The 473,429-nt window shown below is 43.5% G+C and overlaps 2 protein-coding genes and 1 long non-coding RNA gene across 5 annotated transcripts; 2 read left to right on the forward strand and 1 right to left on the reverse strand.

Moving 5' to 3' along the window:
• Window positions 1–9,133: 9,133 nt before the first annotated feature.
• ERH (ERH mRNA splicing and mitosis factor) lies at window positions 9,134–45,844 on the forward strand. Of its 2 annotated transcripts, none has more exons than XM_030215260.1 (4): window positions 9,134–9,204; window positions 13,675–13,762; window positions 31,655–31,775; window positions 45,413–45,844. In XM_030215260.1, the coding sequence occupies exons 1-4, from the start codon at window positions 9,199–9,201 to the stop codon at window positions 45,513–45,515; spliced, it is 318 nt and encodes a 105-aa protein (XP_030071120.1). In that variant the 5' UTR covers window positions 9,134–9,198; the 3' UTR covers window positions 45,516–45,844. The 2 variants fall into 2 exon arrangements, with proteins under 2 accessions (XP_030071120.1, XP_030071121.1); XM_030215261.1 differs by lacking the exon at window positions 9,134–9,204 and adding an exon at window positions 9,354–9,473.
• Window positions 45,845–121,759: 75,915 nt separating this feature from the next.
• On the reverse strand, window positions 121,760–398,128 carry GALNT16 (polypeptide N-acetylgalactosaminyltransferase 16). 2 transcript variants are annotated; one of them, XM_030214387.1, is made up of 15 exons: window positions 397,843–398,128; window positions 227,233–227,408; window positions 220,722–220,820; window positions 214,367–214,434; window positions 209,538–209,603; window positions 204,507–204,628; window positions 187,253–187,340; window positions 180,681–180,765; window positions 171,787–171,890; window positions 165,803–165,929; window positions 165,123–165,215; window positions 152,257–152,340; window positions 148,109–148,250; window positions 142,431–142,547; window positions 121,760–122,689 (listed from the first exon to the last, which is right to left on the reverse strand). In XM_030214387.1, the coding sequence occupies exons 1-15, from the start codon at window positions 398,029–398,031 to the stop codon at window positions 122,552–122,554; spliced, it is 1,698 nt and encodes a 565-aa protein (XP_030070247.1). In that variant the 5' UTR covers window positions 398,032–398,128; the 3' UTR covers window positions 121,760–122,551. The 2 variants fall into 2 exon arrangements, with proteins under 2 accessions (XP_030070247.1, XP_030070248.1); XM_030214388.1 differs by lacking the exon at window positions 397,843–398,128 and adding an exon at window positions 267,630–267,701.
• Window positions 344,880–360,298, forward strand: LOC115477481. The gene is made up of 3 exons (XR_003943334.1): window positions 344,880–344,959; window positions 354,973–354,975; window positions 360,287–360,298. It is a non-coding gene; the product is annotated as an uncharacterized LOC115477481 (long non-coding RNA).
• Window positions 398,129–473,429: the final 75,301 nt, after the last annotated feature.

The following is a 473,429-nucleotide window of genomic DNA, read 5'->3' on the forward strand; positions in this document are numbered from 1 at the left end:
TGTGAGAAGAGAATGCTTTGGCTTGTGAGCTGGAATCGGGGCTGAAAGCATGTGTCACGCACCAAATGCATGTGACTTGGTAGCTCTGCAAGTTTAAGTGAGGATATCCAGTTTCCTGATGGGTTCATCTTAACTGTTGTAATCTGCCTTGGGAAGCCTGGTGTTATAAGTGTAATACCCCATAGAATGGGTATTACTAGAGTGATGGTAGAATGTCTCTGGGTGGGAGGAGGCCCAGCCCAAGAGGAGTGGTTTTGAAACAAAATCCCTAGCTAGACTCAAGTACAGAATCATTCAAATCCCAGTATCGGCCTGCTTATCTGACATTGCTGCCTGGATGTCCAACCGCCACCTGAAACTGAACATGGCCAAGACTGAACTTATTGTTTTCCCACCCAAACCCACTTCTCCTCTCCCTTCACTCTCTACCTCTGTTGATAACACCCTCATCATCCTCGTCTCATCTGCCCGCAACCTCGGTGTCATCTTTGACTCCTCCCTCTCCTTCTCTGCGCATATCCAGCAGATAGCCAAGACCTGTCGCTTCTTCCTCTACAACATTAGCAAAATTCGCCCCTTCCTTTCTGAGCACACCACCCGAACTCTCATCCACTCTCTCATTACCTCTCGCCTTGACTACTGCAACCTACTCCTCACCGGCCTCCCACTTAGCCACCTATCCCCCCTTCAGTCCATCCAGAACTCTGCCGCACGTCTTATCTTCCGCCTTGACCGATATACTCATATCACCCCTCTCCTCAAGTCACTTCACTGGCTTCCGATCAGATACCACATACAGTTCAAGCTTCTCCTACTAACCTACAAATGCACTCGATCTGCAGCCCCTCCTTACCTCTCTACCCTCATCTCCCCTTACGTCCCTACCCGTAACCTCCGCTCTCAAGACAAATCCCTCCTTTCAGTACCCTTCTCCACCACCGCCAACTCTAGGCTCCGCCCTTTCTGCCTCGCCTCACCTCATGCTTGGAACAAACTCCCTGAGCCCATATGCCAGGCCCCCTCCCTACCCATCTTCAAATCATTGCTCAAAGCCCACCTCTTCAATGTCACTTTCGGCACCTAATCACAACACCTCTACTCAGGAAATCTAGACAACCCCAACTTGACATTTCATCCTTTAGATTGTAAGCTCTTCTGAGCAGAGACCGTCCTTAGTTATTAATTTGTACAGCGCTGCGTAACCCTAATAGCGCTCTAGAAATGTTAAGTAGTAGTAGTATACAAGGAGACATAAACATATACAACCTGCTGTAGTGCTTCAGATGTCAGCAGATTCTTCAGATATCAGTTTGGTCCAACGTAGAGTCTTGCCCCTCAGATGTGTTGACCCAAGGCAACTAACCCTGGCAACAGCTGTCTTTTATGGAGAAATTGTGAGCCTTATCTCCTTTGCTGGCCTATGTTCTCTTTGAAGAACATAAACAAGAAGCTCTGACTATCCTGCATTGACATCAATTCTGGTAACATGCTGTGTGAATGCTGAGAACATCTTGCTTGTCCTGGAACATCGTGATCTTATCAGCAGTTGCCAAGTACAGTAAACAAGGGTTGTTATTCTTCTGTCAGACTGGATGTCTCCACAATGTCTGAGAGTCTTTAGAGAGAAAATGTCTGAATTTGTACATCATGATCAGGTCCATAATGCTGGATAGTGCCATGTATGTAGGACCATATAAGTCCATATAGTCTCATGGATGGCTAGGCATAGTACTACAGTAGTGCTTAAGTAGCTTTGCTCCTACATAGCCCCCCCCCCCCCCCTTCATCTCTTTAACGGGGAACTGGACAGCTTGAAACACTAGCTAAGCAAGCAAAAATAAGTTTACTCCATTACAATGAATAACTGTTGTTACAATGTTTCATCAGGAATTTTAGATTACATTTGTGCATTGAAGCTTAACATACTTCTAAGAATAATAGGCATACAAATATGAAAAGATGCAATACTGGAATGCATGAGTATGCAATGAATAAAGCAGATTGAGTTGCATGTAAAATGTCCATCAGAAAATGTAGTGAAGTGACCTTAAAATGCAAATGTCCATAACAGTCAAATGACTTGTGAGTTCATGGAAGAAAAGAAAAGTCACTTTGTAGCAAAGCATGGTGACAGCTGAATGATGAACCACGATGTTGAGAGTAATTTTAATACACCATTTTTGTAACTGCTAATCTCCATAGTATGGCTGCAAATGGTGTATGGTTGTGCAAACAGTCCATAGATAACTTAGTCCATGAGATGCAGTCTTTAATACGATGGGCAATAACAATGCAGTAACCAAAGTTGAAGGTGTCACATAACTCTTCTTTTGGTGGGTTAAAAGTCCATGCCATAGGAATAGTCAACACTCATGCTTATAAGTCCTTGATGACACATACGATTTATAGTTCATGAGAAAAGGTATACTGCATGAAATATGTTGCAATAAGCATTGGCAACAGATAATGTTCAGCATAAATCAATATAGTTGCAATACAACATCAATAGCATAAGTTGTACAAGCAAAGCTCTTAACAATAATATAGAAGTGAAGGAAAAACCTTATCATAGGAAAAAAAACCTTACAGAGTTTATTTGCACTACAAATGATAGTGAACCTTATTCAGTATGGTAACTTAAACTAATATGTATTGTAATAATGTAAATAAAGTGTGAAATTATGTAGATGTTGATATACATGCTGAAGCAAGTGTTGGTACCAACAAGCATATGCATTATTATATGAAAACACTTACATGTGATAAAAGTGAATTGAACACTTCTGTTACCTAATGCTAATTACATACATGTGCGACCTAATATAACACATACACAAGAAAAAAAATATTTCTAGGAAAGATTTTGTGTAGAGACCATAGGTAGAGACATGTATGTATGATGAAGGAGTCTGTGCAACCTGCAATGGTAATGGGTATCTAGATAAGTAGTATAGAAAAGAAATTGGTACTGTAGGCCCTCCTTTGTTTAGGAGGTTGTATGTACATACATTATCTCTCTATATAAAAGGCAACACCAACGTTCTATGAAGCCTCCAGCCGGAAGTGTGAAGGGGGAGAGATATCCGGTTTCCCCATGAGTGTCTGCCCCGCCCTCTCTGTAACACAAACAGTCAGGGAAGGAAAACACAGCAAAGCAGTGAAGGACTCAGAGGGGGGAGGGGAGAGAGGGCAGAGGGCAGGGACACACACACTCCCACATGCACACAGAAGAAAACCTTGCTAGCCCCCGTTTCATTTGCATCAGAAACGGGGCTTTTTTACTAGTTTAAAATAACAGATTTGTTTGTAACTTCAAATATGAAATGCATGTATATAATTTGAGATTGCAATTTAGAATTAGATTCTGCATTCAATTCAAATTTCAAAGGATTTTAATAGCTGTACCATGGTTTTAAAACATCAGCCCATGGCTGTTTTTGTTAGGGTAATTTTAAAAAAATGAGGAATCATGACTGGAGGTAAAATCTAAAACCCAATAATTATCATTTGAGGCCAATAAAGTTTGAAATTTGGGTGCACAGTGCAAATAAAAATATGGTCCAGAAAATTGTTGGATCATTATCTCTTTCTCTGTTTTAAAAAGCACAAAGAAAGACACTGAATTCAGTTGAGTTTGAAAACAAAACATTCCTTCATGGCTCAGAACTGCTGAGTACCAAGACTTTTCTAAAACAAAGGGTAAGCTAAAGAGACAGGTTTTTTTTTCTCAGCAGTTCTCTTTCCATTTAAGGTTCACTCTATAACCAAAAGGAAAAACAAACAATTTATTAGTACTATATAGGTAAATGAACAAGCATACCATTTACATTTTTAATGACTACTTTTGGTACGAAACACAAAAATGTTAGTTTCTTATGCAAGGGAAGTTAGACATAACAATGCAAAGCATCATGGAAGAATTATTCTTTTCTTTCACACACACACCCCTTCCAATTCTTTAACTTCGGCCATTCTTCCAAACTTCAGCACCTGCTTGGAACAAGACACCAATACAGTAAAGGCTACTGGTTAATTTTTTTTTGTTGTTGCTGGTTTATGAATGCTCTGGTATTTGGTATCACTATAAAAAGGAAAAATGATTTATTAGCCCTAAACTGAAAGGCATTTGACCCTGTACCCAGAATGATTTCTGTATGTCTTTGTTTAGGAATTATATTATGAAGCTGTTGTCACAGAGCAGGGTTAAAGTTGATCCCAGTAGTACTGAGATGCATGCCTGTAAAGAACATGATGGTATTTCTTTGCAAAGTTCCCTTTGATGGAAATACAGATAGTAAACCGAATGAATATCAGGGTTAAGAAAATGATTCTTGCAATGTTGGAAGTCATATAACAGATTATGGTGCTTTCAGAGTTTGGCAATACAAGAATGCTACAGCACCCTGACATAGCACTGCTTATCCTCTTTGGATTTTGTTCACACCCTTCTCAGCCATAGCTCAAGGTGAGCCACATACAGGTACACTGTCTTCTTTAACAATTTGGACAGTAATATGCTATACAAAAAAAATGTCATTCTTTTCCTTTTAAAACTGGGCATAGCCGCAACTAAATGCCCAGGAGACAGTGTTTCAGTTTTTTTTTTAAATGTAGCATTGAAAGTAAGAAACCAGAGTCACTCTGAATGCAACAATTTGCTGCCCCCTAATGGACTTTAGAGGCAACTTTAAATTAACCCTTTGAGTTATGGTTTAATTAAATAATAGGTGGGGACAAATGATTTATTTTTACCAGCACACCGCTGAAAGCTTCAGAGCAGATGTTATTAAAGGAACAGCGCCTACAAAAATTGGTTTAAAAAACCCCAACTCAGCGCTATTCTATAAACCGCCTTAAAGTTAGGCGTGGTTTATAGAATAGCGCTTATACCCAGGAATCGTGCCTAATTTTTGGCATGGCCATTTGCACCATCTGAAACATGGTGCAAAACATCACACCTAAATTAGGTGTGGATCCCCCTTATTCTGTAACGATCACGCAAATTCTAAGAATGCCCCGATCCGACCACGTCCCTAACATTTCCGCACCCCCTTTTCAGATTTGCACGTAAAATGAAGGCATGGATCTGGCACATAAATTTAATTAGCAATTATTACTGCTAATTAATTCCAATTAGCACTAATAATTGCTTGTTAGGATGCCTTTCTAAACATATGCAGTCCTTAAAGGAGCTGAGTGCTAGGTATGACCTAATTCACCCTACACGCATGTAGGTTACCTAGCAAACAAAACAATGAGCTTTCTTGATGTGAACAAACTTCAAGAATTTATTGAATTTTGTGGAGGGGCATTTTTGAAAGAAACGTCTAAATCAGAATTCTGAACAGGAAAGATCTTATGTGTTCGATTTGGATGTCCTTTTTTTGGTCCATTTTCGAACAAAAGACATCCAAATGCACAATGTCCAAACCAGAGGAGGAGTGGCTTAATGGTTAGTGCAGCAGGTTTTGATCCTGGCAACATGGGATCAATTCCCACTGCTGCTCCTTGTGACCTTGGGCAACTCAAATGCAGAAGAGGCATTTTTGGATATGACATCCAAATCTGAATTTGGACATTTAAATCAGAACAGGAAAGGTCATTTTCTACAAAAAAAGTCTATTTTTTCCTTTTGAAAATGCTGTTTGGAAAAATGTTTTGTGATTTGGGGGAGTAAGGGGAGATGATCCCTGAGTCCCTCCAGTGGTCATCAGATCATTTGGGGCACCTCTTGCATGAAGTAGAGGAGTAGCCTAGTGGTTAGTGCAGCAGATGTTGATCCTGGGGAAGTTGGTTCAATTCTCACTGCAGCTATTTTTTTTATAAAAACAGGACTAGCTCAAAACTTCTAAGTTTGTCTTTGTTTTGTTCCATTATTGCTGAAAGACATACATGTCTTAGGAACGCCCAAGTCCCGCCTTGAACACCTCCTTGAGATCTGGACATCCTTCTGAAGGACTTCACAGAAAGACCGTCCAAAAAGAGGTTTTGATAATACTGATTTGGACGTTTCTGTGAGATAAACGTCCAAATGATGACTTATGTCACTTTTTGGACGTCTATCTCTTTTGAAAATGAGCCTGATAGAATGCAATAGTCAGTGCTTTTTTTTCTAGCAAAAAAGGTGCCGGTACTCAAATGCTGGGCCTTCAGGGGTGGGGTGATCACTGAGAGACCCACCCCACAATAGCCAGGCTCCTTGCAACCATTGACAGAATCTATGACAAGGCAAAATTGGTGTGTAGAGCCTGAGCAAACTCATTAAAACGTGGGGACCATGGGTCAATTTTAATAGACAATGGAAAAGGTGCCGGTACTCAGTACCCCCAAGTACCCCCTCAAAAAAGCCCTGGCAATAGTTGCAATCTTAGCAGTAAACTGCCTGCCACTTTAGCACCAGGGCACTTTGCTATTATCTTGAACCCTATGCAGATCTTGGTAGGCATACTTCTTGATTCACCTCTGTATGTGCTAGCTTATAGCTGAGATCTCTCATATCATTATACTTTGATGCTACCGTTTTTGGTAGTTACATTTTCGAGTATGCCAACACCCTCGGAAAAATTGTTCCCCTATAACTTTGCTGACTCTGCTGCTGTTTTTACCAAAGTGAAGGCCTATGATAAAGCAGTTGACCGCGAAACAGGGTCCTGTCAGGCTTACAGCGATACCGGAGACTTTATGAACGTTGGACACATTGAACTCTGGAAATGTGATAAGCTCCAGCCCAAGAAGACAGCTTGTAATGCCCAGAGCTATCAAGTTAAGTTGATTTTTGCATCATTAGTAAATTTATTGCAACAGTGTTTAAATTTTTGAACAGTAGTGCACAAAAAATTTTTCTTAAAAAAATATTTATTTGAGTAAACACATGGACACTTGGACACTGAGGTTTTCACAAGAGGCAGCTAACGTGCATTATTGGTTGGCTGGAGGTGGTCTATGATTATACAAAGTCACAAGCTTGCGAGCTTAAAAGAAATATGGCATAAATATGTCTGTGTGACGATATGAGACACCTTCAATAATTAATATATTCCTGTTGTAGTAAATTTGTTTTGTCTGCTCAAGGTTGTGTATTTCTACAGATATAATTGGACAAAGCAGAGCCATTTTTTGTATTATTTTTTGTATTTCTAGGATAAGCAGCATAAAATGTATTGTACTGTTTTGGGATCTTGCCAGGTACTTGTAACCTGGATTGGCCACTGTTGGAAACATGATGCTGGGCTTGATAGACCTTTGGTGTGTCCCAATATGGCAACACTTATGTTATGTTCTTATGCCAGGTACTTGTGACCTGGATTGGCCACTGCTGGAAGCAGAATACTGGGTTGGATGAACCATTGGTCTGACCCAGTATGGCTGTTCTTATCTTATGTCCCCCTCCCCTTCTAGTCTCTCCCCTTCTCTCTTTCCCCACCCCCATTCCCTTGGGTCCGGTACTCCTCCCTTTACCCCACTCACTCCCAAATGGTCCTGTATAATTTACGTGGGTCATCGGCATCCTGTCTCCTCTGTTACAATTTGCTATGGATGGAATGCACCAGAGGGAAGACTCAGAGGCTGATCAAAAGCAGCCTGTCATGCTGCTACTGCTGCCATCAGTGACTGACATAAACTTTACAGGACCACAGGTGAATGAGAGAGGTGAGGAGGTTGTGCGGATCCATGGGTGGGGGGGGGGGGGAGAGAGAAGGGGAGAGGCCAGACCTGGGGAGGAAGAGGGCGAGGAGGGGTGTGCCGCCTCAGCAAGTTGGCTCAGGGCACCATTATCCCTTGAGCTGTCCCTGGCAATATACGTTATATGCCATTGAAATAGCAATATCCTGAAAACATAATTTAAATATATGTAATTAATAGAGAATATTCATGTCAATATCTAATCTATCCCCTTATTAATCCTCTAAGAAAATATATAGGACCATCAGAAGGGAATAATTGCTGAAGGATTTTCTGCAGTAATATATTTTCACTAATTCATATGCCGTAGGCCTTACATTTTCTAAATTCTTAATCACATTCATTATATACACTCATGCATCAAATCAGTTCTGTCCACTGATATTTCAAAAATGTAACTCTGACTTGAAAAATATCAGCAGATGATTACTAGAAGACTGCTTTTCCAGAGATGCCACCCATCTCTTCCTCTTTCTGTCATCTTAGGCAAGTTATTGTCTCACCCATTGCCTCGGATATCTAATTAGAATGCCAGCAATGTGAAGCAGCAAATTGTACCTGTAACTTTAGCTGGTTCACAGGAAGAAGCCTCAAAATTAACTGTACTCCAACTGAGAAAAAAAAAGTCCCCATACATTGGGGTTTTGGTGCCACTTCACATGGCCTTCAAGGGCTTAATGAACCCTTATGGCCTTAAGAGGAGGTTTGGAAGCATACACTTAATATTTTTGTTCTTGAAATGATATAGTGCTTGATCATTACTGCTACTTGGTTAACACACTCTGTCCAGGCTGGCTTGGCAGGAGATTTTGGAACAGTCCTGAATTTCTGACCCGGTCCCCCATCTTGGTGCATTATGGGACTTGCAGCAGTGCTTTCAATGGGCAGGAGGATCAGCCTCAGAGTCAGCCAGTATAAATAACACATTGCTTTGGAATATAGGTTCAAAACTAGGAGTGCCCCAAAATCTCCAACCTGGAAATGGATAATTCTTCCAAATATGAGCAGACCAATTATTAGGAGACTGCATTCCTGTGACATGGCATGCTTCATTTAGCTGCTTCTGAATTAAGAGTTCAGAAAAAAATATAAAGCACCTATGTGAAAATTTGAGTGGGTGAAATTGTATTGCTACAGAAAATCCTTAAAGTGCTTAAAGTACATATATATATTAGAGGATTAATAAGCAGATATACTTACATGCAGCATGCTCTACATTTCAGAACTTTTGAATGGGAGTTTTCTACTAATACTTGAAGCAGAATTTAATGCTGCTGTGAGAGATTGTGGTTATAACATCAGAATCTATGCCCTGAGTTTTCAGCTGTATTCTATCAATTCCACAGAGCTTCCAGGTTACCCATTTCCCACAAAGGAGATTCTGGACCAGTCCTGGATTTCTGATAAGCTCACTACGGGGAGGGGAGTCGAGGACTATAAATCCCAGAATGCTTTCAAACCCAGGAGAATCTAAAAAGCTTCCTTCCTAGACCTGTGTAGTGTAACTTCGGACAGATGGAGGTAGTTGAGTCTTGTCTTGAGCACACGCTTTACTTTCGACGAACCACATTGGTTGTTTTGCCCACTTCAATGATGGCTACCCTGCTTCTCTCTGGTGCTCCACCACCACCCTTACTTCGCCACACGGATGCAATTCTTCGCCTTGCTTCCGCTTCCGAATTTGTCACTTCCGCTAACGGCTCCCTTGTGAGCATAGCTGCCTCCTGTTGCTGCTGCTGGGTTCGGGACTCCGGGTCGGATAGACTGTAGCGTGCGAGCGCGGAAGGATGGTGAGCTCACGGGGGCAACATATACTGATCTCTGGTGTCCGATGGAAGGGGGAGGTGTTCGGCTGCAGCGCAACTTTGGGGTCTGTGGCCTAATTGGGCCGGCGTCTGTTGAATGAGAGGCGTGGAGAGGGGGAATAGGATGAAAGGGCCGAGAGTGCGCCGCCTCTAATGCGTGCGCGGGCTCTGTGCGGGAGACGGCAGTTTCATTCATTCCCGGCCCGACTGGGTAATAAAAAATAGCAAAAAAGGCTTATCCCGTCCGGGTCTCGGATGCCACCGGAGTGGCGCGGTGCAGCGGGGTGGCCTGCAGACATCGCCGCGCTCATTTGGGGGCTTCCGAGTCTCACATATTTATGTACAGATTCGTGTTCGTTTTCACTTTCAGGCTTTGGATCAGCTAAACTTGATAAATATGTGACATAATTGTGGTCTGGGCAACCTGAGCTTTTACTGATTTCGAGCGTCAGGTCTGTGTTCCTTTGATCTGTGCCGCTGCTTTCAGAATGTGCCTGTAGTTTTGCCTCTGTCAGTGCTGTTCATTCTCATTCTTTAAGGGCAAGAATCAACATATACCCTGTTTCAGAAAGTTTCGCACAAAATATAATTGTTTATACCGAATCATCAATATCCTTTTTCGCATTGTTCTGTAAATACCATTTTGGTTCCTGTCAAAAAAGAAGGAGAGTGAGTGGCATAATATTTAGAATGATGATAGGCTGGTCAGTAGAAGACTTTAAGAAGTCTTGCACCTGTCTCTTCCTCTTTCTGTCATCTTGGGCAAGTTATTTTCTCACCCATTGCCTCGGATATCTAATTACACTGTCAGTAATGTCAAGCAGCAAATTGTACCTGTAACTTTAGCTGGTTCACAGGAAGAAGCCTCAAAATTAACTGTACTCCAACTGAGAAAAAAAAAAGTCCCCATACATTGGGGTTTTGTTCTAGGTGCCACTTCACATGGCCTTCAAGGGCTTAATGAACCCTTATGGCCTTAAGAGGAGGTTTGGAAGCATACACTTAATATTTTTGTTCTTGAAATGATATAGTGCTTGATCATATTTACTGCTACTTGGTTAACACCAAGTTTCTCTATAACATCAGCAAAATTCGCCCTTTCCTCTCTGAGCACACCACCCGAACTCTCGTCCACTCTCTCATTACCTCTCGCCTTGACTTCTGCAACCTACTCCTCACTGGCCTCCCACGTAGCCATCTATCCCCCCTTCAATCCGTTCAGAATTCTGCTGCAGGTCTTATCTTCCGCCTGGACCGATACGCTCATATCGCCCCTCTCCTCAAGTCATTTCACTGGCTTCTGATCAGGCACCGCATCCAGTTCAAGCTTCTCCTACTAACCTACAAATGCACTCAATCTGCAACCCCTCATTACTTCTCTACCCTTATCTCCCCTTACGCTCCTACCCGAAACCTCTGCTCACAGGACAAATCCCTCCTCTCTGCACCCTTCTCCACCACCGCCAATTCCAGGCTCTGCCCTTTCTGCCTCGGTTCTCCCTATGCTTGGAATAAACTTCCTGAGCCCATACCCCAAGCCCCCTCCCTGCCCATCTTCAAATCCTTGCTCAAAGCCCACCTCTTCAATGTTGCCTTCGGCACCTAACCATTATACCTCTATTCAGGAAATCTAGACTGCCCCAATTGGATTGTCTGCACATTCTGTCCACTAGGTTTGTAAGCTCCTTTGAGCAGGGACTGTCCTTCTTTGTTAAACTGTACAGCGCTGCATAACCCTGGTAGCGCTTTAGAAATGTTAAGTAGTAGTAGTTAACACACTCCCCCCCCCCCCCCCATATATATATATGAAAGAAAGTGTGTTAATCAAGTTGAAATGTTTTTTTTGTTGTTTGTTTAGATAAATGCAATCGGTCTAAAGAAAAACACATAGAATTTGGTAGTGCTTTAAAAGTATAAAGGCTCTTCCATCCAGTGTTATTTTCCCCTTTCTGTTAAGACTTGTAATACCACCTTTCTTCCCCTGAGACCCAAAGCTGCAAAACTGTCTATTTATAGCTATTCTGTATGCTGTTTTAAATTCTTTAATTTGTAATCTTTCAGCTTGTATTTCTTACCCTTTTATTACTTTTTATTTATTAATTTTTTTTAGATCTGTATTTTGATTAAAAATTGTAATCTTGGTTGAGTGATTAAAGGTATATTTATTTTTCCCCCACTACAGCAATAACATACCTTTTAATCGAAATGCAGCCCTACCCATTATACACTTCCTACCCTCCCAAATAACCAGACCACTGTGGAAAAGAGGGGGAGGTGTTGGTCAGTTACCAGAATTATTCTTAAGCTTTTACTATTGTACCCCTCATTGAATGTGTGTCTGTCGGTGTTCTTAGGCTAGTGAATGAAAGATACATTTATTTCCCTTAAGACAAACTTTTGCATCTGAAATACAGCAGTTTTTTAAACAAACAAAATTCTTAAACTACTATTCCAGTGCAGAACAGTCCTGGTGCCAGACTACCCTGAAATTTGGCACCTTTTCCCCCCCCCCTTAAAACTTTTTGACTAATGCCTGGCATATATATCTGTAATTTATAGCATTGAGTAAAATAGTTTACTGCAATTTTTTCCAGACTTCAAGGATTTTGTGGGCAAGAAAAGTATGTGTAGTATAGAGTAAATTCTCACCCTACATTAGAAAATCTGAGGCTACTGTGCAGTACATCTTGAACAGTAATGTTTCTATTTGATAATATATCAAGAAATTGGATTACGAGAAAGGGAAAATCATGTATTCCAATCAAAAAATTTAGGAAAACAAACTAGCATTACTACCATTATACTTAAAAAGTTTGTTTAACTATAGGCTACACACCATTGAGGACTAGCAGGAAATTGAGTAATTAAATAATTTAAACCTCAAAGGCTCCAGCTAGGGATATTACATATGAGTGAGTCCCAGTCCTATCATTGGTTTCCAAGACTATACTAGAATCAGTATAAAAAACTTCACCTGTGAAGAAAATTACTGATTCCAAGAAATCCCCACAAATCCTGAACAAAAGTCCGCAATGAGTGTACCCCAAAAGTAAAGTGGTTCGCAACACTACCAATCAAAAAAATCCGAAACAGGAGTGATAGTCCTGTTTGGGATTTTACTCAATGCTAGTCCTGTTTGCTGTTTTACTCAATGCTACTCAACACTACTGATCTGAAGAAATGTTCCATTGTCAATCTGAAGGCTAATCCAACTGTAGCGGGATCAGTCTCGTATCCAAATCATAATATTGATATTAGTGGCAATGCATTATGCTCGATCCTGCTCAACGAGGGCGCCTTGTTTCATTAATTCCTGTTGCTTCAGGAGAAAATATCCGCACAGAGCTCTTATCCATAGTTGAGGTTTTTAATACTGATTCTTTTTTTTTCCCCTTGTATTCTTGGAAACCAATGATAGGACTGGGACTCCTTTATAGGTAGTGGGCGTAATGAAGAAGTATATGTAATATTCTTACCTGTAGCCTTTGAGGTTTCAATTATTTAGGGGTCCTTTTACTAAGCTGTGGTAAAAGGAGGGGGGCCTGCCTGCACTTGCATCAGTGCGTGTTTTTGATTTATCCGAGGCCCCTTTTACCACAATGCGTAAAAGGCTATTTTTTTTTTTTCTGGAAAAGAAATGGCTGTGTGGTAAGTGAACCACTTACAGTGCGGCCATTTTGGGTGGGGGGAGAGCAATTACCGCCACCCATGCTAATCCGCCAGTAATCTGGCAGCACGCGGCACTGCCTGATTTACCGCCAGGTAAGCACCAGCGCTACAAAAATAGAAAATATTTTTGTAGTGCTGGACATGGAAACTACCATAGGCTCCTGCAGTAGTTCCAGATTGGCGCGTGGCAAGCCTGTTGCGTGCCAACCCTTTAGTAAAAGGGCCCCTTAATTATTGAATTTCCTGCTGGTTCTCAGTTGTGTGTATGTTATAGTTATACATTTCCAAGCCATGAAAATAACCTGAAAGATGGCTGCCGATATAAAAACGCATTTGTTCTTTAGAACTGACGAATACAAAGTGTAAGCAGGCAGCAAAGCAGTTGGCCCTAATTTGTTAATAAGCTCAAAGATGTAAAGGTCCTTTTTAAGAAGAGCACAGGAGGCAACTGAGAATCAGCTGAACAATTTCTGAAAGCCTGAATTAATTAATTAAAATTTTTTTTGTGTTCCTACAGTCTCACACAATTTTGTTAGTTCAACCCACCAAGCGGCCAGAAGGCAGAACGTATGCAGATTATGAATCGGTAAACGAATGCATGGAAGGTGGGTACTGCTTTTTAGTTCTGTTGTATTGGAAATTGGGAGTAGTCTTATCACTCTTTGAGGGTATAGATTACCTCTAGGCTAAACTACTGTAATGCCTTATATGTAGGGATGCCTAAGTATCAACAGAAGTTGCAGTTTATTCAGAATATGTATGCACATATTTATTTATTTATTTATTTATTGCATTTGTATCTCACATTTTCCCACCTTTTTGCGGGCTCAGTGTGGCTTACAATACATTATGAATGATGGAATTACAATTTGTTAGAATTCGGTTATGGATTACATTTTGAAGAGTTATACGAGACAAATCAAATGTCGTTAAGGAATATAGCAATGGAAAAGAACAGTGAAACATTGGAAGGAAACAAGGGAAACTAAAGGGCAATATATAATAACAAGAAAACATATGGTATACATTCCTCTGTGGGTAAAGGTATGAGTGTGGTGAGAATTCGGGGGATAAGGATTCAGAAGTGGATGTATTGATGCATTACTGAACAGTGAGTGTGGACTTTATGTGTTTTGGTTCTTTCCGTAGATTTTAGCAAAAAGATGTGTCTTCAATAATTTGCGGAAGGTGGTTTGTTCGAAGATCATTTTCAGGTTGCGCGGCAGTGTGTTCCAGAACTGCGTGCTCATGTAAGAAAAGGTTGACGCGTGCAGCGCTTTGTATTTCAAGCTCTTGCAGTTAGGGAAGTTGGCCCAGTGTTGAGAAAATTCCACTGATTAACTACGAACAAAGAATTTTTCACTGATTACCTATGAACAAAGAATTGGGGTTAAAATTTTAACTATGCTTTTTAAGGCTATATATAGTCGAGATTCTGGGGCCTTGATGCAATAGGCAAAACACCTATCTATACCCACATGAATATTTCCCTACCATCATCAAGTAACCCCTACAACTAGCAGACCACTACTTGGAAACTTGGGCCTTCCTTGATATGATGGCAGCTCTAGGATTCACTCGGGATCAAATATTCAACCCATGAAAAGGGCTATATGCTAGACTTGGTGTTCTGCAAATGGGTCGACATCTTTGAACACAAAACCAGTGGCATTAAGGTAACACCCGTATCATGAACAGATTGTTTTCTAATCACATTTTCTATTAAAGACTACCAAAAACATATGGGCCCAACCAAAGTTTGGGAAGAATTTTGAGACATGAAAAATCTGACTGCTAATAACTTATCAAGACCTTGTCCTACCCCCATTTGGATGAAAAGATTAATGTCAGAAAAGGTTGATATCTGGAATGCACTGTTAGCAGTGGCCCCTCTAAAGGAGGTCAAATGCACTATGCACAAACTACGGGTCCTTAAGTGCCAAGGGTACCCCCCAGAACTACGGGGTCCTTAAGTGCCAAGGACACCAACTTGAAAGAAAATGATGCACATCTCACCTAGATGAAGACACACTAGCAGGATCTGTTTCTCCAAAGTGATTCCATCACTACGTGAGTATGTTGTACTACATATTTATACAACTCTGTGGAGTTATTGATTTAAAGGACTTGACCCCTGAGGAAGGCTGTCAGCCAAAACAGGGCCCGTGTTGGGTCCTTTTTTATTGGGTCAGTTTTACCACTGGCAAATAAACTTTTGGATACTTTTTACCCGTGGTCAGCCTTGGTTTCTTGGTACAGTCTCATTTCCACCTTGCTGTGTGTTTTTTCAATTGTAAGAAATACACGGTAATGTACCACCAGCCCTTAAAAGCCAGAAAACAAGATTTCTTCAATACATTGAACAACTTGCAGAGTCAACCAAGCAATTATTTAAAATAGTAAACGGCCCAGAATGTGACTGATGGGTTGTGGAGACTGAGAAAAAAAACTGTGACTCTAGAGAGAGTCAATAAGAGCCCTTGGCAACAAGAGAAAGATCCAGTAATCTGTCTCCAGCAGGTGGAAGGTGGTGAGACCTGTCTCATTCTTTATATTTCTGTTATATTCTTTATATTTTTTCTGTTTCTTGCTGTAATTCTTTTAGTTGGTTTTAATATCTTGGTTTGGGTGAATTTATTTCTTCTGTGTGTGTGTGTATATATATATATATATATATATATATATATATATATATATACACACACAATTCTATTCTAGGTTCAGTACTAAATATTGGTTGCACTGTAATCACTACTTCCAATAAGCAACCATTGCAATTAAAATACAAATCTTTATTAAATATACAATATCAAAATATTCCACAATATCAAAATATTCCAATTATCTAGTATCATCCATACACTCTCTCATATATAAAAGGCACCACCAACGGTCTAATGAAGTCTCACTTCCGTTTGCATGGTGGTGTAGATATCCAGTTTCACGAATCACAGGCAGGAGTAAGGAGCTGCTCTCCTGCTGACTCTGTTGCTCAGCCTGCTCCCCCCCCCCCCCCCCCCCCCCCCACCTCCGCTGCTTCCTCAGTTGCAGTGTCAGAGAAAATGAGTGCAGGGAAGGTCAACCACTCCCTCCCTTTACATTTAAAGCAACACCAGGGACTTGCATCTCTGCCTCTCTCTGCTGCTTATTGTCTCCCTTCGCCGGAGAACTAGCATTAAATAGCCTTTGCGAGTGGAAATCGAAAGTGACACACACACCCGCTGATTTGGACTGCCGCGCCGCCTCTGTGGATGGAGACAGTTGCTGGCCTAACGGAGAGGGGGGAGCAGCGGCGGCGCAGACATTGGCCCGTTTCATTCCTCTCTGAAACGGGCCTTTCACACTAGTATATATATAATATAGCTTGTTATTTAGAGGCAGAGGCCCGTGGGGGTGCCAAACTCGGGTGGCCAGGTCCCTCCCCCATGTGTTCCCTGGTATTCTTTTAAGCTGTGCTTGAGTTAAAAAAAAAAAAAAGAGAGGAAGTCTCGGCACAGAAAGGCAGGTTCCTCAAGCTGTTCAGGGGAAGAGCGCCTCAGGGGTGCCAAACTCGGGTGGCCGGGTCCCTCCCCCATGTCCTCCCTGGTATTCTTTTAAGCTGTGCTTGAGTTAAGAAAAAAAAAAAGAGGAAGTCTCAGCACAGAAAGGCAGTTTCCTCAAGCTGTTCAGGGGAAGAGCTTTTGAGGCAGGGAGAGGCAACCACGAGGGGGGGGGGGGAAGACAAGCTTTGATTTTTGGTTCTCTGCCCTTTTACATTCTCTTTAAACGAGCAAGACAGCTTCTGTTTTCTCTCTGTGACGGTTTGCTGTTGTTTTTTTCTGGCTCCTGTTTTGGTTCACAGTTGGCTTAGGCAGACGCGATGCAGAGAAGCTCCTCCGCTGTTCAGTTAGTCAGCGGCAGGGAGTCGGCTCAACTGGTGCTTCCATATCATCAAGCTGATCAATCCATAGACTGGTGGGTTGTGTCCATCTACCAGCAGGTGGAGATAGAGAGCAAACTTTTGCCTCCCTATATGTGGTCATGTGCTGCCGGAAACTCCTCAGTATGTTCTCTATCTCAGCAGGTGGTGGTCACACACAGCAGCAGCTCTGGCTAGGCCTCCAAGCCTAATTTTTAGGTTTTGTTGAGTGCCTGGGGTTGAGGGCTCTTTTGAGCAAGTGCAAACCTGGTGGTGCCAGGTCCCTCCTTTTCTCCCCCCTCCCGCTGGCTCCGTTAAAAAAAAAAAAAAAAAAAAAATTTTGAACGTCCTTAAAGGCGTTTATTTCGACGTTTATTTAAGCGTCTATTGCAGCTACTCACTGGGACACCAGGTCGTTACAACTCGGAGCGGACAGCAGGTAATTTTTACCTTTTTATAGCGGGCAGGGGGTTCCCCGATTCTTCTCCTCGTGGCATATGGCGTCGGAGGGCGAGGGCGCAAAGGGTCGCTCCCCGGGTCGCTTGAGCGCTTCTAGAGGGGATGCGGGGGTTTTAAAGCCTGATTCGCCCTTGTTGGGTGACAGTTTCGTGACCGATGAATGTCCCGGTCCTTCCTCCGGCGTGGCGGTTTTTCCCGCCATAAACGCCCATCCCCCGCTCCTCGCCTCCGCCATCTTGGCCGGCCACGCGGCTCGGACGGCTTCTTCTTGGGCCGCCCTTGAGGTTGGAGACATTAATGCCATGAACGCCCTTAATTTGGGCGACGGCACAGAAGCGGCTAAAGTTAAGAGCCGTTCTTCCCGCGCGGCTCCTTCGCGGAGCTTCGCGCCGGACGCCATTTTGGATGCGCAGCATGTCTCTCCCCCGCTATTGCGAGCGCCGGTTGAGGGTGCGTCTAGGGCTGTTGCCCAGGCTGCGGAAGTGCACAGTCTGGGGGGTTTCTCCCCCGAGTTTGTTTTGCTGCTGCATCAGGCCTTCCTCATGCACAACGCTGCCCCTGCTCCCTCGTCTGGTAAAGAGGTTGAGGTTCCCAGAGGTAAACGCCCTCGGGTTGATTCCCAGGCCTTGGAGGAATTTGTCTCCTCCGATGTAGATGAGGGCAGCGTGTCTGAGGTCTCCCAACGGTCCTTTGCGGATTCCTTGGAGGAGACGGATCCCCGCTCGGATGGAGCGGATGACCCCTCTGCAGCGCGGCTTTTTAGCCCAGAGGATTTGCCCAACCTGTTGTTACAGGCCATGGACACTTTGAAGATTTCCTCTCCGGAGGACGTCTCTCCCTCAGCCCCTGTTGGCTCTGCCATTATGCTGGGGACGAAGCGCCCGCCTAGAACCTTCCACGTGCATGATGCCATGCACACCTTAATTTCGGCTCAATGGGATGTCCCAGAAGCGAGCCTTAAAGTGGCTAGGGCTATGTCCCGCCTCTATCCTTTGGCTGTGAGTGAACGTGAGGCCTATCTGTGGCCTACCGTGGATTCTTTAATCACTGCGGTGACTAAGAAAACGGCGTTGCCGGTGGAAGGTGGCACGGCCCTAAAGGACGCCCAAGACAGAAGATTGGAGGCGGCCTTAAGGTCGTCCTTTGAGGCGGCTGCTTTAAGTTTGCAGGCCTCAGTTTGCGGCTCCTATGTGGCCAGGGCGTGCCTGACTATGGTGCAGCGGGCTTCCCCCTCGGATCATTCCTTGAGGGCTGATTGGCCGGCCCTGGAATCGGGCTTAGCCTATTTGGCAGACTTGCTGTATGATGTCTTGAGGGCCTCAGCGAAAGGCATGGCTCAGACAATCTCTGCGCGGCGGTGGCTTTGGCTGAAACATTGGTCTGCTGACCACGCCTCTAAATCCCGCCTGGCTAGGTTGCCTTTTAAAGGCAAGCTGCTCTTTGGGGTCGAGCTGGACAAAATCGTGACCGATCTCGGCACGTCTAAGGGCAAGAAATTACCAGAGGTCAGGGCTCGGGCTAGTACTCGTCCCGGTACCTCCAGAGGACGGTTGCAGGAAGCCCGTCGGTACCGCCCGGGCAAGTCGGGTTCCTCTGCCCCCTCTTCCTTCAAGAGGAATTTCTCCCCCAAGCAGCATTCCTTTCGCAGAGACCGCCGTCCCGGAGGTGCTCCCTCCGGTCCTCCCCCAGGGTCTCGTACCCAATGACGGGGTCTTGGTCCACGCCCCAGTGCAGATTGGAGGACGGCTGTCCTCGTTTCTGGGCGAGTGGACCACAATAACTTCAGACGCGTGGGTGCTGGAAGTCATCAGAGACGGCTACAAACTAGAGTTCTGCCGACCCTTAAAAGACGGGTTTGTACTCTCTCCCTGCAAGTCTCCGGTCAAAGCTGTGGCAGTGCAGCAGACCTTGGACAATCTGATCCGCCTGGGCGCGGTCGTTCCGGTGCCAGAAAGTCAGCTTGGCAAGGGACGTTACTCCATTTACTTTGTGGTACCAAAGAAAGGAGGTTCTGTCCGGCCTATCCTCGACCTCAAAGGGGTCAATCGGGCCTTGAAAGTGCGGCACTTTCGCATGGAGACTCTCCGCTCTGTTATAGCGGCAGTGAAGGCAGGAGAGTTCCTGGCATCCTTGGACATCAAGGAAGCGTACCTGCATATTCCCATCTGGCCTCCTCATCAACGCTTTCTGCGTTTTGCAGTCCTGGGACGACACTTCCAGTTCAGAGCCCTCCCTTTCGGGTTGGCTACTGCTCCGCGGACCTTTTCCAAAGTAATGGTGGTCATCGCGGCCTTCCTATGAAAGGAAGGGGTACAAGTCCATCCTTATCTGGACGACTGGTTGATCCGAGCCCCCTCTTATGCAGAGTGCGGCAAAGCTGTGGACCGGGTAGTTGCTCTTTTGAGCTCCCTGGGATGGATCATCAACTGGGAGAAGAGCCAGCTGCGCCCGACTCAGTCCCTGGAGTACCTGGGAGTTCGATTCGACACCCAAGTGGGCAGAGTGTTCCTGCCAGACAATCGGATTGTCAAACTTCAGGCTCAGGTGGACCAGTTCCTAGTAGCCTCTCCCCTTCGGGCTTGGGACTATGTGCAGCTGTTGGGCTCTATGACGGCCACGATGGAAGTTGTGCCCTGGGCCAGGGCTCATATGAGACCACTTCAACACTCTTTGCTGCAGCGCTGGACTCCGATGTCGGAGGATTATGCTGTGCGCCTTCCCTTGGACCCAGCAGTGCGCAAGGCGCTGAGCTGGTGGATTCTGACAGACAAGTTGTCTGCGGGAATGCCTCTGGTGACCCCAGAGTGGATTGTCGTCACGACGGACGCCTCGTTGTCGGGCTGGGGGGCCCACTGCTTGGGAAGGACAGCGCAGGGGCTCTGGTCTCCTGCAGAGGCAAAGTGGTCTATCAACCTCCTGGAACTCAGAGCCATTCGGTTGGCGCTTTTGGAGTTCATCCCGGTACTAGTGTTGAAGCCTGTACGGGTCCTGTCGGACAATGCCACGGCTGTGGCCTATGTCAACCGCCAGGGAGGTACCAAGAGCGCCCCTCTAGCCAAGGAGGCTATGAATCTTTGCCAGTGGGCGGAAGCGAACCTGGAGCAGCTTTCAGCGGCCCACATTGCCGGAGTCATGAATGTCAAGGCGGACTTTCTCAGTCGCCATACCTTGGAGCCCGGAGAGTGGCAGCTATCTGCTCAGGCGTTCTTGGACATCACGAAGCGCTGGGGCCAGCCGAGCCTAGATCTGATGGCGTCATCGGCCAATTGCCAAGTGCCGCGCTTTTTCAGCAGAGGACGGGACCCTCGATCCCTGGGAGTAGATGCTCTTCTCCAACAGTGGCCGACACAAGAGCTTCTCTATGTGTTCCCGCCCTGGCCCATGTTGGGCAGGGTGCTAGACCGGGTGGCAAAGCATCCCGGCAGGGTAATCCTGGTGGGTCCGGATTGGCCCAGGCGTCCCTGGTATGCGGACTTGATCAGGCTCTCGGTCGACGATCCTCTGCGGCTGCCAGTGGAGCAGGGCCTGTTACATCAGGGTCCCGTGGTGATGGAGGATCCCTCCCCCTTTGGTCTTACGGCCTGGCTATTGAGCGGCAGCGTCTGAGGAAGAAGGGCTTCTCAGACAAGGTCATCGCCACTATGCTGAGAGCGAGGAAGCGCTCTACTTCTACTGCTTACGCCAGGGTTTGGCGTATCTTTGCAGCGTGGTGTGAAGCAGGCTCACTTTCTCCCTTCACTGCTCCAATTTCTTCAGTGTTGGCGTTCCTGTAAGAAGGTCTGGAGAAAGGCCTGTCGCTCAGTTCCCTTAAAGTCCAGGTAGCGGCTCTGACTTGCTTCAGGGGCCGCCTGAAGGGTGCTTCCCTGGCTTCGCAGCCAGATGTGGTGCGCTTTCTCAAGGGAGTTAATCACCTGCGCCCTCCTCTGCACTCAGTGGTGCCTGCGTGGAATCTCAATCTGGTACTAAGAGCATTGCAGAAGCCGCCTTTTGAACCCTTGTCGAGGGCATCTCTGAAAGACCTGACGTTGAAAGCAGTCTTTTTGGTGGCTATCACTTCAGCCAGAAGAGTTTCCGAGCTCCAGGCGCTCTCATGTCGAGAGCCTTTTCTGCAGCTCACTGAGGCAGGAGTGACTATTCGTACAGTGCCTTCCTTCCTGCCCAAGATTGTTTCTCGCTTCCATGTGAATCAGCAGCTCTGTCTCCCTTCCTTTCGTAGGGAGGACTACCCAGAGGAGTACTCTGCTCTTAAATATCTGGATGTGAGACGAGTCATCATCAGATACTTGGAAGTGACCAATGATTTCCGGAAATCGGATCATCTGTTTGTCCTGTTTGCAGGTCCTCGTAAGGGTCTGCAGGCTGCTAAGCCTACAGTGGCAAGATGGGTCAAGGAAGCCATTGCAGCGGCTTATGTGGCCGCGGGGAAGGTGCCGCCTATCCAGCTGAAGGCTCACTCCACGAGAGCTCAGGCGGCCTCGATGGCAGAGGACGGATCCGTCTCCTTGGAAGAGATATGCAAGGCGGCAACTTGGGCTTCGGCTCATACATTCTCCAAGCATTACCGTTTGACTGTGGCTGCACGGGCGGAGGCCCGGTTTGGAGCTTCAGTGTTGAGGTCAGGGATTTCAATGTCCCGCCCTGGGTGAGTACTGCTTCGGTACATCCCACCAGTCTATGGATTGATCAGCTTGATGATATGGAAGGTAAAATTATGTATAATCATACCTGATAATTTTCTTTCCATTAATCATAGCTGATCAATCCATAGCCCCTCCCAGATATCTGTACTGTTTTTATTCTGGTTGCATTTCAGGTTCAAGTTTAGTCTTCAGTTCCTGTTCAGGAGGACTTCGTGTTCAAGTTTTTTCACTTGGATTCTTCAAGAGTTAAGACGAGTTTGTGTTACAGTGAGCTGCTGCATTCCTCTCCCCTCCGTTTTACGGGGCTGGATTGAGACTTAAAATTCTGCCGGCACTCCCTCCCGCTTCGTGCGGATGTAGGGCAGCTTTGTACCCCTCCCGCTTCGGCGGTGTTAGGGTCAGTCAGCTCCTCCCGCGGTTGCGGTTGCAGGATAAGCCAGATCCCCCCGCATCGGCGGGTGTGGTGTCCCTCCCCCGCTCCGCGGGGATGAGCTGGACGGATTCCCCTCCCCCACTTGTGTGGGGATGAGCTGGGTTAATTCCCCTCCCCCGTTTCGGCGGTGGTGAGCTGGGCAGAGTGTCCCTTCGTGGGTGTAATTCTCTAAGTGCTGAGTCCTGCGGATGGAGCTTTGATATCGACATACTGAGGAGTTTCCGGCAGCACATGACCACATATAGGGAGGCAAAAGTTTGCTCTCTATCTCCACCTGCTGGTAGATGGACACAACCCACCAGTCTATGGATTGATCAGCTATGATTAATGGAAAGAAAATTATCAGGTATGATTATACATAATTTTACCTTGTAAGCTTTTTGCACTGCAGTAGATGCTTCGTCAGAACAGGGAGCAGGGGCTATAAAATGTCGGCGCCGTTAGGGGGGGGGGGGTCCGATTCAGCAGTTTTTAGTGCGGTCGGGTCAGCCTTGCTGGCAGCGCCGATTTCAGCGGGAAACGCCGCCATTTTGTCTTCCCCTCTAAATGTTGCATCCCTGTCTGCTTTACCGGCCTCTGTACTGGTTCTGCCTCAGACTCCTGTTTCTTCAGCAGGTGAAGGTGGCTTCCCGCCTGACTTTGTGGTACAAATGTACTAAGCTTCTTTATTGCACAAAGCTGCTCCAGTAGAGGCTTCAGGAAGAGGTCTCAGGAGGGCTAAGCAGCAGCTGCTAAATGGCCCAGGCAGTTTTGGGATTTAGAAGAGAATTTTTCTTCTGATTTGGACCAGGAAATGCCGTCCTTGGAGGAGACATAGGTGTTTCTGGAAGGTCATTTTCCTGAGGACCTTGGTCAGCTGGAAGATGCTGCTGAGCCTCTCCCTGCGGGGGAGGATCCTTCAGTGGTGAGAATGTTTCATAAAGATGACCCGCAGGAGCTTATTTCTCAGGTGTCCACTACCTTGTGATTTGAGGAGCAGGAGACTCCAGTGGCGGAGTCCAGAAAGATGGATTTACTGGTGAAAGTTATTCATAGGCCAGGTAAAGACTTTTCCAGTGCATCATGATATTAGGGACATCTTTGAGGCACAGTGGGAGGTGCCGGATTCTGCTTTTCATCTTACCAGATCCATGCTCAGGCTTTCTCCTGTTCCGGATTCAAACAAGGATCTTTTACGCCCTCCAGTGGTGGATACCATAGTGTCCGCAGACACTAAACGAAATACGGTTCCCGTGGATGGCGGGACGGCTGTGAGAGATGTCCAGGATCGCCGTATAGAATCCTTGTTAAAGAATAGTTTTGATGTTTCTGCTCTGGCAGTGCAGGCTGCTATCTGTGGTTCTTTAGTAGTGAGAGCCTGTTTTCGTTGGTCTGAAAAGGTCTTGAACCGTTCTTCTGATGATTTTTCAGCAATAGATGCTGAAGTGGTTGGCGGATGCTCTTTGCGACTTGCTTCGGGCCTCTTCTAAGTCTATGGCTCTTTGATTGGCAACCCGTCACTCTCTTTTTTTGTTTTTTTTTTTGTTACATTTGTACCCCGTGCTTTCCCACTCATGGCAGGCTCAATGTGGCTTACATGGGGCAATGGAGGGTTAAGTGACTTGCCCAGAGTCACAAGGAGCTGCCTGTGCCTGAAGTGGGAATCGAACTCAGTTCCTCAGTACCCCAGGACCAAAGTCCACCACCCTAACCACTAGGCCACTCCTTCGTGGCTGGTCTGCAGCCTCTACATTCAAGCTTAGTAAATTTCCTTATAAGGATTCGTTTCTCTTTGGCGATGAGTTGGATAAGCTGCTGCGTAGCCTGGGTGAGGCTAAAGTTCCGAGGCTTCCTGAGGATCGTCCCAGGGGGCCTAGATGTGGTGGTTTTTCTGGCCGTGGTAGGGGCCGTGATTTTCGTTATAGACCAGGCAGAGTAGTTCTGTTTCAATGATCCAAGTTTTTTTCAGAGGACCCACTCCTTTTCGAGTGGTCGTTGAAGCGGTCAGGAAACGGGAAATTCTTTCTCGTCTTCCTCCCGTCCTCAGCAATGAAGGTTTGCGGGCCCAGCCTCCGGTTCAGGTAGGAGCTCAGTTGGCGCAGTTTTATGGGAGGTGGGCCCAAATTACTTCAGACCAGTGGGTTCTAGAGGTTATTCACGATGGGGTTCGCCTTAGAGTTTGCTCATCCTTTGTCAGACGCTTTCGTTGAGTCTCCCTGCCGTTCTCTGCTCAAAACCAGAGCTGTCAGGGACACTCTATGCAGACTTCTCGACCTTCAGGCTATTTGTCCAGTTCCTTTGGCGGAGCAGCGTCTAGGACGATACTCCATATACTTTCTGTTTCCCAAGCAAGAGGGTTCCTTCAGGCCGATTTTAGATCTCCATGCGGTCAATTGAGCCCTCAGGGTGCCCTCGTTTCATATGGAGACTTTGCGGTCGGTCATTCTGGGGATGCAGACCAGGGAGTTTCTGACGTCGCTCGACCTCACAGAAACCTACTTGCATATTCCTATTCGACTGGCACACCAACTTTTACTTCAGTGTGCGGTGCTCAGCCAGCATTTTCATTTTCGGGCTCTTCCCTTCAGGCTTGTGACTGCTGCTTGGACGTTTACCAAAGTCATAGTCATAGTAGCTGCAGCACTCAGAATGGAAGGCATTCTAGTCCATCCTTATTTAGACGATTGGTTGGCCAGAGCAAAGTCTTATCAGGAGAGCGTTCAGGTGACAGTACTACTACTACTACTATTTAGCATTTCTATAGCGCTACAAGGCGTACGCAGCGCTGCACAAACATAGAAGAAAGACAGTCCCTGCTCAAAGAGCTTACAATCTAATAGACAAAAAATAAATAAAGTAAGCAAATCAAATCAATTAATGTGAACGGGAAGGAAGAGAGGAGGGTAGGTGGAGGCGAGTGGTTATGAGTCAAAAGCAATGTTAAAGAGGTGGACTTTCAGTCTAGATTTAAAGGTGGCCAAGGATGGGGCAAGACGTAGGGGCTCAGGAAGTTTATTCCAGGCGTAGGGTGCAGCGAGACAGAAGGCGCGAAGTCTGGAGTTGGCAGTAGTGGAGAAGGGAACAGATAAGGATTTATCCATGGAGCGGAGTGCACGGGAAGGGGTGTAGGGAAGGACGAGTGTGGAGAGATACTGGGGAGCAGCAGAGTGAGTACATTTATAGGTTAGTAGAAGAAGTTTGAACAGGATGCGAAAACGGATAGGGAGCCAGTGAAGGGTCTTGAGGAGAGGGGTAGTATGAGTAAAGCGACCCTGGCGGAAGATGAGACGGGCAGCGGAAGGAATCAGAACTACTGATTTATGCACATAAGGGGGCACGGCCAGACCTAGGTTAGACTGTTCGGAGCAGGGGGGGGGGGGAGGTAGACCCCTAACCAACCCCACTGAGGACAAGACAGGTTCAAAAGAGGAGCATGCGCGAGCCCAGCCTCTCCTCCCCCGGGACCCGCGAGCCCTTCCTTACCAGCCAGGATAGCTTTCCCAGCTCGAGTAGTAGACTTCTTGAAGTCCCTAGGTCGGGTAGTCAGTGCACAAAAGATCCGTCTGCACCCATCTCAGTTGTTGGAGTACCTGGGATTCTGTTTCGACACGTTGCAGGGCTGTGGTTTTCTTCAACCGGCTCGTGCCCTCAAACTGCAGGCTCAGATTCGTCACTTATTGCAGTCACTGAGGTCAGCGGCCAAGAATTATCTTCAGGTCCTGGGTTCCATGGTGGCGGCGATCGAGGCAGTGCCCTGGGCCAGGGCTCATATGAGGCTGCTTCAGTGGTCACTTCTTTCTTGGTGGTCATCACAGAAGGACTCTCTATATCAGAAATTGTCACTTCCGGCTCAGGTGAAGAGCAGCCTACGTTGGTGGCTGCAAGATGCCAGTATGACCAAGGGACTGCCTCTGGATCAGCTCAACTGGAGTTTGGCTACAACAGATGCCAGTCTCCAGGGATAGGGAGCTCACTGTCAGGGACAGTATGCTCAAGGCCTGTGGTCTCCTCAGGAGAGATCTTGCTTAATAAATCTATTAGAGAGAAGGGCAGTTAGACTAGCAATCCAGACCTTTGTCCATCTGTTGAGGGGCGAGGCAGTCCACGTGATGTCAGAAAATGCCACCGCGGTGGCTTACATCAATCGGCAAGGAGGAACAAGGAGTCGGCAGTTGGAGCAAGAAGCATCACAGCTGTTACAGTGGTCGGAGGTGCATTTGGTGGCGCTGTCAGTGGCTCATGTGGCAGGAATTCAAAATGTTCAGGCAGACTTTCTCAGTCAAAACATGCTAGATCCCGGGAAGTGGATGTGGCAATGTGGCGTATCGGGCAGTGGTGAACCGTTGGGGGTTCCCCAAAATGGACCTGTTTGTTCCCTGGCCGACTGATCTTCTTTATTCCTTTCCTCCCAGGCCATTGATAGGGCATCTACTTCAGAGAGTTGAATTGCACAGGGGCCGTCTGATCTTGGTGGCGCCAGATTGGCCTCACAGACCGTAGTACACCGATCTTCAGCGGCTTCTAGTAGGGATCCGTTCAAGCTCCCGGTCAGGCAGGATCTTTTGGCTTAGGGCCCGGTGTTTCATCCGGATCTGGTTTGATTCTGTCTTACGGCTTGGCTCTTGAGCGAGTGAGACTGACAAGATGGGATATTCCGCTAATGTAATTGCTACTATGCTTCGCTCTCGTCGGCGTTCTACCTCTTTAAATTATGTTCGGACCTGGAGGATTTTTTGAGGCCTGGTGTGAGGAGCTCAGGATAGCTCCTTTTTGCGCGTCCGCCATGAAAATTTTGGATTTTCTGCAGCGTGGTTTTGACAAAGGCCTTGTTTTGGCTTCTCTTAAAGTGCAGATTGCAGCTCTGTCGTGTTTTCGCGGTCGTGTTCAAGGAAGATCGCTGGCTAGCCACCTGGATGTGTTCCATTTTTTAAGAGGGATTAACCTCCTGCGTCCTCCATCTCGCTGTTCTTTTCCCTGCTGGGATCTTAATTTGGTACTCAGTTCTTACCAAGCCTCCCTTTGAGCCTTTATCTTCTTGTACTTTGAAGGACTTAACCCTGAAAGCATTGTTTTTAGTGGCTATTGCCTCAGCTAGGAGAGTTTTGGAGTTGCAGGCTCTTTCGTATAGGTCTTCGTTATTGGAATTCAGCTCGGATCGAGTGGTTTTAAGACCAGTTCCTTCTTTTCTGCCCAAGGTATTGACTTGTTTTCATTCATCTCAACCGGTGGTGTTGCCTGTTCTAGGTTCTTTCTCCGGGTTGGAGGAGCAGCGTCTCTTGTAGCGTTCGGATGTCAAGAGTTCTGAAGCATTATGTCAAGTCTACGGAGATTTGTCGGTCCGATCGTTTGTTTATTCTCATTGGAGGTTCACGCAAAGGGCTTATGGCTTCTAAGCCCGCTGTTTCTCGCTGGCTTAAGGAAATTATTGCATTAGCTTATCTTCCACATTGAGACATTAAGGGCAGTTATTGCTGCTGTTCAACCAGGTGAGTTTTTTTTGACTGCTCTCGATTTGAGGGAAGCTTACTTGCACATTCCCATTTGGCAGCCCCATCAGAGAATTCTCAGATTTGCGGTTCTGGATCAGCACTTCAAGTTTCGGGCCCTTCCTTTCGGAAGGGCCACTGCCCCACGCACTTTTTCCAAGGTCCTGGTGGTGGCGGCATTCCTGCGGAAGGAGGGGATTCGAGTGAATCCATATCTCGATGACTGGCTGATTTGGGCGACGACAGCAGAGGAGAGTCGAGTGGTCACTGACCGAGTGATTGCGGTGTTGCAATCCTTAGGTTGGGTGGTCAATATGGACAAGAGTCATCTGGTTCCTATTCAGAATCTGAAGTATCTTGGAGTGCAATTGGATACGAAGCGGGGGAAGGTGTTTTCTCCCCGAGGGGCGAAGGATCAAATTGCTTTCTCAGGTATGGACCTTATTGAGTCATTGCGCTCCCCGAGTGTGGGACTATGTTCAGCTCCTTGGTTCCTTGACGGAGACCTGGGAGGTCATTCCACGGGCAAGGGCTCGTATGCGGCCTCTTCAGAATTTCCTTTTGAGCAGATGGTCGCAGACGTCGCTGGATTATCAACGACGCCTTCCTTGGTCGAGCCGGTCCAGGGACAGTCTCGTGTGGTGGCTCCAGTCAGCCAATTTGCAGAAGGGTGTTTCTCTGACGTCTCCCAATTGGGTGGTAGTCGTGACGGATGCCAGCCTTGCGGGCTGGGGAGCCCGTTGTCTTCATCGAGTAGCCCAGGGATCATGGACCCCTCTCGAAGCGACTTGGCTGATAAATCGTCTGGAGTTGCGAGCAGTCATGAATGCGCTGCGGTGTTTTCAGGACCTTCTGCAGGGGCATGTGGTTCGTGTATTCTCGGACAACACCATGTGTGGCCTACATCAATCGGCAGGGGGGCACTCGCAGTCTTCCCTTGGCAGTGGAAGCGTCTCGTCTTCTAGTATGGGTGGAAGTTCATGTTCAGTGTCTGTCGGCAGCGCACATTGCGGGTCAAGACAGTGTTCAAGCGGATTTTTTTAGCCGGACTCTTTTGGACACAGCGGAATGGACGCTGACGGACTTGGCTTTTTGGCTGATCTGTCAACGTTGGGGAAGACCAGTAATGGATCTCATGGCCATGGCTTGCAATGCCAAAGTTCTCCAGTTCTTCAGCCGCAAACGGCAGCCAGGCAGGATTGGACGCTCTTCTCCAGCCATGTATGTTTTTCCTCTGTGGCCTCTGATAGGGAGAGTTCTTTGCCGCGTAGGGTGGCATTGGGGGGGGCCAGTCGTTCTAGTGGCCCCAGGCTGGCCCCGACAGCCGTGGTATGTGGATCTCGTTCGAGCACTCTCAGAGCCACCATTGCGACTTCCGGTGACTCCCGATCTGCTGCATCAAGGGCCAGTTCAGATGGAAAATCCCTCCCGCTTGGTCTTTGGGCTATTGAGAGGCGGCAGCTGAGGACGAAGGGATTTTCAGGACCAGTCATTGCCACTCTTTTGGAGGCACTGAAGCAGTCTACTTAGCAGCGTACGCGCGAGTGTGGAAAGCTTTCTCAGCGTGTTGTGCTTTGCGTGCTGAATCGCCTTTTCGGGCGGACATTCCAGTTATTCTGGAGTTCCTTCAGGAAGGTCTTCAAAAGGGATTGGCATATAATTCCCTTCGAGTGCAGGTGGCCGCGCTAGCTTGTTTTAGGGGCAAACCTGGACGATTCCTCTTTAGCAGCTCACTCTGATGTGGTCCATTGCCTACGTGGGGCTCTTCGGCTTCGGCCTCCTCTGTGGCAGTTGTGCCCGGCATGGCATTTGAATGTGGTACTGTGAGCCCTCCAGGCCCCACTGTTTGAGCCATTGAATAAGGTTTCTGAGAAGGGTCTAACACTTAAGGCAGTGTTTTTGGTGGCCATTGCTTTGGCTAGGAGGATTTCTGAAATTCAGGCTTTGTCTTCCAGTGATCCTTTTTTGTAGTTTTCTGAAGCAGGGGTGTTGATTCAGATAGTGCTGTTGCTACGTTTCCTGGACGTGCGGAGAGCCTTGTTTCGGTACTTGCAGATCTCTAACGAGTTTCGACGCTCGGATCATCTCTTTGTGCTCTTGTTGGGATCAAAGAGGCGTCTTCTAAGGCTTCCATTGCTCGCTGGATTAGGGAAGCCATTGGAGCGGTGTATCTGCTACAAGGGTGGGTGTCTCCAGTGGCCCTGAAGGCGCATTCTACTCGGGCACAGGCGGCTTCTTGGGCGGAGGCGGAGGCCTTATCTCTGGAAGAGATTTGTCGGGCGGCTACTTGGGCGTCCCGTTGTACTTTTGCAAAGCATTACAGGCTAGACGTGTCTGCTTGGGAGGATGCGCGTTTACGGGCGGGAGTGTTGGTGCGGGGAGCGTCTGCTTCCCACCCTACTTACGGAATGCTTTGGTACATCCCACTAGTTCCTGAATTCATCTGCTGCAAGTGACATGGTAAAATTGTCTTACCTGATAATTTTCTTTCCTTTAACGCAGCAGATGAATCCAGGATCCCTCCCTAGTTCAGCCAACGGTTTTTTCATTTTCCGCACAGTGTGGCTATTTTTTTCCTTCCGGGTTCTCTTTTGCAGAGTTCAGACAGATATGGGAACATGGAAAGGATTCCGATTTCTGGATCAAGTTGCAGTTATTTCGAAGTTCTTATTTGGTTCTCTGTTTTTCATAGTGAGTATGGTTTCTGGTTGTTTTGGGGTTCATGTTTTTGGCCTTGGCAAATGCTTACGAATGACATACTAACTGAAGAAGGCGCTGGCCGTCTGACATCACTGCCTTTAGTTTGTTTATCTCTATCTCCACCTGCTGGTAGCCGGACTTAACTCACTAGTTCCTGGATTCATCTGCTGCGTTAAAGGAAAGAAAATTATCAAGTAAGACAATTTTATCTTCTGTGGGGGGTTTTTTTTTTTTTTGCAACTACATTCAAAGCGGTTTACATAGTATGTACAGGTACTTATTTGTACCTGGGGCAAAAGAGGGTTAAGTGACTTCCCAGAATCAGAAGGAGCTGCAGTGGGAATCGAACCCAGTTTCCCAGGATCAAAGGTTGTTGCACTAACCACTAGGCTGCTCTCCACTCAAGGTATGCTAAATGCATCTTGAATTTAAAAGCATGGCCAGTAATATGCAGTGGCAACTATCTGTGCATTATCTGCATTGCAGTCCTCCCCAAAATGCTGAGAACTTCTGCAACATTAAATACAGAGGTTTTGCAGTTACCACATATTAATTTTGTATCTTCAATACTTGTAGTGCACTTTAATGTCTAGGGGCCCCCTCAGAGCTAGAAATAGGCCGATTGCTGGTGCAATACCTTATAGCAGGGGTTCTCAACCCAGTCTTTGGGACACACCAGGCCATTCTGGTTTTCATGATATCCACAATGAATATGCGTGGGAGAGAGATTTGCATGCAAATTTATCTCATGCATATTCATTGTGTGTATCATGAAAACCAGATGGGCTTGATGTGTGCCATGGATTGGGTTGAAAACCCCTGCCTTATAGCCACTGTTCTACCAATATGTTGCTTTATTACATCCAGTGATGCAAATGCACTAAATTTGTCTATTTATCCAGGAGTCTGTAAAATGTATGAAGAGCATCTGAAGAGGATGAATCCCAACAGCCCATCAATCACATACGATATCAGCCAGCTGTTTGACTTCATAGATGACCTGGCAGACCTCAGCTGTCTGGTGTAAGTTGCAGGCCTCAGTATGTCTAAGAAAATGCTGCTTTCCTAGCTTGTTACTTGGAGGTTTATTCAACTTTAAGCAACAGATTTGACTGCTATCCAGCACAGCTAATAAGCATTTACCATTTTTGAAAAATGTATAGGTGTTCTGGAAACAGCCTTTAAAAGGGAGATAATTCTTAGCCACTTGGTAGATATTTATGTTTAAATCTTTTTATTGAAGTTAAAACATTACAGAATACAAACCAAACCTTGAGATAACAGTGAAGTCTGAGAAATATGAACAAATGGTTACAAGTAATGGTAAAGCATCCCAACCAGTTAATCCCCACCCGTACATCCCATTCTATTACTGTACAAGCATGACTTCTAACCCTCCTCCCCCCCCCCCCCCAAAAAAAAAAAAAAAAAAAAAGAAAAACAACAAAAGTATTTGCTTCTGGTAGAGATTTATTTAGATTTTTATCACCATCCAAAAACATAAGTACATAAGTATTGCCATACTGGGACAGATCGAAGGTCCATCAAGCCCAGCATCCTGTTTCCAACAGTGGCCAATTCAGGTTACAAGTACCTGGTAAAATCTCCAAACAGTACAATACATTTTATGCTGCTTATCCAAGAAATAGTGGATTTTCCCCAAGTCCATTTTAATAATGGCTATGGACTTTTCTTTTAGGAAGCTATCCAAACCTTTTTTAAACCCCGCTAAGCTAACTGCTTTTACTACATTCTCTGGCAACAAATTCCAGAATTTAATTACACATTGAGTGAAGAAATATTTTCTCCTATTCATTTTAAATTTACTACTTTGTAGCTTCATTACATGCTCCATAGTCCTAGTATTTTTGGAAAGTAAACAAGCGATTCACATCTACCTGTTCCACTCATTTTATAGACCTCTATCATATCTCCCCTCAGCCGTCTTCTCCAAGCTGAAGAGCTGTAGCCGCTTTAGCCTTTACTCATAGGGAAGTTATCCCATCCCCTTTATCATTTTTGTCACCCTTCTCTGTACCTTTTCTAATTCCACTATATCTTTTTTTTTGAGATGCGGTGACTAGAATTGCACACAATATTCGAGGTGCCGTTGCATTATAACGTCCTCATTCCTTTCCTAATACCTAACATTCTGTTTGCTTACTTAGCTGCTGCCGCGCACACTGAACAAAGGGTTTCAACGTATCAATGATGACACTTAGATCCCTTTCCTGGTCAGTGACTCCTACTGTGGAACCTTGTATTATACATACATAGTAACATACATAGTAAATGATGGCAGATAAAGACCCGTACGGTCTTATGTAGCTATAATTCGGGTTCCTTTTTCCCACATTCATTACTTTGCACTTGTTCACATTAAACGTTATCTGCCTTTTGGATGCCCAGTCTCGTAAGGTCCTCTTGTAATTTTTCACGATCCTGTTGCGATTTAACAACTTTGAATAACTTTGTGTCGTCAGCAAATTTAATTACCTCACTAGTTACTCCCATCTCTAGATCATTTATAGATAATTTATAAATATGTTAAAAAGCAGCGGTCCCAGCACAGACCCCTGGGGAACCTCCGCTATGTACTCTTCTCTATTGAGAATACTAATGAGTTAACCCTACTCTCTTTTTCTTTTCTTTTTTTCTTCTTCTATCTTTTAACCAGTTTTTAATCCACAGTAGAACACTACCTCCTATCCCATGACTCTCCAATTTCCATTGGAGTCTTTCATGAGGTACTTTGTCAAATGCCTTTTGAAAATCCAGATATGTAATATCAACCGGCTCACCTTTATCCACGTTTGTTTACCCCTTTAAAGAAATGTAATAGATTGGTGAGGCAAGATTTGCCTTCACTAAATCCCTGTTGGCTTTGTCTCATTAATCCATGCTTTTGAATATGCTCTGTAATTTTGTTTTTTATAGTAGTCTCTACTATTTTGCCTGGCACCGATGTCAGGCAATTTCCTGGTTCACCTCTTGAACCTTTTTTAAAAATCGGCATTACATTGGCCACCTTCCAATCTTCCAGTATCATGCTTGATTTTAAAGATAAATTACATATTACTAGCAATAGTTCTCTAAGTTCATTTTTCAATTCTATCAGTACTCTGGGATGAATAATGTCTTTAACAGCACAGCATGTTACAAACATTATTTGTGATAAAATGTTTTGTTTAAAATAACAGTAATTGAGTATCTTAATATATGAAGTAAATTTAAATATACAAAAATGCAATAATATCTGTAAACACAAGCATGTGTATGTATAGATAAATTAACTGAAAGCTACATGCCACAGTCAAGTTTTACGAGCTTTCTGAAAAGCAACTGTGTCCTGCATGGCTGTCATATACAAAGAAGGGCATTGCACAAGTTTGATATCCATTACAGCACCTGTTCCATCAGCAGCAGATGAATCCAGAAACTAGTGGGTTGTGTCAGTATACCAGCAGGTGGAGAAAGAGATCACTGACATAACCACTAATATAGGATGGATAGCTCCTCAGAAAGTCAGTATATCTCTGTCTCCAGCAGACAGATGGGACAATGTTCCACTAACTCCTGGATTCCTCTGTTAGGGATGCTCCTGGCCTAGGTCTCCTGGTCAGTGCAGCATGGGGGTGTTCCGCCTGTTTGGCGCCAGCTTTTGGGACATACCTGGTCACCCCAGGTCTCCCCACCCTCTTTCTTTGCCCTTGTCCTCTTCACTTGCCTCGCTGCCTTGGTTCCACATTCGCTATTTACAGATTTATTCTGAGTCAAAAAGAGAAAGGGCTGTCTTTACTCTTTTAAACACTTGTGGAACAAGAAAGCTGGCTGTTAAAAAAAAAAATGCCTTAGAGCCCTTTGCAGTGAGGGCAGCAGAATTGAGGAGTGCTATGTATCTGGGGTCAGCACTCTGATGCAGGACTCACTTTGGGGCTGTGGGGACAGTGCACTGGTGGGGTAAATCTGGTTGTCTTTTTCAGCATTCTGTTTCCTGCCTTCGCTGTTAACTATTGGTGTGTTCTTTCTTTCTTTTTCTCTTTCTTTCTTTCCACCATCCGATCACTGTATGGGAGGACTGTAGCAATTCTACCATGGTGGAGGCCACAGTCCCTCCTGACAGCAAGGCTTGTCTGATGGAGAGCTCTGCAGCAGGACTGTGCTCGGCTACAGGGTGCCTTGACAGCACCTGCTCAAGTTGTGAGTTCTTCTCCTCCAGACAAACGCCTGCCGTGGCTAACCTGAAAATGGCGGGCAGTAGGCAGCCTGCTTGGTCCTTTACCGGTCCATAAAGTGATTGAGGAACTCATCTTGGGTCAGTGGTCCACTCTGGATGCTGGGCTGCGGATTGTGAAAGCCATGGCTTACCTGTACCCCGTACCACAGGATTATTTGGAGCGGTTGAAGCTCCCTAAAGTGGACGCTTTGGCGGCAGTGGTCACCAAGAAGACTACCCTGCCTGTAGGGGGGTATCACTTTGAAGGATGTTCAGGACTGCAGGCAGCTTTGAAACGGGCCTTTGAAGTCTCAGCTGTTTCCATTCAGGTTTCCCTCTGCAGCTCCTATGCTGCGAGAGCTTGTCTTTCCTAGGCACAGCAATTGGCAGACAGGGAGGCATATTTTCAAAGCACTTAGCCTTCCAAAGTTCCATAGGTTTCAATGGAACTTTGGAAGGCTAAGTGCTTTGAAAATATGCCTCATATTGTCAGGAGAGGACCAGCATGGCTTATTTGGCGGATTCTTTGTATGATCTCATCGTGCATCAAGCAGATGGCGTTGGCTGTCACAGCCCCCTGGCAGTTGTGGCTTTGCCATTATGCTGAGTATGTGGCCTCTAAGCAGCATCTTACCAAACTCCCTTTCATGGACAGGCTGGTGTTATTGACTATCTTGAGTGGTAGGTTAAGGATTTGGGGGACTCCCAAGACACAGCGTTTGCCTGAGGACTGATGCAAACCGGCGTTCAGAGCAAGCACATTGCATCCTCTGTTTAAGGAGGCCAGGAAGTATTGTCCGGGCTGGGGGTTGGCTTTGGTGGCTCCTGCTTCCTTTCAGCATCCCAGGTTCCAGCAGCAGTCGTCCTTTTGGACCGCAGGGCCTGGGTGCCATAGCCCGTTCTGCACCCGCAGCTATGGCTGCAGAATGATGGGGTGCTGGTCCATTGCTCGGCTGTACACATCGGAAGTCAGCTTATTCAGTTTTTCGAGCAGTGGGCCAGAAGCGAGTGCTCAACATTATCAGAGAAGGGTACAAATTAGAGTTCTCCTTTTCCATTGAACATTTTTTTTTTTTGTGTCCTCGGGCAGGGCAGCAGCCAAGCACATGGCCGTCCTCTCCATGCTTCATATCTTGAGGGATTTTCACGCTGTAGTTCTCGTCCTGTCAGCAGAGCAGGGGCAAAGTTACTATTCAACTTAGTGCGAAAAAAAGACGGAGGGGTGTCCTACTGGCCGGTTTTGGACCTCAAGCATGTGAACCGGTTTCTCAAGGTTCAGCATTTCCACATGGTGACGCTGTAGTCAGACCTGGCAGTGGTTCAGTCAGGAGAATTTTTGACTGCCCTGAATTTCAAGGAGGCATATTTGCATATCTATATTTGGCCTCTGCACCAGCGTTTTCTCCGCTTTACAGTGCTGGGTCACCACTGCCTGTTCCAGGCTCTTCCCTTTGGCCTGACTATGGTGCCTTGCACGTTTTCCAAGGTCATGATGGTGGTGGTGGCAGCATTCCTCCAGAAAGAGGGGGATTTGGGTGCACCCGGGCATCATTGGAGCATGAGATTCAGAAGGCCACCACCAGGGTGGTGGATCTCTTGCAGTCTCTCGGCTGGGTGGTCAGTTTGTCCAAGAGTGACCTGGTACCTTCTCAAATGCTGGAATTTCTGGAGGTTCTCCTCGATATGATCCAGGACAAGGGTGTCTTGACGGACCTTTGGGTAGCCAAGTTGCAGGGGCAGGTTTGGAGTATTCTCCAGAATCTGTGCCCACGCATGTGGGATTACATGCAGGTGCTAGGCTTCATGACGGTGCCGTAGAGGTGGTTTCATGGGCGAGAGCGTACATGCAGCTGCTTCAGCACTCGCTTCTGAGACAGTGGTCACTGGTGTTGCAGGACTATCAGGTGCAGCTCCATTGGACTCCATAGGCCAGATGCAGTATGCGGTAGTGGCTGCAGGACTCCAACTTGCAGAAAAGGATATGTTGGCATCCCCACTGTGGATTCTGGTTTTTTTTTTTTTTTTTAATTTATTTTGACATTTATACCCAACATTATCCCGAACATACTCGAGTTCAATGTGGCTTATAATAAATAAAACAGGCAAGGTTTACAATACCATAAACAAAATATCAAGTAAGGACAGAGTAGCACTAATAAGATACAAATAAGAACTAAATAAAAAAAAATCATTGATGGTCAGTTACGATCTAACACACTCCATCAGTGTTGTGATGGGCGCCATCCCGGTGGGCTGGGGAGCACATTGACTTCAGAGCAATGCCCAGGGCCAGTGGACTGAGACGGAAGCACAGTGGCTCATCAGTTGCTTAGAACTCCGTTCAGTGGCCAGGGCTTTAGAGGCATTTAGAGGCCTGGTGCAGGGCAAGCCGGTCCAGGTGCTCCCCGACAATACAACGGTGGTCGCATACATCAGTCACCAAGAAGGCCTGCACAGTGTTGCTTTAGCAGCGGAAGCTTACCTTCTCAGAGTGTGGGCAGAGTGCCATCTTCAGCCCCAGTCCATGGTGCACATTGCAGTACACCTCATCGTGCAAGCAGATTTTCTCAACAAAACTTTGCTGGACCCAACGGAATGAGAGCTGTTCCCAATGGTGTTTCACTTCATCAGAGAACGGTGAGGCACTCTGTCCATGGATCTGATAGCAACACAGAACACCACCAAGGTGGCACAATTTTTCAGCAGGGGTCAAGAGGCTGGGTCTGAAGGCTTGGACGTGCTACTGCAACCCCGGTTGACAGAGGATCTGCTCTGTTTTTCCACTTTGGCCGTTAGTTGGAAAGGCCCATCATTGAGGTGTGGTGCTTCTGGTGGGGCCTGAACAGGCCCAGATGGCATGGTATACAAATCTCGTTCGTCTGTTCATGGAGAGCCATTCTCATTGCCACTGGTCCGGATCTCCGGCCTGTCCACATGGAAGAACCCTCCTCCTTTGGTCTTATTGCAAAGCTCATGAGAGGTCGCGATTGAGATGGAAAGGTTATTCTGCAGGCCCACAAACTTTCCACTACTTCAGCTTATGCATGGGTCCAGCAAGCATTTGAGTCGTGGTGTTCTGAACAGGGTTGTCCTCCCTGGCGCCCTCTTTGGCACAGATCCTGACATTTTTTGCAGGAGGGCCTGTAGGAAGGGCTGGCATTTAATTCACTTCGAGTCCAGGTGGTGGCTTTGGCTTGCTTTAGAGGGCGCATTGAGAACTCTTCCCTGGCCACACATCTGAATGCTGTGTGTCTTTTGAAGGTGGTTGATCGACTTAAGCCTTCTCTGTTGTCTCCCTGTCCAAACTCGAACCTTAATTGCAACAGGTTCATTTTGAGCCTCTGAAGAAGTTGTCTTTGAAGAGTGTGATGCTTAAGGCGGTGTTTCTTGTCATCATGTCCTCTAGTTGTGATCTTTTCCTTCAATTTTCAGACTCAGAGGGAGGGGGGGGGGGGGGAGTAATGATCCAGTCAGTTCGTTCTTTGTACCAAAGATGGTGTCAGCGTTCTACCTTTATCAGCCATTGTTTTCCCCATCATTCACGGTGGAGGACTATCTGTGGAACTTTGTGGTCAGGCGGGTTCTGTTAAGGTTTCTGCAGGAGACTAATGATTTTCGCAGTATGGACTATTTGCCCTGCTAGTGGGGCCCCAGAAGGTTGTTGCAGCTTCCAAGGTGACCTTGGCACACCGGATTAAGGAGGCTGTGGCGTACATGCTGGCAGGTCGCCAGGCTCCAGGAGCATTGCAAGCACATTCTACCTGTGCCATGGCGATTTCTGGGCAGAGTTGAGAATGTTCTCCCTGGAAAGACATCTGTCGGGCGGCCGCTTAGGCCTCTCTTCACTCTCTCACTAAGCTTTATCACTTGGATGTGGCTGCATGCCAGTATTCGTGGTTTGGCATGTCAGTTTCCAGGGGTCATCGGATTCCCCCCCTCCTTTTTTACAGACTGCTTTGCCACAGTGAGAATGTGGCAGTGAGAATGGCTCTCCATGAACAGACGAACTACAGGCCGGTAAGCCTCACTTCGGTTATTGGAAAAGTAATGGAAGCGATGCTGAAGGAAAGGATAGTGAATTTCCTGGAAGCCAATAAGTTGCAAGATCCGAGACAACATGGTTTTACCAGAGGGAAATCGTGCCAAACGAATCTCATTGAATTCTTTGATTGGGTAACTGGAGAATTGAATCATCGACGTGCTATAGTCGTAATCTACTTAGATTTTAGCAAAGCTTTTGACACGGTTCCCCACAGGAGGCTCTTAAATAAATTAGATGGGCTGAAGATAGGTCCCGAAGTGGTGAACTGGTTGACAGACAGACGACAGAGGGTGGTGGTAAATGGAGTTCGCTCGGAGGAGGGAAAGGTGAGTAGTGGAGTGCCTCAGGGATCGGTGCTGGGGCCGATTCTGTTCAATATATTTGTCAGTGACATTGCCGAAGGGTTAGTTTGCCTATTTGCGGATGATACTAAGATTTGTAACAGAGTGGACACCCGGGAGGGAGTGGAAAGCATGAAAAGGGATCTGAGGAAGCTAGAAGAATGGTTTAAGGTTTGGCAATTAAAATTCAATGCGAAGAAATGCAAAGTGATGCACTTAGGGAGTAGAAACCCACGAGAGACTTATGTGTTAGGCGGTGAGAGTCTGATAGGTACTGAGGGGGAGAGGGATCTTGGGGTGATAGTATCCGAGGATCTGAAGGCGACGAAACAGTGTGACAAGGCGGTGGCCGTAGCGAGAAGGTTGCTAGGCTGTATAGAGAGAGGTGTGATCAGCAGAAGAAAGGAAGTGTTGATGCCTCTGTACAAGTCGTTGGTGAGGCCCCACCTGGAGTATTGTGTTCAGTTTTGGAGGTCATACCTTGCGAAGGATGTTAAAAAAATGGAAGCGGTGCAAAGAAAAGCTACGAGAATGGTATGGGATTTGCGTTCCAAGATGTATGAGCAGAGACATGCTGACCTGAACATGTATACCCTGGAGGAAAGGAGGAACAGGGATGATATGATACAGACATTCAAATACTTGAAAGGTATTAATCCGCAAAAAAATCTTTTCCGGAGATGGGAAGGCGGTAGAACGAGAGGACATGAAATGAGATTGAAGGGGGGGCAGACTCAAAAAAGATGTCAGGAAGTATTTTTTCACGGAGAGGGTGGTGGATGCTTGGAATGTCCTCCCGCGGGAGGTGGTGGAGATGAAAATGGTAACGGAATTCAAACATGCGTGGGATGTGCATAAAGGAATCCTATGCAGTAGGAATGGATCCTCAGAAGCTTAGCCAAAATTGGGTGGCGGAGCAGGTGGGGGAAGAGAGGTTGGTGGTTGGGAGGCAAGGATAGTGGAGGGCAGACTTATACGGTCTGTGCCAGAGCCGGTGATGGGAGGTGGGACTGGTGGTTGGGAGGCAGGAAATAGTGCTGGGCAGACTTGTACAATCTGTGCCCTAAAAAAGGCAGGTACAAATCAAGGTAAGGTATACACATATGAGTTTATCTTGTTGGGCAGACTGGATGGACCATGCAGGTCTTTTTCTGCCGTCATCTACTATGTTACATCCCACTAGCTTCTGGATTCATCTTCTGCTAATGCAAAGGAAGGAAAAATTATACCTTACCTGGTAATTTTCTTTCCTTTAATCGCAGCAGATGAATCCGGCATCCCACTCTCTTTGCTCTGTTGTTCCTGAGGTTTCCTTGTTCTCGTTTCATAGGAAGAGTTGTAAGGGGGCATGGTGATGTGGGCGCCCTGGTTTTTTTTTTTTCTTGTTCTACATGTGTTTTTTGCAAAATCAAACTCCAACCCCCCCCCCCCCCCCCACACACACACACACAAAATTAAAAAGAAAAAAAAAGATAAAACTCCTAAGGCTGCTTGACCTGATGGTGGTCCACTGCGGCACTGGACAATAACAGGACTCCAGTTCTGTGAAATGGAACAGAAGACAGCTAAAAACCCACCTTTTTGATGCTGCTTTTAACTCGTAACCCTTACTCACTTGTTCAGTACCCATAGTTTATCATTCCCAACTTAGTAATTCCCTTATCTCTTATTTGTCCTGTTTTCTGTCCTAATTAGATTGTAAGCTCTGTCGAGCAGGGACTGTCTCTTCATGGCCAAGTGTACAGAGCTGCGTACACCTAGTAGCGCTATAGAAATAAGTAGTAGTAATAGTAAGACAGCCAGTTAGGCAGTGGTAGACAAGCAGGCGCTGCCTGATGGTTGATGGGGCATATTAATGTCTTGCTCTAGTTGCTGCTTTGGTAATCGACTTTCTGAAGAGCTATCTGTCCTAAATCACTTGTTTCAAGTCAGTGATCTCTGTCTCCACTTGCTGGTAGACGGATTCAACCCACTAGTTTCTGGATTCATCTACTGCAATTAAAGGAAAGAAAATTACCAGGCATAATTTTTCCTTCAGAAATTTTTCCCAATTTTTGCCATATAAGTACATAAGTAATGCCATACTGGGAAAAGACCAAAGGTCCATCGAGCCCAGCATGCTGTCCCCGACAGCGGCCAATCCAGGTCAAGGGCACCTGGCAAACTACCCAAACATACAAACATTTTATTAATATTTCTGTATCAAGATTACAGATACTTAAAACAAAATATCACCTGTTTGAGGAATATTTTCAAAGCCCTTAGGCTTACAAAGTTATATAGTAACCTATGGAACTTTGTAAGTCTGAGTGTTTTGAAAATGAGCCCCATTGTCTGGGAGGGTACAATTTATGAGGCATGTTGCAGATATCCAGAATTCCTGAGAAAATTGACAGATAAAATTTTGTTGGTTCCTGACGTGAAGATGCATTTTGCATTTTCACTGTCTTTTGAGGAAATTAGATTTTTTTTCTTGGTTAAGCTTTGAATTCAGACCGATCTGTGCAGTCTTCGAAGACTGGTATACCACAGACATACCAGTCCTTCCACCAGGGGGCATTATTTGACTGAGTGGTTGCCATTTGTTCTTCTCTGACATGTTTGTGTATTTGTGTAGTAATAAATTTTGAAAAGATTGTATTCCTGTAATTTCCTCACATCCATTTGATGATTTGTCAATTACTGCAAAAACAATTGTTGCCCATTAAGACTTGTCATTTTCTTTTTATTGTAAACATACATGCCATGAATTTCAACACCTGAATGTTAGATCTGCTCATTTTTTTTTGTTACATTTGTGCCCCTCGCTTTCCCACTCATGGCAGGCTCAATGCAGCTTACATATTATATACAGGTACTTATTTGTACCTGGGGCAATGGAGGGTTAAGTGACTTGTCCAGAGTCACAAGGAGCTGCCTGTGCCTGAGGTGGGAATCGAACTCAGATCCCCAGTTCCCCAGGACCAGAGTCCACCATCCTAACCACTAGGCCACTCCTCCACTAAAATTATAGTACAATAATCCATCAAAGAAACAGCAAGTCCTTTTCTGTGTTTCTTTGAAACCTTCTTCCAAGTCCCATGCACCTGCCCATTCTGTGATTCCCTTTAACTCACGAAACACACAGGTGCTATCTGGTAGACCTTCCAGAGACTTGGGGCCCTTTTACTAAAGCTTAGTGTAGTGTGCGCTAAATGCAAAAAGCCATTTTATATCTCTGCGCTTCTTAGCAGTGAGTGCACACTAAGCTTTAGTAAAAGGGCTCCTTAGTATACAAATGACCAAATTTTGGAGAAAAGTAACTTTCAAAAGTCATTTTTTCTGTTTATTGTATGTATCACAGTTTAGCACTATAACAGTGTAGAAAATGTCACCTTTTTCAAAGATTAAATGCTTCTTTGAATGTCAGATGAGTCTCCTTGAATCCTTGATTGCATCTAAGGATTTTAACAGCCAATGTTTAAGTAGCCTTAGATAATTCCTTGTCCCTGTAGAATTAGGGATAAAGTTCACAGCTGAGTCCTGAAACATGCCGGTGATTAGCTTAATCAAGCACCTTCCCCCTCCCCTGCAGCACAATCCCACAACTGTTAAATGTTAGATATAACATAGTAAGACTTACCACTGCTGTTATGCATATTTACACTAATGTTGCATTTATTTCTAAATTCTGTATTGTATTTTTATGGGCTATTTTGGATGCAAAAGGACCAGTAACATAACTAACAAATGAAATGAGATTCCTAACAAGGTTAAAATTAAAGGTAGCATTTGTATATTGTACTTTCAGTATTTGTGCTGCTTGTCTTGTATCTGATGATGCGCTGCACCGTGTTCTAGTAACTGGGTGAGATATGTATCTGCTGCAGAAGTGAACAGCCACTTTTCTTTTAAGGCATCCATTAGAACAGACTACTTTAGCAGTGCCACCTCTGTCAAAAATGCTGAATCTCAATTGCTTTCCCTTTCCATTAAGGGCTCAAAAGCCTTATCCCATTGTCTGCAATTATCTGCGTTCTGAATATAGACATTTCTTCGTTCTGCAGAATGTCACTGATATGAATTTTTATACACAACAGCAAATTGCTCAGCTAGCTAGGTATAAAAATTGTATGTAAGCAAGCAAGGCTACACTGAGCTATAAACACTGTTTTAATGGATCCAATGGGCTGTTTGCCTGAGAGAGGGTGAGTGCATACTCTTCTTTGTAGCATATGTTAGTGCCGGGACAGTTTTAACTTTTAAACAGATATATGCAGATCGTCATTCAATGACAATCATTTACATTTTATTTTAAATTCATCCTTCTATATAGTTAGCTGCACCGTTCTGAACAAGTGGTGTGTTATCTCCTCCTACCAGCAGATTGAAGTAGAGAAGTTTTCTCTACCATTAGCAGATGGAAGATCTCTTAAACTGGTGCTCATAGTAACATAGTAGATGATGGCAGATAAAGGCCTGCACAATCCATCCAGTCATCCCAATAAAATAATCTGAGCATGTGTCGTAATATAACATATTCTTGATCTTGATTTGTCCTTGCCATTTTCAGGTTATAGACCATAGAAGTCTGCCCAGCACCAGACATAGGCCCCAACTACTGAAGTTGTCATCGAAGCCCACTCCAGCCTATCCAGATGTGTCTAGCCATAATTGGGGCACAGACTGTAGAAGTCTGCCTGGCACTGGCCTTATTTCCCAGTTACTAATGTAACTGTCTAAGCAGAGCTAAGTTATGGGGTTTTTTTGTTTGTTTTATTTTGCTTATATTCTCTTTCCATAGGGGAATCCCATCCCTGGCCTATCTCCCCACTCTGCTGGTTGTGGCCACACTACAAGTTGGAGCCTAATGGCTGCTCCCAGGTTCTCCAGTGCCAATCCAGACCTGGTCGAACTCTGAGCTCGACTCCTTTGCCCCCAGTCGTCACCCTTGGTGTTCACTGGGAGAGGTGTTGGCTCAGTTCCACGGGATCTTGGCAGAGAGATATGGGTCCCCGTTCCCTCCTCTCCTTGCACGTACACCCTGTTTGGGTGTTATTCCCCCAGGCTCCCCTGCAGCCTTCAGGCTGATTCATTAGCTCTGCCTGATTCAGCTTTATTCCCTGGTGTAGGAAATAGAACTCTAATTTTTTTTTTTTTTAAGGCTGAAAAACAAACAAAAGAGAAATTTTTAGAGCACAGTCAAGTGAGTAGGGGGGCAGCTGAGACACGGGAGCCCTGGATCCGAGTTGGTGCAAGCACACTAACCACATGGCCAGCAAGCCTGCCAGAAGTTGCTGTTCTGCCTGCGAGAACTGGCAGCTGAGCCCAGTTGCTGGCTCTGTCTTCCCTAGGTACAAAATAAGTGCCTGTATATAATATGTAAACTGCTTTGAATGTAACCACAGAGAGGCAGTATATCAAATCCCATTTCCCCTCCTGTGATGGACTGTTTCTGACCTTGGAAATGGCCCAGGGGATGGGGGATGCCAGGGGCACATCCCAGGTTCCCTGTATGGAGGAATTGGGACCCATGGGCCCAATGTTTTCAGCAGAAACAATGTACTTTGATGCCTTATTTGAAAATGAACCCAACAAATATTCAAAACAGCAATAGATAGGGCTTGTCATGTGATCATATACACATTTTGAAAGCTTGAGCATTTCATGTCAAGCAAGCTGGCAGTACCTGTGATGGTTCATCATGATATGAAAAGTAAGACAACAAAACTATATTAATTTCTCAGGGAATTTTATATCTACTATGTTGGTGAAACTTCCAATTCAAAGAGGCATTGAAACATTTACAACAAAAAAAATTTGGACAGAGAATATTTGTGAACTGGGGTGGATAGGAAACAAAAAGCCTCTTCTAAGCTCCAAGAACATTCCTGCTTCAGAAAACTGAAGCAGAAAAAAATACAGGAGACAAAATTGCCATTTCTTTCCAGGAATGCTTTGGGTGATCTATCATAGCATCTCTTATTTCCTCCTAATTTTCATATATGAATCATCTTGCATCTTATCAGTAGGTTTATAATTTCATTGTCTTCCATTTCTTACTTCTGTCTTTTTGCATTAGCTATCGTGCGGATACGCAGACATACCAACCCTACAATAAAGACTGGATCAAAGAGAAGATCTACGTTCTGCTCCGCAGGCAGGCCCAGCAAGCGGGCAAATAGTGGGGGAACCCTACTGTAGAGATTGGGTTGATGGGAACGGGGTGTGTATAGTATGATATAGGAAGTGTTTTGTATTATATGTTGTACTTTGGTTTTTTTTTTCTCTTTATATGTACAATGATTTTTCAGATACAACAATGTTGACAGGGAATTTACAGTACTTGTTTTTTAGTTGGCCATTGGTTTTCCTCTTATGTTCAAACCCCCATGGCTGTTTACCTGCTTGAATCACATTCACCAAGAATGGCTGCCTCAAAGCTTAAAAATATGGTTTGTCATTGAGACTGAATAATTTAGAGGAAAATAAAACTCTAGTTAATGGAAACTTTTGTGTGTGTGTGTGTTTTTTTGTTTTTAGAGTTGGAGGGGGCAGAGTGTGCAGCTCCTTCTCTAGAACTGGGATGTGGCTTTGGAATCTGGCAATGAATGTCACTGATTTATAAAAGCAAACTGTATAGTTAGCACCCTGATGGAGAGAGTACCATTATAAAATAGAGTAAGCACAATATTAATAAAACCCTGTTTTCCCTGACTTATCACCTGTGGGGTCTGCTAGCAGGAGAGGCTATCTATTAGATAACGCTTCAGGGAAGGAGGAGTAAATGGATTTCATTGCTTCAACTTGCCTTCTGTATTGATCCCCCCCCCCCCCCCAACATTTTTAATCCAGCCATTTCCTCTTGTTCTTCCCTCTCCTTCAGCCTTCCCATTTAGTGAGAATTGGGGTTGGGATATGGCAACATACGCCTTCATTTAAAACTACCTAAATTTTGCTTTTATCTGGCAAAGTCACTTCTTCAGTAGTGCCTGAGAGCTTTATGCTTGATGATTTAAAGATACCTGTTGTCGACTGAAATATTTGGAGGTTTGGGTTGACTCTGCTCTTCCTGAACAATTGAACACGCAATACAAAAAGTTCTCTTTAAACTTAAGTTGATTTGCGGGATGAAAGATTTCTTATTTCCACTGAATTTTTAGATTGTGGTTCAGGCAGCCGTTACTTCCTTATGGGATGCTTTATATCTGGGATTGCCTGCCTATAAGCTACATGCTTTACAAATTTGCCAAAATGCCGCAGCTTGACTTTTGTCAAACCTTAATCGATTTGATTATATTATTCCTATCTTTTGAGACCTGCATTGGGTATCTGTTGCTTAGAGGATCTAGTTTAAGGTTTTAACCTTGGTCCTTAAAGCTCTGAATGATGATGGCCCATTGACCTTGGCTAGTTCTTTAAAAATTCATACACCGTTAGATCTTTAAGGTCTGGAGAAAAATTACTACTTGAAGTTCCATCTTTCCATAAAGTCAGGTTAGATGTCTATCGATCCTCTGTTTTCTGTAGAGAAGGTCCAGTCTTATGGAATGCTCTACCAAGAAGCTTTGTGTAAAACTTGTTCCATCGTGCAATTCAGGAAATGTTTGAAAAAGCATATATGTTTACATAAGCTTTTGCTGATATTTAGTAACTGCTGTTGGACTTTTTATTTTTACCTGCTGTATTTATATTTTATTTTATGTTTTTTTGTTTACCGTTTGAAATTTTTTGTCATTTAAGAAATTTTGTAATTTTTTTTTTTTTTTTTTTTGGGAAACCGCCTAGAATTCTATGATGTGGTTTATAAATTTTTTTAAATACCCAGAGATTTTCTTTTTCCTATGCTTTCCATCTCTCTCCCCCAACATACTTTGTCTGGTCATGCCCATAATCATTCCGAACTGAGGGACATTTACCGGGTTTAATTCTAGAATTGCAGTTATGGGCCCTGAATTAAGCTATTAGGTGTCACCCTTAACCACATCCTGTCCTTTTGTCCGTGCATGCCATGCTATGAAATCTTGCCAAAATATAAAAACTTCCATACAAAGCAGAACTTTGAACTGGTAGATAAATTGGAAATTGAGCATTTCTGGTTTACAGAAGGCAAATGTATAGTTGCAAGGGGCAGTGGTTTGTACCGTTAATCTCTATATATTACATAAAGCAATTTCTGGGTGAAAGTTGTGTAGCTGCAGAGCTTCTGAGTTAATTGCTGGAGTATTCCCAGCAGTTTCTCATTCATGGGCTGATCAGAAGCAAGCGTGGGTGCTAGAGGCTATTAGCATCATGTGTGAAAACGCACTCATGGACTCTGAACCCAAGTAGCATGCAAATGCATGTAAACAGGTATTTTATTATTCCTTTCCAATGATCAGCAGCGTGCCAAACATTGGCGCGCTGCCTACAGCAAACCCTACAGCAGCTTGTAGCTAGCAGACCTCCAGTCCCCCCGGCAAAAGTTCATGGTGGATCTCCAGCCACCCTCGCACCCCAATTCAAAAAAAAAAAAAGCCATGGTAGCTCAGTGGGCTGTGAGCACAAGCCCCTGATGGTCTAGTGGTCTCCTTCCCTGCTCCCCCTGTACCTGAGTGGCGGAGGAGTGAGTAGTATACTTGCTCCTCTTCCAGTGCTGCCTTGAAAGTGGCGGCACCCTGCCCAGTGCATCCTGGGATGTGCTGAGTGGGGCTTCACCACCATATGAGGGGATACTTGGGTTGGTGAGTCTAGAGGTCTGTTGGACCAACAGCCCTGTATTGCTGGCTTGGGGTGGGAGTGTGACGGTTTGGGGGGCACTAGCCCACCAGGGCCTTGCATTGCAAGGGGGTCCCATGGACCTCCAGCCCCTGTTTGACAGGTCTGAGCTTTTGATAGCCCGGACCTGTCAAACAAGTGCTATTCAATCCTCCTGCACTTTTACCCTATGATCAGAGATAATATTGTGCTTACATTTGCATGCTATTATCTCTTTTATAATAGGGGTGGTAAAGCCCCGTGCTGTTCTAACGCTGTTTGGAGCAGTGCAGGGCTTTTGATCATCTGTAACTGTTATTAGATGATCTTTAATTTGCATCTGAAGGGGAGTTCTGTAAACCAGGTGTTAATATTTCCTTCCTAACTTGCATGTATTTACAAGGGAGCTGTACGCAGGGGTGAGATATAGGCAGGGTTTCCACTTAATCATGTAACTTTCAGAATGCTGTAAGCTTTTTTTTTTTTTTTTTTTTTTTTTTAAATGCTCATCCCTCTGCATTTTGGCACTTGCTGCTTACCCTAGCTCCCGTGGCTGGCAAAACTGCAGCTGCCTAGATGTTAGGCAGAACAGTACTGGCTCTTGCTTGTATTCTATAATAGAAACTAGTTGCCTTGGTTCTGTTATAGAATAGGCTCCTACCATGTGACCTTGGGGTACCTAAAAGGAGTCATTCCATTATAGAATTATCCCCTAACAGCATAAATAAGGCGATACACTGCTACATTTGAAGGGCTTATTTCCAAAACACGCTAAGTCCATGTTAGTTGCATTGGACTTAACCTTTAATTTGTTCAGGTGGCGTTAATTGTGCCACCTTAAGTGTGTTAAGTCAACAAGTGGTAACTATCTCTGTAGTAATGTGCATTTTCTGACCTAGATGTTTGTGTTATTTAACATACTGTGCATTCTCGCTGTCCGGGTGTTCCGTATTCACAGATTCACTTAAAATAAAGTGTAACCTATTTTCACCATTTATGGACATTTCCACTTATTTACGGCCATGCACAATGTAGTGCAAATGAAAGTGTGTTCTCATGAGGATGAAGAGAGAGAGCTGTGTGTGAGTATTGTTATACCAAACAAACTATAAAATAAGATTTATAAAATGCACAATATAGTAAGTGAGCTGTTTTTTTTTTTTTTACAAGAAGGTTATACAAAATAAGTTTGTTGTGTTAGGTAGCAAAAGTGAACAGTGTCACACAGGAACCTAACCCCCTTTTTTTCCCCATAAGAGTAATGGTTTTGTATTCACGTTTTTGGTATTCAGTGTTTTCTGGAACCTAACCCCAGTGAAAAGCGAGAATGCACTGTATTCATAAATGATCTGGAGAAAGGAGTGTGTGTGCAATCCTACATCTTCCCTCTGTCAACTTGTTGTACACACACATACATAGGGCATGTGCTTACATACTTTTGCTTTTCTAGTCTACACATTCACACTTTTGAGGTGCTATTCTACTGTCTGCTGCTCATGTATTCATTTAGTGAGTGCCCTTTCTCCCAACCAGCTCTACCTATCTTCAGGTAAAGTTCCTGTAGTTGTGGCAAGTTCTTTTCCTCAGCCTGTAGCAGGAACCCATCATGCTTTCCCCATCCCCTTCTCAGCATTCCTCCCCTCTCAAATTGTTGAATACATTTGTTCCGTTGGCTCTCTCCACGGTCGGCCCAGTGCCCTGTGTAAAGATTAGTTTTAACTCACTTTCGTAGCATTAGGATTTCCTCAGCTCACCCTCTCTTGTGGCCAGAACTGCTATCCCCACTGTTTTACCATTGGCTAGATCATGTCATAGTCTTTGTGGCTAGGGTGCCTCATACTCACAATGTTTTAGACATTAGGGGGAACCTGGGTCTCGCCCCCCCCCCCCCCCCTGCCAAAAAAAATTAGCCAACATCTTTGCTGTGGCTGGCAGGGATTCCCAACCTGTGGCAGCTGAAGACCACCTCCTCCAATCCTACAGCCAGAGTTCTCTAAGCTTTGCAGCTGGCGCCTGTATCCTCATGCTACTGCTGTCGCCCCCCCCCCCCTCCCCCATGCATGCTCAGTTTTCACACATGCACAGGGGTAGGCCAGCATTGGTGGCAGCAGCTCGGGGACACTTGCTAGCTGCCGATCTTGTTCTGGCTGCTAGATCAACAAAGGAGGAGGAAGTCTTCACTTGGGCCCTGTTGATCCCTGCCAGCTCAGGTATGTATATTTTGCATTCAGGCAAGAAGCACCCCCAACCCCCCAAATTAACTGTCTGACTATGCCACTGCATACAATACAAAAGCATTTTCAATGCAAATATTCCAAAGTTAACATTCCAGTTAATACATTTAAAATGGAACTCTTTTCTACTTTTGTGGTCTGGGTGTTTTATTTTTTCCATCATGTTGGTCTCAGTTTGCTCTCTTCTGCTATTTCTCTGCTTCCAAATCTTTTTTTTATTCAGGAAGTTATAGACCAGTGAGTCTGACGTTGGGGCCGGGCAAAATGGTAGAGGCTATTAGTAAGAATAAAATTATAGAGCACATACAAAAACATGGGCTCATGTCAGCACGGATTTAGTGAAGGGAGGTGTTGCCTCACCAATCTACTGCATTTTTTTGAGGGTATGAACAAACGTGGACAATGGGAAGCCAGTGGATATTGTGTATCTGGATTTTCAGAAGGCATTCGACAAAGTGCCTCATGAAAGACTCCAGAGGAAACTGGAGAGTCATGGGTTCGGAGGTAGGGTATTATTGTGGATTAAGAGCTGGTTGAAAGAGGAACAGAGCGTAGGGTTGAATGGTCAGTATTCTCAATGGAGAAGGGTAGTTAGTGGGGTCCCTCAGGGGTCTGTGCTGGGACCGCTGCTTTTTAACATATTTGTAAATTACCTAGAGATGGAAGTAACTAGTGAGGTAATTAAATTTGCAGATGACACAAAGTTATTCAGGGCCGTCAAGTCGCAGGAGGAGTGTGAAAGATTACAGGAGGACCTTGTGAGACTAGGAGATTGGGCATCCAAGTGGCAGATGAAGTTCAATGTTGACAAGTGCAAAGTGATGCATGTGGGAAAGAGGAACCCGAATTACAGCTATGTCATGCAAGGTTCCGCGTTAGGAGTTACAGACCTAGAAAGAGATCTGGGAGTCATCGTTGATAAGACGTTGAAAACTTCTGCTCAGTGTGCTGCGGCGGCTAAGAAAGCCCACAGAATGTTGAGTATTATTAGGAAAAGGATGGAAAATAAACACGAGGATGTTATAATGGCGTTGCATTGCTCCATGGTGAGACCGCATCTCGAGTATTGTGTTCAGTTCTGGTTGCCGCACCTCAAAAAAGATATAAAGGAATTGGAGAAGGTGCAGAGAAGGGTGGCGAAAATAGTAAAGGGGATGGGAGGACTTCCCTATGAGGAAAGGCTAAGACGGTTAGGGCTCTTCAGCTTGGAGAAGAGGTGGCTGAGGGGTGATATGATAGAAGTCTACAAGATAATGAGTGGAATGGAGCGGACAGACGTGAAGCGTTTGTTTACACTTTCTAACAATAATAGAACCAGGGGACATAAGATGAAGCTAGAATGTGGTAGATTTAAAACAAATAGGAGAAAGTTTTTCTTTACTCAGCACGTAGTTAGACTCTGGAACTCATTGCCGGAGAATGTAGTGACAGCAGTTGGACTTGCTGAAGGAAAAATCCATTGAATATTATTGATTTAAATTTTTGTTTTGGGGTTTTTGCCGGGTCCTTGAGGCCTGGATTGGCCACTGTCGGAGACAGGATGCTGGGCTTGATGGACCCTTAGTCTTTTCTCAGTATGGCGGTGCTTATGTTCTTATGTAAGTTTTATTGGGGGGGGGGGGGCGCCCTCCGAGGAAGAGTACTGGAGCAGCTGCAGGCAGCACATGAGACCCTGGATCAGGGTGGTGAGAAAGGAAAGAAATGGCAGACCATGGAGGCCCACTGGAGCTGTGGGACCCAGGACAGCTGCCCTTTTTACCCACCCCTGCTAATGCTGGCCCTGGGGACCACCAGCAATGGTGAGATTTTTAATGTGGGGAAGGGGAAGAGAAGAGCAGTTTTCTACATAGTAGAGAATAGAGGGCAAAAGGTCATGGATTTGATATACCACCTTTCTGTAGTACAACCAAACAGTTTATATTTTTTATTATATGCAGATACCTACATGTCAGGCAGAACAGTACTGGCTCACAATCTAAGTTTCTGTACCTGGGGTAATGGAGATTAAGTGATTTGCCTAGGATCACAAGGGGCCACAGTGGGAATTTAAACCCAGTTCCCCAGGATCTCAGCCCACTGCACTAACCATTAGGCTAACACAAAACATTTATCCATATACATAACATGGCAAACCTGACTTTAGGAAATCTGATCCTAACTGAGCACATTAACTCTATCAAGTCTAAACAGCAGCAGTGGTTCAGAGAGCAATTACGTGGTGCTGAGCCAGATGGAGACAGGCACATGTGCTGAGTCATTTGTTCATGTGAAAGCAAGCGCTTCATTACTGAATCAGCCTCATCTTTTCCAAATAGTTCAATCTAAGCACTCAGTAGTCCTACAAAATGTTTAGTAATTGTATTGTAGAAACTAATCACAAAGCACAACAACATGATGCAGGAACTATAATCAGAAAATAGTGGCTCAAAATGTCATCTTAAGTAAATAAAAGCACTTAAATCATACAAAAGCAAAAATAAATACTAAATATAGTATATGTATAAAGTGATAATGGTGCTCAGAACATAGTGTCTGTGATCACTTGTGACCATAAAATCACCTTGCAATTGCTAAATTCATTTCACACCATAAAATTCTGCTTATAAAAAGGGTCCTTTTACAAAGGCGAGTTAGTGTTTTTAGCTTGCACTAAAAAAGTTTTGCCAAATGTGGAGATGCCCATATATTCCTATGGGCAGCTCTAGTGTTTAGTGTGTGATGATTAGCATGCACTAAAAACGCTAGCATGCCTTTATAAAAGACCCCCAAAATAATCACCTTCACAGAATGTAAAAAGGTAGGAGACTTAATTCAGTTGAATGATCTTCAATAAAGCATACTTCCAACAGTTACATTCTTCACCACCAAAAACGTTTTTCCAAAATTCATAGAAGCTGAAAAATCAATTCTCTACATGATCATGTTTCACCTAAAACTTCTTCAGGAGGAGCGATCCATGATACATTCATCCACGATTGACAGTTTGGATGGACCTTGCAGACAGTGCTGGATTTGCCTCTTGTGCACCAGTGGGTGCAGAAGCAAGGGGATGGGTTTTGATAAACCACCTTTCTGTGGTTTACATACTTATTTTGTACCTGGGTCAATGGAGGATTAAGGGGTCCTTTTACAAAGGCACGCTAGCATTTTTAGTGCGTGCTAAAAATAAGCATGCGCTAAGTGCTAGAGCTGCCAGTATATTCCTATCAGCATCTTTAGTATTCAGCACGTGCTAAAAATGCTAGTGTGCCTTTGTAAAAGACCCCCTAAGTGACTTGCCTAGGGTCACAAGGAGCTGCAGTGGGACTTGAACCTGGTTCCCAGCCCACTACATTAATCATTAGGCTACAAAGGATGAGAATCTTGCTGTGAAAAAGTGAGGGGCCCTTTTACTAGTCCGCGTAAGTGCCTACATGAGCCAAATTGGAGTTACCGCCCGGTTACCGCATGGCTCTTGCAGTAATTTCAATTTTGGCACGCACCCGCAAAATATTTTTTTATTTTCTGGTGTGCGGTATCTATGCACGTCAACTGGCATTTCATGCGTGTAGACCATTACTGCCCGGTTACCACATGAGACCTTACCACTAGGTCAATGGCTTGTGATAAGGTCTCAGACTCAAAATGGGCATGTGGCAATTTTCATTTTGCCGCATGTCTGTTTTCGGCAAAAAATTTTTAAAAGGCATTTTTTGTAGGTGCGCTAAAAAATAATTCAGCATGCACCCAAAAGACATGTCTACTGCAGGTAATTTTTCCAGCGCACCTTAGTAAAAGGACCCCTGAGAGTGGCGGGATGACAAGGAGTACAAGCATAGTTTTGGTTGAGGAGTGGATTTAAAAACACCACGGAAAAGCATGTAACCCCCACCCCCCATACAGCAGCCATTGTAAAACAAAGTCCTCTGTCAACTGTATAAAGGGTTTTCTTTAATGATGCTTGATAACAATTTTTTTGCGTATTGTAAACAGAAAAATATATTGATGCAATATCTTTAAAATGCTGTTTATATAATAAAGGAGTTTTTTGGACCAGTGAAAGAGAATACTGTGAGCCTGCAAATGTTTTTTTTTATTAAGGAGCTCTTTTACTAACTACATTAAGATCTGGGCTTTATTTGTTTTAACATGGAACTTTCCCGGCGTTAAGCCCAGATTTTTCACAGCAGTATTTAGGGCTTTTTACATAATTTTTTGCAGGTCCTATGCTAATTTTTCAAATTAGGGGGCACTAAGTACTCCCACATTAAGTCTATGTTATCCTGCTAACATGAACTAATCAAAACGTGCTAGTTGGATAATGCTTCCGTGCTCATTCCCAGCTTATGGCATGCCCCAGTGGCGTAGCCATAGGTGGGCCAGGGCCCACCCACTTAGGGCTCAGGCCCACCCAACAGTAGCACATGTTTAGCAGTAGCTGATGGGGATTCCAAGCTCTGCCAGCTAAAGACTTCCCCCTGATGGTAATGAAAACGGTGTGCTCCAGGATACTGGCACCTGCGAATGCTCTCTTTTCAGCACATGCCTGCTGCAGACTGCTAAGGTGGAGAGAAGCATTTTCCCACCAGCTTAGATATTTTTTTGGGGGGGAGGGGGAGAACACTTGGTGCCCACCCACTTCTTGCCTAGGCCCACCCAAAATCTGCTGTCTGGCATGCCCCCTCTTGAAAAAATTGTTTTTAAAAATGCGTGATTAGCATGTGTTAACAAGCAAATTACCACAAAATGCTTTAACGTGTTTTGCAGTAACCTCACATTAGGTCTTAATGCCCTTTAGTAAAAGGGCCCCTTAATTAATTTGGATTTATTTACCATTGGGGTGGACTGACCATTGGAGCAATAAGCCCGAGGACCCACAGCATTAGGGGGGCTCACTCTTCCCTAGCTTTCATTTAATTTAATCACTTTTGATAGGTGGTTACGGGCCAATGGCCCTTATTGCTGGAGTGCCCAGAACACTGTCAGTCCGCCCCTGTTTACTGCCTTTTTGAAGCAATTCACCCATCAGTGTACAGCAGGGCTTGATATCTGAGGAACTTTTCTCCTTTTGTATTTTAAGGCAGTGCTGTGATTCACAAATCAAATGAAACCATCTTCAGCCATAAAAACGGGGGGAAAATGTGTAAACTTTAAAGTCCTGGCTTCTTCCACCATTAATTCATCCCATTATAAAGTTCCCAGCTTCCCAACAGCAACAATATTTCAGCTGCTCCAGCCTCTCAGGGTTCAAAGTGATGGGACAAAGGCAAGCAAATAGTTCAATTATCACTATCTCTTTTATGTCAACAAACTGGGGGGGGGGGGGGTCCTTTTACTAAGCTGCGGTAAACGCTAATAATGCAGTACCACCAGGCATGCTCAAGTGTCCCATGGTCATTTCAGGATCAGCACGCACTACCCAATTATTAAAAAATAAAATTTCATTTTTAGCACTGGGAGCGTGTTTGGAGTAGGTGTGACTATGCTAATCATCATGTGGGCATTGTCGTGTGCTAACTGATTAGTGCTGGATTAGCGTGTAAGCTCTTCCTGCCTACAAAATAGGTTATGGTAAGACCTCACATTCTAATGGCCACACACTAATCAGGAAATCATGGCCATTATTGGTAAAATAGAAAAATCTGACTTGTATCGGCAGCAGTAAAAGTGGTCTTAGCGCTTGGGAAAGTCCTTTATTGGGGCTACTGCAGGCTGCTTGGTAAAAGGTTTCCTAGGTTTAAAAAAAAATATCCAGCAAATTCACTCATTTTAAATCTTGAAATGACACTTTCAAAAAGTGTTTATGGTGAGTTGCTCCATTGGCTTTTTCTATGTATTTTTTATTTATTTATGTATGTATTTTTTTGGCTAAGCAGGTTAGACCACTTCAGCTTGGAGAACAGAGGGCTGAGAGGGGATATGGTAGAAGTTTATAATATTTTGTTTTTGTTACATTTGTACCCCGCGCTTTCCCACTCATGGCAGGCTCAATGCGGCTTACATGGGGCAATGGAGGGTTAAGTGACTTGCCCAGTGTCAGTTTAAATAGGAAATGGTTGTTTAAACTTTCAAACAACCCAAAAACGAGGACACTTCATGAAACTAATAACCAGCAGACTGAAAACAAATTGCAGGAAGATTTTTTTCTTTTTTAACATAGCGCATAATTAAGCTATGGAATCTGTTGCCAGAGGATGTGGTCAAGAGAGCTAATAGTGGGACTCAAAAGAAGTTTGCACAAGTTTCTGGAGGAAACCTCCATAAAAATTATTGGCCAAATAGACTTGCTAACTCCTGGAAATGACCTGTGAGAAATTTGATCTACATTTTGACATTTGTTGGGGACTTATAGCCTGACTTGGCCACTGTCTGAGACAAGATGTTGAACTCAATGTGAATTTTTTTTTTTATGAACTCTTTGTCTTCTTATTATTTATATGCATTTAGCTCATACCTTTTCAGTAGTAACTGAAGATGCACTACATTCAGTACACTAGGAGGCTTACAATCTAAGAGGCCCTTTTACCAAGCTTACCGCAGCAAAAAAGGTTTACTGTAGGGCATGCTCAGGCATCCTTTAGTAATTTTGGGATCTGTGCACACTACCCACATTCTAAATGTTTTTTTTTTTTTTTAGTGCTGGGGAGGGTCTGGAAGCACAGAATGGACATGTCCTGCGCTGATCAGTTACAAACTAGGTGGCAGTAGGGGCTTACATGCTAATGGCCATGCGGCAAAGAAAAATGAGCTCGTGGCCATTAATAGAAACTCCCTTATATGGTTGAGGCCCCGCCTGATGCATCTCAGGAGGCAGCACATGGAGCAGGGTGCCACTATTTTGCAAGTGATGAGCACCCAGAGGCAGGAGTGAGTGGACGTTGCTTCTGCCTCCTTCAAGGTACAGGGTCTGGGAGGCTAGGCTTGGGATTTTTTGGGACTTGGAAGGGGACTGCTAGAGAGAGGGGGGCCAGTAGTCCACTAGACCACTAGGGTATTTTTTTAACAGGGAAGCGGGGAGGTTGGGAGGGAGACTGGACCTGGGGGGGGACCACTAGACTACCAACGCAATGATAGTGGGGATCAAATTGGAGGGAGGTTGCACTATATGTTAAAGAGAGAATCGAGTCAAACAAAATGAACATTCCACATGAAACAGATAGCAGCACAGAATCAGGAATAGAAATTCCATGTGTGAAGGGAAGGAGTATTCTTGTAGGGCTGTACTACTGTCCGCCAGGACAGAATGAACAGATGAAAAATATTTACAGAAATTAGGAAAGCTGGCAAATTGGGCAACAGTATAATAATGGGTGATTTCAATTACCAAATACACCAAAGAGTCTACGCTCTTCTGCTGTGAAACCGGGACCGGTCAGCCTCAACACTTATCTACTCGGGCAGACTAGATGGCCCATACAGGTCTTTATCTGCCATCATCTACTATGTTACTATGTTCAATAAATGAGAGAAAAAAAAAAAGACCTCAGAAAGCACAGAGCTACAAACATGCTGCACACAGCTGCAATAAGTCAGTAGCCTGACATTAATCAAAGGTCAGAAGTGAGAAATGGAGTTCTACCCTACTGACTTATTCCAGCTGTGTGCAGCATGTTTGTAGCTCTGTGCTTTCTGAGGTCTTTTTTTTTTTCTGCGTATTGAAGTGTGTGAGGCTGGCCAGTCCCAGTTTCACAGCAAAAGAGAATAGATTCTTTGGAGTATTTCTGCTCAGTCCTTGGGATTTTCTTTGATTTCAATTACCCCAATGCTGACTGGATAAATGTTATATCAGGGAGTGCTAGGGAGATAAAATTCCTAGATATAATAAATAGATCTAGTCCTTGGTGGAGTGCAGGACATAGTATAGGAGGTAATGATATTGGGTCCATTGTCATAATATGATGAAGTTTGAGCTACTATCTGGAATGAAGCCACAAAGGAAATCTACTGCAGCAGCAGCAGCAGCATTTATTTTTCGAAAGGGTGACTATGATAAAATGAGGTAAATGATTAAAAAGAAGCTAAAAAGATTGGCTGCAAAGGTTAGGACATTAAATCAGACATGGATGTTGTTTAAAAATACCATCTTGGAAGCCCAGACCAGATGCATACCACATATTTATAAAGGTGGAAAAAAGAGAAAACGACAACCAGAATGGTTAAAAGGTGAAATGAAAGAGGATATTAAAGCCAAAAGAATGTCCTTCAAAGAATGTGTAAAGGACCCAAATAAAGGAAATAAGAAGCAATATAAGCACTGTCAAGCTATATGTAAAGCATTGATAAAGAAGGCTAAAACAGAATATGAAGAGAAAATTATTGCAGAGGCAAAAACTCACAGTAACAACTTTTTCAGGTACATCAGAAGCAGAAAGTCTGCAAGGGAATCCATGAAACTGTTAGATCATGAAGGAGCAAAAGGAGCACTCAGGGAGGATAAAGCCATAGCGGAGAAACTGAATGAGTTTTTGCTTCAGTCTTTACAGAATATAATGTAAGAGATCTACCTGTACCAGAAATGGTTTTCAAGGGTGATGATGCGGAGGAACTGAAAGAAATCTCGGTGAACCTGGAACACGTACTGAGCCAAATCGACAAATTAGAGAGTAGTAAATCACCTGGACCGGATTGCATGCATCCAAGGGCACTGAAAGAACTCAAACATGAAATTGCTGATCTGTTAGTAATCTGTAACCTGTCATTAAAGTCATCTGTACTACCTGAAGATTGGAGGGTGGCCAATGTGATGCCAATTGGTTCCAGGGGTGATCCAGGAAATTACAGACTGGTAAGCCTGACGTCAGTGCCGGGTAAATAGTGGAAACTATTATCCAGAATAAAATTATGGAACATGGTTTAATGGGACAGAGTCAACATGGTTTTAGCCAAGAGAAGTCTTGTCTCACCAATGTGTTTCATTTCTTTGAAGACATGAATAAACTACTACTTCTACTAATAGCATTTATATAGCGCTACCAGACGCACGCAGCGCTGTACATTTGACATAGAGAGACAGTCCCTGCTCAAAGAGCTTACAATCTAGGTAAAACAGACAGACAAGACATTACAGGCAAGGGAATTACAAGGTAAAGAGGAATGGGAGGAGGAGGGCAAATAAATAGTGGTTAGGAGCCAAAGGCAGTAGTAAAAAGGTGAGCTTTGAGCATATATTTAAAAACAGGTGGAGATGGAGCTAGACATATGGGTTCGGGAAGACGGATAAAGGTGAGCCAGTTGATGTAGTGTATCTAGATTTTCAGAAAGCTTTTGACAAAGTTCTTTATGAGAAACTGCTGAGAAAATTAAAAAGTCATGGGATAGGAGGCAATGTTCTGTTGTGGATTAGGAGTTGGTTATTGGACAAAAGGCAGAAGGTAAGGTTAAATGGCCATTTCTCTCAATGAAGGAGGGTGAATAGTGGAGTGCCGCAGGGATCTGTAGCGGGACCAGTGCTATTTAACATATTTATTAATGATCTGGAAATCGGAACGATGAGTGAGGTGATTAAAATTTCAGATGACATTTGTGTCAAATGGGATATTTGGAGTTGGCTGTTTGTAAGAGGTGTGTAGCGTCTCAAAATGATTTTTTCCATGCCTTTTGGAAGTGCGCGGCTATCAAAGCATTCTGGGTCAGGATAACTAGGTTTGTGGGAAGTCTCGGGGGGCAGCGGGTTCGACAGTCACCAAAAAGTATTTTACTGGGCTGTCTTTCTCCGATAGAGGGGGGCACGGCTCATCAGAGTGCACTCGCCCATAAAGCCTACCTGGTGGGTATGAAATGTATCTTGGTGAACTGGACGCTGGAGCGAGGTCCCTCTTATTGGCAATGGCGTAACCGCTTCCATGCCGTACTCTTAATGGAACTCCAGGACTCTTTGCTTAACTTCAAAACACAAAACAATTTTTACTTAACTTGGAAGGGATATCTTAAAGTGGTGTCTTCTAAAGCTAGAAGTTATATTCTTAATAAACTTACTGCACTGTCTAGTTCTCCTCCAACGGTTCTCATCAATTAGAGGAGCTTGATGCTCCCTGTCATATGGGACAGGAGGTCACTCGGGTAGACGGGGTGTGGGTGGGAAGATGATTAGCAGGCTCACCTTTCTTGATTTATTTGGGGGGGGAGGGGGGATGGAAGGGGTTTCGGTTGGTATTGGACCTTATAATAAGACTAGTAAAAAAGGCCCGTTTCTGACTCAAATGAAACGGGCGCTAGCAAGGTTTTCCTCGGAGTGTGTATGTTTGGGAGAGTGTATGTGAGAGTGACTGTTTGAGAGTCAGAGTGAAAGTGTGAGTGTGTGAGAGAGAGAGTGAGTCTGGGTGTGAGTGTGTTTGTGAGAGAGTGTGTGTGTGAGAATGAGAGTGTGTGCAAGTGTGTATGTGAGACACAGTGTGAGAGAGAGTGTGTGTGAGACACAGATTCTCTGTGAGAGTGAGTGTATGAGACCAAGCGAGTGTGTGAGTGACTGTGTGGCACATAGAGAGTGAATGTGATACAGTGTGAGACAGAGTGTGTGAGAGTGAGAGTCAGAAAGACATTGTATATGAGAGAGAGAGTGTGAGCCGTGCCGTGCCCTCCCAATCCATGGCCATCTGTCCCCTGCCCCCTCCATTCATCCTTTTCCAGCAATTCCCCTCTCTCCCTGAGCCCTGCCCTCCCAATCCATGGCCATCCATGTTTCTCTGTCACCTGCCCCCTCCATTCATCCCTATCCAGCATTTCCCCTCTCTGCCTGAGGCCTGCCCTGCAATCCATATCCATCCATGCCCATCTGCCCCTCCATTCATCCCTATCCAGCAATTCCCCTCTCCCTGAGTCCTGCCCTTCCAATCCATGCCCATCCATGCTCCTCTGTCACCTGGCCCCTCCATTTTTCCCTATCCAGCAATTGCCCTCTCTCCCTGAGGCCTGCCCTGCAATCCATATCCATCCATGCCCATCTGTCCCCTCCATTCATCCCTATCCAGCAATTCCCCTCTCCCTGAGTCCTGCCCTTCCAATCCATGCCCATCCATGCTCCTCTGTCACCTGGCCCCTCCATTTTTCCCTATCCAGCATTTCCCCTCTCTGCCTGAGGCCTGCCCTGCAATCCATATCCATCCATGCCCATCTGTCCCCTCCATTCATCCCTATCCAGCAATTCCCCTCTCCCTGAGTCCTGCCCTCCCAATCCATGCCCATCCATGCTCCTCTGTCCCCTGCCCCCTCCATTCATCCATTTCCAGTAATTCCCCTCTCTCCCTGAGCCCTGCCCTCCCAATCCATGCTCCTCTGTCCCCTGCCGCCTCCATTCATCCTTTTCCAGCAAGTCCCCTCTCTCCCTTCCATGACCCCCCCTCGCATCCATGCTCCTCTCTCTCCCATGTCCCAGCCTGGCCCGCCATCTTCTCCCCCCCCCCCCCCTTCGCATCCATGCATCCCTTTTTTTTTTTCTTCTTTTTAACTTTACCTCCGTGGCGGTTCGTGCAGCTTCCGGATTTGTTTGGTTTGACGTGAGGGCGGGGCAGAGACGGCTGGCTGCCTTGAAGGCTTCACACCACGAATCCACGAACCCTTCAGCCTGGGAGTGATGTCAGGTGGCTTCATGGCTTCACAGAACGTTGTCCTCAGAACGTTGAGGGTGCGTTTTATTATATTAGATGATGGATTTAATGGTACTGCTTCTAATATGTCAATTTTCTAAGATCGGGAGACTATTAATGTATTGGTTCATGCTATGCCATTTTCAGCACGGGGTGGTATCCCAGGAAGAGAGGGCGGGAGGGAGGGGGGTAGCTTGGGGTTAAATGAAGGAAAAGGAATTATTGTTTGATGATTGTCTGATAGTGGTCTGTTGTATTAGAAATGTTTTTTGCTGAAATTTGCTGAATGTATATTCTCCGTTCTGTTACAATAAACAGATTTAAACATAAGGTTGTTAGTACACGAGGACTGTGAATAATTGCAGGAAGACCTTTGGAAACTGGAAGACTGGGCATCCAAATGGCAGATGAAATTTAATGTGGACAAATGCAAAGTGATACACATTGGGAAGAATAATCCGAATCATAGGTACCTGATGCTAGGGACCACCTTGGGGGTCAGCACCCAAGAAACAGATCTAGGTGGTGGTGTAGACAATATGTTGCAATCTTTTGCCCAGTGTGTGGTGGTGGCCAGAAAAGCAAACAGGATGCTAGGAATTATTAGGAAAGGGATGGTAAATAAGGCCAAGAATAATATAATGCCTGTGTAGCACTCCATGGTGCGACCTCACCTTGAGTATTGCTTTCAGTTCTGTTTGCTGTATCTGAAAAAAGATATAGCAGAATTAGAAAAGGTTCAAACAAGAGCGACCAAAATGATAAAGGGGATGGAACTCCTCTCATATGAGGAAAGGCTAAAGAGCTTAGGACTCTTCAGCTTTGAAAAGAGACGGCAGGGGGGATGTATGATTGAGGTCTACAAAATCCTGAGTGGTGCAGAGCGAGTAGAAGTTAATCAATTTTTTACTTTTCAAAAAGCACAAAGAGTAGGGGACACTCAATGAAGTTACATGGAAATACTTTTAAAACATATAGGAAGAAATATTTTTTCACTCAACGAATAGTTAAGCTATGGAACTCTTTGCTGGAGGATGTAGTAACAGCGGTTAGCATCTGGGTTTAAAAAGGTTTGGACAAGTTCTTGGAGGAAAAGTCCATAGTCTGCTATTGAGACAGAAATGGAGAAGCCACTGCTTGCCCTGGGATTGGTAGCATGGAATTTATTTATTGATTTATTTATTTGCTGCATTTGTATCCCACATTTTCCCACACATTTGCAGGCTCAATGTGGCTTACAGTATGCCGCAATGGCGATAACTATTAACGGATTGATAAGTATAGAAAAGAGTTACAATTAAGGTATGTAAGAATATCAAGCAAATTAGATGTTACAGATAAAATATCAAGTGAATTAGAAGTAAATAAATAATTCATAACAGGTATATAAGAACAAGGACAATGTAAATCGTTCAATAATGTCAATGTAATTAAAGTAACCAGAATAAAGGAATCAATGTTGGTTTGTTCTCGTACATTTTTGATGTCAAGTTTTTTATGAAGGATTCTTGTTATAATTCTCTTTGGATTGATCACTTTTGGAAACAGGATACTGGGCTAGATGGAGCATTGGTCTGACCCAGTATGGCTATTCTTATGTTCTTATTAACCAACCTTTGTACACTTCCCTGGTCCTGGTGAAAAGTATCCTGTGCTAAACGCATGTGAGAAACTGGATTGAGAATGTGTTGGGAGAGAGAAGCAGAGAGATTAGTGGGAAGACAGGATCAGAAACAGAGAGAAAGTGGAGGAGCAGACAGTTTTAATTAAACAAGTTGTTCTTAGTGTCCCTGAGCAGCTGAGCCATAGAGCCAGTCACATAATTAGAGGCATTGCCCTCCCCCCCCCCTCCAATCCTCCACTTTTGCCTAGAGCACCATCTGCTTTATCTGGTGACCATTTTACACTGATGGTTTGGTGGTGGTGGGGGGGGGGGGTCAATGTATCCTCCTTCTGAAAAATAGTGTAGATCACTGATATAAGCAAATATCAAGATTCCATTTTATTGTAGTTCAGGTGAAGAATGGGTTTATTGAGGTTAATATCAAAAGGGCAGTATGCCACCCTAGGGACTGAGGAGAGACCGGTATATAAAAAGAGAGAATGTGAGTACACGGGAGAGCAGAGGGTAGCTTTGGGCCCAAATTGCTTTCTCATTGTTCCAGCATCAAATCATCATTTCAGAAGCATTGCCAAGTCTGAGTTTGGAGAGGCAATATCTGTCACATCACATATTACTAACAAGCATCAGGCATTTGTGGAGCAGGGGTTCACTCAGCCTTGTGCCTGTAATTATTTGAAAATCTGCTTAGCATTTAGATTGCTTGAGGGCAGAAGGAGGGGGGTGGAGGGAGCTTCACAGCTGCACACCCTTGAGATGCAAACTGCTTGCAACTCTGGATGAATCCCTCTGGTGTGTGCCTTCCCTGGGCCCAGACACAACAGAGAAATGTCACCTTTTAGGGGAACAATTAAAAGACTAGTCTCATCTTCCTTATGTTTATTTGTCAACAGCTAGCAGGCTTCCACCTTCAGTAAAATGAACGCTAGGCTGACTGCACCATGCTGTGGTGATTATATGCAATGGTCATTTTTGAAAAGTGACTACTCAATAGTTTGAAGACTCAGATCATGCATGTATCATTCTGCACTATATTAGACTCCATCTGTCAGTTATTTTTTAACATTTTGCTCAAAATGTGTAGCAGATAATAGCCTATTAGTAGGGCAACAGAAACATTTTTCTTCTTGCTCTGGTCTGACAGAATGGGAATATCTCTTTCTCACAGCACTAATGGAGGAAGCTATTCCTGCTTAAAATTAACTAGAAGCATTTGAGCTGCCTCACTGCACATGCACGCCATTTTCACTTGCGTCTGTTGGGGGGGACCTCTTCAGTCTTGTCTTTCCACCAAGCCAGTTGGTTGTGCATCACTGGAGCTTGCGTCAAGACATGATTTTCCTTTAAATTTCAGATCTTGTAAGTTTTTTGTCCCTCATAGTCCAGTCAGCATCTTAGTTAGGTTTTTGACCACTTTATTTTTTGCACTAGCCCACTGAGGCCTCACCGAAGGACCTCAGACTCCCAGTCAGGGATTTTTAAAAAATCAAGTCATTTGATTTCACTTTAGCTATTTTTCTGTATCATATGTTCCAAAAGAAAGGCCCGAGGCTTTAAGAAGGATACCCAGTGCAACAGGATTATGTTCATCACAGATACTCAGGACTGGTGCCTGCAATGCCTAGGACCCAACTCAGATCCATCTTGCTGTAAATTATGTTCACAGATGTCCAAAAGGTCTCTGTGGTACTGAGAAGCAATGCAAACAAATTTTTAGCCCCAGTAAGTTCAGTCTATCAACATTGGCATCAGAGGCATCAGCCTCCGTGGGTCCTGGACCAGCATCAGATGTTGCATTGATCATCCATGACATCGACCATCAGACCCAGTCGTGTCCAAAGAAGAAGCCTTGGTGCATCAATATTGTGCCTCATTAGAGCATGGTGCCATAAACACCAAGTAGCAAGAAAAAGCACAGCTGGGCCTTCAGCCTGACACAGGCTGTGCTTCGGCATAAGAGCGTCTGATTCAGAGGTCTGACAAACAAAACATAGAAAAATAATAGCAAAGGATTAATAAAAACAGTCATAAACATAAAGTCCTTTAGGCATTTATTCACATTCTTTTCGCTCCCATATATCACATACCATCAAAGCATGTTTTTGTTTTGATTAAAGATTATTTTTTTCTCTCTTTCTCTCATGATAGGCGACTTTACCTTGACTGGTTGGTTATTCCAATCTTGTATTATTTTATCCGTAAGAATAATCTGGGTAAGATTGACGCACTGTCCCTTCTGTGTACTTTGAAAAGATGGATACTTTTTTTCTCTTTCTTTTTCTATCATAGAGTTCATTTGGTAGTGGTTTCCTTATTTGGAACCCATTGGATGCCATTCCTTTTTTTAACACTGTATTGTTATGCTATTTTAATTATATGTGTATATGGTATATTATCAATATTATGAATAAGTATGGATTTTTTATAATTGTGTTAATTTTACAAGTTTGTGAAATTGGGCATGTTGATTATCATTACCACATTCTGAATCATCTGTATGTGTTTATGACTTTTTATTAATCCTTTGCTATTATTTTTCTATGTTTTGTTTGTCCGAACCCTGAAGCAGGCATTCTTGCACCGAAACACGGCCCTTGTCGGGTCTTTTTTCAGAATTAAAGGACTTTATTCATCTCAATCCTGAAGGCCCAGCTGTGCTTTTTCTTGCTACTGTTTGTATTTGTATGCTGTTTTACCTTCTCTTTTGTTATCCTGCCATAAACACCAAGCCACCAAGGTCACTGGTGTCCTCAAAGTGTCCTTGACCGTTCATTCTCCTCAGTATCAAAGAGAGTGCAGCAGCCTCCAGAGACCCTAGTGCAGGTATCTAATACTCCTCAAGTGACTCAGGAAGGCAAAGCCGTTCCTACTATATTCTCCATGTGCACAATTTACAAAATGCTATAAGATGCATTCACAAGTACCACACTTAGGAGCACCCAATTACATCTGCCATAGACTTGGTGTAAGTGGGCACGCCCAAATGTATGCTAGTTTCTGCCGACTTATGCTAGTATTCTGTAACAGAATCTGTGTGCACAGATATTGCTATCAAATATACCATCCAGGCACCCAAACAGAAACCCCCAGTTATGGAATTGCCCCTTAGGTGCTATATCTACAGTCAATCACGTCTTTAAAAATCAGCTAGATTATGGTAGGGTTACTAACTGACTCCATTTCTTCAGCACAGACTGATCCAGTTCTGATTTTATGATATTACCCACATGGACTTACAGTAAGATACAGACGACTGCAAGTCTCCTCCTGCAAAATGGTATGACTGGGTTTGGATCATTGTGCCCTAAAATGGTGTTGTCTAGCTTACCTGAAGGAGTATAGTGCCATATAACTACTACTACTAATAACATTTGTATAGCGCTACCAGGCGTACGCAGCGCTGAACAGGAGACACACAGAGACAGTCCCTGCTCAAAGAGCTTACAATCCAGGTAAAAACAGACAGAATACATTTACGGGCAAGGGAATTACTGGTAAAGAGGAACAGGAGAGAGGGAGGGCAAATGAGTAGGGTTAGGAGCCAAAGGCAGTAGTGAAAAGGTGGGTTTTCAGCATAGATTTAAAAACAGATAAAAACAGATTTAAAAACTCTCAGAAGTATAACTAAATTTGAATTTTTATTTATAATTAGGGTCTTATTGTCCCTGGGGTACATGTACTGTCTCTGTAGCAGCTTCCTGATGGCATAAGCCAAGGGTAAATTCAGCTTCACAGAACACATTTCAGGCCTTCCTGCCATCCAACTTTGGCTGAGCCTATCAGGAAGCTGCTGCAGGATGAGCTGGAGCACCAACAGCAAAGCAACAAATGGTAGCATTCAGCTTAGGTTTATGTAATCCTTTTGGATATATCGTTCTATAGCAGGAGCCAGGTCTTGTTCCAATTTGCTGACCCATCACCCAGCAACAGAATCTGCTCTTGACAAAATGGCTTGAAACTGTCGCTGGAGGTGTCCCCATCTTCTGAAACACAGTCTGGGAGAGCCCACCCTTGGAGGCAGCTTGTCTGTACCCTTATGACCATAACCTGGAAGGAAAGGAAGCATTCAGGTTGGCTGGAGCACTGGGTCCTAGGCACCAGATAGGTTAAAATTAACGCTCGCATAACATTCAAAATATGCACAATAATCCACAGAATCATCTACGGACTCGCACCAGATTACATGACGGAACTTATCGATCTACCATTAAGAAACATGACGAGAACAGCAAGAACCTACCTAACCCTTCACTACCCCAATTGCAAAGGTATAAAATACAAATCTTCACATTTATTTTATTTATTTATTTATTGCATTTGTATCCCACATTATCCCAACTTTTTTGCGGCCTCAATGTGGCTTATAATTCATCGTGGATATGGGAAATAGAAGGGAACATACATTTATTATTAACAGAGAGTGTTGGGTTAAATGATAGTATTAAAGCAAAAGATAGTATAAAACATTTCTGGATAAGTCAAAGATTATACAGTTACATGTGTTGATCTTTGTTGTATATCTTGTCGAAGAGATAGGGTTTCAATAGTTTGCGGAAATTTGTCAGTTTAGAGACAAATCACATGCCACCAGCCTCTCCTTTGTAGGCACACAACTTTGGAACTCACTACCCAAAGACTGGAAACTCACAGAAAACTACCTACAATTCAGAATAAAACTGAAAACACATCTTTTCAAGAAGTCTTTCCCCCCCTGGATCTGCCTAATCTCACACCACCATACATCACGAAAAGTTCAGAAATGGAAAACAATAATATTAACCTCTCTCACAATATGCTAATATATCCACCGAAGTGTTTATTGTACTTCTGCATTATGTACTAGACTTTTACAAATCTAAATTTTGTAACCACCTTTTTAGCAATATGTAAGCCACATTGAACCTGCCACATGGTGGGAAAATATGGGATACAAATGCAATAAATAAATAAATAAATAAAATAAGCTACTAGCTCAGATTGAACTGGAGAAGCTCTCTTTCCAGTTTCAGTCATGCTATTGTCTCCTGGACCACAGGTATGAGTTGGGAGTTGAATTTCAAGCCTAAACTGACAAAGCTCACCACTCCTTTATTCCACAAGTCACCTCACCTCTGCATCCCCTGTGAAGTGAAGAGAGGGTGTCTACTCAGGTGCCTAGGGCATAAACATCCTTTTACTAGTCCAGTTTGCAACTGCAGACACTGAATGTTTCATCATATTCAAGGACAGAGCAGCATGTTCCCAACAGCTCCTATATTCCAAGTACCAGACGTACCATTCTTTAATTTAAAGCAGCAGTTTCAAGGCAGCCCAACACAATGAGCAAGTAGGTCAATAAACATCAGCAGCTCCAATCATTAAGGGCTGCCAGTGAGTGAAAGATAAACGGGCTTTTAAAACCATTTAATAGTTTTGCATAACTGAGCAATTGACAAGCTGACAGCTCAAATGAGATACACCACATTTATGTTTCTATCTATCTGTTTATTGGGGTTATTAACTGCCTTTTTTAGATTCTTGATGCAGGAGAGGGTTCAGATTCTGGACAAGGAGGAAGGAGTGAGATGCTGGATGCATCTGGATACAGGGCAAATGAAGGGGGAGGGAAGAGATGCTGCAGCTGGATGAAGGGCAAAGTCAGGGGAGATAATGAATGTCTGAATGTCTGTCCCAGGCACAGAAAAAAAGCTAGTCCTGGCTCTACATGAAAGGTCTAAAATATGCAGCTCATGGGGGGAGGAGAATTTCCATATACCCTGTGGTGCTGTAGGTGCATGCTTACATTGTACCCATAGGGCCTGCTAGGAGATTTTTAGGGGATACCTGTGGAGTTATTTCTTTATATAATACACTAAGGAGATTATTTTAGAAGCATCTCCACATGTGAATGGAGATATCTACACATATGCATTGCATACATGTGTAAATGATGATTTCAGAAAACTGCTATTTACACGTAGAAAGCCACACTATGCAGAGATTTCAAGGGGTCCTGATTTGGGAATGCCTTGGGTGGGACAAATTCTAGATGTGTCTTCCCTGTCTTCTTACAAGGGGAATACACATTTTGGGGGGGGGAAAACATTCCACATCGGTTTTTCACCAGCTCTGTGGCATGCATAACATTTTAAAAAGTGCTGGTTCTGGCCAGGATTTTATTTGATCTCCCTAATCCCCGTTTTTTTTATTGCCACCTTCAAAATCGCAGGCTCACTTCTTAACTGGCAGCACTTAAACAGTAGGTTTGTAAAACTGGGACAGCCACATATGGAAGCAGTTGCACTTAACACAAGGATGTTGCCAAATCTCCACTTCCAAGTGGAAGCTGCTTCATGCCACTTACATAGTAACATAGTAGATGACGGCAGAAAAAGACCTGCCTGGTCCATCTAGTCTGCCCAACAAGATAAAATCATATGTGCTACTTTTTGTGTATACCTTACCTTGATTTGTATCTGCCATTTTCAGGGCATAGACCGTAGAAGTCTTGCCCAGCACTAGCCCTGCCTCCCAAACACCAGCCCCGCCTCCCAATCTCGGCTAAGCTTCTGAGGATCCATTCCTTCTGAACAGGATTCCTTTATGTTTATCCCACGCACGCTTGAATTCGCTACCATTTTCATCTCCACCACCTCCTGCGGGAGGGCATTCCAAGTATCTACCACTCTCTCCGTGAAAATTATTTTTCCACATACATATTTATAAAGTGGCCGCACCTACTGTGTGTGTCGGTAAACATATTTGCACACTTGCATGTCCAGAATTGAGACCATCCCAATTTGTATATGTGAGGGAGGGAGTGATGTATGGGTAGGAAACACTCCCTCACAGGTGCAGTTCAGCCACCTTGCAGCAGGTGGTACTAGACTGCCGAGGCGGAGGCTGAGGAAAATGCTGAGTCAGAGGGCTCAGATCAGGCGGGAGCTAAAAGCCCTGAGGCTGAACAGTTCAGGGAGGCCCCAATACAGAGGTTTCAAGGAGAAAAAGCGAGCAGGAGGTCCCGATACAGAGGTTTCCAAGTGAGCAAGCAAGCGGAAATCTGAGTGCAGAGGATTCCCAGAATCATGCAATTATCAGCAGGACAAGTCAAGTAGGGAGGAGAAGTGTCCTACTTCAGAGTTAAGAAGTGACTGTATATGTGACTGTAAATTGAATGGTAGAACCTGTCATGAACAAGGTTCCAGGACTGTGCTTGACAGACTGTACTAAAAGTGAGAAGCCTGTGAGGAAACAGGTATGTTTATCTTTCCTGTGGTACAGAATAAAACCTTCCGTGTGTTTTATGAGGATTCCATGCCCTGCTGGGGCATACATTATCACAGTATGTTGGAATTCAAATCTCAATATTCAGCGTAAAACAGTCTTTAAAAGCTCTCTGTGGCTTCTCTCTATTGGGGACGTACTGTTATGGTTCTGGCTGTAAGGGGTGCTGTTGACTGTCAAACATGTACTTTGGAAATGTTTATGTTTATTTAGACTCACTATACTGCCTAGCCTAACTGGTAGATCCAAGCGGTTTACAGAGTAAAAGAATAACACAAATTATATGAAAGGAACTACAAAATTATGATAGGAAAGCAGCTGTAAACACACCAAGCATGGCCAATATAGACAAGAGCAGGAGTAAAAGAGGAGACAAGTGGAGAGGGAGACAAGGGGAAACTGGGGAAGGGAATATTCACTGGCAAGTGATCAGCAATCAGGGCGACTAACCTAGCTAGTACCGAAGGCTTGTTGAAAAAGCCAGGTTTTCACAGCAGTTTTAAAAGATTTAAAGGACAACACAACATGAATGGTCAAAGGTAGTGAATTCCAGAGTGAAGGGGCAGTAAAAAAAAAAAAAAAAAGTAGGATGTCTGGTAGATTCTAAGTGATTGTTACGAGGACTAGGGAGCACTAGACGGTAGTCATTAATGGAGCGGAGTAAACGGATTGGTGAGTAGGGGATAGTGAGATCTGCTAAATAGGATGTTTGACCTAACGAAAATACTTTAAAAGTGAGTGTAAGAGGTTTAAAGAGGATGTGTTTTTCCACTGTGAGCCAGTGATATTTATGGGAAGCAAGAATAGATGTAATCTGATTTTCAGATTTGACAGAGATGAATAGTAGTATTCTGAAGCGATTGTAATTCCCTCAATTGTGACTGAGGGCAACACAGGTAAACAATATTTCAATAATGTTCTTTGTATGTTTATGTACGCATCTCTCAGTTACTAAATGTATTTTGCATTTTATGTAATTTGCCTTGTGCAGATTTATCAAATGAATATAACTATGTATTGGCAATCAGGAAGATATAGTGCAGAGACCTTATAACTTGGGGGGTTAACATACAGATTAATAGCGTACAAATGCTACTGAAGATAACTTTTAACATCTGCACTAAAAAAGTTAGTGCTGCATACATTAAAGGGTAATTTTGTAAAAGATTGTGGGGCCCATTTACAAAGCTAATGCACCTGCAGATACATAGGAAATCAAATACATTAGCATTGAACTTTAAAAAAGGAGACTATGATAAAATGAGAAGAATGGTGAAAAAAAACTTAGAGGAGTGGCTGCTAGGGTCAAAAATTTACATCAGGCATGGATGCTGTTCAAAAACACTATCCTGGAAGCCCAGGCCAAATATACTCCACATTTTAAAAAAGGAGGACGGAAGACCAAATGACAGCTGGCATGGTTAAAAAGTGAGGTGAAGGAAGCTATTAGAGCTAAAAGATAATCCTTCAGAAAATGGAAGAAGGAACCGACTGAAAAAAATAAGAAACAGCATAAGGAATGTCATTGCAAAGCGCTTCTAAGGAAGGCTAAGGGGACTTCGAAAAAAAGATTGCGTTGGAGGCCAAAACACTTAGTAAAAATTTTTGAGGTATATTAAAAGCAGGAAGCTGGCAAAAGAATCGGTTGGACCGCTAGATGACCGAGGAGTAAAAGGGGCGATCAGGGAAGACAAAGCCGTAGCGGAGAGATTAAATGAATTCTTTGCTTCGGTCTTCACCGAGGAAGATTTGGGTGGGATACTGGTGCCAGAAATGGTATTCAAAGCTGACGAGTCAGAGAAACTTAATGAATTCTCTGTAAACCTGGAGGATGTAATGGGGCAGTTCTACAAACTGAAGAGTAGCAAATCTCCTGGACCAGATGGTATTCATCCCAGAGTATTGATAGAACTGAAAAATGAACTTGCGGAGTTATTGTTAGTAATATGTATTTTATTCTTAAAATCGAGCGTGGTACCGGAAGATTGGAGGGTGGCCAATGTAACGCCGATTTTCAAAAAAGGTTCCAGAGGAGATCCAGGAAATTATAGACCGGTGAGTCTGACGTCGGTGCCAGGCAAAATGGTAGAGACTATTATAAAGAACAAAATTACAGAGCATATATGCAAAAGCATGGATTAATGAGACAAAGAGGCATATTTTCAAAGCACTTAGCCTTCCAAAGTCAACATGGATTTACTGAAGAGAAATCTTGCCTCACCAATCTACTACATTTCTTTGAAGGGGTGAATAAACATGTGGATAAAGGTGAGCTGGTTGATATTGTGTATCTGAATTTTCAGAAGGTGTTTGACAAAGTACCTCATGAAAAACTCCAGAGGAAATTGGAGAATCATGGGATGGGAGGTAGTGTTCTATTGTGGATTAAAAACTGGTTAAAAGATAGAAAACAGAGAGTAGGGTTAAATGGTTAGTATTCTCAATGGATAAGGGTAATTAGTGGGGTTCCCCAGGGTCTGTGCTGGGACCGCTGCTTTTTAACATATTTATAAATGACCTAGAGATGGGAGTAACTAGTGAGGTAAATAAATTTGCTGATGACACAAAGTTATTCAAAGTCGTTAAATCGCGGGAGGATTGTGAAAAATTACAAGAGGACCTTACAAGACTGGGAGACTGGGTGTCTAGATGGCAGATGAGGTTTAATGTGAGCAAGTGCAAAGTGATACATGTGGGAAAGAGGAACCCGAATTATAGCTACATCATGCAAGGTTCCACGTTAGGAGTCACAGACAAAGAAAGGGATCTAGGTGTTGTCGTTGATGATACATTGAAACCTTCTGCTCAGTGTGCTGCTGCGGCTAAGAATGTTAATAGAATGTTAGGTATTATTAGGAAAGGAATGGAAAACAAAAATGAGGATGTTATAATGCCTTTGTATCGCACCATGGTGCGACCGCACCTTGAATATTGTGTTCAATTCCGGTTGCCATATCTCAAAAAAGATATAGTGGAATTAGAAAAGGTGCAGAGAAGGGCAACGAAAATGATAAAGGGGATGGGACGACTTCCTTATGAGGAAAGGCTAAAGCTAGGGCTCTTCAGGTTGGAGAAAAGGCGGCTGAGGGGAGATATGATAGAGGTCTATAAAATAATGAGTGGAGTGGAACGAGTAGATGTGAAGCATCTTTATACACTTTCCAAAAATACTAGGACTAGGAGGCAGATACACTAAACCTTAACGAGCATTTAACGACCCTCCAACGAGGAAATTTTGATCCGTTGCATGCATCAAAGGGCTTTTACTGAGGAAGCTAGCAGCTAACGAAAACGGAATGCAGATGAGCAATTTGTGTACAAACCCCATTGAAACGAGATGCACTAACCTTTTCCGATTGCCTTTACGCAGGAAAAAGGCAGGAAATCTAACGAGAGGTCTGTACCTCTCGTTAGGACAGCTCTGTGCCAGGAAAAATCGTAAAGTGAAAAAGCAAACAAACTGTGAGCCAATCCCAGTGCATTAGCAGAGCTAAAAGCGCTGTGATTGGGCGAAAAGGCCTTTGCATTATATATGTCCAAAAAAGTATGGGAGCAGTGTGTTTTTTTAAATAAAGCTTAAAGAAAACCTGTCATAACCACGTCAATGTAGTGCGTGCGTATTAACGTGCTATATAGCCGTCGTTATGGCTGCAAGAGGGAGAAAAACAAATTTCTCAGATCTTGATGTTCTGTGGCTGGCCCAACTCTTCATTATTAATGAGAAGCGCCTTTTCCCTCGTGCAGGGAAAAGGAGGAATATAATGAGGATGGACCAGGGCTGGAGGACACTCCAGCGCCTATTCAATAAGCGTTGTTCATTCCCAAGATCTGTAAGTGGGGTACAAATGCAGCAAATAAATAATAAAGAAGTATTGGCTGGACATGTATGTGAAACGGGTGCGGTGCATGTACAGCAAAGGTGTTTTCTAGAACGTGGGTACAGTGAATGTGCATGACAGCAGGGGCGTAGCCACGCAGCGGATTTTGAGTGTGCCTCGGTGGGCGCACTACTGTGCATGACAGTGCATCATTGCTTTTCCATTTGTGTTTGTCTACATCTGACAGGTAGAGGAACTTAAAAAACGTGGGAGGGCATTAAGGAAGGACCACCCAGGATGGCTACGTGAGGTCAGGTCCAACCTTGACAACAGCCCAGGTATTTTTGGATTTCACGTGAGTCTGCTGCATGACATTTGATGATTCGGGGTGTTATCAAAAAAATTCTATTTGTCTCGCCAGAAGTGTCAGAGAAAGAGGAGGAGGATGATGATGTGGAGAAGGATGATGATGATGATGATGATCAGGGTGATGATGGTGCCGGCGAGGGGTCCCTGGCTGGTGTTGCTCCTCCCCGCCCTTCTGCTCCTACCCCTGGTCCCCACCTCTTACCTTATGCCCTTGTCCGTCCCGGCCCCTCCTCTCGTCTCCCCCCCACCAAGAGATCACGGCATACCATTCTGCGGCTCCCTGCACCAAGATACGGCCCTTCCCACCATTCCTCTTCTCCACCCCGAGCACACTTGAGCCCTCCTGCCTCACCCTCCAGCCGCACGGTCTCACCAGCCCTCCTGGTTCCCCTTCCTCCCCCCCCCCCCCGCCGCAACATCCTATCTTCCCTCCTGCTACCCCCTCCCATGCTCTCCCTCAGACTTCCCTCCCCCTTTCCCAACACCATGCCGCTGCCTCCACCTTGCCTGATCAAGTAACCCCCGTCCTGGAGCTGTTCCAGATGGAGCCAGTACCTGTGTAGGGTGAGTTTTAAAATTCTGCTCCTAGCCACAAGTGCCCTCCCCTTGTCCCTTCCTCCATTCTCACCCATTACTTCCCTCACTGTTTGGACAAGGGCTATCTGTTTGTATCAGGTGTTCTGCGCTGTGTGCGTCTGGTGTCGTAATACAATAGGTACTAATAATTATTGTTATTGCGTATCACGATGTGTGTGCATTTTAAAGCTGTTCGTGGTGAAGCTTTCTGACAGTCCTTCTTTTGTCTTTTCTGACAGGTGCCACAGTGGACCTCACAGGTGAAGAAAGCGAAGAGAGTGAAGAATTCCCATCTCTCCCCCCCCCCCTGCACCCATACCTGTTCACCGCAGTGTCTCGCCCATGTCCCCTGCTCCCACCCTCTGCCGCTCCACCTCCCCTATCCCCCCCCACTCCTACAGTTGATCGTGCTACCTCTACCATCTCTCTTGCTCCTACCCAGAACCGATCCACCTCCACTTTTGCTCCCATCCTTGAAGACCGCGCCACATCTCCCCATATGCCTCTCCCCCTAATTAACCTTCCCCCGGATGAGCTCCAGGACATGGCCCGGACCCTGCACATGGGAGGACAGGCACTGGAGGACCTTGCCGAAGTGATCCAGTACCTGTCCTCCAATGTACAGCGCCCTTGAGACCATCTCCTCCCCCTTTCCCCCCTGTCTGACCCGTGTCATATATTGCTCTCCCACAAAATATCACTGTTTTTATTTTTGGTTTTATACAGTCACAAATAAAGTTGTATATTGTTCAAAAGATATTTTTTTATTTAGAAAGTTGTACAAAAAAAAAAACAAAGTTTTCTATAGTTTTAAAGTTATTTACAAAGGTTTTTACGCTTTGTCCATACACGAGCGACAATATGTGATGTATATTTTATGCGCCATCAGCGAGCACCGCATTGCTGTGTGTTCTATCACGTTTCTCTTGCACGTGACACAGAAAAGCGAATCGGCTTCTATTTCACACAATTATGGTCTTTCCTGTTTGGCTGCTCCTTGGCGCTTAAATATGACGTACATTGTGTGCGCTACAGACAAGCGCTGCTCCTCGTGTTTCCCCTACTCGTGAATTGCAACAAGAGGTAATGGATGGTGGGTTTTTCCTGGCACAGTTGGACTTTTTCCCTGGCATGGATTATGACCACGTTCCTGCCATGCAGAGAACCCATTCTAGAACACCCTGTCCACGTTCGCCCACGCCGGCTCCCCTACCCACGTGTGTTTCGTCCACGGCTGGTTCTGGAAGACATGTCAGACAGAAAAATTGTGGATGACTACCGCTTGACCAGAACAGCTATATATCAACTATACCATGAAATTAGAGATGATATCGACCCAACCACAGATAGATCTCATGCAGTGCCTGGCCTTGCAAAGCTGCTTACTGTTCTGCAGTTCTTAGCCACAGGGACATTCCAGCATGTGTTAGGGGGTAAACAGCGGCGTGGACCAGGCAACTGTTTCAAGACATCTATCCCAGGTAATACTACGAATTTCGCTACACCCTCTCCTCATCTCACCCCTCCTCCACCTTTGTGACACCCCCTTTCTCAAAACTGTACTGTATAAAACCTGGATAACCAATCCCACACATTTGCACTGTGTTTCAGGTCCTGCACGCACTGAAAAAATGTGTTCGCAAGCACATTGCATTTCCCACAGGGGAAGCAGAGCAGAGGAGGGTCAAGCAGGACTTCTACAAGATTGCTCGGTTACCCAATGTCCTGGGAGCTATAGACTGCACACATGTTGCCTTGACCCCGGGTGAAGGAGGGAGTTAAGATAGCAACCAAGCAATGATTTGAAGGGATGCAATCATTGGACAACAAGTCCCACATAGCCTGTGTCTGTAAGTTAAGAACATACAGACCAAAATCCTCTATCCCTCCTGGAAGAGGAACATGTCAGCACTGAACTTGCATATGTACGATGTGTCATTCGCTGATGTCTACACAGAATGTTGTGGGTAACATTGCAGCGATATTTGGATTAGCAAATCACTATTTTTCAATGTGAGCTTTTTATTATGACTTCCCTTTCTTGGTTTCAGCCTGTGCCCTCCGTTCTCAAGTGCAAGTTATTACCAACGGCATTACCTACGTCTTTATTGAAAGTAATAAAACCAAATCATAACTGTTCAGAACAAATAAGTTTATTAATTAAACATGTTAAAAATAACTTTAAATGTTTGATACATGTTATAACTTCTTTCTGCATGCAATATTTAAAGGTAGCTAGACGAGATGCATTGATAAGCAGGAAAAGAGTGCATCGCAAGATGTGTTACTAGCTCCGTCGCACCGGATTCTGCTGTTCCACTGCACCTATGAAACACACAAAAAAAAATTTGGAATTTGCATTTTACTGTTGTTTGGGGGGGGGGGGGGGGGAAGCAACAGAAAGATAACTTATTCTAGATTTTACATATACTTGTTAACAAACATTGAAGATAACCCTTTCGAATGGAGACAACAAAACAGTGCACAAAGTTCGAAAAAACAAATCAATGCATTTCCCAAACATTTACCCTGTTATGTAACCACAATTGGAAAAACCAAGTTTCTGGCAGAAAAAAAAGTGTGCTCGGACTCCCCCCCCCCCCCCCCCCACACTGGTTTCAGTCTGCGAGTGGGAGTCAGTGATTGACGCTGACAGCCTAGCCCACCAACTGTACATAGCTTAAGTGTTTCCACGACACAGGCAGAGCTTCACAACCTTGCAGGTGAGAATTATCTATAAAGGATAACTAACAATGAAACTTACTATCCAATGACAGGCTGCTACACAGCCGGGGTACAGGAGGGTATTCTGTTGTTCTGGCGTCCTGCCCGTGTTCTGGTGTTCTGTTGCTGCAATGAAACAACAGAAAATAAAACTTAATATGTTGCAAACTGTGTACCAAGTTTACAAAGGTGAGAGGCAACCGTTACAATTTGCGCAAGTAATGGGTGAATAAATGAAAAAAATGCAAAACATACATTCCAACAAATATCTGTTTGTATGTCTCGCACCCAAACGTACTATTGAGAAACAGGCTGCCACACGGGGGGGGGGGGGGGGGGGGGGGGGGGGGGGGGGGGGGCAAGGGAGGGTGTTATGTTGTTCTGTGGTCCCGGCTGTGGTTTAGAGTGGTCCTGCCTGCAATTTGAAGAAAAAGGAAACAGTTAAATGTACATAAGTCTGTATAGAATATAATAAAGTACAGAAACAGGTCCATGGGGCACTCAATCACGCGAGATACTTACTCAGAAAAGGAGGCCCTTGCGAGCATGGTTCGGCTGGCGGACCCTGCACCAAACAAAAAAAACAACAGCGGGGATAACAGTACGCACAGTGTGCCAAAGACTAGGTAAAAACCAGGAATTAACAAAGGGCATTAAAAGAAGAGGCCCCAGAGATTAAACCCTACCTAGAGGAGCATGAGAAAATGAATAAACACCATGGGTGATGGGAGACAAGGAAGGGAGCGTGGGAGGTATACCTGTCTCGAAGCCTGCCATGAGAAAAAAAACACAGTAGGCTATAATACATACATCTGGATGATTTAACAAAGAAGTCAGGACACAACTAGCACCTGGAATACTATACTTACTTGCAACTGCATCGTTGGTCATCCGGGGCTGGAATGGCGTCCAGGCTGTTATAATGTTTTGGAAAAGAACACACACATTAGACGAACACTTTAGAACAGAGGGGATATATAATATGTGTTTGTGGATAACATATAGGGATGGAATAATTAAAGAAAATATACCATTTGCAGTGCGGCAACTGCAAGCGGAGTCATCCCGCAGTAGAACACGCTGCATCCCCCTAATCTCCTGTCGGAGATCCATAAACATCTGCTGTTGCTGCTGGGAATATGCTCTGGTCAGATTTCACAGTTCGCGCAAAAGAGCGTTGTTCTGGTCCAATAAGGCGTTCGTTTTATCAGATTGGGCCTTGGTGTTCTCCGCCACATTCTGCATCTGTGCACATATGGCAGTTGTGGAATGCCGGACACGTTCTGCCACTTTTTCAAGCAGTGTGTTTATACCCTCATTTCACTTGCCCTGCCTGTCCCACAACTTGCGACGTGCCTACCATTCCTCCGCCGGGGTCCTACGAGGAGGGCCCATGGGCGAATGAATACAAGAAGATAGGGGGGTGGTTCAGACACCAACGAGGTCGAGTGTCACAGTTTCATCATCCTCCCCACCCTCTCCTCCCACTGTAGGGGTCATCAACAGTACACCTAACAAATAGAAAGGCAAGAACTGTAACACGGAAAATGTAAGATACACAATCAACGCTGATGTCAAATCTTTGTTCAAAACACGATAACACGTCTGTACTCACGTGCTTCTTCTCCCTCCTGTTGTGTCGCACATGGTGTTGCAGGCCTTGCTGACCATGTTGAACAGCCCGGAACTGGAGGCTCTGTGGCACATGGTGTTGCTGAGAGGAGATATGATAGAGGTATGCAAATAATGCTGGAGGTGACCGTGTACATTATAAGCGTCTGTTGACGCTTAAAAAAAAACCATGCGAACAGCGGTCCAACAAAAGGTAGGACACAATAGAACCTGCGATACAATACTTACGTAGAACTGCATCACTGCTACACCAGGAAGGGGAAGAGGTGGACTGACTTGTACTTTGCAGAGCATCGCTGGTAGTACAGGAAGGGGCAGAGGGGGGCAGGCTTCTCATCCAGGCTGTAATACATGGCAAAGAACACACACTTGTAAATCTGGTTGCTGTGCTTGAAAGTCTTTCACATCATGACAATAGTCATGTACTTATGTCCCTTCCAGCACCCCTACAGCAAATCATCAGTACTCACCAACTTTCTTTGTCCTCAGATAATCTTGAATCTTCAAAATGTTCACCTACAAACGTAGACAAAAACTATGTAGATTCAAAACCGTCATCGCCGAGAGTTGATACCCACACACACCCCAACATCAGCCCAACGTTAAAAAACTCAACTTCCATACCATCAATGGTATTCGCCGACGTGTCGTCCCCAGTAGATAGTCCGACCACCTGTTCACGACCAAGGGTGGCCACCACTGCCTCCTCCAGGGGAGTCATCTGCATGGCACATGGAGGGCCACCACCTGTAACCTTTCCATGGTTCCACTTGTTCCGAACCTTGGCTTTCACCATACCCCTGAAGTCCTGCCAACGGTGCTTACACTGCTCTACAGTGCGCTTCTGCACACCAAGAGCATTCACCTCGTCCACAATCCTCCGCCATATCCTGTTCTTCTGTCCAAGCATCAACCTGGACTTTTTATAAAGTTGTCCAAATTTGTCACATACACCGCGAATCAACACTTCTAGCTCTTCCTCCGCAAATTTCGGAGCACGCTTACACTTGCCATTGACATGAGGGCCCTCAATTGTCTCCTCATCCTCCTCACGCCATGACACATTATCCTGCATTGCTTCATGAGCAAAAAACAAAGTGAAGGAGATGTTAACACCTTAGAAAATAAAATGTAGACGTGAACAGGAAAATGGCAGCAAACTCAAATTTTACCCCCATTCATAAGCTCTTTGGAACGTCCTACCTACCTATGGAATGAATGGTGGAACAATGCAGAACACACCTTGAAAAGAATAAAATGTAGACGTTAACAAACAAATGGCAGCAAATCACAATCAAGCCCATTTCATAAGTTCATGTGAGCCTCTTACCTATAATGATTTTTTGGAAAACAAAAAGGATGAAACCATGTGGCACACACCACACACCTTACAAAAGGGAAAAATAAGTTATTAACAGCAAATGCAGCGAAATCACGATTTACAACATCTTAGGCTCATGGCAACGTCTTACCCACCTGTGAACACCTTGTTTTAAAAAAAGCAACTTGGCACAATGGAAGGAAAATAGTGAGAAGAAAAATGAAGCAATACTCGCCAGTAGCCCTGTGATCGCCAAAACACTGCAGCGATGCGATTCCTACACGCTGTGGATGCACGCTGTGGACGCACGTCTATGACATCAGGGGCGCATATTACCTACGTCGATACCGTGTGCTTTCCGAAATTGCATCAGCGCATGCGTTTTCTGCTCCGCTACAAGACTTTCATGCATCCAACTTTTGAATACCGAATCGGAGTTTCCTGGTGGGGTTTCATGGTACATTCTTCGTTTTTTACAAATCGGTAAGTCCTTTAACGTTTTTCATTCCTTTACGTTTGGTTGATGCATCTGCCTCTAGGGGACATGCGAAGAAGCTACAATGTAGTAAATTTAAAACGAATTGGAGAAAAGTTTTCTTCACTCAACGTGTAATTAAACTCAGGAATTCGTTGCCAGAGCTTCAATAATGGTGTGTCCATTTGTGTACACTAGAGACTACAGGATTTCCGTTTGAGCTGGTTTTTTTCTTGACTTTTATGCACCATATTTGCCCCTTTACGAAGGTTTCAAATTAGCCCCTGTCGCAGCCCTAGGTGGGCGAAACACGGCCTGTGTCAGGCGATTTGTTCATTCACGGTATCTTCAATAAAATCTTTTTGTTGTGATATTGATCTGCTGGCAATACTTATGTACTTATGTAATGCATGCTTACTGCAGCAAAAAATAGCACACCGTAGGGCATGCTGAGGCATTCTGTGGTAATTTTTGGGATGTGAACGCTTTACCCATGTGCTAGAAAATAACATTTATTTTTTAGTGCTGGGGTGGGTCTTGGGGCAGAGAGTGGACATGTTGTGTGCTAATTGGTTAGCACCTGGGCATTGTCGTGCACTAACCGATTACTGTAGATTTAGCATGTGAATCCTTATCACCTACAAAATAGGTGGTGGTAGGACTCATGCGCTAATAGCCACATGCTAATGGGAAAATTAGCGCATGGTCATTTATAGAAAAAATTGGAAAATCAGCCATTTTACCCTAGTAGTAAAAATGGCCAAGGCACATGGGAAAGACCAGAATTCGAGTGCATTAAGGCCACTTTTTACCACTGTTTGGTAAAAGGGCCTCTTTATGAGTATATGCATATAAAATGCCAAATTTTTTAAATAAAAGTCCCCCTTCTCATAGAATGACGCACTATGGGGTCCTTTTCCTATACTGTGGTATAAAGTGGCCTTAGCACAGCAAAGTCATTTTACCACGGGCAGAAAATGGCCAATTTTCCTATTTGTTGAATTAATGGCCATTGTTTCTCCTGTGACGGTATCTGACATATGTAGAGGCACCATTTTGGGGAGTTGTACAAGCAGTAACATAGTAACATAGTAGATGACGGCAGAAAAGACCTGCATGGTCCATCCAGTCTGCCCAGCAAAGTAAACTCATATGTGCTACTTTTTGTGCATACCTTACCTTGATTTGTACCTGTCCTTTTCAGGGCACAGACCGTATAAGTCTGCCCAGCATATCCCCGCCTCCCAACCACCAGCCCCGCCTCCCACCACCGGCTCTGCCACCCAATCAGCTGTAACTGCTTAATACAATCATGAATTCTTATTCTTCATACTCTCCGGTTATTGTTTATTTCTGTATTTACTATATATCAATGCAGTTTTCATGTTTCCTTTGATAATTCATTTTGGTTACTGTTCTTATTACCAAATAATAAACAGATTTTAAAAAATAGCCTCTACTGGGAGCTATCAAGCTATGAATATTCATTTGCAATGTCCCCTTTACTTCCCTATTTTATATCTATGCACAAGGCACTAAGGGTATCTTTCACTAGAGATTAGTGCAGCAGTGGTATGAGCCGAGCTTTTTAGCACTAAAGTAAGTTTCTTGAGAGTATGAACTTATTTTAAATATTTTACTTAGGCACATGCCTTTTCTGTATGTTTTTTCAGAATACCACACATCCCTGAAGCAGGTGAATGAAACACTGGCCATCGTTGGGCAGTTGCACCAGTGATTACAGAATGACTATTTTTTTTCCCAAAAAGCTAAGTAAATAGTTTGAAATATTTCTAATTATGGCGTGCTCTTAAAGTTGAGTGAAGAAAGATTAAGGGGTCCTTTTACTAAGCTGCGGGAAAAAGGGCCCTGCGGTAGTGGTGGGGGCTGCTTTCCTGTGCGCCAGGGCCCTTTTTACCACAACAGGTAAAAAGCCCCTAAAAAATGGCCATGCAGTAAGATTACTCTTACCACGTGGCCATGGGGGGGGGGGGGGGAGAGCACTAATCGCCACCCATTGAGGTGGTGGTAAGGGCTCCTGTGATAACCTGGCAGTAGACGGGCCACGCTATAAAAATGTTTTTCTTGCACGCCAGAAATGGTGCGCACTCAAGGCAGAACTACCACCGGCGGCTGCGTTGGGCCAGCAGTAGTTCCCAGTTAGCGTGCAGTAAGGTCACATTAGGCTCACCGACGCTTTGTAAAAGATCCCCTAAATAAATAAAAGTAAATAAGCACCTGAGAGGGTTTTTTTAAATGCCAATGATAACATTGTAGCCAGTGAATGACTGCAGCAAAACATTGGCGGTTTGGCTCGTTGAGGCTTTTTCTTCCCATTTTGTGTTTATTACTTATAGTATTTTTGAAGTGCTATTATTAAAAAGTGAGAGTATTATGTGTTGATCATGTGCTAATTCTGCCATTACAAAAATTAGCGCTTCAGCACTTACTGACACCCGCTTTGTAGGTGGTAAGGGCTCACATGCTAATCCTACACTGATCACTTAGCGCAGAGAAATGTAAATGCGCTGATGAGTGCAGTAACACCCGCTTTCCGTCCCCCAGACACGCTCCTTCCAGAAAAATATTTTTTAGTGCACAGATCCAAAACTTGCTGCAGGATGCTCAAGTGTGACCTTCAGTAAGCCATTTTAACCTTCAATAAGCAGGTGCTAGCGCTTACTGCATCTTAGTAAAAGGACCTCTAATGAAAAGTAAGTGCATAATTGTATGTGACCCGGGTGTTGTTACCTTTAACGGAGAAGTTTGGACACAATGGGGCAATTCTATAAAGAGGACTAAAAATTAGGGGCCCGATATTCAAAACGATTTAAACAGCCAGGAGCCGTGGTACCATTTTGAGCTTGTGGTAGAAATCAGCTGGCCAAGATACCCGTTATATTCCTATGGGCGTCTCGGCGTTTACCGCCAGCTGATTTCTGAGCTAAAAATACTACTGCGGCTTAGTAAAAGACCCCCTAAGTGCTGAAAATCGGCACTTAACTGGCAAAGTGCTGACCCTGCCCCTGACTTGGGCATTAACTGGGCATTTTTATTTATTTATTATTATTATTTGTTACATTTGTACCCCACATTTTCCCACCTGACACTATTTTCAGTGACACTCTCTGAAAATTCCCAGTTAGCCCGAGACAAGTGATTTCAAGAGCTAAGAAAGGCTGGGAATTTAACCAGATAGTGCCGCTGAAAATGCCCGGTTAGTGCCCAAGTCAGGGGCAGGGTCAGCACTTCGCCAGTTAAGTACCGATTTTCAGCACTTAGGGGGGGTCTTTTACTAAGCTGTGGTAGGCGTTTTTAACTCATGGTAGAAATCAGCTGGCGGTAAACACTGAGATGCACAAAGGAGTATAATGGGCATCCTGGCATTTACCGCCAACTGATTTCTATTGCCACGAGTTAAAAATGCTAGTGCAAGTTAAAGACCCCTTTAACTTGCTAAGATAACCATATAAATAGGACCTAATGAAATGCAGTCCTGTCTCTATGGGGTTCACCATAGCCGGAAGAGCTAAATATCACACTCAACCATCTATGTTTTTGCCTGCTCTGTTTACTTGGACATGGCCATGCATTGAATTTCTGGAGATAACGCTGGCAGTGGTCAGCAAAGCACTGACCACCGATGGCTGAATATTGACCCCTAGGAGTCCAAAATTTATGTATTAAGATAGTATTCTATAACGGCATCTGGGTGCCCAGATGTCATTATAAAATAGAGCCTACATTGGTATTTGGGCATCAATATTTAGACACCAATACTTACACTGTGTAAAAGGCAGGTGTAAATGTTGGCACTTAGATACACAACTTACAGTATTTGATGTTTGGCACTTATTTTTATTTAGATTTTTGCTCACACCTTTTTCAGAAGTAGCTCAAGGTGAGTTACATTCAGGTACTCTGGATATTTCTCTGTCCCAGGAGGGCTCACAATCAAAGTTTGTACCTGAGGCATTGGAGGGTTAAGTGACTTGCCCAAGATCACAAGGCGCAGCAGTGGGATTTGAACTGGCCATCTCTGGATTGCAAGACCGGTGCTCTAACCACTAGGCCACTCCTCCACTTAATTAGGTGACCCACCCATGCCCCACTCATACTCCACTCATATGCATGCCCCATTTGCAGTTATGTGCTAAGGAGCCCTTCTACTAAGCTGTGGCACTAGCATCAGTGCTTGTTTTTGAAGCGCGCTGAGGCCCCCTTTTACCGCAGCGGGTACAAGGTTGTCTTTTTTTAAGGAAAATAGATGGCCATGTGGTAAGTGAAACACAATGTGGTTATTTTGGGGGAGGGCGGGGGAGCCCTTACCGCCACCCACTGAGATAGCAGTAAGGAAACCCATGCTAACCTGGAGGTAATTGGGCAGTATGTGGCGCTGCCCGATTACTGCCAGTTAAGTTCTGGTGCTACAAAAATGCATCACATTTTTGTAGCACCGGAAATGGTATGCCCTAGGGACAGGGGTGCCGAGAGACTCGCCAGGCCCAGGGCAAGACCGCCCCCGGGGTCCCGCCCCCGCCGCTCCCCCCTCCGTTCACCACCGCCGCTCCTCCCCTCCACCCGCCCCCCTCCGTCCGCCACCAGGCCAGGCCCCCTGCATTGAAATCACAGCGCCTCTCACCTCCGTGTGAAAGCGCTGCAGGCAGCAGGGCAGCAGATCATCTCCCTTCGGCCCTCCTTCCCTCCTTGTGTCTCGCCCTCGTGGAAGTTACGTCAGATGAGGGTGGGACACAGGGAGGGAAGGAGGCCTGAAGGGAGGTGATCTGCTGCCCTGCTGCCTGCAGTGCTTTCACACAGAAGTGAGAGGCGCTGTGATTTCAATGCAGGGGGCCCAGCCTGGTGGCGGATGGAGGGGGGTAGGTGGAGGGGGGAGCGGCGCCAGGCCCCCCTTGGAGGCCCGGGCCCGGGGAATTTTGTCCCTCCTGCCCCCCTCTCAGCGGCTATGCCTAGGGATGAGAACTACCGCTAGGCTCCTGCAGTAGCTCGGCGGTAGTTCCAGATTGGCACACAGTAAGCCCTGCTTAGTAAAAGGGCCCCTTAAACACTTAGGTGCAAATATAGAATACAGCCTAACTGACATCTAACTTGTAGCCCATTATATAGAATTAGGGGGATGATGGGTTGAGTCATGAACTATGCACTTAGGTGATAAAATATACACCTACGGGTGTTCTTTCATCTGTGTACATTTACACCAGCTCCTGTGTTTTAGATGCAATTTTGGTTGATTTTGTGCTGGTATTTGGGCTGATATTCAGACCACGGGAGTTAACTGGGCTGCCTCCCATGATCGACGGCAAACCCAGAAATTCGATGCTGGGCCAAATCTGGTGACCGGCATTGAATTTCCGGGGAATTTGTTTTTTGGACTGCTATGCATATAGCTGGTTAAACCAATATTTATCAGCTGGCCAGCTAAGTTATAGCAGCCAAAGATAGACCTGCTATTTATGCAGGTCTATCTGGTTGCTAATCTTAGCCGGCCAGCCAATAAATATTGTCACTAACCGGTTATGTCGCATGACATAGTTGGTGACCGGGCTAGCTGTTATGTGCTGATATTCAGCCGAGATAGCTGGCTATCTCTCGCTGAATATTAGTGCTTGGCTAGCCAGGAGCTGTTTCTGGCCAGTTAAGTAGAGCTGAATATTGGGTGGGTAACAGTCTAAAACGGGTGCCTATTGACCTCCCAATGTAGACAACCTCTTGTAACATTAGCCTCCACATGACATTTTAGTGTGAATGTTAACATTATTAATATACAATATTAAAATATTTTCATAGCAAGTTCTAGTACATAGGCCCACCTTGATATCATATATCATTTGAAGACAGTCATCATACTGAATCTAGGGATGAAACTAAAGTGAAAGTGTATAAAGAGTCTAGTTTGTTACAATTACTAAAGAAATAAAAAAAAATGCCTTGTATAAATCTATCATTCAGTCTGCCCTTATATAGTTCATCTTTTGATCTAATTTGCATCTGTGGGAACAGCGGAACACATTGCTGGTAATAAAGCACATGCCAAAGACCCACAAATCATGAAATAAAAGAATTATTGTGGAGAAGCAGAGGAAATAGATGATAGAGGTGGAGAGATTAATCATATATTTTCACATGCATCATTTTAGTATCAAAATGAATTAAGAAGCTTTTTCTTTGCGTTTCTATGGAAATGTTGTCAGCAGCAATGGTTGACCGTGGAAATAATGCTTGCTTTAGTCGTTGTTTGTTTATGCCTAGATTTTCTATTTTGTGTTGATGGACGAGAATTCATTATGCTTTCAATACTTACGTAGTCTATAACTCTTTTTTAGTGGGACCATTCACAGTAGAGTATAAAGGTTTTCACCTTTAGAGGTTGGGAACAGGTTCTAGGAACTGGACCAGCAATAGCTGGGATGCCTCTAGTTTAAGGGAATCACCCACTCTTTTACACTGCATCTGCTACTTCAATAAGAGACCAATCCATGAGCCACAACAATACTTCAACCAAAGGTCAGCACCCTCATCTGGTAGTCATCTGCAGCCCAACATCTCCCTAGTTCCCTCTAGCCCTCCCTTAACACTTGTAGTCCAGCATATCTCTTCCACCCCCCATTGATATTTTTTCTCTCACCATATCCACCATCCTCCTGTGTCCTTATGCGTCCTGTCTACCATCTGTAGCCCTGTCCCTATCCTTCCTCCATTTTCTGTATCTGCCCTCAAAGTGTTCCAATCCAGTCCTTACATTCAGCAGTTTCCCCTCCATCCATATCCAGCATTTCTCCTCACTCCCCTCCCCTCCATCCATGTGCATCTACTTCCTGTGTCTTCCCTCCCCTCCATCCATCTCCAGCATTTCTCCTCTCTCTCTTCTCCTCCATCCGTGTGCATCTCCTTCCTTTGTCTTTCCTTCCCTCCATCCTTGTCCAGCATTTCTCCTCTCTTCCCTGCCCTCCACTCCATGTCTAGCATTTCTCCTCTCTTCCCTCCCTCCATCCATGTCCATCCAGCAACTCTCCATTCTCCCCTGCCCTTTCCTCCATCCATATCCAGAAAATATTGTCTCTCCCCTGCTCCCTCCATTCATCCATATCCAGCAATTCTCCTCTCTCCCTTGCCCTCCCCTCCATGTCCAGCAATTTCTCTTCTCTCCCCTGCCCCTCCCCTCCCCTCCCATCCATGTCCAGCGATTTCTCCTCTCTCTCCTGCCCTCCCCTCCCATCCCTGTTCAGCCCTCACGGAAACAGGAAATACATCATCAGAAGAAGGAGGGACTCTGAGAGGGAAAGGAAAGGCTGGAGGTGAGCCTGCTGTGCTGTTTTTTTTCACTGCTGTCGCTGCAATATAAAATAAAAGGTTTACATACAGGGCAGCAAGAATGGAGAGGAGGGCTGTTGGGGAGCTGAAGGTGGGCAGGGGGGACTGAGAGCTGCCTGCAGCTGGGTTGCGCCGGCCCTGCGTGCAAGAAGAAATGCATTTCTATTTCTCCCATGTTGTTCATGCCTGGCTTGATTTCTTGGGGTTCCCAGTTCAGTTTTTGTCTTTATATTTCCATTTCTAATTTCAGATCTCTTGTTCTGTATTTGGTGAGGGTCTGTCTGTGCTTTGAGTATGGCCGAGGTGTGATATTCTGTTTGTAAGTAGCTTCTGTGTAGAACTGTGTATCAGTCCCATTTGCTCTGTTTTACCAAGTATTGGTGTTCTAGGGTCCCACATAATATTCATAGTGCTGACTGTTCTTAGGTAGGGTTCATGTTGTTTGAATTAGTGCTATAATTATATGGTAGGTTTGCTACATGTATGTTGAGTTAGTATTTCTTTAGGTTTTGTAATTCATAATGTCCCTGGTAGTGGAGAGATGTATGTTGCTATTACTCTGTTGACATATTAGAATCAGTTTTTTTTTTTTAATGGCAACTGTAGCTGGGTCCCCCTTCCAGGACCCAGCTGGGCTCAACCCTGCTTAGCTTCCTTCTTCACCCGACTGTTGCCTCGCCCCACACCACCTTGGCCTGTTCTGGGAACTCAGTGCCAGTCCCCCTGAGAGCTGGCAGGACTTCCTCCTCTCTCTATTGTTTCCACAGAGGCTCAATCAAGGCAAAACATTTATAGGAAAAAAAACAACTTTATTTTCTTGCTTCCATTCAGCATAGACACCAAAGGAAAACAGCTTACTCCCAGGTTGTTAAGGTTTGCTGCCAAAGTCTCATTCAGGGTTTAAACAGTCCATGTAACTTCACTCCTTTTAACCAAAATTACTATTCTTGGGAACAGAGCATATCCAGAAAGGAAACCCAGCAGCTCTGTCTTGTGTAGCCCCAGCACTTTCCAGTATCAAACAGTTTATACAGCTTTTCCTGCTTCATCTAACAGCACAGATAAACAGCACTTCTCCCACCTTGTTCATGCTGGGGTTTGAATTGTACTCAGCTCCTGTCTCTTCCTGAAGCCAGCACCTGTCCCCTCTTTAGCAGAGACCTCCCCCAGTTCCTCAGCCTCTCTCCTCTGGTCTTCCACCACTGCCTCCAAAGAGCTGCCGGCCACTCCCTCACAATACCTTTCCTCGTTTGGGCCAAAGCCCCAATCTCCATCGGCTCCTCCCCTAGTCCTTCAGCAACCTCCATTTTAACCTCATCCCAGTGGCGTAGCCAAGGGTGGGCTGGGGTGGGCCCAGGCCCACCCACTTTAGGTTCAGGCCCACCAAGTAGCAGCACACCTATAATATGGCTGGCAGGGACCCCAAACCCCACCAGCCAAAAACTCCCAACAACTGTTTGCTGCCGGTGAAAATCTGCTATTTAAAAGGTATACGGGGGAAAGACCATATGGCATACAGGCAAGAGAGGGAGAAATCAAATCACTTGTAGGACAAGGCGGAGTTCTGCCCACCCACCTTGGGTCCAGGCCCACCCAAACTTGGGTGTCTGGCTACGCCCCTGCCTCATCCCCAGCTTCCTCCGCCCCCAACCTCTCCAGCTGGCCCTCATTCCCTTCCTCAGAAACCATTTCCCAATCTTCTATCTCCTCCCCTAACTCTGGTGGTTGGCAGGGGGAGGAAGCAGCTCCCTCCCACTACGGCTGCTTCTCTGGTCGGCGGGATTCTAGGAATGGTAGTTCCTCCCCTTCTTCCTTAACCCTGCTAGCCTTTCAGCCTCCGGTAGTCCGGCTTTCTGAATGCCGGAGTGGTGAGTATGAAATCTGCCCTGCTGGGGTTCCCCTGCTCTCTGCACCCCCTTTCCTCGTGACTTCCGTGATCCCTTCTTACCTGCCTGCTCACACAACTTCCATGGAGAAATGTGCTAGATCTGATCTGCACCTTTTACAGGAGAGAGATAGTTTTTGTGGATGCAAAGCATGTTTACGTTTACATTTAATTCATAAGAACTGCCATACTGTGTCAGATCTAAGGACCATGAAGGAATGCAGTGCATCACGTATGCAAATATCATCCATCAGGCAGTGGCGTAGCAAGGGCGGGGTGGTGGGGGCGGTCCGCCCCGGGTGTCATCGGGTGAGGGGGTGCTCCGCTCCCGCTGCTCCGCCTTTAACATTTTTTTTTTCGAAGCGCCGGAGAGTGGCAGGCAGCGCGCCTCACGTCTGCCCTGCTAGTAAAGAAGATCTCGCTGACGTCGTCGTCCTTCCCACACTCAGTCCCGCCCGCCCTCGCGGTAATAGGAAGTTGCCTCAGAGGGGGGCGGGACTCAGTGGGAAGGGCGACGACGTCAGCGAGATCTTCTTTAGTAGCAGGGCAGACGCAAGGCGCGCTGCCTGCCCAGCGCTTCGAAAATTTTTTTTTTTAAGCAGGACAGGGTAGGAGAATGGCTCTCGGGTCGGGTCGGGGGATTGAGAGGGGAGAAGGGGATTGGGGAGGGGTGGGGGCGCTTAGAGGGGTGCTTAAAGGGGATTAGGGAGGGTGGGAGAGCATCAAGGAGGGGAGAAGGGGATTGGGGAGGGGTGGGGGACCTCAGAGGGGTGCTTAAAGGGGGTTAGGGAGGGTGGGGGAGCTCAGAGAGGGGAGAAGGGGATTGGGGAATGGTGGGGGACCTCAGAGGGGTGCTTAAAGGGGATTAGGGAGGGTGAGGAGCTCAGAGGGGGAGAAGGGGATTGGGGAGGGGTGGGGGAGCTCAGAGGGGTGCTTAAAGGGGATTAGGGAGGGTGGGAGAGCATCAAGGAGGGGAGAAGGGGATTAGGGAGGGTGGGAGAGCATCAAGGAGGGGAGAAGGGGAGTGGGGAGGGGTGGGGGAGCTCAGATGGGTGCTTAAAGGGATTAGGGAGGGTGGGGGAGCTCAGATGGGTGCTCAGAGAGGGGAGAAGGGGATTGGGGGGGAGGGGAGTGCTCAGATGGGAGAAGGGGTCTGAAGCTGGAACTGGGGTCTGACAAGGGGGCAGGAGGGAAATGGGTCCATGCCTGGGGCAGGTGGAAGAATGGGTCTGGGGCTGAAAGGGGGGATGCAAGGCATGTGGTGGATGAAGGGGACTGGAACTGGGGGCAGAGAGAGAGGGGACAGATCCTGGTTGTAAGGGGGGCACGTGAGGGAGGGCAGACCCTGGACGGATGGGAGAGGGAGGGCAGACGGATTGAAGGGGCAGAGAGAAAGGGCAGATGGTGGGTGGAAGGGGAGAGAGAAAGAGGGCAGACTGGGGCAAATGGTGGATGGAAGGGGCAGAGATAGAGGGCAGATGTTGATGGAAGGGGGAGAGAGAGATGGCAGACTGGGGCAGATGGTGCATGGAAAGGGCAGAAGTGGATGGAAGGAAGAGAGGGCAGTGGATGGAAGGAGCAGAGAGAGAGGGCAGACACTGGATGGCAGAGAGAGAGCGAAGACAGATGCTGGATAGAAGGAAGACAGTGAAAAGATGAGGAAAGCAGAAACCAGAGACAACGAACTGTAAATATATATTTTTATTTTTTTGCTTTAGGATAAAGTAGTATTGTAGCTGTGTTAATAAATGTTTATAATAGAACATGTAAATAAGGTAATCTTTTTATTGGACTAATTTTAATACATTTTACTTTCAGAGAACAAAACCCCCTTCCTCAGGTCAGGATAGGACACTAACAGTACTATACTGAATTGACCTGAGGAAGGAGGTTTTGGCCTCTGAAAGCTAAATGTATTAGTCCAATAAAATGATATTATTAGTTTTATTTCTATTTGTTAATTTGTAAAGTGGTGATTGGTATTTGTTAGTTTTTTCAAATTTACATCTGCTGTCTTTATATTTTGCATAGTACTAGAGGACATTTTCTGTTTCTGTGGTGTTGCATTGTTTGCAGAGTCTGGCATCGGGGGTTCAGTTTAATTTTTGTCTAAATAGAAAGTTTATGATTACTTATTCTATAGTGGATTAGGGTGTATCTATTTGTGAAAAAGACATGGCTTTCGGTTGGCATTGACTGTGTAGGATCGACGATCTGTACTAATCTGTCTGTTTTCGTTTTACAATAGGTGAATTGATGTTCTAGTGCTCACTGCAGTGTTTAAGATGCTTTCCTTTTCCTTGTGTGACTCGTACAAATTACTGCTTATGGTATGGTAGAATTGCTCTATAGGTCCTCAGTGTTTTGTATTCTCGGTTTGCCTAGTACTGGATTTCGGTGTGGGGGGGGGGGGGGGGTGTTAAAAAAATGACCGGCCCCGGGTGTCAACTACCCTAGCTACGCCACTGCCATCAGGTATCTCCTGGCTGAATAAAGGATGAGACCCACTGCTCTAGATCTGTTCCAGGAGGGAGACTGGAGACCAGTCCTGGTTTTCTGACAACCTTCTTCTGATTCATTATGGAACCTACAGCACTGATTTTTCAATGGGAAGAACCAAGAACCATAAATCTCATATTGCTTTGAGATGTAAGTTTAAAACCAGGAACTGGGAATCTTGGCAGCTCTGCTTAATCTGCTATGGGCATTCAAATTTAGTTGAGTCCTTCTATCAGCGTCTTTATTTAGCTGGTTCATTCTGTCACAGAGTCCTCAGCTAGGATATGGACAGCTACTAGACAGGATTGCTTAAGGTAAGTTTTGATGTCACTGAACCAAAAGAAACTGAGTACAAGGCTGGATAAGAAAACAAGACTGAAACATCAGGAAACAACCCCGGACAGAGGACAACATGCTCTGGGCTAGTCCCTGCTGGACCAAGCAAGAAAAGGAACTAAAATGACCATAAATATAAGATACCAGGAATAAGCTGGCTATGGCCTGTCTCAAGAGGCAGAATGGCTTTTCCTGAAAAAAAGGTGCTTTCCAACACAAGGGTTGCCTGGTTTGAGGCTGGCTTAAGCCTGGCAGTTATTAACAATACTAGGAAAGAAGCAGCAAGTTAATGACACCGGGAAAGAAAACTCTGACATTTTGTTTCTTTCCTGTGGTTTCAAGTTAGAAACAATATGAAAATAACATTGGAAATGTTGTTTACATTTCCTATATATATATAACAAAAGAGAGGGAACAAAGTACAAACTAAAGTCCAAACAAAAAAACAGCACCACGGGCCTTTAAAATGGAACAAAGTTCTTTAATGAATGAGCCTTGACCCGACACGGGCCGTGTTTCGGTGACTAGCACCTGCGTCAGGGGTCACAGTGATGACGTGGAAAACTTGGGGAATAACTCGAATATTTTCATCTACAATATTCCTTACCCCACGTCTCACGTAGCAAAAGTTATAAAGCACCAAGGCACCTTCACTTTCTGTATCCAAATGGATATTCGAGTTATTCCCCAAGTTTTCCACGTCATCACTGTGACCCCTGACGCAGGTGCTAGTCACCGAAACACGGCCCGTGTCGGGTCAAGGCTCATTCATTAAAGAACTTTGTTCCATTTTAAAGGCCCGTGGTGCTGTTTTTTTGTTTGGTTTACATTTCCTATGTCATTTCAAATGAATGCACATGGTTGCCAATTTTTGTCCTTAAAAGCTTATGCCTCAATAAATTGGTTTCTTTATAAGCTGTCACCAGCATCTACTCTTTTTCATTGTAAGAAGAGGCATTTTGAGATCAAGTTTCATACTGTCCACATTGAGGCAAAGCCCTCAGGCAGTTCTGATGCAGTTTGCACCAATTTTCAAAGTAAAAAAATATGCATGCATGTTCACTTTTAAACATGCTTTGGTTACAAAGTACTTCTGGAAATTTGCACCTGTTTTTATGTGGATACTTTGTTTCATGGAAAATAATGCATGTAGATTTGAAATGCAACCCACCTTCCGCAGCCTAAATGCACTACCAGGAAGGCTTCCTTTCAATGTGGTCAAAAGTACACATTGTGGAACAACTTTTAAAGCTATATGTTTTTTTAATTTTTAATTTAGTTTAAAATATTTAGAGGTTCTTTTACTGCACTGTGTAAAAATAGGCCTTAGCACCCTTCTGTGGTTCTTTCCCATGGGCTAAGGATGCGATAATTTATGATATTTGCATAATTATTATGTGTGCATATTGTAAGCCACCTAGATTGGTAGAGCGGCATATAAGAATATTTAAATAAATAAATTTATACTGCAGCCGTAAAAACACTGATTTTTGCCGATGATGAAGAAGTCCTACTCCTGTGAGACCATGTAAAAGTCTGGGAGCTTCTCAAGGCTTTTCCTCTATATCATATCGAGTGTGTTGATCCTACTTTAAGAGAACCCTTAGGCGTCCCGTATAAGAGGCTTGGGGAGGCTAAGCCTCCCCAGCCCAATCGTGGACTTCCGTTTTTTGTGATCCCCCCAGCCCACCCTCCCACCCTCCGCGCGCGTTTTATCTTTTTTACTTTCGTGGCAGCGACGTGACGTCGTTTCCATGGAGAGTACGGAGCTAAGCTCCGCCCATGGCAGTGACGTGATGTCGCTTCCACGGAGACGGAGGTAAACTCCGCCCCCTTTAGCCTCCCCAAAACAGTTGGCTACTGACCATCTATGAGAGAACCCATAGTCTAGAGTGTGCCTGTAAGCGGTTTTGGGTTTCTCAACCCCAACCCCCACTGTTTAGTTTATCTCCACGTGCTAATGTTGCCATTAGGGAGTGGCCATTATTAAAAATTAGCACACGAGCACTTATGACACCTAGGGAACTGTTTAGTAAGGCGCGCTAGCGTTTTTAGCGTATTCTAAAAATTAGCATGCACTAACTCTAGAGACACCCATAGGAACATATGGGTGTCTCTAGCGTTAGCACATACTAATTTGTAGCATATGCTAAAAACACTAATGCGTCTACAGTGCGGCTTAGTAAACAGGGTCCCTATTTTGTAGGCAGTAAGGGCTCCTGTGTTAGCTGTGTACTTATCAGTCATGGAACAACTTTTAAGCCTATATGTATTTTTTTTTATTTTAATTTATTTAAAAAATAATTAGAGGTCCTTTTACTGCTCTGTGGTAAAAATAGGCCTTAGCACCCTTATGTGGATCTTTCCCATGTGCTAAGGATGTGATAATTTATGATGTTTGTATACTTATTAGTGGCAGAGCTGATGGTTGGGAGGCGGGGCTAGTGCTGGGCAGACTTATACGGTCTGTGCTGGGGGTGGTGGTTGGGTGGCGGGGATAGTGCTGGGCAGACTTAAACGGTCTGTTCCAGAGCCGGTGGTGGGAGGCAGGGATAGTGCTGGGCAGACTTATATGGTCTGTGCCAGAGCTGGTGGTGGGAGGCGGGACTGGTAGTTGGGAGGCGTGGATAGGGCTGGCCAGACTTATACGGTCTGTGCACTGAAGAGGACAGTACAAATAAAAAAGTAGCACATATGAATTTATGTTCTTGGGCAGACTGGATGGACCATGCAGGTCTTTTTCTGCCGTCATCTACTATGTTTACTATGTTTATTATGTGTGTATATTGTAAGCCACCTTTGGTAGATAGAACTGCATATAAGAATTTTTAAATAAATAAATTTATACTATTTTTTTGCATTAATGGTCATGTGCTAATGTTGTCATTAGGGAGTGGCCATTTTTAAATATTATCACATGAGCACTTATGACACTTATTTTGTAGGGCTTCTGTGTTACCTGTGCACTTATGTGTTAGTGCATAGTAATGTAGATGAGCTAATTGGTTAGCTCAGGAACACCTGCTCTGTGCTCCAACACACCCCTCAAAACACATTTCAAAAAATTAATTAGCACATGGTTAGCACAAGCACATTCAAAAACTACCACATGACCCTATAGCGCATCCCCCAGCAGCCCATTTTTTGTTGCATTAGACATGCTAATGCAGCTTAGCAAAAGGACTCCTAAAATTACACAAACATCTTATCCAAAACTAAAAAAAATAATCTATACATTTGGGATCCATTTCAAGTGGCTACACTTAAAAATTTCCTTAAATGCCAAGAAGAGAACATACCATCAAGAAAGCCAATAGTGTCATGAAAAAGCCTTTTGGAACAAATGTTTTTAGTTATTTCTTGACTATCATGAGTGATTCAACTTTGTGCAATTCCAAAGGCAGAGCATTCCTCAATTTAGGGCCAATCATGTGAAAACTTGAGGAGCACAGGCCAAGAAAACTAATATAACCCCGCTTGTCAGGCCATATGTAACAAATTGTAATGGGGGTGGGAATATGCCGCCTCTACCCCATCTGCAAGAAGAATATAACCAGTTGGTGCCAAGGGGGCAGGGATTATTCACTTCTTTCTGTGTCATGGAAAACTAGTTTTCTCCTGCTGCCAATACTACTATCTCCTTCCCACTCATGCTGCTGCCTCTCTTTCTATTTATTATCTTTAAAAGTAGACTAACATGGCTACCACACCACTTCCCCTGTCCTATAATTCTTATGCCACCACATCCCTCTGCCCCATGTTGCCAATAATCTGATACTGGCTCCATGAAGGATTGCTGGTGTACAGGAGGAAAGGGATACTAATCCATAGAGCGATGGGTACATATCTACCCTTATGAACACCATTTCTCATTGTCCATCATAGGACCTCATTCCTAATTACAAGTGAAAATTCACACCTTCCAAATCAAATGTGATTATACTCCAATATAAAATAAATATCCCTCTCTGCCTACAGTGACTGTTTTATACAGAAGAATGGATACAACTACCTACAGTGACTGCCTATAGCAGTGAATGAATCATATTTATGTGTGTGTGTGTGGGGGGGGGGGGGGGGGTCCTTTTACTAAGCTGTAGTAAAAAGTGGCCTTAGTATACCCTTACACAGGTCTTTCCTGTGGTTTCCTGTGTGCTAAGGCCATTTTTTTTTTACTGCAGTCAGAAAATAACCAGTTTTCTACATTTTGTATCAGACATTATTACAAAAGTTTTCACTTTCACACAAACTTTACACTCAATTAACAGCCTGAACAGAAAGGAAATAAACTTTTAGGTAAACAAAATAACCATGTGATCCACATCCAGTATATCATAGACATAGTCACATTGTGTGGAAAAAAAACGTGACACATAGTTTCAAATACTTTGCAATTGTTTAAAGTTTTACCTCCCTGTTTACTAAGCCGTGCTAGTTTTTGTCATGTGCTAGTGCCGACACAGCCCGTTCACTTTGATTGGGCTGAGTGGCATTGCCGTGCAGCAGCTGGTAGTGCGGCTTAGTAAACAGCGGTGTTGGTATGAACTTTGAGCATACATTAGTACAACCTTTATGAAGAAATTCCGTGTGTGCCTTATTTTGTTGCAAAAATTTAGCTGTAACTTTATCTTTTTCACTAAACACCATTTTGCTAAAATGGTCACTTCCTGAATGATGTAATTTTGAAAACAGGATCATCCAGTTTTTATAGCATCTTGCAGTGACACCTGTCAATAATAGTAATATTTTTTTAAATAATAGTACATTTATTTTTGGGTTATTTGAAAAAATATTGGGGGGGGGGGGGGGGTCCCATTTTTTCCCCTATGTAGAACAAGAAACCAACAAATTAACTATTGATCATTAGCGACATCTACAGATGAGTGGGTTGCATTTTGTTATAAGAACATAAGAATAGCCATACTGGATCAGATCCTGCTTCTAGCAGTGGCCAATCCAGGTCACAAGTACCTAGCAGAAACCCAATTAGTAGCAACATTCCATGCTGCCAATCCCACGGCAAGCAGTGGCTTCCCCCATGGCCATCTCAATAACAGACTATGGACTTTTCCTCCAGGAACTTGTCCAAACCTTTTTTAAATCCAGGTGTGCTAGCCACTGTTACTACTTCCTCCGGCAACAAGTTTCAGAGCTGAACTATTCTTTGAGTGAAAAAATATTTCCTCCTATTTGTTTTAAAAGTATTTCCATACAATTTCATTGAATGTTCCCTGGTCTTTGTACTTTTTGAATGAGTGAAAATTTGATTTACCTCCACCCGTTCCACACCCCTCAGCCATCTCTTGTCCAGGCTGAACAGCCCTAATCTCTTTAGCCTTTCCTCATATAGGAGCAGTTCCATCTCCTCTTATCATTTTGGTCACTCTTCTTTGAACCTTTTCTAATTCCACTATATCTTTTTTGAGATACGGTGAACAGAATTGAACACAATACTCAAGGTGAGGTCACACCATGGAGCGATACAGAGGCATTATAATATTTTTGGTCATATTTTGCATCCCTCTCCTAATAATTTCTAGCATTCTGTTTGCTTTTTTGGCTGCCGCTGCACAGTGGGCAGAAGATTTCAGTGTATTGCCTTCAATGACACCTAGGTCTTTTTCTTGAGTGCTGACTCCTAAAGTGGACCCTAGCATCAGATAACTATGATTCGGATTATTCTTTCCCATGTGCATCACTTTACATTTGTCTACATTAAATTTCATCTGCCATTTGGATGCCCAGTCTTCCAGTTTCCTAAGGTCTTCCTGCAACTTTTCACAGTCCACAAATATTTTGACAACTTTGAATAGTTTCGTATCATCTGCAAATGTAATCACTTCACTCGTCATTCCGATTTCCAGATCATTTATAAATATGTCTCAGCTAATTAATTTTCTATTTAAAATGTAAATTGGAATTAGCAAAATGAATTAATTAGAATTAGTTCTAACTTAATGCTAATTAATTAAAATTGGCTCTAACGCTAATTAATTTGCCTGTAATTAGAATTAATTGCCCATCTCTGGGGGAACACACCTGCTATGGTAACAAAATGTAGGGCTCCATATTTTGTTACTGCACCAGGCCCTGCAGCTCTGCTCCTGCTGTTGTCTCATTCTTCATTCATTGCTGTTCCCTCTGAATAACCCATGCTGCTACCTTCTGCTCAATGTCTGCCTCTTTCCCTGCTTTCAATGAAAGGACAACAAAGACATATCAGAGAGACAAAAGACTCAACAAACCCAGCAGAGAAAAGCAGAAGAGTAGATGAGGAAAAAAAAAAGAAAAAAGCAATCAGAAAATAAAAGCAGAGGCATCAAAGGTTGGAAATCTTACATTTTCTCAAAGTGAATGTAAATAGAAAGAATCATCAGATCCAATTTAAAGTATTATGATCTGTGTATATGTTCCACACACAATCAAATGAAATCAAATGAAATCAATTCTTGTATACCGCTAATATCCCCTTTCCAGGGCTCAGTGCGGTTTGCATTCTAGGTGAGACAAAAACCTATAATGTTAGTGTGAAGTATGAGAACAATTAGAGACCACTGGTATAAATACATGAGATCAAAAACATTATAGGAAAGGATCATGGATGATACTAGGAGGTAGAAGTCAATGAACTGAATTTATTTTAGGGAAAAAACTGAGTTGGATTGGCGGAGGAGTAGCCTAGTGGTTAGTATAGCAGACTTTGATCCTGGAGAACTGGGTTCAATTCCCACTGCAGCTCCTTGTGACTGTGGGCAAGTCACTTAACCCTCTATTGCCCCTGCTACAAAATAAGTACCTGAATATATGTAAACCGCTTTGAATGTAGTTGCAAAATACCACAGAAAGGCAGTATATCAAGTCCCCTTTCCCTTTAGCTTTTTCCAGTGTCTCTTTTTCCTGCTGTGCAGAACATACCCTAGAGAAGATAAATAGGATCACTAATACTGTAGGAAAACGTAAATAATGTTTCATGGCAGGAGCAAAGCTACCACTGAGCAAACCTGGCAAAATGACCATGGCCACTCAATAGTAGGGGCCACCTGAAATTGCACCTTCTCTTCCTTTCCTCTTCCCCCGCCCCATGCTTGTGTCTGACATCTCTTCAGTGCCCCCCCCCCCCCCCCGTGCAGGTCCGGCATCTGTCTACCTCCAATCCTTCCCCCTCCCCACTCCTGCAAAATGCTGCAGTGGGTTGTGGCAGAGGCAGCACTGAAAGTTGTCTCTGTTCACTGGAGCCTTTCCTCTATGTGTCCCACCTTTCTGAATCAACTTCCTGTAGGTGGGACATGGCATAGGAAAGGCTCCACTGGACAGAGGGGCCGATGCACAAAAGTCCCCAGAAACAGCCACTCGTTATTTCCATCTCGGTAAAAATTACTGAGGTGGAAATAGCAAGTAATTCTCAAATGAAATCACGTGCAATGAGCTGCATGGACTTTTATAATGCAGCTCAGGAAGGAAAATGCCAGGGCATGTGCATAGCAGTCATTCTACTACTACTACTACTAACTAACATTTCTAAAGTGCTACTAGGGTTATGCAGCGCTGTACAATTTAAACATAGAAGGACAGTCCCTGCTCAAAGAGCTTACAATCTAAAAGACAAGAGAACAATCTAAAGACAAGTGTACAATCTAGAGGACGAGTGAACAGTTAATCTGATAGGGTGGATAGATTGGGGCATTCTATATTTCTCAAGCGGTTAGGCGCCGAAGGCAGCATTGAAGAGGTGAGTTTTAAGCAGAGATTTGAAGATGGGTAGGGAGGGGGCATGGTGTATGGGTAAAGGAAGATTGTTCCAGGCATAGGGTGAGGCAAGGCAGAATGAGCGGAGCCTGGAGTTGGCAGTGATGGAGAAGGGTACTGAGAGAAGGGCTTTGTCCTGTGAGCGGAGGTTACGGGCGGGAACATAGGGGGAGATGAGGGTGGAGAGGTAGTGAGGAGCCACAGACTGAGTGCATTTGTAGGTAAGGAGGAGGAGCTTGAATTGTATGCGATATCTGATCGGAAGCCAATGAAGTGATTTGAGGAGAGGGGTGATATGAGTATATCGGTTCTGGCGGAATATAAGACGTGCGGCAGCGTTCTGAACGGATTGAAGGGGGGATAGATGGCTGAGTGGGAGGCCAGTGAGGAGTAAGTTGCAGTAATCAAGGCGAGAGGTAATGAGAGCGTGGACGAGAGTTCTGGTGGTGTGCTCAGAGAGGAAAGGGCGAATTTTGCTGATGTTGAAGAGGAAGAAGCGACAGGTCTTGGCAGTCTGTTGGATATGCACAGAGAAGGAGAGGGAGGAGTCGAAGATGACTCAGAGGTTGCGGGCAGATGGGACGGGGAGGATGAGGGTGGTTATCAAATGAGATAGAGAGTGGAGGAAGAGGAGAAGTGGGTTTAGGAGGAAAGATGAGGAGCTCGGTCTTGGACATGTTCAGCTTCAGGTGGCGGTTGGACATCCATGCCGCAATGTCGGATAAACAGGCCGATACCTTGGCCTGGGTCTCGCGGTGATGTCAGGTGTGGAGAGGTATAGCTGGGTGTCATCAGCATAGAGATGATACTGAAACCATGAGACGAGATCAGCAAGCCCAGGGAAGAGGTGTAGATTGAGAAAAGAAGGGGTCCAAGGACAGATCCCTGGGGAACTCCAACAGATAGTGGGATGGGAGTGGAGGAAGATCCATGGGAGTGTACCCTGAAGGTGCGGTGGGAGAGATAAGAGGAGAACCAGGAGAGGACAGGCCTTGGAACCCAAAGAGGACAGCGTGGCAAGAAGTAACTCATGATTGACAGTGGTCAAACGCGGCGGAAAGATCGAGGAGGATGAGGATGGAGTAGTGACCTCTGGATTTGGCAGGAGCAGGTCATTGCAAACTTTAGAGAGTGCCGTTTCTGTCGAGTGCAGAGGGCGAAAACCGGATTGAAGTGGATCGAGGATGGCATGAGAGGAGGAGAAAATCAAGGCAGCGGCTGTGAACGGCGCGCTCAAGTATTTGGAGAGGAAGGGTAAAAGAGAGATGGGGCGGGTAGTTGGAGGGGCAGGTAGGGTCAAGTGAAGGTTTTTTGAGGAGAGGTGTGACAACGGCGTGCTTGAAGGTGTCAGGGACAGTTGCAGTGGAGAGAGAGAGGTTGAGGATGCGGCAGATGGAGGGGGTGACAGTATGGGAGATGGTGTTGAGTAGGTTGTGGGGATGGGATCAGAGGAACAGGTGGTACATTTCGAGGAGGAAAGAAGGCGGGAAGTTTCATCCTCGGTGATCTCAGGAAAAGAGGAGAAAGAGGCCTGGGTAGGTTGGTTGAGGGAGAGGGTTAAAGGGTGAAGAGGAGGTGGTGGCTTGGTCGTGAACTCAAGGTTGATCTTTTGCACTTTGTCGTGGAAATAGTCCAGCAGCGATTGAGGGAGAGAGAGAAGGGGGAGTAGAGGCGGGGGGCCACTTTTAGGAGGGAGTTAACGGTGGTGAAGAGACGACGAGGGTTGGAGCTGAGAGAATTGGTCAATTGGGTGTAATAGTCCTGTTTGCACGGAATAGGAGGGAGTGGAGGGAGGATAGCATGACTTTGTAGTGGAGGAAGTCTGAAAGGGTACGAGATTTCCTCCAGAGGCGCTCAGCGGATCAGGAGCAGGAGGAAGGTAACGGATGCAAGGAGTCAGCCAGGGCTGGGGATTGGTGCGCTTTGTGGATGGGAGATGGATGGTGCGAGGGTGTCCAAAGCAGAGGAGGAGAGCGGTATGTAAGCGAGACGCGTTTGTCGACAGTTTCGGAGGACGCGATGGAGGGGAGGCGATTAGAGATAGTAGATATAAGGTGGAGGGGTCAATAGCATGGAGGTTCCTCGGTGGTGGTCTAAAGGTGGACGGGGTGGAGGGGGGGGGGGTGAAGAAGTGTGAATGTGATCAGGTGTTGATCGGAGAGAGGAAGAGCTGAGACGTGGAAATTGGAGGGTGAGCCGGAGGAGGAGAGGACGAGGTCAAGACAATGCCGTCCACGGTGAATAGGAGTGGTGCAGCACAGCTGGAGGTTGAAGGAGGAGTTACGGTGAGGAACTTAGAAGCCATGGGGGTCGGATGAGGGTCATCAGCGTGTACGTTAAAGTTCTCTGAGAATGAGGGACGGAGATGAAAGGGTCCAAGAGGAAGGACGGAGAGGCCACGCATCAAAGTCGGTGAGGAAGGAAGGGAAGGATTTTATCAGGGGGGCGGGTAAATGACTGCCACTCTGAAGTGGTAGCGGTAGAATAGCCGGATGGAAGGGGCTTTCAAAGGATGAGGAAAGCCAGGTGAGGACTGCGGGGTAGGTGGAGGGGGTTGGACACCTACAGGAGGGTGAGAGCGTAGAGCCCCAACGCCTCCGCCGTCGGCCAACTGGGCGGGGCGTGTGGGAGGAGGAGATAAGCCTCCATGGCAGAGGGCTGCAACTGAGGCAGAGTCTTCCGGGGAGATCCAGGTTTTGGTAAGTGTGGCTTCTATAAGCATGTCTAGAATGCCTCCATAGCATTTTGTGGCTTTCATACAAGCATACAAGCTGTGTGTATGAAAGCAGAGTGTATTGCCGATAATTTTAAAATGTCTGAACACTTCAATAATTTTAAAATGTCTGAACAAGTGCATCATGGTAGTCCACAGCCAGGAAGGCTGTGAAGCAACAGTAGCAGGAGGAAGCTGCTTTCATTCCCCCGCCGACCAAAGAAGCAGCAGTAGCGGGAGGGAGCTGCTTCCTCCCCCTGCCAACCGCCAGAACTGAGAAGCAGCAGTAGTGGGAGGCAGCTGCTTTCTTCCCCCTCCCCCCCTGCCGACCGCAAGAGCCTGCAGGAGACATGAATTGACTGCCCGTGGCTGGGGCTCTGCCGACTAGTCAACAGACAGGATAAGGAGGGAGAGCTGGCTGAGCTGTATTGCTTCTGGTCACTGATTGATCCCACTGCCTCATTCTGTAGTAATGAAGAACTGCAAAGGACCTGCTATGACAGCTCCGACCTTCCTGTAAAATTTCACTCATTAAAGGTAGGCAGTCCTTTCTGTTCATCGCTCAGAAAGGTTGTTGCATCCTTCAGAACAGTGGCTTACTGAGGGCAGGATGTTGGGTTGGTCCACCCCCAAGTGCACGCTGCAAGGGTGTTCAGGGAGTAGCTGCGTGGCTGTCGGCTCCGCTGGTGTCCCTGTTCCTCTGATTTTCCTTCCGGTTCCGGGAGGGAACCAGCAAACCCGACAGCCATGTGACCAGTGGCGTAGCCAGAAGACAATTTTGGGTGGGCCAGGGGTTGGATGGGTGGGCACTACAACCCCAACCCCCCCCCCCCACACACACACGCAGCGCACATCACCTTTAAAGTTATCGACGCTGCCCTCCACTCACCTTCTTCCCACCGTGGCGAGGACTTGTCTCACTGCACTTCATGGTCTCCATCTCCCACTGCCGCGGCAGCGCTCTATCGGCGCTGCCTGCCTGACAGCTGACAGATGCGGCGCGACGACATCCTGCTCCGGGACCTTCCCTCTGCCGCATGCAATCCACCCTGCGTAAACAGGAAGTTGAATCAATGCGGCAGAGGGAAGGCCCCGGAGCAGGAGGACATCGCGTCACGTCGCGTCTGTCAGCTGTCAGGCAGGCAGCGCTGATAGCAAATTGAAAGCGCTGCCGTGAGGGTGGGAGACAGACACCGCGAAGTGCAGGAGAGGCGGCAGCGCTACGGCGGGGGTGGGAGAAGGTGAGGATGGGCCTGAGACGAAACTGGGTGGGCCTGGGCCCATCCAGGCCCACCCGTAGCTACGCCCCTGCATGTGACTGCTCCCAGCAGTATTTTATAGACTTCTATCAAATCTCCCCTGAGCCATCTCTCCTCTAAGCTGAAGAGCCCTAGCCACTTTAGCCTTTCCTCATAGGGCAGTCGTCCCATCCCCTTTATCATTTTCATTGCACACAGTATTTGAGGTGCATTCACACCATGGAGCGTTACAAAGGCATTATAACATCCTCATTATTTTCCATTCTTTTCCTAATGATTCTTAGCATTCTATTTGCTCTCTTAGCCCCCCCCCCCCCCCCCCCCCCCACACTCTCTGCAAACTGAGCAGAGGGTTTCAACGTATCATCAATGATGACACCTAGATCCCTTTCTTGGTTGGTAACTCCTAAAATGGAACCTTGCATTACATAGCTATAGTTCGGGTTCCTCTTTCCCACATGCATCACTTTGCACTTGCTCACATTAAACATCATCTGTCATTGGGATGCCCAGTCTCCCAGTCTCGTAAGGTCCTCTTGTAATTTTTCACAATCCTCTTGTGATTTAACAACTGAATAACTTTGTGTCATCAGCAAATTTAATTACTTCACTAGTTACTCCCATCTATAGATCATTTATGAATATGTGAAAAAGCAGCGGTCCCAGCACAGACCCTTGTGGAACCCTACTATCTACTCTTCTGTATTGAGAATACTGACTATTTAACCCTACTCCCTGTTTTCTATCTTTTAACCAGTTTTTAGTCCACAGTAGGACATTACCTCCTATTCCATGACTTTCTAATTTCCTCAGGAGGAGTCTTTCATGAGACTAATATCTTTTGAAAATTGAGATTCACAATATTGACCGGCTCATCTTTATCCACATGTTTATTCACCTCTTCAAAGAAATGTAGTAGATTGGTGAGGCAAGATTTCCCCTTGACTAAATCTATGCATGGCAACTAAAATTGGTACAAGAGTCCCAGATTCCTCCATCAAAGATCCTGTAACCTTGTTTGGATGAAGATTTTAGCAGTGGCCTAAAGAAATTATTCACATATATATTGAAACATCAGTGACATACATTATTGAAATGAAAATGTATTGAAGTCTATGCCAGGCTGGAAATCCTCACTGAGGCGATTTTTTTGCTGTTTGGCAAACTGGGGGCATAACTTCAGAGAAGTAACACTGGCTTTTTCAGATTTAACACTCTGGGAAGGTAGATTTCCAGGTCAGGACCAGTAAACCCTTGGAGACTGATGGCACCAAAATCCACTCATCCCACAGCTTCCCTTTCCTTGTAAATCAGTCCAGGCCTGGGGAAACTGGGAATAGATCATATACTCGCAAACCCAATTAATATGTCCACCCATTCAGTAAGGGTCTCTTGCTAGTAATCAACCATTGCAGAATGTACACTGCTTCTATAGTTTTCGGCAGTATGTATAAGAAATTAAAAATTAAAAGACAGTCCTCTTACTCTGCTTATTATGACTCTGCTACAGGGACACAGCCCTTTAGTAGGGATCCCAGTGAGACCCTATATTGAAATTCTGCAGAGCATGTGGATTCTGCATACAGTCTGTATTGCACAGTGACACAGAATTCCTTCAGGAGCACTATGGGGGGGGGGGGGGTACAACTCTTACCAAAAAAACCCCCCAAACAAATCTTAATGAGGGGCCCTTTGTCTAAGCAGCGGTAAGCCCAATGTAGGCTTACCGTGTGCCAATTTGGAGCTACCACTGACCCAATACAAGCGCCGGCAGTAGTTCCAGCCCTAGCATGCGCCATTTCATGTGCTGGGGAAAATAGAGCCAAATTTTTAAATGCAGCAGTTACCTGGTGGTAATTGGGCAGTGCTACCCGGTTACCACTGGGTTAGTGCGGGAGCAGTGAGTGCTCCCCCCCCCCCCCAATTTGGCCACACAGTAAGAGCAATCTTACCACATGGCCATGACGTTTTGCAGTTTTCTTACCCGCTGCAGTAAAAAGGACCAGAGCATGTGGCAAAAATGGCTCCCATCGCTAGCACAGGCCCTTTTTACCTCAGCTTAGTAAAAGGACCCCTAAGGTTGCAGAAACCAGCTGGAATTAATCAGACAAAAAAAACCACACCAGGCAGTCCAAAGAAAGCATAATATTAGATCAACATTTATTTGAATCCCACATCCCAATATTCTGTTCTTAAACAGAACTATCATTAAAATAAAATACATAAAAAATTATGTATATAGATCTGTGTTTACTCCTATATCCTCCTCTCCACAGACACAAAAGCCCATCTACACTGTATTACCATAGTAACATTAAAAGTGTGTAGGCCATAAAAAATCCAAATAAGTGCCAAATTGCACAGAATACCCGTGGGTAAGTACATAAAAACTTTACTGGATATTTTTGGCATCCTACGCATTTTGATGATACAATGACAATATAGTTTAGGTGGATATTCGTGTTTGTTGAGAAGAGGGATATAGATGGCAATGAACAAATGTTCACTATGCTCGCTTTTGGTGTTTTGTCCCTCATGATACTTCAGTTTGGAAACTGAAACTTTGGTCATGATCTTGTTTTGTCATCGCTAGTATATTTTTCATCTTAATGTACCATTAGTTTGAGCTAGGAAAAGTCATGTAGAATGAGAAGGAAGTGATGGAAAACTGCAGGAGATCCATTATGTGGGTGACAATACCAAAAAATAAAATGTTAAATTCTTTGCTTTTCTCTTATATGAAACTGTCATCTGCTAGACATGAGAAAGTTAAGCCAGGCCAAGACTTGAAAAGTAACATGTCTGACTCACAGTCTGCTCAATAGAATGTGCTGAGTGAAAGTATTTGTAAAAGATAAAAGTCAGATAATTATGGCTGTATTATTTTATAGGCCAAAAAAGGGGGACAACTTGAGTGTGCCCACAAATAGACCAAATGATAGCAAAATAAAAAAAATACTTACACATGATAAGAAAATAAGAAGAAACCAAAATAATAATAAAAATTATGTTGTTACAAAAATGATCAAAAAGTCAAAAACCTATTGATAACTCAACTTAATATAAAAATTCCAAAGTTTGTTTACAATTAATCATATCAGTCAGAACCTTGCTATTTACATAAATTTCTCAAACACAAAGAAAATCCCCTTGAAATCTTTGTTAACTAGAACCAAAAATTCAGATACACAAAGGAAAAAAAAAAAGCCTCAGCATGAACCATATTTTGTGCCCCAGCTGCATCAGGGACAGAACAGAACCATAACAGCATGTCCTTAGGAGTAGAGGAGTAAACTCTCATCCAAGCTCTCATTACCTCTCGCCTTGACTACTGCAACTTGCTCCTCACCGGCCTCCCACTTAGCCATCTATCCCCCCTTCAATCCGTCCAGAACACTGCCGCACGTCTTATATTCCGCCAGAACCGATATACTCACATCACCCCTCTCCTCAAGTCACTTCACTGGCTTCCGATCAGATACCACATTCAATTCAAGATTCTCCTCCTTACCTACAAATGCACCCGGTCTACTGCTCCTCACTACCTCTCTACCCTCATCTCCCCCTATGTTCCCGCCCGTAACCTCCGCTCCCAGGACAAATCCCTCCTTTCAGTTCCCTTCTCCACCACTGCCAACTCCAGGCTCCGTTCATTCTGCCTTGCCTCACCCTATGCCTGGAACAATCTTCCTCAACCCCTACGCCAAGCCCCCTCCCTACCCATCTTCAAATCTCTGCTTAAAGCTCACCTCTTCAATGCTGCTTTCAGCACCTAACCTTCCGTGAAATATAGTATGCCCTATTAGTCGGACTCTATACTTGTCCTTGACTGGACACTTGTCTCTAGACTGTACACCTGTCTTTTAGATTGTAAGCTCCTTGAGCAGGGACTGTCCTTCTATGTTTGAATTGTACAGCGCTGCGTAACCCTGGTAGCGCTTTAGAAATGTTAAATAGTTGTAGTAGTAGTAGTAGTAAACTAATGGTTTGAGCAATGGACTGAGAACCGGGAAAGCCCAATTCAAATCCTACTGTGGCTCCTTGAGATCTTGGACAAGTCACTCAGGGGTCCTTTTACCAAGCTGTGGGAAAAAGAGCCCTGCGCTAGCGACAGTGGCTGTTTTTCCCAAGCACCAGGGTTTACCGCAGCAGGTAAAAAGCCCCCAGACAAACATGGCCATGCGATAAGAGAACTCTTACCATGTGGCCATGTGGTGGGCTAGCCCTTACCACCACCCCTAAGAGTGACGATAAAGGTCCTGTGGTAACCAGGCAGTGTGTGGTGATGTCCAGATTACCTCTGGATTACTGCTGCGTAAGCCATTTCTGGGTGTTTTCTTTTTCCCCTGGAAATGGTGTGTGCTCGGCGAGACAGAACTTACTGCTGGCAGCTGCAATTTAGCATTCGGTAAGCCTGCGTGGGGCTTACTGATGCTTTGTAAAAGACCCCCCTGAACTTCTCATTTGCCCCAGGTACACTCCTAAGGTCTTTTACTAAGGCTGCATTAGGCACTAATATGTACCTAATGCAGCAAAAAAACAAAAAACAAACCTTAATGCAGAATGTACCAATGTATTTTATTTATTTTTTTATTTTATTACATTATGTGTTCTGCATAATTTTGGATGTGTGCCCCAATAAATATTTTTTGTATTTTTTAAGGGGGCATGTCAGGGGCAGAGCGTGGTGTTCTTCTGCTAACCAGTTAGTGCTTATACATTACTGCATGCTAACTGCAGATAACCTGGGAGCCTTACCACCTACTAAATAGGTGGTGATAAGTAGCTGCGATCTAATGAAATAAATACAAATTGTGTTGTTTTTTTTACAGCCGCAGTAAAAATGGACTTAGCACACAGGAAAGACCCATGTAAGAGCACACTAAGGCCAGTTTTTTTAATGCAGCCTTGTAAAAGGGCCCCCTAGTTTATAAGCCCTCCAAGGGACAGTAAAATAACTCACCTTTAACTACTGAGAAAGGCATGAACTAAATCCCTTACTCTCCCTAAAGCTTATCACAATAATATTCAGCTACAATAACCTTTTATTATTTTGGATTTTGGCGCACACCTTTTTCAGTAGTAGCTCAAGATACACTGGGTATTTCCCTGTCCCTGGAGGGCTCACAATCTAAGTTTGTTCTAGAGGCAATGGAGGGTTAAGTGACTTGCCCAAGGTCACAAGGAGCAGCAGTGGATTTGAAGTGGGCATTTCGGATGTTGCTCTAACCACTAGGCTAACTCCTCCACTCATATCACTATTAGAATCTGATCCTGATTATTACTTTTTGGTATCATAATGTGCTGTCTTGGAGGAGGGGGAGGCTCCTAAAAGGAGAGCATCCCCCTGGTGAAGTAGGAAGTAATCCTGTAGCCAGGACCTGCCCACAGGGGACTGCAATATCCTCTCATTACCGAGGATGTGTCTTCCAGGAGCTCTACCCGGAGGAAGGGTTAGGACAGCTGTTGCAGTTGCTGATTCAATCATTAGGCATGTAGATAGCTGGGGGCTGGTGGACATGAGGATCACCTACAGGCTTATTTTCGACAAGAGAAGGGCGCCCATATTTTGACACAAATTGGGAGATGGGCATCCTCTCCCAGGGTCGCCCAAATCGGCATAATCGAAAGCCGATTTTTGGGTGTCTTTTCAACTGCTTTCCGTCGCCAGGGATGACCAAAGTTCACGGGGGCATGTCCGAAGCATAGCGAAGGCAGCTACTGGGGCATAATGCCTAACACATGGGCGTTCCTCGACGATAATGGAAAAAGAAATGGATCCCTCACGAGCACTTGGGCGACTTACTTGGTCCATTTTTTTCTTATGACCAAGCTCAAAAAGGGTGCCCGCAGCTGACCAGATGAATCACCGGAGGGAATCGGGGATGACCTCCCCTTACTCCCCCAGTGGTCACTAACCCCCTCCCACCCTAAAAACACTTAAAAAATATTGTTGCCAGCCTCTATGCCAGCCTTAAATGTTAATACCCAGCTCCCTGACCGCAGTATGCAGGTCCCTGGAGCAGTTTTAGTGGGTGCAAGTGCACTCAGGCAGGCGGACCCAGGCCCATCCCCCCCTACCTGTTACACTTGTGGTGGTAAATGTGAGCCCTTCGAAACCCACCAGAAACTCACTGTACCCCACATGTAGGTGCCCCCCCCTTCACACCTTAGGGCTATGGTAGTGTTGTACAGTTGTGGGGAGTGGGTTTCTGGTGGGGGGGGGGTTGGGGGCTCTCAGCACGCAAGGTAGGGAGCAATGCCACCTGGGAGCAATTTGTGAAGTCCACTGTAGTGACCCCTAGGGTGCCCCGGTTGTGTCTGGCATGTCAGGGGGGACCAGTTGCACTACGAATGTCTGGTCCTCCCCACGACCAAAGGGCTTGCATTTGGTCATTTCTGAGATGAGTGTCCTCGTTTTCCATTCTCGCCGAAAATCGGGGACGACATCTCTAAGGACGACCATCTCTAAGTCAACCTAAATTTCGCGGATATTGGGCATCCACAGCCATATTATCGAAACGAAAGATAGCCGCCCATCTTGTTTCGATAATACGTGTTTCCCCGCCCCTTTGCCGGGACGTCCGGTGAGGACGTCCTCAGGAAAACCTGGGCACCCCTTTCGATTATGCCCCTCCTAGTCACTTTGCCTGCTGGTGAGACAGTGGCAAGAACTCACGTGTCACTAGATAAAAGTTTAGATAGTGCTGGGGAGGAGCCAGCTGTCTTGGTATATGTGGGTACCAATGACATAGAAAAATATGGGAGGGAGGATCTGGAAGCCAAATTTATGCTCTTAGATAGAAAGCTTAAACCCAGATTCTCCAGGGTAGCATTTTCAGAAATGTTCCCTATTCACCCGCAGTACCCAAGAGACAGGCAGAGCTCTGAAGTCTCACTGCGTGGTTGAGATGATGGTGCACGGATGAGGGATTTAGATTTGTTACAAACTGGGCAACACTGGAATGGAGCCAGGCTGCAGGCACTAACATTTAAAAAATAGATAAAGCAGATTTTAAACTAAAATGGGGGGGGGGGGGGGGGCACAGTCACCCAGGAGCCCATGGTTCAGTGTACAGCATCCTTGAAGCAAACTATTGAAACAGGACACTCAGGGAGAGGTTTCAACCATGGTAAAGGAAAGCCTGGAGTGTTTAAGGAGAGAGCAGAATAAAGGATATACATTATCCAAGTTAACTTCTAAGCAGCTTGCAGATACAAGGAAAAAGCACAATTTGAAGTGTCTGAATTCAAATGCTAGCAGCCTAAAAAATAAGATGGGAGAGAGAGTTTATAGCTCTAAATGAAGAGATAGATATAATAGGCACCTTAGACACCTGGTTGAAGGAGGACAACCAATGGGACACTGTATTAACAGGATACAAATTATATTGCAATGATAGAGTGGATCAAATTGGAAGAGGGGTTGCGCTATCTTAAAGAAAGAATTGAGTCAAACAAAATTAACATTCTACATGTAACAGATAGCAGCGTGAAATCCTTATGGATAGAAATTCCATGTGTGAAGGGACGGAGTATACTGATAGGACTGTACTACCATCCATCAGGACAGAACAAACAGGACAAATGAAGGAGTGTTTACAGAAATTAGGAAAGCTGGCAAATTGGGGCAACAGTTATAATAATGGATGTTTTCAATTACCCCAATATTGACTGGATAAATGTTATATCAGAGAGTGCTAGGGAGGTTAAAATTCCTATACATATTAAATGATTACTTCTTGGAGCAACGGGTCCAGGAACTGATAGAAAGATGGGCTATTTTAGATCCAGTCCTTAGTGGAATGCAGGCATAGTATGAGAGGTTACGGTGTTGGGTCCACTAGGAAACAGTGATCATACATGATGAAATCTGAGCTAATATCTGGAGTGATGTCACAAAGGAAATCTACTGTAGTAGCATTTAAGTTTCAAAGGGTAACTATGATAAATATGAGGAAAATTGTTAAAAGCAGCTAAAAGGATTGGCTTGCAAAGGTTAGAACTTTAAATCCAGCATAGATGTTGTTTAAAATAAAAGATCTATCTGTAATAATAATGGTTTTCAAGTGTAACGATGCAGAGGAAACTGAAAGAAATCTCAGTAAACTGGATATAATCAAATCAACAAGTTAAATCACCTGGACCAGATGGTATTCACCCTAGGGTACTGAAAAAAACTCAAACATTGAAATTGCTGATCTGCTGTAAGTGATCTGTAACTTGTCATTAAAATTGTCTGTAGTACCTGAAGATTGGAGGGTTGCCAATGTAACACCGATTTTTTTAAAATAGTTCCAGGGGTGATCTGGGGAATTACAGACTAGTAAGCTTGAAGTCAGTGCCGAACAAAATAATGGAAACTATTATAAAAAGTTAAATTACGGAACACATAGACAAACATGGTTTAATGGGACAAAGTCAGCATGGATTCAACCAAGGGAAGTCTAGCCTCATCAATTTGCTTCATTTCTTTGAAGGTATGAATAAACTTGTGGATAAAGGTGAACTGGTTGATGTAGTATATCTAGATATCTAGATTTTCAGAAAGCTTTGAACAAATTCTCATGAAAGACTCCTGAGAAAATGAAGAGTTATGGGATAGGTGGTAATGATCTCTGTGGATTAGGAATTGTTTATTAGACAGACAGCAGAGGGTAGAATTAAATGACCATTTTTCTCAGTGGAGGAGGGTGAATAGTGAGGGGTCTGTACTGGGACTGGTGCTATTTAATGTATTTATAAATGATCTGGAGATCAGAATGAGAAGTGAGGTGATTAAATTTGCAGATGGCACAAAACTATTCAAGGTTGTTAAACACATGCAGACTGTGAAAAATTGCAGGAACACCTTCGGAAAGTGGAAGACTGGGCATCCAAATGGTAGATGAAATTTGATGTGGACAAATGCAAAGTGATGCCCATTGCAAGAATAATCCAAATCATAATTACCAGATGCTAGGGTCCACCTTGGCAGTCAGCACACAAGAAAAGGATCTAGGTGTCATGGTAGACCAATATGCTGAAATCTTCTACCCAGTGTGTGGTGGTGAACAAAAAAGGAAACAGGATGCTAGGAATTATTAGGAAAGGGATGGTAATTAAGACAAAAAAATATTATAATGCTTCTGTATTGCTACATGGTGTGACCTCACCTTGAGTATTGTATTCAGTTCTGGTTGCCATATCTCAAAAAAGGTTCAAAGTAGAGCAACCAAAATGATAAGAGGGGATGGAACTGCTCCTATATGAAGAAAGGCTAAAGTGGTTAGGGCTCTTCAGCTTGGAAAAGAGATTGCTGAGGGAGACATGATTGAGGTCTACAAGAGGAGTAGAACAGGTAAAAGTGAATCAATTTCAGAAAGTACAATGGCCAGGGACACTCAATGAAATCACATGGAAATACGTTTATGACAAATATAGAATGGGTAGAAGTGAATCGATTTTTCACGCTTTCAAAAAGTACAAAGACCAGGGGACACAATGAAATTACATGAAAATACTTTTAAAACAAATAGGAGGAAATATTTTTTCACTCAAAGAATAATTAAGCTCTGGAACTCATTGCCAGAGGATGTGGCAACAGCGGTTAGCGTATCTGGGTTTAAAAAAAGGTTTTGACAAGTTCCTGGAGAACTCTTGAGATAGACATGAGGAAGCCACTGTTTGCCATGGGATTGGTAACATGGAATCTTGCTACTATTTGGGTTTTGCTGGGTATTGTGACCTGGATTGGCCACTGCTGGAAGTAGGATATGGGCTAGATGGACCATTGGTCTGCCCCAGAATGGCCCTTCTTATGTTCTATAGATTCCAGGAAACAATGGTATTCACTGAAACAAAACAATCAAAGAAGCAAAAATACGTGTTTTCACATTGGGTTTAATTCCAGGACAATTCTACAGACAAGTTCTTCATGGACAGGCTGTGGCACATGCTTTGGTCAAAAAGAGAATATCGTGTTTACACATAACTCAGTTTGGCAAAAGTACATTTTATAATGAAAAGCAAAGGGCTCTTTCAAATCAAAATCTGAACATCAGCTGTTGCAACCATTTCAGTTGTGTTTGTAGTTCATTTTGTCAAGAGCCTTTTCACCAAAGTTTCTGCTAATAAAGAAAAGTAAAAGAATGCTTAATGGAGATCAACTGTTGATGGTATTGAACAGTTTGTAAGAAATGACAAATCTTGAGCAATGTCCACAAAATATATCCCAGCTTGAATTTTCACTATTTTTAAATCTGACAATAACTTAGCTTGATATTAAAATTCATTATTATAGTTTAAATGGAGTTGTACAACTCAATTATGTTTGACTTTTTAAAAGTGGTATAATAGGAATTTGTGTTTGACTGAAGAGGGTAGGCCTACCTAAATTCTTTGCTTGTGGCCGGACCCCCACGTTACCCACAACGGAAAGATATTCCAACATAAAGGGATCTTTCACTTGCTCATCTTCCAATGTGGTATATATCATTCAGTGTAAAAAATGTAACGAAGGATGCTATATTGGAGAAACAGGCCAGATGCTTAAGACAAGATTCAATTTACATAGACATCATATGAACAATACAGCCAGTAGGCCCCCACCCCGGTGGGACAGCACTTCACAGAACCAGGACACTGTACCAGTGATTTCACAGTGAGAATACTGAAAGGTAACTTTAAAACCATACAAGAACGTAAGACCTTTGAAGTCAGAATGATTGAATATTTTAACACCCAACAGAAAGGACTTAATAAGGACCTGGGGTTCCTGGCTCGTTATAAACCATAAAGCTGTATGTCTCTGTTGATCACCCCACCCCTCACCTATCCACACCCATCCTGTTAGAATATCAATGATATGCTTTGATGTCCCCATGCATACCTCCTACCCACCCCCATCCTCCCACCCTGTCAGACTGTCATAGTTAATGCTTGAATGTTTTCACTTATATACACTGTCAGCTAGCACATTTGCTTATTTCCGATTCTGAGGAAGAAGGGCAACCTTCGAAAGCTAATCAAGAATGTATTAAGTTATGTCCAATAAAAAGGTATCATCTATTTCTTTTCCATGTTTTATTTTGTTTGATTTCTATTGATTTGCTTGTGGCAGAAATTTTACGAAAGTCAGACATCAAGGGGTCCTTTTACTAAGGTGTGCTAACAGATTTAGTGTGCACTAAATAACATGCTCACAGGAATATAATGGGCATCTTGTCATTTAGGGGCAGTTTAACTAAGCTGCAGTAAAAAAAAAAAAAAGGCCCTGCCAGGGGCTGTTTTTACTGCAGCAGGTGAAAAGGCCAAAAAAAGACATGGCAATGCGGTAAGATTGCTCTTACCGCATGGCCATGTGGGGGGAGGGGGGAGCACTTACCACCACCCACTGAGGTGGCGGTAAGGGCTCTTGCAGTAACTCAGCAGTAACTGGGTTGTATTCGGCACTGCCTGATTACCAGTGTGCGGCACTACCCAATTACCGCCAGGTAATCCTCTGTGGAAATATTTTTTGAATATTTCCGCTAGTGCCGGAAATACCGTGAGCTGGTGATGGTGTGCCGGCAGTAGTTCTGGATTGGTGAGTGGTAAGCCTGCGGGCTTACCGCCACTTAGTAACAGGACCCCCAAGGGCAAAAACATATTGATCCTATGTTACTGTAAGTGTAAACCATTGTAGGACAGAGCCAAATGTCAACAGCTTAGCCCCAGTATCTTGACTGTAACCATTCTCTAGTGATTTAGCAATTGACTAAATCACAGTCAAACTGATCCCAGTTCAACAAGCAAGGTCAAAGTTCAAAAGTCAAATCTCCAGCAGAGTGAATGTTGGAAAACTTGGGCCAAGCAGATTAGATTCAGGTTGTATCAGGCCAGAGTCCACTGTGAATAACTGAATCAAAACAACTCCCCTGGTTCATCCATTCCTCATCCAAAGTATGCCAATAATGATAATAACCCATCTTAACAGTAACTCACTTAGATAACTTCCCCCCTTAATCTGTTTTGAAAAACATTCTCTTCCCTATAAATTATGTACAAAGTCATGAACATATCTATCAATTTCTGTAGAAAATAAAAATGCTATCAGAACTTTTCCAGAGAGCAAGGTTGTTGAGTAAGGGCTGAACTACAGTGAACAGACAGGACCTGGTTTAAATATTCAAGTCATCAAAGTAATATCTTCTGGTGACAGGTCAGGAGTGGTCACAGGTCTCACGGAGTTTGGAAAGAAAAAGGGTCTACTTTTTCCAGGCCCTCTGCGCATTTTCTGTTAATACATAAAAAACAGGTAATCAAAACCAAGAGATACACAATCATGGGAATGAAGGGGGGCCGCATTTTCTCCTTTACCATTCTTTGGAGCTTCAGCTGTACTTAACAAATATTTCGATAAATTCAAGGGCATATATACTGTGCTAAGAAACAACATATTTTCAATGAAAAGGAAATTCTAAAGAAGAGGCCATGTCAGGAGGCTCCAAGACTGAAAACAAGTATTATCAGAAAGTATTCATCACAGGAAAGGTAGTAGATGCATGGGAAGAGCCTTCTGGTAGAGGAAGTGGACCGAAGAACCATGAGAAATTCAAGAATAGGTGGGATATGCACAAGAGATCCTTAGTTTTTTACATTGTAAGAGGGAAGACAAGAGATCAATTGGGCCACTACAATGACCATAATTTTGGGCTGACTAGACAGGTCCTTATTTGGCTGGTATAGTGTATGTTTTTAATACTTTTTTCATCTAAGTTGTTCCTTAACTCTCCCATATGATAACAAGCATTGCATCCAGCTTATCCCCCTCACTCTTAATTGCTTTTTCCACAGCTTGCAAAGTGTGGGTGGTATTGTGTGTTGCTTAAAGCGGCATATGTGGGAGCCCATTTAATTAGAGTTGCAACTTTGAAAAAGTTCAAAAAAATGGCCAACTTCTTCACCACAGCCTATCTGATCTCTCTATCTTCTCTACAACCAAAGTCCGCTCCCCCCTCAAACTTCCCCCCATCACAATCTTCTCTCCCTAACAGACCTTTATTTCTTGAAGCAGAAGATAGCCAAGGCCTGACTTGAGATGGCAGCAGCTGCAGCAGTGATATGTTGTTGAAGGCGCATGGGCTGGGGGTTAAACTAACCAGCACTCTTCTACTCCGTCCCGCCCCCATAAAAGCCAGGAGAAGGTATGGCCAGTATGAGAACAGAACACACCAGAGGCTCAATCCCTAATCTGTGTGCCTCATAAAAATAAGAATAGCCATTTCTAGGCCAGAACAATGGTCCATCTTGGCTCACGCTTCCCAAATAGTAGTAAGATTCATGCTACTGATCCCAAGGACAAGCAGTGGCTTTTCTCCATGTCTATCTCAATAGCAGACTATGGACTTTTCCTCCAGGAACTTGTCCAAATCTTTTTTTTAAACCCAGATACACTAACCGCTGATACCACATCTTCTGGCAACGAGTTCCAGAGCTTAATTATTTGTTGAGTGAAAATATTTCCTCCTATTTGTTTTAAAAGTTATACCACTTTTAAAACTTTGGTGGCTACCATTGCAATCTAGCCTTACCACTGCTCCCTGCTTCAAGAAGGTATGGTCTGTGTAGGGGGGGCGGGGAAGGGACAGAGGAGTTATAGAGAAGAATATGCCCACAGAGAGAAGAGCAATGACTGTAAAGATTACATTCTGCAGGAATACTGGCACCTACATTGACTGTGCAAAAGCCCTTCAAAACACTGGCCTTTTTTCTTCAAAACCAGATAGACTGGGCAGAAAATGAGCTATTTGGCAACTCTACCCTCAGTTTTATTGCCAAAGTCTGCTATTTACTCACTAGGCTTCCATTTCATTTGTCTCCTTTTGACAGATATCCTGCTGTTGCAACTTAAAAAGGTTTAATTTCTTTGACCTTGAAGTTTTGAATTTAAAATCTCATGGAAACTGTACACTTGTTTGGGCAATGTTTGCTATGGACCATTCCTACAGTAGTATTTGCAGCACCTTCTTCTAATAAAACTGTGTTGAAAAAAATTATATCTTTAAGTTGGCTGGTGACTGTGAGGCAGTTGTCAAAACTATGCATATGGTTGCAATGTGCTTGGGTACTTTTCCTTATGCACTTTTCACTTGTACTTTCCCTCTAAAAATTGCCTCAGGAGAAAGTATTCACAGAGATTTTTGCCCTGTTGTCTTGCAGATAATTTTTCCCTGAAAAATGACACACTTGGTTCTGAAATTGCAAAACTGCATTTGTTTTTCCCTCCCCTGACCTAACCCTGCTTCCGAGTCTATGTTAGGCCCTTGGGTGAAAGTACATGAATTGATACCCACATGAACTTTTACCCAAGGAAAGGATGGTGATTCCCTTGGTAAACGTCTATTGAAACTTGCTGTCTTTAGACGTACAAATTTTCATGGGTCCTTTTACTAAGCTGTGGGGAAAAGGGGCCCTGCGGAAGCGGCAGAGCCTGTTTTTCCCTGCATGCCAGGGCCCGTTTTAATGCAGTGGGTAAAAAGCCCCTAAAAAATGGCCATGCAGTAAGATTACTCTTACTGCATGGTCATGTGTGTGTATGTGGGGGGGGGGGGGGGAGCACTTACTGCTGACCATCAAGGTGGTGGTAAGGGCTCCCGCGGTAACCAGGCAGTGCACAGCGATGCCCAATTATCGCCAGGTTAGCACCACGTTATAAAATACACCAGAAATGGCACATGCTCAAGGCAGAACTACCACCAGCGGCCGTATTGGGTCAGCGGTAGTTCCTGGTTAAAATATTATTTTAGAGAAAAAATATGTTTTCGGCCATACACCTTGTCCTCATTTGTGATTTAAAAATAAGACTTCTACGAAACAGCTAGATTTTCTTCTTCCATGCTCTCTAGTGGTTGTTTTGGAGATATAATCAAAAATGCAAAGCGCAATAGGAAGAAGAAACTGAAAATGTATTTAAATAATTTGCAATCCAATGGACAAATAACAGATAGACCAATTGTAAATTATGGACTGGATTTACTAACCTGTGCTAATGCATTAACATCTTTATTACACTGACACACTCTTGCTATTTTATGCACATTGGGGTCCTTTTACTAAGCTATGGTAAAAAGGGCCCTGCACTAGCAAAGGGGGCCATTTTTGCCATGCGCCGTGGCCCTTTTTACCGAAGTGGGTAAAAAAGGCTGAAAATAGCCATGGCCATGCAGTAAGACTGTGTAGCCATCTGTGTGTGTGTGTGTGGGAGCCCTTATCGCCACCCATTGTGGTGGCGGTAAGGGCTCCCATGCTAACCCGGCGGTAACCAGGTAGCGTGCGGTGCTGCTCAATTACTGCCAGGTTAGCGCCACACTAAAAAATAAGGGCTGATTTTCCATAGCACGGGAAATGGCATGTACTGGGGCTGGAACTACTGCCAGTGCCTGCGTTGGGCCAGCGGTAGTTCCAGATTAGCATGTGGTAAGCCCGCGTTGGTCTTACCACCGCTTTGTAAAAGGGCCCCATTATTTTTAAATAGAGACCACTGGCAATAATGGGGCCTGCATCAAATAATGCACATTAACCCACTAATTCTATAAGCATCACCAAAAATCGTGTGCACAATTTAATTGAATACCGAGCTATTTAGCGACAATAATTGGCTTTTTAACAAACAATTATTGGCACTAATTAGATTTAATTGAACTTTACACGCATATATTTAGGCACAGGATCCACATCTAAAATTTACATGCAATCTGAAAAAAGGGGCACAGAAATGGGAGGGTCATGGGCAAAATGGGGGAGTTCCTAAAATTAACACGCATTATAGAATAACGAGGATATGCGCCTAATGTAGGCAAGTACATTTGCAAATGGCTGCACCTAAAGTTAGGCATGACTCCCAGGCATAAGCTCTATTCTGTAAACCTTGCCTAACTTTAAGTGTGGCTTATAGAATAGTGCCATATATAGAATCTAGCTTTAAATGCCAATAACATGTGTTAATACGTTAACATAGGCTAGTAAATCTAGCCCTAAGATATCAAAGCTGGTTCTAAATACACTGTTCCAGGTTTGCATTCTGGAGTTTTATGGTTTGTGGCTAGGCTGCTTTATACCCCTCTACCCATTAGTTTTCCTCAGGTTTCAGCTTAAGAAGCCTGTGGTAATCCAACTTGCCACATTCAGCTGGAGTGTACAAATGCTAAGTTTCATTGTCAAGATCTGGTTGAATAACAGCATTAACACTTAAGGTTATGTTTACTAAGGTGTGTTAGCGTTTTTAGTGCACCTTTAAATTTAAGGCGTAATAAACGCTAACACACCTATACATTTCTATGGGTGCATTAGCATTTAACACGCATAAACCATTTACGTGCGTTAAAAACGCTAACATGACCATAGCACCGCTTAGTAAACAAAGGCATAAATCTGTACTGCATGTGCACTGCAAATAATACACAGTGCTCCAGTCATGACACACAAAATTCCATACAGCTTAGCAACTGTATTATCACTTTAGTTCTCCTGGCTTGTTGCAGGTTGATATGGATGGGCAGTCAAGCTTACGGGCTTTATCTACCATTATTTTCTAAGTATCTGGGAAGAATTAGGGTTATCACTGTATGACTAAACTGGAATGACTTCAGTACAGAATACTGAAAATCTAAACTTCGACATGACTTTCCTCCCATCCTCTTTATGCAGCGTAAGGGTTGTTTCCTCACAAAAAGACCACAAATAAGACAATGCACAAAGGAAGCAAAGAAAAATAAAAGTCATTAACAAAGAGTTCACATAACAGTTCTTTCAGTCTGAAAAAGTTAGTCCATGAAGTTGAAGGCCACATATGTTAAAATGAAGAAACAAAAGGGCAGCCTTATACTGCTCACTATTTCAGTCGGGAGTCATCCATTAGGCTCTACCCAGTTCCATGCACAATGAAAGTTGTCACATGATATGATGATGTCATCACTCATCGGAGTGAAGATAGGTCAATTTGCATGATACTGGCATGTGTTCGTAAAGGTTCTCTAACACTTCATTTTTAGCTGAAATGACTTGCTGATGATCACAATTAAAATGTCATGAGCAAGAAATGCATCTGTCTTCATCCCTCCCCTTCGTTCCCATAGTCTCATGCAGATGTAATGGAATGTGCCATCATGTGGCTTGCAATAGCTCCCACTGTTGACTGGGTAAATCTGGTTGGCATGGGTTCATCACAACTCTGGTCGATAGGTTGTCCAGGCAGAGACCACTGATGAGGTGCTGAACAAACTGTCCTTTCAACTTCCATTTCTAAGGAGGAAAGAAAAACAATGTCATAAGACTAACTGGTCTACCAGCTCTGGGATTTATATTTTGTTTCAATGTTTTATTGTATCCTCTCACTGGACTCAGCAAAACCAACAAGTATGAGGAACCAACCTCTCAATCTGATATCACTTGTCTCAGGAATTAAATTTGCAGTTTATTTATGCATTTGTTTATTAAATTTCTATTCTCTCTTTCAATAAATATCAAGATGGCTAACAACAAAACCTATGTCACCAGTGCCCAAAGTGGTATTCATAGCTGATTCTGCCAACACTTGGTCGCATAACAGAGCAGGAATAAAGCCTTGTATGCATTAGAACTGCCAAACCTGGTATATTTCGAATTCTGCCTGTTTGTGGAATGTGAGCTTCTACTTGTCCTCCATCATTAGGCACATATTTTTTATGATAACATACATATTTATATCACTGACAATAATGAAGTACAAGTTTCTATGTGTAGAAGCAGTCAGATTGTAAATAATTTTCTATCTTAATCTTTGATACAGAAGAGCAAACCATTTCCCACCATTGATCCATTACAGCGTTCTCTGCAATACAACAAACTTTTTGGATGTGTCACTGCAAAACAAACTTAGAAATGTTTTGGTGTGATATGGGGTACATAGCCAAATAGGTGGCATGTAAGCCTAGAAGTTTTCTTCTGAAATTAAACAACACATAACCAATTACTACACACTAAAAAAGGCATACATGATTAAATCACTTTCTCAGTTAGAGAATAACTCTATATTACAGTAAAGTAAGAGGCCTCACATACCCTCTACTAGCAGAAATTACTTACCATACACTCAAAGGGGTGCATAGGTTTATACTATTACCAGCCCTGACTTAGGACTAACCTATTCCTTGATAGGAAACATGATTAAAATAAGACTAAAGACAGACATAATAACTTTACTATATATATCTAAAAGTACAATAGAGTCCTGATTACTTGACCTTCCATTATCTGACATTCTGGATTAACCAGTGATTGGTACTGAGGCTCTGCCCTTTTCCTCCCCCGTCATACTGAGCACACAATGCTGGTCAGCCCTAAGCATGTGGCCTAAACAGAAACAACCTTCCCTCGAACCTCTCTTCCAGGTGCTTCAGTCTCCACCCACCCGTCCACCTGTAGGCCTCCCCAAGGCCTACCTTACAAGCCCTAATGTTCAGTAGTGGCAATACTTTCAAAATCACTGCTCTGACCTCTAGCAGCAGTCTCATGAGGTGGCAGCCATTTTGAAAGCTCCTGCCCCGAGTACATCTTGGGACCACCAGGGCTTGTAAGGTAGGCCCAGAGGGAGGAAGGCCATGGGTTGACATGGTAGGTGGATTGGCCCTTGGGGGGAGATGGTCCATGGGGAGGGTTGCTTTTGTTTGGGCTTCATGTTTAGGGCCAGCAAGCATGTGTGCTGAGTGTGGCAGGAGGGAAGGAGGTCCGGGGATGCTACTGTTTGGGGGGGAAGGGACGGAGATATACGTTGAATTTTGTGGCACTGGCAGAAGTGGGGAGAGGAGGGAAACACATTTGCATTTTAATATACAGTGGGGTCTATATTATCTGAATTTTCAGTTATCTGACAAGCTTTAGTCAGATAATTGAGACTCCACTATACAAACAATTATGATGGTCTAGGTACTGGAAAATCAAGATGTGAGCTGATTTCAGGTTTTTCAACTCACTTCTCATCAAATAGGTCACCCAAATGGCTGAACAGAGATCTGGTTTTAGTGACTATGAAACTGAAGGCTAGATTTACTAACGTGTAACATGATGCAGCAGAACACCACAATCTCCTCTCTATGTTCTGATAAGAATAAACTAGAGTTCCTGCTCATGACTGGGAAAAAATGGACAACACAAGAGTATAAGGGTCTAAGTGAGGTGGGGAGGCATCATCTCAAGGCTTTTGCTAGAGTAATGCCCAGTAAGCAGCAAACTCAAAAGGGGTGGGGGTGGGGTCTCCTCCATTACGTTTAGATGGAAACATAAAAAGTCTATCCTAACAACCTGAGGGTATGGACTATGCAGTAGTCCACATGAAAGGAGAAGAGGTGAAGAAACCTAGAGTAGTAGCCTCCATGGTGGCTCTCTAGACTCTCCAGTCAGGGACAGCCATTACCCCTAAGCCGGATAGGCTAATCAGGAGAAAATTTAATAAGGAAAAAAGGATCTAGGCTGGACAAGCAGCCATAAAAAGGATTCATGAACAGAGGATACTACAGACTCAGTACAGTCATGCCCCAGGGTCCAACTGCCTTGGGAGCTGTTTTTCTTCTGTGAGGTGGGTGGGACCAAAAAGGGGCACCCCCATCTCTGCCACTGTGAGATCCAATGTTGAGATGCATGAGACCAGACATTCCGGTGCATCCCAAATACCCAGACAGAGGGATTTGGAGATTTTTGCTAAAAGGAATTTCAAAATTTTACTTTTTTGGTAGAAGAGTATTTGGGAGAATTTGCTCTTAAGTGGAAAACAGAAAATACCATAACTGTGCCTCCCTATGTGAGAGGACTTCTTGAAATTATTTCCTAAAGTCCAGCACACTTAGCACATGGTAGTATTTAACTCGAGTACATCATTTGAGAAAAGTGAGTGTCTGTACAGAGTCCACTGATAAAGAGTCTGGGGTGCCTATCTTGGGACCCGGAAAAGAGGAGGAGTCCTCCTAAGAGGAGTTGGAGTGGAAAGTGACAGTTTTAGAGACTGACCAAATTAAGGACTGTCTGTTTTGAGAAACCTGTTGTGTTTTTCTTTTGATTACTTCTGATTTTGTGTGGTACCATATTTTATTTGGTGAATCACCAAAAAAAGACTCTGCGGTGTTTCTAAGCTTTTGCTGCTTATGTGTGTATTACCCAGCAAAATCCTTGAGATAACTGGGTATAGAATAGAGCCTAAGTGTTTGAATGTGGATATGCAAAAGGGGTGTAATGATGGGAAGGATATGGGGGGGGTCGCAGTGTTCCCTTACAATGTGCACAGTGTTATAAAAATAGTATGGATCTGCACCCAACTTGCACGCCTGGATTTACACATGGGTTTCAGTTGGTGTGACTCTCCCACACCCACAGTTGAACGCAGATCTTGGTGTTACACGCTATTCTATAAAGAACGCCCATCCCAGAATGCCCGTTATAGAATACCATCCAGCGCTGATTTTTTTTTTCAGCACCATTTTGAGCTCTGTTTACTAAATCCAGCTCTTAATACTTTCGTGTTTTCTCCATTTTTGATTCTTTTATTCCCCCCTCTGGGACTACCCATACCTGTCTGGAGGACAATTACGGTGTTATCAAATGTTAGTCCACATTAATGCACATTATTTACCAGGAGCCTTGTGATCATTAATGGGATTGATTTAGTACAGTGCACTAACTCATTAGCATGCACTAATCTGCATTAATAACACACATTATTCCCTATTTTATGCAATGGGACCTATTTATTAATAATGCGCTTTAATATAGTACTGCACTTTAATAAATCTAGCCTACATGGATAACCCACGTTAAATGCATGCTACTAATTGAGACCCTGAGGCATGTTTAAAAAGCGACGCTACTATGCAAAACCCATCCACCCTTTCTTGTGAACATTCATCCTGTCCTTTTTAAACTCAGATTCTGCACAGTGTATTGTTTTATGCCTAAACAGCTGAAACGGAAAGGATTCTTCTCAACTAGAGCCAATTAACTTTTCTGTGCAATTCCAGGGATTTATTTTCCATTCATTATGAGCCCATAGTCACAGGCACTTTAGATGAATCAGACATTTGACATTCTTCCTAAGCCAGCATTATTTAAAGTTATTCCCAGCCATTGATCATCACAGCTGACGAAAGGGCTCCTGGGAAATGAGAATAATTAACATCAAACAAGTATAGGGCAATGGAGAAAGGGACTGTCAGAATAAGAGAGAAAGTCAATTCAATAGACAGAAGCTGATTTTCAAAGGGCTTAGGCATTAGGATCCTAAATTGGCCCATTTGAAGACTGACGAGGGCTAGATGAATAAATTTTAGGCTTCTAGTTTCACTAGGCCCTAAATAAAGTGGGAGCTATGGGTGGGGCAGAAAGCTATGAGCTTCCTATTAATTTTTCAGCGTTAGGCGCTTAGCTTAGGCGCTCATTTTCAAAAGAGAAAAATTTCTCAAAAGTGGCACAAAGCGGCAGATGGACATTTTTCCTGCCAAAATGTCTAATTACAATTTTCAAAAAAAGGCAGAATTGGACTGTTTTTCATTGAGTGCATCCAAATAGCAAGGGGAGGCGTGGTTTTAGGTGGGCTTACAATCTGGATGTTTTTCTGCAATAATGGAACACAAAAAAAGGTCCAGGACAGAAAAGAATTATGTTTTTATCTAGACCTGTTTCAGTCATGATTAAGTCTGAAAAAGGTGCCCTAACTGACCAGCTAACCACTGGAAGAATGAAGGCATGACCTCCCTTAAGCCCCCAGTGGTCACTGACCCTTTCCCACTCCCTAAAGATATGATAGTGACAGTAGATATCAGGCTCTATGACAGTTCCAGCTATTATGGCCATTCCCAAGAAAGCAGCAAGAAAGTGGACAGCATAGCCTAGTGGTTATTGGCAGTGGACAAGGAACAAAGGGAACCAAATTCAAGTCTCACTTTAACTCTCTCTTTTCAGTACAAATATGTGAGGCCCTCCTGGAACACAGAAATACATCCTGTACCTAAATATATAAGTGACCTGCAAGACTGAGGGCTATTGTAGTTGTGGACCTTTAGGTACAGTAGATTTCTCTGTTCCTCGAGGCTCATCATAATATAGTATGAAGGGGTTTAGGTGGGTTTTATACCTGGGTTACGTCATGTAAAGTCCTCTTCACTGACCACTAGGCTGCCCCTCTAAACTGCTGGGATGTCTGTGTGGTCAGTTCACAAGAAATGCTGCCAGACAGACATCCCCATGGCTTGTTTTCCTACAATTTAAGAAATAAGAATAGCCATACTGGGTTAGACCAATGGTCCATTTAACCCAGTATCCTGCTTCAACAGTGGCCAATCCAGGTCACAAGTACCTGGCAGAAACCTAATTAGTAGAAACATTCCATGCTATCAATCCCAGGACAAACAGTGGCTTCCCCCATGTCCATGTCAATTACAGACTATGGACTTTTCCTCCAGAGAAGTTGTCCAAAACTTTATTTAAAACCAGATTGCTAACCGCTGTTTCCACATCCTCCAGCAGTGAGTTCCAGAGCTTAACTACTCTTTGAGTGAGAAAATATTTCCTCCTATTTGTTTTAAAAGTATTTCATGTAATTTCATTAAGTGTCCCCTGGTCTTTGTGCTTTATGAAAGAGTGAAATATTGATTCACTTCTACCCATTCTATGTCACTCAGGATTTTATAGGCCTCAATCATATCCTCCCTCAGCCATCTCTTTTCCAAGATGAAGAGCCCTATCCTCTTTAGCCTTTCCTCATATGGGAGCAGTTCCATCCCCTCTTATCATTTTGGTCGCTCTTCTTTGAACCTTTTCTAATTCTGCTATACCTTTTTTGAGATATGGCGACCAGAATTGAATACATTACTCAAGATGAGATCACATCATAGAGCAATAGAGGCACTATTCTTGGTCTTATTTTGCATCCCTTTCCTAATAATTCCTAACGTTCTGATTGCTTTTTTGGCCATTGCCACACACTAGGCAGAAGATTTCAGCATATTGTCTACAATGACACCTAGAACCTTTTCTTGAGTGCTGACTCCTAAGGTGGACCCTAGCATCAGGTATCTATGATTTGGATTATTCTTCCCAATGTGCATCACTTTGCATTTGTCCACATTAAATTTCATCTGCCATTTGGATGCCCAGTCTTCCACTTTCCTAAGGTCTTCCTGCAATCTTTCACAATCCGCATGTGTTTTGACATCTTTGAATAGTTTTGTGTCATCTGCAAACTTATTCACCTCACTCATCATTCCATTTTCCAGATCACTTATAAATATGTTAAATAGCACCAACCCAGTACAGATCCTTGTGGTACTCCACTATTCATCCTCCTCCATTGAGAAAAATTGCCATTTAACCCTACCCTCTGTTTTCTGTCCAATAACCAATTCCTAATCCATCGAAGGACATTGTTACCTATCCCATGACTTTCTCAAGATCAGAAGGATCGCCCAAATATTAAAAAGTAGAGAAAAAAAGACCTCAGTGAACAAAACGAGACACACCTATTCGTAAGGCAAGCCTTCAATATATAGGTGGCTCACAATAATAATCAGTCATAAAAAAACTTCACTTATATATGGATCAAAACAGCCCTTATGTAGCAATAACACTTACTGATACAGAATATAGGTTGAAAATTATATACAGTTCTCAGCTGCCCACATACATATTACTCCAAAGTACTTATCTTGGTATAATCTAGAAATATCGCTTCAGTCCCTACCAAGATATATATATGAATGTAACTATGAGCGAGAACTTACCCCAGTCTAAGCATTTACATTAATTCTATGGTGCGACCTCACCTTGAGTATTGCATTCACAATTCTGGTCACCATATCTCAAAAAAGATACAGCAGAATTAGAAAAGGGTCAAAGAAGAACGGCCAACATGATAAAGGGGATGGAACCCCTTTCATACGAGGAAAGGCTAAAAACATTACGGCTCTTCAGCTTAGAAAAGAGATGGCTGAGGAGAGATATGATTGAGGTCTACAAAATATTGTGGTGTAGAATGAGAAGAAGAGAATCCTTTTTTTTTTTACTACTTCCAAGAGTAGAAAGACTAGGAGACACTCAAGGAAGTTACATGGAAATACTTTTAAAACAAATAGGAGGAACTTGTTGCTGGAGGATCTAGTACAGCAGTTAGCATATTTGGGTTTAAAAAAGGTTTGGACAAATTCCTGGAGGAAAAATCCACAGTCTGTTATTGAGACGGACACGGGGAAAGCCACTGCTTGCCTTGGGATTGGTAGCATGGCATGGTGCTACTATGTGGGTTTCTGCCAAGTACTTGTAACCTGGATTGGCCACTGTTGGCAGCAGGATACTGGGCTAGATGGACTACTGATCTGACCCAGTATGGCTATTCTTATGTTCTGGTGATACGCATGTATTTTACAGGATTCTGTACCCTACCCATGCTACACCCAGATACCGCCCATGTGTACACCCACCTGCAAACTACACACTATCAAAGATATTCTTAGGCAGTGTATATGCTAATATTCTAACCATTTACAGAAGTAACTGCTGAAAAAGTGGGCATGGCTTGGTGAGCAGGGCTTATTCAGGCAGAAGCTGCTGCTGTCTGAATAAGTCCTGCTAAATATTGGATCCTGTGCTAGTATTAGCTTTGGAACCTAACTTTGAAAGTTGATTAGAGAAAAGGTAATTAACAGAGATGGTTGAATGATCATGCTTATAAGCCTTTGTGCTCATTATGTAGTCAAGCAATCTCCATGGAGTTTTATGAACAGATGTTCTACATGTTTGCATGGTGTCTGCTTAGTTTTAGTTCTAGAAATGCCTCCGTGTCATCACCTGCCACTTACACCACTAAGTAACTAATATAACACACAGGCCAAGATAATGCTCCATCTTGGAGAAGCAGACTTCTCTTGTTATCAGCCGGAACACTGTAGTGACATCATTGAGTTTCTGTTGTTCCATCCAGAGAAGCAGCAAAGTTTTTTTTTAAACGCTACAAGCTAACCTTCAACTTTGATTACTTCTAAAATCAGATCTTGTGTTTTTCTCTTCTAACAGTACAAGAAAGAGTTAACCTGGAAAACAAAATAGCAAAGGAGGAAACACATTTCTGGCTAGAGGCTTAAAGAAATCTGCCAAGTCATTAGAGAACTATGCCAGCAGTTAAAATTCACTCTCTTCTTCTGAATCCATTTGAAGGTACACTGTTATAAAGAAAGCGAATATGAAGAAAAATGTATATTGCATTCTATTTCTATTACATCCAATTACATTGTGTGTGCATTCTTAGGACTCCAGGAGTTGTATGTTATCAATGTCTGTGGAAGCTCTCTTTACTGCGAATGTAACTATATGGGCAACACTGATATCTTGTATGCTGGACCCATAGGCGTAGACTGGGGGGGGGCGAGGGGGGGCAATGCCCCCCCAAACGACGATGAGGCGCCGCCGCGCCATTAGTTAAAAAAAAAAAAAACATATGCACGCACGCGCTCCTCTCCATCCGCTTGGCTTTCCTGCTCTCTCTGTCTGCGTCCCGCCTTCCTCTGACGTCAGAGGAAGGCGGGACGCAGACAGAGAGGGCAGGGAAGCCAAGCGGAGTAGCGGACGGAGAGGAGCGTGTCCGTCTACCCCTCTCTCTTCCTCCCTCCCTCCGCCGCAGGCAGCAGTCTTTTCCAGCGTTCCTGGCAGCGGTAGCGATGTACACGCTGCCTTTGGCTCTGCCCCGAAGCCTTCTCTTCAAGTTCCTGTTCCCGCATAGGTGGGAACAGGAACTTGAAGAGAAGGCTTCCGGGGCAGACCAAAGGCAGCGTGTACATCGCTACCGCTGCCAGGAATGCTGAAAAAGCTGAAGACTGTTGCCTGCGGCGGAGGGAGGGAGGGAGGGAGGAAGAGAGGGGGTAAACGGAGTCACCATCTTGGACCTCGCGGGGGGGGGGAGCAGAGGGAAGATGGATGGGACTGGGAGGGGTGGGGAGCAGAGGGAAGGAGCAGGAGATGAATGGGACTGGGAGGGGTGGGAAGCAGAGGGAAGGAGCAGGAGATGGATGGGACTGGGTGGGGTGGGAAGCAGAGGAAGGAGCAAGAGATGGATGGGACTGCGAGGGGTGGGGAGCAGAAGGAAGGAGCAAGAGATGGATGGGACTGGGAGGGGTGGGAAGGAGCAAGAGATGGATGGGACTGGGTGGGGTGGGAAGCAGAGGGAAGGAGCAGGAGATGGATGGGACTGGGAGGGGTGGGAAGGAGCAGGAGATGGATGGGACTGGGTGGGGTGGGAAGCAGAGGGAAGGAGCAAGAGATGGATGGGACTGCGAGGGGTGGGGAGCAGAGGGAAGCCTACTGGAAAGAAGACACTGAATAAAACAGAAGACACTGGGACCAAAGCGAATAGAAAAACTAAATGATCAGACAACAAAGGTAGATAAAAGTATTTTATTCATAATTTATTAATTGAAATGTGTCAGCTTTTTGAAATGTGCATCTGTGATATTTTGCCTGTAAATTCAAATCCTTCCTCCACATTAGCATATTCATTTGCATATGTATATATGCAAATGATATGCTAATATGCTCCGCCCATTCTTTGCCCCCCCAAATGAAACAGTCAAACTACGCCTATGGCTGGACCCAGGAATTGGGAGGGGGCAGATGTGCTTATGGAAGGGGCAGATGCTGTTATAGAGGGATTTTAGGTGGGGAGATGCTCTTGGGGGGTTTCAGGGGTGGGACTGCAAAACTAACCCCCTCCAACACTCAGCCCACTACCCAGTTAACTAACCAGGGGTCATAGTATATCACCCCCTCACTTCTGATTGAAATGTGTGGTAAACACTGGGTTCTGTTTGCCTTTCTATGTAGTCGTGGCTCTGAACCCAGCTCCCAGAAGTGGAAGGAGAACAAATATACTAACCACGTCTCGTGCCCTCAAAGGACACGAGAGGAAAAATAATCTATTTGTAGGGATTTCCCCTGATTTTGGGCAGAAACACAATAGACTCCTTTCCAGTTAAATAAAAAACATTTAATTGTAAATAATTTAGTTGCATGCAACAAGTAATAATAGGGTTTTCCCCCTTTTGTGTTTCTAAACTGTATCAATAACTAAACATTCATGTTTCTACACAGAACACCACACTTCACAATATAACTTAGTAAACATTACAGGTTACACCTTTCCAGGAGCCACCAATACTCAGACCAACTTTCAGGTAAGATTTTTTTCTTTCTCTGTCTCTTTTCTGCTTTAGGGATTTCTGTCACTTAGCTGTTGGTTTGATGTTGAAAGTTGCAACACTTTTTTGCGTTGGGGCCCGGATCATCGAGGTATTTTCTCTTCTTCTTCCGTTCTTCTCCCTACACCTCTCTCTTAAAACTAAAATAATTGGAAGCAAGACCCTCTCTCCCTGAAAATTGCCAGCAACCTTCAAGGGATATTAAACAATGTTGCAAGACTGTGGCCAACTTCTCTAATCCAAATAAAATTAAGTAGATATTCCCTTCTAACACCTAAGCTGTACTGCAATTCCCTATTCTGGGTGCTGCGGTGCTTAGCTGTCACTCACTCTGCTCAACATTCTCTCTCTCTCTCTTCAATCAGTGAACATTCTTTTCACCTCTCCCTTAATATTTAATATGGAGAAAACCCCCACAGCCTCCTTTTTCCCTCCTTTGCACCTAAGACTGGGTTTTTTTCTTCCATTCACCCTTTATCTGTAGCCCTCCCCTTTTCACTAACAATCCCTTTCCTTTTACCCTTCACCAATCATCCAACAGCCACTTTACACCAGGCAGACTTTCTGTACACACTTTCCCTATTACCATCCTTTCTCTTTTCTCATTCCCACACTTTTACCTTAGCCATACTACTTTCCCCTTACAAATGCCTTCAAATCCTCAACTCTCTCTCAGAGCTCACTCACAACACACCTTCTTCTTCAAAGCCATAAGCACCACTCAACTGTCACAAGCTCCCATTTCCTAGGCAACCCCTCCTTAGCTTCCCATTCCAAGTTACCTTGCTGACCGGCGGAATGTTCGCCAGCACAAGTACAACCCCATTTTACTTTTGATTTTCCCATAGACTATAAAGTATTATTTTTTGTTTCCCTCTTTTCCCTTCCCCTTCTCTTTCCTTTAACCCCTTGGTTACAATAGCTGCGGCCGTGCCCTGCACCCCGAATCGCCTTCTGGCCCCAGGAGGGGGCATCAGGGTCAGTCTGCGGCACTCCTGGGGTATCAGGCATTGGGACAACTGAACCTCTGCTGTGTAATCCAATGCATTGGAGCCTCGCCGAGACGACTGCATCACTCCTGTACTAGGCTGGCCAGTGTTCCTGTTGCTAGATGCGCATGTGCCGAAGAAACGTTTTTAAAGGGCCAGCAGTGATGGAACTGGAACACCTAGGAGAAGACTTCTTCTGGTCCCAGCACTATTTCTGGAGGACTCTGCTTCCTAATCAGTACATCAGCAACAGGTCTTCCAGTCTCATCTTGGAGAATTGCTTTTTCATTGTTTCAGCTCCAGCAGCTTTGTTCCAGAATCTCCAGATAATTTTCTGCAGTTTTGTTCCAGAATCTCCAGCTCAGTTTCCACAGCCTTGCTTCAGAATCTCCAGCATAGTTCTCGAAGCTTTGTTCCAGAGTTACTAGCACTATTCCGGAGCTACCAGCATTGTTCCAGCTTCTGCAGTTCGGATCCCTGGGCATTCCGCACTTCCAGTTGACTCTTGCCTGATCCTGCTGGGCCACACTGGTCTTCCTTCTCTGGCCAGTTCCAGGACCCTTCTGGAATTTTGCGTCAACCCTGTTTCAGCTGAGCGACCCACATGCTGCCAGCTGGGACCTGCCGTGCCCTCGGGCTTGGTAGGTAGTGCTAACCTGACTGTAGCTCAAGGGCTCACTCACCTTGGGTGAGACACCAGGTAGCAGACTGAATGAACATCCTTGCTATCTAGTTAACAGCCCAGATGGTGCAGCAGTGGTCAGAGGGGACATTTCGTGGCACTATCCAGGCAGCGATTAAAAATGTGATTAACTGTGATCAAAATGTTTAAGCAGGTTATTAATCATGATGAAAATTTTTGATCTAACAACAGGTGAGTGAGTGTGTGTGTGTGTGTGTGTATCTATCTTTATCTATATGTAAAATACACACCAGGGCCATCCACAGATTTTCAGTGGCATTATCCAGATACACAGCTATTTTCAACACCAGCTGCCAGCTTATTTATTTAAATGCATTAAAAAAATACCTATATGCCAGTATTCTGGTCATTTGTGTGCATATTTTGGTGCCTAATCATTGGCGCCCTCTTTATAGAAATACCCCCCCCCCCCCCCGAATAAAGCTACTCTTTTCTTTCTCTTTTTCTCAGCTCTATTTTGATCTTTGAATGAACTTCAGTAAAGTATCTTTTTTGAAGCTACCAATAACATCTAGTAAATAGTCTTTAAAAAGAAAAAGATAGTCGTTTTGCTGTTTCGAAAATCGCTTTACTCGCCACCTGGATTCTGGACGTTTTGAGCAAAACGTCCAAAGTCAGACTTAAACGTCATATCGAAAATGTCCCTCCATGTCTTTAAAAGGTGATCTACTATAGTTTTATAACAGAAACTTGCTTAAGAGCCATTTTAGCTTCATCTCTAAAGAACAGATCTGGTGAAATGGACCCTCTAGGGAAGAGGTTATATAGATTTGTGGTTTGATGTTATTGTAGTTGGATTTAAGTGTTATGTGGAGAACTGTTTCATTTTGCAGTTGGATTGCCATATCAGTGTGTGTGTTCTATGGTCTAATAAAGATTCAATTGAAAAAAAAATATCATAGGGTTTCCAACTATACAAAAGGGAGGGTAATTTTTTAAAAAAACATTTCCATGGGTTACAACGGTGCTATACTTTCTAACGTCTTCTCTGATAAGTGAGCAAATATAAAGTGTACAGCCTGCCTGTACAGAAATTTACCTGGATTGAGGAGATGCATTTCCATAGATGGGATTAAGGAAGATTTGCGCTTATGCATATACTTTTGAAAATTTGATCATACGCATGCAAATTGACTCTGAAATTTGTGTCTGCCACAGGGAAGATGTAAATGTATGCATATACTTTCCCTGGGATAATTTTCAAAGTGAAAGTATGTATGCACTTTTGCTTTGAAAATCTGGCAAAGTCTATACAGTGACAATTATGTCTAATTTCTGCCCGTGTGCAGTTATAAAATTACCCCCTCCTCCTTCCCCCATGGCCACACATAAAACAAAAGAAAACTAAACAAATTTTACCAAGCTTTGGAAGGGTACAGAATTCATGATGTACAATTAAAACAATGTGTTCACATCCAGCCCAAAGGCATGTTGAAAGAGGCAATCATGCAATTACCACGTAGCTCAGAATTTGGAACACATCTTTGTGGGCACTGGGCCATTATCTCAGAAAACAACTAAATAATTTAAACTGACATGACAGCAGTATAGAAACTAACAGATGTTATTAGCAGCCATGGCAACAACAGGACTTCACAGTGCTCTATGATTGTTTGACAAATTGTAATTCATTGTCAGAGTTAGTTCTAATGGCATCCTGGGCAAAAGTTACTATTACTACTACTACTATTTAGCATTTCTATAGCACGGCAAGGCGTATGCAGCGCTGCACAAACATAGAAGAAAGACAGTCCCTGCTCAAAGAGCTTACAATCTAATAGACAAAAAAAAAAAAGTAAGCAAATCAAATCAATTAATGTGTACAGGAAGGAGGAGGGTAGGTGGAGGCGAGTGGTTACGAGTCAAAAGCAATGTTAAATAGGTGGGCTTTCAGTCTAGATTTAAAGGTGGCCAAGGATGGGGCAAGACGTAGGGGCTCAGGAAGTTTATTCCAGGCGTAGGGTGCAGCGAGACAGAAGGCGTGAAGTCTGGAGTTGGCAGTAGTGGAGAAGGGAACAGATAAGAAGGATTTATCCATGGAGCGAAGTGCACGGGAAGGGGTGTAGGGAAGGACGAGTGTGGAGAGATATTGGGGAGTAGCAGAGTGAGTACATTTATAGGTTAGTAGAAGAAGTTTGAACAGGATGCAAAAACGGATAGGGAGCCAGTGAAGTGACTTGAGGAGAGGGGTAGTATGAGTAAAGCGACCCTGGCGGAAGACGAGACGGGCAGCAGAGTTTTGAACCGATTGGAGAGGAGAGAGGTGACTAAGTGGGAGGCCAGCAAGAAGCAGATTGCAGTAGTCTAAACGAGAGGTGACAAGGGTGTGGATGAGGGTTTTGGTAGAGTGCTCAGAAAGAAAGGGGCGAATTTTACGGATGTTGTAAAGAAAGAAACGACAGGTCTTGGCGGTCTGCTGGATATGAGCAGAGAAGGAGAGAGAAGAGTCAAAGATAACCCCAAGGTTTCGAGCTGAGGAGACAGGGAGAATGAGAGAGCCATCAACAGAAATAGAAAACGGGGGGAGTGGGGAGGTGGGTTTGGGGGAAAAATGAGAAGCTTGGTTTTGGTCATGTTTAATTTCAGGTGGCGTTGAGACATCCAGACAGCAATGTCAGACAAGCATGCTGAAACTTTGGTTTGGATGCAAGGTGAGATATCAGGGGTAGAAAGGTAGATTTGGGAGTCATCAGCATAGAGATGGTAGGAAAAGCCATGGGATGAGATTAATGAACCAAGTGAAGAAGTGTAGATAGAAAAGAGGAGGGGACCAAGAACAGAACCCTGAGGTACGCCGACAGGCAGAGGGATAGAAGTAGAAGAGGATCCACCAGAGTGAACACTGAAGGTGCGGAGGGAGAGGTAGGAAGAGAACCAGGGAAGGACAGAGCCCTGGAATCCAAGTGAGGACAGGGTATCGAGGAGTATGCTGTGATTGACAGTGTCAAAAGCAGCGGAAAGATCAAGAAGAATGAGGATGGAATAGAGACCTCTGGATTTAGCCAGTAATAGGTCATTGGAGACTTTAGTAAGCACAGTTTCGGTTGAGTGGAGAGGGCGAAAACCAGATTGTAGTGGGTCAAGAATAGCATGTGAGGAGAGAAAATCAAGACAGCAGTGGTGAACAGCACGCTCAAGAAATTTGGAGAGAAAAGGGTGGAGGGAGATGGGTCGGTAATTAGAGGGACAAGTAGGGTCGAGTGAAGGCTTCTTAAGGAGAGGTGTGACCACAGCATGTTTAAAGGCAGTAGGGACAGTTGCAGTGGAAAGTGAGAGGTTGAGAATGTGACAGATAAAAGGAATAAGAGCAGGTGAGATGGCATTAAGAAGGTGGGTGGGAATGGGATCAGAAGAACAGGTGGTACATTTTGAGGAAGAAAGGAGAAGTGTAGTTTCCTCTATAGTAACTTCAGGAAAGGAGGAAAAGGAATGAGGGGAAGGAGAGAGAGGGGAACGGACTAGGCAATAGAAAAGTATTAAAAGACATATTTGCGATAAGCAATAATCCAAAAGTTTTGTTACTCAAAGCCATAAGACTCAAAGACTCTCTGTGTGTCCTGCTTCCACCCCTCAGCATAGCCTTTAGAGAATGTAAGAGATAACTGAACAAATTTCCTATAGACAAAAGTCGTTTTCCTTCAAATGCCAAGCAGGGCTAGAATTAGACATACTGGACTTCAGAACAGTAATCTGTGAGGGGGCCCAAAACCTATGAGGGTGCTGTACCTCCTTCAGTTATGGCTTAGGGGCCCAGGGCAATGCCCAGTTTTTATTCCCCCCCCCCCCCCCCCCCCCCACACACACACCAGCCTTGGTGCTGAGTTAATCTGAAATCACCTTTCCCATCTCACTTTGTTATTAGCTACGTATGACTCCTGCCTGTTCTGCACTTGTAATGTTATATAAATGTAATTTTTAAAATAGTTAAAATTCTCAAAGGAAATACCTGGGGTTCTGCTTAGAGACAGTCTAAGAGCATTTACACTGCAGAGGGTCACCTGTATAGGGCAAAAGAAATGTTCACCCTCATTCTCTTTGGCAGCGTTTGAGTGTGCTGGGAGTCAGGAGAGAAAGCAATACCCCTCCAGGCCTGAACATGGATGGGAGAGAAAGAGCTCCCATCCCCACTGAGTCACATTTACTTTGGTGCTCTTTGGTAATTCATTGCTTTTTCAGTTTTCCTTTTTTCCGGAGCAGTTTACAGCTTGCTATGATTTACAGAGAAAAGAATGTTCAGCATACACAATGGTTGTGGCTAATGGTCCCTACAGGCTGATGCTAATCCCCCAATTTTGTTGCACAGCAAACAGAAACAGTATAATGAAATCAGCAAGTGATAATGTTATATTCCCCCTCAGAGCCACCAGCCATGCATCTCCCATGTGTGAGGATTGACTGACTCTGCTGTGGTCTTTCCACTCCCATGGGTGCAATCTTTGCCATTATTTCCCTTTTTATACTACTCCCCTCCATCCATTCTTCTAGGCATTCTCTGATCCTTCCCTTCCCCCAATGTCTCCTTCTCCCACTCCCTCTAGGCATTCTTTCTCCTTCTCTCTTCCTCCAGGCATTCTGACCTTCTTCTTCCATTCTCTCCCCTTTCTCCCTCTCTCCCTCCATTATCTCTTCTCTCTGTCTCTCTCTATCTCTTTCTCCCTCCAGACATTCTGTTCCCCTTACCACACCTTCTCTCTTGCATATTTTTCTCTGCCTCTTCCAGCGCTTGCATGGGTGGGGATGGAGGAATAGTAGAGGCTGAATAGGTCTCCTTCCTTGGACACCTCCTTTCTCCCCAACATCAGAGGTGGTGTCTGCAGCTTCATTCGCTTTCTGGATTTCTCCCTTCTGCTTCTGCCTGGCTAGGTACAACTTCTGAATTGTTTCTTGATCTTTGGATGTTTTAAAAATATTTTTCGACCTTTAATTCTTCAGCAAAATAACATTCTGAAGCCACCAATTTTCTGCCATCTTCTGTTTCTGGATGTTTACTGCAGAGCTGTTGATATTATCAGACGTGGGATTTTGGAGAGGTGAGGTAGAGATAGGTTAATTTGACTGCTTGTCTTTGGGCTCACATTGTTTTCTACTTCTGTCCATCTGGGTCTAGCTATCCCACTCCTGACATGTAAACTGCTTGCTACTACATCTTCTGATGACTTGCCCCACTCCCTCTAGGCTACTGCTCTTCCTGGCACTCCTGAGGAGGATGCATTCTTTCTGATCCATTCCTTCAGAAGCGCAGGGGGTGAACAAGCTAGTAGTGGTTCCAATGCTGCTGATCCAGGAACCCCTGCACCATAAGAGAACAGACTGTGTCCAGGGTTAGCTTAACCTTGAGGCTGTGGCCCAGGGTGCCGGAGATAAAGGGCGCCAAATGTCTGAGCCTGTGATGTCATTGGCCCTATTAGTTAAGCTGGCCCAGAGCTTACCTGGTGGTGTTGCTTGTGCAGGGAAAAAAAGAAGAGCTGGCAACCCATTTCCTCTTTCTGTCTCAGGCCACCTTCCCCCATCTACCTGTAAAGATAGTTTTCCCCTCCCAAATACAGACAGGGTTTCACCTAACACTAGCCACATCAGCACCCCGTTGTCTTCCTTCTGCCGCGCCTTGGTCCCTCCTTTTACATAAGGGGCGCAGCAGAGCGAAGACACAGGGGCCAAAGTGGATAGCATTAGGTGAAATGTTGTCGGTATTCAGGAGGGGGAAACTGCCTTTAAAGGTAGGCCCGGGGGGGGGGGGGGGTAGGATGTCCTGAGGAGGGTGCCAATGGGAGGGTTCCAAACCAAAAGTTGGCTCAGGGTGCAACAGTCCCTTGAGATGGCCCTAACTGTATCATCACTGCTGCCTGGCTTACTGACTGACCAATAGCTTGGTCCAACTTGTGGGTTAACTACAGTCTTTACCAGATGACCTAGTAATTCATCTAAGATTCACTACCCCTTATACACAACCACAGCCACCCCTGCTCTCTGAACCCCTTGGCAGAAAAGAAGGCCTTAGGCTTCTGACTGCAGGGCCCTTTATACCTCCATTCAATCTGAAGAGGGGACTCCTCCAGTCTAATGATTGGCAAGTTCAATTTCCATTACTCATACTGCCAGACAAGGTTTAGGTTAGGAGCAGGACCCCAGAATATTCCTCTCTGTAGACAAAGAGGGTCATTTTGGTGATCCTACATCATATACAGATCACAGATGTGTGCATCCTGGAAAGTAGGTTCCTTTAGTTCTGTGTGGAAATTATTGCTATATAAATGGGGTACACATAGTTTCACCCCACAGCAGTCTTCAGGGAATGTGAGCGATAGCTGAACAAATTTCCTATAGACAAAAGCAGGGCTAGAATTAGACATACTGGACTTCAGAGCAGTAATCTGTGAGGGGCCCCAAAACCTATGAGCATGCTCTACCTCCTTCGGCTTCAGGCAGGCTTAAGCTCCCTAAGCCATAGGGGCCCAGGGCAATGCCCAGCTTTTATTCCTGCCCTCACCAAACACCAGCCCTGGTGATGAGTTAATCTGAAATCACCTTTCCCATCTCATTTTGTTATGAGCTACATCTGCCTGTTCTGCAGTTGTAATATTATGCAAAAGTAATTTTTTAAATGGTTAAAATACTCAAAGGAAATACCTGGGGCTCTGCCTAGAGACAGGGTCAAGATATTCTTTATAATCATTGCTCCAAAACAGTTCCTTTTTTAGGTTTGAAAAAAGTTAAGGTATTCTATGTTTTCTTCAGCCCTATGGTACTAAGTACTCATTGGTGTCTTCAAACCACTGAATCCAGTGTGAATGGAAATTTTATTTCAGTATTTATCTACTGCTTAGACTTAAGTGGTTTACAGTTTCATTATACAGGTACTGGGACTGTCCCTAGTGGGATCACAATCTGGAAGTACATTGTACTATTTTTGTACCTGGGGCAACGGAGGGTTAAATGACTTGCCCAGGGTCACAAGGAGCTGCAGAGGGAATTGAACCTGGTTCCCCAGGATCTCAACCCACTGCTGACCATCAGGCAGTGGCAGGAATCGAACCCAGTTCTGCAACCCAATACATTTGATATACCACTTTTCAGAACAATCAAAGTGCTGTACAATTAAAATCAATCAATAAATAAAAGTAGAAAGGAACCCCAACCAATAAAGAAAAGAGGAAATAAAGCAGGCTGAAAAAGAGAGAAAAGGAGCAAAAGAGGGAACGAATGCTAGAAACTTGCCCAGGACATAAACCAGGGTGCAGAGGCTGTTTTCAATAGGCTTTTTCACGAATGAGCTGTGATTGATAGCTGAGTGACCATGTCAGTTTCTTTTTAGGATAATAAGGCTGTGACAGGTTGCTGAATACTACATAGCCCAGTACCTGTGTTTATCTAGGAAATTAAAAATGCCAGCCATTCAACTATATAGGTGACAGATGCATTGGAATACTGTGGCACTGGAAATCAAGAAGCTTCATTCATCATCATTTTCCTGTACTCGAACATGGACAATGTATTTTATTAGTGCAGACGGATTTCCATTCACAGATGCTTAGATGCCAAATTACTAAGCCTAATGCTTTCGGTTTTGTGTTTGGCAGTAACGGGCAGGGCCAGTCTTAGACAGGGGTGGTCGCACATGGCCATGCACTCCTAGGGGCCCCGCATCTCTGGCACATTTGTCCTCCTGTCTCAGAACACCTCCCTGCTCCATACCTGAATGTGCATCCACATTTCAGTACAGAGCATCGGGCAGTGGCAGCGATTTTCATAGCCCGTCAGCTGCGTCCCACCCCCTTTTGATGTCACTTCCTGATTCCTTAAGGGTGGGATGCAGCAGTGAGGAGGCTCTGGGCTCGGCAGCTGACAGGATATGAAAATCGCTGCTGCTGTCTGCTGCTTTCTACTGAAACATGGTGGATGCACATCAAGGCTTGGGGTAAGGTGGGGTTCTGAGAGCTCTAAATCACCTTTTAAACTCTGATAAATTATATCTTATGGTGGTGGGCGCAGGCGGACGGTGGGGCCCACTGAACTGGTCGGCATAGGGCCCCTCAATTGCTAAGACTGGCCCTGGTAATGGGCGTTAATCCAATAAAAGAGTATGGTACCTGTCTGCCATCTTTTTGATTGCATGACTCCAGCATTACCATGGATCCAGTGGAGAAGGATGTAATGGAGAGACACTTGTCCTGTTGTCTGATTAAAGGATCACTGAAAACCCACTCCTAGATGGTTAAGAATAGAGAAAATAAGATGAAAACAAAAAGTTGTTCATTATACTGATAATATATTCCTCAGGCTTCTAGGGAAATGACAAATCACCTGACCTCTGCTCTTAGATCACTACATAGTCATACAGCTTTTTAAAATCGATGGATCTATTCACATCTGGTGACATAAATAATCAGATATCTTGTCTATAATCCGTAAAACTAGTGCATCCTTTTCAACCCACATAAAGCAACCGAACACAAACTACCTACAAAGAAGTTATCCAAAATTATTTATAGAGTTAACCTTGGAGTTAACTGCATACATTTCTAGCTTTACAAATTTCGACTAATCCAACATATTATTTTTAGCCGGACCTTCAGATGTCTGACCAAATGTTATTTGGATAAAAGAGGAAAGGTGAGATATTCTTGGACTGGGGCTAAAAGATAACCAGATAGCATGGATATTTAGAGCTATCAGCCTAATTCTATATACGGTGCTCAAAAGTGTGCACAGAAATTTGGGCATGTACCCAGTTTCTGTGCACACTTTAATTGAACAACAAGCCAATTAGTGCCGACAATTGGATGCTAATAATTATCAGCGCTAATTGGTAGTAATTAAAATTTATATGCATATTTTTAGGCGCTGGGATCTGTGCATAAATTTATATGCAGATCCAAAAAAGGGGGCACAGCAGATTGGGGACATCCCTGAAATGTACTCACATTTTTATAGAATAAGGACAATCCGTGCATAATTTAATTGTGAGAATTTGCACCAGGTTTTACTTGGTGTGAATCCTTGTGCCTAAAATTGGGCACAGATACTGGCACCAAATGCTATTCTATTAACGGTGCCCAACTCTGAGTGCTGTTTATAGAATTTTATCGGTGCTGATCTTTCAGCGCCATATGAAGAATTTTGGCCTATATGCTTCACTTTATCCATTGGAAATAGGACCACATACGTATGAAGCCTGGGTAGTTGTGTAAGTAAAACATATACCTACTTTTAGTCATCTGTAATGCAGTGTAAAGTACAAGCACAACCTATCCATTTATAGTTTTGAAAATTAAGGGGCACAGTTATCAACATGGGCTACCGTTAAGGTGTGCTATTTTACCACTAACTCGTGGTATTTTAGTACAGATTCAATTTTATGTAGTGGGACCTAGTTACTAATAACTGGGGTTAACAGTAAAACAACCAGTGGCGTAGGTACGTTGGGCCAGGGGGGGCCTGGACCCCTGTAGATTTGGCCCTGGACCCCCCTGCCGATGACCCTCTCGACCCCCCCTCCCATCGCCAACCCACCATCGCCGTCCTTTGCTGGCAGAGGACCCCAACCCCCGCCAGCCGAGGTCCTCTTCTTCTCGCAAAAGGCTTCCTTCTGTTTCTGACGTCCTGTGCAGGACGTCAGAAACATAAGGAAGCCTTTTGCGAGAAGAAGAAGACCTCGGCTCATGGGGGTTGGGGTCCCCCGCCAGCAAAGGTAGGCAATGGCGGGTTGGCGGCGGGAGGGGGGGTCGAGAGGGCCGGTGGCGGGGGGGGGGGGCAAAGTTGTTGGTGGCGGTGGTGGCAGGGTCGGCAATGGTGGGGGGGGTGGGTCGGCGCCACCAGGGAGGGCTAAAATATGCCCCCTCACCTCAGGCTCTGGACCCCCCTCCCGCCGAAGTCTGGCTACGCCCCTGAAAACAACATGTCTTAATGGCAACCCATGTTGATAACTTTCCTCCTCCGACAAAGCCAAGATCCTTCCTCACTCTGGAATTCTCTCCTTACCCCCGGATTCTATATATGGTGCCTTAATTTCCGCATGGAAATCAAAGCATATTCTATAACAAGGTGCGCAACTTAATTGGTTATCTCGCAAATCAGCACTGTTAGCTGGATGTTAACAAGCAATCATCAGTACTAATTTGGCATTAAGATTTACGTGCACAACTTGCTAAGCATATTTTGTAACATGGTGTGCCTAAATTCTAAGTCATAGAGTTGAAAAGGGGGCATGGCCATGGGCAGGGCGGGCATTTCTAAAATTTATGTGAATTATTATAGAATACACCCACTGTACACCTAATTTAGGCATTTGGGATTTACGCCACGTAAAACATGGCGTAAATGGCAGTGACTATATTTGGTCACATGGATAGGTACTCAGCGTTATTCTATATCCTGCATGGAGATTTAAACCTATTCTATAAAATTTAGGCGCAATTTACAGAATATGTCTAGGCATATTTATTTTCCACGCAGAATTTTCAGGCACCATATACAGAATCTAGCCCTTGATGCACTAAAAGTAGGCATTAACCTCTAACATGCCTCCTTGCTATTTGGATGAACTGCATTAAAAACGTCCAAATTCTGCCTTTTGAAAATCGCAATTTGAATGTTTTCGGCAGATGGACAATTTTTTGGCCATTTTGAGACATCCATCTACTTCGAAAATGAGTGCCTTCGTCAACTCAAGTCAATGATTCCTTTTTGTGATTTGAGGGTGGTGTTGAAGAGTCTGGTGATGGCCAGGTTGGACTACAGCAATGCTTCACATTTAGGGCTTCTATTGGTCCAGTTGAAGGCATTGCAGTTGGTCCAGAACTCTACGGCTTGTGTGCTTTTTGGTTGTTCATTTCATTGTCATATTGTTTCATGTTTGCAGAGATCACATTGGTTGCCTGTTCCATTTAGAGTAAGGGTTAAGTTGCTTGTGTTGGTACAACATGCGTTATAGCACGAGGCACCATTTTTTTATGCAGCAGGTGCTTAGTTTGTACTGTCCTTCATGGGTGTTGAGATTAGAAGGCTCGAATCAGCTTGTTGTACCTTCATTGTTAAAGATATGCTTTGTGGAAACAATGAAGTCTGCAGTGAAGCCCCTAGGGGGCACTGCAGTGGACTTCAGAAAAAGCTCCCAGGTACATAGCTCCCTTATCTTGTGTGCTGAGCCCCCCAACCCCCCCCCCCCCCTGCAAAACCCACTACCCACAACTATACACCACTACCACAGCCCTTACGGGTGAAGGGAGGAACCTAGATGTGGGTACAGTGGGTTTCTGGTGGGTTTTGGAGGGCTCACATTTACCACCAGAAGTGTAACAGGTAGGGGGGGATGGGCCTGGGTCTGCCTGCCTGAAGTGCACTGCACCCACTAAAACTGCTCCAGGGATCTGCTTACTGCTGCGATGTACCTGAGTATGACATTTTGATTTTTTTTTGAGGGTGGGAGGGGGTTTGTTACTACTGGGGGAGAAAGGGGAGTAAGGGGAGGTCATCCATGATTCCCTCCAGTGGTCATCTGGTCAGTTTGGGCACCTGTTCATGGCTTGGTCGTAACAAAAAAAAGGACCAAGTGAAGTCGTCCAAGTGCTCATCAGGGATGCCCTTCTTTTTTCGATTATGGATCGAGGACGCCCATGTGTTAGGCACACCCAAGTCCTGCCTTTGCTATGCCTCCAACATGCCCCCAGGAACTTTGGTCATCCCTGCGACGGAAAGCAGTTGGGGCGCCCCAAATCGGCTTTCGATTATGCCGATTTGGGCGACCCTGGAAGAAGGACGCTCATCTTCTGATTTGTGTCGAAAGATGGGCATTCTTCCCTTTCGAAAATAAGCCTATAGGTGTACTATATAGAATCTGGGGGTAAGCCCAAATTCGATAACAGCATCTGAACACCCAGAGTCCATTATGAATACTAGTGTAAGTTGGCATTACACTACGTCTGTGGTGTGTACCTAAATGCTGCATGCTGGCATGTAAATGACACTATGCTATAACAAATGTGCATAATTGTGGGAGACAGCCATGCAGTATTTATTTATTTATTTGTAGTTTTTTATACCCCGCTCTTTCCCGCTCGATAGCAGGTTCAGTGCCCATACCCCATGCACATAAATGCCCCTTTTACAACTGAGCACAATACAAGTTGTATGGTAAGCTTATAGAATAACACTTAGGGCTGAATTCTATATATGGTGCTGTGATAAGGTGTACATCCCCAAACAAGAAAAAATATCCCCTGTGAAGTACAGGAAGATCATTTGGGTTTAGGCTATTCCATCTTACTCAGGGTAGACTCCTGAGACCCTGCTGGGGTTGCTGTAGTCCGGGGTACAGACTACATGGGAAGTGCAGGGACAGACTAACCCAGTCCTGAATCTGTGGAAGAAATAACATAGACTGGAATAGTGATCTGCATTCACATTTGCATATTTGGACTAACCAATAGTTTGAACTGATATTTTAAAAAAAACAGGAGAAGGGGAGTTGGATCCATTGGCTCTCAGGGCCAAATTGAAACCCTAGACTTATCTGCGGTGACCTGGATGAGTGGTGGTCTAAGTGGAACCATTTCACCCTGAGTGAGAAAGTGGCCTGTTAAGAGGACCTAGTGGAGGATGGTGGATTCAGTTTACAGATTGTCAAATAGTGCTCTAGGTTTTGGTTATTACTTCGGTAAGCAGTAGATGGTGAATTCAGTTTATATTTCAGCAAGCAGTGTTTAAATCTCAGTTTAGGTTGTGGTAAGTGGTGGATGGTAGGCTTGGCTTGTAATTCAGCAAGTGGTACTTTGTGGCTTCTGTTTGTTCTTCAGCAAATGATATTTGGTGGAAAGCTCTCAGCCCATACTTTCAGGTAGGTGGTGTGGTTTACAGGCGCTGAAAAAGCACTAGTCTATAAATTACACAAAGTTAGACAGAATAGCGCTTACACCTTTGGATCATGCCTACCTTTAGGCATGGGCATTTGCACCAATGAAAATGTGGCACCAGTGGCGTAGGAAGGGGGGGCGGTCCACCCCGGGTGCACGCCGCTGGGGGGTGTCAGCTGCGCGCTGGTGCACTGCCCTCTCTGTACCCGGAACAGGTTACTTTCTGTTCCGGGACCAGCGTGAAGCCGACACACCCCAGTAACGTGCAGTCGGGGTGGATTGCCCTCCCGCCCGTCCCTCGCTGCAGGTATGTGCTCCGGGGGAGGGGAGTTATGCGCTCCGGGGGGGGGGGGGTGCGCAGTGCTGCACCCGGGGGGGGGGGGGGTGCGCAGCAGAGACCCGCCCCAGGTGTCAGCTCCCCTCGCTACAGCTCTGCATGGTGCAAATGTATGTGCCTGATTGGGTGTGCATCCCCCGTATTCTATAACAATGCGTGTAATTGCTACAAATGCCCCCATTCCGCCCATGATCCTCCCACTTCCGTGCCTTTATTTAACTCAAACATAAAATTTAGGCACGTAAGTTCAAATTAAATCTAATTACTGCCAACAATTGCTTGTTAAAAAGCCAATTATTGGCACTAAGTAACTCGCTATTTAATTAAATTGCATTTACAAATTGGGTGCACACAATTTTTGGTAATTTTTATAGAATTAGAGGGTTAGTGCTCAACTAGCACTTACTCAGGAATATGTTACATTCATGAGCATAAGTTCTAGTATTCTAAAGTCTGAGTGCGCAAATGACGGGCATATTAGGTGCTCACATTTTGGAATGAGGGGGTTGGTATGCATCATAGACCAAGGGTACAGAAGAACTGCAGGCTATTTTCCTAAGTTAAAACCAAATTGGCCTACCTGAAGGACAGAGGGGTTGTTAACAGTCCCTTTACAGTCCCCCACACTAGCCAAGGAATTTCCAGCTGTGCCCTGTCCCAGAGACTCCAAGCAGTTCCCACCTTGTTTAATGATCCCAGGGACCATCTCCTTCTCGGGAATCCTGCAGGAGAACAGCAGTTTGGTTGGTTGTCTGAAAGTTACATATCACTGCCAATATAACAGCATGATTTTAATTATATTACTCTTGCTTGCCAACCTTTTGCATTCTTACTTTAAAAACAGTACGGTATCATATGGCACCTCAATCCTCTGAACAACCATTGCACTCAGATGTTCTTTTCATCAGTTAGTACAAAAAAAATGTGTAATCCATATCAAAGATATTCTGATTATAAATGCCAGTGCAGGAAACATGAATCTCAGGCAGCGACAGGGAGATAAAATTTGATTTTTCAAATTCTAGCTACATTTGTAAACTGGTATTTTGTTTATCATAAACCAACTAACTCCAAGTAGAAATAGGTAGGGTAATTTGATGTCAGGGTTCCTACCTGGTTTAGCAGAAATGAGCACAATGGAAAAGGAAAACCAAACACTCTCATGGGAGACAAAGCAAGCAAAAAGGGATGGGAATGAGCAATGTGATAGTCCAGGTTAAAAGCACAAGTCTTTTATCAACATATGCACATGCACTTGCTTGAAGACAATGCATCAATAGAGTACCACAAACATTTGCTTGAAAGTGGACTCAACACAGTCCTTGTTTCAGCCTATGCCTTCATCAGGAGTCTGATATCTCAGCAAAACCCAGAGTGTGCTGTAGCTCTTGTGCAGCTACACTTTGGAGAATATGTGTCATTAAGGATTTTAAGCTTAGTCTATAGTGTGTTTACTATTTCTGCAGTGCACTCTGGATTTTACTGAGATAACAGACTCCTGATGAAGGCATAGACTGAAACACAGACTGTATTGACTCCATCTTCAAGCAAGTATTTTTAGTATTCTATTGATGCGTTGTCTTCACACAAGTGCATACATTAATAAAAGACTTGTGCTCTTAACCTGGACTATCACATTGGTCATTCCCACCCCTTTATGCTTGTAGCAGAAAAGAGCACAAGTTATAGCTGTTTAATAAAGGGAGATTATGTGCACATATCCCTTTATAAAATTAGCCCCCAGAACACTTCCAGACACAGTTATTATTTTATATACATCTGCATGTATTTTATCATATATATTCCAATGCCACCCAATTTCCATTTCTAGCAACACCTATGCCCATTTTAAATAAGCTGTCTACACATACTCCCCCAAATTCTATATATAGGGGGTAAATTTTATAAACTGTGCCTAAATAATCAGGGCAGACCCCCCCCCCCCCCCCCCCATACACACACCTTAAGGACTATTCTATAAGCCACAGCTAAAGTTAGGTGCAGTTTATAGAATAGCATTTAAGTGCAGGAGTCATGCATACATTTAGGTGCGCCCATTTGCACCAATGAAAATGTGGTGCAAATGCCCCCAGCCAAATTTACATGTGGAACCCCCTTATTGTATAATGGCATGCGTAACTGGAATCTATGCTCACGCTCCTCCCCAAAAACACTCATGAACCCTCCCATTTCCATGCACTCTTTTCAGGACATGTGTAAAATTTAGGCATGGATCATGTTAATTGATTTCAATTAGCGCCAATAATTTAACAGACCTCAGGAGCACAACTCCAAGCTCCACTACATCATTGCTCTACGTGCTTTATGTGCTGTCTTATCATTGGTCTTTTACTATCAAAACTACACATAAGTATACTACCTTATTGAAATCTAATTCTCAAAATGTTTACACTTATCTTCAAGCAGTTAGAAATTCAATTCGGCAAGGGGGCTATGTTATCCAACATGTGCCGTGTTTTGCCCCATGGCTTTATCAAGGACCTGCCCCTTATGCCGCACGCATCTACGGCCACACTTTTTCATAAACTTATATAGCTTGTTAATATTGGTATTATATTACTGAACTATAATGGCTAACCATGTTCAAGAATGTCACTTCCACACAGTGGCATTCCTATGGTGGCTGCCACCCGGGGCGGATCACTGCTGCACACTCCCCTAGCACATCCCCCCGGTTCATCACTTCACCCCTGGCACAATCTCTCCCCCCCCCCCCCCGTGCGCACCTTCCCCCTCCCTAGCGCATCACCTCCTGGGGTGCAGGGAGAAGTCGCGAGGCTGTTGGCTCTGCTGGTTCCCTGCCCCAGAACAGGAAGTAACGTCAGATGGAGCAGGGAACCGGCAGAGCCGACAGCCGCGCTGCGGCTGCCTGCACCCCCTTGCAGCCGCCCTTGGTACGCCACTGCTTCCACATATTAGCATTCCATGGGAGTACAACTTTCAGGGCAGTTCTACAACTGGGCATATGCAGTTATGTAGACTTGCACACGCAAGCAGAGGCGTAGCTATGTGCGGCCACGGGGGTATGGGCCCCTGTAGATTTGGCCCTGACCCCCCCGCCGCCAACCCCTTCGACCCCCCTCCCACTGCCAACCCTCCCCTGCCGCTGCCGTCGCCGTCGGGTACCTTTGCTGGTGGGGGTCCCCAACCCTCACCAGCTGAAGTCCTCTTCTCCGGCGCGGCTGCATTGCTGATCTGCAGCCGCGTTGTACGTGCAGGACATCAGACTCACAGAAACAGAAGCCTGCCCTTGCAGATCAGTAACGCGGCCGTGCCAGAGGGACACCCCTCCCACCGAAGTCTGGCTACGCCCCTGCACGCAAGTGACCCATTAATTGGCACTTACATTTGCTATATACTAAGCGCTATTCCAGAAGGAAGCATGTAAGTGCTATAGGTCCCCTTTTACAAAGGTGCGCTAGCGTTTTTGGCGTGTGCTACAAATAAGCATGTGCTAAATGCTAGAGATACCCATATATTCCTATGGCTGTCTCTAGTGTTTAGCGCACGCTAAAAATGCTAGCGCACCTTTGTAAAAGACCCCCATAGTGTGTGCAACTGCAGGGGGGATGTACTTGTGGGTGGTGCATGATGGAACATGGGCATTTTCCTACTACATAACCACGTTACAGAATATTATAATTTGTGCGCGCTGCATGGCGCATTTAGGTGTGCCAACTTACCACAGCCATGGATCTGGCATAAGTGGGCGTGTCTAAGTGTAGGTGCATTCATGCCAACTTATGCTAGCATTCTATAATGGAATCTTGGCGGCAAGATGCCTTTATAGAACTGGCACCAGTTCTGGTATGGCATCCAGGCACCTAACTTGTGGCGCCAAAGTTACACAAAGTTACACCAAGGGCCATCAAATCTGGGACTGTCAGGAATCCTTTATTGGTATGCCCAGCACAGGCCGATTGTAAGGATGCTGTTTATCGAGCTGCTTACTGGCTTTTCTCATGTTTTAGATTGATTCACAACATTGGTTGCTGGCATAAATGTGCCACCTTATTACTGTTTTATATCCTTCAGGAGTCCAATTTATCTAGACCCCTGATGCAAGTGCATTTATGCCGAAACATGGCCCATGCTGGGTCTACGAATAAAGGATTCCTGATTATCCCATACTTGACGGCCTTTGGTGCTTCTTTCTGTTTGTTCCTATAAGTGTAGTTTGATCCTCTCTCCTATATAGGTATTAACCCTTTTCTTAAATTTTATGCGACATAATATCCGATCATACCTTCATGGACTGATAGTACAAATGCAATATTACTATGGAATCAGGTTACCAGAGAGTAACATAGTAAATGATGGCAGATAAGGACCAATGAGACCTCTCCAGTCTGCCTGGTAAGGTGGTTAGGGTTGTAATTGCCAGTCTGTGCAAGTTACCTCTTCCATGCCTTTGTTTTTAAGGTTGTAACTGCTGCTCCATGCAGCTTACCTCCCTCTTGACTTCTTAAAAGTGCAAAAATGAGTTCACTGTTTGCTGTGCTGCAGTACTCTATGCTTGGTTTACACCCTCTTCCCCTTTAGACTAGATCCATCATGTAGATGATAGTCAAGAACAGCATGACAGGCTCCTTCTATAGTGCAAAATATTTGATTCCAAAATGAACTCTTGAATCTGAAATTACTGCTTGGGAAAAATGCTAATTACTGTGTACTCACGATGAAACCTAAGTTACACAATTTACTCACTTGAGTTCTGGGTAGACATTTTCTAGGTACCACTGGAAGGATTTACAATTCATTTTCTTACGTAGTTCCACTCTGTCTGTGACACTGAAATTAAAGCAAATTGATCAGAACCACATCGCAGAAATTCATTCACCTCAAGTGAAATGGAAACTCCTAAGAGTATGCAGCAACAGGGCATAAAACAGAAGACTACTGGAATTTGACTTACTGTATTTTCATGCAAATCAGCTGTGTACAACTATAAGCTGCAGATTTTCTGCCTTCATGAAAATGTACTCAAAGTTGCCAGGTGGGCGGTTTTATTGCCCAATTGGGCGGGTTTTTGCCAGCGGCGGAGGGAAAATTTCGCTGGCTGCGGTTTTTTGGGCGGTTTTCCTGTCGCCACTGTGCGAGTTCGGTGGTTTTTTTCGGGGCTTCTATTGGTCCAATTCGGTCCAATAGAAGCTTTTCCAGGGCTTCTATTGATCCAAGTTGGACCAATAGAAGCCTTTCAGGGGCGGGGTTGATGCCAGGGATGACATAGGGGGCAGGGCTATTGATGTGGGAGGCGGGGTTAGTGATGCAGGGCGGGGTTAGGTGATGCGGGGGCAGGGTTGGTGACGCGGGGGCAGGGTTCAGTGACGCGGGAGACAGGGATTGGCTACGGGCGGTTTTTGGGCGGGTTTATGGCTCGTTTGGGGCTGGCAACCCTGAATGTACTGCTGTATAAGCTGCATTTATGTATTACCTGCTGCTCGGGTGTGATTGTGTGCCGAATGCTCGAGTGCAGGTGTTGCATGCACAGTACAGATGGTTGCAAATTGTAAGTTTTAAATATTGATAGTAAGCAACAAACACTGAACAAAATTGAAACTAAAAACACACATATTTAGGTGCAGACACTTCCTGTTTTTGTGAGGGCATGTGCACAACAGCTGTGCTTACTGCAAAATCTTGTGCGCATGTGCCAGGCATGTTCTTCCCCCCACTTTCAGTTTAATAGTACAATTTAACCATGCATAAAATTAAATAAACTCCACATTGTATAGCTCACTGCACATTTATGTAAATAGGAATGTGTATTAGCCGCAAACCCTTTAGTCAAAACATAAAAATATGTATAAGCTGCGGCTTATATGTGCAAAAATACGGTATGTACGTCAAATATATCGTGAATATTCATAAAGGCTAAATTACAAATAATAAAGTAGGATTTGAATCTATATGGAATAGTTTGCAGGTTGCATCGTGAAAGATGCTGCAGAATCATTTCAGAAAAGTGATAATCTGGGAGCACAGTCCAATAGAATTAAATTGCCTTGGGGTTGTAAAGCCTTAACTGCATACACCTTAGTGGATAATTCTCAAAACTCAGGAATTCTTTAGCCCAAATCCAATAAAGGTTGGGCCACACCAGGCCCCTGTGCATTGAAATTTGTACTGATATTTTTTACTTGCACATTGCTACAAAATGAACATTAATGCTAAAAGACCAATTAAGGAGCTATGCACTAAATTTAAACATTCATCAGTTAAACGTGTAAGGGAAAGGGAAATGGGACTTGATATACTGCCTTTCTGTGGTATTTTGCAACTACATTCAAAATGGTTTACATATATACAGATACTTATTTTGTATCTGGGGCAATGGAGGGTTAAGTGACTTGCCCACAGTCACAAGGAGCTGCAGTGGGAATTGAACCCAGTTCCCCAAGATCAAAGTCTACTGCATTAACCACTAGGCTACGGAACAACTATTAAAAAAAAGGCTATAATATATATCTATCATAAACCCACGTGAAACAGAGCCAAAAGTGAGGGGGCACATTTTGGTCTGCCTCTCCCCCACCAGCACCTTGCTGCACCCACCCACCGCCACCCTGCCGCCCCCCACCATCACTGCTGCTGCTGCACATAACTTGGCTAGTGGGGGGTCCCCAACCCCCACCAGCTGAAGCACTACCGCCACCGTACATGCCTTGACTGGCAGGGGTCCCCAACCCCCACCATCTGAAGCGTTTTTTCCATCGCTGGTCACCGGCCCTGCTCTCTCTTCCCCTCACGTCATGTCCGGCATGCTTGTTTTAATGAAATTGAGCATGCAAGTATGTTCAGTTTCACTAAAATGAGCGTGCCGGATGTGAGGGGAAGAGAGAGCAGGACAGAAAATGTGGCGGCGCCAGAGACCTGCGCTGGAAAAAAACGCTTCAGCTGGTGGGGGTTGGGGACCTCCGCCAGCCAAACCAGGGGGCACAGATCCAGTTTGTGGGGCCCAGGCCCCCGTGACCCCCTGCAGCTATGCCACTGACCAGGCCTATATTTGGCCGGTTCAAACTTAACCGGCCAGTGCCGAATGTCGGCTTGGCTAGTTAAATTTGAACCGGCCAAAATAAACTGGATGTTCAATGCTGGTCACCGGAAGCAGCCCAGCATTGATAATTCGGGCTCAGCACTGACCGTGTTAGGTCAGTTGCAGGTAGGATAGTTTTTGGGTGGGGGTAGTTTACAGGATGATGGGGTGGTTGCATGCGGCTAGTTTTGAGGGAGGAAGAAAAAAACTTTGCAGGGTGGTGGGGCAGTTAGAGGTAGGTTTTTGGAATAGGGCAGTTTGCAGAGGGTAGTTTTAAGGGATGGGGACAGTAGGCAGGGTGGTATGGCAGTTGCAAGGGGGTAGTTTGAGGCAATTTCAGGGGTAGTTTCTAGGGATAGAGCAGTTTGCATGGGGGTTAACGTTTGGGGATGGTGCAGTTGTGGGGCAGATGTGGGGAGTAGTTTTTTGGGATGGGGCAGTTGCAGGGTCATGTGACAGTTGTAGGGAATAGTTTCTGGGTGTGGAGCAGTATGCAGTTTGGTGGGACAGTTATAAATGAGTAGCTTTTGGGCTGTGGAAGAAGTTTGGGAGATTAGGAAGTTGCGGGGGGGGGGGGGGGGGGGGCTAGTTTTGAAGGGGTATGGGCAGATTTGGAGTTTGGAAGAATAGGAAATCCCACCTTTTAAATTGTCTTGCCCTGTTCTCTAACTGCTAAATTTCACTCGAAGTCAACACCAACTCGACAGCTTGCAACAAGTTTCTATGCTACACAAGCTGGAGCTCCTTCTCTTATATATAAATGCATTGAGCTATTATTTTCTTGTGGAAGGAGGGGAGGGAATCTATTTCTCTGGTACCCCTGGTCTGATTTAGTCCATTTTTTAAAACTCAATGTGTCTTTAACTGGTTTTTCCCACCTGCCAAGTTTCACCTTATTCTGTTAATTTTTCTATGCTTCACAAGCTGGAACTCCTCTCACTGAAATACATTTGGCCATTTTTTTTGAAACCCTGATCCATTTTTGAACTTGTGTTTTTTTTTTTTTTGTTTTTTTACAGTTTTTCCTCATGCTAAGTTTCATCGTATTCTGTTAAATTTTGGAGTATTATTTTTTTTCCCCAGGCAGACAAACATTCTTGGCTCTTTTTGTATAAAAATGATTGTGGTACTGTGAGCCTGCAATTAGTGTTCAGGCTAACCTCTAAACTTACAGTTTCTACAAGAGTCACTAAGCACATATGTCTAAGTGACCCATATATATTGCATTTGAAATATCTAACTTGAAAGGTTCAAATTATTCAAGTCTATTGTGGTGTGATGGATAACATGGAGTGAACACTAGAGGGAGCTCCAGAGCACGGAATAGTGCTCCGGAAGAAAGTGAGCTCACACAGGGTCCTTTTACAAGGCACCGGTGAGCCCAACACGGGCTTATCAATCCTATACCAGAACTACCGCTGGTCCAATGCAGCTACCGGTGGTAGTTCCAGCTTGAGTGTGCGCCATTTCCGGTGTGCCGGAAAATATTTTTACATTTAATAGCATGGCCCTAACCCAGAGGCAATTGAACATCTGGGGCCAGTTAAAGAGGCTGCCAATGAACTCAAGAAAAGGACAGATTGTTTGCAGAGAGTCAGAAAGAGGAGCTGGACTGAGGAGCTCCAGCCATCCAAGCCAGAAGGACAGTTTTAGGCGGGAAATTCTAAGATGAGGAATGTTTGAGGCTTAGTTGTCAGAATTTGTAACATTCTTAGTTTATGGTTAAGAGATGCAGAGGCTTCCCGTGTTTGAGACAGAAGCAGAGGAATATATATGTTCTGTGTGAAGTGTTGTGACAAAAGCTAAATGTAATTAGAATCAATTACACACACAGACACACGGGAAACAGAACTCCAACAATTGTTGAACACAAACTCAAACAGCAAATAGTTCTCAGAGATCAGATAATATATACAGAAGTGGCACACAAAAGGGAAAAATAGGAGGAAAAAGCCTCAAAGAGCCCTTTTTGTTTTGTGTGGTGTAGTTGCTGTTGCGATTGCATTGACTCCTTCCTATCGATTTTTGGAGTTCCTTTCCTATTTTAATTGTTTTCATTTTTATTGTACATCACTGTGACCTTTTGTTAGAAGTGGTGGTATATTAAACTCCTCAGTAAACATGAACATAAACATCATTGGTATGACTAGGAGGTGTTTTTATGCTGATGATGAAGAGTTTTAGCTCCGAGGGCATTTAAGGCCGGAGCTATTTGAGGCTTTTTCCTCCTATTTTCCCCGATTGCTTGCCACTTCTGTATATATGATCTGAGAAATATTTGCTGTTTGAGTTTGTATTCAACAAAAGCTAAATGTACTCTGGTTTTAAATGTTGCCAGAGAGCTGAGTACAAACTGACCCCCAAATTCTATATACCATGTCTTGCTTTCCGCACGGAAATTGAAGAGTATTTTATAACAATGTGCGTAACTTAATTGGTTATCTAGCTAATCAGCGCTGTCAATCGGATGTTAACAAGCAATTATCAGCACTAATTTGAATTATGATTTACGTGCACAACTCACTAAGCGTATTCTGTAATGTGGTGCGCATACATTCCAAGTCACATAGTTGAAAAGGGGGCTTGGTTATGGGCATGGAATGGGAATTTCTAAAAATATGTGCATTATTATAGAATACAACCCCTCTGTGCCTTATATAAATGTTGGGAATTACGCCAAGTAAAACATGGTGTAAATGGACATGACCAAATTAGTTTGTGTGGAGAGGCGCTTGGCGGATGGGGCGGATGGAGGTCCTGGAATGCTCCTTGGGCTAGAGATGTCACTCAGCCCCAATATGAGAGCCCCTCCACTTCAACCATGAGGCAGCAGCTCCCCGTTGTTGACATCATTGATCCTGAGTTTGGGAAGTCCTGCAGGCACCGAGCGATAAATGGCATAGAGTTATCCCATGGGAATTCTGGGAAGCCTGGACATGCGGGTTTCGCAAGCAGGGCCTGCACTGGCTCCGTCTTCTTCCTTGGGGGAGTTGGAGGCTGTGAGTAATGAGAAGGAATCCTCCTTAACTATGAACCTAAAGTACCGACTATACAGCCTACTTTTTCCGTTGTTAAGCCTGCTGAGGTAACTCTGGATAGTTTGTGGTCTTTAATAGCGGACCTGGGTAAAGCTCTGTGTCCCCAGGTCAAAAAATTAGGTCAAGATTTGACTGTTTTGGAGGCGAAGCTGAAGGAAAGTGATGCCAGATTAAAAACTTTAACTGAACAAATAAAGACACAAGGGAAAGATCTTCATAATGTTCATATTCTTCAGACTAATATAGTAAAGGATTTATCCAACTTGAGGAGGAAAGCTGAGTCATTTGAAAATTCCATCAGGAGTAATAATCTCTGTTTTCTTAATTTTCCTAAATTGTTTGCAGTTACTCCTCGTGATATGCTTAAAAGATATATAAAAGAAATATCAAGGATTGCTGATTAAAGTATTCCACCTTTTTCTCAGGTTTACTATTTGTCTACTAAATCTGTGACTGATCAGCAGAATATAGTTGTTTCTGGATGCTTCTGCTCTTTTGGAGAATTCAGATACTGAATCAGTTGCAGCATCAACCTTGGTTGAGAATGTACTTTAAAAATAAGGAGAAGACTTTTTGGGTCTTAGAATTCCAATTTTTCCAGATGTTTCCAGAGATACTCAGAAAAGTCATCAGCAGTTTTTATTGTTGAAACCAGGGGTTCTTCAGTTAGGGGCTACTTTTTTTTCTACGTTACCCTTGTATATGTATAGTTAAGTACCAATTGGTTAAATATGTCTTTTTTGAACATTCTCATCTTACAGCTTTCTTGGTATCAAAATGGGGGGGGGGGGGGGGGGTAATTGGTACCTTCTGATCGTCTCTCTCCTTTTTGGTTATCGGAATCCTGTACATGTTAGGTATATTTACCTCATTATTTTTTTTCCTTCTTAATATAGATTCTCCATTGTTTGTAATCTTGGATCCTATAATGTGGACTTGAATATGGTTTTCAATGTATAATTTCCTTTTTGTTGTTTCTTTTCTTCTTCTTTTTATAGATATTCACATTGTGAATCATACTTTTCTGTACAAGTGTTTTTGCTGTGAAATTTTGTTAAATAGAAAATAATAATAAAAAATAAAAGTTGCCATCGTAGGCGATCTGATTTATAGCCAGTGGAAATATTAACCATATTCATCAAATAGGATGGAACCTCACCATATAATATTCTGAAAACTATAGTCCCTAATTTGAACTTGAAGATCAACCTCGAATTCACTACCAAGTCACCTCTTCCTCTTCACCCTTTAACCCACTCCCTCAACCAACCCAGGCCTCCTTCTCCTCTTTTCCTGATATCACCGAGGAGGAAACTGCCCACCTTCTTTCCTCCTTGAAATGCACCACCTGTTCCTCTGATCCCATCCCCACTAACTTACTAAACACCATCTCTCCTACTGTCACCCCCCCCCCCCCCATCTGTCATATCCTCAACCTTTCTCTCTCCACTGCAACTGTCCCTGGCTCCTTCAAGCATGCTGTAGTCACACACTCCTCAAAAAACCATCACTAGACCCTATCTGCCCTTCCAACTACCGCCCCATCTCCCTCCTACCCTTCCTCTCCAAGATACTTGAACGCGCCGTTCACAGCCGCTGCCTTGATTTTCTCTCCTCTCATGCCATCCTCGATCCGCTTCAATCCGGTTTTCGCCCTCTACACTCGACAGAAACAGCACTCACTAAAGTCTGTAATGACCTGTTCCTTGCCAGATCCAAAGGTCATTACTCCATCCTCATCCTCCTCGACCTATCCGCCGCTTTTGACACTGTCAATCATAATTTACTTCTTTCTACACTATCCTCATTTGGGTTCCAGGGCTCTATCCTCTCCTGGTTCTCCTCTTATCTCTCCCACCGTACCTTTAGAGTACATTCTCATGGATCTTCCTTCACCCCATCCCGCTCTCTGTTGGAGTTCCTCAGGGATCTGTCCTTGGACCCCTTCTTTTTTCAATCTACACCTCTTCCCTGGGCTTGCTGATCTCATCTCATGGTTTCCAATATCATCTTTATGTTGAAGACACCCAGCTTTATCTCTCCACACCAGACATCACTGCGGAAACCCAGGCCAAAGTATCGGCCTGCTTATCCGACATTGCTGCCTGGATGTCCAACCGCCACCTGAAACTGAAGATGGCCAAGACCGAGCTCATTGTCTTTCCACCCAAACCCACTTCTCCTATCCCTCCACTCTCTATTTCAGTCGATAACACCCTCATCCTCCCCGTCTCATCTGCCCGCAACCTTGGAGCCAGCTTCAACTCGTCCCTCTCCTTCTCTGCCCATATCCAGCAGACAGCTAAGACCTGTCGCTTCTTTCTCTATAACATCAGCAAAATTCGCCCTTTCCTCTCTGAGCACACCACCCGAACTCTCATCCATTCTCTCATTACCTCTCGCCTTGACTACTGCAACCTACTCCTCACTGGCCTCCCACTTAACCATCTATTCCCCCCTTCAATCCATTCAGAACTCTGCTGCGCGTCTTATCTTCTGCCTAGACCAATATGCTCATATCACCCCTCTCCTCAAGTCACTTCACTGGCTTCCGATCAGGTACCACATACAGTTCAAGCTTCTCCTACTAACCTACAAATGCTCTCAATCTACAGCCCCTCACTACCTCTCTACCCTCATCTCCCCTTACGCTCCTACCCGTAACCTCCGCTCACAGGACAAATCCCTCCTCTCAGTACCCTTCTCCACCACCGCCAACTCCAGACTCCACCCTTTCTGCTTCGCCTCACCCTATGCTTGGAATAAACTCCCTGAGCCCATACGCCAAGCCCCCTCCCTACCCATCTTCAAATCCTTGCTCAAAGCCCACCTCTTCAATGTCGCTTTCGGCACCTAACCATTGTACCTCTATCCAGGAAATCTAGACTGCCTCAATCTTGATTGACTGCACTTTTTGTCCTTTAGATTGTAAGCTCCTTTGAGCAGGGACTGTCCTTCTTTGTTAATTGTACAGCGCTGCGCAACCCTGGTAGCGCTTTAGAAATGTTAAATAGTAGTAGTAGTAGTAACTGCACCTGTGCCTCAACTGGCAACCAGTGTAAATCAATCAAATAAGATGTTACTGAATCAGATCAACCAAAGAGAAAAAGGTTAATCTAGCTGCCATATTCTGTACTATCTGGAGACTTCTCAAAGAGGACTTTGTGCAACCAGAAAAAACAATATTACAGTAATCTGTTCTGGAAAGAATCAGAGACTGGACTACTAATGGAGTGGAGGAGTGGTCTAGTGGTTTAGTGGTTAGAGCACCGGTCTTGCAATCCAGAGGTGGCCAGTTCAAATCCCACTGCTGCTCATGTGATCTTGGGCAAGTCACTTAACCCTCCATTGCCTCAGGTACAAACTTAGATTGTGAGCCCTCCTAGGACAGAGAAATATCCAGTGTACCTGAATGTAACTCACCTTGAGCTACTACTGAAAAAGGAGTGAGCAAAATCTAATTAAATAAATAATCTAAAAGTTGTGATATAACGAGATCTTGTGTGATCTACATTTCTTCTGCACCGCTGTCTAGAAAATGTACTTGGAAAAGTTAACTAGGATGTGAGTTATAGATAAGCCACATGCTAGAGAAAGTTACAAGCTATAAATCTGCCATTAAAGCCAAAAGCCATGAGTTTGCTGCTTAGAGTTACAGGCTACAGTTTGGAGCAGAGAGGATCTAGTAAATGAATAAAATACTTGGGCTTAAGTTGTAAAAGCAGTTGTATGTTAACTGTGGAGATTTGGGGGCCCTTTTACTAAGCCACATAAGCCTCTACGTGTGCCCAACGAATGCCAATTTGGAGTTACTGCCCAGCTACCGAATGACTCGTGGTAATTTCGTTTTTGGCATATGTCCGATACGCACGTCCCAAAAATAATTTTTATTTTCTGGCGTATGTCCGCTATCCAGCTTATAATTGAAAAAGAAAAACGCCTATATTGCGACCCAAATTGGGAGATAGACGTTTATCTCACAAAAACGAATAAAGCGGTATAAGCGAAAGCCGAATTTGGACGTTTTCAACTGCACTCCGTCGTGGATGCGGACAAAGTTGATGGGGGTGTGTCAAAGGCGTGGTGAAGGCGGAACTGGGGCGTGGTTATCGGCTGATCAGAGATAGGCGCCTTTCGCCGATAATGGAAAAAAAATATGCGTTTTTAGCGAGAATTTAGGGCACTTTTCCTGGACCCTGTTTTTCCACGAATAGGGCCCCAAAAAGTGCCCTAAATGACCAGATGACCACTGGAGGGAGTCGGGGATGACCTCCCCTGACTCCCCCAGTGGTCACAAACCCCCTCCCACCACAAAAATATGCCGTTTCACAACTTTTTATGTTCACCCTCAAATGTCATACCCACCTCCCTGGCAGCAGTATGCAGGTCACTGGAGCAGTTATTAGGGGGTGCAGTGGACTTCAGGCAGGTAGACCCAGGCCCATCCCCCCCCCACCTGTTACACTTGTGCTGGTAAATGGGAGCCCTCCAAACCGCCCCCCAAACCCACTGTACCCACATGTAGGTGCCCCCCTTCACCCCTTAGGGCTATAGTAATGGTGTAGACTTGTGGGCGGTGGGTTTTGAGGGGGATTTGGGGGGCTCAACACCCAAGGGAAGGGTGCTATGCACCTGGGAGCTCTTTTACCTTTTTGTTTTGTAAAAGTGCCCCCTAGGGTGCCCGGTTGGTGTCCTGGCATGTGCACTACAAATCCTGGCCCCTCCCATGAACAAATGCCTTGGATTTATTCGTTTTTGAGCTGGGCGCTTTCATTTTCCATTATCACTGAAAAACAAAAACGCCCAGCTCACAAATTGTCGAATAAAACATGGACGTCTATTTTTTTTGAAAATACGGTTCGGTCCGCCCCTTCACGGACCCGTTCTCGGAGATAAACGCCCATGGAGAAAGACGTTTTTGTTCAATTATGCCCCTCCATATGTGCCAAATGGCATTTGGTGCGCGTAGGTCGTTACTACCTGGTTAATGCATGAGACCTTACCTCTAAGTCAATGGCTGGCGGTAAGGTCTCAGACCCAAAATGGGCGTGTGCCAATTTTTATTTTGCCACACGTCCATTTTCGGCAAAAAATTTTAAAAGGAATTTTTTTTGCAGGCGCGCTGAAAAATGAATCTGCGTGTGCCCAAAACACATGCCTACACTACTGCAGGCCAATTTTCAGCGCACCTTAGGAAAAGGACCGCTTCCTGTCTAAACTATTTACTCAAGCTGAGAAATGAAGCATGGGAATAGTGCAGCAGTATCCTGCTTATTCAGGGTAAAAGCCATAGTGCTGAGTTCCTGGATCTAACCCAGAAGAGACCTTTTTTTTTTAAAACAATATTCAGCAATGACACTTAGGGGGTATTTTATTAAGGTGCGCTGGCATTTTTAGTTTGTGTTAAAAATAGGTGTACATTAAACGCTAAAGACGCCAATAGGAATACATTGGCGTCTTTAGCATTTAGCGCATGTCTATTTTTAGCGTGTGCTAAAAACACCAGCGCTCCTTAGTAAAAAATCCCCTTAAACAGATAATTCCTACTGAATACAGGTATAATCTGAAAACATCTAAGTCATATACTTTAAACAGGGCTGTGGAGTCGGAGTCGTGGAGTAGGAAGCAGTTTTGGGTGGGGTTGGAGTCAGTAAAAATGTACTGACTCCATCTCCAGCTTCCAAATAAAAACTTGCATTATAATATATGGCCAAATTTATCATTTTATATTTACGTATACATATCTTTGTCCTGGTTCTAAAGTTATATTTACCAGTACTTTACAGGGGCATAGCCACTTTTGCTCCAGGCCCGCCCAGCCTCTTCTGCTTGCTCTCCCTGTCTGCGTGGTCTGCTGACTTTTACTGCCTTGAAGCGCCGTTCTCCCTCCAGCACCGGCGATTCCCATAGCCAGCCTTCTGCCAGCGCGCGTCGTCGGGGCCTCTTCTCAGGCGCGTCCTGCCTACTCTGCAACTTCCTGCATCCCACCTTTGCGGGAAACAGAAAGTTGCAGAGTAGGCGGGATGCGCCTGAGAAGAGGCTCCGACAACCCGTGCTGGCAGAAGGCTGGCTATGGGAATCGCCGGTGCTGGAGGGAGAACGGCGCTTCAGGTCAGTAAAAATGACCAGAACTGACCGTGTGCAGGGGGCTGTCTCGGGGGGGGGGGGGGAGTAAAGGGTGGAGAGGAAATGCGGCGCCGGCGGGCAGATGGAGAAGAAATGCGGCAGCGGTGGCGGCGGGTGGGGGGTAGGGAGGAAATGCGAGGCCTGTGCCCACCCAGTCCACCTCCAGGCCCATCTAAAAATTGAACTCTGGCTACGCTACTGGTACTTTAGATCCAGAACAAAAATTGTAAAGCCTAATGTCAGTAGGAGTCGGAGTGTTGCTGGAGTCAGAGTCGGACAGTAGAAAAGTAGAGGAGTTGGAGTCAAAGGTTTGGTGTACCAACTCCACAGCCCTGGCTTCAAATTATACATTGACTATGTGGGTGAATGTTGACATAACTTTCATAATATAATTAAAACAATGAATCATACATCAATAAGTACAATCTAAGGGGCCCTTTTACTAAGATGCGTAGGCACCTATACGAATGCAACGCACATCAAATTAGAACTACTGCCCGGCTATCACATGCCCCAGGTGGTAATTCTAATTCTGACGCGTGTCAGAAAATAACTTCTATTTTTTACCATATGGCACTAACTGGGCTGTAATTGGCAGTGTACATGCACTGACGATTACCACCTGGTTAACTTGTGAGACCTTACTGCTTAGTCAACAGGTGGTGGTAAGGTCTCAGGCCCAAAATGGATGCATGCTGATTTTTACTTTGCCACACGTCCATTTTTGACAAAAAAAGGACTTGCGCGCATCCAATACACACGCCTACACCTGCGCAGCTCATTTTTCGGCTTGCCTTAGTAAAAGGGCCCCTAAGCCAGTGGTTCCCAAACCTAGTCCTGGAGGCACCCCGGCCAGTCAGGCTTTCAGGATATCCACAATGAATATTCATGAGAGTGATTTGCATGCAGTGGAGGCAGAGCATTCAAATATTTCTCATAAATATTCATTGTGGGTATCCTGAAAACCTGACTGGCTGAGGTGCCTCCAGGACCAGAGGTCTGGGAACCATTGATCTAAGCCATTATGAATACAGACTTAAAACCTGTTCAACCATTAGTTATTTCTAGCCTGCACAAAACAGTCTTTACTTGCATACCGAGCTGGTGCAAAGGTCCCAAAGTGAGGCCTTCTTTGAACTTCAAAAGTACTTGTAGGTATTAGACAATTTGACTTCCAAACCTAGTTCCAGTCTGACAGACGACTCATATTCAATTATCACGTTATTTATTTTCACTGACTGAGCGGTAAGAAAATAATGAGGGGTTCCTACTGTGTTCACCGCACTCCTACAGGTGACTCAGGATTTTATGAGGATGCCTATCTGCAAGCCATATAGACTTAACAAACAGTTCAAATCTGCACAGCTGTTTACCTTCCATAAGATTTCCCGATGGCAGACGGCCGGGCCTCGTAATAAAACTGTTTATACTCATCCATCCACACTTCTGCTGTGCGCTTGGTATTCCTATATATGGTAAAAAGAAAATTCAGCTACAATATAATCAGTGTCAAAAACGAGTAAACACAATTAACAGACAGCAGATAGAGGCAATGGACTAACCACAAGAGGTCCATGATGGGGTTCTCAGCCTGCCACTGTACCACAGTTAAAACAGAACATTTGTCCTGATGACAGGGTATTTTATCTCTCAAGGCCTATCAGAATTTTGAGATGCTGCATAAATTACCCATTAAAGACTCATTTTTTTTCCGACCCCTTCTTCATATCATCTCAAGTTACTGCTGGTGGAAGCAGTTACATATAGTACTGTTGCATGAAGGTTTTATGAGTAACATTCCTTAGCAAAATATTCTTACTGAAGTAAATTATCTTAAACCTTTGAAATGTGCTCTTTCTGGCCATAGTAGGACAACTGGATCAGTCTGGCATTTTTAATCACACTCCAGTGCTATGAAAGTAACTCCCTAATAGCCATGATTTTCTCTTCCACACAATCAAGACCCAAACTACCAGAATGCACTGGGACGAAGGGGTTCTTAGCACTCACTTTCCTCTCCTATAGGACATGGTTCAGGTGGCTGAGAACGTACTTTATGTAAGTCAATGCATTCCCTTCTGGAAACTCATATGGATGTCGCTTTCTGAACACGTGGCCCACTCGACTGCAGGGTACGATCTCCAAACTGCCACCGCACATCCAGACTCGGAAGGAGAGCTCTGCAAGTGAAACAGTGAAACAAGGTTTGGCAAAGAACAGCAACAGGGCAACTGGTTCCTCCTGCTAGTACCATTCATGGCAATTAAAGATGTTCCCTGGTGTTACAAAAACACTGATTTCCTCTTATATGACTAAAACTAAAGGGAGCAGTACTGCTGGCTCTGGGTTCTCTATCCAAATAATTTCTCAGTGCAAATTTTAGAACATTTGATTACGAGCAACTTTGTAGTTTTACTTGATCATATCATATAAATTCTGTCTATGCTTATTATTTTGTGGGTGTAAGGGGCAGTAAGGAAATGCCTATCCACTGTATAATAGATACACTAAAACAGCTTAAATTTGGGGTGACCATAACAATTCCCTACTCCCCACTGCTCCTTCTTTCCACCTCCTTTGTTTGTGCTGCTGTGAAAGCAGATCCAGGATGTCTGAAAACATGGTGACCTCAGTCTATCACTCTTGTTTGTTCTGACATGGATTATATATTAACATTTGTGATAAACACAGGACATGTCCTACCCTGAGGAGGCCACTAGGGGGTGTGCTCGTAGTGAAAACTCTGTAAAATGCCAGGAACTGGTCATTAGAGGGAGCTCCAAGGGGGACACCAGTGAAATGCTAGAAAGGGTCACTAGATGGAGCTCCAGCAAAGGCCAGGCATACAGGGGTTGGAGAGGACCCATAGCAGGAAATTCCCCTTTAAGAGAAAAGACACAGAAGAGAAGGTTCTGGACCCTTCCAGAGCCAGAGGGAGGGGCCCAGAAGGGATGTGGAAGGGTGGTAGCAGCCCTATATAAAGAGCTAGAAGAAAAAGAAAAGGGGACCTCCAGGAATGAAGAAAGAAAGGAAGGAAGGAAGGAAGGAGAGAGAGAGAGAGAGAGAGAGAGACTCATAAGCAGATTCCCAAGAGATGGACCAAGGCAGGCTAAAAACTCCAGGGATCTGACCCCAAAGAGAAGGTCCATCAGGAATGAGAGAGAAAGACGCCAGAGAGAGCATCCGGTTGGGCTGAAAACCCTGGGGCACAGTCCCCAAAGGAAAAGGATCCCTAAAGGACAAAGAAGGTACTTACCTTGTGATGATAAAGCAAATAACTGTTATGAATTAAGAACTGGACTAACAGCCGTGGGGTGGAGGACAGGACTGTAAAGTTAAAGTGAGAGTTGAAAGTCCTGTCCAGGGGAGGTGGCTGTTTTAAACTGAGATCCAGGTCCCATATTAAGTAGGCTCAGGTGACGAGTGATTTGAGAAACTGTTTGCTGAAAGAAGAATTCCCTGCTTACCTGAGCAAGGAATGCTAAGGGAACTGTAGTTTGCCTAAGAGGTGGTTAATTTGCATATCCTGCTGAATCCTGATAATAAAGCATTGTTTCCCCTCAGAAAAGGTGCCAGGAGGTTGTGACACAAGTATACGGAAACTGCAACCTGTTACCGAGGGAACCTCACAAGGAGGGGGGTCAAGAACAGGAGGGCTGATGACTGATAGTAGTAGTAGTAGAAGCAGTCACCCTAAGTTTAAAAGAGGAGCCAAAATGTTGAGACTGATATTACAGCCTGCTATTGTCTCTAAGCCTTTTTTTTAAAAAACAGATAAAGATCTTGTGAGCCGGTGATACAGTACAGGAGCTATAAGGGGATCATAGCACATGAGGGTATCCCAGGGGAAATGTTACTGACAAATGAATTGGCCACAGTCTGGTCCAAGGAGAATTAGAGAACCCATCATAAAGCTTCAATGGGATGAAAAAGATTAGCAGCATCCTGAAAGAGTCTCCAGGGAGAGTGGAGATTATATGGAGTAGGCCCTTGGCTACGAGGGGCTCATCACACCCCCCACTCCTACAAATGTTTATATTAGGTGGACCATTAGTCCATAATTAATGCTAATTTAGGGAAAAATTCTACAAGTGAGCATTTCTTTGTAGGCATTCTGATGCTGCATGGTGAGAGTCTTTTCTACAATGGTACCTGGGTATCCAGATTCCATTATAGAGTACTAGTGTCATAGGAGCCAACTTTCAAAAATATTGGGGGTGCTAAGCCCAGTGGAAATAACCCATCCCTGGACACATACAAGGAAGTTTCTCAATATTGGGGGTGCTCAAGCACCCACAGCACCCACAGAGTCGGCTCCTATGACTAGTGTAACCTGTTGTAATGGAGTACTAGTGTAACCTGTGGTCCTCATCCCTTTATCATTTATTAAACTTGCTATACCACTTAGTTGCACGCAAATTAAAGCGGTTTACAATTTAAAAATTAAAAACAAGAAGAAACAGAAAGGAATGCCATTTGTAGATAGGAAAGAATTAACTAGCTTACCATACAAACAGTAACCCAATCATATAAGGAACACACTCAAAGACATGGAGAGGCATTTTCAAAGGGGTTGACCATCTCTAAGGGCGCCCAACTCTAAGGATGGTGCCACGAAGGGGCGGGGCAACATGTATTATCGAAACAAGATGTGCTGAAAAATGGATCTGTGCGTGTCCAATGCATCTACACCAGCACAGGCCATTTTTCAGTGCACTTTAGTAAAAGGACACCTAAGTGTTCATTTCACTTTTTGGTTATCTAACAAGTCAACAAACTTCTTTATTATTAGTGTTTGTCTCTACTGCAATCTTTTTTTTCCCCAGATTCTTCTGACTTGCTTTATACTTTACCATTTTCCTAACTTGCCATTGTTTATGTTTTTTCCTATTTTCTTATTGGTTTCACTTTTCTATTTTTCAAAAAAAATGTCTTTTTGCCATTAATAAAAAAGGAACCAATCCCGTGAAAAAATACAAAAATCGCTTAAGAGAAAGCCAGGGGACCTGTACTACCAGATATAAATTGGTGCTATATTAATGTATATAAAGAGAATTGGGAAGAGAACAGGAGAATTCAGTATAGGCTGTAAAATACAGCCGAGTTTTACTTCAGTCCATAAACTAGAAAAATAATTTTTTAAAAGTCCCCCCCAAATTTTTTTATATAAATCAGCACCAAGATTTCAAGAGAAGCAGTAGAAAAACTTATCTCAATCTACCGTTACTTTCCTTTTTTCATCAACTGCTCACAAGATGTTGTGGACCTGTTAGTCTATTTATATAAAAATGATAATATCATCATTTTTGACTAATGAAAATTAACAGAGAAAAGGGAGGGGAATTATGGCAGGAGTTCTGATGATGTACAGAGCTTCCTAAGTGAACCGTACTTAAGGCTATTCTTACTGAAATAAAGCTCAGCTGTATTTTACAGCCTATACTGAATTCGCCTGTTCTCTTCCCGATTCTCTATATATGTATTGATATAGCACCGATTTATATCCGATGGTACTGGTCCCTGGCTTTCTCTTAAACAATTTTGTATTTTTTCACAGGATTGATTCCTTTTTTGTTACTGTTCTCATTTATCTCTCCCTTGAGGGTTAGTTTTTGTTTAGTGATTTTTTTGGGCATTAATGGCATCTTTAGCCATGCTAGCAGTGTTCATGGTCTTCTGTTGACCTTCTCTAATTTATGGGATGCATTTGCTCTGAGCTTCTAATATGGGGTGTTTTACTAAAGTGTATTAAGCTTTTACACGTAGTGTACCCTAACAGCAGAAATCTGCATGCGCTAAGTGCAAAGACTGTTTGCTAACTGGTGGGGGTGTGCCTAGCATGTCCTCTGGAATTAATGCATGGAAATGTGTGTAGAACTTGGTCACAATTAGCGTGGCTGCACTTAGAGGTGCTAAGTGAAGCCATGCTAACTGCACAAATGACAGTGTGTATTAAGTACCATGCGCTTAGCGCAATCTCCACGCCCATTCTCCACCTATGACTTGCCTAATTCCTGACCCTAACACAGGGGCCCTTTTATAATGGCATGCTGAAAAATGGCCTGCAGTAGTGTAGACGTGTGTTTTGGGCGTGCACAGAATCGTTTTTCAGAACACCTGTAAAAAATGCTGTTTTAAAAATTTTTGCCAAAAATGGACGTTCGGGAAAATGAAATTTGCCACGCGTCCACTTTGGGTCTGAGACCTTACCGCCAGCCATAGACCTAGCGCTAAGGTCTCATGTGATAATTGGGTGGTGATGACAATTACCGCCCGAGCGCCAGAAAATAAAAATATTTTCTGGCGCGCGTAGTGGACGTGCATCAAAAATTACTGCAAGGGCCATGCAGTAACTCAAAATTGATGAATGTTGGGTGCTTGGAGACGCTTACATGGCTTAGTAAAAGGGCCCCACAATGTGCAGACTGTCATGCCATTGCAGTCGTTGTTAGCGTGCTTCTGTGGTAGCAGTTAATGTGCCTTAATTCATGTATTTTAACAGCTTAATGCACTTTAGTAAAAGACCTGCATGGTACTTATAAAGATTGTCCATGTCCATGCCACATGCAACCTTTCCTTTTAGTTTATCTTTCTGATTTCCTTACTTTATCATAGTCTCGCTAACTGTAGTTGTTTTTTCCTTAATGCAGGTCCAGTGCTGCACTGAGGACTACATCTAGTAGTTACTACTCTTGTCAGTTCTTTAATTGGCTGAAGCAGTCATTTATGTCATCTAGAAATTTGAAGAGATTCACCTTCAAAGCACATAGACTTACAAAGTTACATAAGCTACTATGGGGCTCATTTTTGAAAGAGAAAAATGTCCAAAAAGTGTCTTAAAGTATCATTTTAACAGATTTCTTCTCAAAACATACAAATTGGTATTTTCAAAACCTGTTTTGCAGATGTCTATCCTTGCATTTCTTCTGCAGTGCATCCAAATCACAAGGGGGCATGTTGGGGGCACCAATATTTTAGGCGTGATATATAGAATCTAGACCATAGCGGTTAACAAGAATGTCATTGTCATTTTGCGGTGTTTTTGCCTGTTAGCCCATAGATCCCAACACATTGCCTAGTTTTTGAAAATATATTTGCAGGCCCACCAAGAGGGGGGAACAGATGGGAGCAAGATTCCCTTGAAGGGAGGCCCGGCTGACCCAGTGGCATAGGGGGCCTGGGCCCTTCCACTTTGTGCTCGAGCCTACCTAACTGCAATACCTTGAATGGCTGCGGAGATATCTAAGCCCCACCAGCCAAACAGCTCCAAACTTCTCCAAGTGTAAGGAAGTCAGCAGCATGCTTTCTAGCAGCCCATGCAAGCACTCCGTGCAGGCTCAGTTCACGTGCATGAACTGAGCATGTGCGAGGAGAGCTGGCATTGGTGGTTAGAAAGCATGCTGCCGACTTCCTTACACCAGGAGAGGTTCGGGCTGCGGAGCTATTTGGCTGGTGGGGCTTGGGCATCTCTGCCAGCAAAGGTAACAATTTTAAGGTGGGGGGGGGGAGGGAATGGAACCAGAAAGAGAGCAATAAGGAATGGGTGGCCCCAGAGTCCCCCCCTCCCCCATGGGCTGCTGGCTTCGACCCTGTGATTGGTGTGACAGGGTGGGGGGCCCCCTAAGAATGTTTGCCCCGGGCCTGCTTTTGTCTCTCGGTGTCCCTGTATATTTGGGAGGGGGCATGTCATGGCTGGAGAGTGGGCTTTCCTGCATTATCCAGCTACTGTGTTATGATTAGCCTGTACTAACTAGATAATGCAGGGGAAACATAGGAGCACCTAGAACGTCCTACATAGGAAGTAGTAAGTGTTCCCATGTTAATTTTTTGCAGGTTCCATGTGCTACTGACGTTAACACATGACCTGCAAAAATAAGTAATATAGAATAAATGCCCTGCAAAGTGTCATGTTAAATCTGGGCTTTTGCTGCTCTTTAATACATGAAACACATGCAAGATTGTGGCTTGATTTGCTATGATTTATTTTACAGGATAATTAAACTGAAGTCACATTAACAGAGGACAATCACAACTCACCAAAGTTCTCTCCGCCCCAGATATCCATCTGAATGTCATATTTTCCCAGATGGTTAAACCACGACTTGTCTATAACAAAGATGCCTCCGGCGATGACTGGTGTTCTGCAATTAGGTGATAAGCAAATATTCTTCTATGAAAGGAAAATCTTTTTATAAGGAATGCAGGTTTAACTTCTACTCAGTATAATAGAGGCTACTTTAGTCAGTGTATCACATTTTATAAATTATATTCAACAAGCCCAATCAGGGCACAATAGATTTAGTACAAGGTGTAACTGCATTACTACATACTATCATGAATTATTTACCACAAGTTTCATTCTATGCATTGGGATCTATTTCCTCACAACATGTAATAATGGAATTAGTAAATGCTAATGAGGTAGAGCATTTTGGTAAATCTATCAAGTGCCAGACAAAATAATGGAAACTATTATAAAGAATAAAATTACGGAACACATAAACAAACATGGTTTAATGGGACAGAGTCAGCATGGATTCAGCCAAGGAAGGTCTTGCCTCACCAATTTGTTTCATTTCTTTGCCGTGAATAAACATGTTGATAAAGGTGAGCCGGTTGATGTAGTGTATCTAGATTTTCAGAACACTTTAGACAAAGTACCTCATGAGAGACTCCTCAGAAAATTAAAGAGTCATGGGATAGGAGGCAATGTCCTTCTGCGGATTAAGAATTGGTTATTGGACAGAAAACAGAGGGTAGGGTTAAATGGCCATTTTTCTCAATGGAAGAGGGTGGATGGTGATCTGTACTGGGACCGGTGCTATTTAACATATTTATAAATGATCTGGAAATCAGAATAATGAGTGAGATGATAACATTTTTAGATGACACAAAACTATTCAAAGTTGTCAAAACGCATGTGGATTGTGAAAAATTGCAGTGAGACCTTAGGAAACTGGAAGACTGAGCATTCATATGGCAGATGAAATTTAATATAGACAAATGCAAAGTGATGCACATTGGGAAGAATAATCCAAATCATAGTTATCTATTGTTAGGGTCCACTTTAAGAATCAACACTCAACACAAAGATCTAGCTGTCATTGTAGAATGTATGTTGAAATCTTCTGCAGTGTGCAGCGATGGCCAAAAAAGCAAACAGGATGCTTGGAATTATAAGGAGAGGGATGCATAATAAGGCCAAAAATATTATAATGCCTCTGTATTGCTTCATGGTGCAACCCCACCTTGAGTATTGTGTTCAATTCTGATCGCCGTATCTCAAAAAAGATATATTGGAATTAGAAAAGGGTCAAAGAAGAGCGACCAAAATGATAAAGGGGATGGAACTGCTCCCTTATGAGGAAAGGCTAAAGAGGTTAGGGCTCTTCAGCTTGGAAAAGAGATGGTTGAGGGGAAATATGATTGAGGTGTACAAAATCCTGAGTGGTATGGAATGGGTGGAGGTGAATCAATTTTTCACTCATTCAAAAAGTACAAAGACTAGGGAACACTCAATGAAATTGCATGGAAATACTTTTAAAACAAATAGAATGAAATATTTTTTATTCAAAGAATATTTAAGCTCTGGAACTGATTGCCAGAGGATGTGATAACGACAGTTAGGGTATCCAGGTTTAAAAAAGATTTGGACAAGTTCCTGAAGGAAAAGTCCATAATCTGTGATTGAGATGGACATGGGGGAAGCCACTGCTTGCCCTGGGATTGGTAGCATGGAATTGTGCTACTAATTGGGTTTCTGCCAGGTACTTGTGACCTGGATTGGCCACTGATAGAAGTAGGATACTGAGCAAGATGGACCATTGGTCTGATCCATTATGGCTATTGTTATATTCTTATCCTAATTGGGATTCCTCCTTAATTACTACAGGGAGCCCAGTGATGAAACTGCAGTTTTCTGCTGTAAGCTAAAATATTTTTACTTTCAGATTTTGAAAGAAGTGAAACCTACTTAGGATGAACCTCAAAACCTCTTCTCCCCATATACTTTAATTCTCCACAAACCTCTATACAGGCAGAATCAGGCCCAAGGGCTCTGGTACTCCATGACTGTGGTCCTATGGAATACAACAGAAGAAGAAAACTACAAAAATAAGTCAAAATAGCTATTTTTGGCAGGACAGCGATGCGTGATAAGCCTAAACAGTTCTGTGATACCGGTATGATTTAATCACAGCTGTTTTTTTTTCATATAAAGCAAATTAATGCTTCATATAAACAAGAAATTCATTAGACTCCTGATGCAGGCCCATTAGCTGAAACACAGCCTGTGTAGAGTTGTTAGACTGAACAATAAAGATTTTGAAGTAACAAGCTGTCTTTTGTCGCCTTCACGGACTCTGCTTCTTTTGTTGTTGTCCTATGGACCCAGAACATGAGAGGAGAACACCACAATGCACAATTTAACAGGCTACGAACAGATCTGGCACTTATGATCATGATTTTTTTATTTGCATCATGATGTACAATTATGTTTAGCTTCAGTTTGTTAAAACATTTGACTAGGATAGAATTAAATGCACGAAGGGCTCCTTTTACTAAGCTGCAGTAAAAAGTGGCCTTATGTGGGGTTTTCCCATGGGCTAAGGCCATTTTAACCACAGCAGTAAAATGGCTGATTTTCTATTTTTCCTATTCATGATCATGCACTAATGTTCTCATTAGCGCTCAGCTATTAAAAAATATTACCAACACCTATTTTGTAGGCGGTAAGGGCTCATGTGCTTACCCGGTGATAATCAGGAAGTACATAGTAATGTAGCTGCACTAACTGATTAGCACATAGACACCCCAGCTGTGATAAAAAAAATAATATTATTTAGCACGCGCTTTCCCCCGGATTCTATATAGTGCGCCTAGAGTTACGTGTGATTATGCATGTAAATCTAGGCGCATTCTATAACTACGCACGTAGATTGTTTTTAACAAGCTGTTAAGCGCTAACAGCTCTTAACAAGCAATAATGAGCACTAATTGGCAAAAATTTGAATTTACACAAATACATTGGTAAACATATTTTCTGTAATGTACTGTGCATAAATTCTAACATGCGCAGGCAAAAAAGGGGCATGGTTAGGAGGATGGAAATGGGGCATTTCGTAGGCGTTCCAAAATCTATGCGCATTGTTATAGAATAAAGGCCAGTGTGCATAAATCTACAGTACAGGGATTTGCACCAGCTTTTCATCGGCATAATGGATTTGCGTAGATTTAATCACATGGACTACGCCTAAGCGTATTCTAAATACCGATTTAGATGCTTTATTTAGAATATGCTTAGGCGTGATTGCCTATCGCGTGGTACTTGTAGTACTACTACTACTACTTATCATTTCTAAAGCGCTACTAGACGTAGGCGCCAAAAATAGAATCTGGCCCTTTGTGTGCGGAGATCAAAAGTTTAACACAAGACACCTGACTGCGTTTTACAATAAGCCATTTTAAACTGTGGTAAGCGAGTGTTAGCACTTACCACATCTTAGTGAAGGACCAGATACCGGCACTGAATGTTGGCCATTCCCATAAGTTCTGAAGGGTAGCTAATACCTCAATATTCAGCCCTGGTATTCAGGTACCATCCACCACTTAATACCCGAATGATCAACATTTGAAGTCAACAATGACCACAGTGTTTAAATATCGGGAGGGGGGGGGGGGTAATTGATTAACATGGTGATTAACACACAATCCCTCGGATTCTATATATGGTGCCCAAAATTGTATGCTGAAATTTAGGCATGCACCCAATTTGCCCAGCAATTTAATTGACTAGAGAGCTGATAACTTGCAATAATAGGGATACTAACAACTAAATATTACAGTTAATTGGTTCCAATTAGGATTTGTGCAGGCATCTTGCAGACAGCTATTCTATAAAGATGCTTGTGCACCTTTTTCAGTGTGCATCTGAAAAGGGGTGTGGCCATAGAAGCATGGGCAGTTCAGGGGCGTTCACTAAAGATGCATGTAGTATTATCGAATTTAGGGGATCCATGTTTAACTTACGCACGAGGATTTTTACCAGGTTTCAGTGGTTCCCATATCTGGTCCTGAAGGCACCCCAGCCAGTCAGGTTTTCAGGATATCCACAATGAATATTCATGAGAGAGATTTGCATGCAGTGGAGGCAATGCATGCAAAACTCTCTCATGAATATTCATTGTGGATATCCTGAAAGCCTGACTGGCCGGGGTGCCTTCAGGCCCAGTTTTGGGAACCACTGGTATAGATCCTCACTCCCAAAGTTGGGTGTGGATCCCATTGCCCAACTCGGAGTGCTGTTTATAGAATAGAGCTCAGTGTGCATTTTTTCCGGCACCCAAATTTGGGTGCCATTTACTGAATCTGGCCCACTGTGAACACAGTATATCAACTGTTTTTTGAGCTCTGCGTTAACAATGAATGTGGAATTTCTTATTAAGGAGTGGGGAAAGGATAGGGAGCGTGCCTCGCCATTAACATGGGTGGTGACCGTTGCCTGGCGGCAGTGACACAGCTGTCTTCCCTCAAGTACTGGAAACTGTTACTGTGGCAGATTTGCAGCTACTGAGGGTTAACTTTTTTCAATTAACACGTTAAGTGGAAAATCTTCATGCAGTTTTGTAACTAGGGGCCTTGGCGATTTGAGAAAGGGCTTAATTTTAAGATTAGTTACTAAGCAGTATAACACTAATATTCTCACAGGGAGCAGGTGTTTGTGTGCGGACTTCTCCACAGCTGAAGAGTACAAGAGGAAGAAATGGAGTTCAACATGACAGTTGCTTCTGTTCTAGCTGCTGGAATTAATGCATACATAGTAAATGACAGCAGATAAAGACCTGTACGGTCCATCCAGTCTGCCCAGCAAGATAAACTCATTTTACATGGTATGTGATACTTTATATGTATACCTGAGTTTGATTTGTCCCTGTCTTTCTCAGGGCACAGACCGTAGAAGTCTGCCCAGTACTGTTCTTGTACTAAGTTCTGATGCTAACATCGAAGCCCCTTAAAATTTACACTCCAGCCCATCCTTATCTATTCAGTCATGATCAGGGTGTAGACCGTAGAAGTCTGCCCAGCTTCCATTTTGTTTCCAATTACCGGGGTCACCACCCAATCTCTGCTAAGATTCCACAGAACCGTTCCTTCTAAACAGGATTCCTTTGTGTTTATCCCACACATGTTTGAATTCCATTACCGTTTTCATCACCACCACCTCCCGCAGGAGGGCATTCCACATATCCACCAACCCTCTCCGTGAAAAAATACTTCCTGACATTAGTCCTGAGTCTGCCCCCCTTCAACCTCAATTCATGTCCTCTAGTTCTACCGCCTTCCTGTCTCCGGAAAGGGTTCATTTTTGGATTAATACCTTTCAAATATCAGAAACACTACCTCTATTAGTGAGCACTAGATCCAGCATCAACCCTTCCCTCATGGGTTCCGTCACCATTTGTCTGAGCAAGGCACTTTGACAAGCATCCACAATCTCCCTACTTCTCTCAGATTCCGCAGATGGGACGTTCCAATCCACGTCAGACAAATTGAAATCTCTCAACAGTAGCACCTCCCCTTTCATACCAATCTTTTGAATATCTTCTATCAGATCCTTGTCTAACTTCTCCATTTGCACTGGAGGTCTGTGGCTAACTCCCGTGTGGCTACTGGTTCCGTCTTCTCTTTCCAGGATGATCCATAAAGCTTCTTCTTTTCCCCAGGTTCCCCACATTTCAGCCGCTCTGATATTCTCTCTCACATACAGAGGCGCTCCTCCACCTCTTCGGCCCTCTCTATCCTTCCTAAAAAGATTATAGCCTGGTACGGTCACATCCCATTCATGAGAATTGTTGAACCATGTCTCCAAAATAGCAACAATATCCAAGTTTTCTTCAAACATCAGGGCTTTCAAGTCTTGAACCTTTTTACTTAGACTACAAGCATTTGTGCACATAGCTTTCCATGTGCTTAGTGAGTTTGGGTGTTTTTTATATTTACATGACCTTTCCCTCTGCCATCATGTTTATTCTGGGGGTGACTTTCCGAAATCCCTTGTTTCCTTTTGTCACCCCCTCCCTCTAGTTTAAATGTCTAGAAACATATTGTCTGAATTTCTCCCCAAGGATCCTTTTTCCCATCACAGAAAGATGTAGCCCATCATTACAGTACAGCCTGTTATTTTTCCACGACTTACCCCATTCTCCTATGTATCTAAAACCTTCTTCTTTACACCAAGACTCAAGCCACTTATTGAATTCCTCTGTTTTGCGTAGTCTTTCCTCTCCCCTCCCCAATGTAGGAATTACTTCAGAAAAAGCCACAGTCTGAACCAAAGATTTCAGTCCATCCCCAAGCTTCTGGAATGTTCTCTGTGCTGTAAACTTGCTATTGTTGGACATGTCATTTGTCCCCAGGTGAATTACAACATCAGCGTTTGAAGCCTCGCTCTCTTCTCAGATCACTTTCAGTATCTGGTCTGTACATCTTGTAGCTGAAGATCCTGGAAGACACTTCACTATGTTGGAACCCCTGAACTGTGTTCCTAAGTTAATGCCTCTGATAATGGAGTCTCTGAGCAGTAATAATTTTCTGCTTTTCACAATTCTGTCATTAGTTGGGGGATGTTTCTGTGGTTGTGCTATTTTAATTGCCTCTGGTTCTACCACAGTACTTCTTTTTTCACCATCATAATGATTTATTTATTTATTTGTTACATTTTTATCCCACATTTTCCCACCTATTTGCAGGCTCAATGTGGCTTACACAGTACTGTAAGGCGTTCGCCAGCCGGTAAAGAACAAATACAATGTGGTATTATGGTAGAATAAGGTTCATGTAACGCTACAAAAGAATTTGACAGGGGCAAAGCTTGGAAGGGCGAGTGTTTCTGTGACACAGATCTTAGTCTACCAGAGCCTACTATGACCCATCTATTCCTCTGATGTTTTATTCTCTGAGGCAGTGGTGGTGGTAAATTAGCTGGGAAATGAGTAATCCTGGACGCTTCTTTATTTGTAGTTAATTACTTCTTGAGTTTGTTGATCTCTTCTTTCAAGGCTGATATTTGGAGACAGATAGGACAAGCTCTAAGGTTCCAGATAGTTTGATTTAGGATTAAAGCAGAACATATATTGCACTGAATGAAGGTCATAATGATGTGATTCACAAGTGTGAAATCCACAAGTGTGAAAAGGTGAACTATGATAGGAAATAACAAGAACTAGGATTTTTTTTTTTTGTGTTAATAGGATAGAATAAGAAGGGGGTGAAGTAGAATAAAGGAGTCAATAGTTTATCAGGAAGATATTAAGAGCAAGACACAGGTAACCTCAGTTACCATTCAAACCAAGTCTGAAAATGCCCAGCGCAGCTCCCAGCTCACAAGGTAAACTTAGGTTCTACTACCCAGCTCAAAACAAAATTGCCCCTCCTCCAGAGCTGAGTCACCAGATGCTATATAACCAAAATTGATTCAATTAAGTCTCTGGCAGTGTAGATTCAACACACAATTCTAATGAAAACAGACTCCAGATTCAATGTCACCAGATTAAGTCACAGGTTTAAAACACTTGGCACAGGTTAAAACACAGTTCCAATGAAAACACCTTTAAGACAATTCCAGCATAAAAAGATGAAATCACTAGCACAGATATTCAAAACACAATTCTCTAAAATCCCTTTAAGACAATACCAGCATAAAAATATAAAATCACAGTGCAATATAGGCAATAGGATAGAGACAGATAATGAACTTATAGAGGTCAGACCCGCTGCAAGTGAAAGGACAGGTTTTTTTTTTTTTTGTGTTAATAGGATAGAATAAAAAGGAGGTGAAATAGAATAAAGGAGTCAATAGTTTATCAGGAAGATATTAAGAGATATTACAAGCAGGACACAGGTAACCTCAGTTACCAATCAAAACAAGTCTGAAAACCACAATCAAATCAAGTCTGAAAAAAATGCACAATTTTTTTAATGAAATGGGATCATAAATACATTAAAATAAAACTTTGAAGCTAAACAAGCAATCTTAGATCATGATGGAAAAATCCAGTGACCTGGATCATGATTCAGTCTTCTACTCAGAACCTACCCAGACTAAATCTTACTCAAACAAGATAAGCACAGACTAAATGTGCCTCAGTTTGAATTGCTCACCTAGACAGACCAGGTTGCCATTTTTAATTTCAGGGAAATCAGATTATTTGGGGTAAGACAAGAGAAAGGCAAACAAAGACAGCGGATAAAGCTAGCAAAAGTAGAAAAGTGTCATGAATCAATTATTACATATACAATTCTTAAAATCAATTTTACATACAATAAATATTAATTTAATACACCCAACAATCATATATTGTGTGAGATCTAAATTGAAAACATTTATTTTTTTTTTTACCTCATTTCCTTTATACTATTCTCAGTCTCTCCCAAAATGTCTGTTCTCTTTTGATTCTTTTTTTCTGGTTCTCATTTCTCTTTTATCTTTCCTGGTATGTATCTCTCCTCCTTTTGCCCTCTCTCCCTCCCATTCATTTTTAACATCTTTCTCTCACCTACTCATTTCATATCATCTCTTTCGTTGTCTGACTTCCTTCCATCAAATCTGTTTAAATTTCTCCCTCTTCTCCTTATCTCACCACATCTTTCATCTGTGTCTTGGACTTCTTCATCCCCTCCCTCCTTGTCTGGTGTCGTGCCTCTCTCTCCAACCTCCATTTCTCACTCTCCATATCTCCTCTCTCTCTCACCCTTTCAGTCATCCCTTTCTCTTAGTCTCACTCGCCATTGCATCTCCCATTACTCCATCTCTCATTCTGTGTCTCAACCCTCCATGTCTAGATAGTATAGGACTTTAAATGCCTTGTACATTAAAGCTGCATACAGTCAGAGTACAGATTATATTGACAAATAAAAACAAAAGAGGTTGTTACCTTATGGACATAGTTGGGTCTGTTCTGGACATCTTCTGCTCTATGGGAATCTGTTCCCATTTGAAATGAAGGCTCCAGTCAAACCCTATGAATGAAAGAACTTGCGTGAGGGAACACTAGCAACAGTTATGACTATAATCTCCTGAAGCCTCCTTTAGGCATAGAGCTCTTCTTTGTATGTTGGGGAAAGAAAGGGAAATTGTCTTCCTTTCTTTGGTTTCTTTTTTTGCTTCCACAATCCCTCAGAGATCTCTGCTGCCTCCACCCCCTCCCCATACAGACTGTCAGGGTAATATAGGTGACCCTCACTGAAGGGGTGCGGTGGGACGCCTTCGGTATGAGCAAGTCTATTTGTGTGAAATTGTGATATCACTTTGTACTGAGCACATCTGCACAGCTCTGTATTCTGAACAGAGCTCAGGTGTGGTACCAGACAACTGCTTCACCTTTGTGTTGTGAAAAATGTACTAAACACTTAATGCAAAAATCCCTTAATTCACTGGTAAAACCAAAACTTGCAAAAACAAAAGCAGGAGAAATGCCCTCAGACAACTGTTACACCCAAGAGGCGGAAAGAGAACTAAAGTGGGAAGATGACCAAGGACTCCAGAGATGAGGGAGATGACCTGGATACTTTAGAAAGCTTTATTATTCAAAGACTCAACACATTACTGTGTTTTGGCCTGCGGCCTGCATCAGGAGTATGTTGGTGATCAATGGCTAATAAAATCTCCAAAATCGTATTTTTTCAATGTAATTATGCAAAGAGTTGGTCTTTAAAAGACATTTGTTGCAATATAGAATAAAGTAGATGATCTTGGCGTCTCCTATTTGTATGGCATAGAAACCAGGTCATCTCTCTCATCTCTGGAGTCCTTGATCGTCTTTCCACTTTACTTCTCTTTCTGCCACTTTCCATGGGATTTCAGAGTTCTCCGCCTCGGTGGATTTCTGCTGGATCTTTACACCCAAGAGGCAGTCATAATAAACAACCACTATTAGGGTGAAATGGTGCACTTCATTCATTGGGCAAAACTGTAGTGGAAATGGTGCAGCCAAAGTGCTACATGAGTGTATTCAAAGCTCAGAAAAACAAAAACAGCGAAGACTTGTTTCTTCAGTTTTTTTGTATTCAAAGCTCTACAACATAATACAAATGCAGCCAGACCAGTTTAAAGTCCATATAATTCCACGCTAATAGCTTAAAATCTTAAACCTAGTTCCAAAGTCTTTGAAAAGAATTCTAATAACTTAGCACTTGGTTGCACCATTTCCACTAGAGTTTTGCCTAGTGAATGAAGTGCAACATTTCACCCTAATAGTGGTTGTTTATTATGACTGCCTTTTGGGTGTAACAGTTATCTGAGGGCTTCTCTTATAATTTATTAGACATGAAAAATGTACTGGCACTAATTGAGTCAGTGCATAGCTAGAATTTCCTTTTAAATCTTACCCTTATCAATAATAATTACTACGAATATTTAAACGGTTTATTGCAATAATAAGAGTGTGAACATTGATTAAGTCAGCAACAGGTTAGCTGGTGGAGAGTTCACTTTTTTTGTTTTTGGTTCAGAAATGTGCCAGAAAATCATGATCCAGAACCCCCACTTACAGCCTGAGGCTTTCTTGGTGGCCGGGACTCAGGAGATCACAACTTGAGATCATGTAGAAAAGAATCAATACCATTACGATATAAATAAATCTACTTTTATCAAAAGTATTTATCAAATGATGTTTCTGGAGTCTCAGACCCATGACTCTTGTCTGATGGGAAACACCCAAGGTTCTGGGCAAGACTTTGGATGTTATTCCAGATGGCTTCTTTCTGGTCCATTTATAATATGGCTGCAGAACATATTCCTGCTGGCTTGAGCTTCCAGCACACAGGGCTTTTACTGTTTTTAGAAAAGGGCAAGTATCCAATGTCACTCCCTAATCAAAGGTTCTTGCTCGGCTCTTCACTTTTGTATTTTATTATTAATTAATTACATTTGTACCCCACGCTTTCCCACTTCACTGGGATCCTGCTGCACTCACTCTCATTCCCTGTCATCTGTAGGCTGCTGTCAGCATGCTCGAACAATTAGTGCCACTACATTTCGGTACATGTATTCGTGTCCAGTCTGTTCCATGCCTCATTTGTCATAGAAGTTACAAGATGTTAATGAACATTATAGGATATCAGTGTACACTTTGGATAAAGGATTTCATAATTTGCAATTTCTTTTGCAAGCTTGTCACTGGTTAATGAAAACATGATAATCATTTCAGCTTGGGTTTAAGAACTGGCAAAGTTCCCAATGTCAAACACTCTATACAATCTCAAGTTCCTCTTTAAAAAGACTAGGAAGTGTATCTTGATAAGTCTCCACATTAAAAGAAGGGCTAGGAGAAGAGTTAATTGGCACGGAGACTCATTATTCCATAACACTGAGTGCCACTTTTTGGAATACTCCTGACCTGCCCATGGTCACACTCCCTTTTGAGTTGTGCGGTATGGGATTTAGCCACTCACCCCTAAATTCTATATAGCGCACCTCGAGATCTGTGCTGAAATCAGCGTAGATTCTATAACAATGCACGCAAGTTAATTGGCTTAATAAGCTAATGAGTGCTGATAACAGCACTCAGGGGTCCTTTTACTAAGGTGCGCCGAATAATAGCCTGCTCTGATGTAAATGCTGTCCATTTTCCAGCGCACCTGCAAAAAAGGCCTCTTTTTTTTGGCTGAAAATGGACGTGCGGCAAAATGAAAATTGGCACGCTTCCATTTTGGGTCTGAGACCTAACCACCACTCATTGACTTAGCGGTAAGGTCTCACACGTTAACTAGGTGGTAATCATCAGCGTGTGTAGAATGCCGTTTATTGCCTGGTTAGCGCCATGTGCCGGAAAAGTTTCCGGCGCACGTAGCGGATGCATGTAAAAAATGAAATTACCACCCGAGTTATGTGGTAGCTGGGCAGTAGTTCAAAATTGATGTGCGTACGCACCTACATGGCTTAGTAAAAGGGCCCCTTAACAAACAATAATGAGCACTAATTGGCACTGATTCGAATTTAGGTGCACAACTCGCTAAGCGATGTGCACTGAAATTCTAACACGCGCAGGCAGAAAGGGGCACGGTTATGGGTGGGGAAAATGGACATTTCATGAGTGTGCTGAAATTTATGCACCTACTTATAGAATATGACCCAGTGCACCTAAATCTACGCGCTGGGATTTACACCACATTTTCGTTGGATGTGCATAGATTTAGGCGCTGAAATATCAACTAAGCATATTCTAGGCACCGGCTATAGACCATGCTTAGTCGGCATTTTTTAGGTGCATATATAGAAACTCCCCCTCAGCCAGATGTGCATGCCAATCCTAATCGGTGCTAATTAATGTCAATAATTGTTTGTTAGCATCCAATTATTGATGGTGAACAGCTTGTTAGCGAAGTAAGTTGCAAGCACATCGCGGGAGTGCACCCAAATCTAGGTGCAGTATATAGAATCCAGGGATAACTACTCAGCGTGCTTTAGTAACAGGACATCTAAATCTAAACATTCCATCTCTGTACATTAGTTTCAGAACCTGCTCAAAACATGCTGCCTGGAAGGTCTCCCCTCAATCTGGCTAAAAGTACTCATGCTGTGAAATCCTGCACACACTGTTGGATTAAGAGAGAGTAATTTCCAGACAGCCAGATAAATGGCTTTCAGAACTACCCATCACACAAACTGAACCAAAATGAAATATTTTAAGTGTTTTGAGCCCGAGGGCCTAATTTATTATTGCAACATTTCCAGGACATGTTTTGCACTTAATACCTAGTGCATCAAGTAGAGATTTAATAAACTTCATTCTGAAAGTATTTTATTTCTAAAGATGAGGGGGTAGTGATCTCACTGCAAAGTCCACTTCACACCAACATTCAAACCAAAAGCATACTCTACTTTGATTATACCGAAAAACTTTTGTGTCGGCTTTTTTGTGCAGGTAGATTTTGACTGGAAAAGCACATGCATGGATTTGAAAATAAAATCTGCTTGCATGTTTTCCCTCCCAAGCCTTAAACACACTTCGGAAATGACTCCTCTTCATGTGACTGAAAGTATGCATTTTTGGAACTCAGCACACACTTTTGGCCATGTTGAGAATGGGCAACTTTCAGACAGTTACACAGGTAAGAAAGCATTTTGGCCAATGAAATCGACTTTCAGACTTGCTCACCCCATATGTAAACTTCCAAAAACAAGGATATGGAAGTAAGTGACTTCCATAAAAGCTCCTTATTTAGGGTTATTGTTAAGGAGGGTGAAATTGGGGTGACTACTCACAAGCTGGGGTACCAGGGTATTAGCAACTTCAGCCCATCTACTGCAAAGTCCTTTTCTCTTGCTGGCAGGAGTAGAGCACCATGTCTCATCTGCCTCCTCCTTTTGAAGACTGAATATGCAAGGCCTCATAATCTTGAAGGATTCAGGTTCAGTTGACTGGTAAGGTCTTACAATTCTGAGGCCAACTGGGGTTGCTGCAGAGGCAGCATTCAGAGACCCTGAGGGAAGGAAGTCCCAGGCATAGTACAGTAGCAACACCTGGTGGCCAAATGTAGGGAAACAGCACAGAGAGGGTTCAAAGCACAAAACACAATTCAAAGCACAAAAATTACTAAGAGCATTCAAAAACAAGACAAGTCCTTTTATTCCACTGTGTAGATCAATCTTGTACATCAGATGTACAATATTATGTAATTGATGTACAAGATTGACCTGCACTGTGGAACAAAAGGACTTGTCCCGTTTTTGAATGCTCTTGGTACTTTTTATGCTTTGGCCAGATGTAGGGCTCATGACGGCAGAGTCCTAGAAGGAGCCCTGGTGTATTGCCTCAAGATGAGGACTGTTGCTGCACTGACTGGACTAAGTGACCTGGGAGAGAGGATGGGGAAGGGAGGGGTCTTTTATCCCATTGTACATGTATTTTGGGAGCAGGTGCGGCATAGAATTTGTGAAGTGTTTCAGCTGGAGCCAACACTGACAAATGCAAGCCTCTTGTTTGGCCTCCGGGTGACATTTTAACTAAGTTTTGACAATAAGGCAAACTCTACAGCCTTATGGTGACTGTTGCTTTCCAAGACATATTGAGGAATTGGAAGACTATATCAGTGCTGAATGTAACATTCTGGTGGAACTCTGTTTGCTTGATATACAAGTATAAGGCAACAACGGCAGAGTATGCTGAACACTATGAGAACTTCTATGCTATTTTGACTCCTCTGCAGCGTTATATGGGGTTTTTGGACTAATTTGAGTGGACCTTTGCTGTGTTTGGGAGGAAGGGTGGGAGGGATGGGGAGGGTTGCATCATCTGACAATGTTATGCGAAGGTTGCTGTGCTACTTTGTGTATTAAGTAACAAAATAATAAAGTTGCAAACTTAATAAAAAACCCAAACATTTCAATTCCAAAGAGCTGGAAGCCCATATAAGGTAAAAGAGGAAACTGTCAGGTAAAAAATAGAATTTATGACATGCATTATAACATTTATTATTTTGTTTCGGTTCAAGCAGTTTCCTCCTGCTCGTTCAATTGGAACCAGAGCTAGGATCCTGGTGCTTTGAAAACCTTGATTCACAACTATCTCGGAATCATTTTCCTTTGTTTATATTGTTGCCCCCCCCCCCCCACCCCTGAAATGTACTACAGCAATGGTACTGGGCCAAGCTCCTTCTGGGAACCCTGCAATCAAGGGCCCTGAATCCAGCCCCTGGATGAAACCCCAGAGCCAAGACCAGGGGTGTAAATATTGTCTCTTCAGCATCCCCACCTGGCACGCATAAGACCTGAACCTGAGATTGACTGAGGCCAGACCAACATTCTGATTTTTTATTTAAAAAAACAAAAAAGAAAGAAAAGGAAAAAGATACATGAAGGTTGGGCTCAATATTCAAAACAATTTAACTGGGTGGGAGAGGCTGGAGCAGGTCAGGAGGGGATATTAAGTGGCACTTAACGGGGAAGTACAACTGCATAATCCCTCTGACCACTGTGGCATAAACAGCAGTTCAATCTTTGCCCGGTTATCTGTGAATTGGCTGCACCCGCATAACTTGTTGATACTGAAGCTGACCCAGATGGTCACTGCCAGTCCTTGGATAGGGTCCAGCATTGGATATCTGGGTCTAAATTAGCCAGAGGCAGTCAGCAGTTATAAAAACGCCGACTGGGCCAGCTCAATTTGGTCTGATTGATTTCGAAAGATTAGGCATTAATTTTGACTTCAATGAAATATTACTTCAAAAATGGTGACAGATGGAATTTTTGACTTCCAAAACTGAAAACTCAACATTTGGCTGGCCTGTGGTTACTTTTCTAGGCATAAGGCAAGGAAAAAAGAGAAGCATTTAACCATATGTGAAATTTAAATAGACCATCAACTCCTTTTTGTCATTTATTTCGTTTCTAAGTCTGCTGGTGTCTGTTTTGGTGTCTAAAATATGGACTGTCAACTTTCCCTAACCAGGGCAGATTCACATATATTGCTTGACACAACTAGCCTCAATCCAGTCATACACCCACCTCCCCTCAGATCCGCAGATGCTGCCAAGTATGCAAAATTATCCAGGCTGATGACATCAATGATTGGGCTCACAACCCTGGTGTAATCCTGAAACAACAAAGAACAGTCATAAATTAAATCAGCACAGATGCCCGTGAAGACTTTAGAAAGTTGGCAAGAATGCAACATATCAATATGTGAAAAAATGATCTCTCTGGGAATACACCCAACTGCCAGTGTGGCTCCCTGTAACAAAGACATTGTATATTTTTATATTTATAAATTATTCAAATACATCTCATGCATAAACAGAAAGATATTGCCTGCAAAGGACAAAAGAAAAGAAATAATCTAATACTGAAACATCAATAGCAGTATCAAAAAACAAAATTACTGACCAGAAATATCTACAACCTCGATATCATAAGTAAAGGGAAGGGGAGAACTGAAACCTACAGAGAAACAGGAGGAGAATTCATGCCTAGAATTAAAGAAACAAAGAAATGTCTTAAGAACACTGCTAGGGCCACAGCCATTTATCACAAGTTACTTCACATCTAACCCTACAACAGATATTGGAGCAAACACTATGGCAGGGTTTAGAAGCTTCCTTGTTTCAAAGAATTTCCTTAAATGATCAGGGTCTAAGAAGACAGATAACTTATCCTTATGCTTATTTAAATATGTACATAGAAATTGTAGAAAAGGCACCATAAAAGAACTCATTGGTACATGCACGAACCCTCAGTTTCACTGGCATGCAGCTTTACCACAGCAGCTCCTAACCTATATTTTAATCTTACATAAGTACATAAGTATTGCCATACTGGGAAAGACCAAAGGTCCATCGAGCCCAGCATCCTGTTTCCAACAGTGGCCAATCCAGGTCACAAATACTCGGCATGATCCCAAAAATGTACAAAACATTTTATACTGCTTATCCCAGAAATAGTGGATTTTCCCTAAGCCCATTTAATAACGGTCTATGGACTTTTCCTTTAGGAAACTGTCCAAACCTTTTTTAAACTCCGCTAAGCTAACCACCTTTACCACATTCTCTGGCAACGAATTCCAGAGTTTAATTACACATTGAGTGAAGAAAAATTTTCTCCAATTCATTTTAAATTTACTACATTGTAGCTTCATCGCATGCCCCCAAATCGTAGTGTTTTTGGAAAGCGTGAACAGACACTTCACATCTACCCATTCAACTCCACTCATTATTTTATAGACCTCTATCATATCTCTCCTCATCATGTCTTAATATACAGCAGAAGTTCTCAACTGGTATGTGTGTTGTGAGGACCCAGGAGATGCATTGTGGGGACGGCAAAAGCATGGAAGTGGCTCTGAGGTAAATGTGGCAGCAGGAAGCATAGCCCAGTGGCAGAAGAAGTGCCCACATGAGCCCCAACATTCTTCCTTAATTTGCTGTGAGCTGCTTTCCTTCCCCAGGTCATCGCAGCAAGGGACACTTGTTCTGGTTTTAGTTCCGATAGTTCCAGAATTGAAAGCATGGTAAGTGTAACTTGCTACTGGCTACCCAAGAAAGGCGTGCTGCTCTTAGAAAATTCAGGATGAATATCATGGCTTGTGTGGCTGAGTCTCCTGAAGATGGGTTATCCTTTCTGCTGCTGCCCTCCCCTCAGAGTTGCTGCCCTGCTGCCATATTGGAGGGGGAGATGAAGCATAGCTAGGAGGAGTGGAACAGAGAGGGGGGACAAGGAAATGCTTCTTGACCATAGGGATGGAATAGAGAGGAGGGACAGGAAGATGCTGGGCTACAAATGTGGAAGGAGAGAGGGGGACAAGGAGTTGCTGGGCTAGAAGTGAGGGAGGAGAGAGAGAAAAGAGACAGGGAGATGCTGGGCTACAATTGTGAGAGGGGAGAGAGAGAGGAGATAGGGAGATGCTGGGCTAAACATGCAGGAGGAGGGGGAGGCTACCAATTTGGGAGGAGGGAGAGAGGGAAACAAAGAAATGATGGGCTATAAATGTGGGAGGAGAGAGGAGGGAAGAGAGATGCTAGGCTACCAGATTGGGAGGAGAGGGGGGAACAGGGAGATGATGGGCTACAACTGTGGGAGGAGAGAGAGATATGGGACAATGAGATGTCAGGTTAATGCATGGGTGGACAATGAGAGAGAGAGAGAGAAAGAGAGGGAGGAGATGCTGGGCAACAAGGGTACAGGGAGGGAGAGGGAGGAGCAATGTTGGGTATGGTGGAACCATGTGGAAGAGTCCATGGGGTCTGTCAAGTTGATGAGTGAGAGGAAGATGGTGCAAGCAGAGGGTAAAAGTGTGGTAACGGGAGTGGGTAAAACACAGAAGAAAATATAAGGCTGGGTAAGGTGTGAGACAGGAGAAACTAGATAGCTAGGGTGTGAGAGGAGGAAAGTTGATAGGTAGATGAAAAGTAAGTGTATATATGATTGTCTTGTGGAAAGCAGAGTTGTTTTTTTTATAAACTGTTATACAAAAACTTTTATAAAGTTCAGTACGATTGTGTGGCTTCAAGATGCACTAAAAATTATGTAACTAAATAAAAGAGGATAAAGAGTGAGAAAAAGGGTGAAATTTGAGTGGGCAGACAGGCAGACAAGAAAGAGAAATGAAAAATGTCAGGGACAGATATAGCGAGAGAATGGAAGAAGACAGGAGAAAGGACAATAGGACAGCAGCTACTCAAAAGTAAGTTAGAAGAAGATAGACTAGAAAGCGAAAAAGAGAAACTGGTACCAACATGCTTGGAAAAATAAAATGCCCAGACAGCAAAGACAGAAAAAAGTGTTTTACTCTGAATGTATTAACTGAAATATGTTAGCTTTGGGAAATGTGCATTATGGATGTCTTTGTGTTTTGTTCAATACCAAAGGAAATGCATTTCTATTTTTACTTCTCCTATGTTGTGATACACATCGAGTTTGACTTCTTGTAGTTCCCAGTTTCAATTTTTGTCTTCATATTTCTATTTCTCATTTGTGATTCCTCATTTGGTGAAGGTCTGTGTTTTGTTTGTAATTGAGCAGGGGTTGTCAGTCTGCTCCAAAGGTGTCCCTTGGTGCATACTCAAAGGACAGAGATTTGTTCCTAAACAAATTGATCAGGGGTTGTAGAACTCTGTAACAGTCCCACTTGTTCTGTTTTACCAGTGGTAGTAGGTGTAGTAATGTTCTAGGACCTAGGGTAATATATGTAGTGTTGCCTATTCTGCGCAATGTTGTTTTCTGAGCATTGAGAAGGCAACTTCTTAATGCCGAACTTGGACTGAGCTCCATACACAAGGTTTCTATCTGGTAGCAGAATGACAGACACAGTTTTTTCTACAGACAATTTCAAATGACCATATAGACTCCTGAGGCAGGCTGGTTGGCCAAAACACGGCCATGTCGAGTCTCTTTGAGTTACATTATTGATCTGGACTTATCATGTCTATTGAGCTACCCAATAAATTTAGACTTTTTATACATTGTCTAAAGACCATATCCTTATGCCATCTTCACCGTGTTCTTTATGATTTTGAGTTTGCAAAGACTGTGTTCTTCTGTGTCCTAATTCTAATATGTAACGTTTGTTGTGGGAGGTTGGATTTTGTGTATGCTGAGCATGCTCACATTTAGTTCATATAAATTGCTATATTGTTTCAGACCAAATATCCATGGGGGTCATGGATGTAGTGTGTCACATTAGTAAGCGTCGCCCATCAGGTGTGTTGCGACTGAAAAAAGGTTAAGAACCACTGGTATAGAGGAATGTAAAATGTTACATTTTGGAAATGTGTCACACGTCTTGGGTGAATTGTTTCTCAACAAATTTCTTTGTCCTTAGCGAAGAGGATGTAATACTAGATGATATAGAAGCCAAAGCAGAGCAGTATGCATTGCCCATTTATGAGGAGAAAGGCAAAAGTTCCTTGGCCAATCTATGGTAGCAAAAATACTTTGATGAGCAGAGGTAGTTGACGTAGAATGAAGCAGTTCATCGATGTGCAGACTGTTTCCAAGCCCATTAACCTGGATCTCTCTAGACCAATATTTTCCCATAGGCAATGTCAAACTTGCAGATAGTGGCAATTACTGAAGGTTCAACCTGATCCCGTGACTGGCTCCAGCCCAGAGTTCAAAGCAATAGGAATCCAGATAATGCTATGCCCACAACTAAAAGAAAATCAGAGTCTACAAGTTGGCACATGCCTCACCCCTCACAAGGTGTATTTAGTGAGAACACAGGAAAAGCCATGCTGAATTAGAACAAGGTCTATCAAGCCAGTCTGGATCACAGGTATCTAGAAGATACCAAAAAGTAGATTATTATAATTACTAGTAAAAAAAGGCCCGTTTCCGAAACCAATGAAACGGGTGCTAGCATGGGGCTTTTTTTTGTGTGTGTGTGTATGTATGTGTCACAGAGTTATTTTGTGTGTGTGTGAGTGTGTGTGCAGGTTGTTGATCTGTCTTTTTTTTTGTTTTGTTTTTTGCTTGGGGGGTTGGGGGCTGTGCTATGCTGGCAAAGTGGGATGGATTGGTGTGTGGCTTTTTCTTCCCCCCCCCCCCAGTCTATTTTTGCACATACCCACAGTAGGAATATTCTTCTCTTGTTCAAGCGGTGGTTCTGTGCTCTCCACGCTGCACAGATAATGAGCTGTTCTGCTGGTGAATGCTCCTCCCTTATTGCCACGTAGTTTCCTCTGTTAGGTCCGTCTTAGGTCGCCTAGCGTTGCCTGGGAACGGTTTTGTGATGGTCCTTTGTGTTTCAGAACGTTGAGGGTGTTTTTTCTGATTGGTCCATCATGCGAGGGCGGGGCAGAGAGACATGGTCAGTGTTGTGGCTTCACCACCATGAACTGACGAACCCTTCAGGGAGTGACTGAGTGACTTCAGAACGTTGTCTTCAGAATGTTGAGGGTGAGTTTTATTATAGTAGATTATCGCCACTATCCAGACAGCTGCAGTGCTGACCGCAAATTCCAGATATCCAACTGCAGCCTCTATCTGGATGTTGCTGTTGAATATCTGGATTTTTTAAAAACTTGCCATGGATGGTGATTAAAAAATGCTGACCACTGTGGCCTCAATATTATTTCCAGAAATCCTAATGATCCTTTCCCTAGCAATACTGCAATGTTTGACCCCAGTGTGGTGGAAACAACTGCCCCCTGATATTCAAAACTATTTAACCGACCAGGGACAGTTCCTTCAGTAGAGGCACTGCATGCAAATCTTGCCCATGAATATTCATTGTGGATATCATGAAAACATGACTGGCTGGGGTGCCTCAAGGACTAGATTTGGGAATCACTGGTTTATGACATTTACATGCATAAATGCTAAATTTTCACTGCATTTATGCATGCAAGGGGTGTCTGGTTATAGAATTGCCCTTCATAGCCCTTCTCTTCCAGCCCTAGATGTTAGCAATTATCCAATCATTTAAACGCTCTCACACACTGAAACTTTTATTTAAGCTACTCCAAGCCCTCATTCAATAAACTCCATACCTGGCCCTCTCCTCATTCACTTAACCCCTTTCCTGACCTTTCTCTAGACCTCACTCATTAAAACCTTTGCAAGGTCTGCTGAAAAACATTTCAGACCCCACCTCTTCTGAACTGAGCCCTTAATTCACTAAATCCCTTCGCCTTCTAGTCTTGTGCTTTCCAAAGTCTGCTTCTAATTTACTAACTTCAGTTGTTATCAGTTTCTGGCAGTGTTGAAAAAGTAACATGTTCTTCACACTCCAAGAAATATCATATCAGTCACAAATGATAAACCTCTGTTCCCATTATCAAAATTCTTCCAAAGACTTATTCCATTTCTCTCTAGAGGTTGTTTCTGAATGTTGAAGTGCCTGTCACAAGCTAAGCTGTGCATTTATCCACATTATTGCACTAGCAGGACATAGAATATGCCAGAAGACAAAAGAAGACGAGTAAAAAGCTGCCATGAGAACTTCACTGGGACTACATATTCACCATATCAAGGTTTATGAATGTCTTGAGAATCAATTTTGCAAAGAAAGTGTGTTGCTTGACATGGATATACGGCTGGCATATAGAATAGCATCAAATAATTCGATATTCAAAGCAATTTAACCAGCCAGAAATGGCTTCTGGCCTGTTAAATCACCTGTTCAGGACTAATCACTAATTTGCTGGAAGGTGCTGCTGAAAATTAGCAGTTAGCAAAGAAATGAAACTGGCTATTGTAGGGCATTCTGGAGGCAGAGTCAGCAGTTGGCCAGTTAAGTGCCAATATTCTTAACCAGCCAAGGTCACCACATAAAAGTCAATCCTATCTTAACCGGTTAGGAGCTGAATATTGCACTTGGGCCCCATTTTATCAAGCCATGGCTGCCGTTGTATTAAGGCCAACAAAGCCCGTTCACTTTGATGGGCTCCGTCGGCATTGCCAAGCAGCCTGATAAAAGAGAGCCTTAACCGGCTATGCGTTAGCCACATACCTGAATACTTATCAGCACTGTGTACAATCAGTAGCCCTATAAAAACGATAAGTATTACAGTAGAACCCCAATATAAAACGATGATTGGGGTCCATAAAATATCATCATGTTAAATGTGGGATCGCGTTATAGCAGGTATTTTCTACTAATTACATAAAAAGAACCCCATAAAAGTCAGTCCTATCTTTAAGTGGTAACCCATAGTCGGTTAAGGGCTGAATATCGCACTTAGGGACCCTTTTTCTAAGGTACGCTGAAAAATGTCCTGCACTGGTATAGAAGACTAATTAACAATATCAATGTCTCTGGTAACATCCAATGAGTTGCACATAAACCAGGACTAAAACCATCAAAATTATATGAAATACTTAATGTCACAGCTCACACCAGAATAAACTCATACATATATACTTTTTTCATATAGAGAACCCTCAGATATCTTCCACTCTTCATGCAGACAATAATGCTGCTATAAAGTGGTATAGCACTTCTTTCATCGGGTTGCTCTAAAGAATTTTTTTTGGAGACTCTATCTCATTTTCATTTGCTTCCCAACACCACAGTGCTATAATAATCACATTAGCTTTAAAATATATATATACTTGGTGAAAAGCCGTGCACTTATCTCGCCTTGCTGGAAAATACTAATTTTCAATGTTCATCACACGCCTTCCCCTGGAACCGCCCGACTCCGCGGGTTTCAATTGCTTTCTTCTATTATGTTATACTTAATTTCCTGCTTTACATAACAAAATTCGGTGTTACCTATTACTATGTAAGCCGCATTGAGCCTGCTTTTAGTGGGAAAGTGCGGGATACAAATATAATAAATAAATAATAAATTAATTAATTCATTAAGGCTAAGGAGTTCTCTTCTTCCGTAGTCACCAATAGAAAATGCCCTGGTATAGAAACATGTATTGGATGCGCGCAGATCAATTTTTCAGCGCGCCTGTAAAAAAGGACTTTTTTTGCCAAAAATGGACGTGCGGCAAAATAAGAATCAGCGCGCATCCATTTTGGGCCCGAGACCTTACCGCCGCCCATTGACTTAGCGGTAAGGCCTCACGAGTTAACCGAGTACTAATCGTCAGCTAAGTGTATACTGCCGATTACTGCCCGGTTAGCGCCGCACGGTAGAAAATAGAATTTATTTTCTGCTGAGCGTTTGGGATGCACATAGAAATTAGAATTACCGCCAGGGGCACATGGTAGCCAGGCGGTAGTTCTAATCTGATGCATGTTATACACGCGTAGGCACCTACGCATCTTAGTAAAAGGGCCCCTTAACTGGCTATGCGTTAGCCAGCTCCGGAAACCTGGAAATTCAATGCCGGTGCCTGCGCATGACCTCGGCATTGAATTTCCAGGTTTAATGCCAGCAGCAGTCAGCAAAATGCTAATTGTTGTCAGCTGAATATCGGGTCCACAGATTATACTATTTTATATTCTATGTACCTAACTGTGCCCCAATCAAGTGAAAGCCCACCTGCAAAGTATACACCATTGAATATTACATAGCTAGAAACCATTCTTTTACATACAGACGTGTTCACACTGACTGTAAATGACTAGAATACCAGCAACTTATGCACATTCTTGCTGCTTAAATCTAAGCAGCTAATACGGAATTATCCCCAAAATGTCTGTTTCCCAAAGAGCTTACAATCTAAGTGGGTATCAGTGGCGTAGCCAAGGGTGGGCTTGGGTGGGCCCAGGCCCACCCACTTTGAACTCAGGCCCACCAGTAGCAGCACACCTATGATGTGGCCGGCAGAGATTCCCAAGCTGAAAACTCCCAACAACTGTCCCACCTGCATACCTTATAAATAGCAGATCTTCGCCTGCAGGAAGCAGCGACTGATACTTACTGTTTACACCGGCCCCACAGCCTTCCCTCTGATGTATTCCTGCCTTTGCGGAAACAGGAAGCTACATCAGTGAGAAGGATGTGGGGCCTACATGAGTAGTGTGTACTAGTTGCTCCTCACTGAAAATCTGAAATTTAAAAGGTGTACAGGAGAGGAGGGATATTTGAGAGACCATATGGCATGCAGGCGAGAGACCAAATCACCTATGGGATGGGGTGGGGTTCTTCTGCCCACCCATCTTGGGCCCAGGCCCACCCAGAATTGGGTGTCTGGCTATGCCCCTGGTGGGTATATGAGGCAATGGGAGATAGAGTAGCAGAAGAGGTTCTCAGCCCATCGTTCTAACCGCTAGGCCAGCTTAAAACATGAAGACCATTGCTGAGATGCCTTAGTGGAGCTCATCCCACTGGGCTGAAGTCTGGTGACAGTGGCTAGTGAGTGATACCCAGGCAGAGGAGGAAGAAGGAGAGAGGCAGGAGTATGCTCATGTAACCCAGCATCAGCAAACTAACAGAGTGTGTATGCATGTATGTGTGTAGCTCTCTCTCTCTCTCTCTCAATGTATTTATGTATGTGCCTTCCTATACTATAGCAGGAATATCATTCTGAGACCCTGCTCCTGAAAGGCACCAATCAAATCTGAACAGCAAGTGCAAAGTGATGCATGTGGGAAAGAGGAACCCAAATCCACGTTAGGAGTCACAGACCAAGAAAGGATCTAGGTGTCATCTTTGATGATATGTTGAAACCTTCTGCTCAGTGTGCTTCTGCGGCTAAGAAAGCAAATAGAATGTTAGGTATTATTAGGAAAGGAATGGAAAACAAAAATGAGGACGTTATAATGCCTTTGTACCGCTCCATGGTGTGACCGCACCTTGAATATTGTGTTCAATTCTGGTCGCCGCATCTCAAAAAAGATATAGTGGAATTAGAAAAGGTGCAGCGAAGGGTGAAGAAAATGATAAAGGGGATAGGACAACTTCCCTATGAGGAAAGGCTAAAGCAGCTAGGGCTCTTCAGCTTGGAGAAAAGACAGCTGAGAGGAGATATGATAGAGGTCTATAAAATAATGAGTGGAGTTGAACGGGTAGACGTGAAGCGTCTGTTTACACTTTCCAAAAATACTAGGACTAGGAGGCATGCGATGAAGCTACAAAGTAGTAAATTTAAAACGAATCTGAGAAAATATTTCTTCACTCAACGTGTAATTAAACTCTGGAATTCATTGCCAGAGAATGTGGTAAAGGCGGTTAGATTAGCAGAGTTTAAAAAAGGTTTGGATGGCTTCCTAAAGGAAAAGTCCATAGACCATTATTAAATTGGACTTGGGGAAAATCCACTATTTCTTGGATAAGCAGTATAAAATGTTTTGTACTTTTTTGGGATCTTACCAGGTATTTGTGACCTGAATTGGCCTCTGTTGGAACCAGGATGCTGGGCTTGATGGACCTTTGGTCTGTCCCAGTATGGCAATACTTATGTACTTATGTTTGTTCCTGGAAAGTAGCCCAACATCATTGCAGCTTTAACTGCAGTGATGTTGGGAGGGTTACCTCACTCTGGGGCCTATCTGAGCCCTGGCTCCCTGTTCTAGAGGTGAAAGGGAAAGGAGAAAGCACATGGCTGTCAGTCTGCTCCACAGCTGTCCCCTGGTGCATACTGAAAGGAGAGAGGCCTGTTCCCAAAGAGACTAAATTGATCAGGGAATGAGGGGAGACGGATGAGGGGAGATATGATTGAAGTCTACAAAATCCTGAGTGGTGTAGATTGAGTAGAATTAAATCAATTTTTTACTCGTTCCAAAAGTACAAAGACTAGGGGACACTTGAGGAAGTTACATGGAAATACTTTTAAAACAAATAGGAGGAAATATTTTTTCACTTAATGAATAGTTAAGCTCTAGAACTCTTTGTCGGAGGATGTGATAACAGCGGTTAGTGTATCTGGGTTTAAAAAAAGTTTGGACAAATTCCTGGAGGAAAAGTCTATAGTCTGTTATTGAGACAGACATAGGAAGCAAGTGCTTGCCCTAGGATTTGTAGTATAGAGTGTTGCCATGATTTGGGTTTCTGCCAGGTACTTGTGACCTGGCTTGGCCACTGTTTATTACTGGGCTAGAAAAACCATTGGTCTGACCCAGTATGGCTACTCTTATGTTCTCATGTTCTAGGGGCTGCTAGTCTGACCCACAGAGTGCAAGAGAGAAGAGGATAGATCAATGTGAAGATCTATTCCTGATCCTTAGAAGAGATAAGAGTGAAACTGCTTTTTGGCCTACAGTTCTTTGCATTGGACCCTGGTGAGCGCAGGAGCTAGTGAGTGTTGAGAAATGAAAGAGATAGGAGGTAGGGCCCCCAAGTCTTGGGTGTCACCTGACCTGTCTGATTTAAGAGAAAGGGAGCAATGGGGAACTAAGAGCTGCCAAAGAGAAAGAACAAGAGGTCAGAGAGGTTGCCAAGAGGTATGAAAGATGCACGAGAACAGAGGAGAGAGGACTGCTCAGAGGAGACCATTTTTAATCCACTGAACTTTCTTGATACTTTTTTTCAACTAGTTTACTTTGTTCTTACGGACTATTTGCCTCTATTGTACATAGTCGTACATTTTTTAGAGAGCCCAATAGATGAGAATTTTATGATATATCAGAACGGTCTTCCTGCTGCATTTCCTTTTGTGACTTTACTGTGCCTGTATAATACAAACTTCTAATATTAAGGCTGCCATTAGGGGACCCTTTGTCTGGCTGTGTGCATTGGCAAAGGAGAACTGCATAGTTTTGGTCACATATATGTGTATATCTTTTCCCTTTCCTGATTTTAGTTGTTTTCTGGTATATTTTTTCCCATTCTGTTATACCTCCTTCTTCGTCCATGTACTGAAACCAAGGCTTTGCTTGCCAGTCATGGCCCTGCGCTTCCAGCAAGGAGACAGGGAGCACCACCCTCTCTATGGCTGCCACCAGCAAGAAAACCCACCTCACAGCAGTGATAAATAAAAGAAATGCAAATCCACACATTTACACTCTCTAAGACATGATTTACATCTTCAGAATAAGTGTATTAACAAAACCATGAGTCAGTCAACGAGGAGCCCCAAAACACCTGACTGTCAAAAGCTGGCTATTTAAACTAATTGGATATGGTTTGCAAGAGAAAAATCATGTTTGCTTTCAGATGACTCCTGAAAGGTGAAACTTATGTATTTCTTTCAGCACTAGGGCCATTTCTTGCTTGAGTGGCAGGGGGAAAATTCTTCTTGACTATAGATGACACTAATATGAGTCATTTGCTGTAATAATCTCCCTGACTGCAAAGCCCAAGGGCCACCAGAAGGGATGTTTTATGTCCTTCTACAGTGAGAAAAAAAATGCTATGCTAATTCCAAACTGTGAAGAACTGCACACTGAGACTAAGCAATAGCTAGAGGGAGAAGGGAACTGCCTTATAATTGATCTTATTATAGATTCAGGTGCAGCTTCAGTCAGACCTGGTTAAATCCAGACATCTGGGCACAACATAGCAGCTAACTGGTGATAAATCTTCTGATTTGCCTTTTTTATCTGAAAGTTTTAAGATGCAGATAAGAGTGCTGTTTCCAAAGGTCTTGGGATTAGCAGAGACTGGCTGCATTTAATGATTGAAGAGATGCAACCTTTCTCTTGCTCAGCCACCCTTCAATTTCAGAGCTTGCAAGAGTTCATGACTCTACACACTGGAACATGATTTTGCTCCTTGTTGCATGCTTAGTTTCACAAATGAGGCAAGAGAATTTGTTCTGAAGTAAATATGCAATGAAAAATAGAGCAACACGAATTCATTCCTGATAGCCTCTGATGCTGCTGGCGGTGCCTGATTCCTGCTGAAGAAGATATGCTTTGCCTAGGGGGTGAATTAGTCTCTGTGGTTAGTGGAGATCCAAATCTGGGCATTGTATCTCAAAAAAGATAACGGAATTAGAAAAGGTACAGAGAAGAGCAATGAAAATGACAAAAGGGATAGGATGACTTCACTATGAGGAAAAGCTAAAGTAGCTAGGGCTTTTCAGCTTGGAGAAAAGACGGCTGAGGGGAGATATGATAGAGGTCTGGAGAGGAATGGGTAAACGTGAATTGCTTGTTTACTCTTTCCAAAAATACTAGGATTAGGGGCACGCAATGAAGCTACAAAGTAGTAAATTTTAAACAAATCTGAGAAAATATTTCTGCACTCAACATGTAATTAAACTCTGGAATTCATTGCCAGAGAATGTGGTAAAAGCCGTTAGCTTAGTGGAGATTTAAAATTTTTTTGGATAACTTCCTAAAAGAAAAGTCCATAAGGCATTATTAAGATGGACTTGGGGAAAATCCATTGTTTATTTCTAGGATAAGTAGCATAAAATGTATTGTACTGTTTTTGGAACTTGCCAGGTACTTGTAACCTGGATTGGCCACAGTTGGAAACAGGATACTGGGCTTGATGGACCTTCGATCTGCCCTAGTATGGCAACATTTATGTTCTTATGTTCAGGTTCCAGGGTCTCTTCCTCAGCCCAAATCTCTCTTTATGCTACATAACCTTCGTCGTTATTTTTCTGAACTGGCAATTTGCGCCTACTTTGGGCTTCCAGTTGAAGCTGTCCTCTGTTGGGCTTCCTTCACAGCTATTCATAATTTGTTCACCTGTTTTACTAACACCCCCCCCCCCCAACTCATTTAACCCAGCCATTGCAATGTAGGGATGGCCAGCCTAAAAAAATTAGTTTCATTTCATTTCCCAGTTGTTTGTAGCATTGTTTGTTTTGGTTTGTCTTCATTTTCATTTCGGGGGCAATGTCACCCGATTCTGTAAAGGTCACCAAAAACTGTGTGCACAAATTTAGGTATGTTCCAAATTTGCACATGTGATGTAATAGAATAATGAGCCAATTAGTGCCAATAATTGGCTTTTTAACAAGCAATTATTTGCACTAATTAGATTTAACTGGGAGTAATGCATGTAAAGTTAGGCACGGTATTCATGCATAAAAAAGGGGGAATGGAAATGGAAGGGTCATGGGCGTTTCAGAGCAGATCGTGGGCGTGGTTTTGAGTTACAACTTGTAATTAATGGTGCTCCAAGTGTAAATTTGAGCACGGACATTTTCACCATGTTTTCTGTTGGTGCGAAATTGCGGTTCCTAAAATTACACGTGACTTGTCCGCCCAAGCGTTAATTCTACAAACATTCACTCTGCAGCTCCTCAGTACCTCTCCACTCTCATCTCTCCCTACATTCCTTCCCGGGAACTCCATTCACTGGGTAAATCTCTCTTATCTGCACTCTTCTCCTCCACCGCTAACTCCAGACTCCGTTCCTTTTATCTTGCTGCACCATATGCCTGAAATAGACTTCCTGAGCCGGTAGGTCAAGCTCCATCTCTGGCCGTCTTCAAATCTAAGCTAAAAGCCCATCTTTTTGATGCAGCTTTTAACTCCTAACCCTTATTCACTTGTTCAGAACCCTTATTTTAACATCCTCACTTTAATATTCCCTTATCTTTTGTTTGTCCTGTTTGTCTGTCCTAATTAGATTGTAAGCTCTGTTGAGCAGGGACTGTCTCTTCATGTTCAAGTGTACAGCACTGCGTACGTCTAGTAGCGCTATAGAAATGATAAGTAGTAGTAGTAAACTGAGCCAAACTTGAGGTGCAGCTTATAGAATACTGTTTAGGCAGTACCTTTTGGCATCAATTTTTTGGGCTCCATATATAGAAACTAGCCCTAAGGGTGCCCACTCTGTCACAATAGTGTATCTTCTTTGCAAAGAGTGCACACTTTCATAAGGAGTGTGCACTCTTTTCAAATAGTGCCATGGATATGCATCAGTTTGCACAGGTTACGCACTATCGGTATAGAATGTGCATTCTTTCTAAAAGATTGTGCCCTCTTTGCAAAGAGTATGCACTATTATCGGCAAACAAAATAAACCACAAATTGAGTTTTTCCTGCTCGTTTTCATTTGTTAATGAAAACGAGCATCGCATGAGATATGTTGCTGACTTTTCCCACGTCATTGCAAATGACAGCACAAAAAACAGGGGAAAATGAATAAACTGTATTTAGAGGGGAAAATCACAAGATTGTGACCAAAGACCCCCCCACAAAAAGGTAATAAAGCAATCAATCAAATCAAACATATAAATGGCAAGTGACCGACTCACCTGCAAATACGCAGTAGAGACTTCCCTCTCTGTCCCGCCCTTGCGTCAAGATGTGATGACATCAGAGGGCGGAACAGAGAGGGAAACGGAGTCGGACTGTCGGACGCTGCCGCTTGGAAATGAACATCGCGCGCACCAACCTCCACCCTCCCTCCATCCCCGCTGCCGCTCCCCTCCGTATCGGGCCCCCTGCACTGACCTGACAGCGCCTCTCACCTCTGTGTGGAAGCACTGCAGGCAGCAGCAGAGCGATCTGCTGCTGCCTGCAGCGCTTTCACATGGAGGTGAGAGGCGCTGTCAGGTCAGTGCAGGGGGCCCGGCACAGAGGGGGGAGGGAGCGGCGGTGAGGAAGGTTGCTGGAAATCTGGCCCATTTTAATGGGCTTAATGGCTAGTGTAATATAAAAAGGGGTTTTAAGTGCTCATAATTAGTGAGAGCAAAAACAGCAGCAACGATGTCAGAAAAAAACTCTCAGAGGTTTAATCATTGCACTAAATCATTCAAAACAATTTTTAAATTGCAAGACTTAAAAAAAAGAAAATAACAGAGTTCATTGAAAATTTGGTGCTCTTTGGATGACTTCACTATAACTGTGTTTTTTCTTTTTTGAAGACACCGTGATTTCTTCTTCCTTTCTCCTTACATTTGAAACTCTCTGCCCCTTTCCTATGTAGTGATCTGTCTCTTAAGAGCTTCAAGGCCAACCTGAAAGCTTGATTTTACAGACAAGCCTTCGGAGATAAGTGTTGACTAGAAGCTGCTGCCGGCCAGTCGGTCGCGTCACCTCTGCTTTTAATTGTGCTCTAATACCTCTTTCTGAATGACAGTGCCTCTTTTCTTTCTCTGTGTGATACTTACTCTTTCCTATCACCATTTGTAGTTCTTTTCCTTTTTCCATATTTGTTTTTAGCTTTGGCAGCTGGAACGGTTAAGCAAGTTCATAAACTACAACTGCTGAGCAATAGCTGGGACTCACCTCTCCACCAGAGGCTGTGAACATTCCCAGCTCTGGTCAGGTTGTGGAGCAGAATTCTGATTCTGTTCTAGAGCCCATGCCCTTAACCTGGCAGAGTTTAGCATTGCCACAGAGTCACCAGGCAGATTCCAAGTTTAATTTCCTTTTCCACATTATGAATCTGTGAGCCCTTGTGAAGCTGCATCAGTCATTTTATCACTATGTGAAATAGAAGGTGCAGGGATTAGAAACTTTGGAGTGGATATTCAGTGTGATTTAAATGGGCACGCTAAGTTGGCTAGTGCTGACCGTCATGGCACTCTCCAGGAAGCGCTGGGGTGAACTGGGGTGGGGGGTGGAGTTGGAATGGTCCTGGAAGTTATGCAGGCACTGTTGAGGTTCAATGCCAGTGTCATATGCCTAACTGGGCAAGTAGGACCAGAGAAAAGGCCTAACTTTGCCTGCTAAGGCATGCAGGTACAGCACTGAATGTTAGTCTTACCTGTATAACTTCCAGGTGCTGCCACCTACCTGGATATTCAGTGCCAGTGCCTGGATTAAAAAAACGCTGACTGGCACCACCTGAATATTGATCTATAAGATCTTCAGAGAGCAGCAGGCAGGAGAAGCACCCTCCCCAAAGGAGGCAACTGAAGCAGGACTACTTTGTTCTTTTACACCAATCTCCACGATAACTCCAGATGTCACAAAGAATCCATAGGGACAGTTCTCAGAACCAGATCAAGAGGTAGCAACCACCTTGGCTTTAATTTTCCTCTTCTCCATTGTCCAAACACCACAACAAATACAGAAGAAAAATACAGTACTTACGGTTCAGTCTCAAGTGACACTCTCACAAAATTCTCCCAGCTCCACTACAGGTAGCCCCACAGGGAGCTTTGAAGGGGGCAGCTGTGCCCCTTTGGACACACGGCCGCTGGCATGCATCCATGGGCCATGTTCCATGGCCTGCTTCAGCTCTTAAAAGGTCTACCAGTGCAATCATGATGCTACTCAGGCACACCAGGTCAGCCACTGCAACAGAAAGGCTTCCTCCACTACTTTTCCAAATGCCCAGGTGGGTAAGCAGCTCCTCCTTCTCCTGAATGCTCCATGGACTACTCCAGTTCTTAAAGGGTCCTCCGGCACAATGATGACTTAACTCAGGTATGCCAGGTCAACAATTGCCACAGAAAGGCTTCCTCCACTCCTCCTCCAAAAGCTTGAGCAAGTAAGCAACTCTTCCTTTTCAGTTTTTTTTTTTTCTTAAACCAGTAACATACTACATCCACAGTGGGGAAAGTATATATCCATCACCTATATGCCTTACAAATGAAGCTAACTAAATATACTTAATTTTTCCACACTTTGCACACCTTGCTCATAAAACATGCTATATTATTTTTATTTATTTAAAAACCTTATATGACACTTAATTGACTGCATATTTTCAAAGCACTTAGACTTTCAAAAGTTCAATAGGTTACTATGGAACTTGGTAAGTTTAAGTGCTTTGAAAATATGCCTCTAAGTGGCTTACACAAGAACATTCATAATCATCATATTATATAAAATCTAACATATAAACAGACACATTTTTAATACAAAATCACAGTTCAATTCATGTTGTAAAAGAGGGAATAACATTCCAAACACTCCATAAAATGCAGCTACAGTGTTTTGAGAATTTTCTCAAATCTCATCACATTACTACAAAGCCGCAAGTGTCCTGTAAGAGAATTCCACAGTTGCGTACCAGCAACAGTAACGGCAGAAGTTCTAGTTTGCACGTAGCTTGGCATGGCTTACCTCTTTGACCCTCTGAAGCATGGGCTGCAGCCAATCATTGTTCACTTCACAGTGGCTGTCCAGGAAGGTGAGGATGTCAGCAGAAGCCACATTAGCTCCACGAACTCTTGAGCGTATCAGCCCTGCAGCACACAAAGCAAGCAGATCAGAATGAGATTAGCGGCACGGAAGACAGAGATTTGCTCTTTACAACCGGACATAAAGGTCAACAAACAAGTTGTAGGTGATGTTTGAAATTTGCTGGATTTGTATTAACAGTTTTTAAAAAATTTGTTTCAGATGAGGGACGGATTCAGAAAGCCATGCATACCGACTATGGATGTGTGTGGCAATACTTGTGAGGGTCCTTTTACTAAGCTGCAGTAAGAACTAGCATGTGCTTCCACAGCTTAAAATGGTGTACCACGGGGCACGCTGAGGTGTCCCGTGGTAATTTTTGAATGGGCGTGTGCTAATTATCTTAAAAATATTTTCATGAAGGCGGCGTGTCGGGGGGGGGGGGGGGGGGCGGAGAATGAACGTGTCTGCAATAATCAGCACAGTTACATCATTGTGTGCTAACTGATTAACGTATGATTAACATGTGAACCCTTGCAAGCCCACAAAATAGTTAGCAGAAGGGCTCACTTGTTAATCTTTTTTAATGGCCCTGTGTTAATGGGAAAATTAGTGCATGGCCATTAATACATAAAATAGAAAATGTGGCCATTTTACTGCTGAAGTAGAAATGGCCTTAGCATGAAGTAGTGGCATAGCTACGTGGGGCCATTGGGGCCTGCCCCCCCCCCCCCACCAAATTTCCTCTGGGCCCCTGGTTTTACTGGCAGAGGTCCCCAACCCCTGCTAGCTAGAGTGTTGTCCAGCGCCAGTCTCTGGCATCGCCTCATTGCCTGCCCTGCTCTGTCTTCCCCTCATGTCCTGCATGCTCCTTTTAGTGAAACTGAGCATGCTCAGTTTCACTAAAAGGAGCATGCGGGACATGAGGGGAAGACAGAACAGGACAGGCAACATGGTGGCGCCGGAGACTGGCGCTGGACAACGCTTCAGCTGGCAGGGGTTGGGGATCCCAGCCAGCCAAGGTATTTGCTGCGGCAGTGGGTGGGGAGTGGCAGGGCAACGGGGGAGGGGGGGGGGGCGGTGAGGTGGCGGGAGCAACGGAAAGACAGTGGTAGAACAAAATGTTCTCCCCCTCCTCCAGCTTTGGCCCTCTCACACCTAGAAGCCTGGCTACACCCCTGGCATGAAGACCCGCATAAGGGTGTGCTAAGGCCACATTTTACCACAGTTTAGTAAAAGGGCCCCTTGGTGTTTTTCCTGTTATTTTTAAACTTTTTTCCCCAAAAAAGTTTGAACCTGCATTAGAACTTTTACATTTTTGTGCCCCTTGCATACGTAAACGTCTTGAATAGTAGAACCTATGCGTGTGCGTGTACACTCGCCAGTGAAAGTGATAGCAAAGTGCTTAAGCACTATTCTGTAACAGTGCACCTCATTTACATAAGCATGTAAATGCAAGCGGTGTGTGTGCATGGCGAAGCATGGGCAGGGCTCCGGTTAGCACATAATATAAGAACATAAAAATAGTCATAGGGGGTCAGACCAATGGTCCATCTAGCCCAGTATCCTGCTTCCAACAGTGGCCAATCCAGGTCACAAGTACCTGGCAGAAACCCAAATAGTATCAAAAGCAGATTGGAGTAATACGAACACGGCAACAAAGAGCAAAAACAACTATTGAATACAACACTTTTATAAAGTATTCAATTTCTCTCATTTGAAACTTGCAATTTTTAATTTTCTACATTTTAAAAATGTTTTTCAAAGGACAGAGAGGCATCAGATAGCCAACAAGGCAAGCTATTGGACCTCTTATAGCACACAATTATTTCAAGTCCAAGCTTTTTAAAGCTGTCATCAATCATTTGCCTCAGTGTCCCTATTATTTTATTTACCTTGTGTGCTTATCTTTCAACAAAATGTGAATATAACATAGTAGTGAAAAAAAAGAATCTGTTATGATGACAGCCTTCGAACTTCATAATAATACTTGAAAAGGAAGAAAACAGTAGCCACTTAGCTTTATCAAGACATATGGACTCAGCGCCGTAGAAACTGAATCAGGGTGTTTGATTCAGTTTCTACAGCGCTGAGTCCATATGTCTCGATAAAGCTAAGTGGCTACTGTTTTCTTCCTTTTCAAGTATTATTATGAAGTTTGAAGGCTGTTGTCATAACAGCTTTTTTTTTTTTACTGCTTTGTTATATTCACATTTTATTGAAAGGTAAGCACACACAAGGGGGGAAATTCTATATATGGTGCCTTAAAAATTGGCGTCGTACAACAACGCAGTTAGCATGATTCTATAAACTGCACCCAAAGTTAGGCGTAGTTTATAGAATATGCTCTTGTGCTGTTTTTGTGACTAAAATTTAGTTGCATCCATTTAGGCCACCTAAACCCAGGCCTAAATACCTGTGTTTACATTAGGCGCACATTGGGTGTATTCTATAATAGAGTGCACAGTTTTTTGAAATGCCCATATCCCCTCCTATTCCACATCCATAGCCACATGACTGTGCACATTAGAATTTACGTGCACCGCATTATAGAATACACCTAGAAAGCTGTGCGTGAAAATTATAATTAGTGCCGCTAAATGGTCATGCAGTAAGTGAACTACTTGCCGCCTAGCCATTTCAGGGGAGAGGAGTACTTACTGCCTCCCATTGAGGGGGCAGTAAGGGCTCCTGCACTAACCCAGCAGTAACCGCACAGCACATACTGCCAGGTAAGCACTAGTGCTACAAACATAGAAATATTTTTGTAGCACCAGAAATTGCGTGCACTGGAGGGGGGGGGGGGGGTGGTAGAAATACCGCCGGGCTCCTGTGGTAGAGTAGTGGTAGTTCTGGATTGGCACGGTAAACCTGTTACCGCGTGCCAACCCTTTAGTAAAAGGGCCCCCAAATGTGTGCTTATAAATGCGTGTTCCTAATACTAATTGTTTGGGACAATTTTTACATTGAGCTGATAAAAAGACATCAAATTTATGAAGAACCAAGGGGTCCTTTTACTAAGGTGCATTGAAAAATGGATTGCGGTAGTGTAGGCACGGGTTTTGGGCACACACAGAATCATTTTACAGTGTACCTGTTAAAAAATGCCTTTTTAAAAATTTTTGCCGAAAAAGGACGTGCGGCAAAATCAAAAGGCCTGTGACCTTACCACCAGCCATAGTCTCATGCGGTAACTGGGCGGTAATGACCTACGTGAACCAAATGGAACTTGGCGCGCGTCCAATACATGCGTCAGAAAATAAAAATGATTTTTTCAGCCATATGTATCGAATGCGTGCAAAAATTTAAATTACCACAAGACCCACGCGGTAGCCGACCGGTAACTCCATTTTGGCACGCATTGGGCGCGCGTAAAGCCTTACGCAGCTTAGTAATAGGGCCCCCAAACCTTTTTAACACACGGTAGGGAAGAAAAGCTACCTTTCAGTGTCCTCATGGGTTTCAATATTATTTAGCTCTTTTGTCAGATGAAGTGTCCTGGACGTGTTTTTAAAATTGTCTTCTCATCTCTCATTACTCTGCTCTTTATTTATTCTGTTCACAGTCACACACCTCCATAGCCATCCCACGCATCAGCCAAACTGCATCATATTTCTGCATCATTTCCCTACTCACATCTTCGCTTGGCACCCAAAACGTCTCTACTAGTCTTCTAAGCGAGGCTCAAAACCCATTTCCCCCTAATTCTAAAGGTAGGTACTCCTCATGCCCTGTACCCACGTTACTTTAACTATGTACTATGTAGTTAGTAAACTGTCCTGGTTATAGTAAAGATTATTTTAAATAAGATGCCAACAAAGTATCAACATAATAACCCATATTATATTTCTCTCAGCAAAGTTACTGCTCTCCCTTTTTACATACTCTGGACACCATGGTCCTCTGAGCTCCGCTGTCTCCTTGATCTTTTTTGCTACGTATTTGGTCAAGTACCAGCGTCCAATACAGAGAGCGTCATACTCAGGGGCATAGCCAGACTTCGGCGGGAGGGGGGTCCAGAGCCCGAGGTGAGGGGGACATTTTAGCCCCCCCAGGCGCTGCCGACCCCCCAGGCCGCCAGCACCACCACGAACAACTTTGACCTCCCCCTGCCGACAATCCTCTTGACCCCCCCGCCCCCGCAGTGCTAGTTTATGACACAACAAAAATGACTTATCCCAATCTATGTTCAAAGTGAAATTAATGCATTTTCCCTATAGGAAAAACTACATAGAAGTATTGAGGGATCACAGGTCTATTTTTCGGTGCACCTGCAAAAAAGGCCTTTTTGGGGGGCTGAAAATGGATGTGTGGCAAAATAAAAATTGAAGCACGTCCATTTTGGGCCTGAGACCTTACCACCGTCCATTGACTTAGCGGTAAGGTCTCACGCATTAACCGGGCGGTAATCATCAGCGGGCATACACTGCCGATTACCGCCCAGTTGGCACCAGGCAGTAGAAAATAAAAAATATTTTCTGCTATGCGTATTGGACGCGCGTAAAAAATGGAATTACCACTCGGGACACGCAGTAGCTCCAAACTGACATGAGTTGGACGTGTGTAGGCACCTATGCGCCTTAGTAAAAGGACCCCTAAGATTGATCTTACTGCATGACCACGCAGGGGAGAGCACTTACCATCACCCACTGAGGTGGCGGTAAGGGCTCCCACGGTAGCCCGGTGGTAGCCAGGTAGCGCATGGCGCTGCCCAGTTACTGCCGGGTAGCCGTCTGTGGAAATTTTTTAAAAATTATGTCCGCTAGTACTGGAAATGCCATGTGCTCGGGGTGGAACTACCACCAATGCCCGCACTGGGACAGTGGTAGCGCCAGATTGGTGAGTGGTAAGCCCGCAGTGGGATTACCGCTGCTTAGTAAAAGGGGCCCCTTAGTTTTCTCAGTGTACGCAGAGATTCTGCATTTGTTTGGCTTGGAACGAGTACACATGAAATTGAAAAGTTCCTAAAGTCACCTTCTCTCCGGCTGTTCCTCAGGCACTTAACCTTCGGGATTTTGGCAAGGAGCTGACAGTCTTCGGCTGAAGAAAGGTAGAGGAAAGCAGAAATTAAACACAAAAGGTTGGTGCAAAAGAGAAGTACTTTGGCTTAAATGGACAGTCCTAGTCAATTATTCCCATGTGTCCTAACAGGGTTGCTCAGGCTCCCTATATTAACTAACGAATCGTGCTGATGGTCTTGATCCTACTTTCTCTGGTGGGGCCTATACAAACCTGCTGGACTAGAAATCCAACCCCAAGCACTGAGCCAATGCTCTTTCCATGGGAGCCCAGCTACAGTCCTGCTGCTTATATATAAAGCACAATTAATTTGGAAGGGGAAAAACACAAAAAGGGGGGGGGGGGGATATGGGGAGAAAGAGAGAGAGAGAGAGAGAGAGAGAGAGGCAAGAGCCCTCTTTCCAATACCCCTTTTTCAAATTCCACTATTTGTTCTAAACTTTTCTCTAAAAAGGTAAATCCCAATAAAATTGTTTATAAAACTCTCTTCACAGCTACATGATTCTGCATCCAGTTGGCACAAATGTATCCAGAACTACAGGCTAATGTTCCCGGGTCTGCCACAGCACATCAATGCGATATACTGTTGCAATAAAACACAGCAGGACCTTGCATTCTAGTCCCAAAACCGCAAGCCCCCCCACTGTGTGATGAGGCACAAATTCATATGTATGCCCATGGGACAAAGGCTTAATGATGAAGGACAGAAATGTACATGCTTGCAACCCTTTGACAATAACTATGATTTTTATCATACTTTAGCAATAAAATAAAGCATTGTACAAGGTTTGAACAGAAATGGAAAGATGCATTATTTCACACAAAATGTGCCAGTTATGAAAACATCATGAGCATAGTGTTGTGGGAAGAGAAAACAATTTTAACACACTGCCTAAAATGTACAAAAACTGAAAACTGGTGATTTCATGCATCTACAATAGAATTTCTCGACCCATTTCTTAGGGAACTCCAAGCCAGTCTAGATTTCAAGATATCCATAATAAATAGGCAAGAAATACATTTGCATGTACTGCCTCCATTGTATGTATATTCATTGTAACGATCAAGTACCAAATTGACCTTGAAAACCAGACTGGCTTGGGGTTCCCTGCTCTGGGTTATAAACCTTGAGCTACAACCTACCCCCACTCCAATTCACTGGAAAATGTACATATTATCAATATCTAGAAACTGAAGACCTAATTATAAACCAGCAGGATATCTCCTCTAATACAAGGCTCTTAGCTGGTTTCCTTTTTTCAGGACTGGATAGGCTGATCCAGTCCTGGGTTTCACTCCCAATCTACACAAAAGAAAAAAATACAGATCATATCCAATTCACTCACCCCTTCTTTCACAAACTTAAGCAAGCCTACGTCCATACGTGCAATGACTTAAAAGCAGGACAGGATTAGTTGGTCCTGAAAAAATGAAGCCAGCTGGGAATTCTAGCACTGCATTGTTGTTAAACTTGATCTGTATGGGTTTTCTTGGTTTAATTTTTTTTTCTTTCTTTTTTTTTTGGGGGGGGGGGGGGGCTCCAGCTGAAGGACATACTTATCAGTGTGGGCTACCATTAAGAAATGTTGTTTTACCACTAACTTGTGCTGTTTTATATAATGAGACTTAGTTACTAATAACTGGGGTAACAGCAGAAGCGGAGCCAGGATGAGGCAGGTTGACGGCGTGGGGGGAGCGAGAGCGGACTTCCACTGGTGCACATTTTCAGTGCAACAGGACGAAAAAAAATAGGCGCCGGCAGAACTCCGTTTGGGAGAGCGGTTGCTCCCCTGGCGTCCCACCTAGGTATGCCACTGGTTAACAGTAAAATAACACATTTGAACAGTAGCCCACACTGATAACTTCGCCCTCTTAATTAAAGAAAAAAGAAATATCTCTAGAAATCAAAATCATCACTATGTGCCCTATTTTATAAGGTTATGCTCCTAAATTTATGCTCCTAATTTATGAGCATAATTTACGCTCCTACATTTATGCTCCTAAAACGAATATAATCTATTTTGGAGCATAGAGTAGGCTCCTAATTTAGGAACATAAATTTAGGAGCATAAATTATGCTCATAAATTTGGGTGCATACATTTTAGGAGTGTAAATTTAGGAGCATAACCTTTATAGAATAAGGGACTATATGTAAGAAATATGACTCCCACAATGAATATTCATGAGAGAGATTTGCATGCACTGTCTCCACTGCATGCAAATCTATCTCATGAATATTCATTGTGGATATACTGAAAATCTGACTGGCTGGGGTGCCTCCAGGACCAGGTTTGGGAACCACTGGATAGAGCAATCAAACCATTGTGACCTCATTGATGAGGTTGGCTCTTAGGCATTGGTGGAATGAGGCATTATGACATCACAATATCAGCTCTGGTTCCCAGAGATTGAAACTCTTCACACTAAGTGGAGACGTTCTCAACCTGGGCTACTGTTAAAACGTGTTATTTTACTTCAGATTGGTGCCATTTTAGTACAGGTCCCATTTTATGCAATGAGATTGAGGGCCCCTTTTACCAAGCTGTGGCAAAAGGAGGCTTGCACTGTCATCGGCATGTGTTTTTGATGCTCGCTGAGGTCCCCTTTTACTGCAGCTGGTAAAAAGGTTAATAGTTCTTTTCTGAAGGAAATGGCCATGTTGCAAGTAAAGCACTTGCCGCAGGGCCATTTCAGGGGAGAGCCCTTACCGCCACTCATTGAGTTGGCAGTAAGGGCTCTCACGCTAACCTGGCACTGCCCAATTACGGCCGAGTACACTCGGGTGCTACAAAATAAATATATTTTTGTAGCGCTGGGGGTGGGAAGTACCACTGGGCTGCTGCGGTAGCCCGGCGGTACTTCCTGCTTAGCGAGCGGTAAGCCCGCATTAGGCTTACCACCACTTTGTAAAACAGTAAAATAGCACATCTTAATGGTAGCCCACATGTGAACCAAGTATAGGGCAATCAAACCATTGTGACATCAATGATGAGGCTGGCTCTTCGGCATTGGTGAAACTCTTCATACTAAGGGGAGAAGTTATCAACATGGACTTGCATTAAAATGTTATTTTACCACTAACTCATGCTAGTTTAGCAAAGGTCCCATTTTATGCAGTGAGTCCTAGTTACTAATAACTGGGTCAGGGGCGTAGCCAGACTTTGATGGGAGGGGGGTCCAGAGCCCAAGGTGAGGGGCACATTTTAGCCCCCTCAGTGCCGCCCGCCGCCAACTTTCACACACCCCCACTGCCGCAACCCTCTCGACCCCCCTTCCCGCCGCAAACCCTCTCCCGCCGCGTACCTTTGCTGGCGGGGGACCCCAACCCCCGCCAGCAGAAGTACTCTCCTCGGCCGCGCAGCATTGCTTGCTGAATGATCTGATCAAGTTTCTGTGCGTGTGTCTGACGTCCTGCACATTGTACAACGTGCAGGATGTCAGACGCACGCACAGAAACTTGATTAGGTCATCCAGCAAGCAACGCCGCACGGCCGAGGAGAGAACATCGGCTGGCAGGGGTGGGGTCCCCCGCCAGCAAAGGTACGCGGCGGGGGAGGGTTGGCGGCGGGAAGGGGGGTTGAGAGGGTCACGGCAGGGGGGTCCAGGGCCAAATCTACGGAGGCCCAGGCCCCCGTGGCCCCATAGTAGCTACGCCACTGGGGTTATTGGTAAAATAGCATACCCTAACAGTAGCCGATGTTGATAATTATGTCCCTCAACTGGAACCAGGGCAATGGCACTTTGCACCTTCAATTGCAATTCCATGGTTCTCTCCCTCCTCCCCTCCCCCTATTTTATGATCCTTTTTTTTATTTAGCCTGCCTATTGAAGCAGCAGTTCTTGGCCAGGGCACAAATACAGCAGCATTTTCTGGAGCCCAGTACACATGACTACTTGGTATCACCCCCCCCTGGGGCTGTTAGCATCACCTCTGCATCAGCCCTAGCACTGATCTCAGGAGCAGCTGCAGGTCTCCCACATTAAAACAAAAGATGTACCAGGCTGGATCAGGCCCACTAGTCCATCAAGCCCGGCATTCTACCTCCAACAGTGACCAGTTTGGGTCACACGGAAGTACCTTTCAGGTCCTAAATAAGAATGCCCATTTCATCTGCTGCTTTCAGAAGTGGGAGAAATGATCTAGTTAAATGACAGTTAAGAGAACTGTCACTGAGCCAGCTCCTAGATGTGTCATGTGTGGAAATATTTGCTTCTAACATTTCTGTATTGTGATAAGCTTATTAAAAGCAATGGTGGGATCATATAATTTCACATCTCTTATACCTACATAACTGTGGTGCTATAATTGCTCAGCTGTGACTACCCATCAGCATCAGTTCGCTTAACTGCCAAGTCCTGATTCATAATGTAATATGATGCATAGAGTTACTTTTATATAGCTGTTAGCATGAGAAAATTCCTTAGGCCTGTACAGAATCCAATGATTTATTAAACACAAAGCTTTTATTCTTACTCTGAAATCCAGCTGAGAAAAGAAGGATTACAGGCAACAGAAACCAGGACTAACATATATTTATTTCCCCAGGTTTGCCAAGCCGTGCCATGTTCAGCTCCAGGCTCACCATCAGGTGCCACTGAAGGTCATAGGAGCCAACTTTTCAAAATGATGGGGGTTGCTAAACCCAATGGAAATTGTCCTCCCCTGGACACAGTGAACTGCTCCTATGCTGAAGGTAATGAGAAGGCAGGGTTCATGCCAGGCAGAACAATACACGATGGGGGTGGAGGGGAGAGAAAGAGAGAGAGGGAGAGACTGGCTTACGGTCAGTGCTGAAGTCATCCACTAAAATGATCTCCTGGATTAAATTTGCAGGGCTGCGGTTCAAAACACTAGCGCAGAGAAAAACAAGGCATTAGCAAAGTCACAGTATGGACTGTAGAAGAGCCAACAATCCACTGGACACCACAGGATTTTCTAACTCAGTAAGAACCAAGTCCAGGGCTCCTGCAAGAATATTAGGTGCCCTAGGCAAACCTTCCACCTTGCTTGCTCCTCCCCCTTGGCCCCCAACAGTTATGATCACCCCAACACTACACCCGCCAGAATTATCTGGGTGAAGGGGCTATTTGAAAAGTGGCCATTATTCTTACTGTTAAAAGTACCTCCTGTTGTTTCTTTGAAGTTGTGTGATTGTCAGGACTTCTTAGTTCGCCTCGACTGCAGCAGCTCTTTGGCCGATGCCCAGAAGCTGCTGTCCTAGGGAACTGCCTAGTCATGCCTAATGGTTGGACTGACTCATACACAAGGGATGAGATTCTTGTGTCCCAGAGGCATATGCTTACCCACACGTGCACACTGATGGGAAGTGAGATTTCCAGCTTGTATGTAGATGTATGCTTACAAGTAGCATACACAAGGTAGCTATCTTTTGGCTCAGTTAAGACACTCGTTTTCCTAGGGCAGAGCTAAGTCGAATGCAGAAGTTACCTGATTAGCAGCGATATTCAGTCCACCAACCCCCAGATTCTATACAGGGGTGGCCCAAGGCAAGATGCCGCCTGAGGCAGGGCTGAGATACCGCCCTCCCCTGGGCCAAGTTCTGCCATCTCCCCCTTTCCTTCCTTTATCGTGTTCCCCGAGTTTACCTTTTTTCTTCAAGTTCCAAAAGTCAGCGGCAGCAGCGAATCCCATACGCTGTCCTGCCGCCGGCACTGTCCTCTTCTCTACTGTGGCCGCCTCTGAGGAAACAGGAAGTTACACCAGAGAGGTGGCCACAGTAAAGAGAAGAGGTGGGTGCCAGCAACAGGGCAGCATATGGGAATTGCGCCTGCCGCCACCGGCTTTTGGAACTTGAAGAAAGCAGGTAAACTTGGGGAACGAGGTGGAGGAAGGGGGGTGGAGATATGCCGTTCCGGAAGAGTGCCGCCTGAGGCCCCCGACTCAGGAGACCTAATGGTCGGGCTGCCCCTGATTCTATATATGGTGCCCAAAATTGCGTGATGACATTTGGCGTGCATTGGGTGTATAATTGTGGGCGCATATCTTAATTGACAAATGAGCAGTTAATTAGCAATAATTGGGCACTAATAATCAATTATTGGTCCTAATTGGCAACAATTCAAATTGAGGCACATATCTTCCTAGTCAGGATTCTATAAATATGCATGTGTATATTTACCTTGCATATCTGAAAAGGGGTGTGGCAATGTAAGGGGCATGGGTGGATCAGGGGCATTTCTAGAAATTGCATGCAGTGTTATAGAAAATGGCAGGTCTGTGTCTAATTCAGGTGCAAGGATTTACACCCGGTTTCAATTGGTATAAATCCTCTAGGCCAGGGGTAGGCAACTCTGGTCCTCGAGAGCCGCAGGCAGGTCAGGTTTTCAGGATATCCACAATGAATATGCAGGAGATAGATTTGCATACCATGGAGGTAGTGCTTGCAAACCTGCATTGTGGATATCCTGAAAACCTGACCTGCCTGCGGCTCTCGAGGACCGGAGTTGCCTACCCCTGCTCTAGGCTCTGAGCCTGGTGCTAAGCAGTATTCTATAAAGGGTGCTCAAATTTGGGCACTCTTTATAGAACAGCGCTTTGTGCTCCTTTTTTTCAGCGCTCAAACCTGAATGCAATTTACATAATCCAGACTTAACTGGGTAATTATTTGGATAAAGTTAGGCTTGTTACTGTCTGGGTATCTGTCTGAATATCACCGCTATCAGATTAAGTGCCAGTGACTGCTTTATACCCATATGCTCAGTGCTGAATATCTGGGCAGAAGAAACCTGTGCTGGCTGGCATTTAAAATAACACTGACCATCACAGGTTGAATATTACCCTGTGGTGTTTTTTTAATCTTCATAACAGGAATTTGGTTTTCAGAAATAGATTTTATATTTATATTTATTTTCATATCTTTAGTTAATAATTTTTTGGGGTGGGGGGTTTGATACCAGACAATTTGAGATCCCCTCCCTTTTTAGGTGAAGTGCACATTGTGATTTTGGCATTTTTGATTTTTAAAGAAGTTTTTTGGTTAAGAGTTCTCGAACAGGGTTTGCGCTTCTTGTTGTCCCTCCTTTAGATGGGCGAGAGCAAGGTTATTTTTAACTCTATCTTTGGCTATTTAATTGTGCTCTGATGCCTGGTTTTAATTAATCTCCACCTGATTCTATAAAGTCAGCAAAAATTGCATGCACAACTTTAGGCATGTTCCAAATTTGCGCACACAATTTAATAGAATAATGTGCCTATTAGTGACAATTGGCTTTTTAACAAGCAAATTATTAGAACTGATTCGATTTAATTGGGACTTACCCACATAAAGTTAAGTGTGAGATCCACACCTATTATTTTATTTATTTATTTGTTACATTTGTATCCCACATTTTCCCACCTATTTGTAGGCTCAATGTGGCTTAGATAGTACCGGAGAGGGCGTTTGCCGACTTCAGTGTGAACAAATACAAAGTGATGTTGTGGTAAAATAAAGTTCATGTGGCACAGCCACATTAGGGCATCATATAACGGAAGAGTTATGTTATGTCCATTACGTACTTTAGTTTTGTTGTGTTGCAGATATCAGGCATTTATGCTGGATCGGCCGGGTATGCCTTTTTAAACAGGTTAGTTTTTAGTGTTTTCCGGAAGTTTAGGTGATCGTACGTAGTTTTCAAGACTTTTGGTAATGCGTTCCACAGTTGTGTGCTAATGTAGGAAAAACTGGATGCATAGGTTGATTTGTATTTGAGTCCTTTGCAGCTTGGGTAGTGCAGATTTAGGTACATTCGTGTTGATTCGGATGTGTTTCTAGTTGGTAAGTCGATCAAGTCTGTCATGTATCCCGGGGCTTCACCGTAGATAATTTTATGAACCAGAGTGCAGATTTTGAAAGCAATGCGTTCTTTGATTGGGAGCCAGTGTAGTTTTCGCGGAGGGGTTTTGCGCTTTCAAATTGCGTTTTTCCGAAGATAAGCCTAACTGCCGTGTTTTGAGCGGTCTGAAGTTTCTTTAAGGTTTGTTCTTTACATCCCGCATAGATCCCATTGCAGTAGCCTACATGGCTTAGTACTATTCATTGTACCAGGTTGCGAAATGTTTCCCTCGGGAAGAATTGCTTCACGCATTTGAGCTTCCACATTGAGTGGAACATTTTCTTTGTCATGTATGTCACTTGGCTCTCTAAAATTTACGAGTGGTCCAAAAAAGGGGGCATGGAAACGGGAGGGTCATGGGTGTTTCAGGATGGATCGGGGGTGTGGTTTTGAGTTACACATGTAATTGTAGAATAACGGTGCCCTGTGCGTAAATTTAGGCACGGGCATTTGCACCACATTTCCATTAGTGCAAATAGCCACACCTAAATTTACGCACGACCTCTCCACTTAAGCATTATTTCTATAAACCACGCTGAATTTTTGGTGCAGCCTATAGAATACTATTTACGCGGGGTTTTTTTATGTTGATTTTTTTAGGCGCCATATATAGAACCTAGCCCTATATGTATTTGTATTGTATAATCCTTTGATGCAATTGTGTGCCGAAACATGGACCATTCTGAGTGGAATTTGTACATATTTTCTTGGGATTGTTGACCTTGTTTGTTTTTAATTCCTTCTGTTTTGGAGATAGTTATTGTTTGGCATAAAGATATAATGTATTTAATATTTTTATCATATTTTTACCTAATGATTTATTTACTTAGGGGCCCTTTTACTAAGCTGCATTAGGCATTAGCCTGTGCCTAACACAGCAGAAAATGGACTACCATGGGACATGCTACAGTGTCCTACGATAGTTTTTGAATGTGTGTGCACTAGCCACATGCTACCTAATTTTTTGTAGTTTTTGAGGGGACTTGTCAGGAGAGGAGAGTGGGTGTTTCTGTGCAATCCTGTTAGTGCATCTACATTACCACATGCTGACTGGTTAGCACACAGCATGCGGATAATGCAGGAGCCCTTACTACATATAAAAAAGGAGGCAGGAAGTGCTCATGTGGTAATTTTTTTAAAATTGCCACATGCTAATGGCAACATTAGTGCATGCACAATAAATATGTGGGGTTCTCTTTTTGTAAATGCAAGTCAGCACACAGAACGTTACTGGAGGAAAAGCCCCGAGAAGCTCCTAGACTTCTTAAACTGTCTTACAGGAGCAGGACTTCATCATCATCGGCAAAAGAGTAATCAATGTTATGAATTTTATAAACTTAGCTTAGGCTGCCAGGTCTCTTTTTTCTTCCCTTCTCAGGTTCTTAAAACAATGACAGTGATCAACGGTGGCCAGCGTTTCGAATCACTGCTTCAGGATCACAGACCAGAGGAATTTCAATTCCGTTCAACAATTCCAATGGAGGCTTAAGAGACATTGATTACTCTATGGAGGTTTTTGCCGATGATGATGAAGTCCTGCTCCTATAAGACAGTTTAAGAAGCCTAGGAGCTTCTCGAGGCTTTTCCTCCAGTAATGTTCTGTGTGCTGACTTGCATTTACAAATAGAGAACCCCACATATTTATTATGCATGTTTGCTGGTTTGGGTATCTCTCCCCTGGATAGCTTTATTTAGTTTACTCCTAACACTAGTGCATGGCCATTTACGGAAAAAATAGGAACTTGAGGGGCCCTTTTACTAAGGCACGCTTAGAAATGGCCTGCGCTGGTGTAGGCGCATGTTTTGGACGTGCGCAGGTCCATTTTTCAGCACGTCTGCAAAAAAGGCCTTTTTTGTGGCCAAAAATGGATATGCGGCAAAATTAAAACCAGCTCGCATCCATTTACGGCCTGAGACCTTACCGCCACCCATTGACTTAATGGTGAGGTCTCATGCATTAACTGGGTGGTAATCATCAGCGCACGCACATTGTCGATTACCGCCGGGTAAGCACCACACAGTAGAAAACTTCTACTGTGTGTTTTGGGCACGCATCAAAAATGAAATGACCACTCAGGGCACGCAGTAGCCGGGCAGTAGTTCCAATTTGACGCATCTTATTAAAAGGGCTCCTGAGAGTTTTACAGCCAAAGTAAAAATGGCCTTAGTGCATGGGAAAGACCCGCATAAGAGTGCGCTATGGCCTATTTATTTAACACAGCTTAGTTAAAGGGCCCTTTTATTTGTTTGTGAAGTTGGCTGCCTGTAGCAGATTTCCCACTGCTCTCTTTTTGGTTTGTATTTTTGCAGTGGTGTATGCCTTTTTATTTTTTAGTGTGATTTGCCACAAAGAATATATATCATTGAGGGGTTCTTTTACTAAGCTGCGGGGCAAGGGGGCCCGCACTAAGCATCAGCACGTGTTTTTGATGCATGCTGAGGCACACTTTTACTGCAGCAGGTAAAAGGCTGGCCATTTTTGGGGAAAAGAAATGGACCATTTGCTGCACGCTATTTAGAGGGGGAGGACACTTACCGCCACCCATTGAGGTGGTGGTAAGGGCTCCCATGCTAAACCAGCAGTAACCAGGCAGCACATGGTGCTGCCCAATTACCACCTGGTAAGCACCGGTGCTACAAACTAGAAAATAGTTTTGTAGCGCCAGAAATGGTGTGCTTGGAGGTTGGAACTACCGTCGGGCTCCTGCGGTAACCCAGCAGTAGTTCTGGACTGGCGCGTGACAAGCCTGTTGCCATGCGCCAACCCTTCAGTAAAAGGGCCCCTGACATTTCTACTAGTTTGGAAGGGAACGGTCAAGACAGTTTTGAGTGAACGCATTGAGCATAAAACAGTAACTTCTATCTGGAACATACTTTACCTGTGAAATAATTAGTCAATTATACATTTCTGGTGGATTAACTATTTACCAGTACCAAGATATCTCAGGCACACAGAAAACATTGCTATGCTAGGCCTGGAAAAATGTTGACATCCTGAACGTGGACCACAAGTGGGTCTGGGGACAGAAAACAACTCATAACAAGACTGAAGATATTCCTTCCCCAGCTGATAAAAAGCAAGCCTAGCTCCCTTCTCCCACCTCTGGGAACCTGCTCCTTGGATTTTTACACCCATCTTGCTGATTAAACTTCCACCCTGACATTCTATCTACCTCTACTAGTAGCTTCATGTTGGGAAGAAACCTTTTTCGAATGAATCATGACACTATCCAGATGAATGCAAGGTTTAGCGTGGTCTCTCCTCTAACCCCCTTCTACTTTTTCCTATCCTTGGTACCTACCTTTTCACTGTTCGGAGAAGAGTTGAGCGAGCCTCATTATGAAAGGTAATGATGATACTGGTTGCTGGTAGGTCAGTATCATAGTGTGCAGATGCACATCTGGAATGACACAACAGATACTTGTATGAGTCACTGCTCCATGAGAACAACTGTATACCTCTCAGGCTCCTGATGGATACTCTACCAACAGTTCTCCAACTCTGATACCCACATGAAGCTGCAAGATCACTAGTACCATCCATGTCTCTATTCAGTGGTTTTTTTTGTTTTAATTCCTGGCTTGTTTTATAATCTGGTGAGCTAAGAGTTAGTTTAAAATTATTCACATGTTGTGGAGGAATAGCTTAATGGTTAGGGCAGTGGGCGGAGAACCAGGGAAGCCAGTGCTCAAATCCCGCTGCTGCTCCTTGCGATCTTGGGTAAGTCACTTAGGGGGTCTTTTACTAAAGCTTAGCTCGAGTTATCTGCAGCAGGGCCCATTTTATTCCTATGGGCCCAGCTGCAGATAACTCGAGCTAAGCACCCAAATCCTGTAGTGTGCAACTCAAAAAGGGGCATGGTCAAGGGAGGAACAAGGATGTAACAGGGGCTTTCTGAAAAGTTGAACGTTACAGAATAACGGGCCCCACTTTGGTGCCAGCATTTATACCAGGTTTCAGCAGGTTCGTCTGGTGCTTAGTTAGGATGTGGAAATCAGCGCTAAGCATGATTCTGTAAAGATTGTGTGCCCTTTATAAAATCACGCTTCATGTCGATCTTTTCCAGTGCCCATTTTGAGCGCTATTTATAGAATCCAGTCCTAAGTGCCTAACACACTTTAGTAGAGACCCTAATCGTATTGATACAGATAGACAAGTTATATGTTCACTGACCACCGGTGAACATACAACTTCCTTTGAATATCGATCTATTTCTTAGTTAACAGAGATTTTCTTTGGACATGTTTTGTTATTGATACACTCCAATAAGTTTTACACCACTTGGCAGAGGGCAACTGCAGTTTCTTAGCCATGTGCTGGACTAGTGATGATGGCAGCCACTTTGATCATGGACATCATCTTTCCTGCCGGGCACTATTCCAGATGCTATAGACACCCAAGCTGGCTCAACACAAGTTGCCACACCCCTGGCACTATGAGCTGGCTATGGAAAGACTATGTTCTCAGGATAAGCTGCATTGGAACAGACTCACTATGGATGCCCTTGCCATGGATACCACAGCACCTGTTGGACTGCCTTATTAACCAAAGGGCTGCCCTACTGCTGCTAGAGAGTTGACTTAGTTAATAGAAGAGGGCTCTGTATGGGCGGATCCTTTTCATAGCCAAATTAAGGCTTCTTGGTGATCCATATGAACTAAGGCTATGGCCTCACCAATATTTTGCCCAACACAGTACCAGCAACTAGAAGTCTTCAGGGTAGGGCAAGAGATTAGTGTGTTTGGCCTCCAATCAAAAAGGTGTTCCGCTACTCTTGCAGTGATGCATGTAAATTGTGCATGTAAAGTAACATGGGAAAGTAGCTTTTTAAAAACAGGGGATGTACACACATAAGTTGAACATTTTTCTTTCAAAAAAGCATAAAGGTAGGACAGATGCATGCAACATGTCAGCAGTGGTGTACCAAGGGCTGGGTGGCGGGTGCAAGCAGTAAGAAGGGGGGGCATTGAGCAGTCATGGAGCCGCAGTCTACAGGCACATGGTTATTGGCTCTGCCCAGTGGCGTAGGAAGGGGGGGCAGTGGGGCGGTCCGCCCCGGGTGCACGCCGCTGGGGGGGTGTCGTCTCTGTTGGTTCCTTGCTCCCTCTGCCCTGGAACAGGTTACTTTCTGTTCCGAGGCAGAGAGAGCAAGGAACCAATGGAGCCGACGCAGCTCCCAGCGACGTGGACTCGGGGGCGGATTGGCCCTCCCACCCGCTCCTCGCTTCTAAACTAAGATCGTGCTCCAGGGGAGGGGGCGCAATGGGGGGGTGCGCGCCGAGAGGGGGTGCCGTGCTGCACCCGGGGGGGGGGGGTGCACAGCGGCGACCCACCCCGGGTGTCAGCCACCCTCGCTACGGCACTGGCTCTGCCAGTCCTCTGCCCTGGAACAGGAAGTTGACATCAGAGGGGACAGGGGACCAGCAGAGCTGACGGCTGCATGCCTGTAGACTGCAGTTTTGTGACTGCTCAATGCACCCCTTACTGCTTAGAGAAGGGAAGGTGGAGGGGTGACGCGCCTGGAGGAAGGAGGTGCTCCGCCCCAGGTGGCAAGCAAGCTATGTACGCCACTGCATGCAAGATGTAGAAATAAACTCCAATGAGGAAACCGTGGAACAACGACAACAAAAAAGCATGTTTCTCCATGTCTGGAAGTATTTCATTAATCCAGAAGTACCACAAAAGACATTCCCAAAATTAACATTCTACACCAAAACAATATACATTACTAAAATTACATAATCAAATTTAATTTGTTTCTTTCTCTGCTGAACCTTCTTCTCTTTCTGTTGCAAACAGTACAAACTATTTCTCTTAATCAAAAATGCTTTCTTTCTGGAAATGGCAGGCAGCCATAAATTTTACCGGAACCTAGCCTTCACAGATCTTGTCACCTAATCTCTCTCAGTTCCTGTTTATATCTCTCTTTAATGTCTGAGCACATCAGGAAATATTGAGAAAGATAAATGAGTGCCTAGCAGAGATGGAGAAAGCTGCAAAACCAAGGTCATCAATAACCTTGCTCACCATAACCTGCTTCCTCCTCTCACCCCCTTAAGACAGCCAAGATTTCTGAACTGACCCAGTTCCTGAATTCAGAAGATGCAACCAAGTGGGCTGAGATTAGCTGGCTGATGCTATCAAATCTACATCTCTCTGAAATCATAGTAATCACTGGTAACGATATCCAGTAGTACAATCATATCACTTACATATTTGTATGCTCACCATTTTCTTTTTGTTTAGCAAGCTTCCTTCCCCCACATTTCAGCTTCCAGTATATTTCCATTTCCTTCCCTAAACAATTTTGTCTGACCTCATTTTTTTTTGTTACATTTGTACCCCGCGCTTTCCCACTCATGGCAGGCTCAATGCAGGGTTAAGTGACTTGCCCAGAGTCACAAGGAGCTGCCTGTACCGGGAATCGAACTCAGTTCCTCAGGACCAAAGTCCACCACCCTAACCACTAGGCCACTCCTCCACTGATCCCTTCAGTGCCATTCAAATTTCGCCTTCAGTTGTCCATATGTTGGCAATCATCTCCCATAGTCCAGCATCATGGCTGAGCCACAGAGAAGGCTCTTGGGGGAACAATTTTCAAAAGTGTCTGCATTGGGATAAAGATCATGCACCCTATGCGCAGGCTTCTACACAAGTTCCCAAACAAAACTATACAGGTACTTTCTCTATAAAAACTGCCGTGGGTACAAAGTGCATGCAGTCACTCATGCCTGCTTTTCGGACAGGTAGATTTCAAATCCTAGCTTCAGTTTTAATTTTTATCTTGAGTTATTAAAGATGTTTGTTTGTTTGTTTGTTTATTTATTTTGACGGCAGATAAATTTTGCTGGAAAAGTAAATACATATATTTGAAAATGCAATCTATGGGGCCCTTTTAGGGCCATCCTCTCTAGTTTTCTTTTTTAAAGGACAGAGCTGGGCGGACTACTATGGTCTATGTTGCAGAAGCAACAAAAAAAGACTATTATCATGGTTATAATATCACATTCATTATTGATTTAATCTAGAATCGAAAATGAATGTAACTCTTACACTCTTGGGCAGACTGGATGGACTATACAGATCTTTATCTGCCGTCGCTTACTATGTTACAGGTCATTAAGCCTTTAATGCACAGTTAGTGCACAGAAGCAGGCTACTGCACCACCATAAGAACATAAGCATTACCATACTGGAACAGACCAAAGGTCCATCAAGCCCGGTATCCTGTTTCCAACAGTGGCCAGGTCACAAGTACCTGGCAAGATCCCTGAATAGTAAAACAGATTTTATGCTGTTTATTCTAGAAATAAGCAGTGAATTTTCCCAAGTGAATCTTAATAACGGCTTATGGACTTTTCTTTTAGGAAACTATCCAAACCTTTTTTAAACCCTGCTAAGCTAACTGCTTTTACCACACTATCTGGCATCGAATTCCAGAGTTTAATTACACGTTGAGTGAAGAAATATTTTCTTTGATTTGTTTTAAATTTACTACTTTGTAGCTTCATTGCGTGCCCCCTATTTCTAGTATTTTTGGAAAGAATAAACAAGTGATTAATGTCTACCTGTTCCACTCCACTCAGTATTTTATAGACCTCTATCATACCTCCCCCCTCAGCTGTCACTGCTCCACGCTAAAGACCCCTAGCTGCTTTAGCCTTTTCTCATAGGAAAATCATCCCATCACCTTTAATATTTTTGTAGACCTTCTCTGTACCTTTTCTAATTCCGCTATATCTTTTTTGAGATGCACTGACCAGAACTGCACACAGTATTTGAGGTGCGGTTGCACCATGAGCAATATAAAGGTATCATAATATTCTCATTTTTATTTTCCATTCCTGTCCTAATAATTCCTAACATTCTATTTGCTTTCTTAGCCACCACTGCACATCTCTTTTCGGACAGGTAGATTTAAAATCCTAGCTTTATTTTCTATTTTTAACTTGAGTTATTAAAGATGTTTGTTTGTTTATTTATTTATTTTGAGGGCAGGTAGATTTTGCTGGAAATGTACATGCATATATTTGAAAATACAATCTTTGGGGCCCTTTTATTACAAGTCATTAAGCCTTTACCGCACAGTTAGTGCACGGAAGCAGGCTACTGCACAACCATGTTAAAGAGTTTTGCAGTAGTTTGCCTACTTCCGCATGGTAAACTGCACCTTAATCCGTGTGGATTTAAGCGCATTCTATAAGATTTAGGCGGAGTTTATAGAATACGCTTAGTTGATACCGTAGCGCCTAAATCTATGCACACCCTTTTACGTCAATAAAAACGTGGCGTAAATCTATGCGCATATATTTAGGTGCACTGGCCTGTATTCTGTAGCTACGTGCGGAAATTTTGGAATGCCCATGAAATGCCCATAAACACGCCCCTTTTAAACTATGCGCATTTATTTTGAAAAGTGTGCTTTTCAATTTAGGTTCAGTTCTTTATAGTTTACACTTAGCGATTTCCACGCATAAATTCTGATAATTGCCAATTAGTGCTCGTTATTGCTTGTTAAGTGTTGTTATCGGCACTCATTAGCTTGCAAAGCCAATTAAGTTATGCATGGTGTTATAGAATACGCACCTATTTCGGCACCTAAATCTAAGCACACTATATAGAATCTGGGGGTTAGCGCTATTCTATAAAGGATGTGGATCCTTTAGAGAATAGCGCTCAGTGCTTAAATTTTTTTGCGCCAATTTTTCAGCATCATTTCTACAATCTAGTCCTTTGTGTTGCCTAATTTGCCAACAATAATGCACACTTACATAAGTACACAAGTACATAAGTATTGCCATACTGGAAACGACCAAAGGTCCATCGAGCCCTGCATCCTGTGTCCAACAGTGGCCAATCCAGGTCACAGATACCCGGCAAGATCCCAAAAATGTACAAAGCATTTTATACTGCTTAGCCCAGAAATAGTGGATTTTCCCCAAGTTCATTTAATAACGGTCTATGGACTTTTCCTTTAGGAAGCCATCCAAACCTTTTTTAAACTCCGCTAAGCTAACCACCTTTATCACATTCTCTGGCAACGAATTCCAGAGTTTAATTACACATTGAGTGAAGAAAAATTTTCTCCGATTCATTTAAAATTTACTACATTGTAGCTTCATCGCATGCCCCCTAGTCCTAGTATTTTTGGAAAGCGTAAACAGACACTTCACATCTACCCATTCAACTCCACTCATTATTTTATAGACCTCTATCATATCTCCCCTCAGTCGCCTTTTCTCCAAGCTGAAGAGCCCTAGACGCTTTAGCCTTTCCTCATAGGGAAGTCGTTCCATCCCCTTTATCATTTTCGTCGCCCTTCCCTGCACCTTTTCTAATTCCACTATTTGTACAGAGGGCACACTCCTAATGGCATTGCTCCCATAAGGACAAATTGACCAAAAAATCTGAATAAAATCAAAATTCCCGTAAATTGTATGGGAAATGGCATGAAAGAACATTTTCCAGCTGCCCATCCCTAGTTGCTGCGCTTCTCTAGAGATCTTAAAGGTAGATTATGTCCTCAAAAGAAAGATGCTGAAGAATCTACCTTCTATATTTACCCACCTATCCTGATCCACCTAACTCTTTTCTTTTCTCCCCTTAGCCAATCTTTGTACATCACTTATTGTATCTGATATCCTGTAATGACAATGCCATAACAGGACTTTGTAAGCCACATTGAGCCTGCAAATAGGTGGGAAAATGTGGGATACAAATACAATAAAATAATTTTGTTGAAAGAGGGCATCTCTAAACAGCCATGTCTAAGGAAGAGGGAAAAAACCCGTCACCCTACACCTGTCCCATACCTGTAATGCCTGGTGTCCCGAATGGGGCGGTCACTGCTCAGTTTGTCGCTTTCCAATTGGTTGAAGGCATGCTGTCTGTAGGGGTCCTCACCAAGCTTCAGCATTTTTGAGGACAAGTACGCCTTTTCATCAAAGCCCTTCAGCTTGTTTTTGTCCACCTGGGGGTTTCTCGTCATCTGTAGCAGAGTCAGAGGTTTTAGTGAACCAAATAATTTATATGAAATGCACAAGCATGCAGCTATGCAACTCTGGCTTAGAGTCCCTTTTGTAAGTAAATATTTGCACTCTGAAAGTTAAGGAACATGGTAAATTCATTCTCTCTTTAACCTTCACTTATGTAGCTGCTCTAGAAGAGTCATCAGTTCTTATCAGGCTTTTCTTCCCTAAAGGATCCATTCTGAGGGACATGTTGCAACATCTTAATCCCTTAGTACAGTACAGTTTACATATACTAAAAGGATTTTTTTATTAATGAACATTTTGGTACATTGCCAAGCTAAGTCTTACCATAAATCCCTTCCCATTCCAATCTCATTATCATACACATAAGAGTGATTATGCATGACGTCAGTATCAAAGCATTGATGGCTACTACCAACCATGTTGATATGATCTGGTATTTAAATTCTGCCAACCCCCTGGAAACAGGTTCAAAGTGGATTACAAAACAACCAAGTAAAACACAGACAAAAAATGAACCTAATAAGAATTTCCTAAAAAGATAAGTTTTAGCTCCTTTCTAATAGTTAAGTAAGAAGGTAAACTTTGCAGCGCTGGTAGTAAAGCACAACAAATGAGAAGCCAAAAGAAGTGTTAGGGAAGCACTGAAAGGCCCATCAGTCTCTCTTGAAACAAAGGGAGAGAGAGGAGGCAGCCACACAAAGACACTTCACAACGAACCAGCTCCCTCTATATACAAGTGCAGAAGGAGAAATTGGTGTGGTGCAGGAAGCCAGCTCAGGGGGTCTTTTACAAAATGTCGGTAAGCCCATGCTAAATTGGGACTACCGCCAGCCCAATATGGCCGCCGGCAGTAGTTCCATCCCGAGCACACACCATTTCTGGTGGAAAAAGAAAACCCCCAGAAATGGCTTGTGTGGCAGTAACCCGGCGGTAATCGGGCATCGCCATGCGCTGCCTGGTTACCACCGGGTTACCGAGGGAGCCCTTATCGCCACCTTAATGGGTGGCAATAAGGGCTCTCTGCCGCATGGCCACGCGGTAAGAGTTCTCTTACCGTGTGGCCATGTTTGTCTGGGGGCTTTTTACCCACTGTGGTAAAAAGGGCCCTGATGTGCGGGAAAAACTGCCTCCACTGCTATTGCAGGGCCCTTTTTCAAGCAGCTTGTGGGCTGCTGGATGTGACTGCCATAGCTGCTGGTCACAGTGCTCAGTTCAAACTTTCCCTCCTCACTCAGCCTGATGATGTAACGAAGGCTTGAAGGACTCAAAGAAGGATTCTCATAAGGGGGAAGAGAAGGAGTTGCTAACTGTAATGTGCAAAAGCAAATCCCATTTGTCTAAGCCCTGCACACCACCTGTTAAATCTTACTGTCCAGGGCTCAGGCTGTAGCTATGAAGGGGAAGCATGCATGAATACACATGTTCTCACAAAGAAGATCGTAAGCAAGGTATCAAGAGCAGAACCCAGTTACTGGTCTCAATCTGTGCATCAGGCAATGTCGACTTTTCATCTCATCAAAGGTCTAATGGCAAACTGCTTGGGAAGAATTGGGCTACATATCATAACCGGCCTTGCTCATCTCAACCCTTATTCTACCAAGAGACCGCCAGAATATGGAGCTACATTATTAAAATGCAATTAGATGGCAAAAATTGCTGCAACATTTTCAACCACATACACAATAACAGTATTTCTTAAATGATAATATGCATTCGGTAGGTAACTCAGGAGTCTCACTCATGTTCGTTACTGGACTTGTAAATTCCAACTCTCAAACACAACTAGACAGTCATCCTCAGTTTCCTACTTTTCCAACTTCAATGTCTGACTGGGGGGCCCTTTTACAAAGACGCGCTGAAAAATGGCCTGCGGTAGTGTAGATGCGTATTTTGGTCTTTTTAAAAATTTTTGCTGAAAATAGACATGCATCAAAATGAAAATTGCTGTACGTCCATTTTGGGCCTGAGACCTTAATGCCAGCCATTGGCATCGCGATAAAGTCTCACACGGTAACCAGGCGGTAATGCCACTTGGCATTAAACTTGAATTCTCAACCAGGTCACCTCCACCTCTCCTTCCCTTAGTCCATTCTCTCAACTCTCCAACCCCTGCCTCCTTTTCTTCCTTTTCTGAAATCACTGAAGAGGAAACTACACATCTTATTTCCTCCTCGAAACCAACTACCTCTTCCTCTGATCCTATTCCCACCCATCTACTTAACACTATCTCTCCTACTGTCATCCCGTTTATCATATCCTCAATCTTTCACTGTCCACTGCGACTGTTCCTGATGCCTTCAAACATGCCGTAGTCACACCACTCCTTAAAAAACCTTCATTGGACCCTACCTGTCCTTCCAACTATCGCCCCATCTCCCTCCTCCCTTTCCTATCCAAGATACTTGAACGTGCTGTTCACCACCATTGCCTTGACTTTCTTTCATCTCAAGCTATTCTTGATCCACTTCAATCTGGCTTTCGTCCCCTTCATTCAACCGAAACAGCGCTTGCTAAAGTCTCCAATGATCTGTTCCTGGCCAGATCCAAAGGTTTCTATTCTATCCTCATCCTTCTCGATCTATCTGCTGCTTTTGACACTGTTGATCACAGCCTACTCCTTGATACGCTGTCCTCACTTGGATTTCAGGGCTCTGTTCTTTCCTGGTTTTCTTCTTATCTCTCCCAGCGTACCTTTAGTGTATACTCTAGTGGATCCTCTTCTACGTCTATCCCACTGTCAGTTGGTGTACCTCAGGGATCTGTCCTGGGACCTCTTCTTTTCTCCATCTATACTTCTTCCCTTGGTACTCTGATGTCATCCCATGGTTTTCAGTATCATCTTTACGCTGATGACTCCCAGATCTACCCAGATCTACCTCTCCACACCAGAAATCTCAGCCAAAATCCAGGCCAAAGTATCAGTCTGCCTGTCTGACATTGCTGCCTGGATGTCTCAGTGCCATCTGAAACTAAACATGACCAAGACAGAGCTTCTTATTGTTTCCCCTAAACCAACCTCTCCTCCTCCCCCATTCTCTATTTCTGTGGATAACACTCTCATCCTTCCTGTCTCATCAGCTCATAACCTTGGGGTCATCTTCGACTCCTCCCTCTCCTTCTCTGCACATATTCAGCAGACTGCTAAAACCTGTTGTTTCTCTCTCTATAATATCACCAAAATTCACCCTTTCCTTTCTGAGCACACTACCAGAACCCTCATCCACACTCTTATTACCTCTCACTTAGACTATTGCAACTTGTTTCTCACAGGTCTTCCACTTAGCCATCTCTCTCCTCTTCAATCTGTTCAAAATTCTGCTGCATGACTAATATTCCGCCAGTGTCGTTATGCTCATATTAGCCCTCTCCTCAAGTCACTTCACTGCCTTCCTATCCGTTTCCACATACAGTTCAAACTCCTCTTATTGACCTATAAGTGCATTCACTCTGCAGCTCCTCAGTACCTCTCCACTCTCATCTCTCCCTACATTCCTCCCCGGGAACTCCATTCACTGGGTAAATCTCTCTTATCTGCACCCTTCTGCTCCACTGCTAACTCCAGACTCCATTCTTTTTATCTTGCTGCACCATATGCCTGGAATAGACTTCCTGAGCCGGTACGTCAAGCTCTATCTCTGGCTGTCTTCAAATCTAAGCTAAAAGCCCACCTTTTTAATGCTGCATTTAACTCCTAACCCTTATTCACTTGTTCAGAACCCTTATTTTATCACCCTCACTTTAATATTCCCTTATCTCTTGTGTGTCCTGTTTGTCTGTCCTGATTAGATTGTAAGCCCTGTCGAGCAGGGACTGTCTCTTCAAGTTCAAGTGTACAGCGCTGCGTACGTCCAGTAGCACTATAGAAATGATAAGTAGTAGTAGTAATCTGACATGCACGACTGAAAATAAAAATTATTTTTCGGACGCGCACCAAAAATGAAATTACCACAAGAGCCACGCCGTAGCCAGGCGGTAACTCCATTTTGGCACACGTTGGGCATGCATTGACGCTTATGTGGCTTAGTAAAAGGGCCCCTGGGAGTTTTCTAAGTCAGTAAACGTTTTCATATTTAGATCAGCAGCAGCTAAGACTGATGCTGTACTTTTCTCATGTCTAGGTGCAAGAGATGTTCACACAGAAAGAATAAAAAGCTCCAAATGAAATCTCAACTAACATTTACAATATTAGGATCTACATTTCTATTTAAAGCACATAAGTGTATAAGCAGCAAGAGCAATCTCTGCCATTCAACTGCAACACATGGAGTGCTACAATTAATCGTTCGTTCCACAGTTTAAACATCAAACTGACAAGTTTGGGAGGCCACTGTTGGAACATCAATCTTGCCACAGAACCAGATATTTCTATACAGATGTTGTTCCATTGTGGAGGGGAGGTTAGCTTGCAAAGATAAACTCTCATTTCTGATGATTAATCATGCTTGCCCTGAAGAAAAACGGTATCCATTTCTGTCTCTGTGCTAAATACTTCTTGCTTAATATGGTGACTATTCTAATATACATACAAACACACATATCGTGAAGGTAAGGAAACCAACCTACTTGGAATTTCTATTGAAAAGAAGTATCAGTCTTTCAGTTAAAACAACTTAGCATTTCACAGTCTAAGGAATGAAGTACAGCTAGAACTGTTTCTTACAGTAACCCCCTTCAGGTAACTTTAATTTGAATATGGACATTTCATTTTCAAAGTTCTGAGGATTCAAATTTTGTTTACCTTTTGTTATTTTTCTAGAATGCATAAGAACATGAGCCCCCAAAAGTCATGGTGCTAAGCTTGTACATTTTCAATTTTCATGAAGATGTTATCTACTGAGCTAAAAATAAAAGTTGAACTGGTTCAAGATGTTCTGCAAGGCATTCCCTGGATAATAAAGCCATCCAATACTGAAGAGAGGATATTTGAATTAAAAACACTCTAAAATATTGGGTCCTATATTCAAACACACTTATCCAGATAGCAACATCTGCAATCTGGATAAGGGCCTCTCAACTGCATGGCCCGTTGATTTTCAGCGTCACTAACTGGTAGGGATGTGTATTTGTTTCATTTCCCTTGTTATTTCATGTTATTTCCAATCTGAAACATCAGGGTTTTTTTCCTAGTGTCAATAAATTTCAGATTTTTTTCCCAGCATTAATAGCTATCAAACATGTCCTTGGGTTGGAAGGGAGCTGACTTTAATAAAGATCTATTCGGCCTCTTTGGAGTCTGGCTGTAGCTGAGCTATATCTTATAGTTCTGGTACTCTTAGTTCCTGTTTCCTGATTGGCTCAGAGGGACCAGCTCAGGACAGGCTTGAGCATTTCTGCCCTGCCTCTGGGCTTGTTTCCTTTTGTTATAGTGCTGTTTTCTTGCCCAGCCTCCATAAGGTTCCTGTTTTTTTGCCTTACTTCCTGAGGGCTGGGGTAAATTTCTCTTATCTGTAACCTTCTCCTCCACTACTAACTCCAGACTAAGGGGTCCTTTTACTAAGGTGTGCTGAAAAATGGCCTGCGGTAGTGTAGATGCGTGTTTTAGGCAAGCACAGAATCATTTTGCAGCACACCTGCATTGGGGGGGGGGGGGGGTTTGGATGCAGAGAGTAGGCATGCCCAGTGTTAATCAGTAAGCGCAGCTACATTGCGCGTGTGATTATCAAAGGAGCCTATACGGCCTAAAAATAGGTGTCAGTAAGTGCTCCTGCACTGTGGGCTTTTTACAAAGGCGTGCTAATGTTTTTAGCGCAAGCTATGCTAGAGACAACCATATATTCCTATGAGTGTCTGTAGCATTTGGCACATGCTAATGATTAGCGTGTGCAAAAAACGCTACCACGCCTTTGTAAAAAAAAAACCCTAATTACCACATGCTAATGGGTTAAACTAGAGGCTTGGTTAAACTCAAAGGGGGTCTTTTACAAATGCACGTTAGCAGTTTTAGTACTCGCTAATGATTTGCATGCACTAAACGCTAGAGATGCCCATAGAAATATATGAAACGTGCATGTCGAACAATAGAACCCGTGGGTCCGACTGAACAAGTTTTGAAAAAGATAAGTTAAATAATTGCATAAGTTTTTTCTAAAAAAAGAGAGTAATACTTTAAAGTGAACCTATGAAGATATTGATGTTGTATACATCGCCATAAAAAACTTTCGTATTGTTTGCGGTGAACATCACTGAGGTCACTGGGAATCTTATGTAAAGTATATCTAAAGGGAATGATAAGCTAAAGAAATAGATTGGAATATATGTGAACAAGCTCTATTGAATCTTCACTGGATACTATTGGATATTCATATGGTTCCAGGTTAAATATTGTGAGTCTTGCCTTTAGTTTAGTATTGTGCTGAATTAATATGGCACGTGAATCTGAACGATACACTGAAGAGCAGATCCAAAAGCTTTTACAGCGGCCCATGTTGTAAAAGGACCCCAAAGACAGTATAGGTTTGGGGCATTATAGTGGGAATATGAAGATATTAGCATTGTTTTAGAGTGCTTCAGTGCAGAGAGAGATTTGAAAATTTGACAGCTTTGTTAAGTGCTTATGAATTTTTGAAGGATTTGATTGAAGGCTTTTTATTTTTTATTTTTTGGTGTACAGGGATGATAATGACAAGGTTAATCATTTGAATGCTAGGAGGAGGGAATAGCATTTTCCCCTGATATTTGAGCTTACCCTTCCCCCCCCCCCCCCCCCCCCCCCCCTTTATTTTATTTAGCACCTACTTTTCCTTTTTCTAGATAATCAAGTGAAATTTATATATTTGGTGAGAATTATGTTGAATTAAGGTTGAAAGGTTTGGTTAATTTATTGAGGGGTTATTTTTCTATTATTTTTGAATGTTTGAATATAATTAGAGGGGAAGTTATCAAGCTGCAGTGTAAGGTGGGTTTATATTGCACTTTAGTTTATCATGGGAGTCACCAACCTGTGATATTTCATTTCTGCAGCATTATTGTACTGTAAGAGAGCATGTTAAAAGGGTCAGCACCCTTCTTCAGCAGCAATGGCCAAAATACCCCCCCCCCCCCCAGGCTGAAAGCCCCTCTTGGATTTTCCCCAAGTCAAGAACTGTCTCTTGTACTATCCCAACAAGATATCCTCAATCCATAGCCCCCCCCCCCAGTGGCCAACCTCCCTACTTGCAATTGTCTTCTTCCCCAACCAAAGCCCCTGTCAATCCCCCTCTCTCCTGAAGACCTCTTTCCCCCTCCCCCCGGCCCACCTTAGTCTAAAACCCTGGTGTCTAGTGGTGTCAGCAGGAGCAATTCCCAGTTGCTCTTTTCCTCACTGGCACTTTCTTTCATAATGGCACTAGTGACCCCTAGCAGTAGTCTTGCAATACTACCACTAAGGATCATATTTCCATATAAGGGCATCTACTGCCCTTATATGGAGACTTGATCCCTACTAATAATTTCCTAGATGGATGTTGATATTTCAAGAGCTATCTTTATTTTTCAGCAGCCTTTGCCCCACGGAGGGTACTTTTATAACAGGGTGCCTAGGATAAGATAGTAAGAAGGCATCTATATAGGATAGGTGTAAATATCTGCACCCTTGTAAATTATTGTATTTTATAGTCTCCATTCCTGTGCATGCTCACTGGTATGTACTTTTCATCCAGTTAGTAATCTATAAGGGTTCGTTTGAGCCAGGGGCATAGCCAGACTTCGGTGGGAGGGGGGTCCAGAGCCCGAGGTGAGGGGGCACATTTTAGCCCCCCCTCCTGGCGCCACCGACCCCCACACCATTGCCGACCCCCCCGCCATCACCATCACCATCACCACCACCAACAAATTTGCCCCCCCTGCTGACAACCCTCTCAACCCCCTTCCCGCCGCCAACCCTCCCCCGCCACCACCTACCTTTGCTGGAAGTCAGACTCACAGAAACAGAACGAAGCCTTGCGCTGGAAGAAGAGGACCTCGGCTGGCGGGGGTTGGGGTCCCCCGCCAGCAAAGGTAGGTGGCGGCGGGGGAGGGTTGGCAGTGGGAGGGGGGTCAAGAGGGTCATCGGCGGGGGGGTCCAGGGTCAAATCTGCGGGGGCCCAGGCCCCCATGGCCCCACGTAGCTACGCTACTGGTTTGAGCATGTATATTGCCACATCTGACTAAAATACTCCAAAGTGGGTGTGTACTTTACTTTTTAAAGTGCAGACCCCCCTCCCTTTATAGAACTTTTATTGATGTGTTATGTTTTAATTTGTATGTTTTAAATATGTACTTGAGGTTGTAACCTGCTTAGATTTCCTTGATATGTGTGATATAAATCCTATAAATAAATTAAATAATTAACTCCTTTATGTGACTTAGATGATTGGGGGGATTTACTTGCTTGGAATGTTTTTTTTTCTGATGCTCATTTTTTTTGTTGTTGCTTATTTTCTGTTCTATGTATATTAGGAACTTTCTAAATTAAAAAAAAAAAGCAGCAATTCAGAATAATGTTTCCTTCAGTTATTGAAGGGAGGCCTTTATTTCAGAACACTTACCATCTACATTCATAGCCTTCTTGTGAACACTCCTTTGCTTTACTTCAGGCATCATTATGTTGATAGTTTCCCCAGACTTTAAGGTTATTTCTGCTATGAGACTGCTTCTTGCATGATGTATGAGAATGGCCTGTTGATGTTTCTAACTGGTAAATAGCCCTGTTCTGCCTGTATAACTCATTATAGCAGAGAGGTGATGATGTGCTGTGGCTCAATTCATATGTTATGAGTATAGAGCTCCAGACACCCCGTGGCATCATTACATAGATATTTTTCTTCTCTATGCTTTATTAACATTTTGATCCACTGCAGTACTTTAATTGCAATCTAAAAGTGCCTGCCACACTTTAGAATGACTGCTTTTCTCTCCATAGCACCTGTCTTCCCCCATCTTTAGATCCAAAATAAAGAGATATTAAAAGGAATGATCTGGACCAGAAACATATGAGAATCAGGCACTACAATTATTCCTCCTCACTGGAAAAAAGGTGTATGTATTAAATTGCCATCCAGTGCAAATAAAATTAGCTATATCTGGAGTCATGATAGCATAAGCATGAAATAAACCATGCCATTAGAAAGCCAGGCCCATCCGAAAGTCTTCTGAGGGATTTTTAGATGCCTTTACAAAATTATTTTCAATTCCGTTTAGTTCCAAATTGGGAAGTCAAAAAATTCCTTTGGAAGTGTACCCAAGTTTTTTAGAAGTCAAACTTTCACCTACTGATTCTTGGAGGGTTTTTAAAATGTATTTTTATGGGGTAACACACTTGATTCGTAACATATATCATTATTTCTATGCCATATTATTATTTTTCTTTACAAAAATGTCTAGTTCACTTTTAAGCACCTCACCATATATATAATGTGACATGCCACACACTCCAGCACTAGTCGGTATTCATCACCAATTTTATATCGTTTTTCACAAATTCTTCTCAGCTAACAAGCATGGGATAAACACAAAGGAATCCTGTTTAGAAGGAATGGATCTATGGAATCAGTGGAGATTGGGTGGCGACGCCAGTCAGGGCCGCCAAGAGACTGGGCTGGGCCCGGGGCAAGGCCGTCCCAGGGGCCCCGCCCCTGCCGCCCCCTGAGGTCACCGCCACCACTCCCCTCTCCACCCCCCTCCGAGGTCACCGCCGCTGCTGTTCCCCCCTCCACCCCCCCCCCCCCGAGGTCGACACCGCTCCCCCCCTCCATCCGCCACTGGGCTGGGCCCCCTGCATTGAAATCAAAGTGCCTTTCACTTCCGTGTGAAAGTGCTGCAGGCAGCAGGGCAGCAGATCGCCTCTTTTCGGCCCTCCTTCCCTTGTGTCCCGCCCTTGTGGAAGTTACGTCAGACAAGGGCGGGACACAGGGAGGGAAGGAGGCCCGAAGGGAGGCGATCTGCTGCCCTGCTGCCTGCAGCACTTTCACACGGAGGTGAGAGGCGCTGTGATTTCAATGCAGGGAGCCCGGCCCGGTGGAAGACAGTCGACGACAGAGGGCAGGTGGGACTGCGGCGCCGGGCCCCCCTTGAAGGCCCAGGCCCGGGGAATTTTGTCCCCCATACCCCTCCCCTCGGTGGCTATGATGCCGGTAATTGGAGAGTAAAACCAATGCTGGGCGGACTTCTACGGTCTGCACCCTGATCTTGGCTGAATAGATATGGATGGGCTGGAGTGTAAATTTTAAGGGGATATGACATTAGCTTCAAAACATTTAGTACAAAACAGTGCTGGGCAGACTTTTACGGTCGTGCCTTGAGAAAGGCAGGGACAAATCAAACTCGGGTATACATATAAAGTATCACATACCATGTAAAATGAGTTTATCTTGTTGGGCAGACTGGATGGACCATTCAGGTCTTTATCTGCCATCATTTACTATGTTACTAATGATGCCATAGACTAGAGCCAAAACAGAACACACATTCTAATATTATTGGAGTATCAATGCTGTTTCATGATGCGTCTTACATACCCCTTTGTTTAGCGAGGCGACATTCAATATGTTTCACGTTGGTTATTCAAAGTGGTTTCTCAAAAGTGTATTCCCATAAAACTTTACACTCATAGTTTATGCCGCATAGGTATCTTACAGCGTGTTTTTTCTACTTTAGAACTTACAGCGGTTTAAACAGCCAGGATTTTGAAATCTTCTCTAAGCCAAGCTTTTTCACGATATTCTGGCAGGTATTTGACATTGGTCACAAAATCTAAGAAAGGCAGAATTTTTTGTCTCATCCATACCGATGCACTATGAGTACCTTCTTTCAATATATTTTTACAATAGAGGTATATTTTCAACATACACTTGGTGCACTTTTAACACACCACATACTTTTGCCTTTAAAAACAAAATACTATTTTAGAAAGCACACCATTGAAATCAATACATATGTCCATGCTAGCAGCATCCAGTATGTCAGTTCTTAAGCTGTATATGCACTGATTTTATATAAGAGTTTATGAGTCTTCATTATTTATTTATTTATTCATTTTATTTATGTACGAGTTGTTTTTATTTTTTATTATTTTTTATTGATTTACAGTTTAGATAAATGATGTTGCAAGTATATTTGTTTGCATCAATATTATTTTTAGATTTGTTTGACCCCTGAGGCCTTTGTGCCGAAACACAGCAGTGTCGGGTCATTTTATGACGTTTATAATAAAGGCTCTGATATTTTGATATCTTCTTCGAGTCTGCCTCACTTTTTTGCTTTGTTGCTAACTATGCTAGAATCATCCTAAATTATGGATGCATAGGGCAGTTTTGAAAGGGAATCATAGAGAACTTTTTAGCAGTACTTTTGAAACTAATATATGACAAGGATTTTGTGCAAAGTATTTTGGCTGCCAGGTTAATATACTTGAATATGTAAAAATAGTTCCTGAATGAGCTTGTTCTAACATACTCAAGAACAAGATGCAGAAGGAAACTTAGGGATCCCACCCTTTTACGAAGCAGCAGTAAAAACTGGCCTGCGGTAGTATAGGTGTGTCTCTTAGGTGCATGCTGGGCCATTTTTACCGTGGCTGGGAAAAAGGTGATTTTTTTTTAATAGGCTGGGAAATGGGCCTGCGCTAATATTAAAACTAGCGTGCACCTCTTTACGGCCTGAGCCCTTACCGCCACCCATTGACTTCGTGGTAAGGGCTCATGTGCTACCCATGTGGTAACCATGCAATGCACGCCAACGTGGGTGCACTGCTGGTTACTGCCGGGGAATGCCCCTGCGGTAGAAAACAGAAAATTATTTTCTACTACGGGATTCGTCATGCGCCAAAATTGAAATTACCGCCGAGTACACGCACTACCCAAGTGGTAGTGCCAATATGGCACACGCTATCTGCACATTAGCCCTCCCATGACTTTGTAAGAGGGCCCCTTAAACAGGATTTTATTAAGTATGCTTGAGAGAGGGATCAAGTACCATCTCTACCCTGGGGGGAAGGGGGATTTTATAAAGGCATTTTCACACATGTGACAGTACACATGCATAAAATGCCACTAACAGAATTGGAGTGGAGGAGTAACCTAATGGTTAATGCAGTGAGCTATAATCCTGGGGAACTGGGTTCAATTCCCACTGTGGCTCCTTGTGACCCTGTACAAATCACTTAACCCTCCATTGCACCATGCATAAGAGAACCCCTAGAATAGGGGTTCTCAACCCAGTCCTCAGGACACATCTAGCCAGTGGGGCATTCAAGCTATCCAAAATAAATATGCATGAGATAGATTTGCATATAATAGAGGCCGTGCATGCAAATTTATCTCATGCATATTCATTGTGGCTGACTGGCTAGGTTTGAGAACCCCCGCCTCAGATTATGAGCCGTTTAGGGGCAGAGAAAGTACCTGTATATAATATGTACACTTAGCGTTACCAGAAACGCTCCAGAAAAAGGGGGACACATTGATCCAGTCCGGGTTTTGCTTCCATTGAAAGCAATGGAAGTAAAACCCAGACTGGGAAAAAGTAAACACATTGGTCATTTTTACTATTCTTATGCTGTTAACAAAATTGTAAGTTTTATGTTAAACTGTGCTTGTTGTACATTGCTTTGGGTGATTCTTTTCATAAAAGCAGTTAATAAATCCCAATAAATAAACAATCAAACAACCTTCTGAAACTCTTGCTCCCCAAACTGAACCTCCAAAGTACACTTTGGAAGTGATTTGTTGCTCCTGTGGGTTCTTGGTCTCAGGAGAGAGAGGCCACAGTGAAAAAGGAGAGGGTATACAGGCCTATGCAGAGGCTATACTAGTCCAGAACACAGTTCAAAGACATGACAGATCCAGGGCCACCGATAGACTGAGCCGGGCCTGGGGCAGGGCCGCCGTCCCCCAGGATCGCCACCACTGCCACCCCCCCCCCTCAGGATTGCCGCCCGCCAGTGGCGTAGGAAGGGGGGGCAGTGGGGCGGTCCGCCCCCGGTGCACACGCTGGGGGGGGGGGGTGTCGGCTCGCTGGTTCCCTGCTCTTTCTGCCCCGGTACAGGTTACTTCCTCTTCTGGGGCAGAGAAAGCAGGGAAGCAGCAGAGCCGATGCAGCTCCCAGTGACGTGCACTGGGGGCGGATTGGCCCTCCCGCCTGCCCCCCGCTGAAAGGTAGGGTGCGTTTCGGGGGGGGGAGCGCTCCGTAGGGGGGGCGCCGTGCCCTGCACCCGGGGGGGGGGGGTGCGCAGCAGCGACCTGCCCCGGGTGTCAGGCACCCTCGCTATGGCACTGCCGCCCACCAGAACTGCAAACACCTTGGCTAGCAGGAATCCTGAGGCCCCACCAGCAGAACAGGTCTTCCTGCAGTGCTGCTCTTTCCTCTGCCATATTGCCTGCCCCTGCGGCTGCTTTTTCTTTCATGTCGTGCATGCTCGGTTTCAAAACCGAGCATTCATGGCCTGAGAGGAAAAGCAGCTGCTTGGCAGGCAATACAGCAGATTGAAGAGCAGTGCTGGAGGAAGATCTGTTCTGCAGGCGGGGCCTGGGGGGGGGGTATCCCCTCCAGCCAAACCAGAGATCCTGTTGTGTCTGCTCCTTTGGGTCCTCCCAAGCCTCCAAGGGGGGCCCAGCGCCGGAGTTCTCTCTCGCCTACTCCTGTCGGGATGCAATTATCTGGGTCCTAGCAGGAGAGAGAAAGAGGCACCCTGCGCCAGGCCCAGGAAATTTTGCCCCCCCTCCCCCCCCCCCCCCCCCCCCCCCCCCGCTCACCCTCTCAGCGGCCCTGGACAGAACAGCTATGTCTGCGTAGGTTTAGTTGTTTCAGCATGGAAATTATCACACACTAACAGTTAATGTGCTGCAGTAATTGTTAATGTACATCTTGTCTGTTAATGCACAGCAATTCTCACCTTAAATACCTAAAACAGCTTAGCAAATAGGCCTGTCTATTGGCTATGGGATGGGTTAAGGAACTGTGGTCTCTATTTTGGCGGAAGGTCCAGCAAGTCTTAGGTGTAAACGAAATTGGTTTTATAAAGAGAAGAAAAAGTGATGTATACTGTTATTTGTCAGAGGTGGTTCCACAGAGTGCTTAAAAGCTCCGCCATCATCACTGAGTTGACCGGTAGGTGCTCATTTTTCATGTGTTTAGTTTAAGAGTAAACATAATGTGAAGAAAAAAAATCATAAAGAAAATTAATTCTAATCAAAAGAGACATGATAAAGGAGTCAGCATAGGAAAAAAGGATGTTAAAAGGATGAAAAAGTGGAAAGGGATGGGGTAGGAGGACTTGAAACACGGAGCAAGATGCCAGAATGCCTGGATGGGATCGTGGGAAGCAACAGTTGGAAACTGGATTTCGATCATATTTATGTGATGATTGGTAGTAATGGAAAACTAATTCCTTTCAGTGCTAATGGGATAAATTAAGACTAAGAACAAGCATAATTATTTAGACAAGAAAAACCTGGATATGGGTCAGCTATGAGAAACACATTTGTCATATAAACTAAAGACTCCACAAAGCAGAGTGGGTGGGAGAAGGAGTGTGCTTTTAATCCCCTTTATAGGAAAAGGAACTGGAAGACATTATTAATATTCATTTTTAAAAGTTTTAGGAGCTTACTTTCATTTATTAAAAACTGAATAAAAGTGGAAGGTAAGCATAGGCTAGAATACAATTACAGTGATTAATATTCATAGCACTACAATATTGTTTTTATTCTTTTACAAATAATGCTGGAGTTATTATAGGAGGTGAATTTAATGAGTAAGTAGATATTACCTTGAATAGCCTGCGAAGATTTGGCAAATGATTCAGTCTATAATGGATGAGGGTAGGTTCATAGATCTTTGGAGGTGAACACATTCTACTGGATGGAAACATACATTCTCTTCCCTCATAGCAGACATACTCAAGGATTGGTTATTTCCTGGTATCAAAATGGCCCTTTCCCATGCTAGTAACATTAGCATTCATAATACAGAGGTCTGGTATCTGGTAATGCTGCTGTTAGCATGAACTAAATCCCAAATCCTCCAAATCCCTTTTGAGGGATATTCCTTAATCAAAAGGTGCACTTTGGAGGCTCAATTTGGGGAGTAAGAGTTTCAGAAGTAAGTTTATTTATTGGGATTTATTAACCACCTTTATGAAAAGATTCAGCCATGCGATGAAACTACAGTGTAGTAAATTTAAAACAAATCGGAGAAAATCTTTCTTCACCCAACGCATAATTAAACTCTGGAATTCATTGCCGAACGTGGTGAAGGCGCTTAGCTTAGCAGAGTTTAAAAAGGGGTTAGACTGTTTCCTAAAGGACAAGTCCATAAACCACTACTAAATGGACTTGGGAAAAATCCACAATTCCAGGAATAACATGTATAGAATGTTTGTACGTTTGGGAAGCTTGCCAGGTGCCCTTGGCCTGGATTGGCCGCTGTCGTGGACAGGATGCTGGGCTCAATGGACCCTTGGTCTTTTCCCAGTGTGGCATTGCTTATATGTACTTAAGAAGCTGTACAGCAGGCACAATTTAACATAAAACTTACAATTTTGTTAATAGTATAACAATAGTAAAAATGACCAACTATAAACATAAATACAATAAGGGAATGTTTTACAAAGCCACTGTAAAAATCAGCTTGCAGTAATTGCTGAGAAGCCCATATGGGCATCTCAGAGTTTACCACCAGCTGATTTTTGCCGTGAGCTAGAAACGCTAGCACAACTTTGTAAAAGACCCCCTAAATGAGGTAATCTTGAAAACAGCAAATTAAAACCTTATAATAGGATTGCCATGAAACAGTGTCAAAAATATACACATTGAACAGGACTGAAATTCAAATAACAGAGATGTAATAAGATGTCAGCATAATACTACTGATATAGTGGAATTAGAAAAGGTGCAGAGAAGGGTGACGAAAATGATAAAGGGAATGGGACGACTTCCCTATGAAGAAAGGCTAAAGCGGCCAGGGCTCTTCAGCTTGGAGAAAAGGCGAGAAAAGGCGACTGAGGGGAGATATGATAGAGGTCTATAGAATAATGAGTGGAGCTGAATGGATAGATGTGAAACGTCTGTTCACGCTTTCCAAAAATACTAGGACTAGGGGGCATGCGATGAAGCTACAATGTAGTAAATTTAAAACGAATCGGAGAAAATGTTTCTTCACTCAACATGTAATTAAACTCTGGAATTTGTTGCCAGAGAATGTGGTAAAGGCGGTTAGTTTAACGGAGTTTAAAAGGTTTGGACAGCTTCCTAAAGGAAAAGTCCATAGACCGTTATTAAATGGACTGGGGAAAATCCACTATTTCTGGGATAAGCAGTATAAAATATTTTGTACTTTTTTGGGATCTTGCCAGGTATTTGTGACATGGATTGGCCATTGTTGGAAACAGGATGCTGGGCTCGATGGACCTTTGGTCTTTCCCAGTATGGCAATACTTATGTACTTATCTAATAAGCATGCCATAGAGCATTCAAATAACAAGATGTGATGCTAACGATTTTCTGCAATACAATTTACCATGTAGCTGAGGGGCCATGTGCAGATATTTAGATAGGGACAAGATGGGTGGTACGGAATCAGTTGGGATAAATAGATGGGTGGATAAACTCAAGATAAGTTTTTTATACAGTTAAACAAGATATAAATTAATGAGGAAGCAATCAAGAAGTACTTTGTTCATATAGGGGGATCTGAGATGCCAATAACAATGAAGTGGGATGCCATGAAAGTTATGTTAAGAGGTGAAATTATGGGCTACACTGCAAGAAGAGATATAATTTGAAGACAGGAACTCAGTAGGAGACATAAGAAAATACAGTACTTAGAGAATCAGCATATCTGTGGGGGTTACAATGCTTTATTATTGAGACCTCAGAAACTGAAATATGGGTGTAATACTGCAGCACAGTAATTGAAAAGTAGGCAATTCAATTTTGCACAGATAGCAAGTTACTTCTCAGAGAATAATAGACATGAACATGTATTGTAAGGGTAAAAAGAACAAATAAAGTGTATTTTATACAGGATAAAGATAAGAATAGCTTTCACAGTAGTAAAGGACTTTTTGAGCAACAGAAAGAATTTTGTTTAAAATTTCACAGATCAGAGATTACTTTAAGAGCAAACATAGAACAAGGATTTCTGCCATGAGTGAATCGTATGAGATTATCAAAGGAAGACATAAGAATAGCTATACTAGGTAAGACTGATGGTCCATCTAGCCCAGTATTCTGCTTCCAACAGTGGCCAAACCAGGTCACAACTACCTGGCAGAAATCTAAATACAATAGCAGCAATAATCCATGCTACCAGATCCAGGGCAAGCAGTGACTTTCCCATGTCTATCTTAATAGCACACTATGGACTTTTCCTCCAGTAACATGTCCAAACTTTTTTTAAACCCAGATATGCTAACCACTGTAACCACATCCTCCAGCAACACATTCCAGAGCTTAACTATTCACTGAAGGAAGAAACCTTTCCTCCTATTTGTTTTAAAAGTATTAGGGGTCCTTTTACTAAGCCGAGGTAAAAAGTGGCCTGCGGTAGTGTAGGCGTGGGTTATGGGCACGCGCAGAATTATTTTTCAGCACGCCTGTAAAAAAGGCCTCTTCCCCCCCCCCCCCCAGGAAGTAACCCGTTCCAGGGCAGAGGGAGCAGGGAACGAGTGTTGTCGACAGATGCGCGGCACCCCCCCCCCCCCCCCAGCAGGTAAAGATGCACCCGGGGGGGGTGTCCGTCGTTTCACCGGGGGGGGGGGGGGGTCGTGCTGCACCCGAGGGGGGCGCTGCACCCTGGGGGGGGGGCACATTGGTGATCCCCCCGGGATGCCAGCCACCCTAGGAACGCCCCTGTGAAGGTGAGAGTAGCAGCCTGACACCACCACCACCACAGCCAATTGGACAAGTTGTATAAGAGAAAAGATAATCTCATTGACACAGGACAGTAATTGAAGCAGAGTCTTCAGGGGAAAAAAACAAATCTCAGTTAGAACAAGAAGATGGAAAGTATGAGAGATAAAGAGGTCATGAATGTAAGCTAGCTTATTGGAGACAGAGCAAACATTCCACAGAGCACATGAGAAATGAAGAGAAGAGGATGGAAGGAGAATAGAAATAAGATTGGAGATGTTGTGGTTTGACCTGCAGAGGTAGGGTGAGAGTTGATTTGGAGGGCCAGAATTGGGATTGATATCTCCAGCAGAGAGCAGGAAAAGGAGCAAGAGAGTATGGTAGGGAAGGCATGACAACAGTGACAAAGATGAGATGTGCTCAGAATGGAGATTTATTTATTTGTTACATTTATACTCTGCTCTTTCCCGCTCGATAGCAGGTTCAGTGCGGCTTACATAGTATGGGTTACAAAGTATCATAATACATACATATTCATATCCACATTAATTCGGAAGGGGGGGCTGGGTGCAGCCTGATGCCCGGATGCCAGAAGAGGATGTCCGGGCTCCGCCCTGGGGTTATAAACCCCTTTTGCTCCCCACCCACCTCAGCGGGGTGCTGCTGTGCAGTGGAAAAATTCCCACCGACCTCAGCTCGCACCCCGCTGGCATCCTCGCGCATGCCCGTCGGGGCACGGCGCCATGTTAAGGGTGGCTCCATGCACCCGGGGGCATGAATGAAAAGGAAGAAAATGTTGATGCTTGAGAGCTGAGAAGCTAGAAGACAAAATGAATTGCGAGTGGATGAAAGCAGAACATGGACAATGTGGTCTTGAGGTATGTAGTGATTTGAGAGGGGAATCAGATTGGGAAGAGTTAATATAGGAAGAAAAAGTGTAGTAGAGCCCAGGGAAATAGAAGGAGAAGGGAAAATATAAACCTGTGGAATGTGATGATGCATACCATCTGGTAGCTGGTTGGTAGGAGTGCAGGGTAGCAGGAATGGAGGCCCAAGTGGATCAAGGTGGACCTGGCAGTTACCATGGAGGATGCTGGAAAGAAAAACTCCCCAGCACCTGACAAGCAGCCAGTAGGAGTGCTAGGTAGCAGGAGTGGAGGCCTGAAAGGATTGGGGTGGACCTGAGAGTCACTCCGAAGGACGCTGGGAGGAATATACAGATGGACGACACAATCTCCCCAGCATCTGACAGGTGACCAGTAGGAGCACTGGGTGGCAGGAGCGGAGGCCTGAGTGGATCAGGGTAAACATGGGAGTCACCCCAGATTATCTGGGAGGAATATGCTGATGGGCTGCAACCCCCCCTCCCCAGCTCTTGATACAGAATTTGCTCAGCTGCCATATTTGAAGGGGGTTGTGTTCCTTTCTTGCATTCATAGTGTTCACTTTTTGTGAGTTCTTGTGAGCAATTAGCATTTGCTGTAGGAAGTCATGGCCTCTACCCAGGACATCTTTCAAAGCACAATGATATCTGTCCAGTTCAAAATCTTTAACCAATTGACACTTTTGGAATTAAAGCCCCTGTCATTGATGTTCAAACATTTTTCAAGCAGGAAAATCCTAGCTTCAGGCACAAAAGATTGAAACACTCTCTTTGGGCTTCTAAAAACCTCATCCTGGAGGAATTTTACTTCTACCGCCAAGTTAAGGAGGATAGATACATGCTTTCCAAGCCTGACAGTTTGTTTTTTCAGCACTGGTATTATTATTGGACTTCTAAAAATGAAGAAAAGATTTCTATATTTGGATATGAACATTTTTAGATTGTAACATATAAGGAAATAGTTCAGGGAAATATATGAAATAAAACATGCACTGTGCTAGTGCATAAGTACATATATAAGTACATAAGTATTGCCATACTGGGACAGACCAAAGGTCCATCAAGCCCAGCATCCTGTTTCCAACAGTGGCCAATCCAGGTCACAAATACCTGCCAAGATCCCAAAAAAGTACAAAACATTTTATGCTGCTTATCCCAGAAATAGTGGATTTTCACCAAATCCGTTTAATAATGTGCTTTTAATAACCAGTTCATACAAATGGACACAGACAGCAGGCAATGAGCACTTCTTTGACTATTTTAATTCACGTTCCCTTTATTTTAATATCACTAGCTGGAGTCGTAAAATGCCAAATGCTTTGAAGCATACTTAGGCCTCAATATGTCCCGTTCAGGAATAAGAACCATGTGAAATGTATGCAAACGTTTTAAAGCAAGCAAGCAAACCAGTTGAAGGGCAATTCTATAGAGGACATCTATATCTAGGAGCAATTGCATTCACTGATTTATAGAATGGAGCACTTACGTGCGTGAATGACCTCACAAATTGGCATGAGAGCTATGTGCTAATCGCATGTTTGGGAATTCTATATATGGCACTCAAAGATGCGCGCTCACACAATTTAAATAACGAGCCAATTAGCACCAATAATTGGGTGCTAACAATCAATTATTATCGCTAATTAGCAACCATTTGGATTTAAGCACCCATGTTGCTAGGCGCTATTCTATAAAGATGTGCACTAAATCTTTTAGTGCCCAACTGAAAAGGAGGTGTGGCTATACAATGGACATGAGCAGGTCAGTGGAGTTTACTAAGGATGCGTACTATTACAGAATTCAGGGGATCCGCGCTTAACTTACATGCTAAGATTTACACCAGGTTTCAGTTGGTGTAAACCCTTGTGCCCGAAGTGGAGTGTGGATCCCAGTGCTACGCACTATTTTATAAATAGCGTCCAACTTGGAGCGCTGTTTATAGAGAAAGAGGAAATGTTGGACGGAAGGAGAGAGAGAGAGTGGGAGATGAAATCCTGGAAGGCAGGAGGGGAAAGAGAAATGGAGGAGATGCTGTGGGAGGGGGAGGAGAAAGGCTGGGGGTGAGAGAGAGACACACACACACACACCAACACACAAAGGAGAGTTGCATGGCTGAGAGAGACACACACACATAGAGCTGAGATACTCAGAATAGGGAAAGATAGGGACATAGGAAACGGAGATGGATGATGGGCATGGAAAGAAAAAAAAATTGTCAAATGGACAGGAGAGTTCAGAGAAGACAGAGAACAGCAGAAACCAGATACTATCTGGGCCAACACGATTAGAAAATAAATTGACCAAACAACAAAGGTAGAAAAGTAATGTTATTTTCTATTTTTGTGATTAGAATATGTCAGTTTTTGGAATGTACATCTTCCAGAGCTTGGGGTACTTGGTTGAAATGTATTTGACTTAGGAGGTACTTGGCTTGAAGAAGTTGGGAAACATTGTGCTAATAAATATGCAGGGGTAAGAGGCAGCAAGGTTCTAAGAGGAAGCAAAGGGCTCTGGGAGTTATAGTCCTTGGAAGAGTGTGGGCTGGGACTTTTAATATGTGTTTTTTTCTGTGATAAATAAACTAAGTTTAATACTGAATGGTAATAACAAAGAGGCACCCTGCCATATAATGTACAAGAGGTGGGCTGTGATGAGTTTTATGGTGTCTATTGGGTAAACAGTGTTTGCCACAACACCTAAGTTTCAGCTCACCTTACTGTATTTCTGGAATGTGGCATTAATGAACATGAAGAATAGTACACATTTTTATTTATATATATATAAATAAATAAATAAATAGCAAACATGTTTGAAAATGTATAATTTAGTCTGATTTTTAAAAAATATTTTTGAGCACTTTTGGTGACCTTATTAAGTTGCATTTTTGTTCACCCAATATATTTTTAGCTTAAATATTTTTTGAGTGAAAATCATGTCTTCTAATAGATTAACTTGATTATTTATATCCTGTAAATATAATTTAGTTATAAACTATTTGCCCTTCTTTCTTTGGTCTTTCTGACAGGCTTAAGATCTCTTCACGGTGTTGCTCCTGAAAGCTTTGTCTAAGTTTCAACTGCAGTGCTACTCATTCCATAATAATGCCTGGGCTTGAAGCCTCATGTGTGCCAGTGAGCCGGTACAGCATTTATCACAGGCTCTCAGAGGGCTCCTTTAAGAGTTTTTTTGTAATTAACTGAGATGTGTTTCCTCAAATTATTTTTCTTAATTAAAAACCAAGAGAGTTGAGCTGGTGAAGATGGTGGCAGTAAGTTCCTCTCTATTGTTCTTTAATTGTCTGGGCACAGTAAGGGTCCTCCCCAATAGTAAAGGGCTTGTGTGCTTATGTGCCTTCTTTTTTTTTCTATTCTTAGTATGGAACTGTGAATTGTGTGGTGAATATGTTGCGTTATTTCTTTTCCTATCTTAAGGGGGCCAGCACTAAGTTTCCATTATTTTACTCTCTCTAAACTACAGGGAAAGGATGGCGAAGTTGTGGAGAGTGAGCAGGCAGAAGGCGTCTATAAATGTCTTCTTTTGTTACGAATGTAGCCCTTTAGGTGGGCATTAAATTTTTCTCCCCACTGGTGTGAACACCGGATGGAATCCTGCTGCCAGTGAAAATGAAATTTCAGATAGGACTTGGGCAGTATAAATAAGCCCACTATTTAAAGAGGGATGTAAGGTCGATGTGGATTAAAGTGAACACTCAAAGGAGCAGGAGGTGAAAAGGCCATTGGCAGTCACAGGCTTCAGTTTCCTATTCTTGCTGCCTCCTGTATTTTGTTAGCTACCAATTTATTTTTTCCAACCAAACAGAAGGACCCTTTTACAAAGCGGTGGTAAACCCAACATGGGCTTATCGCTCGCTAACAAGGAAGTACTGCCGGGTTACCGCAGTAGTTCCCACCCCCAGCACGCCATCATGCTGTACACCGCCTTGAATGAATTCCTTCAAAAAGGCAATAAATAAGTCAATAGCCAGCGCTGCAAAAACATATTTATTTTTGTAGCACCGGTGTTTACCAGGCAGTGCCGCATGCTTCCCGGTTATCGCCAGGTTAGCACGGGAGCCTTATAGCCACCTTAATATATTGCGGTAAGGGCTTCCCCCCACAAATGGCCACAAAGCAAGTGCTTCACGTATTGCATGGCCATTTCTTTAAAAAAAGGAAAGACCTTTTTTTACCTACTGTGGTAAAAGGTGGCCTCAGCACGCATCAAAAACACGTGCAGACGCCAGCACAGGTCCTCTTTTGCCACAGCATGGCAAAGGGGGCCCAGAATGATGGAAAGAAATTAGACATAAGAAGTTGAGAAAATGTCTGGAGCAAATAACTCAAAATCAAATAAAACATGACAAATTTGATAGGGAGGAAAAAGTTATGAAAAGGTAAATTAAGTGCAAAAAATGGACCAGATTTGAGTGGTGGGGGTTCCAGAAAAATGAAGGAACACCCCTCCTTCCCTCCCCTTCCCCCACCTAAAAAAAGTGCCCAATGTATTTCTACAGGAGAAGCAATTTCAGCAGTTGTAGCATACAGGCACTGATTTACTTCAACATAGTGGAAAGGGAACTGTACTTTTCAAACTGACCTCTCCCTCTCTTCTCTTCACCTGGCCATGAAGAGAGCCAAGACATACACACCCACATACCCACCCACGCACACAGACACACAAAGAAACACACACGCACTCACAGGGGCTGGAAATAATTGCAAGAGGTAAGCTTCACAAACATCTCCCACTATGCACTCCCCACTGCTGCCGCATCCCTATTCTTCATGTGTTGTTAGAGATTCAGGTCTGAATTTCATTTTCTTTGTTGTAGAGGATCCCCGTTGTAGTGACATACAATCCAGAGCTGGAAAAACTGAGGAAAATCATAAGAGATCTACAACCTATACTCCAGGAGGATGAATTACTGAAAGAGATATTCCCATCCCCACCAGTACTGGCCTTCCGACAGCCACCCAACTTAAAACACAAGCTAATCAGAAGTAAACTTCCATCACAGACTGAAAAGGAACAGAAGGGCACACTTCACTGTAATTTATCCAGTTGCAAACTATGCCAAAATATTTCACAGGACCCCACAGTCATCCACAAAGGAAAGATATTCAACATAAAGGGATCTTTCACTTGCTCATCTTCCAATGTGGTATATATCATTCAGTGTTTAAAATGTAACGAAGGATGCTATATTGGAGAAACAGGCCAGATGCTTAAGACAAGATTCAATTTACATAGACATCACATGAACAATACTGGTGCCAGTAGGGTTCCCACACCTGTTGGTCAACAGTTTACAGGACCAGGACACTGTACCAGTGACTTCACAGTGAGAATCCTGAAAGGTACCTTTAAAACCATACAAGAACGTAAGACTTTTGAAGTCAGAATGATTGAATATTTTAACACCCAACAGAAAGGACTTAACAAGGATCTGGGGTTCCTAGCCCATTATAAACCATAAAGCTGTATGTCTCTGTTGATCACCCCACCCCTCACCTATCCACACCCATCCTGTTAGAATATCAATGATATGCTTTGATGTCCCCATGCATACCTCCTACCCACCCCCATCCTCCCACCCTGTCAGACTGTCATAGTAATTATATACACTGTCAGCTAGCACATTTGCTTATTTCCGATCTGACGAAGAAGGGCAACCTTCGAAAACTAATCAAGAAATGTATTAAGTTATGTCCAATAAAAAAGGTATCATCTTATTTCTTTTCCATGTTTTATTTTGTTTGATTTCTATTGATTTTCTTCGTTGCAAATTCTACTGTGAAACCTAGTGATCGAATTCTAATACTTTCTTAATGGTTGCTATATATGGCCACAGTGATTGAATCGTGTGGTTTGTTACTGGTAATGATGTGTACAGCAAGGCAATACCTGTTGCCTTGGTACAATGGTACCCTGAAATTAAACTGTAAAATCCATTATTTGAAATCTGTTGACAGTAGTATCTATGTTTCTCCCCTCTTTCCTCCAGATCAGAAAAAACACAGATACACATAACACAGAACATGAGCAAGAGGTGACACAGGTACATATAGAGGGTTTGGAAAACTTCTATGAGCCATACTCTGCATTTATTTATTAGGATTTATTTACCGCCTTTTTGAATGAATTCACTCAAGGCAGTGTACAATAAGAATAAGAGCAATAGACAATTACAGTAGTAAAATATTCAAATAACAATACAAAGTATGGCACAGTATACTACTTACAATGTCAACACAATACGTAATAGAACATTTTAATTGACAGTGTAGGGTATAAGCAAAGATGGAACATATAGATAGTCCGCTTCCGTATACAGTTCAAACTTCTCTTACTGACCTTTAAATGCATCCATTCTGCAGCCCCCCATTACCTCTCCACTCTCATCTCTCCCTATATTCCCCCCGTGACCTCCGCTCACTGGACAAATCTCTCTTGTCGTCCCCCTTCTCCTCCACTGCTAACTCCAGGCTTTGTTCCTTTTCTCTCGCGGTACCTTATGCCTGGAATAAACTTCTTTAGCCTGTACGTCTAGCTCCATCTCTACCTGTTTTCAAATCTATGCTGAAAACCCACCTTTTCACTGCTGCTTTTGGCTCCTAGCCACTACTCATTTGCCTCCCCCTTGTTCCTTCTCACCCAGTACTTCCCTCACCCTTAATTGTCTTGTCTGTCTGTATTATTTTAGATTGTAAGCTCTATTGAGCAGGGACTGTCTCTCTGTGTCAGGTGTTCAGCGCTGCATGCGTCTGGTAGCACTATACAAATGCTAATAATAATAATAATAGGTAAGAGATTAAGAGGAGTTAGAAAGTAAGGTGACTAATTTAAAGAAAGTTGCACATGAGATCGGAGAGATGGTTAACATATAGATAGGTAAGAAAGTAAGAGGTGTTTGAAAATAAGGTGACTAATTTAAAGAAAGGTGCACATGAGGTTAAATATTATCTCAGCTAGGGTAGGAGTGGATAAACATGTCCTGCTGCAGTATGTTCAGCTTGTGTCATTCCTTGTGTGCGTGAGTGAGATCAACAAGTTAGTTACTACTACTACTACTACTACTATTAAACATTTCTATAGCGCTACTAGACTTACACAGCGCTGTACAAATTAACATGTTGAAGAGCCAAGTTTTTACCTGCTTCCTGAATTAGCAATAGTCTTGTGTTAAGCGGAGCCTTCCAGGGAGTGCATTCCAGAGTGCGGGGGCTACTCCGGAGAAGGCATGCTTTCCAAACTTGTTTCCCTTCTTCTCTATACTCTGCTTCTGCAAGATGCCCCACTGGGATGGTCAAAACAGCTCTCTAAAACATTTGGGATCTCTTTAAGCGATCAACTCCCTAAGATTCCAGACCAGGGCGAGACTTCCAGGTATCATGCTGTAACTGAGCATTTGCTTCTGAGCATCAGGGCCCGAGTGCTGTAACTCAGAGTTACTTGGAGCTCATAGCAATGACGTGCAATTCGTATGCTGGTTTTACTGCTTGATATTCGTCTTCTTTTTAACTTATAAATTGTACACTCATTGCACATAAATCCATTGTGTGTTTAGAATTCTATTCCATTAAGAAATGGCTCTCAAACTGAAGCCGCCATTATAATGCCATTTATTGCATATTCTCCTTGCACAAAAATGTATGAGTGGAATGGAGTGGAGTGGAGGAGTGGCCTAGTGGTTAGAGCACCGGTCTTGCAATTCGCTGCTGCTCCTTGTGATCTTGGGCAAGCCACTTAACCCTCCATTGCCTCAGGTACAAACTTAAATTGTGAGCCCTCCGGGGACAGAGAAACATCCAGAGTACCTGAATGTAACTCACCTTGAGCTACTACTGAAAAAGGTGTGAGCAAAATCTAAATAAATAAATAAAAAAATAAATATAAGATGAAGTAATATGATATTCATCAGCAAATGCACAACACAGCAGTAACCAGAGATGTGTAGCAACAAAGAACTTACGTACAATTGGCAGTACTTTTACTTGTAGTTACTTTTTTTTGGGGGGGGGGGGCAATATTTTTTACTTTTAACAAGTTACATTTATACTTTTGTACTTAGTAACAAAGTACAAATTTGGAAAATAGTTTTTAAAAAATAAATATTTTCCATCCCACTGCTTCTCCCCCTCTACAGGCTTTCCAAGTGAAGTCAAATGCAGCTTACAGCTATCGGGCCCGAACTTCTGGTCCCAAAACAACTGAACTGGGACCAGACGTTCGGGCCCAATCAGATGCAAGCGAGGGTCTGACATCACCTGAAAATTCTAGTCCCCGTCCTCTACACCTGCCCAGAACAGCTGTTGATTGGCTATTGTTTTGTTGTTGTCAGGCTCAGCTGCCTCCCCAGCCTGAACTGCACTTCACTGCGTACAGGTGTCCCCTTCATATCCACCATGGCTCTGCAGCACAGTCTTGCTCCCTCCAATTGCACCTTTGCCATGCTTGCACTAATAAACTACCATGGTAGACGCATGGATCCTAGCTCTCTGCAAAGCCAGATCCCACATGTCTCCCGTGGTAGTTTATTAGTCAAAAGGTTTTCTCAAGATTGCGGGTGCTCAAGCACCCACAGATCTGGAACAGATCAGTGTTGGAGTCATAGGAGCCAACTTTTCAAAATTATTGGGGGTGCTAATCCCAATGAAAATGACCCCTCCCTGAACACATACAAAGAATTTTCTCAATATTTGGGGTGCTCAAGCACCCACAGCACCCACAGCACCCACAGAGTCGGCTCCAATGGTTGGAGTTGGCTATAGTAGAAGAGGTGAAGAAGACACAAGAGAAAAAAAATGAAACACGGAAGGAGAGTGAAAAGAAGACAGGGAAACAGTAACCAGAGACTGGAACCAACACAATTAGACAAATTAAATGGCCAGACAGCAATGGCAGAAAAAAGAATTTTATTTTAAATTTAGGATGAAGTAATGTGGTAGCTGTGTTAGTCCACTTTAAAAGTTAATACATATAAAGAAAAGAAGAAAGAAACACCTTTATATTGTACTATATACATTTTTTGAATAACTTTCAGGGACAAAGAACTACTTCTTCAGGTCGGCACAGTGTACTGTTGTAATAGCATGCTTGTCCTGACTTAAGGAAGGAAGTTTTTATCTCCAAAAACTAGTCAAAAATGTAATAAAGTTAGCCCAATAAAAACGTATAACCTTATTTTGTTTTTGTTAATTTTTAATGTAGCAATTGAAATATGTACGTTTTTGACATTTACATCTGCTCGCTTTATATTTTGCACGGTATAAAGGGATGTGTCACTGTTTCTGTTTCTTTGGTTTTGCACTGTATGCTGAGTATGGAATCTTGGGGGTTCTGTTTAATTTTTGTCTATTTCTATTTTTAGTTTATTGTTACTTATTGTATACTTCATGAGGGGTTATCTCTGTTCATGTGTGAAAAAGGCTGGGTATTCTGTTAGTATCAAGTGTCTATGTAGGACTAATCTCTACTAATCCAGCTTGTTTTGTTTTCTGCAATGCTCAGGGTGTTGTTTTTGAAAGGACCTTGTGTGACCCCCCCTGGAAGTTTGCTTGTAAACATACTAGATTCTGTGGTCCAACTTGTTAAGAAATACTTTTTACTTTGTAATAAAAAGTAATTTTAAGAGCTGTGCTTTATTACATTTAATTGAATATTTTTAAATAACACTTTCTAATTTTACTTCACTACTTTTGAAGCCACTACTTTTACTTTTTATTTAAGTACTTAAAAAAAATAACATCCCTATCTCTGGCAGTAACTTCCTGACAAGTTGTAGTCCTGTCTTTCTGAAATTATTTCTGTAAGTCTAATTCTAATTCAACTTTTTACATTTTCCAGAAGTCTTGCAAGGTCATCGCTTGAAGTGTCGGCTGCCATTTTAAAGTAACACCTGCAGTGAGCAGGCAGCAGCTTCGCCGGGCAGGAAAGAGTGGGCTCCTTTCCTGCCCCGAAGAGGCCACTAGACCACCAGGAGACAATATGGTAAGGTAGGTGAGGGGATGTGGAATGTAGGTAGAGGGTACGGGGTGAGGGAGCTTTAAAAAAAAGGTGGGTGGAGGGAGGCTGGAAAAATATTTTGGGGAGGGAAATATATAGAAGAGGATGGCTTTCTTTGGAAGGGGGTCAAGTCAAGGTGACTGTGTGGCATGGGGGTGGGTAGGGGGCATGACAGAGAGTGTGGTTGGGGGGTGGGAGGGGGCTGGGCGTGGTAGGGAGGGGCGTAGTGGGGTGGGAAGGGGCGTGGCTAATGGTGTCCTCTTTTTTTTTGTCAGCAAATATGGTAACCCTAGCAGTAAACAATAATCTACTTTTCAAAACTTCTAGATTTCAGTTTGACTGAGTCTGAGCCCAAGCGTATTTATCAGGACATCCCTCAACAGCTTTGGCTGGCTTCTGAGATACATGTGAAAGTTTTTGAATGACATATGCTTAAAGTTGTGCTGCAGCAAAATTCCTTTGACAGATTGAGGGAAATAAAGAGGAGATCAGTAATGCCTTTTTCTCTCTTTAGCACCCCCATGTGTCCAGACTGATTAATAGACCAGAGCTGGTTTCTGTCATTATGGCGCATAAAAGAAAAATAGGACACTTTTCTAAAAATGAAAAAACCTGGAGAAGTCCAGAAGGAGGACATATCCTCTTAAAAGAGGCCATATGGTAACCCTACCAAGGGTACAGTATTGAATCTCTACCTCTTCCAACAACCCCTGCCCCCCCCCCTCATCTTTCTCCCTTCCCTCCCTCTGGTGATCCTGTAAACTTACCCTGACTCCCCAGCATTAGTCATTGATAGAATCAGGCTGCCTCATGCCTTCCCTGAGCTGGGCCACCCTCCTGTGATGCAATTTCCTGTTTCTGTGAGGGCAAGGCTCAGCTGAGGGAAGGCCCAAGGCAGCCTGCCTTTGTCATTGACTGATCAAGGCAGTGTCTTAGCGATGCCAAATCATTGTTGCTTTACAATAATGGTCCTGACAGAGCCACAAGGTATATTTGAACACACTTAATTTTTCTTATATACTTTCTACAAATGGTGCCTTTGAATCATTTTATTCCAGAGTTCTTTCAGTAGCTCCATGTTTGGCATGTTTTGGCTTTTCCTTCAAATTCCCTTCATTCAGCAGAAACAATTTGATAATCTCATCCAGGAATATTCAACTCGGTTTAGCTACTGTGACTGAACACAGATGGCCACTGTTTAACTTATTGGCTTTCTTGAGGCAGTTTTTGGAAATTGAGCTCATTGGGTGTGCCATGATATGGGGTGTGAAGTTATAGGCAATCAAGATTTGTTGGTTTAATTACTTTTTGAATGCATCTATAATTGTTCTTTCACATTAAAAGGGTAGCGTATGTTGTATAGATTTGCAAAACAAACTCTAGTGCATTTTGAATTGTGTATTCTAGACTGTAGAATGTGAAAAATGTACAAGGGTGTGAAGACTTTTAAAAGGCAAAATAAGAGATGGCTCATTGTCACTTTCATTTTCTACTAGTGCAAAGACCTGGGAGCAAGGGAGTCTGTTGTTAAGGTTCTGCATAATTTATTTATTTATTTTGTTACATTTGTACCCCGCACATTCCCACTCATGGCAGGCTCAATGTGGCTTACATGGGCAATGGAGGGTTAAGTGACTTGCCCAGAGTCACAAGGAGCTGCCTGGGCCTGAAGTAGGAATCAAACTCAGTTCCCCAGGACCAAAGTCCACCACCCTAACCACTAGGCCACTCCTCCACAAACGGGCAGGCTGGAAAAACCCACCCAGACAACCCACAGTGTCCTCAAAAAAAGGACATGTCCAGGTAAAACCGGACATATGGTAACCTCTATCTATTGCTGTACTGTAAGTCAGTCACAGTTGGATGTCTGTTCATCAACTAAAAGCCATTTACACATTTTCTACAGTAAAATATTTCTTTGGCTAAGGTTGCAACCATTTTAATTTTTTGTGTCCTCTTTTTTTGTCTCCACAAATATGGTAACCCTAGCCCTTAGGGATGTGAAGAGAGACAGTAGCCCGGCAGCCGGTGCAACAGGTAAGTGTAGGGACAAAACTCTGCATAAAGCACTACCATGAAGCACTATTCAACATTGTGAACCTAACTTTTACAGACTTGGACATTGTCAGCTCTTATGCAGAGGCTTGGTACAGTGAGAGGCCTCTAGGAGAATGTGGAGACATCCAATCTGACAAAGGCAACACCAACTTTTGTTTACTGTACTTGGGATAGAACAAGAATATTCTGACGTCATGTTCCAGTCAACCTGGCACCAATACCCAAGGAGAGAGTATGAGCTCCTTCCTTGAAGCTGTTATCAGCTAGTTGGCTAGCGAGCTGTTATCTGATGGAACCAATATAGCGGCCACCAGCTGGCTCCAAGCCTGCCACAGGATGAAGGCTTGTTAAACTGTGTCATCACTCTCCTGCTCGCTCTTGACAGGCTGGGAAGAGCTACCTGCTTTCAGAGTGCCTGGAGTTCTGGATCATGGACCATCATCAGTTCCTGACCACTGGGGATCCAGTGTTCATGAGTTATCATCTAACAGGTTGAACTGCTATCTCCTTTGTACCTGGTAGTGCTTGGGTTGTTAGAGATCCTATATTTCAGGATTAGGCTAGTGTGTGCTGTCATAGTTCCCTGGACAGGTACTTAACATACTGTACCATCGTTTTGGGTGATTTTGCATAACACACTGTCTATTTATACATCTGCCATTGCTACTAACATAGTAGATAATGGCAGATAAAGACCTATATGGTCATCCAGTCTGCCCAACAAGATAAACTCATTGTATGTGATACTTTGTATATATACCCGACCTTGATTTCTCCTTGCCATTTTCAGGGCACAGACCGTAGAAGTCTGCCCAGCACTAGCTTTGCTTCCCAACTACTGGTGTTGCCACCCAATCTCCGCTAAGCTTCTGTGGATCCATTCCTTCAGAACAGGATTCCTTTGTGTTTATCCCATGCATTTTTTAAATTCTGTTGCTGTTTTCATCTCCACCATCTCCTACGGGAGGGCATTCCAAGTATCCACCACCTTCTCCATGAAAAAATACTTCCTTATATTTTTTCTGAGTCTGCCCCCCCCCCCCCCTTCAACCTCAATTCATGTCCTACCGCCTTTCCATTGCCATTTTTATAATAACATCTGAGCCTTGTGTCTATTATCTCAGTATAAATGTAAGGTATCTATAATCTGGATGATTGTGAATACGGATTGTGAGTGGGAAGGTTATCCAATCCAGAGTGCTAAGCTAAATTTACTTCTCACTCTTTGCCAGCCCTCTCTAGAGGTTTGGTAAAATGCGATTTGTCCCCACATAGTCATGGCTTGTGATGGCTTTGGGTACCCCACAGAGGTTGGTGCCCCTCTGCCATGCTTACTGTGTTTACTGGGTTACGCCAGTCTTGATGTGTGTGGTGTAAAACAAGCTTGACACATCACCCTAAGACCATCTCTACATAGGGTTACCATACAGCTCCAGAAAAAGGAGAACAGATTGATGTAGTCCAGGTTTTACTTCTATTGCTTTCAATGGAAGTAAAACCTGGACTGGCTTACCTATTGCAAAGCATAGTGGTGGCAGCATTATGTTGTGGGGATGATTTGGAGCAGTAGAGACAGGGAGTTGTTTGGAGTCTGAGAGAAAAGATGGATGGTGCAAAGTACAGGTAGATCCCAAAAGAAAAGTTGTTCCAGTCCGCCATAAACCAGGAACTAGGAAGAAGATACACCTTTCTAGAGGAGAGTGATCCTAAGCACAAAGCAAAAGCAATAATGGAGTGACTCAGCAAAAAAGACAAAGGACAAAGCCCAGACCTGAATCAAACAGAAAATTAGTAGCAAGGATTGAAGACTGCGATTTACACACTATCCTCAGCCAACTTGGAAAGCTTGAGCTATTCTACCTTGAAGAATGGGCAAAAACTACACCATCCCACTGTACATTGGTAGCAACTTATGTTAAATGGCTCATAACTTTTGTTGCTGTAAAAGGGGCTTCAGTCAAGGGATGTGAAGACTTTTGCAATTACTACCTTTTGGTTTCTTATTCTTACAGTCTTTCGGAATATTCCCATAACTGTTCTTTCATGCTGGAAGAGTAGAGTGTGTTCAGTAGATCAGTAAAAACAAACTCCTACTTTAATACATTTTCAATGTTATGTTTTAGACCACCGGTGGGCAACCTCGGTCCTCAAGGGCCACAACCCAGTTGGGTTTTCAGGATTTCCCCAATGAATCTATTTGCATCCAAATGGAAGCAGTGCATGAAAACAGCCCTCGAGGACTGAGGTTACCCTGTTTTAGACAGTGGAGTATGAAAAATGTACAAGGGTATGAATGCTTTTATAAGGCAATGTGAGAGATGACTCCTTATCACCATCACTCCTTTATGTTACTGAGGTCAGCTAAATTTCAATACCTGTAGGATGAACACAATAATTTTGTCTTTCTCTCAGTGCCCCAATGAACTGGTAATATCAACTGTTGGCTGAGTTGGATGCATGAGGGAACAAGTCCAAATGTGTTGGGCTTACTCTGTGTCCCATACCTCCGCCCTGTGACTCACAGCTGTGCAGAGGAACAGCTGCAAGTCAGTCTAATCCATTGTAAAGTACAATAGAGACAGCCAATGGATTAGTCAAAAAGCTAAGCTTCTCTTTAGCAAGCTGGAGGAAGCCTCTGTTAAACCATGCCTCTTCTGGCCAGAGCCCAAATTTAGCTTGTCTGACCTAGCAGACTGAAAGCTGCTACTATACAGTCTGAGAAGACGTATCAATGATGTTGGAGTTGGAAGTGATTCTTTTGCAATGCTGTGACTTTATTTTTATGGATGGTTTTGCCTATTTATCTTCCTCATTCTACTTTTGTACATACCGTTTCACTACCAGAGTGCCCATTGAAGGGTGTTTTCATTTTAAAGTAAGGCTGCTGACTGGATCCAGATTCGCAGGACAGAGTTGATCCAGTCATGGATTTACCCCAGTGCATGCTGGGACTTGTAGTCTTGCTTTTCTTAGGGAATGCAATGCGGAAATCAGAACTACAAGTCCCTGCATGCAACAGGAAAAAAAACAGGACTGGATCAACCCTGTCCTGCAAATCTGGATCTAATTGGCAGCCTTTTTTTAATGCCAACTATTGCCTCTAGTGCTCTTTTTGCCTGTTTCTTTACTGTGCTTAGTATTATTATTCTACTTAAACTTTTAAGGGAAAGGGGGGGGGAATGGGACTTGATATACTGCCTTTCAGTGGTATTTTGCAACTACATTCAAAGCGGTTTACATATATACAGGTACTTATTTTGTACCTGGGGCAATAGAGGGTTAAGTGACTTGCCCACAGTCACAAGGAACTGCAGTGGGAATTGAACCCAGTTCCCCAGGATCAAAGTCCGCTGCATTAGCTCATTAGAAGGGAATCCTTTACAGTCTATGTGCCCTGAGACAGGAAGTTAGGAGAGTAGAAGTACACTTTGGGCCATAGACACCATTTAATGGTTATGTACCTGCCTCTGAGGTAACCCTCAGCCCCATTCCATGAGGTGACCTCTACCCTATGATAATTACACCATCACAGATGGGTGAAGAGGGCCACGGAGGCAAGGAGATTTGCCCAGTCACACAAACTGTCAGTAGAAGAAATGTAATTAGATCAAGGAAACTTAGAGTTATTTACACTTCAACAGAGAAACATGCTGTACATAATGGTTTACTCACCTTTTCTTATCTGACGTGTAAGCATAACTGGTCGGTCCTACTCAAGGTAAACTGATGATGGGTCACTTTAGGGCAGTGATTCTCAACCAGTCTAGGACACACCCAGCCAGTTTGTATTTTTTAGGATATTCACAATAAATATACATGACATTGTATACAGTGGAAGCAAATGCATCATTGTGGATATATCCTAGAAATTTGACTGGCTAAGTGTATCCCGAGGACTGAGTTACCACTGCCTTAGGGCAAAAACACTAGAGAATATTTCTTTATGTTAAGAAAGAAGTCAACTCCTAGGAAGAGCAATATTTTTCTACATATAAAACTGGCATTAGAATGCACGTGCTCCTGAATCTGGGCACTGGATAATAGTCACGGCAAAACCCTGCTTCATCTCTAAAAGTGTCAAGTTACTGAATTCAGTGCAATCTGTGTGTTATGCTCACATGTGTAATGCTATCTGTGTCTACTACCTATTAGTTTCATGGCAAATTCCCCAGTCCTAGTACTATTTGAAAGGGTAACTAACGATTTCCTATTTGTTCCATCCCAATCATAGTTTTATAAAATTCTATCACAGGGTTGGCAACCTGTGATTCGCTTAGACCATGGGAGGTATACACAGAAAGGACTCGGGGGTCCTTTTACTAAGGTGCGCCAAAAAAATGACTGCGTTATTGTAGGCACGTGTATTGGATGTGCGCATGTCCATTTTTCAGCGCACCTACAAAAAAGGCCCTTTTTTGGCCGAAAATGGACATAGTAACATAGTAAATGACAGCAGATAAAGACCTGTATGGTCCATCCAGTCTGCCCAGCAAGATAAACTCATTTTACATGGTATGTGATACTTTATATGCATACCCGAGTTTGATTTGTCCTTGCCTTTCTCAGGGCACAGACCGTAGAAGTCTGCCCAGTACTGTTCTTGTACTAAGTTCTGAAGCTAACATCGAAGCCCCTTAAAATTTACACTCCAGCACATCCCTATCTATTCAGTCATGATCAGGGCGTAGACCGTAGAAGTATGCCCAGCTCCCATTTTGTTTCCATTTACCGGCATCGCCACCCAATATAAGTACATAAGTACATAAGTAGTGCCATACTGGGAAAGACCAAAGGTCCATCTAGCCCAGCATCCTGTCACCGACAGTGGCCAATCCAGGTCAAGGGCACCTGGCACGCTCCCCAAACGTAAAAACATTCCAGACAAGTTATACCTAAAAATGAGGAATTTTTCCAGTCCATTTAATAGCGGTCTATGGACTTGTCCTTTAGGAATCTATCTAACCCCTTTTTAAACTCCGTCAAGCTAACCGCCCGTACCACGTTCTCCGGCAATGAATTCCAGAGAACCATTCCACAGAACCATTCCTTCTAAACAGGATTCCTTTGTGTTTATCCCACACGTTTGAATTCCATTACCGTTTTCATCACCACCTTCCGCGGGAGGGCATTCCACATATCCACCACCCTCTCCGTGAAAAAATACTTCCTGACATTAGTCCTGAGTCTGCCCCCCCCCTCAACCTCAATTCATGTCCTCTAGTTCTACTGCCTTCCTGTCTCCAGAAAAGGTTCGTTTGCGGATTAATACCTTTCAAATATTTGAACGTCTGTATCATATCACCCCTGTTTCTCCTTTCCTCCAAAGTATACATGTTCCCTCCTCGTACGGTTTGCAACGCAAATCGGCAAAATAAAAATTAGCGTGTCCATTTTAGGCCTGAGACTTTACCGCCACCCATTGACTTAGCAGTAAGGTCTCACGTGTTAACCGGACAATAATTGTCAGCGTACACACTGCTGATTACCGCTCAGTTAGCACCACGTGGTAGAAAAAAATCTATATTTTCAGACCCACATATCGGACACACGTAAAAAACGGAATTACCGCCTGGGGCACGTTAGCCGGGTGGTAGTTGCAAATTGACATGTGTTGGACACTTATGGGCGCCTACGTGCCTTAGTAAAAGGGCCCCTAGATTCAGTAAATGGCGTTCAAAAAATGGTGCCAAGAAATCTGCACAGAATGCTATTCTACAAACGGTGCTCTGAGTCAGGTGCCATTTATAGAATAGCGCTTAGAGCCGATTTCCACGCCAAACTTTGGGTGTTAGAATTTACATCAACTGAAACCTGGCTCAGATTCCCGGTATTCAGTAATACTGCATGCATGTTTCATGAATGCCCCTGACCCGCCCATGCCCTTCCCATGCCACCACCCCCTTACAAGTTGCTCACTACAAGATTTGCATGCCAATCTTTACAGAATAGTGCTTAGCAAGATGTGTGTGCAAATCCAAATTGTTGCCAATTAGTGCCAATAATTATCACCCATTTATTGGCACTAATTGGCTCGTTGGCCAATTTAGTTGTGCATCTCAGATTAGCACACAATTTTGCACATGGAAGTTTGTGCGCCATTTATAGAATCCGGGGGAAAATGTCATTAACCAGAGTTTTGGTGACCTAGATTGGTTTATAGATTATAGATTTTTCAAATACCTCTCCCCTATTTTGGGGCTCATTAGCGTTTGTTAAAAACATTAAACTTTTTTTTTAACGAATGTGTGAAACAGTAAAAAATACAAAAGAAATCAGGAATAAAGGCCAAACAATGTGAAAATGAGCCACAAAGTTTTGCCCCATCCATATTCCTGGTATTTGACAGCATATTTTACAAAAGGGGTTTGAAATGTAATATCTCTGCATTGTTTCTTGACTTTTATCACAGATTGAGATTTTTGATATCTCTTACTGTATTTCTTGTCAGTTATCCACATCTAGTTCAAGTCATAGATCAAGATTCCAGCATGCTATATGTCTCAATTTCATTTCCTTCTGAGCTCAGATTAAAATAAAGCTGCGATATTGTTCTAGCTGATAGTCTTTGTGAGTATTCTTTCCAGGGCATTTCTAGGACATAAATACTTTATCTGAGTGATTTCTGCCTGCACAGTTTTTCTTGACTGCAGATAAATATAGCTTGTATGTTCCGGGATATTAGATTGTTCTAAGCACCCAAAAAGATTTAAACTGTCCCCTTTCCAGATCTGGCCTGAATAGTTTAGTGTAGCATTTTTCCACCCAAGAATATCTGGAGAAAAGGTAACAGGAGCTAGCCAAGAGGCACAGAGGGGCATTTTCGATATGACATCTAAATCCAATTTTGGACGTTTTGTGAAAAACATCCACAAATCCAGTAGCGAATAGGGCCATTTTCAAAACAGGAAAATGTCCAACTTTTTGTTTCAAATGTGGCCATTTTCTAGACATTTTAGTGCATCTATCTTTGAAGACCATTTTTGAAAAAAAAAAAAAAGTCAGGGAAAAATGCACAAAAACAAGCCATGGGGGGGACCAGCATTCTTAGTAGACTGGCTACACAGACATCCCAGCAGAGCAGTGCGGCACCCTAGGGGGTGCTGCAGTGGACTTCACATAAAAGGTTCCAGGTAAACATCTCACCGTTACACCCTTATATTGCATGGTGAGTCCACCAAAATCCTACTGTACTCAACTGGACAGTGCTACAATAGCCCTTTTGTCTGCAGGTGTCACCTATATTTATTTATTGGGATTTATTAACTGCCTTTATGAAGAGATTCACCTGAGGCCGTGTATAACAGGTATAGTTTAAAATTAAAGCTTAACAATTTTGTTAACATCATAACAATATAAAAATGATCAAGTATAAATATAAATAAAACAAATGAGGTAAACTTGAAAACATCAAATTGGACTACCATGAAACAGGATCAAAAATACACACATTTAACAGCACTGAAATTCAAATAACAGATATAATGCGATGCCAGTATAATACTAATGAAATATCTAATAAGCACACAATTAGAACATTCAAATAACATTGCTATGCTACTAATGCTTTTCTACAGTACAGCTTACCTTATAAACGTGGGTACAGTAGGTTTTTGGTGAGTTTTGGAGGGCTCACACTTCCCACCATAAGTGTAACAGAGTGAGATATGGGCCTAGGTTCCCTTCACTACTGTACACTGCACTGACCACTATACTACTCCAGGGATCTGCTTGCTGCTCAAATAGAACTGGCTATAACATCTGAAGCTGTCATAGAGGCTGGTATGTATTGTTTCTTTCACACGTTTGGGGGTGGGGGGGTGGGAGGTGTCAGTGACCACTTGGGGATTAAGGGAGGAGGGGTAATGTCTTAATCCCTTCAGTGGTCATCTCATCATTTAGGGCACCTTTTTGTGACTTAGGCATGATTGAAACGGGTCTAGACCAAAGCTCTGGACATTTTTGCTTTGTTCCATTATGGCCCAACTCCCACCCCCAATACATCCCCTTGTGATTTGGACACACTACAGAGAAAAACATCTGAAATCACCATTTGGATGTTTTTCGGAGAAAGGCGTCCAAATGCCACTTTATGCCATGTTTGAGACATTTTTCTCCTTTGAAAATGAGTCCCATCGTGTGAGATGATTTGTGTCTTCATTTCCAATTTCCTCTGTGGCTTGTCTCCAAGGTTTCAAAGTGTGAGATACGATGGGGTTAGTCCCTCCAGTTTTATTTCCAGAAGGATAATGAATTACAGCACATGGATGAACTGATAATTTGGCAACTCTATCTGTGTTCACCCATCCTTGCCAACATGCTATTCTAACAGAAGTATAGTAGATAGTAGAGATACAAGTAGGAGTCTCGAGTAGCTACAAACTATTTAATTTTAGTATATAGTATTCTTTTATTCCATATAAAAGAAGATAACTGTCTTGTTACAGCAATGAACATGGATTTAGGTATATCTCAGGGTAGCTGTTGAAGAAGATAGAAAGGCTTTGGCAATATAACCATCTTACTTAAGTTAATCCTGCTGAGCAAAGAAATAGGCAATAGTGTTGATCTCTCTAGAGCTAAATTTATTCATCTAAGCTTGATCTAGCTTGAGTTTGTTAGTTTTAATCTCTGTACAAAGATGTCCTAATAGCAAGTGTGACAGAAAGTAGACTGTATTCAGTCCCCCGGTAGGATTATCCCAGAAAGCACTTATTTATTTTATTTATTTATTGGAATTTATTAGCTGTCTTTATAAAGAGATTCACCCAAAGCAGTGTACAGCAGGTACAGTTTGGCATGTTGTGTTAACAACATAACAATAGTACAATGACCAGAATACGCATAAATATAATCAATGAGGTAAAGTTGGAGATTGTGACAGGCAGTGCTGGTCACAGTCTGAGGAGACAAGAAAGCTACCTCAACTTCATGAAGAAGCTAAAAACCTTTCTCTTCCCAAAGACTGCTTCATAATAATCCATCATGATTTCCACTTCCTAGTATCATCCTTTCCTTTAATGTTTTCAGTCTCATGCATTACACCAATGGTCTCTAATGTTTCTCATACCTCACACTAACACTATCTGCTTTTGTCTCACCTAGAATGTATTTATTTATTTATTTATTGCATTTGTATCCCACATTTTCCCACCTCTTTGCAGGCTCAATGTGGCTTACAATACATCATGGATAGTGGAAATATAATAGAAAAATAGGCATTTAGTGTTACAGAGAATATTTGGCAACATGATAATGATAAGACATGATAGTAGTATGACAAGCAGATATTATAAGACATCTCTAACTACGTGTGGAGGATTTATGTAAACCGCACTGAACCCTGGAAAGGGGATATTAGTGGTATACAAGAATTGGATTGAAGGAAAAGGTTGGTAGGCAGGAAAAGTATTGCAGTTTCCCCTGTTCTCCAATAAAGAAGGGAAAAGGGAGAAAACTGTGATTACCTCAGCAAGTAGACTGGCAGGTTCCTAGAACAAACAGAGGTCCTGGGAGGAGGAACAGGCAGGAAGCAAAACTCAGGAAACTGGCCAGGCACACAGCATGGGGAACACAGCTTTGGGAATATAGAGGAGGACTCTGGGAATTGTAGTTCTCTGCAAGTGAGTGGAGGATTCCTGAACTACCCAGCAAGCAATGTGAGAAAGGCAGACAGGCAGTCTGGGAGCTGTAGTGCTGTGAGTTGTTCACTGCAGGGGAAGCAATTAGTTGGTTACTACCTTCCATCTGAGGAGGAGGGGATGGCTCGCCGGTTTCAGCAGGCAAGTAGTATATTAGTAGGCACTGCATGCACAGAAGGAAGAGAGGGCCCAGGAGATGTGAAGCAAAATAGCCCTGGAGAGCCAGGCGCTGTACTAGACAGCAAGGTAAGGGCTGGGGGAATTAGCAGAGTCATAGCTAAGTGGGTTGCCAGGGGAGCAGTTGCATCCCCAAACAGAATTCCGATGGCAATGGCGCCTATTTTTCACGTGATCCACCGTGTGCAAATTGGTGGGAAAATGTGGGATACAAATGCTACAAATAATAAATAAAATAATAAAATATGCACCGGCAGGTGCCTGAGCTTGAGCTGGCTGGAGAAAAGGCATTGGTGTGAGCTTGTGGCGGGAAGTCCAGGGATTGACTGTCGTCATCTTTGTGTCCCCCTGACAAGATGGCAAATAAAATCTTAGTAATAGGACTAACATGATACAGAAAGGCATATGGGTACTTTCTCTGTTCCTAGTGGACTCAAAATCTAACTTTTATACCTGGGGCAGTGATTTTGAGAGAAAGAATTCATTAAGCCTGTGAAGCAACAGAAAAGGGAGAGGATTTGATATACTACCTTTCTGTAATTACAACCAAAGCAGTTTACATATTATATAGAGGTGTACATTTTGTACCTGGGGCAATGGAAGGTTAAGTGACTTGCCCAGAGTCACAAGGAGCTGTAGTAGGAATTGAACCCCATTCCTGTGTTTTGCAGGGCACTGCACTAACCACTAGGCTACATCTCCACTTCAACAGGTCCCTCTCTTAGAGCAGAAATACTGTGTTTGTGTTACCTGCAAACCCTTGTGTGGCTATATTTGTGAAGGCTCCATGCCTGGCAACACCACTGCAGTACCTTGTTCCTGAACGGTTGCTGTATGGAGAGAGATTTTCCCTAGACATTACCTGTGTTGTAATTCAGTTGGACCAGAGCTTGTTTATCTGGCAGAGGTAACAAGAGAGTCCTGTTTGCCACACCACTCAGTCCTTCCCCTTCATGTACAGAGTTAGCTATTATCAGAGGCCTCATTACTATAAGTGAAATGCACAGTGATATAATTATATATATTTTCCATTGTTTGACAAATTAATACACACAAGCCCACTTGTGATGCTTTATGAGCTTGAAATAGCATTAATTAAATTTGCCCACATTTGGCCACATCCAGATGGAGTTGCCAGCCAGGAACAGAACTCTTTGCCAAGGATCATAGCCATTCAAATAGACTGCAGCAGGGTACACTGAAATCTTCAATTAATGTGCAGATTTAGTTGAAATCAAATCAGTTTATATTCACTTGGCTTCTAACAAATTGCTCTTTAAACCCTATCCCTTCTGCCTGGATAACCATTTCATGCCATTGCCTTCTTCCTTTAACATCGTCTTTAGTATGCAACTGTTTTCCTTCTGGTGTTTTTCCAGAAGAATGGAAAAAGGCAGTGATTCATCTGATTAAAAAAAAAAAAAAAAAGTCCATATTGGATCTGACACAAAACTTGCATTACCATCCAGTATCTAACTTTTGTTATATTTCCAGATTAACAGAACACATTATTTTTTGGAAATGGCTTCAACTTGTGACTTCTGTTAATATTCTTCATCTGCGCCAATCTGGCTTCCGTCCTGGCCACATCACTGAGACAGTTCTAACAGGGTTGGTTAGTGACCTCCATTCTGCGCTTGACCATGGTAAGATTGCTTTGATTGTGTCCCTTGATCTCACAGCCACGTTTGACATAGTTGATCACTCTCTTTTAGACATGCGACTCTCTGATGTTGGGATCTCAGGACAGGGTTCTCCTCTTACTTACCCGAATGTAGCTTTTCTGTTTCTTTTGCATCTTCCACACCATCGGTCCATGATATTGTCTGTAGAGTTTCTCAGTGCTTCATTTTGGCACTACTTCTCTTTAATATTTTCATTAGCCCCCTTCACATTATTGATTCATGGCTTAGACATCGCCGCTTTTTTCTGTGCAGATGACATTTTGATAATTCACCATACGGATTCCCTTTTTCCACATATTTCACATTTCCAAGCTGGTTTGGATGCAATCTCCTCCTGTCTGCTCAGTAACAAATATAGGGCCTCCTTTACTAAATCATGCTAGCGATTCCAGAGCGGCAATGGGCTGTGGTGCATATGCCATGCCGGGAATCGCTAGTGCAGTTTAGTAAAAGAGGCCCTTATTCTAAAACTGCAGTAGCTTGGATAACTGGTAGTCGGTGCTCTCCTTCTCTGAACCCTGTTTTACAGGGCTCTCCCATTTCCTTAGTTCAGCAATTTAAATACCTTGGAATAATTGATCAGAAATTTAGTTTTGAGCCACAAGTTTCCTCACTAATTAGAACCTAATCTTATTTTGCATCAATTTTGTGCAATCTGCACTTTTCTGGACATTGCCTCCAAGATGACAGTCCTTTATGTTTAATTTGTTTCTAGATTAGATTACTGTAATATGGTTTTTGCAGGTCTGCCACAGTCACTTCTTAAATGTTTCCAATCAGTACAGAACATGGCCCCTAGAATCTACTGTCATGCTAAAAAATTTGATTGTGTTTGCCCCTTGTTTATTGAGCATCACTGGCTTCCTGTCTCCTTTCGAATTCAATATAAAATTCTTACCATTACACACAAAGTTCTTCATACAGCTATTCCTCAATACCTCTCTTCATCTGTTGCTCCTCATACCCCTTTGAGAGTCTTACGTTTTTTAAATTACTGCCTCTGTCATTAATGCAAAATATGAAACTTTAGGAAAAGCACTTTTTAATGTCTGGCTCCTTCTTTCTGGAATGCTTAGCCAAAAGCCTACGACTTGAGGAGTCTTTCATCAAGTTTAAGACTGCCTTGAAAACCCAATTGTTTTTGGAGGCTTTTAGTGACTGGATTGGGTGTTCTGGGGCAGGTGGGATATGAGCTGTATTGCCTGCTTAGTATGTCTGCTGGACTATCTCTTTCTATTTGCTGTGTGGCTGTAATTCTCTGACTGTATGGTCTTTATTTTCATACTTTCTCTGTCCTGTTAAAAATGACGTTCTTTTCTGATTTCTTTGGATTGAGTTTTGTATTGTACACCGCTCTGTTGTGCCATGGCATGTGAAAGCAGTTTATCAAGTCTAATAAACAATAACCATAGCAGTATCCTCTTGGATCTCTTATCTCTTTCTCTAAAAATTATAAAACAAATTTGATTGATTGGTTTAGTGAGATAACCAGAGCTGACAATGGGGGGGGGGGGGGGGGGGGGGGGGGAAGGAAGAGGAAGATGGAGGAGATGTTGACAATGTAACCTATTTGGATTTCAGTAAAGTCTTTGATGCTATTCTATATAGAAGACTTACAAGCAAATTAGCCAGTATGAGAACAGATAGAATGCTGGGGATTATTTTGGAAAGGAATTTTTAAAAATATTGTATATTATGTATGATATATGATTATTTTCTTATGATTATTATATTTATGCTTTGTGAATCCCATGAATTGATTTGTCAGGGACTGTGATATATAAGATTTGTTATAAAATTGATCCTTCCTCAATTTACACTATCCAAGTTGCAAGAATGTTAAATATAAATTACTCTTTGCGTCAACCTTCTCCTACGTTAGCACGAAATCTTGGAATGTTCTACCAAGGCAGCTAAAAGAGACTGATGACCACCAGCTCTTCAAGAAATCCTTAAAGACATTTTTATTCCAGAAAGCTTACCCCACTGCCAATACCAAGTCCTAACCTTCCTCACATCGACTGTACCCACCTGACCACTGACTGTACCTACCTCGTCATGTACCCTTGTACCAGCCTCGTGATGCACCCTAGTCTTATCCTCATGTACTTACCCCTCCCTTTGATTCCTTGAATCTGTACCCTCCCAGAATTGTATCCTTTTGTAATTTTGTAGCCACATTGAGCCCGCTCTTGTGGGATAATGCGGGGTATAAATGTACCAATAAATAAATAAAATAAAACTTAATAGATTAATAAATGATATTTGCTGAAACCACTTTGTGACGGAACACAGAGGTATTTAAATTAAAATAATCAAAATAAAAAGCAAATATCATAATGCATCTATATCACTCTGCGATGCAACTACTCCTTGAATATTGTGTGCTGTTTTAGTCACTGCATCCCAAAAATTAAAAATATAGTGGAACTGGAAGAGCTTCAGAGAATGGCAACCACGTGGTAAAGGGGATGGAACAGCTTCTTTATGAAGCAAGTTAAAAAGTTTGAGATTCTTATCTTGGAGAGATGACTGGGAGGGGAAATGATAAAGCAGGAGTGGGCAACTCCTATGAACGGAGAGTGGCCCCGCATGAGTGTTGGCACATGCTAAAGTGATAGTGTGATGTGGAGGGGCATTTTCGATATGACATCTAAATCTGATTTTGGACGTTTTTCCAAAAACATCCAAAAAATCCAGTAGCGAACATAACCATTTTTGAACCTAAAAAGACTTATCTTTTTTACATGGCCATCTTCTAGATATTGTTGTGCTTGGTGCGTCTATATTTTTGGACCATTTTCGGGGAAAAAAAGTCCAAGTGAAGAATGCACAAACATCAAGCCATTGGGATGTAGGAGGAGCCAGCATTCTTAGTAGACTGGCCACACAGACATCTCAGCAGAGCAGTGCGGCACCCTAGGGGGCCCTGCAGTGGACGTCACATAAAAAGGCCCAGGTATACCTCTCACTGTTACCCCCTTATAATGTAAGGTGAGCCCTCCAAAAACCTACAGTACCCAACTGTACACCACTACAATAGCCCTTGTGCCTGCAACTGTCACCTATATGTAGGTACAACAGGCTTTTGTTGGGTTTTGGTGGATTCAACACTTTCTACCACAAGTGTAACAGTTACAGTGGATTATGAGCCTGGGTCCTCTTCTCTACAGTGCACTGCATCAACCACTAGGCTACTCCAGAGACCTGCTTGCTGCTCAAATAGGACTGGCCATAACATCCAAAGCTGTCATAAAGCCTGGTAGGTACTGTTTCTTTTACATCTTTGAGGGAGTGGGAGGGAGTCAGTGATCACTGGGGGAGTAAGGGAGGGGGTCATACCTTAAACCCTCAAGTGGTCATTTGGGGCACATTTTTGTGACTTCGTCATTATCAAAAGAGTTCTAGCCCAAAACGTCCAACCTTCTAGCCCTGGACATCTTTGCTTTGTTCTATTATGGCATAAAAACATCCAAGTGTTAGAAACGCCCAAATCCCGCCTCCAACATGCCCCCTTGTACAGTAACTTGAATACACTGCAGAAGACCTGCATAGAAAAAACATCTTAAAAATGTGTTTCAAAAATAGCGATTTAGATGTTTTGGCAAATAAAACGTTGAAAAGGCTTTGTGCCATTTTGTTTTTCTGTTTCGAAAATGAGCACCTTAGTAAACCTAGCCCATAAATGGTAGGTCTCTAGTGTTACAAAATAAAAAAAAATGACAAAAAAATCATTCTGTATTTGTTGTCGAGGCTTAATGAAAGTTTACCAATCTGTATAGTCTCGCAGCATAAAATGCTGGCTATGTTCCACAGACTGTAGCTTATTATAACTGTCTTCAGAACATAATGTCACAGTCCAGATTCTTTGATTTGTAATCTATTGGAGCCTATTTTCTTCTTCTTAAAGCACAGTGTGTGTTCATAGATAAAAGAAAACAGATGAAAGAATTTGAGGCAGTCCAGAAATATTATCATCCACAATTTCAGCTTCAAACTCTGCCCATAATCCATAGAATTCACTGTGGGCAGGCCTTACTGAATTGTAATCATATCTAATGATAAATAACTGCCCCTTGGCCTTGGTTGTGTTCATTGGAATTCTTTGTGTGTGAAGGATGGAAACTGGCTCTGTACGGTAAAGGTAGTCCGTCTGTCAGTTCCCAACATATTAAAGCGCACTGAAAAATGGTTGAATTGGCACATTTGAAACTTATGAGCAGCGACACCATTCCTAAGCCTTCAAACCATGTTACGTTTTAATTTCTCACTTCTCAGAAACATTCAATCCCCGTATCGATCTCACAGATACAAGCAGTGAAATAAATACCAGGCAAGGTAGAAACAGATTCAAAGGCGACACTCTTTGTTCTAAGGCAGAAAATTAGAATTTCAATAGGGTGGTATTGCATTTCTGGTGGGTTACAACTCTGGGAGACAGATGCTAGACTGAATGTTCCTGAGAAATGAGTGACTGGACAGTAAAATAGTTTGAAGTCTTAGCAATAATATCATTACTTCTATATTTCAAATGTAATGATCCTATCATGACCCTCACTAACCCAGTTTGCTTCTGAATTCAGCCTTTCTGCCTTTCTCACCCTTGTGTGGAACAGTAGCCTAGTGGTTAGTGCAGTGGGCTTTGATCCTGGTGAAGTTGGCTCAATTCCCACTGTAGTTTCTTGTGACTCTGGGCAGGTCACTTTACCCTCCATTTCCCCTGTATATATAATATGTGAACTGCTGTAACCACAGAAAGGTAGTATATCAAGTCCCATCCCCTATTCCTTTTTATTTCAGGGCACACTTTCAAGCTTGCTTGATCCTCAGCGCACACCAAAACACATTTCACAAAGTTGTCATATTTGCTAGTCATTGACCTCTGACCACTTGACTGTGAAATGTCAGATAATGTACTTTAAAATAAAATGTAACCTAAAAACATAGGGGCCCTATTACTAAGCTGCCTAAGGCTCTACGCATACCCAACATGCGCCAAAATGGAGTTACCACCCGGCTACCATGTGGCTCTTGCAGTAATTTAATTTTTGGCACGCATCTGATATGCACGGCCGAAAAATAATTTTTATTTTTGGATGCGTGTATCTGATGCCCGCCAAGTGGCATTTGGCGTGCGTAGGTCATTACTACCTGGTCACCGCGTGAGACTTAACTACTAGGTGAATAGCTGGCGGTAAGATCGCAGACCCAAAATAGACGTGCAACAATTTTGATTTTGACACACGTCCATTTTCAGCAAATATTTAAAAAGGCCTTTTTACAGGCATGCTGAAAAATGGATCGGTGCACACCCAAAACCCGTGCCTACACTACCGCAAGCCATTTTTCAGTGTGTCCTTACACAGGGCACTAAGGCATTTTTACCATGGCAGTAAAATAGGGCATTTTCCATTTTTTTTATTTACAGGTTGTACACTAAAGTTGTCATTGGCATACGGCAACTGCAAATAATTAATGTGGGAGCACTTACCACCTCCTATTTAGGAAGTGATAACTGCTCCCATGTTAATCCAGTATTAACCAGTTGGCACGCGGTAATGTGAATGCACTGAGGAGCCCTTTTACAGAGCAGTGGTAAGCCCAACACGGGCTTACCGCTTGCTCTTCCGGGACTACCGCTGGCCCATCGCAGCCACCAACAGTAGTCCCACCCTGAGCACGTGCCATTTCCGTGGAAAAAGAAAACCCCTGCAAATAGCTTCTATGGAGGTAACCTGTCTGTAATTGGGCATCACCGCCGGGTTAGCGCGGGAGCCCTTATCACCACCTCAATGGGTGACTGTAAGGGCTCCCCATCGCATGGCCACGAGGTAAGTGTTCTCTTACCGCATGGCCATGTGTGCCTGAGATCTTTTTACCCGCCGCGGTAAAAAGAGCCCTGGCACGCAAGAAAAATGCCCCCGCCCCCTCCCCACTAGTGCAGGGCCCTTTTTCTCGCAGCTTGGTAAAAGGACCCCTAAATGCTTAGAATTTCTATGTCCCGTCTCTGCCCGTGACACACCCCATCGAAAAAAATATTTTAAAAATACTGTGCACAAACAGGGAAATTACTGCAAGACACTTTAGCGTGTCCTGTGGTAAGCCTTTTCAGCACACTAACCCCCAGATTTTATACAGTGCGCCTAGAGATCCACGCCGAAATCCAAGCTGATTCTATAACAATGCGCGTAACTTAACAAGCTTAACAAGCTAATGAGCACTGATAACAGCACTTAACAATCAATAATGAGCACTAATTGACACTGATTAGAATTTATGCACACAACTTGCTAAGCATATTCTGTAACAAAGTGCACCGAACGTCTAATGCGTGCAGGCAAAAAGGGGCGTGGTTATGGGTGGGGAAATGGGCCTTCTGAAATTTACATGCATAGTTATAGAATATGGCCCAGTGTGTGTAAATCTATGTGCCAGGATTTATGCCACATTTTTGTTGGTGTAAAAGGATGCACATAGTTTTAGGCACTGAGATATCATCTAAGTGTATTCTATAATCGGTGCCTAAATCTAGGTGCCAATTATAGAATATTCTTAGTTGGCACTAGTGGTGTAGCTAGGTGGGGCCACGGGGGCCTGCCCCCCCCCCCCAAAAAAAATTTGTTCTGGGCTCCTGGTTGGCTGGCGAGGGTCCCCAACCCCCGCCAGCTGAAGACTTCGTCCAGCGTTGGTCTGCGGTGGCGCCGCTGCATTGCCTGCCCTGCTCTCTCTTCCCCTTACGTCGAGCACACTCCTTTTAGTGAAATTGAGCATGCTCAGTTTCACTAAAAGGAGCGTGCCAGACGTGAGGGGAAGAGAGAGCATGGCAGGTAAATGCGGCGGCACTGAAGATCAGAGCTTGATGAAGTCTTCAGCTAGCAGGGGTTGGGGACACCCGCCAGCCAAGATGTTACAGCGGTGGCAGAGGGCAGCGGAGGGGGAGGCAGCAGCAGGTCAGCTATCAAAATGTGCCCCCCCCCCGGGCTATGGCCCCCTCCCACCACGAGGTCTGGCTACACCCCTGATTCGGCACTGAGTTCAACACAGATTTTTTCACTTGTACATTTTGGCTGCATCTAGCTGAATGTGTTTTTGGACTCCACGTCCTGATACTTGTGCTTCGCTAGCACTCCAAGTTTAGCCGAGGACTCATTTATCGACCCCTGAAGAAGGCTTTTTCTGCCGAAACTCAGACCATGTAAGGTCCCAATAAACTCTATTTGGAGCTCTTACTTCTGTGTTTGGATTGGTCACTTGGACTTGGTTCTCTTCCACCCTGTGTTTGTTTTGCTTGCATTATTGTGGAAGGAGTGGACCCCCTTTTTCTTCTTGTCCCCCCCCCCCCAACTTGGGCTCTGGCCCCCTCCCACCTTGAAGTCTGGCTACGCCCCTGGTCGGTACTAATTTCAACACAGGTTTTTTAGGCACCATATATAGAATCTACTACTACTAATAATAATTTCTATAGCAGTACAAGATGTACACAGTGCTGTACACATTATATTCAGGTGCTTTCTCTGTCCCTAGAGGGTTCACATTCTAAACTATTTACTAAGACTTGCTAGTGTTTTTAGCGTGTGTTAATGCTAAAGACACCCATATATTCCTATGGGGAATATGGGTGTCTCCATTGTTAATGCGTGCTAATTTTTAGCATGTGCTAAAAACATTAGTTTGCCTACAGTGTGGCTTAGTAAATAGGGCCCTAGGTTTTTGTACCTGGGGCAATGGTGTGTTGGGTGACTTGCCCAAGAAGCTGCAGTGGGAATTGAACCCAGGTTACCAGAATGAAAGCTTGCTGCACTAACCATTAGGCCATGTCTCCTGCTATGTTTGCTTTACTGCTTAGTGCACCTTAGCACCATGGCAAAATAGCCCTGTAATTAGGTAGAGATTTAGGAGAAGAATAGGAGAAGCATGAGAGGATCTAATACAAGGTGCTAATTCACTCTTTGGATGTCCATGGTCAGTGAACAGAAAAATGGATCACCTTTTTTTCATACAGGTAGCATTTTTATCTTCCCTACCCCCAACTTTGCACCCCAAATAAGCAGCACTTTTTTCTCCCCCAGCCCACCCCAAACGGGCAGTGCTTTTTTTTTTCTCTAGGCCCATTCACAGGCAGCACTGTTTTGTAAACCCACTCCCCCTCCTTCCATAGGCAGTACTTTGGTCCCCTCCTCTGGCAGAACTTACTCTCAGAGGCGGCTCAAGGCAATTTGTTGCCTGGGGCAAAGGAAGATATGATATCCTTTCCAAGGCACCCAAAAAGAGGGCCCCCTGAAAACTCAGCTCAGGGAGGAGGGTGAGGAGGTCCCCTGATAATTCAAAACACTGGTCAGGCAGTTGCCCCAAAGAAAAAAAATGCAGCTTTTATTATTCCCATGCTGCTAGAAAAAACAAAACTTTGCCATCTTTGGTTATATTCAACATAAATTTGTTTAAATTAAATTATGTAGTCGAGGACTAGTACAAAAAAAAAAGACTCCTGACCCTGCACTGTCTCAGTGTTAAATGCAAACTTGTATTCTGCATCCACAGAAACCTTTCTCATACAACAGTGGGTACATGGCAGAATTAGAACGTGTCCCCATGGAATTCACCATACCAAAACAGTCTGATTCTGATTTCATCTCAATAACAGCAATATAACCCCTCTCCAGTACCAGCTCTACTATGAATTATTGCAAAACCCTATAAAAGTCACTGAGGACCTATAGAACAAATTTACCATTCCAAACCAGACCCAGCAAGGACCTTCCTAGGAAAAGGCAGTATTGTAAATATTGCAGTGAGTCCAGAACATCAATACGTTTATTGAGAAAATTGAACAAGCCAGATTACTACCGATCCCTACAGACACTCAATGCTAATAAAATACTAGGTCTAGGTCACACATGCAGAAAACAAATAGACCCTTTCCAAATATAGAATAAGTGATCACAAACTAAAAGCAGAAATATGTAGACAAAAATGAACCTGAAACCCAAAGAAACCCGGCTCTGCAAGCAGCACTACACCAGAAAAATAGAAAAAGATGCATTTCCTCCTGTATTGTACACAATGTAAACAAAGCAAGGTCATTTCCCAGAACTGACATATCTGAATTATTAAATGGAACGTTCTTTGAGTAGGAAACAAACTATTGAACAAAGAAATATCAACTAATGATAATAAAACATCCAGAGTACCTGACTGTAACTCACCTAGAACTACTACTGAAAAAGGTGCGAGCAAAATCGAAATAATAAATAAATAAATACAGAAACAATTAAAAAGATTTTAGTCCGCACCTTGAGGAGGCCAAGTCAGGAAAAACCACAGGAAGCTGAAAAATTAAGTAACAGAAATTCTCCTCTAACACTATACCCGAAATTCTATAAACAGCGCTTAAAATTCCGCACACAAATTTAGGTGTGCACCCAATTTGTGAATGCAATTTAATTGAATAATGAGCCAATCAGAGCTGATAATTGGGTACTAATCAATTATCAATGCTAATTGATCTTAGTTGAATTTTACACATGCGTTATTAGTTATACAGATCCGCGTGTAAATTTTATGTGTGGCTTCGAAAAGGGAGTGCAGTCATGGAAGGGTCATAGGTGGATCAGGGGCATTTCTAGAATTTATGTGTGCTGTTATAGAATAAGGGGGAGCCACACCTAATTTAAGGGAAAAGTCCATAGTCCGTTATTGAGATGGACATGGGGGAAGCCACTGCTTTCCTCGGGATTGGTAGCATGGAATGTTGCTACTATTTGGGTTTCTGCCACGTACTTGTGACCTGTATTGGCCACTATTAGAAGCAGGATACAGGACTAGATGGACCATTGGTCTGACCCAGAATGGCTGTTCTTTTGAGGGTCAATATTAAAATGAATTATTTACCAATTATTACAGTGTTTATGTGACCCCCACCCCCTGAAAATTGCCTTTGCTGTAGGCAGAGAGTTGGAGGATTTTCAGTGACAGCCTGGTGGGACAATCGGAACAACGCCCTGCCCTAGGGGGCAGGGCCAAGAGCTGATAAAGAGATTGCTTAGAGAAAACTCTGGTCTTTAGTAGCCCACTCCCTTCGAGACCCATAGCATAAACCTGCACAAAAAAGAGACCGGTCAATATTCAGTCGGCAGCAGTCAGCGTTTTTTTAATTGCTGATTTTGGCCAGTTAAATTAGGCCCAGATATTCTGTGGTAGACCATGTCTGGGCACCTGCATTAAATATCTCGGTACAACCGGACATGTCCTGGGTGCCAGATCTTCTACAGGTCCCAGTGAGACTATTGTTAGAGGTCGCAGCAAACATTTTGCTACATAGTCACTATGGGCAGGAGCGAATGTGATTCATTCCTGCCCACTATCAAGAATGGTTAGGTAGGCCCGGGGGCGGGCAGAGCAACTGGAACATTGGGAGCATCTTTGGTTGAGGGAGTGAATCAGGTCAAGTGGGGGAGTGCTTGACTACTTCAGGGGGAGTGCTTCGGGGAGGATTGAGTCATGCTAGGGTAGGGAGCTTTGAAGCTTGGGTAGGTCTGGGAGGGGAATAGGGTCCTGTTGAAGGGGTCGGGAGGGAGGGGAGAACAATGAGAGGTACAGGCTGGTTCCTGGAAGCTATGTAGGTGCTAGATGATATTCAGTGCTGGCACCCACATAGCTAAGCAGGCATTATTAGGACTGTTTTTTTTTTTTAGTAGTCCTATCTGCCTGCTTAATTATGTGGGCACTGAACTGCTGGCTCCTCCCTGATCCCTCCCCCGTAACACCCCTCTCCTGCTGGGATTCAAGATGGCTGGTCAGTGCCAATATTCAGCAACAATGCCTGGTGAAGATCAGCAGCCAGATCTCTGAGTATGATTTAAATGGGCAGGAGCCTTTCCTGCTTGCTTCAATTGCTTTGAATATTGGGCCCAGAGTATTTAGCTGTTTCTTAAATGAAATAGTATCATCAGTATCCCTAATAAGATTGCTGGACTCTCTGAATAGAATAAATTGTGCAATCAAGAAAGTGCCTGCACTGGTTGTTGCAAAATGAATCTTAGCCAGCTGTAGCGATCCCTCTGAACATAAATTTGACCCAGCTTATAGATTTGCAGTACAACAGTAAAATACAATGCGGTAGGGCTTTCTGAATTAAAGTCAAGATTTTAAACTTTGTACAAAATGAAGAGTTGGTGTAATATGATGATGATACAGTACCTTAGCTAATTAGCAAAAGAGAGGGTCCAAAAGTGAACAAAAGGGCCTCAAACAATGATACAATCTTTAATGAAATGGACCCGACACAGGCCGTGTTTCGGCGCAGAGAGGTGCCTGCCTCAGTGGTCGAACCAGTATTCTTTTTAGTTGGAAATAAATATCTCAAATCATTCTTCTCAAATCATGTCTCAATCAGCAGCAGATTGTATCAGACGCTTCCAAATGCAGTAGTGGATTCCAACGAACCTGTTTGACCCCTGAAGCAGGCGCTTCTCTGCGCCGAACCACAGCCCGTGTCAGGTCCGTTTCATTAAAGATTGTACCATTGTTCCAGTCTTGGAGACCCTTTTGTGCTTTTTCTTGCTGCTACAGTACTTTAGTCACCAGGCAAGCAGCCGCATTCTGGACCATTTGCAGAATCCATAAACGTTCTTGCAAAATAACCAGATAAAAAGCATCACGGTAGTCAAGCCATGATAAAAACCATGCTTTGAACTGCTGACCTGAAGTCAGCACTACAAAGCATCAAGTTCAATTTACTTAACGTTCCTAAATGAAAAAGGATTGCATAATCCATTTAACTTGATCGTCCATGGACAGAGTAGAATCTAGTATTTAATTATTTAAGATTTATATATCACCTTTTTGAGGAAATTCACCCAAGGCAGTTTACAGCACGAATACTAGACATAGGCAATAGACAATTGCAGTAGTAAAAATATGCAAGGAACAGTACACATTATGGCACTGCATTCTCTCACAATGTCAACACAACACACATTAAAATGTCTTTGTAAATGTCTTGACTGTGGAATTACAAGATCAAGAAATAAAGGTTTAATAATAAAGAAGAAAAAAAATAACTGCTTTACAAACTATAGTGGATTATTCCAAGATAAAATCTCTCCATGCAGCAAGTGAATAATACTAAGATTAAAGATAATACCAACTTGAGGTTGAAAGTTGAAACTTTGGAAAATCAGGTTAGGACTTTGAACCTACGCCTGATCAACTTTTCGGAAGTCCCACTAACATCACCTCATGAACTACTTATTAAGGGCTCCTTTTACAAACCCAAGCTAGTGATTCCGGCACAGCAAATGTGATGACGCCCATAGGAACTGAATGAACTTCGTCGCATTTGCCACGCTGGAATCACAAGCGTGGCTGTGTAAAAGGAGCCCTAAGTATTTCGTAGAATAGACATAGAAAAATGTAGGTAGATAAAGACCATATGGCCTATCCAGTCTACCCATCCATGCCATCTACTCTCGCTATCAGTACTGAAAATGTCGAAGGAGTCTATTTCCACCTATGGTACAAATGTATTATTTGTCCTCACTGAAGAGGAAAAGTGAGGAGGCTGTTCATATTGGAATGTTTAGAGATTTTGGAAACTTCTAATTCAGAATTGAAGGAATCAACAACATTAATAGTGACTTTTGCTTTCAAACATAAAGATGTGCTGTTTTAAAATTAAGATGTACTGCAATAAGAGCATAAGAATAGCCATACTGGGTCAGACCAATGGTCCATCTAGTCCAGTATTCTGTTTCCAACAGTGGCCAATCCAGGTCACAAGTACTTGGCAGAAACCCAAAGAGTAGCAACATTCCATGTTACCAATCCCAGGGCAAGCAGTGGCTTCCTCCAGGTCTGCCTTAATAGCAGACTATGGACTTTTCCTCCAGGAACTTGTCCAAACCTTTTTTAAACCCAGATATACTAACCGCTGTTACCACATCCTCAAGCAATGAGTTACTACTACTACTACTACTATTTAGCATTTCTATAGCGCTACAAGGCATACGCAGCGCTGCACAAACATAGAAGAAAGACAGTCCCTGCTCAAAGAGCTTACAATCTATTAGACAAAAAATAAATAAAGTAAGCAAATCAAATCAATTAATGTGAACGGGAAGGAAGAGAGGAGGGTAGGTGGAGGCGAGTGGTTACAAGTGGTTACGAGTCAAAAGCAATGTTAAAGAGGTGGGCTTTCAGTCTAGATTTAAAGGTGGCCAAGGATGGGGCAAGACGTAGGGGCTCAGGAAGTTTATTCCAGGCGTAGGGTGCAGCGAGACAGAAGGCGCGAAGTCTGGAGTTGGCAGTAGTGGAGAAGGGAACAGATAAGAAGGATTTATCCATGGAGCGGAGTGCACGGGAAGGGGTGTAGGGAAGGACGAGTGTGGAGAGATACTGGGGAGCAGCAGAGTGAATACATTTATAGGTTAGTAGAAGAAGTTTGAACAGGATGCGAAAACGGATAGGGAGCCAGTGAAGGGTCTTGAGGAGAGGGGTAGTATGAGTAAAGCGACCCTGGCGGAAGATGAGACGGGCAGCAGAGTTTTGAACTGACTGGAGAGGGGAGAGGTGACTAAGTGGGAGGCCAGCAAGAAGCAAGAAGCAAGAAGCAGATTGCAGAGCTCAACTATTCTATGAGTGAAAACATATTTCTTCCTACTTGTTTTAAAAGTATTTCCATGTAACTTCATTGAGTGTCTCCTAGTCTTTGTACTTTATAAAAGAGTAAAAAATCAATTCACTTCCACTTGTTCTAAATCACTCAGGATTTTGTAGACTGCAATCATATCCTCCCCTCAGCTGTCTCTTTTCCAAGCAGAAGAGCCCTAACCTCTTTAGCCTTTCTTCTAATCAGAGGAGTTCCATCAACTCTCTTCTTTGAACCTTTTCTAATTCCGCTATATTTCTTGAGAAACAGTGACCAGAACTGAATGCAATATTCAAGCTGAGGTTGCACCATAGAGTAATACAGCAGCATTATAATATTCTTGGTCTTATTTACCATCACTTTCCTAATAATTCCAAGCATTCTGTTTGCTTTTTTGGCTGCTGCTGCTGCACATTGGGCAGAAGATTTCAGCATATTGTCTACAATGATACCTAGATCATTTTCTTGGTGCTGACCCCCAAGGTGGACCCTAGCATCAGGTAACTATGATTTGGATTATTCTTCCCAATGTGCATCACTTTGCATTTGCCTTGAGGGAGACTCAGAAGCAAAGAAGAGACTTTCTTTATTTGCAACCAGCAGTTCTCCAATTTAAAGCCCTTTTCTTTTTACAATTTCTGTACAAATGCATTATTAAGTCTGTTAAGTAGCTTTTATTTCTACCTGGTGAATTGACAGCATTTCTGGCAAATAATGAGTGGGAGCAGATTATGTTATTACCATCTTCTAGCTCTGAATACTGTTCGGAAAATTAGTATCTTGGAGATTAGTCTGTACTTATATTGTCTTCTTTATTTCCCTAAATTTATAGTTCTTTCTCATACTTTTAGATTGGTTTTCACCCCCAAGAACTGTGGACTTCTGTGGATGAGAACGTTTGTTTTCCTTAATAATTTAATTTTCCTTTTTTTTTCAAAAACACATTGTATCATCCACTTTTCTGTACAAGTGGATAGGCTTTCTGCTTCTGATATACCTGAAAAAGTTTCTTACTAAGAGTTTTTGTCTCTGTGGCAAGTTTCTCTTCATATTGTCTTATAGCTTTCTTTATCAATGCTTTGCATCTGACTTGCCAGTGCTTATGTTGCTTCACACTTTCTTTAGTTGGGTCCTTTTTCCATTCTTTGAAAGATGTTCTTTTGGCTCTAATAACCTCTTTCACTTCACCTTGTAACAATACTGGTTGCCATTTGTTCTTCTTTTCACTTTTGTAAATACGTGGAATACGTCTGGTCTGGGCTTCCAAGATGGTATTTAAAGTCCTAACCTTAGCATCTGATCCTTTTAGCTTCTTTTTAACCATTTTCCTCATTTTATCATAGTCACCCTTTTGAAAATTAAATGCTGCCACAGTAGATTACCTCTCTCCCTTTCTCTCTTTCTATTTTACCTTGGCTGGAAGCAGGAGTGAGACTTCTGAAACTCTGTTACAGAAGAAAAAGTACTAGTCTGTCTTCTTAACTGCACCTATCCAGCACTAGGAATTTTCTTCTTCTGGGGGCAGTGGGAGAGAAGGTGTTCTAGGGATCATTGTCATCCTAGATTGGGCACCTTTATCTGGTAACATTATGCTATAATCAGAACAGACATATCGCCATCTCTAAAATGAATAGCTGAACAACCCAAGAAAATCTGTTTCCTTTGTGGCTCCACAAACAAATTTCCAGGGCACTTATTGTTAAGATTGATTTCAGTGAGCCCTCCTTTTCTCTACAGATGTTCCTTGACCTTAATATTGATGTCTAGCTGTTATCCGTGACTACATGTGTGACTGCTTCTGAGCAATGCATTCTGTACACACTGCTATGGTACCACATGCTGAATTTCTTAATACATCCAAATCCAAAATTCTTATTCTTTCTGTAAGACAGCTTTGGTGGCCTTAAGGCATCTAGAAATCCTGAAGCTGACCATTTGACAGCACTCTGAACTGTAGGAATGGGGTAGAGCCTCAAAATCACAGGCCTTTCTTTCAGAAAAAAACATTTGAACAGGTTAATTAGGGTCTTCTGTCAAGAATAACATTTGCTACTTGGACAGTATCTCCATTGGAAAGGACAAGTTCACCATGTGCAATAAACATGGCTATGATTTCTGTAGCTCCCTCTCCTGCTGTCCTGAGGGCGGAGCTTTGTTTTGTTATGTACTTTGCAATTCTCTGCTAGAAGCCTGGAAAATCTTGGGAGGTGGAGAGGAAGAGAGAGAAAGCATCCCATGCTGTATAGTAATTATGCTCTTTTGTATACAGTTCTGAGTAAGCATAAGATTTGGTATGATTGTGTAATTGTTGTCTTGAGTGATTGTCTCTTTCCTGTCTTATTTTGCTGTTCTTTTCCCTTTAAATCGATTTTAGTTTTCCCTCTGTAAATCGCTTTGACCTCTTCTAGAAAAGGCGGTATATCAAACATTCCCCAAATTCTATAAATGGCGCCAAAAGTCAGACAAGCGATTGGGCACACTGTTATAGAATAAGGCAAGTTATACACTCATAATATAATTAACTATTTTGCACAAAATTAGCAAGTTGCGACTTCATTGACATTTGCAAGCAGTAATTGGTGCTAATTTTCAGTGGCGCATATAACAGACTTACGCCCTTATTCTATAAACAGTGTGTCTAAATTCTCTCATTTGCAAATTCAAAGGAGGCGTTAATGTAGGAGGCAGCAAACAAACAAGCAAGCAGACCAACAGTTCTGCAGTGCCGTGCTGGTTATTGAAACAATCTCCAGACTTGGCCACGTTTCGCCCTCAGGCTGTGTTAGGTGTAAAAACCAATACATAAAGAAACATAAAAAATTAAAATCATATCCATAACAGATGATTAAATACAAATAAATAACGCTGGGCGATTGCTTTAATAAACTGCACAGCCCTCCAGAACTGTCGGTCTGCTTTTTTTGTTTGCTGCTACGCACTGTTGCGGATCATCGCCTCTTGTTGTTATTTCTGTTAATGTAGGAGGAGCATGTGCATGTCAGAGGCGTTCTGATTATTCTTGTGCGCACTTTATAGAATAGTTGCATTTATGCGGCCCAACTGCCACACGCAGCCCAACCATTTAAACCAGCCATAGCCATGGCATAAATGGTTGCGCCTAAAGTTTGGCACGTAACTGCGGACTTACACTAGTATTCTATAACAGTTTGAGGTGCACCTCTGCCATGACACAATATTAGTTTAGCGCCCAGGTTTTTGGAGCCTAACTTTAAGTGGCCTGTATAGAATTTACCCATTGTGGTCACCATTCTCAGGGCACAACAGGATATGTTTGTTTCTAGATTTGGGAGCCCCTTTTACTAAGTGGCAGTAAGCTCACCGTGGACTTACCGCACGCCAATCTGGAGCTACTGCCGGCCCAATGCGGGCGCCAGAAGTAGTTCTAGTCCCAATGTGCGGCCTTTCCAACGCAAGTGGAAATATTCAAAAAACATTTTTGCAGGAGTTTACCCGGCGGTAATTGGGTAGTGTTGTGCATTGACCGGTTACTGTGGGAGCCATTACTGCCACCTCAATGCGTGGCAGTAAGTGGTTCCTCCACATGGCCAGGCAGTAACAGCAAACTTAATTTTTTAGCCTTTTTATCCATGCAGTAAAAAGAGCCTCAGTGTGCGGCAAAAATGGCCCTTTTTACCACAGCTTAGTAAAAGGACCCCATAGTAAGGTAAATATTCAGCCAGCATCAATCAGCAGTTTTTTTGGCTGCCGCTGGCGTTAAGCCCAGACATTCAATGCCAGGCCATGTCTGGGCACCGGAATTGAATATCTGCTTATGTGTGGCTGGTTATCCCTTATGCAGTTAAGTGCAATATTCAGCTGAATATTGCATTTAACTGCATAAGGTCCGATTTGTCCGGTTTGCTAGGCAGTTAAGTGCCGAATAGTGGCACTAAACCACATAAGTGCCAATGCTACTACAATTCCAATCACAAAACAGCCGTTTTTCAGTTTAGAAGTTAGTGCTGATACTCAACGGCAGAAACCAGTTAAGTGCTGCTGAATAGCAGTGGAGAGCCCCGCACAAGTGATTTAACTGGCCAGGAGCCTCTCCTTCCCGGTTAAACTGCTTTGAGTATCGACTCCAGTATGACCCAGAGCAAAGGGTGGCTCCTTACAGACCAAGCCAGGACAGGGTAATTCCATAGCAGAGGTCAAGTTCACAGGGCCTAAAGTTGTGACTTTGCTGTTGGGATGCTCAGTCCTGTTTCTTTCTCAGCTTCTGCTCATTCTTCCCTGTGCTGTGCCCTATTTAATCAACTGAAGGACTGTCATTAGAACTTTAATAAAATGTACTTGAGACTACATAAAGATTAATGGATGGAAAACCAGTGTGCTTGGGACTGTAATTCTGCCAATAGTTTCTAGTGACATCTTAAAATGAAAATGAATTAGGATCGCCACATACCCAGAACAGAAAACAGAGGACACATTGTGAAAGACTGTCACAAGCACTGCTATGGCATTGGGGGGGGGGGGGGGGGGGGGGGGAGAAGGCACATAGCTTTATCTCTGTAGCATGTACACAATTGCTCCTCAATAAAACATTTACAGTGCTGGCATAGTAGTTCAGTGGCAAGTACTGTATAGTAACATGCAGAGGACCTGTGTCAAATTCCCGGTCCAGGCTTCTACTACCCAGTTTGGATGTGACCAGGAATGCTAGAGATGCACAATTCACAGGCCTTGGGAGAGGGGAAGTTGCTTCAGCCAGTGTCAAAGGTAATACCTAGTGGCAAGTGTAGGGTCCATATTATCTGGGTTCCAGAAGGACTCATGGCTTGTGGCTTCTAGCTAAGGATTGTCACTATGATGTTTGGTCTGAGGACAGCAGGGAATAAAAAAATGGGTAGTTGTGAATGAAGGCTCAGTAAGCCTGTTCCAGTTGAGCTGGAACCCAAAGGTACAAGCAGAAGCACTTGGGTGATAACATCAGGGATTACTCAAATTAGCAGTTCAGTAACAATATTAGAGGGAGTCCAGATTGATAATGCTGTGTGAATAGAGCTAGAACAGTGCAAACCACAGACAGGGAAAGAGGCAGCCTGGTAGTTCACGGAAAATGTGGGCTGCCATATGGGAAACCTTAATTCCATTCATGAGCCTGGCTTCTACTCCTTGAGCTGGTCAGAACTGTAAATGTTGCAGGGTCAGTCAGCACTCACAGCTCCTCAGGGGCTGCATGCACTGTCTAGCCTCAGACTGCATCTGCTGGGTTCCAAAGTGAACTGTCATCTGTAGACCCTGGTCAAGTGTTATCACTGCAATGGCTGGGCAAAAATGCAGCCATAGAATTAGGAATTCTCTGGTGCACACATGGAGAGCCCCTCCTCTCACATACTGCAGGATGGAACCGCAAGGCCAGCAGAAATCCCCAGGCCCTGATGGTCAAAGAAGAGAGAGGAGCAGGACTGAAGCAACATAGCTACCAAGAGGCAAATAAGATGGACATGTGGTTGAGGGGATGTTGGGTGGAGACATATTGAGGCCAAAGGGAGGGATGCTTTGGGGAGGGGGGTGGAAGAAGGATTAAGGTTAAAGGAGGCACTATAGAGGATGAGAGAAAGCAGAGGAAGAGAGAAATGACTGAAAACTCAGTAATTCTTCCCTGTGTCTCTACTATTTAAAACACATACACACTGCCTGCATGAGTTTTTAATAACCATTCCTGTATCTTTCCCCACAGTCCTCAGTCACTTCTTGCCAGCCCTGCTCTGTCCTCCCTGCCCCTTCCTCCAACCCTCCATGGTCTGTGGTGTACAGCTTCCAGTCTTGTTTTCATATGGGATTAAATAATTGCAATTAAAATAAAACCAGAGAAAGCTATTTATCATTATGTATTGCTCTTTTCATTTGTAAAACGTAGCAGAGGCTTCAGACCTGTGCCAAGAGAGGAACATTCTGGCTTTCCTGCTCTTAAATAAACCTCAGAAGGCCAACTCACTAAATTGAAGAGCGCTGTCAAAGGGCCTTGCAAGTGCCAGGGTCTTCCTTCTACAAGGAGAGAAGAATTAATGAGAGAGTGACTGAGCCTAAAGCTGAGCCACAGCACAACATGGGTCCTGCATATGATGTGACCAACTGGGCCACACAAGGAAGATAACAGTCACTGATAAGTTGGTTAGCCTTGAACAAGCAGCTTGCTGCAACAAGCTGACTCCTCTATTGGAGGAGCTGCATTGGTTACCAGTACAGGATAGGATTCATTTTAAGGTATTATACCTAGTTTTTAAAATTTTGGAAGGTAACTGTCCAGATGGATTATCTCAGTTATTGATAATTCTCAATTCCACTGCAATTGCAATCAACAACATTTGGCTTTTCCATCTGTTAGACTCGAGGCTTTAGTTTCTGGCTGCACGTTTATAAAGTATTATTACTCATTTTGTAAAGCTTTGGAAACTTACATGCTTTGAGTTTAGTAGTTCTTAGTTTATTTTATTTCATAATGTTATGTGGGTTTTGTTTTTAATAGTAATATTTTATTGATTTTTTGTACACTCTTGATGTTTGTTTATTTATTTATTTATTTATTGCATTTGTATCCCACATTTTCCCACCTCTTTGCAGGCTCAATGTGGCTTACAATACATCATGAATAGTGGACATATATTAGAAGATAGACAATTAGTGATACAGAAGGATCTTGGGAACATGATAATGATAAAACTTGATAGTAGTATAACAAGCAACTATTATAAGACAGTTCTGAATATATGTGGAGGAGTAGTGTATATTCATATTGGTTGGTCTTTGTGGTATGCCTTGTTAAAGAGATGTTTTATAATCAGTTTGCTTTATTGTATCTCGCCTTGAATCTCAACTTGAGGGGAAGTTGGCGGGTGATAAGTCTGATATAACATAACATAACATAACATAACAAGAGAGAAAGGAGAACACAGACAAGAGAGGTATGTGGAGAGAGGGAAGGATCAAACAACAAAGAGGCCAGTGTACCAAGGGAGAGGAACCATCTGTACTTCTGTTTGAAGAGAAAAAAAGAATATTCAAGATTGTGGGAGCTAACCTGTAACCCAGGGGCATTTCTACACAGAACTTGAAGATTCAGTACTGCGTGTGGGAGGGGACATGACACTCAGGTGCATCCCTAACCATCTGTTTACTATATAATTTACTGTCTGTTTACCCTTACATTCTTGGGGAGGAGAGCAAATAGTTCCTCTTAACACATATCTCCATTTTGTCAGAGGGCATTAGGAGAGTTCTGGTATTTTGGTGTTCAGCTGCCTGTTGAAATGTAATTCAAGCATAAGTGGTTGTTTGAAGGGCAAGTTGTATTCTCTCCAAGGAGAGCATCAGTAGCAGAAGGAGAGAGATGAGATGGATGCTTAAGAATGACTAGTTTTTTTTTTTTTCTGCAGTGGCCTTTTCTCTATTTTTTCAATGTTTAGAGTTGTTTTCCACTGCAGTTTTTGCAGTCCTCTTTTAAGCCAATGAGAGAGAGCCCTGATGGCTTGGATATTGTAAATGTCCATGACTTTCCCCGGGGCAGCTGAGGCTTATTTATTTAAGTATAATTGTTAATAGTCAGTGCTCCTTTCTCTATCTTTCAGAGCAAAACATTTTTTTATATTACTTAATTTATATATTTTTGCTCTTCTATTTAACTTTGTTGTTTGCTCACTCAGGGGTCCTATGGGAAAAAGAGCCCTGCAGTAGTGGCGGGGGCTGTTTTTCCCACGTGCCAGGGCCCTTTTTCTGTAGCTGGTAAAAGCCGCCCCCAAAAATGGCCATGCGGTGAGATAACTCTTACCACATGGCCATGCAGTGGGGAGCCCTTACCGCCACCCATTGAGATGGTATTAAGGGCTCCCACGGTAACCCAGCGATAACCGGGATGCACGCGGTGATACCCTATTAGCGCCGAGTTACCGCCACACTAATCATTTCTGGGGGGGGGGGGGTTCCCCTGGAAATGGCGCACACTAGACACAGAACTACTGCCAGCGGCCACGTTGGGCCAGCAGTAGTCCCAGAAGAGCAAGCGGTAACCCCGCGTTGAACTTACCGCCACTCTGTACAACGGCTTCTCAGGAACCATCAGGACAGGAGAATAAGAGGGGACTAAAAAGGACAACTCTGAATCCAAGGATTTTCACCAACCACTTGTAATTTGTCTTGACTGGCGTTATAGCGTATGTAAATGATACAGCTGCTCATCATGGAGAGATCTGGAATCACAGATATCACTTCTGTGTGAGGAGAATGTTTTTGCAAGATTTGAGAACCCTCTTACACCTACAGATCATAGCAGAATTTTTTTTTTTAGTTCAAAAGCTTTATTAAATGTTTAAAAGTACAATAATAACATTATAATCATATATAGCCCTACTACAGCAGAATTTTAAATTTCCCATAAATTAGTAGTGCTACCCCATTTGCACTGGAAGGTTATGGGGCAAAAGGATGGAGAGATTTTTTAGGTGGGAAAGAGGAGGTAAAAGGAGGGAACGGGGGGGAGTCGGAGGGGGAAGGATAGAGATCTTTATAAAGGACTATATACTATTTAGATCCCTCAAGGATAAGTGGGGTTCTGTTCTGTGCAACTCAGTATCAGTATTTGAAGTGTTACACCTAAGTTGTATCATGTGATTTTGGAAGTTTAATTAAAAAAGGTTTAAACATAATTGGTCTTTTTTATTGCTTATGCCTGAAGGAAGGACTGAAGATACTTAATGTTGGGAGGAATCACCTAATAAAGGTGTTCATACATAACAATACTTAATGTGTGTACTCTGCCTTTGTGCTTCTTGATTTTTTAATTCATTATACGCAGTACATTTTTTCTATAAGAAAAAGGTGCAGGTACTCAAATGCCAGGCCACCCTCCAGGGGTGGGGTGATCACTGAGGGACCCACCCCATAATAGCCGCACCCCCTGCAACCAGTCACAGAATCTATGACAAGTCAGAATTGGTGAGTAGAGCCTGAGCTCTTTCATTAAAACTTGGGGTCCATGGGTCAATTGTAGCAGACATTGGAAAAGGTGCCGGTACTCAGTACCCCCAAGTACCCCCTCAAAAAAAGCCCTGATTATACGTAAGGCCTTACACTCTTCCTCCCCCTATCCTCTGGGACCCTTTATTCTGCTTTAGGAGCTGTGTTCTCCTGTTCTACTGTAACTTTGCCCAGTTAAATAGACAGGCACTGTTATAACTTTCTTTTAGGCAGCACCTCCTGGGCTAACCTCACACTCTTAAGAGTGAGGACAGCTACAAAAACAATACAACACTCATTTTTTTTTCAGTTTTATCCCTTGTACACACCACCAGAAAACTCACTCTTTCGTTTTCAGACTCAGTCAATAGAGTGGTAACTGAATTCTTACTCTTTGAGATTGTCTACCCATTTTCAGAGAAATCAAGGGTGACCTTAGGGAAGAATAACCTAAATTATAGTTACATGATGCTGGGTTCCACATCAGATCCTTTTCCTGGGTTGTGACTCCTAACTGCCATAGTAGACAACACACTGAAATCCCCTGCTCCGTGTGCAACAACCAAAAAAGCAAATAGAATGTTAAGAATAATTAGGAAAAGAATGGAGAATAGAACACAAATTTTCAAAATACCTCTCTATTGCCCATGGTGTAACTTCGAGTTTAATGGGGTCCTTTTACCAAGCTGTGGGAGAAAGGGCCCTGTGTTAGTGGCGGGGGCCAGTTTTCCCGCGTGCCAGGGCCGTTTTTTCTGCAGCTCGTAAAAGTCGAAAAAAATGGCCACATGGTAAGGTAACTGTTAACATGTGGCCATGTGGCAGGGAGCACTTATCACCACCCATTGAGATGGCGATAAGGGCTCCCGCGTTAACCCTGCGGTAACCATGCAGCCCATGGTGATGCCCGATTACCGCCGGGTTATTGCCGCACAAGCCATTTCCAGGGGTTTCTTTTTCTCCAGAAATGGCATGTGGTCAAGGAGGGACTACCACTGGCGGCCATGTTGGGCCAGCAGTAGTCCTGGAAGAGCGAGCGGTAAGCCCGCGTTGGGCTTACCACTCTTCTGTAAAAGAGCTTCTATATGCAGTCTGGTCACCACATCTCAGAAAAAATATAATGGGTTTAGAAAAGAGAAAGCAAGAATCAAAAGGGTAAAGGAGATGGAACAACTTCCCTATGAGGAAAGGCTAACAAGGTTAGGACTCTTGGAGAAGTGATGATTGAGGGGACATATGATAGAGGTCTATAAAATTCTGAGTGGAATGGGAACACATCATGAAGTTACTAAATAGTAGATGTAAAACAAATCAAATAAAATATGCATTCACTCAATGCACAGTTACCCTCTGGAATTTGTTGCCTGAGAATGTGGTAAAAGCAGTTAACATCAGATTTGGACAAGTTCCTGGAGGAAACGTCCATAAACTCTTATTAAGGTAGATTTGGGGAAATACACTGCTTATGTAAGCAGCTTGAAATCTTGATTTTGGGATCCTACCATGTACTTGTGACCTGGATTGGCCACTGTTGGAAGCAGGATACTGGACTGATTGACCTTCAATCTGATTCAGTATGGCAGCTCTTACATTCTTAGAAATTGTAAATGATGGTCCGTTCCAATTAAGCTGAAACCAAAAGTATGCAAGCATATGAAATGAATGAAACAATAAACAGGGAGGGCTTGTTTATTTATTCACCAGGCTTTCTGACTTTTCCGGATGTGTATGTGGAAAAGGGCTCATTTAAAACTGTGCATAAGGGGAAGACATTCATAGGCAGGGTAAGGCTGTGCTATATTTTATGCATTTTATAAAATACATAAGTACATGCTTGGTCTTCATGTACAAATATATGCCATCTTTAGAACAGGTATATATTTGTGCCTATTTTATAAAGGCATATCAGCAGCTAAATTACCTTGGCAGATTGTTGGGTATAAAATCATCTGAAACTTAACAAATTAAAAGCTAAAATACTTTGGTTTAGTTGTATATCAAACGATGCCCCCCTCAAACCTTATATTAAATTCAGGGGAGCCTATTACAATAGAAAAATCAGTCAAAGTTTTGAGTATATTACTTTACTCTCAGAAGTCTTTTGAACTCCAAGGGGTCCTTTTCTAAGGTACGCTAACAATTAGTGTATGCTAATGATAAGTCATCCATAAGAATATAATGGATGTCTTAGCCAGTGGCGTTCCTAGGCTGGCTGACACCCGGGGTGGATCACCGATGCGCCCCCCCCCCCCCAGGTGCAGCGCGGCCCCCCTGGTGAAATTACCCCCCCCGGGTGCATTTTTACCTGCTGGGGGGGGGGGGGTGCCGCGTGCCTGTCGGCTCCGAGTCCGCTCGTTCCCTGCTGCTCCCTCTGCCCCGGAACAGGAAGTAACCTGTTCCATGCAGAGGGAGCAGCAGGGAGGGAATGAGCGGACTCGGCCAACAGGCGCGCCGCACCCCCCCAGCGGCGTGCACCCGGGGCAGACCGCCCCCACCGCCCCCCCCCCTTTGGTATGCCACTGGTCTTAGCATATAGCATGCTAATCGTTAGCATGCACTAAATCCATTAGTGCACCTTAGTAAAAGACCCCCCCCAAGTGAATAATTTAGTTCGTAAGATAATTTTCAAATTGAGACAGCTTAGATCTATACATTCTTTTTTTTCAAGCAGCTCACTTCAGATTATTAGTTCAGACTATTATTCTTTTGCGGCTCAACTATTGTAATTCTCTTGAATGTTTTCATCTAAACTGTTTTGGCAACTTCAGCTCTTATAAAATACAACAACTAAATCAATTTTTGGAATGCAGAATTACGATAGAGTGACACCATTATCGATTCAATTATACTGGTTGGTAATGCAGGCACGGACTTAATTTAAAGCAGCTTTGTTCCGATGGTCAAAAAGGTCTTGTCTCTATAAAAGAGTTATTTTCGATTTACAACTACTCTGGTTTTAAGTTGTCCTTCAGTTAAGCACGTTGAGGCCACTTTTCAGACCGCGGGAGTTAGACTGGCTAATTCCCACAGTCGGCACTGAGAGCTGATATTCAATGCCCGGCCATTTCCAGTGACCAGCATTGAATGCCTGGTTTAACTTTGGCCAGTCAGACTTTAACTGGCCAAACCAATATTCAGTGCTGACTGGTTAAAATCAAACCGGCTAAAAATAATTCAGGGTTTCACATGGCCAAATATGGTTGCCAAACTTGCCCAATCTGACTTTAAAAAATTGGCGAATAGCTGCTTATATCACCTGATATAACCGGCTAGCCGCTAACCGGCAATATACCATGAATCGCTGAATATTGGCAGATAGCCGGTTATCCCACATTTAAGTGGCCAAGTGCCGATCCTGGTCGGTCCAATGCAGTTGAATATTGGGGGGATTCATTTTAAACAATTATGGGAGAGTTCTTTTTTGTTCCAGGCTTATTTTATTGTTTGAAAACATTTGAAGAGCTACAATAGAACACCAATTATTTGTGCACCATTCATGTGCAAGATCGCTTTTTATGCAGCAATAACACACCTCCCAAAATTGTAAAGTTAATGCATGCAAATCAGTAATACACAGTAGGCTGTATCAGAAATGGCCTTCCAGTAAGGAGAACAAACTTTTTTTCTGGTAAAAGTGTGACAGAGGTGAGATGTATTTCTGCCTAATTCTTGCCAAAATTAAAGTTTTATCATATTTTAAATTTGAAATGGATGGTTATAAGTGAAAGTGCTGTTACTTAGTCAAGGAAAAATTATCAGCTGTGGATAGAGTTGCAAGCTAAAATTTTGAAGGACCTCCATATTTCTGAATCAACGCTCAGAAGTTGACTTGGAACTGAAGCTAAACTCCATAACTTCATTAACAACATTGACATTTCACAAGGACTTAAACAAAAATATGTGCATTATGCAGCCAAACTCAAGCTTGATAAAGCACTATGCACATGGGTTGCACAAGAGTGAGATAAAGGAACACAGTGGCCCAATACTCCAAGCACAAGTAGAAAAATTTGGACACTTGATTTGGCATAAATTTTCTGCTAATAGAGGTTACATAAATAGATTCAAGAAATGCCATGGAATTTCACAAGTGTTGATCTCTGGGGAAAGCTGATCAGAAGGCTGTATCGGAAATGGCCTTCCAGTAAGGAGAACAAACTTTTTTTCTGGTAAAAGTGTGACAGAGGTGAAGTTTTATCATATTTTAAATTTGAAATGGATGGTTATAAGTGAAAGTGCTGTTACTTAGTCAAGGAAAAATTATCAGCTGTGGATAGAGTTGCATACATCACATTCAGACGTGTCCAGTTTTCAATACTGTTTGCCCCTGATGACAGCCCATGGGTGGGCAAAACATGACCTGTGTCGGGCACTGCTGGTTTACCATTAATAAGCTTACTCAACGTTATTTTTGTGTGTCTGTTCTGCTTTTTTTTTTTGTCATGTTCAATTTTACAGAAAGACAGCTCTGTTGTTTCCTTGGTCCCACTAACTGTTTTCTACAGAAATGTGGTTTGATACAGACATTGATCTTTATCTTGTAAAAGATTGTTGCAGAAATACTGCATATCATCTCTGTCAATACATAAATAAAAGTTTGTTGCTACTATATTTTATTATTGATCCTGTTATAAGCAGTCCATTTACATGTGGTTATATAACATTGACTCCCAACCACTGCGTATTATTTTATTTATTTATTTATTTACTTATATATTCAGATTGATTTACCACCTTTTTGAACGAATTCACTCAAGGTGGTGGAAAGTAAGAATAAATAAAAAATGAGCAATAGGCAATTACAACAGTAAAAATATTCAAATAACAATACAAAGTATGGCGTGGAGGGGCATAATCGAACGCAAACGCCTATCTCCATGGGCGTTTATCTCCGAGAACGGGTCCGTGAAGGGGTGGGCCAAACCGTATTTTCGAAAAAATGGACGTTTTTGAGCTGGGCGTTTGTTTTTTTTAGCGATAATGAAAACTAAAAACGCCCAGCTCAAAAAAGTCCTAATCTGAGCCATTTGGTCGTGGGAGGGGCCAGGATTGGTAGTACACTGGCCCCCCTGATATGCCAGGACACCAACTGGGCACCCTAGGTCAGTGCGGTGGACTTCAGAAAAAGCTCCCACATGCATAGCTCCCTTACCACGGGTGCTGAGCTCCCAACCCCCCTCCCCCAAAACCCACTACCCACAAATGTACAACACTACCATAGCTCTTAGGGGTGAAGGGGGCACCTACATGTGGGTACAGTGGGTTTTGGAGGCCTCCCATTTACCAGCACAAGTGTTACAGGTGGGGGGAGATGGGCCTGGGGCCACCTGGCTGAAGTGCACGGCGGTACCCACTAAAAGTGCTCCAGGGACCTGCATACACGCAGGCCTCTAGGACTTGTTGCTGCTGTATAACATTGGCACACCAGTTGACACCTAAAAACTAATCTCTCCGAAAACGTCCTTTATTGGAATAACTGCGTTTACTCACACTTAACTGCAGATCAGAGGTTGTGCCCCACTGGCAACGAGTCTCCCTGGTACTGAGATTAGCAGTAGGTCAAAGCTGGCAGAATGCTGTACAATGCCCTCTTTCAGCCACATTCAAGGTAAGAACTAAGTTCTCTAACGTGGCTAACACAGGAAAGGGAACTAAAACTGGCTTACAAAAATGGCCACTACTGCATGGACTACAACAGGAAACACAACAGGGCACACTCTGACCCAGTAGGCAGGGGGAAAAGCACCATGGGAGAAGAGCCTACCAACTACCAACATCGTGAGACTGTAACACAAGCTAATGAAATCACGGAGCCCAATACCCTACACCCACCACAATGCAATGCTGATGTGACCCTGTACTGCATCCGAGAGCCACATCTGACCCAGGGAAAGGCTGTGACAGGATCGAACACATTCTGCTGTCATGGAGGTGGGTACGGCATTTGAGGCTGGCATACAGGCTGGAAAAAAAGTTTTAAAGTGGGGTTTTTTTTTTTGGTGGGAGGGGGTTAGTGACCACTGGGGGAGTCCGGGGAGGTCATCCCCGATTCCCTCCAGTGGTCATCTGGGCAGTTGGGGCACTTTTTTGGGACTTGTTCGTGAGAAAAAAGGGTCCAAAAAAAGTGACCCAAAATCACGGTCAAAATTTTTTTTTTTTTTTCGATTATCAGCTAAAGACGCCCATCTCTCCTCAGCTGATAACCACGCCCCAGTCCATCCTCTACCACGCCTCTGACACGCCCCATCAACTTTATTTGTTTCCGCGACGGAGTGCAGTTGGAAACGCCCAAAATCAGCTTTCGATTATATCGATTTGGACGCCTTTGCAAGAAAAACGCCCATCTCCCGATTTGGGTCAAAATATAGGCGTTTTTCTTTTTCGATTATAAGCTGGATAGTATACTACTTACAATAGTCAACACAATATATAATATAACATTTTAATAGACGGCGTAAGGTATAAGCAAAAATAGAACATATAGATAGGTAAGAGAGTAAGGAGTTAGAAAGTAAGGTGACTATCCAGCTTATTTTCGAAAGTGATTGCCGGCCATCTTCCGACATAAATCGGGAGATGGCCGGCGATCTTGGAAAAGCGGCGAAATCAGTATAATCGAAAGCTGCTTTTTTGACAGCATCGCCGTTTTCCAGTCGCCTTGCCGGTGAAAGTTCAAAGGGGCGTGTTGCCGGCGAAGCGAAGGCGGGACATGGGCAGGCATGGGCATGGCTACCAGATGGCCAGCTTTCGCGGATAATGGGAAAAAAAGCGGCGTTAAGCAGTATTTCGCCGGGTTTACTTGGTCATTTTATTTTCACGATCAAGCCTCAAAAAGGTGCCCCAACTGACCAGATGACCACTGGAGGGAATGGGGGATGACCTCCCCGTAGTCCCCCAGTGGTCACCAACCCCCTCCCACACGAAAAAAAAATAAAAATAAAGAACTTTTTTGCCAGCCTCTATGCCAGCCTCAAATGTCATACCCAGGTCCCTGACAGCAGTATGCAAGTCCCTGGAGCAGTTTTAATGGGTGCAGTGCACTTCAGGCAGGCAGACCCAGGTCCACCCCCCCTTACCTGTTACACTTGTGGTGCTAAGTGTTGAGCCCTCCAAACTCCCCCAACACCCACTGTACCCACATATAAGTGCCCCCCTTCACCCATAAGGGCTATGGTAATGGAGTAGAGGCGTGGGGAGTGGGTTTGGGGGGGATTTGGGGGGCTCAGCACCCAAGGGTAAGGGAGCTATGCACCTGGGAGCTTTTTTTGTATTTTGTAAACATTTTTAGAAGTGCCCTGGCATTTGAGGGGGACCAGTGTATTACAAATGCTGGCTCCTCCCATGACCAAATGCCTTGGATTTCGCCGGGTTTGAGGTCACCAGCATTTTTTTCCATTATCGCTGAAAAACAAAACCGGCCATCTCAAACCCGGCGAACTCTGGCATTTGGCCGGGCTAAACCGTATTATTGAAAGAAAAGATGGCCCGCCATCTTTTTCGATAATATGGTTCCGGCCAGCTGTTGCGCCGCCGCCAAAATAGATTGCCGGCGACGTTCAATTATGCCCCTCCACTTTAAAGAAAGTTGTAATGAGGTCAGAGAGATGGTTAACATATAGAAAGGTAAGAGAGTAAGAGGAGTTAGAAAATAAAAGGTGACTAATTTAACAAAAGGTGCACATGAGGTCAGAGAGATGGTTAAGTATTTTGACTGTATTTTTTTTTTGTTACATTTGTACCCTGCGCTTTCCCACTTATGGCAGGCTCAATGCGGCTTACATGGGGCAATGGAGGGCTAAGTGACTTGCCCAGAGTCACAAGGAGCTGCCTGTGGCTGAAGTGAGAATCGAACTCAGTTCCTCAGTTCCCCAGTTCCCCAGGACCATGTTATTTTAATTTGTTAGTTGTGTAAATTCTCTGGTTATGTTGGTTTCTTATTATCTGTAAACGTCTTAGAACCCAAAAGGTCATTGGGATATATAAATACTTTTTAGTTTAGTTTAGTTTTAGTTTAAGCTCTGGTCTGGCAAATAAGCCACATGCAATCAGCACCCTGGGCTTCCTGTGCATCCAGAACTGCTGGCACTTTATACGTCAGGATTAACAAGCCCAGGTCATACCACATTCTAGGAAAGAGTAACATTCTTCCTACTGTCCAACTATACTTTCCACCAGGTTTGCAAAGATTTTTATACTATACAATACAGTTAATTTCTTTTTCACTCCTTCCACCAGTAAAATGGATGTGAAGCATTAAAATACTGGGGGAGGAAGTGGTGGTGTTGTGGGTGCTGAAGGGTACTTTGTTGCGCCTAATTATTGTAATGGTTCAGTAATGCACTGTCAGCACTCAACAGTGATATATTATACATTTTCAAGTAGGATGCTTTGTTCAGTGAATTTTCCTTTAATCTGTTTAGGACAGAACAGTCAACCACAATAAACAAAATCCTAGAAGGAAAATCTCACGCAATTAATCAAATTCATCAGTTTTTGGCTCAAAAGGCAAATATATGCAGACTACCACAGTTTCTTGGTAAACACTACATGATAATACCAGCCCACTCATTCCCAGAAAACATCTAGGAGATACTGAATTACCCCAAGCCTCCCCCACCCCCCCACCTCATTTCCACATTCTCTCATTTTAACCTCTCACAGTGAGATCTTCACCAGTCAACTCCTAAAATGTCCTCTGAAGTAATATTTACAATTTGTATATGCAGGCCAAAAAGTTTTGTTTTGTTTAGTTTCCCCATTTCAGTTATGGGAGTTTTCATTTTTAAGAATTATTATTGGAGTAGATATTCAGCCAGAGGCAGGAAGTGTTTTTTTTTTTAGCCACTGGCCTTATTCCCAGACACCAGCATTGAATATCCTTGGTTTATGCAGTTGGCTATCTCTTATCCGGTTAAGTACACTATTCAGCACTTAACCATAAAAGCAACACAGCATAAAGATAGGTCTATGCAGTCCAATTTGATCCCTAAACTTAGGTGGTTAAGTGCTGAATATCATCACTTAAGTGCTGAATATCATCACTTAAGTGCCGACTCAACCCCTGGACCACCCACAAACTAGCCAGCTTTCAGTTTAGTGGTCTGTGGTGATATTTAGCAGCACTAATCAGTTAAGTGTCACTAAATATCAGCAGATAGCCCCAAGAAACAATTTAACCAACCAGAAGCCATGTTCACCATTGCTCAATAGTGCTCCCTATTGCTTTAATATTGAGCTCCATTGCTCAGTAGTGTTCCCTATTGTTTTAATAGTGTTCACCATCGTACTCCCTATTGCTTTAAAAGTGTGCACTATTTATTTGTTACATTTGTACCCCGCACTTTCCCACTCAATAGTGTTCACCATTGTTCAATAGTGCTCCCTTTTGCTTTAACAGTGTACACCATTGCTCAATAGTGCTCCCTATTGCTTTAAAAGTGTGCACTATTGCTCAATAGTGTGCCCTGTTGCTTTTATAGTGTTCACCATTGCTCAATAGTGCTCCCTATTGCTTTAATAGTGAGCTCTATTGCTCAATAGTGCTCCCTATTGCATTAATAGTTGCATTATTGTTCAGTAGTACATCCTGTTGCATAAAATGATGCATTATTGGGTTAAAAACAACAATAAACAGTATGGGAATGTTATGTCATTTCAAACAAAGGCACATTTCTGGTAGAGACTCCTAGGGCATTCAGGTACCAGGTTTGAAGATAGTCCTCTAGGGGTTCTACTAATTATTGTGTACGATCTTTTCATGTCACTCAGTACTTTCCAGAATTAGGAGTTAATGAATAGTAATATAACAAAGCAAAATAAAAATATGATAATGCCTTTTTTATTGGGCTAGGAATACATTTTTTTGATTAGCTTTCAAATGCCAAAACTTCCTTCCTCAGATCAGGACACTTTGAGCAAAAGATGACAAAACATCAGAATATATAAGTGAAACATACAAGCATTCTAATGACAATCTCAAGAGGAAATACCATGGTGGGGAGGGGTTAGAGAAACATGGAGAGATGGATGGATGAGTGGTCAGAGGTGACAAAGCAGTATGGTTTATAATGTGTTAGGAAACCATGATCTTTGTTAAATCCTTTCTTGTTGGTGTCAAAGTACCTTATCTTATAAATTTAGAAGTTAAAATGATAAAATCCTTCAACAAAAGCAAGCCTTTTTTTTTTCTTTTGCTCAGGCTTTCCCCAGGTGTAAGCTATTCCCTTTTCATATTCTTTAGCTCTTTCCAACCTTGCTTGTGGCAATAACATGATTCTTGTCTCATTCTCTTCCCTTTATTCCTTTCCTTTCTCTCTTTTTAGATTTCATAACTTGTTATATTAGAGCCTTTTGTTTTTCCAGCACATGTTGTAGTAAATGGTAGGACTTTCAGAAAAAGGAGGATCTCAGAAATGTCGGGGGGGGGGGGGGGGGGGGAGGGGTGCCTTGCTATTGAAAGAAATTTCTGTTTAAAGGCATAAGTACATAAGTAATGCCATACTGGGAAAAGACCAAGGGTCCATCGAGCCCAGCATCCTGTCCACGACAGCGGCCAATCCAGGCCAAGTGCACCTGGCAAGCTTCCCAAACGTACAAACATTCTATACATTTTATTCCTGGAATTGTGGATTTTTCCCAAGTCCATTTAGTAGCGGTTTATGGACTTGTCCTTTAGGAAACCGTCCAACCCCTTTTTAAACTCTGCTAAGCTAACCGCCTTCACCACGTTCTCCGGCAACGAATTCCAGAGTTTAATTATGCGTTGGGTGAAGAAACATTTTCTCCAATTTGTTTTAAATTTACTACACTGTAGTTTCATCGCATGCCCCCTAGTCCTAGTATTTTTGGAACGCGTGAACCGACGCTTCACATCCACCTGTTCCACTCCACACATTATTTTATATACCTCTATCATGTCTCCCCTCAGCCGTCTCTTCTCCAAGCTAAATAGCCCTAGCCTCCTTAATCTTTCTTCATAGGGAAGTCGTCCCATCCCCGCTATCATTTTAGTCGCCCTTCTCTGCACCTTTTCCAATTCTACTATGTGAAGATATGATGTACCAGTTCTGGCACATGCTTTGATAACATGTGTTATGCCTATTCCAAGTTAAAGAAGTATATTTTATCAGAATCAGAATCTGCTCCGAATTTATTTACTACTCTTTATTCTTGATTCACTAATGTGTAGGTCAAAGCGGTTTACAATTTTAAAATAATACAGACTAATAAGAAAAGAGCAACACAGTCACAAAAGTAGAATCATAATTATTATAACCCTTCTCACCCCAACCCCCTTCCCTGAAATCACCTTTTTCTTTTCTTGTCTTGTTTTTCTAAAGAAGGCGGTGGCAGCGATTCCCATAGGCTGCCAGTCCCAGCCCCTTCTGTCTACTGCAGGCTGCCTGCCTTCAAGGAAACAGGAAATTATGGCAGAGAGGCAGGCTGCCCACAGTAAAGAAAAGGGGGCCGGGATTGGCAGCCTATGGGAGTCGCTGCCACCGCCTTCTTTTGAAAAACAAGAATAGAATAGAAAAGGTAATTTCAAGGAAGGGAGTTGGGGAGGGAAGGGCAGGGGGACGGCGGAGGCATAGGAGACTTTTTAAAATTATTGGGGGTACTAAGCCCAGTGGAAATAACCCCTCCCTGGACACATACAAGGAATTTTCTCAATATTGGGGGTGCTTAAGCACCCGTAGCACCCACAGAGTTGACTTCTATGGGCAGAGGAGCCAGGGCAGCAGCTTATTTCTTGCCTCAGGCAGCAGATTATCTTGGTCTGCCCCTGGGCATGTGCCTTGTATAGAATAGTGCATAGTGCAACTTCCTGTGCTTAACTTTGGACGCCAAACTTACGCCTGCTACAACCTGGTGTAAATGCTGGCGCCCAGGATAAGTGTGTTCACCCAGTATTATATAACTACTAGTAAAACAGGCCCGTTTCTGTCACAAATGAAACGGGCGCTAGCAAGGTTTTTCCTCAGAGTGTGTATGTTTGAGAGAGAGAGTGTGTGTGAGAGTTACTGTGTGTGTGTGTGAGAGAGAGAGAGAGAGAGTGAATGTGCGAGTGTGTGTGTGTGACAGAGAGTGAGACTGCTGGGTGTGAGTGTGTATCCTCTGTCCCCTGACCCCCCTCCAGCCACCCAGCGATTCTCCTCTCTCCCTGCCCCCCTCCAGCCACCCAGCGATTCTCCTTATTCCCTTGCCCCCCCTCCAGCCACCCACCGATGCTCTTCTCTCCCCTGCCCCCCTCCAGCCACACAGCGATTCTCTTCTCTCCCCTGCCCCCCCTCCAGCCACCCTGCGATTCTCCTCTCTCCCCTGCCCCCCCCCCTCCAGCCACCCTGTGATTCTCCTCTCTCCCTTGACCCCCCTCTCCAGGTACCCAGCGATTGTCCTCTCTCCCCTGCTGCCCCTCCAGCCACCCATCGATTCTCCTCGCTCCCCTGCTGCCCCTCCAGCCACCCATCGAGTCTCCTCACTCCCCTGTTTACCTGTCAAAGTGGCTGCATCTTTGACAGCCCTGCCCGTTTGTAGCCTTCCCTTCGACTTCGTTCCCTCAGAGTCCTGCCTTCTGATGTCATTTCCTCTTTCCGCGAGGGCAGGACTCTGAGGGAACAAACTGGAAGGGAAGGCTATAGACGTTGAGGTTGTGCCTCATGCTGCTATCCTGTGGTTGGTCAGTTCTCTTTCTGACGAACCCGGAAGTTCATGACGTCAGTACAGGAGATGGATACAGCAGGAGCACGAACCCTTCAAAGCTTCACTGCCACGGAGTCAGCTTCAGAACATTGGAGGTGCTTTTTATTATATAGGATAGGATGTGTGTAACTTTTTGCAATGCTCCTGACATGCCCATGCCCCTCCAGTGGCCACTCCCCTTTTGGGATAAATGCTATGGAAGTTAGACGCTATGTCTTATAGAATAGTGTGCAGCCAGATCCGTGTGCAAATTTTAATGCGTGACAATCAATATCAATAATTAGATGTTGGTTAATTATTGCTGGTTAAGAGCTCATTAGCCAATTCATTTGCATGCACATCTCAGCAGTGGGCCCAAATTTGGGTATCATATAGAGAATCCCAGTGTCAGTGGCCACAAGTCTCAATTGGAAAAAGATCAGATCAGTCCGTTCACAGAAATCCAGGCTCCACAATCTCCTGTCACTGGTTGCCGAATGCCATTTGAAACAGATGTGTCTTCAAACCAGCCATAAACCTAAGGTAAGATTGTCTGGCACATAAAAACAACGGGAGGCTATTCCATACAGCAGGTGCCAAAATAAAAAAAGAAAGCACTGTACCTCAGGTGAACAGTATGCTACAAACACACTGTGGGTTTCCTCCAGTTAGTCTCACTCTTGACCCTCTGTAACCCAGCTTTGATTGCAGTTCTCACATAAAGCAGATCCTCTCTGAACAAAGTATGTATCCATTCTGAATTGCACCTGTAGGTGTCCCTGTTGTACAGTTACTTGGATTCCCTCCCCTTAGAACAGCGGTTCCCAAACTATGCGCCGCAGCAAGCTCTCAGGGGTGCCGCGGTGCATCACTCCCTACTTTCCCCTCCTGCAGGTCCGGCATCTGCCGCTTCCTGCTTCTTCCCCCGCCGCCGCTGCAGTGCTTGCAGCTTACATTTTTGAGCAATCCACAATTCACACAGGCACTGTAGGGACTTCCCTCTGCCGTGTTAGACCCTCACAACAGGAAGTTGCATCAGAAAGGGTCAGACGCTGCAGACTGGGAAGGACCCAGAGTGCCTGTGCGAATTGCGTACAGCCCGAAAATGTAAGCTGCAAGCACTGCAGTGGCGGCAGGGGAAAGAGAAGGAAGCGACATTGATCCTGGACCTGCAGGAAGGAAGGTAGCAAGCGATGCTGGATTTGGGGAAGGCAGAGGGCTGCAGAGAAAGGGAGACATATGTGGTTGAGGGAGGTGTGGAGACCTATGTGGCCAGAGGGGATGCAGAGACCCATGTTCCAGTGGGTGAGGGGGGCGGGGGTACGGAGACTCATGTGGCTGGGGGAGAGGGGTGCCACGGAGACCCATGTGGCTGGGGGGGTGCCGCGAACCAAAAAGGTTTGGGAACCCCTGCCTTAGAATCTGTGGATGCCCACGTTCCATTTCCTGCTTGTTCATGTTAGTGTTTTGGCCTGAGAAGTATTTTAAACAGAGGAATAATAACAACCAGTACACTCTGTACAAGTGAAATTCATTAAGTTTTTGGGGTTACTCCAGGGTGTTTATTTGCAGCATAAAAAGAATTCAACAATGCTGTCCAATGCTGTGCAGAGTATCTAGGATATCTTCCCAAGCCAGGGCTCTGATTCCTGTACCAGTGAGGATCAAGAATGCTACAAAGGCAGTAATCACATCCCAGTGGTTCATGTTGGACCAGTGCTGCTTGTAGCCATAGTTTACAGTCATTGGCCAAAAACTGTTTGCTGTAACATCTGGGCTGATTTGGATAGGGGATAGAAAAATAAGAAGTATTCCTGGGTATTTTCAAAGGAAGGTTCATGGTGCCTCAGCTCATAGAGACCAGGTCCAATTGAGAAAAATGAAAGTCCAGTCAAATGCCAAAAAATTAATTCAATAGCAATGCAAGAAATTAAAATATTCAAAGCAAAGGGCCATGATCCTGACCTACCTGGTTCCTTTTAAAAATAAAGGATGCCCCCACTGCCACCATGAATTTGACAGCCTGACCCCTAGTGGAAGTACTGTAATACTACTGCTAGGGATAATGTTACCATTTTGGAAGCAGCAGCCATTGGGTCAGGAGCAACTGGGAATCACTCATCAAGGAGCCCCAGTAGGGCTCAGGGGCAGGTGGATCTGGAGAAAGGCTATATTTTTTTAACATGGATTGGGTGGGGGAGCATCATCTTTGTCTTTAACAGGATCAAAGGTCTGTAAGGTGCAGGGGACATCCAGTGAGGTGAGGAAGGGTGCTCTTTATTTTTAAAAATGACGTGGGGGTGGGGGGTTTTGAGGCTTGCACATCTTTGCAAATGGATTGGAGGTGTGGGGGCATAAATTTTTCTTAATATTTGGCCCAGTTGTTCATATGAGAGCAGGTCCAACTTAGGGCCCACTATTTTGGCACTGTTCAGCTACGATTACATAGGGGTCCTTTTAGTAAAGTATGCCAAAAAATGGTGTCGATGTGTGTATTGGACGAGCACAGGTCACAAAAAGTAGGAAAAAATTCCACAAGCGACAACATTTTCTGTGTGTCAGCGGAGACTCAACCTATAGCGATTAAAGAGCAGGGAAAGTGAGACGTAGAGTGGCAAAGATGTAACACAGTAATATACTTTGTCTCCATCTCTCTCTGCCAATTTTGGGGCACAGACCGTAGAAGTCTGCCTGGCACTAGTCCTACTGCCCAACTACTGGAGTTGCCATCAAAACCCTACCTGGGATAAAGCTGCCATCAAGGATGCAACCCCCAGCAGCAGAGGAGCAGGAAGAGTGAACTATGACCACATCGAAGATGTTGCGGGGCTGCTGCCAGGGATCTATCCCCTGGAGACAGAACAGCAAGGAGAGGAGCTACAGCCACAACAGAGTTGTCCTCAGACTGCCACTGGGAAATCTATAGGAGGGAGGGAGTCGCAGCTTAGTAAGGTACCAGGCCAGGAAAGGATAGAAGGCTGAGTGTAATGGGGGGGGGGGGGGGGGGGGGGGGAGGGCTGGATAGGAGCATGGAGAAAGATACGGAGGGGGGAACCATAATAGAGAGTGCAGGAGAGGGTGGACAGGAGGGGAGGGGAAACAGTGGAAGGAGGTAAGGCTGGCTTTAGACATGCAGGAGCCCAGGGCAGAAACTGGGGAGGGGGCCCGTAGAATATGCCACAAGGGAGCCCAGGACAGTTGTCCTGATTGCCACCCCTTAACACCGGCCTTGGGTATGAGAGATTGAGGAAGTGAATGAGGAGCAAAGGCGAGTGCATGGTGGAGGGAACACATATAGGCCAACAACTAGAAATGTGAAGGACAATTCAGAAACAGAGGTATACCTACTGTACCCAAATATTAAAGACACCTGCAAGCCTGAGGGCTATTGAAATGGTGCACATTCAAATAGAGTATGTATTTCTCTGCTCCGGAGGGTTCACTACTAAAAATAACAGTGTTGCAGTGGAATATGAACCTGGATGCCCTGGAGTAAAGTCCACTGCAATGACCAGTGGCATTCCTAGGGGCGCTGACACCCGGGGCGGATCGCCAATGCGCCCTGCCCCCCCGGGTTCAGCGACCCCCCCCCCCCCGGGAAAACGAACCCCCTCACCCCTGGGTGCACACCGCTGGGGGGGTGCTGCGCGCCAGTCAGCTTCGTTCGTTTCCATGCTCCCTCTGCCCCGGAACAGGAAGTAACCTGTTCCGGGGCAGAGGGAGCATGGAAACAAACGACGCTGACTGGCGCGCGGCACCCCCCCAGCGGCATGCACCTGGGGCGGACCACCCCCACCCCCCCTTGGTACGCCACTGGCATTGACCACTAGGCTGCCCCTCTGCTCTGCAAGAACATTTGTGCAGTGCCTTATCCCTGGTTTTTTGGGGTAATAATTTGGACATTTTATTTTGGGAAATGACTTCATTTTGGACATTCTTGCATATTTTTGAACAGCAAACCCCAATGTTTTTCCTGATTGAAAATGGCTGTGAGATGGACTTTTTTTTTTTTTTGGATGTTACGAGTGAGACATTCCAATTCTGCCTAGGATGTTTTTTCGAAAATGCCCCTTCACATGTTACATCACAAATATTTAGTATCAAAGCATGTAAAGGAGGTTCCCAAAACTTAGTCTGATATATATATCTTCATTTTCTGGCCAGTCATACTTTTTCTGCCAGCAGATGAATCTAGCCCATGGAAGTTTTATTTTTACTTTTTCATGTGCAGCAGAGACAAAAGCTGGAAGGCTGGTGCTGGTAGGTTTCCCATTCTACTAGCTGAAGAAGGCAATGGTAGCATGGCATAGCGACACACTCAGCAAACTATGACAGGGAACCTCCCTTCACTCAGCAAAATTTAGAGAGGGGGGTCCCATGCTGGCCTTTTCAGTGATTTGAAATGTCTGATATGGCTATCCCCTTGAAATGCTTGGGAAGCCCTGATCTTTAACCAATAAAAAGGAATCACTTTTAACTTGTACATTGACCTGAAACATAACAAGGCATCCAAGACACACACCATAACAGTCAGTGGGGAAAAATACCCCTTAGTATCTTAATATCAGATCATCACATACTTACTTAAATCTCCGCCATCCTAGTTGCAAAGGGCTCAAGTACAAATCTATTCATTACTCTGGAATGCACTTCCAAAAGCCGTGAAAACTACATACAACCACCTCAACTTCCGGAAATCACTAAAGACCAACCTGTTCGAAAAGGCATATCCCACTGACCCAACTTAAGTACCTGAACCCAGCAACATAAAGATACCTAAACTTGTAATGAACACTATGAACTTTACATAACTTCCCTCTCTATGATTCCCTAATGTGTCTGTACATACCTATTTCATTGAAAAATAACCTCACTCTGTATTTGTTTCTTTACCATAGGTAGCTATCACCTTACGGTATTATGTAAGCCACATTGAGCCTGCAAATAGGTGAGATAATGTGGGGTACAAATGTAACAAATCTATATAAATAAAATCCCCCTCAGACGTTCTGAAGCTCACCTCTCTCCAACTGTGGCTCCTGACCTAGGCTATTCGGACTCCCGCACTCAGCCACGCCCATCTGCGCCCTAGGCCACGCCCCATCTGGACATAAAAAGCACTCTCAATGTTCCATTGACCACTGACGTCAATGAAGCCAGTTCGTTTGTTCGAAGCTCTGTAGCAGCAGATGTGGGCCCCGCCCTCGCGTCAAACGTAATGACATTGAGGGCGGAGCACATTCAAGGAGCCAATCAGTAGCCGAAAGCAGGAGAGAGGCCAGGTTCACAATCTCGCACAGGACGAAGAGGGAGGGCGGCAACACGGCGAGCAAATGGCTGCGGCGAGTGTCCAATGTGCAGGAGGCGGGTGAGGGCTCAGGGTCGAGGACCACTGGCGACTCGGAAGCGGGGGGAGCGGGGGAGGAAACAGCACTGGCTACGACTCCAGCGCAGCCGTCATCCCATTCACTGAAAACAAAAGAAGCAAACCTATGACATGCTTCAGGACGTTTAATACACAGGAGTGGAAGTGACCCAAGCAAGTGTACGGTAAGGAAGGAAGCCCATTGGTTAATCTCTGTTTCAACTCCCCCACGCAGCCGTCATTGCTATACACTCACAAACAAGCAAAGCTAGGAGCTGCTGCTTCACATTGTCGTTTTTAAATTGAGGACAAAAGGAGAGGGGACACAGACAGACCCTGCAACTGGGAGGGGGGACCCTGCAACTGGGAAAAAGGGACGGGGGAACCCCCCTGGAACTGGGAGGGAGGGGGGAATCCCCCCTGCAACTGCAACTGGGAGACAGACCGGTGGGGGGGGGGGGGGAAGACCCTGGCACATACTCTCATTCTCACACACACACTCGCACCCAGTCTCACTCTCCCTCTGTCACACACACACACGCGCGCGCACATTCACTCTCTCTCACACACTCACTCTCTCAAACATACACACTCCGAGGAAAACTTTGCTAGCGCCCGTTTCATTTCTGTACGAAACGGGCCTTTTTTACTAGTAAATAAATATTATATAGAAGCCAAATTTTAGAACAAACTTTATGGAAAGGAATATTAAGTGCTGGTTACTGCAGGCTTAAAACCTTGTCCCTAAAATAATTCTATTTTATGTATTTCTTAGGATTTATTTTCTGCCTTTTTGAAGGAATTTACTCAAGGCAGTGTAAAGCATATCCTCTTTCTGAAAACAGTACATTAAAAATCTTATAGCCCACTACAACCAACTAGTTCTAAGCAGATGACATCAAGAAAAGGAGCATACTCCAGATGATTATACAAAATAATTAAACAATTTAGAAACCAAGATACTACATAATAAATTAGGGAACATATTTTTTTGAAAAGGTAGGTCTTTAGTAATTTCTAAAAATCAGAATAATGTTCCTTTGTCTTAAGAAAGATGGGAGAGTTTTCAGTTAGAAGCCGCTTGGTAAGTTAGAGAAGATGTTAATAAATTCCAAGCCTTTACTTTACGAACAGTAGGAAAATCTAGCAGAAAAAGGTGTCTGGTAGCTCTCCCATTGTTCCTATTAAAAAAGGCAAAATGGTCGATCAGATAACCCGGGGAATCCCCACGAAAAACCTTAAAAGTCAAGACCAATAACCTAAAAAATGAAATACAGTCATATTCCCCTACTGAAAAAATGACTCTAATTGCAGAATTCTGAACTCTCTCCAGCTTCAACATTGAAGTTTTTGTACAACCAATATAGGTGGAATTACAATAGTCTAATAGTGGCAATATAAAAGAATTGAACTACTAAGCGAAAAATCATGGGTTCAAAATATTGTGGAAAATAAACCAGCAGATCAAACATCAAAAGGATTTTATTAATGATACCGTATATCAGAAAGTTGCCCGACACAGGCCATGTTTCGTCTAGGAGATTTGCTACTTTTCAGTTTGTAGAACTGCCCCATTATATCCTCCAGGTGTACAGAGAATTCATTAAGTTTCTCTGACTCATCAGCTTCAAATACCATTTCTGGCACCAGTATCCCACCCAAATCTTCCTCGGTGAAGACTAAAGCAAAGAATTCATTTAATCTCTCCGCTACGGCTTTGCCTTCCCTGATCGCCCCTTTTACTCCTCGGTCATCTATGTGTTTTTGCCTCCAATGCAATCTTTTTTTCGAAGTCCCTCTTAGCCTTCCTTATCAGCGCTTTGCATTTGACTTGACATTCCTTATGCCGTTTCTTATTATTTTCAGTTGGTTCCTTCTTCCATTTTCTGAAGGATTTTCTTTTAGCTCTAATAGCTTCCTTCACCTCACTTTTTAACCACGCCAGCTGTCGTTTGCTCTTCTGTCCTCCTTTTTTTAATACATGGAATATATTTGGCCTGGGCTTCCAGGATGGTGTTTTTGAACAGCATCCACACCTGATGTAAATTTTTGACCCTCGCAGTTGCTCCTCTAAGTTTTTGTTTCACCGTTCTTCTCATTTTATCATAGTCTCCTTTTTAAAGTTAAAGGCTAACATATTTGATTTTCTATGTATATATCAAATCCGATCATATTATGATCACTGTTATCAAGCGGCCCCAGCACCGCTACCTCCCGCACCAGATCATGCGCTCCACTAGGGACTAGGTCTAGAATTTTTCCTTCTTTCATCGGCTCCCGTACCAGCTGCTCCATAAAGCTGTCCTTGATTTCATCAAGGAATTTTACCTCCCTAGCGTGCCCCGATGTTACATTTACCCAGTCAATATTGGGGTAATTGAAATCACCCATTATTATTGTGTTGCCCAGTTTGTTTGCTTCCCTAATTTCCTTTAACATTTCTGCATCCGTCTGTTCATCCTGGCCAGGCAGATGGTAGTACACTCCTATCACTATCCTTTTCCCCTTTACACATGGAATTTCAATCCATAGTGATTCCAAGAAATGTTTTGTTTCTTGCAGAATTTTCAATCTATTTGATTCAAGGCTCTTGTTAATATACAATGCTACCCCTTCACCAATTCGATCCACCCTATCACTACGATATAATTTGTAACCCGGTATGACAGTGTCCCACTGGTTATCCTCCTTCCACCAGGTCTTAGAGATGCCTATTATATCTAATTTTTCATTTAGTGCAATATATTCTAACTCTCCCATCTTATTTCTTAGGCTCCTGGCATTCGCATATAGACATTTCAAAGTATGTTTGTTGTTCCTATTTACATCATGCTCAGTAGTTGACAGTATTAATTTGCAATCTTTTGTCTGATATTTATTTTTATTTAAGGACACCTGATCTACTACCGAAAGATTGGAGGGTGGCCAATGTAACAACGATATTTAAAAAAAGTTCCAGAGGAGACTCGGGAAATTATAGACCGGTGAGTCTGACGTCGGTGCCGGGCAAAATGGTAGAGACTATAATCAAGAACAAAATTACAGAGCACATTCAAAAGCATGGACTAATGGGACAAAATCAACATGGATTTAGTGAAGGAAAGTCTTGCCTCACCAATCTGCTGCATTTCTTTGAAGGGGGTAAACAAACATGTGGACAAAGGTGAGCCAGTTGATATTGTGTATCTAGATTTTCAGAAGGCGTTTGATAAGGTCCCTCATGAAAGACTACAGAGGAAATTAGAGAGACATGGGATCGGAGGTAGTGTCTTACTGTGGATTACAAACTGGTTGAAAGATAGGAAACAGAGAGTAGGACTAAAAGGTCAATATTCGCAATGGAGAAGGGTAGTTAGCGGGGTCCCTCAGGGATCGGTGCTGGGACCTCTGCTTTTTAACAAATTCATAAATGACCTAGAGATGGGGGTAACTAGTAAGGTAATCAAATTTGCCGATGACACAAAGTTATTCAAAGTAGTCAAATCGCGGGAAGATTGTGAAAAACTACAAGAGGACCTTAAGAGACTGGGAGACTGGGCGTCTAAATGGCAGATGACATTTAATGTGAACAAATGCAAAGTGATGCATGTGGGAAAGAGGAACCTAAACTATAACTACGTCATGCAAGGTTCAGCATTGGGAGTCACGGACCGAGAAAGGGACCTAGGTGTCGTCGTTGATGATACGTTGGAAACTTCTTCTCAATGTGCTGCTGCGGCTAGGAAAGCAAATAGAATGTTGGGTATCATTAAGAAAGGGATGGAAAACAAAAATAAGGATATTATTCTGCCGTTGTATCGCTCCATGGTGCGACCGCACATCGAGTATTATGTTCAATTCTGGTCGGCGCACCTCAAAAAAGGCATAGTGGAATTGGAAAAGGTACAGAGAAGGGCGACAAAGATGATACAGGGCATGGGACGGCTTCCCTATCAGGATAGGCTGAAGAGGCTGAGACTGTTCAGCTTGGAGAAAAGGTGGCTGAGGGGAGATATGATAGAGGTCTATAAGATAATGAGTGGAATGGAACGGGTCGATGTGGAGCGTCTGTTTACGCTTTCCAAAAATACTAGGACAAGGGGGCATGTGATGAAGCTGCAATGTGGTAAATTTAAAACGAATCGGAGGAAATTTTTCTTCATTCAACGCGTAGTTAAACTCTGGAATTCGCTGCCGGAAAAGGTGGTTAAGGTGGTTAACTTAGCGGACTTCAAAAAAGGGTTGGACGGCTTCCTGGAGGAAAAAAACCATAGAATGTTATTGAATGGACGAGGGAATACAGTATTTCTAGGATGGGCGGGATAAATTGCTTGTTCTTTTGGCCGCTGTCGGTGATGGGGTGCTGGGCTCGATGGACCCTTGGTCTGTCCCAGCATGGTGATGCTTATGTACTTATGTACTACGGTCTCTTTTGCAATCTCACTATCAGGATACCCTATCTTCCCTGTTTTGGTGATATCTTTGAAAGATACCTTATCCTGAACCATGAGCTTTGAGTGACTGTCGGCCTCCCCCCCCCCCCCCCCCCCCCCCATTTCTAGTTTAAAAGCTGCTCTATCTCCTTTTTAGACTAAACTAGATCCTGCAGTGCCTGCTAGATTCTATCTGTTAATGCTGTGGTACAAAGTTTTTAAAACTAAGTGGAAAAGACTATGGAGATTAGTTGATAAAATTTGCTTTTTATATTTTTATTTTGCCTAACACTAACCTACAATTCCTCCTTTAAACCCCAATGTTTAAGTTCCCAAAGCATAAAGCAAAATAGTGTTCACTTACCAGAGAAATGTCCTCTTCTCTCGGAACTTCTCAGAAAGTTCCTTTGTAAACCATTTATCTGACTTTCTAGCCTCCAATTCCTGTTTGTTGCAGAAGGGATATCTGTGGTTCTATGACTGACTTCACCCAGTGAAATTATTGCATTCAGCTAAACTCCCTCCCTCCACATCCAGGGTGAATGATCTCAATGTATCTTCCCCAGCCAGTGTTCAATAGCTTAATTATTGGACAGCTATATGTAGGAATACAATATATCCTCAGCTGATACTATTACAATCAAAAAGGGAAGGTTATAATACTCTATTCCATGCATCTGAAAAAAAATTCAATATGTCCTCTTTGACTGTTACTTTGCAGATAAGCCAGAATATTATCAAAACCTCCCTTTTAGTTTATGTTGGAGGATGTAATTTGTCGATTTCCTTTGGTATTACTATTAAAAATTTAAAACAGTATATATGTGTGTAGCTATCAGTTTTCTGGTTATCTTAAGAAGTCCACCGAGCACTATGGGGGAAAGGGAATGGGACTTGATATACTACCTTCCTGTGGTTTTTGCAACTACATTCAAAGCGGTTTACATAATATATACAGGTACTTATTTGTACATGGGGCAATGAAGGGTTAAGTGATTTCCCAGAGTCATAAGGGAATCAAACAATGGGAATCAATTCCAGCTCCCCAGGATCAAAGCCCACTGCACTAACCTCTAGGCTACTCCTCCACTAAAATGGTTATTCACCATCTTGAAGGTGCCTATCAGGTTTTACATTTTTAATTTGTCCTTATATATCAGTCTATATTATTCAGTGATTTTCATTTTTACTGTGGATAATTTTCTAAACCATTTCCACAGGTAAAATAATGTTTTACCCATGGAAATGAGCTTTCACCAAATTGCTTAGACAATATATGTAGGTGCATACAGACTGTACGGGGTAATTCCATAACAGAGCACTTCATAGGAGTATGCTCTATATAGGAAAGTAGATACCTACTTTCCATTACCTGGCATATAATAAATATACACCACTTTGGTTGTCTGCCAAAGAAGAAAGTAGATCTCAAGGATGGAAGATTAAAGTTTTATTAAAATTACTCGATGTGGCCATGTTTCGCCTACTTTTGGGCTGCATCAGGGGGTATAACAATCAAGGGACATATAACCAAGCAGGTAGCATAGAGTGTTAGGGCTCAGCAACATGATATAATATCGCTGTATGCTACCCACTTGCATATCATTGCTTGACTCTTAAGGGGCTTTTGCTTATATGTCCCTCTCCTGTACTCATACTAACTGGTTGTACCACAGAAAGGTGGTAAATTTAATCCATTATCCTTTGCCTTTACCTTTCTAGAATACTAACATAACCGGATATATAGGCATGTATGCGCTTAGACAAAAGCAGTTACACTAGCAACAGAGCTGGTGTAATGCTTGCATCTAGATGCTGAAGATATGCACATAAGGGTCTTTAAACCAAGCTGCGGTAAAAGGGGGCCTGTGCTTGTGTCAGTGTGTATTTTTGATGCACGCTGAGGCCCCCTTTTACTGCACCAGGTAAAAGGTTGTCTATTTTGCTGGACAAGAAATGGCCGTGCAGTAGGTGAACCACTTGCTGTGCAGCCATTTCGGGGGGAGCACTTACCATCACCCACTGAGGTGGCGGTAAGGGTTTCCACGTTAATTGGTCAGCATGCGGCGCTGCCCAATGCCTGCCAGGTAAGCATAGGCACTACAAAAATAGAAATATTTTTGTAGCACCGGAAATGGCACGCGCTGGGGGAGGGAACTACTGCCAGGCTCCTGCGGTAGCTCAGTGGTAGTTCCGGATTGGCACGCAGTAAGCCTGTTGCCTCGCATCAACCCTTTTGTAAAAGGGCCCCATAATTTACAGTATCTTTTTGTTTCAAAAATGGTCATTTCCTAGACGTCTTGTGCTCAGTGTGTTTTTCTTTGGTGACCATTATCGAAAAAAAAAAGGGCAAAATGCACAAAAACAAGCATTGGGATATATGGGGGTTCCAGCATTTTTAGTAGACTGGCCACACAGACATCCCAGCAGAGCAGTAAGGCACCCTAGGGGGCAATGTAGTGGACTTCACATGAAAGGTCTCAGATACACATCTCATCGTTACCCCCTTATACTTTATAGTGAGCCCTCCAAAACCCATCAAAAACCTACTGTATTCAACCATACACCACTACAGTAGCCCTTATGGCTGCAGGTGTCACTTATATGTGGGTACAGCAGGTTTTTGGTGGGTATTGGACAGCTCATATTTTCCACCACAAGTGTACCAGTTAGAGTGGGATATGGGCCTAGGTTCCCTTCTCTACAATGTACTGCACTGACCTCTAGGCTACTCCAGGGACCTGCTTGGTGCTCTAATAAAACTGGTCATAACATCTGAGACTGTCATAAAGGATGGTATGTGCTGTTTTTTTCAGATCTTTGGGGGTGGGAGGGGGGTCAGTGACCACTGGGGGAGTAATGCCTTAATCCCTCCAGTGGTCATTTATGGCACATTTTTGTGACTTAGTCGTGACTGAAACAGGTCTAGACCAAAATGTCTAATTTTTAGCACTGGATCTTTTTTCTTTGTTCCATTATGGCAGAGAAATATCCAGGTTTTGGGAATGACCACATCCCACCCACAACAGACCTCTGACACACCCCCTTGTGATTTGGACATACTGCAGACAAACTGAGTAGAAAAAGTCTTTAGAATGGGTTGCAAAAATAACAATTTGGACATTTTGGCAAAAAAAAGTCCATCTGCCGCTTTTTGACACTTTTTGGGAGTTTTCCTGTTTCGCAAATGAGCCCACAAATCTAAGTCTGCAGTTATGCATCTAACTGTGGGCACAACCACTTACGCCATGACTATGGTTGGCGTAATTATTGACATTTAACTTATAATATTCTATAAAGCACACAACAAAATAGTCACAATGCCCATGACCCACCCAGTTTAAGCACAAGAACACTTAGATGGACTCCTGTTGCTGCACCAAAAGTTTCAAGTCTAAATTCATGCCTAACTTTAGGCTCCATTTACAGAATTCCCCTGTGGATAGTGTTTAGGCAGAGTCGGGATACCCCAGATCTTCTCTGGATAATGGCACCATTCAGTCTGCTATCCGAATAACTTAGCCAGATAACTTAAGAGAGATAAAATGTTGTCCTCAATTATCCGGATAAGGTTGCAGAATAGCAGACTGAGCATGGCCACTATCCAGATGTTCCACCCTGATCGCCTTATCTGGATATTCAGCACCAGCCACAATAGAGGTAATTCTATAAACTGGTTTCCTAGATGTTTGTACTACTTATGCACATCATAGGGGCCAAACGTTAGTAGTTATGTTTGAATGTGCACTAGGCACTATTTTGTAAGGTAGCACCTATGTGCTATAGTGTGTAACTGTGAGAGGAGGGTATATACCTGGGAAGAGCATGTTACACGTATAACTTATAGAATACTATCACTTGATGCATATAGGTGTGCCAATTTACACCTGCCAATGACATAACATCAATGGTCACGTCTAAATTGAGATGCACCCATACCAATTAATGTTTGAATTCTATAACTGCAGCTTGGCACACAGATGCTGTTCCAGAACTGGTGCCCAGTGTACGGCGCTCCCTACCTCTATAATGGTGCTGGATATCCGGATATTTTTTTAACCACTGCAGTTGGCATGTAGAAAAAACACATTGAGCACAACAGCTGAATATTGGCCCAAAAGTTGATGCCCTGCCATCCAGCTTTCTAGCTCCCATGTGTAACCAGCCAGCCAGATAAACCTATGTGTTTCCACTACTAGTTATTACTACGCTGTGCCTCCTTCCCTATGTGGATCTCACCTTCCTTCCATCCATCCGTGCAGATCTCCACTCCCTTTCCCACCCCACCCACCCCCATTATATAGTTCCCATTTCTCTCACGTCTTTAACTAATCCAGTTCTAGTCTGGCAGTATTCACACACTGATAATAGCGAAAACTATTATATGCTAGGATTTGGGGCTCTCCAAAGGTTAAGGTTTACCATCAACCACAATAAAATGGCAGTTGTTGTTGAATATTCTTAAAAATGAGGTGTCTCCATTTTACAACAGTAGTAGTACTATATTTTGATTTTAAAATGTGAAAAGGTTTGATTTGAAGGTGATTCAATTACTTAGCCTGCCCTGGGCTGTTGAGTACAAATACTTTGGCACACTAACCTCTCTTCACAGTGTCCCATCTAGGTCGACAGTAGACATGACCACGAAGCCCCTGCAGCATCACCGTGAGTAATCTACTATACAAATCTCTAATCCTGCCAGGGAACAGCCCTATGGCAGCAGAGAAAGAAAACTCTGGCAGCATCCTTCCCCAGTGATGGCATATAAATTATACAAAAGAATAACGAGCACGCTCTGCAAATAAATTACGAAAACATCAATGGCAGTGCAATGGAAAATGACAGACTGTACCTTAACAGTACTCACAGTCTCTGCCAGATGGGCGGGATATGAGCCAGAAATTGCATCCAGCTCTCCCATGGGGCAGTAGAAGTTGTCTACACTAGGTGAAAGTACTGGCCCCGAGGACTGATTTTTGTATCTAATTGAGGCAATTCTATAATTTAAATAAGAAATCTATACTGGGTCAGACCAATGGTCCATCTAGTTTAGCATCCTGTTTCCAAAAGTGGCCAAGCCAGGTCACAAATAGTTGGCAGTGTCTGTAGTTACATGCCACTGCTGAGAAACACACACACACACACACCCTTCTTGGTATCTCACAGGATTCTGTCTCAAACACTGGGGAGTTTTCTGCCTCCTCGTCTCCCTTCACAAAATGTTCATCAACACCAGGCTTCTTGTAATTAAGGGTTTTATTAATGGCCATTTAACATACTCCTCATGGCTTATTTCGTCTTTAACATCAACATTTCTTCTTCTTTAACATAAACATTTCTTCAGGTCAAACATAACAAAAAGGCACTTTGCTCAGAACCTGCTACTTAAACCCTTCTCCAACTTAAGACAGTTCCTCAAACTCAAACAGTCAAACACAAGCATCTACTTTCCTTCTCCAGCTGTCACCTTTTCCAGAGAAAGCTTCCCCAGTGTTTCCATCTAACTCCTACAGTTTTCCACCACTCTCTTAATAAAGCTGCCTGCAACCCTCTCACACCTGGTTCAATTTCCCAATCAACTGCTGGCTTCTCACTCTCCTGTCTAGAGTCCTCCCCCTGACTCTGATTCCCTTGCTGCTGCAGTGCATTCTGGACCTTGTAGTTCCCTGCCTCTTCACAATGTACATACTAATAGAATCCTGCAAGTTATGTGCACCCTTGCCAGCTGTTACACCATCTATTATCCCTTCCTCTACCTTAGAGATACTATGTACTTGTCTCAAGCTTGCTTGAATTCAGATACAGTCTTCGTCTCCATCATGTCCACCAGGAGGCCATTCCATGAATTCACTACCCTTTCTGTGAAGTATTTCCTCAGGTTACTTCTGAGTCTGTCCCCTCTCACCTTCATCCTATGCCCCCTCCTTCCAGTGCTTCCTTTCATTCCCCAGAGTGAGCTCCATTTACCATTGCCCTCTGTTGCCTTCCACCCAACCAGTTTCTCAACCAGTCAGTCACTTTAGGGCCCATACAGTGGGCACTCAGTTTATTTATTAGTCGTCTATGTGGAACCCTGTCAAAGGATTTGCTAAAATATAAATACAGCACATCTAGTATTCTCTCTTAATCCAACTCTCTGTTCCTGTTATAGGGATTACCAGGGATCAAAGAAGGGAATGGCACACATCCTTGCAATATATCCAACTGCAAACTATGCCAAAACATTTCACAGGACCCCACGGTCATTCACAAAGGAAAAATATTCAACATTAAGGAATCTTTCACGTGCTCATCTTCCAATGTGGTATATATCATTCAGTGTAAAAAATGCAACGAAGGCTGCTACATTGGAGAAACAAGTCAGATGCTAAAGAAGAGATTTAATTTACATAGACACCATATGAAAAATGCTAGTACCAATCAGGATGTCACCTCTGTGGGGCAGCACTTTACAAAACCAGAACACTGTACCAGTGATTTCATGGTAAGAATCCTGAAATGGAACTTTAAAACAATACAGGAACGTAAGACCTTTGAAGTCAGAATGATCAAATATTTTGACACCCACCAGACAGGACTTAACAAAGATCTGGGTTTTCTAGCCCATTATAAACCATAAAATTGAACTGCTTTGTCACCCTCCTATCTCCATGCATATCTCCCTGTCCCTCATCCACCGGACTCTTCCTGATTACACGGCAGAAGTGTTGGACGCTGGGGAGCTCCATATGGTATGCCTAACAGTTTAAAAGTGAGGGGAAATGAGACATGGACAGTCACAGAGTCTCCTTAAAGTGAAACCTGACTTGACTGCATATCTCAGAGCTATTTTCAAGACAAGTTTAATTTCATTAGCTTCAGGAAGACACTGGTTTAATACACACTGTACTTTATTGCTTTTCTTGTTAACTGCCTTGATTTAGAAATGTAGGTGCTACATCAGATAGTACACATACACACCCAACAAACAGACAAGGTAGGGAATACCCATCCCAAGACACATAAGGGATGGAAACACAGCTCTTCCAAGAGGGAAGGAGGAACATGCCCTGCATGGCATTGAACTATACAAACTCCCTGCCAGCCCTAACAGTTTCAAAGTCACAGCTTTACTTTGTTAATATGGTTTTCTCAGCCTTAAGTGCATTCAATGAGATGAAACGCCACTATACCCTACAGGATTTTATCCAGGTATTGTGCTCTCTGGATGGAATAGGGACTAGGGAAATTGAATAAGGGAAAAGATTGTACTGCTGTGGCTGCTATGGATAGCCATTCAGTCATTTTTCCTTTTCAGATATGAAAATGTTTCTCTCCTTGATTTAGCAGACTGTTCTATTGAACTGTTAAATGTATTATTCCAGCAGTGGGTCCAGTGTGAGCTGACTGCTTATTAGCACAACATGTCACATGAGCGCTGAAATGAAAATGGAGTAAAGGATCCCAGATGCAAAGTTACTGTAGCACTGCTGAAAAGAGCCGGTGCTGGCAATGGTTAGTAGTCTCTGAACTGTGCAGTTGATCAGATGTGAAGGCTGAGTTTCCTTCCCCTATACACATTCCAGCATGTTTCTGGTACTTTTTCTATTTTTGTCATTTGCCATCTTTTGGAAAGGGATGGGATGAGCCAATGGAGACTGTTTTATTGGAGATGCCACCAGTGGAATTCTATTCTAATTTAGCAAACTGTGCATAAATCAATCAATTTTCCTCATTTTGTAGTTCTAGTTAAGACCAATCCCATCCTCACATTTATTTCTTATGTACCATCTGTTATATCAATCAAAAACCAAAAGCTGTCCTTTCTTGCTCTATGATTAAACTGAAACTTGGTGTAAATCCTCACATCAAAATTAGATGCAGATCCCCCAAATTCTATAATACTATGTGCATCTTTAGTGAATGCCCCTGACCCGTCCATACTCCTCCCATGGCCATGCCTCCTTTTCAGTTGTGTGCTATGAGATTTACACACACATCTTATAGCCTTAGTAAGTGCATGCAAGAACCTCACGCAGGCATAACTCGATACCATGGTTCAATGAAGAACTGAAAATACTAAAAACACAATCCAAGCAACTCGAACGTGCATGGAAAAAAATAAAAGATGAACACACACTCAACGCATGGCAACAAATACAAAGGAAATACAAATACACAATAAGACAGACCAAAACGTCCTACTATAAAACTAAAATAGGACCAGATTACAAAGACACGAAAAAATTATACCAACTCGTGAACAAACTACTAGATACCACCTTGGTCACCACAACTAATACAGACATACCAACTGCAGACAATCTTGCTAAATACTTCAAAGAAAAAATTGTAAACCTATGTAACACATTACCTCAGGACAACACCGATATCGAAAACTTCATCAACGGCCTGGACCCATCCCCTGGTGAATACCCAGCGGATTGAACCTGGTCAAACTTTGCTCTCCTCACTGTCGAAACAGTTACCCAGGCTATTAATAGGTTCTCCAATACTACTACTACTATTTAGCATTTCTATAGCGCTACAAGGCGTATGCAGCGCTGCACAAACACTGTAAATTGGATACCTGCCCCAGCTACCTGATAAAATCTGCCTCCCCCCCACCCCCCACCGCTTCATAGCAGACCTTACATCCCACTTAAACTACATGCTTCAACAAAGTCTCTTCCCTAAGGAAAATGGTAACATCCTACTCACCCCAATACCAAAAGATACCAAGAAAAAACCAAACGAAATCTCTAACTACCGCCCGGTAGCTTCTATCCCACTGGCAGTCAAATTGATGGAAAGCATGGTAACCAAACAACTTACTGATTATATGAACAAATTCACAATATTACATGAATCACAATCAGGATTTCAGCCACTCCATAGCACTGAAACAGTACTAATCACTATCCTAGCCAAATTCAAGCAGGAAATAGCAACAGGTAAAAGCATACTCCTCCTTCAATTCGACATGTCTAGTGCGCTCGACATGGTAAACCATAAAATACTACTAAGACTACTAGATTACTTCGGTATTGGTGGAAACATACTTATTTGGGCCAAGGGCTTCCTAACCACTAGAACATACCAAGTGAAATCAAACTCAAACATATCATCACCATGGAAAGCAGACTGTGGAGTACCTCAAGGATCACCACTATCACTGATCCTCTTCAACCTAATGATGACCCCATTAGCCAAGTCCTTATCCAACCATGGCCCCAACCCTTTCATCTCCGCAGACAATGTCACAATATACATTCCTTATAAACACGAACTGACCGAAATCTCCAATGAAATCAAGCTCAGCTTGAACATCATGGAATCATGGGCAAATGCATTTCAACTAAAACTCAACACAGAAAAAACGCACTGTCTCATCCTCTCATCCCAATACAATACAAACAAACTGACAAGCATAAACACCTCAGATTACACCCTTCCTATCTCAGACAGCCTGAAAATCCTAGGCGTTACAATCGACCGTAACCTCATTCTAGAGAACTAAGCAAAATCTACAACTAAGAAGATGTTCCATTCAATGTGGAAACTCAAATGAATGAAACCATTCTTCCCGAGGGATACATTTCGAAACCTGATACAATCAATGGTACTAAGCCATGCAGACTACTGCAATGGAATCTATGAGGGATGTAAAGAACAAATCATAAAGAAACTTCAGACCGCTCAAAACACAGCAGCCAGGCTTATATTTGGAAAAACGTGATTCGAAAGCGCCAAACCCCTCCAAGAAAAACTGCACTGGCTCCCAATCAAAGAACGTACTGCTTTCAAAATCTGCACCCTGGTTCATAAAATTATTTACCGCGAAGCCCCAGGATACATGCACAACCATCAAAACGTCAGGCGATCTTTAAAGACCTATCTGTTTTGCAAGGCCTACCCTATTGATTCTACTTAAATGCTTCAACTCTACAATGCATCTATATATACATTACAATGGACATTTTTATTTCTTATTTCCTTGTCCCTTACTGTACCCACTTACTCCTACCTTACCTGACCCTTTTACTAATTGTATTTGCTTTTTTTTTTTTTTTTGAAAATTTCTTTATTGCATCATGAAGACAAATACAAACATCTGCTGTCACCTGCAGCTCATACCTACCGTACTTGTCGTTCACCATTATGGTATTTTGTAAGCCACATTGAGCCTACTAATATGTGGGGAAAATGTGGGATACAAATGTTACAAATAAATAAATAGACCTGCCAACCAGAAACACAACAAAAATCAGCATGAACATACGTAACTCTCCACTACCCAAACTGCAAAGGACTCAAATACAAATCAACTTATGCATCCAGCTTTTCCTTTATAAGCACACAACTATGGAACGCCTTACCAAAAGCCGTGAAAACAACGTATGACCACCTAAACTTCCGGAAATCACTAAAAACTAACCTGTTCAAAAAGGCATACCCTACCGACCCAACCTAAATACCTGAACCCTGCAACACAAGCAAAACCAAAGAACGTAATGGACATAACACAACTCCCCCTCTCTACGATTCCCTATTGTGTCTTGTACACATGAACCTTATTCTACCACTACATCACTTTGTAATTGTTATACCAAAATTGGCGATTGCCTTTACGGTACTATCCACCTTATAATTGAAAGAGAAAAATGCCTAGATTTCGACCCAAATCGGGAGATAGACGTTTATCTCACAAAAACGAATAAATCGGTATAATGGAAAGTCGATTTTGGACGTTTTCAACTGCACTCCATCGCGGAAGCGTACAAAGTTGACGGGGGGGTGTCGGAGGCGTGGCGAAGGTGGAACTGGGGCGTGGTTATTGGCCGAGGAGAGATGGGCGCCTTTCGCCGATAATGGAAAAAAAGTATGCGTTTGTAGCTAGAATTTAGGGCACTTTTCCTGGACCCTGTTTTTTCACGAATAAGGCCCCAAAAAGTGCCCTAAATGACCAGATTACCCCCCAGAGGGAATCGGGGATGACCTCCCCTGACTCCCCCAGTGGTCACTAACCCCCTCCCACCACAAAAAATGATGTTTCACAACTTTTTATTTTCACCCTCAAATGTCATACCCACCTCCCTGGCGGCAGTATGCAGGTCCCTGGAGCAGTTGTTAGGGGGTGCAGTGGACTTCAGGCAGGTGGACCCAGGCCCATCCCCCCCTGCCTGCTTAGTCGTCCAACCCCCCCCCAAACCCACTGTACCCACATGTAGGTGCCCCCCTTCACCCCTTAGGGCTATAGTAATGGTGTAGACTTGTGGGCAGTGGGTTTTGAGGGGGATTTGGGGGGCTCAACACACAAGGGAAGGGTGCTATGCACCTGGGAGCTCTTTTACCTTTTTTTTTGTTTTTGTAAAAGTGCCCCCTAGGGTGCCCGGTTGGTGTCCTGGCATGTGAGGGGGACCAGTGCACTACGAATCCTGGCCCCTCCCACGAACAAATGCCTTGGATTTATTCGTTTTTGAGCTGGGCGCTTTCATTTTCCATTATCACTGAAAAACAAAAACGCCCAGCTCACAAATTGTCGAATAAAACATGGACGTCTATTTTTTTTGAAAATACGGTTCAGTTCGCCCCTTCACGGACCCGTTCTCGGAGATGAATGCCCATGGAGATAGACGTTTTCGTTCAATTATGCCCCTCCATGTAAGCCACATTGAGCCTGCAAATAGGTGGGGAAATGTGGGATACAAATGTAACAAATAAATAAAATAAATAAATAATTCCAAAGTATTGCCAAGTAATGCCAATAACTGTTAGTGCCCAATTACTGGCGCTAATAGGACTGTTACTCAATTAAATTGCCCATGCAAATTGGGCATACCCAAGTTTGCACACACAATTTTCAGCGCCATATATAGAATACAGGGGATAAGGCAAAGGGGAGGGGCCTTTAAGACCTGGATGGAAGGTTAGATTCTGATTGGTTGATTGCCAACATTCTTTCTACATGACTGGTTGTAAAAACTCCAGAGTAAATGGAATGTTGAACCAGACAGCTCTAAAGCATATGTTTAAATTACAATCCATCTCCTCTACCTTTATTTTAATTTATCCAGTATGTGTTCTATAATAGATGTTAGGAGCAAGCATTTCCTGTTGTAAATGATGTGATCATTAAAGGTCCTTGCTATTGCTCACTCTTCTCACTAGTGTACTAATTTTCAGGAAATGTTCTCCCTCTTGGTCATTAGTTAAGCAACAGTTCACCAGAAAAGCCAAATAGTTGCCTGTAACTGTTCTCTGATTGCCAAGTCCAGGATAAGAGCAATTATCCTGCTGATAAAGCCTCCTGGCAGGAAGACTGTCACTTTGATAAAATATCTTTAAAACATAGTAAAGAACTATGATATCGAAGAAGCATTTCAACCTGACTGGCTTAAAAAAATGGTCATGACGGAATTATTCTTCAGCATTCTGAAAAGTAAATAACGTTTGGGTCAATATTCAAATAACATTTGGCTCAATATTCAGCTACCACAGTTGGTATTTTGTTAAATGTCGGCTTTGGCAGTTTAAAAAATATCCAGATACTATTTATTTATTTATTGCATTTGTATCCCACATTTTCCCACCTATTTGCAGGCTCAATGTGGCTTACAATACATCATGAATGGTGGAAACATAAAAGAGTATATACATTTAGGATTACATAGGATCTTGGGTAACATGACATTGACGAAACATGACAGTAGTGTAACAAGCAAACACTACAAGACAATTCTGGATATATGTGTAGGAGTTCACATTTGTTGATCTTTGTGGTATGCCTTGTTAAAGAGATGGGTCTTCAGTAGTTTACGGAAGTTTGTTAATTCATAGGTGAGTGGCTGGCATTAACTATCCAGATAGTGTAGTCAGCTTGGCTGACACAACTGGAAGTGGGCATGGCACCTGTCAAAACCAGTTATGCAAATTAGGTTTGGCAAAAGGGAGTGAACCTTACTCCTGTTGGAGCTTATCCAGATAGCATTGCTATCTACATAGTTTATCTGGATAACTGAGGACAGCCATTTTTGTTGTCTTTATTCAGGTAGTGGATTGGATATCTCTCCTAGCTGGATAAATTCTGGAACCACACTGACTCCTCCCCAGCACTACCCAGATAGTAACAAGGTGGTCTATAAGGCCATTCAGACTGTTTGGATAGTGTCACTGAATATCCTGGACAGCAGATGCTGCTAGTCAGAGAAGCACTTTTAGATATTGATTTTTAGTCTAGCAATCTAACATGATATAACTTGTTTAAAGGCCTTTCAATCATTACTTCTTAAATCATGAGTTTAGCGAGGGTCTGCTGTAGATAATATCTTCTAGATCCTGCAGGTGATTGGCTGATGAAAACATTCCATTTTAGAAACATAGAAAAATGATGTTACGGGGGGCGTGTCAAGATGGTGACACGCAGTTGATCGAGGTTCGAGCCTTTCCCGAATCCACACTCTGTTTTAAAAATATTTTCCTCGATGCCGCATACCAAAAGGAAGGGAACGGTCTGGGAAAAACCTTCGACAACCCGGACCTCTTCTCCACATCAGGTGTCGATTGAAAGGTTCACCTCGCGAATTCCCACCCAGGACGCTGAGAGGAGCCCGGCTGTCCTCCAGGAGAGGGAAATCCTTGAGGACTTGGGCCTAGATGTTACGCTTTCTCCTCTGGCGCTTCATCCACCGCTCCCTCCGGACGGCCGCCAGATTCAGAGAGGATCTCCCGAAACCGAAGTGTTTGCGGTGGAGACCTTGTTCGAAGGTGCTGGAAAAGCGGACTCTGAAAGAATGCAAGGCCTTACTGGCCTGGGCAGTAAATGGAAGCAATTGAGAGCTGCTCCGGGAATGGTGTCGTTGGAGAACGTGTGGGTAGTTCTCCAACAGCTGGCAGTAACCGTAGAGAAATCCACGAAAGAAATCTCCACGTTAGTGAGTACAATGAATACTTTCTCTGACTCTCTGGCTACTATTAAAACGGAATCTACAACTCAAACAACAAAGCTTAATCAAGATGTAAGAAAACTACAAGACTTATCCTCTGAAATGATAAAAGATAAAACTATTATGAAAAGAAGGATTGAACAAATAGAAAATTATAATCGGAGACTAAATCTGCGCATTTTAAACTTTCCAAGAGAAATAGGTATATCACCATTGGATGCCTTTAAAAATTATCTGACTGAAGTATTGAAATATTCCTCTGAAGTCTTACCTCCGATAAATAAGATTTATTACATACAAAATAAAGATCGCTCGGAAGGAAAAATTTCAAACGATAAACTAAATGTATCTGAATTGCTGGAAGTCTCCCTATCAGAACATTCAAAAAGAATGACTTTATTTGTTCAATTTGTCTTTCAACAGGATGTAGAAGCGTTAAAAGATTATATTTTTGAAAAATGAATGATTTATTTTATGGTAAAACAGTACGTATATACCAAGATGTTACAAAGCAGACACAGGAAATTAGAAAAACGTTTTAGAGTATGAGAAAGGAAACTTTAGAAATGGGAGCCTCATTCTTTTTGAACTACCCTAGTAAATGTGTTTTGAAATATGAAGGTTTGAAATATATTTTTTTTCAGCCAGAACAGTTAAGAGTTTTTCTCGATTCCAGGAAATTGTCTGCGGTTGCTACCAACTGATTAAGAAGGTGTTAAAGTAGGTGTGAAAATGTGTGTTAAGTCTATTCTGTTATAAATTGTACTTGTTAAATTTCCCTTTTATTCTTAATACACGCCCCCTTTCTTTTTTATTTTGTTATTGTGATTTAAAGAAGACATTTAAATTTAAATTTGTTATAATGTTTATTATGGATGCTATATTCCTAAGTTTAATTTGGTCTGCTTTTCTTAAGCAAGATTTTCTTGTAATGCAAAATATTTGGAAAACATAAATAAAGAATTTAAAAAAAGAAAAATGATGTTACGTCTGTGCTTTCCTCGCCCTCTGGTGGCCAGAACAGGTGGCTGCTATGGACCATCACCCGTTCCAGATTTTAGCTGAGTCCGGTCCGGATCTTCCAGGCTGCCAGGTTTGCTTGCTTGGATTGAGCCTGTACAGCCACCATAGCTTCCTGGTGATTGCTGCAGCTGAGTCTTTCCTGTCTGGGCTTATTAGCCATTTTGAAACTCTCTGGCTTGGCCTTTGCATTGCGTCTTAGGCCCTGGTCGTGGGTGCTTGTGCACTTCTGCCTGAGAGACTTTGTCTGGACCTGTTTCTGTGTTTGCTGGTTTCCTGCCTTTTGAACCTTGCCTGAACCTGGACTTTGCTTTGCTTGCCGCCTGCCTTTTGAACCTTGGCCTGGACCTGTCTTCTGCTTGCTGGCTGACCGCCAGAGACCTAGCCTGGATTTGCCGGTACGTCTGTTCTGCCTTGCTTCTGGTGTGGAGTGGTTTTGCCTGCCACTGCTGCTCCTTGGCAGTGGCCCAAGGGCTCACAAACCCAGTTCCTGTTTAGTGAACGTGACAAATGACCGCAGATAAAGACCATCAGGCTCATTTTCGAAAGAGAAGGACGCCCATCTTTTGACACAAATCGGAAGATGGGCGTCCTTCTCCCAGGGTTGTCCAAATCGGTATAATGGAAAGCCGATTTTGGACGTCCCCAACTGCTTTCCGTCACAGGGATGGCCAAAGTTCAAGGGGGCGTACCAGAGGCGTGACGAAGGCGGGACTTGGGCGTGCCTAACACATGGACGTTGTCGACCCATAATGGAAAAAAAAGGGCGTCCCTGACAAGCACTTGGACGATTTTACCTGGTCGTGTTTTTCTTACAACCAAGGCACAAAAAGGTACCTGAAATGACCAGATGACCACCGGAGAGAATTGGGGATGATCTCCCCTTACTCCCCCAGGCAGGCGTACTCAGGCCCATCCCCCTCCCTACCTGTTACATTTGTGGAGGAAACAGCGAGCCCTCCAAAACCAACCACAAACCTACTGAACCTACATCTAGGTGCCCCCCTTCACCCGTAAGGGCTATGGTAGTGGTGTATAGTTGTAGGTAGTGGGTTTTGAGGGGGGTTTGGGGGGGCTCAGCACACAAGGTAAGGGAGCTATGTACCTGGGAGCAATTTATGAAGTCCACTGCAGTGCCCCCTAGGGAGCCCGGTTGGTGTCCTGGCATGTTAGGGGGACCAGTGCACTAGAAATGCTGGCTCCTCCCACGACCAAAGGGCTTGCATTTGATTGCTTCTGAGATGGTCGTCCTTGGTTTCCATTATCGCCAAAAATCAGAAACGACCAAGTCTAGGGACGACCATCTCTAAGGACGACCTAAATTTCAAGATTTGGGTGTCCCCGACCGTATTATCGAAACGAAAGATGGACGTCCATCTTGTTTTGATAATACGGGTTTCCCTACCCCTCCATCGGAATGTTTTGTGAGGACGTCCTCAACAAAACTTGGGCATCCCTTTCGATTATGCCCCTCCATATGGCCTATCCAGTCTGCCCAACCATGCCTTCTACTCTCCCTATCACTCCCTTAGAGATCCTATGTACTTGACTCAAGCTCTTTTGAATTCAGATACTGTTTTCATCGCCACCATATCCACCGGGAGGTAGTTCCATGAATTCCCCACTCTTTCCATGAAGAAGTATTTCCTTTCACCTTCATCCCCTTGTTCCAGACCCTCCTTTTAATGGAAAGAGACTCGCCTCCTGTGCATTTATGCTGCATAGGCATTTCAATGTATCTATCATATCTCCCCTCTGATATCTTTCTTTCAAAGTATACATATTGAGATCATTGCCTGTCCTCATATGCTTTATGACAAACACCACTGACCATTTTAGTAGCCGCCCTCTGGACTAACTAGATCCTGTTTGTATCTTTTTGAAGGTGTTGTCTCCAGAATTGTATTCTAAATAAGGTCTCATCAAGTCTTATACAGGGGACTCAATCATAGTCTCCTTTTTATTTTGTAGGCCATATCTTGCAAAAGGTGTAAGTAGACTTTAAGTGATTCAGAGGAAGGCAACAAGAATGATATGGGGCACACCACTGATAACATCCTTTTCTTAGAATGAGCTCCATTTACCACTACCCTCTGTCACCTTCCACTCAACCAGTTCCTAACCCAGTCAGTCACTTTAAGGCCCATACCGAGGGCACTCAGTTTATTTATCAGTCATCTATGTGGAACCATGTCAAAGGCTTTGCTAAAATGAACCTCTCCCCTGGTTACACATATTACCCAGGAGGCATATTGATGTCACGATTGTGGTTGTGACTCCAATTTCAGTCTCACTTTTTGTCCGGTGGTCAGCTTCAGAGATGGTTCCAGTCAGTTCTTTTCCTTTGCATTGTGGCCCCTGCTGCCACTTCCTGTGTGTTCCAAGCCTCATTCTGGTGTTCAGTGTGTTTCAAGCCTCTTTCCTGTAGTGCCTCCACTTCCTGTATGTTCCAAGTCTCACTCTGGTGTTCAGTGTGTTTCCTGCCTCTGTTCTGTAGTTGTGACAAATTGTAGATAAAATTAATCTCAGCTTCCAAGTTATGAATTCATGGGCGGATGCATTCCAACTGAAACTCAACGCAGAAAAAACACAATGCCTTATATTATCATCGCAGTATAATAAAATCAACTATACCAATATAAATATACTAAATCACACCCTTCCTGTTGCGGACAGCCTGAAACTCTTAGGTGTAACAATTGATTGTAACCTTAGTCTAGATAACCACGTTAAAAATGTTATAAAGAAAATGTTTTATGCAATGTGGAGGCTTAGAAGAATAAAACCTTTCTTCCCAAGACAAACATTCCGCAAACTAGTGCAATCACTGGTATTGAGCCATTTGGATTACTGCAACTCCTTATATGCGGGATGCAAAGCTCAAACCATTAAGAAACTCCAGACTGCCCAGAACACCGCAGCCAGACTGATATTCGGAAAGGCGAAATACTATAGTGCTAAACCCCTTAGAGAAAAATTACACTGGCTTCCACTAAAGGATCAAGTTGCATTCAAAATATGCACCTTAGTTCATAAAATTATTTATGGAGATGCCCCATCTTACATGTCAGACCTTATAGATCTACCAGAGAGAAACAACAAAAGTTCATCACTTTCTTAAACCTCCATTATCCCAATTGCAGAGGACTTAAATACAAATCAATACATACATCTAGCTTTTCATACATCTGTACACAACGATGGAATGAATTACCAACCACTATAAGAAAAACACGCGATTTGATGACCTTCTGGAAACTACTGAAGACTTACTTGTTCAAAAAAGCGTACAAAATGGATCCCTCATAATGATCTGACTCCTAAACTACACCAGACACGATTTTATATTGGAACTCTTTTATTTTGCCTATTTTATTTACACCCTAATTACTGATAATCATACCCTGTCCTGATATCATTATGTTATGTTGTTATCCATTTATCCTAATTACTGACAATTATACCTTGTCCTGATATCATTATATTATGTTATTATCCACTTACCCACTTCTTAATCAACATAATTTTCGTATGAACCTTAACAGCAATAATTCTGAAATTCTTCTCCGTTAATATGATTGCCATAATATTCCTATGCACCTTATCTGTTATATATACTCTGATTCTGTATTCCATCAATGTGATTGTAGTTGTATTATATTGTAAGCCACATTGAGCCTGCCAATAGGTGGGAAAATGTGGGATATAAATGCAGCAAAATAAATAAATAAAAATCAGTGAGGGCCTGTATAAGGACGTTCAGGACATTCATTCAGGGCATTTGCAAAACCAAAGGTCTCCAGGTTTGTCAGTGTGCGTGATAGCACTTCTGTCCTGTTTCCTAGTTAGTGTGCTTGTGTGGCATTTCAGCTTTAGTTCTTCTGTTTGTCTCTGTGTTAGGGTTGGCCCTTCTGCTTAGTTCTTCTGTCTGTCTGTGTGCTAGGGTTAACACTTCTGCTTTAGTTCTTCTGTTTGTCTGTGTGCAAGGCTTAGCACTTTAGCCTTAGTTCTTCAGCTTGTCTGTGTGTTGTTGTTAGCACTTCTGTCTTGGTTTGCCTATTTGTTCTCTTCTGTGTTTGTGTGGCCATGTGGCCCAGCCTTGAGCTCTGCCTGGTCTGTCTCACCTTTAACTCTACCTAGTCTTTAACTCTACCTACCTAGTCTACCTACCTACCTACCTACCTAGTCCGCCCAGTTCTGCCTAGCTTCAGCTCCAGTCCTGTTGTTCCAGTCCTGCTTGTTCCAGTCCTGTCTGCCTTCAGTTTCAGTTCCAGTCCTGCTTGTTCTAGTCCTGCCTCCCTTCAGCTTCAGCTCCAGCTCCAGTCCTGCCTGCCTTCAGCTTTAGCTCCAGTCCTGTTGTTCCAGTCCTGCCTGCCTACAGCTTCAGCTTCAGTCCTGTTGTTGCAGTCCTGCCTGCCTTTAGCTCCAGTCCTGTGATTCCAGTCCTGTTGTTCCAGTCCTGCCTCCTGCTGTTCCAGTCTTGCTTGTTTAGTGCAGTCCTGGTTGGAGGGTTTTGCCTGCTGCTGCTGCTGCTCGTCGCCAGCAACCCAAGAGCTCACGTTGTTCCTGAGTCCACGACAGTTTGCTTAGAGCCTGAGACCATGACAATTGAATCCAGGGCTAAGTCCAATAGACTGTCGCAAACCTGATGGATTCTCTGATGGGGCAAAGGGATTCTCCACATCAAGGTCAAGGCATTTGACTATCTAGTACAAGGTCATACTTCAGGTACAACTATGGTGTTCCAAAACAAAAGTCTTCACTGAGATAAAGTTCCTTCAAAGCAGTTCAAGGGTAATAGTGTAATTTGCAGCTACACAGCATACATGAGCAAAAGCTGAATAGGGATTTTGATGTTTCTTTCACACATTTCTGGGACATCCCTCTTCTCTTTCTTTGGGCTTTAGGTCCTTTCTAGACTTCCAACAGGCTTCCTGACTTTTCCAAAGACACTTATAGAACCTGTTACTCCAAAAGCTTGAATCTCTCCTTTTTGCTCCTTTCAGCTCTCTTCCTATGGACTCCTGCCTGGATAAAGCATCAGATGGTCAGCTCTCATCTTTTCATTCTCTATATGACTGGGTACCTCTGAATAGGCACCTGCACACACTTTGCACTACTACTCCTGATTAGAACTTTGCTCTCTCCTGGAACTTAGATCAGGGTCTACTCATTCCAAAACAGACAAGTGCAGAGCGAGAGATTTACACCCTCAGAGCGGGGAGACACTCTACTCCACAGGTGGATCCCTCAGAAACAGCTGCTTCAATGAAATACTAGAAACACTATCACAAGGTTACTCTGCACCAGACAATACTGGTAGGGTTACCATATGTCCGGATTTACCCGGACATGTCCTCTTTTTGAGGACATGTGCGGGCGTCTGGACGGGTTTTGCCAGTCCGCCTGTTTGTCCGGATTTCTGGACAAACGGGCGGGTGGGCGGCGGGCCTATCCTAGCCTCCCCTTCCCTTACTTACTATCTACTGCCCTAGTGGTGTAGTGACCTCTTCGGGGCAGGAAAGAGCCCCCTCTTTCCTGCCCGGAGTGCTGCCCTTGCCCTGCATCCTGTTGCTGTGACGGTCTCAGGATTCAAAATGGCCACCAAGAGTTGAAGCGGCCTAGCGAAACTTCAACTCTCGGCGGCCATTTTGAATCCCGAGACCATCACAGCAACAAGATGCAGGGCAAGGACAGAGCTCCGGGTAGGAAACAGGGGGCTCTTTCCTGCCCCGAAGAGGTCACTAGACCACCAGGGCAGTAGATAGTAAGTAAGGGGAAGAGAGGTGACCCAGAGAGGGGAGGTGACGGGGGGAGCAGGGAGGGGAATATGTGGCCCGGGGGGAGGGGGAGGGGAATATGTGACAGGAGGCGAGGGTGAGGAAGCGAACGGGGTGGGACATGGGTGGGACAAGGATGCAAAACATCGGGGCAGGGGCGGAACATGTGTCCTCTTTTTGAGAGGACAAAATATGGTAAGTCTAGATACTGGATACCAGAGACAAGAAACAGGCCTCCTTCCCTCAACATCTCCAAACTATTTTGACAGCAAACATGAAGGCAGCATAGTGGTACTGCCTCTTCCTTCCACCAGCTCCAGTTCTCTTCAGACAAAAGACAGATCTCACTCCACTCCTTACTGACTAGAATTTTCTACGGATTTGCTGATGAGCACCCTGGGTCATACCAATGTGCTCACTCATAGAGGGGAACTCCAGAAAACAATAGTTCAACCCATTCTACTCATACTGTCTCAATATGTCATCTGCTGGGAGCATAGACCTTAGTGAAAAAGTTTTAAGCCCCTTTCTATGTAATTAAGACCTGGCAATCCCTTAAAAGAAGTATTTCAGTTGTCTCCCAGTAGTCCACAAAGAGAAATGGTGTGTGATTTAAAATACTGATGAAATTTTGCTCCAGGTGTAGAGACCCTAAGGTTCTGCCTCTTAAGGATCTACAGAGACCTCTAATAACTTTACCAGGATACTTGAGTTCTGACATTTTGCTTATCCTAACAGTTCTGGAACAAGAAGATGGCTCTCCTGCCTGTGATTAACAGTGGTGGGTGGGGACATCTTTTGGAGGGAAACTGTAGTGGTATAATACCTAGCCAAGGGGAGATCCCTTTGTCTTTGGCTCCTGCTTCCCTGGCCACTGCACCATTACACTAAGGGAAGAGGATCTTTGGCTAACACAGACACTGCACCAGAGGAGAGAAGGAGTGGGAGCAGTAACAATGTATAAAGCTGTTGTACTGGTCACAGGTGATGGCTGGAATGGGGAACCAGCCCACCTCCACATCCTTCTGAGGAGAAAGAGAGAGAACTGCTGAAACAGCAAGCCTGAAGAAACAGGAGGAGACCAGAGAAGAGTCCTTGAAGATCCATAAGGATAAAGAACCCAGGAGCTGTTCCCATAGGGCAAGGAATCACCTATTAAGGATTTTGTATCAAAAAGGGTCAGAGAACCCTATCTAATACAGGATGCACAGAAAAGCTTCCCTCTGGGGAAAGGGCTCACAGAATAAGTAAAACTGTAAAAGGGACTGGGTATAAACCCCTGAATTTTATAAACGGTGCTACAAATTGCACATGCAAATTTGGGCATACGTCCAATTTACGTGTACAATTTCTTAGAATAACAAGTCAAAGAGCACTGATAATTGGACCCTAACGATTAATTATCAGTGCTAATTGGCATTAATTAAAATTTACATGCATATATTTATACAGCCTGATCTGCACATAGAATTTACATGGGGATCCATAAAGGGGGCATGGCCATTATGCATGTTGTTACAGAATAAAGGGATTTACACCAGGGTTTCATTGGTGTAAAAGGTTGCACCTACAAGTAGTTGCGGTTCCTGGCTCTAAGAGCTATTCTATAAATGGTGCCTTACTTTGAGCTTCATTTATAGAATAGCACTAAGCGTTATTTTTTTCAGCGTCAATTTTTCAGGCACCATTTATTGCATTTAATCCAAAAGGGTTACACAAGCTTGAATGAATTGTTCAGGCATGGATACTGTCAAGCACAACAAACTCCTTTTTAAGAAACAGCCTTATCCTTCTTTCCCATCCTCCTTCCACCCACCACCTCCTTACCATCCAAGAGTGGTACCTAAAGTACACCATCTCCCCAAGGGAGCCAGAAATAAAGCTGTAAGACCTCTGTCCAGGTATGCATCTCAGCACTTTTCCACACCTAAATATCTATACCACAGTGAGGAGGCTTTATCAAATTCCTTCTTTTAAAAAGTCATCATTGGTTGCCTATCCCTCAAAGGATTCAATATAAGGTTTTGCTGCTCGCTTTCAAAGCCTTTTGCCTTGGATTACCTATCCCACCCTTATTCCCCTACAAGATTACTCTGCTCCATCAACGACTACCTCATGGTTCTCCCTGGCCCAAGATTTGCCAGCTATGAAAGTACTCGTCACAGTGCTTTCTATTTTCTCACCCCTGCAACCTGGAACCATTTCCCCTTGGACATTCATAATGAACTATTCCTCCCCAAATTTAAAACTGCTATAAAAACTTGGCTATTTAGGCAGGCCTTTGGCTGATGGTTAGTGCTGGGTTCCGGCAATTATTATTTTTTTCTCCTCCTTTGGTCCCTTCTTTTCCCTTCTTTTTGTTCCTTTTGCTTTTTCCTTGTGTTTTGTTTTTGTCACAGGTTTATGAATGTGTGTTGTTTTCTCTCCCCATCTGTCCTATCGAACGTTGGAGATCTTTCTTTTGTCATGTATTCCCTTTTCACTCGAATGTAAACCGCTTTTGCCAGCGAAAGCAGTATAATAAGTGAAAATAAAGAATATTTTACTGACACAGCGTTGATGTCCCAGGTGCACACTAAAAGAATGATAACTGAGGCAGGGCTTCTGTGACACTTCAAGAACTCGTCCTGATATTTATAACCTGAATGGCAAAGAGTGCACGTAAAGATTGAGGGTTTTGCGGCCATATACAGTCTCTCTCTCATTGTGTCCTCATTGTGCAAGGTTAGCACTCCCACCCTCCTGACCAAGTCATACACCTCTCAAATATCTCATCCTCTCATTAAGAAAGCACGCAGAAGGTCTCGCAGGCAGGGGCTTTTGTCATTGGAGGTTCACTTTATCCAGCCATGTTTGTGAGAAAGCAAGAGAACGGAATGATTGCCGCAATCAGTTATTCTAGATTTTATTTGTGGATTTATACTGACGGGAGCTTGGTGCTTGATTTAATATTATTTGATTCATGAATGATGAAATAACTCCCGTGTTTCATAGTCTGCTCTCGCCAGCCGTCTAAGAACAGCACGGAATGATAAAGATGGCTAAAACAAAAACCCGGACAAACAAAGAGCACTAACCAAAGAATTTTAAAAGCAGGTCAGAATTTTGCAGTGTATTCCCATAAGCTACATTCACTGGCTAAAGGGCTTCTAAGAATCACGATTGTTGTCATTTTTTTTTATTAGCCCATGCAGTGACCCACTGGGTCATACTCAGCAATACATTGTTGCCTTTTGCAGAATCTGAATCCATGCAGCTTAAAAAATGGAAAAATGCCAAAAGCAACAAACATGGGTTAGCATTAATATTACTAATAGAATCCCTTGCAGGCAAAGCTCTCCTTACAGAAAAAGTAGCTATTACTGCTTCACTCTAATAATTTGGAAGGCAAAACACATTCACTTGTGATTGATGGTAAATATTAGTAGGTGGAACCAGACACAAAGGATCTCTGAAGCTCCTGCTGAGGTGCAGAGTTATTATACTAAATCACATATGGGGAAATTAAGACAGTCATTATTGAAACCCTGCATTTATGGATTGTTTTTCAAACCTGTTTAAAAAGGAAAAAAAGTCTTTGCCAAGTAGTATAGTGCTAATAGGTTTTAGAGCAAATGTTAATAATGCATTTTCAACAAGAAGGGGAGAGGGAAGTCTGGACACTGAAATATTTATTTCTGTCCAGTTTAATCCTAATGTGTTGTTTTATGTGTGAAGAAAACCTCAGTCTGAAAAAAGCACCCGTTGCTTTCATTGTGTCTGTCTAGTCTATCTGACTCTATGTTGGAGTTCGCCAAAATGTGGTATGAGATTTTCTTACTGAGGTGCTCCTGCTCCTGCCAGGTTTTAGCAAATCTCTCCAGGATGAGGAAACACCATAGATGTGTGGCGAAAGCACAGCCATCCACAATTTGGCAGGAGTAGGCCACACAGGAAACTAGGAAAACTTGCCTGGCTCCTGACTGAATGTGGTGGCGACAAGAGGTGGAAAGTGAAAGCTACAAAGGACAGATTTCTTCTGCTCCTTTTGTATTTCCAGCTCAGTTTGAACCACAGATGCAATCTGAGGTCATTTGTGCCACCTGTTTTATTGTCACTCCATCCCTAAACCCATCTCCTTGCCCCAATGGTCTCTTTATTTCAATAGCAGCCCTCAATCAAGAGAAATGAACCACTTGTGACCCTTAAGCAATGACCGCGATTTCCTTTGCAACCGAATCCCTATCCCTTGGCTCTTCTTCTTTCACATCTTCCTTCCATCCACCTCCTCCTTACCACAATCTGCAATACGGTAGATACCCCTGATGGTGTGGATAACATGAGGAGGGACCTAGTGAAGATTAAAAATGGTCCAGAATTTGGCAGTGAAGATTTAATACTAAAAATGCAGGATCATGCATTTGGGTTGCAAAAACCCAAGAAAGGGTACAATATAGAGGGTAAAGAACTTTTGTGCGTGAAAGAGGAGAGGGACTTGGGTGTTATCATATGTGGTGATCTTAAGGTGGCCAAACAGGTAGAAATGGCAACAGCAAAAGATAGAAGGGTGCTTGGGTGCATAGGGAGAGGAATGGCCAGTAGGAAAAAGGAGGTGATGATGCTCATGTATAAGACTCTGGTGAGACCTCAATTAGAATATTGTGTACAATTCTGGAGACCGCACCTTCAAAAAGAGTTGGAGTCAGTTCAGAGGGCGGCTACTAAAATGGTCAGTGGTCTTTGTCATAAAGGACTAGATTCAGTAAACGGTGCTCAAAAATGGTGCCAAAAAAGAAATCTGTGTGGCGCACTATTCTATAACCAGAGCTCCGAGTTGCGTGCCATTTATAGACTAGCGCTTAGAGTCGATTTCCACGCCAAACTTTGGGGACAAGGATTTACACCGACTGAAACCTGGTGTAAATTCTGGCACGTAATTTAGGTACAGATCCTCGATATTCAGTAATACTGTGTGCATCTTTAGTGAATGCCCCTGACCTGCCCATGCCCCTCCTATGGCCACACCCCCTTTTGTGTTGTGTGCAGATCTTTATAGAATAGCACTTAGGAAGGTGCATGCGTAAATCCAAAATGATGTCAGTTTAGTTGTGCATGCATCTCAGGATAGCGCACAATTTTGCATGTTGAACTTTGCGTGCCATTTATAGAATTTGGGGGGAAAGTGTATGGAGACAGACTTAAAGATCTCATTATGTGTACTTTGGAAGAAAGGTGGGAGAGAGGAAATAAGACATTAAATACCTCTGTGGCATAGATGCACAGGAGCCGAGTCTCTCATAATTTAAGGAAGCTCTGGAATGAGGGGGCATAAGATGAAAGCGAAAGGGTTCAGACTCAGGAGTAATCTGAGGGAAATTTTTCCTTATGGAAAGGGTAGTGAATTCAATGGAACGGCCTCCTAGTAGAGGTGGTTGAGATAAAAACTGTATCTGAATTCAAGCAAGCTTGGTACAGGCAGGATCTCTAAGGGAGAGCAAGGGATAGCAGATGGCATTGACAAGTAAACCATATAAGCCATATGGTCTCTGTTTGTCTTTATTTTTCTCTATTTATATGTTTCTATAGAATCCCCAGCTGCAGCCAAGCCAAGGATTGGAAGACCTGACCCAGGGATCAAACCAGAAACTGTGGGGAATGTACAGTAACTCCAGAGAAAGTGAAAGTTAGAAAATTTAAACTAAATTACTCATGGAGAGTGAGAGTACTGAAGAGAACTGGTGGGAAGATATGGAGACTATGCATTAAAGAGAATCGTGCTGCAGGTTGACTGAACAATAATCTGCCTCATTTTGTTGTTGTGACAGATTCAAAGAAAACCTGACAGTGTGAAATCCTACGTCCAGTCTCAACATTAGGTTTGATTTGTGAACACACATCTCTCTGAGTGAAGTCACCATGGCTCCAATCCTATGAAGAGCTGAGAGGGTCTTTCAGGAAAGGGGGCTACCACCATTTCTACATCAGACCCAAGTAAGGGACATTACTCTGCCATTCCTCTGGCACAGGCCACTACCTTGATGTGCTGTTTGGCTACCTTGGGATCATCAGATTAGGTGACACTAAGATCTCTTTTCTCCTCGATCCATATCTTATCCAATTCATGTACTGCTCCCTTGGATTTCTGCATCCCAAAATCAGCTCATTCTTTTGTTTTATGAATATCCAGAGCAATTAGTACCTTTTCCTGAAAATAAGATAAGATTGGATACTATTGATTCTTTAAATCCTATTAGTTTTGGTGTATTTCAGTACATATTTTCAAGGTGTTAATTGGTCCCCTTTGATTAATCTCACATGTATTTGTCAGTTTGTATTTTATCTTAATTGTTACTATTATTACAGTATTATTGCAGTATTCAAGGGCAGTAGAAGATGGTGCAAATCAAGATGTCTTAACATGAGTTGTAAGATATAATACAGCAACTAACTCTTTGGTAAAAATTTTAAGATGTCATTGGAACTTGGTCACCAATTTACCTAGTTTTGAGAGATGTAGCTTTTGAGTGGCATACAGCAGAGGAAGAACTTGTGTCCTTCAGATGTACCCAAACGGAATTTGGTTCCAGCAGATGAGATGGGAGGTCATATAGCTTGTGGAACCTGTGCGATCTGTGGGATTACAGCTTCAGTACAAGGGTTTATGAACCCTGTGGATGGAAAGTGTTACAAACTGTGATTTAAAACCACCTGTCTGAGTTAGTTTGTGGTGTACTGCATTCAGTGCCTATGTGAAAAATTCTACATAGGTCAGACGTCTCGACCATTGAAGTTATGTCTTGGAACATAAAAGTACTATAGTGACTCAAAAAGATAATTCACCCTTGTACTTTTGTGATCCAAGACATAACTTCAATGGTCGAGATGTCTGACCTATGTAGAATTTTTAAAGAAGGAAGTATATAACATAATAATTCAACCAATTAATGTCACCTGCCTCTTGCAGCAGTGGTTCCCTAGCCACTGGCATTATATTTACCATAGCTATGTTATTTGAATATTCTAATGCAGTGATCTTCATGGGGAGGGTGACACTTCGGGGAGGGAGCACACATGGGAGGATTGTATTGGAGGGACTACTGGAGGAACTTGATGGGGGGGCCACATGGGGGACTATTATATAGGTGCTGTCACTTTAAGAGCCAATGCAGAAACATCAGGCTACACCTTGGCAGCCCATTGCTCCCAGGTAATTTAAGGGTCATAATGCGACTAGTGGTGTAAACCCAGTAATTGAGTTATGGAATTTACATAGTAATGAGCTGCTTTACATGTATTTGCATGTTTTGTATCTCATTATTATGTAATCCACACTACTTAAATACTGCCTCGTTAGGGAAAGACAAGCTAAACTATGGTTGCCATTTTTATTTAGCAGTGTTATTTGGATCTAACAAACTATTGCTGGTAAGATGAAAAATGCAAAGCTCTGATGCAGGAGAATACTTTAGACTGTATTAATGTGTTTATAGAATAACAGAGTTTTGAGCTGTAAGACTGAAGAATCCCTAATGCAGTGCTACAGGAGCTTCGAAACGTTGGTCATGTCGGCGTTGATATATTGGACTGCATCAATAAACCCTTCTGTTAGTTGGAAAATGGTACTTAAAGATATACGTACTGAACACAAAATGTCTGGAAAATATAGCAATTTTCCAAACCAGAAAATTAGATGTTTTCTGGCTCAAAGATTGCTATGTTCAGGATGAGATTTGTAGACATTTTCAGCAAAACATCTACAACTGGACCTGGGCATCATACCTGTAACCTGTGGAGGGGCATTTATATTACCGGAGCATAGGTGCATGCACTTAAGGCAGTTCTGTGGCTGGCGTAAGCACTCATGTCTAACTTATAGGTGTGTATATTCACTGTTACACTAGTATTTTATAAGGGAAAGTAGGCACCTATTCTCATTTGTAGAATAGCCTCCTACCAGGTGCTTTCTGGGCACCTATTTATAGACACCCAGTTATAGAATTTTCCCCCAATGTACCAATAGATTTTTGTGTCTCTAGAATATATGTTTAGTACATTGGGCTTTTTGTCTCTTTAAATCAATTTCAGCTTTACCTAATGGTGCTGGCTCACATTAAGGTTTGGCCACAGCACATTCTCATGAAACATTTATCTTCTGCTTTGCCTCAAACCTTTGACTGCAACTGGCCGCGTGATGAAGGAAAGCATCACCATTGCCTGGTCTCTTAATCCGTTAATTATTTATGTTTGTTAATATTGCAGTTCAACCACATGCTCAAAAAAAAGGCTGCACCAGCTGTCAGGAAGAAATCCATGACAATTTTTTTGTTCCCTTGGCTGCTTCACTGAACTCCAGGGCATTTTTAATTATTGCATTCTCAAGCTCCAGTGGAACAGCTGTGGTGTGAAATAAGAACTGTAGTTCACGAAACTGGTGGTGGGCCAGCAAAGAGAAACCCTGTCTCTTCCATCTCACAGTTACAGTGCTAAGACTAAAAAGAACTAGGCTCAATAGGAAACCCATTTCCAAGAGAAACTTTCATAGTAAGTCGTCCATCATCTACTGATCTATAAATTAGGCACAGGTTGTTACTGCAGATACATTCCATTTAATCTGTGCATATTTTTAAAAGGGCATTGTGTATTTTGCTTAACTTTAAAGGATAAACATATTTTAGGCTCCGTTTAAGAAGCAGCGCAACCAATTAGTGTGTGCTGAATATGAAGAAGACCATTCAATTCCCATGGGCTTCTTCGCATTCAGCGCACGCTAATCGGTAGTGTCGCTTTGTAAAAAAAGCCCTTTATGTGACATATCTTAATGTTATCAGATTTTGCTGCCTACCCACTCCACTGTGTATATTGTCTCCACCTTAATTGTATGGGATGATGCTGGACATGCACCCAACAGTTAATGCACAAGCTTTGCAGTTATTCCATGTTAATTTTTACTACTAATGCACAATTTATTTATTTATTAATACTTGTTATACCACCTTTGCCAACGAGCAGTTCAAAGCGGTGTACAGTACTCATAAAACAATAGTGAAAATAAAGAAAGGAACTACAATGGTAGATAGGAAAGAACAAGAGAAAACCTCACACACAAGATAACAGTAACTGACATTACAACAACAGTAGGGAGGGAAGAGAGAAAAGGAGGTAACAAAATGGAGAGGCCTACTCCAAACTGTGAAAACTTACACACTTATTACGATGATGATGGAAAGGCTTGCTGGAAGAACCATGTTTTAACCAAAGTCTTGATTTTTTTCAGGGATAGTTCAGAGCGAAGAGCGAAAGGTGAAGAGTTCCACAGAGCTCGGGCTGCAAAGAAGAAAGCTGGTAGATTCTAAAGTGGTCTGGTAGATTCAAGAGTGGCACACTTAGGACCAGGAAGGGCAAGTTGTTTAGTGAGCAAAGAGTACGGCAGGGGGGCAATGGGATGGTGAAAGAAGCGAGGTAGAGTGGGGAACCAGTCCTAAAAGCCTTAAAAGTGATCATGAGAAGTTTGAAACTAGTATACTGCAAAATATCAGCACACTTTACAAAAAGGGCACCTTGGAGTTCTAATGTACATGAGAAAAGCAGTAATGAATTAAAGCAAAACTTAAATGACTTTCACACTTCAAAAAAACTGCATAAAGGGGTATAGCCAGTGCTTATTTTATGCCGGTACACACTGGTACAGTGTACCGGCACCTTTTTTTCCCAGGGCCGGCTCACCTGCTCGCCCTTAGATCCCCAACAGCCCTGCTTTCTGTTCCTGCCGCTCCACATTTAAATCTTTTATTTTTTTACCTGAAGTCTCAGTGCTGGGGGTGGCGTTAGTGAAAGCAGCAGGCTCTCCTCCTCCAGCCTTCCCTTCCCTCTCAGTGTCCCGCCTTCCTCTGATGTAGTTTCCTGTTTCCGCGAGGGCAGGACACTGAGAGGCAAGAGAAGGCTGGAGAAGGTGAGCCTACTGCTTTCACTAACGCCACCCCCAGCACTGAGATTTCCTACAAAAATAGCACTGGATATAACCTGCACAGAATGGTAGGTATAGCGTTAAACAAAGGCATAGAATGGTATAACTTGCATGGAGTGGCAGGTACAACTTTAGCCACCTTCTTAGGTAGACTAGATGGACAATACTGGTCTTTATTAATTAGTGAGCCCTTAACTACAAATAACTAGGTGCTAACAACCAGTTATTGAAGTTAATTGTCACTACTTAGGATTTGCTCATGCATCTGGCTGCCCACTATTTTATAAGACATGGTACCTACCTCTACTAGCTTATAACATAAAAGGGGGTGTGGTCATGGGCATCTCAGGGGCGTTCTGAAAGTTTCACGTGTAGCTATAGAATACTGCCTCAGTGCACCTAACATGGGTGCCAGCATTTATACCAGGTTTCAGCAGGCATAAGTCTGGCACGTATGGTTAGGCACGGGAATTAGTGCTAAGAGCTATTTTATAAAAGCTGTATGCTGTTTGTAGAATAGCGCTTGAAGTCAATTTTTTTCAGCATTCATTTTTGAGTGCCATGTATAGAATTCCCCCTATCTGCAGTCATTTACTATGGGGTCCTTTTACTAAGCTGCAGTAAAAGGGGTCCTGTGTTAGCATCAGCACGTGTTTTTGATTCACACTGAGACCCCCTTTTACCACAGCGGGTAAAAGGTTGTTTTTCTTTTTCCTGGAAAAGAAATGGCCATGTGGTAAGTGAACCACTTGCCACATGGCCATTTCAGGGGGAGCACTTACCATCACCCGTTGAGGTGGCAGTAAGGGCTCCGCGCTAACCCGGTGGTAACCGAGCAGTAAGCAGTGCTGCCTGATTACTGCCAGGCAACCACCAGCGCTACAAATATTTTTGTTGCACCGGAAATGGTGCGCGCTGGGGGTGGGAACTACTACAGGGCTCTGGCAGTAGTTCCAGATTGGCACCCAGCAAGCCTGTTACCACATGCCAACACTTTAGTAAAAGGGCCCTTATATTACTATGTTAAAAGTCTGTGCAGGCAAGTGTCTGCCTGAAGATATTGTTTAGATGTTACAATTTTGGTTCAATTATGTGTATATTAATATTATTATTTTGTTTGATGGTTTGAATGCTGTATTGATTTTATTTTGTTGTTTTATATTATTTTATTTTTTAAAGATTAACAAATTGTGTATATAACTATGTATTCTGTCTAGAATTGGAAAATAAATATTGGAAATAAATAAAATAACTGGGGTAAAACCAAGACGAAGTGATCATGTTTTGAAAAATGGAGCCAGCTGGTATGCATAAGACCAAAAGTGCACACTTAAAGAAGCGGAAGCAGTCTGAAGACCCACTGACAGTGAAAAAAAGAAAGTGTTGCAGATGGGTCACAAAATGCCTAGCCACTCGCCTGGGGTTACCCCACGGTCACTCAAAGGGTCTATCCCCAGCACAGCTCAGGTCTGCCGGCACCTGCCACTTATGCTCTACACTACACCCTCCTCCTACCGATTGGATCTCAACCACCTCTGGGCAAGTCTCCCGCTCTCAAATTATCCCCAGTGATTTCTAGGTTACTGGAGGCCATGCTCCCAGTGGTCCTACATTTCCCAGAAAGCACTCACAGACCCAACACACAAACCACCAGGATTCTTTATCAGTCCAGACAGGCAAAGTCAACAAACTGAAAATTGTTTATTGCCAGAACTTGAACAGGGGACAAAAAAAATGTTCAATCAGCAAACAATAACAGGTAACTGAAATATGGATCAATTATAAAACTATCTAAACATTTGTTTACTTTCTAAAAAGTACGTGGGGAGATCAGGAAATATATTTGCTCACCAGTTATCAAATATAACTGTTTTACAGGACCTCAGCAAAGATCTCTCTCCCCCCCCCCCCCCCCCGGTACAATCCAAATTAAACTGAGCTCCTGGACCAATCACAGCCCAGAACAAGAAGATTTCAAAAGTAAACTGCTTCTTGTTCCTGTTCTGTTAAACTAAACAAAGAACATTCATCTTTTTTCCTGTAAAACCTTACAACAGAAAACACCACCTGCTGGGTAATAGGAGAAATACACTTCAAGAATTAGTTAATACAGTTTTACAGGCTTGTTTTGTCACAAGATATATAAATGATCTAAATGAAATCTTAAAGAAATGATAAGAATAAATAAGGAAAATTGTAAAAATATTACAGACCTACTTTTTACTAATATGCAAAAGCTTGCCAAAATGTCCAGTCAATTATGGTGGTTCCTAGGCTACCATTTATATTTAGACAGGAGCCCACCCCAGGGAAGCTTTTAGCAACAGTAACAGTGACTTTTGCCAGGGGTGCAATGACAGCAGGAATGTGCTGCAAAGACTTACATCAGGATGTTGTTGCTATCACTTCTCACAGTCACTTCTGGAAAGCAATTAATACGTTTCATCTAGTTTCCAAAGAAGCCAGTTGAATAACTGAACATTTTTGTGGGCCCCTCATGGCCTTTCTATCTTTTATGATTCCATACATCTAATGCTCATTGCAGTAAGCCATCGTAGTGAAAGATCTGCTTTTAAAATACATGAATAAGTAGAGCTCAGGCAGGTATTTCTTTCTTACTATCCTTTTTGAAACATATAGCATCTGTTTTCCAGGCTCACCTTTCACTTTGTTGGTTTTTTCCAGTTTTTATTTCATTTTTTATTTGCAAACTTATCCCCCTCTTATTATTGCCCTTCTCTCCTTCTCTTTATTGTTATTTCTTTCTTTCTTTCTTTCTTTCTTTCTTTCTTTCTTTCTTTCTTTCTTTCTTTCTTTCTTTCTTTCTTTCTTTCTTTCTTTCTTTTTCTTTTTATAATCTTTTCTGATTTTTAGCTGGGTTCATTATTTAGTTTTCTATTTCCTTTTCTTTAAGTACCTTATCTGCAATTCCTTTGATTAAGCTATTTCTGTTTCATGCTTCTGCTATGAGTCTATATCATTCATCTGAGCATTTCAAAATGTCTGCCCTAACAGCCAATTATCATAGTGATAGATCAGAGATAGGTGTAACCATATTTCATAGATGTTTTGAATGTATTGGATTACCATCAGGACCATCAAATCAATTTATACCTGATCTTAACTGTGAGTTATTTTATAATGCACAGAAGACAGATGTAGGCACTACACCAAAATAGGACCATGTTAGGTCAGTGTTAATGCACATCTATGCATACTGTAGTTTATTATGGTTTTATATATTTTTGTTGTATTAAAGTTCTGCAATATTTTTAGATATTTTCTTTATTATTATTTATTAATTATTTTGTGTCCCTTATACCTCTTCAGCTGCATCTTGTATTCACTTCTAATGGGTTTTCTCTTTTGCTCCATTCCTTTCAGCATGCACTTCTGGTACTGTACAGAGAATCTGTCTCTCTTTTGCCCTGGACTATAACTGTGAGTCTAAATTCACATGACCTTTGCATGTGTAAATGTACAGAATACTAGTACTTACTCATGTAAGTGCACACTTACTTGTGAAAATGCCAGCAGGGGAGTAAGTGCTATTCTGTAACTGAGAACAGCAAGCAAATGTAAGGAGGTGTACATACGGGCAGAGCATGGGCAAGATATGGGCATTCCCCCCAGGTGTGTAATGTACAGAATGCTGTAAGTTATACACATCCCTGCTGCATTTGCATAAATGCAGTTATGGCAGGTCTATGGTTGGTATAACTTTGGCTGCACAAGTTGAAGACACCCCGATACTGGGTTATACTAGCATTCTATAATAGAATCTGGACACCCAGATCCATTATAGAATAGGGTCTCACCATGCTGCACCAGGGTGCCCAAATGGAGGTGCCCACTTATTGAATCGTCCCCATAGAGAGACTGTAAACTGATTTGCCCAAGACAGCTCAGAAATGTAAATTTACAAAGATGTTCCCAAAGGACCAAATGGGAGATATTTGCAAATCTGGCCCAGGAATTCAAAGGTGGTCTCCGAAGCTACACCCAGAAGTCCAAGCTGCAACTACTGGACCATGTCTTTTGCTTGAAATGAATTCAACTGTAATGAGACTCTTACTGTGGGAGGAACCAAAAGCAGAACCACCAAAGTGCTATTTTTACTTTTCCCAAACTGGAAACGAGTTAGAATTTGTCCATTGCGTTTATTGTCTGCTACTCCAAAACAGATCGCCAATTGCAAATTACAACTGAAACATAAATACAATTCACAACAAGCAACAATAGCGCACATCACCAAACAAAACAATGAAAAAGTATAAACTACACATCTACGTCAAAATGACCTAAAGGCCTGCAATCATTATAAAATCTAAACCACTCCCTAAAATTGGAGTAATATATTCTACTTGTTGGAAGAGTAGAGAGAGACCCCTATAAGCTGTGGATGGGGTTGCCAACTTGCTCCAGATTTGCTTGACACGGTTGATCTAGTCCTGGATCCATCTCATTCCATGAAGGGACTTGTAGTTCTGATTTCCCAACTGCATTCCTTAAAGCAGTGTATCTCAACTCTCTTCTGAAGGCATGCCTAGCCAGGTGGGTTTTCATGGTTACTGCAATGAATATGCATGAGATAGATTTACATACAATGGATATCCAGTACATGTAAGCTTATCTCATACATATCTATCGTGGTAATCCTAAAATCCTGACTGAATAGGTGTGCCTCAGAAGTGGGTTGAGAAGTATTGCCCTAAAGGAAAGCAAAACTACAAGCCCCTGCATGCAATGCGGGTAAACCCAGGACTAGATCAACTCGGTCGAGCAAATCTGGAGCCAGTTGGCAACCCTAGTTGTGAAGAGATCATTCAGCATTCAAGATCTCCCCTATCAAACTAGGCTCTGAGATTGAAGAATGAGTTTATTCAAAAAGATCTCTGCCCATTAGATCAAATTCATCACTACTTGACCACAGGGTTCCTTATTTCAATTTTGACAATTCCTATTAGGGGTGGATGCCCAGAGTAACCTCTTTAGAGAGCCCTTGGACACTGAAATGTTATTATTTAAAGAGGAGATGGAAAGGCTCCGGTCTTGAAACTATATGCTGTCCTTCTTCGACTCTTCGGTCAGATGATTTCTATCCATATTACTGTCTGAAGCAGGTGGCTGTCTATCCCTTTAGAGGATGATGACTGTTACAGAGTACTGTAATAAATGTTTTGTTTTTTTGTCACCAATTATAGGCAGCAGCAGTATAAGATTACGTGCAGGCTCTGTGTGACTCTTAAGCAGTTGCCTAGAAGGATGGCCAAGGTTTGAGTCATTGCTGGAGAGGTTGTATGCAGTCAGGCACTTTTGAACATATGTGATTGGAATGTGGGGGTAGTACATGAATTTCGGGAAACGGTATGTGGTCTTATACAGTGATTGTTCCCCACACCACAATCCCTTTTGACCCCAAAATTTTCTTGCTGGCAATCTTGTCAGCTCTCTCTTGGAATGATACAGATTTGCAATTGTTATTACTTTTGTTGGCAGCTAAGATGGTGATATTGTGGAAGCGGAAATCTCCAAAGGGACCTACTCTTGAGGAATGGATCAGAAACTGGGGAGAAGTTATGAAATAAGGTAAATTGGCATAGTCTATTTGGGGAAATATATCAAAATGTAAGAAGATTTGGACCCTTAACTTTGCTTATTTCACAGCCATCCACATGAAGACAGCTATCTCATATACATCTGTTAAAAGGTAAAAGGATCAGCCTGCCCCAAAAATCTGGAACCGGATGATAACCCCATTAGAACCTCTTAAATGCAGCTTATGAATCATCCCTCCTAAGGATCAATGGCAAAGCTTCACGTAGGAGAAGTGTGTTCCTGATGAAATTCTTATGTTAAGACTGCGAAAAAATGTATGCCAAGCCTATCAGGCCCAGAACTACAGCTATACATCACTTCAGAGAGTTACATACAAGCCAGATGGCTAATTAGAACTAATGTGGACAATACAGCCAAAATGTAATGCAGTTAATTCATACACTGAAGTCAATGTGCAAAGCTGCAAATTGTGTTTGTTAAATTTTCTCTAGCTATTTACTGACCTTAACATGAAAATTTAGCATCTGCACAGCTAAAACTTGTTTATTTATTAAATACAATTTAGAATCTACCTATGCTAAGTGACACATATAAAAACACAAGAAATAGCATGAAACTTACAAAGTAAAAACAATAAAAGAATAGCCTTCAAATGTTATCATCATAGTAACGATAGTAACATAGACGATGATGGCAGATGAAGACTCATGTAGTCCATTCAGTCTGCCCAACAAGATAAACTCACAGTATCAGGAAAAGAAAACTGCAACCATTTACAAAGGTTATCCACACAACAAGGAAAACATCAGCCATCAGTTCAGTCCCAGTGCCACAGGCATTGTGTTCTATAGGGTTAGTGCCCCTTCAGCAAATATTTGTCATTGCGTGGCAACACAACAAGCTAGATGTATAGATCAGGGGCATAGCCAGAACTCACGGTGGGAGGGGGCCAGAGCCCGAGGTTGGGGGCACATTTTGAGTGCCGCCCCACCACCCTCCCTCGCCTTCCCACCGCCTCACCTCGCCTTGCCGCCTCGCCCACCCACCGCCTCGCCTCACTTCTTCACAAACAAATACCTTTGCTGAAGCCTTCTTCAGCGCCGGTCTCCAGTGCAGCTGCATTCGCTGCCTGCCCCCTGCTCTTCTTTCTTCTTGCTCCTCCTGTGCACGCTGACGCAGGGGGCAGACAGAGAATGTGGCTGCGCCACAGACCGGAACTGAAGAAGGCTTCAGCTGGTGGGGTTTGGGGACCCCCACCAGCCAAACACAGGGCCCGGATTAAGTTTGCAGGGGCCCAGGCCCCTGTGGCACCCCGTAGCAACGCCCCTGGTATAGATGGCATAACCAGCATACCCTGCTGTGGCACTTAAAGGACTAAACCACTCATACAGTATCAATAATCATAGAAGACAGTTTTGTAGGTGCAAAGGGTGTTGTGCATCCTCAATCGGGGCAGACTGACCATTGGAATAATAGGGCAGTGCTGGAGAGCCCACAGCAATTGAGGGCCCAATCTCCCCTAGATTTCATCTAATTTGATCACTTTTGATAGGGCACTAAGGGCCCATGACCCTTAGTACCCAGGGGCCCAGATCACTGTCAGTCCACCTCTGCCCTCAATATCGAGCAAGCTCCTTCATTGTGTTCAGGGAGGGGTAACTTTAATTGTGTTTTGCACCCCTAATAATGTTAAAATATTGGTGCTTATCTCAATGATGACTTCAGGTTAAAAAAAAAGAGAGAGAAAAACCTTGCAAACTTTTAAAAGATAATTTTGGGGGCTGCATTTCAATTAAAATTTTAATCGTAATTAATCTCATGATTAAAGGTATGTTATCTATTTATTTTTTTAATCACTGCAGCTCCTTGTGACTCTGGGCAAGTCACTTAACCTTCTATTGCCCAGAGTCACAAGGAGCTGCAGTGGGGAAAAAACATAAATAAATAACATACCTTTAATTGCAATTACAAACTTTAATTGAAATGTAGCCCTAAAAAATATAGGGCCCCTTTTACTAAGCTGCAGTAAAAGGGGCCCTGTGCTAGCAGCAGTGTGAGTTTTTGCTTCACACAAAGTCCCCTTTTACCGTAGCAGGTAAAAAAGGTAAAAAAAAGAAATGGCCATGTGGTAGGTTTGCACCTGCCACCTATTGAGGTGTTGGTAAGGTCTCCCTCGCTAACCCAGCAGTAACTGGGCAGTGCACGGTGCTGTCCAATTACCGCCAGCTAACCCTGCAGTGATAATTTTTTTTTTTTAATTCCAGCAGCGCCAGAAGGCTGTTCACTGGGGGTGGAATGTGTTGGGCAGGTAGTAGTGCTAGATTGCTGTGCAGCAACCCTTTAGTAAAAGGACCCCTTAAAAAATAAAAGGTAATAAAAAAATAAAACGTGGAGTGGAGGAGTGGCCTAGTGGTTAGGGTGGTGAACTCTGGTCCTGGGGAATTGAGTTCAATTCCCACTTCAGGCACAGGCAGCTCCTTGTGACTCTGGGCAAGTCATTTAACCCTCCATTTCCCCAGGTACAAATAAGTACCTGTATATAATATGTAAGCTGCATTAAGCCTGCCATGAGTGGGAAAGTGTGGGGTACAAATGTAACAAAAAAAAATACAAATTGAAAAATTACAAATTAAAGAATCTAAAACAGCATGCAGAATAGCTATAAACAGCCTTACAGTTTTCACAGCCTACTTCGGAAAAGCAAGCCTACTAAATATAATGATTCGAACTTAACTAGCAGGCTAATGGGTGGCCAGATTCAGCCATGACATGCTATGTTCCCGTCTGGCACAGCCTGTTAATGCATGTAGTGCTATGTTTTGAAGAAACTCTAAAGGAAGACCAATAAATAGTACATTACAGTAATCCCAACAGGAGAAATAACGTGACTTGGAATATCATACAAAAATCCAGCAATGACAAAAAGACTTTTAATATTGTAAGAAACAGATCTTCACTGACAGTCTTTTCAATGTGCCTTCATGAAAAGCTGCAAATATAAAGTCTCACCTCCTCCTCTTCGCCAAGGAGATAACTAATTCGCCCAACTACAGCTCAAGAGGGGATTAGGCTAATTTATGCAAAATTATCTAATGAGCTGAAAAATCATGCAAATCAGCTCATAAGCAATTGTGCATGAGCAAAACTGGAATTTAGTGTGCAATCTGACCTTATCTCACAGAAGTGTTTTGCAAACTTTTGGGCTGTGAAGTGCTTTACATAGGAGGTCGATATTCAAAGCGATTTAACTGGCCAGAAATGGTCCCTGGCTGGTTAAATTGTTTGTTGAGGGCCATCCGCTAATATTCAGTGGCATTTAGGGGTCCTTTTAGAAAGGTGCGCTAAAAATAAGGATGCTAGAGACACTCATAGGAATATATGGGTGTCTCTAGCCTTTCTAAAAGACCCCCCTTAACTACTAATAATTTCTATAGTGCTCAGTGGCGTAGCTAGGTGGGGTGCCAGGGGAGCGGCCGCCCCACCAAATGGAGTTCTGCCGGCGCCTATTTTTTTCTCAACATATTCCATTTAAAATGTGCGCTGGCACCGACAGAAGTCCGCTCTCGCGCCGCTTTCACTCCCCCCCCCCCCCCCGTGCCGTCAACCTGGCTCCGCTTTCGATAATGCTACTAGATATTTGTAGTGCTGTACACATTATATACAGGTACTTTTCTCTGTCCCTAGGGGGCTCATGATCTTTTTTTTTGTACCTGGGGTAATGGAGAGTTAGGTGGCTTGCCCAAGGTCACAAGAGCTGCAGTGGGAATCAAACCCAGGTTGCCAGAGACAAAGCCTGCTGCACAAACCATTAGGCTACTCCTTTACTCCATTCCCTTAACCAGTTAATGACGGCTAAACTGAAAGCTGGCTAGTCTGGAGGCAGAGTCAGCACGTATGCAGTTATGTGCCAATTCTCAGCACTTAAATCAGACCATATAAAAGTCAGCCCTATCTTTATGCTGAATATCAACTCAGCTGCATAAGAAATAGTTGCTGCATAAACCCAGATAGTCAATGCCGGTGCCTGGACATGACCCAGCACTGAATGTCCAATAATTACGCTGCCAACGGCTACAAAAACACTCACTGCCACTGACAAAATATCTACCCAGTAGTATTTAAGGTCCCTTTTATAAAGTTTTGCTGTGGGCCAATCCGGCACTACCACCAAGAGCCTGGCAGTAGTGCCTGCCCCATCATATACCATTTCTGGTGCATCGGATTTTAAAACTTTTTTGCGCTGGGGCTTACCCAGCGGTAATCGGGAAGCGCAGCACACTGCCCGGTTACCACCAGAGTAATGCAGGAGCCCTTCCTAAATAGATGGCAGTAAGGGCTCACCCGGGAAATAGCCACATGGCAAGTGTTTCACTTACCGCGCAGCCATTTCTGTCCCTGCCCGTAATTTCCTTTTTTCAGTTGGCGGTTAAAGGGGGGCCTCGGCACACGACAAACCCACGCACCAACACCACTGCAGGGGCACCTTTCACTGCTGCTTGGTAAAAGGGGCCCTAAATGAGCCAGTGATACTGGAAATGTTTTGTATGTTGCCAGCCCATTTCTACGAAGCTGGCCACACAGACGTCCTTGCAGATCAGAGGGGCAGCCTACTGATCAGGACAATGGACTTTAAACAACGGGACTCAGGTACAAATCCCACTTTAATTCCATTATATTCATTGAGGAAATCCTGAAAACCTGACTGGCTATACTTGCTCTTCTGGAAATATCACTAGATCGACTAAGCAAGTAACAATCAATTTGCTATAAAGATTAACAGGAGGAAAAGGACTTCAGTGGCATGGGTCACGTCTAAAGTCAAACTTGGACTAATGGCCCACCCTGCTTCGTCATTAGTCCTAAAAAAAACTTCCAGTGTTTAATAATACAAAATTTTCTATTTTCAATATTTAATTTTTTAAGATTCTTTAATTTTTTAAAAGTCTGCTTGTTTCTAAAGACTTCCAGTTACTTATCTGAGGTAGTACTCCTCCGCTCTACAGGCCCCCTCCCTGCCCATCTTCAAATCATTGCTCAAAGCCCACCTCTTCAATGTCGCCTTTGGCACCTAACCACTACACCTCTACTCAGGAAATCTAGACTGCCCCAACTTGACATTTCGTTCTTTTAGATTTTAAGCTCCTTTGAGCAGGGACCGTCCTTCTTTGTTAACTTGTACAGCGCTGCGTAACCCTAGTAGCGCTCTAGAAATGTTAAGTAGTAGTAGTAGTAGTACAGAACATCTGTTTCACCCTTGCTTCATCAGGAGCACGTTAGTTTATGCTGCACTTTCAGTACCCCCTATCCTGGAATCTGTTCAATCCTGCAAGCTCTCTCCATGGCCGACAGTGGCCAAAGTTTCGTGAACTTCCTCAGGGTCCATGGCAGATATAGTTCGCTACTGCGGTTATCTGGTTCAACTCTTCAAGAGTCATCGGAGCTGGCAGTCTTGCTCCTTCAAACATGTGCATCATTTTAACGCCTTTTAACCTTTATATACCGGCTTTCCAATGTAGTCCCCTTTTTTACCTCAACAAGGCAGGACCTTTTGGCTTGCGACACTGGTGAGTTTCCACTTTCTCCTCTCTTTTGGGACGCTGTTTCCTACCCTTCCTTGCTGTTGTCATTTTCTCATGTTTAGCGCTGGTATCTTAGCCATCCTGTCCTCTGTTTGCAACGCGTTCTTGCACCGGCTCTCCTTTCCATAAATTAGCCTAATCCCTTCTTGAGCTGTAGTTGGGCAAATTAGTTATCCCCTTGGCGAAGACGAGGAGGTGAGACTTTATATTTGCAGCTTTTCATGAAGGCACATTGAAAAGACTGTCAGTGAAGATCTGTTTCTTACAATAATAAAAGTATTTTTGTCATTGCTGGATTTTTTGTACGATTTTCCAAGTCACGTTATTTCTCCTGTTGGGCTTACTGTAATGTACTATTTATTGGTCTTCCTTCTATCACACTGAAATCATTAGAGTTTCTTCAAAATATTACATGCATTAACAGGCTGTGTCAGACAGGAACATAGCATGTCATGGCTACAGCTGGCCACCCATTAGCCTGCTAGTTAAGTTCAAATCATTATATTTAGTAGGCTTGCTTTTCTGAAGTAGGCTGTGAAAACTGTTTATAGCTATTCTGCATGCTGTTTTAGATTCTTTAATTAGTAATTTTTCAATTTGTATTTTGTACTTTTTATCTTTTTATTACTTTTTATTTTTTTAAGGGGTCCTTTTACTAAAGGGTTGCCGCGCAGCAATCTAGAACTACCGCCTGCCCAACACATTCCACCCCCAGTGAACGGCATATCTGGCGCTGCTGGAATGTTTACAAAATTATCACTGCAGGGGTTAGCTGGCGGTAATTGGACAGCACAGTGCACTGCCCAGTTACTGATGGGTTAGCGAGGGAGACCTTACCAACACCTCAATGGGTGGCAGTAAGTTTTCCCCCTGTAATGGCCGCACAGCAGGTGCAAACCTACCACGTGGCCATTTCTTTTTTTACCTTTTTTACCTGCTGCGGTAAAAGGGGATTTCATGTGAAACAAAAACTCACACTGCTGCTAGCACAGGGTCCCTTTTACTGCAGCTTAGTAAAAGGGACCCTACATTTTTTAGGGCTACATTTCAATTAACCATCTTCCAAAGGCTACTGAAAACAGATCTTTTCAAAAAGGCATACTATTAACATCCATCTTAAATACTAAATAATAACACTATACACGAACTATACAAAACCGAACTCTTATGACATGACAGATTAACCTCTTTGATATGCATGATCAAGCAATACCTCTTTAAACCTTATGTTGAATAGGATCTCTCTATAGTCGATGACCTAACGTATGTTACAATCCAATTTGTTACTCAGGAACCCTCATGTAATACAATAATTTATTCTTCTTTACCATGTATGTAAGCACATGGTATATATATATACATACCATGATCTGTTCCATATATGTTATGTTCCATGTATGTTACCATGTTTGTATGCACCTTAATGCAATACCATTTGTAATTCTGTTACCAGAAATGGCAACCACCATTACGGCAAATGTAAGCCACATTGAGCCTGCAAATTGGTGGGAAAATGTGGGATACAAATGCTACAAATAATTATAATAATAATTAAAGTTTGTAATTGCAATTAAAGGGATGTTATTTATTTATTTATTTCCCCACTGCAGCTCCTTGTGACTCTGGGCAATAGAAGGGTAAGAGACTCTGGGCAATAGAAGGGTAAGAGACTTGCCTAGACTCACAAGGAGCTGCATTGGGTAAAAAAATAAATAGATAACATACCTTTAATCACGTGATTAATTGCGATTAAATTTTTAATCGAAATGCAGCCCCAAAAATTTGCTTTTAAAAGTTTGCAAGGTTTTTCTCTCTTTTTCTTTTTTTTGCACCTGAAGTCATTATTGAAATAAGCACCAATATTTTAACATTATTAGGGGTGCAAAACACAATTAAAGTTACCCCTCCCTGAACACAATGAAGGAGCTTGCTCGATATTGAGGGCAGAGGTAGACTGACAGTGATCTGGGCCCCTGGGCACTAAGGGTCATGGGCCCTTAGTGCCCTATCAAAAGTGATCAAATTAGATGAAATCTAGGGGAGATTGGGCCCTCGAGCACTGCCCTATTATTCCAATGGTCAGTCTGCCCCGATTGAGGATGCACAACACCCTTTGCACCTACAAAACTGTCTTCTATGATTATTGATACTGTATGAGTTGTTTAGTTCTTTAAGTGCCACAGCAGGGTATGCTGGTTATGCCATCTATACATCTAGCTTGTGGTGTTGCCATGCAATGACAAATATTTGCTGTAGGGGCATCAACCCTAGAGAACACAATGCCTGTGGGACCGGGACTGAACTGATGGCTGATGTTTTCCTTGCTGTGTGGAAAACCTTTGTAAATGGTTGCGGTTTTCTTTTCCTGATGCTATGAGTTTATCTTTTTGGGCAGACTGGATGATGGACTATACGAGTCTTTATCTGCCGTCATCTTCTATGTTACTATCCAGCTTATTTTCGAAGGAGATCGCCGGCCATCTTCCGACACAAATCGGGAGATGGCCGGCGATCTCCTGAACCCGGCCAAATCGGTATAATGGAAAGCCAATTTTGGACGGCGCCAACTGCTTTCTGTTGCGGAGTCGGCCAAACTTCAAGGGGACGTTTCGGTAGGATAGCGAAGGCGGGATGGGGCCGGGATGGGGGCTTGGTTATGAGATGGCCGGCTTCGCCCGATAATGGAAAAAAGAAAGCCGGCCATGATGAGCATTTCGCCGGCTTCACTTGGTCCATTTATTTTTAGGACCAAGTCTCAGAAAAGTGCCCCAATTGACCAGATGACCACCGGAGGGAATCGGGGATCACCTCCCCTTACTCCCCCAGTGGTCACTAACCCCCTCCCACCCAATAAAACCTTTTTTGCCAGCCTCTATGCCAGCCTCAAATGTCATACCCAGCTCCATGACAGCAGTATGCAGGTCCTTGGAGCAGTATTTAGTGGGTGCAGTGAAATACACTGGCAGGTGGACCCAGGCCCATCTCCCCCCCACCTGTTACACTTCTGGTGGTAAATGTTGATCCCTCCAAAAAAAACCCAAAACCCACTGTACCCACATGTAGGTGCCCCCCTTCACCCCTTAGGGCTATGGTAGTGGTGTAGAGTTGTGGGGAGTGGGTTTTGGGGGGGATTTGGGGGGCTCAGCACCCAAGGTAAGGGAGCTATGCACCTGGGAGCAATTTTTGAAGTGCACTGCAGTGCCCCCTGGGGTGCCCAGTTGGTGTCCTGGCATGTCAGGGGGGCCAGTGCACTACAAATGCTGGCTCCTCCCACGACCAAATGCCTTGCATTTGGCCGGGTTTGAGATCGCCGGAATTAGTTTCCACTAGTAAAAAAGGCCCGTTTCCGAAACCAATGAAACGGGCGCTAGCATGTGGTTTTTTTTGTGTGTGTGTGTGTATGTGTCACAGAGTTATTTTGTGTGTGTGTGTGTGTGTGTGAGTGTGTGAGGGTGCGATGTGTGTGCAGGTTGTTGATGTGTGTCTTTTTTTGTTTTGTTTTGTTTTTTGCTTGGGGGTTGGGGGATGTGCTGTGCTGTGCTGGCAAAGTGGGTTGGATTGGTGTGTGGCTTTGAGGGTGTGTTTCTGTTGTATTGTGTGTGTGTGTGGTTTTGTCTGTCAAGGAGGTTTGTGGAGGGGGTCTTTCTGTTGGTGAAATGTAAATGTGGTTGTAGGGGGGTCAGCCTTTGTTGAGTATTGTTTTTTTTTTCTTTTTGTTTTTTTTTGTGTTGTGCTGAGGCAGCAGTGTTGTTTTAGATGGGCGGAAGGTAGAGGAGCACGTTCTTTGTCTGTCGGTATTTTTTGGCCATTTCAGGGCTGCTGTAGGGGAATGCTGGAAGAGAAATGTGCTGTTGGAAGCAGCGCCATCTTTTTCCATTGGGCTGGGGTTCTGGGCATCCTGGAGGTGGGTGACAGCTTGCCTGAGGACGGGGATGGTTGTTTTAAGTTGGCGGAAGGGAGAAGAGCACGGTCTCGGGCCGTCAGGGGGTGATCCGGTATGTTTGGTCCATTTCAGGCCGGCTGCAGGGGAATGCTGGAACATTTATGCGCTGCAGGAATCAGCGCCATCTTTTTCCAGGTGCTCGGGGAATCCCCGAGGTGGGAGACAGCTTGCCTGAGGCTGGGGATGGTTGGACACGTCCTTGGCCGCTTCGGCAAAAGGGGAAGAGGAAGGGGGTGGGGAGTTACCTGCAGCCGCCTGAGAAACCATGTATTCTTTGTTTGTTTTGTATTATTAGTTTGCATTTCTGTTGAAGAAAGAGTGAATGCCTTTCGAATGATGGAGGTGGTGCGTCGGTGTGCGGTTGTTTCGTTAGTTTGGCAGCCAGTCTCCAGCGATTCCTAGGCAGGGAAGGAGTACTCCTCCCCCTTCCTTGGTCGCTGTTTGCTGCTGGCTGGGTCGCAGGTAATCCTTCCAGCTGGGCCGCAGCTTGTCCTGTTCGCCCACGTCCCAGATGGTGACGGGCACGTTGTTTTCCGGCTCCTCTGACTCCATGTCAAGCGATCCCAAATATAGTCTGTGCTATAGGCCCTCTGGCACTCTTCAGTACTGGCATTAGGCATTTAAAAATTTCTCCCCCCCCCCCTCCCCCGGTCTATTTTTGCCCATACCCACAGCAGGAATATTCTTCTCTCGTTCCAGCAGTGGTTCTGTGCTCTCCGTGCTGCACAGATAATGAGCCATTCTGCTGGGGAATGCTTCTCCCTTATTGTCACGTAGTTTCCTCTGATTGGTCCGTCTTACGTTGCCTAGTGTTGCCTGGGAACGGTGTTGTGATGGTCGTTTGTGTTTCAGAATGTTGAGGGTGTTTTTTCTGATTGGTCCGTCATGCGAGGGCGGGGCAGAGAGACATGGTCAGTGTTCTGGCTTTACCACCATGAATCCATGAACTCTTCAGTGAGTGACTGAGTGACTTCAGAACGTTGTCTTCAGAACGTTGAGGGTGAGTTTTATTATAGTAGACTAGTAAAAAAGGCCCGTTTCCGAAACAAAAGAAACGGGCGCTAGCAAGGTTTTCCTTGGAGTGTGTATTTTTGAGAGAGTGAATGTGCGAGTGTGTGTGTGTGACAGAGAGTGAGTGAGTGTGGGTGTGAGTGTGTCTGTGAGAATGAGTGTGTGTGTGATGTGTGTGGAAGTGCGTATGTGTGACACAGTGAGTGTGAGAGAGTGTGTTTCACACAGATACAGTGATTGGGAGAGAGAGAGTGAGACTGTGTTCGAGTGTCTGTGTGAGAGAGAGAGTGAGACTGTGCGCGAGTGTCTCTGAGAGAGAGAGTGTGTGTGTGGGAATGAGAGTGTGTGTGAGAATGAGTGTGTGCCAGGATGGTTCCCCCCTCCTGCAAGGTGCCCCCTCCCTGTCTCCCTACCATGTGTAAGTGTGTATTTGTGAGAAAGTGAGTGTGTGTGAGTGTGTTTGTGAGAGAGTGTGTGTGTGGGAATGAGAGTGAGTGTGAAAATGAGAGTGTGTAGCAGGATGGGCCCCCCTCCCTCAGATGTGGCCCCCTCCCTCTCCTCCTGCCAGGTGCAAGTGTATGTTTGTGAGTGTGAGAGAGTGAGACTGTGTGCGAGTGTGAGAGAGTGTGTGTATGGGAATGTGAGTGTGTGTAAGAATGAGAGTGTGTGCCAGGGTGGCCCCCGTCCGCCAGAGTGGCCCCCTCCCTCCCAGGTGCAAGTGTGTGTTTGTGACAGAGAGAGAGAGTGTGTGTGGGGGAATGAGCATGTGTGCCAGGGTGGGGCACCTCCCTTCCCTCCCCTCCCCCTCCCAGATTTAAGTGTGTGTTAGTGACAGAGAGAGAGTGAGTGTGTGTGAGTGTGTTTGTGAGAGAGAGAGAGAGTGTGTGTGTATGAAGGAGAGTGTGTGCCAGGTGAAGGTGAGTGTGTGCCAGGGTGGCCCCCCTCCCTCATTGTCTGCTTCCCTGCTAGGGGCCCCCCTCCCTCTCTCCCCACCTCCTCCTCCTCCAGCCCTCCCTGCCACTTGATCCCGTTCTTCAGTATTCCTCCCCCTGCCTGCTAGCACTGATGTTTACCTCCTCCTCTTCTGTCCCTCCCTGCCTCTTGATCGGCGATCTTCGTGTCTCCTCCCCCTGCCTGGTACACACCCACCTTCTCCTCCTCCGGGCCGCCCTGCCACTTGATGTTGTATCTTTGGTACTCATAGGGCTGGCGCTATAAAAAGAAGCGCTCAGCTGTCCTGAGCGCTAACTACAAAAAATGTTTAAGAAAATGTAAAAACACGGCACTGCAGGCAGCCTTGAGGCATTGGCTGCTGGCTATGCAGGCTCCTCCCGTCTCTTACGTCACTGCCCCCGGAGCGACGTAGGGGCAGTGACATAAGAGACGGGCGGAGCCTGCACAGCCAGCAGCCAATGGCTCAAGGCTGCCTGCAGTGCTGTGTTTTTTGGGGTTTTTTTACATTTTTTGTTGTTTGCGCTCAGGTTAGTCAGCTGATTGGTTTTTTTTTTTGTAGCACCGGCCCTGCTGCTGAACATGAAAAGCAGCAGTGGCCGGCCATGGGAGCTGGGGCTTGTGCTGTCGCGGTGGAGGAAAAGTGAGCTGGCAGGGCCCGTCTAGGGCCGGCCGTGGCTACGCCCCTGGCAGCAGTCTTGAGCGATTCTAGTCCTCCCCTGCCTGGGTTGGTGTTTGCTAGGGTGTGGCGTTCAGTGTGTTTGCGGTGTCAACCTTGGGGGGGGGGGTGTTTTGGTGATGGGCGGCGACTTTGGGGGGTGGGGGAAGTTGGGAAGGGCGGATAGTGTGTTTCCAACCTTCTAATGGGACGTCATTTTACGTTCAGCGCTGCTATTTGCTGAGTGTCATTGCTCCGCCCTCGACGTCATTACGTTTGACACGTGGGCGGGGCAGACACTCATGGAGCAAAAATGTGGTCTCAGCCGCCTCACTTTAGAACGTTGGGAAAGTGAGGCTTCATTAGAATGTTGGAGGTGCGTTTTATATAGAGAGATTATCGCCAGAAACTGATGCCAGCCACCTCTAAAGCCGACCCAAATGCTGACATTTGGCCGGCTCCAACCGTATTATCGAAACAAAAGATAGCCGGCTATCTTTTTCAATAATACGGTTCGGCCGCCTCTTTAAGGCGCCGACCATATAGATGGCCGGCGCCATTCGATTATGTCCCTTCATGTTACTATGATGATAGCATTTGTAGACTATTCTTTTATTGTTTTTACTTTGTAAGTTTCATGTTATTTCTTGTGCTTTTATATGTGTCACTTAGCATAGGCAGATTCTAAATTGTATTTAATAAATAAACAAGTTTTAGCTGTGCAGATGCTAAATTTTCATGTTAAGGTCAGTAAATAGTGAGAGAAAATTTAACAAACACAATTTGCAGCTTTGCACATTGGCTTCAGTGTATGAATTAACTGCATTACTTCTTGGCTGTACTGTCCACATTAGTTCCAGAGATGCCAAGTTATCCAATTCCATGCTGGAGACTTTTTTTTTTTTTTTTTACCAGTCCTTCTTTTGAATTTACGTCCTAAAGCAATGTGGGATTTGTAGTGACTGATCCTGCCCATTGAAATCAGTGCAGCAAGTTCCATAATGCACCAGATGGGGGTAGTTGGAGATCTAGAACTGCCCCAAAATCTCCAGCCTGGAACTGGGAAACCTGGCATATCGGAGGTTCAAAACTGCTGGCAGCTGTGGTCCTGCTGACTGCTCTGTACCAAGGCTTCTCTATCATAAACCAGCCCACACTGGGGCTGAGAAGCAGTCATACTTGGTGTGGACAGGGCACAGTATCCTCTTGAAGCAGGCTCTGGCTCTCCTCTTACTGCTCCTAGAGGTCCTAGAGCAGGGGTGGGCAACCAAGATCCTTGAGGGCTGCAACCCAGTCAGGTTTTCAGGATTTCCCCAATGAATATGCAAGAGATCTATTTGCACGCACTGCTTCCATGCACTGGGTTGCAGTCCTTGAGAGCTGAGGTTACCCACCCCTGTCCTAGAGAGTCAGTTTCAGCCCTCTGCTGCCACCTACTGGAGGCCCTGCTTGGGGCCTCCTGTCTTTATGCCTGTGCAGATGGTGTGACTGCCGCCTCCAGTCATGCACACCACCCTAAAAATGGCCCTGTGGGTTTTCATTTTGCCAATCTCATGAAAATTCATTGCACACATTGAAAGTTAGTTGACTATATGCCAGGGAAAATATTGGCAGAATACACAATCACACTATGCAAAATTTGCAATAAAGCAGAACAGATTTTGAACTAGATAATAAAACAGCTTTCTCTGACTTGCTAGTGGCTGTTACAATCAAAAATAGCCTCAGTATAGAGAAAATATATAAGCGTAACAGCAGGATGAGTGAACCATTAGTACAGCTGTTAGAACTAAGGGCTCCAGCATGCATTCGTGTAATTTTTACAAAACTACCTACATATGTAATATATGCTAATATATATTTAGTAAATAGTGAGCTTTTAGCACATTGTTTAAATTGCTAACTGCAGGCATTTTCCAGCTGAAGAGTAAAGGGAAAACTGTTTGAAGAAATAAAATCAACTTTTGAACAATGACATTAATCAATTTAAGTGAAATGGGTTGCAAGGAGATGGCTCTATATAGACATGCGGGGTAATTCTACATAATGCGTCAAAAGTTAGGCATCAAACAGAAGTTAAGCATCAAAATGGGAGGGAAACAATATTTAGGTGCCAAAGTGCACTCAGGAGCTTTTTAAAAAAATGGGTACCTAAGTGTTCTAATGAGTAATTTCAAAGGGGAACTTTCACATGGGTAAGGCATGGGCATTCTGACTATAAACATTAAGGCAAGGTTTAGGGTCGAAAATGGCGTCTGTATCACAGGACTTAAACATCAATCTTTCCAAAACATTTTTGAGTATGTACAATGATCAAAAATAATGTTTTCATGCATGTACCACATTTTTTAAAAAAAATCCATCTCCCAAACGTCTAAGTGTTCACAGCTGAAACATCTCCAGTGACCTATAAAAACGTGCATCTTGGGATTTTCAGCCTTCCACGTCCTATTATTATGATGGCACCCAAAAAGAAGGCACCGAGCAGGAAGTGCAAATTTCAGTGATGGCGAGATTGAGCTCCTTGTCAAGGAGATCACGGCACGGCGTCACAATCTCTTTGCTCCCAAGGGGCAAACTATGTGTGCATTTACAAAAGAAAAAGAATGGATCACCATATGCGACAGGCTTAATGCAGTCTACCATGTACATAGATCTATAGAAGTCATCAAAAGAAAATGGAGGTAGTTGGAGAGATTGGCGAGGCACAAAGCCGGGTGCAGACACTGTGAACTTCACCCCAATGGAGCGCATGGCGCACAGGCACCTACCCCAGGAGGGCACCCATGGCCTGGGAAGCCAGGACACCTCAGCACAGGCTGTGGAGTCAGGTAAGCTTGGGCAAACCAAGCTGTGCTGGCTGCTCTCTCTATGCCACCCCCTCTGCCTCTAGCAGGGAGAGTGTAGGGGGCCTCACTGATACCACTCCCATGTGTATTATAGGTTCTCAGACAGGTCGAGGAGAGGGTAAGGAGGTACACCAGAGTACATGCTGAAAGGCTGGTTATCAGGGGCCATGTCCCAAAACTTCCACAAGGAGTACCGATTAGTGGGCAAGTTTGGGCACACTCAGTTCACCATGTGGAGGGCCCCTGTATCTATAACGTTTAGATGCCTTCTTTCCCCCACTCCCTCCGTCTAGGCCCATCACCAACCCATCTCTATTTCTGCTTTCCACACTGCTGTGCTCCTCTCCCTGTGCCCTCCACACCTAGGGTTACCATATTTGCAGATACAAAAAAGAGGACACAAAAAATAACAATGGTTGCTACCATTACTAAAGAAATATTTAATCACAGCAAATGTATAAGTGGTTCATCAAACAGTGACTGACTCACAGTAGAGCAGTAGACAATAATCTACTTTTCACAAACTTCCAGATTTGAGTTTGACCGAGTCTGAGCCTAAGCGTACTTATCAGTGGCATACCAAGGGGGGTGGCGGTCCGCCCCGGTTGCATGCTGCTGGGGGGGGTGCCGCGCATCTGTCGGCAACGCTCATTCCCTGCTCCCTCTGCCCCGGAATTGGTTACTTCCGAGGCAGAGGGAGCAGGGAACGAGCGAAGCCGACAGGCGCACGGCACCCCCCCCCCCCCCCCAGCAGGTAAAGATGCACCCGGGGGGGGGTGTCATTTCGCCGGAGGGAGGTGTCCGTCATTTCGTCGGGGGGAGGTGTCCTTTCGCCGGGGGTGGAGGGGGTCGCGCTGCACCCGGGGGGGTGCATCGGCGATCCGCCCCGGGTGTCAGCCACCCTAGGAACGCCACTGGTACTTATCAGAAGATCAGATGTCCCTCAACAGCTTTGGCTGGCTTCTGAGATAACGTGTGAAAGTCTTTGCATGACATATGTTTAAAGTTGTGCTGCACAAACAAAATTCCTTTGACAGATTCAAGGAGCAGGGAAACAGAAAGGAGATCAGCAATGCCTTTCTCTCTCTTTAGCACCCTCGTGTGTCCAGACTGACTAACAGGCCAGAAGTGGTTTCTCTCATGTGGGTAGGTTTGTTGGTCATAGGCACATAAAAGAAAAATAGGATATTTTCCTAAACATTAAAAAAAAGAAAAACTTGGAGGACATATCTGAAGAAGTCCAAAAGGAGGACATGTCCTCTTAAAAGAGGATGTATGGTAACCCTATCCATACCCCTGCCAAATCCATCCTTCTGTACCCACCTGGCTGTGGGGCCAGGGGTGGCCTGACCATTAGGCCAACTGAGGTGGGGGCCTCAGGTGGCACTCTTTAGGAGCAGTATCTTGAGGGATGGCTTTGCAGCATTTCACCTGGTCACGGTGACTTTCCAAACCTGGCAGCGGCAGCGATTCCCATATACTGCCCTGCCGCAGCAGGCACCTGCCTCTTCCCTTTACTGCGGCCACCTGAAGTAACTTCCTGTTTTGCTCAGGCAGCTGCAGTAGAGGGAAGAGGCGGGTGCCGGAAGTGGCAGGGCAGTGTATGGGAATCGCTGCTGCTGCTGCCAGGTTTGGAAAGTCACCGTGACCAGTTAAAACGCCCGGGGGAGGGGGCAGCATGCAAGCACCGTCTCAGGTGGCATCTTGCCTTGGGCCGGCCCTGTGTTGGGCTGTGTGACACCCTGGCCTCTGAGGTTCACAGAGCACCATACCCCTTTGGCTCCTGCGGTGTTGGATGTAGAGGCATACATCTTTGGGTTGCCTGACAATGCCATGCCTCATCAACTGTGGTTTAGAAGTGCACATGGAGGGGTATTTCAGGAAGGCTGCAGCAGACTGCCAGGTTAGCTAGTGTAATAGACACGCTTCTTCTACTTTCCATATGCAGCTGAGGACACGGAGTCAAATGCAGTTTCCAGTTCAACTAAAGCTTTGCATCATAGGAATGAAATTTAAGCAAAGAGACTAACAACTACACAGCCTCTTCCCTGTTCCCCCTCCCCCCCCCCCCATACAAAACTCCTTGGCCATTCTTGTGTTCCCTTGTGGGATGTCAGGTTGCACCCTCTTTCCAAAAAATAGAAAAGGTTGGCCAAAGCCCAGGTAGCTCAGCTCTTTGCCCATGGCTTATCTCATTTAAATATTTGCTCCAGATGCACGGTGCCAGAAACATGCCTTCTTGAAGCAGCACACCACTTAACACAGATCTTGCTGAAAGTGATTAATGTTTCAATTCATTTAGCCTTCACAAGCTTAAGATAGTACAAGTTTGTTGTCAAGGGAAAATGCAAGTAAAAATGTCTATGAGACTAAGAACACCTGTATCAAAGGATTTCTCCCATTTTTAGACAATTTCCCTATAGTGAGAACACCTTTCGGGGAGGAGGAGGAGGAGGAGGAAGAAATGGCTGCCTGTCTATCTGTCTCTGTCCCCACCCCCTGTCCATCCATCCACAGGTCTTTGTACACATGCTTGGCCTTGCACACCACAGATCAGTTAGAGAAGGAGTCAGGTCCCTGGAGCGCTGCTGTTTCTGCTGCTGTGCCAGAGAGGGGGAGGTGAAGCGGGCATTGAAAGAGACCAGGAGGAGCAACAGATGGTGGTCTAAATTGTACCCAAGCAATCTTTGCAGTACAGAGGGACCCAGAAAAGGAGGAAACACCCATTTTTTCTGAGGTAGATCTGATATTTTGGTTGAGGGCCTTTCCATTGAACTCCCGGCAGCAGGAATTAGTGCCCCGATATTTGAAAACTCTGCCAGTACTATCGAATATTTGGGGAGAGGGCTGCAGAAAAGGTGAATCCAGAAAACTGCATTTTCTAACTTTGAAGTAATACACTTAGGACCAGATTCTATATATGGCGCCTAAAAAATCTGTGCGGTAAAGATTTCTGCCTAGGCACATTCTATAAGTGGCATCTAGATTTAGGCATGGTATATAGAATGCGCTTAGGTAGATATCCTAGTGCCTAAAACTACATGCATCCATTTAGACCAATGAAAATGTGGCCTAAATCCCTGCGCGTAAATTTACACTCACTGGGCCATATTCTATAACTGCACATAGATTTTGGAATGCCCAGAAAACGCCCATTTCCTCACCCATAGCCAATCCTCTTTTGAACTGCACTCATGAAAATCTAGGCACAGTTCATTACAGAATACGCTTATCGAGTTATGCTCATAAATTATTGCCAATTAGTACTCATTATTGATTGTTAAGTGCTGTTATCAACACTTGTTAAGCCAAATAGGTTAAGTGCATTGTTACAGAATATGTCTAGATTTTGGTGCAGATCTTTAGGCACGCTATATAGAATCCGGGATTAGCATATACAACCCTATGTAATGGGGAGGGACATTTTCAATATGACGTCTAAGTCCAACTTTGGACGTTTTGCTAAAAATGTCCAAAATTCAAGTGGGGAACATAGCCATTTTCAAAACAGAAAAACTTTTTTTTTTTTTTTAAATGGCTATTTGCTAGATGTTTTTGTGCTCTGTGCGTTTATCTTTTTGGTTCATTTTTTTTAAATGCCCAAATGAAAAATGCACAAAATCGAGCCATTGGGATGTAGGAGGAGCCATACAGACATCCCAGCAGAGCAATGGGGCACCCTAGGGGGCACTGTGCTGGACGTCAAATAAATGCTCCCAGGTACACATCTCACCGCTGCTCCCTTATTTTGTCTGGTGAGCCCCCAAAACCCACTACCCCCAATTGTACACCACTACAATAGCCCTTATGGGTGAAGGGGGCACTTATATGTAGGTACAGTGGGTTTCTGGTGAATTTTGGAGGGCTCACAGTATCCACCACAAGTGTAACAGGTAGATGGAGGTATGGGCATGGGTCCACCTGTCTGCAGTGCACTGCACCCTCCATTAGACTACTCCAGGGACCTGCATGCTGCTCTAATGAACCTGAGTATTACATCTGAGGCTGGCAAGTAAAGTTTTTAATCATATTTTTGGGAGGTGAAAGGTGGTCAGTAACCACTGGGGAAGCAAGGGGACATCATCCCTAATTCCCTCCAGTGGTCATTTAGGGCACCTTTTTGTGCCTTTTTTGTTATAAAACAGGTCTAGCTGAAAATGTCTTAGTTTTAGTCCTAGACAATTTTGTTTAGTTTTGTTCCATTATGGCTGAAAAATGTCCCAGATCCCGCATTTAACATGCCCCTTTATGATCTGAATGCACTTCTGACAGACTTCATAGAAAAGCATCTAAAAACTGGTTTCAAAAATACCAATTTGGACGTTTTTGTGAGAAAAACATCCAATTGCAAATTTATACCACTTTTCGGACATTTTTCTCTTTTGCAAATGAGCCCCATAGTGTGTGAGGATGCATGGCTCAGAGGGGTTCTAATCACAAAAAGGGGGTTCCTATTTATAAACTGTTTCACAGTCTTGGAAAAGTCAAAGACAAGGATGTAATGGCAATTTTGAATGTTACTCTTTCTATCTTACAAACCCAGCAATTTGCCCAAAATGAGGATCTTGCAATTTCTAGTCCTGTTTTCCTGCTGATCATCTAGGATTATCGCTGACACAAAATCTTTCAAGGAGAGATAAAAATCAAGGGCTGGTTCAGTAAGTGGGCTCATATGCTATGTTGTGCCTATGGATAAATATTGCCCTTACCAACATCATAGGCATATTAATGCTCTGGTAGTAATGTAAGGCATACCCAGGAGGCAATAGTATGATCATACCTATAGGAAGGATGGTGATGACGGTCATGAGTAAGCACAATAATATGGTCCATAAGTAGAATTGGGGTTTCCCTGCTCCCTCCCTATTAATGTATCATCTGAGCACTCTAAATCTCTGCTGTGGAACACATTCTCTCCCACCAGGGAACAATAACATGGCAATATCGCAAAATTCAAGGTATGAGTATTTTGCATTGCTTGACTGGTGCCAAGAGTAGTGATTTAGGGGTGTGTCTGTGTAACGCAATGGAACTTAGAAAAGGACTATAATCAGCTCCCGCTACAATTAATGCTCATCATTTCTATAGCATTGCTTGATGTACGCACTACAGCACTAGGAAGTTTCTATGTATAAATCCACATAAGAGATGGTCCGTACTCCATAGAGCGTACAATCAAGCTACCCTATGTATAACACAAAAGTTTTTGTGCAATACATAATAGATTTGCCTCCGTTTCAGGCCACACGCCTTCTTTCACTGCCTAGAGCAGGGGTTCCCAGTCCAGTCCTCAATAGACTGAAGCCAGTCTGCTTTCAATGAATATGTATGCGATAAATGTTGCATGCACTCAGGGCCGCCAAGAGACTGAACCGGGCCCGAGGCAGGGCTGCCACTGCCCCTCCCCTGGGATCGTGGCCATCCTCCCCCACATTTGTTTCCACTGATCCCCCCCCCCCCCCCCCCCACACACACACACAGATCGCTGCTGAAATAACCTTGTTGGCTCTTCTGCCGATTGCCTGCCCCTGCGGCTGCTTTTCTTCAGGGCATGCTCCGTTTCAAAATCCGAGCATGCGCCCTGAGAGGAAAAGCCGCCACTCAGCTGGGCGAAGAGCAGCACTGGAGGTGCTCCTCTGGACACTCCCCAGCTGCCAAGGGGGGCCCAGCTGCGGCGCCAGAGTTTTCTCTCTCTGCTCCTGTCGGGACGTGATCACTCGGATCCTGCCAGGAGCAGGAGAGAGAGAGAGAGAGACCCTGGTGCTGGGCCCTCCTTGGAGACCCAGGTCTGTGCAATTTTGCCCCCTGCCCCCCCTCTCGGTGGCCCTGCATGCACTGCCTCCATTGTATGTGAATCTATCTCATGCATATCATTGCAGGTAATCCTGAAAACTTGACTGGTTTGGTATGTCCGAGGACTGGTTTAAGAACCCATGGCCTAGAGGGACCTAAAGCACTGCATGGACATTCATTCCTCATCCACTTCCTTCTCTGCAGTTGGCCAGAGCTGTATTTCTTCCTTACCGTGGTAGCAGCCCATCCTTTTTCATGTCATCAGGTGAGTGGAGAATCAATAGAAGCACATACGAGAAAGCAGCCTAGTACATCAACTCTACAGTCTGGTTACAGCAGTGTGGCTCCCTTAACTTGCAACAAACACTGAATAAACTTTTGTGTGTGCCAAGGGAGATTATCTTGACAATAAATACAAGTGGGCGTTCCTAGCCTGGATGACACCCGGGGCGGATCACCGATGCCCCCCCCCCCGGGTGCAGTGCGCCCCCCCCCCCCCCCCCCCGCGAAATGACACCTTCCCCCCCCCCCCGGGTGCACGCTGCTGGGGGGGTACCGCGGCGTGCACATGTCGTCTCCGAGATCGCTAACTCTTCGCTCGTTTGCTGCAGCTCCCTCTGCCCCCGGAACAGGAAATAACCTGTTCCAGGGCAGAGGGAGCTGCAGCAATTGAGCGAAGTTAGCGAACTCGGAGCCGACAGGCGCGCACCCGTGGCACCCCCCAGCAGCGTGCACCCAGGGCGGACCACCCCCACCGTCCCCCCCACCTTGGTACACCACTGAATAAAGATCTGTAAAGAGTGACCTTGCTCCCTGTATATTTGTACTCTTGATCATTCTAACTGCATTAAGAAAGGGAGTGGGTGTGGTTTCCTTTCCCTGCCACCCCTCCTCCCCAGGTCCGCCAAGATAGGGGGAGAGGAGTGGCAAGATTCCCTGGGCCCAGCCTCTAAGGGAGGCCTGGGGCTGGGGTCTGTTTCTCTTCTGCGTCCTGCTCCTGTGTGTCAGGAGTCTGGTGATTGCGTTTATTTATTTATTTATTTATTTGCTGCACTTGTATCCCACGTTTTCCCACCTATTTGTAGGCTCAATGTGGCTTACAAAATGTTATAGCAACATGTACATATTATAGGATAAGAATTTCAAAATATAGATACAGATGGGTTCATAGAATATCATAGCAATCATATTAACTGAGTAATAATTTACAATGTTATAAATAAGAGTGCATAAGTAAATCATATTGGATTGAAGTGGATTGAAAGGTAAACATAACATAATGATATCAGGACAAGATTAATATTCAGTCATGAGGATGTAATTAAGATGAACAGATAGGAGGGTTCCTTAATAGTTGTAATTGGAATAATTAGGGAGTCAAATCATTGTGGGGAATCTTTATTGTACGCCTTTATGAATAAGTAAGTTTTTAATCATTTTCGAAAAGGTTGTCAGAGTCATGTGTTGTTTTTATGGCGGTCGGTAATTCATTCCATAATTGTGTGCAGGTGTATGAGAAACTGGATGTATGTTACAGACTTGTATTTAAGTCCTCTGCAATTGGGATTATGAAGGTTTAGCAGGTGCGTGATGAATTTTGTGTGTTCTCGCTGGTAAGTCAATTAGGTCTGACATGTATGATGGGGCATCTCCATAAATATCTTATGAACCAAGGTACATATCTTGAATGCAATACATCTTTCAGTGGGAGCCAATGCAGTCTTTCTCTGAGGGGTCTGGCACTTTCATATTTCACCTTGCTGAATATCAATCTGGCTGCTGTGTTCTGGGCTGTCTGGAGTTTCTTGATGGTTTGTACCTTGCAATCCCACGTATAGGAATTACAATAATCCAAATGGGCTCAGAACCAATGATTGCACCAATACGCGAAATGTCCTCTCTTGGGAAGAAAGGTCTTGCTCTTCTGAGTCTCCACATTGCATAGAACATTTTCTTTATGACATTTTTTACATGGCAATCTAGATTAAGGTTGCGATCAATTGTTACGCCTATACGTTTCAAGGTGTTCGCAACAGGGAGAGTGTGTTTGGGTGTGGTTATGTTGGGATAGTTAATTTTATTATATGGCGATGATAGTATTAGGCATTGTTACGCGATAACCCAGGTCCCACACACAGCAGCTGGAGAGTGACAGACCGAGAGAGGAGCAGATGCAGGGAAGGTAAGGGGCAGGGGTGGAGGTTGCTTGAGTGGCGGGAGGGGGGAGTGGGGGGGTCCAGTGGCCTAAATGGAGGGTGGTGGCAGCCGTGCTGTGGGCCCAGCTCTGTCTTTCAGCGGCCCTTCTCCTCCCTCCCAACCATATAAAAGTCTTCCAAGTTCCTATTGCCTGGCCACATCTGCACAGACTCTGCAGTCCCAATTGCTGTGTGCACTGAGGAAACAGGAGGAGCATGATGAGATCTATTATCAAATTCAAAAGATGTGAACTTGATTGTATATTTAATGTAATTAGTCTTGTACTTCATTTTAACCAGTCAACCTCCTCCTGACCTTCCAAGGAAAGCTCAGTGCAGCAAGATCAGAGTTTCAGATGAAACATATATTAAATCGTGGGGACCAGTGTGTGTTATCTGCGATGCTTGGCTTGCTGGCTGCGGGACAGAGAGTTCTGCTGCAGGTCAAATGGGCATATCTCAAACTAAACTAAGCTATGTGAGGAAGTAACAGGACAGTCCTGCAGTTTCACAAGTAACAGCGACTATTTCCACAAACAATACATACATGAAATAAAATGTATTGGAGCGGTCACAAGCCCAGATATAGGCACAGGCAGAATAGGAAACTGCCCTAGGTGCCAAATTTTGAAGGCAACAAATAGCTGTGCTAAAGAGGGAGCCAGATTCTCTTGCTTTAGGACAATGTTCTGTGATCTCTAGGGAACAATTTTCCCTCAGTCCTGCCTATGGATGACGTCATCTTCAATCCAGCCCCAGTGATCAGAGAACCAGTTCAGGTGTATTGTTAATGCAAGCATATTTTATTTGTTTATTTATTCTTTATTTGGATTTGGCTCTCTGCTTTCTCTGTCGGAGCTCAAGGTGAGTATGTTCAGACACAGGGTATACAGTATGCAGTTATTCAATGAGTGCAAAGATTTGTTCCATAAAATATAGCATTTATTTTTCTGACGTGGAGGAGATGTCATTGTTGACAAGTCATTAAAACGTCAAGAAAAATTAATTTAAATGTCTGCTTACAGGTCCTTGTGAATCTGATACAAATCTAAAATCCCCAAAGCCTTTTCTTTCTCAATAACATCAAAAATCTCTCTCTCTCTCTCTCTCTCTCATCTCTCTCTCCTCTCTCTCTCTCTCTCCTCTGTACCATGGAGAGCTGGAGGCTTGACAGGCTGTAAGATTCAAAGAGATGTCCAGTCTTTTATTTAGTTTGAATATCTTCCCATTTCATTGTTCAATGACCTTTAAAAAGTCAGAGTATTTTAACTCCACTATTCTGTCTCACGTTACTAATCAATGTTAATGAATGCATTTTTTAAACCATTAACAGTAAAGCACTTTAACCAGTTCAGCTGTAAATCTACCCGTTTGCATGCAGAGAAATTAATGAAAGCGCTGGAGAACACAATTGGGTTTTCCATTCACATTGAAGCACTATGCCACAGTACAACATCTAATGTCCTGAAGATTTACAGAACAGCTCCCTGCAGGATACCCCCTGCAGCCGAATGGAAGAAAATCTAAAGACACAGAGCCTTCTATTATATGGCAGCAGTTGCGCACATAATTTGCAATACAGAATTTGTGCTTAGGGCACATCATCCGGGTGCCCAACTTTAGGCGAGCTATAATTAAACTCTGAAATTCACAGCCAGAGAATGTGGTAAAAGCAGTTAGCTTAGCAGGGTTTAAAAAGAGTTTGGTCACGTTCCTACAAGAAAAGTCCATAAGCCATTTTTAAGATGGACTTGAGAAAATCCACTGCTTATTTCTAGGATAAGCAGCATAAAATCTGTTTTACTGTTCAGGGATTTTGCCAGGGCACTTGCAACCTGGATTGGCCACTGTTGGAGACAGGATACTGGGCTTGATGGACCTTCAGTCTATCCCAGTATGGCAATGCTTATGTTCTTATGGGCATGCACTGATTTGTGGCAAGCAACAGAAAACAGGAAAACACCTCCACATAGCCAGTACAAACAACAGAAGTAGAGGCTGGCCAACAGACACTCCAACACAGGAAAAGGTGCTATAAAGATGATTTATTCACTGCTTGGGCAGAAGACCGGACACCGCTCGTGTTTTGACGCAATCAAACACCTGCCTCAGGGGTCACATTAATATTCGAGCAAGTCCTAAACTAATGAAAATGCCCAAAAACCTCAGTTCGGTAGAAAATCCAGACATACAGCGTCACCCAAAGGCAGCAGCTCTAACCCTTAACACAAATCCGTCAGAGAGAGCTCTTTTGGATGTCCCTTCTTTTCAGCTAGTACATTTAGGGCTTCTTTTACAAAGCCACGCTAGCGATTCCCACGTGGCAAATGAGAGGAAGTCCATAGGAACTGAATGGGCTTCCTCTCAACTGCCGCACCGGGAACCAGTAGCGCGGCTTGTAAAAGAGGCCCTTAGAGATGTACTGTTTTACTGTCTTTAAGACATAGGGCCACAATTATGGAATCCCTCCCTTTGGAACTTAAAAATGTGAAGGGTTTTGAGGGAGTCTGAAAACTATAGAACATTTCTTTTTATATCTGATTACAATGTAGTTGAAGTTGTCTGTTTATGCAGTGAAATATTTAAACAGTAAGAGCAAGGAGAAAAATGAACATTTTAAAATAGGATTGATGTTTTTATGTATTTTGCACTGTTATGCATACTGTCTTATTTGTTCTGCTATTATGAATGTTATGTTTGTGATCCACCGAGAATTGTATAGATCATGCAGAATACAAGTACTTTTTAAATTAAATTAAAATTAAATTATTTTATTCTAATTTTATTATTTGATTATTTATTCTAATTTCTCAACTTTTTGGCTATAGGTTTAGCTACCTGATTATTCTCTTGAATTAATTGCTTATTGCTTAATTAATTTGTCTTGTTAGTCTGTATTGTCGTGCACTTCTCTGTCTTCTACCCTGCCCCCTCCCAAAAAGACAAAACAACAAAAAAAAACCTCTTTTCCTTTCCTGCCTAGCTCTGATAGTTGAGAGGATAGCATTCTAACTTTGTGGACAGGTTCTGCCAGTCCTAGGCAAAAAAAAACCAACAACAACTTAAAGTCTCCCAACTGGTTATACATTTGCATTTTCCATTGATGAAACTGCTATAATTATTGGGAATATCTAGATTTACTAAAGGAAAGTTATATTCTAGTGGAAATTGATTGTTGAATCAACTGAAATTGTTTGATCAGACTGTATCATTTCTGGCCACACCTAGAGAACTTTTTTTGATACAACACTTGGCTGACTCACTGGGACTGTTAACCCTATCATAGTACACATGTTCATACCCATTTCAACCAATCAGAATGACTTTTATTCTCTGTAATAATTGTGGTGCTTTAGTTTCAAGGCAAATCACCTGGAGACTTAAGGCTTGTCCTATCTGTCTTCAGTTTGCTAGTTTAAAACAGGAGCTCAGTAAATTAAAGCAGGAATTGGATGCACTTAAAAGCAGCTTCTATGGCTCCACAGAATCATACCAACTTCTCACCACTGCCTCAAAGGATAAACCACCTAAGAATAGAGGGTCATGATAGGCTCAGGCAGACTACGTAATGTGGCACAGAAGCATCTGCCCTCACAAGTGTTGCCCCTACAGAAATCCATTGCTCCATTACAGCACTGTGATGTCCCTGAAAATTGAACTGAGGCAGAACAAAAAGCAATGAGGGTGGAACAAAAAGATAAAGGTGCCCAAAAAGAAAGATACCCCCAAAGCACTAATATTAAAACTCATACCAGGAAAATGTTGCTACTAGGGGATTCCATTATCAGAGGCATTAACTTTGAAACACAGTTCAAGGGGCCATGCAAAGTGAAATGCCTTCCAGGCTCCTCAGCTACCAGGAGTACCAAGCAAATAATCTCTATAATCAGAGAAGAAACTAAGGAGTCAAACACTGATGTTGTTATCCACCTGGGAACAAATGACTTGTCCAGTAATACCCCACTTGCAGTACAGAGAGCTTTTCAGGGGCTTGGGGAGGGGTTAAAACCTTTGGTACAAACAATAGCTTTTTCTGAAGTACTACCTACCATTGGAAAGGGAGAGAAGATTGCGAAGTACTGAAAATTTCAATAGTTGGCTCCAAGCCTGGTGTCAAGATTTAGGTACATAGGAGGATGGGGAAATACATGGAAAAACAAAAGACTATATTGTAATGATGGGCTGCATCTCACTGTGGCAGGAAAAAAAATCCTTGGGGAGAAATTTAGATAATATATTTCTAGGCATTTAAACTAGAAGGCGGGGATGGCATATGGAGGCAGGTCACTTCAAGTGCTCACCCCCAGCTAAAGCTAAAGACAAGATGTGACAGTAGAAAAGAAAGCAATGAAAACAACAATCTTAGCAAATCACTTCTTACCAACACAGCAGGAAGTGAAACTAAACAAAAACTGAACAGAAGATAAAAATGCCACTGAAATGTAGATGGAAAGCGATAACCACAAATGCTTGCAGTCTAAGCAATAAAGTTCATGACCTGCAAGCCCTAATGTTAGAGGCAGATTTAGTTGCAATCACGGAGACATGGGATATAAACGTACCAGGCTATAATCTATCTAAGAAGGATAGAGATGGTTGTAATGGTGGAGGAGTAGCTCTGTATGTGAGAAATGATATCACAGCGACTGAAATGACAGGGGCCTGGGAAGGAAGAAACAATATGGATCACCTTAAAACGAGACGATAGAACCTTTTTCCACATGGGTGTTGTCTACAGACCTCCGACACAATTGGAGGAACTAGAAAAGATCTGATTGCAGATACCCAAAAGTTGGGAAAGAAAAGAGGTGCTGTTGCTGGGATATTTCAATCTGCCAGATGTAGATTGGAAAGTTCCATCTGCAGAATCGGAAAGAAGTAGAAAAATCGTGGATGCTTTTCAGAGTGCTCTGCTCAGGACAAATGGTGACAGAACCCACGAGGGAGGCAGCGATGCTGGATCTGGTGCTCACAAATGGGAATAGTGTGTCAAATGTCCAAGTGGGTGCCCACCTGGGCAGCAGTGACCATCAATCAGTTTGGTTTATATAACAGCTGGAGTGGAGGGCAGCCACTCAAAACTCAAGTCCTGGATTTCAAGCATGCTCACTTTAGTAAAATGGGGGAATACCTGAGGAAGGAACTGATGGGCTGGGAGGACTATGAGAAGTGGAAGGGCAGTGGTCCAGGCTGAAAGAAGCTATAAATATGGCCACAAACCTTTATGTAAGGAGAGTAAATAAAAGCAAGAGAAAAAGAAAACCGATATGGTTCTCTAAGCAAGTGGCTGAGAAAATAAAGGCTAAAGAATTGGTGTTCATGAAATACAGAAAACTTCATGAGAGGAACACAGATACTTTGTTCTTGTTTCACTGAAGAAAATCCTGGAGAAGGGACCACGATTGACTGGCAATAGTACATATGAGAATGGAGCGGATATAGCACCGTTCATAGAAGAGAGTGTGTATGAACAACTTGAAAATCTAAAGTGGACAAAGCCATGGGACTGGACAGGATCCACCCCAAGATATTGAGGGAGCTCAGAGAGGTTCTGGCGGTCCTCTAAAGATTTGTTTAATAAATCCTTGGAGACAGGAGAGGTTCCGTGGGATTGGAGAAGAGCGGATGTGGTCCCTCTTCACAAAAGTGGTGATAGGGAAGAAGCTGCAAACTACAAGGCCGGTAAGCCTCACTTTGGTTATTGGAAAAGTAATGGAAGCAATGCTGAGGAAAGGATAGTGAATTTCCTGGAAGCTAATAAGTTTGCAAGATCAGAAACAACATGGTTTACCAAAAGTAAATCGTAGCAAACAAATCTCATTGAATTCTTTGACTGGGTGATCAGAGAATTGAATCATGGACGTGCTATAGACGTAATCTACTTAGATTTCAGCAAGCTTTTGACACGGTTCCCCACAGGAGGCTCTTGAATAAACTTGACAGGCTGAAGATAGGACCCAACGTGCTGAACTGGATTAGGAACTGGTTGACGGACAGTGAAAGGGCTGTGTCGGCATTAGCGCACCACCAGCTGCTAGCGCAGTTTAGTTAACAGGGGAGGCTTATGTTTTTATAATTGTAAACTTGGATTTGTCTATTTGTGCAAAGGTACCTTGGTGAAAATTTTGGAAAGGGCCTACAGAGCAGGGGGAGTCTAACAAAAAAGATCTGTGAGTGGCTCCAAGTGATACCCCTTCATCTTTGGGCTTTTTCTGCATGGCAGGATCTGTTTGAGCAGAATCTATGCCACTAATAGGCCCTAGTGAACAGTCCCAGTGAATCTTTACTGGAGTGGAGAAATAGCCCTAAGAGTTAGAGCACTGCACTCAGAACCAGGGGAGCACTGTTCTCTCTAAGCTGAGGTAAAAAGTGGCCTTAGCGCATCCTTAGGTAGGTCATTCCCACATGCTAAAGCCATTTTGACCACAGGGGTAAAATGGGTGATTTTTCTATTTTCTGTATTAATAGCCACACACTAATTTTCCCATTAGCACATGAATCCTTACCGCCACCTACTCTGTCGACAGTAAGGGCTCATGCGATAACAATGTGCTAATCGGTTAGTGCGCAGCAATATAGCTGCACTAATTAGCGCAGATCACGTCCACTCTCTGTCCCAAACCCGCCCTCAGTACTAAAAAATAATGTTATTTACTAGCTTATTACAATACATGTTATTTATTTATTACTTATATGGTACCAAAAAATATAGTTGAAGGTCATCAGCACATAATCTGCATTATATCCTTAACAATATTTACATACATAGTCTTGAACATGTACCAGTCATTAAGCATGTTAAGCTAACACATGATCTCTAGGCTGGTCCTAACTAAGAAAAAAATGGGGGAAAAAAAACCAAAGAGAATGAGAAAGGTCAATCAGCTAGGACTTCATGTAGCCAAAAAGGCTTTCACAAACAGATGTGTTTTAAGCAGCCGTTTGAATTGTTGAATGTCTTCACATGATCTCAAGTATCCAGGTAGAGCATTCCACGTGGATAGGACAGTGATAGAGAAGGCCCGCAGTTTTGTGTCAACTATGAAAATGATAAATGGGATGGGATTACTTCCCTATGAGGAAAAGCTAAAGCGGCTAGGGCTCTTCAGCTTGGAGAAAAGGCGGCTGAGGGGAGATATGATAGAGGTCTATAAAGTAATGAGTGGAGTTGAACGGATAGATGTGAAGTGTCTGTTTACGCTTTCCAAAAATACTAGGACTAGGGGGCATGCGATGAAGCTACAATGTAGTAAATTTAAAATGAATCGGAGAAAATATTTCTTCACTCAATGTGTAATTAAACTCTGGAATTCGTTGCCAGAGAATGTGGTAAAGGCGGTTAGCTTAGCAGAGTTTTAAAAAGGTTTGGACGGCTTCCTAAAGAAAAAGTCTATAGACCATTATTAAATGGACTTGGGGAAAATCCACTATTTCTCGGATAAGCAATATAGAATGTTTTGTACTTTTGGGGGATCTTGTCAGGTATTTGTGACCTGGATTGGCCACTGTTGGAAACAGGATGCTGGGCTCGATGGACGTTTGGTCTTTCCCAGTATGGCAATACTTACGTACTTATGTAATTATATGATTTAGCTAAAAGCAAACAGAGCTGATGGGACGTCTCGGATCTTAGTTTCATTTTGGTTTATATGATTGCAGGGTATTTCAAAAATAGGCTAGAACATTTCCAATAAGCGTTGATGAGTCAATACAAGTCTTGAATTGAACTCTGTATGCTATCAAAGCCAATGATCAGTCGTGCAGCTGCATTTTGGATGACTGCAGAGCTTGTATTCAGGGTAATGATATTCCCAGAAACAGAGAGTTACAATAATCAATGTTTGTCAGTACCAAGCTCTGTACAATAGTCTGAAAATCAGATGGTGTTACCATACCTTTCAGCTTGCTCAACACACGAAATTGAAGAAAGGAGGCTGAAATCACATGGTCTATATGTTTTGCATTGTCTGACTGGTATCTAGGAAGACACCCAAACTATAGACAAAGGGCTTCATAAATCACTTTTTACCCTGATAGTCAACATTGCTGGTAGAGATGAGTCCAGAGTCCTACCTACATACATTATTTCTGTCTTTGCAACATTTACAGACATCTTAGCCTATCTCATCCAATCCACAATTTTGTCAAACACATTCTTCAGTTGTACAGTTAGATCCTGATCATGTTTGTTAACAGGGATAATGAATTGTACATCATCTGCATATATTCTTTACAATATATGTTGATCTTGGAAGACAGCCCCTAGAGACGCCATAAATAAGTTAAACAGTACTGCCGAGAGGGCTGAACCTTGCGGCACACCACGCGTGATTGAGAAGCTAGTGGAAACTGTCCTGTACTTTGATGTGAAATCTTCTTCTCTGCAAGTACAAGAGAAACCAGGATAGGACTTGTCCACCAATGCCAAAATCTGACAACGTTGAGTAGGAGCTGATGATCAATAGTGTCAAATGCTGATGCAATATCGAGTGTGACAAAGCAGAAATTAATGTTCTGGTCCATTCCAATCATTAATTGTCCAGCATTGATAGTAGCAAAAGTTCCAAACTATGGTTTAGCCATATTGAGAATTGTTTAACAAGTGATTTTCTTCTACAATTCCATTAGTTGGTGCAACACAGATTTTCTCAATAATTTTTGCTAAGAACGGTATGACTGAAATTGGTCTGTAGTTGTTCGTTATGCTTACATCAAGTGATGATTTTTTAGTAATGGTTTACAGTCACCTCCTTAAGCGATTCCACCAATACACCTTCCTGCAGTGATTATCTCCGGCATTAATTTACATTATATAGGGCTTCTTGCCTGCAAATACCAAAACTTTTAATTCATTGCAGATAGCAATAGAATCCAAGGAGTCATACTCTAGAAAATACGTTAAAAACCTTGAAATTTTCATGATAAGCAGGAAAAAAAAATTACAAGGAGTAGAAAAACAAAAATCTAGAACACTTACTGCTTACTATTCAAAACAATTTTGAAATAGAAAAGTTTAAGAACTTTCCGAAATAGTTGATAGTCTCTTAGCAAACAGATCTCTAAAGGAATGGAGTTCCACAAAGAGACAATCTGATAATACAACGAAGAATCAAATAGCTTCCTTAATTATAATATAATGAACTGAAGGAAATTTTAACAACATTTGATTACGGGTTTCATAGTATTAATAGAAGTAAAAGTTCCACCAGATCACATAAACAGAATAGTGCAATACCATAATAATCTGGCATGCAATAGTGTACAATTTAAACTGTGCCCTGGCCTCAACCGATAGCCAGAGCAACCTCATCAGCAGCAAAGTGGCTGATGCAAATCTGCCAACTGAGAAAATCAATCATGCTGCCGTGTTCTGAATGACCTGGAGACATCTAATGAGTGTCTTTGTGCAACCAGTAAAAATGATATTACAGTAGTCCAATCTGGACAGGGTCATGGTTTGAACTAATAATCTGTAACAGGTGCCAATCCCCAAATTACTGTGGGACGTCTGAATGCACCCTATGGTAAGGCATTTTTAGCTGCAGAAGCAAGTGTTAATGCTTACTACATCTAGGGCTGGTGTTAGGGGGTGGAAAACAGGGCACTTGCCCTGGGCCCCCATGCCATAGGGGGCCCCAAACTTGCCTCAAGCTAAAGGAGGCACAGGCTGAAGGCCAGCCTTTGGGTTCCCTCTCCAGTTCCTGCCTTGAGCCCCTGAATGTCTAACACCAGCCCTGACTACAGCTCAGTAAAAGGATGCCCAGAATAGTAGATGGTGCGGGTTATAAATTTTATAAATAAATAAATAAATAGACATGGTGTTGGAACACCTAATAGGTAAGCATAGTTACCCCCTCAATCACTCCTCCTCCAAACTTCAGGTCCAAATGAGCAGTTTGCTGACATTTATCATGTTATTCATGTTTCCTGTGAGCAGGTTGTTAGCAAAATTATGAGCTGGTTATAGATTACTAATAAAAAAGAGCCCCGTTTCTGATGCAAATGAAACGGGGCTAGCAATGTTTTTCTTCTGTGTGCATGTGGGAGTGTGTGTGTCCCTGCCCTCTGGCCTCTCTCCCCTCCCCACTCTGAGTCCTTCACTGTTACAGAGCCAGCGATTTGATTTCGTGCTCTGCTGTTTTCCTTCACTGACTGTGTTACAGAGAGGGCGGGGCAGACACTCATAGGGAAACCGGATATCTCGCCCCCTTCACACTTCCGGCTGGAGGCTTCATAGAACGTTGGTTTTGCCTTTTATATAGAGAGATGTGCTGATGACCTTCAATTTTATTTTTCGGTACCATATAAAATTGAGGATGGGCTTCGGAACTGTTCATTCTTGGATGATGGCTAATCTCCTATCCTTGAATGTTTCAAAAACTCAGATTCTATGGGTGTCCCGTTTGGAGGAGTCTATCACATCTCTTGCTAATTTTCAATTTGAGAAGGTACCTATTCCTGCTCTATTAAAATCTTTGGAGTTATTTTAGACTCTACTTTGTTTTTCAAACCACAAATTGCAGCTGTGATTAAAGCTGTTTTTTTTTAAATTAGATTAGTGATGAGGCTGGAACTTGAACATACAACTTATAGAATACTGATGCCAATTAGTGCCCTTTGGGGGCGTACATGATGGTGCGGTCCTTTGGTGGGTATGTAATGGAGGGGCTTGGTGGGGATGTGTCTGCCAGGGGGGCATCAGGGGTGGAAGAGCTAACTAATGCCCAGCCCTATTAAGATGCAGGCAATGTTCACAGCAAGCTGCATTATCCGATTCACATTGTAATGAGGTGTTTTGCATGCATTATTATGTATCCCACAGTAACTTAAATTAACATGTGTTATGCTAATATAACACATGTAATTGCCATTTAATGTGAGTTAAGGGGCAAATAATGTGCGTTATTACACCTTCATTTCTTCTGAACACCGTCAGCAGGAGTAGAGTTTGATAGAGCATCAGCTTCCTGGGCTGCTCTGCTTCAGTCTCCCAAAACTAGCCCCATACAGCACCGCGAGTTAACAGGCTAGTAAGCACTTTTCCTGCTACCAGCAAGGGATAGGATTGGAAAGACAGGACAGCAGGGGTGTAGCCAGCCCTCCAATTTTGGGGGTGACCAGGGGTGGACTGGGTGGCAATGCATTCCTCACTCCCCCCTCCCCCCCCCCCCCCCCCCCCCCGCATGCACTACCTTTGCTGGTGGGGATGCTGAGGCCCTGCCAGACAAATAAATACACTGCCTCCACCCCCCTCCTTCTTGGCTGCTTCCTTCCTGCAGACATCAGCAGCGCCAGAACTTCTCATGCATGCTCAATCCTCCCGCATAAATTTGCATGCTACTATCTCTGATCATAGGGGCGGTAAAGCCCCACACTGTTCCAGCGCTATTTTTAGAGCGCTGTTTGGAACAGTGTGGGGCATTTGATCATCTGGGCATCAGTCAGTGGCACTTTCCCCTCCCTCACACATGTGCAAAAACTGAGCATATGCAGGAGGCAGCCATGATAGGAGCCCATGGAAAATGCCACTGACTGTGAGCCTTGGGAGTTTCTGGCCACCGGAGAAGGATCTCTTTAGTTGGTAGGGGGACCCCTGCCAGCCATAGTGATGGACGATGCTGCAATTTTGAGGGGGCCTAAACCCAAAGTGGGGTGCTCAGACCCCCATGGATATGCAGTTTAGTTGGGGACTCTGGTCTGAAATTGGGGACAGTCCCTGAAAATCGGAGATGTCTGGTAACTGCAGCTTCTCAACCTCCTTAATTTCTGTATTCCTTGTTGGCCTTTATATTGGATGCATTGCTGGAGGTACAGTGACATTAAAGTTCCCATAAGAATTATTACTTTCTATCCTGCTCTGTTTGTGTGCAAGCATAGAGGTCTCTGTTGGGTAGAAATCTATCTGAAGGTCAGAAATGCTGTAACATAGTGACACTGAATACAGATATAATTAGAAAACTTTCAGGTTAGATGTCTCAAATTATATGTTTACCACCTGGCTGAGTATTGACCTGATAGTTTTCATGTGTCCTCCCCCCCCCCCCCCCCCCCCCCCCCCCACACACACATATAGAACTCTTTCTTTTTATGTCCTATAGAGAAAAGGCCAATTTAGTTTGACTGTAATCTCAGAGGGGTCAGATCACATTGGTGATGTCACCTAACCTTTTAAACCTGCTCTGTCATTGGTTAGAACTGAGCATTTTGAAAGCTGCTCTGCCATTGGTTAGTAGTCATAGCCACAAGCAAGTTTCAGTACCCAAGAGGAATCTAAACATCAGCAAATATTGACACATCTGGTTTCTAAGGGCCCACTTCCCAAAATTACTACCAATTCATTTTGTTCAACACACCTAGGGCTGTTTTTGAGAACATTATACCTGAGCTCTCTGAATAAGAACACTACCTAAAAACAAGTAGGGAAGGTGATAAGCCCTTCTATAACAAATTGTAATTGTCCTATAGAGGGCCAGTGCACAGGTAGTAGGTGGACCTTACGAGACTGGGAGACTGGGCGGCTAAATGGCAGATGATGTTTAATGTGAGCAAGTGCAAGGTGATGCATGTGGGAAAAAAGAACCCGAATTATAGCTACGTCATGCAAGGTTCCACGTTAGGAGTTACGGACCAAGAAAGGGATCTGGGTGTCGTCGTCGATAATACACTGAAACCTTCTGCTCAGTGTGCTGCTGCGGCTAGGAAAGCGAATAGAATGTTGGGTATTATTAGGAAAGGTATGGAAAACAGGTGTGAGGATGTTATAATGCCGTTGTATCGCTCCATGGTGCGACCGTACCTTGAATATTGTGTTCAATTCTGGTCGCCGCATCTCAAGAAAGATATAGTAGAATTGGAAAAGGTGCAGAGAAGGGCGACTAAAATGATAGCGGGGATGGGACGACTTACCTGTGAAGAAAGATTAAGGAGGCTAGGGCTATTCAGCTTGGAGAAGAGACGGCTGAGGGGAGACATGATAGAGGTATATAAAATAATGAGTGGAGTGGAACAGGTGGATGTGAAGTGTCTGTTCATGCTTTCCAAAAATACTAGGACTAGGGGGCATGCGATGAAACAGTGTAGTAAATTTAAAACAAATCAGAAAAACTTTTCTTCACCCAACGTATAATTAAACTCTGGAATTCGTTGCCGGAGAAAGTGATGAAGGCGGTTAGCTTAGCAGAGTTTAAAAAGGGGTTGGACGGTTTCCTAAAGGACAAGTCCATAAACCGCTACTAAATGGGAAAATCCACAATTCCAGGAATAACATGACCTGGATTGGCCGCTGTCGTGGACAGAATGCTGGGCTCGATGGACCCTTGGTCTTTTCCCAGTATGGCATTACTTATGTACTTATTCAAACAGTCAGTCTTGCACCCCCTCCAATTAACTTGTAGGCCTCTTGGCACCCCAACAATCATGATCGACCCAACACTATCTCTCCCAAAAGGACTACTTGAAAACTGCATCCTCTTTCCTGGTATAGGCACCTCCTGTTATTTCTTTCAGTCTCTGTGGTTGTCAGAATCTATTTTGCTTTGACTCTTGGTGCCTCCCCCTCTCCCTCCCCCCCCCCCCCCCCCCCCCCCCCCCCGAAGCTGCTGCCCTAGGTGATTGCCTGGTCCTGCCTAATGGTTGGGCCAGCCCTGACACAGCAGTCCATTTTTTTCTTGAATGAATCATCTTTATAAACAATACACGTGCTTATACAACACGGGCTCCTGGTGGTAGGGGCTGATCCCTGCTTCCAAGATTTTTTACACTCAGAAATTCACAGTATGCCTGAAAAGAACAGGACTGATCTACTCTTTCCTTATCAGCCGTCATCCTAGTCACTACATGCCGTTACCATCTCCTAGACAAAGAGACAATTAATGGGAATATCTCACGTTATTTTCAGGCATGAACATCAGAAGTTTTGAATTCTCAGTTCTCCATATTTAGGAAGAAGATTCCTTTTTTATTAGAATGCTATTATTTCTCTATTTTGTCTCTTCCAAATTTTCTTTTTTTTCAATAGGAGATTGATAACATTTTCTTTTTTTATCCAACTTTCTGAAAAAAAGACTTATGAGCTTGGCACATGTGCATGTATGTGTGTCTCTAGTAACTTTCTGGTTTGACCCTGTCCAGCTCAACAAATTAGAACCAAGACGACTCTGACAGAGGTGTTTTTTTCTAGATCTATGCACATGCATGTCCCAAAAAGTAAGATTCCAAGTCCATGGTAGTTCTCCCCCCCCCCCCCCCACTTTCTCCCATCCCCCAAGTTCAGGTCTCTCCTTTCTTGTCTTCCTCCCCTCCCCTGGGTCTAGCATCTCCCCCTGCTTGCCTTCCTCCCCTCCTCTAGATCTAGCATCTCCCCTTGTTTGTCTTCCTCCCCTCCCCTAGGTCTAGCATCTCCCCCTACTTGTCTTCCTCCCCTCCCCAGAGTCCAGCATCCCCTCTTGCTTGCCTTCTTTCCATCCCCCAAGTCCCACATCTTTCCTTGCATGTCTTCATCCCCTCTCATGGGTCCAGCATTTCTCCTTGAATGTCTTCCGGGTCCAGCATCTCTCCTTTCTTGTCTTCCTAGTTTACCAAGTTTGTTCAGGATTTCTACCCTGCCCATCAAACAAGTTGCCTGAGCAGCTTACATTCTACAGTTAGAGGAAAATATAGCAGAAAATAGAAAGATAGATGAAAAAAGGGGGGGGGGGGGGCAGGGATTCAAACCACAATATTTGATAGGAAAGTGGAGAGGGGAGGACACATTGGGGGGGAGGGGAATGTGTAAGTCAGGCTAGCTATTGATGTTCCCAAAGCAACATCTACCCTTGCTTGCTTTCCTTTTGTTGCCAATGCCACCATCATGTCGCAACCACCCCAGCTGAAAAGGAAACATGCATTATCTGGCCTTGGAGCCCCCTACACATGCTCACACTGCATACTGGAAGGGACAACAGATCTCAATCCTGATAGGAGTTGAAAGGCCCCTTGCTGCTTTTATCTTTGCAGCTGCTGGTTTTTGCTGTCTACCTGCCCAGCACCTGATAGAGCTGCCACTTGTGCAGCTGAAGACTAGCCTCAGGACCTCCTCTAGCACCAGTTTCACATTCGCACCAAGGAGCCATGACTCCCCCCCCCCCCCCCCCCCCCAATACACACACACACACTCCCATTTTGGCACACCACAGCTTGGTCACCATGCTTGTCTGCCGATAAAGACCACCTTGTCTTCCATCATATTTTGGTGCTGTCACAATTCTCATAACCTCTTGCTTGTCCTACATGTTGTCCTGACTAGATTATAAGCTCCACAAGATTGGGACTCTCCATTTCAAGTATCGCAAAGTGCTTTATATTCCTTGTAGAGCTATAGAAATGATAAGTAACATAGTAGATGATGGCAAATAAAAGCTGAAATGGCCTATCAAGTGTGCCAAATAAGGTGGTTAGGATTGCAACTGCTGCTGCATGCAAGTTCCTCTACCACACTCCCCATCCCATTACTAATATGTGCTAAGTCATTTCATAGCTGGTTGGAGGTGAAGCCAGGCAGGCAGTGCTATGCATGGCCCTTTCCTCATCTCTACCCTGCCCACATTGTGCACATTCTCAGCTGAAAACAACAATTCCTCTGAAAGAAGCAGATATTCTGTATGCTACCTTGCTTCACCTTATTGAGATCAAGGTCACCGAGAAACAGAGCCACCCCTCGCTCACTCGCTCACTTAGGCTGCCACCGCCCCCCTCCCTTCCTGTGTCAGTGCATCTGCTCCTCCCCAGCCTCCAAGGGGGGGCCCAGTACCGGGCTCTATCTCTCTCCTGCTCCTGTGTGCCAGGACCAGGTTATCGCGTTAACGCAATCATCTGAGTCCCAAAAGAAGCAGGAGAGCTATAGACCCTAACATCGGGCCCCAATTAGAGGCCAGGCCCTGGAAATTTTGCCCCCCCCCCCCCCCCTCCCCGGCAGCCCTGATTGAGATCAACCTATTTATGTGAGAAGTAGAAGGGCAGATTATCCCCTTTAGGCAGAAACTCCTTTTCCTTCATCTCCCTCCTAAACTCCAGTGGATTTCAGCAAAAGATTAAGACATGTCTCTCCTCCCATCAAATCTCCACCTTCAGAACCCTTTTAACAAAAGTGTGCAAAGCAGTTAACATACAAACTAGCACATGTTAACTGCTTCCGCATGTGTGCCACTGTTGCCACAGTGGCATGGCAGTTAGCATGTGCTAATTCACATGTTAACTACATGGTGTGTTTGGAGGTGTGAAATAGGCAGAAAATGGGTGTGCACTGCTCACTACAGGTAGCACACTGGACTTACCGCTTGCTAACCATCATTTTTGCAGTTAGTTGCAGGTTCACTTAGCATCTCCTGAACAGAATACACTAAGGGCTAGATTCTATTTATGATGCCTAAAAATAGGCGCCAAAGAAATATGCTTAGGCCTATATATACCACGCTTAAAGTTAGGTGTGGTTTACAGATTATGCCTAAATTTAGGGAAGCCTTTTTTGGTACACTATAGCCTGTGTTAAGGTTTAGTGTACCTTAGCAAAAGGGTCCCCTAGTTACCTAGAATAGTATGTGTCCTGTTCACATATAAAAGTCACCAAAACCTGTGTGAGCAAACTTGGGTATGTGTCCAAATTTGTACACAGAATTTAATTAAATAATGAGCCAATTAGCAACAATAATTGACTTTTTAACAAGCAATTATTGGCACTAATGAGATTTAATTGGAGCTTACGCATGTAAATTTAGGCACGGGATCTGCACCTAAATTTTACACACGAGTAAAAAAAGGGGGCAAGGAAACGGGAGGGTTATGGGCAGAATGGGGGCATCCCTAGTATTTACATGCACTGTTATAAAATAAAGGGGGGATTCATGCCTAATTTAGGTGCATACATTTACACCACATTTCAGCACAGCTTATGGAATAGCTCTTTTTTTGTGCCGATTTTTCCGGTGCCATATATAGAATTCACCCCATGGAGAGCAATTCTATAAAGGGGCACCTGCATTTAAGTACCTACAGTGTGCCAACCTGGTCCCTATTCTATAACCTATTTTTCTTTATAGAATACCAGTGTAACATGCTAGAAACGCATCCATATTGTAGGTGCAAGCTAGAGGCCAACCGAATTTTGGTTTTGGTTTCAGATTTGGCACTGAAACTGAACTGAAATCCGGGTTTGGGTTTCAGCTGAAAATGCCTGTGCTGGTTGCAATTGCAAATGGCTGCCGGGACCTCTCACGGCAGACTCGCGAGGCTGCTACAGGAAGTCTCGGCAGCCATTGCAAATGGAATGGTGGCACGGGGCAGGAATGAGTGGAGTTCATTTCTGCGCCCGAAGACTTCACTAGACCACCAGGCCTGGAGATGGTCTATGGGAGAGGGAAGTACTCATGCTGGAGGGGGTGGAGAGAGAGGGAGACTGCTTCTGGGGTTGGGGATCGGCTCAGCTCTGGAGGGGGACAGTTTTTTTGGCCACGTGTGTGGGAGGGAGTGGGAGGGTTTCATTTATGGTTTCAGTTTCTGCCAAAATCAAGTGGCTGATTCTGGTTGCAGAAGATCATGGGTTCAGTCAGGCTCTAGTGCAATCATTCACACCAGCATAGATTATTGGATTGTATTAATCTATGTCTAAGTCTATCAATGTTTTGATATACTGCCTTCTATTGAAGCACAAATCAAGGTGGTTTACATATATAACTATTCAGGTACTTGAACTGTCCCATATGGGCTCACAATCTAAGTATATTGTACCTGGGGCAATGGAGGGCTAAGTGACTTGCCCAGGGTCACATGGAGATGCAAAGACAATTGAATCTGTTTCCCCAGATCTTAACCCACTGTTGACCATTAGACAGCAGTGGGAATTGAACCTGATTCCCAAGGTCCGCATCCCTCTGCACTAACCCTGCCTCACTCCATTCACACTCTACCCTTGTGAACACCCACCTACAAACTACATGTCATCACATTTATACACCATTTCACAGAACAGCATGTAGCCGGAACATTGGAAAGTATGTGCACATGTGTGTATATACACGTGTAAATGTTGGTATTCAGATTATATGTACACATTCTTGGCACGTATTGCATTCAAAATCTGCACCCTGGTTCATAAAATTATCTACGGCGAAGCCCCGGGATACATGACAGACCTCATAGACCTACCAACCAGAAACACAACAGGATCAACACGAACATACCTAAATCTCAATTACCCAAGCTGCAAAGGACTCAAATACAAATCAATCTATGCATCCAGCTTTTCCTACATAAGCACACAACTATGGAACACATTACCAAAAGCCATGAAAACAACTTATGATCATCTAAACTTCCGAAAATCATTAAAAACTAACCTGTTCTAAAAGGCATACCCTACCAACCCAACTTAAATGCTAGTACCCTGCAACACAACACAACGAAACCAAAGCTCGTAATGGACATATAATAACTCTTCCTCTCTACGATTCTCTTCCTCTCTACGATTCCCTAATGTGTCTGTACACACGAACCTTATTCTACCACAACATTACTGTATTTGTTCATACCGGAATTGGCGAACGCCTTTACGGTACTATGTAAGCCACATTGAGCCTGCAAATAGGTGGGAAAATGTGAGATACAAATGTAACAAATAAATAAATAAATGTAAATCACAATAGGACCTTATGAGACTGAGAGACTGGGCGTCTAAATAGCAGATGACGTTTAATGTGAGCAAGTGCAAAGTGATGCATGTGGGAAACAGGAACCCAAATTATAGCTACATAATGCAAGGTTCCACGTTAAGCGTAACTGACCAGGAAAGGGATCTAAGCATCAATGTTAATGATACGTTGAAACCCTCTGCTCTGTGTGCTGCTGCAGCAAAGAAAGCAAATAGAATGTTAGGTATTATTAGGAAAGGAATGGAAAACAAAAATGAGGATGTTATAATACCTTTGTATTGTTCCATGGTGCAACCGCACCTTGAATATTGTGTTCAATTCTGGTCACCACATCTCAAAAAAGATATAGTGGAATTAGAAAAGGTACAGAGAAGGGCAATGAAAATTATAAAGGGGATGGGAAGACTTTCCTATGAGGAAAGGCTAAAGTGGCTAGGGCTCTTCAGCTTGGAGAAAAGACGGCTGAGGGGAGATTTGATAGAGGTCTATAAAATAATGATTGGAGTGGAACAGGTAGACACTTGTTTACGCTTTCCAAAAATACTAGAACTAGGGGGCACACAATGAAGCTACAAAGTAGTACATTTAAAATGAATCCGAGAAAATGTCTTCACTCAACATGTAATTAAACTCTGGAATTCATTGCCAGAGAATATAGTAAAAGCAGTTAGCTTATCGGGGTTTACAAAAGGTTTGAATGGCTTCCTAAAGGAAAAATCCATAGATCATTATTAAAATGGACTTGGGGAAAATCCACTGCTTATTTCTAGAATAAGCACCATAAAATGTACTGTTTGGGGATCTTGCCAGGTACATGTGACCTGGATTGGCCACTGTTGGAAACGGGATGCTGGGCTTGATGGACGTTCGGTCTGTCCCAGCATGGCAATACTTATGTACTTATGTAAGGGCACCCTCCTAATAGAATTATCCCCTAGTGCTAAACACCTTTAGAAATAGTTTGTCATTTCAGGGCGTGACTACAGGTCCAGCTGCTCCTTGAGCTCTTGAAGGAATTATCATAGAAAGGGCCAGGTACACAGGAATACAATACAATACAATAAAACTCACTTTCAAGTAGTGGTTCAGGCGCTGATGTTGTCTCGCTTTGACTACTGTAATGCACTTTATACTGTATGTTCACAATTATCTTTAAAACAGCTGCAAAATTGATTTGTGGAAGACATAAGTTTGATCATGCCACTCCTTCTTTGCATCTCTCCATTGGGCTTCCTATTGAGGAACAATATAAATTTAAGCTCCATATTTTCATCCAGAAATTATTTTATGGTTTGTTCCAGCTTATTTTGTGGAGTTATTTACAGTAGAAACAACAATTCGCTCTCTTAGATCAAAAATCATTGTCAGTTACAGTTTCCTTCTGTGAAATATGTGAAGTATAAGTCCTATCATAGCTCTGGCTTTGTTTATTGCTCAGTACAATGCTGGGACTCCTTTCCTTTAGAGATGAGATTAATAGAATCGTATTTACGTTTTCATAAATTGTTAAAAGCTCATTTGTTTTCCATTAATTTAATGTAATTTCGATGACTAATGTTCTAAGAAAGATATTATTAGTCTCTGAATATTATGTTTTCTGTATTCTTTCTAGTGATGGCCTAGTTTTGTTTTGTAATCCGCATTGATCCTAGTTGATATATAGTGAAATATAAATTTTGTATTGTTTTGTATGTACTGCTGGATTCCAATTCCCTTCAGGTAGGAAGACAGCTCTCACTGTAGTAAGGGGAAAGCTGTTTTTAATGGTCCCATCATATAAAGAAGATGCATTTCCTGGGAAAATTAACAAGAAGCCAAATTGACAGCCCTCAAGTCTGCGATACTCTCTTCAATTTTGGCTTACCCTGAGCGTGTTTAAATAGCATCTGTTGGTGATCCAGAGCTGCAAAGCAGAGAAGAGAATGAGAGAAACCGAGGGCCAGTTTATCCTCATAATGCTGGGAAAGTGAATTGAGTCACAGTGAGTTTTGTTTTGCAAAACATGCCATTTTAGGGGAAAACCCGTCCAGGTAGCTTCTGACTTTTTACAGTAAGGGGTATCCCCATACTAAGGGCAATTGTATTTCACCACCAGTAGGATGTGCTGCCGCTTTACAGCTCATTAAAAACTTGATTCACCAAGCTTTTGGTTCCCTCCCCCCCAACACAGAATGGAAGAAAAGCTTTTTTTGTGGAAGACAGTTTATGATACAGTTCTGTCTGGAGGTTTTTCTCCCAAGATATCCTGAAGGAAAAGCACTCACTGGCTGGCACCAGCAACATAAGTTCAAATTAAAGGTACCTTGGTGAAAATTTTGGAAAGGGCCTACAGAGCAGGGGGAGTCTAACAAAGAAGATCTGTGAGTAGCTCCAAGTGATACCACTTCATCCTTGAGCTTTTCTGCATGGCAGGATCTGTTTGAGCAGAATCTATGTCACTAATTGGCCCTAGTGAACAGTCCCAGTGAACCTCTACTGGAGTGGAGAAATAGCCTAAGAGTTAGAGCAGTGCACTCAGAACCAGGGAAGCACTGTTCTCTCTAAGCTGAGCAGGAGTCCTCCACCCACGCCAGTGGGGGGTGCTGTTTCACTATTACATTTTCAATAGTGAGGGACAGGCACGTTCTGCAGGACTCCAGGGAACCTGTCTATCTCTAGCCCAGGGGCGTAGCCAGACCTCGCAGTGGGAGGGGCTAGATCCTGAGGTGGGGGGCACATTGTAGTCTGCCTCCCCCCACCCCGCTGCCTCGCTGCTCCCCACCCACTGCTGCAGCAAAGTACCTTGGTTTGGCGAGGGTCCCCAACTCCAGCAGCTGAAGCCTTTTTCAGCGCCACCGAGTTGCCTGCCCTGCTCTCTCTTCCTCCTCGCGTCCTGCTCACTCCTTGAAGTGAAACTGAGCATGCTCAATTTCACTAAAAGGAGCATGCAGGACGTGAGGGGGAAGAGAGAGCAGGGCAGGCAACTCGGTGGCACCGGAGACCGATGCTGGACAAGGCTTCAGCTGGTGGAGGTTGGGGACCCTCACCAGCAAAACCAGGGGCCCAGAGGTAGTTTGAGGGGGCCCAGGCCCCCATGGCCCCACCTAGCTACGCCACTTGAAAACACAAAACGGAATCACCACCCACCCACTGTCAGCAATGCAGTTGGAGGATTCTTGCTCAGCTTACAGGGAACAGTGCTGGGAAGCCCAGTTCCAATACTACTGTGCAGTGCCTCCTTGTGATCTTGGCCAAGTCACTTATCCTCAGGTACAGATTGTAAACCCTCTATAGACAGGGAAATACCTGTAACTCATCTAGAGTTACCACTGAAAAAGGTGTGAGCTAAATGCAAAATCCCTTCCTAGACCCAGGAAAACCTGAATCTGTTCAAAGAACATAGTTTAATCTACATGTTCCAATAAACAAGTCTGTAGAAAATGGACATCTCTTCTTCTTATCACTCCATTCCAGAATGCACTATTTTTTTAAGGGTGGGTCTGGAATTTCAAAGAGAATCTGAAATGTTAATCTGACCCTGAAGATATGCAGAAGACAAAAAAAAAAGACTTTTTCTTCCTAACCTTTCATCTCCAGCTCATACTGTTTTTATTTTTTCCAAATATACCTGAAGGGATTTTCCTTGGGAGAAGAGCAAAAGTGAGTGTGTGGGGGAGGGGCAGGGGGGGGTCTCTGCCTCTCTGTTGGATCATTCATTTGAAGTGGAACATATGGAACATTTGCTCCCCAGTGAGATCTGTGTGTGTGTGTGTGTGTGATAGGGATGGGCAGCCAGAAATTTTTCATTTCATGTTGTTTCCAAGAATGTTCATTTTATTCATTTTTATTTGGCCATTTTGTCATCAGGGGAGCAAAGTAACTGAGTGTGCATTATTTCAAAAGACTGCAAAGGGCCAGATTCTACGTATGCCACCTAAAATATCCGTGCGGTAAAGATTTCCACCTAAGCGTATTCTATAAGTGGCACCTAGATTTAGGCACGGTATACAGAATATGTTTTGGCAGAAATCCTAGCAACTAAAACAATATGCCTCCATTTAGGCCAACGGAAACGTAGCCTAAATCTCTGCGTGTAGATTTACACGCATTGGGCCATATTCTCTAAATGTGCACATAAATTTTGGAATGCCCACAAAATGTCTATTTCCCCACCCATAGCCACAACCCTTTTGAACTGCGCACATTAGAATTTAGGCGCAGTTCATTACAGAATATGCTTAGTGAGTTGTGTGCGTAAATTCTAATTATTGCCCAATTAGTGTTCATTACTGCTTGTTAAGTGCTTTTATCAACGCTGATTAGCTTGTTAAGCTAATTAAGTTAAACGTTGTTATAGAACATGCCTGGATTTTGGCACAGATCTCTAGGCGCTTTATATAGAAACCGTGTATGCACCATGGTTCAAAAGGGTGCAGTAGCAAGAAAAGAGTGCACCCTCCTTGCAAATATTGCAGTCTAACAAAAAAGTGCACACTATTATCAGCAAACAAAAAAAAAATACAAAATGTGTTTTTTTTTTCTGCTCATTTTCATTTGTTAATGACGTGTAACAACATGGGATATACGGTTGACACTTTCCATGCAGTTGCAAATGACAGCCCATCCCTAGCGTGTGATTCTCCTGGAGCACCTCTCAGCTGACATCACTCCTTCACATTTTCCAGGGCGAGAAATGGGTTTCTCACCAGACTTTTACAATAAGAATTTAATTTCCTTAAGAAAACGGCTGTTGCCCTGTTGTGATCATGTGTGGCAAGAAAATCTTCTCTCCCCCCCCCCCCCCCCCCAAAAAAAAATGACATGGCGGACTTGACTCCACATTTTTCTACTAAGACAAAACTACAAAGCACAACGTTACTACTACAGAGACTGCGTGAAATTCAGTGGCAAAACTTAAAACACTTCCCATCCGACCATTTCTCTTGCTTAAGCCTACTCCCCCCTCCCCCTTTTGGTTGCCCTTTTGTAAACGTTGCCATGGTTACCAGCAAGAATTCTAAAATATATACAAAGCAATCAATGTAAGTCTAACTGCGCCCTACCACCCTGTCTGGGGTCATCATTTCTCTGTAATCCTTGCACAACACCATTTCCCTCAGCCCCGGCTCATCGCGCTCGGGAACACAGAAATAGCATCACCTTCATTCCGAAACCTACATGATTTTCCTCCAGAATGAAACGCACATTCTGCATGCACCTTCTCTGCCTCTCTACTCACAATCAGTGGGATGGTCCTGTCTTCTCTGTGCATTTCCAACCTCCCAGCAGCTGTCCTCTGCCCATTCCTGCCCGGATAGCGGCTAGATGCTGTTGAATGAGGCTTGTTGTCCTGCCATAAGTAATAGAAAGTCCCTAGAATCCAGGCTACAGTCAAGATTGCAATGGCATTAGCCCTAATCCGTCTCATCCCGAGAGCTCCACTGAAGGTTGAACCTCTCCAATAGCCAGAGGATGGGATTTTTGGAGAAAGCGGGACAGTGTTAAAATTTCCCCACCGTCTTGGCAGCCTCTTCTAGTCACAGCTGTTTGTTTTAGCTCTTGTCTCACTGCTTAGTCCTGCAGAGCAGAAAAAGAGAGACATGGAGTTCCTCAGGGTCCTAAAGCCACAAAGATTACAGTTATTGATAAAGGGTATGTCCAATCCATTCTATTGCTATTCAGTGTTTTATTTTACAATCTTCAGCAGCATTCTCTTCGGAGATTTCAATTGACAGGCCAAACTGGCCTTCAGTCATGGCAGAAGATATTGACAACCTGGGACCCAGATCCTTCCAATATGAAGTGGAGTAGAGAATTTTTGCTCCTTGTTCACTAGCCCTTTAAGTGAAAAATCCATGGAAGAGCTCAATGACTTGGTAGCAGAAGGAAACATCTTTTCAGATGATGCTACTTCTACATAAAGTCAACCTTTTCCTTACTTGATTATAGGTAATAAGTAAGGATCACAAAGCTTAAGACTCTACATGCCAACTTAAAAGGAAGCTATTTTATTTTACTCTCTTTTTCTGTTATTGCCCTTCCACTGTTTTTTGTTTTGTTTTATTTTTGTGAGAACCTCTTCACTGGAAACTTTGCAATTATTTATGTCCCTACAAACTGTTCTTGAGCCCAAGCAGAGATGTGGCAGGTGGAATCCAGGATACACATCATTGCTCTTTTATATGTCATCATAAAATCTGAAGTGTTCTATGAGAAAGAGCTTTGGTTTTACAGCTAATGCAGAAACAGTGCCTCCAGCAGCCCAGTAAGTCAGCCCTGGGTTTCTCATTTGTGTTATATCCTGATCTTTCCATCATTGTTAAACAATGCAGCAGAATAGGGCTGCATTGCAAAGTATGGGGAGGTGCTGGAGAAGTCACCACTCTATTAATTAAATTCCTGAGATAATCGCTTGCCAAAGGCAAAAACCAAAGTCCATTTCAGACTAGAACATTAAAGCAGGCACTACAGTGTAATCAAGGCATGTTGGCTGTCTTAAACTGCTCTACTGCTGATGAAGAATGGCAAATACACCTTCAGCATGTTGAAAATAATTTACACAAGGAACTGGGTGGTTTAGTGTATTGCCTTGGATTACCATATTTGCTGTGATAAAAAGAGGACACAATATATAATTCAGCCGTGCCCCCTGCCACGCTTCTGCCCCGCCCACTGTCACACCCCATCCCACCCCATGTCACACCCCCACCACACCACACCCCTGCACTGCAGTGTCACCTTGACCTCCCCACCAAGAAAGCCAGATTCCCTCTCTCTCCCCCATGTATTTTCCAATCCCTCCCCAAACTTTTTTCTAGCCTCCCTCCATCCACATGACTCCATTCACATCTCCTCCCCTCCCCTCCTGTATCTTATCGTTGTACCCTGGTGGTCTAGCGGCCCCCTCTTCCCTGCCCGGCACTGTCGCAGACCTCTCATTCCTGACGCCACTTCAAAATGGCTGCCGAGAGTTCAAGCACTGACCTTGCAAGACTTCTACGGAAGTCTCATGAGGCTGCTGCTTGAACTCTCAGCAGCCATTTTGAAGCAGCACCGGGAGCGAGAGGTCTGTGGCCGCACCAGGCAGGAAAGAGGCCACTAGACCACCGGGGCATGACAATAAGGTACAGGAGGGGATGAGAGGACACAATACCCTGAAGACTGCCTGCCCACCAGCCTGCCCGTCCATCCGCAAACCCGGACAAACAGGCAGGCTAGCAAAACCCACCTGGATGCCCTGCAGTGTCCTCAAAAAGAGGACATGTCCAGGTAAAACCAGACATATGGTAACCCTAGTATTGGCAGATGGAGCACCTTTCATTGCTAGGTTACTGGCTCAAATCCTGAGCATTACTACTGTCTACAAGCTGAGTGATACACTTTGGGACAGATTCTGTAAATGGAGTCTAAACTCTAGATGCGTCCGATTAACGTGCCTTGCACTATCAATATATATAAATGGCGAGTGTCGTACTCACTCGCAAATGCGCAGTAGAGACCCTCTCTGTCCCGCCCCCGCGTCAATGCGTGATGACAGGGGCGGAACAGAGAGGGTCTCTACTGCGCATTTGTGAGGGACACCACCGTCGCTAACGCTCCCCCCACCCGGAGTTGCCGCCGCCACCCACCTTCCACCCGGTCGGGCCCTCACTCCGCTATTGAAACAGCGAGGGCACGCAGCACACAGCTCTGCTGAGCTGCCGTCGGCCTTCCTTCTTCTTCTCTGCCTGTGTCCCGCCCTCAACGACGTTATGTCACATGAGGGCGGGACACAGGCAGAGAAGAAGGAAGGCCACGGCAGCTCAGCAATAGAGCTGTGTGCTGCGTGCCCTTGCTGTTTCAATAGCGGAGCAAGGGCCCGACCGGGTGGAAGGTGGGTGGCGACAGCTCCGGGGGGGGGGCGATCTCAGAGGGGGAGCGGCAGCAGCAAACTCGGTGGCGGGGTGGGGGGCCTTTCAACCCCCCCTCCTATACTAGCCCGTTTTTACGGGCTGAACGGCTAGTTTTATATAAAGCGCCTAATGTTAGGCACATTGTATAAAATAGCACATAGGACCGGGGGATGCACCTACATTTAGGCACGGCCATTTACATCATGCCTAAATGTAGGTGCATTCCCCCAAATTCTATAACAATGCTCCCACAATCCTTCCATGGCCATGTCCCCTTTTCAGCTACGCATGTTGGAATTTACATGCGCCTTTTTTTAGAATATGCCTAAAAAGAAGCATGTGTAAATTCCAATTATTGCCAATTAGTGATGATAATTGGTTATTATTGGCCAATTATCATCACTGATTGGCTCGTTACTGAATTGAGTAGCACATGTAAATTGGCTGTATGCACAATTTAACGTGAGCTGCTCACCATGCCTTGTATAGAGTCTGGCCCTTTAAGGGTAATTCTATAACTAGTGAATCTGGTTTAGGGTGGCCTGGAGAGCTTCAATGGAAACTCCAGTCTGTGTCCCGCAATTGACAAGACAGATTCGGATAGGCTGGAGTGGGCTTCGACGGCAACTTCAGAAGTTGGAACCTAAAGACAGGACCAGGTGGACTTCTATGGTCTATATCCCAGAAATGCCAAAGAGAGACCGTGATTATGTATTTTATATTACGTTCATTGTTGCTATAATCATGACTTGACAAAGAGTGCGACTGTAGGGCAGACTGGATGGACCGTTCAGGCCTTCATCTGCCATCATTTACTATGCTAGGCAACTACAGTTATGTGCCCCTTGTGTGCAAAAGCTCTCAGAAAAGTAGCCCTTGTGCACATTAACGCCCCAAGCGCTGTTCTATAATGCTGCATATAAGTGCAAGGTGGTGAATACATGGGAGGAGAGCATGGGCAGGGTGTAAGTGCCAGTCAGGTGCTAAGTGGTACTCTAAAAACTTAGGGGATTTGTTCAGTAAGGAGGAGTTTTAGTTACAGTCCAGAGTGTGTGTGTGCTTTGGTCTTATTTCAGAAAACTCTGGGAAAGGACTGGTGGGACCAGGAGAATCTGAATGTGTGGAACAGATAGTCTGTAGGGTCTTGGAGATAGATGCCTTCCACCTTCCATGCTGTTGGGACCCAGAAAAATCCAAACTTGTTCTGTAGTCCCATTAAGGCTGCTTTGCCAAACATGGGGGTCACTGGGGACGAGCTACAAAATAGTCACCACAAGCCTCCTCTGTGTACTACGCCTTCTCTATTCTTTGAATAAATTATTAGACTTTTCAAAGTATCCACAGCCCTGCTTTTCGTCTCTTCTTTTCCTTTCAGTCTGATTTTTAAATCTCCTATGTGATGCTGTCAAATAGTTTATTTCTGAGGTTTTCCCTCATTTCTTGAGATTAAGCTCTAGCAGTTCGACATTGTAGCCCCCAACCAAGGACCTATCACTGTAATATCTGGCCTCTAGAGGCAGGAGAAAGGGGCCAAGGGTCCCAGGGCAGGAATAACAGCAGCCTACACCTTCCACTCCAGCTGCAATAGGAAAAGGGAAGGGGGACTTGATATGCCGCCTTTCTGTGGTACTTTGCAACTACATTCAAAGTGGTTTACATATTTTGTACCTGGGGCAATAGGGGGGTTAAGTGACTGGCCCACAGTCACAAGGAGCTGCAGTGGGAATCAAACCCAGTTCCCCAGGATCAAAGTCCACTGCACTAACCACTAGGCTACGCCTCCACTCAGGAAGTGAGATCAGAAAAGTTGCAGGTCAGTGACCTGGCAGAAAATCGCCACTGAGCCCAAATGAGGAAAGTTCCTGGTGGGTAAAGAGAGAGGGAATGGGACTTGATAAACTGCAACTAGTTCAAAGTGCTTTACATTGTATATATATAGGTACTTGTTTATACTTGGGGCAATGGAGGGTTAAAGCAGTGGCGTACCAAGGGGGGGCGGTGGGGGTGGTCCGCCCCGGGTGCACGCCGCTGGGGGGTGCCACGGCGCGCGCCTGTCGGCTCCGAGACGAGTTTGCTAACTTCGCTCGTTCGCTGCAGCTCCCTCTGCCCCGGAACAGGTTACTTCCTGTTCCGGGGCAGAGGGAGCTGCAGCGAATGAGCAAAGTTAGCAAACTCGTCTCGGAGCCGACAGGCACGCGCCATGGCACCCCCCCCAGGGGCGTGCACCCAGGAGGGTGTCATTTCGCAGGGGGGGCGCATCGACGATCCGCCCTGGGTGCCATCCAGGCTAGGAATGCCACTGGGTTAAAGTGACTTACCTAAGGTCACATAGAGCTGCAGTGAGAATTAAACCCAGTTCCCCAGACTCAAAGTCCACTGCACTAACCACTTGGCTACTTCTCCTGGAGGAAGGCCCAATGAATCTCAGCTTTAGACCAGTATCCTCCTGTTATAAATGCCAGCTAATGGGCTGGTACAGCAGGTTCTGGCAGGACTGGAAGCTTTATTAGGAAGGAAGATGAGCCAGGCCAAAAAAAAAAAATTAATCCTTTCTATATAGCACTACCCAGACACCTGCCTTAACAAGATTAAATTTAAAAAACAGAATCAGCCATTTACCTTTAATCCAGCCTGAGAATTTTGACTACTGTCCCAGGTGAGAAGTGTTAACTAATCCTGCACTAATTTCAAGAAGAGAAAAGATTCTCTGGTTCTTTGGTGACTCAGAGATGAGTTAAAATGGAAGGGATCTGAGCCCAGATCTTTAATAGACCCCACAGTAAATAGCAAATTATACTGATGGGTTCATTACTTTGTGATTTGTAATGTCACTGAGTGTCCCAGAATCAATATTGACCAAATGTTAACCAGAGGCTTTATCAGCCTTTATGGATTTCATCCTTAGGTTGGTGAGGGCAGGAAACACAACTGAAGTAGGGCTGATTACCCTTGAGAAAGGTACAGGACAGGGAGGAAAGAAGAGCTGACCTTATGGAGGCACATGGTCATAGACTCAGTAAATGGCACCTATAGTTAGGCGTTGGGATAATGTACAGTTATTGTGAATTCTAGAAAGGCTGTTCCATGCAGAACTTTTATAGAATACTAGTAAAAAAGGCCCGTTTCTGTTTTAAAGGAAACGGGCGCTAGCAAGGTTTTCCTCGTAGTGTGTATGTTTGAGAGAGTATGTGTGTGAGAGTGACTGTGTGAGACAGAGAGACAGAGAGAGAGAGAGAGAGAGAGAGTGACTGTGCGAGTGTGCGTGTGTGTCAGAGAGAGAGTGAGACTGGGTGCTAGTGTGTCTGTGGGAGAGTGTGTGTGTGTCAGAATGACAGTGTGTGCGAGTGCATATGTAAGACACAGTGAGACCGAGAGTTTGCTGAACCCCCTTCCCCTCCCCCCTTCCACCACTGTCTGAGTTCCTGAAACCCCTGCCACTTGTTCACATCTGAGTTCCAGGACCCCCCTCTGCCACTTCTTCCTATCCTCCTCTCCCCTTCCCACGCCTTTCAGGACCCCCCTCTGTAGTTTCAGGACCCCCTTCCCCCCATATCGTTCATGACCCCCCCTTCCCTCCCCTGTCGTTTCAGCACCCCCTCCCCACCTCCTGCACGTTTTTACCTCCTGCACGTAGGGACGCCGCTTCACACAGCCTCTTCTTTCGCTTCTGTTTCAGCTGTTCCTGTGGTCCCGCCCTCAAGGGAAACAGAAACAGAAGCGAAAGAAGAGGCTGTGTGAAGCGGATGACGTCACTGATCTACCAACGGAAGCAGACCACAGAGCCACGGTCCCAGGCAGCTTTCGAACATTGGAGGTGAGAATTATTATATAGGACTAGCTTAAGTCATTTTCATGTCTAACCTCAGGCATGTCAATCACCAAAATATCAGGCTCATTCATATTGTCTAGTGGACTACAAACATTGTCACAACAGAATATCACAAACGTTTTACTGTTTGAACTAGTACTTCAATCAGTGAGATTTATAGCATCCACCTCCTCATCAGCAAACTAGTGCTGCTTAACACTAATAAATATTACTTTTTAAATTGCTTTTGACACTTCTAATATCCACTATTATATTCAAATTTACCCCCCTGTTTACTAAGCTGCATGACACAGTCCATTCAAAGTGAATGGGCTGTGTCAGCATTAGTGCACGGTAGCCTCTAGTGCGGCTTAGTAAACGGGGGGGGGGGATAGTTTCTTCTTTACGTATCTTTTAAAACAATGTTCACCAAATTATAGCTACGTCATGCAAGGTTCCACGTTAGGAGTAACGGACCAAGAAAGGGATCTAGGTGCCGTCGTTGATGATACGTTGAAACCTTCTGCTCAGTGTGCTGCTGCGGCTAAGAAAGCAAATAGAATGTTAGGTATTATTAGGAAAGGAATGGAAAACAAAAATGAGGATGTTATAATGCCTTTGTATCGCTCCATAGTGCGACCGCACCTCGAATATTGTGATCAATTGTGGTCGCCGCATCTCAAAAAAGATATGGTGGAATTAGAAAAGGTACAGAGAAGGGCGATGAAAATGATAAAGAGGATGGAACGAGTTCCCTATGAGGATAGGCTAAAGTGGCTAGGGCTCTTCAGCTTGGAGGAAAAGCAGCTGAGGGGAGATACGATAGAGGTCTATAAAATAATGAGTGGAGTTGAACGGGTAGATGTGAAGCGTCTGTTCACACTTTCCAAAAATACTAGGACTAGGGGGCATGCGATGAAGCTACAATGTAGTAAATTTAAAATGAATCAGAGAAAATTTTTCTTCACTCAATGTGTAATTAAACTCTGGAATTTGTTGCCAGAGAATGCGGTAAAGGCAGTTAGCTTAGCGGAGTTTAAAAAAGGTTTGGACGGCTTCCTAAAGGAAAAGTCCATAGACCGTTATTAAATGGACTTGGGGAAAATCCACTATTTCTGGGATAAGCAGTATAAAATGTTTTGTACATTTGGGGGATCTTGCCGGGTATCTGTGACCTGGATTGGCCACTGTTGGAAACAGGATGCTGGGCTCGATGGACCTTTGGTCTTTCCCAGTATGGCAATAGTTATGTACTTATGTAAAAGATGAAAAAGCAAACCATGGAGTGGAGGAGTAGTGTAACAGTTAGTGCAGTAGGCTTTGATCCTGGCAATCTCGGTTTCATTCTCACTGCAGCTCCTTGTGACCATGGACAAGTCACTTAACTCTCCACTGCCCCAGGTACAAAAAAAAAAACTTAGATTGTGAGCCCTCTAGGGACCTAACTACTGTTAAAGTTTTTGCCAAAAATGGATGTGCGGCAAAATGAAAATTGCCGCGCGTCCATTTTGGGTCTAAGACCTTACCACCAGACATTGAACTAATGGTAAAGTCTTACGCGGTAACCTGGCGGTAATGACCTACGCACATCAAATGCCACTTGGCGCACGTCTGATACATGCGTCCGAAAATAAAAATTATTTTTCAGCCATGCATATCTGATGCACGCCAAAAATGAAATTACCACAAGAGCCACACGGTAGCCAGGCAGTAACTCCAATTTGTCGCATGTTGGGTGCACGTAGACTCTTACGTGGCTTAGTAAAAGGGTCCCCTAGAGAATGTGTAGTAAGCCAGTGTTCGTCCTTGTGTGTGTGTGTGGCAATCTAATTAGTCGCTTCTTCCATTGAAGGCTTGGGAGAAGAGCCAAAATTTCACCTGCTTTCTGAAATAAACATAGTCTGCATTAAGGGCTTCTTTCACAAAACCACGCTACCGAGCCCACGCAGCAAATGAGATGAAGCCCATAGGAATTGAATGGACTTCCTCTCATATTGTCCGCACCGGGAATCGGTAGCACAGCTTTATAAAAAAGGCCCTAAGAAAAGCCTTTCTGGGAGTGTGTTCCAGAGTGTGGGGACAGGGAGCAGGAGACCGTAGCTAAGGAGAGCTCATCCTAGAACCAGGGTGGACCAAAGGTGGAGTCACCGCTGGAGGAGGGTCAGATTGAGGGTCAGATCTGAGCCCGCAAAAGTAAATCAGTGTAAAGAAGAGGAGTACAGCCTTTGGTGATAATATCTATCTACTGGATAGGCATGGACAGGAGAAGCTGTAAATACCCATATAACACCAAGTATCTGGTAAATATAATTCGGAGAATAAGTGGAAAAGGGAATTCCTTTTTTGGAACAATAGGAAATACTTTGGATTGATAATTGGCCAGTTGCCGTTTGCCTGTTGCAAGAGTTCAAATAAAGGGTTTGCGTTTGTTTGAGACTTTTTGAGTACTGCCTGGTTTGTGGAAGAGAGAGAGCTGAAGAAAACGATCAGCTCTAGTGGATAAAGCTTAGCCTCTCGACCCCCCCGGATCTCTATTCTAGATTATTGTCCCACTCCCAAGCCCAACTGTAGGTGATCTGGGATGGATGAGTGAGGTGGACAGGGCCGGTCTTAGACCGAGGCAGCCGCATAGGGTCTCGCGCTTAAGGGAGCCCCACGCGGCACACCTCAGTCAGCCTCCTTCGCTCCCGATTCCCGGCGCTCCGGCGGTATTTAAATTTACCTCTGTTGCAGGCAGCGTCAGTGAAAACGCTGCCTGACGTCCCACCAGCCTTCCCTTTGCTTGTTCGTTCCCTCTCAGTGCCCCGCCCCCAAGGAAATTACGTCAGAAGAAGGCGGGGCACTGAGGGAACGAACGAGCGAAGGGAAGGCTGGTGAGACGTCAGACAGCGTTTTCACTGATGCTGCCAAGCTGCCTGCAACGGAGATAAATTTAAATACTTGAAGATTTGAAGAGAAGAGGGCGGGCAGGTGGATATGGGAGCGGGAGGGATGTGTGTCTTTCTTTACAATTACAAATTCCAAAAGCCAGCAATTGAAGAAACCAGTTTTCATCGATGAAATGCACAGTTGTTCCAAGACAGCTCTCATTCCCAACAGAAGCCCAGTAATATGCTGTTATAGATACACATGTAGCTTTTGATGTGCATTGTTTTTTCCAGCTTTTTATGATCATAAAGTTCAGATAACATTCGCCTAATGGTAGCTCATGAAGGCAACACATAGGTAGAGTTAGAAATGGCCACCTGAAGTCTCTGCAGCCCTGAATCTGTTGCAACATTAACTGGTCTGCAGTCCATAGCAATCCATTGTATCAACGCTTTGGTCATTGCATCAGCTTTTGTCTTACTTACAACAGCTGATTTTCTGAAGAAGTTTTCAATTTTCTGGTTGTCAGATGAATCTGAAGTTCCAGGAACTGAAGCTTTTAATAAGTGAACAAAAGGATGTTTGCTTTTAAGGTGGTAGGACAGCATAGTGAGGCTGCTATTTGAAATCCTTACCACAATATTTGCAAACAACAGTTGTCGTCCTTGAAACGAAAGTCACCATTCAGCAAAACTTCATCGTTGTCTGTTGCCATTTTCTCTCTTCACAGTTGTGAAGCGGAGAGTCCCAGCTTTGAGTTGAGTAGGCAACACTAGCAGCTTTGAGTATTGCTGCATGCTGAGTCTGACTTCTTGAGGTAACTTTCCAGTTCAGTATTTTGCCTTCATATCTGTTGTGTCATGTGTTTTTCAAGTGTGATCAAGGTGCAGTATCCTGCTAGTGTGTAGTATTTGCAGCCCTTTTTGTTTTGTTTTTTTCACGAGGTAGCAGTGGTGTTCCTAGAGGGGCTGACACCCGGGGCAGATTGCCGATGTGCCCCGTCCCCCGGGTGCAGCGCCCCCCCCCCCCTGGTGCTAGCGCGACACCCCCCCCCCCGGCGAAAGGACACCCCCCACCCCAGCGAAAGAACCCCCGGGTGCACGCCGCTGGGGGGGGGGTGCCGCACGCCGGTCAGCGTCGTTCGTTTCCATGCTCCCTCTGCCCTGGAATAGGTTACTTCCTGTTCCGGGGCAGAGGGAGCATGGAAACGAACAACACTGACCGGCGCACGGCACCCCCCCCAGCGGCGTGCACCCAGGGCGGACCGCCCCCACCGCCCCCCCTTGGTACGCCACTGCGAGGTAGTGTATTGGTGTTTTAGAGCCTGGTGTAATTACAGTTCTGCCTTTCCACGCATAAGGTTGTAGCTCGTCCTGTCCTTGGAATTAGTGCTGTTATGGTTTGGTAAGGTTATGAGTGTGTTTTTGCACAAGTTTGTGTATAGTGTTTTGCAGTGGAGAGATTGTGTGTCCGCACCTCTGACCCCCCGGTGTTATGAGAATTGAAACTACTAATTGTAGTGGATTTGAACTGAATAATTTCTGGGGAGGGGGGGTTTCATGATAGCATTGTGCTTATTATTTCAATCAGTTTTTCTGTACAAATTTAGCTTCATTTGTCTTTATTTGAAATTTCATAAATAAAAAATGTTCTAAAAATTTAATAATCAATGGGGTGGAGCTGTGGCAGGGCGGGGCTAGGGTGGGGCGGGGTTAGGATGGGGCCCCACCAAATTGGTCTGCACAGGGCCCCGCACTTGCTAAGACCGGCCCTGGAGGTGGAACTAAACTGAGATCTGTTTTGTGGCCCAGGACTGGAGCTAGCGCATGGGTCAGACCCAGGTTACACAGGCTAGAGGGAATTTCAGTCTAGAAAGTCATTGATGAGGGCAACTCAGTGGTCAACACCACTAGGTAACAGGAACTGGCAGGACAAGAATGCAGAAAGTCTGAACTCAGACAGCAGCCAGGCACTGAGAATGAGCAATTTCAAGAGGATTGGAGATGGGATGAGACTGTATTAGGGCCCTTTGGCAAGTAGCCTAGTGGTTAGTGCAATGGACTTTTATCCTGGTGAACTGGGTTCAATTCCCACTGCAGCTCCTTGTGACTCTGAGCAAACCACCTAACCCAGGTACAAAATAAGTACCTGTATATAACTTATCTCTTATTTGTCCTGTTTGTCCTAATTAGAACGGAAGCTCTGTCGAGCAGGGACTGTCTCTTCATGTTAAAGTGTACAGCGCTGCGTACGTCTAGTAGCGCTATAGAAATGATACATAGTAGTAGTAAGTAGACTTCACTTGCTGGTGATGTCATCACTCCCTTAGTACTCCATGATCCTGGTGAGTGCATAGGTGTTGTGTGGGGTCCCAGAGAGAAGGGTAGACTGGCTGCCATAGCTCTACTCCAATTCCTTGGTTTGGGCAGGTGATGTATTTAGTGGATCACAAATTAGTGGTATGGCAAGCGGGTAGGTAGGAAAGTGTCCATTGGGTATTCCAGTCCTTATGTCCCTAATTCATGATCAGCTGAGGAAAAGGTCAGTTCCAGGGGCACCCCATGCTCTTTATACAGTAGGTCCATGGTGATTTGTGATTTATGGTCTGGGCTCTTGAGATGTCAGCTTCCTTGGCAGGCACAATCCAGTGGGGACCCTCCTTTGCTACTTGAACATAGCCCTTATCTCAGTGATATCAATAAATGATAACCGCACCAAGTTACCTGCCACATTAGCAGTTAATGTGCAGAAATAACCTCTGCATTAATTACAGGGTGCAGCCTCTGCCTATTTCCCACCCATTCCACACCCCAGTAGGAATTTCTAGTGGGCCTGAGTTTAACAAGGGTGGACTCTAGGCACTGCTAATGTTGACAGTAACTCCAGTTCTCTTACTGCCCTGTGCAACTGTGGCCAACTAGTCGGGCCTGTGTACAAGTAGTAGGAGGGGCCATGGCCTATCCAGACCCACCAATGGCTATGCCCCAGCCCTTCCTTCCTCATCCTCAGCATGAATGGCAACAGACAATGCAATATTGGCTATGGAGGAGTGAGGAGATATGATTGTAAATGGTCAGGAGCCAGGTTTCTGTGTACTCCTCCCTTAGGATCCTGTGACCTGGGCTCATCTTCTGAGCTGAAGAGACAATTTGGAGCACACAGCAGCCCAGAGTATGGCTTGACTCACTGTCTGTCCGCCTAGACCAGGGGTAAAATCTCTGTTTTTTTGAGCCAGAAGAATACAAAATTTAGATTGATTGATTGATTTAAACCATTTATATCCCACACTATCTACCACTTTAGGTGGTTTATAAAGAGACACAGATAAAAAAATTCATAAAACGCAAACAGGTATAAAACAGAAGTCAAACACGGGTAGTGCTGTTTTAGAAAATACACAGAAGTCAAAATTGAGATGTCCAGGTCAGGCAGTCTCAAGTATTTTAGAACACAATTTGCTGACATAGAGGCTGTTCTGAAATACAGGAGAAATGGCCATTTATGAGCTGAGGGCGTGTGGCATAAATGTCCATTTTAGAAAGAAAATGCAGAAAACCTCAATGGGTTGAAAACGAGCACATTAACGTGTTGGCTGAATCCTCTACCAGCATGTCTCTACTCCTCTTAAGGCCCCTAGATACTACTCAGGAATGCTAAATTCTCTATTCCTAATGCCTCCCAGGCATTCTGATACTTAGGAGTATCTTTATACATTTCTTAAAGAATTGTAACTTACATTTACCAATGTGAGTTTAGACTACAGCCCAAGGGTAGGAACGTATGCTACATAAATGCGTGTTACATAAACAAGCATTTTACATTAATAAGTGTTCTCGTGTTCTAGAAGCAGCCCTGGGAGCTCTCCTGCTATCAGACTACTGTGTGCCTTGAACAAAGGCTGGAGTCACACATGCCTTGTCAGCTAGAATTACACTTGCTAATGAAAATGAGTCCCTGTCACCAAATTTGATTTTCTCAGATTTCATATGGGGCAGAGGGAAGGAAGGTAGCAGCTGTCACACTTGACTGGTTAGGTAATGCCAGGCATTCTGTGGATTTCTCTGTTTGCCAATATTATTCCTGCAAGGGTCTTTGGCAGTTATTTTTCTGGTAGAGGGGAAAGATGAAAGTTTCTTTTTTTTTCTGTCCCAAATGAGAAATGAGACATGTCAATGAAAGGATGAATGCTAATGAAGGTGACCCTATTACATCCATCAAGGAGGGATTTCTCTACTGGTCTTGTAAAGCGGTCACTAAATTGTTATTTTGGATTCTACCCAATGTGGATCTTTTGAATCAGGAGATCTGCAAGTTTAGCAGCCTAACCCTATCTTATCATAATACCTCAGACTGGTCATATTTTTTTGATATTTATCCTAATCTTATATTTATTTATGTTTTAGTTTTATGGAAAGCAGTTCAACAAAGCCCTCAATGCATTTCCCTAAGGGTTAGTCTGAAATCCCAAAACTGAGTATTAATGCGTCTTTGGTGTAAGAGAAGGGGAATAATTGTAGTCTCTTCAGCCCTAGCACCTCTCACAGTGCCCCAACAATAGGAACTGAGCATGTGGGGTTGGTAATGCAGGCCTGACCATTAATTCAGCAGAGTTATGGTTTAAGCCTTGATTTCCCCTGTGGCTGCTGCCACCTTGTGGCTGCTGATCTACCTTCTTTTCCAGAGACACATTCAGATTCAGGAAACTTTATTAGCATGACAATTTTTATATGTGTGAGAGGTGTAAATGTGCGTGGGTTCATTTTACTTGTGATTTATGTATGTTTTGTGCTGGTATTTAATAAAGATATATAGACACCTAAGTGTCTTTATAAAATAGGTTTATTTCCGATCTGACAAAGAAGGGCAACCTTCGAAAGCTAATCAAGAAATGTATTAAGTTATGTCCAAAAAAAAGGTATCATCTTATTTTTTTTTCCATGTTTTATTTTGTTTGATTTCTATTGATTACCTAAAATAGATTTAAAATTGGTACCTACTTGCCCTTCACACACAGGCAACTCATTATAAAACTATCCTAATAGAAACACAGAGACACAGAAAATGATGGCAGATAAAGACTGTGTGGCCTAACCAGTCAGCTCATCCATACCAACTACTAAGATCTACAATCTTTTCCCCTTCTTTAAAGATCCTCTTTCTAAAGAGTGTATACTCCACTCCACTCAGAATCTTACAGATCTCTATCATATCTCCCCGGCTGAGTCATTTCTTCTTCAAGCTAAAGAGTCTTTTCTCATATCAGGTGTTGCATCCCTTTAATCATTTTTATCCCCCTTCTCTGTACCTTTTTTAATCCCAGTTACATTTTTTCTCAGATGCGGTAACTAGAATTGCACACAATAAGTGATATAGAAGTATTATAACATTCTCTGTTCCTTTGCTAATAATTCCTAACATTCTGTTTGCATTTTTTGGCTGCCGCCACACACTGAGCAGAAGATTTCAACATATTATCCATGATGACACTTAAATCTTTTTCCTGGGTGGTGATTCCTAATGTGGAACCTAAAACAGTACAGCTATAATTTAGGTTATTCTTCCCAATGTGACTCACTTTGCACATATCCCATTAAATTTCATCTTCCATTTGGATGCCCAGCCTTCCAAGATTCTCCTGCAGTTTCTCACGGTTTGCATGCAGTTTAACTACTTTGAATAATTCAGTGTGATCTGCAAATTTGATCACTTCAATCATCATTCCCCCTTTCCAGATCATTTTTTAAACATGTTAAAAAGCACCTGTCCCAGTACAGATCCCTGGGGCACTTCACTAGTTGCCTTACCCTCTGTTTTCTATATTTAAACAGGTTCCCAATCAACAACAGAGCATTGCCTCCTATCCCATGGCTTTACTAATATCTTTAACATATACTTCCACTCCTCCTCCCTTTCTTCCTACCCTGTCCTTCCTGAATAGATTATAATCTGGTATAACTATATGCCAGACATGGTTCTCCATGAATCACATCTTAGTGACTGGCACTAAATCCAAGTCAGCCTCTTCCATCACAGCCTCTATAAATCCCCTAGTGGCAGTATTCTGTGAACATGTTCATTTATAAAATGGCTTTCCCTTTGTGCATGACACCAAAAATAAAATGCATGATTCTTCAGCAGTGTTATGTATTTTATAAAAGCCTTTTATATAAGAACAACACAGACTTAGATGTCCTTTTTCTTGCCTAGACGACCTATAGAGAGTAACTCTCCACCTTGTCTTAATCCAACTGGTTTTGAATGCAGAATAAGTCAAATGAGGACTGTGAGGTTTAGCAGCATGTAGTACAGTATATGCAATATTGAAAAGGGTTTTATAGTTAAAGCAATTTTTATTAAGTGTCAGCAAAAATTCAATACAACAGTAACTGAGAACAAGAGTAATGCACAAATCAGGAAAGACATGGTATAACAAAGGTGATCACTCAGTTATAGAAACTACCCCCTCCCCATTAATCCTCCTACCTCTCCCATTGAAAAGGTTTTTATTTACTTTATTACATGTATTAATTGCAGTTTCTTCAAACAAAACTGAAAGCAACAGCTAATCTATTCCCTCATAAAACCTAAAGGACTTCTATAGTCTATCAGGCATAGATTGCCATTTCAAAGGTAGGTCAGGGAAAGGGGATGGAAGTAGTAATATATACCACCTTTCTGTGGTAGCAATCAAAGTGGTTTAAAATTACACATATGTACTTATTTTGTACCTGGGGCAATGGAGGGTTAAGTGACTTGCCCAGAGTCACAGTGTGAGCTGCAATGGGAATCAAACCCAGTTTTCCTGGTTCTAAGGCCACTATACTAACCATTAAGCTACTTCTCCACTCCTGTAAAATAAGCCAGGTCAGTTCTTGATAAAGAAGATTCTGAATCATTAAAACCAGCATGGAAATTGCCAGTATTTGGCACCCTCATTGGCAGTCTCAGCAGAAAGGTTTGGAGATAACATAGGATGCAAACTGATGCCCTCTGGCTACTAGAAGTGACTTTCCCAGGCTAGGCTGAGACACACTGGCAGAGCAGAGGATTCCCTTGTCATTGCTACTGCTGCTATTTTGAGTATTTTGCAAATAAATGAATGACATTGACTTCTAGTGTTGTCTATCCTACTGTGCTGTTCTAGACAAGGTGATGGTCACAAAGCTTCAATAGCCAGCTAAACCATTCCCAAGTAAAAGCTTTACCAGTAGACTCTCAGTTCTTAATCCAACTCTTCTTTAGTGTAGCAATCATAGCAAATAAAGAAAATCAACTTACAGTTCGGTTGCTTGAACAGAATTGTTGCCTTCTGCACATAGAATCTGTATCTAGCCACCTCAGAGGAAAGGAGATGGCCACAACCTCAGCTCAGCTGAGAGGTAAAGCTGTGATACTCAAAGAGGAAAATTACCTGGGGAAATGTGGGAAATACCTTGGGAAAATGCCCTGGGAAATGGTGAAGAATTTTGATGGAATCACAGTAAATTAAGGAGGGATCAGTTCCTAGAACAGCTGCTGATCACAAAGGTATGCTAGGAAGACTGGGACTCTCTCACACAGCCCCAGGGACACAGAGGGAGGGCTGGCCCTCGCTCAGAGCTAACAGCCAATAGGGAAAGCTCAGAAGGAGTAAATCACAGGATACTGCAAACTGTAGGTGGGGGGAGGGGAGTCCCAGTACACAATGCTATCTATTACACAGACAATGCAATTGAATACAAATAATACTCATACAAAATATATTTAACAATCTACCCCGCCTCCATGAATATGGAGGCAGAACACCTGCACTGTTCATTAATTCTAAATTTTAGAATTTAAAAAGAGATCGTAGAGTGAGAATGGAAAAACTTGGAGATACATAAATAAATTTAAATGGTAGTTCAAGGTATGTGAGCAAGAAAGTACAGAAAAAATACACATTTACATTCAGACTTTAAAATATGGTAAGAAAAATCATGTTGAGTCAAACTGAGGTCCATGGAGCCTAGCATCGTGTCTCCAGCAGCGGCCAGCCCAGGCCACAAGTACCCAGCAGATCCAAAAACTAGTTCTATTTCCATAGTAAATTTCTAGGAATGGCTCTCAAAGTTAACCTAATAAAATGTTTATGGACTTTTCCTCCAGGAACTTGTACAATCCTCTATTGAATCCCACCATGTTGGTTGCCTTGACTCAGAATTAGATTCCATGGCTTAATTGCTCACTGTGTTCTGCCCCAATTTGCAAGGAGGCAGGCTGTTTGTTGTTTATGTATATATATGAAGTATTGTCTGTAACAGATTACATTGCCTGTATCTTTAAATAAGGTTGTACCCTTAAACTACAAATCCCTGTAATCCTGTAGTTCTCTGTAATAGGCTCTTTCAGAGCACATGTCCCAGATCCTTGTGTGTTATAGGACTGTTTCTATTGGCTTGCCTTGTTCTCTGTGCATGCTGGGCTAGTTGCCCCCCCCCCCCCCCCCCCACACACACACACACACTCTCACTCTCTCTCTCTCTCTCCATCATCTGTAAGAGTTAGTCTGCAGCATATCTCCTCTGTGAACTGAAACTGCCTAATGCCATATTTTCCTGTATGACCCCCTTCAAGCTACTATGACGCTATCAAGATTAAAAGTGTAAAAGTATAAACAGCATCATTACTCAGCATGTTGTTGAATTACTCCCAGCTTCTCTCTTGCATGAAGAGAGAGCTGGTGGAGAACAGATTACAGTTTGCAAGGCAAAAACTCTTGTTCAGCAAATCTGAACTTGCAAAGACCCCATCTGAACTGTATGTTATTTTTCCTTGTTTGATTACTGCATTAAAGAAGATTTTGGTTCGAGAGTTCTGAGTCTTCTCATATTAATGTTCTATACTCTGGTTTAAGCTGCATGCCAATCACACCCAGTGAAAGGGCAGAACACACTGTGTGTGTTCAGCAGCATGCAGTACATTGAGGAGGTAATTCAATAACATAAGCGCTACCATTTATGTAATGCGTAAATGTTTATAATAATAACACATGCGCATGTATAGTATGGGGGATTCTATAAATGGCACTCAATATTCCTCACAAAAAAAATCGACACTAAGCATGAGTCTATAAAGGGCACATACCCTTTATAGAATTGTGCTTAGCGCTGATTCCTGCAGCTAACTTTGGGCTTGCTAAAAATTGATGTAAATGCTGGTGCCAAAGTTAGATGCACTGAGGCAGTATTCTATAACCATACGTGCAACTTTTCTGAACATCCTGTTACATCCATGGCCACTTTTGAGATAGAAACATAGAAACATGACAGCAGACAAGGGCCAAATGGCCCATCCAATATGCCCTTCCACAGTAACCACTAACTCCTCCTTTTCCTAAGGGATCCGACGTATCTGTCCCATGCTTTCTTAGTTATTTGCTAGTAGAGTTAGGCGCCATGCCTTATAGAATAGCACACAGCCAGATGTGCACACAAATTTTAATGAGTGCCAATTAACTTCACTTATTGGTTGTTAGCATCCAATTACTGATGGTAAACAGCTCATTAACCAATTAATTTGGGTGCACATCTCAGGACCGTGCCCAAATTTGGGCAGGCAAATCTGGGCACTGTATATAGAATCCAAGGGTAGGTATGTAACTGCCAAAATTCTGCCTAAGGCTATTCTGTAAATGCCAGCTTATATTCCAAAGTGTGTATTTGCAAGGGGTACACATGAGTGGAGCTTGGCTGGGGCTCAAACTTAGGCATGTAACTTACAGAATACAATAAGTTACATGTGAATCTGCCGCAATGAAATGCTAACAATTACACCAACACTATGACTAGCAAAAGAGCTGTGTAACTTTTATGCACATATATACCCGATTAAGCTAGTATTCACTAAAGGAAAGTGGGCACCTATATTCCTTCATACAATAGGCTTCTACCAAGTGCCCTTCAGACATTAGGCACCCTATTCCAGAATAGCCGTCCACAAGAGTAATGTATAGCAGAGGCACAGTTAATAGGGCAAGAAGTTGCCTGGTTTTTTGCCACATAGAATCATAGGTTATGATGCTCAGAGTGGAGCCTACCACTAGGCAGACTAGGTATTTGCCTTGGGTGGTTTGAATCTGGGAGCAATAGTCTTCACTACCCCTTATGCAAAATGAGAGTGGCCGACAGCAGTGTGGTGCCTTGAGCAGAATGCACTCAAGTCTGCAGTGTCCTTCCTGCTCAGAGGGGCAGGACGGGGCAGGCCTTGAATGCACATGTCTGACCAGGGTCCTACATCAGCTGCTCTTACTTTGCAGAAGAGCTGTCCTGGTGGAGAGAAAGGAAGAGGAGATGCTGGACACCTGAGAGGCAATTCTATTAGTGGACACCTCCTTAATGTTGTGCGGTGAGAGCCTATGTGAAAACAGCATCTGAGCACCCAGATTCCATTACAGAATACTATCATAACCTGGCACTGATGTGCCTAACACTTAAGCAGTTGAAGCTACACGAGCCATAGACCTGGTTTAACTGCGGTTGCGTCAAAGCGGCAGGGACTTACAGTAGTTTGTAAGATACACATGCAAGTGGGAGACATGCCTATGACCCAACCACATTCCTCCCATGCATATGTCCACTTTGCATTTATGCATTTGAATGCATCCATTCTGCAGCTCCCCATTACCTCTCCACTCTCATCTCTCCCTACATTCCTCCCCGTGAACTCCGCTCACTGGACAAGTCTCTCTTGTCGTCCCCCTTCTCCTCCACCGCTAACTCCAGGCTTCATCCCTTTTCTCTCGCGGCACCTTATGCCTGGAATAGACTTCCTGAGCTTGTACATCTAGCTCCATCTCTACCTGTTTTCAAATCCATGTTAAAAACCCACCTTTTCACCACTGCTTTTGGCTCCTAGCTACTACTCAATTACCTCCCCTTGTTCCTTCTCACCCTGTACTTCCCTCGCCCTTAATTGTCTTGTCTGTCTGTGTTATTTTTAGATTGTAAGCTCTATTGAGCAGGGACTGTCTCTCTATGTAAGGTGTTCAGCGCTGCGTGCGTCTGGTAGCGCTATACAAATGTTAATAATAATAATAATGTACCATGCTACTTATGCACACCCATACAGAATTGTTCAAAACACTCAAAACCCCACAATTATTAAAGAAATAAACCACTCATACAATGTCTAAACTACAAAGTTTCATTCTATATGTACATCACAAAATAGAATAGAACATGGCGTGTGCAACTGTGTATAAATGTATTGGATATATCAGCAAAAGAGCCACTAAAAAATGAGTGGTCTGTGGAGCTGTAATAATGAACCTCCGTTAAAGTCTATCATTAAAATGTTCTCTTCACATCATATGATATCTCAAATGTTTACTTATCATTGTGCAGATACCATAGTACCATACCACATCGAACCTGAGCTGTTGGGATATAAATGAAATAAATAAATAAATAAATAAATAGTGATAATAATAATGATAAAACAATAATTGGTCTAGTGTCCAAATCATCGCTATAAAATAGGTGTGTGCAATGTATAATAATCAAAAAAATCTGCAATCAAAAAGACTTCAACATGTCCAAAATAAATCAGGGCTGAAAAACAAAACCTCTTAAAGTCTGTGTGGAACAAATAATAAGTCAACCTGCCCCCCTCCCCCCGTCTCCACACACACACACTCCATCTCCAACTTCCCAAGTTTATTTTATATTTGATTGACCAACCTTGAGAAATCTTTCAGAGTGGTTTACAAATTAAAATTATAAAAATGTAAAGTGATAAAAGTAGAAATCCATAAAATTATAAAAATAAGATAAAAAGAATAATAAGGAGAAAAGACCTACAATTTTAAAAGAATAGATAAGATAAAGGTATAAACAAGAAAGAAGAGTAATAGGTACTGGTTGATGAAGCACCACGGTATTCACACCAGAAGGAAGAGAAATGGTAAATTCATGAGTTAAATGCATCCTGAAATAAAAAGGTTTTAAGAGCTCCCTTAAACTTGTCTAATGAGAGTTCATGTCATAGGGAGGATAGAAGAGTGGTCTATAGAGATCCACCGATCACATTAAATATCTTTGAATGAACATGTTCCAAGCTGAAGTTGCTGTAAGAGGGAATTATAAGCTGGTTTTGGAATGAGGAACATAATACACATGAAGAAAAATAAGGTATAATTAATTCAGTTAGATACAATGGTATTCCAGAGGTATGAAGACAAATTTTATATGTAATACAATGTGTTACCGGAAACCAATCTCTGGTAATGCCCACATCTATATAGCATAAAAGTAGTCACTGTGTTTTATGAGCTCCTACCTTTATATGCATTTATCCCCTCTGCAAGTTCATAAGTCCCTAATTAAAGGTCCTTTTACTAAGCTGTAGTAAAAGGGGGCCTGCGTTAGCATCACCGTGTGTGTTTTTAATGCATGCTGAGGCACTCTCTTACCGCAGCAGGTAAAAGGCTGTCTCTCTTTTTTTTTTTTCAAAGAAATGGCCATGCGGTAAGTGAACCACTTACCGCACGGCTCTCTCGAGGGAGCACTTACCACCACTCATTGAGATGGCAGTAAGGGCTCCTGTGGTAACCTGGCGATAAAGCACCGGTGCTACAAAAATAGAAAATATTTATGTAGCGCTTGAAATGGCACGCACTGGGGGGGGGGGGGTGAGAACTACCACTGGGTTCCTACGGTAGCCTAGCGGTAGTTCCAGTTTGGCACGTGGCAAGCCCGTTCTCCGATTCCCTAATGTGGCTGTGCCACACGAACTTGATCTTACCACAACATCACCCTGTATTTGTTCACACCGGAGCCTGCAAAGACCTCTCCGATACCACGTAAGCCACATTGAGCCTACAAATAGGTGGGAAAATGTGGGATACAAATGTAACAAACAAATAAATAAATAAATTGTTGCGTGCCAACCCTCTAGTAAAAGGCCCCTAAATGCGTAAAACATTTATAGGTGGCTTGAACTTCTAGTACAATTACCCCTAAATGTCCATACCACTTCCAAAATTGGATACATTGTTTGGTCCAGGACTTTACACAAATATTGTGTTCTGCATACGTACCACCTGTTGTAGTCCCTTCTTCATAGAGCCCAGCAGGACTTTATACAAATATTGTTTTCTGCATACATACCACCTGTTGTAGTCCCTTCTTCATAGAGCCCAGGCAGACATAGAAAAAGTTGAACTATGATTAGACAACTGATTCCAAATATGGAAGTCTATTGTAAAGGTGTTGGAAGATCTTCTTGGTGTCTCATCCATCAAGGTTCCGCGGAATCTTAGCGGAGATTGGGTGGCAATGCCGGTAATTGGGAAACAAAACAGGAGCTGGGCAGACTTCTACCTTCTATGCCCTGATCGTGATTAAATAGATAGGGATGGGCTAGAGTGTAAATTTTAAGGAGCTTCGACGTTAGCTTCAGAACTTAGTACAAGAACAGTGCTGGGCAGACTTCTACAGTCTGTGCCCTGAGAAAGGCAAGGACAAATCAAACTCGAGTATACATATAAAGTATCTTGTTGGGCACACTGGATGGATCGTACAGGTCTTTATCTGCCATCATTTACTATGTTAAGGTGAATTAAGCTAACAGGGTTTATGAGACTACCCTTGCCACCAAGATACTCAATTAATTAAACAATAACCCATGCCTTTCCTTTGTGGCTCTAAACATTGACAATCCACCTTGCAAAAAGGTAACATCTTGAACTGTTGTATGAGACTTGCCCTTTAGACTTTAAGACACATCCTCTTTATGAAACCACATTTTAACATAACAAGAAAAACATGAAACACTTATTGGAATTAAATAGGCTGCAGTTTGATTTATTGTACAGAATATCAGGAAGGAACATAACAATTATACCCAAGCACTTAACACTGTAAAGTATTGATATAAGCTATCTGCCATACCAAGCTAGACAGCCTTTAAGTTCCTCTAAGGTGCCCTGCCATGCCCAACAGGGGCTTGATGGACTGGCATGGATCTCCATGCCAATGTTCTGGGTTGAAACCCACAGAAAGAGGGCCTAATGATCACCACAAGGTGAAACTAAAACCCAAAAACTTAAGTCAGCTTTGAAAATGAACATTTTGCTTGGGTATATCCCCCCCCCCCCCCCCCCCACACACACACACACACACTTCGTTGCATCAACAAATAACCAACACCTGAAGAAGAAGAATCATAAACCAAGAAGATTCTTAAAGTGGGCGAGGTAGATGGGAAAGCTGCCACAAAGAGCAAGAAGGCTTGATCCTTGGAAACATGCCAATTAAAAGATTTTGATCCACCTGCCTCTAGTTCAAGAATGAGCCAATCCCAGCTCACAGATTTTGGCACCAAAGATCTTTTGAACCATAACAGCTCAATCCCAACTTTGTAACTCTCCAGCTACTGGGACCTGCGTTGAAGGTAGGGTGCTTGTTTTAAGTTACCCCCTCTACCCAAAGGAATTCATGCTTTTCTGGAAGCCGGGCCCAGCCCTAGACTCACCTAGACTCATCACTAGCTGCAATGCAATCCAAAATACTGAAGGGTAATAATAACCCAAACCCACTTTACGTTAATATCGACAATATCAACATGAGTGACAGCAAAATCATCCATTCTTCCTCCTAAACAGTAATAATAATGCAGGCTAAACTTTAGTATCAGAATATTAAAATCTAGCCACAGACCTTCAACAGGTTATTGGGCATCTTTGGGACATCTCATTCCAAGCCCTTAACCTAAGGTCACAACTTCCTCAATCATTTACTCCTCATGTCATGCTCACACTTCTGTATTTAATTCTACTTTTATTTATACCGTTCTTAGGTCTTTACAAAAATTAATGCCTACTATCTCATAAAAATTTCTAAACAAAATTCACTGATCCAAAAAATAGTACTTAGCTTTGAAGACATTGCAGCCGCTATCACATTGGTTCCCACATTGGTTCCCAATGTTTTAGTGGCCGCAGTGTCTTCAAAGCCAAGTGCTATTTTTTGGATCACTGAATTTTTAGAGATTTTTATGAGATATTAGGAATGAATTTTTTGTAAAGAACTAATAACAGTATAAATAAAAGTAGAATTAAACAGAGGAGAGTGAGCATGACTTGAGGAGTAAATGATTGAGGAAGTTGTGACCTTAGTTCAAGGGCTTCAATGGGATGCACCATAAGAGGCCCAATAACCTGTTGTAGGTCTGTGGCTAGATTTTAGTATTCTGATACCACTCAAGTTTAGCCTGCATTCTTATTAGTCTTTAGGAGGAAGAGCAGATGATTTTGCCATCCAACATCGCTAGCTGACAAGGGGCTCATACCCCAATATGAGCTGTGCTCGGGGCCGTTTGCACAAAATTCTAATTAATGGTTCACGAAAAGAGAATTAATATCTTTTTCAGTATGCCTGGTGGCTTTGGTGGCTTTGTCGAGTCATAGATTTTACTTAAAGCAGACTTTAGGAAGCATTATCCAACATTGTCTTGCTTGTTGATTGAATTTCTTAGTCCATTAGTGGCAAGTGTGAAATTAAAATGGTAATTAATACAGAAAACTTACTGTACTGCTTGCACCTGTGGGAATTTTCTAGATGAAGGCTATGATTCATCATTCTCCAATACCCATGAGAAAACTCTTGATGATTCCAGCCATATGTTCTCTCTCTTCTATCAGATGATGTTTTACAATTTCAGTTTTAGACACTTGTCGACCTTGGCAGCACATCAACCTCCCTATAAAGTGGCCAAAGGCACTATAAAGACACAAAATAGAATTACTTTAATGCTACTGATGAATAGCTCGTTGATTAAATAGAAGAAATGCTACATTTATGATGAGTTGAAAGGGCTGTGCTTAGCTCTAGGTCTAGTTGTTACTTGTGATGTTCATTGTGGCTTGCAGCGCATATATCCCTGACAGGAGGTACTGCATGCATTTGTTGCTGCTGTTAAATATAAATCTTCTCTCTATTGTCATTCAGGTCATGTTGCTATGATTTACTCGTGTTTTCTGGAGATTGGTTTAGGTTTTTCTTCACTAGGTGTTTAAAATGTGAAAAAAGCATTTTTGGCTGAAAGACAATTGAATGCATTTGGTAGACAAAGTCCATAGTTGATGAATGTTCAAACACTAAATGAACATGAAGATAAATTATAAATTTAAACGAGCCTAATGTGAGTGATTCCCCAAGGGAATGGATGATGCAGGAGTAGTTTGATTTATAATAACCCATGGTCTAAAAAGCTAAATCTTGGTCAAACTAAATTCAATTCTGATTTTCTATTCAGTAAACACGCTAGCACTAATATACCAGAGCTAGATGCCTTACAGAGATTAGCTTATTTAAATGTGAGACAAGCAAAGAAGTTCTCAGAGTGTTGAGCAGTAATTTACTATTGCAGTGGATAAACTACCTGGCTGGTGATGTGTCTGGTTATATCACTGATGCAGGATAACATATGAATGTAAGTGGCCTTGGTGATATCTGGTGTTAGCCAGATAGCCAGATATTCCCTTAGGGAGCCTTTAGAGTACATCAGTTATTTTTCTGTTAGCAGCAAATGTTTAGATATGCAGCTGTAAGACATGGATACCTTAGGGCAGTGCTCTTCAATGCAAGGCCTGAGGGCCAATGGCGGCCCATGGACACTTCTGGGATGGCCTCCATTATTCTTTTTGTTTTTTCTACCTCTACCCAAGCTAGTGACAGAAAAGGGGAAGTTGATTGGAGGAAGAGCCTCATGCTTGAAGGGCAAAGTATTTCTCAGTAGATGAGAATGCATTTGGAAACACCCACCTCCCTGAGGATAACCTCAATGAAAAGTTTGAAGGCAGGCTGGAAGGGATGAATGTCATTGGCACACACTAGTTAGAAGTGTAGTGGCACCATGTGGGAAGACATTTGATGGCTGTCCTTCAGTTCGTTTGAATCCAGAGTTGCCCTGACTTAGTGACGACAATTGCTCTAGTGGAAATCCTTTCACTGCCACTGTCTTTGCATCTCAAATAGTTCAATGAAAGCGTGCAGCTCAAAAAGTTTTTTGTTATGTCATTTCTGGGATTGTTCATTTTGTTTGGGGTTTTTTTTTGGCATTTTTGTGTTACAGGATGCACTTCTCTCAAAAAGTATGCACTATTCACAATGAATTTGCACTATTTGCAAAGAGTACACACTCTTTCAGAAGCGTGCACACTATTAATGACCCATGAAAAAACATGAAATTTTGTGTATTTTTCTGGGCATTTTTGTTTGAAAACAACATGGGAAATATTGTTGACATTTCTTATGTCATTTCAAATGAACAAAAACCCCTATCAACCAGTGCTGTACACTGTATACTGTCTACTAAAAATGCTGCCTCCCCCCCCCCCCGCCCCCGACATCCCAATGGCTTGTTTTGGTGCGTTTTTCTCTAGGACTTTTATTTTTCCGAAATGATACCTAAAGAAAGACACACGAAGGGAGAGGAAGTGACATCATTAGCCAGATGGCAGCCTGATTGTTTCACTCCCCTCCACTCCACTCGATATCGCCATCCATCATTGTGCATCTGAAGGTAATTCGGTGGATATTGTGACCAAACGCTTGCTGAGTACAGTCATGATGAGTAAACCGCAGAATCTTGGGTCTAAGAAAGTAGAGAGGAGCTCCTCTCAGCCCTCGAGGAAAACACCCCGCCTGCTCCAGAGTCGGACTCGGACTCTGCGCTCTCGGTAGCAGGCTCTGTGGATGAGCCAGGGGAGACATCTGGAGGTGCTCAGCGGCTGCGTAATTGGCTGGCAGAGATCACGGAGGTGATTAAGGCCTCCCGCGAGGATATAGTGGAACGCATTGAGACCCTCAGTGCAGATATGAGGGATCTGGGCAACCGGGTCGCGGGATATTGTCATGGAACTGGAAGCGAAAGCGGAAGAGCACGAGGAGCAGTTCACAACGACTCAGTCATGGGTGGCACAGCTGGGCGAGCAATACAATGAACTTTTGTATAAGATCGATGATTTAGAAAACCGCAGCCGCAGTAAGAATCTGCTGATCTGCGGGGTTCCAGAAGGAGGAGATACGGAGGAGGTCCCGATAATAGTGCAGACAGTGTGCAATCAGTTGCTGGTGGAGGGTGGCGAGTATATGCCTATTCCACTTGAAAGAGCTCATCGAGCCTTGGGCAGACCTAAGGAAAACATTCCATGGGACATTGTGGTGCGCTTTGTACACTTCAAAGATAAAGAGCGTGTTTTGCTGAGAGCCCGACAAGAGTCAACTGTTATGTATAACGAAGCTCAGATCACAATTTACCAAGATGTGTCTGCATATACCCTGCAACATCACAGAGCCATGAAACTGGCTCTAGACATACTCGTCATGGAAAAAATTAAATACAGATGGCTTTTTCCTTTTGCCTTGAGTTTCACTTTAGGGGGGGAAGATGCATCGTGTGCGAGAATTGGCAGAGGCCTGGAAAATTCTACATGAGGCGGGACTTGCTCCTATGGCTCTTCCCCCTTCACTAGTGGCTCCTGCCATGAGAGAAAAGTTGCAGCGGTGGAGGAGGGTAGAGAAGGGCCAAAAGAAAAAGTGAACTGTTTGTTAAGTGGACTTCCTGATTTTGCCTGCTAATTATGAGGTTGTGAGGATGTATGATGAGAGTGAATAAGGGCTGAGTATGAGTGAATGTTATGTTGTTTTGAAGGGTGGATGGTATTTAGCAAATTTGAAGGGAGGGTAATGATTTGAAGAGTGTGTGGAGTGGGGGGGAGCGAGGGTTGTGTCTGGCTGGGGGTTATGCCATCTTTTTGCCCACCAAGTGGCTTTCTTGCTGATTTGCAGAGCTATGGGTTGGTGGAGGTGTCTAGTAAGGGGGACGTGGAGGGTTCAGGGTATGGGGAGAAAGGGGTGGGGGAGGGTTTGGGGTTGAGGTTAACCTGGAATTAGGGTGCTGTGTTAATAGGTTGACACTTTATTGTGTCCCAAAGTTTGTCACATTGTTGAATGTCAGCATTTAAGTTAATTAGTTATAATGTCAAATGTCTAAATTCCCCTTATAAACATTCTGCTCTTTTTAGGGAACTGTCAAAGGTTCAACCACACGTAGTATGTTTACAGGCAACGCATTTTACAAAACAGAATGAGAGGTATTTGAGAAATGCCCAATATCCAAACATCTATTTTGCTTCTGATGTGCATGGACAGAAGAAGAGGGGTGTGGTCATATTATTTCATGCCTCTTTATCTGTTCAGTTGATCAGTGTCAAGAGGGATCCTGGTGGTCGTTTTCTTTTATTGCATGTCTTGCTTGACCAGGTGGCTGTGACTGTTGGCTCCGTATATGCTCCTAATGAGCATCAGGATCTTTTCTTTGCTTGCCTTCAGTCCATTTTGTCGAGCTTTGTACAGAGTAGGCTTCTTTTGCTGGGTGACTTTAATGCGACCATGCAGCCTGCCCTGGACAAGATGGGTTCTTCATCACTGGCGGTGGACATCAGGCTGGCAAAGGCTATGCAGGCTATGGTTGATTCCTTGGGCCTGTATGATGTCTGGCGACTGGCGTATCCCACTGTTCGGGATTATACTTTTTTCTCCTCTTCTCACACTACTTACCCTCGTCTGGATTATATTTTTTTAGACAAGACCCTGCCGGATGTAAATTGTTCTCTGGTCATTGGCAATATCACCATATCAAATCATGCACCTGTGTGGGCAGTTATACCTTCCCTTTTGCAGGAAGTATGTGATAGACGATGGTCACTGAATAACACGGTATTACAAGATCAAGACATATGTCAATCTTTCCAAAGGTCACTAGGGGAATACTTTAATAAATTGGCTCAATGTATGTCTAGACTAGGAGTTTTGGAGGAGAGACAATAGAAATCAAACAAAATAAAACATGGAAAAGAAAATAAGATGATACCTTTTTTATTGGGCATAACTTAATACATTTCTTGATTAGCTTTCGAAGATTGCCCTTCTTCGTCAGATCGGAAATAAGCAAATGTGCTAGCTGACAGTGTATATAAGTGAAAACATTCAAGCATTACTATGACAGTCTGACAGGGTGGGAGGATGGGGGTGGGTAGGAGGTATGCATGGGGACATCAAAGCATATCATTGATATTCTAACAGGATGGGTGTGGATAGGTGAGGGGTGGGGTGATCAATAGAGAAATACAGCTTATAATGGGCTAGGAACCCCAGATCCTTGTTAAGTCCTTTCTGTTGGGTGTTAAAATATTCAATCATTCTGACTTCAAAGGTCTTACGTTCTTGTATGGTTTTAAAGTTACCTTTGAGGATTCTCACTGTGAAGTCACTGGTACAGTGTCCTGGTCCTGTAAAATGCTGACCAACAGGGGTGGGAGCCCTACTGGCACCAGTATTGTTCATGTGATGTCTATGTAAATTGAATCTTGTCTTAAGCATCTGGCCTGTTTCTCCAATATAGCATCCTTCGTTACATTTTTTACACTGAATGATATATACCACATTGGAAGATGAGCAAGTGAAAGATTCCTTTATGTTGAATATCTCTCCTTTGTGAATGACTGTGGGGTCCTGAAATATTTTGGCATAGTTTGCAACTGGATAAATTACAGGGAAGTGTGCCCTTCTGTTCTTTTTCAGTCTGTGATAGAAGTTTACTTCTGATTAGCTTGTGTTTTAAGTTGGGTGGCTGTCGGAAGGCCAGTACTGGTGGGGATGGGAATATCTCTTTCAGTAATTCATCCTCCTGGAGTATAGGTTGTAGATCTCTTATGATTTTCCTCAGTTTTTCCAGCTCTGGATTGTATGTCAGTACAAGGGGGATTCTGTCTGTGGCTTTTTTCTCCTTGTACTGTAGCAGATTCTCCCTGGGTGTTTTGAGGGAGGAGGCAATATTCTTGGAGATTATTTTGGGGTTGTAGCCTTTCTGTTTGAAGGATGCAGTCAGGCTTTTAAGGTGTCTGTCTCTGTCCCCTGGGTCAGAGCAGATACGGTGGTATCTTGTGGCTTGGCTGTAAATGATGGATCTTTTTGTATGTGAAGGATGGAAGCTGGAGTTGTGGAGGTAGCTGCATCTGTCTGTGGGTTTCTTGTATATAGATGTTGTATACAGCCATCACTGATTGAGACCGTGGTGTCCAAAAAATTGACTTTTTCTGGGGAGTAGTCAATTTTGAATCTGATTGTAGGATGGTATGTATTGAAGGCAGAATAAAATTGTTTCAGAGTTTCTTCACCCTCCGTCCAAATCATAAAAATGTCATCGATGTACCAGTAGTATTTTAGAGGTTTGGTCTGGTGTGTATTCAGAAATGTCTCTTCCAGCTCAGCCATAAAAAGGTTGGCATATTGGGGTGCTGTCCTGGTGCCCATCGCAGTGCCCATTATTTGTAGATAGATATCATTGTTAAAGCGGAAGTAGTTGTGAGTTAAAATGAATTTGATTAATTTTGTAATAGTTTCTGGTGAGTATTGATGGTCCAGTGTGGATTTTTTTAGGAGTCTTCCACATGCAGCTATGCCATCCGCATGTGGAATGTTGCTGTATAGTGATTCTACATCCATCGTGACCAGAAGGGTGTTAGGTGGTAGTTGCTTGATATTTTTCAATTTATTCAGAAAGTCTGTGGTGTCTTGTATGAAGCTGTTAGTTTTGTGTACGAGAGGTTTCAGAATTCCCTCTCTGAATCCAGATATTTCTTCCGTGAGTGTGCCAATACCTGATATGATTGGTCTGCCAGGGTTTCCCGGTTTGTGGATCTTGGGTAGCATGTAGAATGTGCCCACAGAAGGCTGGTTTGGTATGAGTTTCTTCAGGTGAGGTTGCGCTTGTGTAGGAAATGTTTTGATAAGGTCTTTCAGCTGTTTTGTGTAATCCTGTGTGGGGACCTCAATTAGTTTTGTCCCTCCTGTGGGGTGAAATAAGTGTTCTTTTGTGAAAATCAGTGAAATAAGTGTTCTTTTGTGAAAATCAGAGCCCAAACAAACCAGGGAATACTGATCACACCTTTACAGATGCAAACCAAATGGGGATAATAAACCTCTCGAACCATCAATTATCACAGCATGAGGTCTCTGTGCTCTCCAAAGGGCTCTCATTCTGCCTATCCAGTAAACTAGATGAAATCCAACTATATTCAGACCTAGAAGAATTCTTTAGAAAAATGCTCCTTAAAAGACATTTCTATAATAAAGGGACACCAAACAGACCAGAATGCAGTCTTAAACAAAAGAACACTTATTTCACCCCACAGGAGGGACAAAACTACAAGCTGGATAATTACATAGAAAGTTTCAGACATAGGGTGAAATCCCAACTTTCCAACAAACAAAAGAGAATCCTGTACAATCTTACCCCACCAGAAAGAGTGGCCATAAGAACCCTACAAACTAATGAACGCATTATCATCAAACCCGCAGACAAAGGAGGCGCAGAGGTAATTATGGACATACAAAAATACATTGAAGAGGAGCACAGACAGCTCTCAGACAATAAATACTACAGGAAACAAACTGAGGACCCCACACAGGATTACACAAAACAGCTGAAAGACCTTATCAAAACATTTCCTACACAAGCGCAACCTCACCTGAAGAAACTCATACCAAACCAGCCTTCTGTGGGCACATTCTACATGCTACCCAAGATCCACAAACCGGGAAACCCTGGCAGACCAATCATATCAGGTATTGGCACACTCACGGAAGAAATATCTGGATTCAGAGAGGGAATTCTGAAACCTCTCGTACACAAAACTAACAGCTTCATACAAGACACCACAGACTTTCTGAATAAATTGAAAAATATCAAGCAACTACTACCTAACACCCTTCTGGTCACGATGGATGTAGAATCACTATACAGCAACATTCCACATGCGGATGGCATAGCTGCATGTGGAAGACTCCTAAAAAAAATCCACACTGGACCATCAATACTCACCAGAAACTATTACAAAATTAATCAAATTCATTTTAACTCACAACTACTTCCACTTTAACAATTATATCTATCTACAAATAATGGGCACTGCGATGGGCACCAGGACAGCACCCCAATATGCCAACCTTTTTATGGCTGAGCTGGAAGAGACATTTCTGAATATACACCAGACCAAACCTCTAAAATACTACCGGTACATCGATGACATTTTTATGATTTGGACGGAGGGTAAAGAAACTCTGAAACAATTTTATTCTGCCTTCAATACATACCATCCTACAATCAGATTCAAAATTGACTACTCCCCAGAAAAAGTCAATTTTTTGGACACCACGGTCTCAATCAGTGATGCCTGTATACAAACATCTATATACAAGAAACCCACAGACAGATGCAGCTACAGTACCTCCACAACTCCAGCTTCCATCCTTCACATACAAAAAGATCCATCATTTACAACCAAGCCACAAGATACCACCGTATCTGCTCTGACCCAGGGGACAGAGACAGACACCTTAAAAGCCTGACTGCATCCTTCAAACAGAAAGGCTACAACCCCAAAATAATCTCCAAGAATATTGCCTCCTCCCTCAAAACACCCAGGGAGAATCTGCTACAGTACAAGGAGAAAAAAGCCATAGACAGAATCCCCCTTGTACTGACATACAATCCAGAGCTGAAAAAACTGAGGAAAATCATAAGAGATCTACAACCTATACTCCAGGAGGATGAATTACTGAAAGAGATATTCCCATCCCCACCAGTACTGGCCTTCCGACAGCCACCCAACTTAAAACACAAGCTAATCAGAAGTAAACTTCCATCACAGACTGAAAAGGAACAGAAGGGCACACTTCCCTGTAATTTATCCAGTTGCAAACTATGCCAAAATATTTCACAGGACCCCACAGTCATCCACAAAGGAAAGATATTCAACATAAAGGAATCTATCACTTGCTCATCTTCCAATGTGGTATATATCATTCAGTGTAAAAAATGTAATGAAGGATGCTATATTGGAGAAACAGGCCAGATGCTTAAGACAAGATTCAATTTACATAGACATCACATGAACAATACTGGTGCCAGTAGGGCTCCCACCCCTGTTGGTCAGCATTTTACAGGACCAGGACACTGTACCAGTGACTTCACAGTGAGAATCCTCAAAGGTAACTTTAAAACCATACAAGAACGTAAGACCTTTCAAGTCAGAATGATTGAATATTTTAACACCCAACAGAAAGAACAAGGATCTGGGGTTCCTAGCCCATTATAAACCATAAAGCTGTATTTCTCTATTGATCACCCCACCCCTCACCTATCCACACCCATCCTGTTAGAATATCAATGATATGCTTTGATGTCCCCATGCATACCTCCTACCCACCCCCATCCTCCCACCCTGTCAGACTGTCATAGTAATGCTTGAATGTTTTCACTTATATACACTGTCAGCTAGCACATTTGCTTATTTCCGATCTGACGAAGAAGGGCAACCTTCGAAAGCTAATCAAGAAATGTATTAAGTTATGCCCAATAAAAAAGGTATCATCTTATTTTCTTTTCCATGTTTTATTTTGTTTGATTTCTATTGATAACCTTAAGAGTGGACTAACACAGCTACCACACTCCTCTACTTAAGGAGGAGAGACACAAAGCCCGTGGAGAGGTGGCTGTTCTAAGGAAGCTCCAGTCGCTGTGTCTAGAGATAGCGGCTATTCATGATGAACAATTCCAATTCACTAACACACGTTTGAAGCAAAATTATTATGAATTCAGTAACAAAGCTGGTTGGCTATTGGCTACCAAGTTGCGGAGGGCGAGGGCTGAGCGGTGTATCATTCGTGTTAAGGGTGGCCGAGGGGGATTCCTGACTAAGTCATCTCTGATTAGGGAGAGGTTTCAATATTTTTATGAAGCTTTGTATACAGCTGACCCCTATATTTCTGTCCGAGAGATAGACGCTTACTTGCAATCCAAGATTCTTCCAGCTTTATCAAGCACCCAAAGATAGGCCATGGATGCTCCTATTACAGTCCAGGAGGTGCTCCAGGTGATAACAAATCTGCCTACAGGCAAGTCACCTGGAATGGATGGGTTCACTAATGAATTCTATAGAGCCTTTAGGGTTGATTTGGCCCCTTACCTGACATTGATAATAAACTCAGTTTGAGAGGGATCCTCTTTGCCATCGTCGATGATGGAAGCATGGGTGGCAGTTCTACCAAAGCCTGATAAGGACAGGACTGAGTGCGCATCCTATCGCCCTATTTCTATTCTTAATTCTGATGTTAAGATATTGGCAAACGTTTTGGTGAACCGATTGTCTGTGGTCCTACCGGACTTGGTGCACCCGGATCAGTTGGGAGTTTATTTATTTATTTGTATTTATTTGTAGCATTTGTATCTCACATTTTTCCACCAATTTGCAGGCTCAATGTGGCTAAACGTCAGGCTATGGATAATGTGAGGAGAACTGTCGAGTTGTTGTACTTTGCACGGAGGGAGGGGCTACCTGTGTGTTTATTGGGGTTGGATGCAGAGAAAGCCTTTGATAGGGTCCACTGGGAGTTCTTGGATAGGACTTTGTTAACTTATGGCTTTGGAAGTGAGTTTCATCACTGGATTCAGGCGTTTTATACGTCACCAAAGGCATGTATACGTATCAATGGGGGCAACTCCGCATTGTTTCCTCTCATTCGGGATACTCATCAGGGCTGTCCCCTCTCCCCATTATTGTTCGCATTGTTTATAGATCCTTTAGCTGTGGCAATTAGGAATAACCCAGATTTTGGGGGCATTAGATATGGGGCTGAGGAGTTTAAGATTGCCCTTTTTGCAGATGACGTTCTCTTGTCCCTTAGTCGGCCTTTGATTTCTCTTCCTAATTTGACTGCGGAACTGAAGGCTTTCTCAATGGTCTCAGGCTATAAACTCAAGGCCTCCAAATCTGAGGGTATGCTCATTGGCTTCCCTGCAACTCTTGTGGAGACACTGCGCATCTCCTTCCCTTTTAAATGGAAGACGCAGGCAATTCATTATCTAAGTGTAAACTTGCCTGCGAGGGTCGAGGATATTTTTCAGGTCAACTACCTAGCTCTTGTGCATGAGATTTTTAGAGACATGGACAGGTGGTCGGTGCTAGAAATGTCATGGTTCGGTAGGATTGCTACTCTTAAGATGAATGTCTTACCTAGATTTATGTATCTTTTTAGGTAAAGCTTTCTAGATCCTTTCTGGATGGGATAAAAGACAGGCTAATTAGATTAATATGAAATAATAAGAAACCACAGCTTCCCAGGGCCTTCCTGTATAAGGAAAAGAGGCTGGGAGGGCTTGTAGTCCCAAATGTGTTCTGGTATTATAGGGCAGCACAGCCTCGTGCGGCTATTGAGTGGTTCCATGCTTCACTGTCTAAACAGTGGATTTTTCTAGAACAATATATGATAGGGACTAGCCCTTTAAAACACCTCATCTGGCTGCCTCGTAAATATCGCTCCCTGCCGAGGGACTTGTGCCCATCAATTATTTCCACTTTTCATTACTGGGACTCTTTGTTTTCCACGCCCAGAGCTATCCTATCAAAGCATACGCCTATTGTGGACAACCCTATGTTCCCCCCTGGGGTGGGTGGAAGCATTTTTTCTAGATGGGCGTGCTTGGGTTTGTGTACATGGGGTCAGCTCTTTGAGGATGATAAGTGTAAACCCTTTGCATCCCTAGCTACAGAGTTTCAGCTCCCACTCTCTGATCAGTATGCTTATATGTAGCTGAAGCATTTCTTGGGTGCTTTTGGGTGATAATATTGAAAAGGTGGTGGCAGGGGATGCAATGATATAAAAGCGGGTAGACAGCAGTTTCACACTGCGGGTTGGTTCAGCGCAAGATACCCAGACACTGAGCGCCATTAGCATATATCAAAAAAGAGAGAAAAAAAAGGGGAACCGAAGTAATCTGAGGCAGCCAATTAAATTTTAACTGCCAGACCCTCGACCATTCTTCTAAAGTTCAGAGATCCCTTCTCATCGTTTATACTTTCTCCAGGGTATCCACTCTATTGGCTATCTTCGTGTCATCCGCAAAAAGGCAAACCTTTCCTTCCAACCCTTCAACAATATCTCTCACAAATATATTAACAGTGGCGTACCAAGGGGGGGGGGGTTTCGCCCCGGGTGCACACCGCTGAGGGGTGCCATGGTGCGCGCCTGTGGGCTCCGACTTCGCGAACTTCGCTCATTCGCTGCAGCTCCCTCTGCCCCGGAACAGGTTACTTCCTGTTCCGGGGCAGAGGGAGCTGCAGCGAACGAGCGAAGTTCGCGAAGTCGGAGCCCACAGGCACGCACCGTGGCACCCCCCAGCGACGTGCACCCGGGGGGTGTCATTTTGCCGGGGAAGGTGTCATTTCACAGGGTGGGGCGCTGCACCCGGGGGGGGGCGCATCGGCGATCCGACCCGGGTGTCATCCACGCTAGGAACGCCACTGTATATTAAGCCCCAGCACCAACCCCTGAGGAACTCCACTGCTCACCTTCCTTTGCTCTGAGTGGATTCCATTTACCACCACTCTCTGCCACCTGTTGGTCAACCAGTTTCCAGTTCACCACTTTCGGTCCTATGTTCAGCCCTTTCAGCTTATTCACGAGTCTTCTGTGGGGGACCATATCAAAGCCTTTACTGAAATCCAAGTAGATTACATCTAGTGTATGTCCTTCATCCAATTCTTTGGTCACCCAGTCAAAAAAGTCAATGAGATTCATTTGGCAGGATTTTCCATTGGTAAAGCCATGTTGCCTCGGTTGGCTTCTAGAAAGTTAACTATCCTTTCTTTCAGCAGTGACTCCCATTATTTTTCCTACCACCGACGTGAGACTTACCAGTGTGTAGTTTCCCACTTCTTCCCTGTCTCCACTTTTGTGAAGAGGGACCACATCCGCTCGTCTCCAATCTCGTGGAACCTCTCCCGTCTCTAAAGATCTATTAAATAAATCTTTAAGAGGTCCCGCCAGTACCTCTCTGAGCTCCCTCAGTATCCTGGGATCCCATCCGGCCCCATATCTTTGTCCACCTTCAGATTCTCCAGTTGTATGTAAACTCTTTCTTCCGTAAACAGCGCAGTATCCACTCCATTCCCAGATATTCTCTCGGCAGCCAACCGCAGTCCTTCTCCAGGATTTTCCTCCATGAATACTGAAGTGAAGTAATTGTTTAGCACATTCACTTTATCCTCCTCACTCTCCACATAACCACTCATTATCTTTCAGTCTCGCAATTCCATTCCTATCTTTTCTCCTTTCTCCAATATATCTGAAAAAGGTCTTGTCACCTCTCTTTACATCTTTAGCCATTTTTTCTTCCACTCTCGCTTTCACTAGCCGTATTTCCCTCTTCACTTCTTTGAGTTTAGTCCGATAATCTTTTCCGTGATCCTCTCATTGCGTTCTTTTGTATTTCTTGAACAAAGCCTCTTTTGCTCTTATTTTTTCAGCTACTTGTTTGAAGAACCATATAGGCTTCCTGTTTCTCTTGGTTTTGTTTACTTTCCTCGCATAAAGATCAGTTGCCATATTTATAGCAGCCTTTAGCTTTAACCACTGATTTTCCACTTCTCCTACGCCTTCCCACTCCAACAGCTCCTTCTTCAGGCATTCCCTCATTTTATCAAAATCAGTATGTCTGAAATCCAGTACTTTGAGTTTTGGGCGTCCACACTCTGCCTTTGCCCTTATATCAAACCATATGGTGTGATGATCACTATTAGATAGGTGAGCACCCACCCGGATATTGGAAACACTTCCTCCATTCGTGAGCACTAGATCCAGCATCGACCCTTCCCTCGTGGGTTCCGTCACCATTTGTTTGAGCAACGCACTTTGACAGGTATCCACAATCTCCCTACTTCTTTCCGATTTCGCAGACGGTACATTCCAATCCACATCAGACAGGTTGAAATCTCCCAACAGTAGCACCTCCCCTTTCATACCAATCTTTTGAATATCTTCTATCAGATCCTTGTCTGGCTTTTCTGTTTATGCTGGAGGTCTGTAGATAACCCCTGTGTAGATACAGGTTCCATCTTCTCTTTCTAGGTCGATCCACCCTGATCTTTACAGAATCCTTTCTGCTGATGGTAAGTCACCCCATTATCCTCCAAACATCAGCTAGCTCCCTGTGCACTACTTTCCCAATGTCTTTACTCAGAAATGGTAGCAAAGATGCCAAGTGAACATCGGGGATGTTTTCTGCATCTAAATTTTCATCTTTTAATAACAGGTTTACAACTGCAACTTTGAATTCTCCTAAAATTAACCCAAATGTCCAAGGAAGAGTTCACTAGCTTTATCAATCATTCACCATCAACCAATGTTCACACTGAGCTGTACAGAGGTGCAGCCACATAAAGTAAATAATTCTGCCGCACACAAATTCTCTAGACCCGTGCACAGGGCAGGGGTGATGAAGGCCTGTAGTGCTGAGCCTGACTTAACTTCTTCAATGCCACTGTGGTAGTAAAAGCAGGAGCATAACCAGAAGTGCATTTGGGGGGCAAAGGTCGACTGAGGGGGCCAGCTATTCTCTCCCTTCCCCCTCACCCCCTGCACCGCAACCGCAAAATTGAGGCATACCTTTGCTGGTGGGGATACCAAGCCCCACCAACCAAAGAGATTTCCTCCATGATTACATAAGTACATAAATATTGCCATACTGGGAAAGACCAAAGGTTCATCAAGCCTAGCATCCTGTTTCCAACAGTGGCCAATCCAGATCACAAATACCTGGCAAGATCCCAAAAAAGTACAAAACATTTTATACTGCTTATCCCAGAAATAGTGGATTTTCCCTAAGTCCATTTAATAACGGTCTATGGACTTTTCCTTTAGGAAGCCATCCAAATATTTTTTTAAACTCCGCTAAGCAAACTGCCTTTACCACATTCCAGGGGCGTAGCCAGACACCCAAGTTTGGGTGGGCCTGGACCCAAGGTGGGTGGGCAGAACTCCACCTTGTCCTACAAGTGATTTGGTTTCTCCCTCTCTCGCCTGCATGCCATATGGTCTTTCAAACATCCCCTCTCCCCCGTATACCTTTTAAATAGCAGATTTTCATCGGCAGCAAACAGTTGTTGGGAGTTTTTGGCTGGTGGGGCTTGGGGTCCCTGCCAGCCACATTATAGGTGTGCTGCTACTTGGTGGGCCTGAACCTAAAGTGGGTGGGCCTGGGCCCACCCCAGCCCACCCTTGGCTACGCCACTGCCACATTCTCTGGCAACGAATTCCAGAGTTTAATTACACGTTGAGTGAAGAAACATTTTCTCAGATTTGTTTTAAATTTACTACATTGTAGCTTCATCGCATGCCCCCTAGTCCTAGTTTTTTTGGAAAGCGTGAACAGACGCTTCACATCTACCTGTTCAACTCCACTCATTATTTTATAGACCTCTATCATATCTCCCCTCAGCCGCCTTTTCTCCAAGCTGAATAGCCCTAGCCTCTTTAGCCTTTCCTCATAGGGAAGTTGTCCCATCCCCTTTATCATTTTCGTCGCCCTGTTGCCCTTCTCTGCACCTTTTCTAATTCCACTATATCTTTTTTGAGATACGGTGACCAGAATTGAACACAATATTCGAGGTGCGGTCGCACCATGGAGAGATACAAAGGCATTATAACTTCTTCATTTTTGTTTTCCATTCCTTTCCTAATAATACCTAACATTCTATTTGCTTTCTTAGCTGCAGCAGCACACTGAGCAGAAGGTTTCAACGTATCATCAACAACGACACCTTGATCCCTTTCTTAGTCCGTGACTACTAACATGGAACCTTGCATGACGTAGCTATAATTCGGGTTCCTCTTTCCCACATGCATCATTTTGCACTTGCTCACATTAAACGTCATCTGCCATTTAGACGCCCAGTCTCCCAGACTCGTAAGGCCCTCTTGTAATTTTTCACAATCCTCCCGCGATTTAACCACTTTGAATAACTTTGTGTCATCAGCAAATTTAATTACCTGACTAGTTACTCCCATCTCTAGGTCATTTATAAATATGTTAAAAAGCAGCGGTCCTAGCACAGACCCCTGGGGAACCCCACTAACTACCCTTCTCCATTGAGAATACTGACCATTTAACCCTACTCTCTGTTTTCTATCTTTTAACCAGTTTTTAATCCACAATAGAACTCTACCTCCTATCCCATGACTCTCCAATTTCCTCTGGAGTCTTTCATGAGGTACTTTGTCAAATGCCTTCTGAAAATCCAGATACACAATATCAACCGGCTCACCTTTATCCACATGTTTATTCACCCCTTCAAAGAAATGTAGTAGATTGGTGAGGCAAGATTTCCCTTCACTAAATCCATGTTGACTTTGAGGGGAATAATCGAATGGCGCCGGCGAAATACCTGGTCGGCGATGTATTTTGGCAGCGCCGCAAACAGCTGGCCAAACCCGTATTTTCGAAAAAGATGGCCGGCCATCTTTTGTTTCAATAATACGGTTCCGGCCAGCCAAATGCATTGGATTTGGCCGGGGTTTGAGATGTGCAGCTTCATTTTTTAGCGATAATGGAAAGTTATGTCGGCCATCTCAAACCCCGGCCAAATTCAAGGCATTTGGCCATGGGAGGAGCCAGCATTTTTAGTGCACTGGCCCCCCTGTCATGCCAGGACACCAACCAGGCTCCCTAGGAGTCACTGCGGTGGACTTCATAAAAGCTCCCATGTGTATAGCTCCCTTACTTTGTGAGCTCAGCCCCCCAACCCCCCCCCCCAAACCCACTACCCACAAATGTACTGCACCCACTAAAACTGCTCCAGGGACCTGCATACAGCCTCTAGGACTTATTGCTGCTGTATAACCTTGGCACACCAGTTGACACCTGAAGACTAATCTCTTTGAAAAAGTCCTTTATATGAATAAGCACGTTTACTCACAGTTAACTGCAGATCAGAGGTTTTGCCCCACTGGCAAAGAGTCCCCTGGTACTAAGATGAGCAGTAGGTCAGAGCTGGCACAATGGTGTACAATGTCCTCTTTCAGCACCATTCAAGGTAAGAACTACGTTCTCTAACGTGGGTAACACAGGAAAGGGAACTAAAACTGGTGTCACACTCACCTCAGAGCCACATCACAAGCAGGAAAAGGTTGTCGGAGGACAGAACACATTCTGCTGTCATGGAGGTGGGTACGGCATTTGAGGCTGGCATATAGGCTGGAAAAAAAGTGTTTAAAATGGGGTTGTTTTGGTGGGAGGGGGTTAGTGACCACTGGGGGAGTACGGGGACGTCATCTCCGCTTCCTTCCGGTGGTCATGTGGTCAGTTTGGGCATCTTTTTGAGGCTTGGTCGTGAAAATAAAAGGACCAAGTAAACCTGGCGAAATACTGCTTAACGCCGTTTTTGTTTTTTCCATTATCGGCGAAAGCCAGCTATCTGGTAGCCACGCCCATACCTGCTCATGTCCCGCCTTTGCTTTGCCGCCGACACGCCCCTTTGAACTTTCGCCGGCGAGGCGACGGGAAAGCGGCGATGCTGTCAAAAACAGCAGCTTTCAATTATACCGATTTTGCCGCTTTTCCGAGATCGCCGGCCATCTCCCGATTTGTGTCAGGAAATGGCCGGCGATCACTTTCGATTATGAGCTGGTTTGTCTCATTAATCCACGCTTTTGAATATGCTCTGTAATTTTGTTCTTAATAATAGTCTCTACCATTTTGCCTGGCACCGACGTCAGACTCACCGGTCTATAGTTTCCCGGATCTCCTCTGGAACCTTTTTTAAAAATCGGCATTACATTGGCCACCCTCCAGTCTTCCGGTACCACACTCGATTTTAAGGATAAATTACATATTTCTAACAATAGCTCTGCCTGTGCTTCCACTAGAAGGCACAGGTGGCACCCATCCCAGCTTTCTTCTTTCTCAAATTGGCAACAGCTATGGCGGCTGCTAATAGCACTCACTTCCAGTGTGCAGGGCTATTGAGCTTCATGCCAGAAATGAATGCAATAAATAGCTCTGGCTGCTGCTGACCAGAGAAAAGGTGGAAGTCCAAGTTGGTGTTATGTTAAAGAAACAAAGTCGGACTCAATGCTTCCTACTCCAGCAGTAGCCAGGCTGCGCAAAAGCCAGGGCATCATCCAGTAGAGCTGGAGAAATCTCTAGAGCAGGGGCGGACTTATCATTGGGACAATAGGACAGTGCCCAAGAGCCCCACAGTAGTAGGGGGCCCACTTCCCCCTAGTCTCCATTTAGTTTAATCACTTGTGATAGGTGGTTAGGGGTCCCAGATGACTATCAGTCCACCCCTGCTTTAGAGATAAACCAGACAAAAGCAGCACCACATCCTTAGATTCTCAGTACAGAGCTAAGAACCTTCAGAACTCTATTACCATCCCAAAATGACTTGCTGCATTCCTAGAAACTCATCTTTTGGCCAGGCAAAACAGATCTTACAATCTGAAATATAATTGCATATTTTGTTTATATTTATAAGCTATCTTTGCTTCCCCCTTTCTCTTGGATATGAATATCCTTTCATGTATTTGAATTGTACTCATGGAAAAATGATTAGAAGTTTATTCTTTCTGGTAATGGCTTGCTTAAAAGCAAAGCGTGTGAGAGAAAATAGCACAGACTTTTTGCTTCCATTTACTGAGCTCTGAGTCTTACTCTAAAATCTATTAAGAAATGTTTAATCACAGCATTATACAGCAGCTACATCAATAAAAACCTGACAGTTAATAAAGTTCTGGTTGTTCTCGCTGCTGAGCTTTACTCAAAGATCAAATGCTGGTCTGATACTTTTGGCTGACCGCAGTATCACATCATAGAACTAATTGTGTCCATATTGAAAGCTGAATATTGAAGGAATAAACTTTAAGAACTTGGCTTCCATACTTACGACCCCCCAACACAGGGTAATGACGAAACATGACCCATGTTGGGTCCATCAATACATTTTAGATGGCAGCCCTCCTTGGAGGCTCATCATGCTTCTTTGCATCTATCTTCATTTTTTGTACTTTGGATTCCCTCTACTTTGCTTGTTGTAAAATATTATTAACATCAGATTGTGTCTGTCTGTCTGTCTGTCTGTATATTACGCACACCTAACAACAGTATATATGCTTACACAGACTCATTAACCCCCAGATTCTGTACAGGTCACTGAATTTTGTGTATCAAATTTTGAGTGCAATCCTGAGATGGGCACAAAACATAATTGGTTAATGAGCCAATTGATACCAATTATTGGCATTAATTGGCAATTGTTTAGATTTACATATGCTTCTGCCTGCGTGCTATTCTATAAAGCTGTGTGCTGAAATTTTCTCAAGTGCAACCCAAAAGGGGTGAGGCCATGAGAGGGGCATGGGCAGGTCAGGATGTTCTCATAATTTAGTTGTGATGTTATAGAATTGTGGACACAAAAGCTCATGGTGGCCAGTGTTTAAAAAAGCACTGATCACTGTAGGTTGAGCAACAGAGAGAATAATTTATGCGTTTAGCAAAGTTTGCCACTGAATGTATACATTTCTTCTCAAAAAAACAAGGAGTGGGAACTGGATCAGGCTCTTCAAAAACAGACTCAGGACACCGAAGTAAGATTATAGGTGTTTATTCAAGCTGACTCAACACGGTACCATAATGGCATTTTACACGCTACTCAACAATCGTTTCTTTCACCAACAGTCTTTTTAAAGACCGGCTCATGTTTATTTCACAAGACGTATCACCAAGGACTAATGTGATTATCTAGTATACATATCAAGACTCCTGAGGCAGGCATGCATATGCCGAAACATAGTACCATGTTGAGTCAGCTTGAATAAACACTTATAATCTTACTTTGGTGTCCTGAGTCTGTTTCTGAAAAGCATGATCCAGTTCCCACTCCTTGTTTTTTTCTGATTTTATCTGCTCTGTGGGATCTCTGTGTTGTTTCCACTTTTTGAGGGGTTTTTTTTTTTACATTTCTTCCCACCCTCACTCTGCTCAAGAGCACATCCATTTTATAAATGTATAACTAACTATTGTATGAGTAAAATAGCCAAGTTATACACATAAGTCCTGCATTAACACTCATGCTGCCTATGTGCTTCTGAATAACGGCCTACAAGATCTGTTCCCTTAATCACAGAATAACAGTACATATTGAATATGGAATGGGTGAGGGGGACGCTGAGGCTGAGGGTACTCTTAAGGGGGGGCGCTAGAAAGATGTGGGTTGAGTTAAAAATGAGGGGAGAAGTTCTCTGTTTAATGGAAGTTCGTTGAGCTTAGATGTGCCTGTTAAAATTGGGTGGCTTATTGGTCAGCCATTGGAAATCCCCTGCAAAGCTAATGAATTGTGATGTATGTTTTATCATACTGTATAATGCTAAAGCTTCAGCTTTTAGCGCTATATAAGTGTTAAGTAGTAGTAGTACTGTTTTTATAGTAAAAATGTTCTTCCATAAAATTTAAACACAAAACCCCCAAAATGAAAGAACCCTGGGAGTGGAGGCGTAGCGCAGTGGTTAGAGCACTGGCTTGATAGCCAGGAGTAGCCACTTTGAATCCCACTGTTGTTCCCTATGACCTTCAGCAAGTAACTTAACCCTCCAGTGCCTTAAGATTGTGAGGCCCCCAGGAACAATGAAATACCAAGTGTACCACAGTGTAACTCACTTTGACCTGCTAAAAAAAAAACTGTGAGCAAAATCCAAATTCTTTAATAAGAAAAGCCTTCCAAAATCAGGCCCAAATAAGCACATCAATTTTAAGCGACTTAAGTAAGTGATGACTAGAATCAGAAGATTACACAGCTTTATTAGGGCTAATGTTCCACATAGGATGATGTATACTGGATGACAATGCCCCTCCCCCCACACCATATCACCTTTGACATAATAGCAGCATTTTGCAGAAAACCTAAATATCACCATATATTTGCCACTCAGAGCACAAAAATCCATGGAGCAAATCAAACTCAATATCCTATATAATAATTTGCACAATGAACATTCCATGAAGCTGCCTGGGCCCGTGTCTCCATTCTGATTGGCTGTGCCTGGGTGTGAAGCCTCGGATGATGTCATCCAGAGAGCCCAAGCAACAGCAGCGCGACTCGACCTGCAGCCCACCACCCCGCACGCCAACGCCAGCCCGCCCAGCACCGCAACTCGACCTGCAGCCCACCACCCTGCATGCCAACGCCAGCCCCCCTCGGCACATCAACCCCCTCTCCCTCCCTCCCTCCCTCCCTTACAGTTCCAGGCCCCCTCGCAGCGACAGCTCCAATTTCCGGCACCGCAGGCAGCCATCAGGCATTGGCTGTCAGCTCTGAAGCCGCTCCTCCTCTCACCGCTCACGTCACTGCCCCTGGAGGATGACCCCGGAGGAGCACAGTGACGAGAGAGAGAGAGGGAGACCCTGCAACTGGGAGGGAGGGAGACAGACCGACCTGCAACTGGAAGGGAGGGAGAGAGAGGTAGAACCTGCAACTGGGAGGGAGGGAGGGAGACCGACCGACCCTGCAACAAGGAGAGAGAGACCCTGCAACTGGGAGGGAGGGGGGACACCCCGGAAACTCAGAGGGAAGGAGAGGGGACACCCCAGAAACTCGGAGGGAGGGACACCCCTGGAACTCGGAGGGGGGGGGGACCCTGGCACACACTCTCATTCTCACACACACACTCGCACCCAGTCTCTCTCTCTCTCTCTCTGTCACACACACACACTCGCACATTCACTCTCTCTCACACATACACACTCCGAGGAAAACCTTGCTAGTGCCCGTTTCATTTGTGTCAGAAACGGGCCTTTTGTACTAGTATTTAATAAAGAGCTGAGTGTGGAGGGTGGGGTTGGGGGGTGAGTTAGGTTCAAATGTTAAAATGTTTCAGGCAAAATACTTACTGTGTTGTATGCTTTCTCTGAGTGGATTACTATTGTTGCATTGCCTTGAAATAAAAAGATTTATAAAAATAAAAATAAAAAAAATAAAGAGCTGAGCGTACTTCTTCTGACCTGATTAAAATCCTAATTCAGACTGATTCAGATTTCTATGAATATTCACAGAGTTGTTTAAAATATGCAATGACAGTTTTCAACTACTTTGAAGAAAAGTGCAACTCTGCAAATTTTCATAGCCGAACAGGGTCAAACTGGTCAGCAACAGGGGAATAGAGAGCTCTGAGCTGAGCTATGCATAGTTGTAATTTGCATCAGCTCATTCACAGCTTCATGATGTGAACTTTCAGGTTGAATGAGGTTTGAATTTAGACCAAGTTTGTGCACCCCATTTTTAGATTAATTTCAGCCCTTGGGCAGATGAGTTCTCTTCTCTCACCTCCTTCTGCGAGTTTGGCATATAAGAAAAGTCCGAATGGATGTTGGCTCTTCATCAATGTGTCTGAAAATGCAAACTAATGGCAACTGCAGTATATTAATAGCACAAGCAAACACCTTGAAACCTGGGATGATTTGGCATTATTTGTCCGAGAGCAAGAGTTTTCAACCCTGTCCTTGAGTACCCCCTGGCCAAGTGGGGTTTCAGGATATCTACAATGAATATGCATGAGATATATTTGCATGTATTGCCTCAATTGCATGCAGATTTACGTAGTAACATAGTAGATGACGGCAGAGAAAGAACTGCACGGTCCATCCAGTCTGCCCAACAAGATAAGCTTATATGTGCTACTTTTTGTGTATACCTGACCTTGATTTGTATCTGCCATTTTCAGGTCACTGTCCTTAGAAGCCTGCCCAGCACTAGCCCCGCCTCCCACCACCGGCTCTGCCACCCAATCTCCGCTAAGCTAGCTTATGGGCAGAACTTCTAGTTCTGTTCATTTGTTGTAACTAGCAGACTCTTATGGATGGGCTAAGAGTTTGAGAAAACAGTGATACTGACCTGAAATTAAACATGACCAAAACCGAGCTTCTCATTTTCCCCCCCAAACCCACCTCCCCACTCCCCCCGTTTTCTATTTCTGTTGATGGCTCTCTCATTCTCCCTGTCTCCTCAGCTCGAAACTGTCAGGTTCTGTCAGGTTCTGAGCCCGTGGGACCGGGCTCTGGAGCAAACGTGAGCCCTTGGGCTGCTGACGAGGAGCGACAGCAGCAGGCAAAACCCACCAACCAACACTGGGTAAGCACAACGGCAGGGACTGCAGGCACTGCCCAGCGAACCGGAACACCTGGACTGGAATCCCCCGGACTGGAGGACACAGGACTGGAACACTGGACTGGAGCACACCAGACTGGAACACACACCGGACCGGAACACACTGGACTGGAACCCGGACCGGACCTAGGCTTCACCTACACTTGACTGCCTTCCCCCTCAGGTTGAGCCCTCGGGTTCTGGCAGCCGGTAGGGCTTACAGGAACCGCAGGAATGAAGGTCCAGGAGTGCCCCCTGGCCCCTAGGCGATGGCAAGGCAGACAGGCAGGGAATGTCCGGGTTCTGGCAATAGGTAGGTTCAAAGCAATGGTCACAGAAGGGCTGGAAACCCACAGAGCAAGAACACAGAAGGGCAGGGAACCTACAGAGCAATAAACACAGAAGGGCTGGAAACCCACAAGTGATAAACACAGAAGGGTAGAAAACCCACAGCGCAATAAATACAGAAGGGCTGGAAACCCACAAAGCGATAACCACAGAAGGGCTGAACACCCACAGCGCAATAAACACAGAAGGGCAGGGAACCTACAGAGCAAAACACAGAAGGGCTGGAAACCCACAAGCGATTAACACAGAAGGGCTGAAAACCCACAGCGCAATAAATACAGAAGGGCTGGAAACCCACCAAGCGATAAACTCAGAAGGGCTGAAAACCCACAGAAGGGTAGGAGACCCACAGAGCAAATAACACAGAAGGGCAGGGAACCTACAGAGCAAAACAAAGAAGGGCTGGAAACCCACAAGCGATTAACACAGAAGGGCTGAAAACCCACAGCGCAATAAATACAGAAGGGCTGGAAACCCACAAAGCGATAAACTCAGAAGGGCTGAAAACCCACAGAAGGGTAGGAGACCCATAGAGCAAATAACACAGAAGGGCAGGGAACCTACAGAGCAAAACACAGAAGGGCTGGAAACCCACAAGCGATTAACACAGAAGGGCTGAAAACCCACAGCGCAATAAATACAGAAGGGCTGGAAACCCACAAAGCGATAAACTCAGAAGGGCTGAAAACCCACAGAAGGGTAGGAGACCCACAGCGCAAATAACACAGAAGGGTAGGAAGCCCACAGAACAATAAACACAGAAGGGCTGAAAACCCACAGAGCAAAAGACAAGGAAAGCAAATGGTGCTAACAGCACACTAACCTCGGGACCTAAAGCACTGCGGAGGGAATGGCAATGCAAAGGCCAGGACTGTAGTCTTCAGGTGACTAATAAAGCCCATCAAGACCAGAGCCACAGCTGCAGCAATCACCTTGCAACCAAACAGAGGCTTGACACACAAAGCAGTCATTCCATAGGAAGGAACAGCGGGAGCCATCTTGGAAACTGGCAAGGAGGAAGAGGCGGCAGCCATCTTGGAAGAGGCATAGCCCACACAGGTGAGGTTCAGTAGGGCAATCAGCACACAGAGCCAGAGAGAAACTAATGTAACCCAAGGGGTTAAATAATCTCAACTGGGCTGAATAAAGGTTCTATTCAGTGACATCATTCTCAGACATCACTCAGCTGAGCAATTGGTTGTCTGGGAAACGGCTTGCTGGGCAGTTGGGAGGTAAGGTTGAAGCTAGTAGGATTGTTAACTGAGTACAGCTGTGTGTTACAGAAAGTTTATTTTTAAAGAAAATATGTTCTGTGTTTAAGGTGACTGATTTAGGAAAGAGGTGATTGCTGGTAACTACAGTGTTTCAGCAGTCTGTCACATTTGTAATATGATGAAAGTGTGGTGACTGATGATACTGAGAGCTGTGTGTGACCAGGCTGGGCAGTAAGTAGCACAGCTCCTGACTAATTCTGCCATGGGGAAAATCTGGATTTAGAATAAATCTGAAACTGCTGTAAAAGCTGTTATTTAGAGTCCTGGCAGATAAGAGGGAATAAAAAAAAACACTTCTTTTAAGTGTTTGATTAGGGATCACCTAGTTGGGCTAAGTATGCAGTGAGCCCTGTTGATTTTAAGAACTGAGTATCTTATTAATTCTGGTGATGGAATATGTTAATACTGGAAGAGGATAGGGGTTATTGAATTGATTTCTGATGGGATAACTGTAGGAGGGAACAGAATAGGGAAAAATAATTATCTGTTTTTTTTAATTGGGCTAGCTAGTTAGGGAAAACATTTAAGTGTGCCTACAGAAAACATGTTAAGTGGTTTAGTTACGTTTAGGGTTTTTAATTGTTGATTTTTAGAAGCTTAGGTTAGTAGGTGTGTCAGTTCCTGAAACCTGCGCTCTGGCCAGAGATCATCACTGCAGTGAGTCATATGGTACCCAACGTGTAAAAGAGGAAAGGAAAGAAGAAGAAGGCGGGAATTGAAGTATCCTTTCACATCTGTGATCCGCTGGACTGGAATCATCAAAACAAAACCAGTAAAGTCAAGAGAGTAAAATAATAAACTTTTATACTTACCTTGTGTAGTTTGGAGAACCTGCAGGAGAGAGGAGAGAGAAAAAAACAAAGGATCAGTTCTTAATATTTGACATAGGCAGTTTAGAGTTGTTATATGTGCACATATAAATAGATACTTATCTGATACTGTTTAATTGCTGGAGGTGGTGTCTGGGAGAGAAGCTGGGAAAGAAACAGAATTAAACATAGAATCAAATGATAGAGGTAAAGGTTATCCAAATTTGTAAAAGTCCATGATGTTAAGTTGTAACTGTATGCTGAATGTTACTAAGTTGATGTGAATAGCAACCGAGTGATTGCAGTAGGAGTTGCAAAACTTGTGTTCACTGAAGTTAAAACTTTAATACAATAAATTTGTTTTTTTCTGAAAAATTCATTCCATCTGAATTAATATATTTTTTTGTATTCTTCCCTTTCTCCTGAGTCAGGCATTTATGGTACTCGGCCCTGACTGTTTAAGAAAAGAATTTTAGAAAGTAATTTAGATTTTGGGAGTTCACTCAGGAGAGGGGCGGGGTTACAAAATGGCGTCACGGACAGGATCCGACCTCACCTTATTCATCACAATGGGGTGAACGCGGATCCCTTTTATATAATTTTGTGAAAATATCTGTTCTGAAAACATTGTGGTGTTTATATACTATTGTAAAGATAATTGTTCAATTGGCATTAATACAGTTTTGAGCAGGGAATTGACCTTAAAAAGGGGAGGGGAGGTTTTGCTTTCTGATTGGTCCCCTCTCATCAGGCAACAGAGGAAGATGGAGGAGTTGCAGAGGCAAATCACCGAGCTGAGGAATTCCATGGAAGGCTGGAGACAGAGTGGGCCAAGTCAGCAACCCACTACTGTAGTGATCCAAAAGGAGAAGAATATCCCTGACTTCTACGGGTTTCCTACCCGTCCCGGTGACTTGACAGTGGAGGAGTGGGTGGAGACGGCCAGGTCCGCCCTGAAGATTCTCCGTGTTCCTTTAGAAGATCAGTTAGAGATCCTGAAGGATCATATCAAGGGACAAGCGAAGGACACGGTGAAGTATATGGCTCGGGAAAGAGGACGCACAGTAGATGCAGTGTTCGAGTTACTGCTGCAAGTTTATGGGGACAAAGTCCCATTGGGGTTGAGGATACGGGAATTTTACGAAAGGAGGCAACAGGACAGGGAGACCATCCGAGCTTTTGCATACCAGCTCCAGGAGAAGTTAGATGCCATTCGTGCAAGAGATGTCACCCGAGTAGGGTGTCCAGAAAGTGCCTTGAGGGAGCAATTTTTGCTAGGCCTGAGGGATGATACCCTGCGAAGGGAGATGACCAGATGCTGGGAGGAGAACCCTGAAATTAGATTCACAGACTTAATGCAGGCTGCCATCAGGTGGTCAGAAGAGGAGAGAATGCCGGAAATGGGATCTACAGGCGTGAGAATTTTACAGAGAGGACGTGGTGAAACACAGTCTACCCCATCAGAGACGGGGGTATTGGTTTCAGCACTGACGGAAATCACCAGATTATTGGGTCAGATGGAGAAGAAGCAAGATGAGCTACTGGAAAACCAACGAAAAGAGACCCTATACCGGTCGGAGGATGGGAGAAAAGAAAGCGCAGAGGCATACAGGAACACAAGACAGAGAATCCCTGTGCGTAATGATAGAGGGCTGCTAATTTGTTACAGGTGCCAGGAACCTGGGCACATAGCCAGGTTCTGCCAAAGCGAGCGAAGGGTGACTCCAGGGGTATCACAAGCTAGAAGCGTAGGGGAAGATGACCAGCCATCTACGAGTGCAAGCGCTACCAATCTGGAGAGAACAGGAAAGGCTCTGGTGAAATCTGCTACTCCAGAAGAAAAACAGAAAATGACTGTAAGAACACAGAACGCACAGGGGAACCCTGAATCACACTGGGAGAGTTTCAAGGAGAAAGCAATTGGGATCAGCCCAGTGGTGACAGTGTCTCTTGGAGGGATTGATACCCAATGCATAATAGATACTGGGTCAGATGTAACCACTATAGTGGCAAGTCACTTTTACAAATATTTTAATGATGTCAGCAAATTGCAAGATGCCAGCTGGGTGACTTTAACAGCAGCTAATGGTACTGACTTGCCGGTTTTAGGATGCATTGAAGCAGATGTAGAGTGTTTAGGTCAGAGAGTTCCATCCTGCTGCATCTTCATTGTGAGAGACAATTTAAAGGTTAACAAGTCAGAAGAGAATGGTATCCCTGGAATCTTGGGAATGAATGTGCTGCAGTCACTGGAGGGGCTGTTCAAAGATTTGTCACTGCTGTCTCCAGGTTCGAAAAATGCTGGAGTTACACGGATCTGGCATGATATAATACAGAGAAGAAAGTTTGAAGTACATGATTCAACTAATCGATTAGGTTTTATTAAGATGACGGGGAACAAAAAACATACCATACCACCATTATCCGAGAAAAATTTCAAGGGTAAATGCCATAGTGTGAAGGGAAGGACCGCATGCATTATGATGGTCACTGCTGGCAATGAGAAGGATGGGGCAGAGACCCCCAGTAGTAAGAACAAGGAAGAAGGACACCTCAGCACTGAGCATGGTGGGGGGAGGACCCCAAACAGTGTTGGGAAGGATGGTGAAAAGGGGACAGAAGAAAGGTCACCTAGTGTCTATAAGGAAGGGGAATCTGGGGTAAAAATTGAAGAAAAAGAAGCAAAGGAGAAAGAAGAAGAGAAGGAGTCAAGCCGCGAGAGCAGTGAAGGTGAATTCAGCAGCGGTGAGGAGGAAGACGAAGTAAAAGCTGATGAAAAGGGGGCTGAAAACTCGGAAGGGAGCACAGAAGGCAGTCCAGGAACAGCTGCAGCAGCAGGGGATAAAGCGAAGCTAGAGATCCCAGGGGCCGGAACAGAGGTGGAAGAAACCACCACGGAACCAGCTACAGTGGAAGAAAACATTAAAGAAGATGAGGGGAAATTACAAGTTGCTCGTGACCTGGCTAAAGAGTTTTCAGAGCAAAGCGGTTTGAAAGTGAAAAGAGCATATGATCAACATGCCTGCGGACAGATACTGGAACCTGGAGCGTGGGTTCTAATCAGAAAGCAAAATTTCAGGGGACGCCATAAGCTGCAAAATATTTGGGAGAAGAAACCATATAAAGTGGTGGAAAGATTGAGAGTGGGCAATAACGTATATAGAGTTCAGACATGTTGTGGGAAGGAGAAGATATTACATAGAAATCAATTAAAACGAATTGATTGGGTTGTTGATGAAAGTATCCCTTGTTCAACTATTGATATGACAATACCAGAGGATGTTGAATCCTTAGAAAGTGAACAATTGTCTAAGGAGCTGGATAAGACCAAGATGGAACAGCCTGAGACATCTTGGCTTATCATTACTAACCGGGCTCCTTATGAGTTGGAACAAAACAAAGTCTGTGATTCGGTTACTGGGGTGGAGCTGGGTAAACGAATATCTGAGAGAATCACAAAGGGAAAAGTTTCTAAATTCTTGCAAGAGCATTTTATCATGTAGTACAGTAGAGTTCAAATAACATAAAAGTTTGATGTAAAGGGAGAATGTTTTAATATCAAGATGGGAGGATATGAGGTGGGTGAAATGAAAAAAAAAAAATGTTTATTGCATACATTTTTTTTATTTGGCTAGGCCGAATGTAACCCAAGGGGTTAAATAATCTCAACTGGGCTGAATAAAGGTTCTATTCAGTGACATCATTCTCAGACATCACTCAGCTGAGCAATTGGTTGTCTGGGAAACGGCTTGCTGGGCAGTTGGGAGGTAAGGTTGAAGCTAGTAGGATTGTTAACTGAGTACAGCTGTGTGTTACAGAAAGTTTATTTTTAAAGAAAATATGTTCTGTGTTTAAGGTGACTGATTTAGGAAAGAGGTGATTGCTGGTAACTACAGTGTTTCAGCAGTCTGTCACATTTGTAATATGATGAAAGTGTGGTGACTGATGATACTGAGAGCTGTGTGTGACCAGGCTGGGCAGTAAGTAGCACAGCTCCTGACTAATTCTGCCATGGGGAAAATCTGGATTTAGAATAAATCTGAAACTGCTGTAAAAGCTGTTATTTAGAGTCCTGGCAGATAAGAGGGAATAAAAAAAAAACACTTCTTTTAAGTGTTTGATTAGGGATCACCTAGTTGGGCTAAGTATGCAGTGAGCCCTGTTGATTTTAAGAACTGAGTATCTTATTAATTCTGGTGATGGAATATGTTAATACTGGAAGAGGATAGGGGTTATTGAATTGATTTCTGATGGGATAACTGTAGGAGGGAACAGAATAGGGAAAAATAATTATCTGTTTTTTTTAATTGGGCTAGCTAGTTAGGGAAAACATTTAAGTGTGCCTACAGAAAACATGTTAAGTGGTTTAGTTACGTTTAGGGTTTTTAATTGTTGATTTTTAGAAGCTTAGGTTAGTAGGTGTGTCAGTTCCTGAAACCTGCGCTCTGGCCAGAGATCATCACTGCAGTGAGTCATATGGTACCCAACGTGTAAAAGAGGAAAGGAAAGAAGAAGAAGGCGGGAATTGAAGTATCCTTTCACATCTGTGATCCGCTGGACTGGAATCATCAAAACAAAACCAGTAAAGTCAAGAGAGTAAAATAATAAACTTTTATACTTACCTTGTGTAGTTTGGAGAACCTGCAGGAGAGAGGAGAGAGAAAAAAACAAAGGATCAGTTCTTAATATTTGACATAGGCAGTTTAGAGTTGTTATATGTGCACATATAAATAGATACTTATCTGATACTGTTTAATTGCTGGAGGTGGTGTCTGGGAGAGAAGCTGGGGAAAGAAACAGAATTAAACATAGAATCAAATGATAGAGGTAAAGGTTATCCAAATTTGTAAAAGTCCATGATGTTAAGTTGTAACTGTATGCTGAATGTTACTAAGTTGATGTGAATAGCAACCGAGTGATTGCAGTAGGAGTTGCAAAACTTGTGTTCACTGAAGTTAAAACTTTAATACAATAAATTTGTTTTTTTCTGAAAAATTCATTCCATCTGAATTAATATATTTTTTTGTATTCTTCCCTTTCTCCTGAGTCAGGCATTTATGGTACTCGGCCCTGACTGTTTAAGAAAAGAATTTTAGAAAGTAATTTAGATTTTGGGAGTTCACTCAGGAGAGGGGCGGGGTTACACTAAGACAGAGACAGACACAGAGACAAGCAGAAGCCAGCACAGCCACTGACTCCCAGAAACAGGGTAAGTATGAGGGTGGTCACGGCCACAAACGTGACAGAAACCTTGGTGTCATCTTTGACTCTTCTCTCTCCTTCTCTGCTCATATCCAGCAGATCGCCAAGACCTGTCATTTCTTTCTTTACAACATCCGTAAAATCCGCCCCTTTCTTTCCGAGCACTCTACCAAAACCCTCATCCACACCCTTGTCACCTCTCGTTTAGACTACTGCAATCTGCTTCTTGCTGGCCTCCCACTTAGTCACCTCTCCCTTCTCCAATCGGTTCAAAACTCTGTTGCCCGTCTCATCTTCTGCCAGGGTCGCTTTACTCATACTACCCCTCTCTTCAAGTAGCTTCACTGGCTCCCTATCCGTTTTCGCATCCTGTTCAAACTTCTTCTACTAACCTAAAAATGTACTCACTCTACTGCTCCCCAGTATCTCTCCATACTCGCCCTTCCCTACACCCCTTCCCGTGCACTCCGCTCCATGGATAAATCCTTCTTATCTGTTCCCTTCTCCACTACTGCCAACTCCAGACTTTGCGCCTTCTGTCTCGCTGCACCCTACGCCTGGAATAAACTTCCTGAGCCCCTATGTCTTGCCCCATCCTTGGCCACCTTTAAATCTAGATTGAAAGCCCACCTCTTTAACATTGCTTTTGACTCGTAACCACTTGTAACCACTCGCCTCCACCTACCCTCCTGTCCTCCTTCCTGTACACATTAATTGATTTGATTTGCTTACTTTATTTTTTGTCTATTAGATTGTAAGCTCTTTGAGCAGGGACTGTTTTCTTCTATGTTTGTGCAGTGCTGCGTACGCCTTGTAGCACTATAGAAATGCTAAATAGTAGTAGTAGTAGTAATAGTAGATACTTGTGTATCATGTACAGTGGTGGAAATAAGTATTTGATCCCTTGCTGATTTTGTAAGTTTGCCCACTGACAAAGACATGAGCAGCCCATAATTGAAGGGTAGGTTATTGGTAACAGTGAGAGATAGCACATCACAAATTAAATCCGGAAAATCACATTGTGGAAAGTATATGAATTTATTTGCATTCTGCAGAGGGAAATAAGTATTTAATCCCTCTGGCAAACAAGACCTAATACTTGGTGGCAAAACCCTTGTTGGCAAGCACAGCGGTCAGACGTCTTCTGTAGTTGATGATGAGGTTTGCACACATGTCAGGAGGAATTTTGGTCCACTCCTCTTTGCAGATCATCTCTAAATCATTAAGAGTTCTGGGCTGTCGCTTGGCAACTCGCAGCTTCAGCTCCCTCCATAAGTTTTCAATGGGATTAAGGTCTGGTGACTGGCTAGGCCACTCCATGACCCTAATGTGCTTCTTCCTGAGCCACTCCTTTGTTGCCTTGGCTGTATGTTTTGGGTCATTGTCGTGCTGGAAGACCCAGCCACGACCCATTTTTAAGGCCCTGGCGGAGGGAAGGAGGTTGTCACTCAGAATTGTACGGTACATGGCCCCATCCATTCTCCCATTGATGCGGTGAAGTAGTCCTGTGCCCTTAGCAGAGAAACACCCCCAAAACATAACATTTCCACCTCCATGCTTGACAGTGGGGACGGTGTTCTTTGGGTCATAGGCAGCATTTCTCTTCCTCCAAACACGGCGAGTTGAGTTCATGCCAAAGAGCTCAATTTTTGTCTCATCTGACCACAGCACCTTCTCCCAATCACTCTCGGCATCATCCAGGTGTTCACTGGCAAACTTCAGACGGGCCGTCACATGTGCCTTCCGGAGCAGGGGGACCTTGCGGGCACTGCAGGATTGCAATCCGTTATGTCGTAATGTGTTACCAATGGTTTTCGTGGTGACAGTGGTCCCAGCTGCCTTGAGATCATTGACAAGTTCCCCCCTTGTAGTTGTAGGCTGATTTCTAACCTTCCTCATGATCAAGGATACCCCACGAGGTGAGATTTTGCGTGGAGCCCCAGATCTTTGTCGATTGACAGTCATTTTGTACTTCTTCCATTTTCTTACTATGGCACCAACAGTTGTCTCCTTCTCGCCCAGCGTCTTACTGATGGTTTTGTAGCCCATTCCAGCCTTGTGCAGGTGTATGATCTTGTCCCTGACATCCTTAGACAGCTCCTTGCTCTTGGCCATTTTGTAGAGGTTAGAGTCTGACTGATTCACTGAGTCTGTGGACAGGTGTCTTTCATACAGGTGACCATTGCCGACAGCTGTCTGTCATGCAGGTAACGAGTTGATTTGGAGCATCTACCTGGTCTGTAGGGGCCAGATCTCTTACTGGTTGGTGGGGGATCAAATACTTATTTCCCTCTGCAGAATGCAAATAAATTCATATACTTTCCACAATGTGATTTTCCGGATTTAATTTGTGATGTGCTATCTCTCACTGTTACCAATAACCTACCCTTCAATTATGGGCTGCTCATGTCTTTGTCAGTGGGCAAACTTACAAAATCAGCAAGGGATCAAATACTTATTTCCACCACTGTAAGTAGAAATACTTTTCTCAACATGTGTGCTTTTTATTGGTGACTCATCTAACCAAATGCCATTGTGCTGTCCAATACCATTAAATGTTCTGGAAAGAGAAAATAAGTGTTTCTACTTTAAATATATATGTCTCATGGGTGGTGTATGGGTGGAAAACAATCTACGACCACCTTAACTTCAGGAAATCACTAAAAACCAACCTGTTCAAAAAGGCATACCCCACCGACTCAACATAAATACCTACACTCTGCAACACAGCAAAACCAAAGCTCGTAATGGACACTATATAACCATTCCCTCCTTGATCCCCACTATACCTGAAACATATGCACCTTTATTCAACCACAATATCACCTGGTATTTGTTTCTTTTCCGAACTTGGCGTATGCCATTATGGTACTATGTAAGCCACATTGAACCTGCAAATAGGTGGGAAAATGTGGGATACAAATGTAACAAAGAAATAAGCTTCTGAGGATCCATTCCTTCTGAAGAGGATTTGTCTCCTGCATATTGTCAAAAAGGGTCCACTGCTTCCAGAGCTCACCACAACTGCAGACAGTGGCTAGGTTAAAAGCTTTTGTTATCAGGCCACTAACAGCTGTCTCAAACTTCAGTACAAGTTATCTCCAAACAAACAAGTTCCAACCACATAGGTTCCCAGTAAGGCAGGTAAATAAAGCAAACTTCCAAATAAATCAGGCTTCCATTAAAGCAGGTAAATGAAGCAGGTTTCCAAATACATCAGGCTTTCAATAAAGCAGGTTTCCAAACCCTCAGGAGCTGGCCATCCCTGCCTTCAAACTCTCCCACTCCATAGAGGCTTCTCCCCCCTCCTGGGATTCCTCTCCCCTCTGATCTACCCCTCCTTCTGTGTAATCCATCCAATTATCTTCTTCCCTCTCCATGGGCCCCTGTCTATTCCAGCTGGGCTGCATGGTATGTTGATTGCGTATCCATGGGAACTGAGCTTTGTCCCTCTGCCTCCTCCTAGTGGGGGACGAAATTATAGGCTCAGCCTGACCATCCCCCTGGCTCCCTCTGCTGGAGCTGGGAATCCATTCCCTTGTTTCCAGATTACTCTCTGCCTCCCTCCTTGCAGTGGCTTCTGATACTTGTATTTCAGGGTCTAAATGCTTCATCCCAGCCCCCCTGGCCATAGCCTTGTCACAATATTCATTGTGGGTATCCTGAAAGCCCAACTGGCTAGCACAGGGGTAGGTAATCACAGTCCTCAAGGGCCACAATCTAGTCAGGTTTTCAAGATTTCCACAATAAATATACATGAGATTGATTTGCATGGACTGCTTCCATTGTAGGCAAATAGATCTCATGTACATTGATTGTGGAAATCATGAAAACCCAACTGGGTTGTGGCCCTCAAGGACCGTGGTTGTCCATCCCTGGACTAGGGGGTACTCGATGACAGGGTTGAAAACCCCTCTGCTGAGGCACTACTAAATAAAATTACTCAGAAAAACATTCAAATGCAGCAGAAACTTCTGATTAAGGGTGGTTCATCCAGCATCAGGTATGCTAAAGCTAGAGGATACCTGATGCTAGGGTCCACCTTGGGAATCAGCACTCAAGAAAAAGATCTGGGTGTCATTGTAGAGAATACGTTGAAATCTTTTGCTCAGTGTGTGGCAGCAGCCAAAAAAGCAAGCAGGATGCTAGGAATTATTAGGAAAGGGATGGTGAATAAGACTGAAAATATAATAATGCCTTTGTATCGCTCCATAGTGCATCCACACCTTGAGTATTGCATTCAGTTCTGGTCACTATCAGGCTTATTTTCGAAAGTGATCGCTGGCCATTTCCCGACATAAATCAGGAGATGGCTGGCGATCTCTAAAAAGCGGCGAAATCGGTATAATCGAAAGCGGCTTTTTTTACATCGCCGCTTTCCCATCGCCTCGCCGGAGAAAGTTCAAGGTGGTGTGTCGGCGGCTTAGCGAAGGTGGGACATGGGCAGGCATGGGCGTGGCTACCAGATGGCTGGCTTTCGCAGATAATGGAAAAAGAAAAGCGGCCGGGTTTACTTGGTCCTTTTATTTTCATGACCAAGCCTCAAAAAGGTGCCCCAACAGACCAGATGACCACTGGAGGGAATGGGGGATGACCTCCCCGTAGTCCCCCAGTGGTCACCAACCCCCTCCCACACTAAAAAAATAAAAATAAAAACCTTTTTTCCCAGCTTATATGCCAGCCTCAAATGTCATACCCAGCTCCCTGACAGCAGTATGCAAGTCCCTGGAGCAGTTTTTATTTTTTTTAATTTTTTTTATTTATACATTTTAATTATTACATCAAGCATAAATCTTGAATTCAGAAAAGATGATTATATTAGTTTCTACAATTACAAGAAAAAGAAAAAAAAAATAGGCAAATTCTTTAAAACTAAATTTTCATCTTCAGTCCACAATGCATGGGGAGCCCATACTAAACTTAAGTAAAACTTAATAAATCAGAAATCCAATTCCTAATTAGAAATTATACGGATGATGATAGCAGTCAAGTATTTTAAATCTTCATGGAGTTGAAGTTGTTATAATTATTGGAGCTGGATGCAAGGAGTCTCTCAGCCTAGCCTCTATGAAGGCATTCAGTTGTTTTGCCTCAAAGAATACATATTTTACTGATTTAAATTTTATTACACACTTGCACGGGAAATTCAGCCAAAAAAGTGCTCCAAGTTGTAATACCTTCGGCCTTAATTTAAGAAATTCTTGCCTTTTTCTTTGGGTCGCCCTTGAGATATCAGGATACATTCTAATTTGAGTGCCTAAAAAGTCTTGATTTTTATTTAGGAAATATTGTTTCAGTATCCAATCTCTGTCCGGCTGTAATATGAAAAATACTTTAAGAGTTGCAGTTGTTACACCAACATTCTCGCCTTCAATTATTTGTGTTAAATCCAAATTCAGATCTAAAGACTCTGGTAAAGGAACCTCCTTATCCTCCGGTGTTAATACTATTTTTCGATAAGGTTCTATATAATAGATCTTAGATATCAGTGGATGAGATTTTTCCGGGATCTTTAAGTTCTCAGTTAAATATTGTTTGAAGGTTAACAATGGTGAGATAGCAAGCTGCTTGGGAAAATTTGTTAGTCTCAAGATATTTGATCGTTGGTAATTTTCTAGTATCTCAATCCTGTTTTGCAGGTAAATATTTTCTTTAATCAGATTCATCTGAATTTGTTGAGAGTTTTGTGTAGCTACAAGGTTGTTTTCCATATCCTTACCCAAAGAAATTAATTTAGTCTCTATTTCAGATATCTTTCCAATATCTGAATTACACTTCTGGGTAAATTGTATTAGTTTCTGCGTAAAAGAGGCTTCCAGACCCACAAGTGCTTCCCAAATATTTTCCAAAGTAATCGTTTGAGGCTTAGGGGGTAAAAAAGACTTACTTGGAGTTCCCAAGTCAGGAAAAGAGGAAAGTTCCGAGTATCCTCCTATTTCTCCGCATTCTTCCCCAATCTCTTCAACTCCTCCGCTCGCTCCCGCTTCCATCGATGCGGGGCTTGTCGGCGTCTCTAACATCACTGCGGAGCCCGTGTCAGGAGACCCCGTCGAGACTTGCTCAGACGGCTTACTCTGAGCCGTAGTTGACGTTGGCGCCGGCATCAGAGGAGGAATTCTCACTTCAGGACTAAGAGTTGTCTCCGCCTCAAGCCGGGGGAGCGGGAGACCTCCCTCCGCTCCATCCGGCAGCGAGGATAGTCCCGAACTCATACCCGATAGAAGAAAGCGATCAATTGTTGCAGTCCTCGGCAAAACAGGAGTTACGGGTCCAGTTCTCTGTTTGCCTCTTCGTTTAGGCATAGTTTGAACAGGAAAAATGTAAGTAGCTGAACTGCAACAACCGGGACTGCTTTCTATGCATCTCATTCAGCCGCCATCTTGCTCCCACATGTTGCTTCGCCTCGCCGGTGAAAGTTCAAGGTGGTGTGTCAGTGGCTTAGCGAAGGCAGGACATGGGCGGGCATGGGCGTGGCTACCAGATGGCTAGCTTTCGCAGATAATGGAAAAAGAAAAGCGGCGTTAAGCAGTATTTCGCCGGGTTTACTTGGTCCTTTTATTTTCATGACCAAGCCTCAAAAAGGTGCCCCAACTGACCAGATGACCACTGGAGGGAATGGGGGATGACCTCCCCGTAGTCCCCCAGTGGTCACCAACCCCCTCCCACACTAAAAAAATAAAAATAAAAACCTTTTTTCCCAGCTTATATGCCAGCCTCAAATGTCATACCCAGCTCCCTGACAGCAGTATGCAAGTCCCTGGAGCAGTTTTTAATGGGTGCAGGGCACTTCAGGCAGGCAGACCCAGGCCCATTGCCCCCTACCTGTTACACTTGTGGTGCTAAGTGTTGAGCCCTCCAAACCCCCCCAAAACCCACTGTACCCACATGTAGGTGCCCCCTTCACCCCTTAGGGCTATGGTAATGGTGTAGAGTTGTGGGGAGTGGGTTTGGGGGGGATTTGGGGGGCTCAGCATCCAAGGGAAGGGAGCTATGCACCTGGGAGGTTTTTTTGTATTTTTTTAAATTTTTAGAAGTGCCCCCTAGGGTGCCCAGTTGGTGTCCTGGCATGTGAGGGGGACCAGTGCACCACAAATGCTGGCTCCTCCCACGACCAAATGCCTTGGATTTCGCTGGGATTATCGCTGAAAAACAAAACCGGCGATCTCAAACCCAGCGAACTCTGGCATTTGGCTGGACTAAACTGTATTATCGAAAGAAAAGATGGCCGGCCATCTTTTTCGATAATACGGTTCCAGCCAGCCGTAGTGCACGCCGCCAAAATAGTTCACCGGTGACGTTCGATTATGCCCCTCCACATATCAAAAAAGATACAGTGGAATTAGAAAAGGTTCAAAGAAGGGCGACCAAAATGATAAAGGGGATGGAACTCCTCTCATATGAGGAAAGGCTAAAGAGGCTAGGGCTCTTCAGCTTGAAAAAGAGATGGATGAGGGGAGATATGATTGAGGTGTACAAAATCCTGAGTGGTGTAGAATAAGTAGAAGTAAATCGATTTTTTTACTTGTTCTAAAAGTACACTCGAGGAAATTATATGGAAATAGTTTTAAAACAAATAGGAGGAAATATTTTTTTTCACTCAATGAATAGTTAAGCTCTGGAACTGTTTGCTGGAGGATGTGGTAACAGCAGTTAGTGTATCTGGATTTAAAAAAGGTTTGGACAAATTCCTGGAGGAAAAGTCCATAATCTGCTATTGAGACAGACATGGGAAGCAACTGCTTGTCCTGGGATTTGTAGCATGGAGTGTTGCCACGATTTGGGTTTCTGCCAGGTACTTGTGACCTGGCTTGGCCACTGTTTGGAAAACAGGATACAGTATGGCTACTCTTATGTTCTTATGTTGAGTATCAATTAACTCACTTTTGTACATGCTGAGTTCTCACAGTTGTATTGCTCTGGAGGAAACCTGGATACTATGCAGACTGTGATACCATTTGATTGGCAAATCCAAAGAGGTTGTAGCACACAAGCCCATCGGATGACATGAATGTGCTCTTCAGATGTGTCCCAATGTCCTATATTTTTAGCGTTTCAATACGTAACACGCAGAGAAATCTCTTGATAGCAAATAGATGTCACCACACATGCAATATCTTTCTCTTCCATTCCAACTAGGTTGTTGCTTCAGCAGCACTCCCTCTACCAACCAGCCTAAGAAAGAAGTAAATATCAGACAGTGAGCCTTAAGAGCCTAAGAAAGTCAGCATGACACACTTGAGTGTTGTAATGAAATAGAAGTCTCCTTCTTCCTGTTATCTTCTCAGGATCTGCTTAGTAGAATACAGGTGATAATGTAGTCTTTCTAGCTGTTCACTGATGCACTGTGGCCATGCAGAAATTAAGGTGTTTCTCTAAGAGTTAGAACCTTGCTTATAGTTCTGAATCTCATGTTACATAAGGTTAGAACAGTTATGGAGGGGGGGGGGGGGGGCTAACTATGTGGTTCAGTGCAAAGCTGCATGCTGAAAACATGGATTTGATTAACAGGCCAGGATTCTGCAACTCAAACCAGTATTTAGTGGCCCAGCCAAGGACCTTTGCAACAATGACTGTACTAGGTGAGTTAGAAGGGAGCGGAGGAGTAGCCTAGAGGTTAGTGCGGTGGGCTTTGATCCTGGGAAATGGAGTTCAATTCCCATTGCAACTCCTTGTGACTCTGGGCAAGTCGCTTAACCCTCCATTGCCACAGGCACCAAATAAGTAACGGTATATAATATGTAAACTGCTTTGATTGTAACCACAGAAAAGTGGTATAACAAGTCCCATCCCCTTTCATTATGAAATAAGGGGGAAACCCCCAGGCAGTTACAATGAAGGTCATTTCTTATCAAGCTGAAAGGAACCGAAAAATAAAACCTGCTGGTTCCCTGCTCATGCTCCTCCCACAAAAAAGATATTCAAATCATGAAACCAGAAGTACTGTAGTGTTGCCCTTCTTCAACATTCCACTGTGTTTCAGCAGTGGAGATGGGTTCTAGGTAAAAGAATATAGTTTCCTTTACCATTATAGCATAGCTGGTGACAAAGGTATTGGACACTCTAAGTGAACCTTCAACCTTATGCCACCCCTCCCCCCCCCGAAAGATTTTCATAATTTAATGCACAATCATGATCATTTGAACATCACCTCTCCCACTACAATCCTATAAAAATCTATAATTGGGCATCATACCTTTACATACTAAACTTTGCTTTGTATGTATGTATGTGCTCCTTCCAGTTAATTGAATATGCTGCTGGTTAGAGGAGCAGTCCGGACCTATAGATTTGCTTTGACTGTACTGGTTTTTGCCACTCCTCAGAAGCTGCTGCCCTAGGTGAATGCATGGTCTTGCCTAACGGTTGAGCGAGCCCTCCATTATCATTTTCGTAGGGTGTTTAGACTATTAGCATGCTCTTCTCTGCTCCTCTGCTTGCACCTCTAATCTATAGGTTGTGTAATCCATGGCTTTCCTGGAGAGGTGAGCTGGGGAACAGGGAAAGTAGAGCTCAAAGGCTAGAACAGAGAGATTAAGAGTTAGGGTGGAGGTGTTGGACATGGATAGCTGCCAGGGGCACAGCAATGTGAACAAGGAGAAAATAGTGCAATCTTTGGAATCCAATGTATTGCACGACCCAAGGCAACATGGTTTCACTAGAGGCCAGTCTTTGTCAGACAAATCTGCTTAAATTCTTTGACTGGGTGACCAGAGATTTGGATCAAAGCAAAGCACTAGATATGGTGTACTTAGATTTTAGCAAAGCTTTTGGCACAGTTCCGCATAAATGACTTATAAATAAACTAGAGCTAAGCAATTATGAAAAATTTTAATCAAAATTAATCATGAGATTAAAGCATTTGAAAAGTTTTGTTTGGGTTAAATGCCTAGCTCTAGTAAAAACCAGGTGGATGAGCCTAGAAGTGGAGAACCGACTTTTACCCAGTTTCCATGCCAGGACTTCAGGCTGCTCTTCTGCCAAGTCCTGAAAACAGCCTCGTGCAGATAACCATACACAGAAGGCCACTCTTAGCAGTCAGTCAGTCAGTCAGTCCCCTCTTCCCAAAATGTATACAAAATAGTCTAAAACAGCACTAGCAAAGGAAGACAAATATACTTTGAAAAAAAGATTGCATTGGAGGCAAAAACACATAGTAAAAACTTTTTTAGGTTTATTAAAAGCAAGAAGCCAGCAAAAGAATCAGTTGGACTGCTAGATGACAGAGGGGCAAAAGGGGCATTCAGGGGAGACAAGACCATAGTGAAGAGATTAAATGAATTATTTGCTTCAGTCTTCACCGAGGAAGATGTGGGAGAGATACTGGTGCCAGAAATGGTATTCGATGCTGACGAGTCAAAGAAACTGAATCAAATCTCCGTAAATCTGGAAGATGTAATGGGGCAATCTGACAAATTGAAGAGTAGCAAATTGCCTGGACCAGATGGTATGCATCATAGAGTATTATAGAATTGAAAAATGAACCTGCAGAACTATTGATAAGTAATATGTAATTTATCTTTAAAATCAAGCATTGTACCAGAAGATTGGAGGGTGGCCAATGTAATGCCAAATTTTAAAAAGGGTTCCAGAGGTGATCCAGGAAATTACAGACCGTTGAGCCTGAAGTCGGTGCCAGGCAAAATGGTAGAGACTATTACAATGAACAAAGTTACAGAGCAGATGGAGGCTTGATGTTGCAGGAGTGAGATAGATTGGCTGCCAGTGCTCTAAATCAATTTCCTTTGCAAAAGGTTAGATGTTCGCCAAGAATGAAAAAAATCACCTTGGTTTTCAGAGGCTCTAAGAGATAAGAGACATGCCTGTAGAAGACTTGAGAGAGATTGGAGGAAATCATCTAATTTACAAATAAAGGGGGACTGGGGATCTATGATAAGAGCTTATAAATAGGTAGTTTCTGAGGCCGAAAAGTCCTACTATCAGCGCTTGATGGATGGAAATCATTTAGATCAAATGAGGCTATTCCAAATTTTTAGATCTCTATCAGTTACAGATTCTGTAACACAATTATCTGATGATTTACAGCCTTCGGTAAAAGATTTGGCTATTTTTTCAAGGAGAAGGCAGAGAATATTAGATCAGTACTTATTTCCCCAGAGTTTGATGCAGACTAGGATTACTGGTTGAGATATAGGATGAAGTGTTGATTGATCATGTTCTGATTTTCATCCTATATCAATTGAAGAGGTACATAAAATATTACATAAATTGGCTGGTAAGTTTAGTTTAATAAATTATTGTCCTTCTTATTTGCTAAATTATATTCCTAAAGAACTGGAATGTTGGATATCTTCTTTAGTAAATAAATTGCTTTCTGAAGGCCGCTTTCCTTTAGAAATAGGAAAAGTAATTTTGACACCAATACTTAAATCTACAGGATTAGATCAATCAAAGACAATTCATTTTCATCCAGTGGCTAGTATTCCCTGGCTATTAAAGTTAGTGGAAACAATTGTTGCAAATCAAACATTGTCCTTTTGGAATTCCTATCAGGGTCTGCATAGTTCACAGTATGGTTTTTGCCCTATGCATAACACTGAAGCTTTACTCGTTACCACTGTCTCTGTTATAAAACTATTGAGTCATAATATTCCGTCTGTGCTCCTGTAGTTTGATATATCAGGGGCATTAGACACAGTAGATCATATTCTGCTGTTAAACAAATTGAAGGAGTTTGGCCTCTCAGTGGCAGTTTTGAGTCGGTTTCAGGGTTTTCTCAAAAACAGACAATATAGAGTAATTAAAAATGGAAAACTCTCTGATAGTTAGAGTCCTACTTACAGAGTACTTCAAGGTTCTCCACTTTCACTTATTTTGTTTAATATTTTTATGAGGTCTTTATGGTTTGTTTTTCAGTCATCCTTATTTTATGTTTGTTCATATGCTGATGATATACAGTGCATTCTATTTAAGTGCACGTCAGATAAGCGCATGCTCTGTTTAACTGCATGCCGTACTTCGGTCCCGTTTTTGACACCATCAATTTGTATGGGGCCAAATTTTGGTTTAACGCACCACTGATAAGTGCAAGATTCGCTTATATGCATGGTTTAAGACAGCTCCTCTGCAGGAAAGACTCCGAATAAGCGCATGCATGGAATATGGAAGCCAATTGGCGCGTGACAAAGGGGTGGTAAATTTGAAATCTTGTTGGTTAACTGCCACAGGCAGAAGAAGTGAAAGAATGTTGTTAAAGTGTACACTGGAGTCTTCGTCGTCGCACAACTGTAAGACTTTAACACTGGCTGAACGAATAGAAGTTCTAAAAAAGTTAGAAAACAAAGTCAAGCATCTACTGCTAAAGAATATGGTGTCAATCCCAGTCAAATTTCACGTATCTTGAAGCAGAAAGACCAGCTTCTGGAAGACTGGCAAAACAATACAAATCCACAACGGAAACGAGCGGGAAAAGCTGAAGATGTAGAAGATGCTCTTCTTCGGTGGTTTTCTCATGTCAGGAGCAGACAGTGAGAGAAAGCTAATCAGCTAGCTGAAAGTCTTGGACTAACTGAATTCAAAGCCACTGTTGGATGGTTGGAAATATGGAAGGAGAGGAACAACATAAAATTCAAGAATCAGCATGGTGAAAAACAAGACGCTGATGACTAAGGTGCTGAAAATTGGGTTGTTTCAGTTCTTCTTACCATCTTGAACAAGTTTGCACCTCGTGACATTTTCAATGCTGACGAAAACGGTCTCTACTGGCGAGTGATTCCTGATGGAACACTTGCATTCAAACAAGCCAAAACTACAGGAAGTAAAACGTCGAAGGACCGACTGACGATCCTCCTTTGCTGCAATATGGATGGGAGTGAGAAGTTGGAACCACTCGTCATTGGAAAGAGCAAACAGCCACATTGCTTCAAGAATGTTAAGCGACTTCCTGTGTCAAACGAGGCTAACACAAATTCATGGATGACTGGGAAAATTTGGAAGTAGTGGCTAAAGAAGTTAGACACTAGAATGCGGGCACAATAGCGTCAGATTTTGTTGCTTTGTGATAATTGTGCTGCACACAGTGATGATGTCAGGCTGTCTAACGTCAAGGTGGTCTTCCTGCCACCAAACACTACTTCTCTGATACAACCTATGGATCAGGGCATAATAGCCAATTTCAAACAACATTATCGGGCTCTTGTGCTACGTCGTCTGATGAGCGTTATGGATGACCAGACTGGCAAGGATAAACGTGCTGTTGAACTGGCTCGTAATCTATCACTGTTGGATTCCCTACATATGCAGAAAGAAGCCTGGAATCATGTTACACAGGCAACCATTGTGAACTGCTATAAGCGGGCAAGCTTTGTTAGGGATGTGGAGAGGGATGAAACAGATGCAGCTGTTGCAAACGTGTCAGATGAACAGGCTATTGACATCCCAGCCGGTGTTACTGAAGAGGAGTTTCATCACTACGTAGCTGTTGATTACGATCTACAAACAGCTGACGACAGCACTGATGTCGAGATATGCGCCTACACGCAGGCAACGGCTGATGATGAAACAGATGATGAAATGAGCAGCGAGGCACATGCTGACGAAATTCAACAACCTCCTGTCACTTTTGCAAGAGCGCTGGAGAGTCTCAACACCGTTCAGGCCTATCTGGAGGCCACAGGATGTCAGTGCTATGACAGTTTTTACCGTCTGGCAGATGTAGTCTATGGAACTCACAGACACAAGAGTGTACAGAGGACTATAACTGATTACTTCAAGTAAGCCTAATGTCAGTTAATGGAGACTGTATAACATCAATTAACGGAGACTGTATACTGTACGTATAATAAACAGTACTGTACATATGTTTATGAGATGTCAAGCTTCTTTGGGTCACAACTGTTAAGTACACGCTCCAATTAACTGCATGTATTTCTTTGGTCCCAGACCCTTGCACTTAAGCAGATTGCACTGTATTTATTTTGGTTCCATTATCAGTTTCTGAATAGGACAGAGACTCTTTAATTCTTGATTGTATTAGTAAAACACAGCAGTGGGTTTCTCAGAATCTTTTGAAACTCAATGCTACAAAAACTAAATTGTTATATTTCAATACCTCATTAGAAAGTATTCCAAAGAATTTACAACTTAATTCGTGAGACTGTATAAGATTGAAACGTATTCTAGAGTTTTAAGATCTATCCTAGATTCTACACTTACGATGGAAACACAAGTAAAAGGATTGAGCAGAAGGATATTTTGTAAACTCATGGCAACTTAGGGTGTTAGAAAATATTTTTATCCTGATCAGTTTAGAAAGCTGGTTCAGGTGATAATTCTGCCACAACTGGACTACAGTTATTTATTATATTCGGGTAATTCTCAAATGTCCTGCAAAATTGTGCTGCTAGGCTGATCTTTTGTTGTAAAAAATTTGACTGTGTGTCTTCATGTTTGAATGAATTATATTGATTGCCTGTAAAGGCCAGAGTAGAATTTAAAATGGCATGTCTTATATATAAGATTGTCTATGGGTATTGACCACTAGATCACATAGCTTTAATTAATTTTCCAAATATTCAATCATTGACTCAATCAAATTATCTTTTGGATCTGGGATTTCCTTCAGCCAGTGGGATTCATTTTAAACGATATCATGACAGTATGTTTAGCTACTCTGCTGCAAAATTATGGAATACTATTCCAATATATATATTAAGCGCATGGATTTTTATCATCTTTTTAGACATTCTCTTAAGACTCATCTGTTTCTGAAATATTTGTAAATCTGTTTATTAGTTCTGAGTTTAGTGTTTCTGTAACCTGCTTTTATTTCAGTTTTGGATTTAGTGGGATATAAGAGCCGGACATGAAATGAATGAAATATACATCAGCATGGATTAATGAGACAAAGTCCATATGGATTTAGTGAAGGGAAATCTTGCCTCACCAATCTACTACATTTCTTTGAAGGGGTGAACAAACATGTGGATAAAGGTGAGCCAGTCGTGTATCTGGATTTTCAAAAGGCATTTGACAAAGTACCTCATGAAAGACTCCAGGAGGTAGTGTTCTATTTTGGATTAAAAACCGGTTAAAAGAAAGAAACAGAGAGCAGGGTTAAATGGGCAGTATTCTCAATTGAGAAGGGTAGATAGTGGGGTTCCCAGGGGTCTGTGCTGGGACTGCTGCTTTTTAACATATTTATAAATGATCTAGAAATGGAAGTAACTAGTGAGGTAATTAAATTTGCTGATGACACAAAGTTATTCAAAGTTGTTAAATTGCAAGAGGATTGTGAAAAATCGCAAGAGGACCTTACGAAACTGGGAGACTGGGCATCCAAATGGCAGATGACGTTTAATGTAAGCAAGTACAATGTGGCAAAAAGGAACTCAAACTATAGCTATGTGATGCAAGATTCCACATTAGGAGTCACCGACCAGGGAAAGGATCTAGGTGTCATCGTTGATGATACATTGAAACCCTCTGCCCAGTGTGCAGCGGTGGTGAAGAGAGTAAATAGAATGTTAGGTATTATTAGGAAAGGATTGGAAAACAATAATGAGGATGTTATAATGCCTTTGTATCACTCCATGGTGTGACTGCACTTTGAATACTGTGTGCAATTCTGGTCATCGCATCTCAAAAAAGATATAGTGGAATTAGAAAATGTAAAGAGAAGGGCAACAAAAATGATAAAGGGGATGGGACCACTTCCCTATGAGGAAAGGCTGAAGTGGCTGGGACTTAAGCTTGGAGAAAAGATGGCTGAGGGGAGATATGATAGAGGTCTATAAATGAGTGGAGTGGAACAGGTAGACGTGAATTGCTTGTTTACTCTTTCCAAAAATAGTAGGACTAGGAGGTAAGCAATGAGGCTACAAAGTAGTAAATTTAAAACAAATTGGAGAAAATATTTCTTCACTCAATGTGTAATTGAACTCTGGAATCGCTGCCAGAGAATGTGGCAAAAGCAGTTAGCTTAGCGAGGTTTAAAAAAGGTTTGGATATCTTCCTAAAAGAAAAGTCCATAAGCCATTATTAAATGAACTTGGGACAATCCACTGCTTATTTCTAGGATAAGCAGAATAAAATGTATTGTACTGTTTTGGGATCTTGCCAGGTACTTGTGACCTGGATTGGCCACTGTTAGAAACAGGATATTGGGCTTGATGGACCTTCAGTCTGTCCTAGCATGGCAGCTTTTATGTTATGTTATTATGTACAGTCAAAGAGAAAACTGGGGTTATTAAATCTCAAAGGTGCAATGTCCGTTTATGTCTCCCACTCCACCCTGAGAGCCTTTCACAGGATACGTCACCTTTGTCAAAGAGTCTGTGGAGAATGCTCTGTGGTACACAGCTGGACTATGAACCAACAGCTTAGAAGTAGAAGGCAGGTGAGCTAAAGAGACCTAGAATGACAAACAGCTCCTCCAAAATCCCAACAATGCTTCCAAGATGCCTGAGGCCTCCTGAGAGCCCGCCCCCTTCTTGGTAGAATAGGCATGGATATGAGTGAAAGAGTGAAGCAGTGTGTGCACAGGCATGAGCCTCCATCTTTCTGGAGACCCAGGGGCATGGGAAAGAGATATATGTGACAGGGCAGGGAACAAGATGAGACACTGCAAATTTAGAGTAGCTTGGAAGGAAAGAGTAAGGTGCCCCAGAGTCGTTTACTCTCTCCCAGTGCTCCTTGAGGCTGAAGCCAGATTGTATGGTGCACTGAAGCATTGAAGACTGTTTTTTGAGGTGAGCTGGGTAAGTGTGCTCCCTCCTGGAGAGCCATGAGTAGAGGTGGTGGAGGCATAAGCAACAGCGACACACATGAGATAAGAAGAAGAACTGCGGTGGAAATTGTGAAGCAGGGGGTACAGGGGCTTCTGTTACCCAATGTCTCCTATCTTTTGAATCAGGGGTGCGTATTTAACATGGATTTAATGCATTAGTTTTGTTTGTGTTAAAATTCTAATGTGTTAATTGCATTAATAATACATTAAATACCCTCCTCTCAAATAAACCGAATGCCCTCAGTACAGGCCCTAAAGTGATTGATTGGGTTAGGAAATGGTTGAGTGAAAGGTGGCAAAGGGTAGTAGCAAATTGATTTCACTCTGAAGAAAGGGTTGTTACCAGTGGTGTGCTGCAAGGATTGGTTCTTGTTCCAGAAGATCTGTCTGGTAAGATTTGCCTCATTGCAGATGACACCAAAATCTGTAATAGGATAGACACCCTTGATATTGTGGATAACATGAGGAGGGACCTAGCAAAGCTTGAAGAATGATGTCAAGTCTTTTAGGTGCATTCAAATACACACTGTGTACAAGGATCTTCTTGTCTCCCTCGTGTTCTTGGATGGACCATCCGCTTTTCACCCTACTCCTTGGTTTTCTTCCTGTTCCTTCCTCCATATCTAGTCTCCTCTGTCTGTCTTCATGTCCCCTCCCCCCATGTCCAGCATCCCCCTCTGTTTCACTGTTTCCATTTGCATGTCTAGCATCCCTTCTATCTCCTTGTCCTCATGCATCCAGCATATTTCTCCCATGTCTAGCATGCCCTTCTCTCCCTATTCTGTGGCCATGTCCAGCATCTCCATTGTCTCCCTATCCTTTTGTGTCCTGCATATCTCCTATTTCTCTATACTGTCCCTAGGTCCAGCATCACCACCACCTCAATATTCAGCCTCCTTCCCATGTTCAGCATCTCTCCCATCTCCTTGCTCACCTCTATGGTCCAGCATGGACAAAGTGATGGGGCCAGATGGCATATATCCAAGGGTACTAAGGGAACTTAAGGGCGTTTTGGCAGCTCTGCTGCCTGAACTTTTCAATGCTTCTCTAAAGTTGGGAGTGGTCTCAGAGGACTGGAGAAGGGCAGATGTGGTCCCTCTTCACAGAAGCGGAAGCAAGGGGGAGATAGGAACTACAGGGCGGTTAGTCTGACCTCTGCAGTAAGCAGAAACATTTCTAAAACAGAGAATAGTGAGGTTTCTGGAATCTAATGGATTGCAGGGCCTGAGAAAACAAGGTTTCACTAGAGGCAGGTCTTGTCACAAATTTTACTAATTTCTTTAACTGGGTAACCAGAGAGTTAGATCAAGAGAGAGAGTGAAGGATGTGGTGTACTTAGATTTTAGTAAAGCTTTCTGACACACTTCATCATAGACAACCTAGAAATAAACTGAGTGCCCTTACTATGGGACCTAAAGTGACCGATTGGGTTAGGAACTGGTTGAGTAGAAGGCAACAGAGGGTAGTGGTAAATGGAGCTCACTCTGAGGAAATGGATCTTTACCAGTGGCATGCCACAAGGTTTGTTGGACAAGTTATTTTTAACATTTTTGTAAGAGATATTGGTACAGCATCTCCTCCTTTCACCCTCCTCCTCCTCCTCCTCCTCCTCCTCCCCCCCCCTCCCCCCCAGTGGTACAGACATTTTCCCTCTTCATGCTCCTCAAAGCTCCAGGGCTGTCACGGCACTTTCTGTCATGGCTGTGACAGTGTTAGTATTAAAAAGACTGATTATTAGGTCATGGACTGATTGCCAGCCCAACCCCTACAGCCCATTCCCAGTTTTTAGCCACTGCCAGTGGCAGCAGGCCTCATCATAAATAACCCCTCCAGTTGGCAGCCTTAAGAGAATGCTGGATATACTATCTCACTTAAAATATTTATTTTTTACCAGTACAAATATGGGTGAAATAATTTAAAAAAGACTTTAAGATAATTTCTCCTTCTGGTCAACAAAGCAGAAAACATGTTTTCTTTCCTGGGAGTCTGGAAAGAACAGCAGGACATAAATATGTGAGCCTCAATACCCCTCCCCTCTTCCTCCTCAGTCCCACTTGCATAAGTCAGTCTTGGTAATAAATGCTGTCAGGCCTGTCTGCATCATTGCTACCTGTAAGAATGTTTTCCTTTGCAAGGCTAGCTCTTTATTTACAAAGAGGGATGTAAAATCAATGCATTGTCAGTCTGGTAGAGTTCTCTGCAAATCAATGCTCACACCGCCACCAGCACACTCTCTAGTTAGGTGACCTCATACAAATCAGCAACACCCAAATCAACAATGAACACAGTTGTAGTTCACCAGACTGTGAGCACAGGCCTTAAACTGAACAAACTGGCCTTTCATCAATTCTCTTTCATAATCAATCCCCTGTTTCCTCTGGCAATGTAGGGATAGATTCTGCAGCAAGAGTTAGAATACCTGACATATTGTAACCGTTCACATTTTCATGATGGAATCTTTTTTTTTATGCATTTGGCTTTTTTCTCCACTTGTATTATAGTTTTGGTCAGTGACAGGGCCGTGTGCCTCTGATAGTACCTGCTTTAGTCCCTGTTGCTGAGACACTGTCACGGAGGGGTCATTTAGCTGAGGCTGTACTCCCTGCCTTTTTCTGCTGGTTTTTGCATTGTTTTTGTGTAGTGGCCACGTTTACCAGCAAGTTGAGCAGGAAATTTTGAATTATTTGGTAGTTTGCCCTGTTCCCTCTGTGGATTATTGTATTTTTCATATGCAAATTTATCATGCATATCCATTTTATCCAAAATAGCCAACTAGTTGTGGGGGCTCCAGGGAGATGTTTGGTAAATGCAACCTTAGCTCCTTTATCACAGAGACGCTAATGGTTCCCTAAGCCCCTCTTTCACACAGCCTCTACTACTACTACTACTACTATTTAGCATTTCTATAGCGCTACAAGGCATACGCAGCGCTGTACAAACATAGAAGAAAGACAGTCCCTGCTCAAAGAGCTTACAATCTAATAGACAAAAAATAAATAAAGTAAGCAAATCAAATCAATTAATGTGAACGGGAAGGAAGAGAGGAGGGTAGGTGGAGGCGAGTGGTTACAAGTGGTTACGAGTCAAAATCTGCTTCCTCATAGAACCAGCCACCTATAAGGAAGAGGAAGGGAAGTATGAAGTTCCACTGCTTTAATCATACAGAATACCACACTGCTGTCACAGTATGCACAAAACTAACCCATTTGGAGAAACTATCCCCGCCCATTCAAAGTGGCAGTCAGAGTCAGAATGATGACATGTCCCAACATGCTGATGCTCTCCATCATCTCCTGGTGCCCAATCAGAGAAAGGTGGGAAGCTACAAAGGCACTTTCAGATGTGTCCACCTATCTCTCTTGAGTTGGACCCCACCTCCTGCAGTGATTCACTAGGACCTTTAAAGTCCATGGCAAAGATTAGATTTTGTAGTTCTGCCTATGGCTGTGGAATCATGGCCAGATGAGGAACCCTGCTCATATTTCTACTAAACAAGCAGGATTCTAAATAAAAATAATTCTCACAGCAAATCCAACTTTGTTATTAAAGTACCATTTGCAGAAGCCAATCAATCTGGATTTTTTCTTAACCTACTATGATCAGATAGCTGTGCCCTTCTGACATGATGCCAAGTCAGTCCTTTTTTTCATCCCACTGCATCCATGGCTGTGAAGTTCCCAAATTTTGCTTTTAAAATGATAACAAATACAGAGCACAATTTTTCAATGCTATTTACCTATGTATATAGCACTTTAGCTGCACAATTAAAATTACCCTAATTGTGGCTATGCTACTGAGTCATCATAGAGATTTTGAACACCT

Source organism: Microcaecilia unicolor, chromosome 9 (genome assembly GCF_901765095.1).
Source record: "Microcaecilia unicolor chromosome 9, aMicUni1.1, whole genome shotgun sequence".
Classification (NCBI taxonomy): Eukaryota; Metazoa; Chordata; class Amphibia; order Gymnophiona; family Siphonopidae; genus Microcaecilia; species Microcaecilia unicolor.

Coding starts and splice junctions, on each gene's coding strand:
- GALNT16 (XM_030214387.1), bottom strand. CDS start 398,031: ATGAGACGGATTAGGGCTAATGCCATTGCAATCTTGACTGTAGCCTGG. Junction 220,821..227,232: donor CGGGACACCAGGCATTACAG/GTATGGGACAGG, acceptor GTGTCATTCCAG/ATGTGCATCTGCACACTATG. Junction 165,216..165,802: donor AATGCATTGACTTACATAAA/GTACGTTCTCAG, acceptor TACCATATATAG/GAATACCAAGCGCACAGCAG.
- ERH (XM_030215260.1), top strand. Junction 13,763..31,654: donor GGTAAACGAATGCATGGAAG/GTGGGTACTGCT, acceptor CTATTTATCCAG/GAGTCTGTAAAATGTATGAA. Junction 31,776..45,412: donor GCAGACCTCAGCTGTCTGGT/GTAAGTTGCAGG, acceptor TTTTTGCATTAG/CTATCGTGCGGATACGCAGA.